At 33.7% G+C, this 576716-nt stretch overlaps 9 protein-coding genes and 2 non-coding genes across 15 annotated transcripts; 8 read left to right on the top strand and 3 right to left on the bottom strand.

The window, feature by feature from the left end:
• Positions 1–119178: 119178 nt before the first annotated feature.
• jim lies at positions 119179–189860 on the top strand. The gene is made up of 3 exons (XM_068762055.1): positions 119179–119618; positions 187676–188530; positions 188912–189860. Exons 1-3 carry the CDS (start codon positions 119534–119536, stop codon positions 189817–189819), a joined length of 1848 nt encoding a protein of 615 aa, XP_068618156.1. The 5' UTR covers positions 119179–119533; the 3' UTR covers positions 189820–189860.
• A 7854-nt stretch (positions 189861–197714) lies between these two features.
• On the bottom strand, positions 197715–201623 carry LOC137919426 (uncharacterized). The gene is made up of 7 exons (XM_068762500.1): positions 201483–201623; positions 201279–201415; positions 200987–201200; positions 200470–200622; positions 199118–199305; positions 198466–198534; positions 197715–198027 (listed from the first exon to the last, which is right to left on the bottom strand). The coding sequence occupies exons 1-7, from the start codon at positions 201510–201512 to the stop codon at positions 197769–197771; spliced, it is 1050 nt and encodes a 349-aa protein (XP_068618601.1). The 5' UTR covers positions 201513–201623; the 3' UTR covers positions 197715–197768.
• A 795-nt stretch (positions 201624–202418) lies between these two features.
• On the top strand, positions 202419–209011 carry wde (windei). 2 transcript variants are annotated; one of them, XM_068762685.1, is made up of 4 exons: positions 202419–202586; positions 205691–207087; positions 207199–208173; positions 208251–209011. In XM_068762685.1, exons 2-4 carry the CDS (start codon positions 205734–205736, stop codon positions 208709–208711), a joined length of 2790 nt encoding a protein of 929 aa, XP_068618786.1. In that variant the 5' UTR covers positions 202419–202586; positions 205691–205733; the 3' UTR covers positions 208712–209011. The 2 variants fall into 2 exon arrangements, with proteins under 2 accessions (XP_068618786.1, XP_068618785.1); XM_068762684.1 differs by lacking the exon at positions 202419–202586 and adding an exon at positions 204575–204663.
• Positions 209012–209941: 930 nt separating this feature from the next.
• LOC137919576 (uncharacterized) lies at positions 209942–372372 on the top strand. 3 transcript variants are annotated; one of them, XM_068762687.1, is made up of 13 exons: positions 209943–210026; positions 210108–210429; positions 227496–227536; positions 239659–240427; positions 270161–270311; positions 277824–277962; positions 278407–278536; positions 338726–338888; positions 346251–346381; positions 360813–361013; positions 364265–364354; positions 364852–364946; positions 369660–372372. In XM_068762687.1, exons 4-13 carry the CDS (start codon positions 239699–239701, stop codon positions 369772–369774), a joined length of 1944 nt encoding a protein of 647 aa, XP_068618788.1. In that variant the 5' UTR covers positions 209943–210026; positions 210108–210429; positions 227496–227536; positions 239659–239698; the 3' UTR covers positions 369775–372372. The 3 variants fall into 3 exon arrangements, with proteins under 3 accessions (XP_068618789.1, XP_068618788.1, XP_068618790.1); XM_068762689.1 differs by lacking the exons at positions 209943–210026; positions 210108–210429 and adding an exon at positions 212209–212292; XM_068762688.1 differs by lacking the exon at positions 227496–227536 and having other exon boundaries at positions 209942–210429.
• A 2518-nt stretch (positions 372373–374890) lies between these two features.
• LOC137919419 (transmembrane protein 223) lies at positions 374891–376546 on the bottom strand. Its single transcript, XM_068762492.1, has 2 exons — positions 376089–376546; positions 374891–375273 (listed from the first exon to the last, which is right to left on the bottom strand). Exons 1-2 carry the CDS (start codon positions 376471–376473, stop codon positions 374981–374983), a joined length of 678 nt encoding a protein of 225 aa, XP_068618593.1. The 5' UTR covers positions 376474–376546; the 3' UTR covers positions 374891–374980.
• Positions 376547–377252: 706 nt separating this feature from the next.
• Top2 (topoisomerase 2) lies at positions 377253–393805 on the top strand. Its single transcript, XM_068762670.1, has 19 exons — positions 377253–377414; positions 377925–378159; positions 378933–380832; positions 381109–381248; positions 382266–382468; positions 382944–383092; positions 383746–383983; positions 384430–384587; positions 384701–384909; positions 385437–385574; positions 385738–385876; positions 386772–386895; positions 387180–387335; positions 387963–388109; positions 388228–388341; positions 388705–388879; positions 389768–390024; positions 390582–390765; positions 391494–393805. The coding sequence occupies exons 1-18, from the start codon at positions 377400–377402 to the stop codon at positions 390744–390746; spliced, it is 4662 nt and encodes a 1553-aa protein (XP_068618771.1). The 5' UTR covers positions 377253–377399; the 3' UTR covers positions 390747–390765; positions 391494–393805.
• Positions 393806–397061: 3256 nt separating this feature from the next.
• On the top strand, positions 397062–397177 carry TRNAL-CAA (transfer RNA leucine (anticodon CAA)). The gene is made up of 2 exons: positions 397062–397099; positions 397133–397177. It is a non-coding gene; the product is annotated as a tRNA-Leu (tRNA).
• Positions 397178–398184: 1007 nt separating this feature from the next.
• LOC137919304 (uncharacterized) lies at positions 398185–537379 on the bottom strand. 2 transcript variants are annotated; one of them, XM_068762344.1, is made up of 8 exons: positions 537137–537379; positions 508836–508890; positions 473396–473426; positions 420946–421316; positions 415705–415856; positions 402376–402469; positions 400422–400576; positions 398185–398555 (listed from the first exon to the last, which is right to left on the bottom strand). In XM_068762344.1, the coding sequence occupies exons 4-8, from the start codon at positions 421096–421098 to the stop codon at positions 398264–398266; spliced, it is 846 nt and encodes a 281-aa protein (XP_068618445.1). In that variant the 5' UTR covers positions 421099–421316; positions 473396–473426; positions 508836–508890; positions 537137–537379; the 3' UTR covers positions 398185–398263. The 2 variants fall into 2 exon arrangements, with proteins under 2 accessions (XP_068618445.1, XP_068618444.1); XM_068762343.1 differs by lacking the exon at positions 508836–508890.
• LOC137919422 (uncharacterized) lies at positions 498945–501246 on the top strand. Its single transcript, XM_068762495.1, has 2 exons — positions 498945–499038; positions 500047–501246. The coding sequence occupies exon 2, from the start codon at positions 500065–500067 to the stop codon at positions 501169–501171; it is 1107 nt and encodes a 368-aa protein (XP_068618596.1). The 5' UTR covers positions 498945–499038; positions 500047–500064; the 3' UTR covers positions 501172–501246.
• Positions 537380–555311: 17932 nt separating the features above from the next.
• On the top strand, positions 555312–576448 carry LOC137919534 (lipase member H-A-like). Its single transcript, XM_068762627.1, has 3 exons — positions 555312–555444; positions 574689–574989; positions 575770–576448. The coding sequence occupies exons 1-3, from the start codon at positions 555336–555338 to the stop codon at positions 576446–576448; spliced, it is 1089 nt and encodes a 362-aa protein (XP_068618728.1). The 5' UTR covers positions 555312–555335.
• Positions 568503–568584, top strand: TRNAL-AAG (transfer RNA leucine (anticodon AAG)). The gene has a single exon. It is a non-coding gene; the product is annotated as a tRNA-Leu (tRNA).
• Positions 576449–576716: the final 268 nt, after the last annotated feature.

The raw sequence follows: 576716 nt of genomic DNA, 5'->3' as shown, positions 1-576716 counted from the left end.
ATCTACCATTTTTAATACTTATTAGTCGTCATCGTATCAGCACATTGATGCAGAAGGTAAGGCATAAAGCTACCCTTAATGAAATCTATGGATATGCCATAATCGCCACGTTTGGCAGGCGGCCGGACAATCGCAATATGGTATTATGGTACGGAGTACAGAGAGTACAGAGGACGCTGCTGCCTATCCTCTGAAAACTTGTTTATGGGCAGTGGCAATCCTTTATCATTAATGCACAAAATGTGAATAATATAAGATTGTATCTTGGGAATCGAACCCCTGACATACGATCGCAAATCACGAGCATCTACCGCTGGGTTACCACGGCTCAAAATTTACTAAGAATAATTTGCTAATCACTTTACACTTAACTATTAAATACGTTTACACTGTTGATATTATTCGAAAATTATTTTAATCTATACAATATAGAAAATTATATTTTTTATAAAGTCTTATAGAATTCAACAATATATAGTAAGATCCATGATTCCAATGAGACAGACATAGTGCAAACAATTACCGTTAACAAATCTATACAATTATTTAAAATTGGAAATGTGTATAAAAAAAAATTAAAGAGATGAATGTAAAGCTATTGACTGACCAATGATATATAGATTTATTTTTATTTAGAATGCGACAAGCCAGTTACTTCGGGCAGTATAGAGTCTATAAGGACAGATAGTAGTAAATAACAATAATGAATTTTATTATGAAATACTCCAAATTTTTAAAACTCGTTTTCTCTCTATGTTATAATAACAATATTTATTATTTTATGAGTCTACCCATATTAATTATCTGTAAATGATATCTATTTTCAATTATCATTTATAAGTAAATTCGTAACGCAATTTTTTTTTATTTGACGAGCACAAAACTCTAAAAGTGGTTCTACTATTATAATTCGGTACTAAAGTTTTTAAATAAAAGGAACAGTAAAAACATGAGTCAATAAAATTATTTAATACTTGAAAAAATAGTTTCTGAAAGTAATTGTTATTTATAAGACAGTAAATATGTTTTTTTTATTATTTTAAACATCGACCTGCCAAAAATTTTCAAGAGAACGAAATCTTTAAATATGTTTAGAAAAAATTCTTAAAAACCAAAATTAATAGGAAATAAATAAAGATTCAAAATAATAAAATATTTAAAAGTAACATCATTGGCTGCATGGTGCATAGTGCCTTTGTTCCCGAGTCAACATTTACCAATAAGTATTTGCGTCCACGCACACAGGCGCGCGCTCATCTCGCGCCTGCGCTCGTGTGCGTGTGTCGTACACGATGCACAAGAATGCAATGCGTTGTTGACACGGCCAACTTCGATATTCCTTTATTTATCGCCACAAAAACCCATTCGCAAAAACACAAATCACTTTGCATCTTATTCGCGAAATCATTAAGCCTAATTTGATTCAGAAGCACGAAAGAATATGGCGTTTCGCGCCTGAAATGTCACTCGCTAAATTGGCGGGAATTAGATTTTAACTTTTAGCACTTAAAGTGTGAAGTGGCGTGCACTTTCCTTGGCGTTTTAAGACGTTTCGTTCCGTCAATGGTGGATATATTTAAATAAGGATTTATGCGTTGCGTCTGGCGTTTTGGCGAGATTCGAGGATAAAGGATCATCTCGGATTAAAAAGCCGATATCTGTTGCCGGGCTGTCCATTGGTTTCGGGTCCCGGTCCTATTTCGACTATCGGAATATTTATCGGCTGTTTCCTCGAAAAGTTTCGAATTAGCCTTTACTTATGAATTCCATACTGACATATGAAAACAATTTATTGATTTTACGCAATTTGTTATCAAACAATGATTTGACTGGTTACAGGCGAAGAAGTTTTAAAGGGTTGAATGTATAGCTCATTTACTGAAAATTATTATAGGGTACACTTTATTTAAAAATAAATAACGTTTTAATAATAAAGAAAGAAAAAGCGTTTCATTTTTTCTTGTACCTTATTACTATACATTAATATTAATAATCGTTTAGTATCTATTCCTACAGACTATTTACTAGAAGTTATTAGTCGATCGCATTCCATTCACATTTCTACTAATAAACAGTGATCACTTTATATAGGGTGAATAGTCATGTTTTAAAGATTTACATCTTTTTGCTCAAAAATGAGCTATATATTTACACATCTATAGCTTTTACACCTATAACCAATAATTATGTATTACAATAAAATTATTAAAATTAAAATTTCATTACGTCAATCTGTAAGGCAAGCTATATACAGGCTGTACTAGTACTGTGTAGATATGTTTTGTTTTAAAATCCTTTCGCTGTTAACGGTCATAGCATACGTGGCAAAGACCTTTTCCCGCCATTTACCATTTTCAAACTCGATTTTATGTTTACGAAATATTTAAACGTGCTGGTTAAAAAATTTGTATCTTTAACAATTATTTAAGAATACGTAAAATTTATTGTATATTTATTAATATTACAGTTTTGTTGTAATCGTAGAACAAGGTTCTATTTCTAAGGTACTCATTTATTTCATTATGGTTCCAGCCGTATACCACCCACTGTTGGACAGAGGCCTTTCTTTAGATATCCAATAGTATCTGATGGATTCATCCAGCGTCTTCCGAGGATCTCAACTAGAACATCTGTCCACCTACTCTATGCTTGTCGCTCCGTAGTTTCTAGAACTATAAAACTTCAAATTTGCTGAACTATGTCATTAATTTTGTTCATATACGGATTTCTTCATTCCTGATACGACTTCACAAAGAAATTCCAAGAAAAGCCCTCTCAATCGCTTGATCAGTTGCTATAATTAAATATCTAATTAATCCTCAGAAAGGTATATAAATATAATTAATTAATAATTCTATAAATGGTCCAAAAGTTTTATTGTACGCTTATAAAATTATAATTAAAATACTCAAGCAGTCATTGCGAAGTTCGTAATGAAGACACGACTGGCTTGTGTAAGCAAACACACAAACAGGATCGGTGGCATACCGCACTACCTTACCGGCGCTCAGAGCTGGCTCTCCTTATTTAATAAGATACAACGTCCCGCTGTGCGGATAGATGGTGGTATTTTTTAATTGATGGTCACTGTTTGATGAGACATTACAGTTTTTAGGTAGCTTAATTACAATTTTTTTGGTAGAAAATTTGCCAGGTAAATTTTCTATGTATCTTTTGGCACTACACATGTTGCTTCTCCAACTTAAACCTTTTAAGTCCAAATCTCTCTAAATTTAAGTTTTTTGACTTTATTCTTTCTCCTGCGTAAATCTACTTGTCATAAATCTCCCTAGCTTTAAGCTCTATAGCCTATATCTCTCTAGCTTTAACTTCTATAGTTTCATTTTCCTGCTTTGTCTTGGATCTTTCTCTAAGTTAATTTCTCTTTAGCCTACATATTATAACAAATTTCAAGCAATACATTGTTTAGCTGTTATGTTTTGCGTTCGACTCGTGATATATAATACAAAATAATTTAACAACATTTATCTTAATTACAATACATATTTCACAGATTAAAAATAAAATTTAAATTTCAAATAATGAAAATTTAAATATCGAATAGTTACCACAAGAAGTTTTCTGCCGTTATCGAATCGTAATAAATCTGCTATAAAAAATGTTGTATAAAAATATACTCAACGTGTACTCGGACGGCCGGACCAGTTTATCCCGTACCCGTTATATTACAAGCGGGGGATACTAGGCTACTAAGTCGTAAGGCCATTTTATAATTCTCGCCTCAATAGAACAACCAGAAGAAATACTTAGAATGTGTTTCTATTTTTGATAATGGCAAGAATGCTTGAGGAGTGAAAGATTTTATGATGGATAAAATAAAAGAAAAAGCATGTAAGATATTGTGAAGGAAGAAAGAAGACAAATGTAAATAAAAACATACCTGATAAAATTATTATCCGAACTTGTAAATTCTCTTACAAAGCAGGGGGAACGAGATGCGACCAAAAACGGGATCTATTAAAAATTTTTTAATGGATTCTAGTTTCTATCAAATAAAGCATGTCTTCTGGCATTCTTCTGTCTGATCACTTCCTTTCTTCTGTCTACGCCAATGAATCTTGAAGCATAACTTTAAAACCTCATAATTACTCCCACCCATATAAACGTGCATAACTAAAATTATCTGCTCATATATGTTCTGGGATACGCGTTTAAAGCATTTTAAAATGAAGCTTGTGAATGAAGCAGCGTTTATGTTCCCAAGATAGGGAAGAGTGCGTCCATAGTACGTCGCCATCCCGAGCGGTGTTGAGACTCGCGCTTTACTTCGCTCCACGTCATTCCAACTTTGAATCATAATGTCAGGCAAACTCTGCAAAGTTGAGCAATGGTAACCCGGTGGTTGAGGACTGAGACTAACGATCATAGGTAGTGGATTCAATTCCCGGGATACAATCTTATATAATTCACACTTTGAGCAATAATTATATATTGCGACAGATCACAAACAGGTTTCTAGACGATGGGTTGCAATTGTGGTGGTCCTCTGCGTACCACACTGTGATCGTAGATATTTTGGCGGAGGCTTATATGTAAGAAAAGAACCAATATTTAGCCACTTCCGCACATGCAGTGGTAGTCGTGCAACAAAGTGCACCGCCCGCCAGCCCGCTGATAAATGCGTATGCAGCAAACAATGCGAATTACACAACTGCCACCGTCAAATCACTTAACACGTGTTTCACCCCTCCACGGGGCATCTTCAGGAGTTATGTTACACCGATTAGTGCCAAACACAGAGTCCTTAGGCTTTTATCTTTAAAGTGGACAATTATTGTCTACTTACTATAAATAAATTTGTAAATAAGTAAAATATTCGTAAATTACACTATTTTATTACATGTACATATAATGAATTAATAATTAGCCCCTCTTTGTATTTAACGACAACATATCCCTTTCATATCAGGTAGATAATTACTTAAGATATTATGTCCGTTTGTTACATTTTCATATAAGTATATAAATAGACGTAAATTGGATAAAGTTTTCAAATTGCCTTCACTCAAAAAGGGTAAAATAAAAATGGTTGTTTCAGTCAATGTAACAATATTGTATTCTTTATTAAATACATCCTCTAGTTGGACTGAGGATATAGTCAAAGTCGTTGGATGTTGGTAGTCTAAATACGGACAGCGCCCTACCGGTCATGACAGCGATCATGATGTTACAATTAAATAAATAATTATCTAAGTACAAATCTAAAATCATCGACAATGTATAATTTATTATATTTAGTTTTATATCTATTCATAATTATATTTATTGTATGTATTGTAATAAATTTAAAGCGGTGTAATTTTTTGTTAACATAAATTTTTATTATTATTATTGTATATAAACAAAGACATTTAGGTAAAAAAATATTTTTAATCTTTTTGTTGATGATGGTCATAAATAAACTTTGTGGAAGACGTATGATGTAAATGTACTGTGTATTCTACTTAGGTACTTCTTACTTGACACCCAAAGCCACGTGCTTATGTCGAATTAATAAGATTCAAAGAATTAAAAATAAACGAAAGTAAACGCCCACATGGCCGATAACGACTTGTAAAGAATTCTCGAATAATTCTAACGAAATCGAAAGTGCGGACATAAAACTATTGGGCCACAGAAAACACTTTCATTAAAAACCTTTCCCACCAAAACTCGGGTTCACAAACCTGTTTCGATCGTATCCAACAAATAAAACATTATATTAATTTGGGATCCCCACAAAAAACGACGATCGGCGCACGTATAAAAAACCTAATGGCCAGGAAAAAGAAAAAGGATTGATTGTAAAAAGAAGAAATAACAAAAAAGGAATCGAAGAAAGGCTTGTGTATACAGGTTGTTTCAAATTGAATTATTTTCTTTTACTTAATAACTGTACAGCGTTTTAAAAATCTTACGGATAATTCTAGATTTTTATAATTCTAATATTATGCGATTTAAATGATTCGTAAACAGACAGACAAGTGTAAAAAATGATCTTCAGGCTTTTACCTGCAATTAGAGTTTTTAGCAAATGTATTTTGCACATTTAAATATATTTTACTGATGGATTATCTATCTATAGGATTAAAATAAATTATTTCCTACGTATTATTTTTGATATGATATTCGAAATTTAAATTCACAAACACAGTTTAAATATGGAATTCAATTTTTTTTAATTGATATATGTAATCTGTATTTGTGTAAGGTTCACACGATTCAAGATTACAAAGTAAATTGTAAAAATTCATAAATAAATGATATCGATAATTATAATATTTCTTTATATAATTTGAGTACATTGTATAGAGTGCCAATAAATAGGCAGAGATTGGCTGTGATATAATTTATACGCAATTTACTTTTAGAGTGTGGTAAATGCAACGAGGATATTAATAATGACATTAAAATAATTCTGACATTATAAACAATGTAATAAATAATAAGATCTGTAAAAAGATCTGAGACATATAAACGTACAAATGTCAAATCGCGACTTTGATGTAGTAATAATACAGGAAGTAAAATAGTAATGGTACCGTGTTTCAACGACTTACTGGGTTTAAACGTGATTTTTGACTTTTGAGCTTCATTGGCAATTCTCGGTATATACGGGCCTGAGAAAGTTTCCAACGTATCTCTGGAAACGCTGCGGTGAGATGTCGATCGAACAACGCCGCAAGTGGAACTGGATAGGCCACACGCGAAGGGACCCTGAACACATACCGAGGCAAGCCCTAGAATGGAATCCTCAAGGAAAGCGAAGACGTGGCTGTTCAAAGCAAACCTGGCGGTGGATGATCACTGCAGAAGTGGAAGCAGTTGGAATGACGTAGAGTGAAGTAAAGCGCGAGGCTCAAGACTGCTCGGGATGGCGACGTACTGTGGACGCACTCTGCCCCATCTTGGGGACATAGTAATAAATGATGCTTCATTTGCAAGCTATTTTTTAAAACGCTTTAACACGTTCACTGCGGGCCTAATTTTGAAGAACTTTCAGCTGGTGCGGCTGAGGTCGAATCAGCCTCAAGCTGAACTTCCTAGTAGTGCGGTTGAGGCCTTTTCTGCCTCATGTTCATCAATATTTTTTTACAATATTGAGTCAATGCTTCGCAGACATAAAGAAAGCTATATTTGTCTTTGTCATACCTCATACGGTTGAGTGTAAACAGCCGCCGCACTAGAGAGAAAACACGAGTTTTACGCGCCGCACCAGTGCAAAGTTTACCATGAGGCTGAATCGACCTCAAGCCGCAGTGAACGTGTTAAACGCGTATGCCAGAACATATATGAGTAGGTAATTTTTGTTATGCATGCTTATACGAGTGGGAGTAAATATGAGTGAACGGTTTTAAAGTTATGCTTCAGGACTCATTGGCGGGAACAGACGAAAGGAAGTGATCGCCCAGTAGATTGCCAAGTTCAACTGGCTGTGAAGGGCAGAACACTGGTTAAGGTTTTTTATAATAAGCGTTTGGGGCCAGAAGTTACATTATTAGGTATATATATATATATATTTACAATATTTTAATATTATTCACCTTTCTCCTTTCATGCTTCTTTTCTTATACTTATACTTTTTTTCTGTCCTTCATAATCTCCTTCTTTTCCTGTTTCATATCTTCTTTAACATATCACCTTTCTTCTTTCCTTCTCATTCCTTGATCACAGATTATTACAGTATAACAGATTGGTTAAGTTTGTCGGAAAATACTGGATGCAGGCTGCTTTTAACCAATCCTATTAAAAATCTATGGAAGAGACCTTTGTCCAAAATGGACAGATTTTTTAAATAATTTGAATTTGGAATCGAATATGTATGTGTATTGTAAGTTGCCAGTATTGATATGATTAGTGAGATTTAAAAAGCTTACGACAATAATATATCTACGAGATATAAAAACAAACTATTGTAAATCTTTGAATATAATGGATCAATAACTTGTTATGGATTAACCAGTTTTTACTTGATATCGGAAATGAAATAGTTTAAATGTAACTGAGAAACAACGTGTTGTGTAGTTGAGGACATTTCAATTTTAATGCCGCGGTCTTGTCGGTCGACGTCGAAAGTTGTGCGAACTATTTATAGAAAACTGGTAACTGCATTTTTTTTCCTATACAGTGTAAGGTAAAGTTTAATTGTTTATTTACATATGTTTCATATTTTACGGTTGTGTGAAATAACTGTTCATGATTATAACAATGGTACATCCACTGTTAAACATGGATCTACCCTGTAGATTTCCATAACGATTAGTTAGAAGCGGGATGCATCCAGCGTCTTCTAACAACCGTAACAAGGTAGTCTTGTCACCTGTGGGCAAACATACTACTCTGCGCTTGCCCATCCGTGATCTTCACTCCAAAACCTTAAGTCTGTAGCGGCCATCTGCCCACACAGTTATATTTTTCGTCCGCTGCTGGTAACACAAATAATCTGCAATAATAAGTCGTGCAATTAAGTGCACCGCCCGCCAGCCCGCGTATGCGGCAAACAATGCGAATTACACAACCGCCACCGCCAAATTACTCAACACGTGTTTCACCCCTCCACGGGGCATCTTCAGAAGTTATATTACACCGATTAGTGCCAAACACAGAGTTTCAGCGGGTATCAGCGGGCTGGCGGGAGGTGCACTTTATTGCACGACTACCACTGCATGTGCGGAAGTGGTTAAAAATTGGTCCTTTTCTTACTTAGGGTGGACTTCCGCGAGGTAACGCCTGATTACATTAAATAAATAATCTGTAGCAATGTTAGTTTTGTAAGTCCCTGCTTACTAATAAATAATTGACTGAATCGAGGTTCAGTCATATAAAGCACCTTCAAATGGAAATACTAAACGCGATTCCGACAGCCAAAGCTTACAGCATATCATTCATTTAAGGGTCCACATAAGAGCATGAAATCCTTACAAACTAGAAAGATAAAAAAATCTATTATTAGACTATTTTACGTTATATTTTGTACCTATAAGGATTATGTGTTCCCAAGATTATTAAAATGCCTATGCAGCATTCCGGGTTTTTCTTGCCTCGTTTTGACTCTACTTGTATATTGATTTGTTTTAGCATATCGGTTATTTAACGCTATTAGCATTTAAGTGATTTAGCAAATGCTATTTATCGTTAATTATTTCTTATTTATATGTGTACTAGCTAGTTATAAAAACGTTATTATTAATAATTATTTTTTAGCGAACCGCGATCTTATCACCTCTGTAAAATAAAATAAAAAGTACCTAGCGATATTGCATATCGACTTGCCGATTGTCTCTTTCCAAAAATCGATGTGCAATATTTATCGCCGGGTATTTTACGTAAGTGTTGTGTTGTAAATAATTTATAATTTAATTAATTTTAAAATTGCTCATACCTTATCGTGATGATTTTATAATATGATTTTATTATTCTTATGCTAAATATAGATTAACCTTTAATTAATGTGTTTGCTGTTTAAAAATAACTATATTTCATTGCTTAATATTTATTTAGTTCCAATTATAGCACTGCACTTTTTTATGACGTATAAAGTGACTAAGCTATTTATCTGATTGTGAACGATACTATACTCGCTGTATTAATTGTTTATCTATTTGTTTGTACAACACTTCTTGTATAAAGTATAGCGGTGAACTTAACGTAAGTTAAGGTATTTTCTATCAGATATTTTTTTGGGTGAAAGAGAAATTAAATAATAAAGGTAGGTGAAGTAATTAAAAACCATGAAACATAAAAAGATAAATGTCAAAAAATGACTAAGAAAAAAAATCTAATATATATAGGTTACCGTAGGTACCCGTTAGGTTAGGGGTCGAAATTCGACAAGAATAGGTTCCCTCGGGAAACCTCTTGCTTCCTTAATTTAAAAGAGGTGATAGGTTTGCCCTATCGGTGTCGTTGTTCCAGCTATCTATAATGAGTCTTTAAGTCAAGAGTCAATAGGTTTCTTTTAAGTAAGCATGTAGCACCGTAGACGTCATCTCTTAACATCAGACGAGACAGGTGAACATAGTCGATAAAAAAGTGAGTTTTGGGCTGTAGTGATAGTCGAGTCCAAAAAACACAAACCAGTAGACGCGTCGTGGTTAGGTCCCCTACTGGTGGACGTAATAAAGGTCAATGAGGGAGGCTTTGGAGGAGGCCTATGCCTTGCAGTGAGTGTTAATCAATTAACTAAAACATATCTTTGCAATGTATTGGTGTTCACCTCTGCTAACAAAATTCCTCGCTGGCAGCCCGTTTCAAAAATGATATGCTCTTGATAGACCTAAGTCGTTAAGCAAGCTATAAGGATATTTTGTCGTTACAACCCTGGCATCTACCACTAACGTAGAAATACACTATGAATTTATTCTAAGTTATTTCGTTGATTAGATCGTACTATATCTTCACATCTATTCTAGGATTTTGGTATACTTGGTTTCAAAGAGTAGATTTTAGTAGATATCTGCAATCATCTACGTAAATAAATTAAAAATATTGTCGTTGTCAAAATACGGAAATACCATTGAACAAAATTGACGGATATGTTCGTTCTATAAGAAAAAATCCCTGATTAGAATAGAGAATTTGTAAGGTATTTAATTCCACCATTTTACTGTTTTACTCTATATTTTTATTGTTTTTGAAATATATTACGTTAACACTTTTCTACATATTAGAACGCTGTATTTACCTTAAAGAGAGTACCAAGTAATTAGCGTTGTTAACAACAACATATTTTACTTGGGCAGCGATTTGAAATAAAATAATGCACCAATTAACGTATAGTTGAGTAAAACTTCTAAATTGTATTGTTTATATGTATATATTTTAACTGTATTTACCCATAAGAATAATTCTAAATAATAATAATGGCTCGCAGCTGGGAAAAGAAAGATTCGTATCAAATAGCGACAACTCCTCTCTCAACAGTCTGCGCGAAGTAAATGCGAAAAAAAATTGTAAACAAAACACTAGCGATACAAATTAGAAATAATAAAAAAAAACTCACACTGAAATAATTTGCCCCTTTCACTTGTTTACGAAAGTTAAATTGTAATAGCTGACTGAATTAAAATATTTCATTTTATTCACCACAAATTTTTCCGGTTCAATGATAAATTTATATTAAAATAATATTAAACTTTCAAAAGTGTTTTGGGAACATCCTGTATAAGTAGTTGACATATATTTCTGGTGTCAACGCAACAGCGGTCAGAAATTCCACGGGTGTCCCATTTTATTTTCGAATGCAGATATTTTATTATTCGGTAGACAGGAGAATGGATCGCTTAGGAAGGGAGCTAGATTTAATTGGCCTTGAGTTTCGGCTTAACACATTGTTGTAACTCGACTATAGATACGACATAAATGCACAATCTATAGTAGAGATATATTACGTATTTTTATTAAAAATATAGTGTTACACTATAAAGTTTAAAAACATATTTTAACACGTTATTTATGTAACCAAAACTAATTAATGTATTCGGTTTAAAAATGCTAATCAGCTCTTTATAATTGCTTCGTTTAATATGATAATAAAGGCAATTCAATTATTGCTTTTATTTATTTATTTTATTTACTCTTTATGTACACAAAAAATTACAATGGCGGTCTTAACGCCATAGGCGTTCTCTACCAGTCTACCTTAGGGCTGAGGGGAAATAATCGAGGCAGGTGCCTTAACTTAAATAAAATAAAACATATATATATTAATGACACAATAACAATACTTACATATATACATACATAATACATGTACTTCGTGTAGATAAATATAAATAATAATAATTACTGTTATGTAGATTCTGCTAATTTCTGACTCAGTTTCCGTTTGAAACTGTGTGGCAGCTTATTCTATAGAAGAATAGATTTCACAAGAAAAGTAGAGTGAAGAAAGTCAATACGGTGAGGAGGACAATGAAGGTGATGATTATTTTAAGAACGCAGGACGCGTATATGTTAAGCACTTAAGTACTCGAAATGAGTTTTTAAATATGAAAGCGAAGTAGGAGTAAAAAGAATAGAAGATAATGTAGATAGTGCTGTCTTCTTTTGCTGTTGTCTATTTTATCACTCACCAATAAAAATCAAAGTCACCGAAGTAGCTCAAAACAATTACTTGTCTGAAGTGGCACCAGGCAGAGCATATCATTAGTGCAGCCAACAACAGTAGGGGCCGAAAGTTTCTCTTGTGGTCGCGAGCCTGTACACATGACGTAGGCTTTCCAGGTGGACCGACATAGTCAAGGTTACGGGAAGTCGATAAAAGCAGTCAGTGTAAGAATGATCATCATGGCGATGTTTAGGGAAAGCATTGCAGTGTGTGTCTATCGGTTAATATAATGAATCATGATATTATTTAATCACTAATTTTAGGTCTTTCACATCAATATAAAAGATATGTTTTGTTTTGATATATGTGGGAAATGTATTGAAGAGTTTTTAGGAGTCGAGAAATACAAAGAGATCTCTGTGTTTGGCACTAATCGGTGTAACATAACTCCTGAAGATGCCCCGTGGAGGGGTGAAACACTGAGTAATTTGGCGGTGGCGGTTGTGTGATTCGCATTGTTTGCCGCATACGCATTTATCAGCGGGCTGGCGGGCGGTGCACTTTGTGCACGACTACCACTGCATGTGGTCCTTTTCTTACTTAGGATGGACTTCCACAAGGTAACGCCTGATTTCATTAAATATTTAAGATCAGCATGCGATCGAGAAGTACAAATCTGCTCATAACATAACTCGTAGAAAAAACTCGAGCAGAACCCTTTCCATGGCTTTTACATATAAGAATGTGTAATAACATTACCAACAGTGTTAACATTAAATTTTGACAATAAATTTGGCTCGGTCTATAAAATCTTTTTTGGAAGTCTTTTTTAGGAATTTATCTACGCACGTAGAGAATGTATGGTTCAAATTTTATAAATGTAAGATATCTAAAAACCGAACGTGAATCAGGAATCATGTTATGGATAATATTAAAGAAAATTACTTTTGCATTTGAAAAAAAATATTCATATGTAAACGCATCTTTACAACTGTTACAATTGTTTGCTAACTACAATCATCTGTCCTTTTCAGTTGCATATAGTATTGTTACGATTTTTAACCACGAATTATCACTAGATGGTAAAACTTTGAAAAGATGGGTACGAGGGAAATAAAATGGCATAATTTGACATCCGTAACGATATACCAACAATAAATGCCAACACCGGTACGTATTTCATTTAGATTAAATAATATCTTACAATCGAAATTGAACCTTATTCCGGCGGATGCGTGAAGTTATTCCATATTTTTCTTATGGAAATAAGCAAAATTGAGTGTCTTATGTAAGACGAGAAACGCTATCAAGCGATTATGGTTTTAAATTTCTTCAATGTGCGAAGTCAATTTGGACGAATTTCGACGAGCAGTTAAGAAAGCCCGCGGCGCGAACAGGTGCTCTATCCATCTTGTGATTGCCGGACGCGAAGCGACTGACCCTGTTTGAAACTTGATGCAAAATAATTATTTAATAAGAGATAGAATCAACTTTTTAACTGACTTGTACTGATATATATGAGCATGAACTTCAATAACATAAAAAACCTTGGTTCATCAAAAAAAATCTCACCGATTACACGGAATTGAGAAATCTTATGTGGGGTACAGTATACGATATTACAAATTGATTCCGTAGCCGATTTTTCTTTAAAAAAATCATATAATTACTGTTACAAGACAACTGAGGAATGTTTGAATTACAAAGATTTTTGGGGCTATCTATTCACGACATATATCATCTTGTAATGAAAATTATGGTAATATTCTTGGAGTTCCTTGCTGCTTCATCTAGGCCCTTACCTGCCATCTGAACGATGACATTCAATAAGTACCGGTAAGCTAAGGTTATTAAGGAGACAGAGTGTCGTCACATCTTTTTGAGATATTGCCTTATTGTAAAGGAGATCATAAGTAAAAATGCAAAGTAGGTGGGCCAAGAATAAGGATAAAATAACAAATTTTTAATAAGAATAAAAAAACAATAGAAATAATATAACAAATGTGTAAAACAAAATTGTAAAAACTTAAAATGTGACAAAATGAGATAATAAAAGAAATAAATAAAAATCAAAATTGAAACTGTACTGATATAGTAAAAAGGCGTGGCAAAGGAAGAGAAGCAAGTTGTGTAGAGAAGAGAATGAAAAAATACGCGAAGAATGGAAGTAGAAGAGTAATAGAGACTGTGAAGAACAGAAGAGGTTAGTGACAAGAAAACACAAACTGATAAAATTATTCAAAATTAAAATAGTCTTTGTTCTCAATAAGAAAGGTGTTTCGCGAGGCCCTAAAACAGGGCCATAAAAAAGCTAAGCTTATTTAAAAGTACAGTTAACTATTTTAACATAACAAAAATATTTTGTCGTTAGTTTGTAAATACAAAGTGTAATATCAACACTAAACTACGTGCAATTTATTTAATTTCTGTGAAAATATAAGGATATTTATAAAATAAAAGATCATTATAATTTTTTGTAAAGAGGCTTTGTAATTTAAAATTTGTTTGAAACATAAAATACGATACTCGGATGTTTCGCTACGGGATCAGAAATGTGAAGATCTGCAGAAGAACCAAAGTTATTGACGTAGCTTAAATAAATGCTCGTTTGAAGTCGTAGTGGGCATGAAAGTGGCAAAAAGTGGAACGAAAGGTTTTTGTATGGCAACCTCGAGCTGGTAGATGTGGCGTGGGTAAGCCCTCACATGGACTTACGCCATTATTAAGGTCGCCAGACGCAGCTAGCGCAAGATCAGTAATCGTATCGCTTTCTGGGGGAGGCCTTTTCCTTGCAGTGAGCGTCTATCAGCTGATAGGATGATGATGACACAAAAAAATACTTAAAAAATGAAAAGATGTTTTACAGCAATTAGTGATCAAAAAGTAACTATTTTTAATTTATATTTTCATTAAAAATTAATGTGTTTTATATAATAAATATCTACCTAGTATCAAAACTGTTTGAGCACGCTATACATTTCACCTGGATCCGCGTTCGTCGAGAAGGGTTAATAAAGAATGTCAGAGGCTGTTTTTGTATCTGTTTAGTGTATGGGAATAAGGAATATTAAGATTAAACAGTGCTAGCAGCATTAGCGCTATGAGCCGTTTTGGTTAAGTCGTAATTTTTAAAATACAGGATGATTAATTTGAAGTCTAAAAGCATTAAAGTGATGAATGATTTTGCCAGCAAAAAGCTTTGAAGATTTTACTCCTATTTCCAATCATAAAGTGTTCACTGTGAAATAAGTTACATTAATTTATTTTTTCTATTGTAGTGCAACAGGCCAGTATCTCTTGCCAGTAAAATGTCTGCAGCAACAGATAGTAAACAATAATTAATGTTAATATGTAGTAATTCTAAATTTAAAATACTTTTCTTAGTACCATTGCGTAATTATTTCTGAAATCATTGATTATAGGATACGATGTACAATATATTACTTGACAGCAAATGAGCAATACATTCATTCTTTTAAGGCTTTTATACCTACAATCAATTACGCTATAGAACAGAATCTTTATACAAGTGACGACAATCCAAACTTTTTAATTCAACATGTATTTTAGTAGGGATTTTTCAACAACAAATTCATTTTTAAAATCAAAATTATAGAAATAGCATATACGATAATTATTGAATTTATTATACAGGACAGAAAAAATATGAAAATAAAAAATAAACAGTTTTCATTAAATAATTTTATTTACTTTTTTGTTGTAAATTGGTATGGCAATTTTAATTAACACGTCAAAAATTTTGCAATCGATTTGATAGACTATATATTTTATCTAACCAAACGAAATTATTTAGTGATGTAAAATTGAGATAGCCTAGAAGAAGAAATTTCCTCAAATTCTTCAAAAAATTCTCGATAAAAATAGTACACACATTTAATGCCCCATAAATCAACGTTAAGACGTAACCGAATGATAGAGCAAGCAGAAGTTAGCTTTTGTGTCAAAATACCAGAGTTTCAAGGCATAAACTATGCAAAAATTTTAATTAATTTTATGTATTCTGTGAAATTCTTTCTATTGCTATTATAACTGATTTGTACATAACTACCTAGTTTATTTATGGAGAAGACAATTATATATAAATATATGCTATATTCTGTAGGCTTGATTTTGAAAGAAAAAATATATATTGTCAAAAAGTTACACAGAAACATATAACTTTATATGAACGCGTGGAAAAAAAGTGTTTTTCATTATACTTCTTATCACGAGACATGCTATTGTTTTGTTCAATAGAAGTAGAGTAATGTAATGATGCTATTATTTAGACAAAGAGGTGTCAGGTAACGATTGTTTAGTGGTTGTTTAGAAAGACAGCCTCGCACTTGGCTAAACGTACAGTCTAGTGAGATATTCAGTCTCGGACCTATGAACCGCATCACAGTATAGTTTGATTATTATTAAAAACAGTATCGCAACATACAGATAATATTTTACATAGTCATACTCATGTTTTTCTATTGAAATCCAATCGAGAAAGCTTTGTAAGTTTAAAGTGATTGCAAGTTTAGAGAACTTTTTAATAATAATTACGTCTCGTATAAAGAGGGCGAACGCCGACAATCTCCGTAACAGTCACCTCGGTTATCCGTTAGTTAGTCTTGCTCGGACGCCCAGCGCTGGGCAAAAAGACAATGGCGGTGGCGGCGTGACGTCACGGCCGAGTGGCTGCGCGGGCGCATTCGACGCGCTCGGCCACCGGTAATTATCTGCCGATACAGATTACTCAGGTACACCTAGAGAAACGGTAGCTTAGTGGTACGTAGGTACGTCGTACAACTTAAGACTAGGTGTTCGATTCCTGGAAAGAGAGTAATTTGTATAAATTTTATGATATAGACACTGCTACGATTGCAAAGGAATGTATCGAAAAAACACCAGCACATTCTGGTACTAAAAAGCCGCGAACATGTCATTGTTCGAATCCAGATAATTTTTGAATCACCATAGGTTTTACACAGGGTGATTCGTTGGAAGTGAGAAAGTTTTAAAGATTTTACACCTATTTCAAATCTCATATAGTGCATTTATCATATAAAATAATTACTCTGAAATATTTGATATAAATCAATTTTTGTCATCACTTGAATAAAGATTCTGTTCTCTAGCTTAATTTTATTGATTGTAGATATTAAAGCCTAAAAGGCGTGGTTGTATAGCTCATATGAGGTCAATTGATTTATAGTACACCCTATCCAAAAACCATTTTTTTCAGAAATAACAAATAATGTTATTAATATTACAGTAGAAAAAAGAGTTTTTAATATTCAGGTAACCACATGTTTAAATTAATCATTCTTTATTATATTGGCTTGCCGTATTTCAATAGAAAGTCGCAATGACCATGACGTTTGTCAACTTCGTAAAGGACATACCCTGGTTGTGTCTACCAATCCGTGGTCGTGTTTCGAGAACCTTCCGACTCAAATGATCTTTGCGTTCCTCTAGACAAAAGTATTAGTTAGTCCTGACATAGCACCACTTTATTACTTCTTTTATAAGTTCTTTTATTAGGTTTCATATTGAATTTGTTTGCCCTATTTTTATAAATTTTTCAATATGTAAAGCAATATACGCTCCTATGTTTCATACACCTACAACATATTAAGTGTTATTTCTAGCTACGAAAAATTTAAAATACAGAAGCGCTCAGCGGGCCAATGGAAACGTAGCTACATTTGATGGAGTGTAGTTTATCTTACAACTGGGAAAACACGTTGAAAAAATATCGTGCGCGAAGAAAAATATTCGTAAATGAAAAAATAGCACCCGCCCACCCCTCAAACTTAGGGCTGTCACAAACTCGATTAACGACACGAATACACATAAATAAAAAATATTAAATATTATTTCCTGTAAATGTATTAATATTATTATTTGCATAACTATAGAGCAGTGGTAGCCCAGTGCGCGTTTGATACCAGAGATACAATCTTAAAGAGGAGGCTTTCCAGAGGATAAGCAGCAGCACCTTTGCGTACCTTAATACTACAGTGCGATCGCCAACAAGCCTGCAAAACGTGGCGATCATGATATATCCCCTCCCTAAATAACTTTGGAAGAGGCCCGTGTCTTGCAGTAAATGTCTATGGGCTGAAACGACGATATGTAAACATCAGAATAAAAACTTAGAAAGAGAACAAAGAAAAAAACACGGATAACATAATATCGGAGGGGAAAAATTTAGATGGGGTCAGATTAAGTATATATATAATGAGATGCGGTAAAAGATGTGTATATATATATACGAAAATATATATTGAGAAGACCGGAAAGTAATGTATATCTTAAGTTAAATTCGCACGACTACATTTTAAACAAGTTTTTATTTCCAGTCAACAATATATTAACCTTCGTTATCAACAACGTTTTGCCATCTAGTATACAAATTTTCAATTCAGGAACGGTAAAAATCAATCAGTTTTCTGTAAAATATGTCGACAGAAATGACATTACTTTCCGGTCCCCCTAATATAAATATAATATGAACATGCCTTCCGGATCAGAATACCCCTTCCCACAGATATTTTCGTTCTTGTTTATGATTATCATTTTTGTTATTAATTTGCTTGATTATAATTAATGCAAAATGTTTGAATAATAAGTTTCAGTTCTCTATCGCTGGGCTACCACTACCTGTTGTTATACTCACAGAACAACTTGTTTATATTTTTTATCTTCTATTTATCCCAAAATTATTCATTTTGTCAATCACCTTATTTTAAAATAGGAACATATTTGACGTTTATTATAATAGCATACATGATTTTATGTAATGTATTATTAAAGATATTTTTAAAGGATAGGTATTTTAAAACTGTGGTAACCCTTAACAGCCTATATGAGTACTGAAGTGATACTCTATCTACAACTCGTAAATGGGGGCATATAGTATTAATATATTAAATGAAAATATATCAACTTATAAAATCGCAGACACACGTTTCTATTCTTAAAGAGAAAGTGTGCATGTCTAAGCCCACAACGAGTTCAGTGCAAATCGATGAATATCAAATAAAATCCATGATTTTCAATCATCAGCTTCAGTCGATTGGTGATGTACGCTGACAGTACAATGGAAACGGATTCCACGAGCTAAGAAGTTGTAAGAACATACGTCACACGTGATGACGTATATATATACGTACATAGAGTGATATAGCTATAGGTGTAAAGCTGTGAATATATTGCTTTTTTGTCAACAAAACACTAAAACTTTTACACCTACTTCCAATCACACTAAAGTGATCACTTTGTAATTTGTTACATTTTTTATTGAATGCCAAAGTTCAAAGTTCAAACTTCACACAGTACAAAGTCTGCATTAAAAGATAATAAACAATAATAATTTTAAATATTTACCATAGTTACATACCGCTGAGTATAAGTCGTGGTAGTTCACAACCTATTTTAAATAAAATTGTTATGAACTATTTACTAGACCTATGTTTTTTTATCCGTTAATTCATTTCTTTTTCTTCCTCTTTTTCTTTATTTAAAAAATTCTCGAGAGATGGAAAGATTCTCGAGTGGCAGATGCATTAGAATTTCCAAATGTTATAACACTTAATTGTAACATTTTAATTCATCTGCTTTATGTGTGCTTTCCTAAATAAATAAACGTCGTTGATCCGGTCGATGACCGTTGAATAGTTTTGTACTGTCAATTTTTAGATACGGAACCATCTTATATTTGTGGACTCTTCCTTTGCCTTTCTCTCAATCCCCCATCCTTATGTAAGATAAATTTACAAAATATTAAAAAAGCAACAGTTTTAAGAGACGTAAAAATATGTCTGGTGCATATGTACTTTAATTTTCGTAACTTTTCCCTTCAGACTGTATTGCTTTAAATAATTGAAACTGTCGTCATTGAAACAGAAAAAATAAATGAATGTAACATAGATCAGAGTGGTCACATTACAGATTGTTTTATTTATTGAATTAGTTAATTATGTGATCGATAATGACTGATGCACTAATTAAACGAAGAAATAATTACGAGCGTATGAACTGTCAAACGCGCGAAGTTCACAGCGAACTGTCAAATGCGCTGTTTTAATGTTCATTATATTTTTCGACTTTTTTTCAAGTTTCTGAGCAACTATCTACTTTTTCTGCTTTATAACCTTTTATAAATTATTATGAATCATAAAAAAGACGAATGAAGTCAGCTATTTTTGGGAGAGGCCTATTCCTGGCAATGTGCGTTCATCGACTGAAAAGAAGAAGAAGTACGAATGACATAATTAGTCGTCATATTGCTTTTTGATGTTCTGATTGATTATACTAAAATTGCCATGACACGAAAGGTTTTTGCGCGTGGATTTTAACTGCATTCCCATAACAATAATATTTGTATCACGTGTCATTATTCCAGTTGGAATATCCAGTAATAACAGCCTATTAGTTTAAGGTTCTTGAGATTTCCAGGTTTTGAGTGTCAGCCCAAGTCGTGACTCTGACACCTTTACGCCCGGTCACTCTAAAATGATTGGTGAAGAGTGAAGGGGTGAATATATAGCTCATTTGCTGTCAAATAATATGGCACACCCTTTCAAAAATTCAATGGTTCCAGAAATACTAAATGGTATAATAATCATGTAGTAAAAAAAGCATTTTATAAATTCGGATTACTATATACATAAATTAATTATTGTTTAATATAGGGGCACTATAGTACATCTAATAATCTCTGCTAATATAGTTTCAGAGAGATCACTTTATCAAAGGTGATTGTAAATAGATGTTAAAACCTTTGCCGAAAAAAACTTTCGCACATACACTATCACCTGTATACATATATGCTATTGCCGAATTATTTATCAACACATGTTTTAAGTAGGTTATACTTTGTACTCGGGGATAGGAATTTTTTTTAATCCCTTATATGACTTGCCATGAATTTGGCAGAGACGTTGCGTTTCGGATGTAAATACTTTTTACAATTTTAATTTTCATACACTTGAACCCTTTTCTTCTCCACAATTGTTTCTTTTTTCTTCACGTTCTGATTGTCTTTCACACATCGCCTTACTTTCCTAATCTACATTTCCTATTATATTTGATTGTTATATCACAGCATATATTTATTTTCATTCTTTATTTACAGTTTTCTGTCTATTTATTATCTTTCATAATTATAAATCGACCTTACTCTTTATTGTATTTAACTTTTGGTTTCTTGTTATTGGCTTACCCAACACCTTATTTTAAGAAAGAAAAGGACCAATATATAGAGTGTGTTTGACTCTGTGTTTGGCACTAATCGGTGTAATATTACTCATAAAGATGCCCCGTGGAGGGGTGAAACACGTCTTGAGTGATTTAACGGTGGTAGTTGTGTAATTCGCATTGTTTGGCGCATGCGCATTTATCAGCGGGCTGGCGGGCGGTGCACTTTATTGCACGACTACTGCTGCATGGCGGAAGTAGCTATATATTGGTCCTTTTCTTACTTAGGATGGACATCCGCAAAATAACGTCTGAATCCATTAGACCTAATTTTAAACCTTACTTTTATTCTTCTGTACTGTCTGCTGTACCACCTTCTTGCAAAACCTAAGGAACGCAGGTCGACATTTACCGTTGTCCATGAGGGAGACGCGGGGATTGGTATTGCCATTGACATTAAAACATATAAATAAATCTTTAGTTATTTAACATTTATAAAATGTCAGCTGTTAATCTATACAGCTTGTGTTTGTCGAATCTAAATATCAATACATATGTTTTTTTTTAATTCATGATCGAATATTTCAATATCTTCATTAATAACTCTCATGGATCCCATTTGTCGTAGGCGAATTAGAAGACCGAAAATATGACGCCACAAAACTGCTGGTATTGGAATTCCTCACCATCATTCCTGCCACAGGACATACACTACTGGTCATTGGCTTTTCCCATGGATTTTCAATAATACTAGTTAAAACCAACCAGGATTCAGCGTCTTCCAACGACCTGACCAGGGTCGTCTGTCCATCTTGTGATCGAACGTCTTTGGCTGCGTTCGCCGATCCAAGGTCTCCGCTTTGGAACCTTAAAGAGCAGCCATCTGAACAGAACAGAACTGTGAAAATGAGCGCTAGATGGCCTGCCCACTGGTACAGTGGATTTATCAAGCTTAAAACACCATATCATAGTTATCACCATTGTATATCTTGTCACCACATCTAATGGATTCAGGCGTTACTTTGCAGAAGTCTATACTAAGTAAGAAAAGGACTAATGTATAGCTACATCCGCTATGTAGCAGTAGTCAACAAAAAAAGTTGATTTTGAAACAAAAAATGAAAAAATATCCATGTATTTACCACTGTTCCTTGAATATTTTTTATTGAAATAGCACAATTTTAGTCTCTAAATATACTCATTACCTTTGAATACTACATATTTATTTATAAAAAATGATACCCTATTATTGGTTCATTCATCTTTTTTATGATTCATAATAATTTATAAAAGATTATAAGCAGAACAGTAGAGAGTTGCTCAGAAACTTGAAAAAAAAAAACGAAAAATATAATGAACATTAAAACAGCGCATTTGACAGTTCGCTGTGAACTTCGCGCGTTTGACAGTTAACACGCTAGGAATTATTTCGTCGTTTAATTAGTCCATCTGTCATTATCGATCAAATAACAAATTAATTCAATAAATAAAACAATCTATATTGCTACCACTATGATATATGCTACACTCATTTAATTTTTTCTGTTTCAACGACGACAGTTTGAATTATTTAAAGCAATACAAAGTCTGAAGGGACAGTGACGAAAATTAAAGTATATATGTACCAAACATATTTTTTACGTCTCTTAAAACTGTTGCTTTTTTAAATATTTTCTAAAGGTATCTTACATAAAGATAGGAAATTGAAAGAAGGGCAAAGAAAGAGTCGACAAATAAAAGATGGTTCCGTATTTAAAAATTGACAATACAAAACTATTCAACAGTCATCGACCGGATCAACGATGTTTATTAATTTAGGAAAGCACTCCTAAAGTAGATGAATTAAAATGTTACAATTCAGCGTTATAACATTTGAAAATATTGAGGCACCTGTTTATTTAGTTTGTGTATCACAATATTTATGATGTAGAAAAAAAGGTTCTTCTTTTTAATTACAGCCGATTGATTCCCACTCTCTCTTTCTTTCTTTCTCTCTCTCTCTCCCAAAAGATAGCCACAGTGACTGGTCTTGCGCAGCCCGCATTCAGAGATTTCTCGCAACTTAATTATGTCGTGTGGTCCCACTTGTGGGGGATCTATCCACGTCGCATCTACTGGCATGTTGTCGCCACTCGAGAATCTTTCGACCTCAACGGCGATTAGATGTAAGAGCGATGTGCGATCTACCGCTATTTCAGACGAAGGTTAAGATATAATAATTATATACAAAACGAAAACGAAATAAAATCACTATTTAACGCATCTTTACGGACTCAGAGTTTATATCTTTGTATTTTCTACACATTCTAACTATAGAAGAATTCATACCTATGCTGGCATGGACGACCAGTATATGTAATTTTTTTTTTTAATTGGGCAGATAAACAATCTGAAACTTATTGATATATCAGATTAAGGCTTTTAATGCAATCTATTCACAAAATCAGAACGATAAACATCAGAATTGATATATATCTTCAAAGGGAACTGAATTACAGAACTGATAAAATATTCCAACTCTCGCTTCAGAAGGTTTAAACAGCTAGGGGACTCTTAAAATTTTCAGCAATGCCACTTGACACAGAAGACTGAAGCGTCTGCAATTAGCTGACGCCTCTAGAGGCCTGGCGTTTGCCAAAAATAACGTCTATGTTCCTTTTCATGGAGCAAGGCACGAGTGTGTGCTCTCAAGGTTTCTTAGACTTTCTTTTTTTTTTACGTGAACATTATATGCTGGAAAAGCTTCATTTTTCTACACGAGTGGTTTTTTTTATATTCTTTTGTACTACGTTATGAAAAGTTTGACATGTATGTTTATTATTTTTAACGAACTTACATAATAGTGAAAAAGCTCTGCGAAGCTCTTTCGTCGCGATTCGTTAACTAGGAAGTTCTCTAAAACACTGTAAGTATTAACATAATAAGAGTAACATAGGGTTGACTGTTGTAACTTTGAACTTAATGCCTCATAAAATACACATTATTAATTTTATTAAATAAATAAACATTGAAATATTACTTATATTATTATACTAGTGATTTAAAGATGAATGTTTTAAATTTTTCGAGAAAAAAATTGTTTTCCAACGGTTGGGTAAATCATAAATATATTTAAAAGCATGATATCAAATATGTCACGCCAGCAAAAATTAAAATTTTAATATTTTATATACATAGTTGATATTAATTATCTCGAATTATGTAATAACATGTAAAGGCAGAAAAATTAAATTAAATATTACATATTTCATCTTGCACTAACTATTCTCTCCTTCCCCGCCAAACTCGCACACACACACTCACGAACATGCACACACACTATTTCTAATACACAGCCCTCTTTATCAAATAATGTAATTTTTTCATTATTATCATTTTAGTCGCAGGTTATCTTATGTTGATCAAAGCCTCTCCCCATAGATTTTGAATAAGACCATTTAGAAGCAGCCTGTTCCAATCATTGTCATCGACCATAGTCGCTCACTGCAAGGCATAGACCTTCCGCGAAGACATCTATGGTGGGATACACTATAATCGCCATGCTTGGCAGACAGGTTGGCAATCGCAGTGTAGCATTTTGGTACGCAGAAGACGATGCTGCCCATCCTCTGGAATCGTGTTTGTAAGCAGTGGCAATTCCATATGATTAATTCTCCTAAATATCGGGAATCGAACAAAAATCAGGCTACCTAAATCATTGTCAACAGTTTATTACAGATTGTTTTATGTATCACGTTATATGGATTAAAAATAGGTCTATAAACAAAATCTGCGACATACGGGTCTGCAGGGCCAAAGCAAAGATGAACACTAATAATACATTTTTAACAATATTAATTATTTAGCAACTAAACATAATAAAATAATTAAACCTTCTGAAGTACTTAAAAATCTTTTGAAATGATTCTAGGACCATCAGCGACAAGGGTCAAAATTTAAAATTTCGAAGACGATTTATCACAACGTTGTCTTGCGTTATATCTCTCAACGACTTATTTATGCGAACAAGATTTTTCTGTTTTGTTAATAATCAAAAACAGGGACAATAATCGATTGAAAGTAAGTGATTAAATGTGTGTAGGTTTGTACCACTATATTCATTATTATTTCAGTCGCAATACGTTCACGACTGTACATACGCTTCCCCCATAGATTTCGAGTTGGATCGGTAGTAATCGGCCCGTATCCAGGGACCTTAAGAAGGTTGCTTGTCAACCTGCTGCATGTACCTACTCTACGCTTGCCGGTTTGTGGTGTCCACATCTGAAGCTTCAGGCTCCATCGGCCATCTGTTTTGCGTTAATTTCGTTCTACTAGACTCCTTACTCCTTATTAGATCTCGCATAGCATATAGGAAAAACCCGAGTATTGCCCTCTCCATGGCTCGTTGATCGACAGCGAGCTTGCTAATGAGGTAGCGTTTTATTACAGCTATAATTAAATTTATTGCATACATCTAGTACGTTTTAAGAACACTCGTAAAGAAATTAAAACGAAACCGTGTCATTACTTTTATGTAATAATGTAGGTATTCTGAAACCTGTGGAAGATAACAAAGATAATAACGTTATAAATGGGAGCGATAGAGGCTAAAACACCGCCGAAATCTCCCCCCGTGTTATCTTAGGCCCTCCGAAAATATTGGACTCGCTAAGCGAAGAATAACAAAGGCGTCTGCGCAGGGGGGAATCCCCCCTCTTATCATTTTGGGACTGCGCTGAAAAAATACTAGACTGTGTTTGCTCTGAAATTAAGGTCGATACAATATTTACTACGTGTAGAATATTTAAATTGGATTTTAAAAACGAATTTAAAAATATATTCATACATGGTTTGAATTGTAGCCATGGAAATTTTTTTTTACTAATCAAGCAGCATAGAACGTCCAGCCAGAAGATGGATAAACGACTTTATGAAAATAGTTGGAAGACGCTGGATGCAGACCATCTACAGGTCTTGTGTGTCAACGTGGGCGATCCGGGAGAGGATCCAGATCATGGTGGCCTACGCTGCCGTCCCAAGCCGCAAACTCAACAATCACAACTCTACACGGGCGATTTCCTAAGTACGAGCGTCATCGTGCCACTGAAATGCAAGCTGCCAGTATATCATATTGTTTATAACTTCATGGACCCTTTCGTTCTGTGAAATCAGCACCAATGAAGTTGTAAAAGCCCCCGGTCTAACAGCTTCAACATGTACAGAAACAATAGTATTGGTTATCAGCAATGGATGGATGTCTTACGGCTAAAGTGATGATGACGATGATGAATGTGCATGCTAAATAACGTCATATCAAAAGTTAGTTTATTATGCGTGAATTTTTAGAATTTTCTCCTTCCTAGAACAGGTAGTATTGGTATAAAAGTAACCCTTCACACAAACATTAATCAAACGCCAACTGGCTAATATGGCAGTTTTTTTTTTTACGAACATCGCCCGTTTGTAACAATTGAAAAAATCGATGCAACGCCTTCGCATTTTAACCGAATAAAAGTAAATAATCGATTTTAGCATCGCACGCTGTTCGGCCGACGTCCGCCGGGTTTTTTTTTTATCGATTTCGCGGTTTTTTTCAGTCCCTGTTTCTTATTCGTCTCGAACCGATTTCCTCGGTATATTTTTCAAGAAACCGGAACCGGAGGAGCGTGTTGTTTTCGATCTAGAACGTTTTGTCAAATTCGAAAATTTCAATGAATTTGTAATGGTCGTAAAATTTTAAACGAATATCAAATTTTGCTTTATCGTTGGTAGTGTTCATAATTTATGATTCAATATATACAGCCACTAGCTGTCCTTTGCCCATTTTGCTTGGTATAAAATATAGAGAGAAATTCGTAGTCAAAAAAAAAACATTTTGGCCATATTTGGCTTTAGCTACTTTACTTTTTTATAAATGAATGTCCCGTTAACTCCTCCTCGTAAAATTCGTTCTTAGCTGAAATCCACCTGGCTAAAGAAATATATTTACCAAATTTTAAACCTGTAAGCTTTATGATTCCAAATATATCGTGATGAGTAGATGGAAAATTCTTATAATGCAGTGTTTTGTGTTGATTAGTTACAGGTGTAAAGTATTAAGGTTAAAAGTTCGATAACTTCTGGTAGTAGAATGTCTCATAGACCGATAGTAAACAATACTTAATTTTCAAATTAATCCTTTGTGGATACGAGACGTGAAAGGTCACCAAAAATTTCTCGCATCGGCTCCAAGTCTTCGTTAACAACTGTCTTCGACGTATTCTCGGTATATGACGGCCTGAGAAAGTCTCCAACGTAGATCTCTGGAGACACAGCGGTGAGATGCCAATCGACCAGCAGATCAAACGCCGCAAATGGAACTGGATAGGCCGCACGCTCCGAAGGGACCCTGATCACATACCGAGACAAGCCCTAGAATGGAATCCTAAAGGAAAGCAAAGACGTGGCCGCCCAAAGCAAACCTGGCGGCGGGCTATCACTGCAGAAGTGAAGGCAGTTGGAATGACGTCTAGTGAAGTAAAGCGTGAGGATCAAGACCGTTCGGGATGGCGACGTACTGTCGACGCTCTCTGTCCCAGTTCGGGGACTTAGGAATAAATGAAATGAACCGTGTATGCATTCACACATTTATAGCTTTTACACTTATAATCAATCATTCTGTGCAATGTGTAAACTTTTCCAGGTGTGTGTTTATGCAATTCACATCAGCAGACGTATAATCCATAGCCGTGTACTCAAATTATTCCGCACAGAAGCTTAAATCGATAATCACTTGAAATATAATAGATGGAAGTCACGCTAGTGTCGGTCGACGCGTGTCTCTAACAAGGGGGCGGTGTTGGCCAATGCTCCGCCAATATTGGACCATGTTTGTATCAACTTTTAGCCAAGCTTCGGCATTATTCTGCTAAATTTCGTACTTAAATATTTAATGGAATCAGGCGTTACCTCCCGGAACTCCATCCTTAGTAATTATATCTAGTATATATTTATAGTAATAAATTTCGTACTTGTTTTGGTTTAGTAGTTCAAAATTGCACAGACGTTTTGACGTCTGTAAATCAAGTACTATAAGCTCTAACTCTTATGAAAGCCCTACCTACGTCTTCTTCTACTCTTTCTGCTTTCCATTTGTTCCAAATTTAAATTACCTAAATAAGGTTATAGAAAGACGCGGAAGAGGTCACTGGATTCTGGATTAAGACCACGGACTGGTAAGCGCAGCAAAGGCCATCGAACCACAAGGTTATCACGAGGCTGTATGCAGGCCGCTTCCAACCAATATTTTTGCAAATTTTCTGCCTGTCTAGGTCTATATCCAGCAACGAACTGATGACGATGAAACTCTTATGAATACCATGGTCTCAGTACTGCAATAACCTTTCTATTCTTCAAGAGCAAAAGATGTATACTTCATTAAAATTGTTCACTTAGAAACAAAGATGACTATGGAGAGACTAGTTTTCCAGGATATGAGGATGTGTGGCCTAAGTTCCAGAGGTTGCCTTTAAGATGAACGCTCTTATGGAAATGGCAAAGATTCTGCTTGCAAAATGTCTTAATGAACAAGGCAAGCCGAGTGACTATGAGGAAAGTCGAGTATGAACTCCCTGATTATTACAGTTCGGCCAAAAGTATAAAAATAAAAGATAAATAAAGATATAATACGTTTGTTCAATAACAGCACTCTTATTGGTCGTCAAGTTATTTTGTTTTTATTTTTTAAACTTTTTTATTTTTGACTTTGCTTCTCAAAGTGTTATAGTTGTGAAGAAGAAGCAGGAAGAAACCCCACAATACATATAGGAACGAAGAACCTTTTATAAAATGTATACTATCATTAAGTAACAATCATTTACAGTACGACATAAGAAGAATGTCAGAGCCAAATTTGATGGAAGCTAGAATCAGGTTGAGCTCCCCTGTGATGGCTAGATTCTTTCCTAACAATCTTATTGGAAACTTATGGGGGAGGTCTATGTCCAACAGTGGAGGTACTTCCGCTGATGATTAAACCTACGAGAGATTTAAACGCGCCCTGATTGAAGAAAATTTTATAAACGAATTGGTTTATTTTTATGGTCATTTTTACAATGTGCTAATATTGTGGATTCCTTATTAAAATTCAGATATTAGGAATCTACTTTATTTTTAGGAAACACAAATTATCATAAAATATAAATTAGAATTGACAAGTAAAACGAACTGACTTAACAAAAGTCATGTCAAAAATCAAAGAGGCCAGGCGCCCACAATTGCAATAGAGCAAATAATTGTCAACATTTATTATCAATTGAAAAATAACTCGCATTGTGTTTGGAGCTTTCAAGAAATTTTTTGTTTATTGGATTTCTTAAATCTTTTATATGATAATCAGAGATATTAGACAGGATTATAATACACTATCACACAAGGATTATTAACAATATAAAGCATATAGAAAGGAGGGGACAGGAAAGTAATGTCGCTTTCTTAAGTTGTTTTTTCTAATCGACAATATATTCACTTCGTTATTAACAACCTTTTGCAATCTAGTATACAAATTTTCAATGCGGGAGCGGTAAAAATCAATCTGTTTATCCGCAAAATATGTCCCAAGTACGTAAGGAGATAACAAATGACAATTAAATATCGACATACCCAGAAACGACATTATTTTCCGGTCCCACTAACATAACAAGCTTTATGTGAATTCATGGGTCAATAATTATCCAACATTTGGCAATATGAAACAATTGTCTGACAGGTGCAGCGCCCGAGGTAGACCCGCGAACTTTTTTAGTCGTCGCAAAAAAACACGTCCAGAAAAACTCGTAATTTAAAGCGACTTTTTCACATTTCTGGCATCAAAACGCTTTCGTCAAGGGTGTCGTCGACCGGTGTTGGATAGGTTTCTATTTTTTGTACATTTTATGCGATAGCGTCGCTGTATTGCCAACTTAACGGTAACACTTTGATTGTGTCTATATTTACTTCATTTAAATATAACATATTAATTCATTTTAATAGAATGCTTAAATAATTTTTATGAAACATTTACTTTTATTTTTTTTATCCTTTGATACATTATTCCTTTCTTGTATTATTATTATTTAGAGAGTCTTTTTATATTGTTTTCCATTTTATATATTTTGTTTAAGGTCTGTACACCTGCAATAGGCAAACATATTTCATTTTGTACTTTGTTAAGTTAAACTAATGAAAATACGTTATATAATATGTATTGCAGTTGGCTGTAATAATGTCATGTAATGCTTCCATATTGCTACAGTTTTTTCAGCGAGGCAGTCTCTTGGGTTTTTGAATCAGGTGCATGGAGCGATGGCCTTGGTGATCTAAAAGCAAGGTGGCCTTCCAATTTGGTATTACATTAATTTGCAGTTAAACCCGAGGCTCCGAAGATGAGCTTTTCTATTTTTAAAGGAGGTTCAAAAGAACTACCAAAAAACTACAAATTACATTTGGCTGTTGTTACAGTTCTGCTAAAAATGTAAGGTGAATAAGGAAATTAAGTGGACGATAGTTTACAGAGAAGATTCAGACATGAATGATGAGATGCCCGATAGAGACTTTCGCATATTCGAAGTGAGCCTGCAAAGTGGATTAATATCAAGTGGATGTCGTTTTAGTCCACCTATGGGAGGATATACCGTAATCACCTCGCTTGGGAGGCGGGTTGGCGATCGCGGTGTGGTATTATGGTATTAGAGAGTGTTGTTGCCAATCCATTGGAAAATTTTTAATGGAATCAGGCGTTACCTTGCGGAAGTCCATCCTAAGTAAGAAAAGGACCATTATTTAGCCACTTCCGCACATGCAGTGGTTGTCGTGCAACAAAGTGCACCGTCCGCCATCCCGCTCTAGTGTTTGGCACTAATCGGTGTAACATAACTCCTGAAGATGCCCCGTGGAAGAGTGAAACACGTGTTGAGTGAATTAACGGTGGCGTTTGTGTAGTTCTCATTGTTTGCCGCATACGCATTTATGAGCGGGCTGGCGGGTGGTGCACTTTGTTGCACGACAACCACTGCATGTGCGGAAGTGGCTAAATATTGGTCCTTTTCTTGCTTTGGAATATTGTTTGTGATCAGTGGAAATTCTATATAATTAATATACAAAGAGTGAATTATGTAAGTTTGTATATCGGGAATCGAATCTGCGATCTACGGCCGCAAGTCTCAGTCTTCTACCACAGGGTTACCACTGCTGAATAAAATAATAATTTAAAATCCAGTAACGTTTTCCAAAGTAGCCTATTTTTCAACGTCGGAATCAGGATCTCAACAAGAGAATCATATTTTGAACGGTTATTCAAATATTAAACATTAACGCTAACAAACAAGCGCCGTTCGGGCGTGACGGAAGCTGTGCTATAATTGATTGAAGGCACTTAGCATGCAGAGCCATCGGATTTTCGGCAGCGATGACTTCCGACTTTTCGTGCGTGATTTCGTTTAGGTATGTTGTCCAATTAAATGTTTACTATCAAGCTGATATCAGGCTATAGTCATAGTATAAATCTGTTGACTTTGATATTAAATGATTTTCGTGTTATTTTGTTTTTTTTTTTTAGAATCTATGCCTCTATCTCTGTGGTCTAGCTGCAATAAACAAAATTAATAGTAATTCTTTATGTAACGCCATTTTACTAAAATATATATAGTAGTTAATGTAAAAAATAGTAAACCCCTAGATGGATAGAAGCATATTTAAATTTTTAATTCGAAATAATTCCTTTTGCCGAATGAAAGAATCAAGAAAATTAACTAATTTTAAGATTTTTTTAAATACAAATAATAAATAAATAATATTTTAATTTTTGATTGACGATATAGTTAAGGAAGTCGCAGGACGCGGGCAGCTCAGGACCTGTCATTGTGACCATCTTTGGGAAGGCCTAAGGCTTTCGTCTAGCAGCTGTTAAAAAGAAGGAGAATCCTAAACAGATTTCTGTAATAAAGAAACAATTTTATAATTGTATAAAGACATTTTTTATTATATTTTACACTAAATATATCAACAGAAATATATAAATAGTTAAATGTTACAGATTATATGAGGGTAGTGGTGGACATTATAATTAATATTGAACATAAATAGTTATCATAAATGACAATTTAGATGTAAAAAAAAACTAAAAGTGTTGTAATGATAACAATAATTTTAGAATTAAGTGCAAAACGGTATTTGAATAATATAATGACAGACAGCTATGTATACATTTTTTTATATATATTTTTATATTTATACCGCAGTGATATTAACTATGGCTTTCATTAAAAATATAGCAAAAGATTAATCGAATACAAATTAAATGATTTCTAAAATAAAAAATAAAAAAGGTACGATTTTGAGAAGCTGTGCTATGTTTTATTGTAAAACAATCTTTATCAATCGGCCCGTGACGATCGCATCGAATGTGGGCTACCGGCTGCTGGAGGTTCGATTAACTAATCGATTTTCGACGTCGCGAGAGATTCAAAATCGATTCGTGAGCACGAGTTTACCGACACGAGTAATGGCGCCAAACCGTGTCAATGGTACCGCGTGGCGTGGAAAACTAATTTATAATATAGACAGTTACCTGTACTATGCCTCAATTTAAACAGAGGTATGTTTTTAACTTTTCAAATTGTGCTTAACACGTTCACTGCGGCTTGAGGCCGATTCAGCCTCATGGTAGACTTTGCACTGGTGCGGCGCGTAAAACTCGTGTTTTCTCTCTAGTGCGGCGGCTGTTTACACTCAACCGTATGAGGTATGACAAAGACAAATATAGCTTTCTTTATCTCTGCGAAGCATTGACTCAATATTATTATAATATTGTAAAATGATTGAAACATGAGGCAGAAAAGGCTTCAACCGCACTACTAGGAAGTTCAGCTTGAGGCTGATTCGACCTCGGCCGCACCAGCTGAATGTTCTTCAAAATTGGGCCCGCAGTGAACGTGTTAACTAAGTATTTACAGAAGAGGACACCGCTTCGAGAATCGCCAGGAGAAAGGCAGCCTTCGTACGGCTCCGATCTGTATGTCATTCACAGAAACTGACTAAGAGTGTTAAGCTCAAAATATTCCGGTCTCACGTCGGCTCCAAGTCTTCGTTAACAACTGTCTTCGCTGTATTCTTGATATAAACTGTCCTGAGAAAGTCTCTGGAATCGCTACGGTGAGATGCCAATCGACCAGAAGATCAAACACCGCAAGTGGAACTGTCCAGCTTTGGACCAGGATAATGATATAAGGCCCTTTGTTGTAATATACATATAAGTGTGCCAAATAACAACGAGTGACTGTATATTGGAAGAGGTTAAAAATATATTCAACCTTTAATCTAATCTAAGGATGACTAGGTTGACAATGATTTGATCAGACATAAGTATATTAGCAGACGTGTTAGAAAAAATTATAATATAAGCGTTAAAATGAAACGCAAACCGCAAAACAATTACGCAATTATAGTGTACAAAGTGTTTCGTTGTATTCTAATTGTGAACGCTCATCACCGTTTCGTTACAAAGTCGCGTCTAACGCACTATGACGATGGAGCTTTGATCGCGCTGACGGACGGCGCCGTGTCGCACACAAACAAAGCAAACAAACAAGTCTAATCATTTTGTCCACACACCGCTCCCGGGAATTTTTGTCTTCTATTTTAAGCTGGGTTCACATGTCGCTTTTTTATATAGTATTAATTTTTATATTTTATAACGTTACTCTGTTATTGACCACAAATATGATGAATCATTATAATGATTGTATAAATGTGTTTAGAATTGTTCATAAACAAATAAGAATTCATGAAAAATTAAAACATTGTCAAATTTTAAATAACGTAGTAGAAAATTACCGCAGAAATAAATAAATAAATAGACTTACATGGTTTTTAAGCTTAAAGAGATTTAGAAATTAATATTTTTTAATATTTTTAGTTTTAAATCAGAAATATTATTATAACGTTTAATAGTATTTACTTATACATGATATCTGGTGGTATAGTTTCAAAAAACACTGAACGATAGAACACAAATGCTGATGTCATTTTTAAAAGTCTATCTTCTAAATGTCTTCCGTCGAATTGCAGACACTATTTGCGAATGCGAAACCGTGTTCTGCTCCTCACGCTACAATATATTTTCTTTTAAATTCACAAGATTTTTGAAATTTTTATTATAAACTCTTTAAGGTAGGCCCCATAAAAAATTCGTTGTAGTTAAGTCAGGTGACCTCGGTAGCCACTTGATATCCCCAAAGGGACTGATCAGTTTTTGGGGGACTGTGTAGTCGCATCATTTTATTGGAACCTCGTGTGTGATAAAGTACGATAGATGAGAGCATAGGTTCTACAAAAATTAATCAGCAATCATGTGTCGATAGTTCTCATTATTGATGTTCGTTGTGGGACCTTGAGCCTTTTCAAAAAAATAGTCCACGTATCCCATTCGTGGATAAGGCAATGTAAACAGTTCCCCTGGAGCAGTGAAGTGGTTTTTGATTTCAGGCGAGGGTTGCAAACTCTTCGCCAGTAAAAGCTTATTGACGTGACTGTCGTATAAGTCAAAATGTGCTTCGTCGCTCCAAAAAATAGGATTTATAATGCGAAAATGCTTCAACATCGTTTGACAATAACTATTGCGTGAAACAAAGTCACTCGTTATCAATTCAAGTGGAACACGTTCAAGATGGAACTTCAGATTCTTTTTTTGAAACATCATGAGTAATGTCTCTTGGAAGTCCTAATGAGGCTGTTCTTTTCCATATGAAAAGTTGTAGATTTTCACGTAAACTGCTTTCAATTTTTTCGGGAGTCCTTGAAGGTTGACTGGGCTATGGCCATTTTGTATTGACAGCCTATGAAGTTGCGCGGAATCTGTACCCGGGAATGAATTAAATTTACACTCGGTCCATCACTTATCTGCCAAATACTGAGGTGTGAAGAAAACCGTTGACAAGCAGATAAGTTAGTTAATTATTATTCTTGAAAATATATCAGCGACAAACAAACAATATTTATTTAACCTCTGCAATATCATAATTAAAAATTCCGCAGTATTAATAATTCTAACTACATATTTATTTCTTTAAACCGTTTATTTCTTTTGGAAATAATCATATTTAGAAACATAAATCTGGGACCGGACACCTTGTATATATCAATGATAAAAGGCATTTAAAAAGAGCAACTGTTGAATTTCTGGCCGGAACCACATCAGCATTCCGAGCCGGTGGTAACTTAGTCATGGACTAACTATACTGACCTTTTCATAATGTTAAAAATAATTGACGTTTCAAAAGTGCATGTAAATACTTACTTGATTAAAAATATTTTTAATATAAATTTTTGATACATGTGAACGCATCCTAAGTCTCACAGATCTGCGTTGCGGTCACAAACAAATGGGTTAATTATGGTTCGTCTGATGGTTGCGTCTCACCGCAACTGGTGCCTTCTTCGCAGTGTTCGCCTGCCCCAGGGCTGCCATAAACAATTACCGGGCCACTAAAATGTCGCAGCAGAAAGTGGAAGCGAAATTCATTTGCAGTTTAAATACAATTTAAGACTTTGTTGCTTCCTGTTAAGAGAAGATTATTTTACTTTAATAATAAGCGAGTTAGATATTTTTGCGTTTGTTTTCAAATTTTATTACTTTCTTTATTAATTTTAATACTTTTATACGTGCATATATGTTTAAATTACATTTTACTTATACATCGTGCATGCACATCAACCTTACTAATCGCCGTGGTAAAAAAATCATTATTATTCTCTACGGTGTATAATAACTTACATATAGTATGATACAAATCCATAACATATATACTTTGTCAGAAATTAATGGCTGGTTAACATGTAGAATATTTGAACATTAGATTCCACGTCAAACACGGGACTTATGGTCTCTCAAAACCTTCCTATGATAACAATAAACTTGCATTATGATCACAGACACACAGAAGATGGTATAAACAATTAGAGAAATGTGTTGTTTTTTTTTTAAAAAAAATTATGCCTCTCTCCAACAATCTTCTTCTTCTTCTTCCTTCCCTTTTTCCTTTATTTGCGGTCGGATCTTCTTATCAATTTGCGCCAGGCCACTCTATCCTGGGTTGTCTCTGCATCAAGTTGAAGGGTTTCCAGTTCCTTTCTGATATTAGACCACCACGTAGCTTTTGGACGCCCTCTCCCTCTTGGGAATTCTGGGAGGCTTAAGGCAGTTTTTACCACGTGGTCATCTTGTTCTGGCCTCTCTCCAACAATCGAGTGGATATAATTTCGTATGCTATAATACAAATATTGCCATCTTTTTAACTTTATCCAAAAATTTATTATTTATTCTTACATTTACTTACGTATTCTTAAACATTATACGACTTAAAATGCCTTAGAGCAAAGTTAAATTAGTTTAAAGAGCCTTATAATATTATTTTTAAAATTTTAATCAATTTATTAATTTTTAGTTAAATATTTTTTCCACTCCAACCTAATTACAAGTTACATGTACAACAGTAGTATGGGACATTTTATTACAATATATTCCTCACCCTTACGTCGGACCCTTTATTAATGAGTTTCATAGCCCTTTTTGGTAATTTGTGACCCACTGTGTTGTACCTTCTATGCCTGTCTCTAGTGTTGTGTATTGATTCAGCTACTGTGGTTATAAGCGAGTTTTGTACCGAACATGGTTTTGACCTAGAACAATATATTAAGAAGAAAGGAGTGCCAAAGGAGTTGAAGATTTTATGACGGCTGAAAGGAAAGAACAAGAAAAACAAAAGTAAAGAAAGAAACTGTGAATAAAGTAATAAATAAAAAAAATTATAGCCGGAAATGTAGTCTCTGTCCCAAAAATATGATAGGAGAAACGGCAGGCCACCAGAAACGGGGACCATAAAAATATATTAAACACAACTATATTATGTAATGTAGTTTTAAATATATAATATATTTATCAAATAAAAAACTACACTAATGCTATATTTTCAGAAGTTGTTTAGCTCGAGGGCCTTGCTTGGAGCTCCGCCATGAGATCGAATCAAAAATGAGGATCCATAGAAAAACCAAAGTCACCGACGTGGCTTAAAGAATTGCCCGTCTGTAGTGGCAGTCGACGGGGTGAATCCGACCCCCTCGAGATGGACCGAGGACATAATCAAGATGGCGAGAAATCGCAAGATGTCGTTGGATACGACCCGCCCAAGATCGGTCATGTGGCGATCTTTGGGAGAAGCATATGTCTTGCAATAGGTACCTATCGGCTGAAATCTATGAATGAATTATACTAATAACAAGTGTTAAATTGAGACAACTGACGAACAGTGTCAAACATCAAAAGAATATTGCGGGCCGACGTTGTAGCAGCCCTGGCTCGGCGGGCTAGTCGCACTTTTAGGTTAGATCTAGTTCCGATGCAACGGTGCCGTGCGGTTAGACGCCGCGATAGTACCGGCCCCAGACTGAACTTTCGTCGGCTGAAAAAAATTCTAGACAATTTAAACATATAACGAGCTACGTTTTTACAGTTGCATAGTAATTATGTAAACTCTTTTATGTATATATATATATATATATATATATATATATATATATATATATATATATATATATATATATATATATATATATATATATAAAACTGCGTTCGCCCACATTTAGATCTAACAAGAAGAGTAAGTGTGAATAATTACATAGACAAATATTAACATATTAATGTCATATATATTTTTTTAGATAAATCCATGTATTAGACTAAAATGGCAATAAAATGACGACCATGTGAAGGTCCTCAGAACACCCTGGACGCCATTGTTCACCAATGGACGTCTAAAGGCTGAAATGTAATTAAATATTACGTAAGGTCTAATTGAACCTAAATTTAGTGTAGTGATTTTTATTTTATTATTTTGCTATTATAAATTCCAGCCTGAATGAGTTATTAATTCGTTTTATTTATAAAAATAAATTATTACAGATAAACACATGTTTCCGTTTCTACAGCATACATGAATATTTATAAATCCTGAGGTAGTGGTGTTTTGCTGATTTTATTATTTACGCCATGAATATATTTTATAATAATATAATTAAATTTTATACTTAATCTTTTTAAAAGAAATACATAATATTATAACTTAATGTTACATGGTGGCGGTTGAATCAAAATATACAAACAAATAGTTTGTTTTACTAAAAGAGTGACAATTTTAGCATACGTTTTCTACGTCATTTGACGTTAATTGCATAATCATATAGAGATTCTGTCATTGATAATAGACAGAGAAAACGCTCAGGATTCCTCTAGGAAATCGAATCGGGAATGAAGAGATTCTTAGACAAACCAAAATTACTATCTCAGCAGATTGATATACAGTAATACCCCGCTTTACGCGAGGGATACGTTCCAAAAAAAATCGCGTTAACTGAAATTCGCGTATAACAAGGTTTATGATTAAACATAGTCAAAAATTATTACAAAAAAATACAAATCATTTTAATCAATCACTTCAATTCTAGGAATACTTTATGCAATACATACTCTTATTTTTTTACGGAAAAATACACCTATTGTCTTTTGGGTAACGTTTTGTTTACGTTCTTGTAAAATACGTTTATAACACCCAACACTGTTTTTAATTGTTTGACAGATGGTCAAGACACCATAGAGAAGTTGATGACTACATTATATTTATACGCACTCTTTCACGTAATTCAAGGCATTTGAGCGCGAAATTTGCAATTCGCGTTATAGTGAAACCGCGTATGACGGGGTCGCGTAAAGCGGGGTATTACTGTATTGTAGTAGCAGTGGACATATCACATAACGCCCAAAACTGGAGGCTGCTAGGACTTTGAGGTTCTGGAGTAGACATCTAGAGACCGGTCTCTCGGTGTCAAGGTGATTAGACGACCTTCTTAAAGTCCTCGAAAGACCCTGAACGCAGGCCGTGTCCAACAGGCCCTATTAAAAATATGTGGGGGAAGCCTATGTCATATGATAATTGTGAAAATAAACAGATTTACTCCGATACAGTTCACTTATATCCTAAAAGTTGTACACCTTTCCAGGCATTAAATAGTGAAATAAAGATAACTCAATTAAAAACAATTATTTTTAAAATAAAAAGAAACTCGTTTGCCAAAAGCATCGCTACAAGTTTTGTGCAAAGCAATAAAAAAAAATTGGAGGCCGGACGTCCAACAAGATGCATTGAAACGAATCAGCGACTCCATTCCCTTTGGCACAAAATATTCAATTCAAAACGAAATGTATTATGTACTTATGTTACTCCATATGTTTCCGGTCTGACATATATTTGTTAAAAGGCTTATGTGATTTCATTTTTATCACCATCTTCCTTTCAGCTGTAGGACACTCACTGCTAAGCAATAAAAATCTTTCCCACTGATTTCCAATAAGACCAGATGAATGCGGGCTTCACAGTTTCTTCCGTCATACTCTCACTCTAGAAATAAACATCCTATGCTGCGATTGCCTTTTAATACTGACGTAATAGTAGGTGCCATTATTTTACAAGAGTTTCACCACTCACAGTATATATTAAATAGCATTAATGCATCAATTAACAGCAAATAATCAATAAAAAGGTGAGGTTACATAGGACAACGCTCCGTTCAAAGGTCGATGAAAACAAAATGGTTCATGGTCAAGATCAACAAAATGATCACAATTCTGTTGTGACTTGCATAGGAGATTCAGCAACCTCTTCAAAGGTTTCGAAGACGACCAACGAGGAGATTTTATCTGGTAGGTGTCCCACATCACCCGGTCCTTTCCTGAGATGTCAGGGTATCGAGTATCCGCAATATTTTCCTTCTGATACCAAAAAAAGGACTTCAACTATGGAAGAAAAGCCTCTCACATAGATTTACAAAAGGATTGGTTGGAAGCGGCACGCATCTAGTGTCTTCTGAGAACTTTAACAAAGTGGAAAGTCAAAAACTGCGCTTACCAGTCCGTCGCCTTCATTCCAGAACCTTCAGACTCCAGCAACCATGAGAAAGGATTGTTTTCAAAAAAAATATTCATGTTTTATTTGTTATTGAATTAACAAATACCTTGCACAGATTTTTGTTTATTCTTTTTAATGCACAAAATAATATACAGACTATGGCTTTATGACCAGAGTACTAGCAGTAGACATTCTTAAGCTGAAATTATGATGATGACGATGACAAAATATTCTAGAAAATCTTGGGAGTTAAGCAATTCCAAAAAATCACTACTTAAATTTTGTCAATTACAAGTACCAAAATGTAATTTAAATGTACGTATTGGTGTCTAGAAATCGCTGTACTATCTCTAATTAATGGCGATAAATATACAAATGAACGTAAAAAGTTGTTTTATGCTCTTATTTGATTGTACTTTCATCTCCAAAACGGCCTCACCATTAAAACTTTTCAATGGAACCTATTCATCGACAGATTGTTTTTTTTTTTAAATCGTACCGCTAAAAATCGTTACCACTATTTGTTTACACATTACCGCGGCAAATAAAAAACATCCCCGGTCCGGGCTTTCTTTTTTTCGAATCACGTCTGACTTCCGATTCGCGTACTAGAGAAAATCCTATGTCCATCTCTTACGTCAATAACATTCAGAACTGTACAAGCTAAATTTATCCTTATAGCATTGAATATAAACTATGAAATGCTTCGTAATATCATTGTTAAAACTATAGTAAATAAGAAATAATTTATTGAACAAATTTCGATCGTGTACGTATAGATATATGATTTATTTTTAAAAGCACAATTCGTAGGTGAGTGGTATAAGGTAGTTAAAAGGAGAGAATGCTTCCGTTAATAGAATTTTAATGAAGAAATGTCAGGTCCGGCGCTGAAGTTGTGCATGTCATGCCCATCTTACGTGCCTCGCGCTTGCGGCGCCGCGTGTTGGTAGCGTCAGCAAAAAAATCTAGAGTAAATTAAAAAAATATATCGTTACAGTTGTTTCATCACATTATCGTCTTAGTTGTGTGTTCTTGGCAGATTGATCTTTATCACGTGGCCTCTGCAAGATCTTCCTTAAATTTACCTCCAACTTTTCCTTCTCCGAGGTAAGGTAGATTTAGATAGGGCTGTGAAAGGTATCACATGATGCCTCCGACTTACACTGCTACCTGATGGCGTTTGCAGTCTCCGCTTTTGTGGTTGCAGGGCATGGATGGCGATTAAGTTTAGTCTAAACCTTTATAGTTACCGAACCTAGATTGGTTGTACTACTGCATTTTGAACAGCCTCCCAGTGTCGTGCTTTTAGATGGCATAGATTCAGATTTTTGTTCCTCTTATGTCAGCTTACTTAAGCTTACACACTACTACCTGATGGTAGATGGCAGCGGTGGTAACTAACTAACAGCTTTATCTATATAGGCCTAACGCTGTTGATCATCTGAGCAAAAAGGATCTCTGTTGTAACTGATATGAAAAATGTTGTGTAAAGTAAGCCGCATGGTTTTTTGTACGGAAATGCTTCTCCTTATTTTCTTTTTTTTTTCAGCCAAGAGACTCCCACTGCAAGGGATAGGCTTCTCACTTCTCACTTATCACCACGTGACTGGTACTGCGCTGCCTGAATCCAGCTACTACCCGCGACTTAACAATGTCCACGTATGGGAAGAGGGGCCTAAGAACGGAAATGCTTGTATTGATAGCATTACAAGGCTATTTATACACATTACTACAATTGAAGCAGCAAAAAATACTTTTCATGTTACATAAAGTGCCTTATTCGTCAATAAGAATATTGTTCTCTCTTCGATTGAAGAGTGGCGTTGCTAGAGACTCGCGTATTAGCAATAATATAAATTATAACATATAAATACTTTATTAATGCTGATTAAATGTTAAAAAAAATATCTGAACATAAAAAAATAGTTTCATTAATAAATAAGACATAATTGTTTTTGCTGTCGGTACAACGGAGCGTTGGACTATATTTGGCGAATCTCTTCCATCAAAGAGAATATAATAATTACAACGATACAGTTATAGATGCCGGAGATACAGAGGCTGACAGAGACGATAGAAATGAAGCAATCGACTCGCGCCTTCGAGGCAAATGAGATAGGCATGCAACGTGATTATGCAGTATTGAAGAAAATATGCAGCAGTGTCGTCTTACCATACCATACTGTGATCAAAAGCCTGCCTGCTAAGTGTGGCGATCATAGTAAATATATCCCCCTATAGACATTTTTCACGCAACCTTCTGCTACGTGAACTCAGTTCCAATGAAGCTGTAAAAGTCCCCGGGCTAACAGTATCAACTTCAATCGAAACCAAGCAGCCAAACTCTATAGATCTATTTGGGGGAGACATGCCTTCAGATGGGCTAAAATGATTATATATATCATAGTTGCGACTTGAAAAGTATTTCCGGATAAATGTAGAAACACTTTTCGATCACACTGATCGAAGATTATATTTTTTCCCGCGCTAAAAAAAGTTTGATTAGTATATTTAAAACTTTATAATAATAAATTCTGTTAGTTTTTCCGTGTATTATTTTAAATATGTGAGTAAATAGTATACATAGTGTATGTTATAATTTGTGTAGATTATAATCTTCCACACAGACACGATTTTTATGTACATACTAACTAATATCTGTCTGTGAATAGAAAATTAAAACATGTTTTCATAATTTTTCTCCCAATTTTAACATTTTTTCTTTCTACAAAAACTTTCTGGTTACTGTTACAAATATATGAAAAAGAAAATTTACTCAAATTAGTACTGAAGTTCTTGAGATTTATTATAAGTATCACATACGGTCATATATTTTTATAATTATGTATATATAGGTGATGAGTTATAAGTGAAAAGCTTTTAAAGGGTGAATGTACAGCTCATTTGTAATCCAAAAGGTCTGAAGATTTTACACCTATAGCCAATCACGGTGTATAAAGTGATAACTCTGAAATTTTTTATATTAGTTTATTTTTTATATTTAAATAAAACAGCCTAATAACTTCTGGCAATACAAAGTTTGCAGGGTCAGATAGTAAACAATTATTAATTTAAAAATTAAGTAAATCGAATTTCGAACTGTGTTATGTTTATATTTATTATTTCTATTACCATGTATTTTTTGGACGGATGTCATATATTAGTTGAGGGAAAATGACCTATACGTTCATTTCTTTGAAGCATCTTAATATATATATATATATACATATATAATTGTGTATATACATATATATATATATATATATATATATATAGACAGGTACTTGTGAATTCATATGTTAATGGAACCTTCGAGTACGTCACTTATGTGATTATTAACAATCCACGCATTGTGTAAAGAAGACAATTCGAGCCAAAAACCAATTTCTCATTTTGTCTCGTATAACTTATAATTCCAACACGCCTTCTACAGCGGGGACTATTGGAGATATCACCATAAATCTCTGGCAGTTGGCTGGCAGGCTTGGCAAGTCGTAGCGGCCGGCTGCCAAGTTGCGCTTCCGACTCGGCGGTCGTGGGTTCAAAGCCGTCGACTTTGTTAACACGAATACTATCCTATGTATTGATAATGATATCCGGGGGATTTGCTTAGTGTTATACGAGATTAAAGGATCAGGATTAAAGAATATCTAATGTGTGACGTAAAGAAAAGTATAAGACAACACAGCAAATTATGAAAACACTCAAATTTAAATAAACACAGTTAAAAATCGAATAATTTTTTTAATTGAAATTTTGTTGTTATTAAGTTAATAAAAGTTACGTGAATTTTTGATAATACGGGCTTAAAAAATACTTTTTAATTATACACAAAAACTTACTTTTCTAACAGATACGGACAACGCTGCCACCGAAACAATAAATTATTATAAATCAAATTTCCAAATTCCATTTTCAAATAATTCATTAATTTTTTAATTAGTCGCTCTGATTGCGGGAGGTAAAACTACTAGATTATTTCTTGCCAGGATTATAGATAATCTATATGAGTCAACTGAACAGATCGTTGTTCTAAAATTAAAAATATAGACAAATTGAATAATGAAAGTAGCCGAGATAGCCCAGCGCAGAGACTAGTTCTATGTGGAGACCAAGGTCTGGCAACCGTAGCGTAAAACATTTTTGAATACAGGCTGCTTCCAACTGTCCTATTGAAAATTTATCAGGGAGATCAATAACAAGAACTGCACGTTCTACAGCTGAGATAATGATAACAACTTTTTTCCAAAATATTATTGAAAATTTTTATCAAAGAATCTATTACATGTGGTCAAATCATTTTTATTTTTTTATAATTTTTACACTTTTATTTAAACACTTTTTATACAACGTATAATGTCGAATTTAATGCCAAAATCATTCTTTGTCAGTTGACCATTTTGGCGGTGCAGAGATAAATTAATGAAAGTAAGTGAAATAAGTAAATATAATTAAAGTCAATCAAATTCAGAAAATAATGGCTACTACTAACAATAATGATATATAAATATAAAATTTAAAAAAATCCAATTATCGAAATGATTCCATTTGCTTGTGAAGCAACAGCTTTCGAATCTTCGCTTTGAATGCGCAACACTTCCTGACCATCCTGATATTGAAAGGGAATCGCGTTTTAGAGAAGAATAGATTGTATTGTGAAGGAGGAGTGATTAAAGTCGTTACTGGAAGAGGGACATTTAGCAAGATAGCGGCGTGTACGTAGAGGGGCCGGTCTCGCGCCGGCGTGTGATACCTATCAACCAATTTTTACGAGTCAGTAGGAGTAGGTAAATTTACAATACTGCACATTTAGACTATTAACTTTATTAATATCGATTTAATAAAAATTTAATAATTTGCATATAAATTGACTAGGTGATGGACATAGTAATAGGACAGACATAAAATGCGGGCAGTGGAAGGCCTTTCAGCTAGGCTCTATCGGCAGATATGATGATTATGATGACATATAAATACATTATCTTATTTAGATTTTAATAACAAACTTCTTGCTAAAAACTTTCAAGTGTTTTTTTTTTGGCTGTACGCCAAAAGATGCCTTTGCCTTATATTCTAGTGTTAGCGTGCAGCCCGCTATTATGTGTTCGTCAAAACCGCGTGTTCCGCATTCGAGCCCGAAATCCGCGCAGCCCGGGAGCGCATTAGCGAAGTCTTTGCCCGCGGTAAATCCGGTCATTAATTCGCGATTAGGTCGTCGCTCACAGTTTACTGTTAACCATACGTCGAGCTACACGCCTCTGAACTTACTAAGAGCTACATCTGACTAAATGATCTGCGATCCAACGCCGCGGAAAATTTTACGATTTAATTGCATTAATTTGAATATCGTCTAATGCGAGATCACGGCGCCTTTGATTAAATAATGAAACGAAATATAAAAAACCATCACGTATATGACTTTGTGTTATTTATGTAATTGGATTAATCTTACTAGTAAATTACGACTAAAAACATCAGACTTTGATGTACCGTGAAAGATTTAGTTGGTAAGACATTGTATGGACATCATCATAATTAACCTTAGTATGTCTACCGATGGAGATAGGTCTCCCCAAAAGATTTCTTCTGTGCTTTCCAGGTCGTAGACACCCAACCAGAAAGTCAAGGTGCACACGGCTATATTTTAATAGCATGGTTGCATAGACTTATTAAGACTAGGGGCCACTCGGGCAAATCATGAACTGATGGCGGGCCGGCCGCCAGAAATATAGGTAATTAAAGACAATAAAGAATTGATAATAATTAGAATTCAATATTTTTCGAATGTACGAGAGTATTATTTTTGCTGTCGGCGGGCCACCAGTATTCGACCGGCGGGCCGCGGTCTGTGCATCCATGGTTTATAGCATACTTGTACACATCAAACTGATAAAGAATCTTTGTTACGCTCTGGGAAAAGGCTGCCGAGGACATCCTGGAGCTCGAAACAAAGATCTGAAAATAAAGTTTAGGCTATGCGTCTGAGAACCTGAATCCCACCAATAGATAAAAAATGCTACTAAAATAACAGTGACAATCGTCAAATATGTTTACAGGCTTTTTAATAGATATTTATCTAATACCTGAGGTTACGTTTTTTTATTTATTCTAATTTGTATCGCTAGTGTTTTTTTTAAATATTTATTTTTCGCTTAAACTAAACGTAGACAGTTTGGAGAAGGTTGCCGCTGTTTGATATGGATCTTTCTTCTCCCAGCTGCGAGGCACGACAGCGTTTTATAATTTTTTACAATTTTTCTTACATAAATCTGTTATGGGTAAATACAGCTAAAATTTATACATATTAACAATGCAATTTGGAATACTCAATTATATATTAGTTGCTACATTATTTTATTTCAAGTCGCTGCCCAAGCGCTACAGACCGTTAAATGGTTTAAGATTTAGGACAATGTGTCGGGCCAACTCATCAAAAGATTCTACTGTAGATTTTTTCTTGAGCAGGTCCGGCAAGTTGAATGAGGGTAAATTAAGGTTTTCACATAAGGTCACATGGTTACGACTTTTGGATGCGAATCGGGAACAGTGTCTGAGTAAGTGATCAAAAGTCTGTACTGTGGAATCGTCACATGGGCAAGTTTCATTATCGATTATTTTAAAACGGTGCAGGTTCTGCTTGCAGTACCCGTGCCCGCTTAGTAGTTTTGTGCCTGAAGTAACGTTGAGGTTACGTTATGTACGTTTTACAGTAGTACACCACTGTTGAACATAGGTTTCCGCAGAAATTTTCAAGAGGACCGTTTGGAAGTGGCCTGCATTCTTCTCCAAAGACCTAGCAGTATTCTATCGGCTGAAAAGAAGAATTGTTATAATTATACGTACATAGTCTAGTCAGCTATTTAATTTACTTTGGATTGTTATGTTTTATTTATACTTTAATTTTTATCATAAAACAATGTTTTAATGACATCATAGCCGACATAGCCCAACGAATTGGCAATTAAATAAATACATAGCGTGCCGAACAGATGGCCGCTGATACCTTATGGTGAAGTGGTGACAGTTCGTGACTATCAAAGTGGAAATACCTAAAGAAGGACGTCGAAATACGCTGGATGTAGGCAGCTACCTGTCTGTCCTTTTGAGAATCTCCGAAGGAAACCTATGACGACTTACGACTGAAATGATGATAAAGTATTGTTATAATAGTACTTGTATCTTTCTCAGTTTCTACGTTATCTTCCGTGTTTGGCAACCTCTCTCTATGTCTCTCTCTAGTTTCTTCTAGAAGTTAGCGATGTAAGCCTCGATATAAGCAGTCGCAAGGCTCGATTTCTCCTACTATTAATTATGCTCGTTCTCACTTGGATGGATGTTACTGTCCCTTGTTCATCCCCTATCCGTAGTGGAAAGGGCCTTTTTTAACAAAATAAATTTTCAAGTAACTGCTTCATTTGTCTTTTATTTTCATCACGCAATGTCCTTCATTCTTTCCTCTAATATCATACAACACCACATTTCTTTCGCCTTACCCTGGAGGTAAGGCGAAAGAAACTACAATTTTACACTAATTACTTTTATTACTTTATTCTTTAGCTCCCCGAGTGGAGTGAAGCAGTCCTCATTTTGTACCTGTTATCAGTTATCAAGCTGTGATGACTTTACTACTACTACTACCACTACTACTCCGCTGGCTTAGTGACCCAAAGTGGGTCTTGGTCTCCGAAGCGAGAGACTTCCACTTTCCTTTATCTTGCGCCATCGTCTGCCATTGGTTGACATTCAATTCGCGCTAGTCTGCCTCAACGCGATCGATCCAGCGATACCTGGGTCTACCCACAGGTCTTCGACTCCTCGGTTTTTCCAGGTACGCTACCTTTACGCTCCGATCCGGTCCTATTCGCTCCAAGTGAACAAGCCAGCGGATTCGTTGAGCTTTATATTCGCCAATGATATTGTTGTGATACTGATGACTCTACATACGATAAAAAAATATTATTTTTATTTTCCATACTTTTTTTTAAAATATGAGGAGAATATTAACACGTTCTATCAGATTGTCGGCGTTAAATAAGTGCATAGCGGCTCCCCTTCACTCGGCTATTACATTTCAATAAACTCGCTATTTCCAAAGCTTTTAAACACTTGGCACTACACGCGACGAGATCAAATTCCTGGCTTCAAATAATTCATGAGACATGTCGCTTGCGCTGCCAGACACTTATTTTTAATTTACAAATCAAAATAATAAATCACACTGCATTTTTTACTTGACGCTCTGTATTGCAAACAAAAAATAAAGAAAAAATAAATTCTCTGTAATTCTAACTAATACTCTACACGTAATAGTTTTTTTATCTTCTTAGAGGCTGCGTGGGTAAGTCCCCCAGAGTTTATCTACCGGCTGGTGGTAGCCACTCGAGAATCTGTCTGATGCATCATCATCACCAGTTGCATGAGCGATGTACTCCACTACTCGCTCGTACTATCACTTCATAGGGGCACTTCTTCGCGCTACATACAACAGGTTACCCTGGTTCTTTTGAGGTACTCCTCATTTTTAATTGTATTTTTGTTTAGTAAAATAAAAGAAAATATGAATAAGGTATGGCTTGTTTATTATAGTTTTAAATAACAAACTAGTTGTACTAAGTAACTAGTTGTCCCGACAGACTATTGCCAGAAGTTATCGGCAAGCATTCTAATATAATAAATAAATTAATGTAACACATTTTAGAGTCAAAGTGATCATCGCTTTATTTATTGATTAAATTTAAATTTAAATGTGATTCATAAACTGATCAGTGCAACTGTTAAATGATAATATAGAAGTTAAAAAAAAGTTATGGGAATGATTATAATTATATAAAGTGTTTATTTTTGAAGAACAAATTTTTTATTTTCGTCTTTAATTAGATCCTTCTACAAAGTATTAGGATATTAATAAAAATATTAAAATTTTTTTTATCGCAAGAATCGTACGCCAAGATGAAGTCATATTTATATATATATAAAACTATACCACATGTACATGCGTCGTGAAAAATGTAAAAAGTTTTAAATCTTTTTGATATATTTAATAGGTGGTGTTTTAAGTTAGACTTTCTTCAATTGTGGCAAATGAAATAGTATATTAGTGTTTTGAGTACTATATTTACTCTACCATTTTAAATAACGTATTTAATAATTATAACCTATAAATACAAACAAAGCTAGTTTTATCTTTGACATATATCTGAATATTTAGGTATATTATTTCGTCATGGTCGTTTTAGCTCGTAGACGCCCAGTGCAAGGTATAGGTCTCTGCCAAAGATATTAATAAGGGATATACCATAATCGCCACGCTTGACAGGCGAGTACGCAGAGGACTGCTGCCAATCCTCTGGAAACTTGTTTGTGAGCCGTGGCAATTCAATGTAATTAATACACAAAGTGTGAATTACATAAGATTGTATCCCGAAAGTCGAAATCGCGACCTATGATCGTCAAATCTCAATACTCTACCTCCACCACTGCTCAATACAACAAACAAATATTTAAATAAAATGAGACATTTGAAAGGAAAAGAAATTTGACGGCGCATAAGCGTGTTCACACATAAAATTATGAAATCTGTTAATTTGATTTCATAAATAGAAATTAAAAACATAAAAAATTACATTCAATTAGTTGTCAGTTTTCCCGCTCTTTTGAAGTGGAACAAGAATAAGACACGCTGTCCTCCGATTGGTCAATTATTGCCAACGCGACTTTTCATTGGTGGAAATGGTGAGTAAAGTTAAAAATACAATTTTTTTTCTATTCACCAATCATAATTTAATATCGTCACAGCTATGATCTGGAGACATGGTAAGAAAACTGGAACATTTCATATTTAGAATTATGTACGGAAAATTATGGACGAAAATTCTACCATTTTTGACTCTCTCAGACATTTAGCAAGCATAGATTTTGAGGTGATAGCGTGAAAGCTGTTCCTTGATTAGTGTAAATGGCCATACACACGCCGAGTCTACTGGCCCATGGTCGCCACTTGATAACCTTTCGGCTCCAACGTCCATTGGTTGCACGAGCAACGTGTCTTGATAACTGCCACTATAGACGAGCAATTCTTCGAGCTGTGTCGGTGATCTTGGTTCTTCTGGGACAACCTTTAGATCTTATTCATATATTATAGAACAAAATGTTCGAAGTGATATCCACAAATAGCCCACTAGGTCCGCTTAGTGAAATTCAGTCTGTACTTTCTCTCCCGTTTTTAGAGGTCTATTGAAACTTAATTGTAATGTTACAGAACCTATTAATAATACTACCAAAAGGACTACTACTTCTTTAGTAACCAAAAATCATACAGAACTTATTAATAACACTACCAAAATAACTACTACTTCTTTAGTAACCAATCTAAAATCATTACAATGAAATATCAAAGCAAATGGTATTCATAACAATCTAGGCCCCGTTTAGCGAGCATTGTGTTCTCTTATATATTAAAAAATAACAATGTTATTGTATGCATCACTGTTAAGGTGTACTAATGAATTGTACCACTTCATAGTCTATCAAATAAATTATGTACGCAACATAAATAATGTACTTGTTATAAAAAAAAAACGACCCGTGGCTACCGTCCATCAAGGCAGACCGTTAGACGTAAGTGTGTTGACCACGTTTTTGAAAAGACTATTCCTTTATTTTTCTCTAAATTAATATTACTATATATATGCAATTCAGCCACATTGTACGTAAGAGTTCTGAAATTCTGAAGCTTGTAATTATAGACAATGTATATAGAAGGGCCAGTGGTCGAGGTAGATTCAAGGTCAATTATAGGCTGAATGTAAAAGTGTCGGAAAATAGAAAAGCCTAGAAACAGTTGTCGCGGAGAATGACGTTATTGGCTTCGTGTACAATCACGAGGAAACGACTAAAAAGAAGAACTACACATGTTACGAATAAAAAATTGTCTTATTGACAATTATCGCTATTATTAAAATAATAAGCAATTAAATAATTGAGGAAACCTTTAAACAAGTTACACAAAATTACAGTTTAATACACACAATGTATTAAATAAACATGAGTCATATAACACGTGTTGTCTTACAACGTTTAAGGTAAATAATAAATAGAATTTAATCGACATGGCCTAGCAAATTAGCAATTTGAGTGGCGATGGCCAGACCGAATGGCGCGCAGAACAGATAGCCATTGGCACCTTCTTCTGGATTAGAGTTTCTGGTTAGAGACCATGGACTGGCAAACGCAACGTAGTAAGTCCAACAAGAGTGACAGACGGCCTTGTTGAGGTCATTGTTGGCATTGACTGTTGGTTGTTTTCAACCTGACCTTTTTGAAATCTATGGGTAAATCCTATTTCTAGCAGTGGATATCCTGTGGTTGAAATCACAATGAACACGTATATAATAGTAGATTATATATTGAATCACGATGAACACGTATATAATAGTAGAATACACGTATATATTAGTAGAGGTCAAACCTACTTTTTCAAAAAATAATTCGTTACTTTTGCCTAATTATATTAAAATTTACTCTCTGTATGTAGAATTTTAGTAAAATATTAAAAAAATTGTTTCGTTTTTGATTATCTATTTTTAAAAAAATCAGATATGGTGTAAGAGACACAGTCATACATATAACAATCGTCAATAAATAATAATAAAATAAATCGTTATTAAATAAGAGAATATAAATACTGTCCACGATATTGTATCGCTTGGTCATACAACTGAGCGACTTTTTAGACGTTCCTCATTTAAAGATTCGTTCTGCTACAATTCTATTTTTAAATAAAAAAAAACTTTTGGGACGCTTTCTTTTAAACACGTTCTTACTTTAAAATTTTGACATGTAGTGTATTCCCGCTTTATAAATTCTCTCTTTTCGGTTGCTTCACCGGTTTTTCTTTTTTAAACATATTTAATGCAAGTCTTTCGTAACGATTTTTGATGACTTTATTATTGTCAATTCGAGCAATGTTGATGTGACTTATTTCGGATATTTTTGTTCTGAATGTAAGAACAAATGAGATCGCGGGTTCGATTCTCGAAACACAATCTTGTATAATTTACACTTTATGCATTAATTGTATAGAATTACCTGCTCATAAATAAGTTTCCGTAGAATGAGCAACAGCGTCCTCTGCGTACCAAAAAATACCACACTGTGATCACCAACCATGCACGGCGATTGTGGTACATCCCCTCATAGATATCTCTGAGTTAGGCCTATGGCATGCAGTGAACGTTTAAATAAATTTTCTCATATAACACTGGATCGCATAGTATGAAATTACAGGCCAATGGTAAGAAGAAAAACACGTCCTACAGATAATTAAGGTAATTTGAACCTTTTTTTTCCTATATCTTCGGTTTGTACAAAGATTTGATTTGTAAAACCACGTATAGCTGTGTATTCTTGTTATCTTATTATTGTACGCAGAAGAGAGGGCTATTTATTTATACGAAATCAAATCGTACGTAGTCTAGTAGATTGGAAAGTTGAAGTTAGCAATAAGCAGGCCATATATCAGAATGTTTAGTTAGATATCTACCAATTTAAATAATTTTTTTCCAATTATGCCGTAATTCGACAGATTCACAACTACGAAAAAGGCTAGCCTCTCTCTATGTTTATAAATAATACTGCCCAATTTATATACTCTATAACTTTGTTCTAGACTAGATGTAGAATCTTTAAAGGAGTGAATATATAGCTTATAATAATCAAATAATTTTTCTATTGGAATGCTACAGGCAAATAACTTCTGGCAGAACAAAGTCTGCGAGGACAGATTGTAAATAATAATTTATTTTAATACGTAGAAATCCGAATTTTTAAAAGGCTTTTTCTACTTTATTATCATTAAGTTATGTATTGTGTCTAAAATCATAGATTTTTAGACAAGGTGTACTATACATTGACAGTTACTACGAACGTTTATAACTAAAAATAATCATAAGTTTTCTTTCGAATTATTCAGAAGAAAATTCTTTTATCCGGTTGTGCAGCAGCTATTCTTTCTTTTCTACGGAAACGAACGCGTTACCCCGAAGCGTGAAGTACTGGGTTAAGTTTTTTTTTTTTCACAGACACGCGTTAGTCCACTGGCGTGAAGCCAGCGACCCTGATGGATTTATGCGCGTACGTCCGTATACTCTTTCCTCTTGAAAATACTAAATCTCCACGAAGATTTCGGTCTGATTAAAATCTTAACGGATTGCGTAATTCCAATTTTTTTTAATCTGTTAAATTAATTTTGAATATGGAATCTATTATTTATAAATTGAAATTAACTCCATCGTCATTTAGTCATAGAACGCTTGAGAGCAGCTTGCATCTTCCTAGTCTGTGGACGTCTTACGCTACGCTTCCTGATCCATGATCTTTGATTTATTTCTCGAATTTAAAAAAAAATTATGTCAAAATTATTCGTAAATCATTATTAATCATTTTTACATATTTTTTTAATTGACATATCTTTTATTCCTACCGACAGACATTGATAATATTAATATTATTAATTATATTTACATTGATATTGATTCAGAAAAGGATTTTTTTTAGTATCGGTTTTAAATTATTTTAACCTGTATAATGAAGTCGTTGCAAAGCTCCATTCACTTACGATGTACTCAACAAGTACTTTATAAGTCCTTGGGTTTATGACATATTATATGTAAAAAAATCTTTTTATTATTGTCTTCATAAGTATTTTTAAAATTATTTTAATCTGACATTGTTATTTTTATGTAATAATTATTTATTACTTAAGCGCGGGATATATCCTTAAATCTTAAATATTTTCTGATTTTAGATAAATTATTTATCCCCGAAAAGAATTACACGTGTGTATATTTAGTTGCCCTTTAAAATTTACTACAAATATAAATATAATATATATATATAATACAAATAAAGAAACTGCATTTCTTACAGTAGTTTTTTGACAGAACTGCCATATGTCATTATATTGATTTATGAAAATAATTTGTTCTTAGGGCGTTATAAAACTATAAAATACGAAAAAGGAACATTGCAATAAACTTTAAAAATTGTTCCATTTAGGGTGAGACTATTGTATAATTTTGTATAAATTAAAATGCAAAATAAGCCCAATGTAACCTAAGTACGCACTAAAATAAATATCTTGTTTTCAGAAGCAACGCTTTATTGTTCTATTGTATGATTAGAAAAGGTATCCTATGTACATTTTTCGACAGGTACCGAATTATTTGGACAATATGTGTTTTTTAGACTAGGTCGAAGGACCACGACCACGACCACGTGGCCATACATCACAACCGCTGGTGATTACGGGCTAATCACGGCACTCATCACTTACAATAGTTGCGCTAACATTAATGCTCCTCTGCAGTTCTCCGATTTCAGATCGTCGTATCTATAGTGTGTTGATATTAAGATAATAGTGACATTGTTTTATCTCAGCTTAGGCCCATGAATAGTATAGTTTTTTTATATAATTGACTGAAGATATGTCCGTACTTTTAAAAGCACTTACTTTTCTACTACGCCTACTTTACTACTACTCTACTTCGTCAACTTAAACACAGCTCTTTAATATTTGTCAAGAAGTTTTTCTTAACGCAAATACATTGTTATTTAACTAACCAGTTAACTAACTTTCTGTAGGATTGGAACGTAAACTACCTACTAAACGTTGTCTGTAAGAGATTGCCTTGTGTGATAATACCACCCATTGTACTTTTTGTATATTATTGTAAAACTTATTAACGTGTACAGTAAAGAATATTGAATAAAAAATAAAATAAATAAATAGGATTGTATCACTTCGTTCGGCCAGAACCATTTATCTGATTTAGAAGAAAAACACTTTTTAGTATGATTATAACCAGTTTTCGGTTTTAAAAAAGTAACTTCCGTATTATGACTTTGTGAAATAAAACTAAGGTTTTTGACTTATGACTATATTAAAAAAAAAAGAATGTGTACGCAGATGAGAAAATAACATAGAAAGAATATAACTACAAATTTTTAAGAATATAGCTAACTAACAAGAATTCTATCTATTTTTCAACGGTGCTACATAGGAATTCTACCAAGTAACCGAATTTCGTATCGCTTTGACATTATGCTATTTGATATAAATTTTCATTTAAAAAAAATTTCAAAAAAAAACGTATGAGAATGGCTAGAAAAGCAATATCGTAATACAATAAGTAATACTAAAAATAATTTGGTCAATTCTTTATGATTTTTCATTTAAATCGATCGTTTGAAATTTCCAAATAATGTATTAGCCAAGACAACGGCAACAGCTACGGAACGATGGCTGCTCCCCCTAACATTAGTCAAAGGGATGAAGATACAGTGTATCCGAGAAACACAGATGCGTCACATAACATCCAAGTGGCGCATGAGGGCAGAACAAGTAGTGGTACAAATTTAAATTTTAGCTAGCGGATCTTCAATCTTCCTGCCATGTGACTGATGAAGCTATAACAGCCCAACAATGTAACAGCGTCGATAACTAGCATAAACTAGAGGAGAATGTCTTAGGAAGCTAGGAGAGGCTAGAAAATGGCGCTGTTTGGAACTAATTTACAGTTAACTGATTTTATTCATATTGTTATCATAACTTTCGTAGCATATTAAAATAATTCCTTAACCTTACGATGAAAGCAAATGTGTTACATGTTTGTCATTCTTTGTAATACAGCAATCGCGTTATCACAATCGCATTGGATACTAAAATACTATTCTTTGAATTAATAACTATAGTAATGACCTTCATATATAAATTTCTAAAAGATATTAAGCTGATGTATACATTTAAATGACTTCCTACACAAGAGAATTATACACTTAATATCAGATTCAAAATCTTATTATCATCATCACTAGAAACGCACTTTCCAATGCTGGGAAAAAGACCCGTTTGGATTCAGCACCGGCGTGGATCATCAACTTTAACAAGCTTGTCTATCAACCATGTTTGCGGATCCTGCGTTTAGTGTTCCGTTTGCAGGTTCTGAAGCCTTAAAATCACAGCGGCCATGTGGTCGCTCCAATATATGCTACACTCAAAATCTACACGCGTAAAAGTGAATTCGTATTTCCCTTGCTGGCGTCATAACTCGAGAACGACTACTTTGATTTCATAAATCATTATTTACAACTTTCCTACAGTCATACCTACTTACATTTACTGTATTCATACTTATTTATATTTCATACCTTGTCAAGAGGCTCTTATATATGTAAAAAAATTGGATAATTCCAGATAAATTATTAAAAAAAAATTAAAAATATCATTACTACTCAAACCTTTTCTTTCAAAGTTCAAATATTCACATTTATATTGTTGTTTAACAATTACATCGATTTAAAATTAATATATTTATTACACATTTAATTCATAAATATCTCTTAAATAAGTTACATTACTTATTTGTTAGTAAAATAGCCAGTACTATTTCTCCGATAGACGTAGAAGAGAAATGAACGTATATATTGTCACCAAAATACTGCAAAGCTTTTGAACCAATTTTCAATCACCCCGTATAAAGTGATCACTCTGGAATACGTTATATATTTTTTCTAATGGAATACTACAGACCAGTAACATCTGACAGTACAAAATATACAGGGACAGATAGTAAACAATAATTAACTGTGATATGTAGTAATACGAATTTTAAAAAACGCTATTTATTGCTATATTATCATTACGTTATTTATTATTTCTGAAACCATTAATTTTTATATAAAGCGAACCAAAGTAATAAAGTGCATATGAGTTATACATTCATCCCTTTAAAGTTTTTACACCTATCACCCATCATCCTGTATAAGTGTGAAATTTATTTTATAATTAATCACGAAGATAAGACGAAGTCAATTGTGTTTCAAGTATTTGCTATTTATATTCACAAAACGAGTTCATGCTCCTTTGTGACATGCGTTGGAAACCGAATTCTGTCATCAGACTAGCAATCATAAAAATGATTTAGGTTTATAGTACAGTAATAACGCTTTAACAGTAATTGTGGGATGCTGTCCAGCGATGGGTTGGACTGATCTAGTACGGCCGATTTTATGTCTCTTACTGGCCGCCGCAACTCACATGGACGCTCTTCGAGAAAAGTTTGGTGAAGCAAAACTGAAGACATTACTCAGTCAATATATTTAAACACCTTATCTTTGTGTATTAGGATATTAATAAAGAGTTTTATATTGATAAGTACATGTAATAATGTAATAAACTAAATTAGAAGATGTCAGACTTTTATAATAAGCAATATTGTCGACTAAAAATATGCTCACTCAGCATATTCAACCGACCATTAAACTAAACACTGCGACAGCGTTTTTCTTCCACCAGGACCATGTTTTTGACCATTTACATAAGTAGTTACATAGCCAGCACAATCAGAGAAATCCTTTAATAATGCTAGGCAGATGTTTTTAAATAATGTTACAAAACGACATTTTACTCTTCGAAAAAAAAGACATAACCTTTTTTATTTAATTAATTATCTGTATTTAGATAAGGTATTCTCAAATTGTAACGTCATATACCTTGTTAATATGAGTACATACACCTCGTAGTAGATTTTTATATATATATATAACAGTTCTAAATATATTATTACCTCGATTGTATTTAACACTAATTATACCAACACTTATTAAGTTCTTATTCCTACCATTATAGGTCAAATGACCCAACTTTGTTTCCTGCTTGAATGTATGATATAAGTTTTTAGGAAGTAAATAAAAATTAAATTTAATAAGTGTAATAGCTGTAGATTGATCAGTAACAAAAAGTCATGATATCAAAATTTGGAAAATCAAAAAGATGAACCCAAATGGGTCATATTGACCCATCACGGTATATTTAGTGTTAAAAAAAATGTGTTTTATAATTTCGTCTAAAAACTATTTCATAGTTACAATTCCTAACGACAAAAACTATTTCAACGTCCATCTTTGACAGCTGATTCCCGCTTAAACATATTTTTATTTTTTTTGTTAATTGATATTCCTTTTTTAAATGTACAATGTTATTGTAAGTATGCCATTAAGGAGGTTAAAGCGAAAACTTTTTTTGTTATTAAACTAATTTTTACAATGTGCAAAAATATAGCTTTCGCGCTATCTGTAAGATTTCTGATTAAAATAGGTTTTTCCTTGCGTTCAATTAACTACATAAGTTTTATATTTTCCTTTTAGTTTTTATATACGAAAATTTAAGTAGGGAAGTATTATTTGTGTAAAGAAAATAGTGACTGTAATAATTGTGACTAAATAAATTAAATAAAGAAGTCACACGCGTCTGTCTGTCTAATATGCATTTGGCGCATGACAAAAATGATTCACTGTTCACTTGATGCGAATGCGAAATGACAAAAACTTCAAACATGGCATCGCATCAGTCGAAACTGATATACAAATTTAACATGTTTACCGCGTGTTTGTGTAGCTGCCAGAGCATTAATCTGAAAAATTGCCAAAAAATACAAGTTTCATATATCCGTTGCGTTGTTCTGAGTTACTCCTTCGGCAGTAAGTCATAGCTCGTGCGGGTCGCAATAAATCCGTCAGAGGGAGCTGGCGCGACGCCAGGGTACCGCACTTAGCGCCGCCCTCTCGAACGTCTTTGATTTGTTAACAATGCTTCTTGCTTTCAGCCACGAGCGCATGCCTAGGGTACAGCTGATAAACATTGTTGTTTTACCTCTTTGATGACTCATTCGCGTAATGAAATTGGATACTTCATTTATTTATTGCTGGTAAATTTAAAAATGGAATCATAAAATCGAATTTTGGCGGGAATTACAAAAATTGCACTTTATTTAAATGTATATACACACCTGTTACTCCTAATTGTGAAAGTATAGAGATAAAATATTAGTCGCTGGTACTAGCCTTTGAACATAGACAGAATTTTGGCCTTTCTTAGACAGAAAATTATTAAATTTAATTTAATTATATTTATTAATAAATATAATTAAAACATGCTTATGAATTTCTTATTTTAGATTTTCTGACGATCGTAAACGCTACCACAATTCCACAGAATGAAGTCTTCGTCTAATTCAAGATATATAAGGGATCAAGTCCAGTTTAAAATTGTTAATAATTTTGACCACAGATGCTACTGATTATTGTTACGTTGTATGCGGATTGTTTATATATATGACTTTCTTTCTTCACCTCGTTCTTCATATATCACAGTCACAGGTTTTATCAGAGCTTTGTTACCTTTAACTTATTCTATTACTTAGCTATACTATGCCTACGTGTTTATGAGAACGTGCTTTGTAATATTCGAGAACATGGGTTAATAACTACATAAGTCCAATGCAGATTATTGGAGATTAAAAACCTTTTAGATTTTTTCGTGCGATAAGTGTCGCCACAAAGATTAATTTTTCGTTAATAAGCAAGAACGATATTATATAATTCATACAGAGTGTGCAAGTGGTAAGAATCGAATCTCTGGCATATGATTATTTGGCACTTCTGATAACCTTTAAGCTGTATAATATCTAGATACAGGACAAGGGCTAAAGTCCATTACAGGAACGATAGTAGAGGTATGCCACCCCATGTCACAGGGTTGCACTGAGGGGTACGTATATTCATAAATGAGACTCCATAACCTCTCCCTGAAGTACCAGACACTGATCGAGAGGATTTTCAGAGCATTCAATAATCACAGGGAGAGAACTAACATCTAATATACATTATTATTATTGGAACGAATTCCTCAAGTATTGCAAAACAATAATAACACAAGCAATACAAAAAAACAAAACTAGGTAAAAGAAAACAAAAAAGACTGAAGTAAAATAAATAATAACTATAAGTAAACAACTGTGATAACATACCTAGTAAATAAGATTTGTAAAACAAAATAAGAGGATGAAAGAAAGAAGAGTAGAGTAAAAGGGCATAAAAGAAAAGAAATATAACATGATAGAGAGAAAAGAATAAAAGATAATAAGATGAATGACAGATGATTATGGAAATAAAAAACTTTGTGAAAAAATATTTGTAAAAAAAGGTCCCTGTCCTAAAAATCAGATAGGGGTACGAGAGGCCCCCAATAGCGGGGGTCATAAAAAAAAAAAAAAAAAATACATTATTTAAATCAAGCGTAATGGTAAAATCTTTATGAGCGGCGATAGAACAAAAACAGTTGATATAATAATAAAAATATTAAAATACTAATAAAATTACAATAAGTTTATTCATAAATAAGAATGGTTAAAAAGAATTTACCAGAGACCTATAACAAGATGCTTTTTTAAAAGTCGATTAAAAAATATTACAATGACTATAACAGTTTTAAGGAAGTTTCAGTGTCACGTCATAATTGACGTAAGACACTGGAATGTCTTACTTCATAAGTGACGTAAGACACTGGAATGTCTTACTTCATAAGTGACGTAGACACTGGAATGTCTTACTTCATAAGTGACGTAAGACACTGGAATGTCTTACTTCATAAGTGACGTAGACACTGGAATGTCTTACTTCATAAGTGACGTAAGACACTGGAATGTCTTACTTCATAAGTGACGTAGACACTGAAACGTGATTTTGCATTTTGTGTCTCACTGGCAAACTTATAACAGGGATTGCTCGGGATTTCTTTACGAGATCGAATCAGGAAAGAGAAAATCTGTACACGAACAAAAGTAGCAGACGTAGTCCAGCACGTTTTGAACTAGCAATGAGCAGATCTCATAGTGCGAAGACAGCAGAAGCTTTGAAGTTATGGAATAGAGATCATAGAACAGCAAGCGCAGTATAGGCACAGTCCTCAGAAGACGATGTATGCATGCCGCTTACAATCGATCTTATTGGAAACCTTTGCGTTAGGTTTATGTTCAGCAGTGGACAAAATACGGCATGATAATGTTATTTTCCTTTTAAGACATCTTTTGTTTTTTAAATAATACTAAACCTTGTATTTTATATGTGTATAGACAGGCTTGTACTGTTATTTAAAAAACAAGTCGACATTAATGACACATGAGAGAGACATATGTGACAGATGAGACAGACGCTGACGACGATGATAAGATGTTTTGTGTGTACCTGTCTTAAATGAAAGAATATTTAATAGCGTTAAGTTCGGTCTCTGATCCTTAATGTCACAGTAAAAAGTTAAAAGATTTTATTTTCATAGCATTAACAGTGACCATCTGTAAACGTTATAAGAATGCGTGAAGAGCTCAGTTTCATATAAACTACAATCAGAGGTTTAAACTACAATGTGAGGTTTCTACACGCGAGAAGAACTTACAAGGTTAGACGGGGTTTTTTGTTGTGGCCACTCTATAAAAATCCTTAATATATAGTAGAGCAATTCATTGCAAAACTTTTATACCATTTCAAAATACTTCACACAACAATATAAGAGTTTTCCACACGTGCTAGTAACATACGAAATTTATTAAAAGTTAATTTAGAAATATTACAATGAAGTATATTGTAATATAGTACGCAGTTGTCCACCAAAGAGGTACTAATTATATAAAGTTTGATTAATTATAAATTTAATTTCATACTGCATTAATTAATTAAATTATAGATGAATGCTTTGTAAAAGTCTAGCAATAAATTCGGTACTTATAGGCTTGTAACGCATCAATTACCAGTAACAGCGGGCCGTCCGTGGCCGCGTCAAAGTTGAAGCCCCCGGCACCGCTCACCCCGCTGCATTTTTTTAGGGAGTCTCCACCCAGACTGTTTGGTGACGGTTGCAGCACCATACTACACCCTAAACATATTGGACGTTTTGACTTTTCAGAAAAATTTCAGTTTAATTATTTCTGCGAAATATTTTAAATTGAAATAGTTTTTGCCGTAATAAAATGCTGCTTTAAGTGCTGTTGGTACTTGTTGGTACTCCTACTTCCCGCGACCTTGATTATATTGACAGTCCACTTAGTGGGAGAATACCCACGCTGAGTCTACCTACAATTAGTGTTAGTATTTTAATCTTATTTCAATTATTACTATGGTTAGTCAAATAGGTTCCTGGTTTGAGTAAAGAGGGCCTTCACCAAATGCTTTTTTATTCCTTTGTCTTAAGTTTTGTCCATTCAAACTTTTCTTGCTGTTTCGATTATGTTAACGATCTACCTTTTATGTGGTCTCGTTATCTTCCATTTACCTGATATTGATCCTTTCCACCGTGGACTTTATAGTTTTTATTTTCATCGTATATAAAGCATTACAATGAAAATATAAATACATTATCTAGTCTCAAAGTGTACGAGATAGAAAATTTATTTTTGTAGTATTATCACACATACAGTAAATCAATAAATAAAGCTATCTGAAATGTATTTTATTAAATTTTCTTTTATACTGACAGAAAATGTGACAATCACTACATGTTAGATGCGGTATAATTGACTGCTAATAGGTGGACCAAGGACATAGTCAAGGATGTGGGAAATTGCTAAATATGGGCAGCACAAGCCATTTTTGAGAGAGGCATGTTCCTTACAGTGGACGTATGTATATAAAAAAGTCCTCGAGGAAGAACCAGTAATAGGTAGCTTAAATATGTAAAGATCTCAGGAGTATTGGAAGGAAGAAAGAGAGTAGAGCTTCTTCCTGCTTCTTCTCCGTAACTATAGCACCTTGCGAAGCAGACTAGAGTAAAAAATAAATGAGATTAAAAATATAAATAAACACCAAGAGTTCTGTTAAAAGTTCCGATGGTGAATACATGAATTTTATCTTATCTTTAACATCATGAAAAAGAGCGATAAAGGATAAACAGACGAAAGAGGATCGTGGACATAAGAAGTAAGTAAGTATATAAACAAAACTTACATTAAAATGGTCTTTTTTGCCCAAAAAAGAATGTTTAATTAATTAACCAATACGTGCTGGGCGTACTATACTCGCGTCCATTTTGACGTGTCGATTTTTTTCCCGGGTGTTTCGTTTATTTCGCTGCACACATGCGCCCGATCGCACGGGGCTCGATCGATCGCCCAGCTTCCCTTCCATCAGCGGCTCCTATAATCATAATTCACATATCCATAGTACGAGCGCACACTTCATTGGGCGCCAAACAAATTTAATGCTAATTAGTACTTTTTGTTGTGTACTTCGTAATTGACTCGCTGAAGTGGTCGATCAAAGTTGGAGCCCTGTTTGGATGTAAATCTCGGAGTACGGTGTAACATAGCCGACGCAACTATAGCACACAGAATGATTTATTATAGCTTTAAGGGGTTGAATCCAAATATTAAAAGTTTTGAAAATAATTAATAATGTAATGATAAGATTGTAAGAAAAGACATTATCGAAATTCAGATTACTATTTATATATTATATCCCTGCAGATTTTTTACTGCCAGAAGCTATCGGCCTTTCGCAATTCAATAGAAAAAAATTAATTAATATGACATATTACAAAGCTATCACATTATACAGGATGATTAGAGATAGGTTTAGTGCTTTAAAGGTTTTTCCTAACAAATCAGCTTTACATCACCATAAAGCTTTTACACCAATAACCAATCAACCTGTATATATAGACGTGGTCGCATTGTAAAATCACATTAATCATTCCGAAATCAGTGTACTCTAGAAAGAAAAATCTAGAAGAAATGAGAGGATCTTTAAAACAGTGTGATAGTATGTACGTAATTGTATGAATTGGATTCAAATTAGATACGCCTACATACACCATAGACTATATATGCGAACAGATTAAAAATCACGTTCTAGGCAACAGGGATCATTTTTAATCCTACAGTCCAACACTTGAGCGTGCAATTAGTTACGGAGCGCTGGTCAGTTGAAAGCGAAAGCGTAGACATACACGCCTGAACCGTGTTCTACGGTTTCTCGACAAATCTTAATTTTGTAAGATATAACCTATTCTGTTTTAATTGTAGTAAATATGTTATCATTTAAATAAATTACTTCCGATAACATTTCACAGTGATTGATTGTTTTAATTAAATCCTTGTAACCATAATTAATGTTGTCCCCATCATTTCAGTAGTTGGGCGTCCACAGCTGGTCATAGACGTCCTCTGATATCCTCTAATAAGACCAGTAACAAGCATGGGTATTGTATATTCAGACGACTTTGTCATGTCCTTTGGTCCACCTTGTAGATTCACGTCTTACACTGCATTTGCCAGTCTGTAGTCTTCGCTCCAGATCTTTAAGCGCTAGTGGCTATCAATTCGAAGCTGAATGTGGCCTGCTCATCACCACTACTATTTGACAGTCCGCCAGGCTGTGCTATTTATTTTCGTCAGACTACGAATCTCTTCATTTGTTTTTTGTAGTCTTGTGTATTTCAACTCCATACCACACAATAACGTGTACGGTCTAAGAGTGTGTCTTCACACTACTATCAAAGATAACACCATACTTGGTGGATAATAATCCACTTCACCAGGTCGGTAGTAGAGGAAGTAATATGTCTTTTATATATTTGTTCCTAGGATATAGGTTACGAACGTTACGTTACCTTTTGTGAGTTTAAGTTTATTTATTTATTATCGTCGACTTTGAATGATATACATATATCACTTGTGGAAGGTTCTGGAGTGGAAACCTTGCAGAGGCAGGCATTCACACGGTGGACAGACTTTGTCAAGGTCGTTGGAAGACGCTGGAAGGAGGCCCCTTACATCCGGTCACTTTGTAATTCTATAAAACCATCCTATATCAAACAGTGGATGTCTTAAAGCTGAATTGATCTTATTGACTTGTGTAACGCAGGTGAGGAATGACAGAACGACACAATTGACATTCACCGAAATTCTTGTAAAATTAAATTGTAAAATTCACAGTAAAACGAAGGAAAATCGCTTACTTGGGACACGTTCTTCGACACCAACGATACAATCTCCTTCTATCATGATGGGAAAGGTCGCTGGTAAAAGGAAGGTTGGTAGGAGAAAGAAGTCGTGGCTTCGTAACATTAGAGAGTGGACCGGAATCGCCAGCGCTGCTGAGCTATTACGCAGAACCAAAAATAAGGAAGAGAGCAGGAAGCTGATAGCCAACCTCCACTAGTTGGAGAGGCACTTCCAGAAGAAGAAGAAGAAGAAGAAGATATTCTTGAACTAAATAAGGCTGCGATTGGTTCCAAACGCGTCTTATATAAGAACCCACAATAAACGCAGTCATGATTTTTATAACCTAATCACAAATCTTCTAGTTACTAATAATTTATATTGGTGATTTAGATGATGATAGGGTTCCCTTATAATATCACGAACGTTAGGCAATGATGTGTTCCAAGATAAATGTTTTTTTTGTGATTGGCAGAGAAGTATAGCAATTCAGGCGGTTCAATATGTAAAATGTTTAGGATAGATACAGCAGACAAAACATTTGCAGTGGAGAAAGTGTATATGTGTAACTTTTAAAATTTACAAACTGAATTAGTTGTGGGGTGATGAAATTTAAGAGTTGAGACGAGCGAGCGAGCTCAAAACCGTGGTATAGATGCCTTCTGCAAGGCATAGGCTACCACTAAAGATATCTATGGGGATATATACCATAATCGCCAGGTTTGGATTGGCGATCGCAGTGTTTTAAACGAACTACGATCGCAAGTTTCGGTCCTCTACGGCTAGGTTAACATTGATCACTGATTTCTGGGTTGGTGCCTCAAAGATCACCTCCATGACTTGTCTAGATCTGTCCACATCTAGAAACTACTCGCAAACTTGAACTCGACAATTTGCATGTAATTAAATGTAAAGGAGAAGGCCTGGATACAAACACTGGATGGATGTACTGACATAGTACAAATAAAAGCGTTTAAAATGCACATGCTCACGTCACCTCGCGGCACGATGCATCGGGGCCGCGATCTGTAAATTAGCAATTAATGAATGCGCCAGGGCCACAAGGGCTGAGTTCCCCCCGTTCGGGGGCGGTGGCATTTTTTTTCGTTGCTACATAGGTAGCCTGCGCTGGACTAGCGCGATGTACACGTGACATCTGAGAATCTATCTTTAGACATATCTTTCCATTATTTATTTCCATTATTTCAAGTAACGTCAAATTTACATACATTAAATATTTAATGGAATCAGGCGTTACCTTGCGGAAGTCCATCCTAAGTAAGAAAAGGACCGATATTTAGCCAAACACAAAATCTACTCTGTGTTTGGCACTTATCGGTGTAACATAACTCCTGAAGATGCCCCGTGGAGGGGTGAAACACGCGTTGAGTAATTTGGCGGTGGCGGTTGTGTGATTCGCATTGTTTGTCGCATACGCATTTATCAGAGGGCTGGCGGGCGGTACACTTTGTTGCACGACTTCACTGCATGCGCGGAAGTGGCTAAATATTGGTCCTTTTCTTACTTACATATATTAATTACAAACTTCTTATAGAAATGTTTTCATAATACCTATTTATTTAAGTAACTGTTTATTTCTACAATAAGATAGGATCAAATTCTCGAAGGAGGTAGTACTAATGCTGATTTATTCTAAACAATAGGCAAGCGGTTTTTAAGTTTTAAAAGGAGTATTCTATGTAAATTAATATTAAAATTATTACAGCCATAATAGGCAAATAGAACTTTCAACATATCTTTTGAAAACGTAATATTTTACTTATAATGTTGACAAGTCTTCTTGCTATCGAAAAATACAATTTATATATAATTATGCATATTTTTTTTATTTTAGATGTTACTTTGTATATTACTTACTATTTAACTGTAAAAAAGTCAATCGTTATTATGCTAATGTTGAACTAGATACGTAGTATAATAAATCTTAAACTATTACGTAATCACCTCTGTTAATAGACTCATCATTTATTCCTATTTCCCCACGATGGGGCACAGAGGGCGTCCATAGTACGTCGCCATCCCGAGCGATCTTGAACCTAGCGCTTTACTCTCTTCATTCCAACTGCCTTCAATCGTGCAGTGATCGTCCGCCACCAAGTTAGCTTTGGGCAGCCACGTCTTCGCTTTTCTTGATGATTCCATTCTAGGGCTTGCCTCGATATGTGATCAGGGTCCTTTTAATGATGGGCGACGACAATCTTCGCCCATCTTTCCTGTCCTTTGCTCGCACGGTGGCAGGCAATGCAATTGATAAGAATAAAACCGAGTAGGAACAGAAACAAGAAATGAAATAAAAAAGCATGTAAACGATTTTAACAAAATAAATAGAAATGTATGACAAATTATGTATAGAATTGTTATGTATTAATAATGATAAAATTAAAATGTAAGAACAAAATATATAAATAAAAAATAAAATAAATGTACCTAGCCACCTTAGAGTAAGAAGATGATGGAAGAAAGGCGAGGAAAGAAAGAATTAAGAATATTGTGAAGGACGAAAGTAAAGAATGGAAGATATTGTGACGCGTGAAAGAGAGTGATTAATAAAGAAAATACTGAAAAAATTATTTATTAATAAAGTCCCTGATCCCAATAAGTTAGGGGTACGAGAGGCCACCAATAGCGGGGGCCATTAAAAAAAAAAGATCAGGGTCCTTTTGGATCGTGTGGCCTATCCAATTCCACTTGCGTTTGATCTGCTGGTCGATCGGCATCTCACCGCAGTGTTTCTAGAGATCTACGTTGGAGACTTTCTCAGGCCAGTATATACCGCGAATACGTCAAAGACAATTGTTAACGAAGAATTGGAGCCGACGCGAGATATCTTTGGTATATATAAATATAATATATGTAATATAATAATAAAATTCAATATAGATAAAAATATTTCTGTATTAAGTTTGATCATATATATTAACTAGGGAACGATTTTACCGGTTTTATATAACTTACTAATACTTTAAATAAGCATTTAAAAAAATTATGAAAAAGTTTATTATTATAGGAAACGTAGCGTAATTTTTAATTAGTTGTAAGATGATGTACACAGACTCAATTAGTGCCTATCAGTTTTTAATTATTTGTAAGATGAAGCACCCAAACTAGGATTATATTTATCAGAGAATATGGAAGCCTGTAGATTATTCCATAATCGGGCTGCGCGAAACACTTAATACGCTAAGTCAGTGGCGTACCTAGGGGGGGGCGGTAGGTGCGGTCCGCACCGGGCGGCACTTACCTTGGGGCGGCATTTTTTAAATCTACTTATAGTTGTAAAAAGCAACTTTTTAATTTCAAATTTATTTTCTTTCTTGAATAATAAATGATTATTATAAGTTTAATATTTGATTTATATAAATTATGATTAACTTTATGATTTCGAATATTATTCCTCGTCGTATATAAATGCATTTTAGTGTAAATTTTGGATTCTAATTCAAGAACAAGATAATAATTTTATTTTTGTATTCATTAAAATTCGTTGAATTCGTAAAAGGATTTTTATGACTTTGTTCGGCAATTTTTCCTAACTAAAATTTTTTGATGATGATTTTTTTTTTATTTTATTAAATGTCATTTCTTTTGAAAAGTGTATAAGATTACTTTGAAGTGATATATCAATATTTTTTTAATCATAAACTACTATTTGATTGACATATAATAGAAAGGGCGGCAAACTGGAGATCGCCCCGGGCGGCAAAAGTTCTAGGTACGCCACTGCGCTAAGTGAGCCGATCTCTTATTCGTCCTACAGAGAAACGGGGATGGTGGGATAAGGTTGTATTCCGCAGCGCATCCTCCAAAATGAATCCTGTAAAAAATGGACTCGCTACTCGCCGGCGGTGTTCAAGGCTGAGAAGTTTCTTAGAAACTAACTCATTATCATTTATAACTCAAATTGACATCCTATCGAGTCAAAAGCTACGAGCTGGTATTTAGCCAAGGAATGCAGGGATGTGGCAGCAGCATTCCAAGAAAACTTCCAATTTATCCATATCTTAAGACATGTCCTTATACACTTGGACCGTGTAAGTCGGCAATTTTCAGCTTTTTTCGCAGTGAGCCCGCAGCACTCGTTTTTCTCGTGCCCCCATCCCGGGCAGGGAGGCATGGAGCGCCCCCCCGCGCCCGATAGCGCCGTGCGCGGAATTTGATTAATGCAATGTTCGCGATAATTATTCCTGTTACTATTTTTTGACAGAATAAAGTTTTTTCGGCGGACGTTGATTTTAGCGTATGTTTTTTGGTAGACCATCGCTCCGGACGGACGTATTGTTATATCTGACGCGTGCCACTACTTTTAACCTTTTCACGCAACGCACAAGTACTTGTTGTTGTGCGTTTTCAGCGTATTCTTTAATCTCGACTTGTTAACCTTTTGTGAGTTTATTTGCGTCCGTAACGTACCATCAAATTGGTCTATTGGTGTATATATGAAATATTTGCAAGCATCTCTCTGTTCTTATTGTCGGAGAACACAAAATGATATAGAGTAGATTAGTATTGTAATTTCCTATTACAACCGAATTTTTTCAATATTGCAGTTTCAATTCAATAGTGCAGTTTAAATAATTAATGTATTTTCGTTTAAATCACATATTAATATATTTTATATACTGCAGAGATTTGTTGACAGGTATAATAACTTAGTCAATACATTTGTATAGTTGACGTTTTTAAGAGTAGTTCACGATTACTTTAACAAATGTATTATTTATTTTTAAATCAACAACGAACTGTTTAGTTAGAAATATATACATTTTAAGAAAAAACTAATACCCGAAAATAAGAAATTTCAATTTTAATTTCGAAAGCAACGACATTCTGTACATTATTATCGGTTTTTATTTTAAAATATGATAACTAAATTCTAAAAACTAAATTATTTTCTTAGCGTCATTGTCATAATCTCCAAAAAAAAGAAACATAACCTATTATAATGTCAAAAGGACAATGAACTCTCTACGTCATTCTTGACGCATAAAATATGGAACGTGGAACATATAGTTTAATTTATATAAATTTTTAATTTACTGAAATTTCCGATTCCCGGGATACGATATTATATATGTTCACAAACAAGTTTCCTGAGGATGGGCACCAGTCCTCTGCGTACTCGCCTGCCAAACGTGGCGATTGTGGTATATCCCTTATTATATCTTTGGCGGAGACCTATGCCTTGCACTGGGCGTCTACGAGCTAAAACGACAACGACGTATTAATATACCTTAATATTCAGATATATGTCAAAGTTAAAACTAGCTTTGTTTGTATTTATAGGTTATAATGATTAAATACGTTATTTAAAGTTTTAGAGTAAATATGGTATTAAAAACACTAATAGACTATTTCATTTACAGCAATTGAAGAAAGTCTAACTTAAAACACCACCTATTAAACATTTCAAAAAGATTTAAAACTTTTTACATTTTTCATGACGCATATACATATGGTTTTATTTTTGGCATAAATTATCAGTATCTGCTAAATATTTTTACTAAAACTAGCTTCGTTGTTGTTTTAAAACTATAATTTACAAATTCGTTCTTAAAAAGATTTCAAAGAAATACATTTTAAAAATTAGATTTTTTAAATCGATTGTTTCGTAAACCGTAATTAGTCAAAATATAACCTAAAACAAACTATTATTTTTTTTTTAAATATTATATAGATATACATATGAATAAACTCTACGTCATTGATATATTTTCTATAAATGGTTTTATTTGCATAAATTATTAATGTTAATTTAATGTTTAAATTAAAACTAATTACTTAAATCTTTAATAATTATTTAATAAAATAAATGTTAGTTTAGTAGATAGTTTAGTTTGAATCAATAGTTAGTATCAGCTTAATGTGTAACTTAAACTAGCTTTGTTGTTATTTTTAAGCTATAACTATACTATTTAATATATATACTAATTATAACTACTTTTTGAAAAGTTTCGCTTGTAATTGTTGAAAATATAACCTAAAAAATTACCTATTAAAAATGTCAAAATGTCAATGAACTCTCTACGTCATTCATGACGCATAAACATGTCAAATTTATATATTTTTTAATTCTTTAGTATTTTAGCATTGTGGAGGATACCATAAAATTGTACCAGGCTAGCATGAGCTGTGAGGGCATTGCATAAGATTGATGCGAGCGGGGCGTGGTGAGGTGGGCGGGCTAGTGCGCCGTGATGGATCACCCAGTCGGCCATTATGCTCCCGAGCTATGGATGTATCGGAATAATACTTCTATGGCTCGAAGCCTTCGACCGTAACATCCTGCCTAGAACTCATTGTTACGAAAAATCACTTCAATTGCTTAATCTATCCTCTAACATTGCTTGAATTTTTCAATATCAACTAATGCGGATGGAGTGTTGATTCTTGTTCAAAAAGAGAATTTTCGTTGATAATAGAATCTGCCGGCGTCTGATTTGGCACGTTGAAAAAAAAACATGATATTCGACTTGTTTCGGTTTTGTAAAGCGTTACCTTTGTCTATCGCAATTAGAATTTAGCTCATATAGGATAATGACGCATTTGGTACTTTTATAAACGAGTTAAAATATTTTTAAGGTAGAAAATTTATGTATAAAAGAAACCCCATGCTCTGTATAGAAGGGCAGCATTAAGTTGAATTCCAATAAGAAATTGAACAGTCTTACAAATTTAAGGATGCCACGGTCATCTTCTTCGGAACGCATCGTCTCGGCGTCAGAATGGACCTCCCCCGGGGCCTCCGCAGTACCCAATAATATGTGACCGCTTCATGAAACCCGAGTCCCATATTCCTCAAGTTCGCTATAGTGAGCAAATCACGTGCTTATATTTAACATAGGTGAAGTTGTCACCTTCCTCATTTAGTCAACTTTTACAACATGGTTATTTGAGTCATATTCTCAAACACAAACCTGTCTTAAAGAGTTATTGTTTAAAACCATCAATCATCATAATTTCAGTCGTTAGACGTCCCCTGATGGACATTGGCATACCTCATAGATTTCCAATAGGACTGTTTGGAAGCAGCCTGCATATGTTCACTACAGAAGAATCTTAAAGACTAATAAACAATCAACTGTATTAAATAAATTAATAAATTATAAAATAAGAAACAAAGTGTGATACCTTAGGAATGGAGATGAGGAATTAAAAGCGATGTTTGGAAGAATTAATGAGAAGGAAAGACAGAAGAATAATAAAAGAGCTTAAGAAGTATGAAAGAAGAAAATCCCACATGTAAGTAGAACGAGAGGTCCCCAATGAATTTCATAAGACAATGTTTGTGAAAAAAACTAGTCATGCCTATGTACATATTTATTACATTTAAACTAGAGAGCGATTTCGTAATTTTAGTGCCGCCTATAAAAGTTTACGGGAAACAATGTGTTTTATTACTGAAATCATAAATTCATCGCATCGCCCATAAAGCCGTCCCTGGCCCACTGCCAGTGACCATCACGGTTTTTTGAGAGCGCGTCGATCCCGCGTATGTCAGTGTATAATCTGTACCGATATAAAACTGCATCGCGTATACGTCGCTGCGTCCTTTGTCTAGTAGATTAAAAAATTATTAAAAAAATATATTCATTGACCACTTTACGATATTTTAATAAAGCTTAAAAAATAATAAATAGTTATAATATATACAAACAGCCGCAAATTGTTGTTTAATTAAAAAAGTTAAAATTTATTTATTCAACATTCTAACTTTTAACAGAACTGTCATTGATCGTCAATATATTTTTAATCTATTTTATTTTTGACTCTACTGTGCTTCACGAGGTGTTTTAGTTTTTTTTACATGGCCCCCTTTTTGGAACTTATCGTTCCCCTTTTTTACAGGGATTTTAGTTTCAAGTAATTTTCGATATTTCTTTAGTAGCGTAAGTATTTTTTTTTATTAGCGTTCTCTTCTGTCATCCTTCACAAGTTCTTTTACTATATCTTCTTTCATTATTTACAGTTTCTTGTACACTCTTTTCTTTCATACACAATCCTTACATCACCTCTTTTATTTCGCCGCATTTTTTTAGTATCACAATTTAGCTCACGGTTTTTAGTTTTTGTCCTTATTTCAATTATTATTGTTTCTTATTTTACAGTTATTTTGTTACTGAGACTGAAATTAAATATCGTTTATTAATTTTCTATTCATTTTTATTTTTATCTATTACTTTATTATTTTATATCAATACTTTAACAATGCGTCGGCGTTCTTTTTTCCATTATGGAGGCCATGTTGCCACTTTCCTTACCTCCAGCTCCATTTCGCACTCTCATCTTTGCTTCGTAAGCACGGAACAGTTCGTAGTTGCGTGCACCACAGTTTGGCCCACCGCTGGGTCACAGGTGCATGAATGAGTCTTCCTGAGCTTAAACAGATATAGACATTCGGCGAATTCCCTGTGCCCTGTGAACATTTAGGCCAGAACTGTATGCACCTCCACTGTACACTGTACGGAAGGCCGTGTTGGCGTCCAGAAAGAATGTGTTATAATTGTGGAGAAAAAGCAGGAAACTGCTTTTGGCGATTGTATATGCAGTTGTATGTTGTTGCATTGCCTGCAAATAAGAAAGATGATCTTGTTGAGGTAAAAAAAAAGTGGATCCCGGCCGCTTTCAACATATGCTATTGAAAATATGGCGACCTATGCCTAGTTGTTAACGTTATACAAGTGTCCACATAACTTTTTTTACTATAACGGTCCACAAAGACTATGTTAACTTAAGTGGTCTAAAAATCTATTATTCTATTGGAAATCTATTGGGAGGTCTATACATGTAAGCCATAATTTTACTTAAGAAAAAATAACTGTCATCGTCTGTTCGACTGATAACATAAAAACTTTTCACTTTCGAAGCACATCATCCCTTTTCTTTCAATGTTTGTCGTTTAACATCTCATTAGGGTTGACGTGTGGAGAATTTTGAACGCTTCTTCACTCCAGATTATTCTACAGAATATATTACAATTTATACAATATATATTACAATATACACGGTATCGATGTTACATTGTCAGGAATAAAAGATGTATTTTGTAAATTGTCATGCACATTATTATTACAATACAGGATGATATGTTATAGGTATAAAATTTTAAAGTGGTGATCGCATAGCTTATTTACTGTCATTTAAGAAATAATAAATAACGTAACAACAGAAATAGCATTTTAAAATTCGAATTACTTTATATTAAAATTAATTATTGTTTATTATCTATACCAGCACACTTTGTACAGTCAGAAAATATTAGCCAGTCACATTTCTGTAGAAAAAATAAATTGATTAATATTTCAGAGTGACCATATTACAAAGGTAATTGGGAATAGATGTACATGAAAGTTATACGTTTACCCCTTTAAAGATTTACCGTTGTTACTAATCACCCTATATACTTGCTGTCATAGCTAGAATCAAACCATAATAATTAAATAATTGCGTTAAAAATTATTTCAAAAACATAGTGTTTATTGTAATAATTTTTTACACAGCATTGTTAGATCTATGATAACAGATTACATAAAATTGGTCAAATGAAAGATATGGATTTCAAGATCGATGATACAAACAGTAAAAGTCGATCCCCTTGCTATTTATTTATCCATATTGCATCAGCAATCGGGTATAAATATTTTATTATTTTTCTATAACAACCTTCTACAAATTATTAGGAAACTTATAAGAAATGAATGAAAGGCAAAAAGAAATTCATTCTTGTTAAGAATGAGTTTGTTTTTTTTTTAATGGCTCCCGTCATTGGTGACCTTTCGCTCTATTTTGTGAGTATGAGTGTGAGTTTTTCACTTTCTTTTCTTTTTATTTCTGTACTCTTCTTTCATTCTAAGCGCGATCTTTCTTTCCTCTTCTTTCTTTCGCCAATTTTTTATCGTTCTTTTTCATACCTATTTCCATTCATTCATTGCCTTCCTTCGACCCGTTCCTCAAATATCTGATGATCTGGGTTATATCACATTTCTTTACCTTCATTTTTATTTATTTTGTGTCATTTTACATTATTATTTACTAGGCCGGAATGCGTTTCAGGGAAGAATAGATCAGATCAAGAATAGATCATTATAAGTCAATTTGTGAGAGTAACACTCATGATTACTTGAGGAGCGCAGTATCTTTGCAATAACTAAACTCAAGAAATATCATTGGAACTTTATGAGTTGTCACTCGAATCATGATTAGCGATCTCATTCGATGTCTATTCTCTGAATATCTGAAAAACGACTTTATTTTTTATTAATATCGTTACTGCTGCAATATTTACACATTGTTACAGCGGATTGTGAAAACCTTCAAGGTCTTAGATCGCCTAAATGAGGCTTTATAAAGTGTCTTTTCGCAAACGCCCCCAGGAAGGAACCTCGACTTGAGCATGTCACGTGTTAAGCAGTCCGGGTCAAGGATAAAAGAAAGAGCCGTATCTTAGCTGTATCAATTGCTGTTATCAGATTATCGTAAACTTTTAAGATGTAAGTATCGATTTGCATTATTTAATAAGTATATTGAACACTTATGCAAGCATTTAAACACATCGACACGAGTTGTGGCTGTCGGCAAATAGCTATTTAATCGCCTTCCAAACATTCCCGGGACATTCGACTTGACGGGTCAAGTGTACGATAAAAATCAAAAGAGTTATTCATTACAACTTAGTGAAAAAGAAAATGAATTTTAAATTCTCAAATATTAGGTCGAAATTCGAATATCAAGAGTAGATCTTAACATTATCCTACCTCGCAGGTCGTGACTGTCAATTGTGAAGAGTATGAACCAATTTGAACTGTGATGCTATAGTGATAGAGTGCAATATGTGTTGTCGATGTCGGGAGGTAGCCTGGTGTACGATGAGGGTGGAATCCGACAAAAAGCCGTCGGACCGGTCGGCGCGGTTGGTTCGCGACCGATTCCGAGAGTCATTCGGTTGTAAAGGCATCAAATGCCCTAATAATATATTCATATTTTTTTAGAAGATTGATTGTGCTCTGCGGCTGGGCCAGGGGTAGTCTCCGGTGGAAGCGAGCGGAGCCTATGTACGTGATCAGTATAATCCGTAGCTCTAAATAATTTCAACAGTGGAACAAACATTCAATATCAGACACAGAAAAAAAACGAAATGAATCATAAGTTAGGAACACAAAAATACAACCTTCATAATTTTTATTTAAAAAATAATTAATTTATTTTGCATTCCTGATCACTGAATTTGTAACATTATTTATACAATAAAGCCTTTAAGGTCACTGATTGTAGATAGTGTTATAACAAGGTCAAGAAACCTTTAGGTTGTGGAGAGAAAGACTGGCAGACGCAGTGCAAGACGGTCAACCACAAGATGGCAGATGACAACCTTGTTAAGGGCGTCCGAAGACGCTTGTTGCTGGGCAATTCCTACTGTGGTTATTCGAAATCTATAGAAGAGACCTATGTTAAGCAGTGGACATCGTACGGTTGAAATGATGATGTTGACCGAAGTCAGAACATTTCTTATGAACTAGTGTAAAACAATATAATAATAATAACATATTTTTATTTTAATACTCTACATTAGGTGCTGCCTGTCTCGTAGAGTAAATACTAAGAATAAACTATAATCAAAAGAAGTCCTCTGTGGAATTCGTGGTGTTCAGCCGCACATGGCCCCTAGGGCTCGCGAGATAATTCTATTCGCGTTTCTATGATTAAGGGCGAGGAGTTCCAGCTCTACTTTTAGACATTGAGGTACTAGATCACTACCGCTTTAACTGCGGTAGAGAAATTTCCGTAACTTTAGCATACGATGTCAAAGAAGACCATGGGGCTTTAGCCATCGACTACCGTTTGCACGAGCGACGTATCCAATCCTCCGCCACTTCAGAGGAGCAGTTCCTCGAACTACATCGGTGATCTTGATTCTTCTGCGGGTTGCATTATCTCTGATTCGATTTCGGAGCGAAACTTCGAACAGAGCCTTCTTTAAAAGCCCATCGTAAGCGGTCAACAGTTTCAGAGGGAAAATATGAAGTTAAATAAATCAAATAAACAAATATTAATAATATCAAGACATCGTATAAAACAAATTTCAGAAGTCATTATGAATGCTTTTTATTCTGATACTAAATAGGTTATATATATATAGGTTATATAATCACTTTAAACATTGACGACCTAAATGTTAGTTTACAAAAAATCAAATCGGGGATGGTTCAAATACTTAGAACAAATGTTTAAAAAACAAACACCGTATTGATGTATGTGATAACAAAAAACAACCCGAGTTTGTTATAAGTTCTTCTTGAAGTTGAGCGCGGTATGGTCCCACGTAAAAGCTATTTTTAATGATACAGGGAAACTCAATTACATTATAAATTCTATCAAATTAGTAATCAAGTGACCTTAAAGATCAATAGTTGATATTAATATTAATAAATGATCTATATCAAAAATAGCAATTAATAAAAGTCAGAATACAAAGTGGTTTTGTCGGCAAACAGAAACATAGCTACGGCCTTGACATTGGTCACTGCAACTTTCTCGCGAACATTGAACATTCGGCGAATTTGAATGCACCTTGATAATGAACTTTGTGAAGCCGTCCGGCCAAGTGACCTTTGATGACCCCAAACGCGCTTCAACAGTCACGATATTGCACCTTATAGAGTATGACTCAATAAACTGAATCCAGATGCATCCATTTGAGAATCGTAGATGTTATGTTTTCTGAATTATGATCATTTTAATTCCTCGGGCAGAAATTTTCTGGATTGATCGAGATACCTTGCCCTCTGTTGACCTTCCCCCTACATTATGTAGGATTCTTACTAAATGGAGGACCAACGAAGGGGTCGTTGGTCTTCTTTGATACCTTTTAGGATCTCTTGTAGAAGTCTTAAAAGCTTTTCAGTACTGTCTCAAGGCACGTCTCAAGTAGGAGCTGCACCTCGCCCGACATCCTCAACGAGATGACTCGATGAGGCTGTTCTCCTTAGATTCCCATTGAGTGGACATTGAAAGCCCCCACTTTCCGATATGCATAAAAAAAAGTTAGCCCAATACTAATGTTTTGAGATAAAGGATTGTTTAATTTTGATCCTGGTATATGCAAGTTCCACGTGTAAGCAATTGCGGTACATATTGTTCTAAAATTGCAGCATACGTCACTGTAATAAAAGCTGGCCTTGTTTTTAAGGTCTGTTATTAATTATATAAGCTTATCTACCAAAATTTAGTAAAAAAATTGTACCACAATGTACAGGATTTTTGAGTAATGATACAGCTTTGAAATTTATACCTCTAAATACTTTATTAAATGATTTTGAGTACATGTTCACCAAAAAGCTATCCGTCTGAAGGTTTGTGTGCATTTTTCGAGCTTTAGTCAACACACTATCATCATTATTTCAGCTGTGAAATGTCTAATACTGGACATAGACTTCTCCATTAGACCTTTCCAATAGGACAGGTTGGATGCAACCTGCAACCAGCATCTTCTGACGAACTTAACAAGATCGTCTGTCCTTGTGGGTGAACGTACGCTGCACTTTCGGTCTGCGGTCGCTACTACAGGACCTTGGCTCCAGTGGTCATGCGTTCTGTGCTGTATATAACCTGCCTACAGCCTTTTCAACTTCAACCAATCCGCAGGGCTATGTAACTTTCATTCGTAACAAAATTTTTAATTTCTGTTTCGATCTCGTAAAATAATCCTGAGCATAGTCTCTCAATGTTTATAGGAGAGCTCAATTTGACATTGCTTCTATTAAAATAGGGCTGGCTTACTTAATGATTTTAAGTAGGTAATAAAGTGAATAAATAAATGTTTAATCATTTTTCCCATTCACTTTCAAATATACATTTAAATGAAAGATATTTCCTAATTGTTTTAGAAAATTTGTCCATGTTACTCTTAAGTAATAATAAAACTTTTTTACAATGAATTTATTTGAAAGGAACTCATAGTTGAACTAAGAAGAATATTCACAACGGAACAGTTTGGGAGTTTCTTGTAAGAAAAGCAAATGGTGGGATAAGACCTCTTTAGTTTTTCTGTGCGTCTGATTACAATTTTGGTTATATTGTTTTTCAATATCGGATGTGATCGTGAATAAGCTCTTTCTGCCATAAAAAAAGGTACTCGTAACGAAGTTTGTACTAATATTAATAATTATTTATTTTAGTCTAGGACTTGTTCAGTTACAAGAGAGACATAAATAGACGGCTTGTTCAACTTCTAGTATATTCAACCTTCATTTTTAATGACGCTTAAAACAGCAATATGTCGCATATGGTATAAATTTAGCGAAGTTAATGGATTATTCAAATTTATTACTGGTCCTGGAACGTAAGCTGTGTTATAAATGTCGCGTAATTTATTATAATTTTTATACATTCTCGTAATTAATAATGTTTATAAAATGTAACTTGTGGTCACTTACAGCAGTGAAATATGGTCACTCACTTCGGATCTCAATGACAAGGTCACATTCGTTCAACGAACCATGGAAAGAGGTATGGTCGATATTTCTCCATGAGATCGAATGAAGAAATGGGATACGTGTAGCTTGCAAGACAGATGGCCGTAGCATTAGCGTTCTGTATTGAATACCACAGATCGGTAAATGTAACTTAAATAACTTAAATCCATCGAGGATTCAAAAGCTCCCTGATCTAATAAAAGCCCACAACTAACGGTTATTTAATTCCAAAGCTTTATAGTGTACAACTTCAAGAGTCCTTCACAATTTTACAGGATTTTTTTTTCAAATATTTATTTCAATATTTTCTTGAATAACATGATAATTTATTTACCTATACTTGGTAGTGTCTTGTTGTACCGTACCATAGTGAATAGATAATAAATATTAACATTGAATGTTAGATTATTCCCTTGTTTCCAAGTTATATTCTTCTCTAGGATTCTCATTAACATGACAAGCAATGATTAAGCAGTCGTAACAATAACTGCAAAGTTTCGAACGTTCCAGTGGTTTAGGAACATTCATGACTTGTACATTACCCCTTATAAAGCTTTTACATTTATTAGCAATCATCCTGTAGATATATAGGTTAAATTGTACAGTGATAACTGGTATTTAAGACGGACTTCTTTACTTCATATTGTTTAACTAGATGAGAGCAGTTATGCAAATCATACCAAGTCTACGACCTTCTCAATAACAAGGTCCGACAAGTGAACGCACCGGCGATTGTACGCGGCTGTCTCGCGTACCAGACCAGTTCCTCTGCGAAATGCTGCTTGTTTCACTTAGCGCAAGTTGAAGGTTACCGGTGTACGACGTATTTCCTATGCGTAATGCGGTCTTGTTTGGAAATTCCGTTGGTAATTCTGTTAACATTTTACATTACCTTATTATAAATATTTTTGCACGTATAAATACAATTACTTATGTAAGCGAATAAAAACAATTTAATGTCGGGGGAAATCTGTGAATTCAAGCACAGGATGGATCTTTGAGAGAGGCCTATGCTTGTAGTGGGCGTCCACCGGTTGAAACGAAGAAGATGGAAGCTAGTAATTCTTCTCATCATGTAATAAATCAACTAAGGGTCATTTACGATGTCATGAGAAGAATGCCTGAAGAGTTCAATTTGACAGACATTATAATTAAATTGATCTGTAATAAATACCTCGTACATAAAGCTAAAAAGATTGTATACACTCTCTGGTGTGAAAAGAGACAATAAACTCTATGACTATTCTATTGTCACTTTCATGATAACCCCAATACAGTAGAACAATTTATTCACAGGCTTTATAATCTGCGCTGATCTTTATGGCCATTAAGCTCTTAAGGTATTGGAGACTAGAGAGGAGAACTAGGACTGACATGGCCAACGTGGAACGTCCATGTAGGTGGAAAGATGACTTTGTTAAAGTCATCGGAAAATGAAAGATTCCAGCCGCTCCTAACCGGTTTTATTGTTCAACAGTCACGTTCTACAGCTATAACGATTGGTAACGATGCCACGGTAAGCGCCAAAACATTCAAAACATTGGCGAATAGTTGCCAGGTATTCTATAGACTGAATTTCAGAGTGTGCGTCGGAATTAAAACAAATAGCTCTCCCATCTCCTTTCTTCTAGCGCACAACATTACTCACGGATTGATGACATCCATACACAGTTGAAATCCTTTCCACAAGCACTAAGAGTTTTACTATTACTTTTATAGTACCAATAGCAGGAGTGGAACAAGCTACCGACCTCTTTATTTCTAGCCACTTTAATTTAGGAGTCAAAACAAGAGTGAATAGTTTTCATTTAGATAAGCATGTAGCATTGTAGATCTCGTCAAGACTTAATATCTGGCGCGGCAGAGGTCAAATGCTTCACCTATAGAAGTGATGATGATTATTTTTGCTTAATTAACTCTTTAAATATACTACGTGATAATTAAGAGACGACACGAGAGTGTATTGTAATACTATACAGAATTACTTACAAATAAGTTGCTAATATTATTTTAAAAGCTAAACTCCTTTCTTTCTTCTAGTTTTTAGCTTTTATATTGTTTATTATTCGGATCTGTGTTCCAAAGACATTAGCTTCTGTTCATTTGTTTTATAATAAAGTTTAATATTTACGAATTTTTTTGCTCATGTTTATGTATAATAAAGTGTTTAAGTAAAAAAGTAAGCCTCTTATTCCATCTTAACTACGACCTAACAATGTCCATCCCTTCCTTCCACATCCTTCATCCTCTTATTTATAAGTCCGATTTTTAAATAAGCGAAGTATGTTGTAAATATTTACGGAACTATTTATTTACGAACACGAATCCCTAAGATCATAAGAATTTAAATTACGAATATCATTGTGGATGCGTCTTTATTATAACTTCATTAATTTGATAAACCTCACAGAAAATCAAGAATTATCTTACGCGACAAGAAATCATTAGAAAAAAGCAAGTCATTAATACTATAATACCTTTGACTCTAAACTATACAATTTTGAAATTAAAAATACTTTTAAGTTTGACAAAAATAGCTTGATTTCTTGCAAAATTAATGCAGTTTTAATTTTTATTGTTTACTGACTAAATACAACGAAGGACGGAATGTAATGTCGCTTTCTTAAGTTAAATTCACACGACTACATTTTTAATAAGTTTTTATTTGTAATCAACAACATATTCATTCTCGTTATCAACAACCTTTTGCAATCTAGTATACATTTTTTAATGCCGGAGCGGTAAAAATTCAAACGGTATATCTGTAAAACATGTCGAAAAATATAACATAACTTTCCGGCCTCCCTAATATTACAATAATTCCTGCAAATACAACAAAAAAGTGTGTAGTTCGTAGGGAAAGTTTTCCGTCTTACGAATTGCAAATGTTTGAACAGTTACAAGTTGCTACCACATTAGATATTCTATTACACAGCTGTGGAATAATCGTGTTTAAATTGCAAATGGCCGTCGACCGGAATCTAGCTAATGTGACGACGTTGGGGCAGGTCATGAGCAAGGTGAGCGGGAACGACGATGTCATACGCTAATACACGCGACGGTTTTACTCGTTTTGGGAAAATTTGCCGATATAATTGAGGGCACCTTGCGATTTATGGCAAGAATATCGTATCGTCTTTATACATTATACCACAGATATGTTGAATAGAGAGTAAATGCTCAGAATTTTGTTTAAAAAAACCTATTATGGTACAGGATAACTGATTATAGGTGCAAAAGTTTTAATGTGAATGTATAGCTCATTTATTGTCAATTAATGTATGGTACATTCCGTTCAAAACTCAATAGTTTTAAGAATAATACATAAAGTTATAATAATAAACATATAAAAATAAATTATTGTTCACTATCTGCCCCTGTACACTTTGTAATACCAGACATAATTGGTATGTTGTATTTCAATAAAAAAATAGAAGAGTGTATGGAAATGGGCGTGAAATCTTTTTATTGACAAATATGCTGTACATTTGTGGTGGAGTTTAACAGGTTAGTTAGGCAATGTTAGAGACAACACCTAGTGAGATGAAGCACAAATTAAAACGCTTGGATGAAAGATAGACAAAGTTTATTTTAAAAGTCATCCGCCTAAGAAGTGAAATTCATTATTCCATGTTAGGTGAAATATGCTCTCTGCAAGGCATAAGCTTTCCACAAAGATGGCCATTATGTCGTCGGCTCACTTAGTTGGAAACCTACCCCCACTGCCTAAATGATGATTTTGGTTGTTGTCCGGATCTTCTTGTTTATGATACGTTATTTTGTAATAAATTTATTAAGAAGTTAAACAACTTCGAATGTGTTATATATATATATATATATATATATATATATATATATATATATATATATATAAATATATATTATGATTGGTCTTTATACATCAAATCTTCACGCCAATATAGCTATTTAAATTACATTTTTTGGTAAAAACTGCGCGATCTGGACCTTTGCAAGGTCACAACAACATTTAATAATGTTAAAAATGGATCTAAACTAGTTTATCATATTTTTATTTTGGTCATAGTTTTATAAAAATATATTCTAGTCGCTGCATCGAGTGAATCATCTTGTTTATTTCACAGCTTTCTGTGGGTAGTATTAAAAATTATTTGGTTGTATCGGAAGACTAAAATTTTAAATTGCTATTGAAGTAACAATTTAAAGTGAAATGCTTTGAAACTTTTAAATAAAGCCTTAAATTCTACTCAGGTATTCTCCAATGGAATAGGTATTTCTAGTCCCAGATCATTTATGTAATCGACTCAATATTTCTTGATTGTTCAATACTCTTTACTGCCAGACAGCCGCGTGGTAGTACCTACTAATATCGGAGAGGAAATTGAAGGAAGTTCTAGAGACAGGAAGCTTGAGCTGAGCATCAGTTGAGAATACCCCACCATGCCCACACCCCGGTGGTGGAGTTTGGCAACCTCGACGACCCATTTACAGATTGTCAATCAGATCAAAACCGTAACCACTTGCTCGTCTACACAGACGGGAGTAAGATGCAGGGTATTGTCGGAACAGGAATCTCGTCTTTACGGGACGGCTGTGGGTCAGTGCGAGGAAACTCAAACTTGATTGATTATGGCACTGGCTTTCAGACCGAGATATGCGCTATATCGAGGGCTATCAGAGTCGTATTAAAAATGTCCAACCGGTTGATTGATGTCTTCAGCGACTCAAGATCAACCCTCGAGCTTCATTATGTCATCGTAAAGTTCGAGATCAGGTCACAGCTAGCTGAAACAATTAGACTTCGAAAGAGCATTCACTCTAATTAGGTCAAAGTGCTCATAAGGTTGGTGTGGAACGAACGGGCTAACGAGCTGGTGAAAGAGGCAGCCCTGAAGTTAAAGACTAAAGCGGTTTATGATGGGATGCCCCTTTCCGTGTGCTATACACCTGCTAATGGAGACGCTGGAGGACTAGCAGAGACGATACTCGAATAGTGAAACCGCCAAGATCACGAGGACGTTACTGCCGGACACCCGGAAGTCCAATACACTGGGGCGCGAAATCCATTCAACTATCGGACCCCTCTCAAATCCAAACCCAGCATGGCTGCTTCTCTTTGCTACCCGCTACCTATGCCATACCATTATTAAACCTCTATATTTCCATACTATATCAGTCTGGAAGTAATTATCGTGTGATAATAATGCCCATTATAGTTTTCTTTACTCTATGTTGTGTGTGTATACATTGATGGGTAATAAATCAAATTAAATTTAATTTATGACATTTATTGTCAACCTAGACTTGTATGGTTTAATAATTTCATTCATAAACTATTTAATTATTATTAAAAGTAAAACTGCTTAATTAACTAATTTGTATTAAGATTAATTTAATTACTTAACAGTACGTACATGTTTAACTTCATATATCTACATTCAAATTTAAGCACCATGATACTTTAGTTGAGTCGAAAGTTACTAGAGGGGTGCGGGTTCCGGGACGGGGCAGGACTTTCAAGAGGTTTTCCATAAATTAACAGCGGTGACGCTGCACCCCGCAACTTTACACTTGCGGGCAAAAAAACAGGAGAAATATTTTTTTTTATTATTCGTTTATATTAGTAGTGCCTGCTCAAATGGTTGTCGGAGATGCTAAGCTTGAAGTTGCAGACGATTACATACATATATAATTTGGATAGACCGTCAGTTTACTTCGTGTAAATCACTTGCCAAATCCAACTACAAGCGTTCGGGAAGCTGCGAATTATCTGCTCGTTCAAAATGCTGCAATTTCAGAAGACGAACACCTTTGACCAATGTATGTATGATATATGGTGATGATACCTGAAACGTGGTTACTTACGATGGCCTTTACAAGAAAATGAAAAGCTTCGCTGCTACTTCGAATCAGAATTGAGGAAATTGGAAGAAGAACCAAGAGGCTACGTCGGTGCAGCTCTAGGAATTGACCGCTGTAGTGACATTGAGAAGGGTGTGGACGTTGGAAGCGATCTACATTTAGCGTTCTCGGCTTTAAAGGTTATTAGTCCACTTTCTACTCCAAAACCTTAAGGCTGCAGCGGTCATCTGTTTTATCGCTATGTGATCTGTCCACTCTAAATTTAATTTGTCAAATCGTTGGACTATGTCGAACAGATTGGTTCGTCTACAGAGATATATACTCATCAAGTGTAAGAAAATGTCATTAAATGCGTCCCAATATATTTGTCGTGCACTGCAGTAATCTGTCAGTAAGTTTTGCCATGCATCGTGCGAAGACAAATGACGGAAGTTGGCGAGAAGCAAAAAAAAATATACGAACTGTACAACGCGGTGCGGTCGAAAAATTTCTTGCAACTTCTTACATTTCTTCATTTTTATAATGATTTATTAATTGACTTCAAATCGCAGTTCAAGTTATCTAATTTCTAGCAACACTTCACAATCGATCGTATAGTTTTTTTTTACTGTTTTAATATCTCCCTAACACACTTTTTTCTGACAAAAGTAATTCGCCTATAACAGTTTAATAGAAAAAAATAATAAAATTTAACTCAAAGAATTATTAATTCTTAACGTAACTTATCATGATTTTGATAAAAATCAAATGCTTGGTAGCTAGCGGCGGGTGATAATAAAAGTCATGGTTTTATGGAAAAAAAAGTGTTGTTTTACCTATTATCCTGACAATTTTGATATGAACTGAACGCAAAACTCTACTACGACTCTATCAATCCAAATAATTTTTGTCGTATAATTTCGTTAATGAACGAGAAAGGTTCTTAAGAGAAAAGAGAGTAAAATTTGCGACTGACATTGGTAATTTAAAAGTAAATAACTGTAAGTTATATAACTTATATATATTAGAAAGTCAACGTGACTTTCAACAGCTTCTACGCAGTGTTTCGGCAGAACCATAACAAAGGCTTATACGTTGTAAGGCCGCACTATTGATGTGCAGCCTTTTATATTTATCGAACGCTCCATCCCGGGGAGACAGCGGCCACTGCAGTCCAGGACAGCGAATAAATTGGTGGAAGCTCATCAGAAATTCAATTCGGCTTCATTTGCTTTATTTGCGAGAGCCAATCAATTGCCGAAAAAAATTGCTCTGCTGAAAATGCAGTCTACTTTTAGGGTTCCGCTTACCATGATCAAAACTCTTAATGTATAAAGTAATAATTTTTGTAATTCCATAGAATTATTATGGAATAAACACGGTAGACGTGGCGTGTAAAGGTCCCCCACTGGATGGTCCGACGACATAATGAAGGTAGAAGGGAAGTTGCTGCCCGCATGGCAGCGCAAGATTTGTCATCGTGGCTATCTTTGAGGACGACTATGCCTTACATAGGGCACCCATCGGCAGAAAAAAAAGGAAAGACTATTAAAACTATTCATAACTTGGTTATACATACACTAATGCTGCATATGACTAGAATATATAGACATATTATGCGTTCTACGTTACTTTCTTTATTGGTAGTATAACCTATTTATTCTAGTGATATTTGCGTTTGTAATTAAATCGTTAAATTGAACAAAATTAATAATGTACAGAACCCTGCATTGGTGTAACAGGGAGGAACTCCGCATTGAGTTTAATCGGAAAAATCAACACGAGCGCTGATCAATTCAAATACAACGTATATGCATATAATCCCGATTCCACATCCGGTGTGTTTGTCCGTACGACCGTATTAATTAATTTAATATTGAGAATAAAATTAACATAATTAATTATTGATTTTTATTAATCCAATTATATTAACCACATAATTATCTTATTTCTAATTTATCTTGAAAAGGGTATTAAATTAATACGTAACTGATAACAGTTTTACGATACTTATGACTTGATAATGAGGTACATATGTTTATTGGTTATGTGTGGAAAAGTTTTATAGTGCTGAATGTAAAGAGCATTTGCTGTCAATTATTTTATGGTATTCAAACTCAAATAAATCGTCATAAATAATTAATAAAGATAATATATAAAGAAAGAATTTTTGAAAAAGTTCGGATTGCTAATATTAAAATTTAATAATATTTTACTATCTGTGATACCAAACTTGTCCAGCATTGGCGATGATGTGTCTGCAGACTTTATACTGACAGAAGTTCAAAGTCGTATTCCAATAGAAAAAAAATGATCATTTTATACATGGCCATTGGAAATAGATGTATAAACAAATTGAAGGAAACCATAAAACATGATATCTTACCAGGCAGGTCAAACAAGGAAAGTGTATGAGACCATCCATAAGGAACTATTATGCAAAGAATAAAAAATATTTGACCCCAATGATATTTAACTAAATAGATTTCTTACGAGGAGAGGGAGGGAGGAGACAAATTGAAAAAATACATTGTTAGAAAAAATGTATCTTAACATTTTTTCTAACAATGTACTGATGTAAATAACTGTGTAGTTTCGGCCAGCGACGACAGATGGCGCTAGTTGTTCGTAAACGTATAAAACGGGCACCGCGCGACTGTCATCGACATTAATAAAAAAGACTGGACAACGGCACGACATGTATATGTTTCTTAGTTCTAGTATAACAGATTATAAACAGCGCTTATTTTCGCTAACAAACTGCCAAACTGTACATCAGTTTGGCGATTTTGTATAAACTTTTTTTTTTGTCAGATTAATATGTGGAGAGTTTAAAAAGATCTAAAAACTCGAAAACTTTTTGCTGACAAATGAACTATAAATTTAAACCTAGAGCATTTACACTTTAACCAATAAATAAATAAAAATTATTTTATAAACAAAAAATAGTGCTGCAAAGTATATTATTACTGCATCATATATTTATAATAATCATTATTGGCAACTAATTTTCGACATATTATTTCGAATGAGTACGTGTTATAAAAGATAATTGAATTATTAGGAACTCAGATTTTCTTAAATCATAATGCGATGGGTCGAAGTGAAAGTACGAAATAAGTTACAACTATTGTTGACTGGGATTTCCTATACAACATTATAGAGGACTTTTTCCTCATCAATAACTATTGTTAGTTAGTTTGTTTTAGTTAGGATGACGGCTTATTAAACGAAATATGTTCCGAAATTCTTATATGAGTTTGCTATAATCAGGGTGGGTTTAAAACCCAAGTAGCTTCAATTTGAAGGAAGCCATTATAGGGAAGATCAATCTGATTAAAGTTTACATTAAATTGGGCTTAGGCAATCCTTTTATTACGTACACAAGCAATTGTATATTGTCTTAAGTATTAAAATAATAATGTAGAGTTCTTAGAGGTTAGAATTATTAGTATAGAAAGCTATCCATTGTATTCTTAAATAATGTCTAATAAACGATTAATAACACGGAATAATATTAATTCCGTGCTTGAAGAGAGAGTACTTGTGAGAAATGTAAATAATAACGAATATGATACGTTTTGAGTACTGCTATACTTATTTTTAAATCTGTTTATCTGCTTAGTGACCAATATAAAGACAAGTCTTTTATCGTTAAAAAAAACGAAATTCGCTAAGAAAATTTTCTATTTAATGATGTGATATAAAATTACAAATTAATTAAAAAAATACAAGGCATATAGCAGTAATAGATAACCACAACATGAAAAATACAAAATGACAATAAAAATGAAAAAAAGGACCAATAATTAACAAATTTAGTCGGTAAATATTATTTTACATAGATATGTTATAATTTATTTTTGTATCTATTATAAATAGCTAATAGACAAGAGAGGAGTTCCTTTGATAATCTAAAAAAAAGTTGAAAAAGTTTATTATTTAGGTATAATTAAAAAAAATACACAACGATAGCCCGGTGCTCAAACGCAGCGAAAGGGATGTAAGTACGAATGCAATTTTCGGATGTAAACGAAATTGCCTATTTAAAAATAATTGACAAGCGTCCAATTTGTACAGATAATTAAATAAATCCCTCGCTGCCGTGACTGACGCTCACAGACGCCGTCATCCGACGCACACACATAATGCGACCACTGCTACATTTTAATTGGACTCATCAAAAAACTGTATTTACTTTTTAAAAAGAAAATTTTAATAAGAACAAAGTAAACATTTCGCTGTCAAATAAATCAAGGCCTGTTTAATAAATTACCTCATACAAAGTAAATATAGTGAGACTACATACTTATCTATATAAATAATTACTAATCAGATTATATGGGACGATCCTATATATTTACAATTGATTCAGTTGAAAGCGGCCTGAATCCAGAAACTTCTAACGAACTTAACAAAGTCGTCTGTTCATTTACGCTGCTCTTACCGTTCCGTGGTCTCCGTTTCAGAACCTTATAGCCCCAGTGGACATATGTTTTACGCGATATGTGGCCTGTTCACTGAAACTTCAACTTTGTTCATGTTTGTATTATTATAAATCTCTTACTGAAATATGTTAGGTACGTGTAAAAAGTGGTAAATATTTTCAGCGCTTCTCGCGATTTATACGTTTCATTTTATCATTTGTATTGTCAACCAAACTCTCAAATAACTTCAATAAAGTTGTGATTTTGACAGTTTGGTCAATCCAGTTGCATATGGGAGATGTTCCAAAATTAAAGTAGAGAGGAAATTGGATCGAATTTTAACTACAAAAAAAAGTTTGTGTGAGTATTAAATGCAACGATAAAACAATGATTCTAATGCTTGGTACTCTTTTAAGCGTTTCAAACAAAATATTTCATGGCGATAGTAAACTGGATCCAATAGAATACAGATTCGTAAAAATAAACTAGTAAACTGTAGTACAAACAACAAACAATGAAATTAAAATTATGAACGTTCACAATGTTTTACTTCATCTGTTTTAAAATATGAATACGTCGCGGAATTTAGTCATGAAAACCTAATTATTTAAGGAAAGTTAATCTTGAACGAAAGAAATGGAAGCATACCGCGAGGACGTAAATAAAGATAAGTCAGTAAGACCTCATTCTAACTGCTTTGGATTTTTAGGGACCTTTCATTCCCTCCTGCTATGTGTGAAGCAGAGACGTTACTAGGGTTAGTATTATTTCAAAGGTCCAAAAATAGCAGGAGACAGTTATAAATGGAGAATGTCTCCAAGAAAAAAAGATCATAAGGAAGTCATGAAAAAAGGTAACTCGATAATGACTTAACTTTATCGCCTACTTTTTATATTTTCATTTAGGCACGAGAAAAGGTAAACAGAAAAATATAACAAATTGCGGGGACAGTACTAAAAACGTCACTATTTTTTCTCCATACAAACTTAAGAGTGAATTGAAACACCTATCTAACTGTCAAACTTTTGACGTCAATATAATTTAATATTATTTATTGTACACGCTATGATACATTTAAATAGTTTCATAATAATAAACAAAAAAAAACAAAAAAGTACAATGATCTTATCACACGAGACAATCTCTTGCAGACAACCATAGTATGGAAACATTAGAAGTATAATGGGTGGTTAACGTGTACAAAACATACATACATACATACAGACATACAAACATAAATACACATACATTATGTATAGCATATATACTTAATTTAAATAAGGTAAAATACTTATTATAAATATATTTATTTTTTATTTAATATTCTTTATTATTATAATAGAATACGTGAAACTGATTTGGATCGCACTAGCCTCAAGAAGAAAAAAGAAACAGAGTTGTACTGTGAAAAATAGTTCGCACATCTTATAATCAGCGATAAATCATTCCACAATCCAATGGCCTGTGTGGTAAAAGATTTGGCCATAAACGAAGAAGAATGCGCCGCAATTTTTAATTTCAGATTCCCTGATTATCTAAAAAAAGAGAGAGAAATTGAAACTGATTTGAGATAAGAAGGAGTGAGTATCAAAACATAAAAAAAAATTTGCAATATACGAAATAGAAAACTAATATTTGTATACACATATATGTAAAAACGAAACTTGTTTTTTATTTATAAGATTTCGACATGAATAACTTTTGACAGTATAAGTCCGTCGAGGCAACTATTTTTAATAAGACTAAATTCTGTGAGGTCTAATGTGAAGTAAACATATCTGTACAAAGACAGCCTGATGTTTGGATTTCTGATGTAATTATAATGTATATTATGTCCATCGGAGAGGTCAGCGAGTACATTTGAACCAAAGATGACCGCATAAACTATGGACTTTAACAAATTCAAGTTTTTATGGAACAATATCGTAGTATATATATATATTCGTATAGAGTCCATATAGTGAATTTAGATCAGTTAGATCTTGAAAAGAAGGCTCGTGTCCCAACATTGGGAATGTAACTAACCCCACAGCATCATCATTTTGTTGAAGGAAGTTAATTTTGAAATTTAATTACAATTTACGTTAGACGAAAATGTAAAGATTTAGACTAACTTGCAAAATTATTATTTCAGAACAAATTGTCTCTTTCTCGAGATTCTTCAGAAATATTTGCGAATTATCATGTAATAAATTTATGAAATTCATATTAAACTTGTGTGAAAATCCTAATGTAATAATTTTTAAATGTACAGGCTTTTTTAACGTTTTCTTGCCGGCGTTTGACTACCGGAAAACCACTGGAAAGCGACGATTTGTTCGAAGAAGAAACACGCAGCTTCTCATAAGAATTTTTAGATTCGAGAAAGGATATATAATAGTGAAAAATGGAAACGGAATCGAAACAAGGAAAAAAGTACCAATTATTTTTTTTAAATCCAATCAAAACTCCTTTACGCAAATTTTTTCTTTTTTTTACTTTATTCTTTGTGTAACTATTGTGTTCGTAATAGAAGGTTGTGTCTATTGAATCATTAAACCATCAAGCGTCGATAACGGTCAAAAGTCACTGTGTACTTTACAAACTTTCAGTTTTCAATTAAATATAATTTTGGTAACTTGGTACCTATGTTATTTCTAAACTGACAAATTATCATATCATTTTATAGTGGAGGAAAAATAAATTGTATGAGAAGCGTTAATATCTAGCATAATTATTATGCATGATTTACGTTCATAGTTTATGTGGTCGCACCCAATACATATTCATCGGGTCCTACGAAAGATCAACGAGGTTAGAGGACGCGCGAAGGTCGTTCCGGCGCAGGATATCGCATACCTACCGGCTATGCGCATATGCAATTAATCTCAAGAAAGTATTAATTCTAAACTAGGTATTGTTTGCAACCGACCTTAGTTTATCTGTGCAATTTTTTTTTTTAATTTTTTGATCAAATTTGAGCTTTATTTGACAGCGTTAACTCTATTATCAATATTTATTTTGTATCTATTTTTATTAATAACACGTCTAAATGCTTTAAATATTTGCTAAACATTTTTGGCCGGGCGAATACCTATTTCAAAATGGCGGAAAACCATTTTAACTTTTTTATTTTTTTTTATTTAAAAGTCATCTTTTTATTCGTATTCAAATCAGCCAGATGTAAATAGAACGAGCATTGATTTTATTGCAACTTTTATTGTACGAAATTAATTTTGTTATGTCTAAATACTTAACATAAGAGGTTCCCTATTGAAGAGAAACCGGACCAAGATACGTAGATTAGAAATCATTATTATTTCTAAACAACATTGCTTTGCAAAATAGAATACGTTTTAATTTATCCCAATCAGCATTTTGATGTACTATTCCTTTATATTGCATCAATTAATGTACCATAAATAATAATACAAATTTTCCTTGCTCATTTCATAATTTGAAAATGACTTTGTTGGCTTCATTCATCTCTTTTTTCTTAATAAGTTTCATAATACTTTGTAGCATTTATAATGGAAAAAAATACATTGAAATGTGCCCTGCATTTGCAATGCCAATAAATATATCGCAGAGGCAATCCTTGAGAGTTCGTGGAATCAATCTTGAAAATTTATATTTTTCACGTCAAGGTATTTTACCTGTTCCATCGTTGGAAAAGCATAAACTTTTGTATCAAAAAGCATTACAATAAACAATATGTTTGCTACTCATTTTTTATTTATAGTGAATGGAATTGATATTTATAACAAAGGTAGGAGACAACGTCTATCGAAACTGTTTTAATATAAATGATTCGCACAATGTGTTGCTAAATGTAACAGTTGACAACTGTCAATAAAGGTAGCTATTTACAGAAAAATTGTAAAAATTGCGAGGAAAATAATAGAAATAACAATTTTGTTTTTGCGTAAGGGAGAGAATTTATTAAACCATCTGATCAAACAGAACGGTGGTTGCCCAGCGGTAGAAGACTGAGACTTCGTCGTTAGCTCGGTTCCATTCTCGGGACATAACCTTATATAATTCACACTTAGTACATTAATTATTTAAGATTACCACTGCTCAAAGAGATATTTCCTGATGGGCAGCAGCGTCCTCTGCGTACCATAATGCTACTCCGATCGCCAACCCGTCTTCCAAGCGTGGCAATTATGATATATCCTTTCATAGATATTTTTGGGGGAGGTATATGCCTTGCAGTGGGCGTCTAGAGACAGGCACGACGACGATGAACAAACCATCACCAAAGTCAATTAAAAAAAGGCGTGTTAGGACGTAATCAGACTACTTTTCCACTATGGTAGAAGAACGCACGCAAGAATAAGCCATGTAACAAAAAAAAGAAAATTTTTAATACAAAATCACAATTTAACTAATATGGTGGCAATGTCTCCACTGAATATAAGAATAAGTCGGAAAATGCAACTTTTTCGGGAGATACGAAAAAGTAAATATTTGTTATAAGTCAAAAATGTTGGCAACAAAAAGCACTGAAAATATTTAAAACAATATAATTGTATGTATTCCTAGCATGTCGAATAGGAGTAAAATTTTTATTTATAATGTATACTATAGTTAATTTTGAGAAAAAAATAATTTTGTCTATCTCCGCCATTTTCGCTAGAGAATTATGGAAAAAATTTGATAAAGTGTTTTGGAACTTGTAGATTGCAAATGTTTAAAAACACGATAAAAACGATATCGGCGATTGTCATTTTATTCTGTGAGAGCGGCGATATATGCTTCATTGATCATATACGGTCTGTTATTTTCTACATTACCTAATATGAACACTTTGTATTTTTTTTTAAATATTTTTAAAAATGGAACATTTTATGACTTTATTTTTTTTTTAAAAAATTGCGTCGTTTACATGTTAAGGTTTTGCTCAGTGATCGATATAGCATTTTTATATTATTTTTACGTGCGGTAAGCATAAGAAGTTATGTAATATACCCGTGGTGCCAACCTGTGGCTCGCGAACCACAGGAGGTTTTTTTGATTGATTATTTTTGGCTTCGATTACTTGTCAAATTATTATTATGCAAATCATTTTATTCATGACATCTAAAAAACTGTCAAAAGGTTTCGATTTATAACATATAATTTGTACTTTAATTTTCTTCAATAAACTATTTTCTTAAATAAAATTTATAATTTTTTGCATACCATCCAAATTCGTTATTATTTGCAGCACGCGAAGAATTTTAAATTTTCAAAAAAGATTTAGACTTTCTTAGTCTATTCCAGTCATAAACAAAATGATTGATTATAGATATAAAACTTTATAAAGGTACTGCTTATTTAATGTCAATAAATGTATGAATAATGTATACATCCTATTCAAAATTCAATGGTTTCAGAAGTAATAAATAGAAAAATTATTATATAACAAAAAAAAGAGTTTTCAAATTTTACATTACTACATAATATAACTAATTTTTATCTTCTATCTGTAACTTTAAATTTTTGCCGACAGTGGACATCCTTTGTCTGAAATAATAATGATATGTTCCTGCAGAGTGTATACTGCAAGAAGAAAAAAAAAATAAGTTAATGTAACATATTTCAATGTCATTACTTTATACAAGTTGATAGTAAATAGGTGTAAAAACTTAACCAATGACTCTGTATATTGTCGATTTTTGCTAGACGTAATCTGTTTATGGCGACCGATAACAATTACAATGATTTCAAGTTCAAGTGAGAGCCGCGACCGCGCTGAACCAGCGATCATATATTAAAGCCGCATCCGCGGGTAACAGGGATTAATGCATCATGTGGTAGGGTGTGGTGCGACTGTCGGAGGGCGGAAAATAAAAGTTTTATTTTATACTCGCTATCCTAGCTTTTGTAACGGCTGTGAGCGGGCCACATAGCAAGTATAATGTATTATCAATAATTGATAGTCCAAGCCTAGGTCCTTTAGGAGCTTCCCAAACAAGTGAAATAGTAGTAGGTAGCGGCATCCGCTGGAACCTAGGAGGCCTTCGAGCTTCGCTACATTGCCTATGCAACTACTACGCCTTGCAGCCTTGCAACAGGGAAATCTGCAAAGCAACTATGACAGTAATGAAAGTCATAATATAAGACCAGAACAAATTGCCACTAGTCTTTGAGGTTTTGGAGCAAAGACCACGGACCTGAGCAGAGTTGGATACCCTCCCACAAGGTGAACAGATGACCTCAAAATGGTCGTTGTAAGATGCTGAATGCAGGAATATCTACTACAGGACATATGGCAAGCATATGAGTAGCAGTAGACGTTCTGCAGCTGAAATGATGATAATGATCTCAACAGAATTAATACTGTCAAAAGATACTGACCGATCGCTATAAAATAAAAAAGCTGTTCTTCAAAGTGGACCCTTTCTTTATTAAATTAATGTCTTAATAAACTAAAATTATTATTAATTATAAGTTTCCTATCTCCTTGCTGCAAGAATTTAGTAATATTATGTATATATTTTTATTGTAATACATTATATACAAAATATAATTTGTTTTATTGCACCCTAACACGCTTAACACGCTTCCTCGTTCTAGCTCATAGTTGCCAACTACAAGATACAGGTCTTTTCAAACATATGTAAGGTGGGATATACCATAATCGCCACGCTAGGCAGGCGGGTTGGCGATCACAGTGTGTTGCTAAGGTACGCAAATAACGCTGCTATTCATCCTCTGAAAACTTGTTTGAGCATTGACAATCCTATATAATTTACAAAGTTATGTTATTATATTCTAATAAATTAATTATAATTAAGTTTAAATTCTAGTATGAATCTAGTCCGCGACCAACGATTGCAAAACTGTACTCTACCGCTATCTCCACCGCCAGCACCTGCTTTGTTGTTTTAATAAGTATCAAATATAATTTACTCTGTAGTTTGCAAGTGAAAATAAATGTATTGTTTTTAAAAATCTGTTTCAATTTTTTTTCTCCATCAGAACATTCCCCGTACTTTTAAGAAAAAAAAAGCATTGGCAAATTAATTGAATTATTTTAGATTTTTGATCTAAGCGCTTTATTTTTATTTATATAAATAGTAAAGACAGGCGTTTTGCTATAAGCATAACTAACCCATTTCAATTCCGTATCATAAGTATGGAAGAGGCTTATATTCAACTGTAAGAAACGGTACGGCGAATCGATTATGAAGATCTAGGTTTATATATCTAAGACTTTTGCTTACAGCTTTCAAAGTTCAAAATCATAATTACGTGGATTAATACTCTTCATAAAACTGTAATTTTCATAATTATTGTATGCATAATGTTTTCTAGTATTTATGTGTAGAATTATATTTTCATTCCTTCAAATATATTTATAAACTTCTCTAACATAAGAACTTGATTGATAACTATACGAATTATATGCTTGTAAACTTTTAAATTATTCATTTTCTTATCCGATTTAGGTACTCACTTATAATGATTGCACAAGTCATGAGGAAAATGCAATTGGAACCCAATTTGAAGAAAATACCATCAGATTGATATCCTTTGTAATGACCTTCAAATTAAATATATGTGTACGAAATTTTCGAAGGCGTTCTGATCTGTGAATAATCTAGAAATACCTCAGACGGGTTTAATTTATTACAAAAACATAATATATGCTATAAAGATTACGTTCCAGATATATCTGAGACGGTATATTTAAATGATAACAAAATTAAATCTTTAACGTTTTAATAATGTGTATTTTCATAAAAAAAGTAATGAAATAAATTTAAATACGTACGTCTGCGTGAAGGCTGTACGTATGGAATTTTTTAAACCGTGAAAAGCAAGTTTTTTTGTTTGTAATTTTGGCTCCAATTCATAGTGATTCACGATCCAACGAATCAGATGAAAAAAACATGCATTCTACCCTCAATAAAACCTACGTATTGCAGCCGATGTTCGGTACCGCCGTCGCTTCTGATCCACGACGCATCGCTTCCCTCCCGCCCCGCGTCCCTCCTCGCGCTCCCCTCCACGCCCGGTTGAAGGAGATGGATTACGGGCTTGAGCGTTGGTACCCCGTATTCCTATTATACTTGCAACTCGTTGCGTTAGGTTAGTTTTCTGTTGAGATTTTTTTTTTTTTTTTCAGAATAAATTCGAATATTGTTTCTGAATATACAACGCTATAGCAACACTGTATAACATATGCACGTGTACATCAAACAATTTTCGTTTCTTTTCAACTTTTTTTTTATTTTATTCACCTCTTAGAAAATATTAGTAGGTTAGATTATTAAAATTATTTGATTCTACATTCTGTATTTTAATTACGTTATACTGTTCGTAAGTAACAAGATGAAATTAAAAAATAAACATAATTTATTGTCCACATTTAAGGTTAAATTAGACGTCTTCTTCTTTGCAACCGATGGACGCCCACTGTAAGGCATAACATAGATAAACATAGACCTACTACAAAGGTCGCCAAGATGACCATCCTGCCCTGCCCGCGTCCAGCCACGTCTACCGGCTCGTGGTCGTTACTAGAAAACCTTTCGGCCCCAACTACCTTCGGTTTCACGGGCGATGTCCCACGCCAACTTTCACATCAGACTAGCAATTCTTCGAGGTATATCTCTCTCCATTGCTCTTTAGGTGACCTCGAGTCTTCTTATGAGACCCCTCGTAAAACACCAGGTCTCGTATCCGTATGTCATCACCGACAACACACATTGATCAAAGACCTTCATCTTAAAACATTTGCATTTTATTGTATGTTTCGCGTGAAACCGCTGGGGGAGTCCTATACCTTGCATACTGATAAAAATGATTATAACATACAATATCAAATGAATAATAATTACAAACACTCATTCTAAAATTAGATTTACTGTTTTAAAATTCTTTAGTGCAAAAATAAATGGAAACATCTGTAACATCAGTCATGAACATAAAATTGACAAAGTTTTTTTAAAGTATTATTTGTCTTTGGCGTTTCAGTCCTTAGACGCCAACTACAAAGCATAGGCTTCCACAAAGATATCTTGGGAGCGTGTACCATAATCGCCACGCTTGGCAGGCGGGTTGGTGACGGCAGTGTGGTATTATGGTATGCAAAGGATGTAGCTGACCATCCTCTGGAACCTCGTTTTTAAACAGTGGCAATCCCATATAATTAATGCACAAAGTGTAAATTATATAACTTTGTATATCGGGAATCGAACCCGTGACCTACAATCGAGTCGAATCCAGTCTCAGTATACCGCTGGACTACCACCGCTCATGTCTCTGTTTTTTTTTTCGATAATTATGTATATCACCAGCTTAATTTTCAAAAATAAATAAAAATACTTAATAAAACTTATTCAAATCTTTTTGTACTAATCAATACATTTTTATTTTTGAAAATTAATAATAATTATCAATAATTAAATGCACTAGGGTGCGCTCACAATTCTAGGTTCAATTGTTTCGGAGACTTCGGAGTCCTGCCGCAGACACTCTTCAGACCACATTCATCAAAATCCAACACGAAATGAATCCTTTAAAATACTTGCGAAGCGAAATTATTTTAATGAGCGAAAGAGAGAAAGAATTTAACAAATCACAGCGATGCGAGAAAGAAAGGGTTGAATATATTTTTACGGGTCACGTCTGCGAACGTCTGGCTAATGCAAGGTGTCTGGATGGTGACGAAGATGGATGGCACCCCTGCTTAGAACTAAATTAGTTGCATACAACGTATTATATAAATGTAAAAAAATAAGTAAAGATTTATACTTAAAAATATTCTTATAACATAAAGGCGTGCCTTTATACACATAATAATTTTTTAAATGTTACCTTGTAGTGGAAGACAAGGTAGGAATATTTCAGAAACGTTTCAATATACCGTTTCAGATCAAGGGCTAACATAACAAAGGCAACCTTCTCTAAATACATGAAAAAAAAATTAAGCGACTACTTTCTGTTTGTTTATTATTTATTGGTATTATTCATAGATATGCCACCCCTATAATACGAGTAGATGTCTAATTAAAAAGAGAGATTAGATTCGTATAACAACTTCTTCCGTATATGAGTGCATCTAAATGCAATTACAAGCGACAGTCACACTTGTTTTAAGACAGTTTCTTTTAGAAATCAACATTTCGGACACATTTTTTATAATATGTATATTCTTAAAAATATATAATATTTCTTTATAATATCTATATATATTACAAATCATACAGCTCGCGGAGATAAATATTTTTTTCAGGAGATATATATAAAAAAAATTAAATAGCACAGATAATATATTATAATGACAATTGAAAATTCGCGCTTTTGACAGTGTGCTATGAACTTCGTACTTTTGACAGTTCGCAACGAACTTCACGCGTTTGACAGTCCACTCGCTGCAATGTTATATTGTCGTTTAACAATTAGTTTATGTAATTGAAACTTGTTTGAGTGAGTGATCATACTGAAATATGTTCCATTAATTTATTTTTCTATTAGAATGCGACAGATAAATTATTTCTTGCAATACAAAGTCTTCTGGAACAGCTAGTTGTAATGTAAAAAGATTTTGTGTTTGACTAAAATAAATAAAATAATACAAATCTTTTTATAGATATACAAATCGAGTTTTTTCGCTTTGGTGTGTTTTTGTATCTGTTTGAAAGGTATACGCGGGTGCTGTTTGCGTAAACAGTCAGTATTAAATCTAATTAATCTTTAGATATACAGGATGATTGGTTTAAAGAAAGCTTTATAGGGAAAAACGTATAGCTTATTTGTTGGAAATTAATGCACATTTACGTTATTCAAAAATTGATGGTTTCTGTAATAATAATATACTAAGAAAAAGCGTTTCTAAATTCAAATTACTGCAGAATTTGTACTGCTAGAAATTATTGAAAAAATATTGTGAGGAATGGTAGAAGAGAATAAAAATAATAAAAGAATGTGAAAAATTTAACATAGAAAAGATAATCCTTGTTCCCACATAAATAGGGATGGAACGGGAGGTACCCAAAAACGTGGGCCTTTAAAAAAATAGGACCTTTAAAAAAAATAGGACCTCAACAGCTAGACATACTATTCCCACAAAGATTTTCAATAAGACCTGTTGGAAGAAGCCTCCATCCATTGTCTTCTGACGACATTTTAAAGAATAAAGATACTAACAAAAAAAAATCACATTAAAAAAAATTAAATACAGAAATATTTTACTGATTGTATTTCAATCTGACTGTACTGTAATTATATACAACGGGTAGTAATTAAGTTGTTACCGGTTTAAAACGTTGCGATATTTAATTATGAATCGATTCAATGTAAGACTGGTGCTTAGCGAGTCGTTATAACGCACTTTGCGGTGTATATCGAAATTTCTCACCCTCCGGAGGTCTGACTTGTTAATACCGCCCATAGAAACGTTATAGCTTACTTTTAGCAAAGGGTATGTACAGTCACGTGCAAAAAGATTAACATTTTTTTTTATTTAAATAGAAGCACCGGTAGTTGTTAGAATTATTATCGTATTCTAACAATTATGAATTATGGACTAATATTATTGTACCACTTGCTGAATATAGTCAAAAAATTCACTATCTAATGAACTGATCTAATTAAGGGACCTGACAAAATAAACCGCACAAACTATGTGTGACATCGGTTCACCATTTCAGGCTTTTCGACAATAGTCAAATAAGAAAACTTTGCATCCTTCCTTACTAATTAACTTATCAAGTCTGCGCTGTACTTCTCCTAAACACCTTCAATCCTCCAGCGACATGACTAACGAAGCTGTGACAGTCCCACATGATTAACAATGCCAACATCTAACAGAAACTAGAGAGATTCTTTTCAAGTTTGGGAGACAAGAAGCTGGATCAAAGTATCAGCTCAACAGGGTTTTTATTTACTTTATACTCACAATTATTTTAAATTTACCAATTTAGGTAGCTCTAACAGCTGCAAAAATGTATGCAATCTATCATAAAATATCTCATATAAAACTTATGACATCATTATTATGTGTAAATGTATTTTGAGATTTTTCGGGATTGAAATGCCTATTAGGTCTATTATTATCATCATTATTTAAGGTCCACAGCTAAACATAGACCACCCCTCTAGATTTTGTACAAGACCGGTTGAAAGCAGCCTGCATCTAGTGCTTTCCGATGACCTTCATGAGATCATATGTCAACCTTCGGGTTGAATGCCCTGGACTGTTCTTCGTCGTTTCAGACCATACACGCACTCTGCAAGGCGATGGCTTCCCCTTACAAGGGGATATTCCATAATCGAAAGCGCACGCAGTTTGGTATTATGATGCTGCTGACCATCATCAAGAAACTTGTGCTTTAGCAGTGGCAATCCGGTATTACTAATGCACAAAGTATGATTTATACAAGACTAAACGACGAACTTCAGTAATATGAAACGATTGGGAAGAATATTGTGCCTTAAAGCTTAAGCCGTTTCCAACCACTACGTTGCATTTCACCAAAACTAATAGATAAATTTATACAACCAAGTTGTCATCACTTTATTCATCATTATCATCATCGTCATCATGTCCTCCGTTAGACGCCCACTACAAGACCTGCGCCTTGCATGGGCATCCCCAAAAAATCGCCACGATGACCGGTATCACGCGATTTTACTGCTTCCAGCTGTCAATATAATATAATATAATATAATATAATATAATATAGTAATATATAATTGTGTTATATTAAATTATATAATGTTATGTATGTTATATATTTCTAAAACATATATTCTTTCGAGTGATATATAAATATAAATATTCTTTATTTTAAAGCTTATATACATGGGATTATTTGTAGTTAGCTTTACATAAACATTGTTTTACCGCTTCCATTACACTGTGTACTCGTGTAACAGTGGAATTTAAGTTTGTACACGGATGCAAAGATTACAACTTAAAGAGCTTTTATGCTACTTTAGGATTATGTTGCACTTTATTTTAAACTAACGAATTTCTATTATATTAAATAACGAAACTAGATTTAATCTGTAGTTTAGTAATCTAGTCATTTACGATTGTGGCCTATTCAATTCTACATAGGCAAAACGATAATTAATCATCATTGTGTAGTTGAGTTGTTTTTACTGTTTTTCAATTAGTTTTCACTATTCACATTCTGGATGCTTTAATAAAAACACAAAAAAGTAAGCATATTGGTAAGGACGAAAACGACAAGCCATGAAAAGTGCTGACAAGCAAAAGAGGCAATGCATACCATAATTTATCGGCTCTCCAATGCCTCGCTCCGGCTGTCGCGACTCCGACTGCGTTTGGTGGCAAGAATCTTAACTTGTCATCGCCATTTTATGCATCTGTTAACTTTAGATGTCGGACAGTCTTCTGTGCGACGTATGTCTGGAAGAGAATGAGACTGCTGCTCATGTACTACTTACGGTACAGGGAAGGAGCACGTTACAGGGCTTCCCATCTGGAGTTACCGAGATGCCTTTCTAGAATCGGCCGCGATCAAGTCTGCTGTGATTTCTTAAGGAGTTGAGTTGTTGAGTTGTCTTGAATAAGACTAACTCCGATGCAGAATCCCGCACAGACAAGATAAGACAGGAAACAACATGTATAGCTTATTTGACATAAGATTTAAACACACCACACGTATTTTCAATCACACCATATACCGTTAAAAAAATATATTTGTGAACTCTGAAATAAGTTACATAATTCTTTTTATTTTCCTTTGAAAATGCAATAGGCCAATAACTTCTAGCGGTGGAAAGTTTACAAGAACAGATTATCGTCATCATTATTTCAGCCACAGGACGTTCACTTTTTGACATAAGTCTCCTTCCCAATGTTCAATTACAGATAGTAAAGAATAAGTAATTATAATTATACCTTAGGATTCTTTAAGATAAGAGCAAATAGGTTTCTTCGAGGCAAGCATATACGACATGTGTGATACAGAGCTGATATGCTTCACCCATAAAAAATTAAAAAAATCGAATTATAAAACGCATTTTCATGCTACATTATCATTAAGTTATATAGCTTTTTAAATATAGAAAACATACATGAATAGAAAGAACTTTACACCAATCTAATAGAAACATAAAGCCTTTACCAGCTCGTGTTAGCCTAGCGGCATCGTAAGTCACGGGTTCGATTTGTTCGGGCACAAAAAGATTCGGTCATCATATTACTATCTACAAGATAGTAAAAACAATATCGATTAAAATGTCATCTGATACTATGTAGTTAAATATAAATAAACTGAAAAAAATATCCCTCGAGTTTTCATATAAAGAGAAAGTACTTTACCAGCAATACTGGCTAAGAGTGTATAGAGAACAGAGACTTGCGATCATACGTCGCGGGATCGATTTCCTGGATACAATATTATATATATCCACTTTTTGTTCATTAAATATACAGAACTGCCACTGCTTACAAACAAGTTTCCAGAGTAAAAGCAGAAACGTCTTTTGCATGCCATAATACCACAAAGCGATCACGAAACTGCTTGCCAAGCATGGCGATTGTTGTAAAAGATTTAAAGCAATAAATATATACATATTTATTACTTTAAATCTTTTACATCGTATAGATTATATATAAACGAAAACATATGTTTAAAATTAAACATAGATAAAAAATATCGCACATGTGAATATTGTGTGGACTTTTTTTTGTGTCTTAATTTTTTAACAAATCCGCTAGTCGCACAACGCAAACGGGCGATGGAAGCCGCAGCGAGCAACCGGGCGTCCTTGTGAGACCCCACTTTCTGTTTCTAGGGCCGCGGACCGTGGCCTATCAATAGAGCCTGCCCGGAGGACGTTTAGTGCGGTCTCCCACGTCGATCGCTTTAACATATATTTTATTTAACAGATTTTAACATATTCAACTTACTAGAGTTCTTTTATTTTCTATTTCTTAATTTTATTAGTAAAATAGTTAAAGAACGGGTTAAATTAAACCTAGAATCAGACTATCGCCTTTTATATAATATTTTTAGTAGAGTAACTTTGATTTGTTGGGCCGGATCGTCTTACTTTCCGGAACTATTGGACCTCAAGTTTTTGACGTTATGCAGGATGATTTGTTAAAGGTACATAAGTTTTAAAGTAACAAATGTATATGTCATTTTCTGTCAATGAATACATGGCACGCCTCTTATGTAATATTTTTTAGTAAAGTAACTTGAATTTGTTGGGCCGGATCGTCTTACTTCCCGGAACAATTGGACCTCAAGTTTTTGTCGTTATACAGGTAATTAGCTAAAGGTACATAAGTTTTAAAGTAGCAAATGTATATGTCATTTTCTGTCAATGAATATATGGCAGAGTCGCTATCCAAAAAACAATGATTTCAGAAGTAATATGTAACGAAATGATAATGTATCATTTTATATATGAACATAGTTTGCGTCTAAAGTATTTTTATTATGTTAATAACAATATTGGAATAAAATACTGGTACCATGAACATACTAAACTGGTAGCGTGGCCCATACAGGGTGATTGGAAATAGATGTAAAAGATTTAAAGCTTTTTTATGACAACCAATACCTTTGTGTAAGCGAAAATTTAAGAGATGTAACTACTTTTTAAGTTTATTTTATTAACAAAAGAATAGCATAGGTCATTTAAAAGTTTATTTATCATAATATCTAATTTTCACATGAATTTATTTATGTAAATATTTATTACGTTTTCTTTACCACAGATAACTGGTCTGATTTGTTTAAACAAGTTCGTATATCAATTATGAATGTAGTATGTTTGTTTATCGACTTTTATTAATTTTATTTTTGCATCAAGTAGCATTGACAACAGGTTTTAATGGCCAAAGCGACAGTAGACGTGTCGCTGCAAAGAATTTATTATTTAACGATGTACATGATTGAAATGTTCTGGCCTTTTAATATAAAAAGTCAAGTCGATTCTTAATTATTCGTGCTGACCAGTTAATAACGTGGTTTTTAATGGCATTTTGCGAACATGCAGATATACGAGGGGAAGTCCCTAATACACTTTGTTACTGATAAAATGATATTTAATTAATATTTACACTTGAAACTTCTTTTAACGAATCCTTAGGTTTCCTGAAATTGTATCTTATATACGGTGATTTATTACAGGTGTAAATATATGGTATATCCTATCCAAAAACTAACAATTTCAGTAATAAATAAGTAACGTAATATGATATAGTAGCACAAAACGTTTTTTAATTCGAATTGCTATAAATCAAAATTAATTATTGTAAACTATCTGCTATGCAAACTTTCACACTATCAGGAGTTATTGGCATATATAATAACAGTAGAGTTTCAGAGTGATCACTATATACACATTTATACTATATGTAAAAGGTTTTAACCTTTTTGCTGACAAATATGTTTACAAATATTCAGTTTTTTCACACTATAAGTGTGTACTTTTAAAGTAATATAAATAAGGTGTGTGTGATATTATTTAATACCTGATTTTTTGGCCTGAATCTACACTATTGTCGTATTTACAGATTCCGAAGGTTTGAAGTAGCAAAATAATGAAAGCACTTCGTATAAACCTCCCAAGGGCTCCATCGGGCACGGAGTTTCTTCATACTTCTTCTCCACAACTATAACACCTTGCAAAGCAGAGTAAAATAAAAATTAAATAAATTCAAAAATAAATAAATAAAAAGTTGACGATTAATAAGAGTTCTGTTAAAAGTTCCAATGTTAAATAAATAAATTTTATCTGCTATATTTTTAACCTCAACTGGGGTCGTTACATTACATGCATTTATTGATTTATTTTATTAGTCATTCGACTTCTTGTGTACGTAATGAAAATTCCAGAATAGTCCAATTTGACAGGCAATTTGAAAGGTTTTCTTCGAGTTAAAGCTAGGATGGTTCTACTAGTATACACCCTCAGATGTGAAAAGAGCTCTTATCAAACACTTTCTGGTTTTGGTGGTCATTTTTACTTGTTTAGCCTTAATATATAGAAGAGCAGTTCATCTCAAGTTTTATTTATCCTTCGAATCAAAATTTCCAAATAATTATTGCTTTGACATAAAATAATGAATGAAAGAAAAAGGTAAAACTAACATAGAAATCAGCACAGTCCTTCCAGATACACGAGTTTCAGCCATAAAAAGGACAAATACTTAGATCATTTTATTTTAGAATGCCGTGTTCACATTGCCATGTTAAGCAATCCCTTCAGAAAGTTCGAACGCGTTTTTATGTAATATATTAAAATTATTGTCTCACATTTGAGTGACAACACTGAGTTCTTATCATATTTACGCGAATATGGAATTTAACTTCTTGTATGTAATTATAATAGATTCAGATAAAGTAACGCATTTGTGCATATTTTTTTAACTAGAAACTGTAAATCAAGAAAACGATTGTAGTTCAATTACTTATTATTTTTTAAGTGTTCAGAGATGATAATAACGTAACTGATCATTTCAACCATAGCACCTACTATCTACTACTACTAACACAGAATCTCCTCACGGATTTACAGTAGAACTAGTTGGAAGTGTCCTGCATCCAGAATATTCTGACAACTTTATTAAACTCGTCTGTCCTCTTTGTTAGTGGAGGTGTTACTTGCCGGTCTTTGGTCTTCACTTTAGAACCTTAAAGCCACTCCAATACTATTCTTGTCTGCCATTTCAACTCGACTATTCGCTGGGTCATATCAGTTATTCATTTATGCTTTTTATTTTAATGATAGTAATACAAAACTAGACATAAAAACATATACGATTGCTAACTGCAGTAGCCAGAATAACTAGTTGTGTAGTAGTTAGCAACGCCACCTCCTCAAAAGAAACATTGAGGTAAAACATATAACATAAATTATCAAAAATGGAAATCAAAGATACAAATTTAAAGTGAAACAAGTTAAAAACAAGAGTGTGTAAGAGTGTAAACGTCTGTACATCAATTTTGTATAGATATACCTAATTCTTGGGTAAGTTAGGGAGATATGATTATTGACAGCTAAGTATACCACAAGTAAAAAATTTCTGTGTAAAATTAAATTTATAACAACTCAAGAAAAATAAATCGATACTATTGCGATCGATTTTATTTATATCGAAAAATACGATATAAATTAAATCAATAAATCAATTTATGAATAGATATAAAATATTCTGTTTCTTTTTCTCTTTGTGTGTATATATATATAAATATATATTTATATATATATATAATTTTTTTCTAAATCTAAATAATTATGATTTGTATGTTAATAATTACATACATTTCTTTTCATCATATTTAAAACATATATCATTTTAAATAACGTAATTGATTTAAATCTTCCCCCTTTTATAAGAAATTTCGTTGGTAATCAATTTTATTAAGAACCCTTTGCTATGCAGTGAAATTTGCTGACACTTGTGGAATCAGCCAAAGAATTGCTCGCAGGTCTTCTTACTTTTCCATATTCTTGTGTTATTTAGGAATGATTACAAAAAAGCTTCGGATTTTAATTAAACGATTCTTCTCCGCGGTCGTATCCTCATAGCTGACCGCCACATCTATCTTGAATCGCCTTGACGACATCGATGATAAGCTCTCTCCATAATATCATATCCACGGCTTTCCTCAGGGCAGTAGAAATAGAGAACCCATTTATTGTTTTAAATTCATATTCGTGTAGATGATCAGTCACGTAGTCTTTTACCTTCTTTTTTCCCCACAATCTGTAGTTTGACGAAATTATCTAGTTTCATACATTGTGGAAATCTATAAAACTGTTTTCCTTTCTTTCAAGCTACATCAATATCTGTCGTGGTTTCTGCAAAAGTCTTTAACAAACATATAAATTAGAACAACAAAAAATCTTATCAGCGGGCGATGTGACTAAAATAATTTAGGATTCATTGGTCGACTGCTAACAATTCTATCGTGTTGCAAATGGACATGGTTCATTATATTCTATGAATATATCATTAATACATTAAGACATCAGAGGAAAACTCTCTTCTTATCTGTATAGACTAAATTTACCGGGAACCGAAGAAGAGGATTGTTGAACAATGTTGGTTAACTTTAACCCCTTGAAGCTCACTCGAAGAGTACCTCAACCTCCTTCCTTCACCCGCTTGCATAAAATAAAATTTTATCGTATCGCGGGAGAATATGTAGATGACATCGTATTTTAATATATTTACATCACCTTTATCATTTCAGACGTAAGATATCCTCTGCTGGAAATATGCCTCCCCCAGAGACTTCCAGTTGGAACAACCTGGATACACACTGGACCAGTTGGTCTGTATCCAGGGTTTTCCTTTATTATGATTCCTATAATGTATTGTTGTTATATTACATTAATAGCTTTCTTTAGAAATACATTTACCTTTTAAAATATTATTTTCAACATAGGATTGTTTATAATAACTTTTTTAAAAGTCTAGAGAAGAAACCCAAAAGAGTCCAATCTGATAGTAACAACAGTTAGATTAAACTTCTTTATAATGGTATCCTTTAATTTAAAGTTACGAGAAATTCTAAGGCACTCTGATCTAAGACGATTGCGATAAACACAGACGGGTTTTTGTGCTACTTGTGTGTAACTTTTACAATATCCTTATAACATCAGGAGAACAATTCATTGCCTAACTTTATTATCACTTATCAATAGGTGGACTGATGTAGCAAAGATCAGGAGAAGACGCTGGGTGCAATTAGCGTAAGATCAACCACCGTGGCGATCTTTGTGGGAGACATGCCTTGCAATCGGCTAATAATTATCACTTAAAAATTCATTCATTCATTCATTCATTTAGTGATGTTTAGTTAATCTTTGCGGCTTTAAGAGTAATAAGATGATGGAAGGAAGGCGATGAAAGCAAGAAGGAATGAAAGAACAAAATGAAAGATATTGTGAAGAAAAAAAGTTAAGAACAAAAGAAATTGAGAAGAATGAAAGTGAGTAAAGAATAAAGATAAAAATTTGAAAAAATTATTTGTAAACAAAGACCCTGATCCCAACAAATAAGGGGTACGAGAGGCTTCCAATAGCGGGGGCCATTAAAAAAAATCTTTGCGGCTTTCAAGCAGATCTGAAATGTGTAATTTAAAAGTATAAATTTAGCATCAGTTTTATATTACAATAATAAAATCTTTTGTATTTTATGGTACGTTTTTAGTGCATATGTTGTTACGCTATTTGTATTATCCTTATCAAAAATTCTCCTTAGTTAATATGAGAAGTGAAAGTGAGTGTGTGTTGGGAGGTGGATAGAAAAAGTAGTGCTAGTTAATCGGCGAACGCTGCGCTACAGCCGAGCTAATTGAGCTGAGGAGTAATTGCGCTTTTTGGGAGCCGCACTGACGACGTAATTACATCTTGCACTCAACGCCGTGACGAAAGTAACATGTGGATACGCCCCTTCATACATTTTCATACATGATGTATTATCCACTTTAAACTAGCATCGACTAGAATAACTTTATTATTTACAATAATAAAAATAATTACGAAAAATGATTACGATTTGCCTAAAAAAACAAAAGAACATTCAATCATTATCATCTTTTTAGTCAAAGGACGTCTACAGCTAGACCCGATTTGCAACTTTAAATTAAATATTGTGAAATGGTTTTATCATGTGACAAGTTATAATAAAATAGCTTTAACTGTCTGTAAGAATGTACTCTTTGGAGAGATAACGTCAATAGGGTAATATATAATTAACAGGGTAAAAATGTCTTGACAGATCCAACCTTTCCGGCGGCTACGATTCTGTACCGCTAATGAGTAGCCATTTATAACCGAGAAGGTAAAAAAGAACTCTACCTCAACAATATATTTTTAACAGTCATGCAATTATACATTGTGGTCAAATCGACAAACTATTTCCTAAAGTTCAACAAAGATTTAGTTTAAATTTAATTTTAAAACTTAGACTAAACTGAAAATGTGCTATAGCAGAATCACAATAAAATATTTAACACTACATAATGTACTATATCTTACTCTTCATATATTAGATATTTAAAAACACAATAAATTATTTTAAAAAAATAGCATAATTCGAGCGGTAGGTCCATGTTAATTCAGTTGTCTCGCATTGTCCACATCTTGATCGCAGTGTTTACATACGTAGAGTGCGCTGTGCACACGTGCCGGTTGTACTGGACCTGGAGTAATTACCGTCTGCCACCTGTAAGTGAATAGACAAATAAATATATTTCCTTGACATTTCTATAGTCTATTGAATAGATAATGTAATAGACTCCAGTGTGGTCGACTTCTGTAGATATTAGCGATTGTAACATGGGTAATATTTTTAGCTATAGCTATATCAAAATGAAATGTTTTTATTCCTTAAAAGTATTAATTTGCTGACTAAACTTTTTAATTGGCTAATTTTTACGTAATACATGGTACGATATAGGTACAGGATACACATTTTATTTTATATCTTCATTGTTAACCAATAATGGGTAATTTTATTAACTTTTTTGATAAAATGAAAAATAAATTTCCTGCTATGTTTAATCCAATAAAGTGATACTTAAATCAAATTTAATATTTTAAGATTATAATATTTTATGGCAATATTCATAGTTAAAATAATAACTAATTCTTGTAAAGCTTTTTAAACACATATTGGTTCTATTTACTGATGCGAAAATGAACTATATTGTTTATTTACGACATATAATGGTTATGTGTAAAAATCAGTTTCTTAAGATATATGCCAGAAACACACAACAACTGTGTGTGGAATTATATTTTTTCTTCCGTAAAAACATTCCACAAAATATCAGAAAACTTATATAAAACGTAGAATTAATTCAGAAAAGTCGTTCATAAGTTATGGTGCGACTAAGGAGTATAAGGATCCATATATATAGAGATAAATTACTTTATTTATTTTATATTTTGGAATTATATGAGCACAAATTTAAAGGGCGACGTAAATAAGTGAAGACATGTTAGACTTTCCATATTATATCAATGAATGTCATTTTAAATGTCACTACCAATAAAGATATTATGGATTTGAACTAAACTGTTTAAACTGATATCAAGTAAAGAAGCATATGTTTTGAAGCATATGATTATAGAATGAAAAATCTTATTTACTACGAAGTTGTTTGCTAACTCTTAAAGTTCCAATCTGTCCTCTGCCTGTACGCGTCGTCCAAACTGTGACTACCGCGCGCTCGGTCCAGTTATTGACCTCTTTTTCCTCTCGTTTTTTGCCGATACTTTTTATCCCTCTCACGCTTAATAACGTAGTATTTGGAAGATTAATATGCCGCAATCTAATGCATGCCATTAAACTGAGTGGCTTTTCTCAAACGCGCTCGGCTGTGCAAACTGGCCAGATGAATTTAAACTTCTCTTGACTAGTATAAAAATACACATTATGATTCTTAGATAATCAAATATAAGCTTACAAAGAAAAGCTTTTAAACTTTTCAGAAATCAATTGATGAATCACTACTGTTTTCTCAAGAATCCGTCTAATAGATCTGTCCATAAGTCCGATGAGAAGCATCCTACAGCATCTTCCGAAAATCGATTGCCCACCATGTGAATAGACGTCCTCTCTAAGATAATAATGGTAATCTATAAAGAGGTAATAATAATATCCTAAACACATAAACACCATTAAATATCAACGGAATTTTTTTCACTATGTGGAAAACTCAAAATTTCAAACCACAACCACGCGTAATCCCAAAACTTTTCTGAAGATATACAAAAGACTAATTTTAGTTCGAATTAAGTATATCATTAAATTGAAGGCACCCTTGGTTCGGTTAAATATATAATGGAACCGTCCATGCGCAGGTTCCTGAGGGATGCCTCGGATTTCGTTAGTGTAAATAAGTTAATACTGAATCCGATGAATCTTTAAATTTCAATGAAGTAAACAGTGACTTTCCGTGTCTAAAATAAAATAAAAGTTCAGAGAAAATACACCAAAGATTATTAAGAATTGTACGCTCGCTGAATTGTACTTTCTATATATTGTACATAGAAGCGTTGCTGGATTTTCTTCAGCCAATTCTTCTACCAGCACCAACGCTTTCAGAAGTAGTAATATTAGCAATCGACTAAGTCGAGCTTCAGCCCGTTCTTACGAGTGTTCTTTAGTCGCCATGCCAAGCAAATGTCAATTGACAACTGAAGCCTAAACCAAGGTCTTCTCGAAGGGACCTTTGAGCCTTATCACTCCAAAGAGTGTCCGCCAGAGTGATCTAAGAGCTCGGCGGACTTTTTAATCCGATGAAACAGTAGTGAGACTCTGCACGGAGTCCTCGAGCATCACCACCTGAAAACATACTTTAGGCTAAGCATCTTCTGCTCTCTTCATATTCTTTTCAGTCGATGTACGCCTATTACAAAGCACAGGCTTCTTCCGAAGATCGCCACGATGACCGGTCCTGCGCTGCCTGAATCCGGCGACTTTCCACGTCCTTAACGATTTCGTCGATCTACCTAAAAGCACGGCTACCCACCCTCTGCACTCTATCCCCTCCAAAACACGAAATATGTAAACGTGACATAGGCCAGTTCAAAAAAACCATGCGATGAAACTATACTATCTATATAATCTAATCTAAAATCAAATTGAACCCTTTAGAGAGATCCTGCACCTTGAAATAAAGCTACAATAGTTCTTGTCGCGTCCTGATGTAATCTTCGAGAGAGAGAGAGAAGAGAGAAGAGACTACGACAAATTCAATTATAAATAATTTTTATTTTTGTCATCACTCTCACAAATGTCCTTAACACTAATGTACATGACAGTTCTATTTTACCTGATCGGCAAAAGTGTAATGAATCAATATTCTAAATTGCAGCTTGTGACATATACAAGTGTTTTGCGGTCTGTCGATCAGTTTTACATAACGCTTATTACGTTTTCAGCGAATAGGTGAAAGGTATGAGCAAATGCCTTTGATTAACACGAAGGTTTTTTTTTAGTTACCGCAATATCATAAGGAAATATCTACTTGAAATAAAAGTAATCATTCTTTTTTCTTGTAAAGATTTGTCTACATCTAAATAGTTTTTAGCTAGTTGTCTGTACGCATTTATAATTTCATCGAGTGGTGTTAGAGTACTGTGGGCACTTTGCTTAAATCTCTACAGGGAAGCTCGAAGGCTTCCTCGGAAAGATATTTATTTATTTAAAAATTCAAGGTGTAGTACATGTTTTTACGTTGCAATATATTTCCCCTTGTCAAGATTTGTCCGTACTGGAAACAGTTCCAAATAAACAGACATATAAGTTAAATAATAAAAAAACGATGGACGCAGGTCACCTATAATTGGTTTTATTAAAAATTTATGAGAGAAGTCAATGTCCAAAAGTTGACATCCTATAAAGACATTATGATGATAATGATATTACAATATTCAATATACCAATATTATTAACGCAAATATTACTATCAATTTTGAATTTAATATATTGTAGAAGTAACTATAAAAAGGAAACCCCTCAGTTTGCTGTGGGTCCTTCTCACAGAGGATTGGATTTGTAACAACCATAGCCTTAAGTTAAATGATACCTTTTAAAAGAGTTCCATCTCATTCATATTTCTTTTAAACTGACCTCATTTTACATTCTTCTAATGTACATAAATGGAGTGACCATTAGTAAATGATGATAGGTATATTAAAATTTAAATAAATAAACAAATAAGCTCTACATGTCTCTCAATAACCTCATATGGAGAACCGTCAACTTCTTAGGATGCTTTCACGGAAGCTCTATAGACTGACAGAGTACACGACCGCCTGAAGAGGAACCTTTGCTTATGCTAACACTCTATACGCATTTAATATTATAACTTGAGAGCACTTGAGAAAAGCATAATTTGAGCTATTGCTATGATCGAATCACCTAGCAATTTTTTTTATTTCTCATTTGTAACAAACCACTTACAATTAATAGAATATTGTGCATCTCTATATACACAGAACAGATAAAAAAACTTCATAATTACACACAGAGAAGTTAGAGTATAAATAAATAAATATTAGTCGCATATGTCGTTACACAATTTTCAACTATAGTATGTAGTGGCCCGAGCTGAGGTTTCCTAGGGAACCTACAAACTTTGCTACCTTAAAAGAGGTGTTAGGCTAGTACCCTCATCGTCCTGCCATCTTGCATCTTGCAACTTTGGATCTACAAATGCCATTTGAGCAGCTGTCCAAGTGAGAATTAAAAAAAATTAACTTGTGTTTAGATTTTTTGTTGTTAATGTATAATTTACATTATTTCGCCATTTAAGGATGACATAGTATCTGGAAGGAAGATAGTAACGCACGGCTGGATATAGACCTCCTGCATATAGGCTATACTCGGCAATCTGCTGTGTAATTTTGTGAAATAATTATTCGTATTAGATTCACAGTTTAAATAGAGGGTTGCTAAAATGTGAAACTAATTAAACTTTTTATTTTATTTAGTTAAAATAGTTTTATGTCGTTACTGGTTACACTTTCAGCTATGGGACGTATAATACTAGACATGAGTCACCCCCATAGATTTTCTAGAGGAAGTAGGCTGCATACAGCATCTTCCGTCGATTTTAACGAGGTCATCTATCTACCTTGAAATAGAATGTCCTACGCTGCACTTGCGGGTCACTGCTCCAGAACCTTAAGGCTCCATCGGTCATCTGTTTTTAGCGCTGCCACCTCCCCACTGCCACTTCGACCTGCCAATTTGCTAGGCTATGACGGCTACTTTCTTGGTTCAACATAATAGAGATAAATGTACTAAGAATTTTAAACAAATAAATAGGTAACTTTTTTTTCTATTTTTAATATTATGCAATGCATTTTTTACAAGTCCGCCGCTACGCAAAAAACGTTCTTCATATTTATATTCTTTATTTCAAATATATTTATAGAGAACTGTTGAGGAATGTCAGAATAAAATTCAAATTTTACTTACAGTATCAATGGCGAAGTAGCAAACACTAGTTTAAAACGCCGCACCGAGTAAAACAAAACACGTGCGTAAATCACTTCCGCTTAGAAGAAAAACAAAACGTTATTGAACCGGAACAATGTGCTGTTAACTGAGAAACGTTCTTTAAGATCACGTGATTACTTACATCATAAGAAAAACACCAGAAGAGCCCAATTTCATAGCAATTATAATCATATTCCTGTCTCTTATAGATTGGTATTAAAAACTTAAAATATGTGTCTACGTTGATTCCTACTCGAACTGATTTGATATGGGCCAACAACAAAGAATATTTTTTTGTGATCAATTTCACAAATCTCCATCCAATGAGAGAAATTCATCAGCGAACTATATTACCACTTGAAAATAATTTTCACTGCTAAAGTTATTTTCAAAAGTTCTTGGTTGTTCATTTTCATTGCTGAAGGTTGTGCAATACCTCTGGTCTCTATGACCTGCTTTTCTGAATTCGGTTATTGTGAGGCCCATCACCACCCGCACATCGGGTTGGTGATTGCCATTCTTTGTATCTTTCCCTCTACTTTTCCTACCATAACAATTTTTTTTAATATTCTCCGGTTGCTTCTCAGCTACATGGCAGAAATAGTTCATTAGCCGCTTGTAGTGAAGCCTGTTTTTTTTACGGAGTTAATAGAAAACAGATCTGTTGGTTTTCCTGGCAGCCTCAATTTTCTTAGGTTTTTCTTCGTTTAGCAGTGCGAATTATCAAGGATTCTGTTGCAGTATAAGTTTTTAGTATAACTGAGATTACACAAGTTATTGTTTAACAAACTTTTTAATTTATTACGTGATTAACCAACGATATTACACTAGATTTTATTGTAACAGGCAATACAGTTGCTTTTTAAATCCTATACATTTGCTTACAAAAAAGTTAATATTTTTATAGAGCCTAGAGTAAGGTAACATAGCCTGTCCTGATTCCTAGTGGTAACCTTTAATACATCGCTATATTATATATAGTTATATTTATTTTAACTTACTTTCGCATTAGTCAAGGATGCATGTTTCAATTTTATTTTCAACAAAGACAATATACAAAAACATGTAATAAAGTTGAGTAGAATTAAAGATTTACTTTTTGATGATGTAAAAACTTACGTTATAAAGTTTGTAATGGAAGTTGATTAATTATATGTGTAACACCTCATTTGTCAATAAAAACCTTTAAAGCTTTTATACATCAGCCTGTATTAAGTGATAAATTAAATATATTACTTTGATTTATTATTTTTTTTAAAATGCTACAGGCCAATTACTTCTAGCAGTGCAGTCAACAGCGAGAGATAGTAAACAATAAATAGTTTTAATATGGAATAATTTTTTCGTTTTTTCTTGCTACAGTATTATTACGTTATTTATTATTTCTGGAACTAGTTATTTTTTATTAGGATTTGCTGAAAATTAATTGAGATATATCTTTGAAGCTTTTACTTCTATTACCAATCATTCCATATAGTGATTATGTAATATCAACAAAGGCAATATACAAAGGCTTGAAATTAACAAAAGTTGAATCAAAAATACATTTTTATGACATCAAAGCTAACGTTATTAAGTATGTAATATATAACGTAAATCATTTATATCTGTTAAAGACATAAAAGTACGTAATTGTTTTTTTTTAATAATCGATGTGATATTTGATTTTGAACATACATTTCAAATCGATTCAGCCTCTCTGTAATTTTAAAATCGATTTTTACTAAGACGTAAGATGTAGGTCACGTAGAAGAGTACGCGTTGATGTCGTTTCGATAAAATAGTTTACCATTCCGCGCACGATAGTACCGCACCTATTAACTAATGCATATGCAAATCTCACATTCTGTACCAAATGCAATTCGCCCGGAAAGTACGTGGAAAAACGTAAAAAAGCACCGTCAAAACCCCACATCAGATTTTAGATCATACGAGCACCAATCTCTATCTATCATTCATTAGCGAAGCTCGAATCCAATACGACATTTTTTACAATCCCCGGGCACAAAGAACGGGCGTCCTACACACACCCACACCGGCCCGTACAAACAAACCGCGCCTGTGTGCGTACAGAAAAACTTGAAAAAAATCCGACTGACCCGCGCACACATACGTAAGACCGCGAAAAAAATCACCGACACAAAGAAAGTCTACCGAAAACTTCAATACGAACTTTTGCACGCACACGAGCGAACGCCACGCACACGTACATAAATCACAAGGAAGTTTACGAGGTGTGAGTGAGTGCACCGCGTCGGTACGCGGGCTAAACTTGGCGCGGCTATGTGTTGCCGCTCACAGCTGCAGCAGTCCAAAACTTCAGCGAGGCTCGAAATCAACATGGATGTTTGAGGATATTAAAAGATAAACTTTAATTGTAACTGAATAAGGTTGTAATTGGGTCGCAGCGGCGGGGGCGGAAGCTGTTTTGGATCGGGAACAATGCGCGGGTAGTTTTCATATGGAGCTCGGTGGCGCGAGATGCAGCGACAGATAGCCCCGTCCCGCTCGCGCCTCCCCCCGCCCGCGGCGCCGCCGGGGAGGGAGTGTCGTGTCGCGTTGATGAACATTTTTCTCATTTTTATTTTTTTCCATTATTTTACGCGAATCGTTTTTAAAGGGTTTCGTCATAATTGCGAAGCCGCGAATGATTATGTCCGCTCGGCCGATGAGCCTGTACATCTCTGTATAGGAAATTAATTAGTTTCTTGCACTTTGTAAATCTGATTTACATTCGCGTTAACAGGCATTTATTTATTACACTACATATACTTACATTTACATACAAGTATTAATAAATTTTGTGTACTCAATACTTACTGGTTTACACTAATTAATATTGTCTTTTAAAATATAACTTAAAAACAATAGCGTTATTTTACCTGCTTATAGGGTAAAGTTTCTCTTTCACAAAAATTTACAAAAGAAAAAAATCAATGTGCAATACTGGCTGTCATTAAATGATGGCCCTAAGCGAAAAGAAAAAAACCTAAAGCAAACGTCAACATTACTTTCGGTACGCATGTCTCGAGGCTGTTTGGCGGGAAACTTATTTTCCCGCCTTTCCCAGTCGCCGCCATTCCCTAAATCGTCACGCAAAATTCAATCTAACAAGAATAAAAATTAAAACTACTTTTAATTAATGATTTTAAAATATTTGATATTTTAATAAAAATGTTTAAAATTTAAATTGTAGTTTAAACAATTATTTGTTTAACTTAATAATGTCTCCAATGTGAATAAAACTTTTCTAACTGGAATACGAAAAATTAAAATTGTCACGAAAAATAATGTGAAAAATTGGAAAATTTAATTCGATACATCAGAGCGTTCGGCTTATCCGGGCGTGTGTTTCAGAAGCGTCCGCTAGAAGGGGAAGCAAAAAAAGTGAAGCGAGCCCCAGTGTCGCTGTAGACGCGGCGCGCGCCGCTTGCATCCACGCGTTTCTATTATTTTGACTTACGTGTTTGATTTCGCGTAGAGTTTTGGACGGCGGTAGAGATGCGGCATTCGGTGAACACCAAACTGTGACTTTGGACCCAAGAAACAATCAAAAAAATGCAACACCGTGCCAATATTTCGGGAATCAAAAGATATTTCGTTCGTCAAAATTTTTCTTACAACCGCAACTAAACGCAGTTCAAACTAGTATACTTATTTACGATTAATTTCACATTGTTATTATTTCGTCACAAACTAATGAAGTTTTTCAATATATGAGTTGTTCCGTTATTTGTTTTTGTTGTCGTAACAAACTTTAGAGGCGTATGAACTGTACACACTCACGGACTGGACACTGTACAATATAGAGCAGAGCAGAGAAGAGAGGAAGAAATGGCGCTCGCCTCCTCTGTCAGTCTCTACTATTCGATCGTGCAGCGGGCAGCGAGACATTACTTAGAAGATTACTGTCACACAGGTCAGTAAATTAACTAAATTAATTATTTTTTTCCAGTTAACTTATAATTCACACTATTACTCCACCATCGATTATACTTTATTTATTTTGTTTACATAAGCAGCCGTTAAATGACTTAACCGATGTAGATAACTTGATCGTTTAACAATATTCATTATAGTTTTATATTTAATAGTTGTAAATATTAAAATTCATTTATTAATTAAAGAAAATTACTTGTAAATAATTAAATAAATAAAATAAACGAATTGTATACGAAGCAAGTAATTTCTACTCTAAAAATTCAAACATTTTTACAACATATCGCTTTATAATTATTTATAATAAATTTATTACTTCATGTAATTAATTGTTAAACTTATAAGCCTCAAGTTTTAAATTCTATTTATTTAAATTGAGTCATTAATAAAGATATTATACTATTTAGTAATTAATATGTCCCAAAGGGATATTAAATTATTGTAAAAATAAAAAATAGGTTACTTTTTCTAATAATAATAACTTCATCAATTATCATAAAAATCTTACATTGATGTTTAAAAAAAAGTAACTAAATCTTAGAACAGAAACTCATAAAAGAATTTTAAAATAAAATTGGATAGCCGTCGGTGAATTTTTATAACACAGATTAAAACTTGTATTAGCGTAATTAATAAAAATAAATTTACGTTATACTACTAAATATATCAAAGAAATCATAAAAGCTAATAATTAATTCTATTTAAAATGATAATTTTATATATAAATCACGGACATATCCAAACTTAATTTTATTGATTAAAAATATTTAATTAAATTATTAAAAAATCACAAACCAAATTATTAATCATATAAACGGAAATTTAATAATACGTTTAATAATATAAAAACCAGTTGTTTAATAATTTTGGATCGACTGCATTCGAAAATAGAATGCATGTTTTTTCCCTCCTTCTGTACGTTTAAACAAAATAAAATTATAAAACTGTAAATTTATGATGTTTTGCTGTTTTCATTCGATTCTCGCGCCTTTTTAAAAGGAAACTAACTGACCTATACACGCAAGAAAAATAACATAACCTATCAATATGGTACTTTCCTAAAGTGGCGAAATGACATTTATTCTTTTTAAAACAGATAATAGTAATGTTTACATATTACTGCCTGGTGACAGAAACAGATCATTTATACGTTTTTTTTTTTTTAGATAAAGATCTACCACCGAGGTTATAATTTCAATAAAATTGTGTTTTATATATAATCTGTCAAAATTTTATGAAATCATCTTTATTGTTGTTTATCATTTTAACTGACAGAACAACAGTTTATTTTCTCTAATTAGTAACATTAATAAAAAGTGTTACAGGGTTTAACAGAAGATAGCACAAGTAACTATTCGGATTTATATATCAGTTAACCCTTAAATGCATAATGATGAAAACCTTAAAAAATTAAACAGCCTATGTAGCAGTACATACATAGTGTTTTATAAGTGCAACATAAGGTTTTTTAATAAGTATAAAAAATATTAAATATTTATATGTATTTTTTTCCTATTTTTTCCTGAATTGTACTTTTCTGCAAGATATATATATATATATATTTTAAAGTATAAATAAGTCATGCATTTAAGGGTTAACAGAGTTGATATAGTTATGTGGCGAGAAATCGATGGACGCGGGAAACGCTAGCCATTGTCGCGGACTTTGACGGAGGCATATTCCTTGCAGTAGTCGTCCATCGGTTGATCTGATAATGAAGAAAAAAACATAAAATAAAATAGTTAAAGATGATATTAAAGCTATGGAAATCAGATAAAAGAAACCGGCCTCCTTTTCGAAAAGCCTTATGATAAATCTAGCAAAATAAAATTTAAATTTTGTCCGTTATAATTTTTGTTATGGAACACTGTTGCCACACTGGCTTCCACAAGATTTAAAACCTAAAACTCATTTTAAGTAGCAGGCTTGACAACTCCCCCAGCAGCCACAACTCGGGCCTTCTCATATTATTTTCATCACCGAATTGCAAAAAATCTTATAATAAAAGAACCGAATTTAGTCAATCTTGTATCCTTTCTTTTACCATACTTTTTAAAAATTTAGTTAATTTTATTAAAACTAGGAAGTTTATCTAGAATATAACGTTACCTTAATCTAGAAGATAAGGCTTGAATTTTTGCCGTCAGTCCGGCTTGGTACACTGGGACTTTACAATATACATACGCTACGATATACAGAACCATTTATTAGTTCATTAATTATTATGGTAACATCTGTAAACGCTAAATAATTTTTATACATTTTATTGTATCATTGACATAGGCTAAGAATATTGTAAATGGTTGGCAATAACAGTTTCAGAGTTTCGGAGTTGTGTTAGCAAAGCTCAAAACTCCTAACTTAAGTCTTATTTTAACTACGCTACTTTAGGAGCCTCAAATCGAGCTGTAATATAGACTTTTTCCAAGATTGGACTTAAACACATTAAACACTGTATTGTATTATATGTTTATATAATAGATTACAAATTAGTAATAATTAATGTTTTACTAATAATTCCCACCGAAAACATCATTTCCATTTTTTACTTTATAGCCAAGTAGTTGATGTTATAGTCCGCTGCAAAATACCGACGGAAGTCAACTAACTTCTGATTTTAATTATGTTGTTAAAATTAATTAAAAATTTAATGAATCGTACTTATTTTTTAATTCTAGCGCCGTATTATTATGTAATAAAAACTCACGTATCGCATATACATGATGTTTGATTATGAGTTTTAAACATTCAATGTTTTATATTATAATATACACGTAAAAAGTCGTTAAATTACATTTAATAGAGCAACTGTTGAATTTCGGGCCGGCTCCTCTCAACAGATCAGCGTTCCCAGACGGTGGTAGCTTATTACGTGTAATATTAAAATAATCGACGATTCAATCGTGCATGCTTACTAAAATAATAATATTATACAATATGTATTATGTTATATTATATAATATCAGAAATAATTAATAACAAAATGATAGAATAATAAAAAAAAGGTTAACAAAATTCTAATAACAATATATAAAATTTAATTATTGTTTACTATCTGTCTTTGTAGTGTTAGAAGTTTTTGGCCTGTAGATATAATAGAAAAATAAGTAAATCGTGTTTCAGAGTGATCACTTTATTCAGTCTTTGAAAATAAATGTAACAGCTTTTAAAATTGTTTACTGACAAATAAGATGTACATTCACACATTTAAAACTTTAAATCTTTTATCAATCATTCTGTATAGAACGTACAATAATAAATTTCAAGTATATATAAAAATTTGGTCTTATATACAATGTAACTCTCATTATTTAAATATAATTTACGTAATAAATTAAAAAAATTGTCTTCTTTATTTCTGTAATGGAAAATATGTTTTTATATACGATTCGTACTTATTTAAATATATTGTTAAATTACATATTCAGATTGATCCAGTTTCGAAATCAATAAATAAATAATTAATGTATAAACACATTTAAAATGTTATAAATTTGATAAGAATAAATTTCAACAATAACACCGTTAAGGTTGTGCATAACAAATCGATTTTCACTGATTTATTTAATTAGTTTCATTTCTAATTTAATGTTCCATCAATTTATAAAATTTAAATTTAGAGTCTTTTGTATAAATATATTAATATTCATTACACTTTAATGTTTAAGTTTTGAATACAGTAATAAATAAAATTGGAGTATATGTAAATCATATAAGTAATTATTTATTCTACTCAATCTAGGTTTTTTTGCAGCGAATGGAATTTTACATTTTCGGCCGTGGAATAACGAATAAAATCGCGTATATTTCAATTATAAAAATGTTTACTATTTCTTATTTACATTATTTTAAAAATATTTTACTGTACTGCAAAAATTTTTCGATGTGAAATCAAACAAAAATGATTTTTAAAACTATTAGATAGTGCTATATATTCGTATTATTAGTGAGAGTGTATGCTATATCAGTGGATCTATATGCTGTATGCTATATGCTATAATTATATTATAACTTTACTTCACTTATAACGTTATTATCAAGCGTATAAAATATTATTCCTAATTCAAAGTCGCTATTGATATATTACAATAGCATACGAAATACATGATTAACGCCCACCACCTAGACTTAAAAGCTTTGAAAATATTAATAACGATAAATAACAATTATTTTTATTCACAATCGAACACCGATCGCCCTTTAGCTGGAAACGTGTACATTCGCGCACGACAATCTCTTCAGAAGTTTTATTATTATTTCGTTCTAACATATCAATTGACAACAAGTCTTTCCCGGATATTAAAATTTATCTTTAATATTTTGATATCTTCATTGTATTGTATTTTATAACGAAGATGTATTTTGAAGTAATATAGTTATATAAATATTTTAGAATAATTATGATTTCTTACATTATTTAGATTCAACAAATTTTTTGACGTATAACAATGTATGATACATGTAATATTATTATGTTTTAACAATGTCTACTTAGTTTATATGAATAAAACAAAACGAATATTCTTCGCGTATGGAGAAGCTTTTTTTAATTTAAATTATTCATTTTTATGCATAAATTAGTAATATTTATAAAAGAAAATAAAAAGCATGTCTCATAGAATATATTTATTAATTAAATAAATACAAAAATTACATTTAATAGGAGTATTCAACATTTTTAATTTATAATGTTTATAACTAATTATATCCCACACAGGATCAAGACGTCTTGATTATTCGTGATGTATTTAATTACAATCCATACAGTTCCTACAAACACATACTAATTAATAAAAAAAAGCTTGAAGCGCTTGTCTGCGGTGGACAATGTAACGAAAGAGCTGTTGAGCGCGAGCGTACCGGCGCAGGAACCAGTCGCGTTCTCGGCGGAGTTTATAGGAACCAGTTCGCGACGGTAATCGCATCGGCCGTCGGGCGTGCGTTTATATGCAAATGCGGTGCATCTCCCGCCGCAAAGGTCAAGGTCGAGTCACACTGACTAGACGTAATGCTGTCCGCGTTCCTCTGCACGCGACTGTACCTGGCAGGGCCAAATACCAGTTCAGACCGCCGCACCATTTTACTGTCGCTTTCTGTCTTCACCTCCGTTTGCCGCATCCCGCACTCTTTATTCAGTTCAGTGAACTGACTCGAAAATATTAACCCTACCGATTTCTCCAAAAACCTTCTTTGTTACGCTACTTTAATGTATATATTTACATCTTTACCATAATTAAAAATTGTTTAAACAACTTCTTATTTCATTTTGGGGTCCAATACATTCTTATTTTTTACGAAATATATACAGGGTGATTATAGACGTAAAAGCTTAAAAGGGTCGAATGTATAGCATATTTAATATCAATAAATGCATCGTATACCCTAGTCAAAAATCTAGGGTCTCAAAAATAATAAACAACGTTATAATAATTAATTATTGTTTAAAATCTGTCCCCGCAGACTTCGTACTGCTTGAAGCATTCTAATAGACTTTTAGAGTGATAACTTTATATAGCTATACATTCATACCTTTGCAGCTTTCACACCTACATTCAAGCGTTCGCCACTGTTACTTTTCATGTTAATATATCAATTGCCTTTTAAAACAGTACGAAGATCGTATAAGAAACATATGATATTGGTAGCAGAAAAATTAGTATAAGAAAATTATAGCTTTGTGATAAAGATATTAAATATCGTTCCACCATTTCCGATCACATGTGATAAGTTAAGAGAGACTAGAACTTAATTACAGGTGGCATTGCCTCTTACTTCAATCCATATAGCAACAAAGTAAGTGTAACAAACAGGGTATAACCATTTGATATATAAATAATTATTCATTTCGATAAAGATATACAAGACCGTTTATTACATCTAGATTTTTAAAACTTAAAAATATTATCTTTATGAAAAGTTTGTGGTTGGTTAAGCTTGGTTGAGAGTTGGAATAATACGCAGATAACAACAGTCTCTTAACTCGGAAGGAAAGTTATTTTTTTTAAATAGTTGTAATGGAATAGGCGTTTGTCTTCCATCTCACCTGATGGAAAGTGTAGATGAAAACGAAGGTGGTACACGCCCATCCAAAAGAAACCTTTTCACTCTACTCGTAAAGGCTCCAGAGTTCAGCTCATCAGGAAAAATAGACCCAGGCAAGTTGTTCCAAATCTTGGCGACTCTCACCAAAAACGAGCTGTCTAACCGTTTAGTTCAACTTTTCGGTATGTCAACAACGTAAGGATGAAACTTTTTATTTATATTGGAATAATCGTATTTTAACTACTATACTATCTATTATCATAACATCTCTATTATATATAATTTATTGTAATATTGTAAGAATATAACTAACATTAATTTTATGAAAAATCAAATTCTTATTCGGAACTAATTTTATCGGTAAATGTACGGAATTACAATAAGCTCCTAATACAATTTTTTAAAAAAAAAACTTGTCAAACTATAACAGTGTTAAGGATTTTAAGTCAAAATAATGTATAGTAATGATTTGTTTACAAATGACTATTCTCATGCGTTTAGAACCTTCGTAAATTTAAGCTGAAGAATATCGGAAGGATATAAATTTTTCTAGTTTCTATTAAGGCTCTTCTAGTATATTTTTCGTGGCGTACGTAAATGGTAACCGTTATGACTTTAAGGTATTGGGGATAATAATGTAAATAATCGCCTTTCAATAAAGTCATACTGTATGTATAATTTATTGAAAGTCTTTGACGCTCTGGTAGCTCTATATCACGAAGCCAACGAACTTTTCATTCATTTCATTGTTTCATTGCTTAATTTTTTTAAAAAAAATATGTAAATAATTTACACAAACAAAACATGGATACAATGAAACATATCGTATTGACTTTAATTTTGGCTATAAAAAAATTCAATATAAACCTATTTTTAGAGGTAATCTTCATGTCAGCGTATTTACTCCCAATGCAAGGTCTCCCCCTGAGGTCGCCACTTGCGCTGCCCGCAACCTTGACGGTTTTGTCGGTTTACCTAGTAGATATATATATGTATATTAAGGTATTATTAAACCTCAGCATTCAAATCTTAGAATAACTTGTTAATAAAGAAAATAAAATAAAAATTATTTAAAAAAAATTAAAGTAACACTTGTGTCGGTGACTGTACAACAATCCGATTAGCCCTTTATAGGTAAGTAGGCAAATTTGTGTCCGCAGCGATCAGGGTACTCGCTGAAGCAATGTTCCGCTTCACGGTACGACGGTAATCAGGTGGTAATCTTGTTACAGCGGCGTCTACTCACCGCCTTCAGATAACTGGATACCATTCCGTACCATCATCATTCCAATGACAGACGACAACTCATAGATATGGATATTCCCTTAAAGTTTCCAAAACAGACGCCCTTGGCAGGACTGTTCCAGTTTTATACAGGATGTTTGATTATAGGTGAAAATGCTTTTCGCTGTCAATTAATGTATTGTACACCATATCCAAAAATCAAACGTTTCAGAAATAATAAATAACTATATGATTATATGATACATAAGAACAATTATAATTTAATTACAGGCTTTCTTGCATTCCTACAGAAAGGTATCATTTACGTACCATATTTCAAAATTATCGCTTTATACGGGGCTGTATAGAAATATAGTAAGTTATCTACAATCAATTATATATAAGAAATCTTCCTGTACATAACATGAACCAATCTTATAGCGACCAAGTTATAAAAATAAATTAGAATCAAGTCTTATGAAATTCATTCTAAAACTATATTAAATCTAAAATTTTATTATTGTCTGAACGTGACTCAATACGTTGTTTGCCTAAAAAATATTAGAACTTTATAACATGTTTATGTATGTTTTACACGAAGTCGTTTCTAATTCGTAACAATATTTTAATTAGTGGTATAATTACTGTATTAATCATTTAAATTAATACTAATTATTTATAGATTAAACTGTATTAGTTATAATATAAAAGTTTTAAAAGGGTTGAATGTACAGCTCATTTGTCAGAAAAAAGCGATCATTTTGAAATATATTACATTAATTGATATTTAATTTTGGAATATAATAGACTATCAGGCAATAAAAACTATGCAGGGACAGATAATAAATAATTAATTTTGATATGTAGTAAATTCGAATTTTAAAAACGCTTTTTCTTATAGTATTATCATTACGGTATATATTATTTCTGTAGCAACAGATCATTGAGAGCTTATAAACATATTTCCAATCACCCTGTAAACATGAGACAAGGTCATGGAATAACATTCAGTGTCTTAAACAAAAATTTAAAAAAAAACGACATAATTTTTGTATATTTTCTCACGTACCGACACTCGTTCACATTTAGAATACACACACAAGCTAATCGAGTGTAAGTATATTCACACACATATAGATACGTCTTTCACATCAATTATTCCACGGTGAGGACTTTTAAAGGACTTTGCAATGATAAAATAGATACGGAGCCGCGATTATCATATTATTTGCGCAATTTACGATATCATCTAGAATAAGGAAAACGCGGCGTGTATATCGTCCATTTTTAATTTGGTTACATTACAATGCACTATCGTTTCATCTTTTGATTTTAACATACGGAGTAATTAAGTCGAAAACAAAAAATATCCAGTAACGGAATTAGTGTGTTTACCTGCAGATGTTCAGACAAACTTTATTAGCGATGCATGATATCGCCACGGAGCATTCAATTTGTATACATTCGTAATTATTCTTCTATGAATAGTTTGTGATATTTTTATTCTGTTACAATATAAATCTATTTATAATTGCAATATTGTTTCAATAAAAAAATACATTGCATGTTTCATGCTTAATTTTCAAAATCTACTTAAAGAGATTTCATATGAGTTTCTTTTAAAGTCATATCGACTAGTATTATCTGCATCTGCCTTCTGCAAGGTATATGCTTCTTCCATAGCACGCCACGTTGACCGGTCTTGTATTCAGTGACCTCCTACGGCATTGACTATGTCCCGCCACGTCTACTGGCTTTTATCATAAGGATAATAGAATACTAAACTCCACTAGGAGATCCTTGTGCCGTTCACCTTAATTCTAAAGATCAAGACTTCCTTTCATAAGAAAAGTTAGGGGTTTTCTTGGGAAAGCAATGGCAATGAGATCCATATTAGCCTTACGAGGTAGTTGGTAATAAATAAAAAAAATTATTTCTGGCTTAGCGTAAAATAAATACCAAAAAATATTTTACAATTACCAAAAAAAATAACCTTTGCTTAGCTAAGTAATGCAGTACAGCTTAACCCGCACTACATCGCTGATTCTCAGTAAGGAGCCCAGTGACCCACAATAATCTGAATAAACGTACGCAACCTGCCGTGTCAGTGTTCCGTTTACTTATTTCAACTAAACAGACATTATTATTATACGTTTAAATGTAAAACTGCATGATATAAGATACTAAGGCCCGTTACTACTCGCAAATCTTAATACAAGGTGAGATTCTCAAATAATAAAATAAATATACGGATACGTGGATACAATTTTCTGAATTTCCCTGACGTTGAATAATTGTCAACATTGAACAATTAGTTCAAAAAATGAACGGTTAGTAAGACATAAGTATCATAGATTATCAGTAGAACCAGTTGGAAGTGGTCTGCGTCCAGTATCTTACGCTGTACTTGGTCCAGGTCTCTACTTCAGAATCTTACGGTCATCGGCCATTTGTTCTGCGCTCTATGTGACCTGATTACTGCCTTCAACTGACCAATCCGCTGGGCTATATCGATTATCAGCCGATAAACGCCTACTGCGAGGTATTGTCCTCTCCCTAAGATAGCCACGAAGACCTTTCTTGCGCCGCTTCTTTCATCAATGGACAATATACAAAACGTTAGAAATAGTATATTTAACAAAAAAAACACGCAAACCGCCCCGCTCAAACACGCGCCCCGCCCATTTTTTTTAGATTAGACCATTCATATAAAAGGATGGGTCGAATGTTTAGCTATGCGTCCACCGTTCGCAAAAACGGGACAACGGTAATATTTGCCGTGTAATTGCAGTTTTTGTGATAATTTAAAATCGATTTAATATACTCCTTTCCTTTCAAAGTACTGTCAAAAGTTTTTTGGCGACTTATTACTATCAAAATTATATTTAGTTACTTATAGCGTTTAAAATGATTAAGAAATAATTTTAAATTAAGAAAAGGACCAATATTTAGCCACTTCCGCACATGCAGTGGTAGTCGTGCAATGAAATGCACCGCCCGCCAGCCCGCTGACAAATGCGTATGCGGCAAACAATGCAAATCACACAACCGCCACAACCAAATTACTCAACACGTGTTTCACCCCTCCACGGGGCATCTTCAGGAGTTATGTGTAACATAACTCCTGAAGATGCTGTTAGGATGGACTTCCGCGAGGTAACGCCTGATTCCATTAAAATAATTTATTTGAAATTGTTTTAGTCAATGACTATCACGCGTATTGTAATCTTATAAAGGCTGATTAGTAACAGGCGTAAAAGCTTTAAAGAAGTGAACGTGATGCTCGTCTTAGTCACTTTAACCCATAGATCACTGGTCACTGCAAGACATAGATCTCCCCCAAAGACATCTAATGGGGTATATACCATTATTGCCAACCTAGGCAGGCGGCCAATTGTAGTATAGCATTATTATATACAGAGGAAGCTGCTGCCTATTCTCTGGTAAGTTGTTGGCGAACAATGGCAATCTTATGTAATTAATACACAAAGTGTGAATTATATAAGATTCTATCCCGGGAATCAAACACGCGATCTAAGATAGTAAATCACAGACCTTACTGCTAAGCTACCACTGCTTATATGTTGTCGATTACTGTATGGTACACCCTATGTAAAATAGAAGGTTTAATAAATAATAAATATCTTAATTATAATATAATAAGAATTTGTATATATTATATTATTATAATAGAGACTATAATGGAGAAAAAGCACTTCGTCGTCTCAAAATATCAGATCAAATTTATTCGTTTTGATACATATTTTTATATGTAATAAAAAAAAGCAAATTCCTAATAATTAAACGTCTTAAAAATACCTTACACTAGAGGTCGTTCAACATAGCAAATAACGTGGGCCATGTCACGTGTCGGACCACACCGCCTAAGTTTACAAACACCAGCTCACTGATTAACACACGTCCGGAACTCAATAATGACGAATCAACTGTTTCAACAAACAATACGGAAACTTTACGAAATGTAAATTAAAATGTTTAATGTTAAATACTATATTTATTACTATATGTCGAAAATATTATTTCATAATTACTTATATTCATATATATAGTATAGTGGCCCCTCAGTGATTTAAAACCAAAGTCTACCGATGTGTGTTACTCACTCACACACAATTTAACTAAAATAATTCAGCGGATTAGCAAGCAGAAGTAACAATATACAGGCGACATAGGGCGTAAAAAAATAGCCACTGGGACCTCAAGGTTTGTGAAGAACGCAGCGTGGGACATCCAACTCAAAGGTGAAGAGAAAGATAGGGTCTTATTAGTAATCTATGAGGGAAGTCTACGACCAGCAGTAGACGCTTGGCGATTCAAAGCGATAACTTTTAGTCTGTGCCGTCCCAAGTAAGGCTTTATTTACATCCACCAACAAGAGATACAAATATTCGTCTACTCTTAATAAAATAATCAAGCGATTTTACATCGTCACAGTGCTTAAAGAGTTTATTCTAGACAAAGATCAGGACGTTATACACCTTCAGTAATTTATTTATTTCATTACTATATATCTAGTCTATAAATCGATTCCACTCCCTAACCTTTTAAGTTATTTAATGGAATCAGGCGTTACCTCGCGGAAGTCCATCCTAAGTAAGAAAAGGACCAATATTTAGCCACTGCCGCACATGCATTGGTAGTCGTGCAATGAAATGCACCGCCCGCCAGCCCGCTGATAAATGCGTATGCGGCAAACAATGCGAATCACACAACCGCCACCACCAAACTACTCAACACGTGTTTCACCCCTCCGCGGGGCATCTTCAGGAGTCATGTTACACCGATTAGTGCCGTTTGACTCTGAGGTTGTTTAAATATTGGTCCTTTTCTTACCTTTTAAGTAGACAGACCCTTCGGCTCCGTGAACTCAGCTCCGATGAAGCTATAGAAGCCTTCAGGCTAACAGCAATAACTTCAACAGAGAATAAGTAAAAAATTACCAATGCTAATTACATAAATATAAAACTCGACACATCAAACTGAATTTAAAAATTCCGCTAACAGGTATGCAAAACTCGAGGTGATGGGTGAAACTTCCTTAAGGATTCGTAAGTGGAGTTACAAAATTCCGGTTGATATCAAAGGGCTTTAGTAATTACTCACATACGGGTGGTTATGGACAAATAAAAACGAGCATTAAGTTTATTAGATAAGATGCATTTTCGCACGCGGAACTGTCTTCCCCTATCCGGTGAACACTTATCGGAGTTAGGGGAAGGCTCGCGCTAACCTAACGGAACACTCGCGTCATGTTTACAAACAGAAACGCGCGACGGAGAACGTGCACAGTCGCGTGCCGATAAAACGTGTTTAGAATGTGATAACGACGCCCGCCTTCATGGGACGTGCTTTTGTTACCGATAAAGACATCATATCCTTTACCGAAAGTAATTGTTTCGTAATATCTATCAAAAATCGACCCACAAGGGGTAGATGAAGGTTCCTCAGGTAGTCTTTCAGTATAGTTACTGTAAACAATAGTAGGTTAGAAACTCGAAGAAGCTATAAATGCCAAAAGGCGTATAGCTGAGGCCTTAAGGTTCTGGAGTTAAGTCCACGGACTGATGTGTTCCCTAGTTACTAAGCTAGTAGATATCCTACGACTGAAAAGATGGCTATAGGTACAGCATTATTCATACTAAAAAAATCCATGAAGCACGGTATTCAACTCGGTAAAATAAATAATATAATGGTCCGAGAAGGGGAGAAGGGACTTTCCGAGAGATGTCTCGTCACTGTCCCTATAACTTACGATAGGTGATGGTGATCCCGACAGCTTAAAGTAACCGATTTTACCTATGTAAGGTACCGCTGTAAAAGTTTTTAAAGACATATAGTACAAGGCTACTATATTATGTACAAAAAAAATTAGACCTATTTAATTTTGTCAACATTATCATTATTTCAACCATTGGACGTCCACAGTTGGACATAGGCCTCCCCACGACCGTAAAAAGATCGTTTGATGATATGATGATGAAACAAATAGATTAATTCTTTATAATCATTTCTGTCAATCTTTTGACATATGTTGAAAGTATGCAATCTACGCAAAAATCACATATATTTGATAACTAAAAAACGTATAATTATGTGAACAAAAAACTGTTTAAACTTTTTAATTTCCAATGGATACTGGCAACTTTTATTATTGACGCTGTCAAATTTTGGCGCCAAAACCGATTCGTACGAAATTATTCAAGTCGGGTTCCATAAATACTTTTTTTATACAAATGTGTAACAAAAAATCTGTTAGAAAGATTTTTTAAACGCGTGTGTAGAAGCCAACGTGACATTGATAAATTAATTGCCATTTTGACAATGTGTAAAATGATATTTTTTAAATAAAGTTAATGTTGAAGTAGGAACTAATTTTAAATAGGAGTAAATTAGTATAAGAAAAGAAAAAAGTTCCCCCAGTGTCAATAGGGAAAGATAAAAATAAAGTGTGATACTTTCTACCCGCGTAAAGTTTGCGTTAAAGTCATCCCTGCATCCACCTGTAGGACATCCCAACTTGCGTAAGGGTTCGTTTCTCCCCCGCCCTTGAACTTGGGCGAGTGGCCTCCGTTGCCCCAGCGCGACTCGGGTCAACACACAGCAATATTATTATTCCGAGCCGATGTGTAACCCTCTTTATTTATTGCGGACGGGGCCTTATTGATATTTGATGAAGGCATTACTTTGTTTAGGGAGACATTTGTAAGCACTTGTTTACGGAGCGGAACGACGCTTCGAAAATTATTTTTACTATGCGACATTTTTTTTAATTAATAAATTTAATTGTCTTAAAATTGTTTATATCGAATAACTTTCTAGAATACAGAATAAAAAAATCCACTAACATACTTATTCTACAATTCGTTCCATTATTAATAATATCTACAATAATATTCATTTGTTATATGTGCACATGTGAATATTATTTTTATAATAATATAAATTAAATAAAAATCCCTTGCTATCCTTAATGATTCTAGTAAAGAATCTGTTACCATTGTTAACAATAATTTTCATAGTAATTAAAATAAATCTATATTACCAAAACATCTGATTGGATACCAAAGAAGAACTACTACGAGAAGTAAGTTTAAATGTTAACAAATTTGTAGAACTCCAGGATAGTTTATAATGACAGAATTAACATGTGTGATGCTACAGTTTTTATTATATATTGCATATCTCATAAGCTTGAAAAAAGTAACTAAATAGGATGATTGAATATAGCATTAAAGGCGTGAATTTCTGGTTAACTTCAGAAATCACAGTCTGTGCGGACAGATAAAAGAGTATAATTAATATATTATTATTAAATTGTTAATTATTTTTGAAATCGTTGACTTTTTAATACATTGTACTATAAAGTAATTGACAGCAAATGAGGTATAGATTCACTCCTTAAAGCTCTATATATATATATATATATATATCCAATAACCCTGTTGACTTTCTGGCTTGTATATCGCAGTATTAAATTCGTGATAACCACATTAAATGTTTTAATACTATTCGTCTATCGCGTGTCAAAGACAAATAAATATTAAGGGTAGGTACAGTTTAAAATTTAAAATAAACTAAGGGAAATTAAAGGAAGAATATACGACATAAATGGCGAATGGTCGTGAACCACATCAAAACCAATAATTGTGTAGACAGTCAACTAAAAGTTATCGTATCTAATCAAGTTAAATCGTGATTCTAAAAAGTAAATTAGACAATAGTAATTCGTAGAGTTGGCGGTAAGATTTCGTTCATAGATATCATTTCCCAATACCTTTAATATAATGACCGAACGAAATTGATTTAGCTGATACTTTTAATTTTAGGAGAAAGTTTTTAACGTATCTTAATTAGAAACAACTGTTTACGTAATTCAATTTAATAAAAAAATATACAATGCTATATATATGTAAAGAAAATTTTATGATCGTATAGAAGTGGATGTATAGGACATTTACTGTAAATAAATACAGCGTACAGTCTATCCATAAATCAACGGTTTATAAAAGAATAAAGAGCAGTGCTAGCTCATCGGTAAGGATTCGCGATTATAAATCGCGGGATCGATTCCCAAGATGTACAATCAGATATAATTTCCACTTTGTGCATTGATTATATAGGATTGCTACAGTTATGTAACGGCAGCCGAGTCTTCTACGTTCTGTAATCCCACATTGCGATTGCCAACCCGCCTGCTAAACGTGGTGAAAAAGGTATTACCCCCCGTAGAAACCTTTGGGGGAGACATATGCATAGGCCTCTGGAAGCTGAAAAGCTATAAAGGCGTTTTCAGAATCATAATCAATACATATTAAAATTAATTATTGTTTACTGTCTGCCCCTGCGGACTTTATATTGCTAGAAATTATCGTCCCGTCACATTTCAATAGAGCATGGTTGCACAGACTTATTAAGACTAGGGGCCACTCGCGAAAATCATGAACTGATGGCCGCCAGATGTATAGATAATTAAATACAAAAAAGAATTACATATATATAGCATTTAATATTAATTAGAATTCATTTTTATAGAGAGTATTATTCTCGCTGTCGGCGGACCGCATGCAGCCCGCGGGCCGCGGTCTGTGCATCCTTGAATGCATCTGTCTGTGCATCGCGGTCTGTGCATCTGTGAAAATTTAATAGCCGTGCAGGATTCCGTCATTACAATAAAACAGACTTCGAACATAAAAATGCAATCTCAGAACAACAGACATCTAAATAAGACATCAATATCGTCTCACAATATCGATCTTTGTTTGGAACAAGACAACATTATAAATTTATAAACCGAACTTACTAGAATCAAGCGACAAGTTAGATTCGAAAACTAAAAACAATTGAAAATCGAGGAATGAAATTAAGACGTATTATTTTTCTATTTTTCTTTTCGGCCAGTGCGCACTATTTGAAAGTATTTTAATAGTATATGTAAATAATATATATATATATATACATATATAGGATATTTGTCCCTCTTCTATCTTTATATTTATATTCTGTTTCTTCGGATTGTATGAAAAAAAATTGCCTCTAGTGATAAGACCACCTATTTTATTTTTAACCTCTTATTCGAGATCGAATCAGAAATAAGGTCTGCAAGGAACCAAGATCACGACGTGGCTCGAAAAATTGCTTGTGTGAAATGGCAGTAGGCGTGGCAACAGAAGGCCGTTGGGGGCGAAAGGTTCTCGAGTGGCCACCACGTGCCGGTAGATGCTGCGTGGGTCAGCCCCCCACTAGGTAGACGGACGACATAATTAAGGTATCGTTAACTGGATACGAGCAGCGCTAACCCTGTCATCGGGACGATCTTTGAGGTAGGCATATGCCTTGCAGTGCGCGTTCATCGGCTAAAAAGAAGTAGAACCTGTTATGTGAAAAATAAAGAGTATCAAATAAGGTGAAATATTCTCTTAATTTACATTAACATATTTAACCTATTAAAATATGTAACTAAGCAACAATCCAATAATAGTCTTCTTCTTCTTGAAGTGCCTCTCCAACTAGTGAAGGTTGGCTATCAGCTTCCTGCTCTCTTCCTTATTTTTTGGTTCTGCGTAATAGCTCAGCAGCCACCAATAATAGTGTTGCGTTAAAATTGACAAAGATATTTTACATCTAAGTGCTTATTCAAAATCAATGTTTTACTTTATAATACTTTTAAATAAGTTGAAAGTTATTATTCTTATAACATAATAAAGATAAAATTATAAAAGCGTCATATTGTATAAAGTCAACAAGCGTCGAATAATCTCAGCTATGAAGCTAACGAGGCAGAACAAATCCTTTTCCCCAACGGTCCGCTGACATATGTTCCGCTAACCAGCTCAATATCGACTAGACACCCCTCCTAGAGCTAGAACCCTCTATTTGCATTAAACTTGTCACAATATTGCCATAGAGAATTATCTGATTTAAATAGATACAAATCCTTTACAAATGTACTACAATTGAAGAGGGTACAGTGTAAAATTTTAATTATTTCATTCAGGATATAATATGATGTGATTCGTGATCATATGTGAATTGCTAACCCACTGTAATATGTTATAAAACTGACCCCAAAAAACACCTGTCTAAGTTTGGTGTGAACACTTCGCAGAACTGAACGCGTTTAAAATCCTGTAGCTTTATGTTGAAGTATGTCATTACAGTGGAATTTTATCCGATTCTAGGTTGTATTAAATTAGACTGTTCTGTAGTAATATGAATAAATAAATAGGTCACGGGATTCGATTCCCGAATGACCATACAAATAAAATATCAATTGCATACAACTTGAATTATATTATACCATCTATGCATAAATCAACTAGAATATTCTGGAATATTCCCTTTACCTAACCTACCCCTGATACCCATCACCTACTAGTATATAAGTATTTCCTTTCTTTTAAGACATATATAAAACAAAAAAGCATTACTTCTAAAACAAATAAACTATATCAAAAGTTGATTGTTAATTTACTTTTCATTGCTTTATAATTATCAAAACATCTATGACAGACCTGTGTCGAAAAACAACAATAAAGAAATATAGTTTCTTTATACATATACAAAGAAGTGAACGCAGAACTTATTTCTTTGCAAAAAACTTTTAACCTTTTACCTCTAATACGATAACTATATATTGTAGAACAATTAAACTTGATAAACCAATTAAACTTCTTAATATTGGCGCTACAAGCACGTGTTATGTTCCATAGACGTTACGTACTAAAGACACGAATCCAATAGATATGACATCATCATCAACAACATTTGTTTTAGCCGCAGGATGTCCATTACTGGACATACGCCTCCCCGTAGATTTCTCATAAGACAGGTTGGAAGTGAGTTGCATCTAACGTGTTCCAAAAATCTTAACAAGGTAGAATGTCAATCTTGTTGTTTGACATCTGATACTGTACTTGCCAGTTCGTATCTTCACATCAAAATCTGATAAATATATGACATCCATCGATACGCATCTAGGCCTGTCTGGTTAATTAAGGATCATGACACTATTTGATAGGCGTGTTGTATTCCAACTGTGGGATATATAAAAATGCAGTTTTTATTTTCTTATGAGATCAATACAACAGTATTGTTACGTAAATGTACTATCGTTTGAACTTTACAAAGTTTACGTAAGGTTTAACAAATCAATTTAATTAAGTTCAAAAGAGTTACGGAACTCGAATTTTATTATTGTTTGTGATCGATGAAAAGAAAGAATTACTCAACTTTGTATACGTTTGGCTTCCTATTTAGAAATTTTATTTGTTATTTTATAAAGAAAAATGTTAACTTGACTGCTGATTTATTGAAATTTTCTGTGGAAATAAGTTACATGTTTATACGGGTGACGGTATAAAAGATCTTAACTCAGGAAATTATTTTCGAAAAGATCACAAGAAATCAAAAAAATGTCATCATGATCATTTCAAACATAAAACCCTCCCTACAAATTGTATTGACCGTTTGAAAATAGCTTGCATTCAACGTCTTCCGAAAAAAAAAAAATCAAAAATTCCTCTCAAGACAATTATTTTCAAAAATCGTATATAAAGTTTTATTAATATCTTGTAGCAACATATCATCATTTTTTTATTCTTCTCTATAACGCAGTAGAGTAAATCTGCTTAAACAAAATCAAATAGCCTTTAACTCTAAAAATTAGTAAAATCCATTTTGGTGCGAGAATTCAATTTTGATTTTTTTATTTTTATATCCATATTATTTTTGTGTAAATATTTACTTTTGAGGATAATTGGTTGTGAGAGCTTCCAAAGCGATGAATGTATTAGACCATTGGTCATATTTTAAATCGTTCTGTATACAATAATAGCTCTTTAATATGTTATATATAGTCGATAATTTTTAAAACAAATTTGCATACTATTTTATCATTTTTATTTACATTTCTGAAACCATTTATTTTTGTTCAACATGTACCTCTGGTTTATTGACAGCTAATGGGTTATAAATTCACTCCTTTAAAGCTTTTACACCTATAACCAATCATTTTATATGCATTTTTAAATATATTTATAACCTAAAAATTTGAATTTGCTTATAAAGTATAAAGTAATAAGAAATTCATGGTTAGTCAGACAAACAAAAAAAATAGTGACGTTGCGAAACAGAAGGTGCGACGAAAAGCGAATAAGTCATAAACAGTAGAGGCGGTCTACAATTTTTGTCTAGGGTTGAGTTTATGGGCGCGGAGGCACGTGATGTCGCGTGAAGACAGGAAGCGGTGGTAAACACGCGAGGCGGGGTGGGTGCACACTGCTAGCGGGTGAACATTCTTATTAATTTACCTCAAAATATACCATGACAAGTAGTAATTGCTTAACATTTTTAGAGAAGTGAATGTATAGTTCATTTGCTGTCAAATAATATATGGTATACCTTATGCAGAAAATCAATTGTCTCATAAATAATAAATAAGAAAAAGCGTCTTTAAAATTCGGATTACTAATTACTATTAAAATTATTGTTTATTTACTATCTATCCCTGCAGGCTTTGTACTGTGATAAGTTATTTGTCTGTCGCATTCCAATAGAAAAAACATTGTTTTGTACGTCTGAGTGATCACTTTACAATATAATCAAAAAATCTTAAAAAATATCTGACTATATTTTTAAATTAAATTTCCAAAAAAAAAAGTAAACAAAAAACGGTGCATAATTAAATAGGTCAATAAAGAATTTTCTGCATTAACTAACCTATAATTAATTGATTCTATTATAAAATATTCAAATGAAAGCAAACTTTCAGCAAACTTCTCGCTGTCATTTTTCGATAGTTCTTTATAAGATAATATACTAAGTACTATCTACGTTCTTTCGTATTAGTGGCTTAAATTATTGAGCTATACAAAATTATGTAATAGTCTTTAATTTATTTGAATTCTAATTTTGATCATCATCATCCAAGAACGTCTACTTTGGGCCTCCTCCATAGATTTTCAGTAAAATGGATACGAAATAAGGAACAAGGAAGCATCCACCATTTCCGGAGATCTATGCAATGCTTAACTTGACTACGATTATTGAAGATATAAAATCAGTCAGCTTTATTTTCATCATCATATCAGACAATAGACACCTGTTGGCAACCCCACATATGTCATCTAAATTTATGAGTCAAATCACTACACGGTTTGGGCCACCTACAAAGATCATCAAGGTGACTTTGGTCTTGCGCTTCGCGCATCCAGCTACTTCCACCAACCTTGACTACTTCGGATATATAGATCCAGTCACGCACTGTCTGCTGACTTATGATCCCTACTCATAGTGAATTGAACATGAAAACATATTTTGTAACGTTTTACTTTATCAAAATAAAATCGCTTTAATAATATCAAATCGCTTGTGAAACCGCTTGCAGTGTAGCCGCACTATCCAAATGCTCAAGTTTAGTGCGATACTGCATTCAAAAGTTTTGTGATTTGATATCGGCAGCTTTATGGTTATGTACTAGACGACTTATTTACGATCATTTACTATAGCACACCTCGCGAGCCGTTTTGTACTCTACACGAAATACAATAAGTTTTATTATCGATTAGATTCGGATTAGTTTTCATTTAATATTGAAACTACACACTGCAATACAGTTGCTAGAGTTATTACTTATTTTATTTATGAATCATCATTATCGTTGACAACCCCGTAAATTTCCTTTAATCAATACTTGTAATTATAACTTTAACAATAGTTAATAATCTTAGTATCTTTAATTAGGTTATTTTTAATTAAAATGCCTGAAAAGGATAATTAATAGAAACAACAACAAAAAACACAGTGAGAGGTTTTTCTCACACCAGTATTTATATAGATATATATAAATAATTCTTTTTGAAGACTGGTCAAAGTGTTCAGATTCCAGACAAGAAGTTAGATCAGAGTATATAATTTAAGCCGCATAGTGCTCAGAACTGATGCCCGTTGAGGCTTTGTGGTTCTGGAGTGAAGACCACGATCTAACGACCTTCTTAAAATCATTAGAGGACGCTTCCACTTCCTTCCACTTCCACTTCCTTCCACTTCCACTTCCTTCCACTTCTACTTCCTTCCACTTCTACTTCCTTTTACTTCTACTTCTTTCCACTTCTACTTCCTCCCACTTCCACTTACTTCCACTTCCACTTCCACACTTCCTTGAAAGTCGTTATTAAGCAGTGGACGTCTTATGGTTAAAGTCATGGTTATAATAATAATGATGTAATTAAAATAATTATTTCACACATTTAGTCTAAAGACTTTAATTTTAAAAAGTAACGCAATAATATACTTGCATTAATGTTTATTTCTTTGGAGTTCGAATGATATATCATTCCGAATAATCAGTTTGTGAAAATCCACACAAATACCGCAAGGAATTACCAATGGAAAAACATTCACAATACCTAGAATTCTAGATCTGGCTACAAAGTTTTAAATATAATACATATAATACGTTTAACTTTTAAACAGTTTTTTACATTGAGTTCTACATTCGCCACACTGGTTATTGACATGCACTCAAGGTTGTTGAGATACTGCGTAATTCGAGAAACGAATTGCGTATTGGAAATAACGCATGACTTGATTTCTGTTGAGGAAACATTTTATAACTTCTTATTTCGTTAAACTAGTTGCAAATACAATTTTACATATGCACAACGCTCCTTGCAATTATACTCGTCATTTCTGCCAACTATACTTCTTCGTATAAGCATTGTAACTCCAATACCCGTTGTTTTTGTGGTTGCAATCATTGTTATTTAGATATATATATATAACATATATATTGTTATAGAAATATATCTAAGACATGTATTGGGAGTAGCTTTCAAATTATCAAAACTATTGATAACAATATTTTAAACAAATACACATTTATTCATGTGCGTATATTACACATAAGATCATTCGCAGTTTTATAATTTGTGTACGACAGAAGGATTATGTTTATGATCACATTTACAGCATCCTTCATACAGTTGTAGAGCAATTCATTCCCAAGGTTTATTATCACTTGAAAAATTCTTAACAATGCGATTGTATTTTTAACAAGTTTTAGTTTAATGATCTTTATATTATATATATATATATATATATATATTAAAAGGTTTTGTAACAAATTTGAAATACATTTATGTCTCAAGGTGATGTACGTAAATGTAACGAACAGCAAAAGTTTACATTTTAAAACTCTAGCAAGTTTTAATGGCAATGGGTAGGTTAATATTCCGCAGAACAGATGCAGTTGGTAGGTAACATAACGCACAGAAAAGATGGACGCTGGGACTTTAAAATCCTGGCATGGAAAGCACAGGCCGGGAAACGCAGCGACAAGGAAAACAGTTGACGTTTGTTTACAAAGTTGTCCAAGATGCTAAATGGGAGTGGCTCTCCGATTCCATTATAAATAACGAAAGACCTGCATATGTCCAGCAGTGAACTACCTGAGATAGAAATTATGATGATGATATTAAAATAAAATTGTCAAGAGAATTAAATCAATCAAAAATTAAACAAAACGCACACACAGTTGAGTGATGACTCAATTAGCAATCATTTCTCCCCAAAAAAAAACCTTTGCTAATGAAACAGTCGCGGAATGCCTGACCGGTTCGACAAACATATTTACCGCTGTTATTCTCCGTTCAATTTCGAGTGCGCCGTGCATTCAATGCGAGGACGATGCATTGAACTTGTCCCCGTCGGCCGTCTGTCGTCTGCCGCGCTTATTGATGTCAAGTAGCAATTGCATAACGCACGGTCAATGGCGAACCGTGCGTTCACTGCACCCTCGGAGGTCACTACGCGCTGACGACACTCTAACCTAACTCACTGGAGGTCTAGGTCTCATTTTAATATCTACTACCACGCAATACACAACGCTCCTCCTTCTTACGTCACATCCCTCTTTACTAAGGATTATGTCACCATGGTATCAAACATGGTTCGATCAAGAGCATGAAGCTGTGGCTTCAAGGTCCCCATTCATCCGTATTTTCAGTTATGAAAAGTTTTTCTAAATTGACACTGTCTTTCTGGACTATGTGAGTGGAAATCTCTGAGCATATAGTGGAAAGACGATAAGACACTCCGAATTCCATCACTACATATTGTTGATTTAAAAATATAGGAGTACAAAGAGTACGAACATTCTTGATCCATAACATGAGATATAAGAGACCAACTTATATAATTTCGTTATCAAACTAATTTCTAAATATACAACTTCTAACATTTTAACCATTTTAACAAGTTAATTAAAGATGTTTCTCTATAAGACACATGTAGCTGTGTTATTGGAAGAAAACTGTCACCAAAGACAAAAAAAAAGCTACATTCATCATCATTATTTCACCTGTAGAACGCCCACTGTTGGACATAGACTCCTTCCATAAATTTTAAACAGGACCAGAACCTTGACAATTTTTATTAGACGGACAACTTGTTAGGGTTAACTGTATACGCAAGCCGCTTCCAACCTACGGCCTATGTTGAAGTCTTATTAGATTCTCGTGGCAAATATTGAACTGAAAGTCAATATAATCCTCTCTGCTTTCTTAACGTATCAACTAAACGGAACGTAATGACCCCAATTACATTGTTCGACATCGATAATTATTAACCGTCCGCCATCTGCTCGTGCATCGTCTTTCTCAATTAAATCGTTTTTGTTATAAAAATTATAATCGATTTCCGCATGCCAAATCACCAAAGTTTACTGCATCTTCGTAATCAAAGGTCCAACGATAATTCTCTTAATTTTTAATTATCGAAGGGACTCGATCTTACATTATTATGATTAGCAAGCGTTCGCATTCGAATGCAATAATCGATAAAAACATCGTCGGTATCGATACGAATTATTGCGAATTTATAATCTGTAAATTTTTTTTTTCATATTAATTGGAGATTTCTTTTTGTTTACAACAAAACATTAACGAATTAAATTTAAAAGAAATGTCCGAAAATTACAGAAATGTACAAAATACTCTTTGTTCTGTTATTAAAATTTTATTTCTAGAATAATATCCTGATAATTGATTATTCATTAAGTTTCTGATTTCAATTATCCCAAACTGATGTTCTTTTTATTAGCATGCATAAATAAATAAATATGTATATATATGACTACCCAATACTTATCTGTGTACTATTTTCGTAATAAAATTGTCTGTATAAATTTGTCTCTAGCGATAGGATCGCCAATGTACTCTATTTTAATTAATTTAACTCTGTGTTTCTATTTAATGTACATTAAACAAATAAATAATCTCAACTAAATTCATTAGTAGCACTCTAATTAAAAACTTAAGAAAATAAATATAAAAACAACGGTATTTTGTATTCGAGCTTCGGTAGTCCAGCGGTGAGACCTGAGACTTGATCGTAGGTCATGGGTTCAATTCTCGAAATGCGATCTTACATAATTCACACTTTGTGCATTAATTATATAAGATTGCCACTGCTCACAAACAAGTTTTCAGAGCAGCGTAAACCACACTGCGATCGCCAATCGAAGAGTGGCGATTAAGCTATATCCCCTCATTGATATCTTTGGGAAAAGCCTATGCCTTACAGTGGGTATCCATGCACTAAAACGTTGTAAGTTGCATTTATTATTATTCAATATTTATATATTAATGAGGTGTCTCAACAAACTTCGTAAAGTTAAAAGTTATTGACACTGGGTTACATAGAAAAATAATAAATGAAACGTATTTAAAAGTGATCATATTTAGATTTAATGACTTAATGAATACACCGATTACTTGCATTTATAATTTTTTTCATATACTAGAAGACCGGTAAAAAATTCATTAAATATACATTGTAATGTTTGATAGTAGAAGTACAAGTAATTTTTTTAAAATTTCTGTCAAATATTTATTAACAGTTTGTATGAACAGGTTTGTATGCAAAAATATACATATTATTATTACTTCTCGCAAAATGTTTTCATTTCTTCATAAGAACCATTATAGCCTTAACGAAAATAAGAAAAAAATAGACGAATTGGTTGGAATGTTCTCGAGTTTTGCGCTTTGCATCGCTTTAGAGTATCGTTTTTAAATATATACATTAGTATAATTGAGATTATAGGAAAAAACGTCAACAAAATTTACATTACTACATAAAAAAATTATTATTATTTATTATCTTTTCTGAATACTTTTTTATTGCCAAAAGTTCTTGGTTTATTTCAATAACAAAAATTAATTAGTGTGACTTATTTCAGAGTGATCGCTTTATACAGGTTGATTAGATAGGTATAAAAACTTAGAAGATTTTTAGTGACATTTAAGCTATATAATTATATCTTTCATTAAAAAATAAGCTTCATTTTTACACTCATAACCAATAAGCCTGTATATTCATTGTAATGCACCATGGTAAAAGTTTTTTTTTTCAACAGCTAAGGTTTTATATATGCATTCGTTCACTCTGTGGTTTGTAAAACGAAACAAGTTGATTTTACATTTTTTTTTTTTGGAAATTTGTTCTTCATATTGGTTCTTATGAAGAAAAATTTAAAAAAAATGTTGTTCTTGCATTGTTTCGGTAATGAAAATATGAAAACATAGCAGAATTGGTTGAGCAGTTCTCTAGTTTTTCACTTTACAATTGGATTTATTGACTTGTTTTTATATAATGTACATTATAAAGTATTATCAAAAAGAATTTTTCAGATATTTTTATATATTCTATACTGACGATATGTTTTCTCCCAAATTAGTACCGGGATATTAAAAAACGAAGTTTCTTTAAACCAATTATTTAAATAAGTACTGCTTAAAGACAATCGTATTAAGTACTATTTTAAATCTTTACAGGCTCGAATTTTACCCTCAAATATGCTGTTCAGAACTTTGTATTTAAAAATGAACAGAAAAAAGCAACTTCATTTTTACACGAGTATAGTAGAGTATATACGTAAAAAAGTTCGCAAACATAATGGTACCGACACAGTTCATTGTATAGGAAACAACATTCTATGGGCGGTCGTTCGTGTAGCGCAAAACCCTGACCTCGGTGGATTGTAAGTGGCTCAATTGGCAGCACGGATGTGACGTCACGCACGCACTTCCGCTTATAATTGCGTCTGCGACTCAATGGGACGCCCTCTTCAATTAGAATAAACAAAAATTAATAAAATGTCTCCCCTTAAACTCGAAATATAAATGATATGACGGTAGAAATTAAAATAAGCTGTCTCTGGATTGAAATTGTTAGCAACAAAAGCGTTTTGAAGCCGCTCGGTTATTTTGCGTTTATTGCACTACACAGCCATTGAAGCTTGAACTCGTAGCTCCCCAAGTGACGCGGCGCATTCAGAAACCCTTAATGCCACTTATTAATGAAATTAAAACTAACAAAGCGAGCACGATTTAGCTGCGAACAGTGTTATTGTAAGCCACCTCGACGCAACGCGAGGGCTATACAAAAAAATGTTCAACGACTATTCAAGTCCGTCGCCTGGCAACACTGAAAAATGCATTCGAAAGACAAAAGCAGGCTATTACGGTCCCGGGATTAGCCCTATTGACACTACGTTACCAATTAAAAAGGGAGGGGTGCTTTTTCGTCTCGGTTTTTTCAGCAGACGCTTTTTCAGGCCGCGGGCGTGCCCCCCTTTCGCCCCCTAGCCCCCCCACTGGCTGTACAGAAAAATCAATAACGCAGCACTTTTTTCCGCGCGTAAAGCATGCACCGACACGAGCGGCGCGAGCGTGTGTGTGTGCCCCGCACACACGCGCGCGCTGCATCGGGCTGTCAGTGTTTTTTCCTTTGGCATTAAAATTTGCTCGCATCGACTCTGTCCCGACTTACGTGCCTTTGATTACAAGAATGCACCTGAAGAGCTTACGCAACATCTCTTGTTGCTCTTGCATGCATTGTCTGAGCTCGCTAGAGCTTTCGATTCTTAATATCTCTACTTTAATACCCTTTAAGTTTTAAAAATCTACAATTTTGTATTATGATTGTTTTACTTTCAATCAACCTTTACTTAGCAGTCTTAGTATATTGTACCTTATACATTATTGCCTAAAGTTAATAAAAATTATCGCCTAGGTCATAAAAAGTACCCCTCGTCGTTGCGACGGTAAAATGAGGAACAGAATTTCGAAGGAAACTAGAGCGGGCCGTAAAAGCCGCCGGTCCGTCTGTTCTGTAAACTGCAGATCAGAAACGCGACCTTGGCGCGGAATGGAACGGCTTCCGCAATACTTGACGCCCAGCGCCTCGCAAACCCGTCCGACGACATTGTCGGACAAAAGCTTTGCGAAATCCCATCGGGCGTTTGCACGGGCCGCAATACCAGCGCGACAACCGCACATCACTAATTGCAAACGCAGACTAACGTAAAAAAGCATCACATCTAAAAAAGAAAACTCTTTGCACATTTTTATTTCGCAACGCTCGTGACAGAAGTGGTTCCGTCCCGCTTGCGCCGCATTGTTCTACTGTACACCGGCGCGGATCTCGTCATCAGTCCATCTTTGTCTGCCGCGTCCTTTTTTTTGAATGTGCAAAAATATAAAAACGCCGAATCGGGAGGGGGCCACCCCCGGGTGTTTACGGCTGCACTAGTGTGGGTCGCGCGGCAATGCTTTAGGGCTATGTCCGATCATAAGTCAATACTTTATAGGTATTTAACGCTGGCAACACCGTAACAAATGTTGCCGTAATTACGAACCAAAATTTACTACTACATACTGCTATTGACTTATTGCAAATCCCATACATGTCAAGGCTCATCCGACTATCCTAAATCAATTATATAATAACATAATACAAATATTACCGACTTTCAAGAGTTTAATTTCTTTTTAATATACGAAATAAAATATCCGACGTAGTAATTACAAGCTATACGAGTATTTCGTTACCAAACTTTCCAGTTTAACTTACGCTTCCATGTACACTGTAAATCTGTACAGGACGTAATCTAATATTACTACTTGACAATTTCTATCTCTTCTTTTACTATTTCCCCTGCAATATATGTTATTCAAGCATAACTTGGAAGTGTAAAAAAATATTTTATTGGTTTTCAGCTTCTAAACTATATGCTAATGCAGTCATCCTAACACAAATATTACCGGATACACAATATCAGCATAGAACAAAAATAGAGGCGGTAAAAAGTTGACATTTCAATAGCGCTACTTCCTGCAGCGCTTTATTCTTACAAGCGATTGACTATAGTTATAGTTGTGACTTTCATCGGTACAGCTTTGAACAGCGCTTGGTGTTCGCTGTAAACCACGTCCTGAAAAATTCTGATTTAAGTAAATTATATAATTTACCAACCAGTAAATGCTCTACAATTCTCTACCATCGTGAGATATAGTAAACAGATATATACAGGGTGATTGGTTATATGTAAGAGTAAAAGCTTTAAACGGCTGCATGTTTAACTCATTTTTAAAAAGGTTTATAGCTTCTGTACCTATTTCAAATCATGAATTTAGTGATTGCTCTGATATGTTACATTATTTTTTTTATTAGAATACGTCAGGTCTGTAACTTCTGAAGTCTTAGTACATAAAAATAATTTTAAAAACGTTTCTTCTCAACCCACTGCCATATTGCGATAAGAAAAAGGTTCATTGAAACAATATAATGTTTATTTAAATCGTAACATCAAGTTGGTGAAATTCTCCACCTTCCTTTTTATTCTAGAAATATATTTTTTTTACTTACGTATTGGTGAGATCGTTAAGCTATTTATTAATTCTAAAACTATTGATTTAGAGTGTACCAATTTAAAGCTGTTCCACTTATAACCAATTACACCTATAGAAGAGAAAATATATAAAACCATATATAAGTATAATGTCATACTTTGCTTAATTATATATCTGCCTTATAAAAGGAAACATAGAAAGTGCAACGGAATGACACTAGTCAAAACTAACATCATTTATGTTAGTGTTTATAGACGAGAGAAAAAAAATGCACGCCTTTCTCTGCACCTTTCACTCGTCTACAATTATCGGTCTGTTAATCATAAAGTAAATCAGCGGTTCGGGGCAAATTTAGTGTGACCACTAACATAATGGTTAAGATTCTATCCTGACGATAATAAAAATAGTCCAGTCCTAAACTTAGATTCCAGAGGAAGCCGTCAAACTTTACACCACTTCTAACTCGATGAAGCTGTAAATTCACACAGACAAAACTTCTATAAATTTTATAGAGAGCAATATTGCAGTGATCATATTTTCATTAAAATTTCACGTAATATTTAATATTTTTGTAACCAGGTAAAAAATAAAGGAGTAACTAAATCTAAACATGCGTTCACACGTGACTATTTTTTTTAAACAAGCCCAAGTAATTATTTTTAGATACTATATCGAAATAGATTGCTGATTGATGATTGATGAATAAAAAATGTAATTTCTTGACATAACATCGCTTGTATTCACATTCACATTTTGCTGCCAATGTAAACGCATTTTTACTTCCTTATGACTAACCAATGAGATAGTTTGCGCATTATCCGATCATTACCTTATTTTGAAAGTATTAATTCTGTATACACCTCCTTAAAGAAACAGATTGCATTATATGGAACTCTATATGATTTTACTTTCTAACGAATTCGGTTCTTCTCTTATTTATCTCATGAGTACAAAAGTGTTCACTATGGATAATCCAAAGTTAAATTTAAGTGTTAATTGTATAGTTCATTTGCTGTTAACACTACGGTACATTCTACCCATAAATCAATGGCTGCAGAAATAATAAATAACAATGATAATATGCGTTCAAAGTTCGATGTTGTATACTACATATTAAAATTAATTATTGTTTATTATCTCTCCTTGCAAACTTTGTACCGCCAGAAGTAATTAGTCTGTCGCATTCCAATTGAAATACTAAATTAAAATAACATATTTCAGTGTCATCACTTTACAGGATTGATAATAGGTATAAAAGCCTTAAAGCTTTTTGATAACAAATGATATAAAAGTTCATTCATTAAATGCTTACAGCTATAACTAATTACACTGTATAAATCCATCAAAATTTACACATAACGAAAAAAATAGCTAATTTATTAAGCAAAAAAGCATTTAATAAAGCTATTTTCTTTAGCAGCAACATTCGCGTATTTTAAAAAAAGAACAACTCGCTTATTCAATTGGTTTAAACAGCATCGGAGCACGCATGTGGGCACGGCTTGCAGACCGCCTCGGCTATATTGTGATAGGTTAGTGACGACAGGAACACGCTAAATTAACGTTACAATCACTTAACAACACTGTTAACGAACGCAATTAACAGCCTGCTAAATATTCCGACTTAATTAGCCGACACTTGTATTCTCTGTTTCTTAGGGGAAAAATTAATGTTATCTTAGTTTTACATTACCGCTTGTACAATTTGAGATCTCGCGCTATTATTTTTAATAACTTTTAACACATTAACTGTCTATGCGAATTCGCAATATCCGAAAATTAATAACTCCGTTGTTATTTACTTCTTTGTTATTGTAGTTAGAACACTTCTTGTGTTATATAATTATATATATTACACAAGCACACATACTTTATTACAATAGTCGGTTTTTTTGTTTACATTTTCAATATTAAATTATGTACCTTTTTAAGGAATAGCAGAGTATCCTGTTACCAGCGATAATGATCGGTTAATGATATATTTTTGTTTTTAATTAACTTTTTTAAATTTATTATGTCTATTTGTCTATCGCGTGCTGCTCAATTTCAGCCATGTTCTAATATACCAGATATAAAGTAAAAAGCTATTTTTATCTGTGCTATATAGCTTAAAATTATAAATAACATTATTTTACAAACATGGTTAACCAAATTAACAAAATAATTTTACTTAAGTAGGCATTTATATGCACTTTTGAAACGACAATTATTTTTAACTTTATAAATAGGTAAGAGGTGAGTAAGTTACCACCGGCTTTGAATGCTGATCTGTTGAGAAGACCGGAATATATATCTATAATATCAACCCACAAAGTTCCACACGTTTCGAACAATATAAAAGTTTTGAATGTTAAAATATTACTTATATTCATTTATGAGAAAATTTTAATTTAATTTTAGATTCAAAATTAATAAAAGGAAAAACTTAGATCACAGATTTCTTTCGAGTTTACTTTCATTTGTTGCATTTATCATGTCTCTGTCACAATGTATTGTAACTTTTTAAATTTTGGCGTATTAATAATATGTTATTAAATATGTACATCAGTTCTTTTATTGAAATCTATTAACATTAAATGCTACAGAGTTAAAATATCTAAAGACAAACGAAACTGACGTAATCGATAAAGACGGGGATATTTCTTATTTCCCGCCGGGCCGGGGAGAGCCAAAAGTTTCTGTAAAAAGTTGCCGTGTACTCTGCCGACCTTACGTAGTATCGTTTTATTGGGCTCGCGGTGGCCGCGCTTCTTACCCCGTAACACAGTTTCTCTGAGCTTTTTCCCCTTTTTTTTTTCCCCTTTTCAATGTTTCTTCGGCGAATGTGTGCGGAAACTTTGCGCCCTTTACAATGATTATTTTAGACTCGTTCAAATAAACCTCCTTCCTTCCGAATCTTCAATAAATAGCACGGAATATTTTAAAAAATCAGTACGATAACTTTTAAATTAAAAACGCTGATTAAAATATTTAGTATTTATTTTTTTAAGTAGATATAGAAAAATAAATTACAAAATTTCGCTTAACGAAATTCACTCCTAGAGATTGCGTTGTTTATTTTGGCGCAACGAAAGGACGTTAGGGAAAAAAAATTCATTACCGTCGAATACCTAAATTTAAACAGCGAACTTTTCAGTTTTGAACCTTTAAAAAAGTAACTAAATTATATTTCACGAAATAATATTTAAGAGGCTTGCCAATTAGCCAAACCGCATATTAAAGTCAGGCAAAAGAGATGCTCAGGAAATGAAATTAACAGAAATACACGCCCGAAATGGTTTCCAATTTTACACAAACAAACTAAGAGGCCCTTCATTTAAATCGGTAAGATATTTCAACATTGAATACTTGATGTAAATGAAATGACGTTGCTTATTAAAAAAAAGAGAAGTAACCTGCACGTACCCATTTGAATCGGGCAAACCCGGCATTTCATTAAGTTCCCTAAAAAAAAGTAGAAATTCTTTTGAGCATTATAATTATGGCTTCGTTAAACTCTATACTTTGCCGGGTAAAGTAAAGAGCGAACTGAAAGGAGACTTTTTCTAAAAAAATGTAAACGGATGGTTAAAAATACGTTTCTTAATTGACTTTGAAAACGCCACAGGGTCCTTGAAGAGGCGTTTCAGTAATACTTTCATAATTTACATTCATTAATTCAAACATTTTCGGCAGGAATTTTAGACTTTAAAGTGTTCGGAGCTGGGGTTAAACTCCCGTGCGGTCGTCGATCACTATATATACAAAAATTAAACAGGCAACGGCTTGTTCTATTTCGAAGTCCTCGTTGCAGGATCGACTAGCTGCACTGCTCACAAGTGCAACAAAAATGTTACGTGCCAAGTTTAGATTCTAGGCCGATAGCTAAAAAATTCAAAATGCAATTTTAGAACGTACCATTTTTTTTTGTATCACAAAAAGACCAGCACTTAGAGTACCAGCAACTTTTAGCAAGAGATCAAAACTAAATTTAAATTTTTATAAATATTAGGTAACAAGCTTTTACGTTTGGTACTGTACATCGGTGCTTAGTAAAAGTTGATGTATAATTTGCATAAAATACAATCAATGAGAAAGAAGCAATGTATAGCGCCATCTACGAATAGGCGATGTAATCAAAGCGGACAGAAGTTACTGAATGAGCAAATTAAAACGATATGGAATTTTCAACTGTAGGCCTTCATCTACGTGTAGTGTTAATAAAGCAAAAAAACATCTAACATACTCTTAAAAAAATGCTCAGATCAACTTACAAAGATCTCTGATGGATTAGTATTGCCATAATAATTTATCTAGAGGTGTTCCGAATTATATTCTTATTATTATGCGAAATTACCCGACATAACCCAGTGGATTTGTAAGATAGCTGCTGGGGCTTAAAGGTCCTGGGTGTGGAGACCACAAACTGGCAAGCACTGCGTAGCTTGTCGGAAGACGCTGGAAGCAGGCCGCTTCTTTCCGGTCTTATTACAAATCTATGGAGTAAGCATACGAAGTCCACGAAGACTCTGTGTTTAGCACTAATCGGTGTAACATAACTCCTGAAGATGCCCTGTGGAGGGGTGAAACACATGTTGAGTAATTTGGCGGTGGCGGTTGTGTGATTCGCATTGTTTGCCGCATACGTATTTATCAGCGGGTTGGCGGGCAGTGCACTTTGTTGCACGACTACCACTGCATGTGCGGAAGTGGCTAAATATTATTCCTTTTCTTACTCACGAAGTCTACAGCTGAACTTATGTCGAGCAGTGGAGGTCTTATAGCTGAAATGATCTCATCCTTGAAGTATAATGATAATAATATTTAAAATAGATAAATATGACATCGCATTCTCAGTCATATAAATAGAGGAGTAAAGATCTTTTATTTTAATGAGGATAGAGACTTTTCTTTTAACATCGCCCGCATTCAAGATAAACGGCTAGTGACAGCAAAAGATTTTGCTAAAACCTTGGTACGAAAACATCGACGCACTGAATGTTATATATGTATTGGATGTTAGAATATTTAGATTAGTTACATAACTAATATTATACATTATTATGATTTTTTTCCCTTTCTTATGAAAGGACTCTACTATAGCTTATCTTAATTAGTGCAAGTTAATTAAAGTTTTATGATTAAATAATTTCGTAAATTTAAAGAAACTGCTAAAGTTAAACAGAAAACAGCATTACTTTGAGATATCTTCCATATACAAATTAGAATAAAATAAATTAGGGATTACGTATGTTATGTATATGTATATAAGTGAATTTAAATGTAAATATAATGTAAGGAATAAATAAGAAGAAAAATAGAAAAGGAACCGGAATATATGAATAACTTAACTAAAATAAATATGTTAATAAATAAAAAAACCAGTCTAATTACGAGTAATAAATAAAATTTTAAGAAGGATATTTAAAATTAACTATTTTACTATAATAATTAATTAACTATAAGGATATTTAAAATTAACTAAATTAAAAAAAATGAATATAGCTAACAGGCGTATTTTCTTGCGATTGAAGGCGACTAATAACAACAAAAATTACATTGAAAATTACTTATCTAACGGTAAGAAACAAGTTACCAATTAGATCACAATGCAACTTAAGTTTATATTTGGTAAAACAAACAACGAAGTAAATACTTTAAATGTATATGTAAATACTCAATTCATACTAATCTTCAATTATCGCGCCTACCTTTTTTTAAGGGGTTTACTACTTATTACTATAGGTAGATATTTATTGTTTGATTACTTTCGAATAATTTTTTCTTTACTGACGTCAAATGTTTGATAGCTAGTATCATATGTTTAATTTTCTCTGTGGTATGTTGGAATAAAACAAAAGTATTTTGTTTACATTTTTCCTCGAAACTTTCCAGTTTCAGTCTATATTGCCCACTGCAAGGTATAGGCCTTTCCAAAAATATCTATCGGGAAAATATACCATAATTGCCACGCTTTGCAGGCGGGTTGGCGATCTTAGTTTAGTATTACGCAGATGACGCTGCTGCCCAACCTCTGGAAACTTGTTTGTGAACAATGACAATCCTATAAAATTAATGCAAAAAGTGTGAATCATATAAGATTGTATTCCGGGGATCCAACTCATTTCTGTACTAGCATCAATCGTTCAGTTTTGTATATAGCACACTGTTATACTGAGTGAGTCCAATGTTACGCAGTAAACCGGTCGTGGCGGAGGACTGATGTAAGGTTTCGCCAGCTGAATATACAGCCTTCAAATCACACTATAATATTTCAGTAATAATGTTTATTGTTTGATTACATCTTAACACTTCGCGTTTGGTTCTCGTTGATGTCGATTGGTTAAGCTGTTGTTGATTTAATTCACTCTATGGTTAATTATATCTTTATCATAATTCTTTTGTATATGTGCAATGAGTATATTCCTATGATCACGTTCCTTGATTTTTTTTCACTTTATCCAAGACGTAAAAAACGGCTAAGAAGTCGAGCTCTTTCCAGTGTTTTCCTTAGAAATATAATTGGAGATTCGATACTTACATGATAGAGTATGCTGTGATAATACTAAGTTTTAATATTAATTTTTATAGTTCATACAAATAAAGATGGACATTCAGACTCAGAATAAACAAATGAGTACCAAGAAGAGATCCTCCGTAACGTTAACAAATGCTTAAGCACTGCCTCACGTCTACAGAAAAAGCGAGACGGGTAGAGCTTTTTGTTTTTACTCTCTCGAGTAATTATTTCTCGTCTTCTAAGAGAAAGGATAATGATGCAAACGGCAGCTTATCAAAAGCTCAGTTTTATGTCTGTAACTGTACTTTATTTGCTGAACAGGGATAACATAGGAAAATTTACTTTGTCTTTTTGGTTTGTGAAATAAGCTAAGGGTGCGTTTACATGGATCAAACATTTGGTGGCATGGCATACTACGTTATATATCGTATTCGCTGGATTATATTTTTAATATTTTATTGTATACGGTAAGCGTGGGCAGTCTGCCACTAGGTGGACCGACTACATAGTCAAGGTCGTGGGAAGTTGAAATGCGGGCAGCGCAAGAACGAGATCTTTGTGGGAGACCAATACCTTGCTGTAGGCATCTATCGGCTTATATTTTATAATAATGATAATTCGCCGGAAAAAATTTATTCTTAAAAACATAAGTCGTTGTTAAGTGATAAATCATGAGGAATGTGCTACCTTGTCGTTTGCACGTTGCTGATGCGTCAAATTCCTCATATGTTGATTGTTCATGTTCACCTTACGACTTCCATTAAATCTAAAACTTAATGTGAACAAAAATTAATTCGGATGGCATTTTTCGACAACCGAAAAGACAGTGATAGAAATATTAAAAAACGTAAACTTTTTACTCGCACTTCACAACAAAGTAGCCGCATGTAAACTAATCTTTACATTTCTTTACAATTATTGACGCGTACTACAATTACTGTTTCCTTTACTTGCTTACAAACGTGCGCTTATATGGGCACTATGTCAACTGTTCGGAGATTTAAACAGCTTATAATTATTATTAATATATTTGAAATATAATTTATATTATTCGTATAATAAATAAGCTAATAATTGGATAACGCGATATTTAAGTGTTATTATTTCGATCAATTAAGGTATATATTTTAAGAAGGTTTAAACACTAAACCGGGACTAGGCACATTTCCATTGATCCGTTCGAAGCGATCCAGATACACGCCCGTTCGAATTTCAAAATGGATACACGACACGTGACAGGCGAAGGGGTCGCATACTGCTATCTGTAACTACCCCAACTCTAACCCGACCAGAGTACATTGAGCTCCGCCGAAAAACCCCCACGCCCCTCTCTCGTCTTTTTGGCTAACCGCAAGAGGGGGGTGATGGTTCATTTTGGCTGGTGTTTGTTTATAATACACATTTTTGCATGGTGCTGTGCACGCGATCGGCTCGTGCCTGAGCTCCGCTCTGCGCGCACACACACTGCTACATTTCTTGTTGTCTATGCCTGTAAACAGGAAAAAATGATGTGGAGTCGTTATTCAATTGATAAAGATTCAAATACAACTATTGCTAATATTGAATTAAATATTTAAGGTTTTATTATATTTTTTAATTAAAATAAATTGTTCTGCAAATAGGGTTTAAACTAGATTAGATGTATCTAAAGAGCAATTATGACAATAAAGGTCTGGTATGTGAATAAATTATTAATAAACTGAATAAGGTAATAGAGTAGGTAATGAAAGTTTAAGCGAGCCACGGAGAGGGATAAGCTCGGGGTTTTCCTACAAGATCCTACAAATCAGGAACGTCGAGATCACTGGACAAATTGATGTAACTAACAAAGCCCACCGGATTTTCAAGTCGATGTGGTAGTGGGTACGCCACATAGCGCGGAAAACAGTGGCCATTGGGGCCTTAAGGTGTAGAGTAGGACATCCACTTCCAAGGTCTACCAAATGGTCTTATTTAAAATCTATATACCTATGTCCAGTAGCGGAGGTACAACAGTTGAAATGTTGATTAGGAAACCTACCTGTGACCATAGGTACTTCAAGCATTCAAAACGTCGGAATCTTAAGAATAATAATACCGCAATGTCATATGTAATCTTACATAAATCTTAGAATAAATAGAAAATTCGTTTACCGATGATATTAAAGAAAAAATGTAATAAGTTTATCTTAAGTTGGTAAGGCATCATTAAGTTGATGTTAATGAGTGTGCCCATAGTCTGTAGAACCATAAGCAATGAAGGAACCGGAAGTCCGATTTGATATTAAACCTATCTTTAATTTTAAATTAGGAATCGTGATAATTAAAACATAAGTATCAATTATTAATAGGATTAAAATATAAATAGTTCTTCAAGTTCAAATTGAATGAAACTCGAAAAAAATTTCGTCATACTTATTGCATAAACACTAAATACAAAGTTCCAGCGTTCGGGAGTGATACCTGCAAAAAAAAAACCGGACCACCCCTGGACGCAGACGGGGGTGGGCTGCGCTGCCCCACGTGGCGGGTGAGGGGGGGGAGGCGAATGTTTTTATTTTTCGCGATTGGCGGATTGCAACGGGAGTAATGATCGATGGAATTAACGTGCGCCGCTGGCCACCTAGGAAGCTCGTCCAATTTGAATTTCGGATGACGTTGCTTAGCATCGGACGGGAGTAAAGGAAATAACAAAAGTGTCTATGGAAAATTAATGTCGCTGGCTTGCGACAATGTTCGGGGGGAGACTGAATTTGAATTTTATGCAATTATTATTTTATTAACGATTCGCTGATTGATTCATTCGATACAATTTGTCATGTTTAATCAGGTCAGTTTTTAATGATCATACTAAATAGTTACTCAACATATAATTTGCTTTATTTATTTATTAATTCATCATCATATTAGCCGAAAGAAAGGCATAGGCCTCTCGTAGAGATCGCCACAATTCCGCGACCTTAATTATGCAGTCCACTAGTGGGCCGCCTACCTACGCCGCTCCTACCAGTTCGTGGTCGCCACTTGAAAACCTTTCGATATCATTTAATAATTAACTTTTAATATTATCTACTTAGATTTATTTACATCTAATAAGAAAGATGCCAGAAGTGCCTTATTACATAGAAAAATCAAATTTAACTTCCTGTACTGGTACCTTTGACTTTTAAACTAAGAGGGGTCCAAAAAATTATTTGAGAAGAGCTCTTAAGAAACTCAGATGGACACAACCATCTGTTTTCCACATAACACCTTAGGAAGTTAGGGTAGACTGAAAATAAGATGTTTCGAAATACTACCATTGCTGGTACAAAGCAAAAAATAATTTTATTAATAGTGATAATTTTTTACAGAAAATTATAGTAATTATGAGAATAAATATTTTCAAATTACGTTAAACGTATAAATATTTTTATCGTAGCACTGTTATCACTATAATATAATTCATAAATGGAAATAATTTTAAAATGGATATATTGAAATATCCCAAAAAAAATTAATGAAAAACTAAATACGTACGGCATCAAATTTTGTAATGCTATCGTTCCGATAAACGGAACACAAGCCTTCACAAGAGAGATGGTTATTACATAACTTATTACGTCTTCTTCGATAGGTTTAATGTAGAAGAAAAAATTATTACACTAATGAATCTGATGCTTTTGGCATATCGTCTAACCGTATCGAATTTCTGTACCCAGACGCATCGATATTGTTGCGAGAAACGTCCGCATTCGCACACAAAGCGGCTCGTAATTTTGCGCCGAAAAAAAAATCATTACCGGCAACGCACAGAGTCATAAAACTTCTCCACACCAACCCCGCGATTCGGTCTCCATAAAACAACGTCCATAAAAAAATTCGGAACGCATAAAAATCTCTTCAAAGTCGGCGTTGTTTTTTTTTTACCTCCGCGACTGCCATGCACCCCTGTCCAGACTGATATTGGATAAGCTTTATATCGTATATATTTCGATACGTTTCCCGTTTACAAATTAAACACACCCCGTTCGCACATCGCCTCCCCCGTCCTTACACATGCACTTATATACGCCCGTATGTACCCGCTATATGATTTATGCCCGCCATACACATTTGGCATAATTGAAAAATGGCCGAGTGAGCTAATGGACGCGTATCATCGGACACAAAGCAAATAATTCGCGTTCCAGCCGCGCCGCATTATGAATATGGATATCGGGACATTTTAAATTTGTCGAGATGACCGGCAGTTACGTTGTATAGCAAACGAAAACGTGCCAACACATAAACAGACGAATTGTAAGTTATTTTAATCTGTGAACACAATGATTGTTCCGTCAAAAAGTATAACTTATAAATTTGTTACAATCTGTATTTAAAGAAGATAAATGTTAAAGGCTTTTAATCCAACACTTTACTAATCTCAAAACATTTAAATAGATATCTAGAGCTTATTGAAATAAAAGCTTGTAAGTCCTTTAATATAATGTACACGCTTTTATTGGAATTAAGAAAATAATGTTAATGACCCCCAGATATGTAAACATAGAGATATAATAAAATTCTGTGATGAATCGCGTATTCTCTTTCCACGTAAAAACTTTGCACTTCATGTAATTATAAACACACGCTCTAGTTCTATTTAAATTCACCAACAGTATCTATTGCATTTACATTACTGCTTAACAGGAGAAATAAATGATACTTAGTGGTTTTGTAAAATTAATAAGATCTTTAAGAAATTATTAGAAGGAAAATGTACATACAAAATAGGTTATAAAAATTCCCAGGCGAGCTTGCATTAATAGAAAGTAAAGATGGCGCTGGCTGTCAGGACTGTCAAATTTGACAGTTGAAGCCCCCATTACCGTTTAGATTAGGTGTATTAAGTAATAATGTTAATATGAACATGTAACTAGCTAAAAGGTGAAGTATAACAAGCCTTTTAAATAAAATGATGAAAAAAATTTATTACGTACTCTTATGTATAAGTACTTTGCTAATGTATATATTGTGACCATATTTAAATAACATATTAGTTAATTTGGTAATCGCATGGGGATTAAATCCTGTATTAGAACAAATGTTGACTAGATTTTATAAATACTATAATGTCTAAAACATGTACCATACATTTCAAATTGTAATAAATTAAATAAAAAAAATAAACTCTATCTCTCAACAAACATTTAACAGCCTTCAATTAAATTTAAGCAAACCTTTATTATTATATAATAAGCCGATAATGTAAAATTAACGTAAAGCAATTTATTTTAAAACGCATCTATACTTATAAACTGTCCATTTGTCACAGTTAAAGCAATAAGCGTAAAAGCAATATATCATAGATAATATTTTACGCTCCAATACACTAAGGCCTCTTTACTGCAAACTCATTAGTATTACTGCAACTAAAACAGGTTTAGCGTCCACGTGGTGTCATAAATAGTTAATTTGACCCAATGCCGGCAACATTGTGAAGTTAGCGAAAGCGCTTTGCATCCCGAAGGCGAAAGTTATTCAGTTGAACTAGTAGGTCCTGTTTGTGTGCCCGAGTGGAACAGTTGACAATGTTTTAGCGGCAAAACTGACAGCATGTACTTTCATTGTCACTTTTCGTTTATTTTTGCAATACTTTTTTTTTCAAATGTAATATGTTTACTATTTTACATTTATAAAAAATAAATTTTACCTTTTTATATTCTAGTCAAATTTTTATTTATATTGTTAAAGATATAATACTTGTGAAATATTGCATGTATTGCGTTATCTATACCGTTTTCCCGCTCAGATGAAGTAATTTGGAAATTCCGATTGCGTTGGTAAAACCTTGACACCTGCCGTAACAAATATGTCGGCAAAAATAGTGCATTTAATAAAAATAACGAACAAATACATTAATAAATAATTGGGTTCCGGTTAATGAGCATGTGTGTTCAAGTCAGGGTCCATTCCTACACGGGAAGTTAGAGATGGTTCTCTAAATTTTTCAAATCTTACGCATTTTCACATTCCATCCGATCTTGTTAGATATTTATGGGAGAGGCTAATGTCCAGCGGTGGACATCCAGTTGCTGCGATAATAGTGATGACATGTAATTATTATTTCTCCGGGTATCAATAAACTTCCATATACTACCATACCATGAACTTCTGCAAGGTGATGAATTCTTTGTGATCCGCCGGATGTAAGATCTAGTCTCGCAGAGGCGCTCGTATTTTTTCTGTCTCCGTAACACGTCGCGAACTCAGCTCATCCCTAACTCTTTGAGATACTAATCCAGCATCAGTAAAATCACAGCATATCAAAGAAAACAAAAAGGTTTTAGCTGATGGGAAATTGGCATAACTCTTCCGATACCCATTCATCATTATCCACTGCTGTATATAGGCCTCCCTATAGGTTACCTAGTAGGACCGGTTGGAAACGGCTTGCATCCGTTTTCCAACGACCCAGAGCAAAAGGATATCTCACTTGGAACTTCCCTTCGAGAAAAAAACAGGAAGAGGGAGTGCACAAGAGTTACTGCAATTTTAGCAAAATAGGCAAGATCATAGAGGCTTTAAGCTATCTCCAAGAGACATCGCAAGCCGAAATTTAAGAGCGATTCCGCGACGACTGACCTGAATGACTTTTGGATGTTGAGCCTGTTACTCCCTGGACAAGTTTCTCCATGATACCGTGGCGAATTGTGTTATAAAATTTAAGAATACAATTACCAAAAGACAGTGCTTGATCATGACCTCTTGAAGAATAGAGATATTAGTGTGACGCTGAGTTCGTATACCCCTCCAGCACAACAGAAAACACTAAGAATCTCAAAAGGCAAGGTCTATTTCATTTCGTAGTTATACGATCTATGCGAATCTTGGATCTCTTCTCCATTATAGTTATATCTTATTATAGTTACCGGTTGCTTAATTTTGTTTACCGAGTCGCCGCATCTGAACAATCAATTCAGCCGTAAGAAATCTACTGCCGGATATAAGCGTCGCCATAGATTTCCAATACGTTCGGTTGGAAGAGCTCTGCATCCAGCATCTTCCGTCAGAAGGTCGCCTGACCACCTTTTGGGTGGACGTCATTCGCTGTCCGTGGTGTTCTCTCCAGAACCTTAAGGCTTTTGTGGCCATATATTTTGTGTATTGTAATTTAGTCTTCAGAAAACTTTACAGCATGTAAATAAAACACACTGTAAAAGCAATTTGTTTCAGTAATGGTGTAAATCGCTTTTAACGATCTAAGCATATAAAACAACTAAAAGTTTAGGGAAAAGCACACAAAACTCTAACACTCAAAGCTACAGGAAGTGATGGCGTGTCCCAAACTTTTGAAACGCGCGCTTTCAGGGTTCATTCACCTGCCCAGACGACGCCCGCCTTCTGTCTTACAAACCTCCACCTGTTCACTTACCGCCACTTTTATGTTTGTACAGCTAAAGTTCATTATAACTTGCCCGCGTTCCCCCGGAGCTTGCCTAACGACCGACCTTGTGAAGTTGGCATAAGTTTTATTTTTATAGCGCTAAGGTGCATTTCGCATCGTTAAAAGTCCCGGACGTGCTTAGCTTTCCTTATGATGGATTTCTTTTGAAAATACTAAATTTTATATTCCAGTTTAAAGAAATAGCACTGAAACAAAACGAAAGCTTTGTATTTAAAATACGACCGTGTTAAAATATTTAAGGCATATGAATTATACATTAAAAAAATTTAGGATTTAGCATTACTAACTTAGACTTTAAATTCGGATGATAAATACATTAAGGTGATAAAAATTTCAGACTTATTTCACATTTTAATTTTAAGTCGTCATCATTTCAGCCGTAGATTGCTGCTGAACATAGGCCTTCTCTTTAAATTTCCAATTGGAATCTCTTTCGGCAACCAAACCGATTTCATTCCGCATATTAATTTCTAAATGAGACTAGGTAAGATGTTTTTATCACACATGGGGCGTTAGGAAAATAACATGCCATTTATAACGATTATTCCTACAAAGTGAAGTCACAAACAAGTCACCTGCTATTGGTACAGCTCTACCCGGTACGGCATAACAACAATATTATATACAAGATCCTACATAACACAACGCTTTCATTTATCCGCTTATAACATATAATATCTCATAAGTAAAGTATTTCGACATGCTGCGGTCTTAGATTAGATTTTAGGAGATATAGATTTTACGTCGTATCCAGATAAACTACGTCTATGCTGGTATTCTAGAAAATTTCCACCAACAGAAATTTTTACTTCAGTAAGAATTGACATCTTCATTGTCGCTATTTATAATATAAATACACCTAGTTTCACATATCAAACCCGCCACGTACATTTAAAATAAACTTTTATAACAAACGATTCACAACTCATATCAAGTTACTCTTTTTTGAACTAGATGGCGCTGACTGTATTCTACATCATGCTATTGTTTGTACGTAGCTGATGGCAATAACTTAGGCAAATTTTAATTTGTACAAATACTAGGATTAGCTACGTTAGTCGTCTTAGCTGACTTCTTTGAACACGTGGGCAAACACGCTCACTTTTTGGACATGCCATAGTAAACACACTATAAGGTTATTTTATTACTACAACCAATTGTACCGAATGCTACAAAATATATCAGTCTCCTAGTAACTTTGTCAATTTCGGAATCTTTTCACTTCTCTTACCGCGGTATTTAATGAATTAATATTTAACAAATAAATGATTTTTATATAAAAGAAAAAAACCATTGATGTTTAATTTCTTAAACGTTAAAAACTTATTTGAAAATCAATCTACTAGACGTTATTTCTAAAGAAACAAGAGTTAGTATTATACTAACTCTTGTTTCTTTTACAGAGTAAGCCAGTGGCACACAAGTATGTGAACGGAAGGATGGGTGAGATAGACAAACGTCAGGCCGTCTGTTCTGAAATAACTCGTGTGCGTCTTGTCAATAGCGCCTTCCTCCATCTTATGTTGAATTTATTAACTTATTAAGTTCTCTACTTATATATATAATTAATAACATTTGAAGTTGTGATTAGATTTTACATTGTTATTCTATAAATTAAACTTTTTACGACAGTTAATAATTCCAAATAATAGCATCGCTTTTACTATAATATAGCTGTCTATAAGGGGAAACTTTACTGTATTTTAAACTAACTTACTTAATTTATAAGTGTAAAACACTAACATCGAAACACATACATTTATAAGTGTAAAACACTAATATCGAAATATCCTAAAATTATGAGGACAGGACCACCCGAGAGTAAATTATAATGTAAGCTTTATTATTGAATTTGTATAATTGATGCAGAATACGGGGGCACGCGAACTTCGCGTGTGCCAGCGGTCTAACGAAAACGAACCAAGTGCATTGATCTCGGCTTATTTATTACATTTACTTATGTTATTTACAACCATACCCGTCCCTTCACCATATTACATTTGAAAATCATATTCGTTAGGTTTTGTATCCAAACAAATTATAGAGAATATAAGAATATAAAGATGGTTATTATAGAGTGCGGCCAAATTTTAGTGACCTTCTAAGGAATTTGAGTGACAGAATGAGGTAATAAACTTCTAACTGTCTTTTCTCAAATATGACCATTTCAGCATCTAAGATACGGACCTAGCTTAAATGAGGATGAATAACATACTTTTTCAGCCCAAAGACGCCGGCTGCAAGGCATTAACCCCCCCCCCCCCCCCCGAAAATATGTATGGTAGGATTATATATATATTTATAGTATTCTCTGGCAAGTTATTTATAAGCAATGGCAGCCTTATGTAATTAATACAAAATGTGAATTGTATGTAATTGTATATACGATCACAATTGTAAGTACATTAAATGAATAGACGCTGGGGTCCTTAGATAGCATGTACGGATCGGAAAATGAGGTATTGGAAATCCACTCCTAAAGTGAACAGATGATCTTGTCAAGGTCGTTAAATGCTGAATTCGCTTCCAAGAGAGAAATAGGAAACTAGAAAAGAGATCTATGTCCATCAGTAGACATATTATCGACGAAATAATAATGTTGATAATACTTTTATTGTGTAATTGTTATTGATATTGATCACAGTAACAATATTTGTTTTTTTTACGGCTAACTCTTCACTGCCAGTATTTTCTGTTTACCCCAATCGCCACTCTTAACTTTTTTTTAAATATTAAGACTAGGTGCTACATTTTCCGCGTTTAATACACTTAGCGTTTTTAGCGCAATTGTAAGATATAAAGAAGTTTTTTTTAAAAGGCTGCCTTACAAACATTATCCGATGTAAGATATTCAAGAATGTTTAGCAAAGTAGCGTTTAGAACTGCAATGCAGATACATCGGCAAAGAAATATTACGTTCTCTTCACTTGGCGAATATCAAATGAGTTTACTTTTTCATTTAATGTAACTTTAATTTTAATTTAATAGTTAACTTCATCGTCATTGTTTAAGCTTTAGAACGTCGTGTGTTTGCTAAATATAGGCCTCCTTATAGATTTCCAATAAGACCAGCTGAGGACAGGCGGCCTCTGAGAGGGACAGGCATCCCATTAAGACCGCTAAGAAAACCAATCTTGCGCTGCCTACTTCTAGCAACTTATCGTGACCTTAAGCGGAAAGCCTACCCATACCGTCTACTGACTTGTGATCGATACACGAGAACGTTTCAGCCCCGACAGCTATCGGTTCAACAAGCGATGTGCTCCACCTCCTCTCTCTTCAGAACAACAATTCTTCGAGCTACAATAGTGATTATTCTACTGTCCTCCTCATTGCTGATTCGATATTTCAGCGAAATTCCAATAATTGCACTCATTGCTAAACCCAGCAGACTATATTCAAAGTTTTCCAAAGACATTAACAAGGCATACTTACGAATATAACACCATGGCCTGCGCTTGCCGATCCATGGTCATTCCAAAAATTTAAATAAAAAATAAAAAATTTTAAAACCCCAACAGCCTTCCACCACTTCAACTTGCTAATAATAACTACGTAGTCAACGTTAACTTAAAAAGGTAATGCAGACATCTCAAGCTATCGTGACCGCCGAATTTTTTATTAATTTGTGCATCAACCTGAGGGTCCAGACCCTTTCTAGACACTCGAAAGGGAATAAACGTGATTCGAGTGGCAATTAATGCCGATGTGTCTCTCGGGGACCCACTCAATGGTGCATCTGACAAGAGACGAATATCTTGCCTACTTCGTGATCAGGTGAAATAATGAATGCAACGGAAACTGAGATTACTGGGGATGTTCTCGAGTTTACTTATTGTCGAGACCTAGATAGAGTATTTTTAGCTCAGCTCAAGACAGGTAAAGTTGTTAATGTGTTAAAAAAAAACTTATTCTTTAAAAAAAAAGTACATGGATAACAATAGTAAGAGATTAGCAGAAATAATCCATAATGTTTTGGCAGTAATATATTTTTTTAAATATTGGCGTAATAGTATCACAAAAATCGATAAATAGCAAAGAAGCAATACGATATACGATCCATGCTATTGTTTCAGTTCGTTATAATGAAATCCGGGAACGCATAAAATTTGGAAACGATTTTAAAAATGAACAACCATGATTTCGGTGAGCTGTAAGGCTGTATTCCAATAAGACTAAACCAGGGTTATTAAATTCTAACAGAAGTGAAAAATCACGTGAGTTATTGAGCCAGGAGGCCGAGGGAACACACAGGGGGCGCTGTGGACGCCAGCGCTGCTCCGTGCATAATCTGGTAAAAATAGAGGCCCTTGTCTGCGGTCGAGGGCCGTTGTCTCCGCCGCTGCAACGCTAGGCTTTTATTTTTGTCTCGATGGTGCTTTATTATACGGGATATGGAGCGAGAATATAATGAAGCTGTATATCAATTATTGCGGCGAAATGTTCAACGATCTAGTGACCGGAGACGGCACCAAATTCACGATCTAAATGATGTGCGATGGATGAAAATATTCCTAACGTCTACATTAGATCAAACTAATAAGTAAATTAAAACATGAAATTTTTCGATAATACATTAGTTTTCACTTTCTAAATCTTAATAACAAAATAAAATAGAAAACATTATCGAACAGCTCTCTAAATAATAAAAAAAAACAAAACAGGAACGATCTATTAAATGTTAAAATAATTATAACCAAGATTTAATGCTTTCGCTACAGAGATATTACTGGAACAAAAATTTAATTTCACAATAGCTGATGTATAGCGATATATGTGTTTACTGGTCACTATCGTGGTCGAAAATATTTGAAGAGTAGTAGTAGTAGAAAGGTTCCTTGTGTCTTACAATCTTGAACGTCCTTAAAACGACAATTAGTTTAGATCGAGAATGCACTTCTGCCGACTTCATAATGTTTTACAGTAATTAACTAATTTTATCACATTCATAAATTTCTTAAGAAAAAAAATATCTTAATAATAAAAACTAATAATTGTATATACATTAACGCGAATGAAACGCAACATTATAGTCTGTGAGGAGGACGACACAACATTTCTAAACTCGTAACAAATTATAATTTATGAACTATATAATAAAGTTATATCTATATGACATAACTATAATGTTTTGTTAGTCCGCAAAAACATCCTAAATTATTTACAGAACAATGAATAAAAATAGGCTGTATGCTCCTAGTTTTCAACTTCAATAATCAAATAAATCTTTTATGGCACAAGTTACGTATGTGCAATATAATTCCACAATCAATTTTACTTCTGCTACTTGAGAGTTTTAAAATCAGTACATAATTTTTTTTTTATTAAAAAAATATATTATTCTGTCCAAGAATACCGCATTGATGTTAATTCGTGGAAATAAATGTTGTTAATGGTCACAAAGGAAGCTAATTATTGTCAAGCATTCCTTATAAAACTATATTGTGAAGAGCAACTGTTGAGTTTCTCGCCGGCTCCTCTAAACAGAACTGGTAGCTTCCTGTAGGGATAACAATGCCGTTTTACGTTGATTGACGACTCGAAAGTGCTTGTAATAGCCTACTCGAATAAAGAATATTTTGATTTTAAACAATGATTCGGCGTTGTCACAATTTAAACAGAACACTATGGGGTAGTTACTGAATTTCTTTTTGTAATTAACAAATAACACGTCGTCTTCTTAGTCGTTTCCTCGTGGTAAAGATTAGTGGCCAATCACGTCAATCTTGGCAACCATTTTCTCCAGGTTTTTCTGTTTTTAAAAAGTTTCATGTAGCCACCAGTCTACCCAGTAGGAGACCGTCCTCTATGTTGCCGACACCTATAGGCTTCTCCAGATTTTCAGAGCTCGTCCTTCCCAAAAAATAACCACGTCGTCATCGTCATTTCAGTCCATAGACGCCCACTGGCCTGGGCCTCCCTCAAAGATATCTATAGGGGGATATACCATAATCGTCATGTTTAGTAGCGTTATGGCACGCAGAAAACGCTTCTGCCCATTTTATGGAAACTTGTTTGTGAGCAGTGGCAATCCTTTATAATTATATTATTTATGTACACAGTATGAATTATATATGCACAGCTTCGTCCTCTATCGCTAAGTTACCTCTGCTCTGGAACCACATTAACGATAATATTTAATTTACTTTTTTTTTGTGATTCATGTAAGTTAATACACATATATATAAAGTACCAAATTAAAATATCGATGCTGTAATACAGAGCTTACAAAAAATAAAATAAAACTTAATAAAGGGTATATTAGTTAATCGAAAAAATATTAACATTTAAAGTAATTTCTTATTTCCTTTATGAATTTTAATTGCTACTATATTTAGTATCAGGGAAAAGTTGTAAATAAGACAAGTTCTGATTTGGTTGTAGAATGACATTGTTTTAAAATAGCAGACAATTTCTTAAGTAAACTACTTTAAAAAAAATGCTCAAAGAATTTTTATATTTCTTATTACTAATTCAATATTTAATACTGTTTATTAACAACAAATATAAGTTGAACTAAAATCGTAAATAGATCAACTATTAGTCTCAGAGAAAGGAATGTCGATGAACAAATAAAAAAGTTTTTTACCGATGGAGTGATATATTTCTAGATCCTTCTACGTCCGCTGGAACGCGTTCCTCTCATAATTAGCCGGGAATAAACACGTCTCTCTCCGACTTCGAAAGTTTACATCGTGCCTATCCTCTCGCGCTTCATAATGACCCGTAATAAATACATGAACATTTAAAAATGTCTTGGTTAGATAGTTTACACGCGAGAATAAATTTCGGATGTGTTGAAATCATTTGTAGCACTAGTTGTGCTTGAATACCGATATTTTTCGTTTTATATCACAATATATAGTTATTTTCAAACAGCTGTATACATATACTATTCGAAAAAATTATAACAGCTATATAATTTTCGTTCTTTGAATAAAAAATTTGTAAAATTCTGATGCTCATTCTTTATTTTCCATTTTTATATTTACACAATACTTTTACCGACTAAAATTCAACGTATCTAGTCACATAGTAATCACTTTATAATAAAATTTAATGATTAAACTGGTAATAATCGTCAAGGGTAACTATCAATGTTCTAGAGCGCAGCTTACAGTCCGGCAAGTGCAGCGTATGACATCCAACCACACGGTGGACCTTCCTAATATCATTGGAAGTCACTGGATGCACGCTGGTTTCCAGGAGTCCTAATGAAAATTTATGGGCAGGCCTATATCCTGCGGTCGACGTACGGCTGAAGTAATGATGATGACGTCATTAATTAAACATACAATTACGTTATTCCACAACCGAGAAAACTTAAAATGCAGCATAGCAATGCAATATAAACGATACAGGCTGTCGTTGTACAGATGTACAGTGAGATGTTCTAGCCGAAAAAATTAACTAGTTAATACTAATTAAAAAATATTTTACTCGCAAATATTCTCAGCAAAACTGCATTAATACAAAGATGTGTTCACAATTTTTTTATGTATAAATGTTATTGTGTAAAGACAAATAATATTTAATTCCTAAAATAATATATAACTACAAAAAATACTGAATTTACACAACATTAAGAACTATTGTCAAAAGCTAGAGATGTGGTCCGTGTATCACAAAAACCAATTTTAAGTTATGTCTGTAGTATTTGGGGGATCGGAAAGTAATGTCGCTTTCTTAAGTTAAATTCACACAACTACATTTTTAATAAGTTTTTATTTTTAATCAACGATATATTCATCTTCGTTATCAACAACTATATGGTGTAGGACGCTGCTGCCCATCCTCTGGAAACTTGTTTGTAAGCATTGGCATGCCCACGTAATTGATGCACAAAATGTGATTTACATAAGATTGTGTCTTGGGAATCGAACCGGTGATCTACAAGCAAGTCGCAATCTTCCGCTGTGCTACCACTGCTCATTGATCATTTATTTATAGAGACCATTTTAAACACTTTAAAATGGAAAAGACTTTGAAATGTCCTTTTTTGAGCTTGTTATTCGTACAATTGCTAATAAATATTGAATTTAATTTTTATTTAACAGCAAGGCTGTGTGACTATATTGCAACGATTGTTTCCTTAATAAACTTCGAGTGAATGCGTGCATATTATTGAGGTCGTGTATTCTAAGTAGCTAAAAAGAATTTTTTAATAATTAAAATCATATAACATTCATGTCAATACTACATGTCGAAATACACATGTCAACGATATTAACATACATTTACGCAATTAAACCCAATTTTATAAAATTGTATTAGACCTGTTATAGCGTATCTTTTAATATGATGCCTGTAAGGATCGTCTAGGCCTATGTACTATTTAATTTAAACTTGTATTCAAGGTGTTACTAGTTAAACAGAGTTGACACAAGAAATTCACATCTAGTCTCCTTAGTTAGTAATAACGATGTAAGGATATGTTTACATGGGATCAAAATTTTAGTCCATTTCTACGATTTGCCAAGTTCTAACGCGTTTAGTTACCTTTAAGTTTTTTATTTCTATTTGACCTGCGATTCGCCGTGTTCCTGCTATAAATCTTTTGAAATACGACTATTTCAAAAAGTAATAAACGGTGCGAAGGAATTGTATTGACGTTGGAATCACTAATCGTGCGGATTTTCAATCATAATGTAATAGTGGTTGAGTAAGCATTGCGCCTACGCCATCGGAGCATTTTATAAGAGTATTGATTCTTCTGTAAAAGCTTGTCGACAATTTTGTCCACACTTCGGCTATTCGACAGATTAGTGATGGACTAAATGTAAATGGCTTCTGTATATATATATATACATATGTTTGAATTTTATTATATTATAAAGCCATAAAAATGCAAAAAATGACTGAAGATTTTATTAAACCCTAAAGTTGCTAGTGAATAAAAAACTGAAAACATAACATAACTAATCTTTAAATTTATTTATGAACCCACTACAATATGCCTTTTCATTCCCTTGCTTAGAACTAATAAACAATTTCTATGTTACCTCTGTATGTAACATAAAGCGAATAAGATGTTCCTCTCAAAGTGACCAGTAAAACCACAATCCGCGTTGATGTTGGTAATGTCGAATCAAGAAAAGTTGGATCGATTGAATGCTTTGATGGTCATATCATGTCGTGACATTATGCAACTCACTCTTGCTTACAGAATTACAGAAAATAAATAAAGAAAGATTTAAACGTAAACAAAATATTTTAATGTTTTTATAATATGCTCAATTAAATAAATATATAATTTATATAAACGAAATAACTTAATCCCTGCAATTCCCTAGCCATATATGGGCGTCAATTTTCTCTCTTTTTTACTTGCCTTATCAGTGTTCACTTAATTCATTCGCACGAGTACGTTGTCTCCGCTTGAGAAACGATAATGAAAAAAGATAACAAAAAACATAGCAGGGACATTTACGATCCGATGACGGCTCAGCTTGTACATTATGACTCTTTATGTGTGTATTTAATTTCACTAAAGGGTAATAATTAATTAGGCGTCGTATTTTTATGTAAAAAACAACTATAAACTTTATTTAACCTCTTTTCTTTGTGTTACGTCTTCAGAGAAAGATAATTTATAATAGTATAATGTCCTTATCGATTAGGATATTTTAACGACAGAGTTTTACGTTGGTTCATGGAAGAGGGCCGACAGAAATAAAAAAAAACATATGAAGGAACCAACAGCTTCTGAAGTAGTCAACACGACGGCAACAGCTATGGAACAAGGACTGCTTCTTCCAACAACACTCGGATGCACGAAGAAATAGTGTACTTGAGTTTTTTTTTATTAATTCTTATTTGTATCGCTAGATTTTTTTTTACAATATTTTGTTTTCGCTTTTACTAAACCCAGACAGTTGGGAGAGGGTTGAGGGTTTTTAATACAGATCTTTCTTCTCCCAGCTGCGAGGTACGACGGCGTTTTATAATTATTTACAATTTTTCTTACACAATTTTCTCTTACGGGTAAATACACTTAAAATTTATACAAATTAACAATAAAATTTGGAAGTTTTACTCATTTATATATTAGTTGGTACATTATTTTATATCAAGTCGCTGCCTAAGCGCTACAGACTTTTAAATACCTTGAGGTTTAGAACAATGTGCCGGGCCAACCCATTAAAAGATTCTGCTGTAGATTTTTCCTTGAGAAGGTCCGGTAAGTTGAACGAAGGTATATTAAGGTTTTAAAAGTGTGGCACGAATATAGGCAGAAATAGTAATGGGATAAATTTAAATTTTAGCAGACGTGTCTTCAATCAACAGCCCCAAAGCTAACGGCGTCGACATCTTATCTAAAGAGTTTTACGCAGTACTAATCTTTTCCAAACCGGTAAAATAGTAGTATGTAACACCTCGAGCCTGAGCTCTTCAGGGAGTCCTTAAGCATCCGTTACCTTAAGGCCTAGGTCCCTCTACGCCTTGCCAACTCGAATCTCGACCCTACCTATGACACTTAAGCAAAGTGACAGTCTAATCCAAAAAAAAACCTTTTAATTGTTTTATTAACATTCTCATAGAACTTATTATGTCGATTATATTCCAAATGGTTTATGAATATTTATAGTAGCTAGATTTATGTCGTAAAAACTCTACGGTATAATCATTATCGTCATCAACATTTCAGCCGCAAAACATCCACAGCTGGACATAAGCCTGCCCCCACAGATTTTCAATAGGACCGGTTGAAAGTTCAATCCAATATCTACTAATAAAACGTTCTTATGTAAAATTAGCTTATTTTTATACTAGAAATAAAGATGAACTCGTTAAATGTTTGAAAATTTTAATAAAAACTAAACTGTAAAATAATATACTACATCATAAAGGATTTGTAAGTGATAATAAATCCTTGAAATGAATTGCTTTACTCTTGCATTCAGAACTTTGTGAATGTAATCACTAAAAACCAACCCTTCTGGGTTAGTTGTGGGTTTTTCTTAGATCAGAGCGTGTTTGTAACTCTCCTAGTTTTAACTTGAAGGATACCATTACAGGAAAGCTTCTGATAAATCGGGCTCTTCTTTTTTCTTTCTTTCTTCATTCTTTCCATGATATCAACAAGTGGTCACTGTAAATAATTCTGAGTAATATGAACAAATGTATTCAATAACCACAGTAGTATACGTAATACCATATAATATATTCAGTAACGTAACAATATTTTTATACGAAAATTATTTTAATAAACTGGGCATCATTATAATTTTAGTCGCAAGAAGTTCACTGTTGGACATAGGGCTCCTCCATATATCCTCTTGTTATAAGACTTTGAAAACTGCCATTTGGTGTTTTCCAACGACCGAAACAATGTCGTCTATCCACTTTTGTAACGTAAGTCCTACTCTGCGATTACCAGTTCATAGTCTTAAGACTCCAGCAGCCATCTTCGGTATAAACTGATCCTCCAGACGTCTCCTTACTACTGATCTTGACCCTTCTTGAAAAGTCTTTGGCACATATTAGGCTTTCTATACCGGTCTACGGTGAGTACAGTGGTACGGAGTGTGGATCAGACTTGATCGGACCATCAAAATGTAAGTGCAACACATTGCAAATTTGATTATGTTAAAATTCGTTAAATATCGAAAGCAGGTTTGCATTCGCATCATTAAAATGTTATTATTGATCGTGATTTCATCGTTCAAGTTTATAAGTTTTATAGCAAAATTATCCTTCCAAGAATTGACCGCGTGTGAGTCATAGCTAGTCGCAGGTAGGTGACCTACCGCGCCCCTCCCTCCGCGACATTGCCGCCTCTCAAAGTTATTGTCAACCACTCAAAATCCGATCAAATGATTATGTTTTAAAATTCGAATTGACTTATAAACACTTACTAGATTTTATTACCTTCTTAAGTCCGTCCAAGATAAATTCTTATTCGTAATTTATCTTTAAACTTTAATAATTTTACGTTTCATTTTATCAATAAGAGTGAGTTATTGATTAGATCGGATGGTATTCCGTTGGTGGTGGAACTGTTTGGAAAACAAACTTCATAAATTCTTGTCCGTGATTCAGCAAAGTGTGCCGTGTAAATGTGAAATGCGGCGAGCGTCTCAACGCGCAGTAAACACAATAAGTAGTTCGATTCGCCGGCAGCCAGCGCTTCTCAAACTTTCAGGCTTTTTATAGACGCCCACGAGACGGATATCATGGTGACCAATCTTCGCCGCACTCTGCTGCCGCGGGAGTTAATACTATTGTCAAACTTGTTCGGAGATTTACTTTTATTTATACGATTGTTTTCATTTAATACATTAGACATTAAAAATATACGTAAATAATGCAGCAATTTTTAGGAAAAGCCTATGCCTTGCAGTGGGCGCTAATCGGCTGACATAATGCTTTATACATATAAGTATATATATATTTTTACACAGTTCCAAAGAAGTCTATTAAGATTTTAAACAATATTTATTATTACATTTAAACATGAATAATTAAAATTGTATAATATTTTGGGTAATTTAAAATTATAATCATATTGAAGATGGACTTTGGTTAATAAGCAAAAACAGAGCAGGTGTACATCAAGTGATAGGTGTTATAAATGAATGTCTATACATATTATATCATCATTATATCATCACCTGACAAGTAGACGATATATAATACGAAAAAAATGTATTATTAACGTTAAAAGAAAAGTTACCGTCACTTGCTAAGTTCTTTTCGATACAAATGCTGGAAGGCACAAGTGTATCCCAAATATCGCGACGATGACCACTTTTGTACTGCCCGTATTCAGCGACATACATATTACCGATTACTTATAATACATATATCATATAATGGATTAACAAGGACACGAAATTCGAAATGTAACGAGCTCGCAAACGAACTGTGCTGGCAATCAAAACGGTGGTACGAATGGAGAACAATTTTTACAATTAAAATAGCAATCACGACAGTAGCGAGAGTGTCCCGAGCTGGAGTGTCCTAGAGGACATTAGCATTTGCCGAGGGGCGTCGCGGACGGAAATAGCACGGGCGGCGCGTCACCGATGCGTCGCTTGCTTTATGGCCTGTTATTGCAAACCTCTCGCTTTAATTACTGCCAACCGCCATTTTGAAGATTTGTGGATCGTCGCTTTTGGCGCGAAATTTCACTTTGACAGCACAAAGGCGCAACGCGCAGTCGCATCACTTTAATTTAAATTTATTCGTATTGACATAAACAAAGTTTGTTAACAATTACTTAGTGCATACATACATTGTTTTTAATTAACCCTGGTCGAAATAGCCTTTTCGTGTCGGCCGCGTCTCGGGCGCGCGGACTTCGCGGTATTTATTTCAGGAATAACAAAGTGCAACCGTGTCGCTGGGACTGTTTTAATGTTTTATTGCATTGAGCCCCATTCTTTAGTTGTCGCGAGTGTACAAACATGCCATTAATTACGGCCGAAACCGTTAAAAAGATTTATAACGAGATTTTTTCAATCGTAAACAGTGCACGGCTTTTGTTTTACTTTAATTATTTTTGTCTATTGTAAGCTTCTCGACTAACTAGGTTATTCGTGTTAAAAAAAAAGCTCAACCAAGGCTCCTAGCTTATTATATCATAGTGTATTAGAAAGTCGTGTTTACATTGACCAGAAAAATTAAGTCCTTCAGAAAGTACAGACTGATTTATTTGCCAAATTAATTATTAATTCAGTACCTGTATGGTCATGGGATATGGCTCGGTGGTTATTTTATTTTAAACTACACTATAAAACATGCGATATAAAAATGTTAACACTATAGAAATTAACTAAGATATTTTAGTCGCTGATATTTAGAAAAAAAAATCTGAATAATAGTAGTGGTTATACGAGAGCTCTCTTCGAGTAATACTAATTGCAACTCACGCTATCTAGTTCAAGAGAATCTCTTAAAAATTTTCGCTCGCGAAAGGTCACATGCCGTAGCCTATTCACGATAAGTCGGGTGCATAACAAGTGGCCCTTGCGCGTCTCGGTTTCGGCCGATGTAGCCGATTTCAACAGCCTTCATTCTTTTTTGTTCGCTCCACCCAGCATCATGTTTACTCCGTACGGTTGCGCGTTTCTCAGGGCTGCATGCGCGAAGTGCATTGCCCCGAACCGAAATAAACTGTCGCGACTCGCGTGTGGTGTGCGGTGAGTACAACCGGTACCGATGGCGTGTTGATTAAAACATAGGGGTGCTCGAAAGCTAACAATCTTGACCCTTAGTACAGATTGTAAAACACCGACTTACATATATAATTTAAATATCTAAATAACTAATGTCTATATTGTTATAAACTACAATAACTGTAATAAGTTATTGTTAAATTCATCGGAAGATACAAAGTCTCTAGTGGAGGCTTACTTACAATAGTAAACCTCTTACGACTGAAATAAAAATATATGTACGACTTCAAAATAAACATGGCATTAATAACGGTCGATATAATTAATTATAAAATAGAACATAATGTAACAAAGTGAAGTAATGAAATTGACAATAAACTGGTGAAAAATTAAATATAAAAATTGTAAAAAAATCGTCACGCAATAGAACCAAAAAGTCGAAGGGTTGGTGACCACTAATTCTCAATGAGTTCTAGTTGTATTATATATACAGCCTATTCCACTATCGGCAAAATTGTTTTCTAAAATTATATCTGATCATAAAGATAACTAATAAGAAAATAGAACAGAGTTCTGGAGTAGAAATCCCGGATCGGCAAACGTTGGACAGACTCCCTTATTAGGTTCCTAGAAAGACACTGGATAGAACCCGCTTCCAACAGGCCCTATTAGAAAAAATGTGAGTGACGGCTATGTCCAGGAGTGTAGTTGAAATTATGACGATAAATTAAAATAATATGTAGCGATCTCTAGGTAGAGTAGTCCTCATTGAATTTGACTTGTTTAAAGTTATGCTGCCTCCGCATATAGGCTTTGTACAGCTTCATCAAAATTGAATCCGCGAAAACAGGAGATTCGCGTTATAAAAATTTACACTGGGTGATCGTACCCCGGTTACATCAAAGACGCACGCATCAACATAGACTTTACTTGTATAGATGTAAAGTGTAGTGAATGAGGTGTAGTTGTAAGTTATGCGAAGTGAGGTCTGCTAGGCGGTCGAGAGCGACACGGGCCTCTCCAGACCGCCGTCGCTTGAACGCGGGCTAGTAGTCTTCGAGGTTTGCTATATAAAACAAAGTCTAACCTAAATGCCTTCTACACTCTGACTTTTAAACGGAACCCGCGGATTATGTAAATGACAGTAAAGTAACATTTGGGTTCAGTAAAAAAAAGGAAGAACGAATGTAACCTACACAGCCCAAAGGATATGTTAGTTCAAGTGGCAGCCTACATAGCGTCCATAACTGATGACTGCTATAGCCTTAAGGGTCTAGAATACCACGGACTGGCAAGCGTGATGTAAGACATCTTTCTATAATGTGGACAGATTACCTTGTTAAGGTCGTTGAAAGACGCTGAATACAGACTGCTTCAAACCAAACTATTATAAATCTATGTAGTGGGGATTATATCCAGTAGTGAACGTTCTATGGCTAAAATGATGATAGTAAAAAATACATGTAATCACTTTCGTGATACAAATGAAAAAGAACATCTGTAACAAGCGCACAATCCGCCAATGTTTACATTGAGTAACGTAATTGTGGAGCCCTTAAAAATGTCGGCCGTGGAATTACATCGCGCTCGTTCATATGTCGCTTTTTATACGTCCACTGGCGTCTGCGCTTTTTGCGAAACCTCTTCATTCACCGAGTTGTACACATCTCGGTTGTGTTGCCATATTAATATATTCGCCGCTTACTGTATATTGTGACGAGGTGATACGACAAAAAAATAATATTATTAAATGTTATATTTTTATTGTTTGCGTATAGTTATTTAGACGTCTAACGTTGTTAGAATGAGTTATTATAAATAAATTATTCAGACCGTATCCAATGGCTTTACCATTAATCGAGCTGAGATTTGGGCCTATCTGAGTTTCAAAAAGAAATGGTAAACGGTTCAAGTGGCAGCCTAAGGTCTCTTCTGGAGAGTGCAAGGACCACGTCCTCCTAAGCGATCTAAGACCTTGAAGTCCTCCAAATCCTGCGAGATAAATAATTGTCGCCCCGAAACATAGTACCCAAGCAAGCTCTTAAGGCTTTGTTTATGTGCATTGTTAGGTAAAGAGATTTTATGAAAAGATGCATACAATATTATCAAAGAAAGAAAAAATATACAGACAATGTGGCAAACTAATTACGCCTTGTTTCAATTATATTTATTTATCCTAATTAATAAACAAAGTAAAACAAAAATATAAGTTCATTCAGAGTACAAGAAATCTCATGACAAAGTCCGCTGACGTTGTCCCAAAAAGCGCCATTTTGTTATAACAACTCATTGTTATAAAGTAGATAAGAAAAACAATAGCGGTGTTTTTTTTTTCTTTGCGAGTAAAATAAAACTACCTTAACTTAGAATTGAATTAAAGTCAAAAAAAGGTTAAATTGGAGATATTGTAATCATTTTGTATTTATTTAATAACAAATAATTAAAATTAGTGTCGTTAAAACAATCCAATGAAAACTTGTACAAAAGGTATAAATACTAAACATAAGCATTGTACCTTATAGTTTAATCTATATGTGTAAAATATTTAAAGGGGTGATTTAGTTCATTTGTCAGAAAAATGCTTCACCCTGTGTAAAGTGATCACTCACAATTTTTTTTTTCTATTACAACGGGTTAGGGCTTTAATTTCTTGTATTACAAAATCTCAGAGAAAGTAAACAATAATTTGTATTAACCGAATTTTGTTATCATTTCGTTATTTACTATTTCTGAAAGAATTATTTTGTACAATATCTACTTTACATTAATTATGCTAATAAAATTAAAGAGACTTTCGTTCTTTTAGATCTTTTACATCTAGACGGAATAATGATTATTTATGCCATTAAAATTTGATTATTATATATAAACGTAACGTGTTGATATGGTCACACTGTGAATGGTGAATATGAACACTGCTTTCTAATTGTATTGGTCAAGGGGCGTGGCGTGGGTAGAGGAGTCAAATGAGAAAAAATAATCATTATTTTCTTAATACAAATATATTATAAGGAGTATGTGGAAGTGTTGAACACCAAAACACAGTTCAGTGAAGCAGCGCGACAATGGGTTGATCAAACAAGCGAGCATCCCGTAGTTCGAAGCCACAAAGACGCAGCGATGAGTCAGCGAGTCTCCCAAACCGAACGGGCATCCTGTTCTCATTGTCGAGACCAAGTTAACGAGTTCGTGAATCATTGCCGCACTAAAATAATCCATCTCGATATTTCTAACGCCAGAATTCTATTGAAATCAGATGTTAACAACCTTTTTTAATCTTTACTAATATCCTCGAACTTATATCTAGGATCCTTAACATGAGTAATGTAAAAGAAAGGGTGTTTATATGTTTAACCTGAACCTAAATAAACTAAACTTAATGATAGTTTAACAAAAACCACATGAATCTTTATTAACTTAACTAACTAATTATCTAAATTAAAAAACATATTTCAATCATCCTGTATGTAGTGAACACTTTGAAAATCTATTGGAATACGACAGGCAAATATCTTCTGTCAGTATAGTCTACTGGTACAAATAGTAAAATATAATTAATTTTATATATGTAGGAATCAGAATTATGACAAGGCATAATTTATTATTTCTAAAATCATTGATTTGTGGATAGTGTGTACTATATATCAATTGACAATAAATGAACTTTTGCGTCTTTAAAGCTTTTATTCCTATAGCCTGTGATTAGCAAAATATATTAAACATAAAACTATTATCATGAAAACATACTATTAAAGATATGTAAAAGGATTCTCACAATAATTTAATTGTTTCAAAATATTATAGAAATTGCACAAATAAAACAATTATTACTTGTTTATTATTAACCCTTACATAAATCAGTCCATACAAATCCCAATGGAGATCAAACTATAATACGTTTATATATGGTGTTACTATATAGAATTCTTTAACAATATTCATCTCATCCGTTATATTAATTTGCATTAAGGCATGATAAAAATGATAATGAAATTATTTTCTATTTACTTATTGTTGACACAATACCCGGCGATAAATGTTGCAAATCGACCATTGGAAGGAGACAATCGGCTAATTCCGGCTTTGTAGAGCGTTATCTCTGTCGCACGAAATACAAATCCTCACATAGGTAGTGTGGGACAGAGATAATGCTCTACGAAGCCGATTGTCTCCTTCCAAAGTTCGATGTGCAATATTTATCGCCGGGTACTGTATACAATTCTTTAATCATTCAATTTTATCTAATAGTATTGCTATATTAACTACATTTGGACAAGGTTCGTAAGTGGCGATCACGAGGTGGTAGAAATGGTGTGGGTAGACCCACCACTACATGAACCGATGATATAATCATCATTTCTAATGTCTCTCGAAGCGATCTTACGGGGAGGCCTAAACCTTGCAATGTGCGTCTATCTTTTGACATGATGGTAATGATGAAACAAGGTTAAAAAAAGGAAAAATAAACAACACAAAGATCACATTTAAAATTTATTTACAATACACAAAAAAAAGCTTATAAGACGAAACAACCTTTTTAATTTAATATTACATCTTAGCTTAATAACCATTTTCGTTCAACGAGTAAAAATGCGTTGTTTATTCATACAGAGTCTCAAATATAATTACACAAAAATCCACGAACCAACCGCCACTGCTCACATCGATTATGTTATTTTATACTCATTCGATTCTATCTAGATTACGTCTACTGCATCTCGTTAAAGGAATTCGAATCTTAGTTGAATAGAATAAAATCGAAAGTGAATTAATATGTTACGTTGAATCGACTTTGTGAGGATGTAATGCGGTGAGTCGAACGGTGACGGATCCGGTCATTCGTGAACATCGGTACAGTGCGCATGCACATTGACAAGGCATTTTTTTTTTAATTTACATTTGACAGCACTAATACATAACTTTTTTAATTTAAAAAACTATCCAGCCAGACATGTTACTGTTTGTATGTGATGAATCTTATAGATATAGAGTTATAATAAATATTAATTATGTGATTACTTTAGTTTTAATATGTTCTTCTACGTCTATGGCCAAATCTTCTACCACATAAGACGTGCTAGCTTACTACCTATATTTAAAAAATGGTTAAGAACTATTTACTAGACCTATGATTATTTATCCGTTAATTAATTTCTTTTTCTTCCTCTGTTTCTTTATTATATAAGGCAAGTGCGATCCAAATCAGTATGATGTTTTTATTTATTATTGTATTATATCTGTAACATTTATTATACCTTATTTATAATATGTATACATATTATATACATATGTATGTAAATTTGTATATACATGCGTGTTTTGTACATGTTAACTACCCATTATTTATACTTCTACCTTTTCTATACTATGGCTGTCTGTAAGAGATTGTCTTGTGTGATAAGACCATCCCATTGTATTTTTGTCTTTATTATTATGAAACTATCTAAATGTATCCTAGTGTGTACAATAAAGAATATAAAATAAAATAATTAAAAAAATACTTAGGAAAGGATGAAAGAAATTGTAAAGACCGAAGAAATATAAGTAATTGAGTAATTAAATGTAATGCATTTTTATAGCTGACGTCATTCTAAATTTAAAAGTATTTTGTGATTAATTTCTTCATAATTATATTTAGACGAGAATGTTTTCTATAAAGTCCACAGTCATATGTTTTGAAATATTAAACAATTTACATTTTTTATTAATTCCATGTTTTCCTTGCATCATAAATCAAGCATTTTTAATGAACTTATTATTTTTATCTCTAAATAATTATGCAAGCAATAAAAAAACTTTATGATTTTAAGTTTAGCAGATGTGAAATAAATAAAAATGCCTAATTTAGGTATAACATTGCAAATGTAAGCAACATTACAGTGTAGTGAAGATTTATATGTTCAACATAAAAGTTTTATGATTCTGCTGACCTTACCGCAGGAAGGGGGCGTGATAGGAGGACCAGTTTTAGTTGCGTCCGCGCACTTCACCGTCTACCACTCGATTAACCCTCATCTCACTGCCTTACATTTATCTTACAATGTCACGTGTTCAATACTATTGAACGAATAGATTAAAAAAGGCCCAATAGATTGTCAAATTTAAGTGGCATTTATCAGGTCGTATAGTGCGCAGAAAATCAGGCTGCTGAGATCTTAAGGTTCTGGAATGGAGACCACGATCTGGCAAGCGCAGCGTTGGACTTTCGCCCACAAGGTGGGCAGACGATCTTGTCAAGGTCGTTGGACGACGCTGAACGAAGGTCTCCTCCAACCGTTGCTATTGGAAATCTATGGGAGAAGCCTATATACAGCTATAGACATCCTACGAATGAAATGATTAACATCGGAGTTCGTAAAAAATATAAGAATCCACTTTCTATTCATACTATTCACCGCTTTTGATAATTTATAGTCACCCCTTGTTTATGACTAGAATCAAATTGAGCTCTCTTATAATAATATCTTTCAAATTAAAAAAAGTTCCAAACGCATCCTGACCCGAGAAAAGCTGAAAACAAACTTAGTCATGTTTTGTAAACTTCCCTAACACAGTAATTAGAACATTTCATTCCCATGATGTATTATCAGTTGCATAATCCTTTACTCTGTTCTTTTTTCAAAATTATGTTGTTGAACGTGTACAAAGAAACAAATACATAAATACTTATTTAAATCAATTAAACTTAGATTTAATACTTGTAAGCCACTTCTCCTCCTATACTAAGTAATCTAATTTTAAACTTGGCAAAAGTTCAATACATTAAATAAAAAGTCGTTTAAAAAAATGCATTCCATTTGTCGTTTAAAACTATAAAATTCCTAAGAGAATTTGATGTTATAAAGTATTTAAAAAGCAACACATGTCAGCCAGAAGTAAAACTCTCATTAATACGTCACAAAAATTAATTCCTTCACATCGCACGCATGTGCACTTCCTTGTAATTTAACAATACTGACTGCGTGCGACGAACGCGTTCGTTTACGTTCGTTATTACAACAAAACGCTGAACAAACGTAACATTAACCAGTTAGAAAAGTCGTGGAGTCGGAGGGAAAGGGGTTACGCATTCCCATAGCTTCGTACGTCATTCGAACACTATAATTTAAAAAGGGTTAAGACAAAAAAAGAGTTAATTCGAAATGACACCCCACATGTGGAGCCATCCGGCCGAGGATACAAGATTTAAGCCCGCACCGCGCGTCATTAAAACCTCGCTGTCAAGAAGAAATCACTTGGACGTGTTTCCTCTCGCATTATTTATCCAGAGGCACGATTATAAACACATGTTATTCGGCTATAAATCTTCATCTCACGGTTCATGTTCAGAACTATTTACCCGCGTTTCCAGTGTAATGCACTTTTATCTCAACATCACTTAAATTAACACAAATAAAGTTTGCTTAATAGGTACACCCTATCCAAAAATCAATTATATTCAAAATTCGGATTACTACATATTAAAATTAACTTTGCACCGTCCTAGCGTCCTATATACTGCTAGAAGTTCATGGACCTATCACATTCCAATAAAATAAATAAATGTGATATATGTTACAATAATATCTCATATTAATCACTTTATAAAAAGTGTTTTCAAATAGATGTAAAAGCTAATCTAAAGCTTGTTGCGTCAGCAAATTTCATCAATCAATCAACGTTTAAAAACATTATTATTCGTAAATAATAATTCAATTATATAAGTAAGCCAATTTATATTTCTTTACTACCGGCAACAACAACAAAAATTAAAATATTTTAAGTTGTCATTGAAATTTTTTTGTCGTAAAATTTATGTTTTCTATTTTTAAAACTGCTGTCATATATATGGTCATAAGTCACAAATGTCATTACAACTGCATATTAAAAATATCGAATCACTAATATACAAGTATAAAGACATTCTGAACAGTGGAATGTGATGGCATCTCTAAAAACCACAACGCCTACGTCGAAAAACGTTATTCAAACCAGAGCACTAAAATTTTATAACAAATGAACAAAGCAATAAAATTTATAACACATAAAGGATGCAACTTTTAACGAAATCATATAAATATTCTAAAAACATAGATGATATCAAAATTATAGACTGTGTGTTGTTTTTAAGTTAATTTTTTAGTCGATGTATTATTATTTTAATTTTTGTAGTATATAAATAAAGACTTAATTATATCTGTAGTTCTTCCGATTTATAATATAATGTATTTTAGAATATATACGTTTTTAGAGTACGCTTCGACCATATAATCACACAATGTTTTTTAACATTTTTTTTTCTTTTTTGATAATTTCTGCATCGTATATTAATGTTGGTCTGGTGTTTCTATTCTGAATTTAAGATTATGTGATTTATTGGACTATTTATTAGTATAAATTGCATAAATTATTTAACGATCGATGATTAAATAATAAGTTATTTATAAATAATATTTTATTTATGCGACTTTTCTTAATTATGATTTTTCTTACAAATTTATAATACTGCGAACATATATTAAATATTGAAATAAAATTGTAAGCATGTTAATTTAACAGTATTGTGAGTTGAATAAAGTGAATAATGGTTAACAATTTGTGTAATTCAAATAACAAAATATAGTAACCGGCCAGTAAGACAGCTCGGTCACGTTCATGAATCGAGATATCGACAAATCGATTGTGGCCAAGATAAGTGTGTAGTAGCACGATTTTATCGGCCTTTAGTACATCTCTGGGAAGTTATTAACGATGACTGCCCGACCAAGATAGATGAAGCGAGATTTTTTTACGGACGAACCCTCTCCTCTGTGTCGATGAACGTGTTTATAAAAAAAATATAACGTTCCATGTTTAAATTTCAGATGAAGGATAAGGTCTAATTGATTATCCTTATGGATAATGAAGAATACCTTTGCCCGTACTATCGTATTACTAAAAGTTCAATTTTAATTTAAAAGTAGGTACATCATTCAAATATTTTAGTTTGACAGATGAACGTTACATTTTTCTTATGTTTAGAATTTAATTTTCCCACATATAACTTTAATGTCCTTGGTGCAAACGAAAAGAGAAATTTAATAAAACTAAACTAGATATAAGTTTTGATAATGATCGGTAATGTTTTCCGCAATTTAATTTTTTATCTATATCTACTTTGAGCACTTACACTTATCGATTAACGATATTAATTAATTAATCCAAACATGATGTCTAAATAATGCTCATATCAAAAATTAACATACACCTTATGGCACTCAGGTCGTTATCCGTTCACGGTGGCTGTCAAAAACGTCGACAAGAGATGGTTTAACAAGGGCGCACACCCATTAGTCATCTGGCTTTGAACGACGCGCTTTTTAATCTGTGCGCAGCGATCCGTTCGCGCCAAATTCCAAATGCGATTATGAATGATTTTATAATTCCATAACTTTTTACAAAACCTTAATCGAATAGTTTCTTGTCAGTTAATATTAATTTGTATTCTTTTATTTTAGTCAGTTAATATTAATTTGTATTTTTTTTATACAGAGTATATAGTTATAGGTGTAAAAACTATAATCTGGTAAATATATAGCCCATTTGTAGGCAAATAACTTGCAAGATTTTACACCTATGAGCCTGTATAAAGTGATCACTCTGAAATACGTTATATTGTTTTTACTAATAGTTCAAATTCTTCGAGGAAAGATGATAAACATATATTAATTTTAATAGGTAGTAATCCGAATTTTGTTAACAGATTTTCTTACTATAATATTATTACTTTATTTATTATTTCTCAAACCATTGATTTTTGGATTATGTGTACATTAATTAACAAAAAATGAGCTATACATTCACCCCTTTAAAACTCTTATTTACGTATATCCAATCATTCTATATTTTTCTAATATTTTTGCATACTTTTGATATAAACTGCTATAAAATGTATAATTAATTGTATTAACATTGTAAATTTATAATTTTAACAGTGTCATAGACGCAATCTACTTAAAACCTACCATCAAAACGCTAATTGCGACGTTGCATCCGCCATTTGCATTTCGCTTTGGGCGGGAAAGGAAAATTGATGCTCCCGCGTTTTTATCCGGTATCATTCATCTACATCGTCGAGAAAGTGAATCATTAGAAACTGCGCTCATTTTATGAGTTCCTTTTAAAGTGCGTTTAATCGAGAGGTTGTGATTGTTTACGTGATTCCATCTCGCGTGCTTTTCCGTTGAGATATTGTTTTCCGCAGACCCAACGCCATACACTACTAAGTTATTCGAGCGAATCGAATATTTCATTTTAAAACCAAATCATATATTATATTTCTTTCTTCATTCTTTTTAACATTAAGCTATAGAGAATTTAGAACAAGTTTGCAGGTACGGTAAGATTCGTTAGAACACTGCGGTACAAATGCAGTTAACTTTTCAACATTTCGTGAAGTAAAATGAAAGAGGTCGTTGACCTATTTACCGATAGCTTGAAACATGTTATGCGTCAAAGATGCATCTGCGATGATTTCTTATTGGGAATCAGTGAACTTAAGGAAAACAAGAAAGTTACACTTACTTTTTTGTATAAAACGAAATAAGCTAAGGATGTTAATAAAAAATACCTTAGTTATATAAGGTTCATTTTATAAATTTTAATTCATTTAATCCATTCCAATATTAAATCTCTCATGTGACATGTGACAACGCTTATTTGTTCTTCCAATTGCCAGAATTTATTTAAAAACTTCGACTATATTTAAATTCAGGCAGCAGTAATATTGGCGGGTAGAATATTTATTCAGTAATCCGTTTTACTAGATGTTTCTTTTTTTTAAATTTTGAAATTGCTGTTAGTTTAACATAAGAATAACGAGACACATTGGTATCATGTTCGAAGAAGATTAGTCACTGCTGCAACCAGTTTAAAGTGTACATTATATTTTCTTGAAAAAAGTTAAGTTTCTCACTTAGCAGAGTTATTTATTTTATATTGTTAATCCAGAAACTATTCAAGGAATAATACTGTAAGTATTATGTATTAATGTATTTCTTTTTATCTTTTCAGATACGACAGCTCCCTATGTATTATATAAAGATGGAGTGGAACGAGCACCGCCAGGTACGCAGTGGGGCAGCGGTGTCCTCGATGGGGGCTACCAAACGATGCAGCATCAGAGCCCCAGCGGACCGTCGCCTCAGCCAGAACCTCAACTGGCTTCACCTGCGCCTTCGCCCTATCCTCCAGCGCCGCCACCCCCAGATCCCTCGGGCGCCGCGGAAGACGCAGCACAGCAGCTCGCACAGCAGCAAGCGCAGCAACAGGCCCAGCAGCAGGCGCAGCAGCAAACTTCCCCCGACCACATGCAGGTCGAACAACAGCTGCAGAACCAAGCCCAGTCACAAACCAACCAGGACCACTTGGACCGAGGACCGTGCTTCGTACAACCAGACTTACAACAGCAATACACCACCCCGTATTTCAAAGAAACCAGACCAACCAGCCATATGCTGGGCACCGGCGGATTTCCACTTCATTATCTGAAACAGAACGGCGGCGTGCTGTCGCTGGAGGGACCGCTAGATCAGTACGCAGCGCCGGACTTGCGCCACCTGCCCGATATTGTTCAACCGGAGCCGCCGAAACCGAGGAAGCACAACCCTAACTCGGAGCTGCGGCTGTTCAAATGCCTGACTTGCGGGAAGGACTTCAAGCAGAAGTCGACGCTGCTGCAGCACGAGCGCATCCACACGGACTCTCGGCCGTACGGCTGCCCGGAGTGCGGCAAGCGCTTCAGGCAGCAGTCGCACCTCACGCAGCACCTGCGCATCCACGCGAACGAGAAGCCGTACGCGTGCGTGTACTGCCCGCGCTCCTTCCGGCAACGCGCCATCCTCAACCAGCACCTGCGCATCCATTCCGGTGAGAAGCCCTATACGTGCGGCGAGTGCGGCAAACATTTCCGCCAGAAGGCCATCCTGAACCAGCACGTCCGCACACACCAAGGCGAGCGCTATTCACACATATATGCCCCGCCCCCCCGCGCGCCGCCCGCGCCCCCGGCCCGCAGCGCCGCGGGCGCGGGCGCCGCCGCCCTCGTTCGCTTCGGTCTCGCATCCATTGGCCTTCCTATCAGTCTGTCTGTCAAATTGTCGCCGCCCCGCCGGGCGCGTGCGGAGCGCTCGCGAGACGCGGAACCGATCGCCGGACGCTCCCGTAACCGTCCCCGTTGCATTAACCCACTCGTCGTCTGTCCCAACCGATAGCGGCGCATGGCTCATCGATTTATTTCCTTTCTTGCAGACGTCTCGCCGCATCTCATATTCAAGAACGGGACCACGCCGACCCTCTGGCCGCAGGACGTACCGTTCCCTCCGGACGAAAACAAAGAAGAGATCCAGTCGACTTTCGGCGACGCCGACGGCCAGAACGGAGAGCAGAGGGGATCATGCTTCTCGCCGGGCGACACAGCGCAGTACCCCGCGTATTTCAAAGACACTAAAGGCCTTAATCACGCCGTGTTCGGATCCGGTCTCTCGTTGCAATACTTAAAAGGCGGTAAGTTACCCGACGTGCTCGGCGGGCGCGCAATGCCGCTGTACGTGCGCTGCCCGATCTGTCAGAAGGAATTCAAGCAGAAGTCGACGCTGCTGCAGCATGGCTGCATCCACATAGAGTCGCGGCCGTATCCGTGCCCCGAGTGCGGAAAGCGCTTCCGGCAGCAGTCTCATCTCACGCAGCACTTACGCATCCATACCAACGAGAAGCCGTATGGCTGCGTCTACTGCCCGCGCTTCTTCCGACAGAGAACGATACTCAACCAGCACCTGCGCATCCACACCGGCGAAAAGCCTTACAAATGCACGCAGTGCGGCAAGGACTTCAGGCAGAAGGCGATCCTAGATCAGCACACGCGCACGCACCAGGGCGACCGGCCGTTCTGCTGCCCGATGCCCAACTGCCGACGGCGATTCGCTACGGAGCCGGAGGTGAAGAAGCATATCGACAACCACATGAACCCGCACGCGGCTAAGGCGCGGCGCGCCGACGCCAAGACGCCGCGCCCGCTGCCGCCCGCCGCCGCCGTCGTCAAGCCCGAGCTGTACTTCCCGCAGTGCTACGCGCCGCCCTTCCAGCAGTTCGCCACCGGCGCCGAGTTCAAGCCGGCGGTGGGACCGGGCGCGCCCGTGGCCTGCCTGCCGGCACAGTGACCCGCGCCACCGCCGCGCTGGCACCCCGCGCCCCACGCGCCCCACGTGCCCCACGGGCCCCCGCACGCCCCCCAGCACCACGACCTCTACGTCGACCGCCTCTACAATTAATGCTCCGGGGCCGCCTAGGGGCTTCGCAACTGTATACGACTCGCCCACGCGAGCTTTTAATACGATCGTGGATAATAGTAGATACAATGGGATCGCTGTAAACTGCTTCGGTCTGTACATAGACGATCATAACGAGTCTGTCGCGCACAGCGTCTGTCGCGTCGCGTGAGTCATGAAGTGTTACCGGCGACGAAGCGAATACTGACGACGACTTCGTTATTTCGCCCCGTAATGTTAAGTTACCAGATAAGAATTAGTTCCCGGCGCGGACGCGTTCGTTGATCCGAGCAGATCGAACCAGAGATTAGAATTTAAACTCTTCGTTGAAATCTAAAACCGTAAGAATTGCTCTTTTACCATTTAACAGTATTTCGCGATGAATGTTTCCGGTACGTCATTGTGCCTATTTGTAATAAATATACATATATTTTGTAGAATTATTAAGTTAATTTTTATTTACGTGTGTTAAGAGATGTAATCTGGCAATCTGTAGGTGCGGAAACGAATTAGATGCTCGGGAGATCGTGAACGTAATGCTAAACGTTAAGCTCGACGTGAATAGGCAGGCTAACACAGAAAGTAGTGATCGATGGAAACAGTTAAAGGAAAAAGCAAACCAAAAACGTAGGTTACCTTCTGCCATCAGAACATTTATTTGTTTAAGTGCTAACGAACGGTCCTGTTACGTTTTATTACTCTTAACGAAATATATGAGGTTATTGAGATATATTTGTATCGCTGTAGGTGCCAAATAATGTAGTGACTTTTTGGATTTGTTCCGTCAGCTTGTTCTGAATAGGCATAGTTTAGATTGTTACCAGTTTTCCGACGATACGACAATTTGAAATGCATTTACTTGGAAAGGGTCAGACTGAGAAAGGACTGTGATAGCTAGATAGGTTAGGCGTCGCTCACTTAGCGTTAAAATTGGTGTGTCGTGGCGGAATGTGATTCGGAATCCTTTTGGAGACGTGTGAGTGTTTTGAAATTGTTTCATCGTAGTTTGTAAAGTGTCGCCTCTGTCGCGATGAGGACGACTCGAAATTGCCAAACTTTATTAAAAAATAACGTTTTATGTTCCTAAATTAATCAAAATTTTCCATTTACTTAAACGGCCGATCGCAAGCGGCCATTGCCTTCTCTCTTTTGACTGATTCGATAAAGTAATTACGAAGAGTGAGATTAGTGAAATTCTACCAATTAGGCTACGAGTGGTGTAAGAAAGTGCTTCTTGTTCGGAATCGGGACGGAGGTACGCCAGAGTAATGTTTTGCTTAATTTTAGCTTAGAATATCGAATTTCGAATTACCAAGCAATTCGATCATTCATCGCGAAATAAAACTAGCTTTAGGGAGAATAAAAATATATATGAATTTTTCGCACCGCTGAAGTATTATGATACTGGACGAGGCGTCCTTGGTCAATGCGCGTCCACAATAGATACAGGTAGTTTTAAAACACGGGTTAATTTCAATTTAAATGCTTGGTAGCACTGCGATTTTTAATACAAAAAAATCATACGAAAGTGGCCTTTAAACGCCAAGTCGTTAGAGTGTGAATTTATTTGATAGAGCAATGACTGTGTTGCCAGCCTTAAAAGTAACGAGTTTTATGTTGGAACGGGGAGATATATTAAATATATCACTTTGTTATTATTGTTGAATCAGGTACGACCAGTCGCTCCGACTATAAACTTTGCAGCGCACAGTATCAAAATATTTCAGCAGAAGTTTTTAACGTTTTATCGTCTCTGTTTGTATGTATAGACAACTTATAGCTTATTTTACGATATTATTGTGATGGTTTCGTTTTCCTACCACATAAGGACTGTTACGTATTAACTACTAGATGTAATAGTGTGCGAATTTGTGGGAGAGCGCGGAGTCACATCGCAGTTGGATACCAGTACGATTATCATTTATCACTTTTTAAAGTGAATAACGCAATATTATTTTCATTAAGTTCCGTTTGTTATTTTAAGATAAATTATCGCTCTTTGGACAGTTTTGAGAAATTTATGCGTATCAGTTTTGATTGACAGCGTGACGTCACGTGACATTGAGCTGGAGTCAGAACTGAAACGCTCCGTCGACAAGTTTATTTTCAGATTTAATTTTCCTATCAAACTTTTGGAGGTTTACAAATGAAAAAAACATCGTTATCGAAGAAAATTGAACGTTATCTTCCGTGACTTGAATTTTCCACAGCGTTTACAAAAATGTGATCCTCCTAAGGCATCGCTCGCCGCGCCGAAACCGCCAAGACAATAGACTAGAGTTTATGTTTCCACCCGGACCCGGCTTTACCGGTGCTCGCGTTTTCACGCTGCCATTTGAGTTGTACTTGGAACACGGGCAGAGTAAAGTCGGGACCGGTCATTTTATAAGCCACCACACAGCAGCCTTAAACAATAATAGTTGATAAGTATTTTTATACACTTTACGGTATAGTTTTGTACACAGAAGCCGGCGTGGCGCGCGCGGCCCTAGCACAAAGTTTGAATACAAATACAATACAGTGCCATAGCCGTCGAATAACCTCAGATTTATACTTATTAGATTTTTATACCGATACAAATGGATTTAATTTTTAAATATAAACAAAGGTGATTAAGTATACAGAGATTACAGATGATATTTTATACATTTATTACAAACAATATTATTAAACGTAAATGTGAAATAGACTTAAATTTTAGTACCGTACTGCAACGTGCTAAGTACCTTGTCTTCAATCTTCTACAGCAGGCTCTCTATAAGCACAGCGTAAGTGAAAACTGGTCGCAGAGGGATCGGTTCCGCGGACCCTCCCCGCGTCCGAGTCGCTTCAGGTACGTCATCTTCTCATGTTACAACATCGTATTTTCCCGCGTGTTTAGTGTACATATCACAGATAAAGAATCTGGCAGTGTTGCAATAAAGGATTGCGCATAATTATCTTTCACAAATTTCGAATGAGCCTATCATAATAATCAGAATAAGTGTTTTAGAGTGATAAAGAAAATTATTATTTCCAGGCTGTTCTATTTGCATTGCTCATTGTTGCGTTAAGTTTTGCTCAATTAATCGTGTATGTATTAACTTTTAACTTTACTGTGTTAGTTTAATGCGTCATATTAATTTACGAGATTTTTTTGTACAATAAATTTAGAGAGCACGGTTTTGCTTTTCTGTGAACATTACTTGTTAAGTACCGTAGTGATACTCCTCGAAGGCAGTCTTGTGTAGTGAAAATCGAAAGTTTTAACATTTTCTTCTGCTTCCCGTTGCAATCAGATTTAAATATGGAAAATAGTATATTGATTATAAAGTGCCGTCCAGTCTATTTGTTTTTGAAACGCCCAGAGTAACAGGTTTTCTTTTGAATTCACAGTCGATATTTTAATTCGTTCCTAGCAATCACAATTACTTTTACCGCAGAGGATTAGGTTTCTGTCATTTCTTAAAGACGCGAGGGAAGAGAAGTAACAACGAGTTGCCTCGTTATTCCAGCTTTTAGGATGTATATGGAATCAAATTCCAAAATAATTCGATCGCAAATTAAATTTCATTACATTATAAAATAAGAAATTATTTTAAAATATCCTTTTTTAATCGCTACATGACGTGTTTGTGTGCTACCATTATCACTTAATATATACATTTACCTTATTTTGTACATTTTAAGTTGTTACGATATAAAAAGGAGAGAATAAGATTGCATTGTGGAAATATACTTTGCCGTGCGCTTATTTCAAGTGGATGTCAATTGTATAAAATACAATATTTAAAAATTATACCGAGTTATTTCTGAGCTTAATAGCTAAATGAATAATTTAGTTGGCTTGGTAGTTGTTTTCGCGATTGTGACACAAGCATTTCCTTACCGATTCCTTATTTGGATAATAAAATGCATTTATTTATGATCTCATGGCATTCAAAAAGTGTAATCCACTGATAAGCCTCTTCGGCGGACTTAATTTTATAAGACAAATTATTTCATTTCTCTCTTCTGAATGTTCAGATATTTGATACTTGTAATATATTTCATTATCTGTTAGCAATGTAATGATAGCGACATCTATAGGGCTGACATATTTAATTTTAATACGTGTTTCAATATCATCCAGCGGCATTAAAAACTTATCGGATTTTATGTAGCACGATTTTTAAACCGCGATGAATTTGGTTTCAAAAGCAAAGGAAATAGAGTAATAACTTCATCCAATGGCAGCCCTGTGTTTGTGTGTCATTATCGTTTTGTGTACCGCTACGAATTTTTGGAGCTTTGCGCCCACTTATGGGGCGTCGTATAACGTTTAGTTTAATGACTGTATGTATATAAGTTTCGCGTGACTTTTCAACATTTCGTTCGCTCGATGCTGAAGTTTTTGAACTTAATAAAATAAATTTAAAACAGTTTGTCTTTTAGCGTGTATAGTAAAGTCTAAATTTGGTATACGAATTTTTGTAAATTAGTAACACGTCTGGTAATTTTTAATTTAATAAGAAATTAAGCGTGAGTAGAACTTTGGCTTTTTTAATTATTAATATTGAGTAATTAAAAGCAAAATGTTATTAATCGAACCGTTCTTACCCGCACTATATCAAATTGTAATTTATCGCACTGTCAATTGTCAAACTATTTATTTTTAATCTTTTAATGAAAAATTATAAATCTCTTTGACTCTTTAGCAAGCCTATGTATACCGTAGTCCTTCTGGTAATTAATTATATATAACATATCCGACTATCGCAGGACGACTCTCGGTTCCAAAACGTATAAAATTAGTATGTGTATCGTATTTCGAGTGAGTACTCCACTCCACCTTGCATGAGTATTGGAGCTTAGAGTAAACGATTAAGTTTTGTTTAGATCGTTGGCTACGAATTATTTTAACGTCTTCCATTTTTAACAGTAGCTGTACGACCTGCGCACGATGTTATGTAACCTGTCACCGTGATCAGTTATATTCTTTTGATATTGTCTTGTTCTTGTACAGATTATACGTTTTAAAAATGTCTACGTATCTGCAGGAACTGCAGTCTGAGTGCAATACGCGCGTCTCGGCGTCATATCCTGTAATATATTTTAAAGGACTTATTTTAATTTCGCTTTTAGGTTATAGAGTAAGTGAACTAAATAATTGGTAGCCAACAGGAATGGCCTATTTTGTTTTGAACCCGCAACATGTATACACTGCCACACTCGCCAACCGCTGTCACGTGTATCGAAAATGTGTAATTGATTTTTATCACAATAGAGACTTGTTGAAACAGTTCCACATAAAATAAGAGTTGTTGAATTTTTTATAAAAGATGAAACATATTAGATTTATGATCTTGTAGTCTGGATTGAGTTTTTTACAGATTTTATTAGATGCATCGCTTCAATAAACGGCGAGCGACCGCGGCGCCTGCTGAGCTTATTTTTGCTACAGTACTTATTTGAAACAAAATGATGTTTACTTATACCGAATACAATATAGTACAATAGTTATACAGATTATACAAGATATACAATAGATTTTTATACAATAGAGCGGTGATATATAAGAGATTTTTGTTTTACAACGAAGCCATGCAGGCGGCGTAGTTGCGGCGCGGACACGTTTGTTTCAGTGAAATGGTGCTGTTATATTATTACTTGTACATATTTATTGTAATATACGACAATAGACTGGTAATTTTACAATGTTGTTAGGTTTCTACAAAGTTATTCACCGGGGCTGCGGGGAACGATTCGGGGCTCACTTTTACACATGCCACGGTCTCGCATCAAACTTTGTTATTCACATTCATTTGTAAAGAAAATTAACTTTTATGTTTTACCTCAAGTTACTAGTTATATTTATAATCTTTGCAACGTTTATATAATAACACCGTTGTTCAAGTTATCAATAATCCATAACGGCTCATAATGTTATCCTTATTTAAGATAAAGATTAAAGAATTTCAATTTACACTTATTTAAAATAAATGAAAGTAAACATGCAGGAACCTTTTTTTATCATAAAAGAATGGTTAAATAAACGAGACAGAAAATCGTGTAAAATAACTTTTTACTTTTTAATTTTGCAAGGGCCTAAACAAATCGTTCTCGGCAGCCCCTGTCCACATGTTACAATAGAGTATATTTTCTTACAAGCAGAGACACCGAAATAGACTATATGAAATTGATTTTAGACAATCCCAGAATACAAGATCGAACTTTTTACACACAACAGTTCAAAACAGATTTCATTTAAGTTTTCCATAGTGTTATGTTTATTTAAGGTAAAAACAAACAGTTGGTTGCGATATGGTCACAGATCCAGGCGAAAAATTGTAACGTTGGCATTTATAAATAAAATTAAAAAAAAGAAATTGTAAATATATTTTCTAGTTCTTCCAAAATGATATCAGTATTAAATACAAAATTCGACTTTGGTTAGGTCAAAAATGTATGTGTGATCTATAGGGAATTTTTGCATTAGATTTTTCTTGGTGTAACTTTTAAAATAGTTATTTTTAATTTTTATTATTAAAATTATTATTATTTGTCTTAAATATATTTTACATGAATTATAACGTTCTTGCCTAGATTTGCATTTATATTAGTTACGTATGATACGTTTGAAGTTGATACCATCGTATTTATGTATATTATTATTATTGTATTAAGGGTTTTGTTTGTTTTTTTTTGTCATTTATAGAAGTAAAATGTTGTAAAAAGTAAGCTCGTTGTATTTTATCAAATAAACACTTTTTAGTCCAACTGAAGCAATACAAAGCGGTTTCATTTCTTATTGCGTACAACCTACCCTGTCCTTTACTACCCTTACTTCAAGTACCTTACCCTAAACTTCAAGGTTCACCTTTTTATTCATTATGCACAAAAACATATTTAAAAATGTTTTCTTTCATATTTCCCGCGCCTGAAAAACTGTTAAATCTTGTGCCAGGGTCATCACCATTTCAGCACGGACGTCCACGACTGAACAGACTCCCCCCAGAGATTTCCAATACGTTATGGCTGAATATTAAAAGTAAAAATTGACCAAATATGCTTCTAGGCGATTCCCTGACGGGATTTTTTTTTAAGTTTATATAGGGACAATCTAATATTTGGTTAAAATCTTCGAAGGTTCATATCGGTATCATATCACGGAGGTCCACTGATTGACGTTATTCTCCCCATAGGAGCAGAACCTTTTGAGGTTCTTTGTAATGAAAAACAACCTTTATAACAGTATAAAAATGGTCACTAGGAGTCATCATAAAAATAATTGACAGCGTAGTGGACACATTACCGCTGGAATTAAGTGTAAAATCTGTCAGACCCTAAGTGACCGTTTTAAAAAAATACAATTTTTTGTTCGGAAGTGTTTCCCCATTTTTTTTGATTTTTATCCGTGACATTTCTCAGACCACTTACATCGGAAGAAAACGATCGTTCAGGACTTTCCTTTTTGTGATATAGAGATATATTTCTAAAGGATACATGGCGCGTTTACTAAGTAGAAAAATGTGTATACTTTTGAATAGTTTTCCAGACACTGACAAAAAAAAACACATGGCGCCTAAGATGTAAAAGGAGTGAATCAAGTCAATGGTTCCAACAATAATAAATAACGTTATGATATTAAAGTAAGAAAAAGCGTTTTAATTACTCTAATTAATACGTGACAGCTAAAATTTAACGGCCACCATTCACATTCTAATAGAAATAATTAATCAATGTAACATGTTTCACTTTTACTACCTGATGTATAACACAAATATTGGTTTAAATATTGTTGTTTAAAGGTTCAAAATAATAAAACGTGAAATAAATATTTTTTATTAACATTTATAAATCAACTATAATCATTATAACTATTAATCATCATTATTTGTTAATTTAGCGATGCTTTTAGCGTTGTGATAAATACACAGGTCCATGAAAGTCAAACCCAATAACAGGGAATGTCCTAAAATATCCTTCTGTAATTCCTTCTGGGATTTAAACATGTGAACTAAGTCTTCACCCACGTGTACGTGCGAATTTCGAGGACAAATCTCCTTCGCTTTTTCTAAAATAGTTTGTACAGCCTGGTCCGTAGATACGTTTTCATTGCCAACTAGGATTCTGTATAGTCTGTAAACAAGTTGGCGGTCGATTATTATAAAGCGACATCTATTTATTTTAAATAAGACTAATTGAACAAATCATTACAATTATTATCCATATTCGACGTACAAATATAATACAAAATTTTATCGATATTTATGTACGTATATATCTGCATACATTTGTTAAGCGCTACAATTAGGTACTTGTCTATTTACTTGCTAATTAAAGTACAGTTGAAACAACAGAAAATCTAGTTGCGAGTCATTACATAAAGTATGATATATGGAATATTAATTTTTTTATTCTATGCGTATGTAATTTTTAGCTCTAAGTTGTTTAAAGTATTTTTCACCTCTGACTGACTATGCCTCTTAGGGTCCCTCGGGATTTCAACTTCATTCCCTTTGAGAAATGGTTCCCAACTTTATACAGAATATATAATTATATATACAATAAAATCACCTGTAAGGCAGTGTAGATCTCAGGAAGTAGACCTTTTGATTAAGTTTTGTACCCTCTGCGTCATCGAAACTGAAATAAAAACAAATTATCATAAACATCCTATTCTTCTAATTTTTAGCCGATAAGACACCAACTGCAAGGCATAGGCCTCCCTCAAAGATCCCCACGATGACGACGGACACAGGGCTTCCCACAGATACCCCAACTTGGACTGCTACTTACTACTGTATTACCGGATTAACACTATTACTGGTTTGAGCCTAGTATCAGTTTTTAATAAACATAGGTCTTCACTCATATGATATTAGCTATAATGTACATTCACATTTAATTATTATTTCAGCTGCAAGGCGTCTGGGCTTCCTCCTTACATTTTCAATGAGACCACTTTGTAGTGACCTGCATCCAGCGTCTAGCTACAACCTAACAAAGTTGTTTATCCGTCTTGTAGAACTTCTACAGTATGCTGTATTTGCCAGTCCATGTTCTCCACTCCAGAACCGTAACACCCCAGTGGCTATTCCTTCTGTGTGCTATGTGGCCTGCCCACAGCCTCTACAACTCATTGAATTTGTATATCCATCTCCTAGCTCTTTATTCTATAATTTTTCTTAAAGTGTTATATTTATATGGATGTAATTTCCTTTGTTACCTTATGTTAATATCATTCTTTTTAGCATTAATAAGTGCAAACAGCATTGCAATCAATTGTGCCTTTTGTAGATTAACAGTAAGCACTTTTGGATTGTTTGGGTCACTGCCACCTCCACGGAGACTGGTTGATTCAGCTTTCATTACATAAATATCAGCATCTGGTAGTAAACCATTTATTCGCCATGCCTAAAAATAGTCAACATAGCTTAAAGAAATAATTCAATATAATATTAAAAAAGTAATCTTTATCCCATAAAATACTTCTACCGACGCTTTTTCCAGTCCTCGACACAGTGGGTGTAGTCTTTTTTCTGGTATAGCCTTCAAGGCCTTCTTCTATTCAGTTTTTATCCACTCAATCACATCAAACAGCATCTCTGCATTGGCCTTTTGAAATTGCCGAGTAGCCAAAACTCGCACAGAGCCAAAATCAGGCAAATACAGTGGTTGCGGAACAATGAGTTGAGTTTTTGGCAAAAAAACGTCAACATTGCAGTATGACATCAAGCAATCAAGACGACATTTTAGAGACACAACACATCTTTCAAAATGGATTGGGCTGAGCCAATCCATTTCAAGTACAGTTAGGTGGGAGGCCTGACCCTACCCTTGAAAATCAATTAGAACACATCCTCAAATTAAAAATAAAACTGTGGGAGTTTTATGCACATCCTATTCTGAACAGAGCTCGCAACAAACTAAGGAGTTTTTGTTTTCTGATCTCCTTAACAAGTGTCCATAATATAACCTAATTCTGATTGAGCTGTAAGAAATGAAGGTTTACAACACCAAATGCCAACAAATTTCTGTCTTCATAAGTATTGAATACTTGACAGTGATTAAAGAGAGTGGAGCTTAACATAATTATGTTAGGCTAATAATTATAAAGATTTATTATTCTAACAACCCAATAACTATGTTAACTATGGCACCATAAAATCAGAATATACCTGCAAAACAGAATTGTAATACTTTTGTTAGTGTATACTGTTGAGCAGCAAGTAAAGGTGTTATGGTGATATAGACACTCTCCATAAAGGAAAAGAAACAAACACCAACATACCATAAAAATATTAAAGGTATCAAGTGTTTACAGTACTGTAAACATAAATTTTAATCTACAAAAAATTGCAATCTACCTGAAGTAATTTTTCTAAGAAATTACAGATACTATTTTCGAGCCTGCCTAACACTAACATATACTTTATTGTCTGACTCACAGAAGTCAGTGTAATTATCAAGTTCGATACACCATTACTATTTTTAAAATACACCACATTGCTTTCCATATAAACAGACACACTTCCATCTGAATATTTAATCTTAGACTGTAACATAACTATCACTCACCATGTCCAGAATTTCAGTCATCAGAACCTTCTTGCCTTCAAAATGTTCCAATCCCTGATAATTCCACTTGAGCAATTCATAATTACTTCTGTCAATGAGGGTCCAGGACACAGAGTTAAATGAAACATGTAGAGACACTATTAACCTGCAATTCTTAAAATACATTTTACATATATTAATTATCTATAAAGAATGAACAACTTTACATCACATCTGGGAATGCTCATAGATGACCTATGGCTGAAATCATGATGGAGATGATGAGATTTTTTTTAAAATATTTACCAGATTTTCCTACTTAAATACCAAAAAAAATGGATAAATATTTTTAAAATTATTATGTGTGTGTGTAGCATATATGTGTATATAGCAAAATTAAAGAACATTTTACAATATCTACAATTCATATAGACTAAATCTGAAGTTAAATCTTTAAAATCTAAATCAAATGACAAAATGATTGAAACGAACTGAATATAAGCTGCAATGTTGAATAATTTTTTAAAAATAAAAATACCTGGATAACATTTTCTGTCAAAGTAGGATGCACAATCTGTCCTTTAATTTTGTTAGGTAATTTCTTTGGACCCTCTAAAATGCTATTGTAAAATTTCTTTACATTATTTTCAGTAAAACCATCAATGTTCTCAAGTTCTGCAATATTTTTGAGTTTTCCATGCCTTTCAAACCATTGTGAAAGCTTTTTGACCCTTGTTTTCGCAATATCATATCTGCACATGGAAGGATAAAAAATATCTCAACTCAAAAACACTTTGTTGAAATTATAAATTAGATTTTATATTACTAACCTAGACAAATTCTTTAAATCACTGTTGATGATCTCTAATATTTTTTCTTTTTCACTTTCAGAGTATACATTTTCAAGGTTCTGGGTTAAGCAGCATTTCGTTAAATATAAACCACGGATATTTCTAAGCGGAGTAAACTAAAAAGTAACATTATTATTTATAACTTTTATATTAGTTAAATATGTTTGTACACAGAAAACTAACCAAAAACTTTTTTAATGTTGTGCCTAACATTACTGAAATTTATTTAAAATAGCGTAGTTATTATAAATTCATACTAAAGAGAAAACGACTTTGTATTAATCTTAATTTTTAAAGCTTAATGTTTAAACCTCTGAATCCTCTTTTAACTTCATCTGTCAAATCTGACAGTGAAAGAAAACAAGATCGTGCATCATAAGAAATTTCCACTGTCTTACAGATATAATAAAAACTGCCATCACGCGGCAATTCTACTAAACTAAATTTCACAGAGAATATTGCAGCATTAACAGTTTCGTAAATAACACGATAGATGCCATTAACTACTTTTAACTTGGTTAATGACAATAACATGTTTCAATATGAAAGTAACCTTATAATGTGGGAATATTATTCGTAACCAATTACCTAAAAATACATATTATTTAATTACATATAACATTGATATAACATATAAATATTTCGTGGAACGTATTATATAAACGCTTCATTTTTGGTTGATGTTCGGGCTATTAGACAAAAGGCTTTGTGCAGCTATCAATACTAGATTTGTGGAAATTTCTCACCAACTTTTTATAAAATATGTTAGCACACGTTTTTAAACATACAGGAGATTGTTCTAAGTGATTTTGATTTTTGAGATTGTATCAAAATATACCTTATGACTGTAATGAAGACAAACATTTAGACCACATTTATGGAAAAGTAATAATATGTGGACTAAATGTCCCTACTATATATAATATAACTTAGTCTTCAGTTTCTTCTTTTCAAAGTGGAAAACGCTTCTTCCTGCGCAAGTTGATAACCTAATGCTTTAAGCATACTATAGGGTAACCTTAAAAATGAGAATATATATCATACTAATGTAGTCTTGCACGAAAATAAGAGAACGATACCACTATCTCTTTCTGACTCGTGAAATAAACCACGACAAAATGGCGAACGTAGCCTGACTGCGCTAAACAACCGAAGATCTGCTGTTCGCATATGTGATTACTCTCTCGGATACAGTTTGCCCTGCAATTAATTTAAAATTATTGCAAATTATAGAATCCTAGTTTCATAGTAATTTTTATAAACCACCACTTCAGTTCCCGGGAAATGGTAAGAAAAAAACACATTAACATGAATGACATATAAACATCATTAGAGAATTTTAATACATCCATTTTTCTACCCACAAGATTTAATATTATTTTTTATAAGTAATATTGTTTATACACATAATATTATGTACAAACCGTAATTAACTTTTTTATCCCAAATTTAGAAAAACATGTTTTAATTCGTAATAAAATAAATTGTTCATCATAATCATTCAATTTATTTATTTCTAGTTGTTGCTATTTTTCCAACATCCATGTCAAAAAAGTCCTTAGTCAACTTACGTATGCATATATGTATAATATACAATGTCTTATGATGATAGAAGAACGGTATGGCAACATCGCATTTTGTAATAAGAATAAACGTGCCGGATATTATAAAAATAATATGTTTCGATAACATCTGCAGACTGATTTAGCAGTCTTTATCAAACGTAGGTAAAAAATCAAAATTAAAATGAAATAAACACTATAGTTTTGCGCAAGTCCAGCATCAATGAATATTTTATCTGATGTTAGTTTCATGGGTTGGATTTTGTGTTGCTTGGTATAATATCAAATTATTCTGTATGACTTCGTATGTGTGCGTATCACAATACCGTTATATCATCCAATAAGAAATCTGGTCATACTTCTGTCTCTGTTATTGAATATACGTAAAATAAATTACATCTTTGTTTTTTTTCTCTATAGATTACATTAATTTGTTTCATACAAATTGTTGCCGACATTTAGTTTATCTTCTTAGATTATTTAATGCTGGCGCTGGCTCGTATTGCCTTCCTCCGGCGCCACGGCGCCATTTTGTTGCATCGAGCATTTGTACTTATTAGATCACAAGGATATAAAATATTATAAATTCTTTTATTCTCACGCAGTTTTAAATTTATGTGAATAATGGTAATTTTGTTTACCTCCCATTAATTGGTTGGGGGTACTTTTCTTAGAATAATTTTCAATTCATATTCGATAATTTCTAGTGAATTAAAATTAAAAATCCATTTATTATATAATATTACTATGTATTTCTAACATTCTGATAATGTTACTGACTGCATAACGTAAAGAACTGGAGGTATAATTTTGTTCTTCTTTATTACTCTGCTTGATAGTATAAGAGGTGGAAATCTTATTATGTTCCGTTTATTATATCTACATTTAAATGTCTAAAACGCGTCTTCTGTGTTTAACTGATAACCCCGTACTTGTACACTGATTTTCGAAATGTTGTAGCGTATCATTTTTTATAATGACATTGTTACAATCATGAAAATTATTCTTTCTATTTTGAGCATGATCATGACGTATGAAATACTGACATGTCTGCATGGCATGCACAGTTCTTCGAGCTCGTTCGGCAAACGTCGGGCGCGATCGGCAACATGTCAAACGGCCTACTCGACTCGAAAACCGTCTCGTGTAAGAGCGGCAACGTCGCATGGATTCAATAACCCAGATTTTATATTTTATTTAACTAGTATCTAACCGTTAAGTACTAATAAACAATTGTTAAAAGTTAACATATACTAATTTATTTTTGCCGGTACTGCTAAAAATTGGTGTTTATTACGTTAATAAATACTTTCTTGTATAATATACAACGTAATGCACCGAATGATATAGAATGCACGTAAGTTTTTGTATTAACAATTAATTTCCAAAAGTAGAACGCGGGAGAACGAGACTGCTGTTGTAATGTGCTCTTACACGGTTTAGGTACCTACTTTACCCGGTACTGTATGCATAGAGTAGTTAAAAGAATAAATATCAGACGAGGTTCGCAAGTTATTTATATACTCCATCTCTGTCACACATACCAGTATTCATTGTGAGCGTTCTCGTTCTCTCGCAAATAGCCAATGCTGTAGAAGGCGGCAACGTATTCTCTGCGCACAGCTTACCCTGTGTCTACGTAGCGCGGTTTCATCACATTCATGCGTCCGCCATTTTCTTCTCACTCGTTCTGCTTACTGTCAGTGCCGCAACAACCGTGACATCGGTCGCTTGTTTCGTGTGATTTTGTATCTTCTTAATCACTCTTTTACTTCTGGATTCTCTTATCAATGATTATTTAGGTAGGTATTTAAAATTAGTAAGTCTTCGAATTGTTTTAAGTATATATGTTTTATTTTCACGTTTATTTAGAGCTTAATTACATTATATTATATTTTTTATCATTTTTATGTTTTTTTTAGGTGTAAGAACATTGAATATTCTGATTTGTAGTTGCGAGCTATAATTTAGCATTATATTTATCACATTTTTGGCATTGACATTTACTTGTCATTTTTTTTAAATAAACAAGCTCATAAGACCGGTTTTTAATGTTAATATTATATTAATTTTATTTATTTACCAAAATAGGTATTTGGTAATTTGCTACATTTTTGCACTGTGGTTTTAATTATCAGCATTATTTGTTATAACATTTGTGTCGACTATTTGCTTTATTCGCCAGGTCTTACTTTTGGCCGTTCGATAACAAACGGTCGGGAGTTCCTCCTTCACCTCGTCTGTTGTCGTTGTATACGTACCTCTGTTTGTATGTCTATCTCTCTCACGCTCCTGTCTTCCGCATAATATTTGACGTGTTACGATAATCTTTCGTTCGCTCTACATTCTTCATCGTCCAGCGTACAGCACTTTACCAAGCAGAATTTATTCCGGTGTTCGCGCATTGGATAAACTTCTCGAACATTTTGTTATTTTTTTAAATGACATTAGTACTCAATTTGTTAGTAATTAATATAGTTATGGAAAATAAGTCATTTTCTTTTTTGTTCTCGATAACATTTAAAAGTAACAATTAAAAAAATATGTATTGTTATGTATAAATAAAATAATACATGAACACTATAGGTTTATTATATTATTATATTTTTCGAAAAATGCGCGTTAAAATATTAAGAGTGGCCGAAACCACTTTTTTGATACTGAGTTTGTTACTGAAGTTTTTGTTTTTTTTGGAATTTTAATATTATACATAAGGGGAATGAAATTTAGGATAGTTTTACCTGTCTAAATTCGGGCGTTATATATACGGCCAAATCTTTTTTTGTCTGTTTGCTATATTATACGTTGTGTATTTTTTCATTATTTCAGAGACTATCCTTCTTCATTGTCATGTGAGATTAAATACCAAACAATGCAACTGATTTTGGATGCTGAAGCTACGATAGATATCGGAAATAACATGTCAGCAATTGACCAAGATACCTTAGACGAAAAATTCTCGTCCAATGTTATTGACAATTTTTCAAAGGATGTTATTAATAATGACAATCAGAGCCAAGATTGTCTTGGTAGATTCGAGGACTTAAAAAATGAACCCATACAGGATGCGCATATCGATGACCAACCTGAAAATAATGAGCCGACAAGCAATGCCATTTCAAGAGAAGATGTAAGACATATTGATGTTCCAGAGGAAAATGATGTAAATAGTGTTGATAAAGTAAACAATAGCCTAGTAACTAGCATAGAAGAAGTGAATGAAATAGATCTTAGTAAAAGTAACGATTTAAAAATAAATGAAGAATGTGGTTCAACTTCCCAACAGAATGGTAAAGATCTAGGTGTGCGAGAAAATGACGAAGAATCTGAATGTAATGAAACACTGGAAAGTAATACGAAATTAGAACCCAACATAGACGAAACTATGACATTTGCTATAGATGACATAAAAGCAGATAATGTAAAAACTATTGATCTCGAAGAAATAGATAATGAAATGAATATTAATAATGAACACGAACCACCTACAAAGATTGAGTTGAATAACGCCTTTAACGTCGATAAGTTAAATAAAGATAAGGAAGAACAGATTGACGATAGTTTTATTATTATTGATGCTAAACAAGAGGATGGTAAAGACTTAGAAGACCAAAAAAATTCCAGTGATATTAACAGTGTGATTTGCGATGGTATGTCCGAAAATATTTCTAAGGAAGAAATTTCTATTGGAGATGAAAGTATGGAATCCAACTCGGTATTAGACACGTCTTCCAACATTTGTCCTGATAACACAGAATTAAATAATATTGAAGTCTGTGAGAAAGACGACTCCATTAAAGAAGTAGATCAAATAAATAACCAAATTTCAGAAAATAATACAATCAATATATTAGACGATGATGGCGACAAAGAGGCCAAAAAGGATAATGAAATGCAAATGAAATTGGAATCCAAATCAACTGAAGAAAAGAAAAAATTTACACTAGTATCTAAACTGTCAAATACCTTAGATATTCTTTCGGATGATGAAGATGAACCACAGGAAGAAGACCCCACAAACATAGACATTTCGAATAATGAAAAGCAATGCATTAGTCTTGTGGATGATGATGATATAATGTTAGTAGATGAGGATTCAGAGGTCAAGAAATATCTTGTTGATGACACTAACAATGCAGATAAAATGTTTTCTAAGGATTGTAATGCAGAAAGTAATAGCAAATCTTTAGAAGATGTAAAATCTATGGACACTAAAAATGAATCAGGTCTGATATTAATCAATAATTTTAATTACTTTCACATGTTAATTTAAATTGCACCTTTACTGCTGTACGTTTATAATTATGGAAATTAATATTAATAATTTTATTTTACAGATACATCGATGGATAAAGAAAACATAGAAGGCTCATTGAATAATGATGTATTGGATCAGGAAACAAGTGCCAGTGCTAGTTCTAGTGAAACAAGTATGAAAGTAAAACCTCTTTTGCCATCACATTTTCTAAAAACTTGTAAAAAAAATCTAGAAGACATGACTCGAGATGACTTAGAAGAGTTTTGTATTTTGAAAATAGTAGAAAGTGTTGTGGATCGAAGCAGCTTAGGAGATATTAAGAGTCAACTAAAAGCCATGGCTCTTACTGTTGAAGAATACAAGAAAAAAGCTATGATGTTGACTAAACAAAATAGAGATCTCCAAGTAGTTTTAAAATCTATCCAAGAAGAACAAAAAAAGGCGACAGTGTTTCAGATTGTTCCTTTGAAAATAACACGGTCTGTTGGTATGCAAGTATTTATGACAGATAAACCTAATGCTAAGAAAAAAAATGCACAAACAATAAATACAAGTGCTGCACCAAATCCCCTTTCTTCCCCAGAAAAACTATACCGCAACAATAATGATCAAAAGCCACAAAAGAATAGCACAAAGTTAGAACTTCAACAAATACCAGTCCCGAGATTAGTGCCAGCTGCTAATAATGGAACAAAAACAAACACGACAACCCAAACTGCTACTAATTCTGTAAAATCTCCACAGGCTAACAATTTATTAATAAATTGCGTTAAAAGTTCACCACCTGTACAAAAACCAGAGAAGAGAACAAGAGTGCAATCAGTTACTGTAGATTTAACTGATGATGAACCTCCCTCTAAATTGCCTTCAAGAGGGTCACCAGCTCCACCAGTAAGATTAGTACCACCACAAAATTTACTGGCATCACAAAAAGCTCAATATCCACCGAACATGAACAGCCCCAGAAAAGTGTATATTCCTATCAGTGGTCCACAAGCACTGAGTGTTAGACCAGGCCAGACTATAACATTGAAATCTGTACCATCCATTCAAGGTTTGTATGTCTATGTTAATGTAGTAATACTTGTTTAATCAAAGTATTTTTTTTACAATGTACCATTATTATTTTAGGATCAAAACAAAGGGTTAACAACAGCTTAGCCAAAATGCAATCAAATGCAATACGAATGAACCGTGTACTATCCAATAGACATCCAGCTCCCTTGCCCGATGCTATGAAACAATACCAGCCTCCTAACTGGAAAGCCCTTCCCCCTGCGCCAGATTTAAAATTGTCAAAAGTAGAAAATGGAATTGTTATCTCATGGAAAATTGATGGTTACCAAGATGACGCTTATGAAGAAATTATAAGTTATCAACTATACGCTTACCAGGAAACAACCTCACCGCCAAGTACTGCCTTATGGAAGAAAATCGGCGATGTTAAAGCTTTACCCTTACCTATGGCGTGTACGCTTACTCAATTTATGGCAGGCTTTAAATATTATTTTGCTGTAAGAGCTGTTGATATTAGATCGCGATATGGACCTTTTAGTTTACCCGGAAGTATACTACTTCTTAATAAATTGTAAGACTGAATAATTTTGTGACTTCCTTTAATGTTATGATAACAAGTTCATGCTCACAAGTTTTAACTAAAATTCTATTTTTTTCTTTTAAAATTATTTATTTTTATTTTAATTAAAGACTAATAAAGTGGAAGTTTAGAAAATTGAATTTAAAGATATCCTTTCTCGATAATGTAGGTAAATGAATGTTCGTGTTTCACACCTAGGATTCATAGACAAATGATCTCTAGTTTGCTTGTTTAATCGATGTTAATTGCTGTGTAATAATGTTACTTTACTGTTCTCTTTTATAAAGATGTGGAATATCGGAGTCTTGTTTCTTATTCATTTAAAACAGTAAAAAAGCAAGAATATGTAGACTTATATTTCATATTCTTACATTGTTACAATAATAAATCAACATAACTAAAAGATATAAAATTAGTTCAAATCTCGTTCTATAAACCAGCTTTAATAAAAAGACATACTCAACTTATAAAAGAATATTTTTAAAAACAACGAAAATCAAAACTCGCCCGCGCTATTGTTAGATGACATCGTCTTAATATAAATGCCACGCTAATAGATGGCGGTTGTGTTCTGTCTTCACAAAGCTAAAGCTATATTTAAAAAAAAGTGTCGATTTATAAGAAGAATATTCAAATCAGCAAATCCCGTTAAACAGTGTTAAAAACAATGTAAAAATATTAATAGAAACCCGAAGTATCAATGGGTTTATTGTAAATTGAAATTTAATGAAAATGTAACGAAAGGCTGCCATTTTCATAGTCGCACCTGCAATATAAAATTATGTTGAAATAAGCCTTAGGCTCTTCGTTGTCTACCTTAACCGAATCGTTCTGAAGTTGTAGGATAAATGTTTAAATTTTTTGTATCGTTTTTTTACTTACTTTTTTAATGATAAGTAAATTATTTTGTGAACCAGACCTAATAGACATTAACAACTAAAGACAAAGTAAAATTTATTGTTAATTGATCCTTATTTTAACTCTGTGTTTTTAAAACAAATATGCATAAATTTATTAACTCTGCTCGAATAATTTATAGCTCAAAAACAGCAGTGCATTTGTATTTTTAAAATGACACTATTTATTAATTAAGAATGTGATAGATTAAAAATAAAATAAACTACGAGTACACACAGAAAAAGTTGCGATTAAATTCTTGCGATGGTATTAGTGCAACTGTCAATTGTCATTGCAGTTTAATTTTTTAAAATGGCAAACTTCGTATAGCAATACCAGTTTTCTGTCGAGTCGTGTCACGACAGTTCGTGTGATTGCGTATCGCTCCTTTAAGGAGTGAAGTCGTCAAATTAGTATAGTTTTAATGTTTCAAATTTTCATATTAATAAACGTAAAGTTTTCAATTTTACCGTTGTTAATTTTTAATTCAACAGATTTTCTTATAATATATTTTCGATGATTTAACATAGATTGACAAAATATCGTTTCGCAAGTAGTTACCACGGAGGTGTTTTATTTGTGTACGTTTGGTAGAAAACATTGGTTATATATTTCTGTTTGTGCTATAAGCGTTATTTTGAGTAAAATAGAGGGCAAGCAGTGTTGTTAAGAGTACGTGTGTGATGTGAACGTGTTTATTCCAAACGACTCGATTGTAAATTTTAATGTAAATGGTGTTATCGCTCGCGTTCTGTGTTTCGATTTTAAGCCATGCTGATGTTTCATCGGTGTTGTTCCAATGCTGATTTACGGCAGGTGAGAGCTTACGTATTAAAGTGTTGTTTAAGTCCATAACTATGAAGGTACGCGAAGGTATTTTTATTACGTTGAATATGTTTTAGAAATTGTTTGAGGATAATTTAATTTATATCAAATACATCATATATTGATTACGAACGACATAGTAACTATGCCTATTGAATTTTAAAAGTAAAAATCTTTAAACTTATAACTTATTATTTCGACTAATGACCAAGAGAAACAAATTAGAAATTTTAGGGCGCATTTTGAACTTGTTTTTTTCTTGGATTAAGCAAGCAGTTGCTTAATATATTCCTACACTGAGATTCTTATTATAATTTATTATTAAAAAAATATATTCTAGGCAAGTAATCATCCAAACCACAAATTTTTAACAGAGAATGTGGAATTTTTTATTTTTAAAATGTTCCACTGGCACCAATCTGTTCTTGGACAGGGTATAGATAATAAACCAAAATGCCAGATTATATTAGAAGATATTGCATCACTTATACTTATGAAAAAAAAACCTGCTGAGATGTCTTACAATTTGATCAACATTTTTCATACTATATAGTAAGGTATTAATTTTAGTTGTTAAATAATTCCTAAAAGCCAATATTAATGCACTTAATAATAAATTGCATGTACACCATGTTTTACAGACTAATTTTACTTATTGAAACATTTCTTTTAGACCTCTTTAAATATCAGGTAACAAAAAGTATGCCTTGATAATTAATGTGACCATACTTAGTAAAAACTTTTTTATATCATTATTTATGATGTTAGGTTCCTGTAAATTAATATCATAAATGAGGAGAAAATTTCAGATTTTTTTGTTAGTAAAGTCACTAGTATACCAGATTCTAATAAGAATTATTTGTAAGTGTTTTAAATATTGTTAACTCTTATTTATTTTAAGTTAACTAAATTTAAATCTTTTAGTAGTGTACTACTTATAACAATCTACTATCTGAGTAGACATCACTTAGACTTTACAAATTTGAAGTCTTCAGTTAAGTTGTTGTTATAATTGCACATGTAGTTATAGCTCTCTGTCTCCCCACCCATTCTCAAAATGCAATCTCAAAAATTACTTTAATACATAGAAATTTTAAGTAAATGTGCATATTGGTTTCTGATATCTGTTAATATTCTAATAAAAATAATTAAGAATTATAAGGCTTAATAAGTATTTTTTGATAAAATATTGGCTAATTTTTTGGCTAGCTTACATATTATTTGTTTAGACCATAAACAAGGATAGTAGATATACATTGAGCTATATAGGAATACATATTAACTAAAAGAAAGCCTTGATAAGAAAATGTTGTTTTTTTTTTGTAGAAAATGTTGTTTTGTATGAAATAGTAAGTAGCTATCTTTCTTTGATTTTAGTAATTACCAATGGTGCTCTTACTTAATGATGAGCTGGTTTCTATCTGGTGCACATATCTAGAAATCTAGATTTTTAAAAAAAAATAAATGTCTAGAGTGCAATAAAAATGAAGTTATAGATTAAAAATATCTTCATTTGTTTTATCAACATTAGCAGTTGTGATAGGTACTAAACTTTAATGTCATAACTATAAAGTGCATTTTCAATAAAACCCGGTGTCATTTATTAGTAATAACATTGACAAACAAAAATCTTATCAGCAAAGTCCACCAGAGCCCCCACTTATCTTTAATTAAATATGCCATTATCTGTTATATTAAAACAAATAACAGATAATTAACTGTTTATTGTTAAAGCAATACATACAGATAAGTGACAACCTTGTGCTATGTCAATTTTAATATGCAGTTTAATATAGAACATTTGAATATGTAATTTAATTATTTAATACTGAGATTATTTGGAAGAGATTGCAGGTAAAGTACAATAATTAACTATGTAATAAGGACTTGAGATTTGTTATAACTGTTAAATGTAAGTGCTCAGTACTAAACAGAGGCTTTAAAAACCATTACAAGGAATATTTTCTACATCAAATACTTGAGTTGATTGACATATTGTACCTAGTGTTTGTTCCATATAGAAACTTGTTATATTGTTACAAAACTTACATAAGACTGCTTTTTTAAGTATGTCTATGTTTTCTAGGACGTGTATGTTAAAATGCATGCATTAACTTTTTAGAAAATGTCCAACAGATGCCTATGAAAAATTTGAGGAATTTACTGTGGAGTTAAATGTGAGCTATTAGTTATAAAAAATCATTAAAAAAGGAGTAACATGATTGTCATTCATGTCACACAAACTATTTTGTGTGTGTGTTTTTTTTAAAGAAAATGGCATTTAATTGAGAAACATCTTATCAATTTAAATAAGTATGTTAAAGTACCTTTTCTTAATTGCTTAAAAATAAATTGGATAACTTTTTAACACTGATGCTTAACAAATGAATGTTTCATTTTAAATAAGCAACTGTTAAACATCTGGCTGGCTTTTCTGAGCTGATGGTAGTGTAGGAGGTAGGTACTGCACTAAAATATCTAAGGTCATATTATGAATATGTCTTGGATGGATATAATATGTTTACAACCTTTTATAGACTATGTTTATAAGAGCATAAACAAAAAACAAAAATAAAGAAAATTAAAACAGCATTTTAAAAAATATTTATGCCATAATAATATTTTTCTTAATATAATGGTATTACATAACACCTACTATTCACCTTAAGACTCGATACCTCTTTAGATAAAATTCTACATATAAGTTGCAGTTTGCAATTGGAGTCAGTGCTGCCCCCAGTTGGCTTAAAAACCTGATAATTAATTTCCATGTCTTGAAATGTGAAATTTTGAATTTTTATTTGGTTATATAGTACTCTGTGCTTAAATGTAAATAAATACTGTATTATTATGCAAGTTGCATAAACATGATGCACATTGCATTTAGAATATTAGTGAGAAATTGATTCATGCATATTAATACATGTATCAAACAGTCCTTGGATATAAATATAATGTAGAATATAATGCACTAATAATAACCAAAAATATTTTTATTGTAATAAAAAATTTGCCATTCATCTAATTTTTGATTGTATTGTTTAATGTTGTTGAATGTTCAATCTTAGTGAATTTCTGATATTTGTGTCAATATATCTAGATTTTTTATTTTAATATACCTTATCTGCAAAATCCATCTACATCTACATGAATATCATGATATTGCGGGCATAAACGTTGGCCTAGCCAAGAAAACTCACAAAATGGAATCCCTTTCTAAAAATCAACATCGATTGTAACATGGATTAAACTGTATTGCAGTGTGTAGCTAAGGGTTCTCATTGTCAACATAATTGGTTGTAATAATTTTATGCTTAAAACAGAAACCTATCTATATTTTTTCGATATTAAATGTTTCAAAGTTTATTTTCAATATACTGGAATGAAATATATTATGAGTGTGGTAGTTTTAACATAATATTTATATAACAATTGAAATTGAAATTCAACTTAAATCATCCCAGATTTGTATGATAATTTGTTTATGAAATATGTATTGGGAGATACTTTTTCATATTCTTTTACCTTATTAATATCAGTAATTTGAATAGTCAACAAACCAGAACCAAGTTATGTTTTTTGCAGCAGGAATACATTATTAATATTTTATTAATGCTATATATATCAATTTAAGAGATAAAATGAATAATGCAGTTGTTAAGATTTTGAGCAATCTTTATCAAGGTAACTCGGTGAACCGAAGTAGGTGGTCTTGCAGGATGTTACCTTATATAATGGAAAAGTACACAATCAGGAGTCATCATTTCTTCTAGTCATGACTTGCACAGAGAACTGTCTGTAGTAACAACTAAAGTAAACGGATTTTTGCTAAGAACTACACGACTAGTTCAGATCGACGCAGTCGTGGTCGCGATAGCCGGAGCAGGGTTTTAGAGAGCCGGCAATTTTCAAGCGTTGCCTCTATGGCTTGTCGGTTTACCTTATAAGTTGTTCAATGTATTTTTATTTGTTTTATGTATTGATTACTGGTGCCTTCGGATATGATAGATCTGCACTCTTTTTCATCAAACATCCCAACAATGTACGACAGTGTATGACAAACTAAACAGTTTAGTTTGTATTTGAGAATAGCTCGCCATAAGGCGATTGGTGTGTCTTAAAGTTTGTCATAACTTTTGGCAGTACGTTTATCTAGCGTGCCAACATGATCGTATAAAACCGGTCGCTAGATGAGTGCATTGTTCTACATCCCTCTCACTCGTATCGCGTGGAACAGGGACGGGCTCCGCAACTGGTCCGATAGCTGACGTACGAAAGGACATCTAAGCCGAGTACGAAAGTGGGCGGCTCAACTGCTTTCCGATGTTCACTTTCACTCGCCTCGCCGATTCCTGCCTACTTTCGCCAAAGAGTCGATTCAATGTGCGTTCAAATTTTGCGCCCTATATATATACATGGTAGTTTTTTAAAATGAAATGAAAATTTCCTTATAAAATATGTGATTAAAAATTCTGATTGCTACAAATTAAAATTAATTATCGTTCACTATCTGTCCCTGTAGACTTGTTACTGACAGAATTTTTAATTACTTCTAATAATTCTTGTCATTTCAGTAGAGAAAATATATAAATGAAACATATTTTAAGAGTGATTTCTTTATACAGAGTGACGATTGGAAATAGCTGTAAAAGAATTTATTAGTAAAAAAGTGTTTTACAGTTTTTGCATTTATAATCGACCATCCTGTGTAACAGTTAGTGCAGTAAACATAGTAATTCTTTTTAATAAGGCGTAGTTAAATTACTTTTTTTCAATTCTAAGCCAAACCTAACTTGTGGTACGTGCTTGTCTGATATTGCGCTGGCTTATGTTATTTCGTGAATGTTACATTGCAAAATGGTGTAAGTACTGTAAAAATGAGCAATGGTAAAGAACTGTGACGATCGTGGGTCACAGGTTCAATTCCCAGGATCCAATTTTGTATAATTCATACTTTGTGCAGTTTCCAGAGAATAGGCAGCACTGCGTACCGTAATACCACACTTCGATCGCCAACCTGTTTACCAAGCGATTATGTTATATCCCACCATAGAAATATTTATGGGAGACCTATGCTTTGAAGTGAATGTCTATGGCAGTGCTCTGTAACTTTTTGTCATCTGCGGTACACCTAGAACTTCATGGCATACCGAAAGCTAACCTCGAGATAGAAGTGAACGTGATGTGCCATTGTCTCAAAAACAAAATATGTATAATGAAAAATTGTAAAATTTCAATTTATTAATTTTTACCGCGGCACACTTGTATCCGACCTACGGTACACCGGTACCTTTCCTCTTCTACGCCATCTTCCTGCTTCAGCTCCTTTTATCATACTTAAAGGCCATTAAAATCAGACATTTTAGTCTATCACTTCAAAATAGTCTATAACTTCACAGTAGTATATCACCTCACAGTAGTCTATAACTTGATAGTAGTCTATCGCTTCAAAGTAGTCTATCATTTCAAAGTAGTTTATCATTTCACGGTAGTTTATCACTTCACCGTAGTTTATCATTTCAAAGTAGTCTACACTTCACAGTAGTCTTACAGTTCACTGTAGTCTATCATTTCACAGTAGTTTATCGCTTCACTGTAGTTTATCATTTCAAAGTAGTCTACACTTCACTGTAGTCAATCATTTCACTGTAGTCTACCACTTCACAGTAGTCTATCACTTCAAAGTAGCCTAAAATTGGTGTACACCACTGCTATACAGCATCCAGAATTTAAGTTTAGTATACAAGCACGTTAATCGGTTGGTTTATGATATCTTTTTTATCATCATCATATAAGCCAATAAACGATTAATGAAAGACAACCCCCCTCTCAAAGTTAGCCACCTTGACCGGTCTGGCGCTGCCCTCATGCAGCGACCATAACTATGTCGTTGGTCCGTCTACTTACCCACACACCGCGTCTACAGCCTCGTGATAATCACTCGAGAAGCTCTCGACAACAACGGCCAAAGCTAGTCCACTGTTCTTCAAACTATGATGGTGACCAAAGTCTGTCTGTTGATCTCCTCATTTCTGTCATCGCAGTGAAACACCAAGCTCTCTTCGTTGATCTTTGGGTGACCTTTAGCCAACCAACAGGCACGCCGTAAACGGCTACGATGAGGATCCGGCAGTCATCACCGGTAATACGCACTGGTGAAACACCTTCTATAAAATTATTTTTTGTTTTTAAATAAAGCGTGTTTCAATAAATAAGAAACTGGTTACAATTAAGTCACGTATATTAACGAAAACTATGTCATTTCAACATAAAAGAAAGAGATGCAAAACTTTACTCGTACAAAATAAACAGCTACCGTATGTAGGACAAATACAGTCCGTCTCCATGTTTTCTTTGTATATATCCCTTGTAGTTTTAGGATCATGACCGAATTGCTCTTTGTATATTTAGTGCTCAGTTTTACTTTTAATATTGATACTGACCGCAAAAAGTTTATTGAGGACGCTCTTGTTTACGTATATTCATACTTCATCATTGATTTATGAATACGTTCCATTATGTCAGCTGATAGATGCCGACAGCAATGTAAAGGCCTTCCTCAAAGATAGCCACGAAGACCGGCCTTGCGCGACCCGCATCCAGCTTTCCGCGACCTAATTTCTTTGTTTCATTTAAGGGGAAGGGGGGGGGGCTACCCAAGTGACTATGGTATATACTTCCTTGAATGATGAATGATATTTAATACTTTTATTTTGTTTATTCATATTATTATCTACATAGCATAATTTACAGTGATCGCTTGTGTACGACATCAAAACAATGTCACAATGATTTTGTTCAACAAACGTATTAACTTCAAAGGTCTTGAAATGTTTGAATAGTAAAATAAATACGATATTGCGTTTCTCTTAAAAAAAGATTGATATTTTAATTTACAAATAAAAAATAAGGATTGATCGTAGAGGGGTGAAAATTTATGGTTGTATGTATTCTTGTATGCTGTATCATAAAAAAATAAAAACAAAAAATTTCGTTAAAAAAATAAAAAAATTTTTTTAGGTGTGAACAACCTTTACCACTTAGGGGTATAGAAAATAGATAGTAGCCGATTTTTCAGACCTACTGAATACGCATATTGAATTTGGTAAAAATCAGTCAAGCCGTTTCAGAGGAGTTCAAGTTCGAACACCGTGACACGAGAATTTTATATATTAGATTTAAAATAGCAAACAACAGTAGTATATATATCGCGAAATGCCACTGGTATTTTCAGAGACTAAACGGAAAGCGTGGCAAATTCAGCTTGTATGAAATTAGTCAACCTTATTTAAACAAATACATAAATAAATTATTCTTGTAATATGACTGGCTACTAAGTTTTCCTTCCTCTTGAACAATTTATTATTATATTTTGTGAATATAATTCATCGTATCTGATTTTTGGTATAGAAGTGAGCCTTAAGTCGTAAGTGATTGTTCTTGAACTATTAACCCGGATAAATAATTGTCTCATGATAATCAATTCGTTTCACCGTTGCGTTTACCCTATGTCTATGAATTACGAATAACAAAATTGTAAACAGGACAGATGGCTGCTGAGGTCAGGCTTTTGAATATGAAGCCACAGAGCAGCAATCGCAGCGTCGGATGTTTGATCACAAGAGGGACATTCAACTCTTACAAGGATTATATATATATATATATATATATATATATATATATATATATATATAAGAGATTTCTTTTTATGTACTTACACTTATCACGATATCTAGAATTATTAACTTAAAAGACTTGCAATTATGTATCTATATTTGTTTCACCGAATAGAGGATAGGTAAGAAAGGATTTTGCGAACTTTCTTCCAAAAAAATACGCATTTTTTAAACTATACGTCGTATATAAAACTTATCCAGAATATACTTGTAGCTATGTAAGAAATAACAAACAATGGATTTTTTTTTAATAATACAAATGCGAGCGGACCATGAATGAGAAGCGGGCGGGGGAGAGCTAGCTGATTCGCTGTCGATTAATATATGGTACACCCTGTATAAAAATCAATTGTGTCAGAAATAATATAAAACGTAATGATAGTATAGTAAGAAAAAGCGTTCAAAATTCAGATTATTTTATGTTAAAAATAATTATTTTTTACTATCTATCCTGAAAACACGTTACCGACATCCCAGTTTCAAAGCGATTTCTTTATGTTTCACATGATTACTTCGTAATTTGTTAAGCATAGGCTTTGCCAAAATGCACATTACTCTATTTCAGACTATGTTTGGAAATGTTTTTTTTTTGTAATACAATAAAAAAAATACAAACCCTACCAAGTTTCTGGTTAGTTGTCCTCAGTTGGAGGCGCGTTGCCAACTAACGTAAACTTAATTATAAGCTGACTTGATAAAGCTTGTTTGTTGATAAAGTTTGAATGGTAATTGGAAATATGTGTAATAGCTTTTTGTTGACTAGTGAGCTATATATTCACTCCTTTAAAGCTTTTACATGTATAAGCAACCTCTCCTAAACCTGTACACATTTCATACTCACCTGAAATACACCATGAGAGGTGCTGACAATCACTATGATTTACAAGTGTTAAGAGTTATTTTTTCATTCTTTTGAATTTTTCTCACAGTAGCTATAAAATCGTTTAACATCTCTCTGATTCTCGGTTCATAAAGCACCGAATTGCCTCAATTTGTAATCGTTACCAAGAATTCAATCGTACGATAACTGCTAATCGAGTTACTTCCAATGATTCTGCCAGCTCATCGAGAGTTTGATTCGGATTCTTATCGATTAATAATAACTTAATATAGATTTTAATCAGTTGTATATTTTTTCACGAATTATAAAATCACCTTACAGGTCCAAACCATCATAGTACATGATTGATTAACATGAGCATTATTATTAAAATATAATTATTAGGTCTTTATGCAAATAAAGCAGAGATTAAAATTTTGTTAACGCTTTGCTTAAATAAAATACATATTTAATTCTGCATAAAACAACTGTATATAATTAAAATCTACGTAAATTTAAAGTTATTGTTTAATGCATTTGCAGACAAACTTGCTAAGGTCGTTGGATGCAGGTTTGTTTTGAACTGGTCCTATCAGAAATCTATGGCTGGCGCCCATGTCCAGCAGTGTAAGTCCTTTGGCGTAAATTTGATGATTAATGCTAAATCTAAATCATTAAAAATAAATAAATCGCTAAAAGAATGGCGCTTAATTTTTTATGATCAGGAGTCGTGTGATTGATCCTTGAAAGCGGACAGAAAATATGTTGACTATATTGGTACGAGAAAGACAAAAGATATGTGCTATTAACTAAACCATGCAGGTAGTAGAGTGGCGGCCAAGAGTCGGTAGACGCGGTGTGGGTAAGCCGCCCACTAGGGGGACCGAAGACATAGTTAAGGTATCTTTCGGGCAGGCCTTGATGTGGGCGTTCATCGGTTGAAAAATACGCAAACGTCGAGTACCGTCCATTGTGATAATGAATTCATTATGACATGAGGACTTCAAGGCGACATACAGATGGCGGAGGCTTAAAGCGACCCTCTGGCACTACCGGTTTATTGCTTAGCATTGAACTGCTCGAAAATGACATGTGTGACATTAAAAAATAATAACAAACTCTGATTGTAATGTACTGTCACTCATAAAGACCAGGTAAATTTGAAAAAAATTGATTAAGTAGAGAAAAAAATTAAAAGTTTTATCCAGAAACATCATCCAACAATAATTCATTGTTAAAAACATAGCGCGTGTTTACGTGTACATTTGCGTTTTGCATAATGAAATCACTAAGTAACGTAATCAACTAATTAACGCCCATTTATACTTCACCGACGTCAATCGGCCGTAAGTGGTGTTGCCATAAACAATACAGTACGATGACGCAACGTGTTAGGGTCTTCGTTTGTTGTTGTTGTCACAAGCAAGAACAATTTTTTATACCTAGACTACAACACCGACAAAGTATATTTTTGTATACGCCTTTACCCCCGAGATTAAAAAAAAAACTAAGAATGTTTGTGTGATAGGGGTTACTACACTGTAATTGATTTGATTAAAAGATAACACGCTTTGAGAATATGTTCGCCGCCAGACCATTTTCATGTTTATTAAATATACGTCGTGTCGTTGTCGAGTCTTCTATGCACGGTGCACTTTTTATACGTTTACGAACAATTAGCGACATCTATTGACGACAACCGAAACTACAAAGTTCCTATATATATATATATATATATATATATATATATATATATATATATATATATATATATATAGGAATTTAAATAAATCATATAGTTCTAGTCTGTGGCATTTACAGTCCGTTCAGAAGTTAGATACTTTTTTTCACATAGTGCGGAATATTGGACGACGTAAGTATAAAACGATGATAGTGAATTTAGTTTTTTCGTCGTTTCATCCTCATAAATGCTGCAGGGCCATGGGCACCCCCACAGATATTTATATCAGAATTATTAGCGATTATGGTATATAATCGCCACGCTTGGCAGGCGGGTTAGCTGGTATAGTATTATGGTACTCAAAAGACACTTGTCCATCCTCTCGAAACTTCTTCGTGGGCAGTGGCAATCCGATATAATTAATGTATAAAAGTGTGAATTATATGAGATAGCATCTCAGGAAACAACCTTGCGGTCTATGATCGCAAGTCTGATTCCTCTAGGTTGAATGTTAGAATGTTAGAATTCAGTACCGCTCTTATAATAGCATTTCTATTTTACTGTTCTTTTGAGATCCCAACGTTTCCTTTCTAGCTTACATATGTTAAATGAAATTATGTTTCGTATATGCAATAAGAATAGGCTAATCGCTTCGCACTTACGTTTTGCAATTTATATAAATTTCCTAAGAAGCTCATCAAGCGAAGTGCAACGTGTACTCGTTCGGCATTAATGTTATTTATGGCTTCGCATGTGATCCGATAACTGTACTCGGTATTAGTCGAAAGTCCTCTGTGCACACGTACCAAGTTATGTATTGTTTATTTATTCACAGATTAGTTATTTGCGGTCTTAATGCTTCATAGGCATTCTCTGGAGGCGGTGCACAGTTAAAAAATATATATTTGGAGGAATGTTATTAAAAAGGATATGATTATTTCATTTATATATGTTTTATATAATCACTTTGCTATATTCATGATAAATACTATACTTAGTAACTAATTACGTCTACATACGTACGCAACGAACGTACGCTAGGTTTGTCGAGTCATTTACATGGTTGATATAATGTACACATGAAAAATTGTTAAACTTAATTTAAAAGAGCGACTGTTGAGTTTCTGTCTGTTCTTCTGTGATCAGCGTCCCGTGGCGGTGGTAGTTTACTACTAGTGTTAAAATATTCGACTATTTTAAAACGCATGTTAATGTCTATTCGAAAAAGATATTTTGAATTAGAATAAGATAGAAGTTGCGACGATTCTTCTTATTTAAACATAACGGTTTGTTGTCTCTAATTCCGAAGAGAAGTTTATTTCAAAACATAACGCTTCCGACAGGAAAAGAGGAATGAACGAAGTCAGAATTATGTTATTTTTACTTTTAAACTTATTTCACTAAAGGTCACCTTGGATAGAGAGTTACGATATTTCAAGCCTACCGTAATAAATATGTTACACTACATTTTTGACGAAAATTGGCGTACCGTATTTGAAATTTTTCTATCGTTACTGTCCGTGGATGTTGGCAATATGTAAGTCATAAAGTCATATTTAGACTTTGTTTTCAAAAACAGTTTATTACATTTCTTGTAGTGTCGAGTTATGTGCTTTTTAGGTTCGGAGAGCGATACTCCCGAAGCCGATTAGTGTGCTTTTTTGGTTAGGAAAGCGATATGCTGTAAGCTGATTTAAAGACTATTTGTGAGGAAAAATTTTCTATGAGCCTAAACAGTAATCTCATGATGATAAGCAACTGAACTGAAGTCACCTTCAGCTGATTGCTTGGTATTTTCATATATAAGCTCCGAAGACATCTGATTTTGATATATACATACACATATACATACGCAATATGTAAATGTGAAAGAAATACACGGTACCACCTATTGTTTAGTCTATGTATTTGTTTCTAGCCGATCCGTTGCATTTATAATTACTTTTCAAATAGAGAACACTGTGCTAAGCAAACGTTATCTTAGCGGCATCACTCCAAGTGAAAGTATCAAAACAACTAGCTCGACCTTTTCTTTATACAATAACATGATATGTTATCGTTTTCTTATGTTCCTTTGCGAACGTTGGTAGACGTAAAATTAATTGCGTAATGTGATTGGTCTCGCGTTGGAAACTTGTTCACTTAGATTAATTAATTGGAAGTTGGTGATGTTGCTCAATAATAATTATTAAATAACAATAAAGAATATTACCTGTGTAGAATAGATAGGTTTATAGGTCTTTGACCAATATAGTCACTTACGACGGTCCTCATAAGGATCGAGGTCACAAAGAGAGCAATGGAAAAGGCAATGTTCGGAGTTTTGCAGCGAGATCGAATCAGAAATAACGAGATCCGTAGAACAACCAAGATCACTGACACAGTCTTAAGTGGCAGTGGGCGGGGCCTATCGCTCGTGCAACCGATGACCGTTGAGGCCGAATAGTGTCTCGAGTGGCGATCACGAGCCGGCAGACGCGACGTGAATAAGCTCTCTACTAGGAGGACCGTGGATATTGTTAAGGTCGCGGAAAGTAGCTGAATGTGGGCAGCGGAAGATTGGTCAACTTTGAGTTGTTTGGGGGAGACCTACGCCTTGGCGTGGGCGTCCATCGGCTGAAAAGAAGAAGTAGAAGAAAATATATTCCGTTTTTTTTAGGTTAGTAATTTCAATAATACACCAGTACGATCACTGTATTTTTTTTATAAACTGTTTATAAATAATCAATATAAAATGTATTTTTTAATATGAACAGATTTACGTGTTATCATAGATTAATGCCCACAGTGGCCACTTGTGTATGTCGTGAAAAGAATGTATAGAAAATCCAATCTTATAGAAATTAGAATCAGATTTGGCTCCCGTGTAAAGTGATACAAATAATAAGTCGTAAACTATTTTATTTTATTCGTTTTTTTAACCATTACTGGCCTAATACTTTCAACACAATACAATCTACAGATCACCTTGAATTTTGAATGTCGATAATTAAATCGCTAGCGTAGTCCGCGTGTTTGTTGCATCAATTTTAAAAATCCGTTTTTTTTAATGAGTTAATGTATGTCGTGTTGGTATATGATATGTGAAATAATCAATAAAATAACTTTAAGTAAATTCTTAGTGAATTTATATACGGTGTAGATAGGAGCGAGAGTTATAACAACGAAATCTCTCTATAACCTCCTGAAGGATTTAGGTTAATAGGGAAAATCAAAGCATTATTGAAACGAGCTTCTAAAGCAGCATTGATTTGATCAATTACAGTTAGGTAAAGGGAGGAATCAGGTCGGTAAAGGTAAAAGCCGATACTTTGCACGGAGGCCTAATTAAACCTACTACGCGGATCATCAGCCCCAAGCAATACACCCTCTGCCTATAACGCGATGGTCCCCGGCACTCAGTGAATCTAGAGAATGCTAAAAAGTTACGTCTCTAATAAATAAGAAAATATTTTTCGATAAAAATAAAGTGTATTTTATTAACATACTTGTTGTTTAAGTTTTTATCAAATTTAATAATACGTTTGGTAATAAAATTAAATTAAATTAATCGTAGCTATTAGTCAAATAAAAACATAACTTACTTGTGACGTTAATTTGTTTGTCCCGCGACGGGTTGGAGTAGTTTTAATCAAAAGTTTTTGCTGAATTTGATGTACGATTTATTTTTATTTATTGTATATTTTATCTGTGAATATCTAAAGAGTATATATTTAAAATACTTCATATGAAAATTTTTCTTATACAATGATTTTATAAAATTTGTGATATCTTAAAATGTATTGTATATTCCTGACGTGCAATATATTGTCTGGTTGAGTGAACCCTTCAATGCGGACATCCGTGTCAGTCGATATATGTTCTTGCTTATAAGGCTTTATGGTTTTACTTACTTACTTACTCCGCTGGCTCAGTGACCCAAAGTGGGTCTTGGCCTCCGAAGCGAGAGACTTCCACTTTCCTCTATCTTGCGCCATCGTCTGCCATTGGTTGACATTCAATTCGCGCAAGTCTGCCTCAACGCGATCGATCCAGCGATACCTGGGTCTACCCGCTGATCTTAGACCCCTCGGTTTTACCAGGTACGCTACCTTCACGCTCCGATCCGATCCCATTCGCTCCAAGGGACCAAGCCAGCGGATTCGTTGAGCTTTATATTCGCCAATGATATTTGGCTGTGCTACTTTATGGTTTTATATTCAATAAATTATGTGATTAGTTATAGATGTAAATTAGAGGATGTATAGCTCATTTGTTGTCAGTTAATGCATAGTACACCCTATCAAAATAATAAATAGGTAATGTAACAACCTCACTGTGTTTCTTGTTAGTTCTTCTATTGAGGTGGTTCGTATTGAACTGACTTGAACTCAATTATAAGCTAACGAATATAGACGAATGTTTTGACTTTGACATATTAAAAATTATTTATTGTTTATTATCCGTTCCTGCAGACTTAGGTATTTCGCTTTCCAATAGGTTTTTTTTCTTCAACGAATACTTCATACATGATTGAAAATACATGTGAAACCTGATAAAGGACGACTTTAAAGTGAATTATATTTTTACAGCTTTTTTAATGTAAAAGTCTAAGGCATATTGAATAGGTAATTTAAGTGATATTTTAAAACTTAAAAACGTCATCCAATGATGTGAGTCTTTTCATATCAAAGTTAGAGATAGCGACATTGCAAAAATAAACAGTTACGTATAATTGTGAGTAACATTTTATTGTCGAACGGACTCGTATGTGGGTTATTTGTTATATATAGTCCAGTATCGGTCAACGGCACGCGGTAAAGACACGCTAATGGATTTGTCCGCTACGATTTATTCCACGCGGCACTAACTCCGTCCAGATATTTCGATCCGATACTGTAAATAGAATCATGGACATTTCCGTGTGTAATACGTTTTTTGCAGTGCTCTTGATTTGTAAATTAAATTATCATCTTAAAAAAAGTTTTTCTGTTTTTTTTTTTAATACTCTTCGTTTCTACCCGGAATGCCTTTTCATATGTTTCTTTACGACACTCAGGACTCTGCGGTTTTAGATTTCATCATCAGTCTTGTCTTCTTTTTTTTCTTTTGAGCCGATGGGCGTCCATTGCAAGGCATAGGCCTCTCCCAAAGATGGTCACGTTGACCGGTCTTGCGCCGCCCGCATCTAGCGACTTCCCGTGATCTTAACCATGTGGGCGGTCCACCTAGTAATGGGCCTAACCACGATGCGTCTACCGGCTCGTGATCATGTATATACATCGGTGTCTTATTTGTTTTAATCATAAATGTTGTCATTTACAAAACACACATCTATGAGGGTAAATACTATAACCGCCACGCTTGGCAGGTGGGTCAGAGATTGCAATGTAGTATTATGGAACGCAAAGGACTCCACTGCTCATACCCTGAAAACTTTGTCATCAGTGGCAATGCTACATAATGTCTATATTCTGGAAATTTGTTTGTGAGCTGTAGCAATCCTATATATAATTAATGCACAGAGCGTTAATTATATATAAGATTGTATCTCGGTAATCGAACACGCGACCTACGATCGATGGTCTCAGTCGTCTACCGCTGAGCTGCCACAGTTCAAATATGTTGCATTGATTTTTTTTATTACAAAGTCAAGTCAGCAAATATACGTACATTTATTGACCCAGTATGATATGCTATACACTCACTCCTTTAAAGCTTTTACATCGGCCTGTATATTTTTTTGATAAGGTGTGGTTAATGAACTGTGTGCTGAATCAATGTTGAATTATGTTTCTTTTTTTCCATAACACGCATGTTAAATTTATGTAAAAACATGTGTAGCACTGCTCAGTGTTCATTACAATATTTTATTGTTTTATTTTGCAATTCCAAAGCACTTTTAATGAAACTTTATATTTATTACTCATTATTAATCTCATTGAGCATTGAAAGCGTAATGGTAGAGGAACGAGACTTGGAATCGTGGTGCACGCGTTCGAACCCCGGGAAACAATCATACTTAATACATTGATTATATAGAATTGCTACTGGTTATAAATAAGTTTCCAGAGGATGAGCAGTAGCGTCCTCTGCGTACCATAATACCACACAGCGATTGCCAACCCAGTCGGATCTAAGCGTGGCGCTTATGGTATATCATGGGGGAGGCCAGAATCTTGCAGTGGTCGTCTATGTAATTTTGTCGTCATAAATATTAATAAAATTGGATATGGTCATACATTTAAATTTACAAGTAAACTGGTCTTAATTAAAAGCATAAATAGTTCTTGTTGAATCTGTAATATGTTTATAAGGTAGTCTCAATTGTACATTCTGATGCGATATATTAATGTATATGATTAAACTACATTTCTTCTCGAATATCGTATGTATATGTATGTAATAGTATGATGATTATCCATTTATTATGTATGTAATATATGTATATATGAAATTAATGTACGATTGTATGTGTATATCTGTACTGAACTCTGAATAATATATTCTTACTTCTTCGGTATGACGTATTTATATATAATTACATAGAATATATTATAAATAATAACCATTGGCCCTATACTTGCCCATATTCCTCTTTCGGTTGAAAACGACGCTGATAGCTTTGCAGGCTGTTATAAGGCTTTGTCCAAATGAGTTCGCGGAAACTGAATGGTCCTCGAACTGGTTCCCTACTGACTGTGACATTTCATTGCTTTAAGATAACAAGGTCTATAGATGTCGGTTTACCGTCAGTTTGAAGGTATATATTTATATCACCATAATGGAAGTATTTATAATATATAGAAATATAATTTTAATCAATAGCTAAAACTTGAGAAAAAGTAGTTAGTAACAGTCGCATGGAAAATGGTATTAAGTACTCGTTTTCTTTCTTCAGGGGAATAACGGAGTCCGTCATTGCATCTTAGCTTCATAATGGTAAGTTATTGCACTTGCTTCCTAATAGAACTTCAATGCAATTTCATTTGTTACTAGCTGTCCCAATAGACTGCACTATTCGAATTATAATTATATGTCGAATTCCAATAGAAAAACTAAATTAATGTAACATATCAGTATTTCTGAGGCATTGATTAAATGTGAAATGTATTAATTAATTTTGTCGACTGAATACTGACCGAAGCAGCTGTTAAACCGCAATTTAAACTTGCAACACGTGAACTGTCAAAGGCGCGAAGTTTAAATGCGTGTAGCTGCTATGATAAATATATTTTCTAAAAAAATGTTTTTAGTTTCTGTGAAATTATCTACTTTATATGGAAAAAAATTAGTTAAAAAGATATGTAATGAAATCGGTGGAATTATTCTTATAACGTAACCAAGAGAATTAGGATTAATTCTTGTTTATAGACATTATTTTGTCTCGTTTATTTATTGTTATCAAACCGATATTAGTTCTGTGCAAACTTTGAGATGTTCAATAAAAAGGTGGTCTTCAATATCTGATAAACATAGCATTTTCTCTAGTGATCTCTGATAATTCTAGAAGCGAGCTTAGCTTCGAGTAGCTTCTCAACATTTAAATAAATAAATTCTCCTTTAATATCTTGATAATTCCAGTTTATTTTTAAAATGGTTTACTTTTTCTTAAATTACGCTTATAGTCCGCTTAAAGTAGAATGATAAACATCATACAATATGTTTATGTAACTGTTTTAACTAGTAATGTAGTTTTATTTTTACGCATTGCCAATGATACCTAACGTACGTGAATGTTGAAAGTTGCTTCATTATAATGATGTTGTATATAGGCGTAGAAGTAACTACGGTTTGGGTTTTTTGTATTGTTTTCGTTTTTGGGCCTCTCGTCCCCTATCATATTGACGGCAGGGACTTCTTTATTTTAAATATTTTTTCAATTTGTGTTTTCTAGTCACTCTCCTCTTCCGTTCTATGCAGTCTCTATTACTCTTCTTCCATTATTCACGTATTCTTTCATTCTCTTACCATTTATTTACATCCCCTTTAGTATATCACAGTAGACTAGTTTTACAAAATATTTTTTTTATCATCTTTCTTGCGTTCTCTTCTTTTTCCTTCATAGTTTAATTTTAGCTTTCTAAATTCACCCTAAATTTATCACAGATTAAAATATTGATTTTTACTAGTCTTATACACTTTTGTTTTTTTTTGTCTACTTGTTCCTTTTAATGGTTTCTTCTATGACCCTTCTGCAGTACTCTAGAAAGATCCCGCTGACGCTGACTGCAAGGCTTTTTTTTTCTTTTTTCGTTCCACCACCTATTTTGTTTGGAACAGGGATTTCTTTATTAAATTTTTCACATCCTTTTAATTTCTTTCATTCTTCACAATCTCTATCATTCTGCTCTTTATTCCATAATTCAGTCAATTTTTCTCTTCCACTATAATATCCTTTCGTCCATCCTCAATTACTGCAGTTTAGTTTATTTAAACAATTTATATATATCACAGCTATTTTAGTTAATTTTACATCTTGTATAGATACAAGTGCTATCACAGTGCTATTATTTCTCTTATACTGCAAGGCGTAGGCATCCAACCAAAGATCTCCACGATGATCATGTTGCGTTTTTTTTGTATTGATTTTGCGTTGCCCGCAACCACTTTTTGCAGGGGCACAACGGCTCGATTAATTGCTATAATCATATCAGACAATAGTCAAATCGTTGTCTATAATAAAATGTGCAATTGTAGAATCGTTTGATTTCACATCAAGAGGTTTGTCGATAGACTGCTTTCACCGTGGCGAATAAAATGCTTCGCGCCGCAAAGCCGCGAGTAAAAGTGGCGAGGGCTGCACAATTGCATTAAGTTTTGCGGTGAAAGTTGTCATCGGTGGAATTGTATCCGCGCGTTACGTCACCGGAACACGAACTGTTCCGATATCGGCGCGTCGCATTCGTGATGTTGCTTTGATTCCCAAGTAACAAATAACCGGATCCTTTTTTATTCCGGTTTTATTTCACAGGTACTTTTTTGCGAATATTTTTCATATCTATACAGGGTGAATAATAGTGTAGCTTATTTTCTGTTAATTAATGTATGGTACATCCAAAAACCAATGGTTTTAAGAATTATAAATAATGTCATATTATATTATGAAAGAGAGTTTTTAAAATTCGGATTATAAGATACCAAAATAAATAATCGTTCATCTGTTCCTGCAGACTTTGTACTGCAAGATGCTGTCGCAAGCCAACAGAAAACATGTATATTTCAGATTAATCACTTTATAAAGGGTGATAAGAAATAGACATAAAAGCTATAAAGCTTTGCTGTGATATTGTAATATTCACAAATTTAAGGCTTTTATATTAATTCCACAATCAGACGGTTTCAATGACACTGTAGAGATTAAAATATTAGTGAGTTTTAAAGCGTGAATAAAACTTGAGAAGTGTCAACCAATTCTACAATAATTTTTGCGGTACGAGAACGGTTCTTACGGAGGAAATAGTAAAAATAGATGTAAATGGGAAGGCCCTCACTAGGTAGACCGAATACACTAGGCAGTGCAGAATTGTTCATCGGGGAGGCCTATGCCCAGCAGTGGGCGTCCATCGACTGAAAAGAAGAAGAACGGCAATAAAAACCTGGTAGCGAGTCAATTAAAATAATAATATTTGAAATGAGGTAATAAATTTTGCTTTTGCCTAGAAAATGATCTTAAAGCAAGCCGAGCGTGGTTATTCATCGACTACAATTGCTATAACTCGTATATAAGGCGCGCATTGTTCGGCTGCCTAAGTTTAGCGAAGTTGAGTAAAGTTAAACGCTTTATCAACGCTTCATTGTATGCGTGCCTTGTTTGGATTACTTAGCTATTCGACGTCGGGTATATTGTGGAACTTTCCGTCTGAGCCATATAACTCATTAAATCTATTTATGAAATGTACTTTTTGGTAATTGAAAGTATTGTTGTGAACGCCCCCCTTTATGTTTGAACTGAAAATAAATAAAGCGGCATATGTTGATGTCACTTCTTAACATTCTACGAATTCAATATATGGGTGCCAGGTCTTTAGCGTTTTAAGGAGCGACCAGACATGGTGCTTGGAACTGACTGATTAGATTCAACGACCCAGGTAATGCACTCTAATGTAAGAGACATTACATGTTTCGTTTAAATCATTATGTGAAGAATTTAAGAGGTTTATTTATCAAAAACTCTTAAAAAATTACATTAATAATGCGTGATGTAATGTGATCGCTTATCGAATCCTAAAAGTAAATAGATATTCGACAATTTGTATCCGATTCTATTTTGTTAAACGTATAATTAAGGTAGTATAATAGTTATTTAATATTTGTTTTCTATTGGTACCGTTTTGAATCAACTGTTCAATGGTTGCTTCGTTTTTATGTACGTCCCCACCTGTCAGTCTTCTACTCTTCTAAAGGTTTCGCAGTGACAGATCTATGGCAGCAATCGAGTCGTTATCATAGACTTTTCCTCTATAGATGCATGTGAATGATGTGTCGTTACTTTATGTTTAATGATTTTATGGTGTAATACATTAATATCATTCATTTTGGCTGTTTATCCTCGACGCAAGGCTGTCTTCATTCTTTTGCTAACCAGGATGGGTTATGTAACAAGGTATCGAGATATCAACGCACAAATACTCATGATATTAACTTTCCTATCAAACGTAATGTGATATTTCGATATATTACTATGTGTTTTTTATATACCGCCGACATTTTATCAAATTGTACGTATTTTTATAATAACACGGAGCTCAGAGAGCTTATATATATATATACATAATTTATCATTATATATATATAGAAAAGAAAAAAATATGTGCATGTGTGTGTGCGTGCAGGAAGTCATCTATTTTTCTTAAAAGTGTGACGTCACTAATGTTTTATTTATACCAAAGTTTCGTTTATTCGGCCGACAGAATTTATAGGGATTTGTTGTATACGGTGGCTCAAATATGCGCGAACACAAACGAACGCTAATTGACAAGCATGGACAGTACGGCTTCCGCATAATTTCACATGTCTGACGCATCATCACACGCATTTTTAGCACTTTTATTGCGTCGTAATATTCTTATAGATGTGTTGTATTTCCACACGGAAAAAGTCTTTTTTTATATACAAACTAGCTGATCCCGCAAACGTTGTTTTGCAAAAAAAATTAAAGTTTTTAATTTACAAATGTAAGATAAGGGTTGATCGTAGAGGGGTGAAAATTTAGGTTTGTATGTATTTTTGTATGCTGTATGATACAGATGTATAATGATATGATACATAAAATAAAAACCAAAAAAATTGTCTAAAAAATTAAAAATAAAATTTAGGGGTGGACCACCCTTATCCCTTAGGGGTATGGAAAATAGATAGTAGCCGATTCTCAGACATACTGAATACGCATGTAAAATTTGGTAAAAATCGGTCAAGCCGTTTCGGAGGAGTTCAAGTTCGAACACCGTGACACGAGAATTTTATATATTAGATATATACACGTCTTGTATATAGTTTCGCGTAAAGATGTTGGCCTTAAAAGAGTTTTTTTTTTATAAAGAATAAATAGTTAAGCATATAAGAGTTACAATATTTATAAAGTAGAGAAACGTGTCTATTGAAAGAATTTGCTTCAGCAAAAAATTACGTGTTTCACCAGCGCGTGGAGCGTGTCTCCAACTCCTGTGCGGTCCTTGAGTAAATATTTGATTGAACGCTTGTTTCTTATCGCAAACACGAGCACGCGCTCGCTGCAATCGCTTTATGAACAATACTAAAATATCCATCCGTGAACACGCTAGTTCTACCAACCTTTGGATTTTTTTAACACGAAGTGACATAACGGTAATTAAAAATTGATAGTCTATGAAAAATACAGTTTTTTTTAAAAAATATTGTTGAAACTATAGTAAAGTAGTTGTGTTTTAAGTACAAATAATTTTAATGATAATGTAATCTTAAACGTAACACGCACAATAATATCTATAAAAGATAATTAATAAATAAGAAAATAGGCTCTTTCATATCAACATGTTAATGAGATAGCCAATATAAGAACTAAATTTTTTTAATATATAGCAAGATGAGTTAGGTAAGAGGTTTAGGGGTGAACGTACAACTAATTTGTCAGCGAAAAGCTTGTACATATATTTCTAATCACCCTGTTTAATGTAATCATGCTGTAATATAATACATTTTATGTTACAATGCGATAGCTCAACAATTTCTGTCAGTACAAAGTATGCAAGGACGGATATTAAACAAGAAATTAATTTAATATGTAGTAATTTCGAATTTTAAAAACTACTTCCTATCAAAGAATAAAGCAATTACTTCGAAATAAGTTACATAAATTTTATATTTTCTGTTGGAATGCGAAGGCGAATTACAAAATTGTTTTGGATTTACAAAATTTTTAGGGATAGAAAGGGACAGTGAACTTGTACGCCTAAAACAAACCGCCTTGTGTAGCATACACAGTGTGAGTTACGAAGCTGTGACAACTTCACATGGCTAACAGCGTCGACATCTAACAGAAACTAGAAAGTATTCACAGTATTTGTACTCGTATATAAATCGATACCTTTACAAGAGTTAACAATGGCGAATGCTGTGAATTCTTCTTATAGATCCAAGATAATTGTACTTATTATTCATTTAATAATATTAGTCTGTCAAAGTGTATGAATGCCTTTTGTATAGGTGAATACGGTATGTATCGACAAACGTTGGGAGTTTATTCTAAGACCAAAAATTAAAATAATGCGTCAAGTTCACCTCTTCCTATTCAGGGTTTGATTGAAAGGTTTCTTCGTCTTGGGATCAGCATACAATAAAAAAATATGTCTGGATGGATGACGATGTACCCACGATACAAGGTCCGTTGATCTCTGAAGAATATGTGCGGTGGAATCAGCGAAATTATATTAATGATGTGTGCAAAGCTGGCAGGCTGCACTTAAAAAAATACTGAGGATATTTCTTAGAGATATTTTTTATTTGATTAGAAATAAAAGGTTGTCAAATATCTCCCTTCCGCCTTTTTGTCTTTTGAATTTCGCGGCTATGTACAAAGCGCTACAGAGCTCGTATCTGGCAATACTATACTTAATTTGAAAGGTCTTGACATAACCTACAAAACGACGCTATGCATGATTAGTTTGGATATTGCGTTCAACAGTTATAGACGTGTAAACATGGAGTTCACTAACGCCGAAATTCGCGCTATTTTAAAGTTTTCCTTCGTTGAAGGCAAATCCGCTAGAGAAACGTTCCGTGAGATTAATGGTGTTTTGGGGGATGGTACTCTATCACTTCGAACCGCGGAGGAATGGTTGGATAAGCCAGCCGGCGGAAGACCTGTGACGACAAATACCGATCAAATCATGGACTACATCGAGTTAGACCGGCATGTGGCATCTCGTGACATCGCCCAGGAGATGGGAGTTAGTCACTAAACCATTTTAAACCATCTGCAGAAGGCTGAATACAAAAAAAAGCTTGATGTTTGGGTGCCGCATGATTTGACGCAAAAAAACCTTCTGGACCGAATCAACGCCTGCGATATGCTGCTGAAACGGAACAAACTCGACCCATTCTTGAAGCGGATGGTGACTGGCGACGAAAAATGGATCACATACGACAATATCAAGCGAAAACGGTCGTGGTCGAAGGCCGGTGAATCGTCCCAAACAGTGGCCAAGCCGGGATTGACGGCCAGGAAGGTTTTGCTGTGTGTTTGGTGGGATTGGAAGGAAATCATCCACTATGAGCTGCTCCCATATGGCCAGACGCTTAATTCTACCATCTACTGCGAACAACTGGACCGCTTGAAGCAGGCGATCGACCAGAAGCGTCCAGAATTGGCCAACAGGAAGGGTGTTGTGTTCCACCAGGACAACGCCAGACCACACACTTCGTTAATGACTCGTCAGAAGCTACGGGAGCTCGGATGGGAGGTTTTATCACATCCACCATATAACCCGGACATAGCGCCAAGTGATTACCACCTGTTCCTGTCCATGGCGAACACCCTTGGTGGTGTAAAGATGAACTCAAAAGAGGTTTGTGAAAAGTGGCTGTCCGAGTTCTTCGCAAATACGGAGGCGGGCTTCTACGAGGGAGGTATTATGAAGTTGCCGTCTAGATGGAAACATATTATCGAACAAAACGGCGCATATTTGAACTAAATCCGATCACTGTAACACTTTTTATAAAGCATTGAATAAAGAGCAAAAAAGCGGAAGGGAGATATTTGACAACCTGTTATTTACGTGGCCACTTCGACTTTTAAAACACAATACTTTTATAGTTAAAGCATTGAACTAAATTTTAGTCGAGAATCTCATTACATACAGTACGATTGCCCCTATTTTGAGGTTATTTGTTTTATTAATTGCGCAGTTAGTAATAATAACATTGACTGTTTTTTTTTTCACAACGGCGTAATTGGAATTCGTTATCGTTTTTATTATAACTAGTGGAACGTTTCACGAACCTGTTATATCGTTCACACACTACAATCAATTCGTGCATATTCCATTAAAAGTGACTTTTATTATGTTGTTTTTAAAAATTTATTGCATAAATATAAGACGCAAGAGTAGAGAATTATTTATCAATAAGCGATGGAGTATATAGTAGACTTTGACATTTATAATGCTAGCTAGATATCTACATTATAAATGTCAAAGCACAATGACATTTGACGCCTTTTGTAAAAATTGAGGCACATTCACAATATGACATCACTTTTGCGCCACTTCTTATATTAATTACTTTTATTAGTATCATAACATTATATTGTGGAGGATTATTTTAAGTTTGGGAATGATTTACTCTGAAAACTGGATATTTGTAATAGTGATATAAAAAGAGTAGTAAGTATTTGTTCTGAGCTCTGTTTGATTACAAAGCATCCTAATAAATTAATAACTGTGAACGAAACGTAACATTGGCGTAAAAAAAAATATTAGTTGAAAGTATCAAAATACGAAATGTAGACCAGAATAGAATAAACTTAAATGTAGGGATTGGGAAACAAATATAAATTGGAGGGGCGTTATTTAAAATACCTACCTTTTATTATTCACTTTCTTACATGATAACCTAAAACTTTTTATCTAAATCGGTAATTATTATCTTTCGAATATTTAATTTCTCTTTCACTACGCAATAATCAAAAGATAATCAAAAGTTCGACTTACAAAAAGACAGAAACTTAAGTCAATTTAGTTTTGCTTTTAAAATTTGATACACAGACCGTACGACATTTTATTTTTCTAAATAAAATTTTGTAAACAACAGATTCACTAAATATAATTTACATTTTGTAACGCCATGTTTAAAACTGAAATGAAAAACACATAAGTATTACAGGTTGAAAATAAAATAAAGACAAAAAAAAAGATTTTTGGTATTTAAATCTATATACGATTGTAGTATCGATCCAGTGTACAAGTAAGACTAGCAGAATAGACTAGAAGTATTTTAGTTTTATATGATCACGCAAAATCCATACACGTGCTATTATTTTTGCTTCAATTAAGTCAATCGTATAGAGGCATAATCTGACATTACTGATAAAAACCCACACCTGCGCTGTGTATTGCCGGAGGCCATGTGTCTGTTTCTGAATGTCGAACTGGAAAAGTGTAGGCGTCATTAAACCCGCAGGACGAATGAAATCAATCAACATTTATTTTGCTAGTGGCGCCCGATGATATAGGGCTGTCAATCATAACGATAATCCTACCTATAGATTTAAATTTGTTATAACAAGATGAATAAGTATATCATCTATACATATAAATAAAATTGGAGTATCTGTTTGTAATATTAAACTAACCGCTTTTTACTACACGCATATATGGTACACATACAAAAATTACAAAATATTTTTCAAATTTTTGTCTGTGTGTCTGTTTATTCTGACTTATCTCTGAAATGGTTGAACTTATTTTGACGGAACTTATACTGGTAGGTAGCTGATGTAATAAGGAGTAACTTTGGCCACTTTTATTTTTGAAAAATTCTTAAACGCGGACGAAGTTGCAGGTACAGCTAGTATGTAAAAATGTGCTATGTTGTCCAGGGTTTTATATACAAAACCTTGTGAAATAAATATACGTAATTTTCGAAATTGCGTTAAAACGAGAAAGGCGATTCTATAATAATTTATGATTCGTGTTCCACTACTCTTCACAAGTATGGACCGAAACCCAGACAGATAACGTAGGGTACGTATCTGCCTGGTTTTCTATTCCTCCTGGTTGAGTTTCTGGCAAGCTCATCTTAACAGATCAGAGTACCAAGCCGGCGGTAGTTTTCTAGTTATAATTTTATAATAGTCGACGATTTATATGCGCATATAAATGCCTACTTCAATAAAGATATTTTGTTTGTTATAATCATGATCACCCACCATCATCGCTTCAGTCATAGAACGTTTACGGCTAGACATAGGCGTCTCCCGCAGAGTTCCTATAGGATTAGTACGAAGCGGCCTGCATCCAGGATCTTCAGATGAACCTAACAATGTGGTATGTCCACCTTGTGAGCGAAAGAACATTGAGGCTCCAGCAGCCAACTGTTCTGCCACTTAACCTGCCAATCCGAAGAGCTACATCAGGTGTTCTCATTTGTGATTCCACAAGCGTAGACCTCGCCACGAACGAAATAGAATAGTTAAAATAACGTAAGCTTCAGCCCTATCATTTCGGAATGTGTATCAAAGGCGAGTGGCGTGGGCAGTGCTGATGTACCTGCTCGATTATTTCGGTAAAGCGCGGCTGCATTGGCCGTGTAAATACAAGCCTTCAGCCATTCATCAACGTTGAGTCATTCATTCGACGAAAATTAATACATAGTTTCTTTACTGAATGAGATATCCGAAACTGTACGTGCGACGTATTAAGTTTTTGCTTATTATAAATATTTATACTTCAAACCAGTTGCGCTGAACCTACTGCCCGTCGGGCATTATTGATTTATTATCATTCATCATTTTAGCCGTGTGACATCCACCACTATAACACACAAGATGTCGTTTCTATATATACACTAGCTGATCCCGCAAACGTTGTTTTGCAAAAAAATTAAAGTTTTTAATTAAGAAATGTAAGATAAGAGTTGATCGTAGAGGGGTGAAAATTTAGGTTTTTATGTATTTTTGTATGCTGTATCATAATAAAATAAAAACCAAAAAAATTGTCTAAAAAATTAAAAATAAAATTTAGGGGTGGACCACCCTTATCACTTAGGGGTATGGAAAATAGATAGTAGCCGATTCTCAGACATACTAAATACGCATGTAAAATTTGGTATAAATCGGTCAAGCCGTTTCGGAGGAGTTCAAGTTCGAACACCGTGACACGAGAATTTTATATATTAGATTTATTTTGAAACTAGGTTACTTTATTTATATCATTCTAGCCCTAGCTTGTCAACCGCTGGACATGGAATTCCATATATATTTCTAAAAGAGAACGATGGAGTCTGCATGCAGCGCCGTCCGACGATTTTAACAAGGTCGTATGTCCACCTCGGTTAGGCACAACCTTGGCGTATATAGTACTAATTAATTTGAAACTATTTAAGTTTTAATTTTTATATAATATAAGCCGGTCATTGTGCTCGTCTTTGGGGGAGGCTTATGCCATGCAGTGGTCGTCTATTGGCTGATATGATCATATTATAATGTGCTGTTTCAATTCCTTTTTTCTCTAAGACATATGAAATTTTATTACATATAGAAAAAATACTCTTTCTCTGTACAAACAACAAAGTAAATTAAAACCCTTATCCTTTGTTGTCAAATATATTACGTCATCAAGACCGAAATTGGCTTGTAGGGATGCATTCAAGCAACAAATCATACACATAATGAATAAGCATTACAATGAGAATCTAAATGTTAGCGGGACCGGAAAGTAATATCGTTTCTGTCGACGTATATTATTTAGGTATGAAATCAACAAATAATAACCCTAAAATGTTTTATTGTTTTCTATATGTTTGCAAATTTATATAAATGTCATAGATAAATATGCACACACATACACATAATTTTTTAATTATATATATATATATATATATATAAACCATATATATATATATATATATAAAACCGCGACAAACATATAACTTCGAGCCTAGAAGTGTAACGGGGCAGGTAGTTAAGTAAAAATAAATTATAATGAACAGATAGTCTAATTTAAGTAAGTAAAGTGTTAGTAAGAAAAAAAATGAAATAAATGACGTCAATGTATAGGAAGCATTTTTCAGAACGAAGGTTTTGACGATAATAAGTAAATGCGTATACAATTTAAATTTTGAATACATTGTTATTTATATAGAGGTTTTTACGATTATCCTTGTGTTAACAAAGTTATTTTTACTATCCTCAAGATGCTTATTTGTTTGTCTGTTATATGATAGCCATTAACTTTGTTTTACTGCTCATTAAAATAATGAGGAATATTTTTATGTAATTGTTTGTTGTTATGACGGAAAATTATCTTATGTGACATTAATTCATGTTACAGCGGTGTGGGATAAGTAGTGTTAGTCATCGTGCTTACGTTCAATTCTGGAAATTATTCCTCACAGAAATCGCTCTAAACATACACGTTTTGCGGGTAAAGTTGAATTACCACCCGAGCAGGTGTCAAATTTCTTAAAGGCAAAATCACTTGTATATAATGCAATGGAAGTGATTATTATTGATAGGTTCCGAATTCAAATAGCGGTTCGATATTGAATTCGAACGGGCAAGAATAATTTGCAGTGTGCCCCGCCTACCGCCGCTTTAGACGAGCGATTCTTCGTGCTTCGATCTTGGTTCTTCTGCGAATCTCATTCCTTATTAGATCTCGCAGAGAAGCCCACACCGTAATCCTCTTAATTCCTCTGTAGGTAACCTAGAGTCTTCTTATGAGGCCCAAAGGAAACGACAATGTCTCAGATTCATAAATCATCACCGGCCACACACTGGTCAAAGACTTTCGAACAACAATAAGAATAAAAACTGAAATAATGAATTGTCATTATTCTTAATAATATTATTTTTGTGTTTGTTACAGGGGTATCTAATTCTGCGGCATTCACACGTCGCCGCCCGAAATGTTGCGTCCGGAGTCGCCCCTCGCTGACCACCGCAGCCTGCTGCCGCGCCGGCTGCTGCCCGTGAAGGCCCAAATAGCGCCCGCCGACAAGCGCAAGAACAGACGCTCGCTCGAGCTCAACCCGCCCAACGACCATGCGCCTTACGACTACCCCAAACTACTCATATCCAAAACTACCGACTCACTGAACACAGAGTGCCCACGCAAGCTCATCCACAAGCAGGACTCCACCGACAGCTTGAAGCGGGCTCTTCTAACGAAAGACGAAAAGAAATCTGCGAAAGAGGCAGACAAGAAACTTGTTACTAAGCAAGACTCCAGCGAAAGCTTAAAAAAAGCATTGCTTTGTAGGCAGGAGTCGAACGAAAGTGCAAAACGAAAAGAATCCGACCCGAAATGGACTCAGCGGCAAGAAGACTTAAAGAGAAACGCAGAAGTTAAACGGGGCAGCGATAAGAAAGGTCTTCTGGAGACGGACTCTGAAGATACATGCAAAAGGATATACGAGAGGAGGTCAGGATGCGCTCGGCCAACTTTGCCTCCTGTCGCGGAGAAAAGCGTGCCCTCGCAAAAGTCACCGAATGGGAGTCCAAGGACGCCTGGGGTGGCGGTGGCAGAGGGCGTGGTGCGGTGGGGCAGCGGACTGCTGTCGCCGAAGGAAGAGCCTCGGCTGCGACCGGCTAGGAGCTGGTACGGCTACGGGACTCTTCCGACAGACAGCGACAAGGTAAGATGCGTCACAAATATTCTGTTTTCTCATAGAAATTATTTTGTGCATTTTTCAAAAATTTCTTGGTTTTAGTTATAACAAGTTAGGTAGAAAATGGCAACCAGTTAAACCGAGGTTCTCTTTACTTCAACCTTGAATATTAATTTTAAGCGCGTATTGAATGACATTTTAAGCGAAATTCTCGCCCCTGCGTCTGGTTTGGTAGACGAGTAATAACTGAAATGATGCTTGTGATGTCCGGATGTTTAACGTCAGTTATTTATTTAGGAACACCAGCAACCAACATAAGTTAAAAATATACTAAAAGTTGCTATGTAAATAGTAGTTCCGATGTGTTCCTTTATAAGTCACACAATATTAAAAGCTTATTATATACAACATTGTAGAAAGAAAGATCAGATTATATATAAATGAAGAAAAACAGTGATCTCACGTAAGAGGAAACATCTGGCTTACGACTTTAGACACTAAAAGAACTCTTTAATTTGTAAATGTTTCTTCCGGTGCTCAATCTTCTACAAGGCTAGGTACTTAAAAATACTCAATTAAAATTAAAAAAAAATATGGATACAGTGAATTATAATGATGGTTTCCATGACTACAAGAGCCGTGAAAGATTTCGACATATTGTTCAGAAAATCGTCCCGGGGCCCTTCGCGTCGACTTCCACATTTGAAGTACCATTTAATCTCATCCGATGTTATCCGATCCAGAATATTCTCCGTCGATAATCGAATCATGTCTTCAACTTATCTTCGGTACAATTAGTTGTACCGGAAAATATCTAAGGAAAAAATTTACATCATCGAAGAGGATAATGTTATATTTATAGTGTGATCTTGACTTGTCATGGTGGGACAAGGTTTTCCCCACTCTGTAAGAAATTGCTTCAATTAGGAAGTTGATGAAACAGATGAGTACAAAAAAAATTAACAAAAGTAACCTACATGATTTACAAGAAGTGGATGATCTCATTTGTTTATTTATGTTTTATCTTTTAGTATAAATATAAAAAGTAAAGATACATTACTGCTGAATTATCCAATTAAAAGGTTCCTATATATATATTTTTGTTAGAAGACTACATGCTTTAAAGAAAAAAATGAAATGCAATTTAGGTTGCAATACCGTTGGACGTCGACAGGGACATCGATTCGGAAGGTCTTATATATACGAACTTTATAGGGGTAAACGTGTATATATAGCTATGTCGTCAACTAATGTATGGCGGTGCATCCAAACCAAATATGAACGGTATAAGATATACACAACGTAATGATACTAAAGTAATGAAAACATTTTATAAAATTCGTATTAATACGCATTAAAATATTTTATTTATTACTATCTCTCCCTGCAGAGTGCGCTGCCAGAAGATATTGGCCTGCCTAGCCTTAGATTTGAGATCGACTTAAGAGTTATTACATTATAAAATGCGATTGAAAATAGCTTAAAAAAATTTTAAACTTTTTGATGTCAAATATGCATATCAAATATATAAAATTCTCGTGTCACGGTGTGCGTGATTGAACTTCTCCGAAATGGCTCGATCGATTTTCGTGAATCTTAGCGTGCATATCGGCCAGGGTGGAGAATCGGACAACACCTATTTTTCATCCCCTAAATGTTAAGGGAGGTACACCACTAATTTTTAAAAAAAAATTATGCTATTTTTTTTTGATACAGCATACAAAAATACATACAACCCTAAATTTTCACCTCTCTAAGATCAACTTTTCTTTTTATTTGTTAATAACATACATGGCAAAACAACGTTTGCGGGATCAGCTAGTATATATATAGAGCATATTTAAAAAATAATAATTTCTATTGCCTTTTATGGACTCTATTGGTTTTATATCTCTTTTTTAAAGGTAACTAGAAAGATTTTATAGAGAAATAAAATATATGCCCTACTGATGGATGGATTTATATGTAATTATAACAAGTATAGTATTTGTATAACATTTGGACACCCGTCCAATAATTATATCTTCGCCATCATGGATTGACTGGTAGTGAATGCCTAAAGTCCGACTTTAAAAAGATTTTAAAACGGCAAAATAATTTTTCTTTATTCAGAATGAGGTTACTGGTAGCAGTGCAAGGCTGTTACGGGTATATCGATCCTGAGATCGCTTGCAGGTTGATACATGTACATATTGCAAATTTGTATTGTCGTTTAGCAGCTGTCACTATTTATCTATTACAAATTTAATATATGTACAGTACCCGGTGATAAATATTGAACATCGACCTTTGAAAAGAGACAGACAATCAGAGATAACACTACGAAGTCGAAATTAGCCGATTGTCTTATTCCAAAGGTCGATGTGCAATATTTATCGCCGAGTTCACCCTGAAATATGTATTATTAATTTTTTTCGATAGGCCTGTAATTCTTGCAGTACAAAGGCTTTTGGGATAGGTACTAGCCAAGGTCAATGTATGAGGTGATTTTGTCTATTGCCGAGCTATAATATTCTTCACATTTTATATATTTTATATAATTTACTGTTAAAATTTTCTACTCGTGATTCTTAATAGATCGTGTAAATATTCTGAGTGATATAATTGAAATCGTGTTCGTTAAAACATTAAATCTACTGAAGTAATTTTATCGGCGCTCAAACAACAGCTGGTCTACTGTCAAGGTGACAGTCCGCTTATCAGCAATTCATGTGACGCCAGCACCGCAGCCATTCAACGCGCAATGACTTATCTATAACAACCTTCTCTAACGACCGAACAACAATGTAGAATACACTTGAAATGCGTTTAAACATTGTAAAATAGTCATTTATTTTAAAAGCTGTTGTTGTTCTACAGTACTAAAAGAAATACAGTTTACATCTAAGTTATTGTCTCTTTTGATGCGCTTTTCTGTTTAACATATTTCAACGTCATCATTTTCGCTCCCTCTCCCCCTCAGATTTTAAATAAGACCGGTTAGAAGCGACTCTGAGAATGTACTTACTGTATTCCAAAAACTCAAGGCCCTGACGACTGTTCTCCACGTCCCGTTATTTTATTATATTACATATATATTACTATACTATACATATACATATATGTTATACCACGCCTTGTTATTAAACTTTAGTTATACCCAATGGAAAAGCATTTTATAAGAAGGTGCAAAACCCGTCACCATGCATAGGGCCTTGGGTAGATATACACCATGTTTTCAGTTCATAAAACGAACAGATACACATCACTTTGACTCTGCTATTACACATCCTTACCAAATATAAATACATTGAAATTACCAAGTAACATGTCTTTATAATTAGCGTTGACTCAATGTTTATCTAAGTCTATTCTTCTATTATCGACAGCAATTAGTCTCTCCAGATTTTCTGTGCTCTGTGCAATGTGGCCTAAGTACTTGAAGATTCAATATAAGCAAATTGGATAGTCGGTTCCTTCTTTTGAGCTCCTTGAGTACGAATTTTTGCGATGTACACGGAATTCTTAACATTTGGCGCTAACACTACAAAGAGAATGCGTCTATACTTTGTACGACTTTTCAGCGTCTTGGTTTCTCACGCATACAGATATATGTAGTACTCGAGAACACACATTAGTTGCACTTCTGTGTTTCTATTGATCCCTCTGTTTCTTATATAAATCTGTTAATAATAACTAATTCCAATCCAAATTAATATTCATATTTCATAAAAAATACATACTAAATTTGTAATAAAAATTATGTTTACGATTCAAAATTCATTATTATTAATATTATTTGTGTAGACATTATCTTAATGAACGGTGCCACTGAAAATCAGTGTCGCACTGGGAATCTTGTTTGGTATTTGGGCGCGGCAAAATGCCAACCTTGTTTGCGGCGAAGGTGAAATAACAGGGGACATTTTATAAAAATAAAAAAAAACATTGTGTGAACTCATCGTGTTATACTTGTTGCATTTACAACTGACGCCTTTATCAAGTCTTCTTCGTTTTTTTACACCTGCCGGTGATCAATCAAGACAACGTGGTAAATTTAAAACTGTGCTAGAAATACACTACAAAGAAATACCGACAAAAACTCAATTCATGTTTTATTTGTAATATAAATAATGTTAAAAAACGAAAGATAAATACAATATTTAATTAAATAACTCAATGCTCAATTTATTTTGGCATTTTGAATAGGCGTTTAATAATATTAAAAATAAAAAAACCTATCTCAATTGCGATATAGTAATAATTTACCTCCAAAAGCTAAGTATGTAGCTTGTAGGTTTTTCCATGGTAAACCCTCCGTGTTTTCCCTGAGTTAATTGACCGGTGTTGCTATACGTGTATGTATATTTTGTCAGCATTTTCTAACATCATTTGTATTCTCACTTTTCTTGCCAGTTAAATATGACTTAAGTGTTATGAATATAAACGTAGTTCTGTTAAACTTCATCATTACGCTTTCATATGTTTATTAATTCACTTAAATGTTTAAGAAACAGGACAAGAAAATAAAATATGGGTTAAGAAAAAGAAGAAGTAATAAAAATGGTATACAGTTTCCGATGGACTTTTTTACATATTAAGTTTACAGACGTATGTAATAAGCCCTGTATGATGTGTATACAATACTTTTTATAACTCATGATGTAAATGTAAAAAGGTATCGTCCAAGGTAATTTTAGAAAAAAGTTACAAAATCCAAGCCTTCGTCAACAGCCTCCGCCGAATCATCAGTATTTGGACTCGATAAAATATCCAGCCTCCTGGGACCACGTATGCAATTACACTGTAAATGTCCCTTGTCCTACCGCAGGAAATATAGTATCATACGTCAATATAAAAAGTATGTGTGTTCCTTATCATCACACTTCCAGGACACGTTTCTTCTCGGAGAGAGAGTTCAGAATCGCTCGTATTTTTGATCCAAATATATAATATTATTATATATACAACACAAGAAGTGGTAGCCCAGGAGTAGAAGATTGAGATTTGCGGCGTTCACGGCTCGCGGGTTCGATACAAAAAACAATCTAATATAATTCACACTTCGTGCAATAATTATACATAAATGCCACTGCTCACAAACAAATTTCGAGAGGATGGGCAGCAGCGTCCTTTGCGTATCATATTATCATACTGCAATCGCTAACCCTCTTGCCAAGCGTGGAGATTATGGTATATATTCCTATAGATATCTTCGGGATAGGCCTAAAAATAGTAGTAGGCATCTTTGAACTGAAGCGACGACGATAGACATCACAAAGTTTTATTATTAAATTATTATAAGCCTAATTTGAAATTATCTATACTCCATGTGACTGTAATTATGTTAGATAATAATGAACGGTTTCATATAATGTAATTGCTTTGTAAAGAAAAAATCTGATTAGAATTCTATTCGATTCTTCATTGTAGTCGTGTACTAATTTATGTAAACAACTACGAGTCGGTGTTAGCGGAAATAGTAAATTAATTACTCAATAATTAACAAAGTGCAATCGCGTGCGCTCCGTATGCGCGAGTGTAAGGAAATACTGCGGCCAGTGTGAGCCGCCGTACAAGTGAACTGCATCTCGTGGACGGAAGCGACGGAACCCGGACACGGAACCGTCACTCGGGCGTGATAGTGCCCCGGGAATGCGAGCGACGGACGCGCGGACTAGACGCGCTCGCATTAGACGGCGCGTGCTGGACTCGTGCGGTCGCCTGACGCGCTCTCGTCACCGTCACCCGTCCCAAGCTTTCGTTACACGCGTGCTTCTGCTGCTATGACGTCACGCGACGACGCTGTGTTGTCTGACCCTAGTGCTTGTGACACGACTGACCCGCGAGTGTTTTGTTTATCAGACATCTGAGACGATTATGCCGAACGAAGTTCGACACGCAAGGGTATGGATCTCTATCTTATCAGCGCCTATCATTTTAATTATAATATTTAGTAATTAAGATTGGTGGGTAGATAATAAAAAAGAACCGGTATTTTCAATCTACCCACAACCTTGCCTCGCGTAATATGATGTCGTTGACCCATTTCAACCATCCAATTTGGGGTAATCGATGCGTCGGTAAATCCTTTTTTATCATCTCATATTGTAGTCTTTAAATGATCGTGCATTTATTGTAATTTATCCGGATTATTTTTTTAGATGTAAAAGCATTAAATGGGTGAATATGTATATCATTTTCTGTCAATTAATATACGGTACAGCCTTACCAAAAATCTATAGTTTTTGATACAATAACGTAATGATATTATAGTATGAAAAAGCGTTCTAAATTCGAATTACCGTATATTAAAATTAATTATTCTTAACCATATGTCCATGCAGATTTTTTGTTGCCGGAAGTTATTGGTCTGCTGCATTGCAATGGTAAAAATTAATTAATGTGACATATTTTAGAGTGATCGTTATATACAGGGTGATTGTAAATATGTGTAAAGAATTTAATAATGCTGACTAATTAGCTGTTCATTTTAAAGCTTGTACACCTATCACTAATCAACCTGTGTATAGGAGATGTATCAAAATATCTAAATGTATGTTAAGGCACAGCAAAGCAATATTTTTTTGGTAATTGTAACATCGTAATTAGTATGGTCCTTACATGCGGGTACCCGTGCAACGCAACGTGTAGTAAATATCAGTTGATATTGTATACCAGTGCTCCGCAACTTTTTGTTATCTACGGCACAATAAAACTTTTTTAGAATTTCACGGCACACTTAAAGGCAAACAGACGAGTGAACGTGACCATGCCTCTGTTTCAAATACAAAATATGTGCAATGAGAAATTGTAAAATTTCAATTTATTAATTTTTATCGCGACACACTTGTATCCGACCTACGGCACACTGGTTGCAGAACGCTGTTCTATACCAGAGAAGAGTTTGTATTTCTCGTCCTGTGAAGCCCATAGTGTGATTGTTAGTTATTTTCTCAACGAGACACATGTTGCTTCGAAAGTATATTATGTCATATCTATCGTTGTTATACCATGTATTTATAAATATGTTTTCTACTTCGATTTCTATTATATGCATTATTTACTATCTTTATTGACGCATTTCTGGCGAAAGCATTGATGATGAGATTCGGTCAGTAGGATGATTATTATACTTCATTTATCAGTATAGCTCTAAAGTTTTTATACCTATTTCCAATTACCCTGTATAATCGTTCTGAAATATGTTAAATAAATTTAATTTTTCTATTGAAATCCAAGAGGCCAAAACCTTGTGGCAGTGCAAAATTTGCAAGAAGAGATATTTAACAATAACTAATATGTAGTAATCCGAATTTTGAAAACGATTTTTTACCAATATTACTATGTATTGATTTACCGAAAATGAGTTATATATCCAATCTCATAGTATGTATAAGATGTTTGGGAAGAATAAGAGAAGGAAATAGGGGTAATAGCCTTCTGCTAATGTAGTTTGCAGGTTAGAGGTGATGTCTATCACTAGGTATCCATCGAACTGATAATCTTAGATTCTTATACATTCAGATGAAAGCTCAGTATTGAGCTTAAAATTGCCCAATTTTAGTTTTTACTCAATTTCACATGTGTACTAAACCACCCCGACATTATGTATGATTTTGACTATTAACTATAGTGGTGCTATCGAAGCTGCTTTGCCACGTTAGTCCTAAGTTATATCAAACGTTACATATAGAGACAACATACATAGATTGCAAGTAGTGAAGAGCACAAGTATTCATTTATTCATATTAACCACAAAGTATCGTTTACAGTCATGAGAAGAATGCCAGAAGCGCTCAATATGGATGGAAACTACAATCAGATTAAGCTCCCCTATATTGGCATAGAATTTAGCCCTTCGCGGACCGAACGCTCTTCACCATTTCGTTTCAGTAGATCCGATGTTGTATCACATTCGAAATCGGACCGCAAAGCCTTAAAGCTGCGAGTTTCCTCAACACGCCGATCGAAGAGCTCATAACAAAGTAGACAGGTCTTTGTGTGGTCACTAGCAATATCCTTAATACACTACCAGAGCGATTCTTCTTCTTCCTTCCCTTTTCCCTTTATTTGGGGTCGGGTCTCCTTATCAATTTGCGCCAGGCCACTCTATCCTGGGTTGTCTCTGCATCAAGTTGAAGGTGCGATTACCAGATAACTACCAAAGCGATTACCAAACTTTATTATCACATAAAAATCCTCCACACTAGAAAGATTTTTTACCAGTTTTTTAATGTTCCTCTTGGCCTGTACATTACCCGATTTGTGTTTTTACTGTTTGACAGGTGTACTAAACCATCTCGACACTATGTATGATTTTAACTATTATCTACAATGCTAACGAAACCGCTGTACCGCATCTAAGCTATGTCAGACATAACTTATAGTGACAACATACATTGATGGCTATTAATAGATAGGGTTATATGACGAAAAATTAGAATCATATCAAACTTAGGTGAGTTTGATATAATCCTAATTTAATGACATCCTTCGATTTAAAGTAGCTATGGTTCACAACGTGCGGACTAAAAGCCCATATGAAACTAAACAGGATTTTTTGTGGTCACTAACAATACCCTTAATACAGTAATATAGTAGTAATAACGAAGCCTTATCATTTAAATAAAGTTTTTGTTTAATCTTTTTCAATGTATTAGGCGAAAATTAGAAAACATTACACGGGAGTGGGTAATACAATACACAGTTGCTCACGATTGTTACTAATTTTGTGAAATATAGGTATACAAGCTTATCTTTATTTCTAGTGCGAAATGTATATATTTATGACACTTAAAAATTAATATTATCATTGTCGATCACGTAAAGGCGTGTCCGCTATTTGCATTTAAACATTTATATGGTATTTTTTAAACTCTACTCTTGCTTAACAAACTATGTTTATAAAGTTTTTAAAATGATTTTTTTACTTTCACGATTTGTTTGAGTTTAATACTGAGTTACTAGTTGTAAAGTTTATTTTAAATTATATTATATTGCTTTTTATAACGTCGTTATTATATGTACTTTTATAATATTGCTAATTTAAATACATTTTTTTTTTAAATTTGGAACTCATCACGTTTTAAAATATTGTTTCTTAATTAGCGTCTAAATCTGGCTTTAACTATATTCCAGGTCATAAATTGTTACGAGCCGTGGTAGCTCAGCGGTAGAGGACTGAGACTTGTGATCGCAGGTCGCCAGTTCGATTCTTGGGATACAATTTTGTATATTTCAGTTTGTATTTTAATTATATAGGACTGTCACTGATTAGAATCAAGTTTCTAGAGAAGCAGCAGCGTCCTCTACGTATCATTAAACCAAACTGCCATCGCCAACCCGCCTGTTAAACGTGGCGATTATGGTATATCCTCCCGTAGATATCTCTGGTTGAGGCCTATGTCTTGAAGTTTGCTTATATGATCTGTAACAACATAATTGCCACAAATGTATAAGGCAGCATTTGTTAGGTAAATAGCATTACTTTTAGCTACTTCTAAAATATATGTATGATTGATAGAAACGGTCTGGTTGAAACTCAGCGGGAGTTAACGTAAGACGTAATGATGACGAATGGTTTGAATTAAAAACAGGTGTAATTTGACATTAATGACGGATTACTTTGTTTATTGCCTCATTTCTTTAAGAAAAATGTATATCGTTTCACTATAAGAGATGGATTGTTTTCTACACAATACTATAGATGAAGTTACCGCATCTAATATACCTTAATGTTATGTTAAATTGTTTCGAAATGTGTTCCTTACTTTAAAAGTATCAACCTAAAAAACAAGTCGTTAGCTACACGGTGTATATGTTAATATGTACATATTTTTAATGACTCCTATCAACCATCTTGTAAGCTGCACATGTCACAAATACGTACAATATATATAAAAATACAATACAAACGATTGTAGGCTGCTCTCCAAGGTTCAAAGAAACAAACACAATTTTCGTAGTGTATAATTATTTACTTTTTGATGTACGTGTTATATTCGGAATAATATTAATATTAACGTCGGTAAATCAGTACTACGTCTATGAGGATTACTGACTAGCGCCATCTAGTAGGTGTATAGAGAAAATATGATAACACAGTTCTATGTATTTACTACTATGATCACGATATTTCTTTCTCCTCCATATATAAGACGGTTAGTGACATTTCGACAAAGTTCACGGTGACCTAGTGTTCTCCTATAGAATTTATATCTTATAGATTCAGTAGGACCGGTTGGAAGCGGCATGCATACAGCGTCTTGTGGCCTTGTGGGTAAACGTCCTGTGATGCGCTTACTGACCCTTGGTCTTTCACTGACGAAGGCCACAGAGGCTGTTCTAAGCGCTATATGCCTTGCCAATTACCATTTGAACTTGCCAATCGTCTGGGCTATGTTAGTCCGTAGTATATTTTAATTTTAAATGATTATCGTTTTGCTATTCTTTCAACGATTCCGTAATGCATTGTGACTGACTGAATTTAACTAAAAAATAAAAAAAAATATTTCTGAGTTGGAAACTAAAGAAAGGAAGGCATAGAAGGAAACCATAAGGCTGCGATGCACAATTACAAATTTATATTGAAGTTTGTTTAGATATATTAAAAACTAGTATAAAAACATGCCAATAAATATCAAAGTGGCTTGTAGGCGTAAGCTATTCCAACAAAATAAATTCGTTGAAAACTGTTACAAAAGAAATACAAAGCTGCTTGGTTTCCGACTCAAGGCCTTCCTTAATGTTATTTCCTTATTATTCGCTCCTTGGTGGTATTGGTTCGTACCTGAGCAAACGCACGCGAACAACAAACCATTATGCATTTAAAAGACGATCAAGAAAAAATTGGGTTGCGTTACGCATTAGCAGACAATGTTATCTGTTCTCACATTACATAAAAAAGTGGGCCAAAGGTCGAGCATATTTTACTCAATTATATTGTATAGAAGACATATACATATTTGCATATATTACATCATATTTGAGCGACAAAAGCCTAAACGTTTTAGAGCCTAGAACATAATCTAACAGAAGGCCTGGAATCTAGACTCGATGTTACATCTGTGGGTTGAAATTGTTGAAGTATAAAAACTATATGTTATTCAACAAAGACATTCTATTTTGATATTCATGTAGATGCAATTGCTGAACTAAAAAACTTTAACAAACGTGCAATGATTGTGGTTATATATGGCATAGTAGAAAAAAAAGGAAATCTATCAACGTGCAAGGGAGGTAGTTACTGACAGAGATAGATGCAACCGTTTATCATTGTACACAGATATTTTATACTAAAAGTATAAAAGAGGACTATACCATAATATGGGAGGAGAACTTATATGAAAGGTTCTCGTGTCTACCTCGGTCTTTTAGATTTGAGAAATACAAATCACTAGATAGAAATTATTTGACAACACACATGAGACTCATATATGATTACATTTCGTTAAATAGCTTTGTAATAAAAATAGTAAACACTCCGTACTGTATGGTTTGTAATGAAGTGGAAAATGCTTATCGTTTTAAAATGGAATGTGCTCGGAATGTAGATATACGAAAGAAATTATCTTTAAACAAATACGACATTGGTGTTACAAATTGAATTCTGAAATCATTAAATAAATCAGCTGATTGCTTCGGTCTCTAAATGAATAAATTATTTACGTGGCGTTCTTATAAGGCATATTATGTCGTCGACTCCACCGTCACACGAACGTTACTTCTAGTTTGTGCGAAAAGGGCTCATTAAACAATCTTGGCGCCATGAATCTGTTGAATCTTTCAGAGAGAGGCGCTTTATTATTTCTTAGTTTCACAGCGGGAGCCCAGGCCACGGTACTTTTCATCGTTGCAAGAATAATAGTTCAGGCTGATGATAAAGAGCGGATGGCGTGAGGTTTGCTTGTACAACCTCTGCTTAGTTAGTCATGTCTTCAAATGATTATTGTTCTGAACTTTTATCAAAGGAATTGTAACGAGAACAAAACGAATTAGTCACGCCAGAGGTCAAGTGATTTTAAATTCCGCGAACTTTGCAATGTTGAGTCACGTGCGCGCTTACGTTATTATTTTTTGTATTAAATAAAAAAAGACAATGAGTTCGATCACAGCTGGCATTATTTTGTGATGCAGCTTTCGTTTTTTAAACGCATCAACCTGGCCAAAATATGCCCTGTCAATATGGCCTGTCCTTCCAGCTAGTGGGGGTTCCACCTGCAACACGGCTAATGGTCGCCACTCGAAAACCTTTCTACCCCAATAGCCATCCGTTGCACGAGCGATGTGCATCTCAACGCATCTCCAGACGAGCAATCTACGAGCCATTATGGTGACCTTCGTCTTCCTGATCTCTTCATTTCACTTACGTGTCACTACTGCTTATTATTAAAAGCCTCAAACTGATCCATTGATAGATGAAATGATTATTTTTTTCCCGCCATTTTGATTTATCTCTTTATGGTACATCAAGACATAGAAAAAGAAAGTTATCATCTTAATTTTACTTGTAAGACGTCCATTGTCTACCCCAGAGATTTTTAATGAAACCTGTTGGAAGCGGAGTGTATTCAGCGTCATCCAACGACCTTAACAAAGTGAAAATAAATCACACAAAATAAGCAAAAGAACAGCGATTCCTGCCACAAGCATTTTACACTAAGACTATTAATGACAAATATAGCAAGCGGTCATCGTTGCCAGATTTAATACATTTTTATTACATTTTACCGGTCGAAACTGTTTTTTATTTTTTTATTTACAAGAGGCCAAAAGGATCATCAATTTTTCATTAGTAGATTAAAATATATGGACATATTAAAGAAGTCCAATAATAATAGCTGTAATAAATAGCTAACACGCGTGACCTTTGTGAAATAGCAGATTTTTTACGAGAGCTCGCAGTCGCTATGTATCGCGATAGCTTTGCGCGGTGCCAGTGTTTTTATATTTTAAAAATGTTATCGTTTAAAGTCGTATCTCAATTGCAAAGTTTAAAAAGCAGCTTAGATGTTTTTAATTAAATATCTTACTATTGTGTGCAAACAAATAAGCAGGCTAACGTTTTTCTTAAAAATTAAAACTAAATGTTTATTGTTAATAACCTAGTACCTAGTAGATTAATTGACAGCAAATGAGCTGTATATTCACCCCAATTAAGCTTTTACACTATGTAAACAATCAACTTGGAAGAAAAAACATTAACAGTTTATCTTCCAACTGGTAATATATTTTATTGTAAATTTTCAAAAACCAAATTAGCACGTCAACTGGTCTGAATAAATGTTTAAAAATTGACTTCGTTTTGAGAAAATTACCTTAATTTAGCAAGCGTATTTCCAAGCCCGCTGGGTGTTTCCTGGGAGAGATAAACAATTATTGTTCCGTTAGTCAAAGTACTAAAGATCAACAATAAATTGACGCAAACTTTAATTTGATTTAATGCGTTTTTAATTGAGAACACTGTAACGTTTTTCGAATTGTTAGCAGCGATCGTGAATACGGAAGACTTTATAGTAAGGTTTCCATAAGGATATGCTGCTGGTCATACCTTTTAAATTAGTCCATCGAGATGGTTTCCGTGTCTTATATTTCTTTACTACACACAAGGGACATATTGGACTTATCCGCGCCGCATCTACCTTTGTTCTTCTGCAAATCTGGTCATTTTTAAATCGATCTTGCAGCAAAGCTCCATTGCTCTCTAGGTGACCTTGAGCCTTCTTATAAGGCCCGTCGTAAACGACCACGCGTGGGATTCATTTTCAGACATCCAGAAATGTTTAATATTAGGACAAATAATACAATTCATTTATTCAACATACGAACTTTTAACAGAACTCTCGTTGATCGACAATTCTTTAATATTTTTTTATTTTTGACTCCACTCTGATTTTCAAGGTGTTATAGTTGTGGCGAAATAGCAATAAGAAACTGCAATAACATATTTTTAATAGTTTATACTATATATCTATAGATCTAGCGATCATTTTAAAATTCTTGACAGTACGAAATCTATCATGGCAGGTAGTTAATCATGTTTTTCCACAATTATTCTTATAAATTTACTTATATGAGTAAATATGCACGTATATACTTCTGTTGATTTAATGTTCGACATGAAAACTTTGTATATTTAAAGGAAGACTTTGATACCTCTTGATCTACATTCAATCATATCGCAGCCGGATGTTTATAAACAACTGTAATTACTGAGGTCAGTGTTATGTAACTTCTTGTGACATTTTCTACGGCTCTGTCTGCGATTTTTTTCTTTAGAGTTGTAACAAAAGTATGTGTCAAGCATTTGTCAGTCTATCCACTTAAAGACAATAGTCGACCTATCTATTCTTATTAAGCCTCACGTCTTATGCGCTTGTCTAATGCGGGCAGACGTGGAAACAATGGTCGTGTCACATAAGAAATATTTGAGATAATTTAAATTGTTCACATTCACAAATGATGACAACGCTAAATGATTGTCTTTAAAGAAGTGATATATCGTTTTAGTAAGTGTAGATATTTCAAGAATTAATATTAAATTATATAAACATTAATAAAATACAATATAGTTTATAAATTATTAATTTAGCTAAAGTATAGTTTTGTATAGCAGAATTATAGTTGCAAAAAAAAACAAAATTCAGCAAGCGTACGACGTTCTGGGTTCATGTAGACGAAGATTCTAGAATGAAGATAACAGACAGGCAAACACAGACGACCTTGATGGTCGTCGGAGGACCCTGGACACCTGGCAAGTTGAACCAGTCCATCAGAGTCTTACTCCAAATTTTTTATTTCGATATATACATGCGTGCCTATTACTGATTATATCTGCACCACTGAGATGTCTGGAGAAGATTGAAGATGAACCTTGAAGATTTTAAGTTTGCCAATATACAATGTCTGTTAAAATACGCAATACATATATGACATATAAAAATGGTCCACATAGTAGACATACAAATTCATAGTTAAAGTCACGGGAAGTCCCTAGATGCGGGCAGACCAAGACCGGAAGTTGTGGTGATCTTCAGAGGAGGCATTTGCCTTGCAGTGGTCGTTCGTTGGCGGGTATGATGGTTACACGTAATGAGTATATCAATATTTATGTAAAATAGACAAAAATATTTTTGATTTCTTAATTATGTTTTATATAAATAAAAGATGCACTTTGGATATTTTACCCCACTTTCTAAGTTTATTAAGTGAAAATGTAATGAAAGAGAAGGATCTTTAGCTCGGGCTATTTTAGTTTTAGATGTATATGTTGAAAAGTCAAGTATATTTAATAATAAGATGAAGGAAACATTTTTCCTTATCCACGCGCTCGAGACGCATATTCAGTTGATGATAGAAATGATTATGAATTAGCTTTATATGGACTCTTAAAATACCAATTATAATACAACAAGATTTCGCATCGATTCTTATAAAATTTGTTATATTAAAAATGATATCTATGCAAATTATTGTATCGATTTCTCGGAAGAGACGGGTTGTGATAAAAGTATCATATTTATATTGAATTCATAAATGTTTTATGTTTTTATTAACGTCACACTTGGCTCAGTAAGCGAAAAGATAACCTACAAAAGCTACGAATCGAACATTTAAAACATTTTCTTTCTTTGTGTGGTATGTGCAGTCTCAGACTATAAGCAGATTTGATCATTACAATTTTACTCTTGGTATGCGAGTATAATTCGACACGTGAAGCGATCGCTTGGTTTTTAAATAGAAAACTTTCTTTATGTTATATTTAAATATAATCTGTATTATTATATAAGAAAAAACACGTGAAAATACGTTGCTCGTATGCCAAGTGTAAAATTTAAAAATGTTGTTAAGTAGTATATTTTATATCCAAACTTCAGTGTTATAGTGACATCGAATACGTTCTGGTGATAATCTTCCAATAAAACACAGGTTTTTGCAAATTTCCTTATATTCAACTAAGGCATTATGCTCTTGAGAGATCTAAAGGCTCTGACGAAAAAAAAAGTTATATGAAAAAAAAATTATTAAATGAAATAAAACGACCATGTCCTTCCAAAGATAGGGGCACGAGAGGCTCCCAATGGCGGGGGCCATAAATAAATAAAATAAAAAAGGCTTTGCCGATTCGAGCCACAATTCTGTTTGTGCCGCCGGTGCGATGTCGTTTTCACCCATACATTTATTTACTATCTATCGTTTGGCTGTAGGCTATTAGCCATGCTATTGTACATTAGCTACATTTGTCTTGCGGCGCCGAAAATAAAAGCCAAACCGAAACACACAAAACTTATTGGCCGGTCGGATTCTAATAGAAAAAATAATAAAAAAGTCAGTATTTTGCAGTAATCATTTCATTTACCGATTTAATAATTAACTACACTTCAAATTAGTTTCCTATTTCGTATACTGCGAGACTTGATAATGTGATTACGTGTCCATTATAATGTTTTATTGTGCACGTTATTTTTTTTTTGTTACATCGTAACACTCGTTTTTGTAGTTTTACTCAACAAGAAATATTTCATGAACAAAAGTTTGTTAAGGACAAGTAAACATTGCACGTGCTCGAAAACAATAAACGAAAAGTAACAAATGAAAAATTTAGAGAGCTAAGTAAAGTAAAAAAGCTAGTATAAAATATAGGGTTTACATAAATAAGAAATAAATAAATTATGTATAGATAGCTGAAACAATTAGCTATACCATAACGTTAAATGCTATCTATTATACTAACAGATGGAACACATGAATAATTATGACGTTAAAATTAAGACTTATATAACGTGAGAATAAGAAACATATTTAAGTTAATTTGATATAGTAATAAGAATTTTAAAAATGAATAAAAATCTTTAAATAAGGCAGTATAAAACGACAAATGTGAAACGTCAACATGAATTAAAAATTAGCTATTTTGACCTAGCTGTTCCCTGGTTCAGAGCTTAGCAACATGTTTAACGCCGCAGACGATTCCAGTGCGCTATAAACAACGATGTATCTATTTGCGTGCCGATGTCAAAACAAATGAATCGCACGCTGGAAGCGGCTTCACGTTGCACTGCCGTGACGTCACCGCACGTGCCGCACAGACCGTCTGGTCTGCCCGCATACTTTTCATGTAATTAAATTAGATTTTTTTTTATATAGCACTAGTTATATACAGGAAACATTGCTACGATTTTTATTCCACTTACGTTTAATTAATTGTATAATTGATATAAAAACTGCCGTGAGTTTTTATTAACTAAACTATTAATTATAAATCAGACAAGTAATTAAAATAAATTGAAACGTTCGAAATATTAAGGAACATTTAACTTGACCAATTTGTTTGGTCTTTCAAAAAAAGTTTAAACATTATTTTCTAACAAATGTGAATATATCTAATTGCTACATGTTGTACAGCAACCGAGATAATGCATTTATTGCAAAATAAATTTAGCAGTGACATTGTATCACGTAATTAAACTGTTAATTGGCTGCCTTATCATATGCAGTACTTTTTGTAGAGTTGTGTTCAATATGCTTACTATATCTTTATTTCCGAACTGATATCATCCTTTGTAATCGAGATACATTTTTCTTAAGTCGAAATAATAGAAAACGAAAATTAATAATAAATGAGGTCTTAAAAGTCGGCTCTTATTATAAGGCGATGTTCTTATGCTGATATTTTCAAGATACTATTTTTTCGTAAAAATTATTATTTCTCTGAGGTGAACAGAAATCAATCATAATTTAATTAAAAATTATGTTCTTTGCGGGAAGATAACGTTTTACATGGTAACATGACGCGATGTGCTTAACATACAGATGTGTGTGTATAATATATATATATATATATATCTATTTATTTATTTATTTATTATTTATTTATTTACTTTATTGGGGATAGACAGTAACAAAAGGCAGTAAGAAAGTACAAACTTATAAGCTTAAAAATATAAAATTAGTTACAGTTGTTACCTTATAACTATCTCACTGATAACATATAATGATTTATAGTCAAACTATGAAAAAAACAAATAAAAACATTACTAAACAGGGATCAAAGACTATATATATTAAAACGTATATATATATATATATATATATATATATATATCCCTATATATATATATATATATATATATCCCTATATATATATATATATATATATATATAGAGGTTTGAATGGATTCTGAGTTTTTACAAAAGTATTAGAAATTGCCCTCATTTCGTCATCATTAAATAGAACCTATTTCTTTGGTAAACTATATATTGGGGGATATACCATAATCGCCACACTTGGCAGGTGGGTTGATGTACGCAGTGTACGCAGAGGACGCTGTTTCCCATCCTCCAGAGACCAATGGGGAGGGCAATGCCCAGAGTTTCGCTGTAAGATCGATTCATAAATGAGCGCGAAGAATTACGCGTCCGAAGTGGCGGGTCACATAGCTCGTGCAGCCGAAGGCATTGGGGACCGTAAAGTTCTTGAACGGCGACCACGAGCCGGTAGACGCGGCGTGGGTTGGCTCTGCATTAGATGGACGTACGACATAGTTGAGGTCGCCGTAAGTCGCTGTCTGCGGACAGCGCAGGTCCGGCCACCGTGCCAATATTTGGAGGTCTGTATCTCGCAGTGCGCGTCTGTCGGTTGAAAAGGAGAAGAAATAAAATAAAAATTATTTATACATCCAATAAGTTAGAAGGTTTATAAAATATTGTCAGTAAGACATAAGAATTGTACACGTGTGTTTTTTAAAGTAAACTGATATATCAAGTAAGACAACCACCGTCTTATACTGAATTCTCAGAAATCTCCCTAAGGGACTGCGCATTCTTCTTATAAGACAGACACGTTTACTGTTATAATTATTTTATAAATAGTTTAAAATATAATTTAATTTTAAGTCGTCGTTTATATTTAAGTACTTATTAAGTGAGAATCTGTTTGACAGCCGCTTAATTAAGCGAAATGTTCGCGAGCCTTTGTGTGCAACTCGGAGTTTATTTTGTACTTAACTTATTCAAAGTGTTTTAATTGTTATTATATTTATGACGTTATAAGGAAGTCATGCCTGCTTTTGGTTATTCGCCTGAAATAACTTTTAATTATGTTTCAGTATTAAACAATGATATGGTTAGTTAGTGTTTTTCCGTTACCTCTTTAATTGAATATCAAGGCTGTTACATTAGGAGGTTGCTAGTAATAACCAAAAACCATGATCGCTAATGGACAAGTAAATAAAATTAAAGAAATAAAAGAAGAATATTTTTATGAATTTATTAATTTTACTATCTTAAATGTTACAAGGTGTTACATTGAGAAATATACGATTTGGTATTAACTTAAACCCTTTCGCTGCGAACAGCGCCTTCTATCGCCCTCGGCGAACAGCATATATTTGTTTTCCATTATCGTGTCAATAATTGCACGATCATGGTCATTCATTTGTTGATTACCAATGCATCTGCATACGCTTCCTATCTTTTGTTACACAAACAAATACAAATCAAAAAATTCTATTTTACCCCTATCATGGATAAATGGCTGAGAGAGTAATTCATTTTTAGGCGCTTCGCAGCTAAAGAGTTAAACCACATGCACAGACCAATTGCATTCAAATAGTGGAAAGAAGAAAAGTAAAAAGATCCAAAGTAGGAATTAATATGTTATGTGCACCAGAGGCTACTATCAGCACTATTTACACTAACCAATTGTTAACAAAAAATTAAATGAAAAAATGTGAATAGTTCATAAAGGAGTTTGTGAGTTGTGTGTGTTTACGTATTTTGAGCACAAGTGTACATATATGTGAGGGATGTTATTTGAGATTGATAATGTATGAAATATATGTATTTATTCACGGTTTTGAACTTCTTAAATTTAAAGCAACAGTCCAAGCCAAAGACTCTATCATTAGAAACCTTTACCGCCAGCCACTCTATGGAGCGTGAACTAAGACTAGAGCTTGGTGACCTCTCAAACCAATAAAAATACATGACTTGTTTAGAGTAACCCACATATAATGAACATTTAAAGTGGGTTGTTTTATAGTCCACTTTTTTGGGCATTTTATTCAACCTCTATCATGGGTGGGATCTTGACATTGTTTTTTTTTTTACATATCACAAACTCGTCTTTTGTCTTTCTTCTCATACTCTTATACTTTCGCCTCACTTCCTTCGCTTTCCCTCCAGAGTTTTATAATTTTATGTCTATTATTTTTACTATTTGTTTAACAATTTATTTATTTTTTACTTACCTAATTTCCTACTATTTATACCGCATTTAATTAACATTTATAATGTCACAGCTATTTTTAATGTGGGTTACTTATGCGTCTTTAGTTCTCTGACAACTTAAAACTAGTAAAAATGTAAATGACAACATTTAAATGACAGTGTTCTATTTTTGAACAGAACTAAATCGTTCAATTTAAATAATAATTTCTAGTATCAGCCGAATGTCTCGCGCATACGGATAAAGGAGAAATATTTCTTTCAAAGTATTATTAAATATTTTAAATTATTCTATTTTGTAAATTGTTCTAACAAAGTTAGGATTAAGTAGAACAGCGACGGAATAAATAAATAGAGTTTATTTATTCAAAGTATCATGTGGTTATCGGAATGGCGCGGTTACGTACGGCTGTGTACGACAACATTATTTTTAAACATTTCTACAATCCAACGCGGGTAATGAGATTGTCTCGGAGTCTCACGGCCGTCGTTACGGATTCACATTGATTCTATTGTATTTGTGTCTCATACATTCGTAATTTTTCTTCTTCAATCTTCTAACTGATATATCATCATTTAAATTGTAGAATGTCCGCCGCCGGGCATTCAATCTACAAATTATAACCGGGTGGAAGAGGCTTGTATCCCAGCGTCTTCCGGCGACCCTAACAAGGTCCTCTGTCCCCCTGTGGGCGGAAGACTTACCCTACGCTTGCCAGACCGTGGTCTCTATTCTAGCTACCATTTTAACTTCTCAATCCGCTTCCGATTGATGACTGTAACTTAAAATTGAATTCGATTACACCTCGTCTCCCCTGCGTGTTTTGGTAGCGTTATTGATGGAACATTTTGTGCAAGATCACGAGTCTGCTCAAAAATAATTACGTTATGTCTTCTATCATGTCTATTCCTCACTATTGCTTTTTTCAAGTTTCTTAAGCAATGTCGACTATATCTTATATACATTAAGCTTGCGTCAAAGATATAAGAGAATATATAAACATGTAACTTACCATTTATCGTTGGCCTTTACATTTTCCCAAGTTTGCGGTAAGGACTGTCTGTGTTTGGAGATTTAATGTCGCCTTAATCACACAGTGATTCAACAATTCAGTTTTCGAAAACCGAACATAATCGATAACGTCGACGTGCCTAATCAAATGCCATTACCATATAATGCATATTTACATTTCTTCCAGGGTTAACTACTTAATAGTATGAAAAAGAAGATTTTGTATTACTTGTTATATGTAGTTCAGTGTCAGCAATATTTGAGACTATACTGCGGTGTATATTTTGTTGACTTGCGATAAGGTTTCTAGTGTTTTGTTATTTATATTCTGATCAACGTTATTTGTTCGGTTACCCAACGTAGTGACGATTGTTACGTGGTATTGGATGCTTGATAAACAGTCGTGTCGAATGAATACTGAAGAGTATGAGAGAGTTGTAAGAGGACATTGTTACGCAGTAAATGAGCCTGTCGACTTTTTAAAAAGAAGAATATATTCATTTAATATATATTTCTTAAAAAATTGAATATAGAATATATAGAGTGTAAATTTTGATTCATGACCAACTTATCACTACTATCTCACAGTTTTTTTATATACGATTAGATAGTCCTTCATGACACTAGAACTACAAAGAAGACTTTATTTGATTATTAAATATATTAGAGATATTTGAATACGTAAGAAGGTCTAAAGACTATAGAAATAATGTACATCTTATGTCATATAGTCTCTCACCAAAAAGGTTATAGTAGAGATGTGCTATATAGCTACCGAAATAGTTATACCGCGTAATGAAAACGGGAGAAGCAAAAATGTGCATGAGTCAATACTCTGCTCCGTCTGACCGCGTGCAAATCAAAGACGCAATACCATCCGGTAACACTATAATTGTAGTTTAATGTCATTTGTGTCACCCTACCTCACGAAAAGAGAGTAGACGCTTATTTATAAGAAGCCCTCCACTTTATTTATTTATTTACACTTCATTTTACATTATAGGCAGTAATTTAAATAAATACATTTAAAAAACTTTTAAGTTAAACGGTTTTTTGATACCCATATTGTGGTGGTTGTAGAAGAATATGTAGTCCGCCATATTGGAACGGCGTCCATCTTGAATTTTAAATTTTGACATAATCATCGTGTTTTACTAGTGTAGCCCTTTCATTTGATACCCATATTGAGGGGGTTAAGGAAAAATATGTAATCCGCCATTTTGTATCGGCGGCCATCTTAGATTTATAATGTTATTGATTTTATTATATTGTATTGTCATCTAAATTAAATGTGTGTACCAAATTTCAGATCAATCTGACAACGGGAAGGTGTTTAAATGTCAATTTCTAATTTTGACCTAAATAAATAAACAAACTCCGTACGGGTCGAACTAAATAAAACCGTTTAAAAAAGCCACAATTTATATAGGAGTACAAGAGGCGATCTCTACCAGACAACCTTTGGATGGAAATGGGAGACATGAAAGAGAGGGCTGTTTAGGGTGTATTTACAAAAATACTTATATAAATATTGGCGCATTAGCTGACGTCTTGATAAACGGTATCCAGTTTGTACTGTCACTGGTCGAAATCGCTTATCGATTATGTATGTGTTGATGAAGATACTTTGGAGTGAAAACATATGTCCTTAATTTTTTGGACTAACGCATCGTTTTGTAGAAACAAATACGTCAATACCCATTTGTTATAATTTTGATTATATTATACCCCTTTTATAAGTACGTCCAAAGAAAAGAGAGAAAGATAATTAAAAAAGATCGAAAGAAATTCTTTACAATGGTTTTTTAGTCATGACGCCTCTCATTTGCCTTTGTACCAACTACACGAAATGTTCTGCCATTCCCAAGGAGGGAACCTATAACATTCGTGTAATTGTTTCTTTCTTCCCATACTATAGAGAATTAGATGTATATCTATCTACGATAAAGCTCATTGTATGCTAATCCGTCTAGAACGTTCAGGGTTTCGTGAGAAATTAACGCGATTAATTTAACAAATTCTGCTTCTATACCATTAGAGGGATTGTCAAGGACAACGCTATTATATACGTAATCTTGACGTCTAGAATATTCGTGCGAGCGGATTTATAAACGAAACTAAATTGGCTCCCATATTAAAACCGTTTAATCAAAATAAACAAGTTATTAATGTCTGACTTTGAATTATAATAAATCTCTTTTTGCGTGGCTATGCATCGAAGTCAATGTGAACTTGCCAGACACGTATTAGCTAATTCGAAACACTGTCTATTTTAAGAGTAATATATTCAATGCGTGTAAAATTATCTGTGTATGATGTTTAGTCGCTTGGCAATCTCTTTAAATAAAGATATGATGAAAATAAATTAAATAAGTCAAAAAGTAGAAAGCTAAAAAAAGTGTACAGAGCCTAAATTAGTTTAACAACGATATCACAACCTGTAACTAAAGTAATCTTGATATTATTTAATTATTGAGCTACCGGAACAGCAGTTCCGTACTTACTGACACTTCCCTAGGGCGCGGTACAGCAGTACCGCGCCCTAGGGAAGTGTCGGTAAGTGGGGGCCGATGATAAAAATGTATGAGCGTCACCGATGTTGGCAGAGCGATACTCCCCTTCGTCTTGCTGTGACTTTACCTAAGGCGCGGTACTGCAGTTCTTGACTTGTCTTGTCTGGTCTTGTCTCAGCGGGTTGGTTTCCAACTAAGCTGCAATCTACCGAGATTGCAAACTTGCGAACAATTGCGAACTGCAGTATTCTCAACACTACATTAATATATTCATAAAACTCAAAAAATCGAAATAAGACCAAAAGTGCTGAAATTGGTCTGACTACATCATGTTTTTTTTCCAAGTATGCCTCAAGTACAGTACACTATATCAAATTAGTTATTCACTAAATAATGTTAAACTCAACGAACTACATTCAAGTAAAAAAGAACCTTAAGAATTACCAGGTTTTAGAATTATTAGTGTAAGAGTGTTCATATTAACATATTAGCCTAACAGTATCGTACTGTCAAAAGTTTTAAGCCTAGCGTAGGCCAACATAAGGATATATAAATATAACAATATATGGGGAAACATAAACATGTTTTTGAAAACACACACCAAGAATAGTTTGTGAGGTTTTAGTTGGTAGGAATCAAGCATAACACTTTTGTTTCATGTAAGATTAATAAAAAAAGTTACGAGGTAATAAATAATAAAAACCTAAAATTGTAAGGCCTGTGTCAATATATTTGATTGAAAGGTAGTCGTACGGTTTTGACAATACCAAACGGTTCACTACACGATAGAGGGAGCATAAATTTTCTTTAATCTCCAATTGTATTTCAATTTGGAAATACGTCATGTTGCGTAAAGTCACGCAAAACTAACGTCGTTGTTTTCTGTGAACATGCCCGAGGTCAAACGGACTCCAATAATAAAATATATAACAAAAATATTATCCGATCGATCAAACGATCCGAGTTTACTCTAAGAATATAACAAAGGACTCCCAATATTTCCTTGTGAATCTATATACAAAGTAAATTTATTCTATGTTGCAGTCTATATCGGTTTAGTTATGTAAATTAAACAACAAGGCGCTAATGTTAATAAATTACGTGTACATTGGTTGATTGATTATAGGTAAAAGCTTTCAAGAAGGGAATGGCGGCCTTCTAATACGGTGAAATTGTAGTATCTGGCGGCCATAGCCAAGGCTTCTCCGGGAAGCTATCGAGTTTTGCTACCTTAAAAGAGATGCTAGGCTAAACGCCCTAAGCGCCCTCGCACCCGCGGAATCTGCAAATGACATTTGGGCAGCCAAACAATATAGAACAAAAAAACTGTTAACAGATACCTTAAAGGCCTTTTTTACACTTATTGCTAATCATCCCGTATAAAATGAAAACTCAGAATTATATTGTATAATTTTTTTTCCATTGGATTTCGGTATGCTAATTACTTCTAGCAATACAAAATCTACAGGGATAAATAGTGTTTAGATTTTAAAAACAATTTTTCTGACTATATTGTCATTACGTAATTTGTCATTACTAAAAACCTTTGGATAGGCTGTACATAAATAAGCTTTTACACTAACCACCTTGTATAACTTTGGAAGGGTTCCTGAGAAGGAAAGCGCCTAATATCGGCCGCGGTCGCATCCGCGACCTTTACTTTATATTCAGTTGATGTTTGATGTTGTTGACCTTACTGATTTTAGTGCTTCGTCGAACACAGAGCTACGTTATTAAAGCGCTTTGTATACTTAATAAACACTCTGAGATTGTACAGACGTATTCATTCTAATTACAGACGATAACAATGTCTCGATGGTTATCAAACATTCAATGTTTATTTGTTTTGTGTCTGTTGTAGATTACTTCAATTTAGAAAGTTTTAAACGTAAATAAAAAATACTTTTGTGATCATATCCTACAGACATAGCGTCAGTGCCTTTTTTTTCGCTCTTTTTCTTGCGTGTCCCAGAGTTTACTTGTGCACAATCACCCAAATATCTTCTTAAACTATTTCATAACTTAAATCTTAAAATAAGTAAAACTAGGCATTTTTTGCGCTTTTTATTTTTTTAATTTTATTTTAGGCATCTTGGTTTATTTACAACGCTTACTAACAATGGCCAGATTTTAACATTACAATTAGTGCTAAAACTTCCTTGTGTGTACTCAATAATGCCATCATTAGGTTTTTTTTAATGGCGCCTTTTTGGCGCCCTCTCGTCTTGGGTACGGGACTATTTTTACAAAACATTTCTACATTTTTTTTCGTCATTCATCTCTTATTCTTTACTAATTCTTTCAATTTTACCCAATGATTTCATCATCATTTCACTTTTGTCGCTTTCCCACCAAAATACTTCAGGCTTCCATTTTGTTTTGTTATACTTTATTTCGATTTCTTTGTTTGCTTTTTTATATTTACTTTCCTTTAATTTTTTTTCGCACAACATTTATTACAGATTTAAGTTTTTATTTTGACTAAACTAATACACTTTTTTTTGTCTACTTGTTCCTTTTAATTGTGTCTCCTATGATCCTTCTGCGGTATTCTAGTAAGTTCTACGGATTTTCCTCGTTGTCCATAAAAGAGGCGAAGTTCCATTCTTCCGTCATCCGTCATCGTCAGGTTGTACGCCCCTATCTGTGCGGTAGTTGATTTAGCCACACCGATGAATCTCGCGATCGAATCTTGGGTTTCATCCGTGTAATTACACGCAAGAGTTTATGACATGATATTGCTACCACTGCGTGATGGACACTGTCATACAATCTGAAGGTGTCTGTTGTTCGACGATCAACGATGGTCGCTTAATTATGTGGTGAAGTGAAGGGTACTTTTGCAAATTGTTGACGCGTGGACATTGCTCATAAAGACGGGATTAGTGTTCTAGAGACATCAATGAGTGCTGTAAGGCGCGCGTTGCTATAGACTGTTATTCTGTTAAAGAGGAAGCTTATTGGGTGTGTAATGAATTTGATCTGATAGTTAAGCGTTAAGTGTCAATGTTTAGTTTTTTCACTTGTAACTTGTGCCAAAAGTCCATAGACCGCGTAATACTATATAATGACGGTAAAAGAAATACCTAATTTTTTTCCCTTACCTTTATTATGATCATATATATAACAAAAGTCATTAAACATTGTAATTGTCTATGTAAGAATCATTTATATTCGGTTTTAAGTATTGTTAACATTTCGAGCCCTTTGGATCCTTGTGTTTAAATTAAAAAGCTAGCATTTTGAAAAAACGCGTAATATGATCTGTAAGATCAATTATTGCCTCATGTGTCTCACATGTGGTTTGTCGTTTTTAAGTTTTGCGCTTTGTTTTAAACCGTTGCTTCTTTTCTATTTTGTTATAGTGTTTTTATATTTATTTTTATGTCACATTACTAGCTGACACGACAGTCGTTGTCACTCGCTTTGAATAATAAATAATGACGTTAATTAATTAAAAATAAATAATTTCTCGAACAAAATGATTATTGTAATAATTTTTTATACACTGTACTACTTGTTCTACTTTTTATTGCGTAAATAAATAATATTGTGAACGCTTTTCCGACAAGCTTACTGCCGGCATGCAGTTGTCCATGTGAAAACATGTACTTTTATATTTAACATCATGAATACTTAATAACCTAACGATTTAATTAATCGGCGTTCCAAATGCAAATCTATCACAAAGTATCAGAATTAAAAAAAAAAGATAAATGAAATCAGTAAAGTTGTTCTCAAGTTCCGACGTGTCCAAGTGAAATATTCAATATTTATACATGAAGGCTGGTTATAGTTATAGTTGTAATATATATAGTTAGCTGGTTATAGTTGCAAAAGCTTTAAAAGAGTGAATGCTGTTAATGCTCATTTCCTGTAAATTGATGTACGGTTCTTTAACTTAAATGGTTTCGGAAATAATAAAAAAAATAAGTCCCTGTAGACTTTGTAATGATAGTATCGACAGGGGATGTTTTAGGGAAAAAATTGGGGGTAGTCCTGTATGCATACTTTCAAGTTCTCCGAAAGCACGATGCATTCAGAACTTGTAATACTTGGATAATATAGAATGTAATAATAAAAACGCTTGAAGAAGTCTACAGCCGGGGAACATTAAACTTAATTGAAAAGTATATAGTTTTTTTTATGAAAAGAATATAGTTTGTTAAGTACTGTGGCGCCAGATACGAGGGCCAAACTGAAAGTTTTTAGAACTGGCAACTTAAAAGCATTATATTAAAAAAATAAGTTTAAATTTTGAAAATAGAACTCTTTACCAATAATATTGAGTATACATTTCATTCATTTGTCATTTGTTTTACGATTTGGCGGCAAATTGAAAATTGTCTGTGCACGTCAGAATGAATTTAAGCCGAGAAAATTTTCGTGCAATGATTTTTTATGACTTTCGATGTCATATAAGTCAACAAGAAAGTTATGATAGACTTCGATTGGCTTTTCACGATGAAGCCCCATCTCGTGCCACAGTTTACAACTGGTTTAATGAATTCAAACGTGGTCGAACTAATCTCACCGATGATTTGCGTGAGGGACGGCCTTCTACAGCGACAACTGAAGACAATATCAGTGTTGTGCGGCGTATGATAGAGACTGACAAAAGAGTGACCTATCAGCAGATTCGGACAAGTCTAGGCATAGGTATGAGTCAAGTGCACAAAATCCTCCATGAACATTTAGCGGTCAGGAAGCTTTGTGCCCGCTGGATACCGCATAATTTGACCGAGGCTCAAAAACTCCGCCGTGTTGATTGGTGCCGAGAAATGATCCAAAAATTTAACGGAGGTGACTCAAATGCTGTGTTCGACATACTAACGGGTGACGAAAGCTGGATTTACTGTTATGATCCGGAAACCAAAAGACAGTCTGCTCAGTGGGTGTTTCCTTCCGAAGAGTTGCCAACTAAAGTGAAGAGAGGTCGAAGTGTTGGAAAAAAGATGGTGGCCTCGTTCTTCGGAAAGACAGGTCATTACGCGACAGTTGTCTTAGAGGATCAGAAAACGGTTAATGCAGAGTGGTACACTAACAACTGTTTGCCACTTGTCTTGGAAAAAGTTCGAGAGAAACGACCTCGCAGCAGGATCCTCCTTCATCACGACAATGCCTCGTCGCACACCGCCAGGCAAACGATCGACTATTTGGCGACCTCAGACGTGGAATTACTGGGTCACCCGCCGTATAGCCCCGACCTCGCACCCTGCGATTTTTATTTATTCCCGAAAATAAAAGAAAAACTTCGAGGAAAACATTTTATGGACGCCGAAGAAGCAGTGGCTGCGTTTCAAAACGCCGTCGAAGAGACCCCTAAGGCCGAGTGGGCAAGGTGCTTTTCTCAATGGTTCCATCGAATGCAGCGATGTATTGATGTAAATGGACGCTATTTTGAAAAGTTATAATAAAACTAATAACTTGCTAGAATGCTTAGTTTTTGATTTTCTAAGAACTTTCAGTTTGACCCTCTTACACAGCCAGTTAAATAATTAATTCATAGGAAAGTAAATTATTCTAAATTTTTTAAATGATCATGGTCTGTTAAAAAAGTTTATACGATCGAACAGTATCGACGAGATTAATGAAATAAATTTTATATTAGACGGGACTGTCACTGCTGCTCGAATGGCATTTGCAGATTGAGTTTATGGTGTCACGGCGCAGAGTGCGCCTAGAGTAAGATCTCTTTTAAAGTAGAGAAGCACGAGAGCTCTCGTGGGATCCTTGGCTTGGGTGCTACATACTACTATTTTACCGGATTGGTGAATTCTCCATAGACTTAGCTTAAAGTACGAGGAGATCTCGGCTTGCACAGTCACTCGTCGATAATACACGCTTAGCATTCTGACAAGGCTTAGCATTCAAGGGTGCCCGAGGGGGCCAAACCTCGGCTTGACCGGTTGCTATTGCCTAATAATTAATAATTGTCAAATTTTACCTGAAAAATTTGTGACTTTTTTTTGTTTAATAAGACTGCAGCATAAGGTTCTGTAATTAACTGTTAGTTTTTGTCAACAGATGGGAGCGGGCGCGACGGGCCCTGGCGGGAGGAGAGCCCTCGAGCTGATACTCAGTAGTGGACTCAAGTCACTTGCGCGCCCCGCTAAGCCGGTTCGGCGGGCAGCCTCGAGGGACTCCGTGCTCTCCCAGCCGCAACCTCTTCTCGAAGGTATTGTGTTGTGGTTAAAAAAAATTTTTTTAAGAGGGTGTAATATAATTCTACAAAAGATACTCTAATCTCAGGATAGAGGATGATGTTATGCAGGATTCTTTATCATCTTCATGTCAGCCGATAGCCACGGCACAGGCTTCCCCTAAAATCGCTACGAAAGCCGGTCTTGTGCTATTCATATCCAGCGACTTCTCGCGATCTTGCGCAAGATCTTGACCATACTTACCCACGCTGCGATATGCCGGCTCGTGGCACCATTAAAGAATCTTTTGAACTAAACAGCCGTGGCTTGCACGTGTGATATGCCACGCCCACTGCAACTACAGACTGGCTATTCTCCGAGTTACGTCAGTGACCTTAGTTCTTTTGGAGATCTTTCCAGAGCGCGGGGTAATCTTGAGCCTCTCACTTGGAACTCACATTCATTGACGATCCATAGAAAGTTAAGTTAGGGATTTTGCTACGAGATCGAATCTGAAATGAAGTGATCGACACTGCCCAGTGGATTGGCTTGACGTGGCAATAGTCGGGTCATGTACATACTAGTAGTGGATTATATAATTAGAATTGCTTGTCATCAATTTCCCTTGGGCTCGTGTGGGTACCACACACACCTTGCCCCAAATGTACAAGGTTGAGGACAGAATCATTAATATTTTTACATCGACCCATAAGACATACAATCAAAGAAATAAATTTAAAAAGTTTATCAAACAAAATCATGTTAGTTTTAAAGATTCCTTAATGATAATAATGTTTGGGACGAATTGCACAGCTACCGTATGAAGGACTGTTAAATCGAGTAAGTAAAAGAATAAAACCTAAAAAAAATCGTTAATGTGACCACAACAAACTGTACAACCCTGGCTTTAAGTTGAAGAATGCCATTGCAGAGTAAATCAATTTTCATTTAGTTTTTTTTTTAAATTATGAAACTTGATTTAATTCGGCCCCTAGCAATATTATCGTTTCGTACTAAGTGCATAATAAAATGTTTGTGTTAATCTAATTTTCACTCGTAAATTTTTATGTTAACTTTCTTAAATACATATAATAAGGTATATTATCAAAAATTATCTAAACGCCTTAAATGGCAGATATTTTAATGTGAAATTCGCTAAGTAATAACCGAAGTAAACTATTCAGGTTGTAGAATGCAAACTATCAAAAGAAGGTATTCGTGAGACCGAAGAATAAATAGAAGCGGGTCGCCAAAGAGTTCGCATTAGTTATGTCGACAAGAATAGCGCGTTCTTTTTTTGAAGTTCGCCTATTTTGTAATACGAACATTTGTTATTTTTATGTTATAAACATTTCCGTTTGTGTGTGTACATGCACATATACATGTTTATATATATGTGCATATATGCGGTTTCTACTTATATAATGACTCATCACGATATCACGGAAACCATAAAACTTAAAAACTTGAAATTTGGTTCAGATATTCCTTTCACAGAGCGGTGATCGACTAAGAACTGATTTTTACTAAATTCCACCATCACCAAGGGTTTTGGAGGCCGTTCGTAAAAAATATTAATTTTGTAAAATCACAAGCAGACAGCTATTATTATGTGTATGTAATAGGAAAACTGCGGTATGATGTAATACAATAATATATTTCAACAATAACGAATATATAAATGAGTTGGGGAGCAAAATTTGAGTTTTCCATTAATTATACTATTTATGTTTTTTTATATTTGAACTAATGGGAAAAGATTATGGCCAGAAATAAAAAAATAGTAATTTAAACTCTTTTTTTTGACGTACAAATCTTCGAGTGCATTATAAAACAATTGACGTCAATCAGAACCAAAAAGAGTGTTAAGCAGTAATCAAAATAAAAAGTAGCGTGTATCGTAAATTCGAGATTTTTCTCGTCTGCAGATCGTAACAATTAGTTAAATTACTATAATCATTATTTTGTTCTTGTTTACCGTATTCTTCGGACTATAGGATACTTCGGACGATGTGCCAAAAATTTAACAGATAATTTTATTAAAATATTTTAAATCTAATATTTTCGGATCATATTTGTTTTACTTTTATAGTGTATCTGGTTATAGGTGAAAAGCTTCAAAGGTGTAAATTTGTAGCTCATTTGTCAGCAAAAATACTTTACGTCTATTTACAATCAGGGTGAATAAAGTAATCACTCTGAAATATATTACAATAATTTTTTTTGATGGAATATGACGGGTCATTAACTTTCGGCAGTACAAAGTATGCAGGGACATGAAGTAAACAATAATGAATTTTGATATGTAGATATCCGAATTTTGAAAACGCTTTTTCTTACTTACTATTTCTAAAACCATTGAATTTTGGTAAAAATTTTCAATGCAGTAAATGACATCTATTAACCTATTCATTCACTCCCTTTAAAGCTATTTCTATACATACAATCACCTTGTATAATTCTTTAGAATTTTTCAGTACAGAAATTTTATTACCCTCAGAAAACGATCCAAAATCAGAGTCCTTTTTTGACAAAAGGTATGCGTCTTATAATTCGAAACTTACAGTGAAAGTACCATATCGATTAGTCTAAAAATAGCGTTTGCGAAGGCACGCGTTGTTCAATCTCCTGCGGCGTACACGTGTGGATTCTTCCGAGTTGATCCGATCTCGACTATTCATTGCTAATTGACTGCTCTATTATTAGAGTCGGATACAATAGAGTTTAGTTGCAGCCGATGTGGATTTGCTTTCGAACCAATTGTGCACGCTACAGTATTGTCGTACCAAATGTTTCGTATATGATATTCTTATCATATTGTTTAAGTACAAAAGAATCGATTGTCTGGGACTGATGACGTCATTTTTTATACCGACATATTTGCTCTTAATATTTTTGCACTTGTTTGCCGCTCTGAACGTCGATCTTAAATTTTAAACTCATAGCATATTTATGTCCATATAGTTTGTATTTTGCTATCTTATGATTTTAAATATGTAAGTATGCATTTTATAAGTGTTCATATATGTCGTTTAAGAGACCAGCCAGTGTATATGCGCTTGTCAAATGTAATTTAAAAAGTTTGTATTTTTCAGCCAATCATGGCTATGAACGTTTGTAACACTTTTATGAAAAAGTTTTGCGATATCAAAAAAATACTGATACATGCATCACCATTTTTTGTGCCTTAAGACGACTCCTCCTTCAAAAAATTCCTAGAGGACCTGTTGGATTAAAACCTATTCCTTTTAGACGATTCGTAAATATACAATATATACACAAAAAACAGGAGCTATCATCGTCACCTTTTCAGTCCTAAAAAGTCCAATGGCAGACTCGCGTCTCCCGTTATAGATTCCAATAATACCAGTCGAAAACGACCTGTTTCTAGCCTCTTCGATCGGTCTTGACCACATTGTCTGCTCATATTGTGGGTGGATGTTCTATACTATGTTTTCAATGAAGTCATTAAATAATATTAGTTGAAAAAAAATCGTTTTAAATATGCATCTTGATTATATGACTCACACGTGTGCGCCACGCTGGTTGCTATCTAGACGACCTCTGGCAAGTCTTACACCTGTACACATATTCAACAAGTATTTCACACAATAGCTAAAAATATACAGTCTATATTAAAATACACTATTTGTATCGCAGTTGAATAAATTAATGATATCAATGTCTATCGAATTAATCATTTTTCGGAACTAAAAAAAATAAATGAAGCGAATACAAAATGGGTAAATAGTATTGTACATTGAATTTTATATATTATAGTTCGGTTTAAAATTAATTGTTTTTGAATATAGTAGTTTAGGAATATGGATAGCATTTTCTAGGGTTTTTAATAATTTTTGTGTGACCTTTTTTAATTAAATGATTATTTACGTTTGTTTAAAGCCTGTGCACCGGTTTTTGTTAAAAAAAAGGTAATTTCGAACAAATATTTTTATGGTAAAATTACTAATAAACATTTACCATCGCCTTTTACATGTTTCAATCTTACAGGTTATTTATGAATAGTTTGCTCGAAAATTTTTTTGTTGTGTTTTGCGTTGAACTGTTTGTTGATTTATTTCCAACTTGTTTGAAATTGCATGAGTCTTTGTGAGAGCGTGCCCAATTGATGCGAAGAGGTGATAGTTCGATGGTGCAAGATCTGAGGAGTACAGCGGATGCAGCATGCTACATTCAAACAATTTCAATTACTTTCAATATTTTAACTGTATGAGTTTTGTTGTCGTATAACAAATACACCTTATCTTTGTCATGTGTGGTCAATATTAGTCGTTTATTGGAGGCGAGTTTAAGTAGCAGGCAGATAAATCAACAGCGCACAGAATAGATGACTTGCTGGGACTTTCTTAAGGTTCTGAAGTAAAGACAATGAACCGGAAAATTCATATGACGGACAGACGACCTTGTTAAAGTTATTGGATAATGCTGAATGTAGGATACTTCCGACCGTTTTTTATGTAATCTATGGCTGTAGACGTATGTCCAACAGTGGGCGAGGTACTACGGAAATAATGATGATGATTGTTATGGGTTGCCAGAACACTCACCATCTTTCACATTGAAATCACCAAGAATTAATTGTCGAAACCATGTCTCACGTGTTATGTGCTCGCTGTATTTTTCTATAGTTAACTATGACTTTAAACGGTATTTTTCTTTTTAAAAAATACGTAAAGTAATTTTATTTTTTCAGCACATGATCAGTAAATAAAAAAAAGAGTTTTTGCCAATCTCAACTTGTGTCATCTAATTTCGGTTTAACAAAATGAGTAAATTTTTGATAACTATTATTAGACTAGACGTCTAATGAATATAGGTAGATGGGTAGCCACAGAAGAGAAGAAGGGGCAATAGTAATCTGAAGGAAGTTTAAGTGAAAAACGTAATACATTTTTTGTTGAATTAATTATCAAACTGAAAAAAATCTTAGTAATGGAAAAGTGTAGTAACTTTTCTTATACACTTATTAATACAGGAACTTTCAGTAATTAGTTACTTGAAAGTAAAACTTTATGTCGGGAACCTCTGGTAGAGTTGAAATCTAATGTTTCGTTTGATCACCGCTGTCCTTGCGTCGTATACCAACCACCTACTAAAGGTCGTAACTATTTTTTGAGTTTGAGACACACTAAGTTATGCTATTATGCCGATTTTCGGCGATGTGTATTGATTGCTGCGGCCACTGCGGTTTTTGATCGGACTCCATGGAACTGCGGCTTCGTAGATGCCGTCCATCAATATTTCAGTGATTAACTTTTTCTAAGCAGTTACTGCTTTTCCTGGATACGTAGCCATATTCTATCTATACAACAGGTATTGGGCTCTGCCGGCCAGCTGGGTCGCGCTGGGTTTGTGTCCTCGAGGGCTGGCTGGGTTAGCCCCGCTGCCTCTATCTCGCGGCCACTACCTTTGTGACTTCCATGTCTCCCCGCCGAGTACTGATACGGGTTCGGAAACTCGAATCTTGTAATTTTTATATAGTTCACGGACCCCTCCGTTCCGTGAACTCATTTCCGATGAAGCTGTAAAAGCCGCAAGGCTAACAGCACAAACTTCACACGAGACTATAGACTATAGGTATTGGTAGAGTATAAATATAGAGGCATAATTAATATGCCGTCAGAGCGCCTCAAATCGCACGACAACTAATAGTCTTTAAATTTATTCGCAATCTTTTATTGGTGCCGTCGCGTCCTAAGCAGGCCAAGGTAGTGATTTGCCTAAGCGCCGCTGTCAACGCCGCCATATTGTTTATTTTTCCTATGACATTTATTATTTATTTGATTTATGTTAAAAGCGTGTAAGGCAATCTAGTTTTATTGATGGAAATATCAAATTATTTCCATTTGAATAACTGTTTAGTTTAAATAAAAAAAAATAAAAAATCTAAGTAGGAGAAAATTTGTTAAGGTTGTCAGAAACAACTGAATGCAGCTGCTGATGTTTCTTCAGGACTTATTGGAAATCTATGAAGGAGACCTATATCCATTAATGGACGCCCTACGGCTTAAACGATGAAGTTAAATTTATTACAAAGCTTACAGGTCTGTCCACCCCTTCCTGTATCCCTCTCGAATTCTCTGACCGTATTTTAGGTAATATTCCATCACTGCCTTGCTACATTTTCCCTGCGCATCATGCGGCCTGACTACCTCAAAATGCTATAACGTTTATTTTATAATGTACCTTCTTTTTACACTTTCTTTATACTTAAAACTAAGAAAAGGAAGGTCTAATATATCATAACATATTTTATGGAACTTTATAATATTGCTTAATTAGTGGTAAAATCAATTTTGAAAATCAGTTGGAAATTATAATAAAACACACGAAAAAAGGCGTGTTGACTCGACAATGGTCAGTGACGGACTAGAAACTGTTCTCTACCTTCTGAACCCTTAATTGGACAAGAGTTGATTTTACTAGAAAAGTAAAACGTATTTAAATTAGTTTCAAGTGAATTGGTACCAATAGACATAACGTTAAACAACATTACAAAAGTCTTATGCAAATGGTTACGTAGTCTGGGCGACTTCTCTTATACTGTAATACATCACAGCGCAGTTGTTTTGCATATTCTGATTGTAATTGGAATTCTGACAGAGCCATTGCACACGGAGCGGTTGGTAAGCGGTAATGTTGTTTGCATACTAAATTACAGCGAATTTATAACAGGAGAGCTTGCAATGCCAATAATACTGGCAGAGTTGCTTATTCCGTGATTTCAATATTGCTACTGCAAACTACCCTCTATATTAGTTCTCAATTGATATATCCACATCATTTGCTTGGGTTTCCATTATTAACTAAGCCATTTCTGATTTAAATGAATGTCGTTCATTTTCTATTTGAAATGTAAGTTCAATGCAAAATTGGAATGCGGATTTACGTTTTTATAGAACGCTGAATTAGATTATTTGGAATTTAGAGTATTAGAGAAATCTATGGTTTTAAGAAATCAGTTTTCATTCAAATTATAACTGCGCAGTATGCGCTGGTTATATTGTACTTAGAACTAGAATATTTTACAGATAAGATTAAGAGACAAAGAAATATAATATAATAAAAATAAAGCAGTAATACTCGATCGTAGGGCGCGAGTTCCATTCCTGGAATACAATCATATATAATTTCCACTTCTCTCTATGTATATCTATGGGGGTGGCCTATGCCTTGCGGTGGACGTCTGTGGGCTGAAACGACGACGACAATAATTATGTGATTGAAGAATACGTTACAATGTAAATTATAATAATGTTAGTTTGTTGAACTTATTATACGTCGTGTGTCCATCGTTGGAGTTCCTGAATTGACCCCCTTAAAGGACGTACGGTAATTAAAAGGTTGCGGTGCAACTATCATCATCTTTTAACATGCCTTTTTTTTAATATGGTCCCCGCTGTTGGGGACCTCTCGTTCCCCTATCTCGTGTGGGACAGGGACTTTCTTATTTTAGTAATTTATTCATATTTTTTATTATTATCATTCTTCTTTTACATGCCTTAAACTTTGCTTCATCACAACAGGTCTGCGAAAGTGCTCCACGGTGCTGGCGCTGAGCGATCGTGCGGGAGAGCCGATGCGCGCGCACAACCGCCTGCGGGCGCCCTCCGTCTGCTCCCGATGCTCCTCGCTGCTGTCTCTCGCAGGCGCTGGCGGCTCCAGGTATACTCTAATACCTCCATATTCATTTATTTTTGGGTATCCCCTTAACACCGTGCTAGTGGCGAATTCATGGCAATTCAGTATGTGTATATCCTGGTCTCGTATTGGCCTACAAGCTAATTCTGCTCGCGTCTTTAAAATAACTATTGAGGCCCCCCTCCCCCGCTTTATAGAAAGACGTAGAGGTACGAAACTACGGTAGTATGCGAAAGCGTTCCCGTAATTTTGAATTAAAACAAAGCTGGGTATTAAAAGGTAAGACTCCGATATAGTTCTGACGTCCCCCGCTTTAGAAGAGTATCTCATATATATTTATCAAGTTACCGTTTGTAAATCATATGTAATAGGAAAAAAAGTACAAAAGGCGTTCTTATCGGTTACCGCGACTTCTTTAAAAAAAAAAGGTGTTTGACATGTGTATTTGATTAATTTCGTCGTGACAAGGTATTCTCTGGATGGAGCGGGCGGCGGGTTCGTGCCAGCGGCGCCGGTCAACTGCAAGCTCTGCTTGGAGGACACTCCGCCCGACAAGGTCACCGTCATCAGCGGCTGCGGCTGTTCCTTCTGTACAAAGGTAAGTCAACTTATTTTGGTACCTCTTGTCTTCCAAAATACCGCAGGCCGCTATATGGCCTGCCTACTGCCAATACATCTTGTAAGTCCCCTGAACGGCTGGGTCGCTTGTACAGTACGTACGTACAATACGAGATCATTCCATTAATCTCAATGCAGGCATGTAACAGTTTACCAAATCAACCTGCTTATATAGATCCTCATAAGAATAGTTCACACTCATGATCCACTCTAACTAAATCAACGTGGACACCATTCTTATGATAATCTAATAGTAATTTATTACATAGCCTTGTTAGCCAGACTGCAATAAATCATTAGACACATTATTGATTATACAAATTGAATATTGTAAAGTCATAACATTGGCACCTTGGTGTCGAGTATAAACGCAATTTCCTTATAACAAAAATAAAAAAGAAAAACGGATTTTCAAACAATGCATGCGATGATTGACGCGTATAACAAGCTAGCTACTACGAATGTAGCAAAGTACTCTTCAATGTATTGTAAATAATGATTTGCGTCGTAGACTATTCGAGAAGGGTATGATTGGGGAACGGCTTTTAATTAACCTGTGGCGTTGTATAACTGCATTGATTGCGATTGTTTATTTAGTTTGCGTAGCGTCATCGTCATTCCTAGTGCATCGACTGTACGAGATTTGAATACCGATGTATGTAAAGAATTTGTTTACCTTTCAAAAGACGTCTTAAAACTGTTGTGTAATTTTTTTTTTCCAAACCAATAATCTTTATGAATAGTAGTAAAGTAATGATGAATACACGTACAGAAATATTGATTTTTTTCTACTTCTTTACTTTATAAACAGACCGCCATAGACCAACCTAGACAAAGTAATGAAGAGATACCTCCAATACACGTCAATCTCAATACACGTTTTGTTGATGTTTGTTTTGAAAAATTGCTGAATCGTTTTTCCTTAAAATCGTTACTTTATTTTTATGATAATATATTTATATAGTATCTATGTTTCTTCGTTTATTTGAGGAATTATAATAACATGCTTTTAAGATTTGTAAAAATTTCTTATTAAGTTTGATAAGTAAGTAGCAAGTAGTCCAGTAAAGTAGTTATATAATAACTTAGAAATGGAATAACCTACCAGCGTCATGGTTTCCAGGCAATTATAACTTAGGAGTCAAGCCAGGAGTGAATAGGTTTCTTCTATGCAAGCATGCCATCGTAGATCTCGTCATCGCTTATCAGACGAGACAGAGGTCAAATGCTTCGTTCTCCTTTACAGGATTAAAAACAAGTTTAATACATCAAAAAAAAAATTACAAAGTTTTCATGACATGAAATTAAACAGTTTCCAATATATGAGATGTCTGGAATATTTAAATTCAATTTTCATAAAAGAATATTGTTTTACATTTGTATAATGTGTATGAAAGTAACTTGTTGGTATGTCGTTCGGCAACTAAAAACAGAGATGGTTACTTTTATTCATTTAAATACTTATTATACAATGTTCTTATAACGGTGAACTTAATGCCGAAGTTATTTTCTACAAATTCATTTTTCTACAAATAAATAAAATGTATAAAATAAAAGAGTGTTTAAATCTTTAAATGTATATTTAATAATTAAATGTAAATTGCAAATATGTATTATAATAAATTTATTAATTAATTTGTAATATATTAGTACCTATAGACCAAAACAGACAACACCATTTAATCAGTTTGAATTTGCTGCTGTTTTTAAAAACTGTTCTTTTAAAAAACAATTTTTTCATCAATATATGTGTAAACTAAATTTAATAATGTATGGCTAAGATTTCTGTTTAGCCACTAGTTACTTTGTAAAAGTATAAAGTACAAGTAGTTATTTGTAAAAGTATAAAATGTAAGTAGTTACTTTGTAAAAGTATAAAGTACAAGTAGTTAGTTTGTAAAAGTATAATTAGTTACTATGTTTAAGTATTTGTAGCAATAGAGTAAATAATATTGTTATAGCTTAGCTTCCAGCTTAATGATTATAGAACTTTTGAAGTTTTAATCTCTCGTGCATCTATTGTGTCAGCTTTAACGGGTATAACGCTTAATCGTTAACTTATTGTTTGGAGTTTAACTTAAGTATGTGACTTTACTGACTTAATAGGGTTACTTCGTTCCCATTCTTGCATGGTATTTAATTTTATGTAGGTTTAAAAGGCATCGGACGTGGACCAAATTATACATTATGAAATGTGGTTAGTTAAAATAAAAAATTTCAAATCTGATGAAATGGTGATACATACGCGCCCCGAGCAGGGGCTACTCTGGGTGCCCTCGAGATCTGCTACCGAAGGATGTCTTTGGCTAGAGGCGCTCAGCGCTCTGCGACTACAAATCCGTAGAATCTTCTAAAGTTATTTAGGCAGCAGTGAAAGACAGATCCTAAAAAAGAAAAAAAATTAAAAAGAGGAGAATAATTAATAAAACAATATTTATTATACGGACCTACAATTATTAGAATAGGAGTTCCAGCATTATTGATATATTTAGTAAGAAAATAAACAAGTATAGATTTTAATTCTATGTAAAAGTTAATATTAGTAAAAACCTTATAAAATACGCTGGAACTATATCTAAATAATTTATTTTAACATCATCTGCGTTCTTCGCAATAATTAATTAAGCCAAAGTAATCTAGATAATAAACTTTAGTACGAAGTAAGAAAAGGACCAATATATAGCTACTTCCGCTAATGCAGCATTACATCACTCAACACATGTTTCACCCCCTCCACGGGGCATCCTCAGGAATAATGTTACACCGATTAGTGCCAAACACAGAGACAGTGACAGTGACTCTGTGTTTGACACTTCATTGCACGACTACTGCTGCATTGGCGGAAGTAGCTATATATTGGTTCTTTTCTTACTTAAGATGGACTTCCGCAAAATAACGCCTAAATCCATTAGATATTTAGTACGAAGTGTTTATTATCAAAGAATTCTATACTGGATAGGAATTCTTGTCATTTCAGCCGTAAGACGTCCATTTTCAATGATACGGCTGCAGCTTGGAAGCGGTCTGTATTAACCATCTTCCTATGGATTTAACTAGGTCGTCTGTGTGCCTTGTGAGTGGAGGTTTTGCCTTGCGTGCTTACTTGACCGGCAAGTGCAGGGTAGTATCAAGTTACGGATTCGTAAACATTTGTTAAAGTTCACCAATATCCATCTATAAGATAAAAGTGAATTTTGTGAGCGAGTGTGATGTACGTGAGTGTTAGTGTTTATCTCAATACCTACGCGGAAATCTGACTCACGGGTCAAAGGTTCGCTGACTGTACTCCGCTTTAGACAAATAGATGTCAGCGTACGAGAGATAATGTACCAGTGATCCCACTCGTATAATTGTTTCAAGAGCCCGGGTACAAGGAAACCGTTTTATCGCCGTTGTTGCATAAATATAGTAGATATTTTTTTGTTCAGAAAAATGTTTTACATTGAGATATTAAATTTTATGTATTTAAATAAATTCTGCTAGAATATATTTAGCGATTAAAAAATTTAATTATTATAATTAAAATGTCGCTGTAGTGTACGGTGTTACGGCAAGACGCACACGAGATATTTGAGAACATACGGCTTGACGGTCTAAACACTACACAGATCTACTCGGGTAGAGTTAGAGAGAGTGAGCTTCTGTTTTATTTTTAAGTTCACGAACCCTTCCGCTCCGTGAACTCAGTTCTGATGAAGCTGTAAAAGCCCCCGGGCTAACAGAATCAACCTCAATCGAAATCAAGCACAGCTTGACGTTTGTTCACAACTTCCGTGATGCACCACAATAAATTTAAAACTCAAAAATTTCAGAAACAGTTCATGGATGCTTAAGGTTTTATAAAGGTATCGTCTTACCGTTTATGCCACACGTTACATGCGTGCTAGCGGAATATGTGATCTTTTTATACAAAAAATAGATTTATTTATTATAGTAGATACAGCGAAATCTCCACGATTATATGTGCAAAGAGGAATAACTTTGGCATGCAAAAATAATACGTGTGGGTCGTTATTATTTAATAGTCGTTGATTATTTAACGGTCGTTAAGAAAGACTGCTGTACTTGGTTACACTAGATTGTCAGTTCCGCCCTGTGTATTGCAATCATTATATTATTTTTATAGCCACGCATCAGAATCTTGCTTGTATGTATTGTTAAAAGTACATCACAATATGTACCCTATTCCGTAAACATCATTTATTAAATTCAAAATTCAAAATTGGTTCGAAGAGGTCAATATTCTTACAGTGGCTTCACAGCTTATATATGGTAATATTTTGTACATTGTCGACATCCATAGTGTACTCACAAGGTACCGTAAAAAACTGGCTGTACCAGTTTCGACTGCAATAAGTCTCTAATTCAACGACATTAGATTTTTTAATACAATGTCGCCAAAAATTTTTGGACTGCCATTAGGAACATTCAAAACTCCTTTTAAAAATAAATTGACGGAAAAATCTTATTATTCAATAATAGATAAGAATTCTTGACAGTGTGATATCGCCGGATTATTTTAATTTCATTAAGGCTGTGTCTGATAAAATGTATTTATATAAATCTGTGTTAAATTTTATTAAAAGACGTGTTGATGTTGAGTTTCTTCCTGCTTCTTTTCTACAACTATACCACTTTGCAGAGCAGAGTAAACCCAAAAATAAAATAGATTAAAAAATAAATAGCAAGTTGTCGACCACTAAGCGTTCTGTTAAAATTTCCTAGGTCGAATAAATTTATTTTATCTTTGTCAATTGAGTCTTTGTCAATTTATATAAAATATTAGCTGATCCCGCAAACGTTGTTTTGCAAAAAAATCTTTTTAATTTTCAATTTAAAAATAAGGGTTGATCGTAGAGGGGTGAAAATTTAGGGTTTGTATGTATTTTTGTATGTTGTATCATAAAAAAATAAAAACAAAAATTTTTGTCAAAAAATTAAAAAAAAAATTTTAAGGGTGAACAACCCTTATCACTTAGGGGTATGAAAAATAAATAGTAGCCGATTCTCAGACCTACTAAATACGCATATAAAATTTGGTAAAAATCGGTCAAGCCGTTTCAGAGGAGTCAAGTTCGAACACCGTGACACGAGAATTTTATATATTAGATTGTCATGTTTTCATATATTTATTTAACATGACAACAGCTCACCGTACACTGTTCATAGTCACACAGCCGTGTTTTTATATAAAAGTTTAGTTAGTAATATTTTCGGATATAATTTAGAAGTATTAAGAAAATGCACGCAGCAGATGTTGATTTTGCGTATATATTTGACATCGTTTTTTTCGTATACCTAAATACTGTTGATACGAAACAGGTCCCAGTGAGACGCATTTAATTGGACGAGTTATTTTATTAAGTGTACACGAGCAGGTCGCCGGTCCAGGACGTGGTGTGGGCGTCTGTACAGTCGCGAACAAAAGCGGTAAACTGTTTCTTGAAATTCAAAATATATTTATTCAAGTGGGTATTTATTTTATCATTATAATGGTAAGTTACTACAAGTAGTAATGAAATTCAGCAATGTTTTGTGTTTACACTACGATATCGTCAAAGCGAGTTTCTTTGCGAAATTAATCAAAAAATACATCTATGCTAAATTTAGAGTTCACGGTTATATTAGACCTTTGATTCTGTTGTTAAATAAAAAAAAATGAATGCTGTATTTGCTTAATTATTCAATTATTGTATGGTTAGGAAGTCGTTGTATCAACATGGCCATGAATTCGATTTTGTTATTGTGTAAAATTTTTTTTTTAAAAAATTGCGTCAATAAAGTTTTACATGCGAAAATTCAACGAACGGTACTTTAATTATATGTTTTGAAAGTCTAAAAAAAAAAACGATTAGCATACAGAGATTAGAATTAGAAACATGTTCAGATTAATGGCAGTCTTCCTTACATTTACACGAAATCTATTCCGCAATAAAAATTTCTATTATTAACTTTCTATACGGAATATCGCGCCTGTAGAAAGTTAGTGATATGCTGACAAATTAGATGTTTTCCTGATCACCGCTATAAAATTCCTCGTGGTCCATTCGCTGATAACGCAACGAAACCAAAAGTAGTACTTAGTCATGCAAAAAACATTCTACCCACACTGACTAACGATTTGGAGATAAGGAAGTTTTGGTTATACAAAATATTACAAAGACTTACGGCCAAGTTTAACACATTTAAATGTACTTTTGTCAGCTGTAGTTTGTGTCTTAGGCGATATGTGTAATAGTCAGTAAATAATTGAAACTAAATGTTAATGAAAAAAAAAAACCGAACAGTGGTAGTCCAGACTTGTCATCGTAGGTAGCGGGTTCGAGTCCTGGCATAAATTGATAATTTTGATATAATTCACGTGCATTAATTATGTAAAATTGCCACTGGTCACAAACAAGTTTCCAGAGGATGGTCAGCAGTGTCCTCTGAGTACCATAATACCACACTATGATCGCCAATCCGCGTGCTAAACGTAGCGATTATATATCCCCTATAAATACATAATATATATGGGGGGGGGGGGCATACAAATCAAATGATTCTGTTTTAAGGAGATTGCACAAAGATTACTTAGTGTGCATTTTGAAAATATTAATTAATATTTGTGGTTTTAACGTTGCGCGCAGAACAGATGGCCTCTGGAACCTTAAAGTTTGGTACAGGCCGCTTTAACCTTCTCTATTGGAAAAAAATGACCTTTGTCCATGTATCAAATTCAGTCGTGTGGTCGTCCTACGACTGAAATGATTATGATAAATCTAAATATTGTTAGCTAAGTCTAATAATTTGAATCTACCTCTTTGTATTCGAGCGTGTTTTATTTATAATTCAATTCTTTTTAACCGGCCAGTGTTTAGTCGTTCTTATTTACTATATGAGATTGTTTTAGATAACGTTTAAAATTTAGTAATAAAATAATTTAAGGCATCATTAGCAGCAATACATGTTCGATATTTCATGTTATAACGAAAATTCTATAACAAGTATATAGGTCAACGATGTCATTAAAATGAGCCAAATATTGGCATTAGCCCAAAGTTCGATGTTAACTTTGGCGCCCTTCATAATAATGTTGAAGCACTATTGTTTGCATCGTTTACATACTATACATATAGAAGGATATACAGACAAACATTTTAATAAAACTAAATTTCTTAAGTATGTGATAGTATTGATGTATTGATATCATAGTGAGCGATTATAATTGCTAATCGTATACCAGGACCAGTTGCCTGACCTATATACATATATAACTCTCACACACACGTGCGCGCACACACAAATATATATATATATATATATATATATATGTATATATACTTATATATATATATATATAATTATGAATGTATAGATTTATGTATATATATACCTTGCTCTTATATTTACACAAATATTTATATTTTAAATCAATCACAAGAGCACTGGCTTAGTGATTGTTTGTATTGACAGTGATTGCATCAATCTTGAAAATTGTTTTTCACATGCTAAATTGTAAATATTAGTACAATTGTACATGTATACAATAGGACGGGATAGGAAAGGTTGGAAGCGATAAGTTTGTACAGTATATTAACAAATTCAAAATACACAACTTTTCATATGCGAACTAATTTCACACCTATATATATATTGTTGGGAAAGTAATGTGTAAGTTTATAATTATTACACAGTACATTACTTGGTCGTTAAACTGGACAAGTCCAAGTCATTCGCGAAAGAGGTAAACTACGGAATATTTTCTCGAGGAATATCTCTCAGTGCCTAAACACGAATCTGCAAATAATGTGTGTTACCTGTGAGGATAACACAAATATGTGATCTCTTACTTCTGGCTTCATTAACAAGCTTACAGTTAATCAACGACCTGTGCTCTATGTTGAGGATTTTTCTATGAGGTACAATTAGGGACTAGAGGATCCGTAATTTAACGAAAGTCAACATAACCCAACGAATAGGCAAGTGACAGCTAGCAGACCACATTTTGTGCAGAAAAGACAACCGCTTAAAACTGGTCTTATGTTAAATGTATGGAGGACACCTAAGCCCAGCTGTGGATGTCATACGACTGATGTGATAATGAATTAATTATCCACAAACCAAAGGGGTGTATCATGTTAAAACAAAACTTTTAAGTTATTTTTTATTCTAACAAATCGCGGTAGCTTACACGCAGTAAATCTAGCAACACAACTCGCTTAGTAGTGTATCTGTTGAATTCAAAACAATGCGAAAATGAAAGAAAGCTTTTACACAAACTCTGTGAATAACAAAGGAGCATTAAAATGCGAGATCGTCCGGGTCGGCGTCCCTAGAGACTCGTCTATACTCCCAAGCTACTTCTACAAGTTTGCGACTGTCGGTCAATCACCCCGCCCGTTGTCTCCTCGGGTCACTATCAATGTTAACCACGGTTTCATGCATTTTCTTATCTAAAAATATAAATCTATTTTATATATTAATAAAAGCAAATTGCCAAATGTATTGCAAAGTGAAAAACTCAAGAACAACTCGGCCAATACGGCAAATTTCTTAACTTCATTAAGACAAGAGTAAATAGGTTTTTGCTAGGCAAGACAGAGGTCAAGTGCTTCGTCTATAAAGACGGAAAGTTTCTTTTGGATAGAAAAGTAAGAAAACTGTTAGTAGTAAGTAGAGTAGTAAAAATTCTTTTTTCTCTCTTATAAAAACAGTAGAGTAAATTAAAACAACTATTCCTAGGTGTCAAACTGTGACAGCAATAAAAACCAACCGTGTTCATTATATAAATTCAAAAAATAGCGTGTGATAAAAAAGGCATTACAATGAAAATTAATTCACATTATTACTGAAGTGTTGACGTGTACGAAATAGAAAAATTATTTTTGTTGGTAATCATTGATTTTAAATCACTTTTTTACTAGTTTTTTCTTTTCAATTTGATTGTGCGAGTCGGGGCAATTAAATAATTCTTGGGAAGAACAACATTCTTATTAGCGTAAATTATACCGTTACTCTAGTATTTTTTTTACATCTGATCACATTTGAGAGATAGATTTAATTATTTGTATTTATTTTGCGCAGATCAAAGTTCAGTCGTATGTTATCAGCATTGACGTGTAACAGCGTTCTTTGCTTAGTGATATATTTGGATGCGAGAAAACAAAAAAATAATCTTGGCGAATCATTATTGTATTTTAAATATTATATTTATAACGATTTCCTGTTGTGGTTCAACAAGTCAAAGAGGACTATGCTCGGGATTTATCTGAGAAATCGAATCAGGAATGAGGCGAGTCGTACAATAACGAAAATATATATAGCAAGTTGAAGTTAGAAGTGGACAGGTTTATTAGCACATTTTGTTTATTTCGGATCCGCGAACCCTGGGTCTGATGAAGCTGTAAAAGCCAAAACGGCTAACAGCGCGCATCAACATTCGTGGACAGGCCACATAGTGCCCAGAACGGATGGTTGCTGGGAGTTCTGGAGTAAACTCCGAGGTCCGGCTAGTGCAGCGTAAAAATAATGTTTTTTAGCTGTTTTAGCTTATCTGTACTTAAGATATTATCAATTTAATGTTCACGTACCGCAGGTTGGGAATCGTCAAATGTGAACAGTGTCCGCAAATGCCGGCACGGTATCACGATCGAACGGTGCAAACAGAGATCGTGCACTCGTGAATATCAAGAATTGATGTATCGAGGCGACCCCTCGCAAGTTCTAGGTTACCGGTCCGCTGCGTCACGGACTGGGTTGTTGGCCTTTGCGCGGTTTGTATAATCTCGTTGTCTGTCCTCATTATTCAAATGCAGACATTTAGAAGTTGAAGCGTAATTCGTAGACTTAGACACATTTGTGTTTCATGAAACTAGACACTGATTAAAACCGTGAAAGGAGTTTACGTAAGTTTAATTAAAAATTAAAATTATTTTAATTGTAGAAGTCCAATAAGCTTGTGTATGCTCTTTTATTAGCCTGCCCATTATCACTACAAATCCGCTGGGATACATCGGTTATTTTTTTTCATCTACGGATCTCCTCATTTCGGATTCGATTTCGTAGAGAAATCCCGAGAACTACAGCCCTCTTCTTGACTCATTGTGAGACTGTGAGCTTTATTACGTAAATATATTCCAATATGTATATTTATGTATGTATGAACTCTGTGATGTACTTTATATTATTATGACTACGTCATGATAGGATTTTTTTACACATTACACTTAGTAACCTTCCTGTAAACGACAGACGAAAATTCACAATGCAATTTATTTGTTTTTTAAAAAAATATTATACTTTTTTTACAAACAAGTTTTACTTGAAATTATTTCAACTTCTGACTTTATAGGCTTTGTTGATAAATACAATTTAAAAAAATGTTTTCTGGATTTAGCCATTACTTACTCTATCGCCAGTTTTTGACTTGACGTTTATTTATTTGACAATCGGTTTAAAGTAATCCTTCGTCGAAGACCAGAACCGCCACCCACGATCCGTAAGCTATTTAGTCAAACGTTTCTCTCAAACAATACAATTGATCTCAAAATACATTTATCAAACCATGTTTGTTAAACAAATAGATATCATTCATCGCTTCGTTCTAATTGTGTTTTTATGTTTCCATTGTTTTTGCGTCGGCATAACAACCAGTTTTTTTTCACTCGCAATAAAAATAATATATGCTAATCGAATGACGACAGCCTTTGGCTATGTATATTACTTTGTATTCAATTTATATGCACCGGGAGAAGGTTAAATTTGTCATATTTTCTATTTATAAATTACGTATCTATTATTAACATCTGATTAGGAATGTAATAAGAAAAAAAGTATGATTAATTAAGACTTATCACGTGGTAAATAATTTTAATCATTTGAAAATCAACCATGAACCAAAGCAGTAGAGTATAAATTATATAAAAAGCCTGTACACGTGATTGATATTCAAAATATGGCATTTTATTAAATCTTTTTTGTTCGTCGTATTTTGTTTTCTTTGAAGCTATAAATGTCATATCGGACGTGTTATTTTATAAAATAAAATTGTAATAATTAACAAGATATTTAAATTTTAAGATTCTAGAGTGGTGTTTACGAGCATTCGGTAGGTGGACCTGACGAAATAGTCAAGGTCGTGAAAAGTAGAAAAGCTGGATGCGGACAGATCACCTGCACCTGCACATACCTGTCATCGTAATGATATTTAAGGGAGGTTTATACCTTGCAGTGGGCTTCTTCTTCCGGTGATATAAGATGTCAATCTCGCTATTGGGAGTGATATCACTGCATATGCGGATATGCAGTGATGTTTTTCTTTTTTGTTTCTCTTATAGGTAATCAGGGATACAGACGTTGGTGTGTGTGACGCCAGAAACTCAATAGATGATATTTTTAAATGAAATTCGCACATTTCGATGAACTCCGATTTATTTAATAATATAATTAGATTTAGATTTAAAACTAAGAGTGTATTTAAGAAATGTTGTACAACTTTATTATATCTTATTTTAGTATTTGTTAACTTTTTGAAGTTATGTTCAACAATTATCTATATATTTATTATATAATCAACTGTTGCAATGACGTATAGAGTTTTAATAAATTTAGCCTTAGGTAAAAACGTAACAATAGAAACTAAATACGTGACTTTAGCTAGTGTTTACAGAAGCGTTATCATTTTGTTTAATACTAAGTGTTTCTACACGTCTAGTCACGATCGTCGTTTGATAATATTTGCAAGTCATTTTCAAAGTCATACTGCATATTATTTTTTTATTTTTCCACGACTAAACTTATTTTTCTTTAAATCACGGATTCTCTTTAGGATGTTATTTTTATCAAGCAAATTTATTTGTATTTTTCCATTTTTTTGTCGACTATTTGTATACAGTGGCATGAGATCCAAACATATGGTGGACATACGACCTAGTTGCCTTTGGAGGACGCTAGGTGCAGACCGCTTCCAATCAATTTATTGGAAATCTATAGAGGAAGGTGTGCAGCAGTAGATGTTCGATGATTGAAATGTGGTGTGATTATGGTTTTTGGCTCAGGATCATATATTGCAAATTCGACCTCTTTAGAACGCTTATTTAAGTGAATCATATAAGGTGGCTTCCGCAAACGGTGGAGGAGATTTTAAGGAAACTGGGGTTAAATGCGAAACGTATGTGAAATTTAATAATCAGTGCTGTAATTCCTTTATAAACTACGGCCAGAAAACCCTAGATATTACGCAGAATTGGAAATAATAGACTTGTCCTAAAATAACATAGGGAAACGAGAGGTCCCTAATAGCGGGAGCCTTAGAAAAAGATATGAAGCATTATTCCAATAGTTTAAATATTAAAAAGCTCATAACAGTGTTTTTGAAATAACTGTTTATTTATTTATTCATCGTCTTCACAACCTTTGTAATGGCAGACTTAAGGCTTTTAGGCATTGGTATAGAGACAATTAGTGATAGATAGAGATTATTATCTTGAATTTCCTATTAGCTACTTCAAAATAATTCGCATAGTGTTACCGAAACCGCAGTGCCGCGCCTTAAGTAAGACGGGGAAGTTTCACCCGTTCTGTTTCGTGAGTCCGCAGTCAAGCTTTCGGGCGTTCATTTTTCCTCTACACCCCCACCCCTTCTTGCCGCATTTTCTTAAGGCGCGTTATAGCGATTTCTATAGTTCTAAAGCAATAATCATTGGCCTGTCTTAGTCCAATAGAAAAAAAATATTAAAACAAATTTCAGAGGATGTGAGTCTTACATTCAACTGATTAGATGTTATGTTCATTGTAATGCTTTTTCACGATACTTTCTGTGTCTTTTTATGGTTTTTGGTTGTAGTTAAATGTTTGACAGCTTGAGAAAGGTTTTAATTTACGATGTGGTGTGCATACCTAAAAACTTAGTTCTCGTAGAAATTAAGACAAAAGGAACATTATTGCATTTGTTACAATTGTGACGTCATTATCTACGGTACCTTTTGAATAGGAAAATATGAATACAAGGTGATTTAATGTAAATAACCTGCCTGCAAAACACTGCAATGAAATTAAAATTTAATTATTGTTTTTAAACTGCGCCAATACTCAATTAATTTATTCAATGTTTCGAAATCTATACATTGTTTTACAATAACTCCAATATTTACAATATTAAGTGCGATTAAAAATGCGCTATACTAACTCTTTTATTGGCTAAGAGTACTCTGCAATACTCACATGGTTATTCAGATATAGGATGTCCACTGCTGGACATAGCCCTTTAGGTTTCCAATAATCTTCTGGCGGTCTTAGAATAACCTTAACATGGTCGTCTGTTCATCTTATGTATGAACGTTCTATGCTGCATTTGCTCATGGTCATCACAACAAAACTGTAATATATATTCATCTCGAAATATAAATCTAATCCAATAATTCATATGCGATGAATTGGCGAAAATTGTATACTTATATTTATTTTATTTATTTATATTTTATTTGTAGAAAAAAAGATATAGTTTATTTTTTCCCGAAAAACAATGGCGAGCAGTAACGACCGCTCAAAAAAATTCGAAAATCGAATATTCCTTACTACAGTACGTAGCCAAGTAAGGGTCACTATTGTTTATACTCTTACCTACATAATATCCTGTCTGTAATAATTTTAATATTTTAAAGTATTTTCTAGTAATCATTGAAAATTAAGTAAAAAATAAACTTTTGTTTTTTTTTCTATTTCCTTAAATACAGTCGCTATGAATCTAAATACAAGATTTTATTGTTGTAAACGTAAAAATAAAGTCATTAATAAAATTTTAATTAAAGATGTAAATATATCGGAAACATTGTAAACGAATATACGACAATGTGACTGCATTCTTTTTTTTAATTGTTTTTTAATTGTTGTTCGTTTTTGAGGATCAATTAAAACGCTTGTTTATAATTAGAGTTAAACACTATTCTTTTTTTAAATCATATTTTGCCTGTATTGTTTTTTATTTAGTTCTTATCAACAATATATTTTTTCGAGTCTTTTCCTATTTACTTTCCTTTGCTCCCAGGTCATAAAGTTATTTACTTTCCAGATAGCCCGCAAGAGCAGTTTTGAGAAAATTTTAATGCAGTAAAACTGTGTGGTTGCGATAACATTATGATAATATTTCTATTCATGAATATTAACAACAGAATCAAATGCCCGAGCTGTGATGACCTTTGAATAAATTTTGAATAAAGTCCAATATCACATCGCTTTGTCTAATTATTATGAGCTATTGTCGATTATTTGTTTATATAAGTTATAATCTTTTTCCTTGAGAGATATCAACACGAAATGGTGTTACTATAGAAACATTGTAGAGGTTCCTCGCTGCTTTCTATTTATTAAACCCTTAATAAATGTATGTATATTTGTTTTCTCTATATTTACACGTTAATTATCCGTTGTTTATCCTTCTACTGTTTCCATATCATAGTCGTCCAGAACGAATTGCCTCGTGTGATAAGACTGTTTGGTACTTTTTGTTGCATCTATATGCATCTATATATTTTCGAGTGTGTACAATAAAGAGTATTAAATATAAATAAATAAATAAACGGGAAGAAAGGTGATAGGTTCAGTGCTACAATAAAGTGTGTAGTCTCTCACACACTCAATGAATTATATATTCTACTTTCCTAACAATAACACTAGCAATAGGCGCCTCGCTACACTAGTAGAATTGTGTCTGTAACACTGTATTTTTCGGTTTTATTTTAATTATCTGTGCCAAATATGACTTTCACAATTTACATTCATTTAATTTATTAACTTATTTTTAGTTTTTATTTTATTTATCTGAGCCAAAGATGACTTTCACAATTTTAACAAATTCTTACATCAACCATAACGTGAAACGTCAACATTCGTTTGCTGTTTTCCATTCGATTCAAATCAACATGAACTGTCACGGCCAATATTAAATTCGTTGAAATGACAGTAGCGTTACCTGTCGAAAATTATTCATACCAACTTAGAAACCTTGCAGACTCATGAACAAAAATTTTATGCTAAATATCCGAACGAACGAATTCTATTAAACGCATACAGTCATATATATATATATATATATATATATATATACATACTGGACAGGAGCATTACTATCTTTTTCAAAATTACTCTAATTATCTATCATTTACATAAGTACCCCCACATTATTTTAATAGTTGTTAACACATGGGAGCTCCTGAACCAATATGTAAAAATATGTACACTTGTATTCAACGTGGAGTAATTATCTTTTTACAATTACCGTAGTTTCATTTATGGATCGAAACTTAGTTACTGACTTCGCGCGAAGGACGTTACATTATAAATTCGAACTTCCGTAAATATCCTTGACTCGTAGATCGCTTTGCCAATGTGAATATATTTCGCATAAACAACACGAAGTTTCACACTATGGCATCATTTCTAGAAAATAATATTTTTTCACATATTGTCTAAAGCAATATGTGATATTTTATGCGAAGTAATCTGTGATCAAAAAGTAAGGTGAAATTGTCATTTAAAAATCCCAGGCATTAGGAAGGCAGGATTCTTGTTTAAGTTTAAGCTGGTAGGACTGTTTATTATAACATTTGCCAAGCGTCCGTTTATCAAAAGGACTAATTATCTCAGCGATACACTTATTTATGATCAAAATTTCAATTTTGTCAAATGAATGCGTCAAGTCTCAAAAAATCAAAAATTGAAATAAGTTACTCAAAAAATGAAACAAGCGTCAAACACTCGACTCATATCATTCCGCAACTACGATATTCGCCTGATTTGACCCAGTACAAGTTCTTGCTATTGGAATAGCCAATGCAGGGAGGCCGTTTTGACACGATTGAGAAAACAAAAATCGAATCGAAGAAGGCCTTGAAGGCTATACCACATAATATAGACAGGGATTGTTTCGAAGTCTGGAAAAATCGTTGACAAAAATGCGTTTTGTCGAATAGAGATTGCTTCGAAGGAAATGAAATAGAATTGGAAGAATGAATGAAGAATTTGGTTTGTTTGGTGGTTTATTAACAAATTCACTTTACTTTTTAATAACTGTGTTATAACGTATAAGTTTGAACATAAAAGATAACATTGTTTATTTATTTACAAAGGTAATAAAAATTAAAAGACAGTTTATGTTTGACAAAGCGGTATAAATTACAGTATAAATGACTAGTATTTACACTCGTATATATCATGTGAAGATGACGAGCACTAAAACAATGCGCAGTATTTTGTACATTACAAAGGGTAGTATAGTATAATTACGATGATTACCATAACTATTACACTCTAGCTTCAAAAATACATAATTTTGTAATAAAAATACATCCGCATTTTCAAATGCAGCGTCTCTGAATGCACATTTGGAGAGAGTCGATTTGCATACAAGCGAGGGTAGCTTAATGACCTATTCGTTACGTCAGTTTGTTTGTTGTTAATCTTGTAATTTTTCCATAGTTGGGATAAAAGCTTCTTCTTGGAGATAAAGTACGGGAAAACGTTCGTTCGAATTTTTAGTCCTAATATTTACTGGAAATTTTGCAGTTTTCCATCGACGATTGATAAAGTGCTAGTCACAGCATGAAGTAAGTAATCGGAGAGGCGAAGGGAGCGCAATTGAGAAATCTCACACGAGATATTTGAGACCAGACAGCTTGACATTTGTCTATCTCCAGGAGGTAGATACTTGCGCGCATAAACCCTACTTCATCATTATTGAAGAGTGAATTTGGACATAGGTCTCTTAAAGGTATTTGTTCAGGTTTGTTAACTGCGTAACATTGTCCCTCCCTCATAGATTTAGTTAGATCGATTAAAAACGATCTGCATACTGAGTCTCCCGACTATAGGTCTTATAAAACAATAATAATAAACTTACTGCAAATTATTTTTTTAAATTTTACATAAAAAATCTTGAACTCATAAAATTATTCATTCGGTTGCCGGTCTTGAAACTTGTACATAAAACTGCAATTACGGTTAATTGCGTTGATTTCGTGTAGGTGAGTGTCGAGGTCCGCCCGGAAATGAAGTACGGCTCGCAAAAAGAGTTTCAACTCGACGACCTCCGGTTGCACCATGTGTGTTCTCGTACAAATGACGTGAACTTTTTATTTAATTTTACGGAACAACGCTTTCCCATTTTTACCTTTGAAAAGTAATAAATAACTGAACCTCTATATCAAAAGACAGATATGAAAAGTGAAGATTTAATGACTATATATTTTTTATAATTATACCATTTTTAATTCAAAATACGTGATCAAGGTTAAATTTAACATCATTTTTATTTATTGCGGTGTTTTTTCTCACTCAAATTGCAGTAGATAAAAAAAAAACCAAAATACAAGAAAAAAAAATAAACAAAACTAAAAGCACAACTAACAAATTAAAAAATTAATTGAATTTTTAATATTCGGATGTAAAAACTAAACGCAACGTAAACTGTTTTTACTTTTCAGTATTATCTCGAATGTGTCCACATACACGTAATACACGCAAGTTGGGATTCGCTAACATACACCATAGTCCAGCGCTTGTATTTTTTATGTTCAGAGGAGGTATGTTTTTGAAATAATTGTCGTCGTCGCTGTATCCGCGAATAGAGACCTTAGACCTTAAGTATGTTGTCGGTACTAGTGGGGGCCTACTCGTGATCGCTAGTCGAGTAAAGGTAACCCATGCTCAGCTATGTAATACAGTTAGGCTTTACCCGTATTATACCGCTGACATTCAGTAAGGCACCCACTTATTTATATTTTTGTATTTTAGACTTTTAATACAGCCCAGATAATTGCAACCGTAATAACAGGATTTTGAAATAAAATAATGTCTTTAAGTTTATAGGTTGTGTATAGTCTACCGAACTACGATGCAGAATGTATATTCTTAGCAATATTATCAACAACATTGTGTACCATTCATTTGCATAAAAGCCCACGTAAATCCTTTTCTCTCTAGGATTATGTTTGGATTATTTAAGCATCGACAGACACGGATTTTAATGTTTTATCGTGAGAGATCACTTTAAAAAGTTACGCTGCAAATCCATCATCGATAAAAGCCCGTATTTTATACATTTTTATTTAAATTTAACAATGTAGTACATAGACATTAATATTATATATGAATTAATAAAGCCATTTAATTTCATGTTTTTGTTGTTAGTTATTCATAACTTTTATTAGTATTTATTAGTAGGTCTCAGTAGTATTTGCGACCCTGAAATATTTGCCAAAAGCAAGGGGAATTTTTTTTTATTTTTATTTATCCCGATAGCTTTTCTTACTGTCATTAGTATCAGTCTATTGGAAGGTATTGATAAAAAATATAAATGCGTATTTTATACTTATTACTTTATTAGATAGATTGACAATTAGCAACTTACGAATAGAACAATAGCCTAGCGGTGGTGGACTGACTTGCGATCGTTGGTTGCGGGCTACATTCCCGGGTTGCAATCTTATATAATTCACACACTGTGCATTAATTATATAGGATCGCCACTGTTCATATATAAGTTTTTAGCTTATACCAGACTGCGATCGTCAATACGTGTGCCAAGCGTGGCTATTAGAAAACATCCCCCTACTACCTTAGGGGAGGGCAAAAGCCTAGCAGTGGGCGTCTATGGGCTGAAACGACGATAAAAATTTACTAGTATAGATTTTTTATTTAGTTCTACGAGACATTGGTAAAAATTAGATATATTCATTGTTATGCTTTATGGTACACGACATTTTATATGTAATTACATTATAACACGTCTTTTTTGGGGTTTTATTTACATTTCATACTCGAGACTGGTGTTTTAATTTACGCTGTGGTTCACAGGGGAAAACTTAAGTAAAATACGATAAAAATTACCCTAATTGATCAAGCAAGCCCTTCTTGACTTTAACGCTTTGTATAACATTTGTCAATTATTTTTTTATATGTAAATAATACTAAGCACTAATTTTAAATATAAATTGCGCATCAAAAACATTGTTCGAATACAAGAAAATAAGTATATAATATTTAACGTAATTTAAACTCAATGTGAAGAGTTGGTAAAGTGTGAAAACACTATAAAATCTTGTGTTATATTTTAATATCGTCTTTATGTGTAATCGTTTCACCTCGCGCTAAGTGCAGTCGCTTTCATTAAGAACGCGCCGGGATGGGTCGGCTAAATATAACGCGTTGTTCGCTCCGGGGACACCGCCCGCGTTACGGGGTAATGGCGACCGTTTAAACTGCATTTAAGTTTTTACCTCGTTCGAACGGAACGACGGTAAAACAAACAAAATAATTATGTAAGGTTGTGGAAAGATAAGAAGGAATATACTTGTACTTAAGGTGTCTCATAAGTTTCTTCTCATGTTATAAGTAATGAATACACTATGTTCGTTGTATTTATTATATTAACTGTACTTTTCTATAACCTCCTTCAATCTTTCAGAGAGCCTCATTATACTCTGTTTCCAAAATTGTTAAAGTACATTTGAAAAGAATATATCTAGGTGCGTTCAAATTTCGTTTATGGACTTGAAATATTCGACTAAAAGATTTTTAATTTAGAACACTTATGTGACAACTTAATATTTATAACTTCCTGTGAAAGATTATTTTTAACTGAATTCTTGAATAATTTTGTACTATGTTAACAAGTGTACAAAGTAGTTAGAAGTAAAAAAAAATTAAATTAATATTAATGTGTTTGAATCTGAATATAAATATGCGTGTACGAAACGTCTTCGTGTCTTATATTCTTTAGTGTAATAAGACTAAAGTCAACGACCAACGTGTTACCAGTGTTGACAGAAACGTGGTGTCTCACTTCGGGCCTCATTGAGAACCCCACGGCTGTTCAACGAGCCATTGAGAGGACTGTGCTCGGGATTTCTCTACGAGGGCTAATCGGAAATGAAGTGTCTCTATTATGATTGCAAATTATAATTAAGTTGTCATGATCTTATCGAAAAAAAAAAAGAATATTCGGCCTGTGAGGAAATTTGTTGAAAGAATGTAGTCATTTTGCGAGATCAATTTAAAAATATGTTGCGTTTCCGTCGTTAGATATTTTGTCTCAAAACTACGGGGCGCTTTATAAGTTTAAACTCATTAGGAGTTGAAACGCAAAGACTCTGCGAGGCGAAGCCCAGGTGGTTCGGGGTGCGTCGCTCGCAATGTAGGTCGCCTCCGCCATAAGGGTCCGAGAATTATTGACACTGCAACAAGTTTTATACACATCCTCTGACATCCTTTTTAAATGTTTACATTTGTACTGGCTGCTTCGAGATTATAAATAATGAAAAGAAAATCGTAAACGTCGTAATAAAACGCAGTTATTCACATCGGGGGCATGTGCCAAATCTCGAAACGTTTAAATTTTTTGTATTGAACATTTTTCCCTTAGTCTATCGACTCTTACAACAGTCACAAAAAGGTCGGGACTATTCTATACGTAAGGGCATTTCTATAAATATATATATTTATAATAATGCCCTCGGACTCTCCCACAGAAATGTTTATAAATAGCCTGAATCCAGTGTCTTCCGATGTCCTTGTTAAAATTGTCGGTTCAACTTATGTGTGATCGGTACGATCTACTCTGGAACCTTAAGGCACCAGAAAGCATCTATTCTGCGCGATATGTCGCCGTTCAACTGCCAATTCAAATTACTCTTTTAGACCATTATGAAGCATCCCTCCATGGCTCATTGAAAAACAAAGTTACTGTTGCGGAATATTTTAAACTCCATTAAAAAAAAAACATATGTAACGCTTTTCACGTTTAAAATAAGCCGATTTTTATCAATAAGTAGCGTTAAAGTTAATCTTTTTTTATACAATATTGTCACTTGGCTAATAAGCACTACACTCGTGTAACCTTTACTTGCCGCCGGCCCTGATTGTTCGGCCGCTATTGGCGCGTTGTTTATTTATTTTTTATTTTATCACTTAAAAGGTCCGTGTAAGGACGTCCCGTTTGTTTGTTTCCGGGTTTTTGGCCACTTCGTCAGGTTTTATTCGGCGTAAGTAAACTTTTGACAAGAACAACCTGTACGGGGTCGAATGAAATGTTTTTTACGCGAAAGAAATTTATAAATGTACGTTTATTTGCGTTTATATGTTAAAATAAAATGATCATTTATTTTATTATTCATATTTAAATGAAAAAACAAGTCTTTAAGGGCCGTTTACTCTCTATATATAATTACTTTGGGCGTTACTTTGGGAATATTTGAACTAGTGCACGCGGTACTAAATAAACATTGTAACCTTTTATGACTGTTTACTTGAGACAAGAGGTGTTCTGGGAGGTAAGAAATTAGATCTAGGATCGAAGGTCTCAAGTTCGAGTCTTTCAGTCGAGCACTAAGTGTAAGTTGTCACATGGTCACAGCAAAAAATTATAAAGGAGCCATTAAAACAACAACCATCTTATAGATATTCAGCATATTTAGCATTAAGGTAAAAATTGAAAAATTTCTTGATTTACTAAGACTTATTGTTACATGGAGCATGGAGCAGCAGTAACCCAACGGTGGAGCACTGAGTTCAGTCGCGAATTTGATTCCCGGATTAGAATCTTACATACTTCACACTATGTGCATTAATTTTATAAGATTGTCACTGCCTACATACAAGTTCCCAGAGGACGGGCAGTAGCATCCTCTGTATACCATAATACCTTACAGCGATTGCTTACCCAGCTGTCAAGCATAACGGCTATAGTGTATTACCCCTAAATACCATCGAGGGAGGCCATGCTATTTAAAGGTCTTTGGTTGAAACGATCACTGAAACTTATTGATACCTCCTTTCTAAAACACACACATTATACATTATCTTGTTCAGGAATTACATGAATTAAGACCCCCCAACCCCTTTCGGATACGGATACGGATACCCGACATCAAAACACGGCTGGAATCCAAGCTTCTTCTTGGTAGTTTGTCTTCGTTCTTGAATGTCACATCTTTCCTTGAAAGCCTTGGTCGAGTATTTGGCGAGTTGCTTCCACAGATCCTGCTTTTTTGAATGCTTCCGGTATTGTGAGGCCTGTCACCGCCCACACAATTATATATTTTTTAACAATTAAGTGATTAAAGAACGCTGTCACGATTACATATACGTATATAAAAAATTCTACGGAACAAAAGCATTCGTAAAACATGGCTTCGTACGTTGTGCAGGTTGTATGTTTTGGCTCCCTGGGCGGGGGGTTAAATTTACAGGTTGTTACGTTTCAGCGGTGCATCGCACTGAAACTGTGTCAGCGTATTCAGCGCAGTTGCTGCGCGGCCTCCGCTGTTTTTTGAATTAGAAACGATAAAAATACACCTCGCAATAAATCTGGGCGGATGAAGAATTACTTCCAAAAATATTTGCGTATATTTTAGAGTTAGAATATATCGCTGTTATGTTAAAATATAGCTCTGAGAACTTTTTTGAAGGTTATTTATTTATATATATATATATATATATATATATATATATATATATATATATATATATATTTCCGCCGATAGACCACCTGTAAGACATACCCCCCTCCCCCATGGATCGACATGGTGACCGGTATTACGTGGCCCGTATTCAGCGACTTCCCATAGCTTTAATCGTGCCGTCGGTCCACTGTGGGGTCTGTGTCTCGCTCACTGCTATTTCGGACGTGGAATTCTTCAAGCTAAGTGTATGATCATAGTTCTTCTGCAGATCTTATCGCTAGAGAGAGATAAAACAGTAAAATCTATTTAACCTGCTATTTAACTGAATTAGGTCTGTTGGATGTGAATATTAGCTCATCTGTGGAACTGTGTAAAGAAGAGTTACGTTCATTTCAATTTTGGTAAGCAAGGAAGACGAGTCTGGTCAGTGAAGATTAGTACCAGTGCATTATAAAGCCTCCTTAAACCTGTTACGCGGCCCCGAGCATTCGTATAGAGAATCCATGTAATTATGTTTAATGTTAACGTGCCTCTGGTATAGGATTAAAAGAATCGATGATGAAAAATTCCTACATGTCTTAATTAGATGTATACATTTTAATACACGTATGTTACTTTAATTATCACATCACTAATGTCATAATTGTCATAACTTTTTCGATGTAATGATGATATCGATTTTTTGATTATAAGGACCAGGTTTATAATCAGTTTTTATACGTAATACTAGTACGTAGCAAAAAATTGTGGTATATATGTAGATAAAAAATAAATTGCATCTATTAAGAACAGAATAAATCTTTATGCTCAATACAATGTGTACATGTTGAAGACACCTTATGGAAAATGGATAATTGTGTAGTCTATAAGAGGTCCGTGCGCTACCGTGAACTAATTAATATTAACGTCTCCGTCCTTACAAACCATATATGGCGTACACCCGCTTCCTAGCCGGCGTGATTGACATTTTATGAATGTTAAAACAAGAGGTGTTCCAATAATGTATGCACATTATTGGATAAATCGCATGCGATACAAACATTTGACAAACAATTTGACATTGAAATGAATTTCGCCGCGTGTCATGGTTATTGAGGACGTGGTGAAGGTGAAATCGGTGCGGCGATAAGCGGCGCCTAGAGAGCTTGTCTGAGATTAGATTTGTGTTATGGTGTTAATAAACATTTCTTAATCGATCGATAACTTTACCGAGTAAAATTCTCTTTTTTATTACATCGTTTATGTTACTACGACATCAAAATGACGAGATCCGCAGTTGAAAGAATATAACAGCGGCTTGGCACCTAGAAGCGGTTGTTTTCAAGCCATATATATAGCCCATACAGATGGCTGCCGGGACTTGAAAGTTCTGGAGCAGTGTTTCCCAACCTTTTTTTTATCATGCCCCATCTTAAAATTCTTATGTCCCCCTTATGTAACACATAAATATAATTTTTATAATAAACCGAAGGGTCTTTTAAACTCGTGTCGAATCTATTTTTGAATTACCTCCTTAACAATTAAATTGGCCTTCGTTGGTAAACAATGTTCTGAAGTGAAGGCTGCTAACAACTGGTCCTATTGATCTTCGGAAGAGGCTTAGAGAATGCTGGAGGCATTGAACGTCATACGGCTGAATTGATGACGATGAACCGTATGTATTGTCTGCAGATAATTTTATTTCCATATATGAAATTGTAAATACAATTACATTGGGCGCTAAACCTATGACAGCACTGAAACATTTAATTAAATATAAATTGATTGCTTAATCTCAAATTTGTCTAAACTTCGTAGTTCATATTTTTTGTATCTCAATGCAACTGTGTTTTGAGGTCAAAGTTAAAGTGAATTATTTTTTCGTAGTTTGAAACTTAATTTTTTTGGAAATAAAATTAATTAAATCAAAAATTTTGCAAAGGTTTACGGGTATTGATTTTTTAATATTTTTACATTTTTTTTTCTCGTTAGTTTATTAATTCTTTTTAAGGGTAATGTGGTCCCCATGTGCACACATGCCCCAGAACAAAGCCCGGGATGTCTTAGGTAGAAATAGATACCAATATAATTTGTTAATACTTGTGCATAACCATTGTGGTTAAATTTGCTGTTTTAAAAAATTTCAAAAGCATAATTAAATCTTGAACAAATTTGTTGCTTCGCGCGGTTGGTACTTATTTTTAATTAATTCGCATAGTTAATGTTTCGGTTAAATATTACGTAACGTTAAATTATTTATGAAATAGTTGGTGTAAATATAAGTATCAGAAAACTTTACTGTCTACATCAGAGGACTACTTTCGAAGTTCAACTGGTTCAAGTGAACCCCCTGTAGCTACATTTTTAACATATTCCCAAAATACGACCAAAAATGTAAAGATTAATGATAAGTAAAAAAATTTGCATTATGACTAGAGAATATGCAAGTTTTTATAAGTAAAAGTCGCTGAGCTACTTTAAATGTCAATTGCATACATATCAAAATGAAGTCAAGCTAACATTTTAGTTCTGCACTATCGAAAGAAGATAAATTTTGATGGACAAAAATGGGAGTATACAAAAAAAATACGATTGTGAACTCCCATTTTCACAACAACAATATTTTGTCACGTCATTGTAGAACCCGGTCGAGAAACCCTTGTAACTCTGGGGTTGGACCTGAACCACTTTGGGAACTCTACATTATTGATCACTCTCTCGTAATTATTTATTATCGTATTTATAGCATTTTTGATATTATTCGCTTATAGTTGTATCGGACGTCTACAAATAGTACCTTAGTGTCTCAATAAGGTTGTTGCAAGGCACTGTCTGTAGACCGCTTTCAACAAGTACCAAAAGAAATATATAGGGGAGAGCTGCAGTATGCAGCGATGTAATAGTAGACGTCTTACGGTTGGAATGTTAATAATAATGTGATAAATCTAGATATTTAGTACTTCTTTGTAAACTATTTTTTTGGTTTGATGTCGTAAAATTTTAAATAAAGACGTATTATATATTGCCGGCTGTATGTGAACCTGGCATTGTAAGTGTTGCAAATAATTAATTTAATTACAAAAGTTAAAAATTACTTAAAAGTATGCCCAGTTTTGCAGTTCGGTAATTCGGATAGCAATCTCAAGGCCTCGCGGTGGTTCGTTTGCGCAAAATACCACTCGCCCTCGACCACAAAAAAATTTACTATTATAATCGTTAAAAAGATAATTAAACCAAATATAATTTGGCGCAGTAAATATCACTTGATGTTAACACAGCTGCGACCTTATTTAATATTTATATTTATCTATACCAATCAATAAAACTGGAGCTGTTGTCAAAATGAAGGTTCTTTAGTCTCTAATAATAATCATTATTTAAATAGTACGCAAATATTACTAAATGAGGTAAACCTATTTTTAACCGACGACTAAGTCAAAATCGCCGGAAATCGCTGGATGCGGACATCGTATACCGGTCAACCTATGCCTTGATAAAGATAAGATAAAATTTAAATATTAAACATTGTAACACTTTTAACAGAACTCTTATAGATCGTCAACTTATTATTTATTTATATTTTAGACTATTTTATTTTTGACTCTGCTCTGCAAGGTGTTATGAAAAAGAAGCAGGAAGAAACTTTAAAACAACATTTCTTTTAAGAGTTTAACAATACACATTTATATTTACACTATCACATATAGCCTAAATGAAATAAAAGTAATCAAGCGACATCACTGCCAAGGACTCTTGTCATTTAAATATTCTTTTATCTTGTTGTTATCTCGCGGTGGGCGTTTACCGGATTATATGATGATGAAATTTCAGTTGAATTTTACCCTTGATGACGACGGGGCCGACTCTCTCATGACAATGAATGTTTTAAGACACTTCGATACTTAAAACAATAATAACTGTATAAATTTGTTTCAAAATAAAGGAAGAAATTTTGTGTCACGTAATTGCGAATAGTTCGCAATGATTCTGATAACGTCACAGAGAGTGAAAAATGTTATGGAAAAAGATAAGAATTCTGACCTATGGTTAAATCAAGTTATTGCTGATAAAGATTGAACAGTGGGGGCCATAAAATATATAGAAATACATAGGTGTACTTGTTTTTTTTTTTTATTTAAATTTTTTTTTAAATAAATTTCTTTAGTCACCTTGAGAATTCTGACGGTGTCGGGCCAGTAAACTGATTGTTTTGACAAGTCATTGGGATTGTGAGAGATTGTTGCATGCCTGCGGTAACCGTATGAGCAGTTTGCGGAATTTTATTTCACTCTGATTGCGTGAAACTTCAGTTAGTCCAATAATATTGGTACACGCGGCATGGAAAGGTTTCCCACGAGGAATGGAGCATCCGTTGAAGCTATTGAAGAGCTAGGCGACCCCCAATCAGATGTATAATAAATATAGCGACCCAGGCTGAGGCTCTCGCGGGCGCTCGAGCTTAGCTACCTTAAAAGAAGTTTGAAAACCGCACAAACCTGGTCACCAATTAAGATGATCCTAAAACGAGGACGCCATCACAAATCAACACAGTCCGAGTTATTTCCTTACATGCGATCAAAGTACGCAAGTGTGCTGATTGAAGCATCCTTAAATATTTGCCGATTCGCTCAAAAACCGCAAGATATTTGCGTTTGCACGTATTTATATAAATCATTACACGTACTATTTGAACATGGATTGTCGATTGTCTGTGTTGGTTTAAGATTTTTTTGAAATAACACGTTTATCACTAGCAGAGTTAATAAAACTTATATTGTTTAATTTTTCCTGTCAGTTTTACGAAATATTAAAAAAGATTCTTCGCAATGAATGAAATTCTTTCATTATCATAATTATATTATAGATTTCCAATAGTACGGTTTGAAAGCGGTTTGGATTCGGTGTCTTTCGATGACATTAGCAAGCTGTTCATATCTTTCCTTTCTGTCCACTTAAACTTTAATCCAAAATCTTAAAGAACGAAAAGAAAAGTCAAAAAATTAAATGTTTTTAAGTATGTAAAAAGCACACGTTGTAATTACAAGTTTTTTACTTTACGAAAATACTTTGCAAAAGATATCGTAGAAGAAACGATTACAAATCATTTCCAATCAGTGTCAAGCAGTATTTTTCAACCTTTTATATGACGTACCCCACCTTAGCCTTTTTAAAATTCATATATCTTTATATTTATATGTACATGTGTGTATGTGTGCGTGTGCATGTGTGTGTGTGTGTGTGTGTCCCGCGGAGGTTACCGTGGGACGTGGGCATCGGTGTGTACCACGTTACCGGAGGAGTGGGCACCGTGTAGAGAAACACTGATATAAAGGTTGTCTGTAATCTGTAAGAAATCGCGGAATATGAGACCGCAATTGTTGTACTTGTACTGGTTGGTTCTAGTTTATGTTTATACATTTACCATAGTGTACAATAAAATAAATCAATTCTCTCCTATTTACCACAGCCCACCGGTAGAAAAATCAGACTTGTGAGCATAGATCGCGGGTTAGATTCCAGGCATAGAATCTTATATGATTCATACTTTATGAGTTAATTGTGTAGGATTGCTATTGCTCATAAACAAGTTTCCAGAGCCCATGCTCTGCCCATGCAAAAGCGTCCTCTTTGTACCATAATACCACACTGCGATCTCCGACCCGCCTGCCAAGCATAGCGATTATAGCATATCCCCACAATAGATCTCTTTGAGGGAGGCTTGTGCCTTGCAGTGAGCGGCCTATGGGCTGAAAAGATTTTGTAAGGCGTGCGATTTGCGCAGCGTGTTATTAAATTTACTTTCATTCAATCACAAGCTGCTTAAATCTTCTCCGTTCTTCAATTCAAACTTTGCCGTCTAATCTAAACTTTTATATCGGTAAGTAGTTTTATTTCCATGTTGGTACTGTGAAGAAGGGCTATGGAATTTTTAATCCTAGAGGATTACGATGTTGTTTTCTTAATAAAAAAATTCAAGAATGGAAGTTATTTTTCAACCTACAAATAACTTGCAGAGAAGAAGTGAAAAGATATTCTTGAAAAATATGTGAATTGATGGCAAAGATTTTGAATGTGTTAATGCGATATATTGTTATGCGTGTTTATATATTTCTGCAAGAAGAAAACGAGTAAAGAAAATTGCTCCAATGAATCAATTAAGCGCGTACAAGATGAATTCAACGACGACAGCTGCTTCTCGTTTTCCGCAAATTGCCTTCGAAACACTTTTAATTCGATTGGTCCAATGAATGTAAACAGAGGTTAGCACTTGGAGCGGCTCCTCGCTCAAATTGTATCAATTCCATTCGCCGTTGTTGTCTTTACGTTATTGTTTGGAGAAAAAGTCGATTGTTTACAATTGCGACGTCCAATTAGGATAAATATTTAACGACAATTTCTTCTAAACGTTCTTATTTAAGTTTTTAATTTAAATAGGAACATACCGGCCGGACAGGTTTACATCGTCTTTTATGTAATAAGTTTTAATAGAGCTTACCTACCTCATTCGATGTTATTACATGTTATGACTGACGATACGAATAAGGTCATCTAATGGTAAATAATTTTCTCTGTCCATATCAATGCAATATTCTACAGGGTGATTATTTACAGGTGTAAAAGTTTTAAATGGCTGAATAAATAGCTCATTTACTGTCAATTAATGTTTGGTACACCCTATCCAAAAATCTATATTAAAATCAAATATTATTCACTATCGGTCAAATTCGAAAAGGATCAGGATGTTATGAAACAGGTGTAAAATCTTTAAATATTTTTGCTATGAAATGAACTATATATCCGCATTGGAATATGAGGGCTTGCTGTGACACTTAATTATTACTGTCTGTTCTGCAGAATGCGCTGGATTATTGATCCCTGTTTAGTAATTTTTTGTTTTGTTATTATTTGACTTTGATTCGTTAAATGTTCTTAGTGCAATAGTTTTAAGGTAACAATTGTAATAATTTTATATACTACCTTTCGTTTTTGTTTATCTCCAAAAAAGTGAGATAAATGTAAATGCAAATAAATCATGTATAAGATAATTAATTAAACTCTACTACGTAAACTAATACGTACTTAGTTTTAAAGACCCCATAGCTAATAATATTGCAATATGAAAACGTTTGGTTCGTCAAATCATTTTGGTATTAGTCAGCAATAGACCAGAGAGTAATAAGTAAGATAGAATTGTGTACAAAAAAAAACATCAAACATAGCTTCATTGTACAGCGGTCTGGTGTAAACAGTTAATTGAATTAGCATTCCCGCTCATTTTAGTAACAGTGTTAACCAAATTACTAGACCGTGAAATATATCTCGCTTGACCTTTGCACGGTGCGGCTTAATTACCACTTGAGACAATTATTTACAATGAGACGTTTTCCTTTTTATGTCGACTGTGTCAAAGTACATTATAGTACGAATTAAAAAAATAACTTTTGGCTTAAGAATGTATTTAAACTATGGAAGTTTAGTTTCCTTAGTTATAGTTCATCATCATTTGTCTGTCGGTGACCGCAACCGTAGCGTTCGAAACGTTAAGTTTAATAAAACCCTTTGTCTCTAATTGGTCACTGTAAACTTGACCTTCTTATTAGTAGCTACCAGTTTTTTTCTAACAAGCAATGCCCAGAAGTGAACGTTCTGTGGCTGATATTATGATCATGATGAGATTTTTACAGGGCTTGTTAGGTCTCCGGACAAATTCAAGGATCATAAACAATAGTTATATTGATTGATTTGTTGGCGAAATAAGTAAAAAACCGCGTAAAGCGTCCCATAGTTTGTTTTGGGAAATTTTTAGCTTTGATAAGATTGCGTTTGTTTTAATGTTACATACGCAATTCGTTTTATGCTACTTTTCCTAATATCACCAATTTAATAACAATGCTAAAAATGCTAAATTGTCAAATTTTTCGTTGTTCTCCACTCCGAAATATAGACTAAAGAGTAATTGTTTGTTTACATTGTTGCGAACAATTACGTCGTCGAGTTAATCGATATACGCTGTACATTGCTGGTATTTACACTCACATTGAACAATTGATTATTATTAACGAGAAATTGGAATGATTGTTTCGCGTAATTCTCTCTCATTCTGAAACCAACATCCGTTCTTGAATTCCAGTGAATGAAAACCGCTGTTGTTTCGCGGAGTATATTCTAAATGCAATAGTGGTTAACAAATGAGTGTTATATTCGTGGATAGTGAGTTCGATTCTACCGAAGTCTCTTTTATATAGATCCCTGTATGTTCATTTAATTAAAACTTATTATATATTACTTGCTTTTTGCGTTCATAATTAATATTATGATTTGACCTGATTTCGTCTTTAAAGGGCATAATTGGACGTGAAATATAATTAATTAAAAATAATTATGTTTTAATTTATTTTCAGTTCCAGTTTGCCTTGTAACCATGAGAACAATAATTAGAGTTAATCAAAAAGGTAGTCTTATGTTTTTATTAATTTGAATCACTACTAATTACGTGATGCACGTAATGTACAGGATCTATTTTGTTGATTAATAACCTTTTACACATATTTTCAATCATCCTTGTACAAAGTGATCACTTTTAAACATAATTATGACAGGTCTATAATTTTTTGCAGTACAAAGTGGAGACAAATATAACATAAATAATTTTTATATGTAGTAATTAGAATTTTGAAAACGATTTTTCTGACTATATTAGTATAACGTTATTTATTATTTATGAAACTATTGATTTTTTTGGTAATGGTGTACCATACCTGAGCTTTACGTTGACTCCTACCAAGTAGATAGATGACATACGGTTGAGGAAAGTCATTGGATGCGCAACACCGGTCATCGGAGCTTTAGGGAAGGCCCTATGCCTTACAGTGGGCGTCTATGGGCGGAAAAGAAGATATGTTATACATTCACTCCTTTAATACTTTTGTACTATTTTTTCTAATTTACTATTACAAAGTTTTCCTCTAACATAGTCAGAGCCTATATTTCTAAATTACAATTTCTAGACGGGGGGGGGGGGGGGGGATCCTCAAATGGACGTCTGGGAATGGAGGGCCCAGGCAGTGTCAGACTTTTACTGACTAAAACCCCCCACCGTCGGCTCTGTTACAATTAATGCTTTATTTTTTGGTCCCTGCTATTGGGAGCCCCTCGTACACCTGTTTTGTTTGGGACAGGGACTTTATTTACAAATAATTTTTTCATGGTTTTATCTTTATTCTACACTCACTCAATATCTTGCTTTTTATTTGTTCTTTCATTCCTTCTTGCTTTCATCGCCTTCCTTTCCTCATCTTTTTTACTCTTAGGTGGCTAGGTACAATTTTATTTTTAATCTTTATTTTATTCTTACATTTCTATCATTATCTTTTGATATTACAGATTTGTTTCGATTAGACTTTTTTCTTTTACATGTGTTTTATATGTGCATTTTGGCTTTTCTACTTATAAAGGATCACCCTGTATAGAATAATTGCGTTATGTAATATCAACCAAATAATTAATATTGCGCAGAAGTAAGCTTCGAGGCGAATTCATTTATAAAGGAACCTTGATTTTATTAAGTAAATGTTTTAACACGCTCACTAGTAGGTGTTTCGCTTAGGCTATATGAATGGATGTAACACCTCGCATTTAACCCTTTCGCGACTGCTCACCGCGGTCATAACGTACGTAATTAATTTGCCCTAAATAAATTATTTGATTCAATTAGGATCGAGGGCAAGGCTGTCGTTCTGAAATTAACTTTGATATAAAAACCGTACTAATATATATATTACTAGCTGATCCCGCAAACGTTGTTTTGCAAAAAAAAAATTGATATTTTAATTTACAAATAAAAAATAAGGGTTGATCGTAGAGGGTTGAAAATTTATGGTTGTATGAATTCTTGTATGTTGTATCATAAAAAAATAAAAACAAAAAATTTCGTCGAAAAAATAAAAATTATTTTTAAGGGTGAATAACTCTTATCACTTAGGGGTATGAAAAATAGATAGTAGCCGATTCTCAGACCTACTAAATAAGCATATAAAATTTGGTAAAAATCGGTCAAGCCGTTTCAGAGGAGTTCAAGTTCGAACACCGTGACACGAGAACTTTATATATTAGAAGATAAATGTGTCCGTCTTGAAACGTTTGACGGAATCTATGACTAGCTATTTACATATAAACAATGATAGGCTGCTCTTCAAGGTCCAGGAAGACAGAGAAACAACTTTTGTAGTAAATAATTATTTATATTTAGAGCACGTATTACACAAATACGGAGTAGTTTTGAAGAATAAAAACGTCGGTAAATCAGTCTTACGTATATAAGGCTTTTTAACTAGTGCCATCTAGTTGGTTTTCAGAAAAATATGATAAAACAGTTGTCTCATGTATTTATGACTTGTTTTGTAGTCTAGTTTCCCTGCTACCAGTAGTTTGAGTCAGTTATCCGATTCTCTATCAGAATGGTTTTCGTAACATAGTTGTTGATACATATCCTTCAGAAGGGAATAGTCTGAAGAAGATGGAGAAAAATGATCATATTCTATTACTGACGACAGATACGATATATCTGCCGTCTTTCATAATGTAGGTTGTCTTAAAGTAGGTAAACCACGGTACAGCAGTTCCGATCTTACTATAGTTATTATCATAAGTCCATATTTATCTTCTGCTATCTACTCGTATTTCCAATCTATCTACTCTCCTTCTCTCCTTATTTAACTTGATCTGTTCTTAGGTCCACTGCCACTTCAACTTTTGGATCTGGCAAATATTGAGATGCACGGGGCACGGGGGGTTCTCTGAGTACCTTCATAGGTTTAAGCTCAGGGAGGACCCCTCGTGCTTCTGTGAACCGGGCGTGGACCAGACCGTGATCCACCTGGTAAAGTGTTTGAGGATGGATGAAAGGAATGGAATGTTTGAGAAAGGAAGATGGAATTATGGAATGATAGAAGGAAGAAAAAAAGATATTGTGAACTATGGAAGACGAGAACGAAAATAAAAAATTCATGTGAAAAAATTATTACAAATAAAAACCCTGTTCCTAACAAAATAGGGGTGGAAGGAGAGGTCCCAATAGCGGAGGCCTCATAAAAAAAATATTGAGATTGGTTTCTATTGATAAATCCTATTGAGTAATGGTAGCCCTGCCGTATGTAAAAATTCCCGGGATATAATATATAATTTAGACTTATATTAATTATAAAGGATTTCACTGTTCACAAACAAGTTTTCAGAGGAAGGGCAGTGTCCTGTGTGTACCATAACACCACACTGCGATCTCCAACCCGCGTGTCAAGAGTGGCGATTATGATATTATTAGGGAAGGTCTATTATGCCTTGTAGTGGGCGTCTATGAGCTGAAACGACGGCAACAATTGATACTAAAAGTGTATTAAAACAGTAACTAAATAATACAATTCTGTTCATGTACGTAAAGACGTCTCTGAAGACAGTACTGGGTATTTTAATGTCTTACAAAGAACAAGTCATAACAGAATCGAGATATTTCAGGAGTAGATATAATATACTAATAAATTAAAAGTTTTACTATGAGGTAGGTCAATGAGAAAAGGACGGGAATCACTTTCATAGAAAAAGGCCAAGCATATTCTGCCTCCATCATACACAATTTGAGTTTTTGTTTCTCCCTTTAGAAATGCACAATACGTTACAGTAAAAGGTTATATACAGGCAAATGTTGCACGTCAGGTTGTGATCTCGCAAGAGCCCAAGGATTGAGACGCGGGGCACGATGAGTTTAGAAAGTGAACGGCGCCAAAATACGCCCAAGAAGTCGGATGTTGCAACCAATTTTTTTCACATCGGCAATTCGGGTTTCGTACGGCGTTTGGAAATGACGCGATTTATGGCCATACTTATACACGGTGTCTGTATACAGGCATTTAAACTGAATATGTAAAATGCATAAAGAATTTTAATCGAATCTGTGTAAGAAAATTCGCGACAGGAAACGGCTGACTCCTGAAGAAAAATTATGATGACAATCAGAAAGTGTTAATAAATATTGAGTAATTTTTATTCATTTTACGTATTACAGTACCCGGCGATAAATATTGCACATCGACCTTTGGAATGAGACAATCGGCTAATTTCGGCTTCTTAGAGCGTTATCTCTGTCTCACACTACCTACATGACGTTTTGTCAGTCGTGTAATTCGTGGGATGTGCAATTTTTATCGCCGCGTACTGTACACATACAGCAAAAAATAATTTCTTTCTCGATTTAGAATCGAATACTGTTTGATATTAAGTAGATCAAGATTATATAAATAAATATCGATACTGGATTTAGGCGACGCATCACTCATATGTATATTCAGGATAATCTTATTTAAATTGATTGGTAAATAGAAATTATAACTTCATTGAAAAAAATTTAAAATACACCGGCCAACTTCTTACGTTACGTTCTTACTTTTGTCTTATCTATTATTTGATTTGCTACTGTGTTAACAATATTGTAATAGTGACCACAAAATAACCCGTCAGAGTTTGTTGTGGGCTCTATTCAGAGTGTTTGAAACCTTCGTGATTTAGGATGAAGGATGCCAGCATTGTAGGGTAGCTAAATCTGATTTTAATTTTTATGTTAGTTTAGTTTTTATGACAAAAATTAAAAATAAAATTGGTTTATTCAACATTGGAACTTTTAACAGAACTCTTATTGATCGTCAACTTTTTTTTAATCTATTTTATTTTTGACTCTATTCTGCTTCGCAAGGTGTTACAGTTGTGGAGAAAAAACAGGAACAAACGTAGAGTTTGTCACATCTTTTAATAAAGTTTAATAGTACAGATTTATGTAAATGATCAAATGAAATGTGATAGATAGGTAGGGAGTTATTTTTGTCTCCGATCAATACGATGTTCGCAGTTTTATTTTTTCCGCCATAGAGTGAATAAACCATTACATGTCTGTTCAAACTTTGAATAAGTTGGGGCAGCTTGAGTTAAATTATAAAATATAAATTCTGGCGATTCCTTTTGCCATTGAATAATTAAGGGTGTTTTTTTTTATTAATTTATTCATATCTATAATATATCATATTAACCTTAAGAACATTTGTATACACAAAATAATATTTTTTATATAAATCTGGTCCTAAAATAATACTTTTTTAGGAACAAGGAGTCAAGTTTCTAATCAACTTATGCAAATTCAACTCATAATATTGTAACGTTGCAAGTTAACGTCCCATAAATCTTAGTTAAAATTTTAACCAAAAAAATATAATCACGAGAAACGTCTCATAAATCGCAATGCAGCAAAAAATTGTTCAACCCTTAGCGGGTAACGGTACGTCTCAAGTGGCGTGGGTCGTGGGAGCATGCTATTGGTTTAACGGATCTTTGTTTTTATAACAAAAATTCCTATGCGCCCGCGCACCAGCGACAGGAGTTGACATTTGCCAGGAGAAGGATCCAGGCCTCGGTCGCGTTCACTAGCTAGGTGTCGTCTCACGCACCGACGCACACTCTTTGTGTCGGTTGCATTCACCAGCTATGTGTCTTCATACGCGCCGGGGCCAATTAGAATTTACGTTATAAATTCACGCCTTGATCCTATTCATTCTCCGGGCATCATTTAGTTCACGCCACAACCTTTACATCGTCTCGCACCCCAAAGGGGTGCGAGTCTCATACTGCAAGGTTTATACTGCGACCTTTAGACTGCAAGTTTTATGCTGCGAGTTTTAGACTGCAAGTTTTACACTGCAAGTTTTACACCGTTGAAATTATATCACCGTGCACCGGAACCGACACATACTGCAACCTACCGGCGCTCCCTGCTCTCGACTTGCTGCCGCCTGACCAGTCCTGGGAGATCGTGCAGCTGCCTACCACTACCATCAGGGGAGTACCGAACTGCGGTGCAAAATTAGACCAGGCCTTCTGCCCACTACCCTTAGTTAAATAATTAACACATATATATTTTTCTTTGTGTGCTTTTTTTGTCGCCATCTACTACTACCCTTTTATTAAATAAATACATTACCTTTTTTTCAACCGGCACAATATATCCTGTAATAACATTGTTCTGTGATAAAATTACTCATTAATTTGACTGTTTTTTTTTAATTAGGCTGCCTTTCATGCTGATATGATTCTATAGTATTGCAGAACCTTTCTCTCTTTTGGCTAATAATCTTCCGGTTACTTGCGATCCATAGATTAAAAAACGCTGCCTTGGTGATACACGAAAAAAACTGTAAAACGTAAGGATGGTACGGGTTGGTTATAGGTATAAAAGCTTTAAATGTATAAAATGTTGGTCAGTAAAAAGCTCTAAACCTTTTTTCACCTGTTTTCAGTAAGTCTGATAAAAATTCGAACTTGCAGACGCTTTTACTTACTATATTATCATTACGTTATTTATTGTTTTTGAAATCGTTCATTTTCGAATACAGTGTACTATATATAAGTTGAAAAAAAATGACCTGTATATTAACACCCTTCACGCTGTATATATTTGCCTATAAGTTTGGGGTATAAAAGTAATTATAACTATTTTATTCCATCATTTATTCATTAGGTCATTGACAGTTCAATAACCAATTCTCAAAGATTCCATTAAAAACTACAAACAACTTTATCGTTAAAATTGCTAAGTAAACGTTGAGCTTTTTCAAGAATGTGATCAGCAAATAGATTAAAGTTTTGGCATCAAATGAATTTATACACGTATAAATAAAAAAATGTTGCTTACGTTAAAATGTTGCGTTTGAAATCTAAAATTGTACCGGTTGAATTTCTTTTATAAAAAGTTCTGGTATTTTGCGCTAGCGAAGTCTCTAAAATAATTTATTCACTTGCCTGACTCCGAGAGATCGCTGGCAGGGGTATACTTTTTGCATTACTCGCTCGATCACACTTCGCTGCACGTGTATTTACTGAAGACTTTTACTGATGCTAGGACTGTTTGTTGAGTTTGTTGAAATTATACAACAGTTGAAGTAGCAGTGGGTCGGCAAAGATTATTTATTATCCCTGAAGTATGCATTATTCAATTTTTAATTATAACAGTTTGAAAAACGTGATGGCCAGTCTACCATGGCGAATTGCTTGGACACGGATGCCGTTCTGAGTCACGCGCTCGCCGTCTAGACGATGCAGATGATGAATTTTTATTAAATTCTTCATGCAGTTTACAGAGCGTATAAATCCGCTACATATTGAATGTTGGTGTCTGAAAGAAGTGAATGTGCAATGAATGCTCGATTCGTTTTCGACACGTCTGTTCAGTTGTCTTTGAATGTGTGTGTAAGTTGTGTCTATGTGCGCAAACATCAATAAAATGTAAAACGAAATTTATTTGTTTACACGTTTTTAAATACGTGATACGATACTCCTTTTAACATTGGAGAAGCGTAGTGTGTTTTTTAAAAACTAAAAAAAAACTGTGTTTATTGTTGCCTCTTTTCAGAGCGCGTTTGGAGCGGATATAGGGATGAAGGATGCAAATATCTGTATTATTAAAATTTGTGTCACTATAAATGTTTCTATATGAAAAATATTATGATTAAAATACGGTTATAAGTATAATAAAATATTTTTAGTGAATATATTTCAAGAGCGATTGAAAAGGATATTTAGATCTGGTTACGTATCAAAAATAACCGTAACTGGGTCAAGACTTCATATTGAATTGCGTCCAAAATACTTTATATAAAAATAATCATGGAATTTTCCAAAGGCCACTACTGTATTCGGGGAACTACGTATCATCTCGTCCAATATGCCTCCATGCCAAAAAAATCAAAGACTACGATCATTGTAAGTTGTGCAAGACTGTGAAAACTCACAATAGCTCAACAAACCATGGAGAGAACTACGATTGGTATTGGACTTTTCTATGAGATTGAATCAAGAATGAGGAGACCCATATACGAATGAAAGTAACTGAAATGGCAGCGGGCAGTCACATAGCGTGCAGAACAGTTGACCGCTAAGACCTGGAGTGTAAACTGCGGATCGGCAAGCGCTGTGTAGAACGTCCACCCCCAAGGTGGAGAGACAACCTTGTTAAGGTCGTCGAAAGATGCTGAATGCAGGCCGTTTCTGTCCAGCACGTCTTTCTGCTGATTTAACAATGATTATGAGAAATGATGATTATCACTAATCACTTCTTAATACACTTCCTTTCACTTTACGCAAGAGATAGTCGATAATAATAAAAAATGGATTTTTCTCGCTGCATAACTTACAGTATATTTCAATAATCAGAATTAATGAAGTTATACAGAAGACCATGGATAGAAATAAAATAAAGGAGTAAGAGAAAGCGTTGGGTAAAGCTCTCAACAAAGAAAATCAAAAGTAAAAATGTATTAAAGTTAGGTTAAGAATTGATATATAACTTAAGGTTGCTGAATAAATAAATATAAAAAAGTAGAAACTAAAATCGTGAAATAAAAATTGTAAATAAAAAAGAAAAGAAATTTAAATATGCTGCGTAGGAACCAACCAACAATCAGGAAATGTAGGAAGAAATAAGGCGATGTGTGTGGAAGAAGATCAGAGTGCGAAGAATGTAAGATTTTGTGAAGAAAGGATGGAGAAGGTGGAATAAAAATACAAAAATTATTTAGCCCGAGTTTGTACGTAAGTCTGATCTTTTTATACCAAAGGTCGTCATAATATAATTTTTTGTTGGTATAAATACATAATTTAAAAAAAAACTAATTGAAAACGCGTTATAAAAGTACCTTGTTTTAAGGATAATTATTTTAGTTTTACCAAATGGGTCTCTTCGTTTTTATTTGTCAACATAATACATATAAACATTGTCGGAGCATAGAATACAAGTCGATATAATAATTGTATATTAATATTTTCCATCCGTCGCACTTACGAAGGTCGAACTTGAGCATGCCGTTTAGCGATCGTCCGCTAATTGCGGGGGAGTGATTAGTCCCTCCTCCGAGGCCCGGTGCTAACTCAAGTTCGTGTTCTTGTGATAATCTCTTATAATATTCTAAGTAAAGAAGACTCGGCTAAGTGATCAACGAAGATATCTAAAAGGAACATACCATAATCGCCCTGTTTAGCCAGCGACCAGCTATTGTTGATCGCAGTTTGGTATCAGACGACGCTGCTGCCCTTTTGGAAACCTATTTGTGCGCAATGGCAATCATATATAATTAATGCACAAAGTGTGAATTATATAAGACCGCATCCCAGGACTTATCCTGCGACTTAAGACCGCTAATCTCAGTCCTCCATCGCTGTGCTACCACTGCTCATATGAAGTTCACTAATTCAAAAGTGAATTTAATGAGCTCCGGTATGAATGTCAGTATAAACTCAATACTAGGTTATCAGGAATCTTCATCAGATGTATTGCATGTTAATTAAAAAATTAATGCAATTTAAGCCAGTACATTGTAGTCGTAGGTTGTAAACAACTTGACGTGTAAACAAGCTATCATATTGTCCGTCGATTTTTTTTTGCGTAAATGTTTGTTTAAGTTCACTTGTACTTTGTACGTTATTAATATCCGTAACACTCGAGATTTGAGTGCGGCTATAAATCTTTGTAAATATGACTTGGCATTCTTAAGGCCAATCTACTTCTGCGGTCTTAAAGAAATATAAATATATGACGAGCGATGTCTTGGCAACGTACTTAGTTGAAACTCGAAGCTTTGATTATATAAGCGTTATTTGTTCGCGCAAATCGGTGTATACTATTACTCATGTTTTTTTACTTGTTAAACATTTTTTTATTTATTTCAAATAGATACGCCAAGAGCAATTAAAACATATTATTTAAAACAAAAATAACATTAAGATAACTGTTCATATCGTTATCCTCATTGAGAGACATGATCTCCTAGACACGGAGTTATCTTCATCTTGACTACGCTACCTGTTCCTAGAGCGCAGCATGAAGTTTAGTGAGAGCTTAGAACCAGAGGGGAGGGGGAGAAGATTATTTAAGTTAATACACGTATTCGCCACCCAACACATTACATTAAAAATATAAAACTAAGTATATAATGGCTTTGAAATTATTCAAAGTTGATTAGGTTTAAACGGGTGAATGCTCATCAATGAAAGGCATTGAGAAGGACGAAAGATGAGTACGGTATTTTAAAACATAATTATTTAAATTAAGACCCTATCCGCCCGTGATAGGAGTTTGAGCGAGAGAACCCAAAAACGGAGCCAAAACAGATAAAAACCCTGTTTGTTTACGTTGACTTCGTTATAGGCGATAACGCTCCATAGCTCTATGATCAAAGTACAGCTCATTTGTCAGCAAAAAGCTCGTACATCTATTTGCGATCACCTCTATAAAGATATCACTCTGAAAGATGTTTTATTCTTCTTCTATTGTAATATGACAGGTCATTGACTTCTGGCAAAGTCTGCAGGGACAGATAGTAAACAATTAATAAATTGTTAATAATAATAATTAGAATTTTGGAAATGCTTTCTATTGCTAATGATTATATATATACATTCATATTTGGATAGGGTGTACTACACATTGATTGAGAACATATGAACTGGAATATTATCTCATTAATGCAACTATATCCATTTAACGTTTATGTGAAAATAAATATAAGAAACGTCTTATAAACAGTCATGATTTGTATTGTCTACACAGTCGCTATTTATCTAACGCAAGCGTAACATGTTCCCGCGACGCCTTGAACGAGGCTCACGTATTGACAAAGGCAATTCGTAAGCTGATTGTAGATAACAGAGTGTGCACGTCGCTCTAAGAATGCCAAGTCTTGCGGGCTTTGATCTTCGGACTTAAAGATCTTAAATCGTAATTTATTTTAAATGTTAATTTATTTTATTTATATCTCCAGCTTTGTTATTCCATACATGCAAGAGAGCTTTAGGCTTTGACATCTAAGTTTCCGAACGCAAACGTAACTAAGTGTTAATAATATAAAACTGTAGAATATTGTAAGATATTATTGACCGTTCATCGTGGCGATGCCTTGCAGTTGACGTTCATCGGCTGAAAAAAGAAGAACAATGTGAGATGTTAAAATGTGCTTATTAAAATGATACGCTTACTAAATAAAGCTGTCATCATTATATCATCGATTCCGCTGATCGACACCCACTGCAAGATAATAGACCTTCCTTCATGATCACCTCGATGAATAGTCTTGCGCTATTAATATAATTACTGTGTAATTAGAATGAAGGCGTATTATTCTGTACAAAATTAATACAATGGGTGCATGGATGACTACCGCAATTGGCTATCGAACCAAAGTACAACTTTATTTTTATTTCCAAGAAGGATTTTTTTTCACAGGAAGCTTACAAAAATCAAAGAGTATATTTGGGTTCGTAGATGCCGAATGACATCACACGATAACAACCGCTATAATAGCCATTGATTAGTTCTTTTTCTGCATTATTTCATACTGATTGGTATAATTTATCACAAATTGTTTATGTTGTAATATAATAATATTGTTGTACGCACCTCACATAAGCATGCGCATTAAAATTTGCGATTATCTTTAACATATTACTGTAATTATTTTAATGATTAGGCTACTGGTGTGCATTTATCTAAATATAATACAATTTAAATAGAACATGGTCAATAGAAAACGATAATTTATTTCTCGTTGTACGTCGTGTAAACACGTACCGTAGAGTTCTTAACGTTTATGTAAACCATTGATTGAACGTGCTCGAATACATGGCTCTCTGCGGCCTTCCGAGATAACGAACGTATATTTTATATAACAGAAATAGATGGTGTTGTCTGCGATCTATCTATTTTATATATATGTTAAAACAGCTACAATAATATTGTTACACAACAATGTTCCTCCTCTTTCGCGTCGCATCCCTTACTGCTATAGATCGTTGCTCTTTTTGGAAAGTTTTCCGCGTATTATGTTACGTTTATGTCTGTTTTGGGTGGTGTGTATTGCTTCTGTTACTGTAACATCGAGCGTGTTTCCAGCGCATGGGGTTGCAGCCTCGTGGTCTCAAACTATACACTTTTCAGATAAACAAAAGTTGCCACAGTCTTTATTGGTCCATCCTTTCAGGCCATAGAACACAATATAGTTCCCCCCTCCCTTCGCGCGGGATCCTTCAATACTACAGATTGTTGCTCTTTTTGGAAATTTTGCGTTTGCGTCGGTTTTGGGTGGTATGTATTGCTTCTGCTACTGTGGTATCAAGCGTGGTTCCAGTGCACGGAGTTGCGGCCTCGTGATCGCTATCCATACACTTTTCAGGTAATTAAAAGTTTCCACAGTCTTTCTTGGCCTGTCGTTTCAGGTCATAGACATTGGATATACAATTATTGCTACGCTTGACAGGCGGGTTGGCGATCGCAGTGTGGTATTATGTTACGCAAATGACGCTGCTGCAAATCCTATCCTATAATATGTTTTTGAGTAGTGTCAATTCTATATATTTAAAGCACAAGTGTGAATTATATAAGATTGTACCTCGAGAATCGAACGCGTGACCTACGATCGCAACTCAACTCTTGCTCCTGGGTTACGACTGGTTTATTGTACTGTTTTCTTGGCTATGTGATCGAAATACTCGAAAAAATGCACCATTTTCGTAGAGAAACTAAACGTAACTTTGTTGTTTTTATGTTTATTTGTTTCTACCGACATATATTTCATATTACCTTTCGATCAAATCAGTAAAAGTAACCATTTTTCTCATGTGTTTTTTTTGTACTAAAATCAATATATTACATGATACATTGAAATATATATTTATTCTTTTGAAAAGACTTTGTGGAGTACCTTCGAAAATTATATATAATTTGTTATTTTCTACATATACCATTGTCAAGTTCGGAATGTTGATTCTATACAGAAGAACCTACCAAGAAACTCGATAGTTGCCCCTTCAAAACCAATTTTACAAAATTTGTGAAGGTTTTTGTATGCATATGCCTGCCAATACGATAAATCAAATTTTCATGTTTCGTTGATTCGTTTAAAAGGTCATTAATTAAAAATCAAGTACGCGCGGTCCGAGATTTACGGTAACAATTAATTAGGACTAGCGCCCGTCAAGTTAAATTAAATTGTATTCTTTCAGTAAAATCCAATACGGACATGAGTCAAAACAGACTGGTTCTATAGTTTTATGTGTTTATACGCCAAAACATACAAGTTTTAGTTGACTTTAAAAATAACTTTAATGTCTATATTAACATTTGTAGTTAACACCTGTTTTAAAATTAAATTAGACATTCATCCTTAAACTATTCAAACAAGTATAAAATTGTGTAGATATTTGGTTATTTATACCTAAAGGATAATTTGTCTCAAATATGAGAGTTTTAAAGAAGTGTGTTGATAAATAACATACCCTAATATATTATTTAATAATGTTTGGCACTAATCATAACTCCTGAAGATGCCCCGTGGAGGGGTGAAACACGTGTTGAGTGGTTTAACGGTTGCAGTTGTGTAATTCGCATTGTTTGCCGCATACTACGCATTTATCAGCGGGCTTGCGGGCGGTGCACTTTGTTGCACGACTGCATGTGCAGAAGTGGCTAAATATTAGTCCTTTTCTTACTTAGGATGGACTTCTGCAAGGTAACGTCTAATTTCATTAAATAAATAATGTTATTACGATAATATAGTAAGAAATAGCTTTTTCGAAATTTAAACAATCATTACTTACTATCCATACCTGCAGATTTTGTACTGCTAGGAGTTACTTGCCTGTCTCAATCCAATAGAAAAAATAAATTTATGTGGCATATTTCAGAATGATCACTTTATATAAGATTATTGGAATTAAGTGTATAAATTTTAAAGATTTTTTGTTGAGAACCATTATTCATGATTCAAAGTACGAACAAATACAACCATTTTTATTATTGTCCTATGTTCTTTATTCGTCAAATAACATTCGTTAGTGAAAGGGAAAGAGGTACATGATGACACTTGATAAATATAAAGATGCGTCTACCTGTTTTAGCTAGCAGTTTATATATTTGTTTTTATATCTTGACGAAAATTGGCACCTCAAGCACCTCGCCTGAGTTTCCGATTTTATTGACAGTAAACTCGGATTAGAAAAAACATTATAACAATACATCAAATAACTCTCATACAATTAAATAAAGATCATACCAATAATGAGATTGTATAGTAAGGAAAGAAACTCAGATGTAAACTGAAATTAGTGCGTTATATATACCTATACAAATAAATAAAACTGTAGTGTCTGTTTGTAACATCAAAACAACCGATTTTTACTACACATAAATATATATATAGAGCATGTACGAAAATTACATGTGTGTTTGTTTCGGTTAACCTTTGAAATGACTGGACCGATTTCGACGCGACTTATACTGGCAGATAGCCGTTAGAATAAGGAGTAACTTAGGCTCACTTAGGAATAAAATTTAAACGGAAAAAAACTAAACAAAATATTTTTGGAATAAATTCCACGCGGACGAAACCGCGGGCACAGCTAGTGTAAAATAAACGAGTGTAGTATTTTTTTCTTCAGCTAAAGATTTCGCAATTAATTTATAAACATGATACGACAGCTGACATAAAAGAATCCGCTGCCGTCTTTCAATGAGTATGTAAACAGAAATAACAATAGACAAGTTGTAACGTTTCCTCAAACAGCTATTATGTATTTTAAAATCAACTAAAGGTGTTTTACATTCTTTTTTATTGCTTTGTCTTTTTTTATCTACAAAAGTTTATATCTAGGCGATGTGTAGGAGAATGAAAGTATCCAACATTGCGTAGCAGATTGGCAAGTTGAAGAGGCTGTGTGATGGCTTCTGAGGCTTTAAGGTTCAGGAGAAGAGACCACGAAGCGGACAGAGCAGCGTAGGATGTTAGTCGACGAGGTTTTTAAAGAAACGCTGAATGTAGGCTGTTTTCAACTGGTGCTTTTGAAAATCTATATAATATGCCAGCAGTGAATATCCTATGGTTAAAATGATGATAGCGACAGATTATTATTATTATTATCAAAACAACCAGTAAGTTTTTTTGTTCTAATGTGTACGTGAATATGTTACACAGTTGTTATGGATTTAGTATTGTTATATTTATTTTAATGCTCATTAAGTACCTTCAAAGCTCTTGCTAGGTTTAACTCGTTTTTTTTTTGTTTTTTCTTTTTTTTTCTGTAGGTTTAACTTATTTGTCATATGTATTGCTCTATAACGTTAGATTTTTTTATTTACGTAAAATAATTTTGAACTCTAATATAATAGGATGTTACGGCTATTGTTGTGTATTGCTTATAAACGACCCGTTTTAGTATAATAATTAGCAAATATAGATCTATATCAGTATATAATTCCTCATATGTATAATTCTTTGTATTAAATATATTATGGGAAGTAATGCTTCTTCATAATGTTATTATATTCATTTGGCGCGTCACTAATTTAAGGTCGACTATTTCGTTTGATGTATCGTTTTAATTACTGTAACAGTATTTTCGTGTAAACGTCCTGAAGGCATGCCGGGCACACTCAGCCCGTCCGTGCTCTGCGAATGTACAAAACGTACCATTGCGTGCGTTGGACAGTTTTCACGTTATTGCTGTGAATCAACCGGTGTAATTAGGAAAAATAATTAATTTAATGGATGACTCATAACGGAATGTGTTAATGCCTATCGACAATTTATTGTCTTTATTTAAATATAAAATAACTATGCCGGTAGAGTTCGATCCTAAGTTACAGACATATACACACACACATGTGTATATATATATATATTTATATATACACATGTGTGTGTGTGTGTATTGTATTTGTATGTCATATATATATAGTGTTGGGCGCTTTTAGCCTTTCTGGTTTTATATTCCGATTCTCGATGCTTGCTAATGCAGAATCTGCAAGCTAATTAATTTAAAGACTATTGAGTAATCGATATCTACTTGGTGGTCTGAGAAAGAAGTGAACCTCTTCTTTGATGACCATTACCTGAAACGCTCTCAGAGCTGGGAGAGGATCGTTTGGAGTATTGGCAGCAATATGTCGAATGTTAAAAAAGTAATAATGAAATGTATTTTAACGTGATAATATTATTTATCGTTTTAACGTACCGTGGGTGCTCGGCCAGCGGGAAATCTCATCTAGAATCATTCAACTTAACCATCTAATCTTCCTTATGAATATTTCCGCCGCAGCGAGAAGTACCACTTTATCAATGACAAAGTTCAAGTGGTGTTCTAGTCCTTGTCGTTCAGTTTCCGTATGGCATATTTTAACAGACAGTCCCTTAATTGCAATTTGCATAGATTGCAATCCATTGTTCTAAATGCAGTCGAATTTTTGGCACTTGACACTACTGGATAAGCATAACTGAAATCTGGTTTTAAAAATAAAAAATTATGGAACAGAATGATACGGTTGTACGTAAATTTTTGTATTACAAGATTATGAGTGATACTGTGATCAAGAACTAAGTTAAATTTGTGTATATAATTTAGATTTTATATTCATTCTTTTAAGTGGATTTCATCCCCTTCAAAGCAATCCCCGTCCGGTAAAACGCACTTTTGCCAATGCTCTCTCCAGTTCTCAAAACAATTGTAATAGTCTTTTACCGGTGTAATTTACAAAACCTTCGATTAGGTTTTATTCTCCTCAATCATGTCAAAACGCATTACCGTATTAAGTTTGTTGAATAGCCAGAAGTCGCACGGAATCAAATGAGGCGAATACGGTGGTTGTAGAACGATATGAGTTTTGATGATTTTTTTTTCCCAAAAATGATTGATTTTAATATCAATCGAGATTTGAAGTATTTGAGACACAAAACATCCTTAAAATAGTTTTGGCTGAGTCAAGTGATATTCCAACAAACAGACGGTTTCCAAAATCTCAATTCTAGCAACCTAGGAAAAGAAACTTACCTACCTTTCGAATGGTCGGGACTTTTAAATAACAATTTGACCACACTTTTTAATCATGATTACTTTCGCATATTTTAAAACTCTTAGCACGTGAATATCAATTATAGTTATAAACATAAAAACAAATATAATTGTTATTAATATCCACTTAGAATGTAGTGGTCACATGAAGAATTCAAAAACAGCCTATTTAGATGGAAACTAGAATCATTCCCTGTAATGGCATCCTTCGATTTACAGCTACAGATTACGCTACCTGATCTAAAGAAGATCCGACAATACATTGTGACGGGTCTTTTTATATATTTTTTTTTAAATAACATCAATATTAAAAAGACAATAGACGGTATGGAATATACTACACTGCATATGCGGTATGGAATATACTACTTGTTTTTAGATAACTATAATTTATATTATATATAATTTGGGGATCTTCAAGTCAGGAGTGAATATGTTTCTTTAAGGCAAATAGATCGTAGAGTTCAAAGGCTTTGCCTATAGTCGATAAAAAAAACGAAAAACGTTATGTTACAAAATAATACGATATTTAATATTAATTTTAATTAGTTAATTTACAGCACGCTTTATTATATACGGCCGTAAGAGTTTAATGAGGAAAGTTTAGACGCAAACAACTTAAGAAAAATTAATGAGATTATTACAAACTTTTTTTCTTGTGTTAGGTATTTTTTTGAAAGTAGGACGGTAACGAGGCAAAAGGCTTTGATATCTAAATTATTGTATAGAAGTCCCAAGTTTGTATCGGGTTTGAGGGGTCAGAGTGTAGAAGGCGCAACTAAACACAGCTCAAGGGTTCTTCCGAGAACCGCAGCTTAGGTTGATGTCATTTGCATTATTACTGGATTGCTACAAGGACAAGCATAGTGATATTAATACTGTCAATCAGTAACTTTGGCATTTCCACTTTCACCTAATTTATGGTGATACTAGTATAACTAGACCATTTTCCAGTATCTACAGTCTGTAGGGAGCCTTAGCTCAAAGTGTTACTTTTTATTATTTCTCTCTGTCGCTTTTATCTCTCGTCTCTTTACAATGACCATGGTCGAAATGAAGCTCGAGCTCGGGCATTGTTATATGCAAAATTATTTTTTTGGTTGATACATTTCGATACAAAAAATTTATTATTCCATCTTTCATTAGGATGCTTAGATTTTACTTCTACCCGCACGAACATTCCCGAAAGGGGAAGTTTTTTGTTTAAAATATTTTTTAGTTATATATTTCCTCTTTGTCCTTACATTTTGTACAATGAAATACATTTAGTATTTCATTGTACAAAATGAAATGTAATATCAAAAACGCTATAAACAAAAGTTAAGTTATTTACAACAGGCAGTCAGCATTTATATATAAACATATATATGGGTAGTAGGTTTGCTTTTTATAGATACCTTTATACCAAAAAGCGTCTCCCCGTTCAAATTGATTATCATTTCACCGTTGTGAAATAAATAGTATTTAGTTCTAAACAAATCAGCAACAAAACAATTGTACGTACGGTAAATACGGTACTGTAACATTGAGATTGTTGCAAATAATCACGTTCGAGAGTTTCTCTGTTTGTTCAGTGTTACATTAAAGAACACAACATCCGTTTGTATTGCGCGGTTCAAACAGTTTGCCAATAGGTCTGACGTCACCAAACTATAAATCACTCTATTATAGGATTACTTACTTAGTGTTATCGCTGTTTAGGCAATGGCAAGGGCAGACTGTTATTTTGAAATCTATAGTGGCTAAATTTAACTCTGAAACAAAATAAAAGAGTTATTTTCGTTAATAAAAAGAATGTCATTTAATTATAAATTTTATTAATAAAAAATAATTGGTAATAATATTAGTTAAACTACTATGAAATGTAGGTTATATAGTATGGTACACTTGGTACCTAAAAATAAATCACGTCATATTAATAATAATTGTTTGTATATCCTTTTCTAACTATATTATCATTATGATATTTATTATTTCTGAGCACATTGATTTTTGAATGGTGTGCACATCCTATCCTACTCTGAAGGGACAGATAGTAAACAATAGCTAATTTTAATATATAGAAATCTGAATTTTGAAAACTTTTTTATTACTATATTATCATTATGTTTTTGTAATTTCTTATAAAATCGTTTTGGAAATTACATTAATTCACAATTAATGAGTTCACCCGTTTTAGGACTTTACGCCTAAACGCCATCATCCTGTATAAATCAAAAAAATAGTTCCAGTAGTATTATATTAAAACAAACTTTAAAGAATCCTCTTACATTTGATAAAAGCATAACAACGTCTTAATAAATCATCGACGTAATTGTTTCACGTCGTCGGCAAGTCGCTATTTCTGTCTACCTTACAATATTCAAAAATTTCGTGACCTTACAATGTGTTCACGCCAACATATGTAATCAATTATTTAATTCGTTCACTTCTTACGCAATTGTTTTTAACTGTTCGATTTTGTTTGCAACATGTTCCTTTTTACGGACAGCAAATTGGCTTTCGGCCTATTAGAATCTTATAAAACTCAAGGATAACCATTCTGTTGCCATACTTACGTCTTTCAAAATAAACAAAACCATTTTCCTTTTGGCCAGCGACCAATAATAGTTTTATTATTACGTTGATTTATAAAGGCAATTGCTTTAAAAAAGTTTTTCTTTATGTCTACATTCGATAACGTGTTTTCGGTAATTACTATAAAATAATAATGAAATTATAACAATTTATAGTGACGACATAAATAACTTTATATATCCGTACATAATGCATCGATGACGTGGCCACCCTATTATCGAATATAAACTATTTACGGAATATTTTCAATCATGTTCTTACTATCCGTGTATTTGCGTGACTTATGGAAATTTTTATACAGCGCTTTGGAAGTTTAGTCTAAATTTATAGACATTCTTTGGCCGGCATCGTACAATATCAGACTTTTTAGACTAAGCGAAGTAAGAGGGAGTGTTATTATTAAAAAAAAAAACTTTCTTTGATTATTAACAATAATAATAATACACATTTTGTAATTAATAAAACAAAAAACAGTGTTAAATTAAAGATAGTTTGCACCCATTAAATACTGTTTGCGTTACAAAGGTACTAGGCGCCCATAACAATGAAGTAGTGCACGCGAACTCAAAGGCCCCTATTGCGTACTGCAGGCGCCTTTGGAAATTACGTCGGGCTTCGATTAACCTTTATATGGTTCGGTTCATACTCACGCACACTAACTGGTTTTTAATATTGTATCAAAGTGTTGGCTCCACGTGATTATGTTGTCCTGGTACTTCATTAGTGAAAAAGGATAAATAAGGATGTACTTTACAGGATGTTTATTTATAGATGTAAACATTTTAAAGGATTAAATGTATAGCTCATTTGCTAGCAAAAACCTTTAAAGTTTTTTCACCTATTTTTCATCATTCAATCATCCCTGTATAGATATACTATATAAGCAAGAGGAACATAGTAAGTAGTAATTAATTTTAATATGTAGTGGTAAAATTTCTGAAACGATTTTTAATATTTTATCATTTACGTTAGAAAACGCTTATTTTTACTTTGCTATCATCACGTCATTTATTTATTTTTTAAAACAATGATTCTTGGATACGATAAAGTAACATAAAACTTTTACACCTATAACCAATCAACCTGTATAAACGTTTGTTAAAAAACGGGCTGCCAAGAATCGCCTTGAGTCGTTACATTGTTTTTATACCAGATTATTGAAACTGCCGAGCTGTGTAAGTCGCTTAGAAATATACAGAAGCTCTACTATTGTATGATGTATTCATGAATCCGTTAACCGACTAGTTTTTATGTTTTTCTCGTACTTTCGAAGCATAGACCGCTAATTATACAGCTACGTTCTAAATTCGTGCCGTGACACTTGCCGGATGGCTATTTCTAAAATTTGCCGGCGTGGACAATTTTACAAAAGTCCTCGTTTCTTTTTTTAGACAAAAGTCAAGTGCGTATTATGTAACGAGTTTTCGTTTCGTCTCGAAACAATTCAAAGATTGCGGAACAATTTGCCGTCACATTTGTCCGTACAAAAGAACGGATAATGTTTCCGTAATGGTTCTCTAACTGGATATCTCATTACATATTAACCTTTACATTGCTCAGCTAATGCCGCGTCACAATGCAATTTACGTGACGACTGTACTTTGACTGTAATGTCGTTTCACACGCGACGCTCGATCTTGTTATTCGCTGTATAAACAAGTTCTTTGTATTTCTATACTTCACTTGAATTACTGATTTAGAGGAATATAAAATAGTCCTCTATAGAAGAATCATGTTGATTCAATTTTAATGGTGGAATGAGATCCGTAGAAAACAGATATAGCGGATTTGTAATTTTTAAATTGGTTGTAGTTGGCTCATAGCGCACAGAACAACTGTCCACAGAGGTTTTAATGTTCTATAGTGGAGACCACCGACCGGCAACCGCTGCTTGCTTACTGCTAACTAATTCCTTGACCTTGTTAGTGTCGTCCAAAGGCTGTAAATGCGAAGCGCTTCGAACTTTTTCTATTGGAGATTTATATGGACACGTGGACTACGTGTTCATATATCAATGGACGTCCTATGGCTGATATGATTATTATTTATTTATATTATATAAATGTTGTATTTCAACAAGAGATATACAGGGTCCTCCTGCCGTAGATATCTTTAAGTATGTCTGTTACGGAATGTGTGGTCTGCTACGTAGACCAGAAACTCAGACAGGTATTTTGACGGAAATGATGTCATCGATGAGTAGCGACGGTCACTTAGACCGCCCCTATCGCACCTTATGTTATAAATACCTGTTATCACGTGAAGGTTGTCCAGCGACGCGAATCACGCGGATGTTGTGATAACAATAATATTTGCATTGGTGTTTGATAGTGCCCACGTGATTGATAAAAAAGAATGCAATACCAAATAATTTTCCTCATGCATCGCCACTTTTTTTTCTCAGAGTCATGCGATTGGTCCACAGACTATCAGCTGACGTGTAAAGATAAAAAGACGATAACGGCAGATTCCTCTTTGGGAATATCTCAATATTTAATTGTTTTATTTTCAGCCGGTGTATTGTACGTGGGATTTTTGATGCAAAGTGGGTTAATTGCACTCATAATCAAGCTAGTTTTTATCAATACACTCATTACTTTTTAATTTAAAATACATATTTTAATTGTGTTTTATACATTCCGGTATATTCAAAAACTATTAATGATTTTTTTAGTAATAACTCTATGGAAGGAGTATCATTAATATTTTAACGTAATTATTTAAAGTAAATTTAGTATTATTAACAAATATTTATAATAGGTCACCAATTTTAGTATATGTACAGCCGAAGCAAATAACGTCGGGATCACCAAATTAGTGTTGCGTGTTAAAAGAAAGACGATTTGGTTGAGAGTGATTTTATTTTCAATTCTATTGTTTCGATAAGGTTAGTGCTGTTGGTTTTTACAGCTTCGTAGAATATGAGTTCACGAGGTGGAAAGATCCGTGGAATATATTACAAACTAAAGCATTCGTGTTTCAGAACCTCCATTTGACACTCTGATGGAGATTGAGGCAGCTATGATGAGCCTTACATGGTCGTTTCAGTGTTGATGTTGGTGAAGTGTGTGTGGAGTGAGGATTAGAGGGCAGGTTGGACCACTCGGCAATCTCAGGAAGGATTATTATTTCCAAAAATGATTCCTATTTATATATGCGAATGAGGGCGCTCCATCTGGCGTTCCTCCCGCATGTCCCTTTCACACAGGATAAGAAGTAAGTGTCGTATAAAGCGCGCGTTCGCGAGAAGCCGGTCTTCACTAGTTGTAGAACGGAGTATGCGCGCAGAGCTGCCACAGTATTTACATTAAAAGTTTATAAATCATGACTTGGATCTTCCATATGTGAACTTAGAAATTATTTTAAAATGCCTGCGAAGCGCTGGTCTAACGCAGATATTGTATATAACCCAAAGAGAACGGAAGCTTTGCTCAAAAAATACGGTTGGTTGAAAAATTAAAATCTTTCAATTGTGATCCCATATCGAGCACCATCATAATACAAATAATGGTAAGAAAGTAATTTCTAAATAATGTCTCTATAGCTACAATCACTTCAACATAGCATCGGAATTATTGATTGTGTTTATGGGTATTATTAGAAAGTTAATAATTATGTACAAAGGTCAAGAATGATTGTCGTAGGTAGCCAAAAATTTAATTATAGCGTAAATAGGTTGATTGGTTAGAAAAAGGTTTAAAGGGATAAATATATGAAGACAGTACGTATACATAATTCATTTATGAATACATGATATGTGTCAGATGTGAAACGTTCGCTCGGGTTTATTTGAAATTTAATTAAAATATACAGGTTGATCGGTTGTGGGAATAAAAGCTTTAAATACGTTAATGTATAGTTCATTTTTCAGTAAAAAGATTTTATACCGAATTTCTTGCAACATGTGAAAAGTGATCACTATGACATATGTTACAACTTTTACAGTACAAAGTCTATAGAGACAGATAATAAGCAATAATTATTTTGAATACGTAGTAGTAGGAATTTTGATATTTTTTTTGAACTATATTATCATTACTTTTTTATTGTTTATGAAGCCATTGATTTAATTGCGTTTAACATTTAATTGAAAGCAAATGAAGTATACATTCAACCATTACCCTTAGCAGATTTTTTTAAATATTACATTAATATTCATACCACTTGACTTAAGACCTATGGATGCCTACAGAAAAACTGAACAGGCGTTCAAAAATAAAGAAATTACCTAAACATTCACATACGAATGATTACTTTGCGCTCAAAATTGATGCCCCTTTTTTTAATTCTGATGTATCTCTACAGATACATTATCAAAAAAAGGTTTAAAAGATCTGACACCTATAACTAACCACACTATGTGATGTAAAATTTATATTTACACGCAAATACTTCAAATGTGCGCAGATAATTTGCATTAAAACCTTAAGGCGCACCGTTGCATGATTGAATGCCCTATCGAGTCGGCCAGAGGCTTGACATCGTGAAACGATCAATTACGCACTTTCCAACGTTTACCGATATCACGTTTTAGAATGTAGTTTCTCCAGAATGAAAATTATCAACATATATACGAAATCAAAGCAACTAGCCTTTATATGCTTCTGTTTTAGATTTCTTATAAACAATGCCCACTTAAAAGTTTTGCTTACGCCTAAATGGTTTACATTCACATTAAAAGAGATTAAATATGGTTTCTTTTATGTTTTTATATGTATGTAAAGAGAGTTTGAATCATTCTACAGCTACAGAAAAGCGTGGCAGGTTGAAAGCCGAGGACCCAACGGAACGGGCAATACTCTCCCACCGGCCCCCCGTCTTGTCTCTCCTCGTACATTTGCTAGGCGCGATATAGCGGTTTGAATAGTCTTAGTAGAAAATAGAAAAGAGGAGAATAAAATGGATTATCTTATTGTGCAGAATTTATTATTAAAAATCTAATTTTAAGCGGACAAACCTAATTTCACCTTTATCACCACAAGTCTACAAGCTGGAATTAAAAATCATTACAAAAACATGCAATCTTTTTGGCATCGGCACGAATTTAAATTAATTATTGCGGACAATAGGATCCGCTTCCATCTGCTCATGAGACATAATACATTTTTTATTAAAATTAATGTAAAATATTACATATATATAATTGATGTTTCATAAACGCCTGTATACTAGAGGTCTACTTAAAATTAAGATTTTTTAATTTTGTCTGATACATGCATTTAGTTTTCGCAAATCTAGAATTTGCAAAGCGTTGAAGACGCTTATCTTGAAATTAATTTTTAATACATAAGTTACCAAGCTGCATTGCTTCCCGAAGATTTCCAATCCGGTTAAAAATATATATATTTTTAGCCATATTCGAAGGCTGACGAGCTTTAAGTTGTTTAGTCAGACGCTCCAGCAACTGACTTGGCGCAAAGTTCCTCGGAAGAAGACCTAGACTAGGGCTGTCACTTGATACGTGTTTATTATAGTGTTTACCATAGTTGGCTTAAAGGACTAATCTCGACTCACCGGTTGCTGTTGTCGGGCTGACCAGTCCTACGGAAGAAAGAGAGGACTATACATAATTCTTATCAATTATTAATAGTCATCATCATTTCAGCCGTAAAAAGTCCACTGCTTGACGTTGGCGTCTATAGAGTCTACAGATTTCCAATAGGACCAGTAGGAAGCGTCCTGCGCCGACTCTCGACAACCTTAACGAGGTCATATGTCCGCAACAACTATAGTTTTTGCTTTTAATATTGTTTATAAAGTTTTTGTGTTGGTAACACGGACAATCATCAATAAAGCTATGTTAGAAAACTAGAAAGCGACAAGGAGGTTTCACTTAATCGTGATTGGTACATTCCATGAATAACCGAGCGACGTCCCGCGGGCCTTGTGCTAACATCCCGCACGGTTCCGTCTCTGTCTTATTAATTTTTAATATCCAATCTGTAGTAAGTCAGCCGGGACCTTTAACTGGAGCATACAATCATTCAAAGTGATTTACGCAGTGAGCCCGGAATATTTTATATTCCAGTGTACAGATGTAATTTATGACTCAGAGTAACAGAGGCTTTTGTTAATAAAAGTGTTATTACATTCAAACTGTTATTGTACCATTTTTTGAGTACGTAAATACAATTTTAAAAATAAGTAGGTAGTATCTTCTATTAGAAGGACCGGGAAGTAATGTCGATTTCTTAAGTTAAATTTAACGGCTACATCTTCAACAACTTTTTATTTCTAATCAACAATATATTCACCTTCGTGATCAACAACCTTTTGCCATCTAGTATACAAATTTTGAATGCAGGAGCGGTAAAACTCAATCGGTGTTTCTGTAAAATATATCGTCAGAAACGACATTACTTTCCGGTCCCCCTAATATATCTATCGAGACATACAAGCGTCTAGTAAAACAATAGTTGTCCAAATTACTGATTGCCGAATATATGCAAGGCAGTATTGTCAAGCGACGAATGCTATGTTGAACCAGTTTAACAAAAGAAAGTTCTCGTATTGCCAAACTTCGAAGGATAAAACTAAACTAGTAACTGCTAAAACCAGTAAGGTTTTACATTTTGGCAATTCCTATTTATTTCGTAAGGTTATATTTTAATTGAAATTTTTTGTGCGGTATGGTGAATATCGCCATATAAAAAGTACCTTTTAATTGTGTTGTTAAATCTTTTTAATGTACGTACTCATTTTTTGTCGAGTTTTTTTACACGGTTTCTGTCCAACGAACAAAAACACGATTGAGTATACTCACCAGTAGCAATACCTATCCACGTGCTTACGCCGCGATATTAACTTGTTTTTAGGTGTGACATTTATAGCAGAAACATTTGTTTTGAATAAAATTAAAATGACACATCGTGAAAATCATTTTACAGCATGCTCACGTGTTTTGTTTGTGTAGGCGTTTGCATAATGAATAAATAAATAGTCGTTAAGCGTTTAAGGCAAAATAATCAGCTAGAAGTTCTTGACTCGATAGAACGGCGTTCTACTTATAGGTGATAGTGAGTTTGTTTCTGAGAAACTTCTCAGCGTTGAACACCGCCGACGAGTAACGATTGTGATGATTTTCTACGGGATTCATTTTGAGGAATGCGCTACGGAACTCTACGAACTTATCCTACCATCTCCATTTCTCTATAAGACGTGTAGAATGTCGGCCCACTACAACCCTACTACACAATGAAATTCATTTCATTCATTTCATTACTATATTTCAATTATACGTTTCTGCTTCGCTCAGCCCGTGTATGCAACAATCTGCCGGCTTCCTTATTTTCTAATAATATAACCAAAGTCTCTACAAGGTTAGAGTGAACAGGTACTTACAGAGTCAGCATGCTTCATCTTTAACGACATCGTCGCATTCCTATAGGCGAGTTGGTTGTAAAAGGCGAACTAGTAAGAGAAAAAAAACACAAACGCAAAGATTGATACAATAACAGAAGTAATAATAAAAAAAATTATTAAATAAGTTGAATAATTGCTCGTCTGAACTGGCAGTGCACAGCGGCTCGGATAAGTCCCTTTCTGGACATATCGACGACATAATAAAGGTCGCAGGAGGTCGCGGTCATTGTACCGTTCTTTAAGGGCAGCCTACACCTTGTAGTGTACGTCTATTGGCCGATATAAATGAATCAATTAAAAGTGATCTATATATTGTTTGTAATTGTATGTTATTCTATTTCCAACTCCTCCTTTCACTTAACAATCATTTTTTTCTTATTAAACATGTTGATTAAATGGCGTCTGAAAGAAATACTTACTGAAAGAATTACTTATTACTACAAAGCATAGACATCCCTCATAAATCGCCACGGTGTTCGGTTACGTGCTGTCCATACTGCGTCTATCGGCTCGATGTATTAATAGAATAAATTGTGTGAATAGAGTATAACTAGATCTAAACAGCCGTTTTTAGTGAGCGGCCGCCCGCTCCCTAACCGCGAACAGCGTGGCCGAACCGTGGTTGGATCCGGATCTCTCTTCGGATCGCCTGTGGTCCACGCTGCCGTCCTAGCCCTCAAGCACACTCCAGCAACACACCCCGTCAAAGCTCTACCGTGAAGAGCCTTAACAACGTGCGAGCGTACCCGTGCAACTGGTAGGCGCCCCCACCAGCTTTTAGTTTCTAGTTTTAATCTAGTTCACGGACCAGTGAACTCAGTACCAATGAAGCTGTAAAAGCCTTAGGGCTAACAGCATTAACATCTTCAGAAACAATAGAACTAGATCTATATTGGCCGTGCTGTATTTATAATTGTTATTAACTTGGAAATATATTAATCATTTAATACATAATAAATTAATAATGATTAGACATTTATGGTATCATTGCTCATATATGGAATGCATGAACTAGGTAAACAGTAAACTATTTACAAACAATCTTAAGTATGTGTGGCGCTGTATTTTTTATCCTTAATTAATGTTTGCACCTAATCTATGTAATTGTATGTAGGTATATATATTTTATATATATTTTGCGTATATTTGATCTTAACTTCAGCAGCGGTAATTTAGTGGTAAGTGATGTGCAAGAATGTAACCATTTCGATTTCTGCAAAATTCATTTATATTATTTTTCAAATATGATCATAACACCACTTGTTCATAAGAAGAATGTTAGAAGAACCAAGTTTGGTATAAACTAAAATTAGATTGAATTAAATAAGGCATTCAAATTACTTAAACTATATATTTTTTATTAATTCTACATCAGGACATCGGTAAAACAGATAGATATTAAATATTAAAAATATTAAATATAAAAAAATAGAAAGGACGAAAGTTTTACTGTTAAGTAGTTAGGAATAAATATTAAGTATTCTGTTCACTCTGAATCTCGTTGTCAAGTTTCAGTCTCAAGGAGCCACAGACAGGAATATCCTGGAGATTTGTCTACGAAATCGAATCAAAGATTAAGAGATCTGTAGACGAAAGAAAGTAACCGATATAGCACAATGAAACGGCAAGGTTTTTTTTTCTTGAAATGGCACCGCTATTGGTGGCCTCTCGTACCCCTAACTTATTTATGGGTTAGAGGCTTTTATATCTTTTTAATAATTTTATGACTTATATTTTTATTTTTGAGCTCTTCTTTCATGCATCTTAAGATCTTTCATTCTTTCCTTTTATTCTAAATTTCATCTGTCTTTTTTCATTTTCCCTCTTTTCCGATTCTTTTCATCCATCACCTCGTTTCTCAGTTTCATACAATTTTTTTTGCATAATTTATTTATATACTTATTATTTTGCTTACATTCGTTTTATTACGTATTTCTTAGATTATTGATTTCTTTTTTTATAACGTTTATCGTAATTTTTCTACATCGCCTAAGAAAATCCGACAAATGCAACGTAGGGCGCTTACCCACAAGGCGGATAAACGACATTGTTAAAGTCGTCGAAAGAGCACGCCGCTTCCAACCGGTTCTATTAATGGGAGAGGTCTATGTCCAGCATGTCTAAGGATTGAAATGATTTGTTTTTATCACATCATTATATTTGTTTATAATTATATTGTCTGTGTAAAAAAAAATTATTAATCAGTATTTAATAGTAAACATCGTTATATCGTTTTTTGTTCTAGAAGCGTTCTTGTAAGAAGACAATTCATTATGACAGCACCCTAACAAATGATAACTCTCATCTCGCCTCTGACACTGACCTAGAAACAAATCGTTCGCACAAATTAATTTGATTACGGCTAAAGTTAAATTCCTTTCCACTTGACGCGACATTCGCTGACATTTCGTAGTGTTTAATTAAATAGCAAGATCACAACGTCCCCGGCCAGAGCACGCCCTATATTTGTTCGTATCTCTGTGAAATGTTTAATTTATAACGAACTACTCCATTCTACTTCTGTCATGCAGTTCAATTAAAATATTTCTGTGATTGCAAAAGTTACAAACTAAAATGACTATCATGGTTAGTTTTTAAGTTAGTTATTACTTTATTTATACGTTATAAAGATTAAAATTAATGCAATGGATTCTTATTAGAAAAACCAAACAAATGTTTAATAACATTTATCTATCTGACCATTAAATTATTCTTTTTTTATTTCTCGAATATTATGTTCATTGTTCATCTCAGAGTTATAATTTTTACACGTACTACATAATGGTTTGATGAAAAAACCTATTAGTATACATATACATTATACGTTACTGTACGATCTCGAAATCTCTGTTTCATGTCATTAATATAAACTCGTATCTTCTTTGTTGCAGTGCATGAAGGCTTACGTGGAGTTTGAAGTATGCAACGGCGCCTACGAGGTGTCATGCCCGGACGCTAGATGCCGCGTCGGTGCAGCCCTCTCTATAGACGAGATCTCAGCCCTCGTTGAGTACACCGTGCTGGAGAAACATCTCAAGTTCCGACTAAACCATGGTAAGTTACATATATTACATGGAAAATTTACTCAAATATTTGGAATTACCCTTTGGTTTGGAGGTTACATTTCAATGGGCAATAAATAGTTGAGATCGGAACGATCCATGAAAGGGGCTATGCGCGGGATTTCGAACGACAGTTATCGATATAACATAGCAGATTGACAAGTTGGAGGGGCGGTAGAGAGGCTACATTGCGCGTAGAACAGATGGCCGCTGTGGCTTTAGAGCTCAGTGGTGAAGAAAACAAATAGCAACTGTAGTGTAGGATATGTCAGCGCACAACGTAAACTTTGGCCGAATAATGACCGTGATAATTATTATTTTACTGTATGACATAAAATCGATAGCTATAAAAGATAGAGGCCACTAAGAATAACAAGTAAAGATTTAATAATTTAAAATTGTTGGCAAGTTTCCCCGTATTTGACCTCCAATGGAATGAACGACCGCTAAATGTGAGCATTGAATTTTCTTTTACGACTCGCAAAGGCTTCTCTAACCTTATAACCTTATCTACACCGAGCCCGGGAAAACTTACAAAGGCGCTGTGGAAATAAGTTATTAAAACTGTGCTATGAAGAGATGGTATAAAATAGTTTTCATTAAGGCCAGATGGAAAGAAATTTTTCAAAAAGAAGACATTGGACATACCGATGAAAATAATGACTGGGACATATTCCGAGCAAGCTTTTTTATTTTAGTTAATTTAATAATTATCTGTTAAGATTGTATAGCAAGTAAAACTGATAAGTTATCTTCATTAAACTAAAATTTAAAAGTAATCTTTTTTATATTTTTATGTTTATATTCGTAGCCGTGTCAGTGTTATTGCACATTACATATATAACTATCACCGGTAAAATAAGTAAATATTCTGATGCACATTGGATATTTTAACAACTACTGTATATATATATATATCATACAGTATATATATATATATAGTATTTTTTTTACGAGTCATAATAAGAATATATCATAATTAACACCCGGCGTAGAGCACAACGGCATTATGTTACTTATTAGTTTAAAATGGCACCTTTATTTAATTTATTAAAACAATCAATTCATGTAAAAAATTCAGTGAATTTCGAAGCATTCATTCAAATGTTTCTGGCTAAAGTACTAGGGGCACATGAGTAGTGAAGAGATAATTTATCGCTCTAGCGAGTTTTAAAGCGTTCGTGTTTCGACGCCGCGCACAACTGGATTGCTGCCCTCACGGCCCGAAGGGTTAATTGCTCGTTTGCGAATTCATACCTCTGTCTAATTTCGAGTTATGTTCGAGTCAAAATGTGAGCGCTAATTGTCACGCTCCGATTGTCACGGCTTTATAGCACTGGAATATTAATTGATGGTCCCCCAGTAAAAGCTATTGAATTTGTAAGTGAAATTATGAAATCCTAGAAACGGAGACGCTTTGTAAACGGGAAGATGATAGATAAATAATGAATAATATTGATAAAATGTACTAGTATTGCATTAATTCGAAAAACGTGTGTAGGTATGTATTTTTTGTTAAAGGTATATTGAAAAATTTTTTTATATCGACTCACTAGAGTTCTATCACGGAATATTTATACAAAAATAGGTCTTAGTAAAAACTTTGTAATAATATAATTGATACACAATATGAAATCGAACGACCTTATTAATCGTCGGCAAACGCTGGATGCAGGCCGCTTTCTACCGGTCTAATTGGAAACCTATGTCCAACAGTGGGTTGTTAGGTTGAGGGTGAAATACAAATGAATTTTATATGAACCATATAAAACTGTTACTGTGTTTATAATTTATTGTCATAACTGATTCAAAATAAAAATTTCGTCATAGTTATCTGACAATCTATCTGTTCTCGAATATCTCGTGTTCGTCTTTACAATCGCATTTCCTCTCGTTAAATAGTGTTCTTTATAGTGTTTGACATCGACTGAAGGAATAATATGTAAGGTCGTCAACCTATCCCGTAGGTGCGATAAGAAGCCACACGCTAACTGTATCAACAATGCGCTAAATTCATGTGCTTAAAATCTTAACACATGTATGCTAAGTTATTTGTAGTTTTTGTATGTTAATATAGCTTTAAAAACTTTGATTATGATAAAGATTGTTTTGTTTCTCAAATGCTGCAAGGTGATGGTTCAGGACGTAATGAAAAGAAACAGTACCGAAGAATAACAATATATGAAGATAGTTATAAAATATATAAAAAATAAATCTTGCTGTGAAAACGATTCTAAAATAAGAAATAAACAGCATATTAAAAATGTAAAGCCTTGTCTAAAACTAGATAGGGGTGTACGAGGAAAAAAAATGTTCTGTAATTGTTTAAATATGCGCAATGTTTAACCACTTAGGTACGGAGTTCGTTGGCCACAAAACCTTACACACAGCCGAGTGTCGACTATAATCGACGGGCTGTGTAATATGAACGCGGGCAGCCGAGCGTCGACTTAAGTCGACAGCCGTAATTTGAACGTGCACGTCGAAGCGGCGACTTTAGTCAAAAACGAACAAAACAAAGAGCTTTTTATTTCTCTGAAATTGCAGTATTTTCGTTCACCTAATGCTATAGTTGATGATAATTATGTATATTTATTTAGCAGCAGTGCTTTTCTCTCCGCGAGAACTGCATTGTCTTATATAATACGAAATAGTTCAAGCTAGTGTGTAACATTACAAATAATCGTTGTCGTACATGTATGAAAAGTTATAACTTTTTAGAAAGTTTTAGTGTTATCAAAATATATACTCTTTATCACTAAGCCCCTCACGGATGTTTTTGAGTCATTCAATTGTAAAACATCAGAAGGGCACGCTGTTTGACAATAAGCGCCACCCGACGGTACATTCAATTGTATTCATAAAGTGGTACACGAAAGCATGAATTGATCTCGGCTTGGATCGGAAAAATGTATGAACATTAAAATTGTTTACGATGGGTGATTGGTTATAGGTGTGAAAACTTTAAAGGAGGCGAAAATATTTTGCTATGATTTCAGGAATATTACAATACCAAAAAAAACACTAGTTATGGTTTACCATCTTTCTCTGCAGAATAAATTCCGTAATGCCTGAAGACGAAGGTCTTTGAGCAGTATGTTACCGTTAATGACTTAAGAATCAGAGACGTAATTGTTTAAGAAAAGCCCTATAAGAAGGCTTAAGATCACCCGGAGAGTAATGGAAAGAGTGATATTTGGAGTTTTGCTGCTAGATCTAAACAGAAATTAACATCTGCAGAAGTACCAAGGTCAATGACGTGACTACTGATTGCTCGTCTGTGGTGGCAGTAAGCGTGGCACATCTCCTGCAATCAATGGCAATCGCGGCAAAAGTTACACGAGCTGGTAGACCTGGTATGGGTAGGTAGGCCTCCCATTAGGTGGAACGAGGACATTGTTAAAGTCGCGGGAAGTTGTTAGATACGAGCAGTGCAAGATCGGTCATAACAGTGTGCTTTTGTGGACGCCTTGCATTGGACGTCTATCGGCTGATGAAGATGATTTCAATAGATAAAATAATGTAACATTTTTAGTGCTATAAAAGCTTTAACGCTATACATTCACCTCTTTATAACTTTAACACCCTGTAAAGGGGAAACTCTTGTTATACGAGAGACAAAACTGCATCATTAAAATTCCTTGTCATAGGGGGATTATGGTAGTAGGTAAATTAATAAACTCTACGAGTGTGTGTAACATGCGTAAGTGTATACGCAAATGTGTTTTCTATTTACTGAAGTAATGTTAACATTCAACATCGGGTCACTGAACCGTCTGTTTCGTCACTTCATATAGTGTAAAAAATAACATTTACAGTAATACCCCGCTTTATGCGAGGGATACGTTCCAAAAAAAAATCGCGTTAACTGAAATTCGCGTATAACGAGGTTTATGATTAAATATAGTCAATAATTATTACAAAAAAATACAAATCATTTTAATCAATCACTTTAATTCTAGGAACACTTTATGCAATACATACTCTTATTTATTACGGAAAAATACATCTATTGTCTTTTGGGTAACGTTTTGTTTACGTTCTTGTAAAATACGTTCATAACACCCAACACTGTTTTTAATTGTTTGACAGATGGTCAAGACACCATAGAGAAGTTGATGACTACATTATATTTATACGCACTCTTTCGCATAATTCGAGGCATTTGAGCGCGAAATTTACAATTCGCGTTATAGTGTAACCGCGTATAACGGGGTCGCGTAAAGCGGGGTATTACTGTATAGTAAAATTAAAATGAAAATAAGCGTAAAAGCTTTATAAAATTTTAAGTCCGTTATTAACGACTTGCGGCTGGCGTCATCACATGACCGTGGACTTTCTCCAGCACCCGGCGCCGTATTGTACTGCGGTAATGACCCTTCATTGTTTCCCGGCGACGGTTCAACGCAGAAGACGAAAGTGACTTTTCCTTCTCGCCGCCTATTCACGGTTTCCAATTCATTCATTTAATTTTTTTAATTGACGGTAAATGCGCCTGGATTTTATATTTTTAATTTTTTTTTTCGCTTTTATGAGCATTATAGCGCAGTTCTATATCTTCCCGAGCTCTATCGTACAAACTTATAATGAACAACTCACGTCAATTTTAATACAGATTATGACAGATAATTTTTTAATTCGATAAAAAACATACAGTGATGCAGTCGAGTCTGTGCTGCAGCTAAAGCAATAACCGCTGCATTAACCCAATTGCACAACCCAGATTCCTACTCTAACGCTAATTCTACCTTTACCGTATTATCTAACACGCGGTGTTTAGATATTTAGTACGTCGAAAATCTTGCTAACACAAACTAAAGAAACTAAATGTAGTTGGAAATTATTTTTTTTAATTGCATCATGTTTATGAAATATCTTACGTTATGTCTGAAGACGAAGGTTTTTGAACAGTGTGTGTTGTATGTGATGACATATGGATCTAAAACGTAACTCCCATATTCAACGAGAGTTCTGGTCACCCTCAGAGCGATGGTGAGATATATGCTTAAAGCTTTTTCTTGATAGAATAAGGAATGAGAAGATCCGCTCCGAGAAAAGAACCAAGGTCACCGACGTTGCTCGAAGAATTTCTCGTCTAAAGTGGCAGTTGGCAGGTCATTGATCGTGTAACCAGCGGTTGTTGGTTTTAGAGATACGACTAGGAGTCGATAGACGCGGCGAGAATATACCTCTCAGTAGGTAAAACCACACACAACATAGTTTAGGGCGCGGAATGTCGTTGCAAGCGAGCATCGCGAGATCGTTCATCTTGGTAATCTTTGGAGGAGGCTTATCCCTTACAGTGGGCGGCCATAGGCTGACAAAATGATGATGATATCTTAACGAACTGTGGTAATTTATTAGTTAACGTTTCTGCTGGAGACATTACTTTTCTTATCGGATGTAGTGGCCGCTGAAGTTGCTTTCTTGGTTAGACATTTGCTTGGACTGTTACGCCTTTAGCTTTCAGTTTCAATGGTAAAAGAGTGCCTTTAGAGAGGTTATTTTTACGAGGCTACCATTAGCACAGTGCGTGCGATGGTCGGCCGTGACTCCGCACTTGACACGCTTCGCTGGCCCGCTGTGTTTGCTTCACGCACGCAAACTACCGATCGTTTTCACGTCTGAATGACTGCTTGTAATGGTGTAATGAGTAAGACTCTAGAACATACTAGAGACCCAATTCACTTCAATTGTTTTTAAGCGTATAAAAAAGGTAACAAATCCTCATAAGCAAGGGATACGATGCAAGGAGGCGTTAGATGTTATTTCTAATAAAGATTCTTGCTTGTATTTTGCAATGTCTTGCAAGGTCCTCGAGCACTCTGTTATACTCCTATTTATTTATATTTAATATTTATTATTAAAATTATTAATTATGATTGCGTTTGCCCAAACGTGTCGTTTTGTAATTGACCTATTGTCCCTCTGACTTTTCACGTGGCCCGCCTTGTCTTTTTTAGGTGATCGAAAACCCATTCTATGTCATTTTTCACATGCTTAAAATTTTCAAGCCTAATTTATACCTGCATTAACTCTTCAAACTCCTTTTTAAATAGCAAAATTTCGTGAAAGGTTTTACGCTGATTTCGGAACCGACGAAGAAAATATTCGTACCAAATATAAAGTCTCCAAGCCATATGATTCCAGAGATATTGTGATGTACATGGGTGGAAACTTCGTATATACTCGTTTATATATATATATATATATATATATATATATGGGAGATTGGTAGTAAAAGCTCTAAAGGGGTGATTATGTAGCTCTTTAGTCTGCTAAAAGCTGTAAAGCGGACTAAGCTAGTTCCAATCAACCTGTAAGTGATCACTTTCCTTTGGAATTACGATAAACAGGACAGATAGTAAACATTAATTAATTCTAATATACAGTAGTCTTAATTTTAAAAACACTTTTTCTTTCTATGCTATCATAATGTTATTTATTATATATTAATTGTCAGCAAATGAGCCATAAATAAGTGAGGACATCCGCACAAGAACCAAGGTCACCGACATGGCTAAAGGATTACTAGTCTGAACTGGTAATAAGTACAAAGTTCATGCAATCTACGATCATTGGGGCCGAAAAGTTTTCAAGATGTGACTATGAGCCGGTAGACACGTGTGTCAGCCCCCAACTAGGTAGATCTACAACATTATTAAGGTAGCGGGTAGCGTAAGGCCGGTCTTATCGTGGTAGTTGTGGACAATATCTCGTGTGCGACTTTTCAATTGCGCCTTCTCCCATCTTATTCGCTTACATTCTTACAGGCTTTAAAGAGCCTTTCCGCGACATCCCTATACCAACTCGGTTAAACCAACATTTAGTGTTCTTTATGGTATTTGACTCCGGCCATAGAACTTATCAAAGACCATTAACCTTTCTTACAGCTGTGTGACACGACGATGCAACATGCTAACTGTATTAACAATGTGTAGATATAATGATAAGCTAATGACCCATTTAAAGTTAGAAAAGAACCAATATTTAGCCACTTCCGCACATGCAGTGGTAGTCGTGCAACAAAGTGAACCGCCCGCTGATAAATGCGCATGCGGCAAACAATGCGAATTACACAACTGCCACCGTTAAACCACTCAACACGTGTTTCACCCCTCCACGGGGCATCTTCAGGAGTTATGTTATACCGATTAGTGCCAAATACAGAGTCAACTGTTTTATCATATTTTCTTTTAAAACCCAACTAGGTGGCGCTAGTCAAAAAGCCTCATATACGTGGGACTGATTTACCGACGGTTTTTTCTTTAGGAGTTATGTTACACCGATTAGTGCCAATTAGTGCTAGAGATTTTACACGTATAAATAATCAGTCTGTATGTTTCTGTGACAGAGGTGTCGATGGACGCGGGGCGCGCGTTCTGTCCGCGCGTCGGCTGCGACACCGTGGTGTCGGTGCGGGCCGCCAGCCCGGCGCATTGCCCCACCTGCAGGCACGACTTCTGCTCGCAGTGCAACCAAGAGGTAACACTCACATTATTTACTTATATGTATTACTGTTAAAGCGTTTGGCGTCTTATTACAAGACGTTTGTAACACTTTATCAATTTATTTAACACACAAACAAATTTTTATTAGCGCTTGAGTGCGAGCAAAAAGGACGTGCATTCGTCGTAGGACTCTGGGGCGCAATGTGCTCTGCGACCGAGTGAAAGCGGGCAATAGAACAAAGGCGCAAAAGAAATAAAAGAAACAAAAGTAACAAAAGGTCTGCGCCCGCGTCACCGGTGCGTGCATGTGCTCGCTGCACTAATTCGGCACACTAAGTTCGCCCGTCGGCTACGCTCGCCCACAAAATCTTACACCTATTATTCTTTCAGACATCACATTAGTGTATATACGACACCCACACTGTTAACTATGAGAAAATAAAATTTTCGGAAAGGAGATCTATGTTCATGTTAGAAGTAACTTCATTCAACATAAAGATCGACAACTCGTGTAGCAGGTTTAAAGACCTTTTTACAATACTTAGCTTTCACGTTCACCGATCAGAATTCTATCTCTATCTAACTAAATTTTAAACGATCTTACCACTGCTGCCTTGGAAGTCTCTCCCATAGATTCCAATTAGAGCATTTTCGTAGACCTGTTGTGATGAACCAAAGTTTATTGCATACAGAGTTACACCGCACCCATTTTATCATCATACGTCTAGCGAACAGCTATTCTTAATGGCGGTCAATTTCAATGACCACCATAAAGCTGCAAAACGTCCACTACTGGACATGAACGTTCCATATCAAAATCCAATTGCAGCAGTTGGAAGCGGCTTGCCTGCAGCTTCTTTAGACGACTTTAATATTATCGTCTATCCATCTTTTAGATGGACGTCTTACGCTGCGCTTGCCAGTCCGTGGTCTTTACTTTAGACCCTTTGGCCCCAGCGGCCAATTGATCTGCGCGTTATGTACCATACCCATTGCCAAAACAACTTGACTAGTACTTAGTTACTTTCGTTCGCCTGTCTTCATTCTATATTGTAAAGAAATTCCGAGCAATAGCCCTCTCCAGTGGGGTTCGGGCTATGAGTGACTGTGAACTTACTCGCCTTTGAGGCCCGTAGTAAGTTTCACCTTCTTCTTCTTCTTGAAGTGCCTCTCCAACTAGTGGAGGTTGGCTATCAGCTTCCTGCTCTCTTTCTTATTTTTGGGTCTGCGTAATAGCTCAGCAGCGCCGGCGATTCCGGTCCACTCTCTAATGTTACGAAGCCACGACTTCTTTCTCCTACCAACCTTCCTTTTATCAGCGACCTTTCCCATCATGATAAGTTGAAGGAGATTATATCGTTGATGTCGAAGAACGTGTCCCTAGTAAGCGATTTTCCTTCGTTTTACTGTGAGCATTAGTGCGCGTATATGGCCGATTCGTTTCAGAACTTCGACGTTGGTCACCTTCTGAGTCCAGCTTATGGACAGCATGCGTCTATATGTCCACATTTCGAAAGCCTCTATACGCTTACGAAGGAAGTTAGAACTTAAGTTTCACCACTATTCATTAATAAGTCAATGCTCTAAAAAATAAAATTTTATTTTCTTAGCACATTAGATGTTATTAGCTATGTACATATTATAAATAAGCAAACTTTTGCTAACCGACATAAAGTTATTCAGAAAATGTTCTTGCCAAATTATAATTTTGTCTAATTCAGAAAATATCTACAGAGGATTTTTCGGAATTACATTTATTATTTCAAAGCGATGAAATTCTGAAAAAGGTCAAAGGACGATGTTCCCGAAATAGCTCGGTATCTCTGATATATTTTATTTCTGTGTACTCTTCGGCTTTTCGAACCCCTTTATCCCCGACACGAAGTTAATTAAGCGGTAAATTTATAAATTTGTTGCGTGCATTATGAAACAAGAGATTTTCTTTGTTTTTCGGCAAAGTTCTAGAGTGGTTTAATTTGAATATATACTCATATGCATGTGTTTTTCTATTCATAATGATCACATGTACTACAAAATAATGCCGGAGAAGCGTAATTTGATGATACTTGTATCTAGTAAATTAAGTTCGTCTATAATGACATTTTTCAACTTAAAAGAGAACCACAAGGATTCCGTATGCGTTCTAAACTAAAAAAAGCTTACATCAGCTGTCAGATTTTTGACGTCATTGCAGACGAGTGACAGACGTTCCTAATATAGTAATCAGAGCAATTCGTTCATTAATTTTATCGCCTAAAAGTCCTTCACTTCACATTTGTATAATTTTATTTTTAAATAAATTGTGCAAGCGCACTAGCTTGAATTTAACCAAATAAAATACCACGACGACAATTTGAATTAAACGTGTACATTTAGCTAATAGTTTTCCAAAGAACGCAATATATACTGTGATACGTGACAGTTAGAATTTGGTAATATTCGCAGTACCCAAGGTCAAGTCGAACAGTCGAGAGAAGTTAGGTACGGCGCTGCCTGTTTCTAAGGTTAAACACCCGTAATTGTTCCGTTACCCTAAACAATGGCAGTGGTATGCCTGAGGTAAATAAATTCAACATTCAAATAAAAAGTTATGAAGTTACAAGATGGTTTGAAAATATATATAATGAAAGTAATATTTGAATACGTCAAATACCGACAAAAAAAAATGAACTAATTCCGCAAAGTGCTGCAAAAACGCGACCTATTTATCCAAATGTCGTGAAAATCTTCAGCGCATGCCGTCATTATACACTGAGCATAAACACGACGCCGTCTAAAGTAAGCAAAGGTCGGGGAGCGAAGGCACAAAGAAAAGAACTGTATCCGCATCCGCCTCATCCGCAAAGCTACGGCGCCGACTGTACCCCTTTCTTTTGTATTGTCCGTGTTAATGGAAAGTGCACGTTATTCGGATGGCACTAACACAAACACCGAAGGCCTTGAAACTAGAGCCTCCATTAGCTGATGATTTTTTTCGGGAATTTATCAAATTCCTTTTATTCGCGTTCGATAAATTGTGAACGCTCTTTGTCACCCACGCCTTTCCACAAATAAATGAGGTGTTCATTTTTAAAATTTACGAAAAACTCGTTTGTGTTACTTGAAATGTTCGAAGGAATCAAATGTTCAATGTGAACACGGCTTTCTTATTTAATACCAATCTTGATGAACAAGAGGCGTGATTAGACCTGTAACGAATCGAATCTGTATTAAAAAAGTGCAAAGCGTTAAAAATAAATAAATCTAAAGCATTCATTGTTGGTCAACTACATGCTTATACTAAACAATGAGCGTAAGAACATGAATTATCGACTAATGACTTCCCAGAACGTTAGACCTTCAAAGGGTCTCCTACTACCGCCGAAACAATCTAAGAACTCGATGGTCTATCAATCCGGTGAAACTGTAATATGTAGCGTGCCAAGAAAAGACCCACAAGTAGCCATTCTGCTTCGCTATATTAAAAGAAGTTATAAACTAAACACACTGCCCAGTGCAGCAGTGCAATTCAAGTAAAAACAGGTCAAATCATCATAAATTTCGAACAAAACCAATCTTGTTACTTCTTAGCACTGTCCTAATAAATATTAACTATGTGTACACCCTAGTAGCCCTTTGTGAAGTGTGCCGGTGCAACTGGGTCGAGGTGCAACAATGGCGGCTGGTGGGCTGGCAGAGCTCCTGATCTCGAGTGACACTCTCGCAAATGCCCCTTTATCCGACGCCCCAAATACACACGTGTATTGTTATAAGCCGTAAACGCGCATCCAATTATTAATATTATTAAACACCTGTATAATGCCAAACAACGTATCATCTGCCCTAACAGATTTTGCACTGAAATAAGTTATTGCCCTCTTGGATCTATACGAAAAATAAGTAATCACAATATATTTTAGAGTGATTTAGATTAGAGTGATGATCACTTTATTTACTAATTTGTCTTAAAAACATTTCTTAATACATTATTTTTTCCATTTAATATAGTAATAGTGTACTTGTATTTTCACAAAAACACGTGTCCGTACTTTCTGAAAGGCTTACCCCAACTACGCAATAAATGTACTATTATTTTTATATTTAAGGTCACTAAAAACATAGTTAAGTTTTTTAAAACTTTCTCTCGATTTCATAAACTTAATAACTCTCGTGGGCATGCAATATCACTGAATAAACGGGCAATAAATTTTAAAAGTTAATTTAAAAATCATATTACATTGTAAAGTCGATTTAAGATTGCAATAAGCTTGGAAATTGACCACAAAAAATAATGTATGAGTTGTGGGCTCTTAGATCAAGGCGCATTTAGAACCCTCAGACATCAAAATTTTATTTTGGTTTCTTGATAGGACTCTTCTCGCATTCTTCTCGTGACGTCATCATCGCATTTCCCTGCGACGTCATCATCATCAGAAATGATAGCCATCAGGACATTGGGCTCTCCATAAATTATCAATAAGACCTGTTAAAAGCGATCTGTATCAATCACCATCCGGCGACCTTAAGAAATAAATAAAAAGATATATAAATTCAGTTTTTATTAGTACAATATCGTCTGAAATATCTTAATGATGAGTTGAAGCAATGTCTTTAAAAGAACATATTGTACAAAGTAGTTAGCGCTTAAATATCAACAATATTCATAATCGAGAATATAACACACTGGTCCTACTGCCCCTATTAAACCAGTTAGTTCAACCATAAACCCGATATTGTTAATAAAGTACCTCGGTTTAGTAATTACCATTTTAATTACCCGTAAACCTTTCCGAAATGTTTAATTCCAAAGTAATTAAGATAAAATGTCTTTTTTCTGTTGTATACAGTTTGTCGAATCGATTAGAAGTAATGCGATCCGACCGGCTCCGATGTTAGCGGTGACCGCAAAAAGTAATCGCGGACATGGTGTTAATTGTAACCTCGATAGACGCAACCGAACGTATAATTAACAAATTGTTTTGCTGATGACATTGTACAAACTAAATGCCGGTAGATTAATCAATTAAATGCAACACTATCTACAATTAAAATCCACAGACTTTGATGGCGTTTTAATAGGCATGTATTGTTTCTGAAGATGTTAATGCTGTTAGCCCTAAGGCTTTTACAGCTTCATAGGTACTGAGTTCACGGAGCGGAAGGGTCCGTGAACTAGATGATGACGTCCAGATAGGTAAGACCAATTTCGAAAAAGAGACCATTAGCCGAATCCAACTCGATTTTGAAAAGCTCCGAAAAAAATTTTTCGTCCGAAATACCTCAATGCCTGAAGAAGAAGGTCTTTGACTAGTACGTATTGCTGTTGATTACTTACGGTATTTTACGGTGGGCCTTATAAGAAAACTCGAGGTCACGAAGAGAGCTATGATCGAAGGTTTGCGCGCTGAAATAGAAGATATCCAAAAGAACCAAGATCACCGACGTAGCTCAAACAATTGCTTATCTTAAGTGGCAGTGGCCACAGCACATCGCTCGTACAACCGATGGCCATTTGATCCGAAATGTTCTCGAGCTGTGACAATGAGCCGGTAAACGCAGAGTGGCTAGATCTCCCACATGATGGACCGACGACATAGTTTAGGTCGTAGAAAGCCGCTGAATGCGGTCAGACACAACCGGGTGGCGATCTTTAAGGGAGACCCATGACTTGCAGTGCTTGTCTATCGGTTTAAAAGAAGAAGAAAAAACAAGGAAGAGTATTGTTACAAAAATATAAATAAGATTGTAGCTATAATCTATAGACAACGTAAGAAAAGGATCAATATTTAGCCACTTCCGCACATGCAGTGGTAGTCGTGCAACAAAGTGCACCGCCCGCCAGCCCGCTGATAAATGCGCATGCGGCAAACAATGCGAATTACACAACTGCCACCGTTAAATCGCTCAACACGTGTTTCACCTCTCCACAACAACTCTCAACAACTCCCCGTGGAGGAGTGTTACACCGATTAGTGCCAAACACAGAGACTGTCTACACAACCAGACTACCACTCCATGTGAGGAAGTGGCTAAATATTGGTCCTTTTCTTACTTATCATGGCCTTCCGCAAATAACGCCTAATTTCATTAAAAATAATCTATAGACACTTTTGTTTTGAAAAATTACAAGGGTGCCTTTTAGCGCAGGAGTGTGATGGGAATCTTACCAACTAAAATGACAACGTTTCTCTATCACTAAAGTGATACTGATCACTAGTCTCAGCACTCTCGGGTAACCTCGTATCTTAAGACGTGGACCTCTCTAGGGAGCCCTAGCCCTATTCATTTTATAGAGCATCCTCCTTAGAGTTCGACGACCTCCCAATCCACTAACCTAAATAAGGTAACCACTCAAACAGACTCGAGGGACCTCATGAACATGGATACTGTTAAAAAGGTATGCAGTGACCTCCGTTCACAAAAAAGGACTTTAGGACGTTGAATTATGAGACTGCGTCTTAAAGACAATGTAAGATTTAGGTTTAGCAGTATTCTACTTTTGTACAAAAACTCTTTTCAAAGTAAAATTACACTAAATGTAGCATAGCCAGGAGTACCAAAACTTATGAAGCTATTTATTAAATACATTTAAAAGGTATGCAAAAAGATGTTAATGAAGTCGCCGCTCCCACCAAATAAAATAATAAGTCCGAAAATGCAACTTGAAAAACTAAATGTTGGTTATACCTGAAAAATTCTGACTACACGAATAAAATAAAAATATTTATAAGAATTTGATGTAATTATTCTTAGCTTGTCGTATAGGAGTTAAGTTTTTACTTAAATCGTATAATCTTTTATATTTACTTTACTTTGTGTATGTAGAGAAAAAAATAGGTAACTGTGCCGATCTTCGCCATTTTCAGCCAGAAAATTACGGAAATAATAAATAAGGTTTATTGGAACTCGTAGATTGTAAATGTTTAAAAACCAGAAAAAAATGACAACGGCGATTGTCATTTTATTCGGAGTAGTGGAAAGTTAAAATGTGTGTATCTGTTACGAAGTTGAACGTAGTCTTTTATATTTAAAAAAAACTTTTTTGAAACACACACGGAACTATTTGTTTTATATATATAATGACGCAAAAATTTAAAGGGACCTCAGGTTTATTAATCGCAAATAATTGTTCGAAGATGTGGCTTGCGAGTGACAGACTATTTCTCGTACAAATAAAATAAATATTTTATTAATATATAGCAGCGGTATCTGTTATAAATATATAATTATTTACGTATTACGCTTATCTCCATTGCATTGTGGGCAATTATTGTGGGCGCGCGCGGCTATAAATTTAGTCTAACATTACGCTGTCAGTGTAAATAATCATTAAGTTCTCAACGCGAGATGCAAATTCACTTCAGGTCCCATTTTCATTAAGTCTAGACATACAAAAGTTTCCCACTTATATGCAGCCTCATCGTGATGACTCTGAAACTATAAGGCTTAACCCTTTCCACTCTAAGGCTGTTATGTAGCATCGATAAAATTTAATTGAATTATAGTATCTTGCGATTCTAGAATATGTTTCATTCATTCGTGATTCAAACATTTTAGTAACAAAAATCTTTCCTGTTTTAAAATTTTTCCGCAAAAAGAAGTATTATACCATGTCGAGTATCACTCGACAGTGGAGCTTGTGGAACAAAATCAGTGTTGAGTGACACTCGACATTGGAGTGGAAAGGGTTAATAATAATAATGCTATTATTCTATATAGTTACATTATGATGAAAGATATTAATTAATTATTTACATTATAATTTAATGAATTTGATTCTAATTTTAGTTTTGACTATATTCGCGACTTTGTCCGTGTGAAACAAGACATTATACAGTCTTTTTTGTTCAGTTCAAGAAAGTTTCTAAAATAAAAATAGCTTAAGTTACTTCCTATTTATATATTACAAAGAGGCACTCCAATTTATTTATTTGTATAGATTAAATCTTTAACCTGTCTATTGGACCTTCGGTCGTCGTGAGATTTAGACTGAAAATGTAGTAGGAATTAGTTTTTCTTCTAATAGAGGTAAGCTAGGAATATATTTTAACTAGTATGATAAAAGGCGACATACGCAACAAGGGGTTATCACAAGTTTCTGTTTTTGCATGATTTAGATAATGTGAAAGTACAAAAGCATCAATATCCTACGTAGAATAAAGTTACTCAACAAACTTTACAGCATATATTTGTGTAACAAAATCAAACAACACAGTATATAAATATAATGCATAAAATAAATAAAAATCCAAATTTTACATTCGAAAACCAAAGATATTCATTCATGTATTTGCGCTTTAATGCATATTGATTAACATCAAATGTCAAATTCTAATTCTTCGACCAATTCGTTCAACCTGAGCGGAGCACGCAACTGAACAAAAATGGATTATTTCCATAGTTACTAAGACCATTACGAATTGTGAGTGACTTAGGATTTTTATGTCGAAAAGATGGTACATGTATAAAAAAAGAAGCAACGAGTTCGCGACAATCGAGCCATTTAAAATTTTCATCTAAATAAATATACGATATCGGCCAACTCTCGGCGCTTTACCAAGGGGCAAATTTGGTGATTAAAGAAAGTATATATCTTATTACTAATTTACTCCGTGATTTATAGATCGTGTTGTTTGTTTCTTTTGAAATGATTCTTATAAATCCTTTCCGTGCCTTAACGAAAATATGAAAAAAAAATGTAGTTGAATTCGCATAGCAACGCATTTGTCCAATCATATTTATATACATATATAAATAACAGTAGTATGTTAGCGTTGTTCCTAATCAAATTACTGAACTAATTAACTAATTGAGCGTAACACGATAGTCTCACATCGAGCGATGACGATGTATTTTCATATTAAGGTAAACGAACGACTCGTCAAGAAATTCCTTGAATAGAAAATGTTAGTACATCTGTTTTTTTTTTTAAGACAAATTAAATGACGTATGCAAAATGACGCGGGTACTATGCGACTTGGATATCAAACTGTGGGTTCTGTGTACGTTACATTGCGCGTTCGTTTTCCGGGTAGCAACGCGTGCAAACAAGACCTAGCTACGTACACGTAAATATAGATATGTGCGAGTTGGAAAATAACTAAAACCATTACCATCGTTCAATATTTAGTTTCTGCTTTGAATAACATCCGTGGTTGGTTGTTTATTTACTTAGTTTTTAAATGAAGACTGTAACAACTTATATCATAAATAAGACTACATTTTAATATATATGGAATATTTGGTTATAATAAAATAAGCTTTAAAGGCTTTTACACCTATTTTTAATCACTCTGTATAAAGTGACACTAGACTATATGTTACATTATTTATTTGTAAAATAGTAAACAATCATTAATTTAAACTTTTTGATCTTTGAAAATCTTTTTTCTTGTTATATTATCATTACGTTACTTATTATTTCTTAAATCATTGTTTTTTATAAGGTGTACCGTACCATATACTTATTATCAGTAAATACGCAACATATTATCATCGCGTATCTTCATAATAATATGGTAAAGATTATCTTAAAACCAATTATCTAAAGATAATTTAACACGAAACAATGGACGTAATAGTTTGAGAAATTAAATATTTTTTATATCATTATACTATTTTTATGTGATGGTCCCCGTTTTTCGGAATCTTTCGTTCTCCCTGCCGTCTGTGGGGTAGGGACGATACATTTCAGGTAAATGGGTTTTACAGGATTTTCTAATTTTTTTTAAATATCCCTTCCTTCCGTCACAATTTTTTTGAGGCTTTCATATGTATCTTTCCTCATTTTCAAATCTTCTTCCTTCCATTGTTTTTATACCCTCGTCTACATTTCTTGCCCATAATTTTACTTTACATATGACAGATTTTTATGTAATACTCTTTATTTCTTGTCTTAACAATTAGAGATAAAAACTTCTTTTTTTTAAAAAAATCATCATTTAGGCTGTATTTATCAATAGTTTTATTTATTTCCGGCGAGTCTTCCCGACACTAGGTTTCTAGGGTTGAGTCTTATTCATATTTATCAGCACCATTTTATTAAAATACTCTAGGAATGTAGGACGTAGATTGTCGTCGCTGATCAGGATTTGTTCCCTCTATCTTTCTTCCCATCTCGACGCTATCAGGCTGTGATAATTTCGTAATAAATGTGTACCGTGCGATATTGTACTTATAAAGAATAATATACAGGGGAAACTCGACGGCAACGAGCACAGCTCTCGAACAATCGCTCGGTGAAAACCTATTCAATTAGCCCAAACAATGCACGTTGTTCACGATGTGCCAATAGGCTTGCACAACAGCTGGTCTACACTCGACGTATACAAGGGTATTTTGTGTGCGGCTTTTTATTGCACCAAGTTTCTCTCGTTTTGTCGTTTCCGATCTGCTCGTGTGGTCACTTCGTGATTCCAATGTCCGGACGTAGATGTGGACATCCTAACGCTTAACTCGAGTGCGAAATTATCAAGGACAACGATTCTTAATAAGTAAATGATATTAATATCATCATCTTTTTGCCGTGGGAAGTCAGATGCTAACTCCATATATTTCCAATAGGACCGGTTGGAAGCGGCCTATATCCAACGTCTTGTGGCGACCTTAATAAGGTCATCTGTTCACCTTGTGGGTGGACTAATGAGCGGAGATATTCACTAAACTCCTTTTTACACGATTTAAATAAGAAGCGGTTCCCTAAAAATATTCTTATTTTGTGAGTGTTCTACAGAAACTTAAAAAACAAGCATAAGTGGGATACCGTAGTTCTAATGTAATACTGGTCTACATTACAACAAAAAAAAACAACAGGAGGTTGTTAACGACATATCTCATATATCTAATGGTGATAGCATTTTTTGTCCAGTCCGTATTAAAAGTACAGCTTGTTATCAAGCAGCTATGAACATTTGCAAAATTAATTTTTATACCTAATTTCAATTAGAATTTTTATGTACTGTTTTTATGTACTGAATTTTCATTCTGCAATAATTTCAATTTGGTTGTAATAAAATATGAATTGTTTTAGTTTTATAAATACTTATGTAATATGGATTTCATTATTACATCCTTTTCATGTTACTTTTTGGGAAAAAAAATCAGTTTTTGTTTATCTTACACGATCAATTAAAGTTCTGGATCATATCCTGAAATTTACCATATGTCGAATGTATTTTTTCACGATTTTTTTGCAACAAGAGAGTTGAGTGTATACGAATTCGCTTGCCGATCTGTAATCTTAAGTCCACAAACTTAAGCCCCCCAGCGGCCGTCTGTTCGCTATGTACTGCCACTTCAACTTGTCTATCCCATCGCTGGTCAATTTGGGTTACTTTTGTTTGTTAATGGATCTCCTAATTCCCGATTCGATCTTATAAATAAATTCCCGAGCATAGACTTCTCTGTAGCTAGTTGAGTGCCTGAAAGCTTGTTAGTAATGTGTATATATATATATATATATAAATTATATATATATATATATATATATATAAATTTATACATAAATGAAAATTATATTAGTAGTAGAGTATAGTAATAGCGAAAACATTACATAGTTAACTTGAAACGGTCACGTTGTAAAATGTATTTTTTCAAGTTTAATAATGTATTCCGCGACAGCCGTTTCTTACCATCGTATACATAGTTAAATTACTTTACCTAATAATTTAATTATCGTTATAAAATTTATGTATAATTCATGAATCAAGTTAATTCATTTACATAAATTTCTAGTATGACTTGAATCGAAAATTTACTTCATACACCTACGACTAAAAATACAAAAATTGAGAATTAATTTACAGATAATCAATTAAACCAAATAAATATCACGAGACCTATATGTGTAAGGCAAACTGGATTTATAATAGGTATTTATACAAATTTATTCATGTATTTAAGTATTCAACAGGTACAGGCGCGAGCAAACAATGGCTAACGAATTTGTGACACGGGTGTACTTATGATCGAAAGATATTTATATTATTCAGGATAATATGATCACAAAAGATTTGAGCTGAATAACCCGGAGTGAAGAACAGACCTGATCACTGTACCGCTTTTTGTAGTATTTCACCATATTTTAAGATATGGTGGAAGACTTGATTTCGTGAAGGGTTTTTTTTAATGAAAAATTAATAGTTCATTATTACTCTTGATCTATAGTGTGTGCGGAAATACTAGTCGTCTATATTTGAAAACATATGACAGAAACAATGCGAAACACAAAGTTTGTTTTGAATGTCACTTATAATATCGTCAGAGTATTTTAACAAAAAAAAGAAATGGTGCACGTGTTAGGTAGACAATCTTAATGTCGTCTGTTATTAAATATCACGTCTGCGTCGTGTCTATATTCTGTGAATGTCTTGATTCGGAATAACAGAAACAATGTTGTGTTGTAAAATAAGAGCTAGAAGTTGCGATTCAAATATTTCATTTTTAAAAACAGCTAAACATGTAAAAATGAGATATTCCAAACTCAAAAGTATTTTTATTTATTTTTAATTATAACAGGATTTATGGCCGGAATGAGTATATACAAAAATAAAGACATTTTACGATAAATTCTCGTGCAATATGCTTATAAATCATCGTGCCAAAAATGTAGTAAATATATTAAATAAATGAACGTTTAAAGTTATAGGCAGTTTTGTTTTTGTTTTGAATGAATCGCTCTTTTGAGCAGGGTGAACAGTCAGCAAATGATTTTCACCTTGAATTTGTACTCAAATTTTATATTGTTTTATTTCATTATCGATAATGTTACACTATACCTAATACTCTTTTACAGCTTTTACACCTATAACTAATCGTTGTGGTACAAAACTATTTCTTCGTTAAAATATGCAGCAATCACTGTTTTAATTATATAGTATTATAATTTAATTAATTTATTCTTAGGTAAACACACACGATACGACTTGCCAATGTCGTATTAATTTTATTATAGGAGTATGTTAAATAGCATTAATCGAATGTAGGTATAAAAATAAATGTTATCAATTCCATTTGGAAATGTTCGGTTATATAAAAATATAAAAGGTAATTATGAATGCGGCCGAGCCGGTCGGCTGTGCTGGTAAATGGCTATGCCCTAGAATAGCGTCACCACAAATTTTTTAAGTAGCCAAACGTTCCGAAACGAAAACTACTACTATCTATATATATAGGTAGGTAGGTATATGTATATAGGTGTCTCCACATATATATACCGGGAGATATACTATAATCGCCACGCTCGGCAAGCGGGTTGGCGATCGCAGTGTGATATTATGGTATGCAGAGGACGCTGCTGTCTATCTTCTGGAAACTTGTTTGTGAGCAGTTGCAATCTTATTAATATGCAAATTATGAATTACGTAAGATCATACCCCGGGAATTGAACCCGCGACTTTGCTATCGCTGTTTTCAGTCGTCTATTGCTAGGCTATCACTATTAAGGTAACAATGAAATTTTAACAAACAGGTAAATGACAAGAGAACAATTTTTTGCTATATATATTATTTCACATAAGCAACTGTATACAAAAATTCAATATGTTTTGCACGTATAAAAAAATTAAACGCCGCGCACTTTATAGGCAAGGTATATGTCCTTACAGTGTGTTCAGCTGTAACATGCTTGTCCTGTAACCTTCCGATATCTTATATAAATAAAAATGAATCGTTTAATGTGTTGCTAAGCACAAAACTCCATAATCACTCGACCAGTTCAGCTAATCTTTATTCATATTCTCGTTAAGACATGAGGAAGGTTCGCATATTTAAAAAAATAGGTAAATTTGTAAACTAAATACAAAAGACTATATTCCCTATTTTTACATACAAACTAGAGAAACTTAAATCATCTGTTCTTGACTATCAAACATTCGTCTCATCATCATATATTTAGCCGTAGAGCATCCATTGCTGGGCATAGAACTTTGCTATAGATTTCCAATAAGACTGATTGAAAAAACATATGCTTATAGAATTATACTAAAAATATATTCACATTATTTCTTAAGTCGGCAGTGCACGAAATAGAAAAACGTTTTAGTGAATAATAGTTGTTTATTACTGTTTATACTTGTGTTATTAATTTTTTAGACGGCAACATGCGAATAACTTTATACTGTATGAAGTGCCTCGCAACAGCCATTATAAAATAAGTATGAGTAATAACTAATTAAAAAAATATAAAATAAAGTATTTATTACTCCTGTGAAAAAATAAGTATTGACACTACACCCTAAGTTACTAGATCAAATTTAATAGACACTTAATATACTGCATTCTTAACATTATAACGCCATAAGAGCACGCGCCTCGCAACAATCGTTGAACAGTGTTTCTACGACACTAACGCCCTCTTTTACAAGCGATGTCTAGAGACATGCTACGTTTTCCAAGATTACTTTACATTGATAATCACGTGCAAGAGTGCCGATTGTGTGTTAAACTCTAATAAATAAAATTAAAAATTGAACTGATGTTGTTACCAGTGGCACGGCGGACTATCCTGCGAGGCAGCGGCTGCATCGTCATCATCAGGAGGCGCCGGGGCGCCGCTGCTACCAGAATCCGAGCTCATCAAGATGTGCCCCATGTGTCGAGTACCCATCGAGAAGGACGAGGGATGCGCGCAGATGATGTGCAAACGCTGCAAGCACGTGTTCTGCTGGTACTGCCTGGCCTCGCTCGACGTAAGTATAACATGATCTTCAAAGTATCACAGGCACTTTTGAATCGTCAATTATTTTCAACAATCATAAACAGTGTAGTCCGTCCGTGAATAAGCTACCACTGTGTCTAAATGTTGATCTGTTGAGAAAAGTCAACAGTTGAAATTTAAAGCTTGAAGTGTACATTTTATTATTTTTAATGTATGCATTTCAATTACAACCATTGTTTCACAACAGATATAGATACTACTAAGGTTTAAATAGAATATTTCGGTTGATCATCATAATTTCATCCGAAGGACTCCCATAGCTTTCCTTTAGGATTGGTTGTAGGCTTATAGTTTGATTGTACGAAATCTGATTGCATTTAATGGTCACCATCATCATCATTTCAACCATAAGTCGTCCACTGTTGAGCATAGGCCTCCCACTTGAATTTCTAATAGGATCGGTTCGAAGCGGCCTGCAACTTGCGACATTTAAAGACCTTACCGGAACGTTGTCTTTACTCTAGAAGCTTAATGCTATAATAATAAATATTAATATCGATATGTGTTGTGGTGGAAATCTCTCCGATATTATATTGGTTCTATAAAGTACTAGATTCCTCACATTTTGCTTTAACTCTAATTAGTGCCAACGACTAATATAATCGCAATATAAAATTTGTTCATATCATCCTGTTCTTGGAAATTTTTAGGTCTTTGCCGGGATTGAGATTGCATAGCGTTGAAGGCAGCTTAGGTTTAAAAAACTCTTAAAGGTTATTAAGCTGAAATGTTCCCTCAGGAACCTGTTTTAAAATAATGCATTATTTGGTATTGGAAGCCTTCAGGTCATATAGGCTACCGCTTCTTAAAGTGAATAGACTAAAGGATCCTTGACTGTGGAACTCGGCTAGATCTATCACGCTACACCAAAAGGTGCTTTTCAAGGTGATAATGGTCAATACTTCCTGAGTTCAGAGACGTCATCTGCCTACACCTGCTGTAATCGGTTTATACATCTAAAACGGACCGTATTTGTCAGTAGCTTTAAACCAATGCGTAGAAATTTTATCTAGTTATTTCGGGTAGATACAGTCGAATCGCGTTTAGCATTACCATGTCGTTTTCATTAGACAAACGAGGGAAGAAATGGGTTTTGCATAAAGGAACAGTAGAACATGTTAAGAGTTTCTATAATGTTTCTACAGAAACTTTGGAATGAATATATAATGAGAGTACAACCTAATTCATAAAACATGATAGTTCGATTCGATTTAGATTAAAGCCTATGTAGTGGTTAGCTTACACGGTGGGCGAGATGCCAGAAGAATACTGATATCACACAAAGCGAGGTCAGTATGCTGTAAGGTCAAGAGGTCTGAAGCATTTTCTTCGAACGGCTCTGGACCTTCAAGTTGGGCATTTGAGTACATGCGAACTGATCAAAACTATACGGGATATTATGCAAGAGCGATGTCTTAATACTTTAGTATATTATATTCGCGCTAAAAATAGTGAACACGTGTATTATTACTTTTCCTACTTTTTTATTTAGTCGATTTTTGGACCACGATATGCGTATATTCTTGTCTTTATTATAATTACTGCAATGATATCAGAATCATGGTGTTATTGTCTAATGTAATAAAAATGTTCATTATAAATGGCTCGTCCATAGAAAAATCCTTGTTACTTTTTGTTTTTTTTTTTTTTTTTTTTTTTTAATATGTACCATGAGGATCTTTAGTAAATCTTTACATACACTCTTCAGATCTTTAGATATGTATCTATAGTAAACACGTTGTTATTTTATTTTTTATAGGATCAGTAACAACACCTTAGGACAGCTATATCGAACAGCCTTAGGTTCAAATCCGGATTTCAAGAGGCATTGCCCTGAAGGCAGCTTAGATTTTTTAAACTCTAACTAAACTCGATGTCTCTCAGTATAATTTGGTTTGGACTAATTCATTTTTAATATTACCGTGCGTTCACGTGGTACGTACGAGAGGCTAGGTATTACCGGTTTATATAAACCTGCCATGTAATACTTTTTAATAATTTAGAAAAGAGACTAATATATAGCTACTTCCGCTATGCAGCAGTAGTCGTGCAATGAAGGGCACCGCCCGCCAGCCCGCTGATAAATGCGCGTGCGGTAAACAATGCGAAACACCACTACTGCCGTTAATCTACTGACACGTGTTTCACCCCTCCACGGGGCATCCTCAGGAGATGTTAGACCGACCAGTGCCAAATACATAGTGAGCGAATAGCTCATTGCACGATTACTGCTGCATAGCGGAAGTAGCTATATATTAGTCCCTTTCATAGTTAGGATGGGCTTCCGCGAGGTAACGCTTAAATCTATTAGATTTTCCAATCATTTTTTACAAAAACGTAGTTTTTAAATATTTCGCATTTTTTTTTCGATCTGGACCACATTGTTGCCTTATTCGCTTTAACAAATTCCACGGGTTTAAGTAGACACAGAGTACGGAAGGCGATTAACCTAGACCTTGTTTACGTAATACAGCTCGAGAGTTTAAAAACCTCCTCAGGCAGTTTCTTTCCATACAAGGATCGAAACATCTAGAAATGTTTATTGTTTAGGTTAATGTTTCAAAACTGTTACGTGTAACACGAGAAATATAAAATTTTACTAAAAATGTTTACCACAACGAAACAATAAATATTAAATATAAATAATCAAATAGCAAGTATGACGTCAGCTAGCGTTTATAATTGGACAGCAAAAAGTCCCCGGACACCCTAGCCGTGCTTCTGAATTGACGATGCGCCTCTGATTTACGAGTCCACAGATCGCTCGAGGCCTATAATGCTCTCGTTTATGTGTTTTCAACTGGCTATATGCGTTCACTCAAGTGACGAATATACACTTGTCTCTATAGATATCCAGAGCATCACTCCATATGATTCTTCACATGTGTATCTTATATAAATCGGGGGAAAAAATATAAATAAAACGCTTCAGTAAAATCTCAATAGTAGACTGTTGATCCTAAAGAAAGCATTGGATACCTTTTGATAAATGTTACGATAGTTGGAAAAAATGTGAACCATGACTCCATAATCTTTTTTCATATTGGCTCTATCGTTTTTTAGTCCAATTGTATAAGAATAATGCTGTCTCTTTTCGTAACTATAATCTGTAATTTAAAAAAAAAATAAAAGTTACCGATCCCTGTCTGCAAAAGTATTTGATTGTTTTTAATTATTGTAATTATTGTTTAGCTTTTCAGTGACCATTGAATTTTGTTTCAGGATGACTTCCTACTCCGCCATTACGATAAGGGGCCTTGCAAGAACAAGCTGGGACATTCGAGAGCTTCGGTACTTTGGCATCGTGCGCAGGTGAATTTTCTTTACAGCACTTATAAAATGAACTTTCGTCCCAATAGTGAACAAACAGAATATCAATTCAATGGTGTCTAATTAACTGGAACCAAAAATGAAATGCACATGTAAACGAACTTATCAAATGATAATAGAATATAAGACAAGTCTAGCAATGTATTAAAAAGTTCAAATCCAAACAAATCTGTGATATCAAAAAAAAAAAAGATAAAGATTTAAAAATAAATGTACCTAGCCACCTAAGAGTAAAAAGATGAGGAAAGCAAAGCGATGAAAACAAGAAGGAATGAAAGAACAAAAATTGCAAGATATTGTGAAGGATAAAAGGAAAGAATAAAAGAAATTGAGAAGTATGAAAGTGAGTGTCGAATAAAGATAAAACTCTGAAAAAATTATGTGTAAATAAAGTCCCTGTCCCAAACTAGATAGGGGGTACGAGAGGTTCCCAATAGCGGGGGCCATAAAAAATGGTGTCTAATTTAATGTATTTTCAGGTTGTGGGCATCTTTGCTGGGTTTGGTCTACTGCTACTGGTGGCCAGTCCCCTACTCCTGTTGGCTGCACCCTGCATCGTCTGCTGCAAATGCAGGTAATCTCACATTAAGGGATTAATAAACAGGAATAACGCATACGTAGTATTTTTTTATTGGATCACTAGTAAATCTTTACTAAGTTCACCCAAAACGGCTCAAAACACGCTCTCAAAACACAGGTCGTAAAACAAGTTTTGTTAATTTGGTTATAATACTATTTGAATTGCCTGACAGGTTTGAAACTATAAACTTATTTTGCAAAATTTTAAATGTATAAAATTTCTCCATAATTTCCCTTACTTTAACTACCTTTATTTTAAACTTTATTAACATCTAGGGTAAGCTATCTAATAAATATTTGATTAATGGTGGCACTGCGCTGGTCTTTTTGGCAAAACACATGAAATATATATTATATTAGGTATAAAAGCCTTCAAGACGTAAATTTATAGATCATTTGTCAGCAAAAATCTTTTAAACTTTTACACACAACAATCAACCTGTACAAAGTAATCACTATGAAATATGTTAAAACAGGGGTGACCAACCTTTTTACTTAACGGGCCAATTTCAATTTTCAAATCATTTAGCGGGTCGCACATAAAGTAACTCTTATTAATAATCTACAAAACTATATTTAACGTGAAAGGTTTAGTGGGCACTATAATTTTATGATAATAAATTTTATTACAATATATTGATGGGAGAGAGTTGATAAAATAAATTCGATTTTAGAAATGCTTGGCGGGCCGCATAAACATATTAAAAGGGCCGCAAGCGGTCCGCGGGCCGCGTATTGGTCACCTCTATTTTAAAATAATTTATTTTTTCTATTCACGTAACTTCTGGCAGCTATAACTTATAATACCTGCAAGTTGTATGTAGGTAAATTGAATTGAAAAATTATCATTTAATGCAAGGAAATGATACTTATAAGTCATTTAAGATGAAAGAAGAGTAATAATTATCAATATACCCTAGATTGGGATTTAAATTCATGCAATTCAATACAGTCCGCGTGCAAATGTTTATCAGCTTTATAATAAAACGCCGGTTATGAGATTCGAACAGAACTAACTTTTTATTTACGTTCAGAAACATACCTACATTTCACTTTATAACAATGACGGTAGGAACACTATACAATCTATGTTCCAATAGATGGCGGTATATGTATATTAATTAATGATTATTTGTATATAATTTCAACAAGCTTCTCGGGTATGGGTGCAGGATAAGAGGTAGACAAACGTCAAACCGTCTATTCTCAAAAATTTTGAGTTTTTTTTATCTGACTTAGTCTGCTGCCCAAATAGCATTTGCAGAATCCGCGGATGCGAAGTGGCAGAGCGCTGAAGGTGCTAAGCTTAACAAAAATCTATTCGGTCTATTAGGCCGAGTGGCGTATGTGATAAATTGAGACGAAAACGTAACATTTTGTTAATCAAAATGACACCGCTAAATTAATAGTACCCTGTCTTTTAAATTTCAAAAATTTTTAATATTAGAAGTGTGTTTTTTTTAATTTATGATTGCCATAAACACAAGCAATATTAGGTATATTGCTAAAAGAGCTGCTGAAAGACTCCACCTACGATAGTGTCAATTGAGAACTCTTACATCATTTACTATAGTACTGCAGGACATGGCCTCCTTCATATATTTCGTAAAGGACCAGACGGAATCGACCTGCAAAGAGATCTTGCATTCGATAATGTACGTGCTACTACTAAAATTATGAAGAATTGTGTTATTGTGTTGTTGTGTATTTACTTATTAAATACATTATACTACGTATACGTTTCATAGATTAATTTTATTTTTATATTTGCATTACTCACCAGTTATATAAAAGATACGTAAAGCAATCATTAGCTCGACTAAAATACAAAGAAAATACGTTTGTCGTTTTTGTTCTTGTTAGCTATGCATTCGAAAATATATTTGAAGATATTAAAACATTGTGTGCAGATGTATAGGTGTAAAAAATGGTCACAAGTCGCTGCACAGGAATTGCTTTCAGCAACACTGATAATTACAACTGCTGTCTATGTGTTTATCTCGGAATTATAACTATACGAGAATGTACCGCTTCGAAACGAAGTAATGAGAACATCTATGGCAGTATTCGGGATGAAATCGATCAGAGCATATAACAAAGCAGGTATTTTTACTGTTGCGTCGAAATATATTTATAATAATGTTTTGTTTGTCCGCAAAAATAGCCAAAATTATTTACAAAACATTGATAGACACTGTGTTAATAATACAAGGAATAAAATTTACCTGTGTACTCCAGGTTTTTTGACTTAATTATTTTTTGGCCATGAGGTATACTGATGTACAGTCAAAAACCACAGTCAATCTCAGTACTGCCACTGGAGAGATTTAAAACCAGTTTTAAAATGATATTATTGAAAAAAGTATATTATTGTAACCAAGAATACTATAATGTATGGAATTAAATTTTGTTGATGCTCACTCAAGAAGCTAGTTATGTTAAGCACTCCTTATAAAACTATATTTGTAAAGAGAAACTGTTGAGTTTCTCGCCGACTCTTCTCAGCAGAAATGCCTTTCGAGTCGTTAGTAGATTCCTGTAGGGATAGCAATGCTGACATTTTATTTTGATTGACGATTCGAAATTACTTGTAATAGCCTATTTGAATAAAGAATATTTTGGTTTTATATCCGGTGGACATTATATCAGCTGAGGAACGTCCTCTGCTGAACATAGACCTCTTCCCTAGATTTTCATTGGCCCTATAGAAAGCCGCCTTTCAGCGTTTTTTGACTGTCTTAATAAGGCTGTAGTGGTATATTATCGAATTAAGTAACCGACATAGCCCAACGAGTTGCCAAGTCGAAGGAGCTGTAGGGGATGAAGGCTTTTTCAAACCGGTCTTAATGGAAAACTATGGGAGATGTTTACGTCCAGCAGTGGAAGTTCTGCGGATGAAATGATGAAGCACCCTCAGCGCTTTGGCATCACAAACTTTTTTTATTATTAAAGATTTAAAATTTTATACTATGTATTGACCAGCAAGCGATTTAAAGCAGGGGTGTAAAACTTGCGAGTTGAATATAAATATTTGCGGCCCCGTCAATGTATCCGAGATAAATCAGAAACGTAACCAGTATATGAAATAATAATATGCTTTATTTATAAACTATATGCATCATTCAACACTAAACATAACATTACGGGTCAAATGGCCCATTTTGAACTTATGCATTGAAAATATAAAAAATGCGAAGAGCAATGGATCAAATATTCTTAATTTTTGTGTTTGTAATAGATTTAGACAATATACTTTTTTGTATTAGGTGGGCCAAAAATTTTTGCAAATAGCAACACGACACACAAACAATATTCGATTACAGGAGTGCCAACGGCGAGACGGAGCACATCTCGACGATGTAATTTTTAAAAAACAAATTTTAATAAATGATAATTACGGTAAATAAATCATAAACAAAATAGCATTTGTACTTTTATTTCTACACATGTTACAAAAGTGCAAAAATTTATGGCCCACCCTATATAATTATAATGAATTTAATTTTTATTTCATTCCTATCAACCATATTTCATACATTCAAGTAGAAAACTTAGTCAGGTCATTTGACCCCCTATGATACAAATAGGTACCTAATAAGTTGTACGCACGTAGATTTAAAATATTTAATGTCTGAAATAGAGTCCGTTTCATACTTAGCTATCAAAAGACAAACTGCTGCATCAGCTAATACACCTGCCCAGGGAAAAGCAACTAGCGGCCAGTTAAACTTGCCTATCCGACCCGCCAAGCATTTTTAAAATCGAATTTAATTTATTCGACTTAGTCATAATAAGATACATAATACGTGCTAAACTGGAACAATTTGTTTGTGACAAGCAAGTAACTTGTCGGCGACTTGTTCAAACATGCAATACGAACTCGACGCGTTCGCCCGATTTTTTTGTATTGAATAATTAAAGTAATTTTTTTTTTAATTTAATATGGCCCGTTTATTAAAAGGTTGCCCACCCCTGCACTAACCTAATATAACGTAATTATATACACATTATCTTATAAGTGGTTGTGATTATTGCTTAATTTATGTTGCTGTGAACATTTTTTTTTTGCGGCACGCCTAAAGTTTGCTTTAGAGTTTGATGTATCTTATGTAAAACAACTTGCAACCTTAAAACGGACGTAATAAGTTATATTCTCCTCATTGTAATGTTAAAGGCAACGTCATAATTTAACGGAAATAGTGGCGTCGACAAACAAACAAACCAAGATCAAACTTGTCCGATCTCTGATTTATATCTTAACATGTAATAAATCATTTATAACTGTTATTATTTAATAGCAATAAATCAAATTGATTATATTATTTATACATATATAAACAAGCTGCCTGACAGACGTACTATTCAATGCCGATACAGTCCAGTAGAAAAACAATAAAAAATAAATCTTGTTTAACTGTGGTCACTTTATTTATGTACAAATGCAAAACTATGACACGACCAGCGCATTGGCAGTGAACAGGCCATATAGCGCGCAGAACTAATGTCATTAAGGTTTTGGGGAGGAGACCACGGCCCCGGAAGACCGCAACATCCACACACAAGGTGGACAAATGACTTTGAGTAATGTCTCCGATCGTTGTTTTTAAAAATCTATATGGAGGTGTCATAGGTCTAGCAGTGGATGATGTGATGATGAAAAACACATTTTTCGATTATTTTTTATTTATATAAATTATTTACGTTTCAGACTCTGCAATCCAAACACGAAGAACTTAGAGGAGGTGGACGAAATTGAGAGCATCAGCCCCGGCCGCGAGGATGACGGCGAAGAAATTACACGCGCCAGGTACCTGTCCGACTGACGTAGGACACGATATTAAATGATTACGGACTCTAATACGACTAGTGAAGACTTAAATTGGATCGATTACCGGCAGGCCCTCATTGGAGCAAACTTCTGGATACAAGGCGACTGTGTCGTTTTCGAATATACTATTATAGAAAGTATTTCCCATCGATGTGTACCTTCGTTTGCTGACTACCGTAGTTTCTGTCTAATTATCACTAAAAACATGTTTAGAATACGGACAATTGTTCAAACAGTTGGGCTTAGTGAGTACATGTTCAAATTCAATGTTATCGTAATAAATAAAAGAAAATATATTAATGTTTATTATGTAATTGGTGTGATATAAATGTATCTGACTCTTTAAAATGTAAAGTAAATCCGTATACAATCTATTTTACGTCGTATCTATGTGTGGGAAATTATTTATTATAGAAAATAAACCAAACAATGAAAATTCTTCAATGGGTAATGGTAAAATAGGTGTTGAATAAATTTAAAACAAAATAATATTTATCTGTGCTCACGTCATTTGTCGTTAGAAAATTATTGGTATCCTCGCACCGCAATATTGAAAACACTCGGTTCATTCATTTAGCATATTTTAAAAATAGTACATGATCATTTCATTCCGACGTAATTTTCCTTAATTCACATTTGACTGTTATCATAAATATTTCAGACCAGACTACGTGTAGTGAAAACCAAATTATACTAAACATTACTTAAAATAAAATATCAACCGTCAATTTGTTCAAGTTTACATTAACGGTAAAACAGGCCGAACATCCAATATTTTTCAATTTATGTGATGAAAAACATATCTTTACTCTGACGTGATGACGTGTAAAATACGCGGTACATTCGTGCATGATTATTTATACATTACTTTAGATAGACACCGACAAATATTTACTTTCTTTATTAGTTTCACGTCGAAAATATTTGAATAGATAAAACCACTACGATTTATATTTATTCAGGAATATTAAAAACCAATATGACATCTTTCGTGCGCATTTAACGTACAGAATTAAAGTACTGATTATATGCGATGAGAAATCCAAAAAGTGACATATACAAAATCTTTGACAGATTAAAAAAATCACTTAAACTAAAATGAGTCCAATAATGATGGCTGACTGATAATTTTTTTTTGTAAGATTTGAGACTGAAGATTGAATTATAGCGGCGAAGTGCCAAGAATGCTTTTAAGTTTAATAATAAACTAGTGAGGTTTTTAATTTGAAATTAGCGACTGCCACGTCTCTACAATTCGTTCCGATAGGAAATCGCTTCAAATAACGCTTCTAAAAAGAATTAAAAAAAAAACTGCTTCAGAATAACTTAAAATAAGTACTTGATAAAGTAGTAATACAATTTGTAAAGAGGAGTGATTCTAACAAACTTGTATCGTATATTTTTGTAAACGAAACTGTGAACAGTACAGATTAAATATATATTTTCAGTTTAAAATTCGAACATGACATTTAGATGCCGATATTGGTAGCAAAGTTGTTATGATATTTAATTTTTTTTAATGATACATAAAATGCGAAGAATAACTGTAATATTTTTAACATGGTAACATTGCTAACAATGTCAGCGGATTAATTGTCGGTAGAAAAAAATAACGAGTTTAGTAACTGCAATGCAGTGGGAGATGGAGTATATATTTGTATCGTATATTAATTTTCAATCACCTGTGATGGCTGAATTAATGTAAATCTAATGAGATAGTTTAAACCACGGCTCGGAGCGAATGAATCGCGGGGCCTCGTGCATGTAATTTATTGGTAGTGCGTTAATATTTATGATTTTATGTAAATAAGGTTTAATATTGTACTTAACGTTTATGGGTTGATGGTGCACCGCTGTCTTATATTTTGCTTTTTTAAATGGCAACACCGATGTAAGGTTAATCCTAAATGATCTCAAATTATTCTTTATATATATTATATTATTTCGCAACATATATTTTTTTCCATCTAATGCAACTTAGAAATCTAACGGTTGCATAAAGTGGCAACATCCGTTAAGACGATCACATAAGTAAAGACTTCTTTTTCTATGACTCCAGTACCAATGCACTGTCGATCCTCTTTAGCTTGTTGTAGCAAGCTAGTTAAAGCATTTGTAGACTTAATTCAAAAATTATTAGTAGGTAGACATATAGATTGTAAGTTAATCTGTATTTGTCCTAAGTTGTCTCTGTTTGAATATGTGTGCAGCAGAGATTGTGATTAAGTTGGTTTTTAAAATTGTTTTCAGTTAGATATGAACTCTGGATATTTACAACATACAAAAATTTTGTCTTGTAAACCATATTTCAGAAGTGTGAATCTCAATTGTACATGTAATTCAATAAAAATATATGCAGTTAACGATAACATAGAGCTCATTGGATAAATATGATGTAAATGTGGAATTAGATATCCAGTCCTTAATCCGAGAACATGTCTAACTATGAGAGTCAATGTTGTAAATACAAAAATTGAATTTATTTTTTGTTATCGGTTATATTACTTGTTTATTTTGTGTTTAAATGAAATAACTTTCCGTTGCTATAATTATAAAACGTAAAATAAAGTTTTTTTTTTCGGATAAATCTCAACCTGTCTTTTTATTTATTACCCATATTGAGATAAAATGAGAAGATCCATAGATGCACGAAAATAACAGTCATAGTCCAGTGGGGATAAAATTAGATTATAGTGAGCAGTCCACAGAACAGATGGCTGCTGGTGCCATAAGGTTCTGGGGTGGAGACCACTGACCGGCAAGCGCAGCAAAGGACGTCCATCCACTAGGTAGACAGACAACCTTGTCCACCTTGTCGGAAGATGCTAGACGCTGGCCACTTTTTACTGGTACCATTCGAAATCTATGTCCAGGCGTGGCCTGATAATTGGACAATGATTTCTTATATCATTATTATATAGCCTTAAGCTAGTGGTCCTTGGCAAGTTTTGTAAGATACAATTACAGTAATACCCCGCTTTACGCGGGGGATACGTTCCAAAAAAAATCGCGTTAACTGAAATTCGCGTATAACGAGGTTTATGATTGAACATAGTCAAAAATTATTTTAAAAAAACACAAATCATTTTAATCAATCACTTTAATTTTAGGCACACTTTATGCAATACATACTCTTTTTTACGGAAAAATACATCTATTGTCTTTTGGGTAACGTTTTGTTTACGTTCTTGTAAAATACGTTCATAACACCCAACACTGTTTTTAATTGTTTGACAGATGGTCAAGACACCATAGAGAAGTTGATGACTACATTATATTTATACGCACTCTTTCGCGTAATTCGAGGCATTTGAGCGCGAAATTTGCAATTCGTGTTATAGTGAAACCGCGTATAACGAGGTCGCGTAAAGCGGGGTATTACTGTATATAAAAGTGCAAGTGTGTTCTTGGCACGGCATTGCTACTATTAGTTAATTTGTTGTATTAACAATCCATTTTCTCAGCAAACAAAAGTTTTCACACCAGGTCTTAGTATTCGGCTTGCATCCATATTGGTATTGCTTATGTTTCTTCAACATAGAAACGGTGTTTAGTGCTATGGATAAAATTTTTGACAGAACATTTATTTTTTACTAGCTTTGACTGCATGATCTGCATAGAATTGAGTGAAAAAATTTGGTTTTCTTTTCATTTAGGAATTTTCCTAAAATAAAAAGGGTAATAAGGAATACTAACTACCTTAATTACTGATTACATTAGCTACCTGCCAATATAAGTCCAGTCAATAAAATCAGTTCAGCTATTTCATATATGAGCCGGAACAAGATTACAATTTTTTTTTTAAATTATAATTTTGGTATATGTATTATATATAAATTTACATACATGTAATAAAAAGCGGTTATTTAAATACTACAAACAGACAAGAGAAAATAGGGAGTCTATTTTGTTTATTTATTTAGGTCTTGGTACATTTTGTACAATTAAATATTAATTTTATAATAATATTAACTTTGAGAGGTTGCTACTGTTCGAAGCTTTCTCTTCTCATGAAGATAAGGGAATACAATCCACTTTACTGACACAGTAAAGTTTGGTGAACGTCTTGGTTAGATAATGTTTCATTGTGCTTTTTTATAATGTTTGAGGACTATGATTATGTAACATTATTTACTCATTGAACACATTGGTATTTAGCCAAGTTATCTACAATCTTAAATAATCATAATATATCTTCAAAAGGAATAATAAAAAGTATGATCACAATACATTAACATCATTATAAATTCAGCTATAGGCCTCTTTCATAGATTTCTTATAGAACTGGTCGGGAGCTGATCACATCTAGTCTTTTGACAACCTTAACACGTTAAACGCCATGGCGGACACCATGTGTCCGACAGCATACTATCCCCAGGGGCCACACCATTAAATCGAAAATCGTCAAAAAATCGCCAAGGTGCTTTTTTGCAAATTTTGTCAGTAAAACCCTTAAAAATAATGAGCGACTTACGGAAACAGCGATTTACTCATTATTTTTCTGCGGGGCCGCGCGGGTCACTTGCCTTGGTAAAAACAGTCGAAACACTGTCCGTTGGCTCACTAGAGGCTTCTGAAGTGATCGAGGGCATGCGGACACATGGTGTCCGACGCGGCCTTTTGGACCTAACACGATGGCAGTCACATGGTGTCCGTCGCGACCCACTGAACAAAACATGGTTTTTAGTCTGGCGTTCAACGTGTTAACAAGAAATCTTGTTAAAGATGTCTTATGCTGTGCATGCTGATCTATGGTCTCCAGTTTAGAACCCTTAAACCCCAGCAGCCATCTCTTCTGCACACTATATGGTACTCTGGCACTTGTCAATCCACTGAGCTATGCTGGTTACTTTTGTTTCGTCTAATGATTGCGTTCCTTGATTCAATCTCATATAGCAATCCCAAGCATAGTTACATTACTATAACATAGCCCATTATATAAATGTCTTAATTATGAATATCATATTAGTACTGACAAGCCAGCAAACCCAAATATATTACTGTACTTACTTCTCTGTATGCCTTGCCTAGAATTTACATTTCAAGTCTTTTACATCTACGCATAGAAAAATGTAAGGTATTATAATGGTTAATTATAAATAAAATAAATCTAAAACTAAATTTTTATTTACAATAAACAATCTACAATTATATAAAATTACAAATGGTTCAGTTTAAGTTATCAACATATGAAGCTATTTTCACCATTTCCTAGACAGTCCAGCAGTACTATCAAATAACAGTGGGTTTTTAAATTCTCCTCTCATATCCAACATGTAATGCATCATGGTGTTCTTCACTTTAACAGGCAGTTGCACTCTTGCCTGAGTCCGACTTTCCTTGCAGCAAACATTTTCTATCGGCACCTTCATCATGCGATTTTTACCAAAAGGTGTGTAAGTCACAAAAGTCACATGCTTACCGCCTTTGTTCAAGATCAAGTATCTAACTGATTTCAGTGTGTACATCCATACCATAGCCAAGGATCCTGTACCTGAATATAATAAAGAAAAATTAATATTATCTTCTTGTATGCACCCTGTGATAGGGCAGGGAGTACTTGCTACTCCTTTCCATCTGTTCACATTCACAATGCCCGTAGCATCAGTATTTGTGCTCTTTTTTACCCTACGCCTTGCTATCCTTCAGTATAGCATTTTCAGTACATAGTAGCTAGACCAAAAAGTTAATTTAAGATATATCTGTCTATAATATATTTTAACTCTTTTGTTATCATTAGTTAGCTCACAGTAAAGTATAGACAAAATTCCTTCACTACAAAGGCCTGATTTTTATGAAAAAAATCACACAATGTCAAATTATGTAGCTAAAATGTTTATTTAAGTTTTCTGGAATTTACCCGCCCTTCCAGATTTCAGATATATTTTTAAAATAATAAATACATGAATGTTATCACTCTTGAGTCATTATAAGTTAATTATAAGTAAAGTAAGCATGTATAGAAGTATATTGTATAAGTTGGTATGTATTTATTTGTAAGATTATGTGTAAGTATATAATTTTCTGAAATGCATAGTACAATTTAAAGTTTTTATTTTTTTATTGTATACACCCTAAACTGCCCTTTCCTGTGTCTCTCATACTTATCCAAAGATTGTCTGATAATCTTTTATACATAATATGCAACACTTTTGGATGTATAACCCTATGAATCTTTTGTTATACCAAGTGTATCATGAGAAAATAAGATAAATGGACGTAGTAGGTTTGTTTAAAATCGTTTAATATATATTTTTTTATAAAGTATGTGAGTAACAGAAATAATGTTATAAAATAAGTGATAATTACCCACAAATAAAGCGATAGCTCCTAAAGTATTTCTGTATTTATTTTCTCCTAGGTTTATTTTTCTGAACCATGGAGTGTCCTCTGTGATTGTAGATTTATCGACAGGAGCATCTCTTAAAGATTTCAAAGCAAATACACCGAGATAAGACCAAAACATATACTGGACGACGGCGAACACGTTCATGTACTTAAAGAACTTCGGATTCTCGTACTTATATAGAATTACATCTTTCGCAACATTTGTATTCACATCGTGAACTGTTTTTGTTGTGACCGAACTGTACGATGAATTACGAGTTAATTTATTAAAGTAATTGTTTAACACGGGCGAACGTGAGATTATGCACCGTTTTAATACCGTTGAAGTGAGGTACAGAAATGACATTTTGAAATTTATGTTATTTAACTAATGTATATACTTTATAACCATTTCTGTACATTCTTAACCTCAACATTGAATTGACAGTGACAGTGATAATAATAGATAACAGATTACAAAACATACGCCTCATATATCATTTTTTATTTATATGACTATTTACCCATATATACGTAGTATTACTATATATGTAATATAAATATATATTTAAATATCTATTGTATTTCTTTAGCCTAATACGAAAACAAATTACATTCCATAATATTCTTTTTAAAGTTATTATTTGAATAAAATTTTAAGTACTAACGACCTTTCGTATGTCGAGGAGAAAAATGTGCACATTTAACCCAAAAAAACAATCGTTCAATTTTACTTTTTTTTAATAATATGTAACATGTAAATACCTCAAATCAAAGTGTTTCTTAATATTTCTATATTACCAATAAATTAATCTACTTATAACTATGAAGTAATAATTGATGCATGGATATTTATCACTACTCTCGTTTCAATTATATCTTAAATTGAAGAAAAAAAAACCTTTTCAAGCATATCATTAATATATCTTTATTTTTCCCATCACAAATTAACTTATTTTTTATTGTATAAATAAATTATTAATCACAATAACCTAGAATAATCGTCAAATAAACTTTTAATAATTATGTGTAGAATACTCCAATTTAGTAGTTTTGTTGGGTATACTATAAAACATTTTTAACCTGTAGAATGAAAGTAATTTATTGTCTATATTTACTCACGGCGTCTTTGTCAATCAAATTCGTTTAATGGTCGTAACCGCTTATTTTAGCTTGCGACAGTGAAAATGTTGTTTTGTAAAAGGTTGCTTAGTTGCTTTTGATAAAATCGTATTATTTGTGCGAATTGCGCGTAGATTTGATCATTTTAGTAATATAAGTACAAGACACAAGATGGCTGATATTAGGGTAAGTGTAAATGATCTTGGCGGCATTTTGATCGGTAACGGTCCTTATGCTTGTTTGTTTTTTGTTTTCTGTTATTTATTATTGTCTGATATATTTGTGCAAATCATTAGGAAAAACGATTATTTATGTTTGTTTGTAGATCATTGTAATATTACTACTTTGTTTTAAAAAAATAGAAATTGCGATGATGCTTGCCATGTAATTGAATAATTAGTTTTCATAATTAAATGTGATTTTACAATAATTATTGTATATAATCAAAATTAATTTGAAACATTGAAATACCGAGTAACTCACTCAGATTTTAACGCTTTTTAAATTTATATCTTTGATTTAAATTGAATATAAAATTATCATTTGGACATAACGGGCGTGGACGATTTAAGTAACACGATTTGAATTTAGATTAAAAATGATTTATCTTTTTAATTATAAATTATTATTAGCTTTAGTGTGGTTACAGCTAGAAATATAAACCTTGTATTTATTACATGTTATTATTTTTTTTAGACAATGATCAATAAAATGCAGACTACAACCCAGAATGGTTCGGTCGAGGCTGCGCCTCCTGCCAAAGGTCAGAAAGGGACGATTGAGAAGATATATCAAAAGAAATCTCAACTAGAGCACATACTTTTAAGACCTGACACTTATATTGGTTCTGTTGAAAGAGCCACAGAAACTATGTGGGTTTTTGATAAAGAGAAGGAATGCATGGTGCAGAGAGAATTGACATTTGTACCAGGTAAAGTCATAGTGTGTTATTAATAAAATGTATATAAATGTAATAAAATGAACATACACTTATACTTACTGTGACAATGAAGTACATATTTTAGAAGATACTTAACTAGTTCTATGTAAAAAATAATGTGGATGTATTAGAAAATGCAACGGTTAAGCCTTTGTCATCATCTAAATGGATTTTTACTTGTATAATATAACTAGCATCTATTTGAAGTAATGTCATATTTTTGAGGAATTTCCATGGTTCCTATTTGTGGTAATGTCTTCATGTTTAAATTGTGAAACTGTCTCCAGTTAAGGGATTATTACCTATAGCAATTGGAGGTAGTTTAATCATTGGTAAGATAAATTTATGAAAGGGGAATGCAAAGTGAAAGGGGTTTTTCCTTGGTAAAGTTGTCTTTAAATCTATAAAGTTTAGAGAATTTTACTTTGTTATAGCATCAGATACATTTCTACAAGGGTACTGTTATTGGCACACTTACTGATATCAAATTAGAAGATTTAAGCTTTAGATTATAGTTGTAACTTATTAATCTTAAAACTTAAATTAATATGTGGAGATATGACTTAATTTCTGCCGAAATTTTATATTTGGACCAATTTTCACAAAATCTGAGGTTTTCGTAGTTTATAGGTATAGCAGTCTGATTATCTCTAGGACATTTTTATAATGTGAACCGTTAAAATTATTGATTTAATGAAACTTTTGTATGAAAACTATCTTTTTTTTTTGAACATTTATTAATTTATTATTAAATATTCTTACAGGTCTATATAAAATATATGATGAAATCTTAGTAAACGCAGCTGATAATAAGCAAAGAGATGCTAAAATGGATGTAATTAAAATTGATATAAACCAGGAACAAAACACCATATCTGTCTACAACAATGGATGTGGTATTCCTGTTGTGATGCACAAAGAGGAGAAAATGTTTGTCCCTACAATGATTTTTGGACATCTATTGACATCATCCAATTACAATGACGAAGAGGAAAAAGTTACCGGAGGTAGAAACGGTTATGGTGCCAAACTTTGTAACATTTTCTCTACAAAATTTACTGTTGAAACTGCATCTAAGCAATATAAGAAACACTTTAAGCAGACATGGGGATCTAACATGACAAAGGCTTCTGAACCAAAGGTGAAGGAGTCTGGGAAAGATGATGATTTTACAAAAGTGACATTTAGCCCCGATTTAGCTAAGTTCAAAATGGAAAAACTAGAAGATGATATAGTAGCATTGATGTCTCGACGCGCGTATGACGTAGCCGCATCTTCTCCAGGAGTAAAAGTTTATTTGAATGGAGAAAGACTTAAAATAAATAAATTCAAAGACTATGTTGATTTATATATAAAAGGTAAAGAAGATGAGAATGGGCAACCACTTAAAGTAGTATATGAAAAAGTAAATGACCGCTGGGAGGTAGCCCTTACACTCTCAGACAGAGGTTTTCAACAAGTCTCATTTGTGAACTCCATAGCTACTACAAAAGGTGGAAAACATGTTGACACAGTCGCCGACAGTGTTGTAAAAAATGTTTTAGAAGTTTTGAAAAAGAAAAACAAAGGAGGTGTTAACATAAAGCCTTTCCAGGTCAAAAATCATATGTGGGTATTCATTAACTGTTTAATTGTCAACCCAACCTTTGATTCACAAACCAAAGAGAACATGACACTCCAAGCAAAGAGTTTTGGGTCTAAATGCAATTTCTCCGAAAAATTTATTAATGCAGTTACCAAATCAGGTTTAGTAGAATCTGTTTTGACATGGGCCAAGTTTAAAGCTCAAACTGAACTTGTGAAGGCGTCTGGTAAAAAGCAAAGTAAATTAAAAGGCATTCCAAAGTTGGAAGATGCTAATGACGCTGGTACAAAGAATTCACACCTTTGCACCCTTATTCTAACTGAGGGAGACTCAGCTAAAACTTTAGCTGTATCAGGACTCAGTGTAGTTGGCAGAGACCATTATGGGGTATTTCCACTAAAGGGTAAACCATTGAATGTGCGGGACGCATCACACAAACAAGTTCTTGAAAATGTTGAAATTAATAATCTCATAAAGATTCTTGGCTTGCAATATAAAAAGAAATACAATTCTATTGACGATTTAAAAACACTGAGGTATGGTAAAGTGATGATAATGGCAGATCAGGATCAAGACGGTTCCCACATAAAAGGTCTTATCATCAATTTCATTCATCATAACTGGCCTGAATTACTTAAATTGCCATTCTTGGAGGAATTCATTACACCAATTGTTAAAGCTACTAAAAAGGATAAGGAAATATCATTCTATTCATTGCCAGAATTTGAAGAATGGAAGAATGGAACTGACAACCATCATACATTCAACATCAAATACTACAAAGGTTTGGGTACCTCCACATCTAAGGAGGCTAAAGAATATTTTCAAAATATGGAAAGGCATAGGATTAAGTTTAGATATAGTGGCCCTACTGACGATCACCACATTGAGTTGGCATTTTCTAAGAAAGGTGCCGATCAGCGTAAAGAGTGGTTGACGAATCATATGGACGAAGTTAAGAGGAGAAAGGAGATTGGACTTTCTGAAAGATATTTATATACTAAAGAAACTAAAGCTGTCACATATTCGGACTTTATTAATTTGGAGCTGGTACTCTTTTCTAATGGAGATAATGTGAGGTAAGTTATGTAAATGAGGTATTTATTATTTAATTTGAGGATATATTTACCGAAACATTTAATAGAAGAATGAGGGGAGAAGTTTTGAGACAAGGAGAATAAAGGTCATTAATAAATTTCTGTTGATATCAAATAGAGTGTATCTTAGTTTTTGATATTTTGATTGAATGTACAAATTTTTTATTGGTACTTGATGACGAGAAGTTCTAAATAATAGTATGTTGCTACACCTTGTACTGAAATTATATTAACTTCCATAAAATATTCATCTTTCAGATCAATACCTTCAATGGTAGATGGCTTGAAGCCAGGTCAACGAAAAGTCATCTTCACATGCATCAAGCGTAATGACAAACGAGAGGTCAAAGTTGCCCAACTGTCTGGATCAGTTGCAGAGCACTCGGCTTATCACCATGGTATGTTATATTTTAATACATATTTACATTTGAAATAAGATTTACAAATGACAAAAAAATATTTGTGTTAGATCTATAACACAAATATTTAGGATCAAAAACAAAAAGATATTTAAACTATTTTTGCCTGCAACAAAAACATTATTCAAACTAACTTATGTATTACTATTACTTGAATGTATTTAGATATATTTGTAGATTAAAAGAGATCATCTTGGTGCTATATGTAGTCTTATTCACCAACAGTAGTTGACAACATATTTTGTTAAGGTAACTTGCATAAAAACATTGCTCTTGTTTACTTCTTTTTAACTTTGTTAACACCACATTGTAAAGAGTGGTTGTTACCATTAGATGAAAGTTTTGCTTGATATGTCACTCTTTAACACATAAACTAACAATGAGTTATGACCAAGTTTTAATATTTGAATTTATTGAAGTCTATTTATGACCATAAAAATCATATATGTAAGCATAGAAATACTCTCACAACCATAATTGTGCAAGTGTATGTTTGTAATTACAGTCATTTACACAAAAAGACAGTAATGATATGGTAATAAATACAGTAGTAATTGCATTCAAAACAGAACAGTAAAACTAAAGTAGTAATTGCAGTTATAGACACAAGAATCGTAATTATATTTTTGATCATCATCATATTAGCCAATATGATCTTGCCTCGCCCATATTCAGTGACTTCCCACAATCTATGTCTCTGACTATGTCGTCGGTCGACCTAGGCCGTCCAGTAGGCTCACGGGCCAACCTACGTCGTGTATAACGACTCGTGATTGCTTCTCGATAACCTTACGGCCCCAACGCCCCGCTCACTGCCACTTTGTATGAGCAATTTTTCGAGTAATGTCAGACACCATGATTTTTCTTAGTTATTAGTTTATTTAACAACATATGTTTTAATAGGATATTTATTTGGTTTTTATGTACTAAAATATACAATTTATTATATATATTAATAAAATATAAAATGTACAATGAATAATTTTGTCTGTACAGGTGAGCAGTCACTGTCTATGACCATTGTAAACCTCGCCCAGAATTACGTTGGATCGAATAATATCAACTTATTGGAACCGCGCGGTCAGTTCGGCACGCGGCTTTGCGGAGGCAAGGACTCTGCTAGCCCGCGTTATATTTTCACTCTTATGTCCCCGCTGACAAGGCTTATTTTCCATCCGCATGACGATCCTTTACTTATCGTAAGTATAAACATTGGTATTTTAACTTTTAAACAAAGAAGAAAACTAGATTAGTGGTTCCTGGACCTGAATTTCGGAATCTGAGCGAGTCAAGATTCAAATCACGATTTTTTTTATTAATTTGGTAATAAAAAATACAATGAGTCAAATCTTAACCTTTTGATTTTTTTTTATAAGTTCCCATCCCCTTAGAAATTTCTTAACCACATAGACAAGTTTTAAACATATAAAGATACATAGATCAACATTTACTAAACTAGGCTTATAGGCTACTATAAACAGGCTTTATAGCTTATAATATGCATACTATAAGTATATGACTTATGTATATATGAACACATGTATATGTCTATATATGTTATATATTTACACACATGTATGTACAAATTATTTACTTTATAATATAGAGAGATCTTGTTTTAAGAATGTCTATAGCATATTTTGTACTAATAATCATTGCAAATATTTTTTCCAGCATGAATTTGAGGATAATCAAAAAATTGAACCAATACATTACATTCCAATTATACCTATGGTGTTAGTGAATGGTGCTGAGGGTATCGGAACTGGCTGGTCCACAAAGATACCTAACTATAACCCAAGGGATATTGTCGCTAACATAAGGTAGTTATTTACAAAATTTAAATGCCTTTGTATAATTAATAGCTAATAAGAACCTTAAAAGAATACTTTAAGGCTTGCTCAGAGAGTCACTTTGAGTCGGCGTCTTCTCACTATCCTCTCGTAGCGAGTGCATCTCGTTACTATGACGTACTACTCACGTTCATCATTGGGTTCCCAAAGAACATGTATCACACCACATTATACTGCAAACACTAACTACACAGCACCAGCAACCACTGCACGTGCGACACACCGTACTGGACATCGTGTAATTCATAACAGAACAAAACGCTACTCACCACACCATAACACCCGTTTTTAGTCGGCGGCCTCCAGCTGCCTTCCTGCGAACAACGTGGGCGAACCGGGGTTGGATGTTGTTCCCTCGGGTCGCTGTGGTTAAGTCGCTTTGTGGTCCACACTGCCGTCCCAGGCTGCATATGCACAACATTAGCACTACACAGCTTTACTTGGGTGGAGCAGTTTACTAATTGTGAACAACTTCGTGCAACTGAAATACATTTATCCATGTTTTATGTTTATTTAAGTTAAGTAACTCGGTTCTGATGAAGCTATAAAAGCTCCTGGGCTAACCACATCAACTGAGCATAAGTATAAGAAAGAACCTTAATTACAATGTTAATATTTTCTAGGCGTATGCTGGACAATGAAGAGCCAAAACCCATGCATCCCTGGTATAAAAATTTCCGTGGCACTATTGAGGGCTTTGGTGATAAATATGTCATATCTGGTGAGGCAGCAGTGTTGCCTGGTGAAAAGATTGAAATAACGGAGCTTCCGGTCGGCATATGGACGCAAAATTACAAAGAGAATGTATTAGAACCCATGCTGGGTAATGATAAAGTAAAACCTTTAATCTCAGAATATAGGGTAAGTATTATATAGTTTATACATAGGCCATAGAATTCTTGATCTGATTAAATGAACACACTTAATGTTTACCCAAAAACACCAAAAAAATGAATTGTATGTTATGCTACGAACTACATTTTCTATTACATGATTAAAAGCTTTTTGAAGGAATAGTAATATGTTTTATCAGTTGATATTAAGTGTTTGACCAGTGTGTGTTGCTGGTGATGATAGGTCATTTAGAGAGCAATAGAGAGAGAGAGAGAGAGAGGAATGATCGGAATTTCGCTGCAAGAGAAGATCTGCAGCAGATATATTTGCTTATTTCTCCTACCTTTTTTAGTACAGTGTGCTTTTGGTATCAAGTATTTACATTGGAATAGATAATCTTTATTGCATTAGTAACAATACAACAGTGAAGTAGTGTAATAACTGATTAATATGTATTATTTCCATTTCTCTAGGAATACAATACGGACACGACGGTGCGTTTCGTGGTGACCCTCCTGCCCGGCAAGTTAGCTGAAGTTGAAGCTGAGGGCATACATAAAGTGTTCAAACTGCAGACAACAATCTCTATGACTTGCATGAATGCTTTCGACCATAACAACTGCTTGAGAAAGTATGTATCTAACTTAAAAAAAAAAATCTTTCAAAAGTTAAATGAAGCCCAAAGTTTCATGAGACGTTTGTCTTAGCGACTTTAGAGTATTTATGATAAAAAATTAATTGCAGATATGATAAAGTGGAAGAGGTCTTAAGAGAATTTTATGACCTTCGTCTGAAGTATTACTCAAGACGTAAAGACTACCTGGAAGGACAGCTGCAAGCAGAGGCGGACAAGCTGACCAACCAGGCTCGCTTCATACTTGAGAAATGTGACAAGGGCCTGGTGATTGAGAACAAAAAGAGGAAAGCTATGGTCGAAGAACTTATTAAAAGAGGTCAGAGATCACTTTATCTTTTGAAATTTATGTAAAAAAGTAAAGTTTATTTATATTTTTATTTCAGAACAAATAAAATATTTTTTTCTCTACACTTATGTTTAATCAGTCTCAGGCTATAAGCAGATTTGTTCCTCACGCTTTATCATGTTTAAGGAGTTCAGCCAGTGATACTTCATTTATCACCATCTGTTACGAAATTTTTGTATATCATGTTGTACCTGATAGTTGCTGGTAGTAAGTTGTTTGAGAGATCTGCAGAAAAAACCAAGGTTACTAATGTAGCTCAAAGAATTGCTCATCTGAAGTGGCAGTGACAATAAATCATAACAGTAAATTGTTAGACCGATGACTGTTGGACTGGGACGTTCTCGAGTAGCAACCACAAGCCGGCACGGCGTGGGAATGGCATGTCTGATCAAAATCTCGGTCTTTGTGGGAGCTTATCCTTTGCAGTGGGCGTCTATCTGCTAGCATAATGATTAATAATTGAGTTTTAAATAAAAGTCAACAATAATATTTTTAAGGTTACGCACCGGACCCTATTGCCGATTGGAAGAAACGCGCCAGCAAAATGCAGGGGCTGGAGGCGGTTGAGGAGGAACCTGCAGAATCTGATGAGGAACCTGAACCCGAGGACAACAAGGGCAAACCTGTTGATCCAGGTAGCGTCATAACCTTTTATATCCTCCCTCCATATATATCCTCTCCCCCAGTTCCTGCCTACCAATCTACTCTTTCTCTCTGTCCTTTCTTTTCGATTTCTCCTCTCCCTCATTGAAGCAGTAAGTACTCCTGTTCAATAACATCACTTTAAACAATTCACAGAGAAAGCATTCCAGCAATTAAAAGAAGTAAAGAAATTCAACTACCTGCTGGGTATGTCAATGTGGATGCTGACAAAAGAAAAGAAGGATGAGCTGCTCAAACAGAGGGACCAGAAATTGGTAGAACTTAACACTCTCAAGTATGTATTCAAAAAATCAAATATTTCTTTTTTCTCTTATAGGATTAGGTATTGGTTATAGGTGTAAAAGCCTTAAAGGGGTGAATACTGTCAATCACGCAAGGTATATTTATAATGAAATAAGAAAAAGTCTTCGAAAGTCAGTTAACTGCATATCAAAATCAATTATTTTTACTATCAGGGTGATTGGAAATGCTTTTTATCTGAAATGTGTTATACATTCCCACAAAAGTTTTTACACAAATAACGAATCACTTGTATGTAAAAAAGTCTATCAAATTTGAAACTTTAAATGGTACATATCATAAGAGACTCGTCATTGTAATGAACACACCATAAGTGAAAAGAGATCAGAGACTTATAGTTTTATACATTTTTTTATGGACAGCGTTGGGAAACTACCTGTAGATATAATTCTTACTTCTTAATAATACTTAATATAATTGAAGGTAATTGTGATATATCTGATGTATATAATAGAAGCAATAATAAATCTAATATATAAAATTCTCGTGTCACGGTGTGCGTGATTGGACTCCTACGAAACGGCTCGACCGATTTTCGTGAATCTTAGCGCGCATATCGGCCAGGGTGGAGAATCGGATATCTATTTTTCCCCCCCCTAAATGTTAATAGTGGTCCCCTACATTTTTTTTGTTACAGCACACTAAAATACATACAATCCTAAATTTCCATCTCCTTGTGAACAACCCTTACTTTTTATTTGTTTTTTAATGTTTTCTATAAATAACATACATGGCAAAACAACGTTTGCGGGATCAGCTATTTAACTACAAAAATTTCAGGAAAGTGTTGTGGCCAGTATTCTTGATGCTATAGATGTGTTTTTGTTGAAATAGTTAAATACTTCTTAAGTTAAGACTTTTTTTTATAGAGCGAAGACGCCGTCGATGTTATGGCGTGAGGATCTTGATATGTTCCTAGTGAAGCTGGAGGAGATAGAGGAGAAAGAGAGGAATGACGAGCTTTCTGTTAACAAGAAAACTTCTAAGGCACTGGTGAGTTGATGAGAAGCAATATGTCTACCATTTCTATTACAATTTAATATTGAATTGAAATAATTGTATTTCTTCTCCTTTAATTGCAACCATGCAGTTGGAAAGGACAAAGGTAATAATCCTGGAACATGGATTCTTTTTTATTAATTTTTTATTGTTAAGTTTGACATATGTTAAAATGGTAACCAATTAAAAAGATAAGATGTATTTGCTCTAGTTAGGAGAGGGTAGAATAGGAGACAATTCTGCTATATCATGGTTAATAACTATAACTTTATGTTTAGGCTGCCAGCAAGAAGAATCGCAAATCGTTGATGGACATTGTACCATCAGAGAATGGCAGACGTGTCGAGCCTAAGATATCAGAGGACTTGATCAAGAGGATCCAGGCTGCTGAGAAGGCAAAGACTAGGAAAGAGATCAAGAAGGAGTATGACCCAGTAAGAATCAATTGTTTATTGTTTAATACTAATTATTGTTCTAAACCTATGCTTCTTATGAATTTACTACACCTACAATAGTTTATTTGTTAATTCATTTCTTTTTCTTCCTCTATTTATTTATTCTTTCTGAGGCAAGTGCAAAGCCTGAAACTGATTTAGTTTGATGTTTTTATTTATTATTGTACTTATAACATGTACTATACCTTATTTGTTATAAGTATATATAATATACATTTTTATTTCAATGTGTTGAGTTTTATTATTAGAGTAGTACAGAGTATTACAATAAATGTTATTTCTTGATATTACGTCAAACACATTCTTATATAATTTATGATGTTCACCTAATGTAATTATAATAAACTGTAATAGCAGAGATAGGTTCAAATTTCTTGGTTGATTATATTTGACGCTTAGCCGTGGGCGTTCATATTACGGCCTTCGACTAAAGTCTACGCCCGGTTGTGGTTAAAGGCGCGGGAAGTCGCAGGATGCAGGCCGCGCAAGACTGGTCGTGGCGATGTTTGTTAGGGGACCTACGACATGGGGCGTCTTTCGGCTGATGATCTGATGATGATAAATATAAGGAAATTTTTTTTTAACTCTGAATTCCTTAATTACCAGGATGATCCGTCTGGAATTAGTCCGTCGAGCGGCGAGAAGCCAAAAGCTAAGGGACGAGTGAAGAAGGAAAAACCAGAGAAGGAGAAGACTGAAAAGGCAGATGGACTTAAACAGACTAAACTCACATTTAAGAAAGAACCTAAAAAGGTAAGTACTTATTATTTTTAGATTAGTGAACTTTTCATTGTTTAAGTCTAATTATTCAGTTATTAAAAAGAAACTTGGGCATACTCTACATTTAAAATTATTAATTCTAATTTTTCAGAAGAAGATAACTTTCAGTGGCAGCAGTTCGGGTGAGATGTCGGAGTCGGAAGTAGAAATGGTTGAACCTCCAGTGCCAAGGGAGAAACCCGGCGCCAGAAGGGCGGCTAGCAAGGTATTTGTTCATTTTATAACACAATATTGTCAATTACCTATATCATCTATAATTTCTTGACAAACATTATTATAACATACATTTAAATATGTATTTGTACATAGATTACAACCAAGTTATATATAAGGATTATAGATTCTCTCAAGAATTCTCTTAACACGTAGTTACTTTTTAACACCAATTTTACAATGCAATTTTTAATCAAAGCATGATACTAATTTCATGCATATTTATCTCGTTTATAATTTTTAACAGCTTTGAATTATTTCACGGTTTATTTAAAATTGATTTTATTATAGAAGTGTATGCCTTGTGATAAAAAGCTTTAATTGACTTTATGTAAAATTAACTAATCAATGACAGGTTCAAAAATACAAGGACGGCTCTGACGATTCGGATTCCAATGAAGAGTTGGAACTTCACGATAACAAAGTGGATTCGGACGCGGAGAGACCACGTGCTCTCTCCATCAGCGAAGACGACGACGACTTCAACATCAAAAAGAACGCCGACAAGAAACCTGCCGAGATGGACTCTGGTAAATGTTAGAAATAAGTAAAGGCACAGAGACATAGTCTCACTAAAGCTCATTAGCAAGTTCACAATTGTTCATATAGAAATGGAGAGGGGTTATGTTTGAGATTTGCTTATGAGAACAAAAGTTATCAATATAGCAAGTTAGAAAGACGGTAAGCAGGTCATATAACGGCCAGAACAAATGACCGCTGAGGCCTTAAAGTTCTGGAATAGAAACCATAGACCATCAAACACAGCATAAGATATCCACCATTATTATAAAAGTTTGACAATGGATATATTAACTTAGCAAATTTTAATATCTAGTTTTTTAGTTTGGCTGCCAATTACTTTAACGCCAAGCTCAAGAAAATGGTTTGATTTACCTTTTTATTGTGTTTTGGAGATTATATTATATTTAAGAATTACTTGCAAATTTTCCCTTAGAACTAGTTAGAGAAGACAATTTTAGTGGTACTAACATTGTCTTAGCGGCACTTTCCATTTTAAGTTTCCCCTGTTGGGAAATGCATCCTCTAGTATAAAAAGTACAATCTATAATCGACATAGTGCAGATTAGTAAATGTCACTCCAATCATTCAGTTTAATGATCAATACATACAGGCCACAGGATATTATTCAATCTCGTTTAATAAAAGAAAAACAAAAATGTTAAGATCAAAACTCATGAACTATCAATTAATTTTTTTTATTAATTTGGTGTAAGATTTAAATTTAAGTGTAAGATTTTTATGAAGAAAATAAAATAAACACTTCCCTTGTCCCATACAATATGAATCAAAACACTTGTTGATAATAATTCTATTGGGGTGAATAGTTAAATAATTAATAGTAGTGTTGTTGAAAGTTATACAAATATCATGTATAACATTATTAAATGTTGTTTCAGATTGCCTATTTGACTCATTAATAGAAGACACAAAGAAGGAACAGACCAACAACCACTTTCCCAAAGCAGTGATTTTATCCAGCGATGAAGATGAACCTCCAGCCCCAGAATCTCCACCCAAAAAGAAACCTGGTCCTAAGAGGAAATTATTGAATACTGTTAAAGACAAGAAAGAAGAAAAACCGAAGAAGAGGCCTGCTAAAGTTCTAGCAAGTGTCGATAGCGACGATGACGACAGTATATTTGACAGTAAAAAGGTAAACTATATCTATTTTATATTTATAAAGCATAAGTTAATGACGTTTTATTGATATTAGTATTAGAAAACACGTATTTATTTGCAAACACTATACAAGGTGATTGGTTATAATTGAAAAAGCTATGAAAGCGTGAATGTGAAACTCATTTGCTGTCCAATGTTTGAACATTTTCTGAAAAATCAATGGTTTCAGAAATAATAAATAGTGTTATGATAATGTCAGATAAAAGTTTTATAATTAATTATAAAAAGAAGGTACTTCCCAATAGCCAGATATTTGTGACAGTTCACACAGGCCTTCAGTATCTGTTACCAGAAACTTCATAATGGTCCATCACTTCTTCGTGCGTTGTGAGCATGTGCTAAGAAACTTGCCGCTTTTATATAATAACGAAGATCTGGCGCTCAAGGACTTGAAATAAGCTATTACTTTGCTAGGCCCTGGCTAAACCCTCGTTTTACTTTTTTTTTTACCAACAATTGCTATGTCACCACCTAACAAGACAAAGAATAGGGTGTAAAATTTAATGTATATAACAATAACATTTTTTATAGGACAAGAAGAAAGCGAACCCGAGGAAAAAAGCAAAAAAGAAGGTAGAGAGTGATTCCGAGGACGCGTTGGAGATTGACTCCAGCAGTCCCCCGCCAGCGCGAGGCAACGCACGCGCGCGCCCTCAGCCCAAGTACAACTTCAGCGATGGCTCTGACAGCGAATAGTAATACTTTGACGTAAAAGGTATTTTGTTAACTCTTATTATTACTTTAATTTCACCAATGGTGACTTTGTACTTCCAACAGAAGAAATCTGCAGAGATGAACTAAATAAATGTCTTCTTTTGTTTTGTCGTAATGCTGGTTTCCGCAACCAAACAACACTGCTCATTTTGCATTAGTTTATTTAAAGCCAAACCAACTTCTCAAGAAATAATTGTAGACTGTTAATATAGCTGCTGATCTTGGGGAGGCACCCCGATGACCTGGGATGATGTGGTATGTGACCAGCAGACTTCTTTAGAAATGCCTTGTAAAGAAGACTGTCCAAAGAACCTATAAAGTAAACAGATGTTAAAAAGACTATGACTTATGGTGACACAGAAACATGATCTTTCCCTTGTGGCCTCATTGATGAGTTCACAATCACTAATCGAGCCAATAAGAGGGCTATGTGTGATTATTCAGTGATTATTCTACGAAATCATATGATTAAGAAATAATTGAAATAGCCAAGTGGATTAGCTTATTGAAATAGCAGCAAGCAAAAGGTGCCACTGAGACTTTAAGGTTCTGGAGTGGAGACGACAGACTGGCATGTGCAGGTAGCATAGTTTGTCTACCTTGGAAGAACCTAGACCCTGGCCACTTCCAAGCGGTCCTTTTGGGAATCTATGTAATGAACGTTCTGCAGCTGAAATGATGATATTGTTAGTGAAGAGTATATCAATATTCTTACTTTTTTTGTTTCAGATTGATTTTATATTTCTACATAGCGACGGTCAATGAATGCAAAGTGCATCGAGCGCTCGCCTATCGAAGTGTTGTCGGTACTTGATATATGTTTTATAAATAGGGACTCGCCGCACACCACGTCTTTTCACGGTAACTTGCAGCGCGCTACACTCGAAATTATGTAACTTAATTTACATAGTGTCATTCATTAAGACGCGCTTGAATATTTTACCTAATATCTTACAGTACAAGTTTAACCTCCTACCAGTGATTGTGTTGTGCTGTTTCCAACAATAAATAAACTAATCGCATAGCAATTATTCTATGGGTCGAAAAAATAGCGCGTCTTCTTGAATAGTGAATGGTACGGAAGTCTGTGGGAAGGCCTACAACCATATGATGTCCGCTGCTCATCATTTAATGATGATGATGAATAGTCTCGATTGTAACAATACCGAAGCTTAGTCAGATGAGTTACAGACGAGCAAGCATAAATACCGAATTTTTCGGACCATAAAGCGCACGATTTTATGCAGAAAGGTTTGAATTTTTGTTTTCGTCACTAATTGTGAGGTATGTTTTAAAGTCTAAAAAATGTGACGCGACCAGTGACACTTACGTAATGTTAGTAATAAATTTTTAAAAAAAAGTTAGCAAAATGGGATTCAACAGATTACAATAAAGTTATGTTGTTGGTTAGGCTTGTGTGGTTCCAAAATCTTATTCTATAGTTACCCTTTGAAGTTGAAGTTTGACACAGATGATATTTCTGCGTTTTAAAATATTGATAAGCAAATTCGGCAGCACAATACTTTTCATATATTTCAGGTACACATTATTTTATTTTAAAAAATGACATTTCAAAATAGCTTGGAAGAAATCCTGATAATTTATTCAGAACTGGTCAGAACTAGATAATTCCATTTTTTACTTAAGAATAAAAAAGAATAATAAAAAATGTTATGCTTATAAAAAGCTTATGTTATCTATTCACAACAACTACTTTTTTATTGGACAAAAGCAAAGTAGTTGTCGGTTTTTGACCTTGAATCAAAAGTTAGTCATGGAAAAATGTTTATTTGTTCAGTCACTTAGTTATTTTTATAAATTCGAGATGCGTTTTATCGTCCGAAAAATACGGCACATCAGTAAAGAGCGCGCGTGTGTATCTCGTCTGACAACGCGTAGTGATACATATTAAAAAAAAAACATTTTGGCGCGCTGTCAACGTACGTCAAAACATCGCGTGAAAAGACACGATTCAAATGTTTATTTTTGTATTACTTATTTTTAGGATACATTTAGTCGTAACTATAGTGTTATTAGATGAAGTTGTATCTTTTAATTTTATACGTAAACTAGGCACAATTACATTTTAAGTAATTTTAAATGAATTTAGTAACTATTTAGTAATGTGTCTGGTTGCGTATGCCGGCTCAAATCGAGTTATTACGATGAGAAGATTTTCGATAAAAATTTATTATTAAATTTGTAAATATTTCGATGTATTTTTTCATCGAACCTTTACATTTCGCTTCCACTTTACTTTGTTTTATTTCGTTCTTCTGCTCAGTGCATTTTATGCGCTCAATAATTTCTTTCTTTATTTTCATTTAACATTCGTTATTTTCAAATTTAATAATTAATATATTGATGTATGATTAACGTGTAATATTTTATGCTCGAGGAGGCAGCCATTACTTTCATAGTTCATTTTTTGATCGAATTACTGTCAATTAGTATTCGGATGAAATATATGATATAGTTTTATGTGTCATTTTCGATTAATGTTCATTTTAACTTTGGATGGAAACAAAAGAGTTAAGCCAGTGACATTGTTTTACGCTTTGATTCAATTTATTTTAATTTTAGCAGATCTGAATGCGGTGATGGATACATTAATAATCTTACTGTTTTCAATATATGACATATTGTGAAACACTGTATTCATTGGAATGTGATTCTTCTTAATTATTTATAGATCCATTGCAATATTTTTATTTTTGTACATTATCAGAGATTGGATATTCCAATGCATAATTACCTAAAGTAATCAATTCCATGCAATCATGGAAGCGGAATACAAAGGTATGTTCCATGATAAGCTAACATTACTTTAGGTAAATATGAATTTGATCTCTGTTATTATATATTGAAACACAATATTTTAGGTAATTTCTGAGCCATAAATGCATTAAATTTGTGTGTTGAAATTAAGACAGAAATTTAATTTTTGTATGTGTATGTAATATGTGACATTTTAATTTTATAATTGACATGCGAAAATGTATGTTGGGTTATATTGATATTATAATACAGTTTTTGTTAATAATTAACAATATTATTTATTACATTCATTATTGATAATAAAAAGAAATTTCGATTTATCGGTGTTTTATTTTATAGTGCGTTACAGAATTCGGGAACAAAAATTTTTGAGGACTGATGTCAAATATTTTTGTTTTTCACTTAAAAAACAACTACGTTGTTTACTTAAAAAAATACTAGTTTTCAAGTCTAAATGTATATAGGTGGAGTATCATCAGTGTTACACATATATGAAAACTGTGTGGCTATGACTGACCATGATGGGTTTTATGTCATATTTATATTTTTAATATTATGTAAATCTTCGACTGCGCCTTGAGGTACATTTAATAAAATCTGTAGACATTTACTTTTCATCATAAGCCAATTGGAGGTATATATATACCTCAATTTTTTACTTTTATTATTATAATGATTATTAATTGCCTTTTATAGTTTAATTTAGTAGTTTAGTACATTATCCATAAATTCTTTCGATCATTGTTTAGTTTTATGAATTACAAAAACATTTCATAGAATTTTTTAATTAAAGTTTCACTGTCCTAGAATATATGTTTTATTTCAAAATACAAAATTTTTAGTTTATTTACGAACAATGAGGTGCAATTCATTTCAAAAGCAATTGTCAAACACTTCCAGTATTGACAACATATTCCTTCTGTTCCTATAAAACGAATATTTTTTTATTAATTTTTGTTAAGTCCTTATTAACGAAGGCCCTTTTATTAAGGTTCCCGGTCACCTGGTCACCACTAGAGGGCTTAGATCGGACCTTGGCTGCGAGATTGAATCAAAAATAAGATCAGCAGCAAACCGAGTTCATGGATTAGCTTGAAGATATGTTTGTCGGAAGTGGCAGTGGCCGAGACGCATCGGTCGTGCAGCTGACGGTTGTTGTCAAGGTCGAAAGGTTCTCGAGTTGCGATCACGAGCCGACAGACGCGGCGTGGACTCCCCTTTAGATGGACTGACAACGTATTCAAGGTTACGAGAAATTGCTGCATGAAGACAGTGCAAGACCAGCTATACTCGCAATCCTTGGGGAAGACCTAAGCCTTGCTGTGGAAATCAGCCCGATGACATGATGATCATGTTAAATACCTCTACCTATTTATCTATATTATTAAACTAATTTTATGTCAGCAACAGAAGTTGTCTTGGTTCTAGGAAACGCTTACATCACTAGAAGTCAGCAGTCCTAAGGCATTTAAATAAAATAATTAAAATATATAATAACACTAAAAAGGATTTTTATATAGACTATAATAAAAGTATTGGTAAAATGTATTTATTGATTTAAATTGTTAATAATAAACGATTATTTATTTTTGTATTTCTTGCAAAGCGAAGAATAATGTGAATATCTTTTTATAGTAATGCTTTATGGTACACGATCTGTTTTTTATTACACCTTGGATGTCAAATGTTTGACAGCTAGGTATATCTGCTTAGATACTCTATGGTTTGTCTGAGAAAAAGAATGTGTTGTTATTATTATTTTTCCACCATTTTTTTCTCTCTTTGCTTTAACGAAAATAAAGGAAAAAAATTGTCTAATAGATTGAGCGGATCTCTAATTTTAGTCTCAGATACAGATTTAGTATTTTTTTTGTTTATAAACGTATTTTACCGTAATTCAAAATGATCACTTTGGCTATATGAACGTGGCGACTTTCTCGCCAACTTACTGAACTATCAAAATTCGAAGCGACCATTCTGGTTTGGGACTTTAACAGCAAGTACACCAGATGGAACGCCAACACTATCAATGTTTGACACCTTCTCAGACCTATTAAACTTGGAGGTCAACAGAACCCACGCATTACTTTAATGCCTGTTACTGTAATGGACATTTGCCAAGCGTACTCGACATAGTGATTGTCATGGACTTATTTCTTCCAAATAATGACATTTCGGTGTTACACGAACTTTATTCTGATAATCGGCTGATGATGATATTGATCACCATCATCATCGATCTTCTACGCCTGAGAACTGCTACCCCAGATATCACAGAGATTAAAACAGGGAGCCCTCGAACTTTGTTACCTTAAAAGGATTAGGTTAGCTCATCGCCCTGACCCCTGGCATCCGCAGAATCTGCATATGCCATTTGGGCAGCAGACCAAGTCAGGTAAATAAAAATTCAAATTTCGAAGCCACTATTTCACGCGTGCTACTTAAAAATAACATATTGGAAATATCGAGGTGTTGGATTTTATTGCGGATCTATATAACCTACGTACAAGGTTATAAAATTCAACAACTATCCTTACGCTAAAGCAGAAGACAATATCCCATAAACTAAAAGTGGTATAAAAAGTAATTAGGCTGACAATAGATTAAAACATGCTATTAATACATGCATGACTTGTAATGTTAAAAGCCTTGATTTTAAATAAAATATAAACTGCAGAGGTATTCAATCTAAAGTTTGCGTTAAAATGTAGTGAATTACCTTCTGCTTGCCTACGAAATCGTTAATTAGGTATAATTTGGGTTTTAAACTACTTTTTTGCAGTATTCGCACAAAAAATACTTGCAAGGTTGATTCGGTCTAATGTCGTAATTTATTTATGTTCATGGCATATGGACTTTTTAGTTTAAGAGAGTTTCGTCGTGGTCATGGTCTGCAAGTACTTCTTCTTATTTCTTGGCAAGAAAAAAATTACCAATCTTGTATATCTTGTAAAAATGCGTGTATAAAAATTATATACAATTTTAATATGATAAGACAATGAAGACTGCACCAGAATTAAAATTATTAATCAAAAGAGAATTATCATTTATCTATCCAAAGTAGTAGATTGTTGGCGGAAGTATATAATTGTGGAAGTTGGGAGGTTTTACTCACACGAAAGTTTTTTTCCTATAATTATAAAAGAAATATATAAAATATTCAATAAAATAATAGTATGAGGCGGCCCGACCCGAAAAAAGCCCGAAGCCCCTTCCAGAGCCTTCGCTACCTGAAAGAGGTCGAATATGCAAATGTCATAAAGAAAACTAACTTAGTAGAAAGAAAATTAATAGTTAAGATTATTTTGATTAGTAATCTTTAATATTGAAAGTGAAGAATAATAATAATTAACAAAGCATTCGAATAAGTTTTCTAATAATTTTGTTTATTATTTACCAATTTGTAAATAAAGTAGATTATCTTTTTGAAGACATGATATTATATATATGTTAAAATAATAAATTTAAATATATTGAACTAATTAGTCTTGTATCATAAATTCAACCACATTCGTACATGTCAGGATGGCCGAGCGGTCTAAGGCGCCAGACTCAAGGCAACTTGCTCGTGAAAAAACGAGTGTAGGGCGTTCTGGTCCTCTCTGAGGGCGTGGGTTCGAATCCCACTTCTGACAAACTTTTTTATATATACTGAGTACATTACATACATTGTTTCATGCTCTTTTATATTCAGTAATTATTGATCATTTATAATTTTTACACAAAACGCAGAAATAGTCACATTACTCCTTCCGGCAAAATAAAAAAAGGACTTCTTTTTATAATTTAGTATATAACAGATGTATAACACATAAGATTTTGTAAGAATAACTCTTTTGATGGTATTATATAAACATATTTTTTGACAACGAAAATAATGTTTTCGAAAGACACAGAAACAAAAATAAAAATGCGGGGAGTACACAACATTATTTATTAAAATATTATTGATGCACTGTATTAAAATATACCGTCTATATTATTTTACAATGAGTTATTTAAATATATGTGATAATAATTTCAGATGTTAGAATGGATCTACGGCTAACCGCATTAAATTTTTAAGTACAACTAAAACGATAAATAAAGAAAAGTAAATTTAATATGGCATTCGCGTCAGTGTAACTTAAAAAGTAAATATTAGAAATATTATTTACAATAATCGTTAAAAGAATGAATATAAAACATTTTTCTACTTTACTCCAAAGGCTCTAACTACTGTTCTTAAATATTCATATTATTTAACGAAAAAAACTATATATATATAATATTTTTTTTGTATTAAAATATCAATTATTAATCGGGCATGTATGCTCCGAATCATTTATAGCGAATAATGTCAAGCTTCTGCTACTCTTTAAAAATCAATATATTTTTGTTGCCATCGCGACTAAGTATTTTTTATTTATTATTATATTTGTGGTCACAGTAACATAATAACAATACATAACATTTTTATATTTTTCATGTCATAACTAGCGCCATCTTTGGACGCTCGATGAATACTATTGTAATAATGTTTGTGTATATAATAGCTTTAAAACACAATAGATGGCGTTTTATTTAATAACATTTTACTACACTATAGAAAGACATTTCACAAATATTTGTAACTTAATAATGCACACAAAACAAGTATTTATATGGTATTTGTGACAACATTACGACTTTAAATGCGACACAGTACACCACTATCCGCTTAGACCTAAGAGCTACTGCTATTAATACCTGCTTAATTTGCTTTCTCTGTCAGAATAGCCTTTAGCGCTTTCCCTGTCGGAATATTTTCCGTTGTATTTATTATATCTGTCGCCGTGGCCATTCTGTCGGTACGGCTTCTCGCTGGCACTATAGTGTATTTCCGAAGGCCCTATAGTCTTCGACCAATGGTGGGTCCAATAGAAGTCGTCCGGATAACGAGGGTATGGATTCTCTCGGCAGAGCACCACGCAGTATATGAGGCTACCCACCAGCGTTATGAAACCGAATATTAGGAATACTATTCCTAGAATCCTGAAAAAATAAATAAACAATAATTAGTACCAATAGTTATTTAGTTTATGTTTTACATTTATGTAAAATTAGTTTGTAGTGAATATCTATAAATGTTTATGCAACTTTCACAGTTAATTTGTTTTTTAGAGTTGACTGCTTCTGATTTCCAAAAGTAATTTAGGGCCCTAGTGGCATTTTGGCCCAGCGGTACAGGACTAAGACTTGCAATCATGTGTCACAGATTCGATTGCCGGTATACAATCTCAAATAATTCGCATTTTGTGGATTAATTATACAGGACAACCAGTGCTTACAAATAGGTTTCTAGAGGATGGGTAGCATCGTGTACTCTGCGTATCATATTACCACACTGCGATCGCTAAACCTCCTGTAAAGCTTTGCGTTATGGTACATCTCCCCTTTGATATCTTTAGAGAAGCCGATACCTTTCAGTGGGCGTCTAAGGGCCGAAACGGCTACATTGTTGTTTTTATAAAAATGTATATAAATCACTTGAGAAATGTAATCAATTATTTCCCGTAATATTATTCTGGAAAGTTTTGAAATCTGGTTAATCATATTTCTTGAAATAAACAAGATAATCGATGGGTCAGTAGGCGTAAAGAGAAGAATAAAAAAAATGATTACCGCCAAAAAAAAGCATAATGGCGGGAATTGTTGAAACCAAACGCGTTCCGTAAATGTCACATTGTCATCCAAATTGCGTGTACCGTTGGTCCGATAGCGAGTTTTTTTTAAAGATTTAAATTGATTTTTAATGTTCGGCTGAGAACAATCGTCCACGCTGCTCTGCGGCGAGCAGAGCCGCGTTTCGTTCTAGTTCAGCCCGCGGTTAACTCCCCGGGTTTTTGTCGCACTGTACCGGCCCAGTTGCGGAGTTTAACTCATTGAAAACAGTTCACAACGCACAAATCTGTTCCCACGCGAAACCGATATATTAGGGTCATACGTGTATGCGTCGTTAATTTTTTTCATTTCTATACAGTTGCCAGCGGATAGTAGGAGTAGGTCATATAGACTAAACTAATTTTTTATTAAGCAATTTTTAATTATGTAATATTAACGGTTTTTAATTTGTCAATTAATTATCTATTTACGTTTTATCTACTTCGAATCATTCATAGACACACTTCTGTGCATCATGTGAATAATGGTATATACAAGAGTCTAACTTGAATTTGAACCAAGAAGCAGATTGAACATTCCAGCAATAGAATCGTTCAACCTAAAATACGATGATCTAAGAAGAGCCCATTACGAATTCAGTCGGGGTTTTTATTTACAGATTTTACAAATAAGTATATGGATTTATTAGAAAAATAATTTAAATTTTTTAAATAATGGTGATGATGATACCATACATTTGATCTTTCTCAACGATTAACTAAATGAAACTTCTATCATATATATGTAATATTCATCACTAAATCAGTTAACAAGAATTGAATTGTTAACAGTCGTTGAACTAAAATCAAGCAGAAGAATGCAATGTTGAAGGGTATATGATTTCTTCAAATTATCGGTAAAATTACCTTGCGATGGAATCGAGTTCCTGCCAAAGTCATTATAAATGCCTTACACTGTTAGCACAATGGTTTATATATATTCCACGGGTCCAAGTGGGCAGGATGTGGAACGCGCTTAGCTTAAAATATCTTTAAAGGTAGCGGTTTAAAACTCAAGGGATCCCTTAACTTCAACGGAACGGGAAGCTGTTGAGCTCTAAGATAGCTTCGGCGGACATTCCATGAATTGACTAGGGATCAAGAAAGGTCCCCAAGATAGGACCTTGGCTTAGACTTGTCGATAACACCTGTAGGGTTCCTACTCAAGGGCGCCCGAAAGAGCTGGTTTACTACTTACCATACGAAGAGTGGCTCGAAGAATTGCAGCACAATGACGAAGCCGAGGGTGACGAGGATGAGGCCTAGGTTGAGAAGCAGCATGAGGCAGCACATGCCCTTCACATTGGGGCAGAAGGGGTTCGGTGCCGCCATCGTGTCCACTTTCACGCCCGCCTGCAACGGTTCCAGGATTACACAATGTTTTTTTATTTTTATGGTAAAGTGGAAGTCGTGAGACCTCAGAGGATGGGGTTCTAATCGGTGGACATCGTAGGAGTAGGAGTTAACAATTATTTTTCCTTTACATCAAGCAATAGATTGCTATTAATGGAGACCAGCTTGACAACATTGAGATAGAAGGAGTAATAATCTTCAGCACTATACTGACGAATAATTTACTGATAAACATAAAACCGAAGCGACGTTTTGGCAATATTTATAATACATTTTTCTAATATTAATACAATCAATAAGTAAGAAAGGGAGATACGCATTTACGGCTGTCGGGCGGTGCATTTTGTTACACGACTACCACTGCATGTGCGGAAGTGGCTAAATATCGGTCCTTTTCTTACTTAGGATAGACTTCCGCAAGGTAACGCCTGATTCAATTAAATACGATCAATGATTCTTATTATTTATAAAGAAAGTTTTTATTGTTGGAGTGAAAAGTAAATTAATAAAAAGATAAAAAAAAATTATATGTAATAGCATTAATGATTATTTATCTCGTTGACACCAGAATTACCATAAAAGTTACTGATTTAACTATTCACTCTATATTAGATACTAATTCGTAGAATTAATTTCGTAGAAGAAACATTTTTGACTTGTATACTATTGTACATACTGAAAAAAGTAGAAAAAAAAAAGCAAATGATAAAACCTGTTGTAGATAATACTAAAGTAAGAAAAATGTAATTCCGTAATATGTCTATCTACGTGTATCTACTTTATGTCGTTCAATGTACATTCCGACAGTGTACTTACGTGTGAATGGACGAGACACTTGTGGTACTGAGGCTTTCGCACAACCCAGCGCCTTATTACTTATTTTTTTTAAAATATACATCATCATAATTATCACGTCAGCTGATATATGCCTACTGCACTATGTCTATATACGACTATGTCGTGAGTCCATCTAGTAGAGAGCTTACCCACGCTGCGTTTACTGGTTCTTGGTCGCCACTCGAGAACCTTTCGGCTCCAGTCGACACAAATACCTATACTCATCTACTATCATTTAAAAGAGAAATATGGGAGTGCGAAGCGGAGCTGAAGGTAAGGATAGAAAGTGCCGCTATCGCCTCCATAGTGGAAAATAAATAATGCCGCCCCAAATTGTTTAAATAATGTTACAAAATTATAAAAAAGTAAGAGATAAAAAAAAATAACAATAATAAAAACAAAAAATAAAATAAAAATTGTGAACTAAATTGTGACAGTAAAAGAATGCGCCGAAGTGAAAACGGCGAAGTGTATAAGGATTGTGAATAAAAGAAAAGAGTATACAAAAAAATGCAAAGAATGAAATAAAATATAGTAAAAGAACTTGTAAAGAATGACAGAAGAGAATTCTAATAAAAAAGGTTCTTAAATTTTTTAAAACAAAGTCCTGTCATAGATGTATGATAGGGGAACAAAATGAAAGAAAAAAAAATCAACTGTGATATATTTTATATCCTGCATAGGTTATCGACGATATAAATAACTGCCCGTGCGAAAAAACACAAAAATGTCAGATTTACAAGTCACGATGTGTCCCAGACCTTTGACTTAACAACTGTATTTGAATAATTAATAACATATGTGATAATAATGCTTTACCGTCAAAAAATCGAGGACTTTCGTAAAAGAACACTATTTTTAATTATTATATCTAGTTGGACGGCTTTATGCAAAAGGTGTTTGCCGTCAGGAAATGAATTTGAGAAAAATTAATTAAGATAAGAAAATATGATTTCACCCACCTTCCTCGAGACCTTGGAGCGATGTGTAGATGCGACTGAGGGCGCCACTGCGCTCCGGTAGGAATAGACGCTTCGCGGCGCCCGCGACTGGCGACTGTGGGTAAAACGAAATATTGTTTGAATTAATTACGGGAATCCCAGTTAATGTTGCAAGAAAGTCAGAAGACAGCGTATTTTTTTCTTTGTTAATATTCGTGCTTTATTTGGGGCAGGAACGTTACAATGCGAGTGTAAATATTTTTTAAAATTTTTATTTTAATACTTGCTCTTGTTCCTAGTTATGGTATGCTGCACCACTTCTATGCAGAACTTCAGAAAGTCTATGCAGGGCGACATTTGTCTCCCAAGAGGGATATGTCACGAAGAATACAGCATATTATTAAAGCATTTCGTCAGCTCTGATACTAGGACCTACTAGACACAAGCTTATTTTTTTTATAATACAACGGATCAGTCGCTCTTCGAGCCATAAACAGGGATTTCGGAATTTTTCAGCGAGTAAAATCAGAAGTGATATAGATACGTAGATGAAAAAAACCGTCGTACCTATGACTAGTAGAGGAAGTCTTACTGCTGAAATGATGAAATATATACATGACAAAAACTACTATTACAATGTGCGTGCAAATGCTGGTCGTCTCCTGAGGTATGTAAGTGACTGGATGGGAGAGGTAGACGGATAGGTAGGTAGACAGCCCATACCTAATATACCTCAGCATTTCCGTGCACACTATTTATTAAAATTTTTCTACAACCTGTTTGTCTATCTATTTTTAGTTGTAATTAAATGTTATCACAAAGTGATTAGACAATTAACGCTTTTCACTGCGTAGTATTTGAAACGACGGTATTCATATTGAAATTACAAACGTATCTTTTGCGCAGCTATGCTCTTACAGTATTACTAGTTAAAAAAATCACACGGCTATTTTTGTACAACAGAGCCCAGCTGTGAGATTTAACGAAGTAAACGTTTAGTTCGGTATTTAAACGTAAGATCAAAAGGTCCCAATCAAACGGTGCGTGCTGTACCGACGTTACTGACTCAGTCATGATTCGGTCGCGTCGTTTCCGATCGAGTCAAAACACGTCAAGTCACGACGGGACAAAATTACATAACACGACGTAATTTTATTCCGTGACCGTGGTCAGGGTAAGTGTCAGGTTTTTGTCTTTATCCATTTTCAAGTTATTTATACATAATAATGCCGTGAACAAAAAGTAAGATGAATTTGTTTATAAAATGTAAAATATTTATTTATTCTTCTAAATCAACTTCATCTTCTTTATAACCAATAAAAGGCACTTTTGCCAACGCTTTCTTTAGCTTTCGAAACAGTTGACAAAGTCTTTTTGGGCCTTCAAGATCTAAATTGTCAAAACTGCGGCATTGGTCTTTTGAGTTCGTTGATTATCCAGAAGTCGCACGGAGCGAAATCAGGCGAATACAGTGGTTGCGGAACGATACGAGTCGAGTTTTTAAGATCCATTTCAGTATGATATCGATCAATCGAGACTTGGTTTGGGCGGAGCTCAATGATATTCCAACACTATCACCGAGGTTTATAACTGTCAATCGATGTTTCAAGCAACAAATCTTTGATTTTTTGGACATGGCCCTGGTCAGTTTTAAATCACAATTTGTCCTTATTTTCTGATGACAGTGTATGTATTTTTATTTTACAGTATTTTATTGCTTCAATAGACTTGTAGAAGAAGTAAATAAACGAAAGTAGAAGAGGAGCGATCATAACAACGGTAAACTTATCGATGGTTGGTAGTAGGTTTATTTTCTGTTGAAATGCGAAGAACCTATAACTTTTTTCCATCTTGTCCGGTCAGATAGTAATTTATAAATATATTATGAATGTACAACATTACGAATACATAAATAATAGATTTCCGGACCGTCGTTGCACCGTCATTTATGGTACATTATTATTTGGTACCAATCTAATATTTTACATGGAAGTGCTGTTAATGGCAAATTTTAAAAATCTTGTTGACAGCGCACTGCACTAATTCTTCTATCTACAAATACTTCAAAACAAGGACCTGAGAAGCTTAGAAAATGTGAAGAGGTTTATGGTTGCCGGAAATGTAGAAGGTAAAAGAGATAGAGGGCAACCATCAATTGATCGATCTACGGAGTGATTTTGTTACGAAAACTTTCAAATACCATGGCTCCATAAAATACTCTGAAAACAGAAATTTTTGAAGAAATCCTCAGTCATCAGGAAATGACCAAGAAGTAGTTACAACAACTAACGGTGATGTTTTTGTATCTATAAATACAAAAACCCACAGACAATAGGCTTTTTAAACACATCTTTAGATTAGTGGTCTATTCGATGCTTTATTTATCTCTATGGGACGAGGGTCCTTTGTAACAGTGATTTTGTTCGTTAATGAAATGAAAACACTAACGACGCACGTATCCCCGAGTCATGGGAGGACGGGACGTCACTTAAATAACTTGTCGAGATTCGGTGAACGGGATTGTAATTTTAACCCTTTGTAAGAGGGCCCAAGTTGTCCCTTACTACGTGACGAGATTTCTTCGAGTGATAACGCTTCTAGTTAGTTTATGTTAATAATTAAAACAACTAGATTAAATCGTATTTTAACATAACTGCGAAGAGTGGTAGCCCAGCGGTTAGTATTGAGACTTGCGATCTTTCCGGGGTACAATCTTATATAATTTCGACTTTGTGCATTAATTATGCAGCATTGCCACTGCCAAGCATGGCAATTATGATATATCTCCCCTTAGATACCTTTGGGGGAGGCCTAAACCTTGTAGGGCTTTCAAGGGCCGAAACGAAAAGATTATTTACTTTCATTGTCATCGTTCGTGTTTATTTATTGCGCCTAAAAGTTTTTTATATAAACGGATTTAATACCTTTTAATTGTTATTAAAAGCGAAATACTCTAAGAGTTAAAGCGTGTTTATTGCTTATAAAATTACCAACAATACTACCTTAAAAAATTAATATAAACTATTCGTGATAAAATTTGATTATTCTTGTAAGTACATACAAAAGGCTTTTTAAAAAGCTTTAGTTTTGATCATACATATAAGCGAATAATCGTTTTCATGACAGTTCACAAGAAGATTTTTATTCTTTCAAATAGGCTTTGATAAGACTAGAAGAAAGACGCAAGAAAAAAGCAAGAAACTCGATAATTAAGTTACATAGAATTCAAGACAGGAACCTTACCAATAAATAAGTATATTTAACTTAAGCTAATAGTAATACTTTTGTAATGAGGAGCTAAAGAAATCGTTTTTTATTAAACTTTTTTAGTGAAAATTTTAGTGAGTTATCAAAAAAATGAGAATGGCAATCATGGTAGTCCACCCCGTAACAACTGCCGAAGACGTATGTTATACCTTTGAACGGGGTCTTAAAGGATTTTCTTCATAATTCGACAAGAATTTTGAACCCTTTTCCACCATAAGTATACTAATAAGAGGATTATGTTAATCATGATTTGTTCGTTAAATTTTTATTTCCAATGTCGAATTTTTATGAATACAGAATGAATACAGAAGCTTTCTCTACTAGTAAGGTTCTCTATATCTAAATTAATAGAATGAGGTAATTGTACATTTATCTATATTTTAACTTTCTTAATCATTTATAAATTCATTAATTTGCATTCTTAATTAGTAAGGTCGGGTGATAAAATTGTTTATGTGGGAATTTAGTTGAATGACGGACGGTACAGTTAGAGTAATATCGTTAAACCGAAGGCCGGCTCTTGTTGCGACAATCGACACATTTCGAATGATTAGCGCGTCAATAGAAATTGATCGAGCAGATGTTCTGTTCTTTGGGACACCTGAAACTGAAATCTAAGCTCATGTTAAGTGATCCAGGGTTCCTGAAGAGCTTCTTCAATCATATTTATTAAAAGAGTTTAAGTAAAGTATATTACTTCGATCATCTGTCTGTTGAACGAATGTTGTTGTTACGAATGCCTTCAAACATCATTGCTCCATTAAATATTTTGAAAACAGAAAAGCCGGAAGAAACCTTCAGTCATGAGGAAACGATCAAGTAGTAATTACAACAACTAACAGTGATGTTTTTTTATCGATAAATAGAAAAAACCAAAGACTATTTTTGCTTTTCAAACACATCTTTAGATTAGTGGTTAAGAATTTCCGAAGAGCTCCTATAATCATATTTATTAAAAATAGTTTAAGTGAAAAAAATGTTACATCAGTCATCTGTCTGTTGAACGAATTTATATCGGTCTAATGTTATTCGATATTATAATCGGATACGAAATGTATGTATAACGCAGCTAGTTGAAAGAGTCAAACGAATCTTCAGCGGTGAGGGAAACGACAAGGGTTCATAATATATGGATAGGAATATGAAAAGATTTACTATTGTTATCAATAATTTAAAGGAATTTCCTTCTCAACACTATTGCCACATTAGCATGCACAAATATATCTATAATATATCTTTAGAAGCTATATATTAGTCGTTCCGCATACTCCTTAAGTTTTGTATAATGTAATCTAGAAATTTATTGAGCCAGCATTCCGGACGGGTTCGGATATAACGCGGGTCAACCGGTACTTGAACACTGCACTATTGTCCCGGACCGGGATGCACCGCGCTATGCAAACTGCCGACACTATCGATTCAACGCAAATAACTTTTTTAGGGTGACCATAATTTTTAGCGGACATTCATTTTTATAACTACATGTAATCATTTATTTACTTTAAATAGATATTGATATTGAGAGCCCAATTTAAACGTAATTAGTGACAAATTAAACACCATTATAATGACATTCCTTGTCGTATATAAAGAGTCCTAAACGCTCATGAACTAGGAGTGACAAGTTAAGTTGGATTTAGAATATTACTGTATTAAACCTTAAAATTGTTTACATATTTGTAGGAATTTCTACTTAATTTTTGAATTATTATATAGCTTATACAGATTTTTAATCACTCAAAAAAAATATTTTTTTCTGAGAGGTGATAGGCATAGGCAAATAAGCATGACCTTGCCACCTTCGGTTTCTTCAGAACTCTTAACTTAATACCAGGTTAACATCGAGAAATGTTAGCCGCGCGGTGGAGGACTAAGACTTGCAAACATAGGTCACAGGTTAGATTCTCGGGATACAGTCTCATGTAATTCATATTTTGTGCATTAATTATATAAACAAGTTTCCAAAAGATAGGTAGAACTATAATACCATATTGCGATTGCCAGTCTGCTTGCCATGCATGGTGATTATGGCATATTCTCCTATAGATATCTCTAGGGGAGGCCTAAGCCTTGCAGTGGGCGTCTATGGGCTGTAACAACGTCGGCAAATATCAAGAGAGGACTGTCAAAATTCTTGACCAAATATCTCAAAATTTCTACCGTAATGGCATCTATGTGGGTAGTAATAAAGTGGCAAAAAGTAATCGAACAATATTGCACCTATGTATAGATAAAAATAAATAATTGTTTCGATTTTTTATGCGAATGAATTTTCCCTCGATCTATTTATATTATAAGAAAATTTAATAAATAAATACAGCAAATAATAAATACAATTGATACAGGTATTGTATTATAGGTACAGGATTTATTATACAACACGATTATTAGTATTATTACAAGATTATTAGTATTTTTAATCGATGTATCGGTAATATAGCATCACTATTAATCTGTCAAAGCGAAGTGATAATAATTGCGGCGATGCGAGAAAAAACCCGCGAACAGATCGCTGTCGTCCGACGTCTCTATAACTCATGATGCAATTAAACCACGCTATATTATTATAACAACATTTGCGAGTAAAAACCTTAATAAATGTGAAAAGTAGTTTGCTAGCGACAGCGTCTCTTTTCGCTTTTTAATAAAGTGTGCTTGATGTAGGCAAAGGACATTTTTTGTTTCGGTCATATACGATTAGTTAGACGTTTTCGTTTTTTTAATATACTTTTTAATTGTGTTATATCAGAAAAATGGCGAAAACCAATGAGGTAAAGGACCGATGGAAGTTTCGATTCATCATCAGCCGTGTGATGTCCATTTGGGTTCCTCCCCTATAGATTGCATCCAGGCAACAGCAACAGCTTGCAACAGCTTGCATCCAGGGTCTTCTGACGACCTTGTAAAGCAAATTTGTTAAAACTTTGCACTTTGTCTTTCATATTTGTTTTCAGTAAATAAAAAAGGCTTTTGGTAGATATAGTCGATATAGGTCTACGTGGACCCAAAGATCGATACAAATATTTTTTAAAGAACCGCATATGGCTCGCGAGTCGCAGGTTTGCCACCTTTGGCATAGAGCTTAGGATATGGTATGAATAATTTAGTTTTTAAACTAGCAAAGGTATAGGAAATATTCACGTGACGATCACAGATATCTTAGAAGCAATGGATTTCGTATACCTACTTTCTACCCGACACAGGAATGAACCGTGACTATATCGTGCATTAGTTATAATTTGTGTTCCCAGATTCGATGCTCGAGTTTTTGTGAGCCGTCGCCACATAACGCTCCTTTGTAGACGCCGACTGATGTTAATCGACATTACTTTTGTAATCCCCGGACGAGAAATTACCGAAGCAACGACAACGCGGGGCTGTGACGGACCACCGGACAATTTTTACTAATGGATTTGCTTTGAGGTCACAGTTTACAGGTTTTTAGGTGGACGAGTCTTTTGATTACTTAAAAGCTTTTTTACAGTAACTAAACTTCGGGAATCAGGATGTAAGTTCTCTTGGAATGCTTGGACCGTCACTCCATGAAGTTATCAAACTCAAAGGCCGTCAGGAAAGGATACACCGTATATAAAAATGTGATGTAATGTATATCTACATTTAGGTATTAAAACCTTATATATCATAATAGTGATAAATATATAAAAAAATGGTGATGTACATAATATTAGCACTAGATATAGATAAGCTTATTATACAATTCTCAGCTGTACACGCTTCTACAATAAACTCCTTTGTCATTTATTATTTTAAACGTTTATAAAAAAAAACAAACAAAATCAAACACATTCAATTACAGTGCAGAGGATTATTAGGAGATAATACAACTGGAAAATGTGTTACTATAACAATCTTTAAAAACTGTATTAAGATAACATTTGAGAAAGTGATCAAAAACGCAAAAAGTTTATGGTGGATTCTTCGCAGGTCACGAGGCTTTTGTTTTCAGGTGACTTTTAAAAAGCTCAAAAATAAACTTATTTTAATGTTTTCGATTTAGATCTGTTATTTCTTTTTTTTATAAGGAATGAAGTTGGTACGTTTATCGAATACTTTTTGATAAATCGATAACATTTTTACTATAATGTTTAGAAGAGCAGGGCACCTGATGTCATGTAAAATGTTTACCTCTAAATAAGCGGTGATGTCTATTCACGTCTTTCTACAGCCTTTTTTTACAGCCATATCAATTACATAAAAAAAGAACTTGCCTTATGAAATAGAACGAATGGATTGGGCGTATAAATCATTGTATGGTAAATACTGTTATGAGCCGTTTTGAGAAGACGTGTCGGCATACCTTGCACCTACGAGGATGACTTTCGAGAGTGTGAACTCAATTCACACAGAGCTACGAAATGTTATCCAATAGAGAAGGTAATTTTATTACAGTAAGAAGAGAGTAGATATAAGGATCCTTATTCACCTAAATATGAAGTGTTGGCTTGTTATGGAAAGTAGTTTTGGTTCGAGAAAGTTCCTGAAATTAAATGAGTGAATGAAATGAGAAATTACACCTGATTGTGTGGTCTCTAGCCGTGAGCCTTATTGGCAAACTTACAGTCGCTTAATGAGACATTGCAAGGGCTATACTCGGGGGTTTTTCTACGAGATTGAATCAAGAATTCGGATATCCGTTTATAAATGAAAGTTACCGTCTTAACCACAGATTGGCAAGTTGACATGGCAGTGGAGGCTTTGAATTTTTGAGTGGGGGTCACGAACCGACAAGCGCAGCAAAGGATGTTTACTGCCAAGGTGGTCACACAAACCAGTGAATCAACCAGTGAACCAGTCCTATTGGAAATCTTTCAAGAAGAGATTCCGAAAGTAATTCCTTTAGTTAATTTATCTGTTAGTAAGTTATTGAATCTGCGTCCATAATTTATAATCTAAAATAAATTTAGTTAAACACGCAATGTCCAGATAGAGATTGAATAAAGAAGTGAGTTTTGTACGCAGAGTGCAGAAATAATAAGAAAGAATTTCAATTTAATTCAATTCAAAATGTCTCTATTCGTGGTAAGCGTATAAGTAGTAAGCTACCATCAGCTCGGAACGCCTATCTGTTAAGAATAGAAGGCATGAAATTCAACAGTGGCTCTTTTAAATGAAATTTAACAAGTCACGTGTACCTTATACATTTACGTCATTTTGTATTTACATCCTTGCGTCTACATTCTTAACGATTGATTTTATTTTTTATTTACTTTGTACGCCCATCATAGTTAAAACAGAGACTTCGATTTCTTTAATTATTTATGATTTTGGTTTTCAAAACTTTTGCTCCTTTTCCATTCTTCACGTTTTATCCCAAACTTTTATTTATGGACCTTCCTTACATCATCTCTCATCTTTCACCATTACTCCTATACTATTATATTTTATTTCTTTTTAGTATATCACTTATTACTCTTTTCCAGTAATGAAAGATTATGTGGCAGTCATCGCCATCTCCCATCAGGGAGAAAGAAACATTATAAACTTTTTACAAATAACCGTCGTTTCAACAATCCACGATAAAATTGACTTTCTTCGGGAAATATCTGTATTTATCATACTATATGTTAGTTTGGCAAAGACGGAGGAAGAACAGCTCCGTGTATGGGTTACGGTAATCATATATTAATAATTCATTTCTTATTGTAATAAACACAATAAGCAAGAAATTTATTTAATTTGACTTTACTTAAAAGATAGTGTATAAAGGATTAAGTGATTCAGAATTACATAATCGTGTAGAGTAACACCATTTTAGTTAAGAACAGAACAAATGGACTTTAGAAAATACACTAAAATATGAGAGCTTATGTCTATATGGCAGGGAACGTGTTAGGAGAAACTTTTCTTCTAAGTATTGCAGTGGCAGGACATCCACAGTTGGACATAGGCGTCTCCCAGAATTGGAAGCGGCGTGCATCTATCATATTCAAACGAATTTATCAAGTCCTATGTTCATGATGATGACATAATTTTAATGTTATACCAGAATTAATCAATGTTAAATATGTTAGAGAATTATCGGTCAAGTTTCATAGCTTCACGAGATGAAGCTAATCGTGTCGAGTCATGCTTTTGGCACTGGCTATCTGTAATTTTCCATTGATTTCGAACATTTAAAGCGACGCAGTCGTTCTTTATGCTTCGCTTTGTACGATTTATGTTCCACTTGCGCATGACGAGCGTTCTCGTGTTTACGGAACGTCGAAATGTTTATCCCCGTTTTGATTTATTGTTTGTCGATGTGCTTTGTTTAACGTGTCTCTGGAAAAACTTTTTAAATACCTGTAACTCTATTAAAATAGTTTTTTTTTTTTTAAATAAATAGATTAAAATAGTAGTAATAGGTGTAAAAACTTTCAGAGTCAATCATTAGTCAGCAAAAAGCTTCACAGCTTTTATATTTATTTATAATCATTCTGTTTAAAGTGATCACTCCGAAATATGTTACCAAATATACATTTTTTTCTTTTGGACTGCGTAATATAAGTCAGTAATTAATTTTAGCATGCTGAAATCCGAATTTTGGAAACGCTTTTTCTTACTACATTTATTTTTCGATAGGATGTATCATACATTAATTGACTAAAAATTGGTTATTCGTAAACAACCAACCTGTTTATTGAATTTAATAAATTAAAAACATTAAATGAAAATTTTCGTTACTGTAATTAGTTAAATATTAAATAATTTATGCCGAAATGTAGTTCTGTGGAGAAATTTGTTTAATCCTGGTTTCCATTACATTAAAAAATCTAAGTATTTATGTATATTTGTAAGTATGTGTATGTATATATACAAGTAGCCCCATAATTAGCCGATAAGCCGTAAGTAGATGATAAGCCAAGTAGTGTCTAATCACAGAAAATTAATTAAAAAATCTCTGCCGCGTGTTTTTAAATTTAATGCCATATATTATTAAATGAAATTTAAGCAACCTGTAATGTAACTTTAATTTTTACAACTGCGTTTTTTTTTCACTTTTATGCTACCAGGAGTAAAAATTTTGTGAAAAATTTATAATGCTTGTGTTTTTTTTTAACCTTTATTGGCGAAGAAATTGACTTCTATCTCAACTGATATTATCTATGACAAGATCTAGGCTTGCCTAGAAGAAACCTATTCACTTTAATCTTAAAGATTCCTACTTTATAGCTGGCTGGAAATAATGACACGGGTAGGTTGTTCTACTTCTTGGCTGATCGCACTATAAAATAATTAGCAAAACGCTAATTATCTGGTGCAATTGCGCTGTACTATCTCTAAAGTTTGACAGGTTTTGAAAGTTTGACCTGTATTTCAAAACTGTATCCGAAATGATTACTACATATAATTTTAAGCAACCGTATTTGAAAATATACTATGCAATGTTAACATCAAAAATCCATTTATGTTAAAATAAAATAAGACATATTGACAATGTATGTCATTGGTCAACGGTTGGACGACTGCGGAGATATCATCATATTGTCATTACATCACCGTGGATGTCGTCATCGACAATTTCGGTAACATATAGCCGGTTCAATTCCGGCTTAGATGTACCGGTTTGAAATAAACAAGAGACATTTTTCAAGCATATTTTTTGCTTTATTTAGGACGACCAGAAATATGTGCAAACACTTAAAAGGAGTGAATTTATAGCCCATTTGTCAGCAAAAAAGTTTACCTTTGCCCTTATTTCTAATCATTATATAAAACAACTACTCTGATATATGTTACATTAATTTTTTTATCCGTCGCGATGTCAAAAATTTATTTTATAATGAAATCCTTTTTGGTAATAGAAGTCTAATTTTGTTCCGTTTGTTCATTTACTATTTGTAAAACATACAAGATTAAAATGTATAATGGAACATAGATATGAGAAAGCCATTTCGAAGTAGCTACAAATAGAAATAATGCAAATATAAGATGTCGGTATTACAGAGATACAATTTTTCTATGTGCATATGTTAAAAAAGTTAGTAATGTAAATTGTATGTATAGAAAATGTGAAAAAAATGTGCAATGTAAAAAAAAGACGAAATTACTTAAATAGATAAAGCCGAAATAACAATAGTTAAAATAAAAATAAATCTAGTTTAGAGTTGAAAGAAGTATTATATATAATCCATGAAACTTATGTATTACGTATTAATATAATTTGTATTATTTTATAGATGAAGATAATTTCGTTATCCGTTTCATCATAACACGCGAACGGAACATTCTAAACAAAGTTGTACGTGATGGCAATAAATGAAGGGAAATGGTAGCATAAATAATTCTCTGTGAAATTCGACCATCATTCGACAGGAAGTTCCAGATGTGTTATTGTAAGCGAATATATTGAACGTTTGAATTGGAATTCTATCGCCATGTGTGCGTTGTTATTTTTGTTATAAGATTAATAAGCGAACATCAAATTCTTCAGGCGCTATATTTGACGAGGCTGTCTAGGTTGGACCAGGTTGTTTAGAAAGTGCGCTGGTATAACCGCCGCAAAAGTGATGTTACAGGAGGAGGCTTTGGAGAAAGTGAGAGAAAGAACATTAGAGCTCCTAATTCGCAGCCAAAGACCTGGATCTTGGGGCTTATACCGCGCCCTTCTCCAACCTCCATAAGCCTTGGCAACGAATTCTGGGTGATCCGCCGCAAGTATGCCCTGGTACTAAGATGGACGCAAACTAAAGTTCGTGTATTTATGGTGGGTGGGGGATTGCAGCTGTAGTTTAAGGAGTCGAGGTACTAGGCCAGCGTTAAACTATGGTAGTATGCGAAAGCGATCCCGTATTTTATCAAAAATCGGTGAAGAAGACCTTGGGATTTTAGTTGGTAGGAGTCTGGCATAACCTTTTCGTTGCTCCTGTAGCGGATGGGTATCTCATGCAGGATTTCCCCACGAAAAAAAAAGTTGTTAAGAAAGTATTTCTATATAATATTTTTTTCGTATATTTACCTTTGTTTATTAGTTTTACTTTAGTTTTTTAAAATTTAATATTTTAATAGAAAAACTGTTACTTATGTACGTGATTTAAATAAAAATGTTTAGTTTGATGATGTGATCAATATGTCTCTGCTATTATTACTATTGACTGTAAGAATATACATAAGTTTGTATTAACGTCGTTGGTTTGTCACCATTTCTAACATAAATAAATAATATTTTGGTGTATTAAATAATTCAATGTGTTGAAAATTATAATGCGAATATCAGACAGCGAGAGCCGAGCGATGATCAATTAAGAAATGACAAATTTGTATCGTTCTCATTCTTTTATCCCATAAATGCTAGTGACGGGATTAGAATACAGATAAATATTTTGATGGCTTATATATGTTTCTGGCGTTTTATTCATTTAACTAGTTTTTAGCGTCCTTTCGTTGACCATCATGATAATTGTCAAGATGACCGCTGTTGCGCTTCCAACATCCAGAGACTTCGCATGACTTTGACTATGTTGTCGGTGCACCTAATGGTGGGCCCGCTAACGCCATGTCAACCGGCTGGTGGTCGCCACTCAAGAAAATTTAGGCCTGACCACTGCCACTTTAGACATGCTATTCTTCAACCTACGTACATGACTTTGGTTCTTCGGTGGATGTTCTAATTTCTAATTCGGGCAGCGAAGTTCCGAGTATAGCCATAGCTCTTCATTGCTCTTTGAGGATGAGCTTCCTTATAAGGCCCATCGTAATTAACCACGTTACAGATTTGTAGGTCAAAGTATTACGATTAGTACCAAACACTGAGTCTCTCTGAGAGTTACTTTGTGTTTGGCACTAATCGGTGTAAAATAACTCCTGAAGATGCCCCGTGGAGTGGTGAAACACGTGTTGAGTGATTTAACGGTGGCAGTTGTGTAATTCGCATTGCTTGCCGCGTGCGCATTTATCAGCGGGCTAGCGGGCAGTGTACTTTGTTGCACGACTACCACTGCATGTGTGGAAGTGGCTAAATATTGGACCTTTTCTTGCTTATTTGAAGTTAGACATACTTAACTGGAAGATTTGTTCCTGGTATGTATAATAGTTTACAACTTCTACTGTATGTAATTAATTTATTTATTTTATGTAATTTACCTAATTTCGGAGGGAGGTCGATAGGCGGCACTGGTGACGTACACGTCGGAGTCAGCCCGCGGGGAGCCGTTGTGGTGGTGGCGTCTACCGTTGCGATGTTCACCACCGCCTGAACCGCCGCCTGATGGTGAACGAGTGCGCTCGTCCATTGTCTGAAACAAAATATTACGATAAGTAAAATTATGAAATACTATATAGTTATGTTACTGTCTTTGTATTCTTCTTACGGTTGCGGATATTGTCGACTCAAAACCTCACTTATAACTCCATTCTCCAATAGCACAAAATCAAGCAAACCTTCCGCGATCATTATCTTTCAATTTTCAAAAACTTTTGGCGACGTTATTCAAAAGAAAAACGACGCTATTGAGAGATCGGCCAGTTTTGCGATGAAGAATAAAGACTGCTGGGAGACAGCGAGAAGGAACCTGCAGGACAACATAATGTCTGATCTACTTTGGTTTCTACTACTGAGTCACGCGTCTACATCCAGAGAGATGGCTTCAGTGCCAATTTAGTATATATGAAATAAATTTCGAATTTCTAGTCCTAGAAGAGAGAGAACGGTATATTGTTAAAAATACATGAGTTAGATTTTTTTTGTTTTCTGGTGTTAGTAATTTCCTGCTTCATCATCTGATTGCGATACTATGTATGCAATAATATGAATGCTATACCTTAAATTTTTTATTAAATAATTTGCAGTATTTATTAAAAATAACAGATAGGATTTTTATAAAAATATTGAGAAGTGGCAATCAGTATAAAAATATTATAATTATTTAACTAGTCAGCAGCCATACGCAAACGATTGGAACTGTATTAAAACTATAATTCAAATTATTGCACAACAAACAAATGGTCAGAAAGCCTCGTCCCAATTTAAATAGAAGCAGTTACACTTTTACAGTCCAATGGGAATTCTAACAACATAATGACAGTTGAAATAATCGCTCCGAGTATATTTATCGCATCGTTGCGAATTGTAATCGATTACGAAAGCGAAGCGATTCGAACAAATACAGTTTAATGTGATAGACGTGATGTATCGCTTCGCTAGGCGTGTGTGAGAAGCTTAGTGCGGGTGGCGCATGTCACAAAAGAAAGCGGGTGCCATAAAAAACAATAAATGTAAATTTTACGTTTAATCACCAAAATTGTTGTATTGTAATAATTAACACAACTGTTAATGGTTTATATAATGCAGCCATATTATCAGTATAGTTTATGTTGTAAATGTAATATCATGTAATTTAGGTGTATTTTAATTAAAATTGAAATTCATTTTTCAAAATTCCATAATTAAAACTTTCGTTTTTCATTAGTTTTATTTAAGATTTCTTAATGTTTAATAAGACATATTGTTATCGTTGTATGAAAACAGGTTCTATTTCAGAGATTCTAATAAAGAGGTAGAAAGAGAGAGTTTTTTTGGTCTTTAACCACCATAAGCATGGTGTTACGTTAGACTAACGAATTAGGGGAATCATAACTCTTATATATTCAAAATTAGGGTTTAGATATATATACAAACATTTATTTGAAACAAATATATGTGTATGTGTGCATAAATGAATGTACGTATGTGTTTTTCTTTTCAATATATTATATTATTTATGATATTCTAAATTATGTCGAACATAGAACACTTCGACTACCCGATACATGTCAACTCTTTATTTCTGTTATGTAAACAATAAAGAGTATTGAATGAAATCAATAAGTTTGTTTTATTCATACAAATGGTATTTAATTAATTTTGATAAAATGTATAATGCCACACATATGTAATTTAGTTTTCATAAAAATATGGATTTTAGGCCTTAATATCTATCCAATACGCGTTTATAATTTGAGAGTTATCTTTGCCAGATTGTTTAAATAGGTTCCATTCAATTATTCCTTGCACATTGTAGGATGAACATGAACCACTTATTAAATTCTGCTGTATACGGAAACAATCCAATTTTCAACCGTGCTTGTAAAGTTAAACTACATAAAATCAGAATTTTGAAAATATGTGTAACTGTTATTCTGTTCAACTTAACAACATAGTAATTTAAGCAGAATTTTAAAACAGATTATAACATTTTAGAATTTCTTTTATAATTTTCGATTCCCGCCTTTAGCTTTTGCCTTGGCCGCGCAATGAAGGTCGGGCGTCAATCAGCATTAGTGCGAAATTCGGAGTCTATTACATTAGCTCGTTTTGAATGATAGTCATCGAAACTGATGTATGTCAGAAGTAAATGTTTCTGCGTACATTTTGCTACTTGTATGGTTTACCACACGAGATTTGCGAAATACGCAGCGATTTGTGAATATAGCGCAATAAAATTGAAAGTAACGTACTTTATGACATCTAGCGCATGGCGATTTCGAAAATTTGGAGCTTAACTATAAATAAATAATATTTGTTTTGTTTTTAATGGAGGAACACACTACGTTACGTTGCCGAAAATTGAAGATCGATATTTATATAAAATTAAAACTAAAAAATATTCACAAACGTTTGTTTTATTTTTTTTAAAAAAGTACTCTTATACATAAAGAAATGATAATACAACTAAACTCTTATTTGTTCAAATATTTATATGTCATGTTAGGAATATGAAATTTATGTATAAAGTGGAAATTAAAAAAATGTTATTTATACATTTACTTACTTTATTTTAAAAATGGTAGTAAGATTAAATTATTTTTGAATAGGTTTTGACGGTTCCTTTGACATTGATTTTAATTTGGAAAAGTCATCAAAAATACGAAAAATATGCTGCTCCGTCGAAAAAGGTTTGGAGTATATTGCGAGTCAGATTTTTTTCCACAGGGCCTTTTAACCTGATTTTGACCAAATATTTCTTCATATGTGTGGTCAAGCGATGTTCAGTCTCATTGGTGAAATTACCTAAATATTTTTTCAGTGCGAACTGAATTCAACTTTAAGACATACCGTTTCAGTCGAGCTATTTAGGCTGCATCCAGTTTCTAGACAAAGAAGCCACTGCCACTGTATAATTACATTGTTATGATTAACAATATCATGTTTTACAAAAGAACAATCGCACAGTGCACTGGAATGTCACAAGTCAGCCTTACAAATGTGTACCCGTGCGGTGGTCATAGAGACAGCGGGAAGTCATGAGTGACAGCGGAAATGTCAACAACCGAGAATCATTCATATTTTATAAATCGTAGGAGATTCATGCATCCATGCTATTTTCTTTACGTGTTTATTTGACTATTAAGATAGAGGCTTGTGGTTGACACATTCATCGCTTATTATAAGCAAACTAGCTGATCCCGCAAATGTTTTTTTTTTTGCAAAAAAAATAAAGTTTTTAATTAACAAATGTAAGATAAGGGTTGATCGTAGAAGGGTGAAAATTTAGGTTTGTATGTATTTTTGTATGCTGTATCATAATAAAATAAAAACCAAAAAAATTGTCTAAAAATTTAAAAATAAAATTTAGGGGTGGACCACCTTTATCACTTAGGGGTATGGAAAATAGATAGTAGCCGATTCTCAGACATACTGAATACGCATGTAAAATTTCGTAAAAATCGGTCAAGCCGTTTCGGAGGAGTTCAAGTTCGCCACCGTGACACGAGAATTTTATATATTAGATAGATCGTATTCAAAACTTCAAGGATACTTCAGTATACATAATCGGTTATGTTTTTTTTTATTTGGCCAAAACTTTAATATGACTGAAAAACAATATGAAGTTTTTTGTAAATATTTCACTTCTGCCACTTTTTTTCGACCGGACTGTCACTGCTGCCCAAATGACATTTGCAGATTCCGCGGGTTTGAGATTGCAAGGCGCTGAAGGTGTTTAGCCTCAGACCTCTTTTACAGTAGCAACTTCTATCGGGTCCTATTGGAAAACAATGTCGTCTCGTAAGGGGAGGCCGAAATAATTATAATGATTATGTGAAAAGACATTATTATTTATTTAACGTATAAAATAAATGAACAGTTTTAATGTTAGTCTAGGAACAGTCAAATGATTATTGTTTCGCTTCTGAACGTGACTGTACAGACGTATTGTATTTTATTACTTAGATAGATTGATATGAAGCTATTGAAATATATTTGGAAGTGTGATTTAAATTCAATTGTGTTTAATAATTCTGTAAGGAATACGAGAGGCCGGAAACGTTTGAATAAGTCTGTAACACAAAAAATAAATTGGAACATTTGATCATCTAACTCACGCCATAACGCCATCTTTATTGTCTTTGTATATAGGCTACGCTGGTTATTTACATGTAATTAGTTCCGGCTCGGTTATTCTAAGTACCAGTTTTGTTTTGGCTTTATAATACTTGATGTGATTCACCTTGATATAATTCAAATTCAATTTTAAAATATCTTCAATCAAGTAGGCATTTGCAAGCACTTTTGTATCGTTGATTATTTTAACAGCTACCATCCATTTAAGCTACCATCGGTGCAGAAAGCTAATCTGTTGCGAAGGCATACAGGAAACTCTTTTAACAATTACTCTTCTTAATTAAAATTTACATTTTTTGATGTGTACATGTCAACCATGTAAATGAGTCAACAAACCAAGTTCCACACATTTAGATCAACATAAAATTCTTAAATGATGTAATAAAATTTATTTAATAATACACTTTTATTATATATTCTCAAATTTAACAAAAGGAAGGTTTAAGAAATCTTGTAGAACTTTGTCATATATACGTACACTCAGATTCATGAATATTTTGTTAATTTTTTGAAGACGAAATTTAAGCGTTGTGAGATTATTCTTATCTTTTGTATTTATCATGTGTCTGTCGTTTTATTTAAATGAAACATTATTTAATCTGTGCACGATTTAATTATAGGGGAAAAAATGTTTATATGCTATTTGTGGGAATATTTGTAACTGTCAGGAGTAAACCTATTTCGGTTGATAATTAACGATAAATTATTAAAAATGTCAGTATGTTTGGACTATCGTTTTGGAATTCTTAACTAGATTTACAATTCAAAGAGATATAAAGAACTAAAAAAAGGGTGGTATATGCTAAATAGTGCATAAATAAATAAAAGTTTTTCTCCTATGAATTTAAAAAATATCATAGATATGTTTAAGTGTGAGTATTATTCTTAGTTCATCATAAGGAACCAGAAGCCTGCGCGAATACAGCATATGTCGAAAAAATACTATAACTGTATTTATTTATATTTAACTAGTAGGTAATAATTGTGATTAAAAAAAATCATACCGTATACTCCGACACTGTTCTCTCGGAGGGAGCTCGGTGGCTGTCGTTCTCGTCCCTCGAGGATCCACGATGCAGGTATCCTCCCGAAGACGGCGAGTCCACACCAGAGCGGTGCGTCGCCACATAGTGGTTATTTTTCACTTTATGCGCCATCTTGTTTTCACTGATTCACTAAGTGATGCTAACGTTCATTTTCACATTCAAAAAAAGAACGACTTAGCGCGGCGTCATAATCCGCATTTTTTTTTAAATATTTCGAGGCTACGGTCGTGCGGCGTTGAGCCTATAACTGATCTATCATATTCGTTCCGATTTAATGATAGAATCTCGATCTCGGAACCACGTATTGTGAGCCAGCGGTACCGGCGGGCCTGCAACAAAGAATGGTTTAGTTAGAAACATTTAACCTTTTCATGAATTACCTTGAAGCGTGTAATTTGTGGTTAGGCGATAGTGAACTACACAAATTACTCGTTCAGATTGGTACGTCACAATACGGTAGTATTTTCTTTTACAATTGAGACGCAGTAAAGATGAAGTGAAACCTTTTAATATTTTTGCGTTTAAATAAAGTTATCGCAAAGGAACCGACACAATGTAGTAAATCTCATGTGGATGTATTTGGTAAAAAGATATAAAAAAATATTAAACAAACACATTATGATCTAAGACAAAATTAAAGTTAATTTAAAAGTTGAATATAGTATTGCTTTATATCATTACTCTAAAATTATTATATGTTTATAGATTACCAAAATAAGAAAGGAAAATTGTTTTTACTAAGAACTTTTCATAGAAAGAAACAAGAATAAGATTTATCGTAATTCACTGAGTCATTTCATATAAAATAATATTCGAAACAGTGAAAATGATCTCCCGTAATATTGATTACCGACCCAGATACAGTGCATCGCGGCAAATTAGAATTTTCTCTCAAATCATCCTTGCTCGTGATCCGGCAACCGTACTTTCACTGATCCATTTTTCATCTGTATCGATACGTATCGAATCGAACGATTGTATCGTTCTAATCATCGATATTACCATTCCTTAATTAAATCGATTTGGGTCACGACGCGAATGAATCGAATAAAAACTTTGACTGACACATCAGGGTTTCCTCGATAGGTAACAATAGTGGGAACCGGCGTTGTCGATTTTATGTGAAGTGTTACAACGGGCACAATGATAACTGCTAATTGTTTTTTTATATCTCTGTCTTCTGATTGATTTTTAAACGAGCACACAGCTCTGTTTATTTAGATCGAAGAAACAATTATCTTTAGTTGAAATAATATTTTAATTTCTTTATTTGTTAAACAACTGTTACTCGAAATTGTTGTTTATTTTTATAGAAAGTATTTGTTTTTTTTTAATCATTAATATATTGGTTATACGTGATTCAAGCTACTGAAAAACGTTTTTTATTCAATATATATGTCGAATAGAAAGCGGGTTGTATCCGAAGTTTTTCGACGATCTTAACAAGGATGGGGCGAATGGCTTTTTCATAATAATATCATATTGATGTAGATGCAAAGATATATAGCGCAACAAAATACATTTAAAAAAAATCGTATTAATTATTTAAAATAGCAGAAAGCAATGGACGGTCTGTTGACTTGAAAAGCAAACAACAAAGCTGAGTCAGCGAAAGTCCTTCCTGGTTGTTGTAGGAATAATGCAAGTGTGCGATGCGAAATTAAACTTTCAACCTATGATTTAAGGTTCACTTTTGTATGTTTCGGGTGAAGGATATGTCCAGTCATGCGTAGAGAAGATGCACACACTTTCGCGCGTTGTGAATATGCTAATGGAATAACAATTACGTTATTTGACTTGCTTCTGTGCGAGATTGGAAGTCGCGAGTGTTCGATTGGCATTTGTGATTGCTTGTCGATGTTATTTTATGAACCTCATTATCATTCACTCTCTAGCATTGAATACAAAAGTCTCTAACAAACAAGCATGCAAGAGCAAATTGTTGGCAATTTTACTTGAACTTTTCTTTAATAGTAAACTTGAAATTCTTGCGGGACATTCACACAACGATAAACCTTTAAGGATTGTACATTCATATTTTAATTTAGATTCGAAATGTTGGGACATTAGTTTGTTTCATTTTCATTTATTAATTTCGGTTCCACCAGCGACTGTTCATTATAACCAAATATTGAATATTTATCATAAAATAAATAATAATGACAATACTGGTCGGAGACAATTATAAGAGGATTTATTACATTTTCATTAGTTAAATTATCATTAGTGAAAGTATAATTAAGTTAATGCTAAATAAGTTAGGTTTAGTGATATAGCCATAACGTTCTGAAGACTGCGCAATGATGGTGTCGTTTGAGTAGCGAAAAATCATAATTACAAGTGGATAACAGCATTACAATAATTTCCGTATAAAAGTAAGTATTACATAAATTCGAAAGCAAAGAGAAAAAATGAAGTTTACAGTCCTATTAGAAATCTTTGGGCGTGGACTATGACCAGTAGTGGACATCCTATGGCTGAACGATTACGATGATTTAATTATGTGTTTATTAGTAGCTGGCTGTACCCGCGACTTTTTCCGCGTAGATTTTAACATAAAAATTTACATAGTTTTTTTTTCCTTCAAGAATTTTATGTAAAATAAAGGTAGCCTAAGTTACTTTCTATTATATCAGCTATATGCCAAACTCGGTTTAGCCATTTCAGAGATTAGCCGGTATAAACAGACAGAGACAAAATTAAAAAAAAATGAAATTCTGGTATATTTACCGTGTATATATGTTTATATGAATGTAGTGAAAGTGGTTATTTTAACATTACAGACTGTCCAATTTTATTTATTTATATAGACTAGTTCCATACAGTATAAAGTATTTTAAATATTTTATAAGGTTTAAGAGATAAATTGGGTAAGTGGTTTTGTACTGCATTGTTCTGGTGTAAAAGATTATGTACTAATAATTAAATAAAAAAAAATATAAAACTAGCAACATTCAAACACTGTTATCTAGCTTTTAAAATCGAGTTGATAGTTTATCTGTTATTCCCTCTGTTCTACAGTGCTGCCACTATCATAATAAAAAAGACATCTATAATACTGGCTTTTCGCCACAATTATTTAATTAACTCTCAAACTAGCAATTTTGAATTTCACTTTTATAACTAAACCAATAACGTTAGATCGCCTTGAATAATATCTTCAAGAAATTAAGGCTTCTATGCATGTAACTATAAGTACAGTTATGCCTTGAAATGTTAAAGTTGCATAAAACAATAGTTACAATGGCGTGTCGATTATCGGCATCGATTAGACTAATGCTAATCGATACGATGTCGAGCAACCTGCTAAATCACTCGTAATGTTTGGGTAACATTTTTGTTATGGCGCTTTGTAAGATTTATTGATATATTCGAAGGTTTTAGTGTTGGGCAAGTTAGTGTTACGCAGTGTATTGTCTCCAATCAAAACCGGACAAAGAAACGAGCGAGCCGGGCAAAAACTTTACAAAATAATCAGCAGTAAATTTGTATATTCTTATATGAAAGGGGACCAAAATTTTGTTTTGCTAGTGGCGCTCAAAACTCTAGAACAGTCCCAGAATTCAATCACACACGGTATTGCTTTTGGAATGGTCACAACGCAGAGAACATAAATTATTGCAAAAGTTATAATATATAATAAGTAATGTTTTAAGTTATCACTGTTTTATTACCGCCAAGTTCCAAGTACACATGAGATAAATTTCCTGAGATAGGTCTGAAGATACCGCTAAAAATGAAAAATATTGCATATTGTACAGACTGCTCGTGGAACTAATCCATGATGTCGATAATGACGAAACTTGGCGTGTCCACTGGCTTTTTCTTCATCAGTCATTTCATATGAAATAAACGGATTTTTAAGTTTTTCAGTCAAATAGCTAGAAAAGAAGGTGACAAATTGGAAAAATTTTTCATCTCCGAAATGAAGATGACTGGCTACCACAAGGCAGCAGTCCTATGTGTTCATTAGGTAAGGTCTGAGCCACGCACGGTAGTTGAATCAATACACACCGCCGAATACCAGCACAGACAGCGTAATAAAGTGCGCTACAAATTTTTCAAAAAAGGCTTACGATCCGCAGTAATGTTGGATAAGACATATGTAGAAGCATTGAGAAATTTTAATAAATCCGATTTGTAATAAATAAAAGTTTTTTTGACTTACTAGCACATTACGAAGTTTTATACACGCAATGTGTACACGTCTACGGTAGGTTTGAGGATAAGTCCGGAATATAAATATTTATGTCCTTTGATTTACAGCGTACGTAAATCGTAAATCAGGTTTTATTACTTCTCTTGAAATATGAAACGCATTTCGGGAATTAGAGTAGGTTAAACATCTCCTGATTCGTAAAAGAATATTCGACTTATAATAATTTATTGACTATTATCCCTTGCCGTGGTCGAATTAACCGTAATAGATATGTTAATGTACATATATTTAAAATAGTAGCCACACGTCTATGACGAGATTATTGTAAGCATTAAATTGGATGCTCCTAACACAAGCGGTATTATCTGTTCCTGAAAACTTCATAGAGGTAGAAGTAATTGGCCTGTTGCTTTATACAGGGTGATTGGAAAGGTATGGTTAAAGCTCTTTGCTGATAAATGACCTCTACATTTACCCTTTTAAAGCTCTCATATCTATAATCAATAACCTTGTTACACACCAAACAAGTATTATAAAAATTGAATTTTCACTTCACTTTAATAACGTATACATAAAAATTTTACACAATTGTGTTTTGTAATCGATTGTACCATTACCAAACGCTATAACACTTTTGTGCATAATATTACTTTTTTTAGTTTATAAGCTAATTTGAACTTAAATTCACGGAATTAGAGTCGACTTTTGTGTGCAGTAAAATTAGTTTCTTAGTTTGACGCTGTTTACATTCATTGTGTATGTACAGTTTTGAGTATTTCCATTTTAATTGCATATTTGTGTTAACAAGTTAAGTGTAAACACTAGACTTGTACTCGTGTTAGAGATTCTATTGCCGTGAGCGTGTTTTGTTTGGTTTTCATTAAAAACTTTGCCTTCGAAAATTCTTTAATATTTAGCAATGATGTCCGAGCAACGCGTTTGCGTTAAACAAACATGTTCCTGGGAACGGACATGGTATTTGTCATCGGTAGAATTTGAAATATTTGTACCACTATACACAGTAAACAAGGGCAGTGTTTGACTTTAAAAAAAATAATTTTAGATATATTTTATTTAATCTGTGGTGTTAACCTTTTTTGACATCCCTTAATGTTAGTGATAACAATGTATATCCCATTGCAAACATGTATACAAAAACACAACGCACAATTACACAAACACGGACTCTATTCCGTTTGGAACAACTAAAGAATGTTTACATGAATTTCACCTTAAAAAATAGACTGTTTTATTTATAATTATTGTATCTTTTTATGTGTGTCTACTTTGATCATTTAAATTACTATTATTGTATAGATCATTGCATTGTGTGCAATAAATATTTTATTATTATTAAATAATCATTTGTGTGGAGTGCCCATGATGACACGATATCGTCGCATGATTCCTCAGCTGCCTGTGCGGTTTTCCTGAACTTCTTCCGAAACAGATACTCGTTTACCATTCTGTTCATACATTCGTGAGTAATTGTTGCATATTATCCGACCAATGAACGCCCCTCTCTTAATTTTTCCAGACAATATTTTTTGGTAGGTAAAGATTATCTTTTGGTGTGACAATGTCTAGTCTATCGTGACATTCTTGCTGTCAGGCCACAAAGGAAATCGTAATTTAAATAAAAAAATATAAAGTGATAAATTCACAATGATGCTGATAAGAATTTTTACAGTGGCTGCCAATTTTTGAAAATAAAATAATTAGTGTAGAGTTATATTTTAGAAAACAGTTTCAGTGTCTTCAAAGTAAATTTAATTTAAATACGCAAGAAATACAGAAACAATTAATTGAATACACAATAGCTTTAGAATCGCCATAGAATAGCTTTCATTAGCACGACATTTGTGTTTCCTAGGCCTTACCCTCCGAGGCCTAGGTCAAAACAGCTGGGACGCGGCTACGTACCATTTGTGGTATTTAGTAAATTCCGTTTGCATCGATTGTTCGTTGCGTGGGCAGTAATATACCGGCTATAGACATTTATGGTACGGTACGTAGTTGTAAGAGATAATGGGTTAATGTACCTGTATTGTTTTAGTAATATAAATAACGGTGTAGCTTAATCAAATAAAATTAGAAGTGTATTATTGTTATACTGGTGGTAATACTATTTAGGAATATTCTGTAAAGGAGGGTCTAATTTACCAACTAATATCTGCAGATGCTACACTGCTATTGCTATATGGGATATTTGAATTAAAAGCACCTATTATTGCGGTATGCAAAATCGATATTAATTGCCGATGAGCATTTATGACTAGCGATCCCTGGACATCTGTATCTTTCTTCCAGGACCCACAAACTCTGCCTAGTTTTGGTGTTCTACAGAAACAATTGTTTTGTTAGTAAATTGGTAATGATTTCGCTTTTGCAATCCTCGTAATTTGAGGTTTTACGATGGCAATATGGTGAGTAAAATTTGAAACATCATCATCATATCAGCTGACAGACGCCCATCCAGCAACTTCCTGCGACCTTAGTTATGTGTACGGTCCACCTTCGCCGCATCGGTAGTCTCGTGGTCGCCACTTAAAAACCTTTCGACTTTAACGGCCATCAGTTGTACGGTTAGTGTGCCACGCCCACTACCACTTTAAACAGGCAGTTCTTCGAGTTACCTGGGTGAATTTGTTTTTCTGCGGATCTCCTCATTTTACAATTTCATTTAAATTTGATATCAGTTTTAATAATGTTCTGTTCTTCTGACATTATATTCATTACATATATGGGAGATCACGGTAAATAATCAAATTAGTGTGTGTTTTTTTAACGGTCCTCGTTCTTGGGACCTCTTGTTGATGCTCAATAGGGACTTGGTTGAAAGCGGTTTAATAATTTTTTCAGGTTTAAAATTTTAATTTCATTTTATTTTCTCTTACCGTGCTTCACAACTTCTTCTTCTATTATTCATTTTCTTCTAATTATAATTGGTGTGTTTCATAGATTCCGAAGTGTAATGATATATTTATCTCTTTAAAATTATATGACATACTAATTATACGACATACTAGAATTATACATTGATTCTAGTATGTCGTTGGTAGTTGTACTATTTATAAACTGTATCACGGCCTTTAGCATCCTTCTCCTTATACATAATATAAACGGATTCATGATAAAGCTTAATTTATATTAAACCAATCATAACATTAGAACTACGAGGGAATCTCACAGTAACATAGACAACGATTATTACTATCTTTATTAAACATTTGCATTGAATTTCATCGAGATTAAATGATACAATGGAAGCAGGAAGGTCAGAGCAGACTTACCGTTAATACAAATCAAGCGGAACTAAGCAGTTACTAGGAATCTATACAAGTCGCATACAATCAAGTGTTCGCCGGTTCCTCGCTGGAAGTTTCACGGAACCGGCATTCTATGGCGCGAGTATTTCATATTGCCGCAATTGAATTAAATTTGCATAGTTACTCGGTTCAAGCTTACGCCTGCTCTCGACGTATAAGGCCGATATTTGAATACAGTGAAAATTGTATTAGAATGCTATACGGGAACACGATGGAATGGCTTGTTGCCAATATAATTTTAGCCGGAAACGCGTTCAATAGTTTAACAACTGATATTTGGGAGTAAAATAAATAAATTTTTATTTATAGCTGCTGAAATTTCGGCAGGTTTTTAACAATAACTTCTATTTCAACTAGGGGTACTATGTAATAAAGAACCATAAAATATAGATTGAAAAATTTCTTTAAATTGCTTGAGAATTACCAGTTCTCACAAATATTTTCCCTTTTTTAAATTATTTTTTTTGTTTCCAATTTTTGCAAGCATATGTGTCTTTTAAATATTTATAGATATAAATGATATAAATGCATTATATTTCTCTCTTATTGTTATAATATTTTATTATACTAGCTGCCTCGACAGATTTTGTATTATCAACATAACAAGTGACGCAGTCCAACAAGAAAAATAATTAAATGAGAGGAATTTCGTAGTGATCACTATAATTTTTTTAATTTAAAATGTAATTGATAAATAATTATTACATATATAATTTTGGTTTAGATTGACGATAAATTTTGCCAGCTTGGGAGAGGTGTTAAATTTGACTTGTAAAAGTGTTGTTTTTTAACTATTTCACACACTCCGACACAAAATGAAAATTCTTCCTTTTTTAATGAATAAAATTAAAAGAGATCTCCGAAATATTTTCAATAAATTTGAGAATTAATTTTTATTTACATAATACTATTCTTTTTATAATAAAATTCTTTTGTAAAGTTCGTCCCAAAAGGTTAAATAAAAAGGTTAATCATATTTTAAAAGATAAGTAGAGAAAGATACACAATATGATTAATTACATTCCCGCATTCAAATTACTTTTTTAAATAAAGAAGATATACAGATACAGAAGTGACGAAGGTCAGACAAGAGAGAAAAAAATAAAAGTTTATGTTATACAAATGAAACCTCGTGTTAGTGATGTAACAAATATAGACGTCATCTCGAGTCTTAATCTATTTTAGATTGATGGAGCTATTATGATTGTGAACGTGTTAAATTCAAAGAATAGAATGTAAATACATTAATACAGTGATTTTTTTTAAATACTCTTTATTGTACACGCAAGAAAAATGTTACAATATCATTACTAAAAGGACTACAGGCAGTCTTATTACCCGCTCCAATTTCTTGCAGACAACCATAGCATACAAATGTAAAGCGATGTTAATAGTTGGATCAATTTTGATATTATTGAGAAGGCATAACAAAGTCATGGCTTTCGTTCGTTTATATTTAATCGTATTTAATATTTAGAACGTAGAAATTAAAACAGAGAAAGATGAAAAGTAAAACGAAATCTTTTTTATTGTTCTTCTTTTCAGTTGATAGACATCCACTGCAAGGCATAGGCCTCCTGAAAAATAGGCTCGATAACTAATCTTGCGCCATCCAGTGACTTGACTTGACCTTGACAATGTAATCCATATAGTGAGTGAGAGGCTACCGGCGCGTGTTCTCCACTCGAGTCCCTTTCGGCCTAACGGCCATCTGTTAGCTATACGCCTCGCTCACTGCCATTTCCGAAATATTTACTATTATTTTTTTTTAAATACAGATGCCAGATTTTGAACTGCAAAAAGTATAATGATTTTACTGCTGCTTATATTAGTTACTAGATATCCCACGCTTACCCATAAGAGAAAATTGTGTAAGAATAATTGTAAAAAATTATAAAACGCGGTGGTGCCTCGCAGCTGGGAGAAGAAAGATCAGTATCAAATAGCGGCAACCCTTTCCCAACTGTCTGCGTTTAGTTTAAGCGAAAAATAAATATTGTAAAAAAAAAACTCTAGCAATACAAATTAGAACTAATAATAAAAAAAAGTTATCCCACGCTTGTTTGGCGTACCGTAAAATAAACAGAGAAATATTTAAATTTGTAATCTAACTTTGTAATTTTTTTTTCACGAACCTGTAGTTTGAAAATATGCATTTTTAATGTACACTTCCCAATTTACTTCGTAAATGAAGCATATTTCCCAAATTTCAAGTATCTAAGCCATGATTACAGATATATCTTGACAGGTGTAAATCTCTTGTATACGTAAATAGATTATCATTTGTACTAAGAGTTAGTTTAGTTACATTCGTCCAAAATGTTACTCCTACGCAAGTTACATTACGAGACAAGCTGTACCCATGTCGGGTGTTTAGTTAAATCTTACTGTGTGATTCTATTATTATGAATATTATCAATATTATATAATAGTGTTATATTCACTGTTAATCTTGTTTAATTTTTAAATATTATATCCTGTAGTCCTGGCTTTGGTAATTTAGGAAATACTGGGTCTAAGGTTCTGGAGTTATCCACAGCTTCCTTTAAATATTGTAAATGTAAATAACATCAGTTGGTAGTTGCTTGCGACCAGCGTCGTCCTGCAAAGTCTGTCTGTCTACCTTGTGTATGAACGTTCTACGCTACACTTGTCCGTTGTTTTCTCTACTCCTAAACCCTAAGATCCCAACGGCCATCAGTTTTGTGAGTAGATATCTCTTCAAATTCAGCTGGGCTCTTACTTTCGTCTGCGCCCTCCTTCAAAGATATCTTTAGGGGGATATACCTAATTGCCATGGTTGGTAGACAGACAATCACAGTGTAATATTATAGTATACAAAGAACGCTGCTCTCAATCCTCTGGAAACCTCCTTGTGAGCAGTGGCAATGATATGTAATTAATAGACAAATTGTGAATTACAGAAGATAATGATCGCAAGTCTCAATCCTCAACCATTGCGCTACCACTGGACGTTTGTCAACGGATTTTTTTCTTAATTGAGATTTGCCGAGGTTTTGCCGGCGCAAGGGTAGGCTTAGATCGTTATTTAATACTCGTCTAGAATTCATATTCAAGTGCGTTCGAAAAAATTTCGGAAAAAATTTCAGTGTATTGTTATTACTGGGCTATTATTACTATAATTTTATGTATGTATCTTGTATCGGAAGCGATTGTATTCATTATAATTCGGTAGCGCATTTTGTTAGACCACTTATGAGCGGCTATCAAAAAGCCGTCAATCTATAATTGAACCAGCGGCGGCATCGTGCGAGCAACAATTATGTTACGTAACGAACTAATGTTTTTTTTTTGTTGTTTCTATCTCGTTATAGTGTTATAACACGTGTTATGGCATGTTAATAGCTTCAAGCGGCTCCCGTGCGCTTGTGCGGCGTATGATTTCTCTAATTAAGCGTAAATATGGTTGTTGTCTTGGTCGGTGTAAGTAGTTAATGTAAGGGTTTTATAATAAGCCTTGTTTAGTTGTTTCAATAAGAAAGCTTGGTTACTACAGGGTTCTACAACCTCTGCACCTTTGACAATTTTTTTCTATCTCTTTATGATATTTTTCCTTCTATTTCCAAATAAGTTGGAATAGTCTTTTCGCCGATTAGAGGTTGGTTTAAAACGGATTTTACGAAATTTTACGAATTTTCTTACCAGAAAGGGGGAGTTGAAGAGGCGTTCATAAAGCGGACGGGAAAAAGAAAGTTTTTTTTCTTTTTTGTAGTAGTTCCATTTCAGCTAATTATCTTTTTTCTCTGATATACTTTTTGAGTCATAATTTCATGCAAAATGCCAAGTCTTTTTCAATTAACACTGTTTGCATCCAGTAACAAAAATATTTATATTAATTTTAGTAAAAAAGCAACTTATATGTAAACATTTTTTTTTCCATTGAGTAATACTGTTTGCCTTTATAACTTCACTATGTTTAAAGTGATAGAAAAAATTAAATCTATTTACACCGCAGGAGCCCCTCGGGCGTCTCTGCTTGGGTGGTAACATATCTTAAGGGTTTGGGCTCATTTCTATAGCATCACGAACTTTGATGTTCACCACTTGGATGTGCCACGAAGTATTTTTCACGTATAATATAAAAAATATAAAAAAGTATAATAAATCTTTATTTAAGTTATCTCCGGTAATTAATTTTATAATATATATAAGCGGTCGGTATTTAATTAGTTCGGAAGCATCGGCAACGCCCATTCGATTTGTTCAAGTATATCGATTCACATAATCGAAATCAGGCCGATTGGAAGCGGATTAGTTATTATTTTTTAATGTCAGATACGGCGTTTAGGCGGAAATTAAACAAATGATATATGCGCTCTACTATTTCCAATTACAAATTCATATCATTGAATTTATAATGACATAAAAATTGACCACGTATTTCCAAATTCAAATATATTCTAAATTTAAAGTGAACTTTTTTTGTTCTTTAATAATATCTCTACTAATATCAAAATTGTGAATTTTTTTTAATTTTCTTGTTGTAATACTTTTTTTCCATCTATGTACCCTGATAATGGACTAGAAGCTCAATTGTTAGATTTAAAAAAATAAAAAAAATGTTATTTACACTGTAGATGACGTCATAAAAGATAGTAAAACTTTGGAATGATGTGTTCGCTTCCAAGCTGCTTCAATGTGTAATAATAGATATAGCTTTGTATTATTTACAAAAATACACAGTCCTGACAACTTTCTTTCGGCTGGTTTTAACAGGTCTGTGGCCTATATCTTGCGAATGCATGATAGATTAAACTTGAGGTCAATAAGAGATGTAAACCACCGTATGTTAAATATAGAATTTTTGAGTTTTGTATTTGTATTTTTGTAAAAATAAAAAGATTCATTTGTCACCTGGTTTGCCTGCCGCATGATTTTTTTATTAACATAACCAGGGAAAGTATACAATTTTTGTCGTCAATTCTCACAAATCTTTTTTTAATTTTTTTTACACGTGTAGGCTCTTGGTTAGCTGCTAAAACAACTAATTTTACCTCGCGGCCATTTTACATGCAACATAGTTCTATAATAAAGCCGGAAAGGGTCCCGATATCAAACATAACCGAATATACCGGTTGAAAGAGAATAGACAGAAAAAAAAAGAAAGAGAGAATATATAACTCATTTTCTGATAAATAAGTTGAAAATAGGTGGACTATTTCCAATTAAGCTGTACATAGTAATCATTGTGAAATTTTACATTTATTGGTGTATATATTTATTGGTACAAATCTGTGAGGAGAAACAGTAAACAATAATTATTATTAATTAGTATTTTGAATCGTAAAAACGATTTTTCTTTCTATATTATGATTACGTTTATTACTATTTCTAAAAACATTGATTTATGGATAGGAAAATGTACCATAAATTAACCCTTTTAAACCTTTTACGCATGTAACCAATCAACTTGTATGTAAACAATTAAGAAACATGAAGCCGCCAAATTTAACTAAAACGGTATTCTCTCGAGTTACAGTAAAGGAAACGTAGGTAGACATTAACGTCTACTTGGGCGGTAATTTCGCGCGGTGGGTAACGTGGAGATGGGTGATATGGTAGTTAGCCAACTTAGGTATGTTATTATAGTGCCGTTCGGACGCAGAGCAACTACTGTAGGCTTATGTTACAGATATGTACTGTGCCGTGGTCTCGCGCTGCAGACTTGTGATACGAAAACGTGATGCGTTCGAGTGCTTTTTTTAAAAGGTCTCTTATTGCTGCCGGTTTGGTAATTGCAGATTCCGCAGCTATGAAGTGCTTTTCAAAGCTCGAGAGCACCCGAGAGCGCCTCTGCCCGCTAAGTATTACTATTTTACCGGATTTGGAGGCCGCCGAGCTCTTAGATCACTTCGGTGAAAGTTTCATGAAGTGACTAAACTCAAAGGCCCCCATGCCATGAGGAGAACTTGGCGTGGGTTGTCACCAGTCGATAGCATCCACTCAGCCATCCGACACATGGATGCCCGAGACGGCGGAACCTCGGCTTTGCCGGTTGTTATTGCCTCACTAATATTTCTACCATTTCAGAAAGCGTCAGCGCTGGGAGAAGAAATGGCGGAAGAAACTGCAGCAACGTTTCTATCTAGTATGACAGGGCTCATCTTACAGACATGTGCTGGGGTTGTGTGCTGGGGACTTGTTTGTGAAATAATAAACAACGTAAGTAATAAAAACGTGTTCTGAAAATTCGAATAACTACATAAAATAATTATTGTTTACTATCTGCCTCTGTAGACTTTGTACTAATCTAATCACTCGGTCTTTAGACCTTTTACACTTATAACTGATTACTTTGTGTTTATTTAAGTGGTCGTTTCATCCTATAGTCGCCCACTCGCAAGTCATGGGCCTCTCTCGAAGATATCCATGGGGTGATATACCACGATCGCCACGCTTGGCGATCGAAATGCGGCATTATGGTACGCACTGTTATGGTATGCAATGTCCCAGTGTTCAATCCTCTGGAAATGTGTTTTTGTGCAATGGCCATACTGTATATAAATGTACCAAGTGAGAATTATATAACATTGCATTCCAGGAATCGAATCTACGACCGCACGTCTCGATCCTTGCTGCTGAGCTACCACTTATTTAAGTCTCTTTATATATTTTCATAGGCAGTGGTTACGTATCTTGTAAATCTAGTAATGCACTATATATTCCGAATACAGACAACCTTTAATCTGAGTACATTTACCCATAAAAGTATCCTAAGCCGTTACGCAAGATTTGTTTACCTTTTATCATTAACAACAAAAGCCCACAAAGTCATTGTTACGACAGCAACAAAAACAACAATTAGTTTTGACACCGACACTGCGCTCGATTTGTTACGCACGCGACGACGCGGATTCTCTGACCTTGACTTCACATTTTTCTACATGCTATCGTACTCTTACCGTTTCCAAAAATTTATAACACCCTTAACGTCATCAAAATAGAGTTTAATTTACCAAAAACTTAAAATAAACAAGTAAATAATATTTTGGTTAAACAACCGAAATATGCAGAGCTATCATTGTTTGAAAGTTAAAGAGTATAAAGGCTCAACATTTAGTGGACGTCGCATGTGAATGTCTTTTAATGTCCCGAAAAAACGATTTCATTATTTGAACTAATAATCGTTGGGAAAAAACAGAATTGCATGCGTGATTAATGTGTATTGTGAAATTGCATCATACATTCGGTTTCACAAAATTGTAATTGAAATTTGTCGCTTAATTCTTGTATTACTTGCTCAATTTGTTTACGAAAATCGATAATGGTTTTTTGTAATACAGGTTTATTAAAACCACCGTGGCAGTATTTATGTTTTAAAGGAAAAACCTGTTTGAATACTCTTTTGCTTTATTCAAAAAATGTAACAGTGATTTTACTATATATTGGTTTATCATCATATCAGCCGTTGGAAGTCCACAGCTGGACATTGACGTCTCCAATAGATATCCAATAGGACCGGTTGGAAGAGACCTGAATTCAGTGCCTTACGATGACGTTAACTAGGTTGTTTGACCGTTCTGGGGGTTAATGTTCTACGCTATGCTAGGTCTCAATTTTTATAAAAATATATCTTCTTGGAATAATTCCGGTCTAGAAGACGTCACGGTCATATGTCCATATGTACTATTTCTCTCACGTGATCAACGTAATTATTAAAAAAAACAAGGTATAAAATAAAAACGTATCCCTTTCTCCTACCGTATTCCTATCTACTACGGATTGTGGTGCTTTTGGAAAATTTGTTGCTTACTATATTATACCATCTTGTCTTCGGCGATGGCCTTCGGCTACTGTGGTGATCAGCGTGGTTCGGACCTGATCTGGTTAGCACATGGAGCCGCCGACTCGTGGTCGCCATTCACCTACCTTTCCGGGGGTCTACCATGAAGAAACTTCGCAAAAAGATGAAATTGGATACGGTATAAATAAACACGTATTTACCTTATTAAGACATATTATTATAAATTCAAAAAGAGAATAGAAAATGGTCATTAACATTTAAATAAATAAATAAAAACTACTGACTTTATACATATTGTTTGCGCGTCAAGATGAACTAAACTATCTATAACAGCCGGCACTTTTTTACGGGCACCATGAAGCGAATCCAACTATATAGTAATGCAATTGGTCATGCGTGTTACTACCTGACGTGATGGTATGTTTTGTCTTCCCCACTGCGTTTATAAGCGAAAGTTTACAGCGCACTATTATTTCCCATAAATTCTTAAGCGACTTTAGTAATAATACTAACATTATACAGCTCAAAATGACTTTAATATTCTGCGATTATAAATAAAATTGTGTGCCTCTAAGTAAAATTGAACTATTAAATCTAAAATCAAGTTTAACAAATTTATGTTTGTGTGTTTAGATTTGTTTTTTGTCAATATGTTCTTTTTTGTAGTCTGTCCTGTCTGTTTGGGTCCCCCCAAAAGATATCTATGGGGAGATATACCATAATCGTCATGTTTGGAAAGCGGGTTGGCATTCGCAGTGTGGTAGTACGGTACGCAGAGGACGCTGCGTGCATCCTCTGGACCAGGGGTGAGCAACCTTTTTTGGTCGGAGGGCCGCAGTTTCAAAAACAGTGGGCCATGAAAAAAAAAAGTATATATTCAAGGTTCAAACCATGTTCTAAACAGCGTGCGATGTTCAAAGATCAAGCACCACACTTCTCATCGTCCGATACGTAAACGGCGCCGGCCTTCCGGCACCGCCGCCGCGAACAGCGTGGGCGATCCGAGGTAGGATCAGTATCCTCCCTTAGATTGCCGAGTGGTCCACGCTGCCGTCATCACCTAACTCCTCACTCAGTACACCTCAGCAACACTGACCAGACATGCGCGCTAGTCGTAGTTTCTGCCGGCCAGCAAGGTCGCGCTGGATTTGTGTCCTCGAGGGCTGGCTGGGTTTCCCCGCTGCCTCTATCTCGCGGCCACTTCCCTCCGTCTTCAACGTCTGTCCACCGAGCACTGATGCGAGTTCCGAAACTCAAACCTTGTAAAGTTTTTAAGTTCACGGACCCCTCCGTTCCGTGAACTCATTTCCGATGAAGCTGTAAGAGCCGCAAGGCTAACAGCACCAACATCATACGAGACAATAGATGTTCTAAACGTAATTTATGTTCGTAATCAACCGATTTACAACTAATAAGACACTTTTATTATCTTTAAAGCCTTGATTCTAGCATTTAAAAAAATAAAATAAAATTTACTTGCCTCGAGGGCCGCATGCGACCCGCGGGCCGCGTGTTGCTCATCCCTGCTCTGGACACTTATTTATGGGCAGTGGCATTCCGTTATAATTAATGCACAAAGTGTGAATTATAAGATTGTTCCCGGGAATCGAACTGGTGACTTACGATTGCAAGTCTCAGTCCTCTACCACTGGGCTATCACTGCTTTCCAACGACACTATATCCTCCCAATTATTAAAGATTCAAACAACTACATTTTTTGGAATTATTTAGGCGTGGTTCCATGTATATTTTTATACCATTTTACTAAGTTACTCCAATATCTACATCTTAAAATTCTGTTTGAGTGGTACATTCTTTTCTATATAAGAATATTATTATAGATATTTAGACAAGATATTTCCAGGTTATTTTTCCACAATAGTCTACTGTTTTGGACCCCACACATTTTCTATTTTTTAATTATTAGTAAAACTTTCAAAAAGAAAAGTGTACTGTATCTTTTTTTTACTAATCATTACAAAACGCGTTCTATAATAACTCGCAATTTAACTATCTCTAATATCAGATATTTTCGTGTTAGAATATGAATTGTATAAAAATCATACAACAATTAGGAGGTTTAATAACGGTTGTGGCGATTATAGTGAATGTATTAATAATCGCAAGAGCCAAAAGTCATGACCATTAATCCCGGTTCCGTGCCGCGCCCTGTTCGCTACGGACTTTGGTGACTTTTTCGTAATCTACGTTCTGTATCTCACCGCAGCTGCTTTGTGTAATTTCTAAATTTGAATATTTAAAGGATATCTTTACATGGACCTTCCATGACCAAATGCTTTATTATTTCTTTAATAAAAAAAAAATATGTTTGTTTTATAATCTCACTGAGAATACTTTAAAAAGTTAGTAAAATAGTAAAAGGCAATAAACGCAACAAGAGGTTATCATATGTTACCTTTAGTATGATTTAGATAGAGTGGATGCAAAAATTTGCATCGGAGCTTAAAAAGTAACGCAAGAAGGCTTACAGCATATAAAATACATGTAATAAAGTCTATCAAATTAAAATTTTTCTTATTTGCGCTTTAATGCGCCTGAATTGACGCTAAAAATGTCAAATTCACGTTCATCTACCAATTGATTCATCGCGGATTGCAATGAATTCATAATATATATATATAGAAATTATTTCAAACACTAAATGCGAAACAGATATTACTTGAGAAGTAACCTGTAATACTTTATTAGGCATAACAAGGTTAAATTCAAAAATACTTCAATAATTTACAATAATTAAAATAGGCGTGAACACCAAAGGTGTTAAGGCGTTGTCTAAATGTGAACCAGTTCAGAGAATTCCGTTTTTATAGTGCACCTGACCTTTAAGCAAGGATATATAGATTGCAAGTACAACCGTGTTATACTCAGATATCTAATACCAAACAAAACAGTAGTGACTGTTTGTAATAAATTGGAAAATTTCAAGTTCCAGTGTGCCAAAGAATTATTATTAAATTATATTAATGATACGTACTGTATTTGATCTAGCTGTGATACGCAAGTTATGTTATCGTAATTCTTACTTTAGTTATTTTTTTTAATTTATAAATTAAATGATTAATGACAGCCCAAATTAGTGAATAAATAACATTAACTGGATACAAAGTATACCACCTTACTTCTCCGTTTTGTTTTTGGTCTCTTCTATTTTATATATAGTTTACATGAAAGCATTGTAATATTCAAAAGTACTGGGAGAGACACTGGTTTATGAAAATGCAGCCAAAGTCGCGGGTTTAAGTTAAAGTACGACGGAGAAGGCAGTGGCTTTGAGCTCCTGCTGTGGTGGACTTATCTCCGGCTATAAATGTCAACATTGACAAGTTAAAGCACATTTGCGTTGGACAATGGCCGCATTATGAACAATTTACAATGCCGTAAAACTTAAGGGGCCTGCCACGATCTGCGAGGTTAATTCAAAACTGTGGCAAATGTAGATATATCCTTACTTCAACTTTGATTTCTGTTTGTAATTGTTTTAAATTATCGATGAAAATGACTCCTTACTATACGTTTCGTTAATCACATCAAAAATAAAAAACGCTCTTTTATTTATTAACACACTTTTAAAAATATAACATAGTTGGTACAATTTTAGTAATGGTGGTACAAATTGCAGTGTGACAACTACTGTATATACTGGAGAAAGATGCGGAAAGAACAGTTTTTTGCATATATAATAAAACAAAAAAGAAAAACAAGAAAGAAAACTTCTTTTGTAAATATTTTTTTATGTTTTATAAACTATTGAATAAGTGAGTAAAGTGATCGCTCTTAAATATTTTGTTTACGTTGACGGTATGAACTCTGTCAGGGTAGCTAGTTACAAAAAGAAGACAATTCGTCTAATTCACGAACGACCCTCGCAGACAACCGGAAAACTTGAAATCTTGGTGGTTTATTAATTCAGTCCATACTGTGGCTCCGAAGAGAGCCCTTTAGCTAAGTTTCTTTAGAAATCTGGGCTAAGTGCCTTCATCGCTCTACTTTCAGCTCGGACAAGCTTTTAATAGCATATAGCATTTGTCAATTAAAAAAATACATTGCGCGCAGAACAAATAGCGGCTGGGGCCCACGCCTTAAGGCACAACGCAATGTAAAACATCCATAAGCTGAACAGATGATGTTATTTAGGTCGTCAAAAGATGCCGAATACGGGCTACTTTCAACCATTGCTTTTGGAAATCTACTGGAGACACCTATGTCCAACAACGCATGTCTTACGGATGAATGATAAAACACATAAATAAAATAAAATGGTTATAAATTCCTAGTGTAACGTACGCCTCTATTACGAGGTACTAATTTATTCGATGGCCGAACGACAAAGTGGCGGCTCGACCCAGAGATCGGCTAACGAGCGTCCGAAGGCATGCGATCTTAGCAGTTAACGCGCTATCGACCATCTAGGCATGTGCCGGGAACGCGCAGATTTATCGACACTGCCCTCTGCCCGGACCGATGCCGTTGCAACACGCTCTAAATCTATCGATATATTTATCGCCTTAGTTATAATGATCTTTATGTCTTATGAACAATTTTCCCGAAACGTTAGTTTCTTTTATGTATTTAGAATTTATTTTAATATAGTTAAGGGTTAACTTGGTGGTTACCAAGTTTATATTTAACAGCGCAAACTAATAATATTTAATAATTCTAATAAAAGGTATATATATAGGTATAATAAATAGAACAAAACTTAATTTACGACAAAAAAAAATTGTTACAGTAACAAGTGCGGAAAATCAACGCCTGTAATTATATTTAATTATAAGTATTTTAGTCTAAAGAGGTAGTAGGCTAGGCAAATTTCTTGTGCAACCGATGGATGTTGAAGTCGAAGGTCGAGATCCTCGAGTTGTGATCACGAGATAGTAGATGTGGCACTGGTAGGCCATGTATTCAGGGAAGATCGGCTATCGTGGTCATTTTTGAGGGAGGCAAAACCCTTGCAGTGAGCCTCAATTGGCTGTCATGGTGATGATCATGATGATAATTCTATTCACTGCTAATAACGAAATGCAACATACCCCATAAAGTCAGTCATGATTATTCTTTATTTTTTTGTCTTATTTTTTGGTATCACTTATAATACGGCTAGCCACAGGTAATAAATACGCTGTTAGATAGTATCTAGACTATTTATATCTCTGTCGTCGTGTAAGTTCATCTTATCCGTCGGTGGCTGCGGAAGCGATTGTCGGCAGTAGTGAGGAGTGAGGAGTGCCCGTTAAGAGGCTAATTGTGCGAGCGCGCGGAGGGCCGCGTGTAACTGTAGTCCGGGGCCAGGTGTGCTAGCAGTTAGTGATGATTGCCCTGTAGTTATCGGCACTCCAGTGTAAGGTGCGTCGCACACTGAACAATGTAATAATTTTTTGTTTATAATAGCCACGATTCGAATTTTTCATCTGTATCATTTATACCTTTAAGCTTAAGTAATCTATGATTTTTTCATAATTTTTTATATTGTTATTCTAGCGCCTTAAAATAGTCATATTTCAAAGTTTTTTAACATCCTAATAACAAACATCTGTTTTGGTGCCTTGGTTGTGAAAGAAAATGTAAAAAAGTATTTAATGCAAACTTGACTTCAATGATTGATGATTACACAGTAATTGCAATCATCGTCATGATTTTAAGGCGTCGACTGCTAGACATTGACCTAAACTATAGACTTAAAAATAAGAGAATAATCTGCATCTAGCGTCTTCTGGTAACCTTAACAAGGCACACTTTTTAGTTGGACGTCTTACGATACCTCCACACGTCCTTTTTAGAACCCAGGGGCCAAAGGGCAACAACAAACGTTCTGCGCGCCCAATGCCTCGGTATCTGTAGTCGTTAAAAATATATCCTAAATGTTATGGAAAACTTTCAAATTCTAAGGTTTTTGTTACCTTTTGGAAAGTAGTAACATAAGTTGATTTACTAATACTAAATAATATACTCAAAATGATTAGTCAAGAGACATCAGTTTGATTCTTTATTACTCGGAAATAAGAGAAGAAAACACTTAGCTAATTCTGTAAAAATCTAGCTAGTTTAAAAATAACGTGTAATAAAATTCTTTACGCAACAAGCTTCAGTGTGCGTCGTTCCTTATTGCTTCAAACAGTTCAGAGTTGCAGCGATGGTTTCGCTTCGGATATCTGCCGGGAAATATTTGTTACAGATTTACAACTTAACGGCGGGTTAAATCGTTATTAAATAACATTACGCTTGTTGTTACATCAACAGCTTACGAAACAAAGAGAAATTAAATAAGGTAATGGCAAAGTTCACCAAAAAATTCCTAAGAAAATTTATAACTCTTTATCAGTTAGGACATTGTGTCTTAAATGAAAATATGATTTTTAAAATAGGTCTGGGCTTAGGTCTTCTCGGGTATCAATCATCACCAGTGACAATATAATGAGGTATTTTAATCATTAATAACATTTTCATTATTTGAAGGATCATTAGTTAAAATGTCATTAAGGTATGTTGATGCTAAATAAGTTAACATAGATAAGCGCATCCCATAAAGTCGAAAGTCCTTCGCAATTTTATATAACTGTGGCAATTAAACCCCTAATTTAATAACATTTGATACATTCCAGTAAATGCCGGAATATATCATTATATAGTGATTCCCATAATTTTAGCCTCTACACGTCTACAGCTGGACAGAGTCCTTCCCCATGTATTTCTAACAGAACCAGTTACAAAACGTAAATGGTAAAAAAGGTCAATTATCCTTGTCATTGAACAAATAAATAAAAAAGTTTTATGAGCAAAACTTGTAAACAAAGAAATATACGCTGCGAAAAAAGAACAAATATAATTAGGAATGTAGACGAGAAAAGATAAGCGACGTGTGAAAGAAGATCAGAACGTGAAGAATGACAGGTTATGAAGGAAATAAATACATTTAAAAAACTTTTAAGTTAATCGGTTTTTTGATACCCATATTGTGGTGGTTGTGGGAAAATATGTACCTAATCCGCCATATTGGAACGGCGTCCATCTTGAATTTTAAATTTTGACATAATCATCGTGTTTTACTAGTGTAGCCCTTTCATTTGATACCCATTTTGAGGGGGTTAAGGAAAAATATGTAATCTGCCATTTTGTATCCGCGGCCATCTTAGATTTATAATGTTATTGATTTTAATATATTGTATTGTCATCTAAATTAAATGTGTGTACCAAATTTCAGATCAATCTGACAATGGGAAGGTGCTTAAAATTCAATTTCTAATTTTGACCCAAATAAATTCCGTACGGGTCGAACTAAATAAAACCGTTTAAAAAAAGAAAAAACATTGTAACATCCCTGACCCAAGTAAAGTAGGGAATAAGATAATAAATAGAACTAGTTCTGCTTCTAGCGTCAACTGTCCAGCATGATAATGTCGTCTGTCTACCTTGTGGGTGGAGGTACTATGTTGAGCTTCATTGTAGCGGCCATCTATTTTGCGCGCTATATGGCCTGCCCAAAGTCACTTCAATTCGTCAATCTTTGGCCAAGTACTTTCGTTTGTCTACGGATCTCCTCATTTATGTCCTCGTCGATGTCGTAGCACTCTTCATGGCTCGTTGAGCGATTGTGGCCATTTCAATGATGTTCAAAGTGATCAATCCCAAAAATAAATCCAATATATCAACCATCTTAATTGCTTTTGGCCATCTTGATTTCTTTTTAAACCTTGCTCACTACCCAGTAATGGTTCAATAAAATAATTTCAATCGTTGAAAATATCAAATCCACCGGGAGTTGTGAGCCAGTTAAAGCAAGTGCAATAATGGGTCATCTCATCGTTCACCGACGGCCATTAAGAGAATTTATATCGATTGATACAAACCCCAGCCGCCCAGTTCTTTGTTGTTCGAGTAGTAATTTTAAATCGATGCCGGCGTCGTTAGTATTGGCACGAAATATAATTATCCACCTGGCAGCAGTTCTTGTCAAGGTTGTTTTATGACGGCCAGGAGCAACGGGATCGTTCGTGGTCTTTGTTTTTAACAGCAGGGCTGTCCCGAGCTATCAAGTCGCTCCAGATATCGTCTTGTTGATAGTTTAAGACAGTGCTTCTCAAACATTTTTCACCATTATTTTTTTATGAAACTTCTTTTGGATGAGGCGTGTGGGCACCAACTATGAAAATATCATAACACAATTTTTTTTAAGAATGACTACCATAAGAAAATTACGTTGGACCATATCTATATTTTCGTAATAATAACCTGCAAAAGAAGCACGTTACTTTGGGTAGTGGAATTCTGGTGCTTAACTGTAACGATCCTCAGTCCTTTGAACCTTCGGAGGCTGGGTTCAATTGCAAGGAGACAGCACATTTAGCTTGAGTAAGTACTGAATACTGACAGCAGAAAAATATTCGCTTAAAACGCCCTAAGGTTCGTGTCTAAAATAAACATAGTTACGCTTTTTAAAGATTCTTATAAACTTATTTGTATGGAAAGTTTCCTATAATCACCAAAATTACACACTAAGCCAAAATACATAGAATAAGTGCTGTCAAAGGTGATATCCCCGTTATTTTATCGATGTATAATATGATAATTATGTATTTGAACAAACTGAAGAATTTCCCAGCAAGTGGGAACAATATTATATTGTATACTATATTACATTTAACAGGTAATTACTAAAGATCGGAAAAACCGTAATGACGCTTGTATTTCACGTCATTTTATCTTTTATCTTGTACAATAAGATCGATAATTCCAATAGGGTAAATTTTTACTCGTCTTAATCTGTAAAGGATAAACTCTTCGAACATTTTAAATCAAAGTTATTTATTATTTTATTCATATTTTTATTGTGAAATCTCTTTTCTCACTCGGAAAACACTTTGGGAACTTCTGTTTCAAACGTTTGTCGTAGTTAAGTAACCTTCCGGATAGTCAGTTGTTTAGTGATGTCCGCAATATTTATGGGTTGTGTAGATCTCAACACGGGAACCCGTTAAATGCAGGCAACGTTGATGTTAGATGTATCGGGAGATATTGAAAGGTTTATCGTTTGATTAAACTGACTACTACCGCCTTTACCGTATCGCTTTTAAAATGATTACTATTATAAATATTACAATTTTGATATGTATAAAATGAAAACGTAGTAAGAAAATTTATCACTAAATACATTACCCAATAGAAAACAAATTACCGATTTTTTTAAAAATGAGTGTAAGTACAATTTGGATAGCACTAAATATTATATAGGTTTTCCACTTTGAAATTATAAGCGAGTGTTTGAAAGAAAAAAAATCTATGGGTAAATAAAATTTTACGTCTGTTGGGGTTCCAAAGTTTTTACATCTATAACCAATTACCATGTACATTATATAACAGTACAGTTTTAGGTATCTCTCTGTTATTTAAAGCGATTTTTAAAGTTCTTTTTTTTTTAGCGAAACTTTTGCTTATTTAAATTACGCAACGAAGATATTAAAGAGTTGATTAATCATTATATGGTGTATCTAGTTCTGTAATGTTTGATATTATTAAATATATTATCGATTTGCCAACCCTAAAGTAAGGAAGAGATTGAATCTATTTGTTATGGTATAGATGTTGATTGCTTTTGAAATATACTTTATATCATGTAACGTTCTGTTGAGTTTACTAGTGCTTGAGGTCTTATTAATAACAAGAATTGTATTAGAGTAACTGTTATTGCGGCCTGTCTCAATTGTACGTCTATTGCCACGTAATATTTTATCATCATTATGTCAGACGATTGACGCCTACTGCAAAAGCTAACTCCAAAGCCCGCCACATAATATTACATTACATTTATTATTATTTCTTATATTCCTTGCGTATGATATAATCTAATATATAAAATTCTCGTCTCACGGTGTTCGAACTTGAACTCCTCCGAAACGGCTTGACCGATTTTTACCAAATTTTACATGCGTATTCAGTATGTCTGAGAATCGGCTACTATCTATTTTCCATACCCCTAAGTGATAAGGGTGGTCCACCCCTAAATTTTATTTTTAATTTTTTAGACAATTTTTTTGGTTTTTATTTTATTATGATACAGCATACAAAAATACATACAAACCTAAATTTTCACCTCTCTACGATCAACCCTTATCTTACATTTGTTAATTAAAAACTTAATTTTTTTTGCAAAGTAACGTTTGCGGGATCAGCTAGTCGATTTATAAGACTAGACACTGAACTAAAATCTCGCATTTCTGCATGGAATTACGAATCAAATTTTGATCAATATAATATAGCTAACACGATTCAGTTTTAGACTTATTCATTTGTTTTCGTGTCTTGTCAGATGATGATGATATTTAGCTTGCAAGCCTTTCATCGAAGTAACGTTACAGTGACAGATAACAAGTCGAATAGCATTTTTACTGAAAATATTTACTGGTCAGTTTAATTTAATTGTTACTACTATAATTATTATTATCCTTACTTAATCTAAATTTGGTGTTCATTATGATCATTCTAGCTATAAGACCTCTCCCATGAATTTGAAATAGAATCGGTGAAATGGCCCGCATCCAAAATTTTCCGATGATTTTTACAAGGTCATCTTTCTACCTAGCGCATGGAAATACTACGCTGTATTTTCCGGTCTGTGGTCCCCAAGTCCTAAAGCCCAAGCGGTCATCCGTTTTACGTGCAGTCTACTGCCACTTGAACCAACCAGCATCCGCTGGTCTATGTTGGTAACTTTTATTCGTCAAGAGATCTGCTCGTTTTTTAATTCGATATCGTTGGTAAACCAACTTAATTTTAGAAAAGGTTAGTCATTTTGTTGTAAACGTGTCGTTAAAATTATATTCTTCTAACGGCTAGATATCTGAATAAATAAAAGCAGGGTACAATTGTTATGAAAACGACGTTTCAAAACACTTTTAAATAATATAATCTAAACTATCGCTTACGCTTTTCATATCATCGACTTGATTTCCATAATATAAAATATTTTTAGTCAAATGTTTATTTATCTATTTGAAAAGCATACCAGAAGTAGATCCATTAAAATGGTGCAATTAAGCGCTATACTAATTAAAAATTCAGATGCGCTTGCTCAGTTAAGGTTTTTACAAAATTCGTAATATTTATGAGATTCAATACCAAATAAATCAAAGAAGGTTGACGCAATAATTCTACACGTATTAAAAAACAAAATAAAATCACTTTTAGTTAAGTTTTCTAACAAGTAAGAAAAGGAACAATATTTAGCCACTTCCGCACATGCAGTGGTAGTCGTGCAACAAAGTGCACCGCCCGCCACCCCGCTGATAAATGCGTATGCGGCAAACAATGCGAATGATGCGCCTGATCCATTAAATATTTAAATTTTTTTAACAAATCTGTCAATGCTACTTTTCGGAACTTGTCTCTACTCATTTTAAGTATGCGTTCAGCCTAGTGCAAATATTTAAAAATGTTTTCTGGATAATATATTAAATTGATTGCACAATTCATGTGGTTACTGTTTCACAATGCCGCTGTGTTTCCACGATGGCTTCCGAATAAGCCATTAGTGCAGTGGGTGTGTCGACCCTTAATTAGTGTGCCGTGTATCGTTCGGTATCGACTTCCCTCCGCCGTCTCGCACGCGTCACGGTCTCCCATTAGCCACAGACGACGACATTGCTGTGGAATCGTACGCTTTTACATTACGGAGCCTAACTTTTTTAAACGGTTTTATTTAGTTCGACCCGTGCGGAATTTATTTGGATCAAAATTAGAAATTGAAATTTAAGCACCTTCCCGTTGTTAGATTGATCTGAAATTTGGTACACACATTTAATTTAGATGACAATACAATATAATAAAATCAATAACATTATAAATCTAAGATGGCCGCCGATACAAAATGGCGGATTACATATTTTTCCTTAACCCCTTCAATATGGGTATCAAATGAAAGGGCTACACTAGTAAAACACGATGATTATGTCAAAATTTAAAATTCAAGATGGACGCAGTTCTAATATGGCGGACTAGGTACATATTTTTCCACAACCACCACAATATGGGTATCAAAAAACCGTTTGACTTAAAAGTTTTTTAAATGTATTTTTTGTTCATCACATCGGCGTATATAGAGACGTATTATTTTGATAGTACTAAATAAACGAGCAGTGGAAGCCTAAGATTTCCGATCTTTGGTTCTATGGTACTATACGATACTTGTTCTAAATTTATAGTAAAGATAGAAGAACATAAGCTGAAAAAGAAGACAAGTAAAGTAATTTTAATGCAATTTTTTACAATTTTAATGTTGTGTTCTAAAGAAATAACGTAAAAATCCTATAACAGATGGCCATTGATCTACTATCTGTTTACCAGGCTTATTTACACAATAACCTTATTAATCTCTGATGAAATGTATAACATTATGTGTGCAAATATTCACTTACATATCTATTAAAACTGATTTTTTGTAAAAGAATATACCAAATAACAAACACAGTAAACATTTATTGGATTTATTTTTTGGACAAAATGGAGACTCGGCATATCTGGATTCAAAGATTGTAAATATAATCAACGTGTACGTACCGTCAATATTAAATAGTTAATTGCATTTCGGTAACCTTAAAATTTTGACTATTTATTATAGAAAACGGCCTGTCACTCGAAACATCGAACGTAGAACTGTAGTCGTTTAAGAAATGTGTTAAATACATCAGAAGTTTTTTCATCCTAAGTTATTTAGTAGTAGCTGTGCCAGTGACTTAATCAGCGTGAAATTTAACAAAAAAATATATTTTTCTGAAGTAAAGCCAGTAAAAGTAGCGTCAAAATTAGCCAGAGCACACAGACAGATAGACAATAATTGAAAAAAAAATGTTACTTTCGTATATATACCGTATAATATTAAAAACACACAAAACAATTTTATTTCTTTCTGTAGATAATGTTAATGTTTTTAATAAAGTACAAAGCTACTAAAACGGACTTCAGGAATAAAGGTCAAAGGAAAAGAGCAAAATTACTTTTCACACATAGCATACCTCTTTGCGGTTAGTAACGTCGTGTTGTCAATGAGACGAAGGCTTTACGGTTTTCGGGGCGATGCCCTTGAATCGCAAGGGCCTAACCACCTGCGAGCTGAGACGGTTAAACGGAGCGTGTTGCTGTTAGACAAGATAACGGTGCCAAACGATAAGCCGCCGCCGGCCAGACAGCGGCGGCCCGGAACCGAACTCGTTGCCATTACAGTTTGGTGGCGTTGATGATTTTTTGTTGGTCGATGCTCGGTCACTATGGCTATTGTCTGACAATGATATTTTATCTTTATAGAAACTAACGATAATGATGAGATGTCATTACTTTGATATTGAATTGGACAGATTGAGAACAGCTGCCGGAAGTAAACGTATAAGGAGACCAGGAGGCTGCATATAGCGAAAGGTTTTGTGATCAATCCAACGAGATAAATGAAGGCTGACAGTGATGATGACCCATATATACCTACATAAAAAATAGTTTAATATTGTTTAAGCCTGTTTTATTTTTTCCAGATCAACACTTTTATTAAGATTTTTATACACGCTTTGCTATGTTATGCATCCACTTAAAAAATTAAACCAAAAGGTTTGATATCTCAAAGATAAACTTATCCAAAGATTGAAAAAAAAATTTAAAACCTTCCCGAGGATAAGCCTAATAATTTAACTAATTTTCGTGGCTAATTTTTAGAATCTATCGAGCATAGACAGAGACAGACACATTCATCAATCTATATACTCGTATATATATATAAAATTAATGTTTATCTGTATGTCCCTTATGGGATCGTAAAAAATGCATTTGATCATATAATGATCTTTAGCAAAGTTGTTGTGAATGAGCCCACGAAGGTTTATTAGTTGTTATTTTTAAATTAATAAAATAACTCAAAATGTATTAAGTAAATATTTGTGTAATGTCTTAACTTCAAATTTATTTTCGTTGGAGGCGTAGCAACGCCCGCCGGGTACAAATAGTTTATATATATAGATCAATATAAGTAAAAGGTGATACATGTATTCATGACATCACCATGAACCTCGAGCTGTCATCGCCATAGGACAATTTCAGCCATAGAACGTTGACTGCTCACCATAGAAATCGGGAAACCCAGAGTTGAGCTCTCTCGGGTATCTAAGCTCTCAATGACATTCCAAACCGAGTTTTTCTATCAGGAGCCCTTGCGCCAACTTACTCCATGGAGCACCCTTTCATGAACGACTCCTCCTGATTTGGTGGCTTTTGAATATGGTAATATTGCATGTGATGTAATATCTCTAGCCGTGGTTGGAAGGGAACCCTCGAACTGAGTACGTAAATAAGTTTTAGGATAAGCGCTTTTCTTGCTTTTTCTCCTCAAGCTTGCAGAATTTGTAAATGCCAATTAGATATTTAGTTTAAATACCAAACAGTTTTTTTTTACATATAATAATTCTGACCATTTGTCTACTTAGACAAATATAGCACTGGGTCTACGTGACCATGTAATTGAGTAAATAAACAATCGATATACAAAACGCCAAGTTATTTAAATAAATTCCGACGCCAGTTTGCGGAAATTGAACAAAGAACAATACGCTCCGAGATATCTATTAGCATTCGACGTGACTTTGCGGAGATGTTTTTTTTTTTATTATCTATCTTCGAATCGGGAAGTCTGTCCGTCTAATTAAGCTTAAGTACGTTAATGAAGCCTTGTTCGAAATGGACGTGGTTATGCAAACAAGATTCAACCAATAAAATTTGTCAAAATTACTTATTCACGTTGATAAAACCTATCACACATTGTAATATAACCAAAAGTAAAAAGATCTGTACTTCTATTGATCATGAATTTTACTATATCTCGCGTTGCCAATAACACGAGTTTAGAAAATAACATACCGGCATGTGATTTGGCATATTGTACAGAAGATTCTTCTTCGTCTTTATCGTATTGATTTCCGACAGCTTAATATATGTAAAATAATTAAATCCGATCGTCTGTACAAAATATTAAAACACACTTTTTTATCTACATTTTCTTATCCTTACACATTGAATTCAGCTATCAATATCAATAAACTAAATATGTATGTAATATTACTAAAACTAGGTAAGTCCGATTTTGAAAAAGAGGTCAATTTTCAACTCAATTGGGTAACGTTCGAAATTTTAAGAAACATCTTATCGTTTGATATCCCTCAGTACCTAAAGGCGAAGGTCTGAAACCAATGTGTTTTAGACCGCGGTGCACCTAATTACCTGTTCTCCTTCATTCAGTGCTGTCCAAAAACATATAGAGATCAAGATGGGAAGGTAGATATGCAGCATCGCCTCCCTGATAGAGGATGTAGTATGCCGTCATAGAATCTTTCAATACCGCGAGCTGGTATTACTATTAGCATAAAATCATGAATATGAACAAACCTTAGTTCTGGTAATTGTTATAAATAGCTGTGATATAGTAATAAGAAAATAAATTTTAACAGCTGAGAGAAATAAATTAATTAACAAAACTAAAAATGTAAATATTAAAAAGGAAAATGTATATAAATAGAATGTAAACAAAAGTTACGGAGTGAAATATATTGCGAAGAAAGGAAGAAGAGAGTGCGAGATTATGTGAAGGAAGTAAGACGAAAAATATTGAACAAAATACCGAAAAAAATACTTAATAATCCAAGTCTATAGATTAGGATAGATGAACGAGAGCCCCCTAAAAGTGTGGCCATAAAAACAACGTGTGTAATTTATGATTACTTGCAGTACAGGAACGTTGTCTCTGACTTCTAACGTCATTGGCCAGTTTAAAATTGGAAACTGTTCTATGGCATCATCCAATAGGTGTTAGTGGAAATCTTTGTGGGGACCTATCTTGCATTGGACGTGCAACGGCTAAAATTCTGATGTTAATTTATTTTATTTAATATTCTTTATTGTACACGTTAAGATACATTTAATAAGTTTCACAATATTATACAAAAAAGTACAATGGGCGGTCTTATCACACAAGGCAATCTCTTACAGACAACCATAGTATGGAAAAGGTAAAAGTACTAACAATGGGTAGTTTACTTGTACAAAAAATACATATTTACAAAAAAACGAACATAAACATACATAGACATACATACATATATATAAAACATATATACTTATAATAAATGAGGTTTAGTACATATTATAAATAGAATAAAGTATTGGTTCGAATGCACTAGCCTCAGAAAGAAAAAGAAGTTGATGGTGATGGTAAAGCTGACATTTCTTTTAAAACACTACGGAGGCTGTTTTTTTGGCATATTATTTATGTATATAACTAAGTAATGTTCCTTAAAGAAACCACAGGCAATTATATCTAGCTGTTGATCAAGATTGGAGGCTGCCAAGCGAGGCGAAAAACAGACGTCTTGTTGAATATTTCCGGATATCTTTAACTTACTTCGACTCTAGAAAACGTTGCCGCTAGCTATAAATTTAATAAGAATATACAAAGTTTAAAGGTCGGGAAAGGTCTTTTGAAATATAATTAATAATTTACTTGTATATTCATAAATTCTTATAAGGAAAACCTTGTAAACATAAACGATTGTTACACCCATGACCTTAAAACTCGACAGTTGTTGATTTACGTCTCCACATCTATATTTATAGTTAATTTTTTAAAATATAAAACAATTTGACATAGAAAAATACGTCTTAAGTATCACACGCTTAGGTTAATTAACGATTTGTTATTAATGATGCAATTTGTTAGTATCGTTTTAAGGAAACCGATGTCACTTTTTAAAATTTAAATTAGGAATGATTACAATGATGGCGGGTAAAAAATTTGTTCCGATAATGCTGACCGCTACAAATGTATCTTAATTGAAGACGAAGAAAAAATTGCGTTAATGAACCTTAGAATATACTGTATAATTGTAATTAAAAAAACGTGATAAATAAATTATATTGACACTTTAAACTTTATATCAATGTAGTAATTTTTTACGCTTTATAAATTTTGTATTTTATTTCTTGATAAGTAATTAAACATTTTAATTTTTTATTTTTATTCTAATCGTTAATTATTTAGATAACCAAAGTGATTGATTATCTATTTCCAATCACCCTGTATAAAGTGATCATTCTGAAGTAAGTTACATTAATTTATTTTATCCATTGCAATGTGATAAGCCAATAACTTCTTGCCGTACAAAATCCGCAGAGACATATAAGAAACAATAATTAATTTTATAATATATGAATCTGAATTTAAAAACTCTTGTTATTGAACAAGACCTGCAACATTATTAATTTAATCAGAATTAAGTTTTAGAATAAATATGGTCGTCGTTGTTGCAAATATATACATAATGCCAAAGCACAGCGACATTTGGCGCCATTTATAAAAATTAAAGCACGATCATATTTTACATTTCTTATAGAGCTTTAAACAGCTGTTTTATCAATGATATTCGTCAGAAATTATTCAATGGATAGATAATATAACTATTCTGGTTTTTTTGCTGGAGCTGTTTTATACTATGGTCATTAAAACATCATTCGACTAGAACCATTGCTATTCTACTTTTCAAGCACTGTGTAGGAATAGAATTAGATGTTACATTCAAAAATGTACAAAAAATAATCTGTTACCAAAAATAATACTCTCACAGTGATAGCAAAGCGCATGTAAACAAAATATGTAGTCAAATATTTGGTATATTTATTGCAAAGTAAACTTTACAAGGATGGAAAAACAACATAATCAATTAGTACTTGTTAATTTTGTTTAATCAAAGTTAGTGATACAATCTGGTGCAATGTTTGTGTTTTCAAAAAACGGCATCGATAGATTAATAAAAAGATATTAGACAGTACGGTTTTTAATCCCCTTTATAATATATTAGCTGTCCCGACAAACGTCGTCAAGGGGGTTGGTCAATTGTTGTAATTGATACAGTTAGTCCATACATGAAAAACGATACACAATATTCTAAAATAAAAAAAATAAACAAAACATGTCTGTGTTCGATACTAGACATAAAATAATATACATACAGCCTAATAATTCCATTAGATATGAAGATCGAATAATCTTTTTAGATGTAAACGAGAGTCTAGTACATAATATACCTATGAGATTGACGGTCTAAAAATCTAACATTATATTATGAGAGTCATTATATAGCCAGTAGCATACTTTATTGTCATCACTCAGACAGTATTAGATTTAGGCGCCGAGGTACCAATGTAGTCTTAAAAAGTTTCATACTGGTTGTTGTCGTCATTATTTTAAATTAAAAAATGACACATTGTAATTTCTATAACACATTGTCCCGGTACCAAGATCGCGGATCTCAAGTTCACGGCAAGGCCGACGCTGCGTGGGAACTGCGCCGGCGCATGGTCAATGCATTCCGCTTCATCTTGTTTACAGCTTACATTAACTATATTGCGCGATTGCCCCAGTTCATTGGTAGCGAGCTATTGCTTATGAACTAACGCGTTTATCAATTACCCCAATCTGCTTCTGTCCCGACAAACTAAATTGACTCGGCCGTGTGAAATGCTTTACTGCATTTATTAGCATAATATAATTTATGATATAGCTTGTTAATGTTGATTAAATTTTTGAAATTGAGCGTATTTGTACGTACATATTTTTATTTAGGTATTTTGTCTCCGTCTTAATGACTGATACTAGCGATCGTACTTTGCGGGGTCGATTCCCGGTATACAATCTTATATACAATACAAACTTTTGGAATTAATTATATAGGATTGCCAGTGTTCACAAAGAAGTTTCCAGAAGATGGGTAGCAGCGTGCTCTGCGTACCATTATACCACACTGTGATCGCCAGCCCGCCTGCCAAGCGTGGTGATTATGGTATATCCCCCGTAGGTATCTTTGAGGGAGGCACCATAGAAGGCACATATACCTTGCTTTGTCTATGGGCTGAAACAATGACGAAAAGACAAGCCCAGGAGACAATTTAAAGAATGCCATTATTAAAAAGTCTACACACACGTACATATTAATTAAAAAATAAGTTGAAAAACACCTCTAAATAGAAAGTAATGTAGACTTATATTATGTTTCACTGCTGGCGTAACCCTGTGTATATATATATATATATATATATATATATATATGTATATATATTTATATATATAAAGATTTTCGTTTATATTCATCAATGCTTGCAATCTGATCAAAGTTGTTAAATTGTTTATAGCAAAAAATATTTTTTAATATCCTAGCTGTTCAGAGTTTTGCTTCTTGCATAAACATTTCTTATCATTTTTTGTTTATTATATATAAGACGTTTTAGAGGTCTGCGAATGACCAACAAATATATTTTAATGCCAATCGCAATCTAATCTAAGAAATCAATGGTCTTCCCCTTGGAATAAATATCCCGTGACCGCTTAATAGCCAAGAATTGCGGCACGGACTGGCGACTTTGTCTGCACTATCGATAACGATTTCAGATGAGATTAACAACATAGTACAGTTAACCCAAAATAAGCAATACTGTTTACGTAATAAGATACATATTCCTGAATTACGGCGTCCGGTGAGAGTAGAAGATCGTATAACTGAATATATGTTGAGGCAGGTCCGGATTTGTGTGCAATGGAATAAATTACAAGTAAAGTATTCTTAATCGTTCCGTGTTGCTTTTTAAATATTGATTATTGTTTGCATTCTTACATGCCCGTTTTACTTGTTATTTGTTGATTATATTATATTCAATCCATGAGAGGACTACGATCTTCAAATAATCTTTTACTACTCCGTCTTTCCGGCAAATTAAGTATTATATCTTCTTTTCCTATCATAGCGTTTTACTTTAAAATAAATTTCCTCTTGAAATTAGAGTCAGCAAATCCGTATCTTTAAAACGAAGATTCAAGACCTATTGGAGGTAGATTTGAGAATCTTCTCTCTAATTGAGATATTATATAGTAGATATATATATATGTTAACTTGAGATAGTAGTTCGCAGGTTTGAATCCCGTGATACATTTATATAATTCACACTTTATGCATTAATTACACAGGATTCACACTGCTCACAAAGAATATATATATATATCTCGGTGACTTGTGTATATTTTACTTTTTCTTATAGAAGTAACAACAGTACAATACGTATAGTATTTATCATGTATGTACAGCATACAGAACCCTTTCGTTTTCTTTTCCTAATTTAATGAGTATACTATTCCCAAAGTTCCCAACCTTAAGGTCATACCAAAGTGGCCAGTATGCCCGTAGACAGGGACCTATTTACAGATCTTCCTTCCATCTGACAGCAGTACTCTTTAAGACGAGTGCGCGAACGCTCTACCTGACTCTACAAGCAGGTGTTATTGGCTCACACTCTTTTTAGCCGATGGATGCCCACTGCAAGGCGTGGGCTCCACCCAAAGATCGGCACGACGATCGGTTCAGCGTTGCCCGCATCTAGCGACTTCTCGTGACTTTAACTATGTCGTCGTTCTACCTACGCCGCACAAACATTTACACAACTGCCTATTTTTTACCTTTGCATCATGTTAGGTTGACTGGTAGAGAATGTCTATAACTCTGTGTTTGGCACTAATCGGTGTAATATAACTCCTGAAGATGTCCCTTGGAGGGGTGAAACACATGTTGAGTAATTTGGCAATGGCGGTTGTGTGATTCGCATTGTTTGTCGCATACGCATTTATCAGTGGGCTGGCGGGCGGTGCACTTTGTTGCACAACTACCACTGCATGTGCGGAAGTGGCTAAATATTGGTCCTTTTCTTACTTAGGATGGACTTCCGAAAGGTTACGCCTGATTCCATTAAATGTCTATAAGACAGTCCCCCATTATACAATAATATATATAAACGATATAATGATAATTTGATTAAATAAATAAAATATGTATGTGTATATTTACGTGATCTTAATTAAAATAAGATTCTTATCGATAGAATAATAAAGTAGGCACATTTTGTTTCAGACACTGTAATTTAAAGATAATTATGGATGATGAACAGAAATTTAACATTGTGCATGAGATGAAAATGCCAACACAGCATTAATATGTTCTCGTATCTATAAAAAAGGTAAAAAGCAAAGGTGCACGCGTGACTGCGTCCATGATGACTGACGTTTCAATTAAAAATAATTTATTTTTAGAATTAAAGCCACCCAGCACTTCGATATCGATCTTTTGTTTGTCGGCACATCTCTAAAGGCGAGCGATCCTTTCATGCCTTTGTACTGACGTTGTAGTTACATATTTTTCTTTTGTTAGAGGTAATTATCGATGAAGCCTGGCAGGGATAGGCAGGAGTTCTGAGATCATTCAATTAAGTTTTAATGAATACGTTACTTAGGTTCTGTGTTATAAAGTTCCCCGAGTCATTCGGTATTGTTTTTTTTTAATTGATACTTATTTTGTTTTAAAATTAAGATAATTTTTTGTTTTTTTTTTTACTTCTTGTAATAAATATATGCGTATGATAAGTGTTTTTTCAATAAGTTTTTTTGTGAAATTAAAAAAAAAAACCTTCACGTTGAAGAGGAAACAGAAATTTTACGTATCTGTACGCTGTGTGTGTATGATAAGTAATCATCATTATGTTCATTTCAGTCGTGAAACAGGTAGTGCTAGACGTAGGCCTCAACCATTGATTTCCAATAAGAGGGTTTGGAGGAGGTCAATATTCAGCGTCTTAAGAGGCGAAAGATCAATACAAAGACTAATTTTTTTTAAACTTTATAAAAATAAAATACTTATTTTTATTTTTTAAGTAATAATTTCCGTGCAGACAAATGTGTTTTTATTTTATTTTACTTTAAACCCATAAAACAAATGGAGATCATGTGAATTTAAAATTATCAATTTCATTTTAAATTTAGAATAAAATATTTATTAAAACTGGCTGAATAAATATGACATGTATCATTAATTTTCAAAACATTTATTTAAAAAAAAATTGCATGTATAAGATTGTACAGAGAAAGCTTAAAGCGTTGATATACGATGTACTTGATTTAATGTTTTTGATAAGAAAGCGTGTTATATACCGATTCCAAACAAGTTTTAAATAAATAAGGGACGGTAATGTTAGTCTTCTACGACAGAAATTCTGTTCTTAGTGTATACTTAGTCTAGATTCTAGATATCCAGGGCTCGTTGCCGCAAGCTTATCTTAACTCTATCTAGGTCATATCTTAAGGATGTTGGGCAGTACAGACTTGTTACATGTCCAAAGACTAAGTGTATTTAGAGACGGAATTACATGTCTCAACGTATTATTTCATATAACTCAATTTGTAATAAAATAAAGCGAAAATACAATCACCTAGCTAAATAAAATAGTCGCAAATATTACGTAAATAATTGAGTCTTTAAAATCAGTCAATTATATATTTTATTATGAGATTATTGTAGTTCTATAACGTTTTTCAGTCAACATTGAATTTAATCTGCTAATCGGAAAAACATTTATTGATGATAAGCTCTTTTTAGTTCATATAGAACTGTTTCCTTCTTAAATTTCTTTTTGCGTCAATATTATCGATCTATTTCCTAAGTATCTTTTTTGAAATCGCGTTGCGCTGGTTTTTCCTAACACACGCTATCTATCTACCGATTTATTTTTCATGGACGCTTAATGCATTCTGAAACTTTCCTCGTCGAGTCTCTTAATGTTACGTCTACAAATTCCAAGAACACACGATGATATAAGTTTTCGCCAGTGTATGCTTTAAGTTAGTTTTTAGTTCACGGACCCTTCCGCTCCGTGAATTCAACTCAGATGAAGCTGTAAAAGCCTTCGGGCTAACAGTACGCACTTCAACAGAGAATAAGTAAAAGTTTAAGATTAGTTTAGTTTAGTTCTTACTAAAATATTTTATTTTATTTTAATTACATCGTAGATACCTTTATAATACACATCTCTGAACTTTTGGATGAAGAGAAAAATGCCATATAAATCATCGTAAATATCATATGAGACAAAAGGCAGCAAGGGATGCAATATTTATCATAGTTTTTTAGCTCATAGAAGCCCATTGATAGGTACAGGTTTCTCCCAAAGATGGGATCTATAGGGGGATTTACTATAATCAGTACAGTTGACAGGAGGTTTCGCAAGCGCAGTATGGTACGCAGAAGACGCTGCTGCCCATTTTATGGAAACTTGCTTGTAAGTAGTGGCAATCCTATATAATTAATGCACAAAGTGTGTATCATATAAAATTATATCCCTGGAATCGAACCCGCGACCTACAATCGCAAGTTTCAGTTCTCTATCGCTCGGCTACTTCTGTTATATAATCATTATACAATATTAAAAACTAAAAAAAAAATTCTAAAGAGCAATGACGCCTACTTTACAGAGCTTCACCGAAATAAATAATGGTTTGTTTGCTCTAACCGTAAACAGAAGGCAAGGCCGCGCTCCTAGCCATTTATGGAAACAAGACAAATTGTTATTCTTCTAATGTCTATAGCATAACAATAAAGTAAAAATGATATCTTGAATATTAATCGAATTGCGTAAATTCTTTTGATACGCGAATCTCAATTTTTTTTAATAAAGGTGCAATTATTTTATGAATAAATATTTTTTAAATTAATTTTTTTATATATATATATATATATATATATATATATATTCATATGACTCGTTTTTATTATTGTCGTCATAAGTCGAGAACGACTTCGTCTTATTTATTTTTACAAGTTTCCTGATAGTTTGTAGAAGGTTCTTATAGAAATAATTAACAATTACCAATGTGGCTCGTGTTTGCAATGTCGATAAATAAGTCGTTATTGCAATCTTTGAGTGTTTGTGGCATTAATCTTGAAAATTCATGTTTTTTAAAATGCCAATTATATACCGCTTATTCCTGTGATCGAAGACAGTATCAACGGTGTTTATTTACGGTCATAAAAAAAGAACTTGTGCATAAAAAATGTTGCAAAAGACTCCATAATTTCAAAAAACGTATTTTTTAAGGTTCACACTATCCATTAGTGCTTTAAAAAGGACGTCTATCGAGGCAGCCAGTAGTAAATAAAAAAGATATGTAATATAATTTCATTTCAAAATTAAAAAAATTGTTATTGTACATACTTTGTGAGAATATTATTTAAACGTCTCTATCTCCATGTAGTTTTTTGTATTCCATTATACAGGATGATTGGATATTAGTGAAAAAGGTGAGTTTATAGCATTTGTCAGCAAAATTCTTTAAAGTTTCAACACCTATTTCCAATCACCATGTATAAATTGATCACTCCGAAATTCTATTCAATTGCTACAGGCCAATAACTTCGAGTATTTAATGAAATTTAAAAGATAATAAATTTTAATATGTATTAATACGAATTTTCAAAGCTTTTTTACTTTATTTTTTAATATGTTAATTATTACTTCTGCAACTACTGACTGTAAATAAGTATACAATATACCACGAGCAGTAGTAGTTCAGCGGTAGAGGACTATGATTTTCGATAGTAGATCGCGGGTTCGAAGACCGGGATATCTTACATAATTAAAACTTGGGGCATTAATTATATGGGTTTGCCACTGCTCACAAGTTTCCCGAGTATGGGCAGCAGTGTCTTCTGCTTACCATAATGACATACTGCGATCGCTAAGCCGCCGTTGCGATTATGGTATGTTCACCATAAACATTTAGGTGCCTTACAATGGGCGTCCATGGGGTGATAAAGCGAGAAAAGAGATATATTCACCCCTTCAAAGCTTTTATATATATATAACCAATTACCCAGTATAGTTCAGATCCTCTTCGATACATAAGTGTAAGTAATTATAATTAAATTTGAATGAAGAACCAGAGTCAAATGTAAAATAATAATAAAAGTCTATCTAGATATGGAGAGTAAATATTTTACAGAGCTGTTGGTAGATCTATCTTTCAATAGGCTGAGTTGAGTTCGTAAGTTTTTCCGTATTTCTGCTTTCGAATGTCGTAGCTCATGCAATAACTTGGGTATAGAGATGTAAGATTTAAAGCCCCTAGTTGATAAGCGTACATATAATATTGTCTAATTTTTAGCAAATAAAGAAGGATCTTTCATTTGGCAATGAAATTTAGGATCTTTGTAATAGATTTACGTTATTTTAAAACTAAAACGCGTTCTTTACTGTCTTCTACAAGTCTCTACCAAGGCTCGTGGAAATGATATCGTTTTCTGAATCGGTATATACCCACGATTACGTAAAACACAAGGGACTTTAAATATTATTTTTAATGATATCTTGTTTTAACTTTAGGCATCGAAAACAGCGTGAAGCGGCACACTTGGCATATATAATATAAAGTAAATCATATATATTACTGGAAATATAGGGTGGAATATATATGTTTTTGTCTGCATACTACCTTTTCCAATCCACCTATATAAAGTGATAATTCTGAAATTCTACGGCAATGTGACGGACCAATAACTTCTTGCAGTACAAAATCTGCAGAGATAGATAGTAAACAATAATTAATTTTAATGTGTAGTAATCTAAAATTTTGAAAACTCTACCTTAAAGAGCTTTTACACCAACAAAATAATTAATCATCCAGTATTTTAAATATGTTTTTTTGTGTGGCTACCCCTTCTAGAACCGCACATCGCTTACCAGTTTCCCTAAACCTTTCGTTATTCACTCTACCCTGGTCAAATCTTTTAATCGCGTCATCAAATCATGTAATATATTACTCTACTTTTATTTTCTAACACACAATGGGTGAATAGTTATTTTTACTTAAAAAAATTTTTTATTCTTACAAACTCTAATCGCAAATTATATAGCGCATGTATGAGTAATTTATGTATGGATAATATGCTCTTATTTAATTATGTGTTTTAGGCATAGAATCTGACAGTAGACTAGTTTTAGAATCAGTGAAAGAAAAGTAAACAAGTTTTCTTTTCTATTCGGTTTTAACGCTGATGCTATGGCCACACAGCACACGTAAGTGGGTCTGAAGCAAGTTGATGGAGAGATGGCGCTGGCGATACGTCTCCGTTCCCAGCGGTCCATGGGCCGAGCATGGGGCCATTAAATCTTATGTCGCTCATATCGCAGCAACACAACATCGACTTTAATATCGTTTAAATACTTTGTTTATTCGTTACCAGACACAGATGGGATCCGTCTTCTTCACGCAGAAAAACGTGTACATATTTTTCTGTTTGATAAATCTGCCTTATGTTTATCTTGGTGTAATAAATGTTTGTAAAGTTGCGACTAGACGAATCTAAATGAGTTTGCGAAGAGATATGATCTTTATTAAGCATTCTTCTTATACCTTAATTTATAAATTAAATAACATTGCAAAAATGTTTGCTGCCTAGTGAATATTGGTTATATGTTTGGTTATGTGTTTGACTTGTTTTATACTCACTAGTATAGAACAAGTCAAACACAAATAATAGTATATACTGAATAAGATTAGTTTACAATCTGTCGCGTTAATAATAGTATAAAGCCTTATTCTCTGGGTGGAATTTAGATAAATTATGCATCTATGATTAGATAGATTATTCTGATATGGAAACAGGAACTTCAAAGTATATGAAATGTAGCCTGAATGAAATTAAACTTTTTTTTAACGGATGACGTTTATTTATATTTTAATGTTTACAATGTATCTCAAAGAAGTTTGTAATATCTAAAAATGTGTTATATCTCATTCGCCATTACATTAGATTCGATAACCAAAAACTAACGTGAACAATATTGCTTCCTAATAATGATTGTTTTGGAGTAGATATCACGGAACGTCAAGACCAACGTTGGACGTCGAAAGTCGAAGAAAGACGCATTCAGACCGGATGGGGATATTCGGATATACGGCTGTGGATGTTCTACGACGATAATGTTGATAGATGATGGTTTTTGAGGCTATAAAGATAGTCGGGTGCTTCTATTAACTTGATTACTTATAATTGATATAACTATATATTAAATCAAACTTTACGCTACAAGACCATAAGATTTGAGCTCATTCTGCGCAGATCGAACAATAATTATAAAATTTGTAGGTATTTTGGAAGAACTATGACATATATACATTATTAGAGACTGAATGGGCCGCTTAAAACCTCTTTATATTTTTATGTTTTTTATACTTTTTATATTTGACAGTTTGTGTCGCTAGGCGTTCTACATGAGCTTTTGTTTCTGTTTAGTCTATTGTTACCTAGTTTTGTAAAATTATATTTAAATTTCCAGCATCTTTTGAACTTTTTTAAATCTGTTTATACAGTCCACACGCTCGCCAACACACGTCTAACACTTTTTTGAGCGATAAACTTTGAAAAGATATCTCGAATGTAAATATATCTCGGAATTCAACCTATTATACAAGCAATTTAAAATAATTATAATAGAAAGCGTGTACAAGATTGAAGCGACTTAAAAAAAAGAATAGGTGTGTGTTTTGTTTTTACAGCTATCGTTACAATTATGTTTAAACGTCAAAAAAGTTAGAATGTTTTCTTTGACAAGTATGCTTATGTACATAAATATTCTTTTTTGATTATTTATTACACTGATACAACGGTAAAGGTAAAATTAATTTTATTTCAATTAATAATCATTTTGAATAGTTAATAAAACATTTTAAAGTTGAAATGTATTATTTCTGCAAAAAGTAACTAATAAAAATAATCAATGGCAATATAAAAACGTACGTGTGAAGATAGGGTACAATTCTTTAATTAATTAAAAATACTGTACATTTAAAAGCAAATGTTTATACATGGGCATAAAGTTGATTATACAGTAACAAGTTAGATAGACGTGTACGTGGTGTTACGCCATCGGTTCGTGCAAAAACGCAATGAGATCATCATTGTGCTGCGACGACGTGACGTGTGTTGGTCTCCGCTAAGATCACGAGCCTCGGTCTCGATAAAGACCGACGACAGATAGCTTCTGTCATCAATAGAGCTTATCTAATTTGATCAGCATTTTAAGCTAATTAAGCACACGCGAATATGAAAGCAAGACGAGATAAATCTTGTTCATAAAATTAATAATTATTTTGTGGGCAACGTAACGGTCTACGGAACACTCCCGTGAAACGTCTCTAAATTATCTTGAAATAAATTTAAGAAGATGTTTTAACAAAAATATAAAAATATGAAAAAAACTACCGTTATAGTGTGGATGATTTTTAAGTGATGTTATAGTTCGGGAATAAATTGTTCTACTGTTGTATTAAAGATATTAGAAAAGTGTCCCGAAAAAACAAAATCGCCTGAGTTTGTTGTTGGCTCTTAACAGATAAGTACGCAAGCAGAATTCTTGTATGTGGTTACTGTAAAAAATCCTGTGTGGATAGTAATATTAACGAATTAATATTAATAAATCTTGTTATAATAAATGTACTGGTTAGATAGTATCTAGGCTATTTATATTTATACCTTCGTGTAAGTCCATCTTATTCGTCGGTGGTTGCGGAAGCGATTGTCGTCAGGAGTGAAGAGTGAGGAGTGTCCGTTAAGAGGTTAATTGTTCGAGTGCGCGGAGGGCCGCGTGTAACTGTAGTGCGGGGCATGGTGTGATATCAGTTAGTGATGATTGTTCCGTGGTTATCGACAGTTCTTTCAGTTACAGGTACAAGAGTTTTTCAGGGTAGTTAGTTTTAATGGAATCAGGCGTTACCTTGCGGAAGTCCATCCTAAGTAAGAAAAGGACTAATATATAGCCACTTTCGCACATGCAGTGGTAGTCGTGCAACGAAGTGCACCGCCAGCCAGCCCACTGATAAATGCGTATGCGACAAACAATGCGAATTACACAACTGCCACCCTCAAATCACTCAACACGTGTTTCACCCCTCCACGGGGAATCCTCCAGGAGTAATGTTACATCGATTAGTGCCAAACACAGAGTCTGAGTTTACACAGAGACAGCATTTATCAGCGGACTGGCGGGCGGTGCACTTTGTTGCACGACTACCACTGCATGTACGGAAGTGGCTAAATATTGGTCCTTTTCTTAGTTAGTTTCACAGCTAATTTCAACAGACACGGCGACAGAGTTATTTTTACTTTTATCATCTCGCTTCCTGTACTTTTGATCGTATATTTTAATACTAATGAAAGGTGTTTGCATGTTTAGCTTTTTGGTCCTTTTAATGGACATTTCATGGAGCGATAGCGTAAAGGCCCTTCAGAGGTAACCCTGGCTTATGTAACTACTCAATACGCAATCAGCATTCTGATTTAACAGCGCTTCTAAGCGAATCGGCAAATTGAAGTGATTCAATAATTACTTTTCAACAAACAATTGTTAATATGTGTCAAACATGTAATAATCCATTTTTCTTAATATGTAGCAGCTACAAATAAATAAATTATATCGTGTGAAATATTAGTCTTTTGTATGGGAGCATCTATTGCGTGGCTTCTAGTTTCCGATGAGGTGCAGGTGCATTTCCTAATATGATGAAGTTTTATGTATTTATGGCATTAATTGAGCCCCAAGCGTTAATTGGCGTTACGAAACCGGATGCCGCGTTCCGTGTTGGTATTCATACGATAGCAATCAAGCAAAGTTGCTCAGAGCGTGTTTGTATTAATTCTGTCTTCAGAATCCAATTATCTTGATTTATTTCTTACGAATTATCGTTGCATGCTGCATTAGTTGATTTTATGTGTATTTTATAGAACAATTATATTCATTCAAGTCTATTTAATTGTGAGCATCATATATTTGCCTTGTAAACTATCAATGGAGAGGTTATGTCGTGTTGTGATACGAAGAGGACGCTGCTACTCGTCTTATGTAAATTAATCCTTCTGTCGCCTTGTACGACACCCTCGGGAAGGAATGGCGCGACCGCGATCAGGTAGATAATATGGTGAGGTGAGGTTGTAGGTAATATTTTCCATCAGGTCGCGGAAAGTCGCTGAATGCGAGCACAGCAAGACCGATCATCATAGCGATCTTTGTGAGAGGCCCTTGTCTTGCAATGGGCGCCTAGCGACTTATATGATGATTTATAACATTTAATCGGTTTGTCGGAACTTGTTTCACAAAAAATCATTATAATAGTAAAAAAATACAACACATTTTTCTTTGTTTATTGTAGGGGCAATCGAAGGCTATCACTGCTTTAGATATAAATAGATATATATATATATATATATATATATATATATATATATATATATATATATATATATATATATCAAAATTGAAATTTGAACGTATAGATTGGATCAAGTTAACTCATAGAGCCTATGTAGGAACGCTTTACGATAGCAACGGGGGTAGCAGAACTAACTGGGGCATAACTACAACCACTCTGAAAAGAATGTAGAATTGAGAAGAAGACGATTGTTAGTTGTTGCATAGTACCATCCTTTTTCTCATTGAAAAACACTGTTCGCAGAAATTTTTCGCTACCGAGAGCGAAGTAAAGTACTGACAATACTTAAGCTTAGTTTCTTAAAAACAACTAAGTTCTAGGATTTCCTCGGTAGCCTATATTTACGGCACTGGGATAATATTATTATGTTTTCTATCAGATGATTAGATCAAAAGTAAGTTCTTATTGAAATTTATTTTGTTTATTTTAACATTAAGAAGACAGTTTAGACAATCGTAATTCATAAAAATGAAAGTAATAGATTATTTTATAATATGATGCATATGAATTTGAATATAGGTACAATACGTGGGCGGAAGCTGTCCCGCGCTGCATGCGGTCACCCGTAACAAGACGCCTAAGGATACCTCGCTGTGAGGATCGTGTTACACTTGTGTAGTATCATAGTACTACCGTCTACGTGGCTTATGATATTTTATTTTGATATCGATATATCGCCGTAGTATATCTAGCGTAGACATCCGTTTATTGTTATTCTTCTTTTAAATAATTTAAGGCAAATTGTTACTTACGTTACTGAAATGTGGTCATTCACTAGCAACAATTTTTTAAAAGTAATCTTTATTATATAAAAATATCTGTGAATGCAATAAGTTTATTTAGTAAGTGAGGATGTGTATATAAAATTCCTTACATTTGCCTATTATTTGTAAAAAGAATATTAACAGATCAAGATTTAGAGAGAGAATATCTTCGTTAATGTCTTTATATATATATATATATATATATACGTATATATATGTATGTATCTGTATATATATGCAATTAAAGAAACCGTCACTGGATAGATGCTGGCACCAAACATTAGCAACCGATTAGTTATTTATTTATTTATATTTACAATATTACGTCCTGCAGGTTAATTCAAGAGAAAAAAAGAGGGCTGTTATGTGTGACCTATAACATAAAATATTTAATAAAAACGTGGATAATCTTGTGATTATTTTTTATACATTGATTATTATGATTTATGGTCGCCGATATGACAGTAAGAAATATTATTGTTTTTAGAGCTTTTATTAAACCTCAATAAACTAATTTTAAAATAAATTAAAATATTCAACTTAATTTTAATATTCATATGATGATAACAGGAAGAAATATGTTTTATGGTGATTAAAATATAAAAACATACAATTTTTGCAGCAAAATGTAGAGCAATTAAAAAGCGATTCCAAATAATGAGATTTCAATTATAGTTTATAGTTCTGGGTGTACGAACTTAAGTGTCTGTGGTCAAGAATTAAAAACAAAACCTCTTTATGAAGGTTAAACGTTCACAAGTTCAAAACCAACGGGACATAAAGATCTGAAGCGCGCCGCCATTAAATAATTTTTAATAATAGCTGTTATTTTAAACACAACAATAAAACTATGTGTAAATTTACCTGAATATCATTTATATAACGAGTTTTTAAATATCATTTTCCTTATACTAAAGTTAGTATGTTTTTAATTTACCGTTATGGGAACCGGCGTTCAGTACGAGAGTATTAAAAAATCGTATCCGCTTTACCAATGCGCTAAAACCTCTACAAACATTGGTAGTTTGTCGGATACATGCGTTTCAGACAATTTTGACGATGCCGTGATAATTATTTCGACTTTGCATATAACTCGTATAAGTTATGATACCTCTTACGGCACTCGTATTATAATTTGAACTGTGTTTATTCTAACATGAACGCATTATAGGCTCAAAGGCCAGTTTAGTAGGATTTATTATTTTGACATTGAAAAGTATTATATCATTAAATTTGGCGAAACATGATCTCCCTCAGCGACATTCGCAGCATGTAACGTCCATTCAGAACATGAATAGACGAGAAAACTCCTTAGCGAAATCCATTACTATCTATTTATCTTATCCCCTGCTTTAGGGCAGTAGTGATATGTCCAGCTATTGACTCGACGGGATCAAACCAGCGAGTGATGGTCTTTCATGTGGTCTTTTACCGTCTACGTTCCCAACTACCTGTAGTTTATTCAAGTTATCTAGTTGCCTGTAACGTGTCTAAAATGATTTAGACTTGTTAGTAATATATTGTGAAGTACGTAATCTAGATTTTGAGTTGGTCTAAGATAGACTTGTTTTTTGATTATTGGAAGTAAGTTTTAGAAGTTACTTTACGTTATCAAGTAAGTATTAACTTAAGTAAATAGTAATAATGCAGCAATGTACCGAGTAAATAAATTCACTATTTATTTATAAGTAAATAGTGAAAATGGGTCAATATCATGAAAGTTTTTTATGTTATGTTTTTATTTTACATATTTAATACAAGATAAATGAAGTAATTAATGTCTTACAATTTACCAATGATAATATCGGTGTACGAATCTGGTCGACAACTTTCCACTTTCAGTTCTTTCATGTTTATTCGTTTTGTATCAACGGCATCAATCAAACGAGAACTTTCGAATCAAAAATGACCTTTCGATGCGCGATATCGCATGAGAAAAATAATAAAATTATTCAATTGTCGCACTACGGATTGAAGGCGAGAAATGAAAGTGAAGAAATTGAAGAGACGGATTCAAAAGAATCTTTATTTTTTATCGCGAAAATATTTTTACTTTGGTTGCCAGTGTGGCAGTGTGTTGTAGTTATTAAGATATGAAATAATTACACAACAAATATCTTTTATTAGGTCCAGCAATTTTGTAGCAGTTTTTTTTTAAATCTTTATTGTTAAAACTATTACAGGGGGGACCAACCTGCGGTTCGCGAGCCACGTGGTTTTTGTGGCGATGATATTTGTGACTATAAATGTACGCGTAGAAATTATTACCGTGAAATAAAAAAAATAATAAAAAAATAAATAAAAACACCAGTCAGTATTACCTAACCAGCGTCAGACGAATTATAGAGAAAAGCTCTCATTATTAAAACTGAACCAATTTTTTAAGAATTATCAAGGGAAGTAAAATAAATGTGTATAATTTTTAATATTTAAAACAACCAACAAATTTTTAGTTTTATTCTTAACGCCTTTTTGCATAACTTTTTATATGTATTTATTTACGGCTCGCGAAAAACTACGTATTTTCAAAATTCGCTTGAACTATTTTGTAGTCTGACTACCCCTGAATGTTGCTTAGTAGTCTAATAGAAAAGTAGTTATAAAAATTTGTTACGCTACTTCGTTATGCATGTTAATGAAATAAAAGTTTTTATAAATAAATATAAACATTAGTTTAAAATTTCACAGCTAGAAAGCATAACGTAAGTATGTATATGTTTGTATATCTCATGTATTTTTTAGTGCGAAACTATCTTAACTACTTCATCTATATTTAAAACATTTAGATAATTTAGTTACTTGATGAATTCTAATTCTAACAATTATTTCGGTCGTTGATGTTTTATACGCTGGCTGAGCTGTGTGAGTGTTAAGACGCGGCGGGCTATTGACACAACGTACACGTGATATTTGTGAACAGATAAATCTCCGGATAGGTATGGTAGAAACTGTGTTAATTAATTTTACGAGTTTGAATTCATTTCACCTACACCACCACGTCACCTCCTAATATTATACAAAGTGATGAGTTATAGGTACAAAAGCTTTAAACGTAGCAAAGCTTGCTAGCTGTCAATGTACACCCTGTCTGTAATTGGTTTACTTATTAAGTGTTTATAAGTAATAAAACTAAATAACAGACAGATTAAACATCAAAAACCACTGAGTAGATAATAGCAATGAAACTATTTCAAGAAAACAAATCTGTTTCTTAAATTGTCTTTTCTCATTAAAATATAACACGAGGCACCTTAGAAAACCTCCTTAATAGGTTTTCTGAATCACGTCCAAAAGCACGTGTGTCAATGCCACGTTAAGATACCAATTTGCAAATGCGTTCTATTAACAAGCTTACAATAGAAAATAAGTCTTATGGCTTTAAACATATGGACTACTGGTTATTTTAATGACTTACTGGATGTTTCGAAATGCTTGACTCGTGATGACCCTAAGTAACGTTCTCGCGAATCATTCGATCGCGTAGATATCGCTGCGTAATGTGTACATTTTTGTTTAAACTACAGTTGTGTTATATAATTGTTTTCAAAGCAATCAATGAAACATTCATTATTCTTTGTTTCCGCAATCGAATAGTTTTGAACTAGGCTCGACTTGTAACTTTCTTCGTCTCAGAATCTTAACAAAAATTTATTGCAGTAAATCTAAAAACTAGACCTTCCAATTATTACAGAGTTGTACAAAAATTTATATTACATTATCATCATTTCAGCCGCAATACTTCTACTGCTGGAAATAGGCCTCCTCCAGAAACTTCCAATAGGATCGGTAGTATCTTTTCCTATCTAGGTTGCAATAAAAACGGTTTTCCCTATAATAATAGAAACAATTTCAGCGAATATTAAAAAGAACATTATGTAGCTAGTATTTTTTTCTATTCAGTCATGGTAAATATCAGCAGCCTGTGTTATCTTATAGTTGAAAGAATATAAAAAGTTTCACATTATAGTTGTTAATATATTACAAGCACCCTGAGCTCAATACGAACCAGACTTCTCTGACAATTTTTGGAGCCTTTGTGTACCTTTCGAGCCTTGGGTGCTTGAATAATAAATCAAGGAATAAATCCAAGTGTCCATTTGAAAACTCACTTGTCTCTATAATGGAACAGTTTTCCAGTTGTGTTTTGGCTCAATTTTTCTTTTTCTTTTTAGATGATAGATGTCCATTGCAAGGTATAGACCTTTGTCAAAGATCATCGCAGTGATCGGCATTGTGCTGCCTGTATTCAAAAACTTATCCATGTCGTTTGTCTACCTAGTGGAGCCTACCTTGGTCATATCCACCGGGTCGTGTTCGTCCGTCAGCGGCACGAGCATAGCTTGTTTAAAATAGCTTGATAATGCTTTATAAAACCTAAGCTAGTTTACCAAGCAACGAGATTTACCAAAATACATTCAACAAAAAATGAATTCTTATAACAATTATTTTTTAATTAGGCAATTTTACAATGCGGTCATACCGTGAATATATATTCATAAACAAAACTAAATCGACTAATTAGCGGTAAGCGATGTCAATATATACTCTAGGATTAAGTACAGGTTGTTAGCGGCAGAGGACTTAACAACCTTGTACCTTCGCAAGTGGGCGAACATAACAAGACACTTATTAATAAAATTTACAACTGGAACTCTTTACGATGACTTCTATTCGCGCATAACACGAGACGGACTCGTGTAGGTTGCAAACGTTAGCTCTTGGCACGATAATGCTGTCATGGAGATTATCTTAAAGTATAATCTCCACTTGAAGTAGATTTAAAGGCTTTATCAAATAAAAATGGATACTTTGCAAAATCTGCTATTCAAATTTCTTATACCATTTTTATATCGATAGAGTCCGTCAGGATTTTTTTGTCCTATAAATACATCACAAAAGTGACATTATGACGGTAGGAAATAGATCGAATAGCCTTATTATTATAAATATTTAAATAGGTTCATTTACATTTGTTATTATTATAATAATTAATAATGTTTAATATAACATAATAATTCTTTAATGTAATATAATATTTAACAAATAAATTTTTAATATAATGATTAATCAATATATGTATTTATCAAATAATAAAATTCACAAAATTTTATATACTTTGTTTAATATGAAAATCATTATTTATAAAATCTTAGATCTTTTGTCTGTCGCATCAATTTAAATTTCAAATTACGTTTTTTTTTGGCTGAAATTCACTTAAGCCTTATTTTATAATTTTCTAGATCAAGCAAGCGCAGAAGGTCTTTGAAGGAGGACACTTCTTGTAGTATTCTGGAACCCCAAGGACCCCCGGAGGGGATCTTGATTTCGGATGTGGTACACGTTTAGCTTATCTTTTTTGGTCGCTTGTCTAGCTAACATTACTGCCATTTCGAAAAGCGTTAACGCCGGGAGAAGAATTGGAGGAAGAAGCTCCAGCAACGCGTTCGTTTATAATATTTTCAGAGTTGTCATCCTCTAAAAACTGGTGAAACCATTTTTTGTCTTCATATTGTTCTAGAGGCTATATTCGAAAGTTGATGGGCGCTGTCAGCCGTTTTGGCTTTTACAGCTTCATCGGACTCTGTTCTAGAGTATTTGAGCTCGTAATTATATACACGTACCAGTTTTTATTGTTTGCAGATGCATAAAGTGCATTTCAATTTTTTTCTGCGCACACATCTATTCTGAGGGCTAAGTAGCGTGTTCACTGCCACTTCAATCTGGTAGTTCGCTGGGCTCTATTTGTTACTTTCGTTCACATGTGGGAGATATTCCTTATTTGATATTCTACAGAAACCCTGATCCCTCTACGTAGCTATCGCTACATATTTTAAAATAAAACTCAAAGAAGATTTAATAACATAACATAAACAGATTGCATTGATCTTGTCGATGCATTTGCTGTAACATTTTAGTAGTAATATCTTTTATGCCTTAACCCAAGGATCATAGTACTTTATTTAAGTGTTATATTAAGTTGATACGGATAAAAACATGCCTCGTAACTTAAAAGGCTGAAACTTAAACAATAAATAGTATGTATACTATTTTGATTGTTAATGTAATAAATTATTTTATTATACTACACAATTTGTTTTTGAAAGAGTATGTAAATCTTTACTATGCGGTTAGTAAATTCTATTAAGAAAAATAACTTAATTTTTACCGATTTTCGTTCACTAACTTTACCTACATAATATAAATTTTCTTTGTAATACATACCTTATCTCTATCACTTCACGCACACGTTTATCTGCAAAAAACAAAAACTTTTTTAGTTACAAACTTCGATACAACAACTTTAATGAATTATTTTTATCAATAAACAATTTAAATAACATCAAGCGTTGTAGTGTCTGAAGTATTGTTGAATAAAAAAGCCTTTTATATATATATTTCCTATGTAGTAATGTCATAAATCCACTCGCCGTACAGCTGACATTATTTCAGACAATGCGTTGATTGAATAAAAAAATTTTTTGGGCATTGGAAGCACTAATTAAATGCAAAGATATTCCTAACCAGAAATCTACTTTTACCGTTCGTTATCTTCCACATCTGCTCATAGTCTGTCGGCTGATCACATGGTACAGAGGAAAATAACATATTTAATACAACGGATGATTTTAAATACTATTAATAATTAATATTTAATTTATACTTTAGATATTATAATGGAAATGTTTCTATATAGTATTATTTCTTTAGGTATTAATGCTGTTAGCCGGGCACCTTTTGCGACATCTTCGGTATTATTTTTGCAACTGGTATTAAACCTGCAAAAATAAAAATTTTACTTTCGTTATTCGCACTCCAGTTGCACGATGACGTTTGTACTAAGGTGGCATTTCTACGCTTGTAGGTGCATTGTGTTTGTGGTTTAAAACATCAGCAATATTCGGCTATCATTGTGAGGATACGGATCTCAGCTAGAGCTCTGCTTTATACAAGGGTATGAAGTAGATGTGATAAAGATATCACAAAAATAATATATGAGTTTGTTGAGAGCTCTTCGCAGATCAGCGCGTTTGAAATCCATGTAGCTTTATTAAGTAGTACAATGGATGGACAATAACAGTTATACAATGGGTGTATATTTACATGTAATATTCCAACAACGTTTCATCGGATCATTATTATTTTTAATAAAAATCTTTTGATGTTCCCAAACATCATTTTAACAGAAATTTGTATACAACAATCAATTTAAATTTGCATTAATCCGAATTTTCAAAACTTCTTTTGCTATATTTTACTTATTTCGGATTGGGTGTAACATACATTAATTGACAGCAAATGAACTATACATTTACTCCTTTAAACATTTTACATCTATTTTCATTTTCATTATCATCAATAAGCACCCTGTACAAAGTACATTTATTTAAATTACGTAAAGCCAAGAATAGTATGAAAGTGCAAATAGGATAAGCAAAATGATTAAACTTTACCCTCAATTCAAACTTGTAACAGACAGACACACCGCAATCAGGAAATTTCAACAAGCGAATTTCCAATTTTCAAATGAATATTTCATAGAAATGTATATGGAAAATTATTCTACGTCAGGTGCTAGCCGTTAGCGGAAGATGTAACATTTCCTGTATTTGAAGTTAACGAATAACTTTTTCCTTATGTAAGATATGCAGTTATGAACGAACAGCGACCCGTGTATTCTCTCTCGGCTAAGAAAAACTATTTAAAATCCTTTATAATTGTTATGTTCGTAGCTCTTTTTTTTTTAAAAAATGTGCCCAGGCGCATGCGACTTATTCATTGAGATCTTTTTGCGCTATTAAAAAAGATTTTAATGTTTACACCGAGGTATTATTATGAAAGTAAAAATGTAAAGCTTTGTTCACACTAATGTATTACAAACATTTTAACAACAACTCATTTACTCGTAAATAATTAAGTGATTTCAATATCGTATTGGAAAATCATTTGTTATGTTTTCATCGATTAAACATAAATACGTGCGATAAAATATTCCGAGAAGTCATAAGGTATACGGAGAAAATTTTCATTAAAATTGGCCGGTAAAAATATGTTAACAGAAAAATAAATAACACTGCATGATTATTATCCAATTAACATATGAAATGTATTTTAGATATATATATCTAAGCATTAAGCAGTCGTAGCCCAACGGTAGAGGACTGAAACATGTGATCGTAGGTCACAGGTCCAATTCCCGAAATATAATCTTACATAAATCACACATTGTACATTAAATAATTAATGCCACTGCTCACTAATAAGTTTTCCAGAGGATTGGCAGCAGTGTCCTCTGAGTACCATAATATCGTACTGCGATCCCCCACCTACCTACCAAGCATGGCGATGGTATATCCTCCATCTTCGGGGGAGCCGAAACGTTAAATTTAATCCTAATTAAATTCAGTCGTCAATAAACAGACTGTCTCATTTTTTACAAACTGACCCGACAGACATTGCAGTCTTATATATTAACAATCAATTTAAATTGTCAAACGTGCGTAGTTCATAAAGAACTGGCAAACAATATATTTCATAAAATTTTCAAATTTTACGAATCTTCTACAAATTATTAGAATCATTTAAAAAAAGTAAAAGGTAATCGGTAAAGTCGTTTTCAGGTTATAACATGACGAAGTGAAACAGTTACTAATTTTTATATAATTAAAGATAATTAAAACCGTCATTATTTTACAGTAATAAAGTGTTAGATTTTAAGCGATAGGGAAATTGATGTGAGTTGAATATATCTTCTAATATCTTGTGGTTACTAATCTACTACAGTTTTATTATAAAAGAAATCGGTCTAATGTCACCACACCTTTATGAGAGCTTGGACAGTGCACTGATTATGGCGTGGCCTCTCTGAATCTTACTGCTGTTATTAAAAAAATTCTCAAGAAGTTTAAGTGCGTAGTAAAAATGTCGGATATGAGTTTAGACGTGACTTCCTTGCCCATTACAATACCGCACCCTGAGTTCATTAAACTGATTCTGGCAAGTGCCGTAAACTATAAATATGTTAACTATTTAAAATAGCTAATATTTAAGTTTTATAAAATATGTAAAGGTGGAGCCGCGTTGGAAAGTTAGATAAACTGGGTGGTTGGTTATATATAAAAAATGAGATATATTTCAGAGTGGTTAGTTCATACAGAATGGTTGGAATTTGGGTAAAAAAATTTTTGAAGCTTTTTAGTAACAAATATTTACCTCTTTAAATATTGCGTAAATAAATGAATGTGAGAGGCTTATAGCTTCTGGCAGTAGATAATATGCACCTATGTCCATACGTACATTAAATATCAGTTTAATATAGACATTAGCATTTATACAACATCATGTAATATAAGACCTTCGTGGACTTGATTGATATCACATAGCAACATCATAAAAAACTTAATTTTTTGAAACTTAAAGTTTATTACGTTTTTATATTAAAACATCTGCGTATGGAATAATGTCATTTATTTAAGTAATTTATTAAGGAAAAATCGTCTATAAAACTTCTTAGGATTATCTAATATTTGTAAAAAAGATTGTGTACGAATTTTAACACATGAATATTCAGTACTGAAGAGAGGCGAATCTTTGCGTTTATGTCTAACTACACGCCCGTGACCTTAGGTAACAGACAATGTCGATTGTTGCTGAAATCGTGTTGTCGATTTGAGGTCTTTGCTGAATACAAATAGGTAAATTGTATTTGCTGTGTTACTGACCTTATAACCCTGACAATAAACATAAATTTATATGATAGAGAAATATACTTAGTAGTATCTTTAGAAATTTTCCTTTTAACGAGACCGCTAATAATAATTTTAACTCCGTATAAAGATCAGGCTGCACCATCTGCTACTAGCGGATTCTTGACTACTTCCGCTACATAGCTCTAAGGTAATTAGAGGAAAAAGACGAAGAGGACGATCAGCTACCCGATGGGCGCATTCTGTGTGAAAAAAAAAACCTATAAATATTTGCAGTGATAGCTCTTAGCAGCAAACATTTCACATCTGTTTCTCTTTATATCACATGTCAAATATGTGTTAGTTAGAATATTTCCTAACGTTAATATTTTCCGTGTGCATATGAGGTCACCGTCGTATTTGCCGCCATAACTTGTTACATAATGCGCATCGAAAACTGGTTGACACGTGCGAACGAGGGTACCGCACAAGGTGCGTCTTGCGTATAATACATACGACAATTTATAGTGCAACTTAAAATATCTATAGTCGTATTTATATGAAACTTTACCAAGTTTTTACGCAAAGTACTTAGTATTAAATAGTACTTTTATTATTTATTGTAAATAGTTTTTAAATATTGTGTAACAGTTGATGAGAAGTCGAAGTTGTCCTCTGGGGCCTTAAGGCTGCTAATTGAAGACCACGGACTTGCTAGTGAAACACAGAACGTCCACTAATGAGGTGGACAGACCATCTTGTTAAAGTCGCCGGAAGACACTACATGCCAGTCACTTTCATCTGGTTCTATTGGAAACACAGGAAGTAAGCCTATGACCAGTAGTGAACTTCCTCCGGCCAAAATGATGATGATAAATAAAGTGCGAATATATCGTACCTTTAGAAAGTCTTATTCATAATTCATAACAGGTTACTCTGTTTAAACTCAACTCAGACTTTCAAATCTTTTTGTGTATTGAACTTAACTATCTATTTATTTTTTGGTTAAAAAGCAAATTATTGTTCATCGATAAAGAGACGCAGCATAATCATGCGTACATTGTGTAGCTAACCTCTCTGCTTCCAGTCAGTACGAGTACCTCACTTTCTCGTAGCTTTGTTCTCTTCATTCTTTGTTTATGCAGATGTTAATGACGGCCGCGTAATGTACGCCGCAATTTATTTACACCGGTGCCTGTGAAACCTTTTATAATTATGATTACATACGTCTTATTATTTATTCTTTAATACCGAGTAAAATTAAAAGTTGGGTTTGAAAGGAGTGGTGACCACTAGCTGGATGCAAGATCGATGATGTGGATAGGTGAGGGCTTTGCCCTACAGTAGGCGTCTTTCCAAAAACAAGATGATTATGGAAATTAAAACCAAGTAATATCAGTTGTTTTATCAGGTCACGGGCACGGGTCACCGCCAGAGTTTTAGTATCGGAGACGGCGTAGGCAGGACCTATAGTAAATAAGTTCATGGTCTCGCGCGGATGTGCTGTTCTCAACTGTATAACCTAACGGTTGGGATCTTTTGGGACAGTATAGACAACAAATCAGGAGTAGGATAGAGAAGATGATGTTTTTGATTTCTTGACAAGTTGCTGTGTTATCCGCGATAAAAATATTACAGTTTAAGTGCACATAATTTAGAGTGTTATAAAATTAAATGATTATATTTAAAATGGGATAACAGGATGCAACATAATAGTTTAACTCTGGCTTTTAAAAACTACAATTTAAATTTTTGTTTAGAAATAGAGTAGTCTGTAGTTGCCTCTTAGGTCTTGCCAAATCTGTGTCTTATTCACTGAAATCAAGGCAACATTGACCGTTCGAATCAGCCCAGGCTCACAACTTCTTTGGTCTCTCCTTGTGCCATGGTGTGTCCACCTAAGCGATCTGGAGGAACATATTCTGGTAGACTTTCAGTTGCATGGAATATATTTCGAAGAGACCCGGTAGAGGCTTTGAAGTAAGTAAAAATATTCAGATTAAGCCTCTTTAGCATTTTCTGACGTAAAACCTTCCGATCCTAGCCTTTACCGAAGGACCTCTCGAACTTGGATACTGCTATCTTAAAAGGTTTACATAACTGACATCAGCGTTTGGACTCTTCAAACCCGAAGTCATTAATGTCAATTGGCAAAAAGAGCTCACAAGATTTCCGAAACCAAAAATATTTTTGTTTAACTCTAAAATATCCATATTTTATTATTTATGCAAACGAACGTAATAGTTCTTAAAATAACAATGCTTATTTCCCAACATGGACCAAAACGTCAAGTTATTGTTTTTTAATATATAACTTAATGGTTTATTCACAGTTTTAACTTAGTTACAGATGTTACCTTCGATCGTAATGGACGATCCGTTTCCTCTACGTGAAGTGTGGACGACTGCGAGGACACGGGCAATCAGCAGTTTATAAAGGAATGCAAGAACAGATGGCGTCGCATAGCGGGGTTACGTAAAGCTGTTGTTCACAATCGACATTCATTTTATTTTACTACACCATTTACACCGTTATAATTATAACTAAAAAAATATAAAAATTTTATTTAATTTTTTGGTTCTTATACAGTACGATAATAAAATACAAAAGTCTGAGTAGTTTTACACTTAAATCTTCATTTTAATGTTTAAGTATTTGATAAGTAAAAATATTTTTGAAGTAGAGCTATTGCACGGTGCAGAGGGAGGATCTGGAATATTTTAAATTTTAAATCCCGTTAATAAAACTTCAATTGTATCCAGTAATTGCCGTCTTAAGACCAAAATTCTTTATTTAGAATCGATGAACCTAACAATAGGTTTTCAAGGCCTTTCAAGGCTGTTACAACTTCATCTAGCTCAAAGCTAACAAAAACCAATCGGTAACCAAAAAAAAAAAAAGACCAATCATAAGATCTCCTTTGTATTATTTTGTGACTTGTATAATTGTGAGTTAAAAACAACTTAAAATTGATCAATATTAATTATTATCAATCTCACGTTTTGTGTTTTAAATGTCACAATACCAGGAAATGCTATATAGTGCTTATACATTATCATTTATTTACGGTTTTTAAAAGATTGATCCGTAAATAAATGTTAATCACGAAATATCTTGGACAACAAATTATTCCGAACAATGATGTAAACAGTTAAAATAGAAAATAAATGTATCTTAAAAATTTACATGAAACTGTAGACAAAGATTGTACATAAGAACTTTGATCGTTTAACCTAAAAAAAGTAATTATAGAAGATAATACCTTTAATTTATTGCCTTGAGAAGTTTTTGATAAGTTTGTTGTATAGAGGGTTATATGGATTTCTGAGATTTTCGTTCACACAGACAGAAAAAGTGGTGAAAACTTGGAATAAACGAAATAACGGATGGACGGATACCACGTGGCCGCTGTCCAAAGGGCTGATCTGATCAGGTTATATAACATTCGAGCTACGGTAACCGAAGCAATACACACCGCGACAAATTTTCCAAAAACGGCCTCTGACCTCAATAGTGAAATATACGAAGCAAGGATAGAGAAAGTAAGTATGGACTATATGATATTAGATCATGTATGAGCGAACTGCTTCTACATTGTCTTGTTTGCTCTATCTCTACAGTAAATGTTTTGTATATATTAAAATGACTGTTTGTATATATGTCCTTTACAGAATCATAAACTATGCATTTGATCATTTGATCGTCTGTAGTAAAATTGTTGTGCATGAGCGCACAAATGTTTTAAGTTGGTATGAACCATTTTCGTCAGACGGCGCCACTATCATTCCAGTGAATTTCATTTAGTCTTGATATTTCACGCTGATTTGAATTGAAAGGATATGTGTTTCCTTTAAACTTGTTTTAGACGGTGGCGTAATAACGTGCATAGAGTACGGCTAGTATCAATATAAATTTGTCCTTAATGACAAAAGTAAAAGCAAAGATGGAAAAGTGAAGAGAGATCTTAATGAAGAACTTAGAAACAAGACGAAGAGACAACAAGCATAATAACACGATTAAAGTTTAATGCTGTGTATGTGCTGTGGTGCTTATGAAAGTATTCCTGTACACAAATGTGTAAAATAAAACATTTCTCTAACTCGTTCTATGATTTTAAAATAAAGATATTTCAACCAAACAAATTAACATAATGTTATAATTCTATTGTGATTTCTAAATTAACTGCATGAGTTGTGGCCGCCTGTTCAAAGATATTGGCTTAGAATCATAATAAGTTTAATTTAAGATGTCATATTTCTTTCTAAAGAACTTCATTTTGATAATAGTTTATAATTGAGTTCTTTTGACATTTTTCTTCTGACTTTCGAAGGTTAAAGCGCTCGTCGAGTGCCAGTGCAAGCTAGGATCTCTTTGGGGCTTTGTGCTATGGTATAGCAGTCTAAGCGGTGTAGAAGACTATAGCTTGTTAGATTCTACGTTATAAGGTATGTTCACTTATTTTTAAGTTATTATTAATTATCTCTGCATCACCTTGGGTTGAGTGGTAAAGAATGCTTATAAGGCATGAAGCTCGCCATTTTTCTTATATGTATTTTAGATAGTACCTTACAAGTGAGAATTAATACATCCATTATCCTATGACAACTTCTTTTTCAAAAGTTTTCTGAATGCTGCATGTGTCACGGTCTCCTACCAGAAACAGAGCTAGTCTTCAAAATATTAAGAATTCTTTTTTCTATCCAATTTCCCATTTTCCCTTCCTTGTCACTTCGTAAAAATAAATATAGTTTTCAAAAGAAGAAGAAATAAAGCCAACGAAATAATGTCAAATAATGAAAAAAAGCCACAAAATTTTGTAAAAAAATAATTATTTTTTACTGTCACATGTGTGACCTTAGCCTTAGTATGAGTTGGTTAAACCAACCCGCCGACCGCGGCCAGGTGTGTCGCCATCGTAATTATTCGAGTGAAATATGTAGGGGTGATTACGAACATGATAAGTGCCCGAAGTAGGTCGACAAACTAAAATAACTTGTCAGGAAACATATGCAGGTAACAAATTATTATGAAGCAGTATGCATTACTTGATTGAATGTGCCCTAAAGCGTTGTTTGAACCATCTCGTCTAACATAAAGTGGACTGTATCTATTAAAGCACCCGATTAAATGACTTATTGGACTTTGTAGCAAATATAATATTTTGTTGAAAAATAACGAATAATAGATGAAAAATTAATTACTGTTAGTTAAGTCATTTTAATTGGATCTTTCAAAAAAGTTTCAATACTCTGTTAGATATTGAAACTTTTTTATTATAGAGAGTAACGTCCAATAAAACTTTTAAGGTTACAAGTTATCGTAGATCATCGAGTCTAGTCATAGTCTCCGAAATACAAAATACATGCAAACAATAATGTTTCCATGTATTTTGTATTTCACAAAAAGGGAAGTGCCTCGGAATTGCCATCAAAATTAGCAAGAAAAAATATATTTACCAATATGAATACGCAAATGTGCAACCAGCAACATAATTTTATAACTTCTTTCTTTAAAAAAAATTACTTTATGTCTAAAAGGGAAATCGTGTAAAACAGGTGCAGTGTAAATAATTGTATAACAAGAGGAATATCCAAAGACTGATGTGACTATTACATTGACTTAAGGATGGACGTGTCTCTTCGGGCTTGTTAGATTTCTTATCCCTTAATTAGGCGCATTAAGAAAATCACTCAATTAGGCGCATGGGGTCTTAAATGACCCCAAAAAAAACACTGGGAAATGAGTATCAAAAAGGAATAAAACTTAATGGATTTCTATATTAATTAATAAAGTTCTTTAATATACTTAATTTTAAGAAACAAATACTTACTATGACATTAAAAATATTTAAAAAAAAAAGCAAAAACAGTAAACCTCTCCTTAAACTATTTTTTTTGGAATAGCCGAGATCAACTTAGAAATAAAGTTTATTCAGCCTCATCATCTGTTCTGCATCCGACGCAGTAAATCCTTGAGTGTTGCTGATAAATAAATTTACGACACTTGAAACATTTTGTTGGCACTTTTTTGTCGTCCTTGTATGCGACGTTTTTGGTGATCTTCCACAAGTGCCGCAGCTATTTTCTTCAAGAAAATCCGTCTTGAATATGTCAAAGTCTTCTCAGTATTCGCTTTGTGTAAGCGTTGATGCTAGATATGTTTATACTTCAGGTAAATGTAAAATAATATTTTGTGCTCGGGCCCTTTCTGCGTTCGATGGTGGTACTTTACACACAAGAGGACTGAATGGGAGCTTCGTGCTTTCAAATTCTTCCGACGGCTTTATCAAGATCGTCAGTCCGCCTACTCCATGGTCTCCACTTAGTTTAAGGCTCCAGCGGTTATATGTTCAGCTGCATGGCTATATTGGTAACTTTAGCACGTCTACGAATGTATCTATTCTTGATTTGATATCGTACAGAAATCCTGAGCATATTTGGCTCATTATTCAATTATAAACTTGCCGAAGAGCCACAAAGTATTCCGCACGAGATCGCAGATTTTCATTTTAAGGCACTGAAAGATATAGGACGAAAAGATGGTTTGTTGTTACGTATATCAATAACAAAATTTACTCTCACACTGTATATAAACTTATCATAAGTTATCTATGGTTATATTTACCCAGTAAATGATTATTCTAACTTTCACTTGTGTGAGAGTTATGTGAATATTACGCCCGTAAGATAACGTTACAACGTAATACAAAAAGTACTTAACTTTTATTGCGTTTAGGAAGTTGTTACGGAGATGTATCGATGTCTGTACCGATGAATGATTGAACGCATACGTCATGTAATGTAGACGATTATGTCCACATCGGGTTCGATGCTGGTAGCCACTCAGTTTGTGATCAAAGTGAAGTTGATTCGAAGTTTTATCATCATCATCTCTTGCCCTAAAGATCTAAATGATGATCGATCTTGCGCTACCCGCATCCTGCGACTTTCCTAGACCTGGACTCCCACGGCCCACGTAGTGAAATTTAGTCGAAAGAAAATTTTCATGAATGTATTAAGTTAATTATTTGTAAAAGTTCAAAGGTATTTTTCATGTACAATTCATTTTATAAATTCAATATAAAAACATTAATGATTTCTATTATTTTATCATTAAATAAATACTATGATAGTTATACTTAATAGAATAAATTATAATCTAAATACTAAATATTATTAAAAAAAATTACGTAATTATTTAAGGTGAAGATTACTTTTAATGTCACGGGTTTGATTCCCGGGCCCGTTATAACCGAGTGAAACTGAAATTGCCAAAAGGCATTTGTGGATTACAGAAATAAAGTTCATTATCCTCGAAATAAAAATGATAATGTATTAATTAAATATCGATCAAAAGTTGGTCATAGTATTTGTTTTTCATACATCATGGTTACCCTACTCGCGGATGCGTAATATACCGGTTCGGTGCACCGAGAATTGCGTACCAATGGACAATCGGAGATTACTTTCACTGGCCAAGATTCATTACGCGGCTGGGCATGTACCAACTGTCCGTGCGTGTTAAAACTACTCTTGTATATATATACACAATTACGACAGTACCTTTGTCAGGATTGTATGAGACGATATGTCTTTTGAAAATAAAACTAACAGGTTGATTTGTTATACGTGTAAAAACTTTGTAGGGGTATAGATCATTTATCAGCACATAGCAGTACAGCTTTTACACATATTTCCAACCATACTGTATAAAATGATTACACTACAATATGTTATATAAATTTATTTCTTCTACTGGAATGTTACTGTAAATTCAATATAATGATAATCCGTACTTCGAAAACACTTTTTCTCACTAAATTATTATAACTTCATTTATATATTTTTTTAAACAGCTAATGAGCTATTTACATTTACTCTTTTGAAGCATTTGAGTCTGATATATATGATGATAGCTATGCAATATACACTATGTATTGTACATGCATTTATGTATATTGCGCCTATATTAAATCATTACATTTTATTCATACAGTACATATTTGGACTTGAATATAGAAATTTAGACACATGGTCTTTCTTGTATTTCGAGCTAAATTCAAATTCGGAAACGCCTTCGCACATTTGGATTTTATATGGGTTATATATGTAGTGTGCTAACTTTCTCATCTCCTTCTAATCTTAAAAATTGTTTTAACTTCCCAAGTAACTGTTATTATCAATGTTAACAAGCGTCAGAGAAATACGAATTAAAAATTCCGAAAATGCTATTAATTTTCTTGACAAATCATTTACTGATAAAGCTGTGTGCTTGTGGTACGAATTGGCTGTCGGTAAGAAAGGCCAAAAAATTGTAATTAGTTCACTGTTGTGTTAAGTTATTGTAATTTAATCTTTTGTCCCTATAAATAAGGATACACAACTATATCTTTAGTTATGTATTTCCATCTAGTAACACGCTAAAATTAATAAATATATTACTAGTATATGTAATATTTATTTGCGTGCATCTCAATTGTTAACGGTCTTCATTCGGTGATTATGGTGAATAGGATAAAATATAACAAATAAAGAATAAATAAATAATTGTGTTTATACAGTACGTAATGATTGGTATTTTTATAGTTTTGACTTTTTCTAGGAGTGGTGTAAAGACAGATACGGACCCAAGAGGTGGTACTCGTGTATTTGATTTATTTAAAAAAATACGATCAGGTTTCTTCGGCTTCTATCTGTTTTTACGACTATGATTGAACTTGAGTTCTTATCAAAATAGTACAAATTGTTTCTTTTTTATCAAAAAAGTGTTGTAAAATCGATTAAAACAACTTGACTGTAATGAAAATAGAACAAAATTGATGCTTTAAACCCAATCACAGACTAATAAAGATCACGACTTTCATCAAAAATAGCTCGTGTTAATATCAGAAACAACTAAATACAATAAAACATTATCTAAAATATTTTATACCAATTATAAATGATCTTCAATTTCAGATCTCCACGAATACGTAATGAATTTTCCAGATCGTTAACTAAAAGATGTTTTAAATGAAGTATTTATATTTCATCGTGTAATGTACTGTATGTTTACTGGTTTGTTGAAGTTATTTATTGCCATCAACTGGATGAATAACTGGCACTTGCACAGAGACGAAGCGCGTATGTGACGTCAACAAAAAAATAAAATGAAGGCAAACAATTTGCTGTTTGTGGCGAATATCAGCGACATACGTGAAGATTTTTATGTAAAAAATGGTTTATTTGTAAATAACTAAAGTTATAATACTAGTTGGAAAAAATAACTTTGAAAAAAAAGGTAAAGATAATGTTTATTATATCAATAACGTTCTTCATACTATATATGCACAAACTTTAGAATTCGGCTCCAGTAATGTACACGTACCAACAAAATTCCTAGTTCGCCTTCTAAGCTTGCTCCCGTTCACTTCACAATTATTTGTACAATCGGATAAGTTATGCAAAACAGTGCTTAACATGCCGTGGGCTTATGAGAGAATTCCATAAATGGTTTCAATACAGTCACGCTCAAAACTGATTTCGGAAAATAATTTTAGTTTTACGAACTATGTATAACATGTAATAATGATAACAATAAATAATTTATTATAATTATAACCTAAGGTATCCATTTTCAAATTTGCATTTGTATAAAGGTGTAAAAGCGTAATTAATATATAGCACACATTGTTTACAATTTGTCCCTGCAGGCTCTATATTGTGCCTGAAAGTTGGCATGTCGTATTGCAATTGAAAAAATAAATTAATGAAATATTTATATATATATATATATATATATATATATATATATATATATATATATATATATATTAATTATGTTGTCTGCTTTAAAAAATTTATAAATTTATTTAAAAAAATTAAATCAGCATAAAAATAAATAAATAAAATGCTCGATACAATTTTCTCGGCGACTGTACATCGTTCGCAACATGACCACTTTCGATTTCCAAACAGCGTAGTTCGATGACAGTGTTCCGATCCAGGCGCCAATTACAACGCATACCCACGACGCGTCGGAATGCGCTGACGCGGTGCATTACAATTATTTAATCAAGGAATCGGATTTTGTATCGTTTGGTAATCAACGCGACGTCCCAGAACACGGCCTTCGAATCCGATCACTCGTAAACTATTAAAAGTAATTATTTAATTAAAATTATTCTCTGGTATTTTCCTATACATAATATTATTTGTTTATGTTTGCATTTGTTATTAATTGTATTATATATATCGGAAAGCAAAGTTAACATTTGTAAGGGCACTATTTATTCACATGAAAAGTCTTCAAATAGTAAAGAAAATCAAAATGTTTTTCAACTACGTAAAAAATGAATACGTTTTCCAGTTATCTATGTAAGGTGTTTAGATAAAGCTATATACAAAAGATTTAAAAGGGTGAATAATTAGTTCATTTCTCACAAAAAACCTTCAAAGCTATTTCATCACCTATATAATTACCATTCAAACCTATTTCATCACCTATATAATTACCCTATATAAAGTGATCACTGTTATGTCGATTGATATGCGGCAGGCTACTAGCTTCTGGTAGTAAAAGCTCTTCGAGGACATATAGCAAACAACAATTTCCTTTTTTTTATAATACGTCAACATTATGTAATTTAATATTTTTTAAACATACTATATACTAATTAATAGCAAATGAACTATACTCCATTTAAAGATTTTACATATGTAACCTATATTTATATTGTATCGCTTTTTGTATTCATTTAATATATACGGTTACATATTTCCGTACACACAATTGATGACATAAATAAAATTTCTTTTTTATAATAATAGATTTTGGTTTGATTTAGGGCGATGTTCATAGAATTTGCAAAAGTAGTAGAAGCTCGTTTATTCTTCTCTCGAAGACCAATCACATCATATTTGGATGAAAATTCAGACGCAAGTAAATTATCCTTATTTTTATATTTCAAATGCATTTATTGCCATCAAGTTACAGAAGAATATAAGTGTTCTTAGTCAAAATTTTTTTAAAATAACCCGTTACAGTACTTATTTATTTAATAACCGTGTCCTAATAATCTGGTTTCATTTCCTCTGTAAATGCACATGCTAAACGTATGCGTTTATATAAATCACTGTTATTTCTTCGGATGACAGGAATCCGTTAATGTCTCAAAGGCAGGTCACGTCACATGCGCTAACGCACGCCCAGAAAGGAAATACTGTGATATATCAAGTGGAAAATGTCGGAAAATTAGCGGGTAATTTAAATAATTGTCATTAAGTGTGATTATACACATTTACATGTCGACTGGAAAGGTAATTTTGAAACTGATTTATATTGCATCCTGTATTTGGTACATTCCAATTATTTTAAGTCGAATTTAGTGTCAAACTTAGCTTCATAAAATTTGCAACTCTTTTGTGGGCGGCATTTCTAAGGTATACTGTAATTAATTCTAGAAGTTAATTGAAAGAAATTATGTAAAAATATCTAATACAGTGTGAAGGATTTTTAAAGTGATTATATATCTTGTCATCACAGGGCTCCGCTTTCAAGAATCCACCTAAGCTTGGACTATCTCTTGAAACGCCTTGAGACTTTCAATTAGAAGGTGATAGATTGTAGTCGTATTGTAATGCATTATTGTTTTTTCATAATCTTTAAGCGTGTTATGATTTTGTTTTTCTTTTCCTTATGACATGTGTATGTTGTCATCGACCAGTATAGTAAAATATAAGAAGCAATGATTAAAATTTAAAAGAAGTGATATATTACATTTTTTTTAAATAAAATGAGTACTCGTATGATAAATTTTATTTAAAATGCTAACGCGTGACTCGCAGCTGGGAGATGAAATATCCGTACGAAATAGCGGCAAACCCACCATCGCACCGTAAACGCAAGAGAAAAAAATATATCTTATTAGCAAACCACTCTAGCGAAGGAAATTAGAAATATTAAAAAAAAATAAAGAAATATCTGCCACCGAACTTTTAGTTTATTCATTAATTCTTATTAATACACATAGGATTATGCAGTGCCCACTTGTGGACGACACGAGGTCGCCAGAAGAGTCCAATATGATAGAATCTAGAATCAGGTTGAACTACCTTATAAAGGCTTTCGTAATCTTTAAGTTGTGAGTGTTCCTAACACGCCTCGATCTAATTTCAAAACAAAGTCGGACTATTTTGCTTTGTGATCACATTTGAAATTTGACTAGCCATAGATTCTAAATTAGTGGGGCAGAGTGGCTACGTCAGCGCAGCGGGATGGGAACCACACAATCTTACTTTCATCTCACGACCTCACGACGCGACCCGGTGCTGAGGCTTTTGTTACGACACGGGTCGTGGTGGCTCTTCCAATGTCCTCACTTGGTCGTTATACAGCCTTTATTTTTTATGATTAATCTTTAAACGTGGGAAAGTAATTAGTAATATTTAATATAATTATATTCAGACCAGTGGTAGCTATAAATTATGGCATAAATATTTTTGTAATTATATTATTACATTGTTAAAACATAGATAAAATTTTATCAACATTAAGCTCGTCTAAGAGTTCGGCAGTCTTTCTATCTGATGACGTAGTAGTACGTAGTAACCTGATCCAAGACTCCATGGGAGCCCTTGAGCGTACTTACATTAAAAGAGTCTTAATTCCCTCTGTATAACACAGCTACCGTGAATCTGCGGAATCTGCAAATACTACTAAGGCAGCAGTGTAAATTCGGTTAAAAAACCAAGTCTATGATGGGATGCCATACCTGCTTTTGTATAGACTTAATTCATAAATTAAAACGAGGATTCATATCATGGTGCTCGTACCATCACACATACATATTTACTCATATATTAGCCTCAAAAAATGATATAAAATATGTCTGTATTACATTTACGAAGTCGTACAAACTCGATTAGAACGATATCGCATTAAGTATGACGTGTGTTCAACCTTGTGTTGTTAATAAAATTAAAATAATTATAATTGTACAACTTTATAACACTCTTAATTTTCTTATTTAATGTTTTTAACGAAATTCCCATGGTTAATAATTGAAATACATAAGATGTAAGATATTTCACGATGACTGCATTATCACAGCCTGAATATGTAGATGTTATCCCAATTTATACTATATTTTTGGTATCTACTTAACCATTATACAAACGCTGAAGGTATGGAAATAGATAATTGTTAAAGTCGGCGGAAGAAGCTGTATATAGGTCGATTAAAACTGCTTCCATTGGAAATTAATGAAAGGTCTTTGTGCAGCAAAAATGATAATGATGAAATAGATTCGACTCGCGTTCCATATCGGTTTTCACTTCCCAGAGCTTACGTTGTTTAAGCAGAGGGTAGGCACGGGTCTCATTCCAATAACTGACCATGGATACCATGTCATATTAATTCGTTATCAAAACTCTTGGAGATCGGCTCGATCTATCTATCTACTTACAATTTAAATTAATAAAAAATTGAAAATCGTGTCAATTCTAATTTTAAGTATTTATTTATCACAAAAAAAAAATAATCACTCTTTAAAAAAAAATATACAGTTTGCCTATACTTATAGATGTTTCTTTACGAAGAAAATTTGAAGTCTAAAAACCACATAGCTTTTCCTCAGCTCTGGTCTTGTTTGGAACCCGCCTTGCTCTAAATGATAATTTCATTGGGGAGTATAAATTTATTCTAGTTTTTTCTGTCGATTTCTTTTAATATTCTTGGTGGATAATCATCATCGTCATTATTTCAGCCATTGGACTTTCTCTACTAGACATGGCTCCCTACTTCCAGTCTTCCGGCGTCTTCTGATGAACTTAATGATGATGTCTGTCCACCTTGTCGGTGAATGATATGAATAAACAAATAAAATATTACACTGTGCATGTTTCATTCAAAATTACATTGAACAATCCCCTACGCATACATAGAGACCAGCATTTGAATGAATGACCAATATTTACGCATCCTCTCGACGTCATACCAAACAAGGCAGCCGAAGGCTCCGAATAGGTGTCGAGGCCACGAACATTTCACATGTACGTGGCACGGTTTATTGTTTATTGTTCGTGCATCTTATTTACGTGTATAGATGAATGCGTCGATTCGGCCACGTGACAGGCATTGCTGTTTTTGATGGCATAAACATCAAAAGAGAATAACGAAAACAATTTTATATCGAATGTTTTTTGCGCAGTACTAATGTTTAATAATAACTTGGATCGCTTCAAAACATCGCGGGGGTGGACAGAAATTAACAAAAAGAAGGTTAAGGAATGCGTCACATAGACTACGAAAGCAATGTTGAAGCGAGGCGATATTATATTATTCTAGCTGTCATACACACTATTATCAAATTATTTATGTCATTTATTTACACTTTTTGTACACCATAGATAACAATTAGGAAAAAGAAACCATTCGTATAGAGGTGCAAAGGGCGGTCTTATCGCACGAGGCGATCTCTACCAGACAACTTTTGGATTACATAAACACTTTGTTCACGACTAGACTGATATTTTGACTTACGTATGTTTAAATGATAATTTTTTAACTGATAAATATTATTTTTTAATACTTATTATCCTATTCTGGACAAATAAAAAAAAACTAAGAATAACAATTGATCCGTTTGATTGAGAGCTTACAAACGGTGCAAGTAACACCATTTTTATACATACATATGTATATATTTATATATATATATATATATATATATATATATATATATATATATATATATATATATATATATATATATATATATATATCATGTAATTTTCAATTGCGATTTAATTAATGATTTATATAATTTGGAAAAATAGTAAAGTTGCTCGCTCCAATTGTTATTTAATATATTTGCCCAGTAGAGATTTTTTTGTCCCGTGTAGAATGATTGCAATACTCTTTTCTTTTAAGCTTTTGTCTATTAGGCTATTTTAACCGGTAAATAAAAATCCAAACGTTTATTACAGTAAATAGCACGTTCATTTGATATTAGAATTTTATTTACTTTTAAAATTATGTAGGTTTAAGTTATCAATAATTTCGATTAAATATTTAAAATTTCTTTACAAAAGAAAGTTATAGTCTAAGCTTTTTATTTATTAATTTAGGCAACAAACTAGCAGGAAGAAGTTGTGTGTCGGGAGTATTCAAACTTCAACGTCTTAAGTGCAAGCGTGGTGCTGCGCCGAATTTTGAATTTTGAAATACTGTTTTTTCATATTCATGAGAGTTCCATTACTTTGTAAAATAAAATCGAATAAACGATAGGATATCGATTGACAATAAGTTGAAATCTAAATCCACTTCAGTGAACGCAACCGGGCATTTGAGTGATTGACCGCATGTTGCATGATGTACGACGACGAACACAAAAACTGTATCAATAAAACGTCATTTATCAATTATGAAACGGCAGCCACCCGTTATGCAGTAATAAAACAATGTCGCAGTAACAACTATTCTTCCGGACCTTACATAAAACGACCGGGAGCGTGGAATGCGCAACAAGTTTTTCTCGTCGCATACAAACGTCATAATTCAACATTTCTTAGGAGGGCGCTAATTGAAAGCAGTAGCCGTACAAGGAAGCGGCTGTTACGTTTTTGCCGGGTGTCATTATGCGTAACTGTACGCCAGGGATCGACTGCGCTGACGTGCAATGCCGATTGCCGTTTCGCTTCACTGGAATTATACTTTAGCTTTGCTTTGTACCAGATATGTGTCGGTCGCTGATATAGATCTTTAGCGAATAAAACCTATACCTTCTTTGTAACATATTTAAATGTTTGTCATATTAAACTCTTGATTTTTCAAAGGTGCTTAGCGAAGCCTTTTCGAAAAAATAAATATTAGTTTTATTATAAATAGATGTAAAAGCAAAAAGCTTATACACTTATTTTCAATCAGCCTGTATAAATTGATCATACTAAAATAGTTACATTAATTTTTTCTTATGGAATATCACAGGAAAATACATTTTAACAGTCAAAAATCTGTAGGGATAGATAGTAAAGTAAAATAATTTTAATACGTACTTTTTGTGTTTGAATTTAGAAAAAAAAATTTTTCTATATTTTTTACACTGTACTATATTGTTGCTGAAACCATTGATTTTGGACACATTAGTTTGTTTAAAGTGTGTGAAATCGATTCCGTAGTTTTGAGAACAAGCTTCAAAAGAAAACCGCAAAGTTTTCGCCGGAAAGAATTCTGTATAACCCTGTTGTTTCTACGGCAGCGGTAGGATAATGTAGGATTTTATTGCGATAAAAACAAAATAGTTAGCAGAAATTTTAATAAAATTGTACGATTCCTTTTAAAAAAACGGGTTATCAAAGAGAAGTGTACTGTAATATTTTACGATCGATATAAAAAAACTAGCTTATGTTAAAGGAACTATAAAAAAATTCCCGTTCTGAAAAAATTAAGTTTTGGTAATTTATATTAAATATTTACGTTATTACAACTATCTTAATGTATTGAATTGCAAAATTATATATAATTAGTCCTTTCCGTGAAACAGTAGGAGAGAAGGAAATAGGTACTTAGTTAATATGTTACAAAAATTTTACATTTATACTCCACCCCGGCGCACATAATAGACTATTGAATTTTAGATTAGAAAATATGTATAACAACCGTTGAAAATGAAGTAAAAGAAACGTACGAGTGAATGCAAATTGAGAAACTCATAATTTTTTTTATTTAATTTATACACTTGCTAGTGATTACATTCAGTGAGGGAAAAAGTCAAACCGTGCACAATAAATGATGTACATTTAAACATCAAGCGAATGATAAATATATATGACGCTTGGCTTAATGGTGATTATGGTCAAGGTCCTGAATTGGGTTGCTTACAAGCTTATTTATCGGTATAAAAATCTTTTATAACTCCAATTATGGAAACGCCATATCTTTATCATCGTTTGATCTTGTTTCTTAAAGCGCGAAGACATTTAACATCGCAGGATTATATATATTTAAAATCCGCATTCTTGTGACATATTACTACGTAGTACGGTTCGAAATATTTATTTTTGGGCAGAACTTTCTGATCCGACTGATATGCATTGTTTATTTACAATTGTCTTGTAAATTGTTGCTTTTAATTTGTATACAATACGTTGTACAACTCAACTGATTGTGACGGAACACGTTTTATAGTGTCTGCATCTTTTTATTCGCTTATTGTATTTGGGACATGAAAATATTGTCTTAATAGAATCAGGTGAATAGTAATTAGGTTTTTTTATATGACCTCTGCTATTTGATACCATTCGTACCCCTGTCTTAGATTTGCAGTGACAGTTTTGCTTAATCATATATTCATACTTTTAATATTAATAGCTCAGAAACAATAATTATACAGCCGGTACTATGCTATAAAACCAAAAATTGGTTTAATATAGATCATAGATTAGAGAAAACGAACTTATTGCATAGAAAATTATATGTAAACATATTTTTTTCATTTATTAAAAAGCCTAACAAATAAGTTCATACATGATTAAAAATCAGTGCTACGCGATTTTTATGTATATAAGTATATGTATGTATATATATATATATATATATATATATATATATATATCTGTCGATGCAGCTCGCCTAGAGGCTTTTACAGTTTCATCAGAACAAGATCTTAACAAAATGAAAATATCCTGATTTCACCAGTTGAACGAAGACGTTTGAACGAAGGTAGATCATATGCGCGAGAGTTTATATTGTTATGAGTATTAATGTACATGTAAGATGAAAGCAAGGAGATCTATCTGTACTATTGCAATACACCTGCTAAAATATTTTTATTATCTATTTTTATCATTTTAATTTGTTTTGTATATATAATTGTATGTGTGTCATCAATGTTAACCTTACCTTAAATGCTTCCATAATAAAGTGTTAAGCAAATGCCAATTATTTATTTAATTCCTTACTTCACCTAATGAATGTGGACAAAGTCTTCTATGATGAAATTGTCAATGGTCGGGGCTAATTTAAATATAATGCTGAGTCATTCGTATCTTAACACAAAAACACTAAAAGATTTTGTTGTTTTTATAAAAGGAAACCCTCCTTATAATTCGTGATATGTCTTGGGTTTGCTAGTTTCATTTATACCTACCGCACAACATAAGTACAGAAGTGTATCTTTATTCCGGTTGGTAAAGCCTCTTGGATTACGATAATTACTGCTGCAATAGGAGCTAATGAGATTCATGCCTTAAGGAGACGAAAACGTGTTGTTTTTCATGATTTTATAATTTTATTTTCCTCATAGAGGGGGTTGTATTCGCGAATATTGATAGTCATAAGTTGAACGCTTTGTAAGTTACTTTATGTTATAAAATATTCATCATCAATGTCATCATTTCAGCCGAAGGGCGCCCACAGCTGGACATAGACTTGGCTCAAAGATTTCCAACAGGGCTGGTATGAAGCGGCCTGTATCAATAACATAAAAATATTAATAAGGAAAAAATAGTGTACTTACTGTTACTTGGAAAGATGTGAAATTTTATCAAAATTAATTCAAAATTTAGTGTTGCAGTACACTTGTGTTTTAAGACATATGGCGGAGACTGACTAGGTCAGGGGTGAGCAACCTTTTTAATCGAAGGGCCAATTTAATTTTTTTTTTTTTGGAAGCCGCATAACGTAACTCATATTCTACAAAACTGTATTTATTATAAACATTAGATTGAAAAATTCAAATTGAATACAATTTCACATAAAATTCAATACAAAAAATTGCGCAGATGCGTCGCTTTCGTAATGTATGTTTAAACAAGTCGCTATGTGAGTAACTCGTCACACACAAATTGAATCGCTTAAGAATGTACAACCATTTTATTATCATTAAATTTTATTAATATTTTTTAAGAATCCTTCCCATTCGTTAAAAAAATTCAGTATTTTTTTCAAAATTCTTGGCGGACCGCATAAATATTTTAAAAGTGTCGCCGCGGATCGCGTGTTGCTCATCAAACGTGTTGTTAAGAACGTCGTTTCCTACCGATCTTGTTGGAAATCTTCGAGGGAGCTCTATGCTCATTAGTAGACGTCCTACGGTTAAATTGATGATGATAGCAGACATTTTTTTCTGACGTGCCAAATCATTTGCCGTTTACAATATCACGTCGATGAAGTGTCATAAGTTCTACAGATGATCCACTTGAGTGTTAATATTTTCACTGCAAAGTGAATTGATTGCTTAAGTCGAAGACGTAAGTTGAGATATTTATGTAATTCTTTTATTTAACATGCAAACGAGTTGAAGGCCACAGTGCTTTCTCTATAAGACCTAATTTCTCTTTTCACCGTAACGTGAGTAGAGTAAACACTAGGTATATATTTAGTTATTTTCTCTGAGTGAATGAATTGTATTTATTCCAATTTCGGTACGCGGTTTAAATTTTGATTTTAAGAGTGGCACGTTGAATATTGAGATGCAAACGTTCGAGAGATCGCATTTTTAACAGTTCATTGATAAAACTTTAGATGATTATTCAGTTATACATACAATGACTGTAGTCTTTAATTCTATTCCCATAGAGTTTACATTAGTTTGTAATCTAAAATCAGTGAATAATTCAAACTATGTTAATATACAAAATAACGCTCTATTAAGGCTCACTGAAATCGTGTAGGCATTCAGCAATATACAAGGAGATTCGATAAAAGTGAAATAGCTTCAAATATGTGAATCACAAAACCTTATTTGTTGTCAATTGATTTATGGTATACTCTATTTATAATATTGATCAGTAGCAGCTTAACGGTAAGGACAAGAGACTTGCGATTGTTAGTCGCGGGTTCGATTGTCGGGATACAATATTATGTATTACACTCTGTGCTTTATAACATAGGATTTACCATATAATTACTCACAGACAAGTTTCTAGAGGATGGCAACATCCTCTGAGTACCACAATATTGTTACAAAACACGAGTTACAGAACCCTCTAAACATTAAACATGGATCAAGAAGCGTCGTAAACACGCGTGACCTTGAAGTTATTTATATATTTTTGTGTACGGTTCTCGGAAATTATATCCGAGAACTATCGCGAACTTACTAGAACCGTCGACAGTTCAGTGTTGTTTTTCGAGTTATAAGATTAAGATCTATGATCTGTGATATAAAAGGGAATATTTGGTAAGTTATTTGGACAGTGATTTTTGGAGCGATTTGGAAGTTAAGTTTTGACTAAGCGAAAGGATACTTAGTGTTAAAGTAAAGTGACCGTCTGATTGATGAATAAAGGACTCTTCGTAAACCAGAGATGTTTTATTCCGAGTCAGAACCCACAGTACGTAAGAATATCAAACTACAATCGCCAACCCGCCTGCCAAACGTGGCTATTATGATATATCTCTTCATAGATATCTTTTGGGGAGGCTTAGGCCTAGCAGTGGGCGTCGAAGGGTTAATACGACGACGACATCACACTATTCAAAAATTAATGGTTTTGTTAATAACGTAATAATAATATAGAAAGAAAATGCCCATCATACCCATATGAAAGTGAATAGGTTATTAATCCACAATTGTATAGCTCAATTAAATTTATTAATTTATTCGCATTGTCAACCCGCGTGATGTGTACCTGTGTATGTTTTGAGAAGAATGTCAGAAGAGCCTGCAGGAGTTACATTACATCCCAAAGTGGGATTCTTCCTTGAGCCGGTATGTCTTGGAGGTAATAACATCATGAATTCCGAAGTAGAACTGTGTATAATCATCAAACTTAGTGCATATTTATGCTGATTTAAAACTATGAAATTATTTGTCAACCAATGTTTAACCTAGCGTACAATAAAGAATGTTAAACAAATAAATAAAAATTGTCAGCCAAACAGAATTCGAAAAGTATTGCCCTGCTATTTTCGCCCGATGTATAAAGAGAATTATATTTCTGGGGAATTCCCCTTTTCGATGCGCCGCTGACGATGACGTAATATAGCTCCTATAAGCCATATTCATAAGAAACTAGAATCAGATTGCTTAGAAATCAAACCGATTGTGTAACATAATGAAAAAAATATTCGTGTACATCACGATCCTCAGGAGTGAAGGATACGACGTGAGAAGGAGAATTAGGTTGAGTTCTATAATAATATCTTTAAACTCCACTACGAGGGTTCTTAAAACTCCCGCAATGTTCTTTTTAGTCACTTTACTGTGTTGTATTGTAATATATAAAATAATAAATCCAATGATTATAACATTACACCTTCACCCACGAACAACCATTTGACCGATTTTCAGGAGCAATACTTATAATGCTAAAATGAATCTATTGACCAATGCATGTAATACTATTATTGCATGAAACGAGCAATTGAATTTAATGGATCCTTTCTTAAAATACTGTCGCTGGTGCAAGTTAAGCAGGAGGTTTTCAAGGCGAGTCGGTCCATCGCCCACGCTCTCACGGCCTGTGTTGCCAGTGTCGCAAAAATGTCGTTCGCTAATTCAAATCAAGGCGAACTGTAAAGGGGCGGTGAAATGATAAAAATACAGTTCTTGTTAATATTGCACCAAATAAACTTCGGTGTATAAAGTTTTACTTGTATTCACTTAAAATAAGATATTAAAAATATTCATTATAATTTCAGCTTTTGTCTTCAGTGTTACAAAGCAGCTTCTAGTTGCACTGCTAATATAAGTACTTAACAGTCAGGTTTCCAATACAACGGTCTTATAGCTTATAGTGCTTTAAGAATTTCAAAATGCTGCGAAAACCGCCTTTGCCAGCATAGCTATAGGTGAGTTTCCTATCACCATTATTTTACCCATAGGCGTCTAATGTTAAATATATGCCTGTAAATTTCCAATAGAGACGCTTGGAAGCGGTCTGTATTCTAAAGAGTCTCTGATACCAACTAATCATAATCGACAGCGGAGCGTGCGATTGGATGAACTGCGCACATGAATATGAGTCATATTTAGTCGAAGATACATCGCGTACTTTCCTTAACCTGATAAGCTGATAATGATTCCACACGGCTCAGTTTTGCGCTCGGCTCCGGCGTTTGCGCACGGTACGGGTGCAAATCCTTTGCGCACCTCACTGTCGCAATATAAGTAAAGACTTCGCGGTCCCTCGTCATTACGGACAGCTCGACCGCCTGTACGACTACAATCGTGACTCGGCAATAAATTGCATCGTAAATGTGAGTGTCAGTGATAAGGATATTTGCGTAACAACTCGTGTTATTTGTTTGTTTTGATTTTGTGATCGTAGATGGATTTATTAATGTCAACGGGATTTAATTTGTTTTTTTTTTTTTTAAAGTTAGATTTAACAATTTAAATTTATTATTAGGAACAATAGTCCACATTATTTTTATTGACAAATATTTCTATAGTGGAATAATTCCAGTTATAGAGCTTGAAATAAAGTGTTAGAAAAGTTTATTTTAGATTAAGATATAGGGGCACAGTGATTCTTCCCCAAAATTACCAAAACGTAGTTCAAATGTTCATTCAGGTGATTCTGAAGCTCGTGAATAATATGTCAACTCGCAGCTAGCTGTCTTGACAAAAATGCGAGTCGAGATGAGTTATGATCAAAATTTTAAATTGGTTCGATTGCTGTCTAAAGTAACAGACATACGAAAAAGATTGGCTAGTCTTAAGTTCGCATAGTTAACTTAAATTTCTTATCCGCTTCACAAAGTATTGAAGGCAGCCACCAAAAATAATTTAGTAATCCCATATTTCAGTTTTTCAAAGGGCATCGTATATCACGTGTACAAATATGTTACAATATATTACTCTTTGAACGAAAATAGTGTGATAGAATAAGAACAATTAAACAAAACTATTATTCATTCTATTATAAATTCTTGGTACAGTTGTTATATGTATAGAAGTTTTCTTTAATAGTACATGTTGGTTACAATAATTTAAGTAATGGAATAAGTAAGCTATGATTTGGAGCAATTATTCATTGAGGGTTGTAGTAAAATATGACTAAATACACTTAACGAATACATGTTCGCAAACATTTTATAAATAGTTGTAACTAACTGACATTTTTCCTGTTTCAAATTGATGACACATGTTCTACTTATCTATGACTTTATTCATTACAATAGTTCCATAACATTGAGAATGGTAGAATGGTGGAACTGTTATCAACGATTCCCATTTTTGAAAACATCTTTTTTTTATTTCAGTTAAAACCAGTAAACAGAATGCCTTGCTGCAAAGTACCAGTGAACAAGAGCCGCACCTGCGCGATTTTTTGCGAAAATGATGGTTGCGTCTGTATACCGACAGATGGGAAAGCCTGCATTTGTGTGAGTTTTAATGCAGACAGAAACATTGTGAGATGCAACGACTGTCAATGTTCTAACACAGACTGCAACTGCTCATGCACTAAACCTGACTGTAAATGCATTTACACCAACGGTGCACCAAGTATTTGCGTAAGAGTTGACAATAAAGGTGAATTCAATCGCTGCGATGACTGCTGTTGCAATAATGAAGTAGTCGCTACAAAGAGTTACAAGAACAAACAATGCGCCAAAAAAGAATGCGTCTGTCTACCGACCAAGGGAAAGGAACGTGTCTGCGTATGCTGTGATAGCAAAGGCGCTATAACCCTTTGCAAAGACTGCAAATGTGACACCGACTGCAATCAAGAATGCTGCAGCTCGAAATGCGTCTGCATAGCTACTGGGGGCGCAGAATGCATTTGCGTATGTGTGGACGAAAATGGAAAAATCAAACGTTGCGACGACTGCTGTTGCATTGATGAAGAAGTAGCAGCTAATTGCTGCAAGAACAAGAAATGTGACAAAAAAGAATGCGTCTGTTTGCCGACCACGGGAAAGCAACGCGTCTGCGTATGCTGTGATGACAAAGGCGCTATAACCCTTTGCAAAGACTGCAAATGTGACACCGACTGTAATCAACAATGCTGCAGCTCGAAATGCGTCTGCATAGCTACTGGAGGCGCAGAATGCATTTGCGTATGTGTGGACGAAAATGGAAAAATCAAACGTTGCGACGACTGCTATTGCATTGATGAAGAAGTAGCAGCTAATTGCTGCAAGAACAAGAAATGTGACAAAAAAGAATGCGTCTGTCTGCCGACCACGGGAAAGCAACGCGTCTGCGTATGCTGTGATGACAAAGGCGCTATAACCCTTTGCAAAGACTGCAAATGTGACACCGACTGTAATCAACAATGCTGCAGCTCGAAATGCGTCTGCATAGCTACTGGAGGCGCAGAATGCATTTGCGTATGTGTGGACGAAAATGGAAAAATCAAACGTTGCGATGATTGCAAATGTTGATTCAAAAAATGGAACATCGCAAATTTTTTTAAAATTACATGTATGCTTTATTTAGTTATTAGACTTGTTCATACAACCCAGTATAACATATGATATATTCACTTTGTTCACAATTTAAAATGTATACTTTTTCATATTATTTTTTGTATGCAACCATGTTTAATCTTTTAATAAACTTTTTAATTTAATTTATTAAAGTTTTTAAATGGTTTATATTTATTATTAACTCATAAGATTGATATGACATTTAACTTGTTTTTAAGTTAGCACGACTGTCTGTTACGGTTGGGCAAAAAATGCACTAACTTGATTAACCACCTTATATCTGAAGCAGAAGAGACCGCACGTATATTACGAGATATATAAGATAATTGGTTATAGGTGTAAAAACTTCAAAGAGCTGAATATATATCACACATTTAATGTAATATAGTGTATAGTATACCCCGTCCAAAAACCAATAGTTTTAGACATAATAAAAAAACGTAACGATAATGTAGTAAAAGTAAATAAAAATTTAATTCATCATAATGCCTGTAACATTTTTCAGATACTTTATATAGGGTGATTGGTAATATGTGTCAAAGATTTTAAGCGTTTTGCTGAGAAATGAGCTATACATTCAACCCTTAAAAGCATTTATATATATCATATTGTATAATGTCGTCAACATTTATATCTTAAAATATGATATATATCTTTACAAGCATAGATCGGAAAGATTGAAAACATTATATTACGAGCTACTTAATGAACTTGCTAAACGATGAAGTATATCTTCGTTTTAATTTTAAGTTATTCGTGTGCAGGAGGCAGGATTTTAATAACATAATTATGGTCTTATTAATCTACTATGAATAATATTGTTATGTAATAAAAACAGATGATCGATGAGGATTGCAGAAAAAAAAACTAGTTTATGTTACATCTTTGGTTAAAAAACATTGTTAAGTGTATTTTGATAATTGAAATATTAAATGATCGCAAATCATAAAAAGTGCATGATTTGTTTTTGTGAAGATACTGTAATGCAGAGGTGTCAAACTTGCGGCCCGAGATGAATGTTTTTACGGCCCGATATAATATACCTCGGTTAAAAAAAATTCTCCCGCAATAGGAGAGATAGTAAATAATGAAAATATGTTCATGATATAAAAATGTGTGTATGTTTCTATGGACATAATTTTTTTTGCGGCTTACCCAAAGTTGAGAATTTTATTGGCACAAGTTAGATTTTGAGTTGGGCACCCCTGCCCAGATGTATATAACAGAATGTAAAAATTTAACATATTAATTTTCTTTTTTTTAAAACGAATTACTAGAGTAATAAAACGTCAACGTGATTAAAACAACTTTCCAGAAATATTAATATAAAATATAACAAAAACTTTGTGTCAACTATTCAGACACCACCACAGTTTTTGTGTTTTCGAGATTTTAAAACATTGATATCGGTCCAAGACTAAAAAATATAGTCGAGTAATTCTAGAATTAAACAAATGTAAATACTTACGCAGAGGCAATAAACTTTTCAAACCAGTCTGAATGCAATTATCAAAACACGTAATAAAAAGCAAATAAGGGTAGTGTTCTATTAGTGACGATGAAGCGGAAAGCGTGAAACTGTTATAATTTCAAAATTCACTTAATAATAAAAAAAAATGTGTAATAGTAAGACGAGTAATTGATAAGAATCCCGACAAAAACTATTAATATAATAATTAAATTCGTTTATTTACTGTTAATCTTTTATTTATCTGTAACTGTGTAACCAAATTTTATGCAAAGGTCGAGGCAAGTCATTCAATGTGGGCAGCTCAAGACCGGTGTTCATGGTGATGTATAGAGGAAGCAGGCCTTGTGATCGTCTCTCAGCTGTCATGATGATGATGAACTGTTACTTATTTTTAACATTAAGTAGAAGTTTTATTCTAAAAACAGCTCCTGTCTTTGTTAGGAAAAAAGGTAACGAGGTAGTTCTAACTTTAAAAGGCGATGTAGCTGGAGATAATTGGACTACTCAGACTTTTATCTTATGTTATAAGGTAGTGGAATTGTAAACGGCGTTACGGAGAATATTGCTTATTCTTGATTTTCACATTTAACATAATTTATATCAATGTAAGCTAATGCGTTTGTGTTTCATTTGTATCATTACTCATTAAATTTTTTTTGGTGAATATCACTAGATATCTTTTTAAAAATCAATTTATGGATAATTGCTATTTGCACTCAAATATTGAGGTGACTAGGAAAGAAGAGTGAATGAGTAAATAGAAGTTAAAGTGGATGGACAAATGTACTTCTTAAAGTTGTTGTAATAGGTTGTCAAATATCTCCCTTCCGCCTTTTTGTCTTTTGAATTTCGCGGCTATGTACAAAACGCTACAGAGCTCGTATCTGGCAATACTATACATAATTTGAAAGGTCTTGACATAACCTACAAAACGACGCTATGCATGATTAGTTTGGATATTGCGTTCAACAATTATAGAAGTGTAAACATGGAGTTAAAAAGTATTAAAACGCGGCATACACGCCGTTTCCAACCTATCCAATAGGAAAATCTGTCTAACAGTGAACAACCTACAGATGAAATAATAATTCATGAAGGTGAGTAATAATTTTATCAAACCAAGACAAACAATAGTAATGTAAAAAAAAACATGACAGATAAATTATCCAATTTAACTATTCAAGGTGAGCAATCCGCCCCCGCTATGTTCCAACATACATTAGTTATAGCATCTCATTTGACAGCGCGGTTACTTATGCCGCTCGCAGGCTGCGCATGAGTTGTCAATGCGTAAGCGAGACGGTTTAGTCGCTTGCATGCCATAGCTGCAAAACGTTTATTATATCAAAATAGATCGCATAGCTATCACCGAGTTATATATAGAATTTGACAGTTTCTAATAAGTTACAATAAAAAAATATCTTATTATTTATTGGGAGTACATTGAGTCATACCACGTAATAGTTTTGTGATTCCATAGCGAAGTAGTATAGCATTGTTATAAGTTGATTCGTTGGATCTCATTATATATATTTATATATGTACATATATATATATACATATATATAAAAATACTCGAAAAATGCTGGAGCATCTGTAGGCCGCTTCGACTTCGCTTCGTTATTAGATTTTTCTTTCTTTCGTAGAATTCTACGCTTTATTTATTAGAAGTCTCTGAGAGAGCGTTCAGCTAAGGTTTTCACTCTCTTATGGCTGAAATAATGCTGATGATGACATAGCTGTCGACCAGTGTTTCGTAACGTAGGTCCCACGTCGCACAGGAGGATTATTCGCTTGTTCAGGGTGCAATTCGAAAGTGGATTCCACACAAGTTTAACACTTTCGCTTTAATTTAAAAATTGTGTAAGTGTTTTGGGGGGCGTGATAATTTCAGAAAGGCCTAGGTGGGGCATGGTACATAAAAGATTGAGAAATACTGCTCTACACCAAAAAAAGAAAGACCTCATCGAGAAGTTATCATTTGATGTCGTCTAAACATACTATAGTCTAACATAGATTTTTTGTAACCGTTAAGACATTGGCTGAGATGCACAGACGTGTCACGCCGTCAGTGTGAACACGTATTTAGGGCCGCCTAATTGGTACCGTCACGGTCCGTATGGCATCCGAGCCAGAGATCGCGAATAGATAAAACGGTACGTTTCGCTAACAAAACGACAGGAAGTGTATTACTCGTTTGGAGATGGTAAATTATTGCGGTCATAATCTTCTGTTCATACGAACAAAGCGCTTCGCTTATGCATTATTTGAATATGATCCAAATCTGAATGCAAACGTTTGTAAAACACATTTGCTTTATTTGTTTGTATGCGGAAGAAATAAATCGTAGTTTCAAGCCACAGTCGCCCACTGCAAGGCGTAAGTACTCCATCAAAGATAGATAGGGGACTAGCTGATCCCGCAAACGTTGTTTTGCAAAAAAAATATTTTTAATTTTCAATTTAAAAATAAGGGTTGATCGTAGAGGGGTGAAAATTTAGGGTTGTATGTATTTTTGTTTGTTGTATCATAAAAAAATAAAAACAAAAAATTTCGTCAAAAAAATAAAAAAAATTTTTTAAGGGTGAACAACCCTTATCACTTAGGGGTATGAAAAATAGATAGTAGCCGATTCGCAGACCTACTAAATACGCACATAAAATTTGGTAAAAATCGGTCAAGCTGTTTCAGAGGAGTTCAAGTTCGAACACCGTGACACGAGAATTTTATATATTAGATATACCTAAATTGACAGCATTTTAAAAAGTGTGCGTCGGAATCACACCAAATAATTCCCCCATCCTCTTTCTTCCAATAAGATCAAGATGCATAGATTTACATCTGTACATGGTTGAAATCTCTTCCGCCGGCATTATTTTTATAGTCCGAAAAGTCAAGGTGTAGAACAACCTACCGGCCTCATTGTTTTCAGCTAACTATAACATAGGAATCTTCAAGAAAGGAGTGAATAGATTACTTCTAGGTAAGCATGTACCATCGTCGACCTCGACATCACTTAACATCAGGTGAGACAGTGCTAAATGTTTCTCTTTTCTCGTTTTCTCTCACACTGGATATAACACTGCGCAGAAGACACTGCTACTTATCTTCGTAAAACTTATTTGGGAGTAGTGGTATTACTACACAATTAATATACAAAGTTTGAATTATATAATACAATATTATCTTATTATCCCGAGGATCGACCGCGCGAACTGCGATCACAAGTCTCAGTCATCTATCGCTGTGCTACCACTGCTCGGAGAAGTATATATTAAATCATATTTTCCTCACTTTGACATGTATTCAACTGTATATCTAGTTAATATTTACATACGATTACAACGAACACATTTATAGGTCATGAAAAGATGCTAAAAGTGCATAGTTGGATAGGAACTAGAATCGTATGAATGTATTTTACACTAATATTATAATTTTTTTTAAATGCTGACCATTTAAATTCTAAATACTACCCCCTGATTTTTGCAGAATGTTTTGTCCTATACGTAGAATTTATTCAATGACTTATTTAATTGATTTTTACACTACTTATCTTGACAGTCTTTGAACGGTCTACTATTAATAATTTTTGTGATGCGTAAATACGCGAACTGAGCAGCATAAAATAAAAACAAAAACTTACTGTTTGTGCATTATTATTACGAGGCGAAATGTAAACAAAAACAAAATATAATAAGCGTACTTTTATCATTAAAAAATTATAGTTTTTTTTATTAGCGTTTTAAAATTTAGAACAACAAAGCAATAACGTTTATAAATAACTAAGGCGAGTAATTTTAAAAGGGCGCTACACTTTACAAAGATCGTGTTTAATGTTACTCAGATTTATACAGAGTTATACGTGTAAAAACTTTAAAGGGGTTGATGCTTACTTGTCAGTAAAAAGCTTGAAAGCTTTTACACCCTATAACCTATTTTCAATCACCCTGTTGAAAGTGATCTCTCTGAAATATGTTACGTTAGTTTATTTTTTCAATCGGAATGCGACAGACCAATAACTTCTGACAGTGAAAATTTGCACATAATAATTAATTTTAATATGTAGTTATTCGAATTTTAAAAACGCTTTTTATTACCATGTTACCCTACATTACATTACGTTTTATTTCTGAAACCATCGATCTTTGAATAGAGGTATACCTTATTATTACACACATTATTTGACAGCAAACGAGTTATTCATTAATTCCTATTATGATTTTACACCATTAACTGTGTATATAAATTATGAAATATAGGATAATATTTGAATTACAGTAATGGCTGAATGATATTTCTGCGTGCGTCGATATTTAAAAAAAAAGTAAAGCGTGCGCACACGCAACATTTACCTTGTTATTCCCTAAGAGCATGCTTAGAATGTTCTAGATCGACTGGTTCCCGCGCTTAATTCGTGTTTACGTGTTCATTAAACGCTTAACGATGTGATATCTACTGTTATTATGATCTTAACGGTTTGTATTGACTGTTTGCGCGTCTGCGGATCATTTATAGTTAATTAATGCAGTTAAGTCGCATAGTATTTTATTGAAGTTAATTATTTTCTACAAACATAGCTGTCTAATCAAAAATTTCGTAAAAAATTACTGCCGTATGACTCCAAGAATTATAAGGTTAAATGTCTTATCTCTATATAATAAGTAATGAAAAATTAATAAAATCTCTTCATTACAAGGCAGGCTACTTCTGAACATGGTCCTCTTTATAGATTTGTGAACCGGTAGGAAGGTCGTTTGTCATCTTGGGTGGACATTCTACTCTGCGCTTGTCGAGTCGTTAAGAAAATTATTGGTTAAATATTTGGTTAAATTTCCATGGGACAGTGTTAGCTATATCTCACAGTTATGTCCCATGCAGATTGGTTTTCTAATGATGATATGTATCTGTCGCTATTTTGTTTCTATTAAAGAAATAATTACAATAATATACACGCTATATAAACTACTTAAAGTCTGCAAACAATTGTGTAAGTTAAATACATTTCTACTTTTTTACAAATTATATGAATACTTATCGTAACGTTTGTGTAATATCTTAATAAATTGTCATTCATTTTGTATTTTTATCACAAATTCAAAAATTGTTTTTCAACTTGCGATGGATCTGTTAACGTCAAGTTTTGTTCATAATTCCAAGGTACGTTTATGAAGTTATTTACAGCGTAATAACGCCTAGCATACATACATTCATTGTCAATTTTTTTTAAGTCAAGCAAAGGAAGTTTTCAGAATGTTATTTGGAAATTTTACTAAAAAGTGCATAGATTGCCCATAGAAATTGAAATGAGAGAAACTCTATAAATTCTAATTTTATATACAAAAAAAGTGTTATTGCTTCTTGTATTTATATTACACAAAACAAAAATGATAGTGATAGTAACGTGTTGAACAAGGTATTTGTATTATGGTGTACTGCCCATCCATTAGTTCTTTATACTTGAATTACAAAAATAATACCTCCGTGTTCGAATACTTGAGATTTGAAATGTTCTCAATATATATCTCAATAGTTCCGTTGCTCCTAAACTATAGGGATTATGAAAAGAAGAGGCGCTACTTCTTCAGCCGATAGAAGCCGTATGTAAGGCATGTTCCTCCTACGAAGATTGCCACGATGACAGGATCTATGCTGCCTTCATCAAGTGACTTCCCCCTTCTAAGTCGTCGGTCCACTAAGTGGAGGGTCTATTCAACCCACAACTACGTCCACATTATCGACTGTACGGGTAATGTTCCCCGCCTACTGCCACTTTAGATAAGAAACTCTTTTAGCTACACCGGTAACTTTGGTTCATCTTCGGGTCTCCTTATTTATGATTCGAAACTTCGAACATAGCTCTCTCCGTTGCCTTTTGGATGAACATGAGCTTTCTTAAATTTCTCTTCGTAGGTTATCACCGGCAATACCCTGGCAAATAACCTTGCGGTATTTCGGAGCTTCCCGAACGCTGCCCATTCGAGCTGGATTCGGCGATTGTTCTCATTCTTGAAGTTGGACTTACCAAACACCATGTACACACTATTACATTTGTACAAACAAAAATTAAAAGACTTTTCTTAACAGACTTACTGACAATAAATACTTTATTATATCCAAGTTTGTTCATACAAGTTAGCTAGTGTACCTGATGGTAAGCAGTCACAGTTGCAACGGACGACCAAACGGGTAGTTTCTAATACCTGTAACAAATAAAAAAAATAGTTAATTGAGTCATACGATGTAGCGATATGCGAGCTTTTGCAATACAGGATCCTGTGAAACACATCTGGTTAGTCTAACATTATTTTATTATAGATGATTATTACAATAACTACGCTAAACAAATGTGTTGATGTAAAGTCAGCGGAACAAAGTAACATATGTATATTATAGTAAGAAGTAGAATTAGAAAAACTAGTCACTACACAGCCTCTTTTAGCGAACAAGAGATAAAGATAGAAGAGATTTTGTTAGAGCGTTATGAAAAAAAATACACACACTCAAACAAACTACTAAATAAATAAAAGAACGAGGACATATAGTTTCAGGGTATAAAAACAATTAGTTTAGTTTATTTTCCTTTAAAATAGGAAATAGTTTAAGAAGACTAGAATAATTTAGCATAGTAAGATAAAAGTTAAAATAAAATACGTTTAAATGGTGTAGGAACTTTTAATAGCAACACACGACTCTTCCGATCATTAAATTATTATCTATTTATTTTTATTCTATTGTTATACTTTTGGAGTAGAAGCAGGAAGAAACTCCACAGTAACACATCTTTTAATAAAGTTTAACAAAGGTTTATACATATACACTATCAGATATAGCCTCAATGAAATCAAAATAAACAGGCGACATCACTGCCAAGGAATCTTGTCCTTTTAATATTGATTTATTGAATAATAAGCTTTTTTCCGTCAATTTATTTCTAATATGCGTTTTGAATTTTGTTAAACATTGACATGCAGGAAGGTGAGCAAATAGAAATAAAAACAGGGAAATATATGTTATTGTAAAAACAAAGACACGGACGCTAATGTCTCTGATATATAGATTCCATAAAAACGCTAGATGATTTTTTATTACATTTTACAATTTTAATAAAGGCAATAGATTAATCGTCATCATCGTTTTAGCCGCAGCAAACCCACAGCTGGACATATGCCTCTTACAAATATTTACAACATGAAATATTGGTTTCGAGAAGCGATATGATGCGACTGATGTACCATTCAAGTGTGTACACCACCGAATAGAATATTCAACACGTGTGAACCACAACCGCAGAAGTTTATAAGAGTGTATCTTATATTGAGAACACGTTACAATATTCCCAAAGCCATGCTCTCTACGACATAGCTCCGTAAGGATGTCGAAAGCACAGAGGTGACATAGTTGCAGCCACACTATGGATTGACTTTACCGCACATCGTAATAGCTAGCACCTCTATAAACCCGTCAATCGCGACCCAGTCATTTGTCTCAAGTATAAAGCGACAAGCGGAAACGACCCCATATACTATACATTCATCGTGGTCTTGATTTTAGATGCAATACGTCCAATGCTGGATATATACTTTAAATAGAATTGGTTGGAAGCGGCCTACGTCTACATCCGAAGACTTTAACAAGGTCGTCTTTCTACCATTTTACCTTTCAGTTGTAAATAAAATATTTTGATAAATTTACTGTTTTTCTTAACGATCGACGGTACTAACGCCACAGCGCAAACATTCTATTAACATGCCGATATAAACAAGAAGGTAGGTGTAAGTTTGTCAGTTTTTGTTTTTTGATTTTATGAAAAGTGGTTCATTTTATATTTAATCATCAGTAATTTAGGTTACAGTTATGTGTCACGGTGGAATCTTTTTAGGTAATTTTTTTGCCGCGGTGGCGTTAATACGTAAGTACCCGATCGACAAGTCAGCTTTGTAATATGGATGTCAGATTTATAATATGAATAACAAAATTGTATATTTATGATACTGACAACATGTCCTTGCATAGTGTATTTTTTAATTCTTCTGTCGTTCCTACTTGACTTCCAAATCCATTACTATCAGTAATGGAAAGTCTCCATATGACAGAACTACATTATATTGTCGTGAAAGCAAAGATTGTACTGAACTTTGACAGGTAAGTACTATTTTTAAATAAAATTATAACTAAAAGGTAAACTCGTCGCTCGCTAAAGTTTATGCCTTAGACCGACGTTATCGTGCTCCGATCGGTTCACTTACAGTAAGAGTGAACACAAGTTAAGCATTGTTGCGACACAGGAGAGCCGATTAACATCGATAACCGTCATTGTTAAACATTACACATCAAACTGTTCACAACTGTGTTATAATGGAGGTATTAATGCGTGAAGATGCTCTTCTAATGACTTTACTGTATATAGAGTAACGTTTACTTAATGCGAAGTAATTTCACGCCAGCTATTATAAGACATAAGCTTCTCTTAAAAATATTTATGGATATATTCCTTAATTACCATGCTTTTCAGGCAGATTGGAGACCACAGTGTGGTATAATGGTACGCAGAGGACACTGCTGCCTATTAGAAAACTGTTTGTGAGAAATGGCAAAGCCAAATAATTAATGCACAAAGTTATATAAGATTATATTCCGGGAATGAAACTCGCAACCAACTACCACAATTTTGTATTCTGTCGCTGACCTACCACTGCTCGATGCTTGTAAGGTAAGGCTGATAATTTAGACCCTTCTGTGTATTGTACTAGTCTTATGAATTTCATACTTTTGGCGTACAAGACGTTATTCATACCTTTTTACTATGTTTTGCTGCACAATAAGTGATCAATATCTAAAGAATATACAGGGTGATCGGTTATAGGTGTAGAGGCTTGGAAAGCATGAATATATAGCTTATTTGTCATCAAGAAGGTTTAAAGTTTTTACACCTATTTCCAGTTAGTCTGTATAAATTGATCAGTGTGAAATATGTCTTCTAGCATCACAAAGTCTGCAGAGTAAGATATTGATTAATAATTAATTTTAGAATGCAGTAATTTTCAAAACGGTTTTTATATATTATCATTAGCTAAAAACCTCTGAAGGTAGTGAAGCTCGAAAACTATTTGAGAGCCTTGGATAAGGTTGCTTTTTACACTAACTGCTGTTTCTACCATAATTTGTAGCAATATGTGATATTAGCCAGCCTTAAAACTCTTTTTATTTATCACACCTATATCTTGTTTACATGTACGAACCCTTAGCCATAAGTCTATCACAACAACTTTTTTTTTTGGTTAGGATTAAAGTTATATAGATGTTATATAAAAATAATGAAACAGATTAAATAATTATTAATAAACATTGACCAATTCGCCTCTACAAAAACACATTAAATAATTTATTTTAGAATGAGAATTTTTATCCATTTTTTTTAAATTATGTCCTGTTTTCGTGTAATGGTTAGTTGTGGAAAGTTTTTGAATCATGTAGTTATTTTTAATTTATAAATGTCATTTAGGTTTGCAAACATTAAAAAATAAAATTAAAAACCTTTTGGTTTTTAATTTTTTTAATACGTAATATTTGACTTCATCTTATTTATTCGAAGTCGTCTTCGTCTACTCAATATAACACGTATATATCTATTTAAGTATTCTTATAACATTAATTAAAATTACAAACAGAATATTTTATAACGTACTGAAATTTATACGATTTCTCCCGACTTGTTATTAAAATATTATCGCCCTATTATTAGAGATCGTAACCTTAATATATTTAAAAAAAGACCATAGCACGCGGTCAAATTGACTTTATAAAATAACTTTTTTTTTAATTTTAAAACGAATAAAAATAATGCAAATGATCGGCATGTTTTAAAGGAATACATAAATAAATTAATTAATTAAAATAAAATATAACAAATCTAATCGTACGGTATCAGTCGTTGGTTTTTTTTACTGATAAATATTGATAAATTATTACATCATTTAATATGTTAATTTATAAAGAATTACCGTTTCTAGTTCAAGGCTGTGAAAATAAGTTATCAAATTTTTAATTAGCTCTAAGATTATTTTAATCAATTCATTGAAATAGGTGGATAGATTTAGACTCCAAGATACGATATCGATCATAAAAATTTTATTCTATCTATACTTCTCAATAACGAAATTAAATTAGTACTTAAATTCGAGAAATATGTACATATTTGGTACCTTAGAGGTCCATTAAATAATTAATTAATTTAGTTACAATAAAGAGAGTTTACATCTATACATATAAAAATAATTTGGGTGTCTGTTTGTTATATTAAATAACCGCTTTTTACTACAAACATTTACGGTATACATAACAAAAAATTGTTTTTTTCAATTTTTGTTTGTCTGTTTGTTTGTTCTGGCTAATCTCATTGCTATATTTCATTGCTGCTAAAAAAATAAAAATCTACGTCGCCTGACGTATTATATTAGCTAATTGTTATCTATTCGGTTTTCGGAGAAAAATCCTTTCCTCCAAACATTTTAACTGATATGTGAAATGGTTGGACCGATTTTGTCGGGACTTATACTGGCAGGTAGATAATGTGATAATGAGTAACTTCGGTAACTTTTATTTCTTCATTTCAAATACTTATTTTGGTCAATTGCACGCCGACGAAGTTGCAGCCATAGCTAATTTATTAAAGACTAGCTGTATGGTTATTTGAATATTACAAGCAGACACTCAAATTTTATTTATTTGTATATTATAATTTTTTTATATTATTACGTCACGGTAAGAACCCAATGTGAGAAAAACTTGAAAAAAAAAATAAGCGTACTTATGGTGACAACTTTCAATTAAAACTACGGGAGTTCCAAACATGCTTTTCTTTTTTTTTATCACTTTCACTATTTTGATATGGCAAGGGTGTATCTTTCTCAGTGTGGCGGAGCAATCCATTTCCTAGTTTCATTATTTCACAAAAAATCGTTCACATTGTAATAGTTATTTTTTAACCAGTTTTTGTTTAATAAACTACACACGGGAGTGTATTGCAAAACCGTACACAGTTGCCGACAGTATAAGGCGGCGTGACCGCGACGTAAAAACACTTGATTGCTTAAAGAATTGTTTTATTACTTTTTTATACTTATTTGTAACTTGTAAATATTTTTGGTTGGTAAATAAAATTCGGTAAAACAACTTTTAAGTTAAACGGTTTTTAAACGGTTTTATTTAATACCCATATTGTGGTGGTTGTGGAAAAATATGTACATAGTCCGCCATATTGGAACGGCGTCCATCTTGAATTTTAAATTTTGACATAATCATCGTGTTTTACTAGTGTAGCCCTTTCATTTGATACCCATATTGAGGGGATTAAGGAAAAATATGTAATCCGCCATTTTGTATCGGGGGCCATCTAAGATTTATAATATTTTTGATTTTATTATATTGTATTGTCATCTAAATTAAATGTGTGTACCAAATTTCAGATCAATCTGACAACGGGTAGGTGCTTAAATTTCAATTTCTAATTTTGACCCAAATAAATTCCGTACCGGTCGAACTAAATAAAACCGTTTAAAAACAGCGCCGTTATCAATGCCTATAATATACATATATGTCAATTGTTACTATGTGGTATAGTCATTTAATTAAAAGGCAAACTTATGGCCTTTTCATTGTCCATTGCTTGTCTTGTAGGTCAACACTTGAAATACGAACATCAAAAGAATTACATCCGTAACTGGTATGGAAAACTTCAATCAACATTTATCTCGTTACGGGATATTTACGTAAATGTCAACAAAAGTCGAACAAGTAAACTTTACTGAGACAAATTGATCTGCAATTTTCGATCGAGTTTCTCCGCCCATAATACGAGGGATGTATTGAAACACTATTATTTCGTGCATTCCTTATAAATTGTTTACTCGCCTTGAATGTCGTAAGGAATGTGATTATAAATACATGGGAAAGTTGTAATTATAAAATCTTAAAAAACAAACATATGTTGACCTTGATTTTATTTGAATTAATTGACAATATAGTAAACATAACACATGGCTGCTATTGCCTTAAGTTCTGTAGTGAATATCACAGTTCAATTGCTCTAACCTGTCTTATTGAGAGAAGCAGGGAATGATGTAAAGTTATACTGGATGAAAGCGCACGCGGGACGGAGAAGAATGAGAGGGCGGTTCAATTGGCCAAGGATGCGGCCCTGAGGAGTAAAAGACGAGCGAATTACGAGGAATGCCCCATTTCATTCGTCAAGCGACAGCTTAGGCTGGGAACGCCTATTCCATTCGTCGAATAGGAGGTACATGGAAGGTACGACGGCGTCGACAACGTGGAAATTATTCCCGAACGCCATCTCAGCCTACCGCGTGCTCCGCAGTGTCGAGGTGGCCGCGGTCTTGGTCCAGCTCTTCACGGAGCACGGAGGGTTCTCTGAGTACCTATACCGGAATAAGTTCAGGGAGGATCCCTCATGTTTCCGTGAACCGGGCGTGAACCAGATCGTGGTCCACCTGGCAGCCGACTGCCCGGAGAATCTCGGTGGACTCCGAATGCCGGTTAGGCATGAAGATTTTTAATGGACTCGCTGAGAAAGGATGATGAAAAGAAACCAATATTTGTCCAATTTTGCAGGAAAATCGCGGTAAATTTTATTGTAGTAACAAAAGTGAAATGTAAAAATAAATGTAAATAGTAGCAAATAAGGTAAAATAAAAGTATAATGTAGTTACAACGAAATGTCTAAATATAATAAAGAAATGTAAAATTGAGGAACGAGGTAAGGAATGAAAGGTATCGAATTAAAGGGAAAGATAGAGGAAATGTGGAACGAAAGGAAAAATATGGAAGAACATAAGACGAATGAAAGAAGAGCGCGTAAATAAATTTATGAAAAAAATATAAGAAAATCAACGACCCCGTCCTTTCCAAAGATAGGGGTACAATAGCGTCCCCAATAGCGGAGCCCAAAAAAACCTGTCTTATTTATGAAGGTGGTCTATATTTAGCAGTGAACAACCTATTGTTGAAATGATGATCACTTTGGCCGTAAATACAGCCTCCGCGGTGGCAGCTAATCAAACGGCCTTATATCGACAAAGTTATCTTAGAACAGAAGTTTTCTAACGCTGCAATAGTTGTACTATGAATCATTCAGAAACACGATAAAATTCATTTGTTATGTTCCCTTGCTCCTACGATGTGAGTGAACAATTACTTCAACCAATTATCAGAGGCAATGAATAGTAACATGATGGACTATAACCTTCAGATGCCAGCGCGTAAAGAATGCTAATACCGCTGTTAGTGTCCTACGCATTTCCGACCTTGCCTCGCGAATACAGGTTTAGCTGAATTGTCTGAAATTTTTATTTTTTAAGTTTTTGTCTAAATAACTCTTTATTGGAAAAAAAATAAAAAGATGATCTTTTACAAATAAATGTGAATTGTATGGCTCGGGTTTTCGTATTCTTAAAATGTTTTATCATAATTTTACGTGTTTTTTATAGAATTATTGAATTTCAGGTTTTTATTTGTTGATTAGTTGAGTTTAAAATATAACTGTAATATGCTCTGAATGTTTATTTATTTAAATATTAATAGTACATTGGGAAAAAGGGAAAGAAAATGAAATATTTGTACTAGGTAAAAGGGTCCATGGAGCGCCCACCTGATCTATGTGCTCGGCAGTTCACAATCCGGTAAAATAAAGGTACGTAGGGGCCCGAGCCGAAGCTCCTTAGCAGCCTTCGGACTTCGCTACTTTATAATACGTCTAAGGCCAGGCGCCCTCAGCGACTTACAAATCCGCGGAATATGCAAGTGCCATATGGCCAGCGGAATTTTTATTTCTACATTATACCATACATTGTTATTTATATAATGTATTGTAATTCTATTTAGTTTGTTCGCTTAACCCTTTTGAATTAATAGGCATCCTAAAAACATAATTTATACTAAAAATTCAAAAAAGTTTTACATTTTTCTTGGAAATTTATGGGACAAATATGTCCCTATGGTCGCTAAGGGTTACTTTCTACTTAAACTCTAAATTTTGGTTTACTTGTTGGTAAGTCTGTTTTGTTGTAAATAATGTACATTTGTTACTCAGTGTACTCTTTTTTACTTTTTTATGAATAATATAAATATAATAGGGCAAGTTATTTTTGGTACTCGGCGAAACAATTCCTGTTGTTGATGGATTGGTTAATGATTAGATGGATTGATTTTTTGAGACGTTAAAGGTTCAGGTGATTCTTGCCGTTGAAGAGTCGTCGTCTCTTCAACCTCGACATCAAATACCCCTTGGTCATCACACTGTACTAGAAGTCTTTGGTCTTCGTCATCAAGCACTAAGTCATCTTCCTCATCGCTATTGTCACCCACAAAAATTTGAAGAATTATATTTTTTCGAAGTTCAAAAACTCCAAGTCCCTTACGAAACATATTCTGAGAAAAATATGAATAAGAAAATGATAGCATTTTGGTATATCACCAGGTCAAAAGTTAAGAAATTCCGTATAAAAAGTATCCCTTTACGCCGACAGGGACATCCGTGTCCCATAATCTTTATAACGATTTATCACAGAATACAACATAAATACATTACTACTGAATATTTAGAATAACAATTTACTTAACAGGTAATGATAATTTGACACTGTAAAAACTTGAAAAGCACTTTTACAATATCAATTATTTATTCCAAACAGCAGATCATTCGCGCCAAAAGAACTCTAACGTTCCGATGACGATAAACAATAAACGGTGTTAGTTATCCTATATTGCCAGTAAAAAATAGTAAAAAGGTACTTTCCGAAATATTAAAACAAAAAAATAATTTACAATGGTTACGTAAATATTTAATTAATCCATGATTTTTGCTTGGGACACCGGTGTCCCCGTGGTCGTGAAAGGGTTAAATAAATGAATATTTAATATTCAGGTTATAAACTTAAGACAATTTAAATACTTCTAGACAAGTATGCGCATACGTGTTAGTCGCTTCCTTTTTTTGGATTTCGGGAGGAAACCTTCCGGATGGACACTTGAGTGGGAATCAAGATGCACTTTGGGTTAAGGATAAGGTCATGTAGAATTCTTAACCATCAAAACCCCCTCTACTGTCGTTCTTGGTACCTTTGGAGGAGTCACCGGAACTGAAGGTGCCCCTCAGTACTGAGTTGTTAGGACACATCTCGGGAGGAAGTAAAGCTTGCTTCGGTATCCTCATTCAACGGACGATGAAGACCCCAACCTGGTTAACGCCCGCGATTTCGATTCTCTTTTAGTCGCCTCTTATGACAGGCAGAGGATATCTTAGCCTTGCTCTAATGACTCCGGGCTCTAGATGCTAGTCGTTTCTTGAAGTAAGAGAGCAGCAGGATTAAGAGGTATCCTTATTTATTGGTATTTAATATATTTAAAATCAAAAGTCCCTAAAGAAGTCAAGGCATCCCACGAGTTTATCGTACAATTGTGCAAGACTAGTTTAGTCAGTTTATTTTACCTCAAGTTACTAATTTTAGTTTGTAAGCATTCACAAACTAACATTCCGAGAATTTAACGATCGGGAACAATAATGAGAACCTACGGAGAGCTTTACGAGCTTTCATAGCCCTGTTTTCTTCACTTTACATCAAATATAGCGATTTTAGTTTATAGCCACAACTGACATGGTAGCGCGAGGAAAAAAATAGTTTAATATAAGTCAGATTCGTAAAGGAAAGGTGTAATGTACATTCTTAGTTTAATTGACTTTTAACTCATTAAATGCATACAGTAGTTTACAAGATAGTACAGATAAAACAATAAATCGTGTACAAAAAGCAAAGCGGGAGGTGCGTATATAATATAATTGCAAATTTCGATCTTCCGTACGGTATTTGGATGAACGCGTTATATTCGATGTATCTGTGTATACATATATCCTATCACGTTCCCAGTACGGTCTTAATATGGTACGATACAAGATTTGATACGGGCATAACCTTCTCCGTTGCTCTATGGGTGATTTCGAGCCTTCTCATAAGGCACATCGTAAACGGCTACGCTCGGATCCGTATGTCATTACCGGAAACACACGTTGGTCAAAGGCTTTCATCTACAGATACTGTGATATTTTGGCCGAGATGATTTGGAGCTTCCCGAAGCTTTCTAAATGTCGAACTTACTAAACTGACTTACTAATAATTTAACATATATTCGATAGCATATGCGAGCCTAAAATATATTTATAATATACATTTATTATATATTCATAATACATTTGCGACTATAACAACAGGTGGTCTGTTTTCCTTACATGTCTGCGACCTTGGCATAGATTTTTTGTGTTTCATTGCTGTCACAAAGCGAGTTAGTCATCGCATTGTTGAATGACGAACAGAAATGTATACTTTATAATTGTTATATGACATATTATAATTGTGTTTCTTTGTACACGCCACGTGTTTCGCATGCTCAAAAATGAATAGATTACATTTTTTTAAATATTCACACGATAGTTGTGTGACTATTTATTTATCTGTACGTAACCGTCAACATAAAATACAATAAAATACATTATGCATATGATTTCTACTTATAGATGGACACGATGAGACTAAGTCATAACTTAAGTTATGTTTTAAATCTAAAAAAGATCTTTAAATTAAGCATATTTATTGTTTTAATTTAATTATATTTACTGACAATAAGTCGAAGTCGGAGGTATGTCTTGCAGACTAAGAACATTCATCACTTGTGCATTTCAGGAGAGGAATGCTAGAAGACCACAATTTGATATAAATTGAACTCTGTAATTGTATCCTTCAAATTAAAATACATGGGTACGTAGTAAATACTTTTATCATCCTAAACCAATGAACATCAAGCTATAAGTGCATAAAAATCTCAGCTAACCATATCTACATGCTACTACCATATCAAATAGATATATTTCTGCGAACTTTTAAGATATTAAGAAATATATTTCATTTGCAGCGGTACATTGATGGCGCCTATTTGTGAAAAACATTAGTGAGCTTAGGCTCTCCGAATGTCGTATATCTGACGTCGACAAACACTACTGATGAACTGTTTTTTTCTATTTTATTATAAAACCACATTTCCTTTCTTTTAAATACATATGTACATTTTTAATAAGTTTAGCGTATGCTGTTTTTTCGAGTAAATAAAAAAAACGGCTGGAACTTGAGGTTTGTGAAAAAGCACTACATTATACTGTCAAAGATTTTTTTTAACTCTTTCAGTTCTAAACATTTTTTACCAATATATGATAAAAATGTCAGTAAAAAAGTGCATTTTTATAGATAATTTATATGAACAAGAAAAATATTCACCGTTTCTGTTATAATACACCAATATTCATAATTTTTTCAACATTCTCTTTAGAAGATTTTATGCTATGGTAATAAAAACACAAAAAGTGAATACTACATATTTATTGACAAGGAAACTATAAATATTTATTGAAAATGAACAAGATTTATTTACAAACGTGATTCTCTGCGCAAAAACCTTGTAGTCCTTTTTACACACCTGCGCGCGCTAAAAGTGATCATGACAACCAACAATAGGAGTACGACATCGCTCCTTGGCATTAAAAGGGTTAATTTAATTTTTTTTCAGTGAACCTTTAATACAAAAACTAAAAAACAACAACTAACTACTAGCAACAACAACTACTACAACAATAACTACAACTTACTGGCGTTTCTCTGATTGACCTCTCTAGCAAGAGCTTAGTGGGTACCACCAAGGCTTTTATATCTACTACTCAATTTATTTCAGCTAACATAAACCAATGACAATGTAATATTGAATATATGTAATATAAAGAGGTAGCGTAGACAAAAGTCCGTATCTACAAAACCGTAATACGACCAATATTGTTGTATGGCTGTGAAGCATGGACGCTAACTTTGAAAGAAGAACAAAAACTGCTAGTGACGGAACGCAAAATCATGCGGAAGATCTTGGGACCAGCGAGAAATCAAGACGGATCTTGGAGGCTCCGAAAGAATGCCGAAATTGAGACTTTATATTGCACAGCCAAATATCATTGGCGAACATAAAGCTAAAGGAATCCGCTGGCTTCGTCACTTGGAGCGAATGGGATCGGATCGGAGCGTGAAGGTAGCGTACCTGGAAAAACCGAGGAGTCGAAGACCAGCGGGTAGACCCAGGTATCGCTGGATCGATCGCGTTGAGGCAGACTTGCGCGAATTGAATGTCAACCAATGGCAGACGATGGCGCAAGATAGAGGAAAGTAGAAGTCTCTCGCTTCGGAGGCCAAGACCCACTTTGGGTCACTGAGCCAGCGAAGTAAGTAAGTAAGTAAGCGTAGCTCAAAGAACTGCTCGTTTGAAATGGCAGTGTGCCGAGCACATCGCACCTGTAACTGAGGGCCGTTGGTATCAGATTTCTCGAGTAGCGTAAATGAGACGCTTGATGCGGCGTGAGTAGGCCCAACACTAGATCGTTCGACGACATAGTTAAGGTTCCAGGAAGTCGCTACAGCTCATTGTGCTGATCTTTGGGAGAGGCTTGTGGCGAAATTTAAACCATAAAGACGTCTTTTTACATTCATACCACCTTCTAAAAATAGGGAGGATTTCGTTTTTTTTTATAGTAGTAGTAGTTTTAGTGAATGACTTCTGCGACTGATCAACAGCGCTGGCTTTACTTTGGCAAGAGTCCAGATTCATTTTCATTGTTTCGCTACAACGCCTACATCACTAGTAATTTTTGTATAGCCATTGTACAGGAATTCGTTATTATGGGGTATTTACGAGGGCAAAGCGTGCGTAGTTTCTTTTGTTTTTACTTTATTTTACGTACATATAGCATATTTAACACGAAGCTATTATTAAAATAGCTATTATGGTCTATTTTTGCTAATTAGCTTATACGTAGAGTTCCACTCTGATTTTAATCGCAAATTCATTTGTTACTCCATAAACAATAGAAAAGCTTTTCCAAGTATTTTTTTAAGACAGGGATGAACAACACGTGGCCCGTAGGCGGCTCGCGGTCCCTTTGCTGCTCGGCGAGCATTTCCAAAATTGAGTTTCCCGTATCTCATATCCATACAACATATTATTTTAATAAAATGTTAGTACATACTTCACTAAAACGATTTCATTGTGACGAGTTACTCGCACAGCGACTTGTTCAAACATGTAAAACAAACGCGACATCCTTGAGCCATTTTTTGTATTAATTTTTTTTATATTCTTATGTTTTTCATAAATAAAATTTCGCAGATTATTGATGTGTGATTATGTGCAATCAACCAAAAGATTTTAAAATTTAAATTGAGTCATTGATTGAAAAGGTTGCTCACACCTGCTCTTAGAAATCGAATCAGAAAAGTGATGTCATCAGAAATTAAATGTCAATATGAAATAGCAGAGCATGGGCTACAAGGCGTGCTAATTGCCGCATGGCCTTTCGGGTTCTGGAAGTTAGACCACGGGTCTGCACGCGCGGCATAGGAAAAATTTAAATTTAATTATATTTATATATACATTTAAATTCACTCAAAAAACAGAAACGACGTTGTAAGGACATCGAAAGATACAGAATACAGACCGCTTACATCTGGTTCTATTAAAAATCTATAATGAGTTCTATGTACAGCAGTCTCATGGCTAAAATTATTTAAGTGCACACAAACACACATCCAAACATACGCTCTGCGTAAAAGGAAGTTTCTCGTTTGTGCGCTTGCCAAAACAATTATTACTAAATATGAAAAAAATATTAAAAATATGTAATTTTAATATATTCATCATCTATTTTTATAAGTAAAGCATTTGCACCTCTCTTTCACCTGATGTTAAGCGGTGATATGATTGATGGTGATATATTCACTCTTAATTTGAAGACTACTAGGTTATAACGAGGCCGAAAGTTGTTCCACTCTTTGACTGTTCGCACTATAAAAGCAGTAACGTAACGCTTAGTGTGAAGGGATTTCTACCGTGTACAGATGTCCGTGCGTCTTATTGTCCGATGAAAGGACACTATTAACATACTTTTTTTTAATTCCTTATTAAAAACAATAACATCTAAATGCACAGAAAAGTAATACACAAAACGATACAAAGATATAAAAATTAAATTAAAACACGGAAAGTATTATAATTATAATAGATAAAACAATACATGTTTCAACGACTAAGTTTCATTCCATCAGTTTCATGACATCTTTTCGATCCACGTTCTATAAGTTTTAGATTGTAAACATCATCAAAATGTTGTTAAATGTTCCTGTTTAACTATTATTATGTCCTTTTTACGACATTGGAATTCGCTGACTATTTTTAAATGTATTTCCACGTAAACGTATCACGTAGCATTGCTATAAAACAAATGCGAGTTTTACTATCAATAAAATATCACGTGTCTTTTTTCAAATTAATACGATCGTGACGTTTAAATTCTCAAACTATATTGTACCTTCGCCTTTACAAGAAAAAAAATTGAAGCGGCCGATCTCATAGGCGAATTAAATGTATTTTTTGTTTATTTATTTCATTGCTTATTTCTAGTTACACATAATGCACTAGTTTAGCTATATACCTCGTCAATAAATAAATATCACAAACATAAATCTATCGAAAGAAAGAAATAAATTTTTCTGCTTGTTAAATTAACGTCCTGGCAGTAAAAAGTCTGTAGGAACGGATAGTAAACGATATTTAATTTTTTCGTATATTTTTTTATCGTTACGTATTATTTCTGTGCAAACAAAAATATTATTATTTTTATCAACCATTGTTTATATGTTAGTCTGCAAATATACATCAACTAATCGGCTTTAAATGTATCGAACCTTGGACCATTCTTAAATAAGTAAAACACCCCATTAACATTCAAAGAGCATACTGGTTCATGTCGCTTGTTAGAATTAAAGTATTACAAGGTCATCTTAATATTGACTCGCGAATAACATTGTTCGCGAAACGTTCTTACTGACTGCAGTTAAAACGCATTGGTACACTCCATTGCATAAAAACAGAGCGGGTTCGTCAGCCGATTTATTGTTCATAGCTTCAACCCACCTACCATTTGTTTACGTTCCATTTGTGTATTTAATATCACCGACGATATTTTACGAGTTATTCGACAGTATGCATACATTGCTCGTCATTAATGCGGCATGTAAGCGGAGGCGTTTAATAATCCAGCACTGGAATCCATGAAAACGGGAGTAATAGGCAAATAAACAGTGGATATTTTTAGCTTTTAAGGCGTTAAATATTCTGGTCAGTGGTCGTAGGGAGGTGGTGAACGATTCGTTTGCCAACTCAGTCCTGCCAATTGGGGCATCACATCCTGCAACTGTCGCGGCTGCTGATTTTAATATTTATTAACGTTGAGCAATGGAGTAGATTGAAATCAGCTCCAGAAGAACATTCTGCAGTTAACAATTTACGTAACTAGAAAATAAAACAATTATTTTTTGTACATTTATAATAATTTACCTCAGGCTATATACATTGTATATTTTATTTATAAACGACAAGACATGTAGAACGTGCACCTGATATATTACGATCGATGGCAACATGTCGATATTATTTATTTATATATTCAGCAGAATTTTGTCACAATCACGATATGAAACAATCACAATATGAAATGACGTCTTCAGGCTTCATTATTATCATCATTTCAGCCGCAATACTTGCGCTGTTGGACATATGCCTCCCTCGTAATTTTTCCGGTTCGAAGCGACATATGTCCAGTGTCTTCTGAAGACTTTAACAAGATCATCTTTCAACTTTGTGGACGAATGTTGTGTCACGCCATGAGCTTAACGTCGTTTGTCCACCATGTGTTTAAGCTTAGTATTTTCATTTTCTTAGAATCCTAAAATGTAATTATTTTTATACATTATACTGAATTTTTTTATATATTATAGTAAACAAATTGTTAATTACAAATAATTCACACCTTTGAAACTATTTTTATAGCGCCGGGTAATAAAATATTTATAATTATATTTGTACCAACAGAGCACTTTAATTTAGAAAAAAAAAATATAAAAAGATAGCAAATGTAAAAAATAAATAATGTTTCCTGCCCATTACGACGCTTCTAGCCTACGCAGTTCACTATATCATTGTGAGATCTTGCTCGATGAAGTCACCCTTCAGCCTCCCATACAAGGTCCGCTGGCAACATGCCTTATAAGCTCACTGAAATTACCAAAGCTTTAAATTATCATCCTCATATCGAAGCATATTTCCTGCCTTATGCACTTAATTAATAAAAATATCTCACTGCTAAAACAAATGTTAAATTACGTTGTTTTTAATTAAAAATTAGTTATATTTATTTTAAAACTCACAATAAAATTTTAATATCTTTACATATTCATCTTTGTATATTGAATGCTTGCCAGCGGTCATACGTAATAATAAATTTTACTGTTAATATGTTAGCTAAGGAATTTTTAATATCATAAAAAACGTTATAAATAGTTAGCTAAAAATATTGTACATTGGAATTCCTTCGTACGTTGCAAATGAAAAAGCATTCTTTCTTTTTAATAAAAATACTTTTTTTTTCTTTTACATCATTTGATTGGTTATATGTGTAAAAGGTGTATAGCTCAATGACTGTAATAATGAATGGTTCACTCTAATAAAAAATTTGTGGTTACAGAAATAATGAATAACGTAATGTTAATTTAGTAAGATGAAACGTTTTCAAAATTCGAATTACTACGTATTACATTAATTATTTTTCTCAATCTATCCCTGCAGATTGTATTGCAAAAAGTTATTTCATTTGTCGCATTTCAATATAAAAAATAAATTATGTAGTTAGACATACATATTTCAGAGTTTTCTCTTTACGAGTAAATAATATGATAGGAAATAAATGAAGCTTTGAATTATATTTATACATTCACCACTTTTTACACCTTCTTATACAGTTAAGTGTTTAAAATATGTGCATTATTTGTGTATCTTTACAATTTTACTTAATAAGCATAAATTGCCATGTATAATGTCGTTCTGGATTATTTCTCTGCGGTAGAGTATGTCAAGATTTGAACATATGAAAATATTAATATAACAAATATAAATAATTGACAAGAATTTTTTTTGAAATTAACACGGATCGAATAGAAATATTTATATTAAAACAAGTTAATTCATCAGAAAATAAAAGAATATCGTAAAGAAATTTAGTCCGTGAGAGAATTTTGGAAGGGATATATCAAGGTAAACTTAAAAGCTGACGCAACCTTTAATCCATGGTCCACGGATACGTGGGAATGACTCGACAGGTTCGTGGGAGGTCTCATTAGAATTGGTGGCGAGAAACAGTTCCCGGACTTGGCTTAGTTATAATTTATTTAAGTATAAATTACACTTGGGGTCGGACTTAACATAAAATTCATAGTTTTATTTAGCGGTTAATGTTACAAGATACAAGTATAGATTTAAATTTATGGCGGGAACTTATTAATTATTAGAAATTTGATATAAATACTATTTTATTATAACAATAAGTATTAATGGTGCGTTTTATAGCTATAGAGTGCTAACCATGATTTTATAATTCAAAATCATAAGTAGCATTTGGTAAGCAAATATTTTAAATTCTTTCTTGGATTTTCAACATTTGCTTTTACCACTATTGTAATTTTTTATTTGCTGATTATTACTTTAGCATAGAAATTGTATTTAAGGGGGCAATCTACTTATCAAAACTGAGTTCGCTCTTCTGTTTCGCGCTAGAAGATATTTGTTTGGGTGATATAACAAAGTGACTCCCGAAAATCGATATCAAACGTAAACGTAAGTAGCAATCTATAATCACAAAGCTACTTCTACACTAATGCTCGAGTTAATTTTAATTTTTGATTAAGCTTAGACCAGTTATTAATAGCAAAATACTATAGATCTGTCAGATCGCCTACACGAATGTATTCATAGCTTCTGCGGTTTGCATTGAAAGGTTCTGTCTGGAGTAGGATTTTACAGTCATACTCCTACACAACTTAGCTAGCTGTAAATTACTTGACCGAATATATTAAAACATGATATTATAAGAGAGGTTGATTCGATCCAAGTTTTTGTCAAATTGCGTTCTTTTGATTTTCAAATGTCGTCAAGATCTATAGAAAAAAATATTATATGTATGCCGGTTTGATCGCATTTTAATATTGAAAGTTGATTGTTAAAAAGTAATTAATAAGTACGAATAAAAATAAGTTAATCTTATTCAAGTGGGCATAAATAAAGACGCATCGATGACTAGATGAAGAGAGTTGTGGCTTAAACAGTCAGAGCGTTCGCATCGCTGAAGAAATTGTTACGCTGTTAGTCGTATATGGCGAAGATCGGTTATAGGTATGAAAGCTATAAAAGAGTGTAAGTATAGCTCATTTGTAAGTAAAAAGCTATCAAGCTTTTACACCTAATTACAATCATGCTGTTTAAACTAATTACTCTGAAATAGGTTACATCAGTTGTTTTTTTTTTAATGAGACAGGCAAATAATTTCTGACAGTACAAATTTGCTGGACTGATACTAAAAAATAATCTATTTTAAAATACACTAATTCTATTTTGAAAACTCTTTTTTTACTCTATTATTAATGTAATATTAATTCACAGCAAATGATGTATACATTAACCCTTTTAAAGCAGTTACGCTAATTTAAAAATGTATTGTATCGGAAGTGTATCATTAAACATCGAATTTATATTAGCGAAGGCTTTGCCGAAAGATTTAAAAACAGTACTAAAGCTATATTTGTGACAAATAAACAAATATGTACATGTGTAGATAAATAAACGGGACAGGCGTTCACGTTGCCCTCACGTGGGAAACACCGTGTAATTCGCTACGTGCGCTTAGGGCACTTCTTAATTCGTCTCATTAGTCTTAGCCTTTCTCTTAATTGCGGCTGTGGTGACCCACTTGTGGTCTGTGGGGAAAGGAACGACCCGATCTTACGAATACCTCATTACGTATTCACAATTCTGTTTTTTTATTTTAATTATTATATTAACAATGATTACTCTATGTATTTTCCTTTTCTAATCTCGTAATTAAATACACAGGCAGCGGTGTACATTATCACAATACACCCCAAAATCAAATTATCAAGTCATATAATATAAATGTAAGAAATTAATTAAACAAAAATTTGTAAATAAATCTTATTATAGTGTGAAGGATTTTTAAAGAGATACACCTAAGAAATAAATTTTCTTATACTGTATTTAAAATATGGTAAAAATAATTAAAAAAAAAAGCTCCGGGTTGGTTGCGAGCTCTTCACAGATCATAGCTTAAAGTTGAAGGATGTTTAAGAGGAGTTTAATTTGTCAAGTTTCCATCAAATCGGAAACTTCTAGAATTCTTCTCACGAACCACACAAGTGATAACTATAAATGACGCTTTGTGAATGATGATATGAATAAGGTAATAGATCATTCATTTTAAAGTACAAAATCAATTTAGGTTTACAAGTCATCAGTCTTCTATTAGCTATAATAATTGTTATGTATATAGCAATAACATGAAAATAACAATTAATAGTTTGGTTTACTGGCTAAAAATGTTTAAAGCTCGAAGAACAAAACCAAGCTACGCATACTGGGTTATATTTGACAATATATTAAAAATTTTATATATTTTTACATTTTTTAAATTTAGAAGAGATAAATGTTTTTTTGTCTTTTATTCCATTATATCACAATAAAATCAAGTTTTCTTTTCAGTACCTTATTCAGTACATAATAGAGGCATTGTTTAAGCAGTGCTTTTGCGCAGTGAGTGTAATTACTTATACTTAGCATTGTAGATCATGACGCTTCGAATTACAAAAAAATTACTGGATTTTTATATGAAGTAAAATTAAAAAAAAATAACTTTGAACACGCGCATAGATGTACAATCAACGTGCCCCCGGTCACAAGCGAAACCAGTTCTGTGAGAAATTTTAAACCTAATGGCCAATATTTCATTTACTATTACATTTAAATGAATCCAATGTCGCGTGCATTTGGAAATATGTTTATGAAATAGTTTTGAACATTATGTGTAAAAAATTTTAAAACCGATCTCGCAATAAAACGTATCGATTGCGTCGAACGAAGCCATTCGAAATCGATATTATCAATGGAGTAACATCGAGTTGCGATGGTAATTTTATTATCAATGATCAATAAAATTTAAGACGAGATATATACTACACGATTATGACTGTGTGGACTGAGCCTGAGATTTTAGGTCGGGGGTTTGATTCCCTCAATACAATGTTATATAATTTACACTATATGCATCATTTAAATAGGTTTGCCACTGCTCACAAACAAGTTTTCAGTAAATGGGCAGGAACGTCCGTAGTATACCATAATACCATATCACGATCGTTAAACCGCCTGCTATGCATGGCGATTATGATAAATCCCATCATCCACAAGTCATATATTAGTGATATTGACGTATTCTCGTGCTCTCTCGTATCTTTTAAAAGACAATTTCGTTCGAAATTATTGAGTACACACAATAAAATTTAAACCTCATTGAAACGTGACGGTTTGCTGTGACTCGTAATTATTGCGGTGTGATCAGCAGAATGCGCTGGATCTTTGATCCCTGTTTAGTAATGTTTTTCTTTGTTTTGTCATTGTTTGACTTTAAATCATTAAATATTCTTAGTGAGATATAATGAAATATAATAAGGTATATAATACAATTGTAACTAATTTTATATTTCTTAGTTTCTAAGTTAGTACTTTCTTACTGCCTTTTGTTACTGTTTATCTCTAATAAAGTAAAGTAAAGTAAATCTGAGGAGATGGATATCATAATCGCCACGCTCTACATTGCAGTGGGCGTTTACGAGTTGAAATGACAACAAAACGCTTATTTATTTTTTGGGAGGTGACATTATAATGGCTTCAAATATTATACAATTCAAGCTTTGAACTTTGAGCCTTACAATCTTGTAATGAAAATAATATTTATTACTCAAAGTCGAGGCACTCGAGGAGGCCTTCAAGGTTCGCTACCTGAAACAAGGTTTACATTAAGCTCTCTCTGTGCTTAGCCCCCATAAGCCCGTGGTATTCGTAAATGCCAGTAAAGCAAACAGTTACTTAAAAAAAAGAGTTATGTTTTCTATGAAGCCGTGACAAGCGCAGACATGCAGAATTTTTCATGAATAAAAAAAGCTTTATTCGATATAAAGCAACTATTATGCACCGAGAAAGTACGAGAAAATAATCTCAAATGCAAGATTAAAAGGTATTGTCTTTATTTTAGAGATCATATTTGAATGTAATAGTAAAGTGTTCTAAGTGTTCCGACACTAAAGTTCTCGCTTCGTACAGGACACAGGTTAAATGACACCATCAAGTGATAAGTTTATAATTCGCCGTTTATGCAAATTGTCACAAATTGCAGCGATATGATCAGTGCTCGAAATTGTATTATGTGAAAATACGGCTCGCGGATGTCCGTCATTTTCTTTGTTCTCTCGGCACCGAGTCAAAAACGTGACATCACCTATGGCAAAATAAGGCGTTATTCTCTACGTCGCCGTTTTATTTTTATTCATTCTCATCGACTTTTAAACCAGCTGATTGTTTTCTAGCCTCTATTTGTTATAACGTATCACTAATTGGATTCGGGGCATATAAAAAATGTATATAAGTGGACATACAATTTCATATTACTTTACAGAATAATCTGAACTTATTTTATGGCTAACATATTATGGTGGCTACATATAAGACATTATAATGGCCTCTAGCTCTAGGCCTTATTGACAGGCATTGGCAGTCAAGTTAGCAATTCAAGTCCTATACGCAGCTGAATAACAGAGAGCGTATTACATCACGCAGTGATCCGTCTACCTGTTTCTCGCTTAATGTGCACAACGATCCTTTTACGCGCGCACCTACTCATGGATTTTTTTTATGGTTGCCGCTTTCGATTTCTTTTATATTCACAACTTTACATTGCTGTTTCGGAATGACATTGAGAAATAAATAACGATACCAAAGTATCAATCAGTTATGCAAGCGCGGAAAGTGAGCGTAGGCTGTTTCTTCCTACGCTTGTATTTTTTTTTTTGGTTCAAGTATACTTCACGTCCGGAAGATTTGCATAGAGTCTGAACGACATTAGGTAATAATTATAGCCATTAAAAAAAGTAATTTTAAATTTCGAACAATGTATTCGATTTATAAACGAGTATAACAATAGTAATTTATTTTTAATATATTGAATTATATTAATTATTAGTAAAAATTTTATATATATAATACTTTCGTTTAATTTAATCGTAATCCAAATTTATTCTGACAATAATAACGTTACCTCCATTAAAGATGAAATAGAAAAACAGACGATATAAATTAAGAAGTAAAAAACAACTTTTTTTGCTGTTACTAAAGCCTTATAACTAAAAATGCTATATGCCAGATATGTATTGAGATTGACAGACTACATATGGGGTAAAAGAAACATCAGAAGTTCATCTAAACTGTGGACAGCTGATGAAAAATAACGCAATAGTGGGTTACTCTACGTAATGGTAGAGATTTACGAAAGAATAAAAGGGACGTAATACTTAATAAAAACTATGAAAACCAACTAACCAAGCAAATGTAAAATATAACCTGTGACCCTGCGTTGGACCAAACTGTAGCGCACCTGATCACCGGCTAACCCGTATTTGGCGCGTTAAGAACGGATTGCTAGTTTTGATTGCAGCAATGGGTCGAATATAGGAACATTACATCACTTATGGACAATGAGGGGAGTCCAAGTCAGGCCTATTCTAGAGTACTGCAGAAGGCTCATAGGAGAGACCATTAAAAGGAACAAACAACCAAAAACAAAAACAAATGTATAAGAATAGTCAAAATTTATACTTAAATCTGCAATAAATGTAGTATGAAGACTAAATTATAAAGGAATATAAATGTAAGAATAAAGCAAATAAAGAAATAAAAATAAAACAAAACATAAAAATATGTAAATCTATAGTATTCTAGTAAAAGAGGACGAAAGTGAGGTGATGAATAGAAAGAACGAAAGAATTTGTGAGGAATAACAGATGAATAAATAAATGACATAGAAAAGGTAAAAAGATGAGAACGCAAATAATATATTCAACAAAAAATATTTTATAATAATAGTCTTTACAACGAAACCTTTCTCTCGTCACTGAGATTAATGTAAATTTTGAATTGATAGTTAAAAAATCGAATTAATATTAACAAAACTAGTACTAAAGATTGCTCACCGTATCGAGGTCTTTGAGAATTCCGTCGGGCGGCCTTCGGTGCTAATGTCAACAGCCAACATTAAGGACAAGTGATTAATTCGCCCAGCGCACATTCAGTCTTAAAGGGCGCTGGCTGCGCTTGTAAGGCGTTTATGTAACCGTTACACTCGGGCCACTTCTCGACATTGTTTCCTATATATTTAAGGCCATATGAGATTAACACGTTTACCGATCGAAGTTGCAAACCATAACAATTTTTAATTTATATATTTTTATATACTTGTAATGGAATAGGCGTTTGTCTTCCATCTTACTTGATGGAAAGTGTAGATGAAGACTAAGGTAGCACACGCCCATCAAAAAGAAACCTGTTTACTCTACTCTAAAAGGGTCCAGAGTTCAACTTATCAGGAGAAATAGACCTAGGCAGGTCGTTCCAAAACTTGGCGACTCTCACCAAAAAAGAGCTGTTAAACCGTTTAGTTCGACTTTTGGGTATGTATATTTACCAAGTTTCAGGTGTTACCTAGAATGATGAAGAATCATCTTAGAATAACAATATATTCAAGAACAAACCAGTGTCCACTGCAAGGAATTGACCTCCTTCGAATATCGTCACGATGACTGATCTTATCTAAGCTGCCGGCAATTAGCGACTTTATACAATCTTAACTGTATCGTAGGTTCACGCAGTGGAGGCGCTTACCCACGCCGAGTCTACCGGCCTTTTCTTACAAATAACAAAAATACCTTTATTTTTAAAATCTTGGTTTGTACTCAATGCTAAATTACATCGATATAAGTATCAAAGTATTTGCATACTTCTGATACACGAGTGGGCTGATTCAGCAACACATAGAGTGTGGACGCGGCTCACTGAGTCATTACATAACTGATTAGCTCATTTGCTAATACGGAGATGATTGTAAATTCATCTGTAAAGGTATGGCTACACTGTCAGCGGGAATAAATCTGTTTACGATACTTGTTTATTATTTAAAGCCTGATGACTTTGTAGAGACAAGTACATTGTATAGAGTAAGCAAACATAGCAACGGAGGAAGGACTATGTCTCCAGTCGTTCCCAAACTCCCATCAGTTCTTTTTTCAAAACTCTTTTCTATTACATCTTCTAAGGTTTCATCATCACCATCATTTCAACGGAAGAACGTCCACTTCTGGATATGGTACTCTTACAACACTCTACAACAATCGGTATTTATTAAAATAAAACCAATTTCCGTTTAATGATGTCATACCCATATCAATGTGTTGTAAAGCACTGGAAACTTCGAAGTTGTAAATAAAATAATCCGCGATATTATACGCAAACAAATAATTTATATACAGAGAACGTTCAGTAGGTGAACTCCTGTATTAACGTAATTTCAAAAAGGCGCAATACTTATCAAAACTTTCATAAATTGGAACAGCCTGAAAAAATGTGGTAGAAGAACCTGATGAAGAAGCGAAGAACAAGAAAAAGAAATAGTTTTATTATATTGTACAAGACAAGTAATAATAAATAAAGAATACTGTATCTTACGGATTAATTTTATAGTTGGATTTATGTATTGAACAAAAGAAAATTCAATGTAATTATGAGAACATTGTCTGTAAGTTTTTGACCTTCACTAACATAATGCTTAGCAATTACGAGGGCCAAACTGAAAGTTTTTAGAACTGGCAACTTAAAAGTATTATATTAAAAAAATAAGTTTAAATTTTGAAAATAGAACTCTTTACCAATAATATTGAGTATACATTTCATTCATTTGTCATTTGTTTTACGATTTGGCGGCAAATTGAAAATTGTCTGTGCACGTCAGAATGAATTTAAGCCGAGAAAATTTTCGTGCAATGATTTTTTATGACTTTCGATGTCATATAAGTCAACAAGAAAGTTATGATAGACTTCGATTGGCTTTTCACGATGAAGCCCCATCTCGTGCCACAGTTTACAACTGATTTAATGAATTCAAACGTGGTCGAACTAATCTCACCGATGATTTGCGTGAGGGACGGCCTTCTACAGCGACGACTGAAGACAATATCAGTGTTGTGCGGCGTATGATAGAGACTGACAAAAGAGTGACCTATCAGCAGATTCGGACAAGTCTAGGCATAGGTATGAGTCAAGTGCACAAAATCCTCCATGAACATTTAGCGGTCAGGAAGCTTTGTGCCCGCTGGATTCCGCATAATTTGACCGAGGCTCAAAAACTCCGCCGTGTTGATTGGTGCCGAGAAATGATCCAAAAATTTAACGGAGGTGACTCAAATGCTGTGTTCGACATACTAACGGGTGACGAAAGCTGGATTTACTGTTATGATCCGGAAACCAAAAGACAGTCTGCTCAGTGGGTGTTTCCTTCCGAAGAGTTGCCAACTAAAGTGAAGAGAGGTCGAAGTGTTGGAAAAAAGATGGTGGCCTCGTTCTTCGGAAAGACAGGTCATTACGCGACAGTTGTCTTAGAGGATCAGAAAACGGTTAATGCAGAGTGGTACACTAACAACTGTTTGCCACTTGTCTTGGAAAAAGTTCGAGAGAAACGACCTCGCAGCAGGATCCTCCTTCATCACGACAATGCTTCGTCGCACACCGCCAGGCAAACGATCGACTATTTGGCGACCTCAGACGTGGAATTACTGGGTCACCCGCCGTATAGCCCCGACCTCGCACCCTGCGATTTTTATTTATTCCCTAAAAAAAAAGAAAAACTTCGAGGAAAACATTTTATGGACGCCGAAGAAGCAGTGGCTGCGTTTCAAAACGCCGTCGAAGAAACCCCTAAGGCCGAGTGGGCAAGGTGCTTTTCTCAATGGTTCCATCGAATGCAGCGATGTATTGATGTAAATGGACGCTATTTTGAAAAGTTATAATAAAACTAATAACTTGCTAGAATGCTTAGTTTTTGATTTTCTAAGAACTTTCAGTTTGACCCTCGTATCGAGAGATATATGATCGCAGAAAGTGATTTCAATTTATTAGAGACGGCGGGAAGTGAATTATGTAATGTTATCGCGAAATTTAAACCAATATATAAAACATTAGGGGGACCGGAAAGTAATGTCGCTTTCTTAAGTTAAACTCACACGACTATATTTTTAACAAGTTTTTATTTCTAATCAACCATAGAATCACCTTAGTTATCAACAAACCTTTTGCTATCTAGTATAGAAATTTTCAATGCCGGAGCGGTACAAATCAATTGGTTTTTCTGTAAAATATGTTGACAGAAACGACATTACTTTCCGGTCCCCCAATATACAAAAAAATATCTTGAAAAAATCGGCATTTACTAGGTGCCTAAAATTAAAAAAATATGTCGGCCGGAACAATGCTGAAACTAAGGGTAGCCGTTTGAATTTTAGCAATAGTTTTTGTGATTTATACGAGTACTTTCATATTTTCAGATAAAGTCAGACTGGTCGAGCTGATCTAAGTCAGCGTTAATACTCCAACATATTCATCATCATTTTCATCATTTATGACATTAAACAGCTGGACATGGGCTTCTCTTATAGATTTCCAACAGGATAATTCTGTAGCAGTCTGCATCTAGCGTTTTCTGTTGACCTTAAAGGTCTCGTATGTCCACCTTGTGGGCGGACGATCTTCACTGCGCTTACCAGTTCGTGGTTTTCATTCCAGGATCCTAATGTCCCAGCAGTCATAATAATTATTAAATAGACAACAGCCCTGTTATAGGTAAAGTTCACGTTAAATTTCTAGATTTAGTTTCATTCATATCATCGACGTCTATGCATTAATACAACAAGAGATTAGGATTAATAATTACTATCTGTTAATAATATAGGAAAGGCTTTAAATATGTGGTACTTTTTAATAAATAATTTAGTATCCGACTATACCAGCTAAATAATAAAACACTACAGATATCAAAGATCAGCCCTAATAGTACAAACATGTCTTAATTTTCACACATAATGTGTATACAATGTTTTAAACATCACGTTACATTTTCTCGACATCTACGGTACATCGTTATGCAATTAAAAAAATCGTTGACACATTTAATACATAGTACAGACACAATTGCTGTTCCGTATATATTTATTAGTACTTTACCAATATGTTATTTGGCAACTGAATTTGGCACCTAGGCGATACGGAGTCGGCTTCTTGCAAAAGTTAAATTCAATTCAAAACATGAAGAAACCAATGTTTACACACAACAGAACCATCTAATATTTGTCTAAAGGTAACAAAGAACATCCATGACCCAAATATTTTAACAACCGGCCAGCATGAACATAATATTAAATAAAAAAATTAAAATCGTGCTAGAATCGACACAGGTCTGATATTAACGCGCAGTTACACCTACGCTATATAATAACAGTTCTCAAAATGGTTCACAGACTAACATAAAGCTGTAACGAGCAGTTAACATACGCGCGGTACGACAACAGAAATGTATACAATCAAAAACGAAAACAACCTCCGTATATCAAGATGTTATTGCTAAATAAATTAGCAATTGACTTAAGATGAAATCTACTGGATCTGTATTACAACAGATTATGGAAATAAGATTGTGGTCTGATTCAGAATAAATATATATATATATATATATATATATATATATGTATGTATATATATACATATATATATATATATATATATATATATATATATATATATATATATATATATATATATATATATGTATATATATATACACGCGTCTTACTTTGATAATTTTCGACATATTTAATTTTTATATATATTACTTCTATTTATATTTACAGTGAAAAAATATCTTTAGAATTCGTGCTATGAAGGCAACGTACCGTAGAATTAATTAACTTTTAGATGAATCTTCTTTCATTAATCTAAATTTTTGGATACGACGATGAAATTAAAATTGTTAAAAGAAATCTCTGTTAGCGAAAGTCACGTATTTAATTTTTATTTATTTGCTTTTAATTATCATCTTTGTTTATTTCCTTTTAAGACATGGAAAATTTATAGTAATATATACGCATGTATATGAAAAGCTCATGAGAAAATATATTATAATAAATAATACATATTTTTAATGCATCATTATATATTATAGTTGTATTTACAACCTGCTTGCTATTAATTTATAAAAATTCTTATTTCATAACTATACTTAAGTTGACAAATGTTAAAGTTTACCTTTTTAATCCGCATACAACTTTGACAAATGAACGCGGCAAATTGTAATTCGCACAAAATCTTCTGAAAAAATGTAATTTTCTAGAATATTCGATTCCGTTAGCGTAATCACTGAAACTGTCACCAACAAACACTTATTTTCATGCGAGTTCGTTTTTCGAAATCAATATTTTAACATAATACTATTATGTTTCGTTAATTAAACTTGGTGAATGGATGGACGCGGTTACGTGCGCACGCGCCGAGTCGCGCACAACACTGACTGCAGTCAGGTCGGCCATTTTCTTTCATTGTGGTGGGAGAGCACACAGAAATAGGAAATAAATGGGAAAAGTTGTAGCAGGTTGCCTGTGGGCCCTTATGACTTTAGTTTTAATAGTTTAAAACATATAAAAGAAGTTGAGGAAACCGAAAGGATGGATTAGACTAATGTTTCCCAACGTAGGGCACACGTCTCACAGGTGGGCAATTAGATGTTTAAGGAAGACAATTTTAAATGGAACTCATCTCGAATTTAACCCTTTCGCTTTAAAAATATATATATGTTACATAGGGAGGCATAATAATTTTAGAAAGGCTAAGTTATGATTTAAAATTTATATAAGGAAGTTACTGAAGTGTTTATTGAACTAATCAAATTTATTGGAACAAGAGGCCTATATTAATGCTCTAGTATTTACATTTCAATTAAAATTATTTATTTTACAATACAACAATGTATTTCGTTAAGGTGGAACGGACAGAAAGACTAAGTCCGATTTGCTTAACAAAAAAACCCATAGTTGTTATCTCTTTGAGTTGTTTACTTATTGTTGGACATATCAGCGGAGAAGACGTTCTCGTCTATCTACAAGAACCGAGTAGATATGAATTAGTCATTACAACACGTCAGACGTGTTTTGTGAAAAACGGAATCCACGCCAAACACAACCGCATTTGGCAGGCTAGATACGAAAGCTCGGTTCAGGGTTGACACACCAAAGGACTCCGTCCGAATCTCTCCGACATAAACAAACTGCGAAAACAAATCATCATCATCAATACATCTTTCCATCTCACGCAACTGCCAAGCAGATACGGGTACTGCAAGCGGTACCTGCACCGGTTTAAAAAATTCGACAATAATGCTTGCTCATGTGACGGTTCCACGGTACAGACTTTTCACCAATTACACAGACACTGTTCCCGATTCGAATTCAACCTTGAAAACCTTGGTAGATCTCCATTTAACTTACCGGACCTCCTCAGGAAAAATCTACGGCAGAATATTTTGACGAGTTAGTCCGGTATATTGTCTTAAACTGCAAGGCATTTAACGGTCTGTAGCGCTTCGACAGTAACTTGAAATAAAATAATTTACAATGTATAACTGACTGAAAGTTTTTATTTATATTGATAATATGTATAAACTTTAGATGTTTTTACTTATAAGTAAAATTGTGAATAATAATTAAACGCTGTCGTGACACACAGCAAAAAAGATCCGTACCAAATAGCGGCAATCCCTCTCCCAACTATCTGCGCTCAATCAACGGGAAAAAAAATTGTAAACAAAACACGCTAACAAATTAGGATTAATAAAAAAACACGTCCGACGCTTTAAAAGTTAAAAAAGCTCGTGTTTTTTGTGAGCTTTTCTCATATTCGCAATTGGAACCCTCATTAAAAAGCTCTAAGTTGAAGGATGCCAATATAGAGAAGCTTAATATTACTCCAATTTCAATCCAATTGCGCTCTTCTGGCGTTTCATGACATAACTAGTCATAAAAAGGATCCTTAATGGATAATAAAATAAATAAATAAATAAAATGTTCCACTAAAAACATTAAGTTGTTTTTAATTAATTAATACACACGACGATCAGCCATTAACACGTGAAGTACGATTAGAGAGTGACTTAGAGAGAGAGATAGAAATGGAGAGAGATAAAGAGAGAGGAAAAGATTTATTTTTAATTCATTTAAATTTTTATTTTGCGATTATTATGTATATAGGCTCTACGGCATAAATTACTGTACTTAATTTTACCCATTTCTATGCGCACAAATAATGCGTGTGTTAACAAGCAAGGAACATTGTATACTGCCATTAATATGACACTTTTACGATACAACTTATTATAATTTTTGTACAATTACACTACATTTATAAAAATTACATTACTTATTTCAAATATTAACTTTACACTCTCTTCGGACTGCCTTAAATAACTTTTCATTAGGTCGCCGCCTTAATGAATTATACGAGTATAAGCGTTGCTATATATCCTCCTGAAATGCCTACATATATGTACAATAAACAGGCATAAGATTTTGATATAATCGACTGTTCGACCCTGATTGACCCTGTTTGACCTTTTATTGGCATTGGTTTTATATTTTTCTTGTAAAGACGGAGACGTTTTTATGCGAATAGAAACTGTATTATATCAAAACGATGTTTTAATGATCGAAATAATGTTAATGCTTTTTTATCGACATTTTTATTGATGTTAAGTGATGGAGGGTCTATGGTGCTGCTTGCCTAGAAGAAACGCAGGGATTTCAACTTTGTACGTAAGTCGTGAATCTGTACTTCTTGTTGTCCGATGGATAAAAAAGAGATCATAGAATTAATTGATGTAACTTCAACGCATATTATCTAAAATAAAGTCAATAGAACACCCATAAACCGGTAACTTTTCGCCGACGCTTCAAGTGAAGCTTAGCGCTCACTTATTAATATCTTAAGCGATAAAAAAGTTGCCGAGTCAAGGTTTTTAAATACACTACTAAGGATATTTCTGCGACATATTAAATAAAGAATTATATTCAATGTATGGAACATATCATAAAACAATCTTAGCCAGACATTTAAATTACGAAGAAGTTGGTGAAAGGAAAAAAAAATAGCATCATTCAGCATTGTAAATGTGCTCCTTTTTTATACAAATATTGTTAAGTGTAGTGTGCCTAATTTTTAAAATAGCAATCTTTTGCGTAGATGTTTTAACTTTTAGTTTGTTCTAATGCTGTTAATATTTTAACATTCGTCTATTAAGATAGCAAAAAACAAAGAGATCTACCCTTTTAAATTAATTTACAATTGGAGAGCTTTCACCCGAATGCTACAGAAGCCCACTGCATGGCATACACCACTCTCAAAGATATCTATGGGGATAAACCATAATCGCTTACTTATGGTGCGCAGAGGATGCTAATGTCCATCCTCTAGGAACTTGCTTGTGAGTAATCCTTTATAAATTATGCACAATTTGTGAATTATACAGGATTATGTCCTGGTAATCGAACGCTTCATTTTGTAGATATACTATGGTCATCAATACTTTTTAATTCTCATTTGCTTGTTCGAATTCAAATTCAAACATTGATTTTTTAAATTGATTTTCTAATGAAAACCAAGATATTTTTAAATATTGCACTAAATAAGCTATTTGATTGTTTTGGCGCACATCCATGAACTTACATCTTTACTTACGTTATAAAGTAGATAAAAATAGACAAATATCATATAGTTTCACAGTACTTACTTTTACAATTTACACTAAATTTCTCTATTAATAACAAACAGTAAAAATATGTTGAAATTGAACTTGGACGTTGTCAATTAGATATTCACTGTCATCGTTGTTGTCGCTGAAATCAGCGTTGTAAATAGGCTTTTTCTTTCCTCGTCAACGAAAAAGTAAGAAGTACGTGATGTTGGAGTCCTTGTTTCTGGTAAATTAAGTAATCCAAATAATTTCACAAGTCTCAAGTAAATCAAAATTGTTTTTTTTTTCGCGGATGATGTGTCATTAAGCACTCTTTGTCGTGAATGCTAACGTATTGAAGAAACAAGACGTTCAGAGCGTCTAGCGGCACTCATGGCAACCTAGACCCATATCATTACAAAGACATTTTACCGGCTTTGAAAATTTACTGCCCAAATTACCTGTCGTAACTTAAGTTTTTTTCGCGTTAATATTTAAATTGTGTCAAAGTTTTCATACAGATCCGTGATTTTAAAAGAAACCAGCTCGAAAATATTACCTTAAATATTAATTAAATTTGTTTATAAACCAAAAATCGGACACGTAAACGTAAAACGAAATAAAATTATAAAAATTGATAGCTATCTTGATAACATAAATAATAATAGCTAGTATTATTATTTATGTTTGTATAAATAATATATATTTTTATTAAACTTTGAATTATTTGATCGTCAACTAAATTGCAATTAAGTAATTTAGCGCCTGCTAAAAAAGTTAGAGCAAATTAAGCTTTGTGCAACTTAATGCTACTGTTTATTGAATTTTTTAAATGTTTTGTAAAATTCTTCAGCCATTGACATAATGAACTCAAATTTTATAACATTTTACAACAAAAAATATAAGTACAACTATTCTTCTTTACGTTTAAACAGTGTACCAAAGAAAATACAATGAAGGTTTCTTTGTAGGTTGGTACGGGTTTTTTAAAATACAATTCTGTAACATAAATTTTTTAACGTAACAGATGGTCGCTCTTCTTCAATTTTCTTTTTATCTTTATGTATTATGGATTTAATTTTATTATTCAAACCTCACAGGACCGTTATAAAGCATACAAATACAAAACGTAGTATTTACAAGTTAGAATTTATTTTTTACTGTTGTGTTTTTACGGTATGAAGGGCCAGAATATTGTTTACTACGTCTGCAGATAAAACAATCATTTGTGGTTATCGAAATAAAGGCTGTATATGATTAAGATTTGTATTATTATCTCTTGCGAAATATATTGTAGTTTTACAATACTATTTGATTTATTTAAATAGTATATCATTTTTCGTCATTACCGCCAAAGGATGTCCATTTACTTCCGAACACGTCTTCCGAACACCTTTATAAGGTCATATGTCTACCTTGGACGTACTCGACGACTCCAGAACCTTAAAGCCACAGCCAGCGTTTGTTCTGCGCGCTTTGTGGCCTGCCCACTTCTACTTCAAATTGTCGATCCTCTTGGCTATAAGAACTTTTTAAGTGTATAAAGTTGAACAAACCTCGTATCTATGTACAATGGCTAAACAAAAATTTAAAAAAAATTGTTTAAAAACTTCTGTAGGGTATTTCGGAAAAAGATGATGGTAAAATATATCTTGACTGATACTTCGATATCTCTCTAATCCGTTACTCAATTTTCATAAAAATAACTTAAATATGACACACAAGCGGTAACAAAAAGTATTCCTATACCAGCGTAACAATTCCTTGTTCGATTGTCAATGCATCGTTTATATGAAAGGCCAGTATCGACTACAAGCACGATTTGCGATTTGCAATACGATTGTTTTTCGACAGGTCATCGCTCTTTAACTTTGAAATGATCGATGGAATTTTTTTATTATACCGATCATATTTACATATGAATTTGTTTTGTTATTTGACATCGAGTATTTTATTAATATATACAGAGTGATTTATTTCTATCGGTAAAAGCTTTATGTGTAAAACTTATTTGCTGTCAATAAGAGTATTGTACACCCTATCCAAGAATCAATGGTTTCAAAAATAATAAATAACGTAATAATGACAAAGTATTGATAACGTATTAAAAGTCCTATCGCATATCAATAAAAAATTGATTAATGTAACATATTTCAATAAACCTGTTTAAAGTGACTTTATACAGGTGATTGGGAATATGTGTGAAGATCTTAAAGTTTTTCTGATAAATGAGCTTTTTCGGACGCCCTTGAATAGGGATGTTAAACAAATTTTAATTGATAGACCAAGTTGAGATTCCGTCTTGTGGCTATTTACGCCCAGTCACTTCATGAAGCATCTGCTTAAGTGACTTAGGACTTGAAGATCTCGAGCACAGATACTATAAAGAGTGTTTCTTTAGAGTGTTGGAGATATAGGTAAAATTATTTCTCTAGAGACGAGTCTGCGTTTATAGCCGTCGTTGTTAAAGTCACTCCCGTAACACTATAGCGATGCTAGAGTAACATGGTGGAGGCTTAATTCACTGAAAAGCTATATCCAGTACTTTCCCCGCAAGGGCGAGTATACGAAGACATTGCTTCCACGTGCAAAAAGGTACTACATACTAACTTACTAGTTAGGAAAATTGAGGTTCGATCTTAGTAAATTCTTATTTAAGGGGCATCATATTGATTCTATAGCAAGTTTATTTCTACGCAAATTTTCTAGATTAATTTAAATTTAAATCATCTACATAATAAAGGGAATACAATACTGAGTTAATTCTGCTATTGTATGTAAATGAAAAATAGAATTTAACCTTGTTAGGTTTCGCTTTGTAAGATTCCGGGAGATATAATATTAAATATATGTTTCTCTCCCTACGACTTAAAAATTTTAGGTTCTAAAATAAAAGTTAAGAAAAGATTTGAACCCAACTATGTATATAACTAACTTCCAATCAATTCTATTGGAAATTTCTAGGATAACCATGTCCAACAGTGGGCATGGTTATCTCCATGAGCCTTGCGAACTTAACCTTGTTAGATTTCTGCTTTGTAAGATTCCGGGAGATATAACATTTTTTTGAGCTTTCGACGATTTATAAAAGTTGAAGGTTCTTAAAAAAAAGGTTAGGAGGAGATTTGAACTTAACTTTATATATAACTAGCTTCAAACCAATTCTATTGGATATCTATGATACCTATTTCTAGCAGCGGACAACTATATTAACTGGCTGCCACCCATGAGCTTTGCAAACTTAATTAATCCTGGAGGTTGCTAAGATGGTTGGCAAAAGAAAATTTTCTACCAAAGATCAAGTCTCTCAGCCTTATGGTTCTAAAGATAGTATGATGAGTCAGTACATAGGTGGGAACCTCCGATATATATAAAAAACGTAACATATACGCATTGAAGTTGTCAGTCTGTCTCACGAATCAAAATTCCCGCCACGCGCTGCGCGCCTAAGAATTCCAACAATTCCAAGGCGTTGCGATGGGCTTTACTTTCTACGGTCGTTCTATTTTAGTTACTAACGAACAATATGTTCAAAATTATCACTAATATTATTTAAATGCAGCAGAAAAAAACAATGCAAATGAGTTATAATTCCAAAGTGTTCCTTTTTTGGGCCGATAGGCTAAAAATATCTTTGTTAAAGTAATACACTATTTATTGACTAACAAATGTTTTAATTGTACATAGGTTGTTAACTGTAATGTTGCCTTATTGTGCATATATCTGAGTTATTATTTGAACTGAAATATACGACGTGACCTACGTTCCAGGAATCCGTTGACACACATGAAAAATTTACATTTTTTTAACTATTGCATTCACTCGTCGGTCTATTCCAATAATCCAATAATAAATATTGTTTTAAAATAAAAATTAATCGTTCGTATATTGAAGATCCAGGAGTAGAGAGCAACGTTTATACGTACCGCAGGACGCATTTATATGGTAGTCAAACATTCATTGTTATCGTTGAATTACGCTAAATTCAGGTCTCGGGACCTTTTGGAAATCTATAGAGAAGAACTATATCCTGGAATGGACGTTGAAGCTGAAATGATGATGACATTAAAAGGATGAACGATTGTGTAGACAACTGCGAAACAACGCAATTAATTTGTACGGAACGAAAGGAGATAGAAAAGTATCGAACCTTGCCTTTAAAGTCTAGGCATTAAAATCGCGGAACTAATACAGAATCGTACTAATTTATTTGAACAATATGTATTCCGTATTTATATTCGCGATGAATAATCCTAGACTATATGTAGATATCGTTAATCAATATTTAGCAATGTGCATTGTGAGGTCTGGATGTAACAGATCCAGCATAGACAGCGGCAATGTCTTATGTTTTTGTCGTTTACAAATATATCTGTTCCAGCTGTGTAAGTCCGCTTTTGGATATCTGCCTCTTCCGTATTTTGCCAATTAGACCGGCTTGTATATGCACAAGCCGCTTTGTATCGGTCTTATTATCTTATTACAATGCTATAGCGGGATCCAGTAACCTTAGAAAGGTTTTCTAACATTGTTAATATTGTTTGTCTATAAATATATAACAATAAATAATTTTTGATGATTTTAAAACTGTATACTAATCGTTTTTTTTATATTTTCCGAGTTGATTTTTCCATTACTCTTTATAGTTTTATGACCTGGTTTGATTTTGCAGGGACAGAGACATATCCGAGGATATGTACAGAACTAATCTAATATTACATGAGAGAAGATGGGTGAGGTTAGATAAAAGAATAGAATAGAATTCCACTAAAGCCAAAACTGTGACCTTTTCTAGCCCTACACTTATGTCACCAGACATTTTAAGCAGCGAGGAATTGTTGTTGTCCTCAGAGCGAAAGCTTTGCAACAAAAGATTTGGCGAACGGATTACTTAGTTTTACATTTTATTGCCACTGATTGTAAACAGTAATTAATAAAAACTCTGAATAAATCGGTGTGTCCTGGGATAAAGCGAACGAAAAATGCGTGACGAGAGATACTGATACGTGGCAAAATTTTTATATACTCAACGAGACTAACCACATTACAAGAGTTTAGATTTATTTTCATACCTAGATTACAAACAACTTATTCTCCGTGTATAGTTTATTTAACATGCAACTTGAAACCGGAAAGTATTAACAACTTGAAAGTAAACGTAGCAAAACAAACCGTTAAGCTGTTCTTGAGTGAACGACAAACAAAGATACGAACAGTACCTACGATTTTGTTTTCATTGCGCAGTATTCTGTATGGATTTATTCATTTGTTGCAAAGGTAAAAAATATGCTGACTTTGTATAACAATTTTACACGAATATAAATTGCGGAAATTGTTATACTCTGCTAGTAACGTACGGCAATATCATGTTCCTATAATTTTAAAGCCTATTAAAAACATATTACATTAACTGCTCACAATGTTATATTGTTTTAAGATTGGTTAGACACGTTTTTTTATTAAGTTATTATAAGTTACAAGTTGTCTTTCAGCTTAATATATTTTACTTTAGAATCAGTACAGGGTGTCAATCATTCATCTGTGATAAAATAACCTCTAAATTAAAATACATCTAGCGAACATATTAACAACTTTCTAGCAATCCGAATGCAGTGTACTAGGTAAGTATAATTGATTATTTAAATAAAATATTTTTCATTCAAAATGTATACAGATTTGTGAAAATTCTAATAACTTTTTTCATTATACATTTATAAGTTATGATAATAATTTTGTTATCCCCTGATCCGTTGTAATAATTATTTATAACAATTTTCATTATCATCGTCCTTATTTCAACTGTTTGACTGTAAGATATATTCAGCATGCCCCATAGATTTTCAAAAGGACCGGTCAGAGGCGACCAGCATCCAGCATCTACTGACGACCTTCTTAATATCGTCTGTCTACCTTTTAGATAGAGGTCCTATGCTGCGCTTACCGATCCGTGGTCTTCACTCTCGAATCATAAGATCCTATTGACCATCTGTATTGCTCGCTATATCATATATATACATACTTTATACAAAGTTGTGATTAATTTTACACAATAAAAGTAGTTTTATTTAAAATTTTACTCGTCTTATTTCATCTATAACACTGTCCACGGACTCAAAACTGTTTTGGTCATTTAACTGAAAGGTGTTAAGATGGAAAGGAAGAATTATTACCCGTTATGGCATCCATGAGATTCAACGTCAGTAATGATGCTGCTGAAGCAAAAAATAAAAGTTTTAAGCGAAAGTTAAAGTCAAATTAAAAATATGAGATCATTACAATAATTTATAATCGACACACATTAAAATGAAGTTTACATTAGTTCACAACGCGTCATTTACAAGAACTAACAAGAAACTAAGTAATCATAGTTTTTTTTATTTAAATTAATTTTGATGTATGTTTTAACTAAACTAAGTTTTATTTCCCTGAAATAAGAATAATTCGTTTCTAATATATTCCATTCGTGAATGTGTACCTTTGGCAGAGTCTAATGATTTTCTTAATTTACAAAGAGCTACATTTACCGCATTATTTAGTAGTGTGTTATAAAATCATATACATTGAACTTAAAATGCGTGACACTATGTGGCCTATGAGCGGGCAACAGCAAGTAAATTTTTATTCCTGTGATTACGCTGATTTATTTCTTTACTTATCTTAAGTTTACTAGAATTTTTATATACATACATTAAGCTGTGGTAAATATATTATTGTAAGTGTAGTGTGTATAGATATTGAAGATTTTTACAACAATAATAATTAAAAATATTATGATTGAACCGATACTAGATTGTGTAATTAAATTCAAGTAGCGGGTTTGAAGCGACAACATCTGCTGTAAAACCAGGAAAAGAGATATAAAAAAGTAGGAAACGAATGTAGAGAATCTGATCACGTATCCGTCGTAAACAATTTATATTTTTGTGAAATAAATTTTCATATAACTCATTAGCGTAATTGTTTCTTGGGCGGCTCTGATTTTTGTAATATTTATGTAACTTCTTTTACTATAAAAGAAACAAACTGTTTATTGTTAGTTAATTTTTGGTATAAAATGTTTTAATATTTAATGAAAATAAATACTTAATATTGAACAAAAGACTGAACTTTTTTTTCTTATCCTTCGAACAGCGTTGATCTTCACAGTGATGTTAACCTCCAAAAAATACATCGAATTAACCTCGTAGCGAACGCATCGCGCTAAAATCATCCCTTCTGCAAGATCAGAAAGATGCGCCCTAGGAATGTTCTTACTGGTTCCATCTCAGGGTTCCCGTAACCCACTCATCACTCAGAACACTGCAAGGGCAGACCTCACAACAACGATAACTTCACCCGAGACACAAAACACTCAAACACGATTATTCCGCCCACGCTTCCGTCGCACGGCGAGGGTGATCCGAGGCAAGACTATTTTCGATGAAGCTGCAAAAGTGTCAACAGTTTCATCTATATATATATATATGTATTTATATATATATATCTATATATCTATATATCTATATATATATATGTATGTATATATATGTAATGTACCGATTTGTGGTTATCGTACATGGTGTGTGGAGACATGATAGCTCTTGTTTCAAGCAGTTAGGTTTCTAAAGGACACAGGTTGACATTCTTTTCAGTAAAATGTAATGTCTATAGGACGAGAGCATTTAATGATCAGTAATTGAACCTTGCCTCAAACTGTTATCTTATATGGAATTGTACCCAACCTCAAAGATTTGAGGATAAAAAACCCACACACCATGCCTCATATAGACATAAGTAAAGCTTGTAAATATAAAATTATTATTACTATGTTAATTTCGTCTAGTTACCATAATTTTTAGGCTATGAAATGTAAAAGTTAATTTTAAATGAATTCATGAAGCATGCAGGACAGGACAATAAATGCGGTTAGTTATTAACCTTTACGTACTTTGTGAAGAAAATCGTTTAATTTTTTTTTAAATAAATCACAGGTCACTGCCGTGAATAGAATTCGCATACATGTGATGTCGTTTAATCTGTTCTGGACCTGCCGAGCTTTTATATCTACAGTGAGTATGATACATACTTCTTTTGTTTCTTATCGGTTTACTAGAGATATCTACAGTTAGTAACAGAATAAATTCATTATATTTTATTTTTGTCAGGGAAACCGGAATAGTCGCTTTCTTAAGTTAAATTCACACGACTATATTTTAACAAGTTTTTATTTCTAAACAACAATATTTTATTCACCTTCGTTATCAACAACCTTTTACGAGCGGTAAAAATCATTCGGTTTTTATGTAAAATATATCAACAGAAACTTTCCGGTCCTCCTAATATTTTAACAATTCTATTTTACGTTGAACAGAAAATCTAGTCACGCTGTCGAGTCCAATTGCCCCGTAAGAAACAACAGATTCGTTTTTAATTGCTTTATTTGTCACAAGCAATTATTAACAAATGTCAACTGTTTTAGAAAAAAAAAAACTTCGATAATCATTCGATAATAACAGATACTGAACATTCAACAATATAAAATTACAACAATTTCCATGTAATTATTCTTAGAAAAAATAATCTAGCATTGTAAACAAACAGACCATTGATACTATGATTATCGTCATTTGTTATTATTGCTAGTGTTACAGGCCGTTGGGGTTGAAATTTTCTCGAACGGTGACCACGCATCGGTAGCGTGGGTGGACCTTGTTGAATGCGAGCAGTGAAGAACGGTCATCGTGGTGAACGTGTGTAGCATTCGATCATGCATCCACCAGTTAAATAAACGACAGGTTATTCAAAATATATTCACCCGTACATCCACAGATGCCTGGTGGTGTCTGAGGAATATTGATATATACAGTGACCTTGATCTATCGCAGAATATTTCCGCGAAACATTATCATATTATTATAATAACGCGACTAACTAGGAATTAGATTCAAGCTTATCGATACGAAAAGATTGAAAACATCACAAGTTCAAAGACAGCCGAATCAGCTTTAAAAAGCGCTCCGTGTCCGTGTACCAGGTAATGCCATACTCACCGGCAATTCAAACCGATCCCCTCCCAGCTCTGATATCGATCCAACTAAAATGTCTTCGGAAGAAAGGTTCACACCTCCGAAAACCGAGTAGATGTAGATTTGTCAATACAATAAGTCAGGCGTAGAATCTAACGTAGATTTTTTTTTGCTCGTGGATTTCGCGAGCTCTAAGCCTGATAAAGTTGTAAAAGTCAGAAAAGCTCAGCCCAGCGCCAATCGAATATAAGCGATCATTAGGAGAGAGGTCTATGCCATGCGATGGTTGTAAATCGGCTGACATGATATTAATTTTATTTGTCTACACTTTTTATTTGTTTTTACCGAATAAATTAGGCCACAGTAGTAGTTCCTAGTACTAGTTCACAGTAGTAATTCAATTCCTAGCTCTAAAAAGTGTCAGCATATTTTTTAAAAATCATTGTATTAGTAAATGTACCATATATTTAATTATATACTATACGTCTACATTAGTCGATATTATTATATTATATGTATGTACGTATTATTGAATATGTAAAAGAGTATATATATCTGGGACGACTCGTAACATTTGAAAACTATATGAAGTAACAATATTTTCTTGTTGTATTTTGCTACGTTGTATTTTGTCTGTTGTTGAACCACATAGCACGCAGTTTCAGTTTGTACTTCATCGATACCATTATTGAGCAGGAATTTTCTACATGTCTGGATCTCCATAGTGTCGACGTTACGAGATAATGCGTCAATTTGTTGTTGCAGCAAGTTAAGAGTTTGGGTAAGAAGCGTGCGAAACGAGGAGAACAAACTTCACTGCTATCCCCGAAGAAACCTAGCGTATTTGGCACCTTATGGAGAGCACGTTCAAAAGAGGCTATTCTGTTTTCAAAATTTTGTTACAACTCTTTAATACTGGTCCATAAACCAGACTTCATTTTAGTGGAAAAATGAGGTTTTCACAGGTGACTTAAAAGGAGATGATTTAATAGGACATAAACACTAAATCCGATAGGTATACTTTTTAAACAATATTTACACACATAATAAGTAAACAGTTTTACTTTACTTAAATAAATTTAAAATAATTACGGAACTAAAACGAATGTAATAGTAGAAATAAAGGCTATTTTTATTTTATTTTATACAACAAACAGTTGACATCTTGCAGCTGAAATTATGATGATTATTAAATAAATGTGATGTTAAATATCATGCCAGCCCGTAATTAAGCAAGAGAATATTGTAAAAGCTGCGCGCGCAATTTCTATTGTACTTCAATAAATGCGAACAAAGCGTTGATTTTTCCACTCGCGCGTAATTATAAATAGCATGGCAAAGATGTCATTGTAATTAGTGACATTAATTTATTGGACATGTCGGAATCCTAGTATTAAACAAGCCTGACCTGCCTTTGTTGCTACTATTTAGTATAAAGTACATAGCATGTTTTACTTTTTTCTTAGCGAAAAACACCCAGGAATAGTAATTATTTTATTATCTCAAGTCAATTAATCGTTTGTTTTTATTTTTATTAAATATATTATATATTGTTATTATGGAGTTCAAACCGTGTAGTTAAAGTTTTAAAAATTTTAAAAATACTTTATCATTTTTTTTTAATTAATTTTCAATGGTTAGTTGCAAGCGTATCACTAGATTTCAGCTTGATCAGGAAATAAATCAAGCAATTTAAAAAAAAAACATTTTTTAAACTTCTAGTTATTAATAATGAAACAATGAGATTATTAATTTTATACATTTAGTAGTTTAGACAAATGTTATGCAATATGGAAACGTCGGTACAATAGGTTCTGATTATTTTTAAAAATAAATTTTAGCCTTTATTTGTCAAGATAATTACCATCATAATGTCGGCCGATAGATGACCACTGCGAGAGTTAGGCCTTTACCAGAGATCGCTACGACATCCAGTCACGGTAATTGACTGTCTAAGACAGTGATTCCCAAAGTGGTCTATATCGACCCCTATGGTCTATGACAACCTGCAAGAGGTCTACGTCAACGAAAAAAAATTGGAGGTCCATGAAATGAAAATGGGGGTCCACGATAGTGGATCTCAACACATACACTGATAGTACCTATTTACTTAAATCATGCTATCTTATAATTTCAAAACATTTACATTATTGTACATTATGAAGTAAAAAATTAATAATATGTTACGTATATTTTACATAACAGATACAAAATTTTATTTTGAGAAGTTTTAATTTAAATTAAATTAATAAATGTATAAGTTAACATGTGTTTTACTTTAAGTTTTTAATACTAAACTTCATTACAGTTAGAAATTTACAGGAAATCAATATCAGGTAAGTACGGGGTCTATCCAACACGGAAAAACGTGGCAAACGAAGACGTATTAATTAATTATTTTATTATCAAGAAAAAATACGAATAATATTGGTGGAAATATAATAAAAAAATTCAAGAAAAGTTGAAAATAAAAATTAACTTTGTTGTTGTCTACTCTTTGTCTTTGTTGTCTTAGTTGTCTGTAACTTTATCTTTTTAATACTACTATTAAAAAAGAGACAAGAGTTAAAAAGTTATTAAGGATGATGTCAAAACATGTCGGTGTTCAAAACAGGCCCATGTGTGATTAATTACATTTTGATTTGAACACACAAACATTTGCAAAAAGGCTGCGTACTTATATAATAGTAGCATATTATTTAAAACAGAGGTTTACATGAAACAGGGAGATTGCGGAATTTATTCTATGATTTTTTTGTAGTCTGTTTTTAACGTATGTGTAACTCGAATAATAATCGAGAAAGTTCAGTCAACATATTGTTAAAGAGTCTATTGTATAATTAATAATGACTGAGATACACAAAATAAGTATTTTACATAATTTATCTAAGTTTTTTTTTTGATTCATTTCTTATTCACCCATTTCTTATAGGCAGGGCATTGTATTTCTAAATAAGTTTTTCAACTTTTCGTTCGTTTAAAATTCTTCTTCTTGTATCCATCTCAATCTCTTCTGCTCTATCTTCTTGCATCTTTCATAATTTCTTTCACTCTCTTGGCTTTTTATTTACAATTCGCCTATCATTCATCACGTCATTTCTCGTTATTTTACATTTTACAGTCTCTATGTATATTATTTTGTTATTCAGATTATAGATATTTACTTATTCTTATCCTTATTCTTTATATTTTTTTATTTTAAATTTACTACAGGGTTAAACAGTTGTAGCCTAGTAGTTAAGTATTGTGGCTTACATAAGTCAAGGGTTTGATTCTCGGCATGCATACACAATTGGAAATAGGTGTAGAAGTTTAAAAAGGCTAAATATATAGCTGATTTGGAAACAGCTTTAAATTTTAATGTGCTGATAGTGCGGAAGAAATGGCTACTAACGCCATAAAGTTTTGGTGTGGAGATCACGAGGCAAAGCTCGTAGGAAAACGTTGAATCCAGATCGCTTTGAAGCAGACAAGCTAGAAAATTAAAAAGGAGGCCTGGATGTGCAGCCGTAAACCTTCTGCAACTAAATAACGACAACCATTAATTAAAAATGTTTGCTCTATGTCAAGATTAATATTAATTTTATACATCCTTATAACAATATATTGTTTAACAATGCATGTCATTAAAACACTAGCATCAGATTGAAGGCGCGTAAAAATAATTACAATGTATTGCAGACTAGGTAACCCGACAGACATTGATCTGTCTTAGCTATGAATAATTAATAAGAAATTTAAATTTTTTATATTTAAATAACCTACGTTTGTTGTGAATATTCTTGAATACAACATTGTTGATTTTAATTTTTGAATGACATATTTCCATGTTATAAATTGAAACTTAAACAGACATGATAATAATAGGCGGAAGTTCACCCAGAGAGTAATGGAGAGAATTCAATGAAAAATTTGTTCGAAGTAGCAGTGTGAGGGGTACATCGATCATGCAATCGATGGCCATCGGAGGCAAATGGTTCTCGAGTCGCTGGTTGACGCGGCTCAAGAAGTTCGATGGACGACATAATTAAAGTCGCGGAAAGTCGCTATATGCGAACAGCTTAACGCCAGACAACGTGACGATCTTTAGAAGGAACGAAGGATTATACCTTGCATCGGCTGAAAAGAACTAAAACAACATGTAATAAATTTGGTCTGGAAAAAAAAAAAACAAACTTAATCCTTCATGGGTTTAAGTTGCATATAATATAATAAAGCACCGCAATAAGATAGAGCTACCTTTTATTAGTATTTAAATATTAATAAATAAATAAAACTTATTATAGCATTAAAGAGTTTTTATTTAATTAATATGTACGGAACTTGGTTAATTCACACACTTACTCTTCTTTCTTACATTGGCGAACAGATAACTGTCGACAATGTTAGCTCAATGGATGCAGTACACTGTCAAGTAGACTAGAGTTCCAAAAGTTATCATCGTCTAATCATTATATCATCCAAAGTACTTTCAGCGCAGGGTCTAAGTGACCTTCATAAATTTACGTAACAAGTGGAAGAAGTCTTTATCCACCGTCCTTCGATGACTGTTAGGGTTTTCGTTATTTACTGTAAATGTTCCTATGTCAAAATTAAATGTATAATATGTATATATTCCTCTCTCCGATATATCTGAATATATATAATATAAACTTCTTGAGAAGTAAAAATTATCGCGAAAAGTAAGTAAGTCCCGATTGAGTTTGTTTGCTCCTATAAGTTCAGGATGCGTTTAGAACCTTCGTAGTTTTATTTTAAATTGGAGGATGTTATTATAGTCGAGTTCAATTAGACAAACGCTCTTTCAGTATTTTTCTTTGAAACGATTGGTAAAAAATAGAATAAATAAATTAATAAATGGAGCAGCAAGTCTTTCTTTCTATACAGTTAATGTTCGTTCACAAAAAAAAAAAAATGTCAAAATGGACACAGCGAAATTTAACTTTAACTTTAACAAGCACATGAAACATAGTATGTAAAAAAAATCATTGATTTTTTTATCGACGTTAATAATAATTAATATATTATATATAAGATATATTGACAGTTTCATTAGCTGGGCAGAATTTTAACTCATTAATATCAGGTGAATTATTTAACTAAATTATTATTATAATTGATAAATCGAAAATCACTTTCGAGGTTTGATTTTCAATTAATGATTCAAAACTTTTAAATTGATCGTGTTTTACTCTGAAACCGTAATGGTTTTTGGCAGCTATTTATATGTTATAGCGTTTTATAGTTTGTTCTAAACACGCGTAAGAATTGTTTTAGTCATTTATATATAATCCGCAAAAATAGTTTCGAACCGGTTTTTAAATTTGAAAACCCTATGATATGTCTACATTTTTATAATCAGTACATCAGTAGCTTCCTGAAATCGTCGATATGTAATTGTTTTTAAACTAGTTTATATTTATTACGATGTTTTGTTTGGTGGACATAGACTTTTCTGTGATTTCGAGCGTAATGTTGTAGATATATTACTTAAAAATGTATGTAAACATAACATTAGACTAAACGTGACCGATTCTAGGGCAGTGTTTTTTATTATGGAATGCTCTAACATTGCATCGTTTTAAAGAACTGAGCACATCACTACGCTTTGTCTTAGCAAAAGCGTTATCATAATCGACGCCACCTTGTACCGTGTAACGCATTGGGACATTGACATTGCTACAGTTTGGACGTTCAGGTGAACGAGGCGCGATCGGAAACGATGTTGCTCGAAGTGTTTCACCTTGCATTGCTCTTTTTCGCTGGAGATGTTACGTCGATGTACAGCAACAAGGCAATGGAGGGTTATCCGGCTGGTTATTTGGGAGATTGTGAGTGATTCATAATATTTATTTTTTGTTTTTATACACATAAATTAAAATATCGTTTTACATGAAATTAATATAACGTGTTTCTATTTTATAAATTCGAAATTTGAATTTATGTTGATTTCAATTGTTTATTTTATAATTTAATGTTACTATCGAGTTTTTTTAAGAAATAAATAGATGACCTAGGTTTGTACAACAATGATTAAATACAAATATGACATTCACGTTATTCTTATTTACTTGATAAATTATTAGAACAAAAACAATAATTTAAGACACAAACATTTATATCTAATTTTATTATTAAAACTATAAAAAATGGTTTAAATACAGTTACATCTATTTAAAAACATATAAGATATGTACGAATACATGTTTGTTATAAATATTGCTTTTATAACTTTCATACTTTTATTTATTACAGTTAGGTCTTATTCGTTACATATGTAAAAGGTTTCTAGGCGAGAATATTTGAGCTTTTACAACCATTTCAAATCACGCTGTATAAAAAGATCTCTTCGAAATATGTTACATTTATTTATTTTATTTATTGGAATGCGATAGGTCAATAACTTTTTGTAGTACAAGATAGTAAACAGTAATTTATTTTAAAACGTAATGATCAGAATTTTGGATAAGCTTTTTCTTACTACATTATCATTATATTATTTATTATTTCTGAAACTATTAATTTTAAGATTGTTTTATTAATAAGCAGCAAATTTGCTATAAATTTACTTCAGTTTTTTACACTAATAACCTATCGCCATGTATATGCAATGTCCTCTGAATAGAGCAAGTAAAAGTGTCCTGTTCAAGTTTTAAAAGGAATTGCAGCTAGTGAAATTAAACTCCAAATGGGACACGCTGTACCACAAAGTTACGGGCAGGCGAATCGGTGTGCATAATTTTGTATTTTAAAATCCGGAGTAGGTCATCGTTGTTATGGGCGAGTCGTATTATCACCACATATGAGTCATGTGTTGTTTTTATAATGCAAACGGATAGGACGTTATCATAGTATGGTATTTTTCGACTCCCATAGCATTTTAGCTGTTTATTACCAAATGTGATGTAATGGGATATTCAGTAAATTTGATTACCCTAGAGACTTTACTATGGCATTTTCACTAAGTCATGTGTTGCCAAAAGGGCGGCACCCATATAGCTGGATTGCCGCCATGCTGAACACGTTGTCATCAGGGCCAAGCTCAAAAATTATAGAAATAGGTACCTAGTAAGTACCTATTTTTACTATAGCGGGTCAAATTAGCTGACATTATGTATGATCGAAAGGAAATAAAAAATAAATTTATTACAATTCAACAAAATAATATCAGAAAGGGTCATTTGACCCCTATTGAACTTTTTTTTGCACAAGTGACGCTTAAACTAAACATACGTTACAGCGTTTTATGATATTTATGACTGTATTCAAGTAAGACTAAATGATTAATCCTAATTTAATCATAATTTTAGTTTTTTTTTGGTATAATTCTAGATTTAGATATAATTTTAGTAGTATTAAATTCACTAAATATTGTAATACAAAATTCGGACTATAAATATGAAAGTTTTTAAAGGTCTCTTCCGGGAGATGAAATGGGATTTCTAGTGGCTCTATGAAAAAAAAACTAAGGCGTGAGTGTTTTCAAGAAGGTGAATGTCGGATCCGTAGACAAAGGCGATAGAATGTTTTTTGTAAAAGGGGTAGTATATGAATAAGAAAAGAGCCACATGAATTAGTACATTCAGTTCCAATATTATTCATCACTAAGACGTCAATAAGACAGCATTGAATATCCTGAGAGCTATCAACTAATCACGATATGATTGTGATTTTTCTCCTATTTTACATCGATCTTCTCCTCAATCGATTTTTCATCACGTGATCGTGTTGGTCATTAGTCAGTAAATACCTTTATAGAGTCGATGACAAGCTCTTTCCATTGCCATCCTATTCTCTACCTGGGTCTCACAGGGTCACCACCAGCGTATAAGTTTCGATCTACATGATCTTTTATCGCCTATTGTCACTACAATCAACAGCTTATCAAACTAATCTGATTGTCTAACTTAAGAATCATGGGTGTCATATCGAGTAGAGCTTAAACTTGGTCTTGAGTTAACTCACTGATCTATTTTATTTTTGATTGTACTTTACTTCGCAAAGTGTCATTGTTGTGGAGAACAAGCAGGAAGTTACTTTATAACAACATAGCTAATAAAAAAGTTTAACAATACCCATTTATAAAAACCCACTTTCTGTCATATAAAGACTGAATGAATACAAAGTAATTAAGGGACATCATTGTCAAGGATTCTTGTCATTTAAATATTCGTTCATTGAATAATATGCCGATTTCGTCAATTGACTCCTGGTATGCGTTTGAATTTTGTAAATGATTGTCCAAAAATATTTTGCGGAATTTTATTTAAAAAATCTAAATAGCACGATATTTTGGTAAAGCCAGTTTTTTACATTGGCCTGTAAATATGGATATTCCATTTTTTTTTATTAATCATAATTATTGTGTATGAGCAAAATATTATCATGAATATGTTATTAGGTCACCATAAGAATTATCTTTTCTAAAGGAGCTACGTGGACCTATAATCCATATAATTCATAATGTTATGGAGATAATTAAAATGCACTGTACTATCAGTATGTCGGAGTAACGTTTTATTTTCCCAACAGCATAAGCTGTAGCACTAAGCCTTACCGCAAGAGACTCTAAATGACAAAGTCTAAGAAAAACTAGTCTACATAGTTTTCAACATCACCTTTATAACGGTGATGAAGAATTTTATCGGTTACGTTGCACAAAAAAGTTATTTTTTAAGTAAATCAAAGAGAAATATACACAATTGATTACAATGCGATCGCTTTTAAATTAACACAAACTTTTATAATAAAAATAATAATGTTATCAAATTAATAGGTGTATATTATTTGTGTGTTTCGCGTCATTTTGCATTGTTCTTATTTAATAATCATGTTTATGTGTGTGTGTATTGTGCTACACAAATACAACAAGAAAGAGAACTTTACTTGAAGGTTATATTTAAAGTTATATAATTATTAAAATATCAAAATTGACATCATACCTTTCTTCCGTTTAAAACAGGACAAAAACACTTATGTTAGTCATAGGTTTTTAACTTCTTTGATCGTATTTGTTAAAAAAGATTTATTGTAATGATAATTATGAGAATAGTGTGATTATAATGTCAGTGGTGAAGGATTATTTTTCATATATTTGTGTGTTTATCAAAAGTTACACATATAAAATACGGGTGATCAATAACTGGATAATAAGTACTATAACAGAGGGGTTTACCTGCGGCAATTCGAAGGATTATTTGTGACGACCGATAAATATACTCGAGGATCCATTTAATTTTTTTGTTTTATGATTTAAAAAAAATGTTTTTGTTCTGTATGTTTCTAAATAATTTTTAATATTTATGTATTTACAAAATTTTCAATTATTATCAAGAGAAAATGAATTTAATTTTCATAATTTAAATTCTACTATACATCTATTTTATACTCTTAAATGTTAAAATGACAAAAAAAAATAATTGAACCGTTTTTTGCATAATTTTTAAATACGACTTTAAATGCGGCTAGCGAACAATTTTAAATTTTATAAAATGTATGGGATTTTGACAGCACTTGGCCACCCCTGATGTGTAGGTAAATACAACATTCATGACGTCACAGTTGTAACCGTTTAATAACATTAATTACGGTCGACTAGTATGCTACAATAATTGATTAAATAATTTAATACGCTCAGAACTAAGGTTCGATTAAAACATGTCAATAAAATAATTAAAAAAGAGAACAATAAATACAGTTGGTATTAATAAAACCACATACAAAACAACTGTTATACAATTTTATAGTTAATATTTATTTATTTATTATAAAAAATATAATTAATATTAATTTAAACTATTATTACTTCAAAATATGATGATATATTCTATATCAGACATGTTCTCATCTTCAAGGATATTAAAACGTGTAATATTACGGGACTGTTCTCAGGGAAATAAAGACCCCCAAAGACTACACGATACATGTGCAGTAATAGGATCTAGTTAACGAAATTATGTTATTATAAATAAATTCATTATTAATTTATACACGGTAAAGGTAGGAGAAAGGTATAACAGTAAAATCTCTTTATCTGCTAAAAGATTTAATCCAGTGAACATTAGCTCATTTCTAGAAATGGCTTTTAAGGCATCATGTTCCTACCCATGATGCCTTAAAAGCCATTTTGTTTAAAATTTGTTGAGGTACGGGTAGGAGTGGAGTATCCTTCTAGATGGAGAGTATTTGGAACATCTAGAAGATTTCAGTTGAGTATTCGACATAGTCCAGCAGATTAGTGAGTCGAAGTAGCAGTGGAATGGCGATATAGAACAAGTGGTCATCAAGACCTTAGAATGCACGTAGGTATGCATGTAGGACCAGTCCAGTATAGGACCCTCAAAATAGACAGATAACCTTTATAAAGGGCGTCGGAAGAAGCTGAACATAGGCCGATTCCAACCGGTCTTATTGGATTGTGAGAAAGGCTTAAGACAAGTGGTGAACTTCCTTTAGCTAAAATGATGATGATTATGATGTTACAATTACGCCAGGCTACGAGAAAGTACTTTTTGCGAAAATCTGCATCAATTTATTATACATATTTAAGACAGTTAATAAAGAGATCGAGATCCACTCAAAACAATATTTATTATGTATAAAGATCAAATGACCTTACTTATGCCGCAAGTAGCGAATTCGAATCAAAAACTCTGCATCTATAAAAAAGATTGTGCTACCATTAACCGCTTTAGCGATATATTTATGAGTATATTCGTAAAGATAATAAACTGAAAATAAATATTAGTTTAACATACATGTATAAGACAGTTAACAATATATAACAAAGATATTTATATTATTACCGAACATATTTTTGGCTCTGTTGAACTTTTCATGTTACATTACTTCTAGTAAATATGTTTTCTTAAGTCGAGATGTTATTTACGAACATAATTAAAGTATATACGATTTATTGTTACTTTATATAATTACGAATGATCTATAAAAAAATATTAGATACAAAAAAAATAAATTTGCATTTTTATATAATGTAAATTGATGCTCGGTAAAGAGGCGATTGAACAAAATAGTTACATATAAATCTCTACTTTTCGCTTTACATATGAAAATATTAATGAAATGATATCGTATGTCGAGTAAAAGTATGCTTATGTTCTCTCAGAAATCCATTAGTTTATACTTCATAAAGGGTCCGACCAGACGACGGCCTATAACTTGTTAAAAAATTTACATGACAGGCCTAACTTAGGTTCCCGAGGAACTCAACAAACTTAGTAACCAAAAAGAAGAGATGTGACAAAGTAGAAAAGTCGTTTATTAAATAATCGATTAATTTGGCTTTGTAAAAATCGATTCGTAGAGACTACAGAGAAATGTTTTAAAATCGATAAACTTAGGAAAAAATTCTTATGTGTTTTTCCATACATGAAAAGTATCAGCCTTGAAATTGGGTAATGGTATCGCAACATAGAGATATAGTTTTTCATTTTTAATCTTTGAAGTTTTAACTGCCATTCTTTTTCTTTTATTTAAACCTATGGGCGACCACTGCATGGCTTGCAATACTATTATATTATGCCATATAACTTATCTCTCTTCCATTTAAGATCTGATAAAAATGCTTAATTATATTTGTTTCATCCAAAGACATGTATTAAATCGTTTTAATTTTGCATGGAAAGTAATTCGGCGTGATTATTGTAATCAATTTATTAAAATCCTTTTTAAATATAAATTTGACAATAAGAAAAAAATCGACTAATATAAATATTGATTATTTATTCAAATTCCTGATTAAATCGAGGATCTCCTAACGCTGTGCCTTTTTCAATTCGCGAATACTGTGTCTCAAAAACAAACAATGAATTTACGTCACGGAAAACAAAAAAAATACTATTCTGTTTTTTTTAGATATGACTGCATGGTTGTAAGCGCCTTGTTCAAGTAAACATAATGATTTCTTATCATTCCAAGTTAATTCTTAGTTACAGTTTTTACTAACTTTAAAACAATATCTAGGTGAAAATAATAAGTAACTGGTATTGTTACAGCTGACCTTAAGTATCTAAATATAAGTATATATAATGATTTTTTTTTGTTTTTGTTTTGATTGACAACTTTATGCACTTTATATGCAGATTTAATAAATCTCCGTTCAAAAAACACTCTGCATTGATGGAGGAGATGGAAAATGTAGCTTTAGATGTCTAGCCTAATGCACTTTCTTAACAAACTTGGTGAGTTACATAGATTTATCTGTACGAATACACGAATATACGAATTTAAATATAGCTTTATCCATAACAAATTTAATAGGTATATGAAACATAACAGAGTATGTTTTAAGGGCTTACATATCCGACTTTATTTGTCATAGTTATGGTTTAACACTTCAACTTAGAGGTTAGTAACGTGCCTCTTGGCAAGTAAGTATTTCAGGCTTTTTGTGGATCAATTAGTAATGTAACTGGTCTTTACTTTGCATCTGATTATTCAAAACAAAGGATTGCCAATAAGAGAGACGCCATTCACGGTTCTGCAGATGAACCAAAGTATATAGCCCAGTAGATAGGCAAGTGAAGTGGCGGAGGGCAGACCACAGACTGCAGAATGGGCCATGCATGATGCAGACTTAAGGTTCTGAAAGGGGATCGGCAAGCATACAACGTCCACCCACAAAGTATACGTTTAGAATTAACAGTAGAGATTAATAATTAATGTCGGAGCTAGCCTTTCGAGAAAGCCTCTTAACTTAGTCATTGTAAAGATTTCTTGACTAATAATCCTCAAACCAAATCGTCTGACTATCCTTAAACCTGATGTAATAGTAAATGCCAACAAACAAAAATATTCTGTCTCAAAAAATGGAAAACACACCATTTTTTGTTTAAATTTGTAAAAAAAGCAATCAGATGCATTATTATGATTTATAATGCTAATACTATAGACGGTGAAAACAAAAATAGTCACATAAGTTTGCATATCGCATACATCAACTCAAAACCAAGTCACAACAATATCTGTATCCATATATATAAATATATATATATATATATATATATATATATATATATCGAGAGAGAGATAGGGATGTATGAAAAGCCCATTGTTTCCTACGTAATAAATTTGTATATATTAGATCAATATTATTTAAAAGTTATATTTTATTACAACAATTAACTTCAGTGCTGACCAAACCATGACTCATGATCTTCATCAGGCTTTTTGAAGTTTTAGTTTATTATCCTCTTTGATGGATGTTGGGCTAACGATATATTCATGTTAAGCGCAAATACTATTTATCAATTTCAAGTGTTTTTAAAGTCAAAATATTTAACAACGGCAGGTTCAAAGGTCCTTATAAAATCGTTTTAAAATTTTTAACACTTCAATTTTTTTTATTTTAATTTTTTTCTTGGGTGTCAATTACACCGATCATCGACTTCGTCAATTGTTATTTCTTTTTTATTGAATGAAATCAAGTCATTTCCATCCTTTCATACCTAAAATAATGTATCTTATTTAATATTGGATGAAGAAACTAAACCACATACAATCAAAGAAATATTTATTTTTTCAAATAGGTAAATACTTTCGAATAGTATAGACATTGATAAAGTGTACATTTAAATATGCATTTATATATATTTTTCCCTTATTTGTTTCATATAGTACTTCCAGGTATGGAATGTTGACTCTATCGAGAAGAACTTAGTATGAAACTCGATAGTTACTTTTCTAAGGACAATTTCATTTTTTTTGCAAAAATGAATTATCTGTTTGTCACGTAAAAATCAGCAAGATACTCGTACTAAACCAAGCTATGTTTATCAATCTTTTATTAAACAATAAAATTCTTTATTGATTCATAACATAAGCTGTGAAATTTTCGCAAAAAATATAATTGCAACAGGGATTTTATTAAAAAGAAGTTTTGGATTTTATAAAAAACTTGCTTATGTGCAAGATATATTTAAAAGGGATGTCTCATTTTTATGTAAACAAAAAATGAGTGTATGTTGAATAATAAATATAAAAATTTGAACGTGCCAAAATTTGGATAATTACTTTGATAGAACAATGACCCTAAGTTTGTACGATTTTACAACAAATTATGCACATACATTAAACAAACAATCCAATAAAAAGTATGTTTTTAAAATATACATTTTGCTCAGTGGTCACCTAACCTAACGATCGTAGATAGCGAATTCAATTTCCGATAGGATTTAAATAATTTTTTGTAAATCATATAACATTATCACTGATTAGAGGGAATATTTTTTTTTCAAAAATGGCATGTGGCTCAAAAGAATAATATGACTGAAGCAGGCAGTGGGCGGCTCACGTCACACATGTAACCGCTGTCACGTCCAGGTCGAAGTGTTCTCGAGAGGCGACCACGAACCGGCAGACGACATGGATTGCCCACCACTAGATGGACCGACAACTGAATTAAGCTTGCGTGAAATCACTGGATATGCCAGACCGGTTATTGAAGCGATCTTTAGGAAAGACTTATGCCTTACACTGAGCGTCATACAATCTTCATAACCTCCTTTGAATCTTTTCGGGCTACTTCGTCCAAAGAGCGTAGATATAAAAACATGTCATTGACTAAAACGTATGATGATACGAAAGATTCATATAATATCAAATGAAATACTAAAGTATAACTAAAGTTTAACCTCAGACAAAATAACTTGATTGACAATAAATAACTTAGTTGGAACTTAATCATAACAAGTACAGAAGTCCGCATACATTACAGGTAATTGATTTTGTCGAGTAATTGCCTTTGATTGCGTATGATTAGCATGTTATTACGTAATTGGTAGTTAATTGTATGAATTGGTTAATTACTTTGTGTCACCTCTTGAAAAGCATCCGTCTTCGCGATTTCGAATCAGGATGCTAAGCTAAGACCGATGACTTCGTTAAGATTATAGGATGCTGGATGCCAGTCGTTCCTAATCGATCCTATTGGAAATTTATGCAGGCATTTGTCCAATAATGCACTTTCTATGGTTGAAATGTTGAAAATTAGTGACAGTCGAAACTTAGGTCATTTTTCGGGGACCTTTGCGTCTTAAGTCCATGTGACGATAGCCAGAGCATAACGTAATAGTCTCGCAATGAAATATCTGATGGAACAGCCTGAGTTTAGGTCCCCAAGTGAGTGTTCTGTGTTTGTCATCGGAGGAGCTACACACTGCACAAACGATATACATATCAATGAAATAGTAACAACTTGGTTTTTCGTTCATTAATGAGGTATGTAAGCTTTTATGTGATGATTTTTATATGCACCGTTTATAGTATTAGCATTATAAATCATTATAATGAATCTTAACTTTTCTTACAAATTTAAACAATAAAGAGCGTTTATACATTTTTTTTATTGACGGCACCTTTTAGTTTGTTTCCATTTACAACTATATCAGCTTAAAGGGCTCCAATTCACAGCACAGAAAATAATTTTATTCCGCTTTTAATATTCTTTAATTCTGCCAATTAGCATAGTTTCCATTACACAACTTATCACTTCGATGGTTATCGAACGATTGATCGAGCTCCCGACTTAATAATCAAAATCGCTGTTACAACCCCTCCTCTCTCAATTCTTTAACTGGAAGTTGTCACAAAAGAGTGACGGGTTCGGTTGAGTAGTGTTGCCATTTAAGAAAAATAAAACTATTTTTTATAAAATTATTACAGTAGCTTCGATATTAATATTAACTGTTTATTATAACTTAGCTTAGGCGGATGGGTAAGTTGAAGGACAGCAGGAAGGCTTCGTGGCAGTGGGTGGCCACGAGGTGCTTAAGATTCTGAAATGGACACCACGAACTGCAGCGTAGCCCACCAGGTATATAGATGACCTAATTAATGTCATTTGAAAACTTTGGACCCACGCTGCCTACCGGTTCTAAATAAAATCTAGGAGGGAGGTTTACAACTGACATGAACTGTCTATGATTGAAAAGGTGATGATGATGAAGGAATGGACCTTTGCGCCTCAACACGATATGGTGATATCGAAGTACGAAGTACGACGGGCAATGAAATATCTGATGGATTGGCCTAAGTTAAAATCCCCAAAGCGAGTGCTCTAACATCGTTAGCTGGGGATCTAAATTTGAATTAAATTTTTATCACATTAGACTCTTCCGCCATTCATCTTTTAGTGTACATTTTACACACATGTCCGTCAACATTTCAGCTGTCAGACGTCCACTGCTAAACAAAGGCCTCCCCAGCTCTCCAGACGGGGCGCCTACGGGAAGCCAAACACGCGGTGTAAGATCAGTAATCACAATTGATACACAACGTGTATTATAAAAAAATGTGTTTAATATTATTATCGCGTAATTTTCTTTCTTATCCTATTTTTTCTGTTTGTAATAAAGCATACATTGTTGAAAAATTACATCAGTTGTATAATGGTAAAAAATTTTCTCCATTTTGAAATAATTACACCGATCACTTGTTTGATCGATGACATGACAACGCTTGCAAAGTTAACGTCTTTGCGTATATATAAACAAGTGAATCCTTATTTCCCTTGGCCATGCCAAAACTTGAGAATTTTACTCATTTCATTCATCTTAATATATAAGTATCCTTATAATTTGTAGATGGTTCATAATTGAAAAAAAAAAAACAAATTTCCAATATAGATTTCATTTGCAAAAATAATTATAACAAACCCAATAGTGTCGCTTGTTCGCGTGTTGAAAAATCGAAAAAGTTATTTTTTAATATTCTAGTAAAGATACACAACATGTATATCAAAGAGTATTACAATAAACACTATGTTTTCAGAATAACTTTCTTAATTTTCATAATTATTTTTATATTAGATTATTTTTTATTAAAGTATTTTTTCTTGAAGTATAGATTTTAGAATGTACTATGTTTTGTTTATATTTAAATGTATATATATAGTAGGTCAAAGTCATTAACAATTAGTTTATTACGGATCTTCGATATAATCTTCATTATTATTGTACGGTTGTAAATTTATTCAGGTGTAACACCAATCTGACATTGTTTTTAATGGCGTTTTTTTATTTCGCTGAGCAGATTGCAATTTTAATGAGTTAGATAATTAGCGGTTTAGTCATCTTTTATTTGAGATTTTTAGAGCCACCTTTTACTTCTTTTTTATTACTCGGCCTTTTTTAACTATAATTTTCAAATAGACCTTTTACATCTCTCTACAATTTTAGTTATTTCGAGGGAAAAGATGCAGCACCCGCTACCTCCGTCATGATATCCCTTTGTGGCATTGGCTTGGCTTACTTGTGGGTCTTTCTTATCCCATAGTTCCCATCTAGAAATCGCTATATTTCGAATCTTAACGGATTTTGGTCACGTTATGTGAAAGAAAAATGACGATGTAGAAATAATTTATGTATACCATGGCTATAGCAGAGTGAATGTCTCAATATCTAGACTCTATAAGAAGAAAAAATAGACTAGAAATGAGACGAAAAAGCCATTCCATCATTACATATGCGATAAGGTTTTCCTATCAAAGTGTGAATCGACCCTACAAACAAGTTTCTGGTTTAAGGCACCAGTCTCTTCGGAGGCGTGGGCTCGAATCCCACCGATGTCATAGATTTTTTTTTGTAAAATTGACATATTCAGCTGTCATCGTCTGAAAATCATTAAATGTGCTAATAACATACTAAAACCTAAAATTAGCGATAAATTAATAAAAAATACCCATTACTAAAATTAAGAATCTGCGATGGTGAAATCACTTGTAAGCCATTAAGAAAACACTTCTAAATAAGTGCATCAAAATGCTTCGATGAAAGAGATTATAAACATGAAAAATATTTTCAATAAAAAGGATTTTCGACCTGTTATCTTTCGCCAAAATGTCACTTCAATGATCTGTGGCAAACGACAAGTTTCTGTGGAAGGAGTATTTATTGCAAACAATTTTTGTTTACTATTTATAAAGGAAAACCGGTTGAATTAATGTCATTATGTTATGAAAATAATTTATCTAAGGGTATATTTTTCGTGTACAATTAACAGTTGTATGCTAATTAGCGTATTGTTTAGTTCAACCGTCCTTAACCTTTTATGTTGTACTTGATTTAACCATTGATTTTGTCTCCATAAAAACTAACAATGAATTTTATCGTATTCTCGGTTCAATAGTCATGTTTAATTCAATAAACATGTTGTTCTTTTCTTTTGTAGTGAATTTAAAATACAACCAGGTAAACACACGTCGGGCGGTTAGATATAAAATGTATTTTATTCATATGTTATATCTTTTATACGCTGTGGATTATGTTATGTGTGAATTAAATGCATGGGTATTAATAATATACAGGGTGATTGGAATTCAGTTAGAACTAGAAGCTATTTATATAAACAATTTTAATACAGATACTGTAAATTTTTTTTTTTAATAAAGTGTAACTTTAAGAGACTTTTTACTTTTTTAAAAGTTATTAAAGCAAAAAAACATTTAAATTTGTACATATTTTTAAATGTTTTTCTATATATTCATGTAAACAATTAAATGCGATTTTTTTGTTAATCTAATCTTTTTAAATCACGTAAAACAGATTATTATTAGTTACTATTTTATTCCTCATAAACAGACTTATTATTAATAAGAATTACATAGGGTATTCCATACATTAATAGACAGCAAGTTTACATACATTCACTTCTTTAAACTTTTACATCTATACGCAATCATCCTGTAGTTATGTGACCGAGTGATGATCACAGACCGGCAAGCGCAGAGTTCAACGTCCTCCCGTCGTTCCTATTGAGTCTGGGGAGGCCTGTGTCCACCGGTGGATATACAGGCTGAAATGATGATACAAGAACTTGTCCACAGAAGTATGAATGTTTTAACTAAAGCTCGCCAAACATTACGTTGGGATAAGGTAGCGTGGCCGAGCGGTCTAAGGCGCTGGTTTAAGGCACCAGTCTCTTCGGAGGCGTGGGTTCGAATCCCACCGCTGCCATAATATTTTTTTTGACATATTCAGCTGTCATCGTCTGAAAATTATGAAATGTGCTAATAACGTACTGAAACCTAAAATTAGCGATAAATTATTAAAAATAACAAAGAGATTATACACATGATAAATATTTTAAATAAAAAGGATTTTTCCTCCTGTTATCTCTCGCCAAAATGTGGCTTCAATGATTTGTCTGTTGACTTCATGTCCTTCGTTATGTCCTGACTCGAAACCTTACGAAAAATTTGTAATATTAATAATAATATAATAAGTTTGTAGTATAAATTTAAAATTAATAGTATATATTGTGACATACTGAGACTTATAATAAAATTTTTAGTATTATTATAAACTGAGTATCACATAATAAAATTTGATAATTCAAAACTGCTTAAGTTATTCCACTCTACTGTTTAATTAATGTATATGCACTGCACAATAATATAGTAAAATAACTAAGGATTTAGATATAACATTAATAATTGTTACTTGTATAAATTTAAAAAATGTAAAGATGTGTAACCAACACTCAATACAATCTTTTATCATTTTAACTGCAAAGTGCAGTTAAGAGACTGCTATATGTTCGTTTAACAAACATCAAACAAAATTAATGATTAATGTGAAATATTGATAATGAAAGATTTCGTGTTAGGATTTGCGATCACATTCATATTAGATATTTAAATCTTACCACGTAATATTTCTAGTTTTAATTTAATTTCATAAAAATGTGCGTAAGCCGTCTTTAAATGGGTCATTGTCAAAGCCAAGGAAGCGACAGGTTAAAATTCCTTTGTAAAAATAAAAACAAATTTTTCCTCGATTTACATACATGCCCTTGTAACGATTAGATAACTTCTAAAACAAACTGTTGAAATCTCTAGAAATGGTGCCCTTCCTTCTATGAGTCAACCGTTCCAGCAAGGTTTAACAAACATTGCTCCGAATTTAACAATGCGAATAAATGTATATACCATTCGGGCAATAAGTAGAAATACGAGTATTATTTACGATTAAAATTAAAAAAAAATTGTGAATACACATGTAAATGAATATTTACTATTTACCCTTATTCCTAAATTACATGAAAGCCTTATAAGAAGATAAGGTCACCAAGCGAGCAATAGAGAAGCATATGCTCAGAGTTTCGCTTTGATCTTCGATCGAAACAAAAATGGGAAGATCTGGAGAAGAACCAAGATCACGTAGCTCGAAGATTGCTCGTCTGAAATCGCATTTAGATTTGCGCTATAGGGATATGTTCTACGGTAAGCTACGACTATTTCTGTCTTAATTATAAACCATATGTACACGGACACAAATCACAGAAATTATTTGCTTCTTCATCATTATCGATTCAGCCATAGGCGCCTAATGCTTTACATAGGCTTCCGTAAAAGGTTTCCCGCAGGACCTGTTGGATGAGACCTTCATTCTGCTTTTTTGATGACCCTAACAAAGTCATCTGTCCTTGTAGGCGGACCTCCTATCAAATATAATCTTAAGGTCCAAGCGGCTTTCTGTACTGTGCCCTATGTGGCTCGCCTGTAGTTATTATCGTTCGTCTACGTATGTTCTCATTTCTGGCTCGATCTGGTTTTGCCTTTTAGGCACAGAATGAGAGATCACGTTACAGTGCCGTATGTAATCAGATCTAACACACATTAGTCGTAGACTTTCGTCTGTTAATCGTATTATCAGACATTGAAGGCTTTCACTATAGATTATTAGGTAAAATTTAAAATTTGAAAGCATAACCGAGCAGATCAGAGGCATTTTACTCGTTATTACATTAATGCCTTATTCGTTTATTCATTCCCCAGTATTAGTATTAATAAAAGACATTAACACTAACGGTGAGGTACAAATAGAAAAATTACAAATACTCTGAGATGCCAGGAGCAATTACAAATTATATAAACCTAAGCCTCCACTTTATCGACCTAGCAAATCTTTCTGTAGCTTATACACACACACACACACACACACACACACACACACACATGTATATATATATATATATTTAAAATACATCAAAGAGCGATTGCGTGTTAATGGTAACTACACTATAACTGACTTTATAAAAACCGGATCAAAAATGTTGACGAGCGCGTGGACTGTATAAACGGATTTAATAAATAAAAATGATGCTGGTTATTTAATTATAATTGTACAAAACCAGATAACAGAATAATACGTAACAATAGACTGACAGATCAAAAAGATCAAAACGAACATGCAACACTGCCACGCGATACAAAACTGTCAATATGAAAAACAATAAAAAATATAACATTCTGTGAGGTTCGCAATAGAAGTTTGCAGAAGGTTATCGTCTAAGTGATCTTGTGATAATTACTACTTCCGTAAAGTCAGCTACTGTAAACAATCATTAGACGAAAACAAAATACGCCCCCTCAGGTCACAAGTTAAAAAGGCAATAAAAATACTTGCTGATCTTAATTGTTACTTTGTGTAATTATTGAAAACATTTTAAATAATAAAAGAACTACGATACACACGTCTCACATAAATGTCCAGTGCAACTGTAGCATATACCGGCCCGAGCAGTGGTTTTCCATAGAGCTCTTTGACTTTTTTGGTTTTAAAGCTAATCGTCCTCTGTATCTTGGCTCGAACCTGCAGAGTCTGCAAATGCCACTTGGGCTGGCATTCTTCTCATGGCGTACGGAATGATATAAAGATAGTAATAAGAATATATTAATATTTTAGTTATTATATGATTTATTAATAAAAATCGAGACATATCTTTTATAGAGAAGAGAGCCTTTGGGCAGAACCTGATTAATAAATTTCTTGAATTTACAAAGAGATAAATTTACCACATCATGTGGTAGTTTGTTAAAAAATCCTATACATTGACCAACGAATAAGTGAGGCACCGTGAAGCCTGATGGCGGGTACAGTCAGTCTTTTTTATTCCTTTAAAGTACACTGATGTATTTCATTATTTATCTTTATTTATTATAAGGCCCCAACGGCTATCCGTCTGCGCGCTATGTGGCATGCCCACTACTATTTCTTCAACTTGGCAATCAGCTGATCTATGCTGGTTACTTTCGTACGTTTTCGAATCTCATCGTTTCGTCGGGGAAATCACGAACGTAGCCCTCTATCACTCGTTGATTCACTGTGAGCTTATCATTGAGGCCTAGAGTTAAAGATAACACGTTAAAGTTAGATCGTTAACAATAAGGGTTCTTGCAGAATTTTTGCAGCTAACATTACTGCTACTGGTGATGTTTCATTAATATTGTATTACGTGGAACAAATCTAGTTTTGGTCCTCTCGAATGCTGTTGAATCAGAATGCTAAACTCGTTCTATTTGGCAACCCAGCCGAGGGCTACTTTTCATGCAAAGTTTTATTTTGTTTGCCCAAGCGAAGTAAGAATACGGCAGCCTCCTTATCTAGTTATAACAAAAAATAGTATTGAAGGACATCTCGAGCTTTACAATCCAAAACAAAAGAAAAAAAGCCTTCTATAAACTGCCTTCGTACAACGGAAAGGAAGAAAAAGATAGATGGAACTGTAGAGTGAAAGAACGGAGAGAAAGATAACATGAAGTATGGAAGAAGAGTATAGAAATAAAAATACAAATGTGAAAAAAATAATGAATTATGAATCCCTGTTTCCACATATATATGGGTGAAACGAGAAGTCCCCAATAATAGGGGCCACTATATATAAAAAAACTTCCTTCGTAAGCCCAAAGAATTAAAAATGTTTACAGGATACAACAGTAACTATATGTCCAAAAAAAAGAAACCTGACTTGTTCTTCTAGCGAAAATTCTAACAGTAAATCAACAAAAAATCAACGTTGTATATTAAGATAATCTTATAAACGTTTAAATACAGACAATAGTAATCAATCATAGATAAAAATTGGTTAAAAACATCTTCTATGAGTATTAAAAACGTAAATAGCAACGATGGAGTAATAATGGACTTAGATGATAGCAAGATTGACAAATTGTAATAATATAATGTGTTCATATTATGAGGTACATTATGTTTATCTTTGGAGATATTTTGTTTAATATTTTTGTTACTTTTTGCGATCGCAAATCGCGGGTTGAATTCCCTAGATGTAATCTTATGTAATTCACACTTTGTGAACTAATTACATAGTAAGAAAAGGACTAATATATAGCTACTTCCGCTATGTAGCAGTAGTCGTGCAATAAAGTGTACCGCCCGCCAGCCCGCTGATAAATGCGAATTACACAACTTCCACCATTAAAGCACTCAACACGTGTTTCACCTCTCCACGGAGCATCCTCAGGAGTAATGTTACACCGAGAGACTCGGTGATGGCCCTAATCGAGTGCTAGGCGGAAGTAGATATATATTAGACCTTTGTTACTTAGGATGGACTTCCGCAAAGTAACGCCTGAATCTATTACATATGACTAAATTTATACATTAGTATTCCACACAAGTTTCCAAAGGAGGGGCAGCAGCGTCCTCTGCTTACCTCAGAGCGTCCGCCACGCCTGCCAAGCGTGGTGAAATCGATAATTTAAAAAAAAAGGTTTTTCGTTTAAGTATATAATGTACATTTTGAGATGAAATAAAAATTCGCTCCTTTATACGGGGAATGTCCTCGGTTTTGTCTACATGTGCGTCTTTCCTTGTTAAAAATATATTGTTAACATAATATGATTACCTAAGACGCAATAGTTTGATACCAGGTAAAGTTAAAAACTATGTTTAGTTAAATTCATATCATCTTGAACTAAAAACGAGGTGATGAAGAGAACACAAGATTGAGTTCATCTGTTAGTATCTGCTAAAAGTATAACAACCCTTCAATCATATAATACACGTATTTTATAATACTAGCCATAAATACTGCTGCCAATAAAAAAAAAAAACAATATTACATATTAATTTGGCATCCATCTTTCTTATATGTATATTAATGGTGTTATCTACGCGTTTATTATAAATATTTAAATATTTTTGCAACGTAAAATGGAACGGGACGATAAAGAACCGCTGTAATAAAAATAAACGAAATATGTTTGGAACCAAATGCAATATTTGATACATAATCCGCTTAGTAGGTTTAGTGTTCGTGTATCGTGTTATTGATAAATACAATAAAACCTTCTTGGTTTATAATAGAAAAATAAAATAGTCACACAAGAAGAAAAAAAATCTCTAAGATGTGGAGGAACTACGCCGTAAGGCAGTAAAAATGAATTATATTTAATATCAAAGCGTTGTCGTAGTTTTGACAAAAAGTGTCAACAAACACTGTTGAGTTTAAGTTTATGGGCTTCACCATTTCCTTGTCACCACAAGGAAAGAGTATCTCAATAGAATTACCTGAAAAATTAAAAAAAAATCTTCTGACCATCAGATTTACGAGCAAGTTGTGATGTCAATTTTTTCTCCACAGATAACTTCTACATTACTTAAGTAAAATATACCACATCATGATCATCATTCCTGCTACAGACGTCCACTGATGGACATAGGTCTCCTCCAAAGATTTCCGTTTAGAAGCCTGCCTCCACCATCTTCCAACGACCTAAACTAGATCATCTCTCCGCCTTGTCTATCTAGATCAGTGATTCCCAAAGTGGTCTATATCTAACCCTAGGGGTTTATGACAATCTGCAAGGGGTCTACGTCAACGAAAAAAAATTTGGGGGTCCATGAAATGCAAATGGGGGTCCCCGATAGTGGATCTCAACATATACACTGATAGTACCTATTTACTTACATCATACTATCTTATAATATCAAAATATTTACATTATTTATAAAAGTACCTATGAAGTAAAAAAATATTAATATGTTACGTATATTTTACATAACAGATACAAAATTTTATTTTGTATAGTTTTAATTTAAATTCAATTAATAAATGTATAAATTAACATGTGTTTTTACTTTAAGTTTTTAACACTAAACTTCATTACAGTTAGAAATTTACAGGAAATCGATATCAGGTAAGTAGGGGGTCTACCCAACACGGAGAAACATGGCAAGGGGTCTACGACACAAAAAAGTTTAGGGAACTCTGATTTAGATTAATAAAACGTACTAACCATGTTCTTCTCTTTCAGGCCCCGGTTCTTACAAAGAAGCAATAATAACTAAGAAGTCCTTAAAACACCTGTCATTCTACGTGCAAGGACCGGGAAATATCTTGAACGCCCGCCACGTGAAGTACACGTACTACCAGATGCGAGAATTAGCTCGCGACCCGGATATCGACTTTAAGAAGAAGACCATGATATACGTGGGGGGGTTTATGGACAGTCCCAACTTTCCTATAGCGCGCTCGATCGCGTCCGTCTACCTTGATAGGGGATATAACGTCCTGTTGCTCGACACGAACACTTTCACCACAATGCATTATCCCGTGTAAGTAAAATTAAAAAGGTAAAATTGTTCGAAGGTTTAGATGATTTTAGAGATTACAGTTGATGTGCATAAGCCTCAACCATAGATATCCATTAAGACCGATAAGTAGCTTCACCCAGCGTATTATTACGACTTTAGCGCGGTCTACCTTGTGAATAAACCTCCTACGACAGCCTAACAGGTCGACTACGGATGGTTTCTGCTCGAGAACCTTACTTATTTACTTAGTTACTCATAAATAAGAATAATTACGATGAATTTTGTTAAAGAGATTAACCAAATTCATGTCTACATAAATCTACCTTATATATAATTCGCTAATAAATTTAATTATATTATGTTTCATTTTTCGTTTCGACTTCTTTCCAAAATTAATAATTAAAATTACAAGAATATTTTTTTTATTGCAGTTATATTTACTATTAACATAGTATGGTCATAATTTGAGCCGTAGAACGTCCACCGTACAGGACATAGGCCACCTCTACGATCGCTAGTCTCAGTTCTCTATAACTAAGCTTCTGTTCGTAATTAGTGTATACATTTATTTTAGACATCGTTTTGCCTTTCAACTTTAAAAACAATATATTTCTATTTTTATTACTTTATTAGTAATTACAACTAGTATGCTATACACTAATTAGTCAATTCGAGTGAAAAAATTTTTATTTAAAATAATTATTTAATTACTTTTTGCCATTGTATTTAAAGTTACATGCGATGTATTGTATAATTAAGGAATACGTCACAATGTTAATAATAAAATTGTCGTTTTTCAAGAGCTGTCCGGGTAATTCGTACAGTCGGCAAACACGCTGCAAAAATGCTATCGGTACTGATGGAAGAAGGATTGGACCCCAAGAAACTGGAAGTGGTTGGCCTCAGTCTCGGAGCGCAGACAATGAGTTTCGTAGCGAAGAGTTTTCAACAAATAACTGGAAGGAACATATCGAGATTAACCGGTCTCGATCCAGCCGGGCCGTGTTTTAGAAACCTCGGTCCGGACCAGCGTCTAGATATGTCTGACGCTGACTTCGTGGATGTTATAATGACTAATATAGATGGCTTTGGAATGGCGGCACCTGTTGGACACGTCAATTATTACGTTAACGGAGGAGAGTATCAGCCAGGTGACGTTCTCTGGCTTCCATGTAACGTCCTTTGCAGTCACATCAGGTCGTACACTCTGTGGATCGCTGTGATGAAGAATCCCAATATATTTATAGCGATTCAATGCGATACAGTACAACAGGCGAGAAATAGAGATTGCTATGATAGGAAGCCGCTGGTCACAAACCTCATGGGACTAAACGTAGACAAGAAGAAGCAGGGCATCTTCTTTTTATCGACAGCGAATGGCTTTCCGTACGGAATAGGCGAGAAAGGACTGAAAAAGGAATACGACTTCTATTTAACGAAAACTAAAGAGTTTAACGATGAAACTGTGATAACATTGTGATATAATATTAATAAAAAATTAGGCATATTTTTCTGACTTTTATTTCAGTTTCTTTGGTGTATACTATCCGAAATCAATAGTTTCGGAAATAATAAATAATGTAATGAGTAAGAGAAATCGTTTTTAAAATTGGAATTTCTACATGTTAAAATAAATTATTATACTACCTGAAATTATTAGCCTATCGCATTCTAATGGAAAAAAATAAATTAATTTACTCGTTACATATTTCATAGTGTTCACTGTATACAAGGTGATTGGAAATAAA

This window comes from Battus philenor, unplaced genomic scaffold (genome assembly GCF_028537555.1).
Source record: "Battus philenor isolate CCGP_79_NKW_IND1 unplaced genomic scaffold, ilBatPhil1.0.hap1 SCAF_16, whole genome shotgun sequence".
Classification (NCBI taxonomy): domain Eukaryota; kingdom Metazoa; phylum Arthropoda; class Insecta; order Lepidoptera; family Papilionidae; genus Battus; species Battus philenor.
This window is presented reverse-complemented; position numbering and strand designations above follow the sequence as displayed.

Coding starts and splice junctions, on each gene's coding strand:
- wde (XM_068762685.1), top strand. CDS start 205,734: ATGCAACTGATTTTGGATGCTGAAGCTACGATAGATATCGGAAATAAC. Junction 207,088..207,198: donor GGACACTAAAAATGAATCAG/GTCTGATATTAA, acceptor TTTATTTTACAG/ATACATCGATGGATAAAGAA. Junction 208,174..208,250: donor ATCTGTACCATCCATTCAAG/GTTTGTATGTCT, acceptor TTATTATTTTAG/GATCAAAACAAAGGGTTAAC.
- LOC137919534 (XM_068762627.1), top strand. CDS start 555,336: ATGTTGCTCGAAGTGTTTCACCTTGCATTGCTCTTTTTCGCTGGAGAT. Junction 555,445..574,688: donor GGCTGGTTATTTGGGAGATT/GTGAGTGATTCA, acceptor CTTCTCTTTCAG/GCCCCGGTTCTTACAAAGAA. Junction 574,990..575,769: donor ACCACAATGCATTATCCCGT/GTAAGTAAAATT, acceptor TCGTTTTTCAAG/AGCTGTCCGGGTAATTCGTA.
- jim (XM_068762055.1), top strand. CDS start 119,534: ATGGCGCTCGCCTCCTCTGTCAGTCTCTACTATTCGATCGTGCAGCGG. Junction 119,619..187,675: donor AGAAGATTACTGTCACACAG/GTCAGTAAATTA, acceptor TTATCTTTTCAG/ATACGACAGCTCCCTATGTA. Junction 188,531..188,911: donor GCACCTGCGCATCCATTCCG/GTGAGAAGCCCT, acceptor CCTTTCTTGCAG/ACGTCTCGCCGCATCTCATA.
- LOC137919304 (XM_068762344.1), bottom strand. CDS start 421,098: ATGGCGCATAAAGTGAAAAATAACCACTATGTGGCGACGCACCGCTCT. Junction 415,857..420,945: donor GAACAGTGTCGGAGTATACG/GTATGATTTTTT, acceptor ATTTTGTTTCAG/ACAATGGACGAGCGCACTCG. Junction 398,556..400,421: donor TTCGAGCCACTCTTCGTATG/GTAAGTAGTAAA, acceptor TTATTTTTTCAG/GATTCTAGGAATAGTATTCC.
- LOC137919419 (XM_068762492.1), bottom strand. CDS start 376,473: ATGTCATTTCTGTACCTCACTTCAACGGTATTAAAACGGTGCATAATC. Junction 375,274..376,088: donor AGCTATCGCTTTATTTGTGG/GTAATTATCACT, acceptor TATTATATTCAG/GTACAGGATCCTTGGCTATG.
- LOC137919576 (XM_068762688.1), top strand. CDS start 239,699: ATGTTGCGTCCGGAGTCGCCCCTCGCTGACCACCGCAGCCTGCTGCCG. Junction 240,428..270,160: donor TTCCGACAGACAGCGACAAG/GTAAGATGCGTC, acceptor TTTTGTCAACAG/ATGGGAGCGGGCGCGACGGG. Junction 364,355..364,851: donor TACTTTGGCATCGTGCGCAG/GTGAATTTTCTT, acceptor ATGTATTTTCAG/GTTGTGGGCATCTTTGCTGG.
- LOC137919426 (XM_068762500.1), bottom strand. CDS start 201,512: ATGTTAGGCACAACATTAAAAAAGTTTTTG. Junction 200,623..200,986: donor TGACAGAAAATGTTATCCAG/GTATTTTTATTT, acceptor ATGTATTTTAAG/AATTGCAGGTTAATAGTGTC. Junction 199,306..200,469: donor TGACTGAAATTCTGGACATG/GTGAGTGATAGT, acceptor GACTATTTTTAG/GCATGGCGAATAAATGGTTT.
- Top2 (XM_068762670.1), top strand. Junction 378,160..378,932: donor AGAATTGACATTTGTACCAG/GTAAAGTCATAG, acceptor ATATTCTTACAG/GTCTATATAAAATATATGAT. Junction 384,588..384,700: donor CATAACAACTGCTTGAGAAA/GTATGTATCTAA, acceptor AATTAATTGCAG/ATATGATAAAGTGGAAGAGG.
- LOC137919422 (XM_068762495.1), top strand. CDS start 500,065: ATGCCTTGCTGCAAAGTACCAGTGAACAAGAGCCGCACCTGCGCGATT.